Source organism: Lissotriton vulgaris, chromosome 5 (genome assembly GCF_964263255.1).
Source record: "Lissotriton vulgaris chromosome 5, aLisVul1.2, whole genome shotgun sequence".
Classification (NCBI taxonomy): Eukaryota; Metazoa; Chordata; class Amphibia; order Caudata; family Salamandridae; genus Lissotriton; species Lissotriton vulgaris.
In genome coordinates, this window is record NC_141693.1 from 704,091,003 (window position 1) to 704,667,718 (window position 576,716).

The 576,716-nt window shown below is 49.2% G+C and overlaps 1 protein-coding gene across 1 annotated transcript; it reads right to left on the minus strand.

The window, feature by feature from the left end:
- Positions 1–104,557: 104,557 nt before the first annotated feature.
- Positions 104,558–414,689, minus strand: LOC147711416 (protein transport protein Sec24C-like). Its single transcript, XM_086922136.1, has 6 exons — positions 414,545–414,689; positions 411,021–411,139; positions 372,098–372,277; positions 312,949–313,140; positions 212,744–212,833; positions 104,558–105,552 (listed from the first exon to the last, which is right to left on the minus strand). Exons 1-6 carry the CDS (start codon positions 414,687–414,689, stop codon positions 105,412–105,414), a joined length of 867 nt encoding a protein of 288 aa, XP_086778262.1. The 3' UTR covers positions 104,558–105,411.
- Positions 414,690–576,716: the final 162,027 nt, after the last annotated feature.

Genomic DNA, 576,716 nt, shown 5'->3' on the forward strand with positions numbered 1-576,716 from the left:
AATCACTCGGGGACACCACCACATCACTCTGGGACACCACCACATCACTCTGGGACACCACCACATCACTCTGGGACACCACCATATCACTCGGGGAACCCACCACATCACTCGGGGACCTCACCACATCACTCTGGAACACCACCACATCACTCTGGGACACCACCACATCACTCTGGGACACCTCCACATCACTCTGGGACACCTCCACATCACTCTGGAACACCTCCATTATCACTCTGGAACACCTCCACATCACTCTGGAACACCACCACATCACTCGGGGACACCACCACATCATGCGGGGATACCACCACATCACTCTAGGACACCTCCACATCACTCTGGGACACCTCCACATCACTCTGGGACACCTCCTCATCACTCTGGAACACCTCCACATCACTCTGGAACACCTCCACATCACTCTGGAACACCACCACATCACTCGGGGACACCACCACATCACTCGGGGACACCACCATACCCCTCTGGGACACCACCACATCTCTCTGGGACACAACCACATCTCTCTGGGACACCACCATACCCCTCTGGGACACCACCACATCTCTCTGGGACACCACCACATCTCTCTGGGACACCACCACATTACTCTGGGACACCACCACATCACTCAGGAGCACCACCACATCACTCATGGACACCACCACATCACTCAGGAACACCACCACATCACTCAGGAACACCACTACATCACTCAGGATCACCACCACATCACTCAGGAACACCACCACATCACTCAGGAACACCACCACATCACTCATGAACACCACCACATCACTCAGGAACACCACCACATCACTCAGGAACACCACCACATCACTCAGGGATACTACCACATCACTTGGGGACACCACTCAGGGACACCACCACATCACTCGGGGACACCACCACATCACTCTGGGATTCTACCACATCACTTTGGGACACCACTCAGGGACACCACCACATCACTCTGGGACACCACCACATCACTCGGGGACACCACCACATCACTCAGGAACACCACCACATCACTCAGGAACACCACCACATCACTCAGGAACACCACCACATCACTCGGGGACACCACCACATCACTCGGGGATACCACCACATCACTCTAGGACACCACCACATCACTTGGGGAACCCACCACATCACTCGGGGACCTCACCACATCACTCTGGGACACCACCACATCACTCTGGGACACCACCACATCACTCTGGGACACCACCACATCACTCGGGTACACCACCACATCACTCGGGTACACCACCACATCACTCTGGGACACCACCACATCACTCTGGGACACCACCACATCACTCAGGGACACCACCACATCACTCGGGGACACCACCACATCACTCGGGGACACCACCACATCACTCGGGGACACCACATCACTCTGGGACACCACCACATCACTCTGGGACACCACCACATCACTCTGGGACACTACCACATCACTCGGGGACACCACAACATCACTCGGGGACACCACCACATCACTCGGGGACACCACCACATCACTCGGGGACACCACCACATCACTCGGGGACACCACCACACCACTCAGGGACACCACCACATCACTCGGGGACACCACCACATCACTCTGGAATTCTACCACATCACTTGGGGACACCACTCAGGGACACCACCACATCACTCTGGGACACCACCACATCACTCGGGGACACCACCACATACCTCAGGAACACCACCACATCACTCAGGAACACCACCACATCACTCAGGAACACCACCACATCACTCGGGGACACCACCACATCACTCGGGGACACCACCACATCATGCGGGGATACCACCACATCACTCTAGGACACCACCACATCACTCGGGGAACCCACCACATCACTCGGGGACACCACCACATCACTCGGGGACCTCACCACATCACTCGGGGACACCACCACATCACTCGGGGACACCACCACATCACTCGGGGACACCACCACATCACTCTGGGACACCACCACATCACTCTGGGACACCACCACATCACTCTGGGACACCACCACATCACTCGGGGACACCACCACATCACTCGGGGACCTCACCACATCACTCTGGAACACCACCACATCACTCTGGGACACCACCACATCACTCTGGGACACCACCACATCACTCGGGGACACCACCACATCACTCGGGGACACCACCACATCACTCTGGATCACTCTGGGACACCACCACATCACTCTGGGACACCACCACATCACTCGGGGACACCAACACATCACTCGGGGACACCACCACATCACTCAGGGACCTCACCACATCACTCTGGGACACCACCACATCACTCGGGGACACCACCACATCACTCGGGGACACCACCACATCACTCAGGAACATCACCACATCACTCAGGGATACTACCACATCACTTGGGGACACCACTCAGGGACACCACCACATCACTCGGGGACACCACCACATCACTCTGGGACACCACCACTTCACTCGGGGACACCACCACATCACTCGGGGACACCACCACATCACTCGGGGACACCACCACATCACTCGGGGATACCACCACATTACTCGGGGATACCACCACATCACTCGGGGATACCACCACATCACTCAGGGACATCACCACATCCCTCAGGGACACTAATACATCACTGGGACACCACCACATCACTCAGGGACACCACCACATCACTCGGTGACACCACCACATCACTCTGGGACACCACCACATCACTCTGGGACACCACCACATCACTCTGGGACACCACCACATCACTCTGGGACACCACCACATCACTCTGGGACACCACCACATCACTCGGGGACACCACCACATCACGCGGGGATACCACCACATCACTCTAGGACACCTCCACATCACTCTGGGACACCTCCACATCACTCTGGGACACCTCCACATCACTCTGGGACACCTCCACATCACTCTGGAACACCTCCACATCACTCTGGAACACCTCCACATCACTCTGGAACACCTCCACATCACTCTGGAACACCACCACATCACTCGGGGACACCACCACATCACTCCGGGACACCACCATACCCCTCTGGGACACCACCACATCTCTCTGGGACACCACCACATCTCTCTGGGACACCACCACATCTCTCTGGGACACCACCACATCTCTCTGGGACAGGGCCACATCTCTCTGGGACACCACCACATCTCTCTGGGACACCACCACATCTCTCTGGGACACCACCACATCACTCGGGGACACCACCACATCACTCGGGGACACCACCACATCACTCGGGGACACCACCACATCACTCAGGGACACCACCACATCACTCGGGGACACCACCACATCACTCGGGGACACCACCACATCACTCTGGGACACCACCACATCACTCTTGGACAGCACCACATCACGCTGGGACACCACCACATCACGCTGGGACACCACCACATCACGCTGGGACACCACCACATCACTCTAGGACACCTCCACATCACTCTGGGACACCTCCACATCACTCTGGGACACCTCCACATCACTCTGGAACACCTCCACATCACTCTGGAACACCTCCACATCACTCTGGAACACCTCCACATCACTCTGGAACACCACCACATCACTCGGGGACACCACCACATCACTCGGGGACACCACCATACCCCTCTGGGACACCACCACATCTCTCTGGGACACCACCACATTACTCTGGGACACCACCACATCACGCAGGGACACCACCACATCACTCTGGAACACCTCCACATCACTCTGGAACACCTCCACATCACTCTGGAACACCTCCACATCACTCTGGAACACCTCCACATCACTCTGGAACACCACCACATCACTCGGGGACACCACCACATCACTCGGGGACACCACCATACCCCTCTGGGACACCACCACATCTCTCTGGGACACCACCACATTACTCTGGGACACCACCACATCACGCAGGGGCACCACCACATCACTCAGGGGCACCACCACATCACTCAGGAACACCACCACATCACTCAGGGATACTACCACATCACTTGGGGACACCATTCAGGGACACCACCACATCACTCAGGGACACCACCACATCACTCTGGGACACCACCACATCACTCAGGGACACCACCACATCACCCAGGGACACCACCACATCACTCGGGGACACCACCACATCACTCTGGGACACCACCACATCACTCTGGGACACCACCACATCACTCTTGGACACCACCACATCACGCTGGGACACCACCACATCACGCTGAGACACCACCACATCACTCTGGGACACCACCACATCACTATGGGACACCACCACATCACGCGGGGACACCACCACATCATGCGGGGATACCTCCACATCACTCTGGGACACCTCCACATAACTCTGGAACACCTCCACATCACTCTGGAACACCTCCACATCACTCTGGAACACCTCCACATCACTCTGGAACACCTCCACATCACTCTGGAACACCTCCACATCACTCTGGAACACCACCACATCACTCGGGGACACCACCACACCACTCGGGGACACCACCATACCCCTCTGGGACACCACCATACCCCTCTGGGACACCACCACATCTCTCTGGGACACCACCACATCTCTCTGGGACACCACCACATTACTCTGGGACACCTCCACATCACTCTGGGACACCTCCACATCACTCTGGGACACCTCCACATCACTCTGGAACACCTCCACATCACTCTGGAACACCTCCACATCACTCTGGAACAGATCCACATCACTCTGGAACACCACCACATCACTCGGGGACACCACCATACCCCTCTGGGACACCACCACATCTCTCTGGGACACCACCACATTACTCTGGGACACCACCACATCATGCAGGGACACCACCACATCACTCTGGAACACCTCCACATCACTCTGGAACACCACCACATCACTCAGGGACACCACCACATCACTCGGGGACACCACCATACCCCTCTGGGACACCACCACATCTCTCTGGGACACCACCACATTACTCTGGGACACCACCACATCACGCAGGGGCACCACCACATCACTCAGGGGCACCACCACATCACTCAGGAACACCACCACATCACTCAGGGATACTACCACATCACTTGGGGACACCATTCAGGGACACCACCACATCACTCAGGGACACGACCACATCACTCTGGCATACTACCACATCACTTGGGGCCACCACTCAGGGACACCACCACATCACTCGGGGACACCACCACATCACTCGCGGACACCACCACATCACTCGGGGACACCACCACATCACTCGGGGACACCACCACATCACTCGGGGACACCACCACATCACTCGGGGACACCACCACATCACTCTGGGACACCACCACATCACTCTGGGACACCACCACATCACTCTGGGACACCACCACATCACTCTGGGACACCACCACATCACGCGGGGACACCACCACATCATGCGGGGATACCACCACATCACTCTGGGACACCTCCACATCACTCTGGGACACCTCCACATCACTCTGGGACACCTCCACATCACTCTGGAACACCTCCACATCACTCTGGAACACCTCCACATCACTCTGGAACACCACCACATCACTCGGGGACACCACCACACCACTCGGGGACACCACCATACCCCTCTGGGACACCACCATACCCCTCTGGGACACCACCACATCTCTCTGGGACACCACCACATCTCTCTGGGACACCACCACATCACTCAGGGGCACCACCACATCACTCATGGACACCACCACATCACTCATGAACACCACCACATCACTCAGGAACACCACCACATCACTCAGGAACACCACCACATCACTCAGGAACACCACCACATCACTCAGGAACACCATCACATCACTCAGGAGCACCACCACATCACTCAGAACACCACCACATCACTCAGGAACACCACCACATCACTCAGGGATACTACCACATCACTTGGGGACACCACTCAGGGACACCACCACATCACTCGGGGACACCACCACATCACTCTGGGATTCTACCACATCACTTGGGGACACCACTCAGGGACACCACCACATCACTCTGGGACACCACCATATCACTCAGGAACACCACCACATCACTCAGGAACACCACCACATCACTCAGGAACACCACCACATCACTCATGGAACACCACCACATCACTCTAGGACACCTCCACATCACTCTGGGACACCTCCACATCACTCTGGGACACCTCCACATCACTCTGGAACACCTCCACATCACTCTGGAACACCTCCACATCACTCTGGAACACCTCCACATCACTCTGGAACACCACCACATCACTCGGGGACACCACCACATCACTCAGGAACACCACCACATCACTCAGGAACACCACCACATCACTCATGGAACACCACCACATCACTCGGGGACACCACCACATCACTCGGGGATACCACCACATCACTCTAGGACACCACCACATCACTCACATCACTCGGGAACACCACCACATCACTCGGGGACCTCACCACATCACTCTGGAACACCACCACATCACTCTGGGACACCACCACATCACTCGGGGACACCACCACATCACTCTGGGACACCACCACATCACTCGGGGACACCACCACATCACTCGGGGACACCACCACATCACTCGGGGACACCACCACATCACTCGGGGACACCACCACATCACTCTGGGACACCACCACATCACTCTGGGACACCACCACATCACTCTGGGACACCACCACATCACTCGGGGAACCCAACACATCACTCGGGGACACCACCACATCACTCGGGGACCTCACCACATCACTCTGGAACACCACCACATCACTCTGGGACACCACCACATCACTCTGGGACACCACCACATCACTCTGGGACACCACCACATCACTCGGGGACACCACCACATCACTCGGGGACACCACCACATCACTCTGGATCACTCTGGGACACCACCACATCACTCTGGGACACCACCACATCACTCTGGGACACCACCACATCACTCGGGGACACCAACACATCACTCGGGGACACCAACACATCACTCGGGGACACCACCACATCACTCGGGGACCTCACCACATCACTCTGGGACACCACCACATCACTCGGGGACACCACCACATCACTCGGGGACACCACCACATCACTCGGGGACACCACCACATCACTCTGGATCACTCTGGGACACCACCACATCACTCTGGGACACCACCACATCACTCGGGCACACCACCACATCACTCGGGGACACCACCACATCACTCGGGGACACCACCACATCACTCTGGGACACCACCACATCACTCTGGGACACCACCACATCACTCTGGGACACCACCACATCACTCACGGGCACCACCACATCACTCAGGGACACCACCACATCACTCAGGAACATCACCACATCACTCAGGGATACTACCACATCACTTGGGGACACCACTCAGGGACACCACCACATCTCTCTGGGACACCACCACATCTCTCTGGGACACCACCATATCTCTCAGGGCCACATCTCTCTGGGACACCACCACATCTCTCTGGGACACCACCACATCTCTCTGGGACACCACCACATCACTCGGGGACACCACCACATCACTCGGGGACACCACCACATCACTCAGGGACACCACCACATCACCCAGGGACACCACCACATCACTCGGGGACACCACCACATCACTCTGGGACACCACCACATCACTCTGGGACACCACCACATCACTCTTGGACACCACCACATCACGCTGGGACACCACCACATCACGCTGGGACACCACCACATCACGCTGGGACACCACCACATCACTCTAGGACACCTCCACATCACTCTGGGACACCTCCACATCACTCTGGGACACCTCCACATCACTCTGGAACACCTCCACATCACTCTGGAACACCTCCACATCACTCTGGAACACCTCCACATCACTCTGGAACACCACCACATCACTCGGGGACACCACCACATCACTCGGGGACACCACCATACCCCTCTGGGACACCACCACATCTCTCTGGGACACCACCACATTACTCTGGGACACCACCACATCACGCAGGGACACCACCACATCACTCTGGAACACCTCCACATCACTCTGGAACACCTCCACATCACTCTGGAACACCTCCACACCCTCCACATCACTCTGGAACACCACCACATCACTCGGGGACACCACCACATCACTCGGGGACACCACCATACCCCTCTGGGACACCACCACATCTCTCTGGGACACCACCACATTACTCTGGGACACCACCACATCACGCAGGGGCACCACCACATCACTCAGGGGCACCACCACATCACTCAGGAACACCACCACATCACTCAGGGATACTACCACATCACTTGGGGACACCATTCAGGGACACCACCACATCACTCAGGGACACGACCACATCACTCTGGCATACTACCACATCACTTGGGGCCACCACTCGGGGACACCACCACATCACTCAGGGACACCACCACATCACTCGGGGACACCACCACATCACTCGGGGACACCACCACATCACTCGGGGACACCACCACATCACTCGGGGACACCACCACATCACTCGGGGACACCACCACATCACTCTGGGACACCACCACATCACTCTGGGACACCACCACATCACTATGGGACACCACCACATCACGCGGGGACACCACCACATCATGCGGGGATACCTCCACATCACTCTGGGACACCTCCACATAACTCTGGAACACCTCCACATCACTCTGGAACACCTCCACATCACTCTGGAACACCTCCACATCACTCTGGAACACCTCCACATCACTCTGGAACACCACCACATCACTCGGGGACACCACCACACCACTCGGGGACACCACCATACCCCTCTGGGACACCACCATACCCCTCTGGGACACCACCACATCTCTCTGGGACACCACCACATTACTCTGGGACACCTCCACATCACTCTGGGACACCTCCACATCACTCTGGGACACCTCCACATCACTCTGGAACACCTCCACATCACTCTGGAACAGATCCACATCACTCTGGAACACCACCACATCACTCGGGGACACCACCACATCACTCGGGGACACCACCATACCCCTCTGGGACACCACCACATCTCTCTGGGACACCACCACATTACTCTGGGACACCACCACATCATGCAGGGACACCACCACATCACTCTGGAACACCTCCACATCACTCTGGAACACCACCACATCACTCGGGGACACCACCACATCACTCGGGGACACCACCATACCCCTCTGGGACACCACCACATCTCTCTGGGACACCACCACATTACTCTGGGACACCACCACATCACGCAGGGGCACCACCACATCACTCAGGGGCACCACCACATCACTCAGGAACACCACCACATCACTCAGGGATACTACCACATCACTTGGGGACACCATTCAGGGACACCACCACATCACTCAGGGACACGACCACATCACTCTGGCATACTACCACATCACTTGGGGCCACCACTCAGGGACACCACCACATCACTCGGGGACACCACCACATCACTCGCGGACACCACCACATCACTCGGGGACACCACCACATCACTCGGGGACACCACCACATCACTCGGGGACACCACCACATCACTCGGGGACACCACCACATCACTCTGGGACACCACCACATCACTCTGGGACACCACCACATCACTCTGGGACACCACCACATCACGCGGGGACACCACCACATCATGCGGGGATACCACCACATCACTCTGGGACACCTCCACATCACTCTGGGACACCTCCAAATCACTCTGGGACACCTCCACATCACTCTGGAACACCTCCACATCACTCTGGAACACCTCCACATCACTCTGGAACACCTCCACATCACTCTGGAACACCACCACATCACTCGGGGACACCACCACACCACTCGGGGACACCACCATACCCCTCTGGGACACCACCATACCCCTCTGGGACACCACCACATCTCTCTGGGACACCACCACATCTCTCTGGGACACCACCACATCACTCAGGGGCACCACCACATCACTCATGGACACCACCACATCACTCATGAACACCACCACATCACTCAGGAACACCACCACATCACTCAGGAACACCACCACATCACTCAGGAACACCACCACATCACTCAGGAACACCATCACATCACTCAGGAGCACCACCACATCACTCAGAACACCACCACATCACTCAGGAACACCACCACATCACTCAGGGATACTACCACATCACTTGGGGACACCACTCAGGGACACCACCACATCACTCGGGGACACCACCACATCACTCTGGGATTCTACCACATCACTTGGGGACACCACTCAGGGACACCACCACATCACTCTGGGACACCACCATATCACTCAGGAACACCACCACATCACTCAGGAACACCACCACATCACTCAGGAACACCACCACATCACTCAGGAACACCACCACATCACTCGGGAACACCACCACATCACTCGGGGACACCACCACATCACTCGGGGATACCACCACATCACTCTAGGACACCACCACATCACTCACATCACTCGGGAACACCACCACATCACTCGGGGACCTCACCACATCACTCTGGAACACCACCACATCACTCTGGGACACCACCACATCACTCTGGGACACCACCACATCACTCGGGGACACCACCACATCACTCTGGGACACCACCACATCACTCTGGGACACCACCACATCACTCGGGGACACCACCACATCACTCGGGGACACCACCACATCACTCGGGGACACCACCACATCACTCGGGGACACCACCACATCACTCTGGGACACCACCACATCACTCTGGGACACCACCACATCACTCGGGGAACCCAACACATCACTCGGGGACACCACCACATCACTCGGGGACCTCACCACATCACTCTGGAACACCACCACATCACTCTGGGACACCACCACATCACTCTGGGACACCACCACATCACTCTGGGACACCACCACATCACTCTGGGACACCACCACATCACTCGGGGACACCACCACATCACTCGGGGACACCACCACATCACTCTGGATCACTCTGGGACACCACCACATCACTCTGGGACACCACCACATCACTCTGGGACACCACCACATCACTCGGGGACACCAACACATCACTCGGGGACACCAACACATCACTCGGGGACACCACCACATCACTCGGGGACCTCACCACATCACTCTGGGACACCACCACATCACTCGGGGACACCACCACATCACTCGGGGACACCACCACATCACTCGGGGACACCACCACATCACTCTGGATCACTCTGGGACACCACCACATCACTCTGGGACACCACCACATCACTCGGGCACACCACCACATCACTCGGGGACACCACCACATCACTCGGGGACACCACCACATCACTCTGGGACACCACCACATCACTCTGGGACACCACCACATCACTCTGGGACACCACCACATCACTCACGGGCACCACCACATCACTCAGGGACACCACCACATCACTCAGGAACATCACCACATCACTCAGGGATACTACCACATCACTTGGGGACACCACTCAGGGACACCACCACATCACTCGGGGACACCACCACATCACTCTGGGACACCACCACTTCACTCGGGGACACCACCACATCACTCGGGGACACCACCACATCACTCGGGGACACCACCACATCACTCGGGGATACCACCACATTACTCGGGGATACCACCACATCACTCGGGGATACCACCACATCACTCAGGGACATCACCACATCCCTCAGGGACACTAATACATCACTGGGACACCACCACATCACTCAGGGACACCACCACATCACTCGGTGACACCACCACATCACTCTGGGACACCACCACATCACTCTGGGACACCACCACATCACTCTGGGACACCACCACATCACTCTGGGACACCACCACATCACTCTGGGACACCACCACATCACTCTGGGACACCACCACATCACTCGGGGACACCACCACATCACGCGGGGATACCACCACATCACTCTAGGACACCTCCACATCACTCTGGGACACCTCCACATCACTCTGGGACACCTCCACATCACTCTGGAACACCTCCACATCACTCTGGAACACCTCCACATCACTCTGGAACACCTCCACATCACTCTGGAACACCACCACATCACTCGGGGACACCACCACATCACTCGGGGACACCACCATACCCCTCTGGGACACCACCACATCTCTCTGGGACACCACCACATCTCTCTGGGACACCACCACATCTCTCTGGGACACCACCATATCTCTCAGGGCCACATCTCTCTGGGACACCACCACATCTCTCTGGGACACCACCACATCTCTCTGGGACACCACCACATCACTCAGGGACACCACCACATCACTCGGGGACACCACCACATCACTCGGGGACACCACCACATCACTTGGGGACACCACCACATCACTCGGGGACACCACCACATCACTCGGGGACACCACCACACCACTCGGGGACACCACCATACCCCTCTGGGACACCACCATACCCCTCTGGGACACCACCACATCTCTCTGGGACACCACCACATTACTCTGGGACACCTCCACATCACTCTGGGACACCTCCACATCACTCTGGGACACCTCCACATCACTCTGGAACACCTCCACATCACTCTGGAACAGATCCACATCACTCTGGAACACCACCACATCACTCGGGGACACCACCACATCACTCGGGGACACCACCATACCCCTCTGGGACACCACCACATCTCTCTGGGACACCACCACATTACTCTGGGACACCACCACATCATGCAGGGACACCACCACATCACTCTGGAACACCTCCACATCACTCTGGAACACCACCACATCACTCGGGGACACCACCACATCACTCGGGGACACCACCATACCCCTCTGGGACACCACCACATCTCTCTGGGACACCACCACATTACTCTGGGACACCACCACATCACGCAGGGGCACCACCACATCACTCAGGGGCACCACCACATCACTCAGGAACACCACCACATCACTCAGGGATACTACCACATCACTTGGGGACACCATTCAGGGACACCACCACATCACTCAGGGACACGACCACATCACTCTGGCATACTACCACATCACTTGGGGCCACCACTCAGGGACACCACCACATCACTCGGGGACACCACCACATCACTCGCGGACACCACCACATCACTCGGGGACACCACCACATCACTCGGGGACACCACCACATCACTCGGGGACACCACCACATCACTCGGGGACACCACCACATCACTCTGGGACACCACCACATCACTCTGGGACACCACCACATCACTCTGGGACACCACCACATCACGCGGGGACACCACCACATCATGCGGGGATACCACCACATCACTCTGGGACACCTCCACATCACTCTGGGACACCTCCAAATCACTCTGGGACACCTCCACATCACTCTGGAACACCTCCACATCACTCTGGAACACCTCCACATCACTCTGGAACACCTCCACATCACTCTGGAACACCACCACATCACTCGGGGACACCACCACACCACTCGGGGACACCACCATACCCCTCTGGGACACCACCATACCCCTCTGGGACACCACCACATCTCTCTGGGACACCACCACATCTCTCTGGGACACCACCACATCACTCAGGGGCACCACCACATCACTCATGGACACCACCACATCACTCATGAACACCACCACATCACTCAGGAACACCACCACATCACTCAGGAACACCACCACATCACTCAGGAACACCACCACATCACTCAGGAACACCATCACATCACTCAGGAGCACCACCACATCACTCAGAACACCACCACATCACTCAGGAACACCACCACATCACTCAGGGATACTACCACATCACTTGGGGACACCACTCAGGGACACCACCACATCACTCGGGGACACCACCACATCACTCTGGGATTCTACCACATCACTTGGGGACACCACTCAGGGACACCACCACATCACTCTGGGACACCACCATATCACTCAGGAACACCACCACATCACTCAGGAACACCACCACATCACTCAGGAACACCACCACATCACTCGGGAACACCACCACATCACTCGGGGACACCACCACATCACTCGGGGATACCACCACATCACTCTAGGACACCACCACATCACTCACATCACTCGGGAACACCACCACATCACTCGGGGACCTCACCACATCACTCTGGAACACCACCACATCACTCTGGGACACCACCACATCACTCTGGGACACCACCACATCACTCGGGGACACCACCACATCACTCTGGGACACCACCACATCACTCTGGGACACCACCACATCACTCGGGGACACCACCACATCACTCGGGGACACCACCACATCACTCGGGGACACCACCACATCACTCGGGGACACCACCACATCACTCGGGGACACCACCACATCACTCTGGGACACCACCACATCACTCGGGGAACCCAACACATCACTCGGGGACACCACCACATCACTCGGGGACCTCACCACATCACTCTGGAACACCACCACATCACTCTGGGACACCACCACATCACTCTGGGACACCACCACATCACTCTGGGACACCACCACATCACTCAGGAACACCACCACATCACTCAGGAACACCACCACATCACTCGGGAACACCACCACATCACTCGGGGACACCACCACATCACTCGGGGATACCACCACATCACTCTAGGACACCACCACATCACTCACATCACTCGGGAACACCACCACATCACTCGGGGACCTCACCACATCACTCTGGAACACCACCACATCACTCTGGGACACCACCACATCACTCTGGGACACCACCACATCACTCGGGGACACCACCACATCACTCTGGGACACCACCACATCACTCTGGGACACCACCACATCACTCGGGGACACCACCACATCACTCGGGGACACCACCACATCACTCGGGGACACCACCACATCACTCGGGGACACCACCACATCACTCGGGGACACCACCACATCACTCTGGGACACCACCACATCACTCTGGGACACCACCACATCACTCGGGGAACCCAACACATCACTCGGGGACACCACCACATCACTCGGGGACCTCACCACATCACTCTGGAACACCACCACATCACTCTGGGACACCACCACATCACTCTGGGACACCACCACATCACTCTGGGACACCACCACATCACTCGGGGACACCACCACATCACTCGGGGACACCACCACATCACTCTGGATCACTCTGGGACACCACCACATCACTCTGGGACACCACCACATCACTCTGGGACACCACCACATCACTCGGGGACACCACCACATCACTCGGGGACACCACCACATCACTCTGGATCACTCTGGGACACCACCACATCACTCTGGGACACCACCACATCACTCGGGCACACCACCACATCACTCGGGGACACCACCACATCACTCGGGGACACCACCACATCACTCTGGGACACCACCACATCACTCTGGGACACCACCACATCACTCTGGGACACCACCACATCACTCACGGGCACCACCACATCACTCAGGGACACCACCACATCACTCAGGAACATCACCACATCACTCAGGGATACTACCACATCACTTGGGGACACCACTCAGGGACACCACCACATCACTCGGGGACACCACCACATCACTCTGGGACACCACCACTTCACTCGGGGACACCACCACATCACTCGGGGACACCACCACATCACTCGGGGACACCACCACATCACTCGGGGATACCACCACATTACTCGGGGATACCACCACATCACTCGGGGATACCACCACATCACTCAGGGACATCACCACATCCCTCAGGGACACTAATACATCACTGGGACACCACCACATCACTCAGGGACACCACCACATCACTCGGTGACACCACCACATCACTCTGGGACACCACCACATCACTCTGGGACACCACCACATCACTCTGGGACACCACCACATCACTCTGGGACACCACCACATCACTCTGGGACACCACCACATCACTCTGGGACACCACCACATCACTCTGGGACACCACCACATCACTCGGGGACACCACCACATCACGCGGGGATACCACCACATCACTCTAGGACACCTCCACATCACTCTGGGACACCTCCACATCACTCTGGGACACCTCCACATCACTCTGGAACACCTCCACATCACTCTGGAACACCTCCACATCACTCTGGAACACCTCCACATCACTCTGGAACACCACCACATCACTCGGGGACACCACCACATCACTCGGGGACACCACCATACCCCTCTGGGACACCACCACATCTCTCTGGGACACCACCACATCTCTCTGGGACACCACCACATCTCTCTGGGACACCACCATATCTCTCAGGGCCACATCTCTCTGGGACACCACCACATCTCTCTGGGACACCACCACATCTCTCTGGGACACCACCACATCACTCAGGGACACCACCACATCACTCGGGGACACCACCACATCACTCGGGGACACCACCACATCACTTGGGGACACCACCACATCACTCGGGGACACCACCACATCACTCTGGGACACCACCACATCACTCTGGGACACCACCACATCACGCTGGGACACCACCACATCACGCTGGGACACCACCACATCACGCTGGGACACCACCACATCACTCTGGGACACCTCCACATCACTCTGGGACACCTCCACATCACTCTGGGACACCTCCACATCACTCTGGAACACCTCCACATCACTCTGGAACACCTCCACATCACTCTGGAACACCACCACATCACTCGGGGACACCACCACATCACTCGGGGACACCACCATACCCCTCTGGAACACCACCACATCTCTCTGGGACACCACCACATTACTCTGGGACACCACCACATCACGCAGGGACACCACCACATCACTCTGGAACACCTCCACATCACTCTGGAACACCACCACATCACTCGGGGACACCACCACATCACTCGGGGACACCACCATACCCCTCTGGGACACCACCACATCTCTCTGGGACACCACCACATTACTCTGGGACACCACCACATCACGCAGGGGCACCACCACATCACTCAGGGGCACCACCACATCACTCAGGAACACCACCACATCACTCAGGGATACTACCACATCACTTGGGGACACCATTCAGGGACACCACCACATCACTTAGGGACACGACCACATCACTCTGGCATACTACCACATCACTTGGGGCCACCACTCGGGTACACCACCACATCACTCGGGGACACCACCACATCACTCGGGGACACCACCACATCACTCGGGGACACCACCACATCACTCGGGGACACCACCACATCACTCTGGGACACCACCACATCACTCTGGGACACCACCACATCACTCTGGGACACCACCACATCACTCTGGGACACCACCACATCACGCGGAGACACCACCACATCATGCGGGGATACCTCCACATCACTCTGGGACACCTCCACATAACTCTGGGACACCTCCACATCACTCTGGAACACCTCCACATCACTCTGGAACACCTCCACATCACTCTGGAACACCTCCACATCACTCTGGAACACCTCCACATCACTCTGGAACACCACCACATCACTCGGGGACACCACCACACCACTCGGGGACACCACCATACCCCTCTGGGACACCACCATACCCCTCTGGGACACCACCACATCTCTCTGGGACACCACCACATCTCTCTGGGACACCACCACATCTCTCTGGGACACCACCACATTACTCTGGGACACCTCCACATCACTCTGGGACACCTCCACATCACTCTGGGACACCTCCACATCACTCTGGAACACCTCCACATCACTCTGGAACAGATCCACATCACTCTGGAACACCACCACATCACTCGGGGACACCACCACATCACTCGGGGACACCACCATACCCCTCTGGGACACCACCACATCACTCGGGGACACCACCACATCACTCTGGATCACTCTGGGACACCACCACATCACTCTGGGACACCACCACATCACTCGGGCACACCACCACATCACTCGGGGACACCACCACATCACTCGGGGACACCACCACATCACTCTGGGACACCACCACATCACTCTGGGACACCACCACATTACTCTGGGACACCACCACATCACGCAGGGACACCACCACATCACTCTGGAACACCTCCACATCACTCTGGAACACCACCACATCACTCGGGGACACCACCACATCACTCGGGGACACCACCATACCCCTCTGGGACACCACCACATCTCTCTGGGACACCACCACATTACTCTGGGACACCACCACATCACGCAGGGGCACCACCACATCACTCAGGGGCACCACCACATCACTCAGGAACACCACCACATCACTCAGGGATACTACCACATCACTTGGGGACACCATTCAGGGACACCACCACATCACTCTGGGACACCTCCACATCACTCTGGGACACCTCCACATCACTCTGGGACACCTCCACATCACTCTGGAACACCTCCACATCACTCTGGAACACCTCCACATCACTCTGGAACACCTCCACATCACTCTGGAACACCACCACATCACTCGGGGACACCACCACAACACTCGGGGACACCACCATACCCCTCTGGGACACCACCATACCCCTCTGGGACACCACCACATCTCTCTGGGACACCACCACATCTCTCTGGGACACCACCACATTACTGTGGGACACCACCACATCACTCAGGGGCACCACCACATCACTCATGGACACCACCACATCACTCAGGAACACCACCACATCACTCAGGAACACCACCACATCACTCAGGAACACCACCACATCACTCAGGAACACCATCACATCACTCAGGAACACCACCACATCACTCAGAACACCACCACATCACTCAGGAACACCACCACATCACTCAGGGATACTACCACATCACTTGGGGACACCACTCAGGGACACCACCACATCACTCGGGGACACCACCACATCACTCTGGGATTCTACCACATCACTTGGGGACACCACTCAGGGACACCACCACATCACTCTGGGACACCACCATATCACTCAGGAACACCACCACATCACTCAGGAACACCACCACATCACTCAGGAACACCACCACATCACTCGGGAACACCACCACATCACTCGGGAACACCACCACATCACTCGGGGATACCACCACATCACTCTAGGACACCACCACATCACTCACATCACTCGGGAACACCACCACATCACTCGGGGACCTCACCACATCACTCTGGAACACCACCACATCACTCTGGGACACCACCACATCACTCTGGGACACCACCACATCACTCTGGGACACCACCACATCACTCGGGGACACCACCACATCACTCGGGGACACCACCACATCACTCTGGGACACCACCACATCACTCTGGGACACCACCACATCACTCGGGGACACCACCACATCACTCGGGGACACCACCACATCACTCGGGGACACCACCACACCACTCAGGGACACCACCACACCACTCAGGGACACCACCACATCACTCGGGGACACCACCACATCACTCTGGGATTCTACCACATCACTTGGGGACACCACTCAGGCACACCACCACATCACTCTGGGACACCACCACATCACTCGGGGACACCACCACATCACTCAGGAACACCACCAATTCACTCAGGAACACCACCACATCACTCAGAAACACCACCACATCACTCGGGGACACCACCACATCACTCGGGGACACCACCACATCACTCGGGGACACCACCACATCACTCGGGGACACCACCACATCACTCGGGGACACCACCACATCACGCGGGGATACCACCACATCACGCGGGGATACCACCACATCACTCAGGGAACCCACCACATCACTCGGGGACACCACCACATCACTCGGGGACACCACCACATCACTCGGGGACCTCACCACATCACTCGGGGACACCACCACATCACTCAGGGACACCACCACATCACTCGGGACACCACCACATCACTCGGGGACACCACCACATCACTCTGGGACACCACCACATCACTCTGGGACACCACCACATCACTCGGGGAACCCAACACATCACTCGGGGACCTCACCACATCACTCGGGGACCTCACCACATCACTCTGGAACACCACCACATCACTCTGGGACACCACCACATTACTCTGGGACACCACCACATCACTCTTGGACACCACCACATCACGCTGGGACACCACCACATCACTCTGGGACACCTCCACATCACTCTGGAACACCTCCACATCACTCTGGAACACCTCCACATCACTCTGGAACACCTCCACATCACTCTGGAACACCTCCACATCACTCTGGAACACCACCACATCACTCGGGGACACCACCACATCACTCTGGGACACCACCACTTCACTCGGGGACACCACCACATCACTCGGGGACACCACCACATCACTCTGGGACACCACCACATCACTCTGGGACACCACCACATCACTCAGGGACACCACCACATCACTCGGGGACACCACCACATCACTCGGGGACACCACAACATCACTCTGGGACACCACCACATCACTCTGGATCACTCTGGGACACCACCACATCACTCTGGGACACCACCATATCACTCGGGCACACCACCACATCACTCGGGGACACCACCACATCACTCGGGGACACCACCACATCACTCTGGGACACCACCACATCACTCTGGGACACCACCACATCACTCTGGGACACCACCACATCACTCTGGGACACCACCACATCACTCTGGGACACCACCACATCACTCAGGGGCACCACCACATCACTCAGGAACACCACCACATCACTCAGGGATACTACCACATCACTTGGGGACACCACTCAGGGACACCACCACATCACTCTGGGATACTACCACATCACTTGGGGCCACCACTCAGGGACACCACCACATCACTTGGGGACACCACCACATCACTCTGGGACACCACCACTTCACTCGGGGACACCTCCACTTCACTCGGGGACACCACCACTTCACTCGGGGACACCACCACATCACTCGGGGACACCACCACATCACTCGGGGATACCACCACATTACTCGGGGATACCACCACATCACTCAGGGACATCACCACATCCCTCAGGGACACCAATACATCACTGGGACACCACCACATCACTCTGGAACACCTCCACATCACTCGGAGACACCACCACATCACTCGGGGACACCACCATACCCCTCTGGGACACCACCACATCTCTCTGGGACACCGCCACATCTCTCTGGGACACCACCACATCTCTCTGGGCCACAACTCTCTGGGACACCACCACATCTCTCTGGGACACCACCACATCTCTCTGGGACACCACCACATCACTCGGGGACACCACCACATCACTCGGGACACCACCACATCACTCAGGGAACCCAACACATCACTCGGGGAACCCAACACATCACTCGGGGACACCACCACATCACTCGGGGACCTCACCACATCACTCTGGAACACCACCACATCACTCTGGGACACCACCACATCACTCTGGGACACCACCACATCACTCGGGGACACCACCACATCACTCTGGGACACCACCACATCACTCTGGATCACTCTGGGACACCACCACATCACTCTGGGACACCACCATATCACTCGGGCACACCACCACATCACTCGGGGACACCACCACATCACTCGGGGACACCACCACATCACTCGGGGACACCACCACATCACTCTGGGACACCACCACATCACTTTGGGACACCACCACATCACTCTGGGACACCACCACATCACTCTGGGACACCACCACATCACTCAGGGGCACCACCACATCACTCAGGAACGCCACCACATCACTCAGGGATACTACCACATCACTTGGGGCCACCACTCAGGGACACCACCACATCACTCTGGGATACTACCACATCACTTGGGGCCACCACTCAGGGACACCACCACATCACTCGGGGACACCACCACATCACTCTGGGACACCACCACTTCACTAGGGAACACCACCACATCACTCGGGGACACCACCACATCACTCGGGGACACCACCACATCACTCGGGGATACCACCACATTACTCGGGGATACCACCACATCACTCTGGATCACTCTGGGACACCTCCACATCACTCTGGGACACCACCACATCACTCTGGGACACCACCATATCACTCGGGCACACCACCACATCACTCGGGGACACCACCACATCACTCGGGGACACCACCACATCACTCTGGGACACCACCACATCACTCTGGGACACCACCACATCACTCTGGGACACCACCACATCACTCAGGGGCACCAAAACATCACTCAGGAACACCACCACATCACTCAGGGATACTACCACATCACTCGGGGACACCACCACAACACTCGGGGACACCACCACATCACTCGCGGACACCACCACATCACTCGCGGACACCACCACATCACTCTGGATCACTCTGGGACACCACCACATCACTCTGGGACACCACCATATCACTCGGGCACACCACCACATCACTCGGGGACACCACCACATCACTCGGGGACACCACCACATCACTCGGGGACACCACCACATCACTCGGGGACACCACCACATCACTCTGGGACACCACCACATCACTCTGGGACACCACCACATCACTCAGGGGCACCACCACATCACTCAGGAACGCCACCACATCACTCAGGGATATTACCACATCACTTGGGGCCACCACTCAGGGACACCACCACATCACTCTGGGATACGACCACATCACTTGGGGCCACCACTCAGGGACACCACCACATCACTCGGGGACACCACCACATCACTCTGGGACACCACCACTTCACTCGGGAACACCACCACATCACTCGGGGACACCACCACATCACTCGGGGACACCACCACATCACTCAGGGATACCACCACATTACTCGGGGATACCACCACATCACTCGGGGATACCACCACATCACTCAGGGACATCACCACATCCCTCAGGGACACCAATACATCACTGGGACACCACCACATCACTCAGGGACACCACCACATCACTCGGTGACACCACCACATCACTCGGTGACACCACCACATCACTCTGGGACACCACCACATCACTCTGGGACACCACCACATCACTCTGGGACACGACCACATCACTCTGGGACACCACCACATCACTCTGGGACACCACCACATCACTCTGGGACACCACCACATCACTCTGGGACACCACCACATCACTCTGGGACACCACCACATCACTCGGGGACACCACCACATCACTCGGGGACACCACCACATCACGCGGGGATACCACCACATCACTCTAGGACACCTCCACATCACTCTGGGACACCTCCACATCACTCTGGGACACCTCCACATCACTCTGGAACACCTCCACATCACTCTGGAACACCTCCACATCACTCTGGAACACCTCCACATCACTCTGGAACACCTCCACATCACTCTGGAACACCTCCACATCACTCTGGAACACCTCCACATCACTCTGGAACACCACCACATCACTCGGGGACACCACCACATCACTCGGGGACACCACCATACCCCTCTGGGACACCACCACATCTCTCTGGGACACCACCACATCTCTCTGGGTGCTCGCAACTGCTTTATTTTATCTATTAGAGCTTCCTGTTGAAGCTAATTTAGTAAGTATTTTAGGATGGCGCTGGCAGCTTGCCGGCGCCATCCTAAAATATTTACAAATGCCCTTCCTGTGACCCTTCCTGTGGAGCTTTTTCTCTTCATCTGCTGAACTGATCTTTCTCTGACCTTTTATGCACACAAGAGGCATGTGAACTCGCATGGAAGCCCCGCACGTTTGGCCCCGCGCACACACTCGCGGTTTGCACCGTCTTCCCGCCATTCACCCACTATGATGGACAGCTCACTCAAGGGACCCCTGCGCCCTTCGGGGCGATTGCATAGTAAAACACACATGGTCGCTCGAACTAGTTGATGCTCAAATTCAGTGACTCATTCATTAGCCCAAAAACAATCATGAGCTTCTTTGAGGCTGGACAGGTGTACCTCTTCCCAAATCTACCGTGGAAAGTCAGCTGTGATGCTGGGTAGAGGCCTTTGCATCCTTGACTTTCATGAGCGCAATACCCGTGCTGTTCCTGTGACCAGGAGCTTCTTTCTCTTCATATTATTGTGTTCGCACGGGTTGCTGCAAGTTCGCATGCGTTTTGTACAATTTCGCAATTTGCGAAATTGTACAAAACCCTCGCGAACTTGCAGAAACCCGTGCGAACATAAAAAAAAATCTGCAAATTCGCGAGAATTCGCGGATTTTGCGGATTGCGAGTTCGCAAATCCGTAACATCCGCGAACGCGAGATCCGCAAAATTCGCCCATGCTTAATCACTCGGGGACACCACCACATCACTCTGGGACACCACCACATCACTCTCGGACACCACCACATCACTCTGGGACACCACCACATCACTCGGGGAACCCACCACATCACTCGGGGACCTCACCACATCACTCTGGAACACCACCACATCACTCTGGGACACCACCACATCACTCTGGGACACCACCACATCACTCTGGGACACCACCACATCACTCTGGGACACCACCACATCACTCTGGGACACCACCACATCACTCTGGGACACCACCACATCACTCGGGGACACCACCACATCCCTCTGGGACACCACAACATCACTCTAGATCACTCTGGGACACCACCACATCACTCTGGGACACCACCACATCACTCGGGGACACCACAACATCACTCGGGGACACCACCACATCACTCGGGGACACCACCACATCACTCTGGGACACCACCACATCACTCTGGGAAACCACCACATCACTCAGGGGCACCACCACATCACTCAGGAACACCACCACATCACTCAGGGATACTACCACATCACTTGGGGACACCACTCAGGGACACCACCACATCACTCGGGGACACCACCACATCACTCGGGGACACCACCACATCACTCGGGGACACCACCATACCCCTCTGGGACACCACCACATCTCTCTGGGACACCACCACATCTCTCCGGGACACCACCATACCCCTCTGGGACACCACCACATCTCTCTGGGACACCACCACACCTCTCTGGGACACCACCACATTACTCAGGGACACCACCACATCAATCAGGGGCACCACCACATCACTCATGGACACCACCACATCACTCAGGAACACCACCACATCACTCAGGAACACCACCACATCACTCAGGAACACCACCACATCACTCAGGAACACCACCACATCACTCAGGAACACCACCACATCACTCAGGAACACCACCACATCACTCAGGGATACTACCACATCACTTGGGGACACCACTCAGGGACACCACCACATCACTCGGGGACACCACCACATCACTCTGGGATTCTACCACATCACTTTGGGACACCACTCAGGGACACCACCACATCACTCTGGGACACCACCACATCACTCGGGGACACCACCACATCACTCAGGAACACCACCACATCACTCAGGAACACCACCACATCACTCGGGAACACCACCACATCAGTCGGGGACACCACCACATCACTCGGAGATACCACCACATCACTCTAGGACACCACCACATCACTCGGGGAACCCACCACATCACTCGGGGACACCACCACATCACTCGGGGACCTCACCACATCACTCTGGGACACCACCACATCACTCTGGGACACCACCACATCACTCTGGGACACCACCACATCACTCGGGTACACCACCACATCACTCGGGTACACCACCACATCACTCTGGGACAGCACCACATCACTCTGGGACACCACCACATCACTCGGGGACACCACCACATCACTCGGGGACACCACCACATCACTCGGGGACACCACCACATCACTCGGGGACACCACTCGGGGACACCACCACATCACTCGGGGACACCACCACATCACTCGGGGACACCACCACACCACTCAGGGACACCACCACATCACTCGGGGACACCACCACATCACTCTGGAATTCTAACACATCACTTGGGGACACCACTCAGGGACACCACCACATCACTCTGGGACACCACCACATCACGCGGGGATACCACCACATCACTCTGGGACACCTCCAAATCACTCTGGGACACCACCACATCACTCGGGGAACCCACCACATCACTCGGGGACACCACCACATCACTCGGGGACACCACCACATCACTCAGGGATACTACCACAATACTTGGGGACACCACTCAGGGACACCACCACATCACTCGGGGAACCCACCACATCACTCGGGGACACCACCACATCACTCGGGGACCTCACCACATCACTCTGGAACACCACCACATCACTCTGGGACACCACCACAACACTCGGGGACACCACCACATCACTCGGGGACACCACCACATCACTCGGGGACACCACCATACCCCTCGGGGACACCACCACATCTCTCTGGGACACCACCACATTACTCTGGGACACCACCACATCACGCAGGGGCACCACCACATCACTCTGGGACACCACCACATCACTCGGGGACACCACCACATCACTCAGGGGCACCACAAAATCACTCAGGGACACCATCACATCACTCAGGAACACCACCACATCACTCAGGAACACCACCACATCACTCAGGAACACCACAACATCACTCAGGAACACCACCACATCACTCAGGAACACCACCACATCACTCAGGAACACCACCACATCACTCAGGGATACTACCACATCACTTGGGGACACCACTCAGGGACACCACCACATCACTTGGGGACACCACTCGGGGACACCACCACATCACTCTGGGATACTACCACATCACTTGGGGCCACCACTCAGGGACACCACCACATCACTCGGGGACACCACCACATCACTCTGGGACACCACCACTTCACTCGGGAACACCACCACATCACTCGGGGACACCACCACATCACTCGGGGACACCACCACATCACTCGGGGATACCACCACATTACTCGGGGATACCACCACATCACTCGGGGATACCACCACATCACTCAGGGACATCACCACATCCCTCAGGGACACCAATACATCACTGGGACACCACCACATCTCTCTGGGACACCACCACATCTCTCTGGGTGCTCGCAACTGCTTTATTTTATCTATTAGAGCTTCCTGTTGAAGCTAATTTAGTAAGTATTTTAGGATGGCGCTGGCAGCTTGCCGGCGCCATCCTAAAATATTTACAAATGCCCTTCCTGTGACCCTTCCTGTGGAGCTTTTTCTCTTCATCTGCTGAACTGATCTTTCTCTGACCTTTTATGCACACAAGAGGCATGTGAACTCGCATGGAAGCCCCGCACGTTTGGCCCCGCGCACACACTCGCGGTTTGCACCGTCTTCCCGCCATTCACCCACTATGATGGACAGCTCACTCAAGGGACCCCTGCGCCCTTCGGGGCGATTGCATAGTAACACACACATGGTCGCTCGAACTAGTTGATGCTCAAATTCAGTGACTCATTCATTAGCCCAAAAACAATCATGAGCTTCTTTGAGGCTGGACAGGTGTGCCTCTTCCCAAATCTACCGTGGAAAGTCAGCTGTGATGCTGGGTAGAGGCCTTTGCATCCTTGACTTTCATGAGCGCAATACCCGTGCTGTTCCGGTGACCAGGAGCTTCTTTCTCTTCATATTAATGTGTTCGCACGGGTTGCTGCAAGTTCGCACGCGTTTTGTACAATTTCGCAATTTGCGAAATTGTACAAAACCCTCGCGAACTTGCAGAAACCCGTGCGAACATAAAAAAAAATCTGCAAATTCGCGAGAATTCGCGGATTTTGCGGATTGCGAGTTCGCAAATCCGTAAAATCCGCGAACGCGAGATCCGCAAAATTCGCCCATGCTTAATCACTCGGGGACACCACCACATCACTCTGGGACACCACCACATCACTCTCAGACACCACCACATCACTCTGGGACACCACCACATCACTCGGGGACCTCACCACATCACTCTGGAACACCACCACATCACTCTGGGACACCACCACATCACTCTGGGACACCACCACATCACTCTGGGACACCACCACATCACTCTGGGACACCACCACATCACTCGGGGACACCACCACATCACTCTGGGACACCACCACATCACTCTAGATCACTCTGGGACACCACCACATCACTCTGGGACACCACCACATCACTCGGGGACACCACCACATCACTCGGGGACACCACCACATCACTCTGGGACACCACAACATCACTCTGGGACACCACCACATCACTCTGGGAAACCACCACATCACTCAGGGGCACCACCACATCACTCAGGAACACCACCACATCACTCGGGGACACCACCACATCACTCGGGGACACCACCATACCCCTCTGGGACACCACCACATCTCTCTGGGACACCACCACATCTCTCTGGGACACCACCATACCCCTCTGGGACACCACCACATCTCTCTGGGACACCACCACATCTCTCTGGGACACCACCACATTACTCAGGGACACCACCACATCAATCAGGGGCACCACCACATCACTCATGGACACCACCACATCACTCAGGAACACCACCACATCACTCAGGAACACCACCACATCACTCAGGAACACCACCACATCACTCAGGAACACCACCACATCACTCAGGACACCACCACATCACTCAGGAACACCACCACATCACTCAGGAACACCACCACATCACTCAGGAACACCACCACATCACTCAGGGATACTACCACATCACTTGGGGACACCACTCAGGGACACCACCACATCATTCGGGGACACCACCACATCACTCTGGGATTCTACCACATCACTTTGGGACACCACTCAGGGACACCACCACATCACTCTGGGACACCACCACATCACTCGGGGACACCACCACATCACTCAGGAACACCACCACATCACTCAGGAACACCACCACATCACTCGGGAACACCACCACATCACTCGGGGACACCACCACATCACTCGGAGATACCACCACATCACTCTAGGACACCACCACATCACTCGGGGAACCCACCACATCACTCGGGGACACCACCACATCACTCGGGGACCTCACCACATCACTCTGGAACACCACCACATCACTCTGGGACACCACCACATCACTCTGGGACACCACCACATCACTCTGGGACACCACCACATCACTCGGGTACACCACCACATCACTCGGGTACACCACCACATCACTCGGGTACACCACCACATCACTCTGGGACACCACCACATCACTCTGTGACACCACCACATCACTTGGGGACACCACCACATCACTCGGGGACACCACCACATCACTCGGGGACACCACCACATCACTCAGGGACACCACCACATCACTCGGGGACACCACCACATCACTCGGGGACACCACAACATCACTCGGGGACACCACCACATCACTCGGGGACACCACCACACCACTCAGGGACACCACCACATCACTCGGGGACACCACCACATCACTCTGGAATCCTACCACATCACTTGGGGACACCACTCAGGGACACCACCACATCACTCTGGGACACCACCACATCACTCAGGGACACCACCACATCACTCAGGAACACCACCACATCACTCAGGAACACCACCACATCACTCAGGAACACCACCACATCACTCGGGGACACCACCACATAACTCGGGGACACCACCACATCATGCGGGGATACCACCACATCACTCTAGGACACCACCACATCACTCGGGGAACCCACCACATCACTCGGGGACACCACCACATCACTCGGGGACCTCACCACATCACTCGGGGACACCACCACATCACTCGGGGACACCACCACATCACTCGGGGACACCACCACATCACTCTGGGACACCACCACATCACTCGGGGACACCACCACATCACTCTGGGACACCACCACATCACTCGGGGAACCCAACACATCACTCGGGGACACCACCACATCACTCGGGGACCTCACCACATCACTCTGGAACACCACCACATCACTCTGGGACACCACCACATCACTCTGGGACACCACCACATCACTCGGGGACACCACCACATCACTCGGGGACACCACCACATCACTCTGGGACACCACCACATCACTCTGGATCACTCTGGGACACCACCACATCACACTGGGACACCACCACATCACTCTGGGACACCACCATATCACTCGGGCACACCACCACATCACTCGGGGACACCACCACATCACTCGGGGACACCACCACATCACTCGGGGACACCACCACATCACTCTGGGACACCACCACATCACTCTGGGACACCACCACATCACTCTGGGACACCACCACATCACTCAGGGGCACCACCACATCACTCAGGAACACCACCACATCACTCAGGGATACTACCACATCACTTGGGGACACCACTCAGGGACACCACCACATCACTCTGGGATACTACCACATCACTTGGGGCCACCACTCAGGGACACCACCACATCACTCGGGGACACCACCACATCACTCTGGGACACCACCAATTCACTCGGGGACACCACCACATCATTCGGGGACACCACCACATCATTCGGGGACACCACCACATCACTCGGGGACACCACCACATCACTCGGGGATACCACCACATTACTCGGGGATACCACCACATCACTTGGGGATACCACCACATCACTCACGGACATCACCACATCCCTCAGGGACTCCAATACATCACTCGGGGACACCACCACATCACTCGGGGATACCACCACATTACTCGGGGATACCACCACATCACTCAGGGACATCACCACATCACTCTGGGACACCACCACATCACTCTGGGACACCACCACATCACTCTGGGACACCACCACATCACTCGGGGACACCACCACATCACTCGGGGACACCACCACATCACTCTGGGATACCACCACATCACCCGGGGACACCACCACATCACTCGGGGACACCACCACATCACTCGGGGACACCACCACATCACGCGGGGATACCACCACATCACTCTGGGACACCTCCACATCACTCTGGGACACCTCCACATCACTCTGGGACACCTCCACATCACTCTGGGACACCTCCACATCACTCTGGAACACCTCCACATCACTCTGGAACACCTCCACATCACTCTGGAACACCTCCACATCACTCTGAAACACCTCCACATCACTCTGAAACACCTCCACATCACTCTGAAACACCTCCACATCACTCTGGAACACCACCACATCACTCGGGGACACCACCACATCACTCGGGGACACCACCATACCCCTCTGGGACACCACCACATCTCTCTGGGACACCACCACATCTCTCTGGGACACCACCACATCTCTCTGGGACACCACCACATCTCTCTGGGACACCACCACATCTCTCTGGGACACCACCACATCTCTCTGGGACACCACCACATCACTCGGGGACACCACCACATCACTCGGGGACACCACCACATCACTCGGGGACACCACCACATCACTCGGGGACACCACCACATCACTCGGGGACACCACCACATCACTCGGGGACACCACCACATCACTCGGTAACACCACCACATTACTCTGGGACACCACCACATCACTCTTGGACACCACCACATCACTCTTGGACACCACCACATCACTCTTGGACACCACCACATCACGCTGGGACACCACCACATCACGCTGGGACACCACCACATCACTCTAGGACACCTCCACATCACTCTGGGACACCTCCACATCACTCTGGGACACCTCCACATCACTCTGGAACACCTCCACATTAATCTGGAACACCTCCACATCACTCTGGAACACCTCCACATCACTCTGGAACACCACCACATCACTCGGGGACACCACCACATCACTCGGGGACACCACCATACCCCTCTGGGACACCACCACATCTCTCTGGGACACCACCACATTACTCTGGGACACCACCACATCACGCAGGGACACCACCACATCACTCTGGAACACCTCCACATCACTCTGGGACACCACCACATCACTCGGGGACACCACCAAATCACTCGGGGACACCACCATACCCCTCTGGGACACCACCACATCTCTCTGGGACACCACCACATCACTCAGGGGCACCACCACATCACTCAGGAACACCACCACATCACTCAGGGATACTACCACATCACTTGGGGACACCACTCAGGGACACCACCACATCACTCTGGGATACTACCACATCACTTGGGGCCACCACTCAGGGACACCTCCACATCACTCGGGGACACCACCACATTACTCTGGGACACCACCACATCACGCAGGGACACCACCACATCACTCTGGAACACCTCCACATCACTCTGGGACACCACCACATCACTCGGGGACACCACCACATCACTCGGGGACACCACCATACCCCTCTGGAACACCACCACATTTCTCTGGGACACCACCACATTACTCTGGGACACCACCACATCACGCAGGGGCACCACCACATCACTCAGGGGCACCACCACATCACTCAGGGGCACCACCACATCACTCAGGGGCACCACCACATCACGCAGGGGCACCACCACATCACTCAGGAACACCACCACATCACTCAGGAACACCACCACATCACTCAGGAACACCACCACATCACTCATGAACACCACCACATCACTCTGGAACACCACCGCATCACTCAGGAACACCACCACATCACTCTGGGACACCACCACATCACTCGGGTACACCACCACATCACTCGGGTACACCACCACATCACTCGGGTACACCACCACATCACTCTGGGACACCACCACATCACTCTGTGACACCACCACATCACTTGGGGACACCACCACATCACTCGGGGACACCACCACATCACTCGGGGACACCACCACATCACTCAGGGACACCACCACATCACTCGGGGACACCACCACATCACTCGGGGACACCACAACATCACTCGGGGACACCACCACATCACTCGGGGACACCACCACACCACTCAGGGACACCACCACATCACTCGGGGACACCACCACATCACTCTGGAATCCTACCACATCACTTGGGGACACCACTCAGGGACACCACCACATCACTCTGGGACACCACCACATCACTCAGGGACACCACCACATCACTCAGGAACACCACCACATCACTCAGGAACACCACCACATCACTCAGGAACACCACCACATCACTCGGGGACACCACCACATAACTCGGGGACACCACCACATCATGCGGGGATACCACCACATCACTCTAGGACACCACCACATCACTCGGGGAACCCACCACATCACTCGGGGACACCACCACATCACTCGGGGACCTCACCACATCACTCGGGGACACCACCACATCACTCGGGGACACCACCACATCACTCGGGGACACCACCACATCACTCTGGGACACCACCACATCACTCGGGGACACCACCACATCACTCTGGGACACCACCACATCACTCGGGGAACCCAACACATCACTCGGGGACACCACCACATCACTCGGGGACCTCACCACATCACTCTGGAACACCACCACATCACTCTGGGACACCACCACATCACTCTGGGACACCACCACATCACTCGGGGACACCACCACATCACTCGGGGACACCACCACATCACTCTGGGACACCACCACATCACTCTGGATCACTCTGGGACACCACCACATCACACTGGGACACCACCACATCACTCTGGGACACCACCATATCACTCGGGCACACCACCACATCACTCGGGGACACCACCACATCACTCGGGGACAACACCACATCACTCGGGGACACCACCACATCACTCTGGGACACCACCACATCACTCTGGGACACCACCACATCACTCTGGGACACCACCACATCACTCAGGGGCACCACCACATCACTCAGGAACACCACCACATCACTCAGGGATACTACCACATCACTTGGGGACACCACTCAGGGACACCACCACATCACTCTGGGATACTACCACATCACTTGGGGCCACCACTCAGGGACACCACCACATCACTCGGGGACACCACCACATCACTCTGGGACACCACCAATTCACTCGGGGACACCACCACATCATTCGGGGACACCACCACATCATTCGGGGACACCACCACATCACTCGGGGACACCACCACATCACTCGGGGATACCACCACATTACTCGGGGATACCACCACATCACTTGGGGATACCACCACATCACTCACGGACATCACCACATCCCTCAGGGACTCCAATACATCACTCGGGGACACCACCACATCACTCGGGGATACCACCACATTACTCGGGGATACCACCACATCACTCAGGGACATCACCACATCACTCTGGGACACCACCACATCACTCTGGGACACCACCACATCACTCTGGGACACCACCACATCACTCGGGGACACCACCACATCACTCGGGGACACCACCACATCACTCTGGGATACCACCACATCACCCGGGGACACCACCACATCACTCGGGGACACCACCACATCACTCGGGGACACCACCACATCACGCGGGGATACCACCACATCACTCTGGGACACCTCCACATCACTCTGGGACACCTCCACATCACTCTGGGACACCTCCACATCACTCTGGGACACCTCCACATCACTCTGGAACACCTCCACATCACTCTGGAACACCTCCACATCACTCTGGAACACCTCCACATCACTCTGAAACACCTCCACATCACTCTGAAACACCTCCACATCACTCTGAAACACCTCCACATCACTCTGGAACACCACCACATCACTCGGGGACACCACCACATCACTCGGGGACACCACCATACCCCTCTGGGACACCACCACATCTCTCTGGGACACCACCACATCTCTCTGGGACACCACCACATCTCTCTGGGACACCACCACATCTCTCTGGGACACCACCACATCTCTCTGGGACACCACCACATCTCTCTGGGACACCACCACATCACTCGGGGACACCACCACATCACTCGGGGACACCACCACATCACTCGGGGACACCACCACATCACTCGGGGACACCACCACATCACTCGGGGACACCACCACATCACTCGGGGACACCACCACATCACTCGGTAACACCACCACATTACTCTGGGACACCACCACATCACTCTTGGACACCACCACATCACTCTTGGACACCACCACATCACTCTTGGACACCACCACATCACTCTTGGACACCACCACATCACGCTGGGACACCACCACATCACGCTGGGACACCACCACATCACTCTAGGACACCTCCACATCACTCTGGGACACCTCCACATCACTCTGGGACACCTCCACATCACTCTGGAACACCTCCACATTAATCTGGAACACCTCCACATCACTCTGGAACACCTCCACATCACTCTGGAACACCACCACATCACTCGGGGACACCACCACATCACTCGGGGACACCACCATACCCCTCTGGGACACCACCACATCTCTCTGGGACACCACCACATTACTCTGGGACACCACCACATCACGCAGGGACACCACCACATCACTCTGGAACACCTCCACATCACTCTGGGACACCACCACATCACTCGGGGACACCACCAAATCACTCGGGGACACCACCATACCCCTCTGGGACACCACCACATCTCTCTGGGACACCACCACATCACTCAGGGGCACCACCACATCACTCAGGAACACCACCACATCACTCAGGGATACTACCACATCACTTGGGGACACCACTCAGGGACACCACCACATCACTCTGGGATACTACCACATCACTTGGGGCCACCACTCAGGGACACCTCCACATCACTCGGGGACACCACCACATTACTCTGGGACACCACCACATCACGCAGGGACACCACCACATCACTCTGGAACACCTCCACATCACTCTGGGACACCACCACATCACTCGGGGACACCACCACATCACTCGGGGACACCACCATACCCCTCTGGAACACCACCACATTTCTCTGGGACACCACCACATTACTCTGGGACACCACCACATCACGCAGGGGCACCACCACATCACTCAGGGGCACCACCACATCACTCAGGGGCACCACCACATCACTCAGGGGCACCACCACATCACGCAGGGGCACCACCACATCACTCAGGAACACCACCACATCACTCAGGAACACCACCACATCACTCAGGAACACCACCACATCACTCATGAACACCACCACATCACTCTGGAACACCACCGCATCACTCAGGAACACCACCACATCACTCGGGGACCTCACCACATCACTCTGGAACACCACCACATCACTCTGGGACACCACCACATCACTCGGGGACACCACCACATCACTCGGGGACACCACCACATCACTCGGGGACACCACCACATCACTCGGGGACACCACCACTCACTCTGGGATACCACCACATCACCCGGGGACACCACCACATCACCCGGGGACACCACCACATCACTCGGAGACACCACCACATCACTCGGGGACACCTCCACATCACTCTGGGACACCTCCACATCACTCTGGGACACCTCCACATCACTCTGGGACACCTCCACATTACTCAGGGGCACCACCACATCACTCAGGGGCACCACCACATCACTCAGGGGCACCACCACATCACTCAGGGGCACCACCACATCACTCAGGAACACCACCACATCACTCAGGGATACTACCACATCACTTGGGGACACCACTCAGGGACACCACCACATCACTCTGGGATACTACCACATCACTTGGGGCCACCACTCAGGGACACCTCAACATCACTCGGGGACACCACCATACCACTCTGGGACACCACCACATCTCTCTGGGACACCACCACATCTCTCTGGGACACCACCACATTACTCGGGGACACCACCACATCACGCAGGGGCACCACCACATCACTCAGGGGGCAACACCACATCACTCAGGGGCACCACCACATCACTCAGGGGCACCACCACATCACTCAGGGGCACCACCACATCACTCAGGGACACCACCACATCACTCAGGAACACCACCACATCACTCAGGAACACCACCACATCACTCAGGAACACCACCACATCACTCAGGAACACCACCACATCACTCAGGAACACCACCACATCACTCAGGGACACCACCACATCACTCAGGGATACTACCACATCACTTGGGGACACCACTCAGGGACACCACCACATCACTCGGGGACACCACCACATCACTCTGGGACACCACCACATCACTTGGGGACACCACCAAATCACTCAGGAACACCACCACATCACTCGGGAACACCACCACATCACTCTGGGAGACCACCACATCACGCGGGGATACCACCACATCACGCGGGGATACCACCACATCACGCGGGGATACCACCACATCACTCTAGGACACCACCACATCACTCAGGGGCACCACCACATCACTCGGGGACACCACCACATCACTCGGGGACCTCACCACATCACTCGGGGACCTCAACACATCACTCTGGAACACCACCACATCACTCTGGGATGGCACCATATCACTCTGGGACACCACCACATCACTCTGGGACACCACCACATCACTCAGGGACACCACCACATCACGCGGGGATACCACCACATCATTCTAGGACACCACCACATCACTCGGGGAACCCACCACATCACTCGGGGACACACCCACATCACTCGGGGACCTCACCACATCACTCGGGGACCTCACCACATCACTCTGGAACACCACCACATCACTCTGGGACACCACCACATCACTCTGGGACACCACCACATCACTCTGGGACACCACCACATCACTCGGGGACCTCACCACATCACTCTGGAACACCACCGCATCACTCTGCGACACCACCGCATCACTCAGGAACACCACCGCATCACTCAGGAACACCACCGCATCACTCAGGAACACCACCACATCACTCAGGGATACTACCACATCACTCGGGGACACCACCACATCACTCGGGGACACCACCACATCACTCGGGGACACCTCCACATCACTCTGGGACACCACCACATCACTCTGGGACACCACCACATCACTCTGGAACACCTCCACATCACTCTGGAACACCTCCACATCACTCGGGGACACCACCACATCACTCGGGGACACCACCATATCACTCGGGGACACCACCATACCCCTCTGGGACACCACCACATCACTCGGGGACACCACCACATCACTCGGGGACACCACCACATCACTCTGGGATACCACCACATCACTCGGGGACACCACCACATCACTCGGGGACACCTCCACATCACTCTGGGACACCTCCACATCACTCTGGGACACCTCCACATCACTCTGGAACACCACCACATCACTCAGGGGCACCACCACATCACTCAGGAACATCACCACATCACTCAGGGATACTACCACATCACTTGGGGACACCACTCAGGGACACCACCACATCACTCTGGGATACTACCACATCACTTGGGGCAAACACTCAGGGACACCTCCACATCACTCGGGGACACCACCACATCACTCGGGGACACCACCACATCACTCGGGGACACCACCATACCCCTCTGGGACACCACCACAACACTCTGGGACACCACCACATTACTCTGGGACACCACCACATCACGCAGGGGCACCACCACATCACTCAGGGGCACCACCACAGCACTCAGGGGCACCACCACATCACTCAGGGACACCACCACATCACTCAGGGACACCACCACATCACTCAGGAACACCACCACATCACTCAGGAACACCACCACATCACTCAGGAACACCACCACATCACTCAGGAACACCACCACATCACTCAGGAACACCACCACATCACTCAGGGACACCACCACATCACTCAGGGATACTACCACATCACTTGGGGACACCACCACATCACTCTGGGATTCTACCACATCACTTGGGGACACCACTCAGGGACACCACCACATCACTCTGGGACACCACCACATCACTCAGGAACACCACCACATCACTCAGGAACACCACCACATCACTCAGGAACACCACCACATCACTCAGGGACACCACCACATCACTCAGGGACACCACCACATCACGCGGGGATACCACCACATCACTCTAGGACACCACCACATCACTCTGGGAACCCACCACATCACTCGGGGACACCACCACATCACTCGGGGACCTCACCACATCACTCGGGGACCTCACCACATCACTCGGGGACCTCACCACATCACTCTGGGACACCACCACATCACTCTGGGACACCACCACATCACTCTGGGACACCACCACATCACTCTGGGACACCACCACATCACTCGGGGACACCACCACATCACTCGGGGACACCACCACATCACTCTGAGACACCACCACATCACTCTGGGACACCACCACATCACTCTGGGACACCACCACATCACTCGGGGACACCACCACATCACTCGGGGACCTCACCACATCACTCGGGGACCTCACCACATCACTCGGGGACCTCACCACATCACTCTGGAACACCACCACATCACTCGGGGACACCACCACATCACTCGGGGACACCACCACATCACTCGGGGACACCACCACATCACTCTGGGACACCACCACATCACTCGGGGAACCCACCACATCACTCGGGGACACCACCACATCACTCGGGGACACCACCACATCACTCGGGGACCTCACCACATCACTCTGGAACACCACCACATCACTCTGGGACACCACCACATCACTCGGGGACACCACCACATCACTCGGGGACACCACCATACCCCTCGGGGAGACCACCACATCTCTCTGGGACACCACCACATTACTCTGGGACACCACCACATCACGCAGGGGCACCACCACATCACGCAGGGGCACCACCACATCACTCTGGGACACCACCACATCACTGGGGGACACCACCACATCACGCGGGGATACCACCACATCACTCAGGGGCACCACAACATCACTCAGGGGCACCACAACATCACTCAGGGACACCATCACATCACTCGGGGACACCACCACATCACTCGGGGACACCACCACATCACGCGGGGATACCACCACATCACTCTAGGACACCTCCACATCACTCTGGGACACCTCCACATCACTCTGGGACACCTCCACATCACTCTGGAACACCTCCACATCACTCTGGAACACCTCCACATCACTCTGGAACACCTCCACATCACTCTGAAACACCTCCACATCACTCTGGAACACCACCACATCACTCGGGGACACCACCACATCTCTCGGGGACACCACCATACCCCTCTGGGACACCACCACATCTCTCTGGGACACCACCACATCTCTCTGGGACACCGCCACATCTCTCTGGGACACCACCACATCTCTCTGGGACACCACCACATCTCTCTGGGACACCACCACATCTCTCTGGGACACCACCACATCACTCGGGGACACCACCACATCACTCGGGGACACCACCACATCACTCGAGGACACCACCACATCACTCGGGGACACCACCACATCACTCGGGGACACCACCACATCACTCGGTAACACCACCACATCACTCTGGGACACCACCACATCACTCTTGGACACCACCACATCACTCTTGGACACCACCACATCACTCTTGGACACCACCACATCACGCTGGGACACCACCACATCACGCTGGGACACCACCACATCACGCTGGGACACCGCCACATCACTCTAGGACACCTCCACATCACTCTGGGACACCTCCACATCACTCTGGGACACCTCCACATCACTCTGGAACACCTCCACATCAATCTGGAACACCTCCACATCACTCTGGAACACCTCCACATCACTCTGGAACACCACCACATCACTCTGGGACACCACCACATCACTCGGGGACACCACCATACCCCTCTGGGACACCACCACATCTCTCTGGGACACCACCACATTACTCTGGGACACCACCACATCACGCAGGGACACCACCACATCACTCTGGAACACCTCCACATCACTCTGGGACACCACCACATCACTCGGGGACACCACCATACCCCTCTGGGACACCACCACATCTCTCTGGGACACCACCACATCACTCAGGGGCACCACCACATCACTCAGGAACACCACCACATCACTCAGGGATACTACCACATCACTTGGGGACACCACTCAGGGACACCACCACATCACTCTGGGATACTACCACATCACTTGGGGCCACCACTCAGGGACACCTCCACATCACTCGGGGACACCACCACATTACTCTGGGACACCACCACATCACGCAGGGACACCACCACATCACTCTGGAACACCTCCACATCACTCTGGGACACCACCACATCACTCGGGGACACCACCACATCACTCGGGGACACCACCATACCCCTCTGGGACACCACCACATCTCTCTGGGACACCACCACATTACTCTGGGACACCACCACATCACGCAGGGGCACCACCACATCACGCAGAGGCACCACCACATCACTCAGGGGCACCACCACATCACTCAGGGGCACCACCACATCACTCAGGGGCACCACCACATCACTCAGGGGCACCACCACATCACTCAGGAACACCACCACATCACTCAGGAACACCACCACATCACTCAGGAACACCACCACATCACTCAGGAACACCACCGCATCACTCTGGAACACCACCGCATCACTCAGGAACACCACCGCATCACTCAGGAACACCACCACATCACTCAGGGATACTACCACATCACTCTGGGACACCACCACATCACTCGGGGACACCACCACATCACTCGGGGACACCACCACATCACTCTGGGACACAACCACATCACTCTGGGACACCACCACATCACTCTGGGACACCACCACATCACTCTGGGACACCACCACATCACTCTGGAACACCTCCACATCACTCTGGAACACCACCACATCACTCGGGGACACCACCATATCACTCGGGGACACCACCATACCCCTCTGGGACACCACCACATCACTCGGGGACACCACCACATCACTCGGGGACACCACCACATCACTCGGGGACACCACCACATCACTCGGGGACACCACCACATCACTCTGGGATACCACCACATCACCCGGGGACACCACCACATCACCCGGGGACACCACCACATCACTCGGAGACACCACCACATCACTCGGGGACACCTCCACATCACTCTGGGACACCTCCACATCACTCTGGGACACCTCCACATTACTCAGGGGCACCACCACATCACTCAGGGGCACCACCACATCACTCAGGGGCACCACCACATCACTCAGGGGCACCACCACATCACTCAGGAACACCACCACATCACTCAGGGATACTACCACATCACTTGGGGACACCACTCAGGGACACCACCACATCACTCTGGGATACTACCACATCACTTGGGGCCACCACTCAGGGACACCTCCACATCACTCGGGGACACCACCATACCCCTCTGGGACATCACCACATCTCTCTGGGACACCACCACATCTCTCTGGGACACCACCACATTACTCGGGGACACCACCACATCACGCAGGGGCACCACCACATCACTCAGGGGGCAACACCACATCACTCAGGGGCACCACCACATCACTCAGGGGCACCACCACATCACTCAGGGGCACCACCACATCACTCAGGGACACCACCACATCACTCAGGAACACCACCACATCACTCAGGAACACCACCACATCACTCAGGAACACCACCACATCACTCAGGAACACCACCACATCACTCAGGAACACCACCACATCACTCAGGGACGCCACCACATCACTCAGGGATACTACCACATCACTTGGGGACACCACTCAGGGACACCACCACATCACTCGGGGACACCACCACATCACTCTGGGACACCACCACATCACTTGGGGACACCACCACATCACTCAGGAACACCACCACATCACTCGGGAACACCACCACATCACTCTGGGAGACCACCACATCACGCGGGGATACCACCACATCACGCGGGGATACCACCACATCACGCGGGGATACCACCACATCACTCTAGGACACCACCACATCACTCAGGGGCACCACCACATCACTCGGGGACCTCACCACATCACTCGGGGACCTCACCACATCACTCGGGGACCTCACCACATCACTCTGGAACACCACCACATCACTCTGGGATGGCACCATATCACTCTGGGACACCACCACATCACTCTGGGACACCACCACATCACTCAGGGACACCACCACATCATGCGGGGATACCACCACATCACTCTAGGACACCACCGCATCACTCGGGGAACCCACCACATCACTCGGGGACACACCCACATCACTCGGGGACCTCACCACATCACTCGGGGACCTCACCACATCACTCTGGAACACCACCACATCACTCTGGGACACCACCACATCACTCTGGGACACCACCACATCACTCTGGGACACCACCACATCACTCGGGGACCTCACCACATCACTCTGGAACACCACCACATCACTCTGGGACACCACCGCATCACTCGGGAACACCACCGCATCACTCAGGAACACCACCGCATCACTCAGGAACACCACCACATCACTCAGGGATACTACCACATCACTCGGGGACACCACCACATCACTCGGGGACACCACCACATCACTCGGGGACACCTCCACATCACTCTGGGACACCACCACATCACTCTGGGACACCACCACATCACTCTGGAACACCTCCACATCACTCTGGAACACCTCCACATCACTCTGGAACACCTCCACATCACTCTGGAACACCACCACATCACTGGGGGACACCGCCATATCACTCGGGGACACCACCATACCCCTCTGGGACACCACCACATCACTCGGGGACACCACCACATCACTCGGGGACACCACCACATCACTCTGGGATACCACCACATCACTCGGGGACACCACCACATCACTCGGGGACACCTCCACATCACTCTGGGACACCTCCACATCACTCTGGGACACCTCCACATCACTCTGGAACACCACCACATCACTCAGGGGCACCACCACATCACTCAGGAACACCACCACATCACTCAGGGATACTACCACATCACTTGGGGACAACACTCAGGGACACCACCACATCACTCTGGGATACTACCACATCACTTGGGGCCACCACTCAGGGACACCTCCACATCACTCGGGGACACCACCACATCACTCGGGGACACCACCACATCACTCGGGGACACCACCATACCCCTCTGGGACACCACCACATCTCTCTGGGACACCACCACAACACTCTGGGACACCACCACATTACTCTGGGACACCACCACATCACGCAGGGGCACCACCACATCACTCAGGGGCACCACCACATCACTCAGGGGCACCACCATATCACTCAGGGACACCACCACATCACTCAGGGACACCACCACATCACTCAGGGACACCACCACATCACTCAGGAACACCACCACATCACTCAGGAACACCACCACATCACTCAGGAACACCACCACATCACTCAGGAACACCACCACATCACTCAGGGACACCACCACATCACTCAGGGATACTACCACATCACTTGGGGACACCACTCAGGGACACCACCACATCACTCGGGGACACCACCACATCACTCTGGGATTCTACCACATCACTTGGGGACACCACTCAGGGACACCACCACATCACTCTGAGACACCACCACATCACTCTGGGACACCACCACATCACTCAGGAACACCACCACATCACTCAGGAACACCACCACATCACTCAGGAACACCACCACATCACCCAGGGACACCACCACATCACTCAGGGACACCACCACATCACGCGGGGATACCACCACATCACTCTAGGACACCACCACATCACTCTGGGAACCCACCACATCACTCGGGGACACCACCACATCACTCGGGGACCTCACCACATCACTCGGGGACATCACCACATCACTCGGGGACCTCACCACATCACTCTGGAACACCACCACATCACTCTGGGACACCACCACATCACGCGGGGATACCACCACATCACTCTGGGACACCTCCACATCACTCTGGGACACCTCCACATCACTCTGGGACACCACCACATCACTCGGGGAACCCACCACATCACTCGGGGACACCACCACATCACTCGGGGACCTCACCACATCACTCGGGGACCTCACCACATCACTCGGGGACCTCACCACATCACTCTGGAACACCACCACATCACTCTGGGACACCACCACATCACTCTGGGACACCACCACATCACTCTGGGACACCACCACATCACTCGGGGACACCACCACATCACTCGGGGACACCACCACATCACTCTGGGACACCACCACATCACTCTGGGACACCACCACATGACTCGGGGACACCACCACATCACTCGGGGACCTCACCACATCACTCGGGGACCTCACCACATCACTCGGGGACCTCACCACATCACTCTGGAACACCACCACATCACTCTGGGACACCACCACATCACTCGGGGACACCACCACATCACTCGGGGACACCACCACATCACTCGGGGAACCCACCACATCACTCGGGGACACCACCACATCACTCGGGGACACCACCACATCACTCGGGGACCTCACCACATCACTCTGGAACACCACCACATCACTCTGGGACACCACCACATCACTCGGGGACACCACCACATCACTCGGGGACACCACCATACCCCTCGGGGACACCACCACATCTCTCTGGGACACCACCACATTACTCTGGGACACCACCACATCACGCAGGGGCACCACCACATCACGCAGGGGCACCACCACATCACGCAGGGGCACCACCACATCACTCTGGGACACCACCACATCACTGGGGACACCACCACATCACGCGGGGATACCACCACATCACTCAGGGGCACCACAACATCACTCAGGGGCACCACAACATCACTCAGGGACACCATCACATCACTCGGGGACACCACCACATCACTCGGGGATACCACCACATCACTCTAGGACACCTCCACATCACTCTGGGACACCTCCACATCACTCTGGGACACCTCCACATCACTCTGGAACACCTCCACATCACTCTGGAACACCTCCACATCACTCTGAAACACCTCCACATCACTCTGAAACACCTCCACATCACTCTGAAACACCTCCACATCACTCTGAAACACCTCCACATCACTCTGGAACACCACCACATCACTCGGGGACACCACCACATCTCTCGGGGACACCACCATACCCCTCTGGGACACCACCACATCTCTCTGGGACACCACCACATCTCTCTGGGACACCGCCACATCTCTCTGGGACACCACCACATCTCTCTGGGACACCACCACATCTCTCTGGGACACCACCACATCTCTCGGGGACACCACCACATCACTCGGGGACACCACCACATCACTCGGGGACACCACCACATCACTCGAGGACACCACCACATCATTCGGGGACACCACCACATCACTCGGGGACACCACCACATCACTCGGTAACACCACCACATCACTCTGGGACACCACCACATCACTCTGGGACACCACCACATCACTCTTGGACACCACCACATCACTCTTGGACACCACCACATCACGCTGGGACACCACCACATCACGCTGGGACACCACCACATCACGCTGGGACACCGCCACATCACTCTAGGACACCTCCACATCACTCTGGGACACCTCCACATCACTCTGGGACACCTCCACATCACTCTGGAACACCTCCACATCAATCTGGAACACCTCCACATCACTCTGGAACACCTCCACATCACTCTGGAACACCACCACATCACTCTGGGACACCACCACATCACTCGGGGACACCACCATACCCCTCTGGGACACCACCACATCTCTCAGGGACACCACCACATTACTCTGGGACACCACCACATCACGCAGGGACACCACCACATCACTCTGGAACACCTCCACATCACTCTGGGACACCACCACATCACTCGGGGACACCACCACATCACTCGGGGACACCACCATACCACTCTGGGACACCACCACATCTCTCTGGGACACCACCACATCACTCAGGGGCACCACCACATCACTCAGGAACACCACCACATCACTCAGGGATACTACCACATCACTTGGGGACACCACTCAGGGACACCACCACATCACTCTGGGATATTACCACATCACTTGGGGCCACCACTCAGGGACACCTCCACATCACTCGGGGACACCACCACATTACTCTGGGACACCACCACATCACGCAGGGACACCACCACATCACTCTGGAACACCTCCACATCACTCTGGGACACCACCACATCACTCGGGGACACCACCACATCACTCGGGGACACCACCATACCCCTCTGGGACACCACCACATCTCTCTGGGACACCACCACATTACTCTGGGACACCACCACATCACGCAGGGGCACCACCACATCACGCAGGGGCACCACCACATCACTCAGGGGCACCACCACATCACTCAGGGGCACCACCACATCACTCAGGGGCACCACCACATCACTCAGGGGCACCACCACATCACTCAGGGGCACCACCACATCACTCAGGAACACCACCACATCACTCAGGAACACCACCGCATCACTCTGGAACACCACCGCATCACTCTGGAACACCACCGCATCACTCAGGAACACCACCGCATCACTCAGGAACACCACCGCATCACTCAGGAACACCACCACATCACTCAGGGATACTACCACATCACTCTGGGACACCACCACATCACTCGGGGACACCACCACATCACTCTGGGACACCACCACATCACTCTGGGACACCACCACATCACTCTGGGACACCACCACATCACTCTGGGACACCACCACATCACTCTGGGACACCACCACATCACTCTGGAACACCTCCACATCACTCTGGAACACCACCACATCACTCGGGGACACCACCATATCACTCGGGGACACCACCATACCCCTCTGGGACACCACCACATCACTCGGGGACACCACCACATCACTCGGGGACACCACCACATCACTCGGGGACACCACCACATCACTCGGGGACACCACCACATCACTCTGGGATACCACCACATCACCCGGGGACACCACCACATCACCCGGGGACACCACCACATCACTCGGAGACACCACCACATCACTCGGGGACACCTCCACATCACTCTGGGACACCTCCACATCACTCTGGGACACCTCCACATTACTCAGGGGCACCACCACATCACTCAGGGGCACCACCACATCACTCAGGGGCACCACCACATCACTCAGGGGCACCACCACATCACTCAGGGATACTACCACATCACTTGGGGACACCACTCAGGGACACCACCACATCACTCTGGGATACTACCACATCACTTGGGGCCACCACTCAGGGACACCTCCACATCACTCGGGGACACCACCATACCCCTCTGGGACACCACCACATCTCTCTGGGACACCACCACATCTCTCTGGGACACCACCACATTACTCGGGGACACCACCACATCACGCAGGGGCACCACCACATCACTCAGGGGGCAACACCACATCACTCAGGGGCACCACCACATCACTCAGGGGCACCACCACATCACTCAGGGACACCACCACATCACTCAGGAACACCACCACATCACTCAGGAACACCACCACATCACTCAGGAACACCACCACATCACTCAGGAACACCACCACATCACTCAGGGACACCACCACATCACTCAGGGATACTACCACATCACTTGGGGACACCACTCAGGGACACCACCACATCACTCGGGGACACCACCACATCACTCTGGGACACCACCACATCACTTGGGGACACCACCACATCACTCAGGAACACCACCACATCACTCGGGAACACCACCACATCACTCTGGGAGACCACCACATCACGCGGGGATACCACCACATCACGCGGGGATACCACCACATCACTCTAGGACACCACCACATCACTCAGGGGCACCACCACATCACTCGGGGACACCACCACATCACTCGGGGACCTCACCACATCACTCGGGGACCTCACCACATCACTCTGGAACACCACCACATCACTCTGGGATGGCACCATATCACTCTGGGACACCACCACATCACTCTGGGACACCACCACATCACTCAGGGACACCACCACATCAAGCGGGGATACCACCACATCACTCTAGGACACCACCGCATCACTCGGGGAACCCACCACATCACTCGGGGACACACCCACATCACTCGGGGACCTCACCACATCACTCGGGGACCTCACCACATCACTCTGGAACACCACCACATCACTCTGGGACACCACCACATCACTCTGGGACACCACCACATCACTCTGGGACACCACCACATCACTCGGGGACCTCACCACATCACTCTGAAACACCACCACATCACTCTGGGACACCACCGCATCACTCGGGAACACCACCGCATCACTCGGGGACACCACCACATCTCTCGGGGACACCACCATACCCCTCTGGGACACCTCCACATCACTCGGGGACCTCACCACATCACTCGGGGACCTCACCACATCACTCTGGAACACCACCACATCACTCTGGGACACCACCACATCACTCGGGGACACCACCACATCACTCGGGGACACCACCACATCACTCTGGGACACCACCACATCACTCTGGGACACCACCACATCACTCGGGGAACCCACCACATCACTCGGGGACACCACCACATCACTCGGGGACCTCACCACATCACTCGGGGACCTCACCACATCACTCTGGGACACCACCACATCACTCGGGGACACCACCACATCACTCGGGGACACCACCACATCACTCGGGGACACCACCATACCCCTCGGGGACACCACCACATCTCTCTGGGACACCACCACATTACTCTGGGACACCACCACATCACGCAGGGGCACCACCACATCACGCAGGGGCACCACCACATCACTCTGGGACACCACCACATCACTGGGGGACACCACCACATCACGCGGGGATACCACCACATCACTCAGGGGCACCACAACATCACTCAGGGACACCATCACATCACTCAGGAACACCACCACATCACTCAGGAACACCACCACATCACTCAGGAACACCACAACATCACTCGGGGACACCACCACATCACTCGGGGACACCACCACATCACTCGGGGATACCACCACATCACTCAGGGATACCACCACATCACTCAGGGACATCACCACATCCCCCAGGGACACCAATACATCACTGGGACACCACCACATCACTCTGGGACACCTCCACATCACTCTGGGACACCTCCACATCACTCTGGGACACCTCCACATCACTCTGGGACACCTCCACATCACTCTGGGACACCTCCACGTCACTCTGGAACACCTCCACATCACTCTGGAACACCTCCACATCACTCTGGAACACCTCCACATCACTCTGGAACACCACCACATCTCTCTGGGGACACCACCACATCACTCAGGGGCACCACCACATCACTCTGGGACACCATCACATCACTCAGGAACACAACCACATCACTCAGGAACACCACCACATCACTCAGGAACACCACAACATCACTCAGGAACACCACCACATCACTCAGGAACACCACCACATCACTCAGGAACACCACCACATCACTCAGGAACACCACCACATCACTCAGGGATACTACCACAATACTTGGGGACACCACTCAGGGACACCACCACATCACTCTGGGATTCTACCACATCACTTGGGGACACCACTCAGGGACACCACCACATCACTCGGGGAACCCACCACATCACTCAGAAACACCACCACATCACTCAGGAACACCACCACATCACTCAGGAACACCACCACATCACTCAGGAACACCACCACATCACTCAGGAACACCACCACATCACTCAGGGACACCACCACATAACTCTGGGACACCTCCACATTACTCAGGGGCACCACCACATCACTCAGGGGCACCACCACATCACTCAGGGGCACCACCACATCACTCAGGGGCACCACCACATCACTCAGGAACACCACCACATCACTCAGGGATACTACCACATCACTTGGGGACACCACTCAGGGACACCACCACATCACTCTGGGATACTACCACATCACTTGGGGCCACCACTCAGGGACACCTCCACATCACTCGGGGACCTCACCACATCACTCTGGAACACCACCACATCACTCTGGGACACCACCACATCACTCAGGGACACCACCACATCACTCGGGGACACCACCACATCACTTGGGGACACCACCATACCCCTCGGGGACACCACCACATCTCTCTGGGACACCACCACATTACTCTGGGACACCACCACATCACGCAGGGGCACCACCACATCACTCTGGGACACCACCACTTCACTCGGGGACACCACCACATCACTCAGGGGCACCACAACATCACTCAGGGACACCATCACATCACTCAGGAACACCACCACATCACTCAGGAACACCACTACATCACTCAGGAACACCACAACATCACTCAGGAACACCACCACATCACTCAGGAACACCACCACATCACTCAGGAACACCACCACATCACACAGGGATACTACCACATCACTTAGGGACACCACTCAGGGACACCACCACATCACTTGGGACACCACTCGGGGACATCACCACATCCCTCAGGGACACCAATACATCACTCAGGGACACCACCACATCACTCAGGGACACCACCACATCACTCGGGGACACCACCACATCACTCGGGGACACCACCACATCACTCTGGGACACCACCACATCACTCGGGGACACCACCACATCACTCGGAGACACCACCACATCACTCGGGGACACCACCACATCACTCGGGGACACCACCACATCACTCGGGGATACCACCACATCACTCGGGGATACCACCACATCACTCAGGGACATCACCACATCCCCCAGGGACACCAATACATCACTGGGACACCACCACATCACTCTGGGACACCTCCACATCACTCTGGGACACCTCCACATCACTCTGGGACACCTCCACATCACTCTGGGACACCTCCACATCACTCTGGGACACCTCCACATCACTCTGGGACACCTCCACGTCACTCTGGAACACCTCCACATCACTCTGGAACACCTCCACATCACTCTGGAACACCACCACATCACTCGGGGACACCACCACATCACTCGGGGACACCACCATACCCCTCTGGGACACCACCACATCTCTCTGGGACACCACCACATCTCTCTGGGACACCACCACATCTCTCTGGGACACCACCACATCTCTCTGGGACACCACCACATCTCTCTGGGACACCACCACATCACTCTGGGACACCACCACATCACTCTGGGACACCACCACATCACTCAGGGGCACCACCACATCACTCTGGGACACCATCACATCACTCAGGAACACCATCACATCACTCAGGAACACCACCACATCACTCAGGAACACCACCACATCACTCAGGAACACCACCACATCACTCAGGAACACCACCACATCACTCAGGAACACCACCACATCACTCAGGAACACCACCACATCACTCAGGAACACCACCACATCACTCAGGGATACTACCACAATACTTGGGGACACCACTCAGGGACACCACCACATCACTCTGGGATTCTACCACATCACTTGGGGACACCACTCAGGGACACCACCACATCACTCGGGGAACCCACCACATCACTCAGGAACACCACCACATCACTCAGGAACACCACCACATCACTCAGGAACACCACCACATCACTCAGGAACACCACCACATCACTCAGGAACACCACCACATCACTCAGGGACACCACCACATCACTCTGGGACACCTCCACATTACTCAGGGGCACCACCACATCACTCAGGGGCACCCCCACATCACTCAGGGGCACCACCACATCACTCAGGAACACCACCACATCACTCAGGAACACCACCACATCACTCAGGGATACTACCACATCACTTGGGGACACCACTCAGGGACACCACCACATCACTCTGGGATACTACCACATCACTTGGGGCCACCACTCAGGGACACCTCCACATCACTCGGGGACCTCACCACATCACTCTGGAACACCACCACATCACTCTGGGACACCACCACATCACTCGGGGACACCACCACATCACTCGGGGACACCACCACATCACTTGGGGACACCACCATACCCCTCGGGGACACCACCACATCTCTCTGGGACACCACCACATTACTCTGGGACACCACCACATCACGCAGGGGCACCACCACATCACTCTGGGACACCACCACTTCACTCGGGGACACCACCACATCACTCAGGGGCACCACAACATCACTCAGGGACACCATCACATCACTCAGGAACACCACCACATCACTCAGGAACACCACTACATCACTCAGGAACACCACAACATCACTCAGGAACACCACCACATCACTCAGGAACACCACCACATCACTCAGGAACACCACCACATCACACAGGGATACTACCACATCACTTAGGGACACCACTCAGGGACACCACCACATCACTTGGGACACCACTCGGGGACACCACCACATCACTCGGGGACACCACCACATCACTCGGGGATACCACCACATCACTCAGGGACATCACCACATCCCTCAGGGACATCACCACATCCCTCAGGGACACCAATACATCACTCAGGGACGCCACCACATCACTCAGGGACACCACCACATCACTCAGGGACACCACCACATCACTCGGGGACACCACCACATCACTCGGGGACACCACCACATCACTCGGGGACACCACCACATCACTCGGGGACACCACCACATCACTTGGGGATACCACCACATCACTCGGGGATACCACCACATCACTCAGCGACATCACCACATCCCCCAGGGACACCAATACATCACTGGGACACCACCACATCACTCGGGGACACCTCCACATCACTCTGGGACACCTCCACATCACTCTGGGACACCTCCACGTCACTCCTGGACACCTCCACGTCACTCTGGGACACCTCCACGTCACTCTGGAACACCTCCACATCACTCTGGAACACCACCACATCACTCGGGGACACCACCATACCCCTCTGGGACACCACCACATCTCTCTGGGACACCACCACATCTCTCTGGGACACCACCACATCACTCTGGGACACCACCACATCACTCAGGGGCACCACCACATTACTCAGGGACACCATCACATCACTCAGGAACACCACCACATCACTCAGGAACACCACAACATCACTCAGGAACACCACCACATCACTCAGGAACACCACCACATCACTCAGGAACACCACCACATCACTCAGGAACACCACCACATCACTCAGGGATACTACCACAATACTTGGGGACACCACTCAGGGACACCACCACATCACTCGGGGACACCACCACATCACTCTGGGATTCTACCACATCACTTGGGGACACCACTCAGGGACACCACCACATCACTCGGGGACACCACCACATCACTCGGGGACACCACCACATCACTCGGGGACACCACCACATCACTTGGGGACACCACCACATCACTCAGGGACACCACCACATCACTCGGGGACACCACCACATCACTCGGGGACACCACCACATCACTCGGGGACACCACCACATCACTCGGGGACACCACCACATCACTCGGGGACACCACCACATCACTCAGGGACACCATCACATCACTCAGGAACACCACAACATCACTCAGGAACACCACCACATCACTCAGGAACACCACCACATCACTCAGGAACACCACCACATCACTCAGGAACACCACCACATCACTCAGGAACACCACCACATCACTCAGGGATACTACCACAATACTTGGGGACACCACTCAGGGACACCACCACATCACTCGGGGACACCACCACATCACTCTGGGATTCTACCACATCACTTGGGGACACCACTCAGGGACACCATCACATCACTCAGGAACACCACCACATCACTCGGGGACACCACCACATCACTCTGGGACACCTCCACATCACTCTGGGACACCACCACATCACTCGGGGAACCCACCACATCACTCGGGGACACCACCACATCACTCGGGGACACCACCACATCACTCGGGGACACCACCACATCACTCGGGACACCACCACATCACTCCGGGACACCACCACATCACTCGGGGACACCACCACATCACTCTGGGACACCACCACATCACTCTGTGACACCACCACATCACTCTGGGACACCACCACATCACTCGGGGACACCACCACATCACTCGGGGACACCACCACATCACTCGGGGACACCACCACATCACTCGGGGACACCACCACATCACTCGGGGACACCACCACATCACTCGGGGATACCACCACATCACTCAGGGACATCACCACATCCCCCAGGGACACCAATACATCACTGGGACACCACCACATCACTGGGGGACACCTCCACATCACTCTGGGACACCTCCACATCACTCTGGGACACCTCCACATCACTCTGGGACACCTCCACGTCACTCTGGAACACCTCCACATCACTCTGGAACACCTCCACATCACTCTGGAACACCACCACATCACTCGGGGACACCACCATACCCCTCTGGGACACCACCACATCTCTCTGGGACACCACCACATCTCTCTGGGACACCACCACATCTCTCTGGGACACCACCACATCTCTCTGGGACACCACCACATCACTCTGGGACACCACCACATCACTCAGGGGCACCACCACATCACTCAGGGACACCATCACATCACTCAGGAACACCACCACATCACTCAGGAACACCACAACATCACTCAGGAACACCACAACATCACTCAGGAACACCACCACATCACTCAGGAACACCACCACATCACTCAGGGATACTACCACAATACTTGGGGACACCACTCAGGGACACCACCACATCACTCGGGGAACCCACCACATCACTCGGGGACACCACCACATCACTCGGGGACCTCACCACATCACTCTGGAACACCACCACATCACTCTGGGACACCACCACAACACTCGGGGACACCACCACATCACTCGGGGACACCACCACATCACTCGGGGACACCACCATACCCCTCGGAGACACCACCACATCTCTCTGGGACACCACCACATTACTCTGGGACACCACCACATCACGCAGGGGCACCACCACATCACTCTGGGACACCACCACATCACTCGGGGACACCACCACATCACTCAGGGGCACCACAAAATCCCTCAGGGACACCATCACATCACTCAGGAACACCACCACATCACTCAGGAACACCACCACATCACTCAGGAACACCACCACATCACTCAGGAACACCACCACATCACTCAGGAACACCACCACATCACTCAGGGATACTACCACATCACTTGGGGACACCACTCAGGGACACCACCACATCACTTGGGGACACCACTCTGGGACACCACCACATCACTCGGGGACACCACCACATCATGAAATGAATGAAATGAATGAAATGAATGAAATGAATGAAATGAATGAATGAAAACTGCACTTGTATAGCGCTATCTACCCGGAAGCCTCGTAGCGCTTATGACTGAAAACTTATTTAGCGTGGGCTCAGGGCAGATTAGCAGGGTTTAGCATACAGGTGAGTTTTCAGGGCTTTCCTGAAGGAGAGATGATTGACAGTTCCCCGAAGGGATAGAGGGAGGGTGTTCCAGAGCTTGGCCGCAGTGTGTGAAAAAGAGCGGCCTCCCCAGCGGGCTTTCCTAACTCTGATGGAGGTGGCCAGCTGGAGAGTACAGGAACGGAGGGAACGAGATGGAACATAGGGAGTGACCAAGGACTGAAGAATTGCAGGGCCAGTACGATGGAAGGCCTTGTGTAATATACACATGACCTTGAATTGTATTCTTGCCGCTATAGGGAGCCAGTGAAGCTCCCTTAGGGCATTCCTTGCTGACTGCCATCGGGGAAGATTATAAAGTAGCCGGGCCGCACTGTTTTGGGTGACTTGGAGCTTCTGAATGACAAAGGTAGGAGCTCCCATATAGAGGGCATTCCCATAGTCCAGGTGAGATAGTATAAGGGCCTGGACCAGGATCCTCCTTGCCTGGAATGGGAGCAGGGGGAGCACCTTCCGCAGCATCCTCATCAACCCGAAACAGGTAGCAGCAGTCTTGGTGGCTTGGACTGAGAAGTTCAAGGCTGTGTCAAACCAGATCCCCAAGCTTTTTATTTGGGACTTGGGAGCAGGGGGCGAGCCTAAACATGGTGGCCAGATGGATGCAAAGACAGAGGTAGAAGGATTACCCAGTAAGATGACATCTGTCTTCTCCCCGTTGAGTTTTAAACAGGAAGATTGCATCCATCTGGCAACAGCCTCCAGACAGGGGCCTAAGGTGTTGGACGATCCCTCCGAGTGGTCTAAAGAGACCACCAGTTGGGTATCGTCTGCGTAGGTGACAATACGCACACCGAAGGGATGGACTATCCTGTCTAGAGGTTCCATGTAGGCATTAAACAGGGTGGGGCTCAGGGAGGAGCCCTGAGGGACCCCACATCTGAGTGGATGTTTAGGGGATGCCACCTCGCCCTCAAAGACCTGGAAGAAACGGTCGGCCAGGAAGGATGTCAGCCATTCCAGGGCCGCGTCCGACATACCCATGTCCGCCAGACGTTGTAATAGCGTGACATGGTTGACCGTGTCGAACGCGGCACGAAGGTCTAATAGGATGATGGTGACTTTTCTGCCCCGGTCCAACACAGCTCTTGCTTCTTCCGTTACCGCTAGGAGGGCGGTTTCAGTCCCATGTAGAGGACGAAACCCTGTCTGAGAGGCACGCAGAAGACTATTTGACTCCAAATAGTTCATCAAGATGTTATTTACGTGCCTCCCAAGCAGTTTGCTCAACCAAGGGAGCAAGGAGATAGGACGATAATTCGCCAAGTTGTTCTGGTCAAGATTGGGCTTCTTCAACAAAGCCCTCACCATCGCACACTTCCATAAAGGAGGTACGGATTTAGAGATGATGGAGGTGTTGAGAGCGTCCAATATGACCGGGCGAATCACGTCCATAGCCTTAATGAGGGTCTGAGGGGGTGCAGGATCATTAGGAGAGCCAGAAGTGATTTTGGAGATAAGACTATCCAAGACCGGATACCACCACATCACTCAGGGACATACCACCACATCACTCAGGGACATCACCACATCCCTCAGGGACACCAATACATCACTCAGGGACACCACCACATCACTCAGGGACACCACCACATCACTCAGGGACACCACCACATCACTCAGGGACACCACCACATCACTCTGGGACACCACCACATCACTCGGGGACACCACCACATCACTCGGGGACACCACCACATCACTCGGGGTGTGGTAAATATTTGATTTACCGTCCTAATTTCTATGCAGGTAAATAACTCAATCGGAAAGAAAGACGCAGAGTCCGTGGTGTTAGAGTTCTTAGGGGTTTTATTCCTTAAAAAGGAATGGTTCTGGTACCGGATATCGGGTTCCTGACACCACTGGGGTGCAGGAAGGGATAGAGCATACTTTTTTGACAAGACATAACTTTTATACTTAAACCATATAATGAATACCAATACAGGAGGCGTAACAGCTGAGAGAAACAAGATAAAACACACACGTGTTAGCAATACGTAATAAAAAGGCGTGAACTAGGCGTGAACATAGAGATGTGTGCTAGAAACGTCACAGGTAAGTGTCACAAGTAGGTGGGTACAAAGCAGAATTTTGCAATGTCAGCAGAAATCTGAGGCCTGGATGCGCGCGCAGCTGCATGACGGGTGATTGACGTGGAGCTGGAGGGTGCAGGGGACTTGACATTTACACTAACGGAAAGAGACAGAAGTCTGGCATGTCAGATCAACTCGTACCTATATCATATCTGATATCTGATGTTTGGGAACCATGTTATCTAGAGGGAAAGGTCTCTTGGGCAAAGGCTATTCTATACTGACTGTGAGTGCGTGTATACGCGTCTACGTGTCTGCATGAGATGCGAGGGGGCATGGGCCTACCATGGTAACAGAGGCTATGAATTACTTGCACGGAGACAGTGAGGCCGGGCCCTTTGCTCTGCAGCGGGAAGGATGTTTACTTGAACTAGTACGCAGGAATGTATGTTTGAGGAGCGGAGCAGATAATTCGAAGGTTGAATACAGTTTTGGCAGGCAGCAGGCTGAGCTAAGCGCCGTTAGCCGCGCAGGGAGTAAGGCAGAGGTCACGGGTACAGAGGCAGCCCAGGCTGAGGCGTTCAGAGTCAGAAGGCAGGAAAAGGCTCGATGGCAGAATTCAGAGGCCTACTTCGCCAGAGCTGAAAAACGTGTAAAGTACACCACAAAAAGACGTTGGCATGGCATACTTAGGAACGGAATATTCAACCCGTTCAGGGTGGGTCTGAAAGAGGACATGTTAACGTTGGACGCAAATGTATTTGCGTCTTCATAGCTGGTACAGGAGGGAAGTTACATGCACTTTAAGCTTGTACATGGAGACGGTGGGGTACACGTTAGGGAACATTTCTTGACCATAAAATTTATATTTCCTCATTCCCTCCTTGTTCCCTACGGACCCTTCATGATATATCGATCCTCATGAACCGATCAGTCTGTTCTTGTAACATCATTTGCTTTTCTTTCTTCTTTTCGCGTTTTGAGTGAAAACTGAAATGTGGAATACAAGATGTGGCGCACAGACCACAAATCGCTGGCCCACACTGTAGGCACAGGCAGCAACTGAATACTATGACAAGGGCAATGCCTAGGAAGGATAGGATCTTCCATCCCCAAGCGGTCAACGTTGTCCAGAACCAACCGGACCAAGTCCAGGTGCCTGGATTCTGATGTATCAAACTTGCAATTTTATGAAGACGTGTAATAGCTTTATATACGGTTGGCGCGTTTTCTGGAATGAAAACACAGCAACTTGACCCGATGACCTTACAAGCTCCGCCCCTATCTGCTAGGATGACGTCAATAACAAGACGGTTTTGGAGAACAACAACCCGCATGGCAGATTGCTCCTCTGTTAAGTTGCCTAGAGCGGAGGTAGTTTCATTCACTACTGCTTCAAGGGTTCTAGTTAATCTTCGTATCAGTTTACTATTAAAGACAGTACCTAAGTAGGGGAAGAAACCTTTATTGAAATCTGTGTATTGCTCCCATGCCGTTTCAGTATAGTCGACAATCGGGAGATCTCTTCGGAGTCTATTCTTTACTAGATTTGTATTTCTGTGATAATCAGGAGGGGCTAGAAAAACAGGTGGCAGAAGGAATGCAATGTAACAGGTACCATCCCAATCTGGAGGTAAGCGTATGTATGCGGTATGGCCACAAACAAAGTAGGAATGACGAGTAGCTCTAAAAGAAGACTTGCCTTGATCACTGAATTCGACCACAGTAGTACATTTACTATGACCTAAGTGTACTGAACCCTTCTTTCTGACACATAAGTCACCTGTGACTGGTAATACTGACATAGCAGGGAGAACTGGTGCAGCTTCGGATTCGACAGTAAGAATCATAAGGTTAATTGTATAATTACCTAATCCATATACTTCATTTTCTAGATCAGTTCCTATTCTAGTGGGAAGTCCCTTCTTGTCAGGATAACAGGCGTTAAGCAGAACTAAGTTCAAGTTTCCCCAAACCCAATTTCCTTCGAAAACAGCAATATCAGGATCTAAGGAATGAATTATTCTAAACCATGCTCCACATGAGCCATTGTGTGTGAATGGGTACGGAAAGAGGGGCAGAACTCCCTTGTATTTCTGATAGGGAGGGAGTCGGCCACATATCCAACAGTTTGTAGCATTATTAGTCTGATGGGAGTGATGTAACATACTAATGAATGTGTTGTTGCGCAGCGCAAGTCTGTAAGATAATTCATGAGGGGGTAATTCGCTAAAAGAATGTTCGGCAGTGACATTGTAAGCAGATTGTTCACGCTTGAAGATAGGGTAATATATGGGCAGCAATATACTGGCAACAATAATCAGAAGACTTAGAAAAAACATAACCAATAATGTCACTATACAGTGACTACGGAGTGATTTACAATATGCACGTTTCTTGAATTTTCTCTCTCTCTCTCTCTATCTCGGCCTAGGGGATACATGTCAGAAACTATTTAACCGATTCACCTAGGGGAGGACTTAAACAATTAAACTGTCTGACTTGCTAGACCGTAGTTTCGCTTTGTACTCCTCTTGGGGAGTTTTCTCTCTCTTGGGAACTTTAAAGTCTCTAGTATCGAGGCAGTCCTTTGAGGGGGTGGAAGAGTCAGTCTCTGGCAACAGTTCATTACATTTTTTAATATGACTCGTGTGGATCCACCCCTTTCGTCCTTCAACTTTAAACGCCGTCCTTGTGGTCAGAAGGACGATCTTCGGCTCCTTCCAGCGGGGCTCCAGCGGGCTTTTCCTGTCGAAGTTGCGAATCAACACAGTATCCCCTGGACGGACATCGTGTGGCTTTACATCAGTGTTGTCGGGGAAGGCTGCGGCAACCTGTGAACGACATGATTGGAGTGCAGACATCAAGGAGGCAAGGTAATCTGTCAGCATATTACAATCAACATCGGTTATTTTCTTAGGCATGGGCGTCCCCCACATATTCGGTGGTCGGCCAAAGACCACCTCATACGGGGATAGTCCTGATCTCGAATGGGGGACCATTCTCATATAGAACAGTGCAACTGGCAGGGCGACTATCCAGTCGACCCCTTTCTCTTTACAGATTTTAGCAAGGCGTGTTTTCAGTGTCTGGTTATGTCTCTCCACAAGGCCAGCTGCCTCGGGATGTCGGACACAATGGAATTTCCACTGATATCCCAGCAGAAGGGAAACCTGTTTCATGAGCTCGGATGAGAATGGCTGTCCGTTATCTGAGTACACGATACGAGGCAAGCCGTACCGTGGGAAGAATTCTCGAACCAGCTGCCTGGCAGTGGTCGGGGCAGTGTAATCTGGGACTGGATATGCTTCGGTCCAACGGGAAAGTGCACAAACAACTACGAGGACATACTTGAATCCTCGACAACGGTCCATCTGGATATAATCCATCTGGAGGACTTCAAAAGGGTGATCGGGAGGATGAAATCCACCTTGCTCTACAGGGACGCTTTTACCTGGATTGAACTGACAACAGATCATGCAAGTACGCACTTTCTGTTTTGCTGCTGCTCGTAAATGTTTGTTGTACCAGAGATTCTGTAAACTGTCTAATATAGCTTTTTCTCCTAGGTGTGCTGGACTATGTGCTGTATTTATTATGACTTGAACCATAGAGTCGGGGAGAAACCATGTAGATTTTCCCTTCGTCATCCAACCTTGATCTGTCTGGATCCCTCCTAGTTCAGTCCATTTCTTGATTTCATCTGGAGTAGCATGTGTCTGAATATCGATTACATCTAGTGTGGGATCCCTAACTGTCATGCACTGTGTCGGCACTATTGTCTTTGTCACATCAGTCGTCTGGGTGTGAGTCAATGCTGTATGTTTTGCTGTTTGGTCTGCCAGGTCGTTACCCTGGGAAATGGAATCTGTAACTTTAGTATGTGCTTTACACTTCATGATGGATATGCCTGAAGGCAGATGTATTGCTTCTAATAGTGCTTGAATGAGGGGACCGTGTTGGATCTTGGCACCGTGAGAGGTCAAAAAACCTCGTTCTTGCCATAACACTCCGAAGTCGTGTACGACTCCGAAAGCATAACGTGAATCTGTGTATATGTTAACATTTCTGTTCTTGGCTAGTATACAGGCTCGGGTCAGAGCGATGAGCTCTGCTGCTTGAGCGGACAGTGTATCAATACGATATGTTTCTTTAACTTCAGTTTCAGTGGTCACTGCATACGCGGCCACTAATTTTCCTGTGTTTGTTCTCATACATGAACCATCCACATAGAGTGTCAGGTCTGGATTTGTCAGTGGAACATCTGTTAAGTCTCGTCGGGGCTTTGTTACTGCATTAATGATCTCTATACAATCATGCGGGCTGAATTTGTCATAATCGAAGGTAACAATGTTGCAGGATTCAGAATGTTACAGCGTCTGATTTCTATGTGTGGCTGGAATAGCGTCAATTCATAACCTGTCAGTCGTGCTATAGTCAAGTGTTGAGTCTGGGTTCGGTTTAGAAGAACCTCTACAGAATGTGGAACTTGTACTGTTAATGGATGTCCTAATACAATTGAATCGCTCTGTCTGATTGCTAGGGCTGTCGCTGCAACTGACTTTAAACACGCAGGGAGTGCCTGGGCTACTGAATCCAATGTACTTGAAAAATAAGCGCAAGGCTTATGTGAACCTGCTTGATCTTGAGTGAGGACAGACAACGCTGTACCATCACGTTCTGTAACAAAGAGTGTAAAAGGTTTGCTGTAACATGGTGTCGCTAAAACTGGTGCTTGACATAAAGCTTTCTTTAATTCCTCAAAGGCCTGTGTATGTTCCTGAGTCCAGGGAAGGGCAGTCGAAGTCGCTGCATCCCGTGTTGTCAACTGAATGAGTGGTTTAGCTAGAAATGCATACTGAGGAATCCATTGTCTGCAGTACGAGGTGAGGCCTATAAAGGCCCGCACTTCCTTTTGTGTCTGTGGTTGTGGCATATTTACAATTAACTGGATGCGGTCAGGAGTGAGCTGTCTCCCCACTTTGGACAGCAAGTGACCCAAGTACACAACTTGCTGAACACAGAATTGTAGCTTCGAAGGAGACACCTTGTGTCCCTTGTTGGCCAGAAAATGTAAAACTGTCAGTGATGCTTGTTCACATTCGGGTTCACTTCGTGCGGTGATCAGCAGATCATCGACGTATTGTAGTAAGGCGGTATTAACTGGCATTTGGATACAATCAAGTTGTCTTTTCAGTGCTTGACTATAGATGCTGGGGCTTTCTGTGAATCCTTGAGGTGCGCGTGAAAATTTGAAACTTCGTCCATTTAAACTGAATCCGAACAGGTATTGGCTCTCTGGATCAATGGGCACACTGAAGAAGGCGTTCTTGAGGTCAATTACAGTAAAGAACGTTGCTTCTGAATCAATAGCAGTCAATAGGGATGAGATGTCGGGAACCACAGGGTACTGTGAAACAATGCATTTATTCAGTTCTCGTAAATCAATCACCAGCCGATATACTGGCGGTGCATTGGGATCAGTACGTTTAAGAATCGGAATGATAGGGGAATTACAGATATTGGAGTCGGTTTCTACGACCACTCCTTGGGCAATGAGCTCTTCAATGATTTCCAGTAAAGCCACTACAGCATCGGGTGGTAACTTGTATTGTCTGATTCGCGGTAAAACAACTCCAGGTTTGAGTGTAACACGGTATGGTGTAATGTGCATGCAACCTACATCGGTTGGGCCTTGTGCCCACAGGTGTTTCGGTACATTTTTCAATCTGACATCAAACTCTCGTAATACATAGTGACCCTTAAAGTCACGCAGGAAAAGTCTAACTCCTTCCGGAGAACAACATATCACAGCTCCTAGAGCCTTCAATGTTTTGATACCTAACAGATTTTCTGGACATGATTTCGTTAGTAACAAGTCTGTAACACGTGATAATGGACCCACAGCTAGGGGGACTGGCTTTGATACTTCATTTACAATAGGCTGTCCTGAAAAACCAAGGGAAACATTCTGTGAGCCTGAGAGGGGTGCCCCTGGGACTTCATTATGGCTGATTGTTGTGCGGCTTGCCCCCGTGTCAATTAAAAACTTTCTGTCTTTTCCCAATACTTGACTGTGTACATAAGGACCCTCTTGATCTACAGGAATCTCAATAAGGGGCAAGCCAACCTCCCTCTCTAGGCTGTTTCATGTGTATCGCTGATAGTCGGGATAATCAGATTGGGCATACTGGTTCATCTGTCGTGAAACTTGCTGTGTCGCGGCAATGGGCTGTGGCTGAGATACCGCTGCGGTCTGTGCTGTATGTGTTGAAGCGTGCATAGGTTGTGAATTCTGTGAAGTCTGTTGCTGGACCTGGTCTTGTCTAGGCGGATGCGGTCTTTCTTTAGTTTTACCTGTTGCTATATTGTGTTTCAGGACTGGACATTCATGTACGTAGTGACCTGGCTGCTTGCAATAGTTGCATGTCCCTTTAACGGGAGCTGCTGCATTAACTGTCTGGGTCGTACCCTTTCTCTGGCCGTCGGCTGGAACCGACTGGGCCACTAACATTTTCATTTTCGTGTCTTTCATACGTCTCTGTTCGTGATCCTGTTCTTCTCTAATTCTGTTCTGGTGGTATTGTAACATTTGTAACATCTGGGATGGCGTATTTGCTTGCCATGTACTTTCAACTTTATATACACGGTTCTTAACTGATGTCAGGGAATTCTCGACTAACTTTGTTACAAAAAGATGCGGGTACGACTCGCTACCTGGTTTTAGGCCACTATTAATAATGAAACATTTCTCGAATCTCGAGTAGAAGTCACTGGTATCTTCATCGTGTTTCTGTTTACAGGCTGAGATTGCGTCCCAGTCTTCCTTTTTAGTTGTCAATAATCTTGGCAAGACCTGTACTATTAGACCTGGTAATGCTTTTGCTTTTTCCCCAAGGCCTACCCCTGGGGTACGACCTTTTTCCTCGTCTTCTATTTCAGTCCATATAATCTTTTTATCTCCCACCTCCCATTCCTTTTCCTTGAGTTTCTCGTAGATGCCGGTGGGCAGCAGTACCTTTAACAATTTCATAATGTCTGTATATGTGTAATCTCCCATGAGTAACATGTCTTTAAGTTCTCGGTGAAAACCTGCAGGGTCTTTATCATGACAGGGTACTAGTTTCTTCATTTCTAACAATTCTAACTTTGTTAAAGGTGTGTACACAAACACACGTTCCAAGGTGTTATTAGTACCCATAACTGGGTGTACTTCTCGTAAGGGATTCTGTCTGTCAAAATGCTCAAAATGACACATTTTTCTTTCTGGTGGCTGAGCTGAAACATATTGTGGGCCTAAGAAAGCGTTATATTTACGTCGTTGTTCTAGAATTATTTGAATTAATCTGGTACTTAGGCCTCTCCATCTATTCATAAGTAGTGCTTCTAATGTATCCGGTAAGGGACCTGGATCAGAATGTTGTTGTCTGTATAACGTGATGAGATGCTGAATCATGTATATACCAGCTAATTTCTGCTCGTCTGGGGAAAGGTTCAGAAATGTCTGTGCTACTGTATCATCATTGTATGTGTTAGAATTGTCAGCCCATAGTACTGCTGACCGGGCTAGTTCTTGTTCATCCATAGAATTGAGTACATGGTACCCCATTTGTTCTTGAAGCATTTTATCGGCAACTTGAAACAGATGTTCAGGAGAACTTGGTTTCGTTATGCCAGAGAGAAAAACTCTCTTGCTTTCTGGACGAATGCCTTTCCTAAGGTAACTTCCCTTACCTACATACGCTATCCTTTCTGTAGTCGTTTCTGGTTCTTCAGGTCCTTCCTCCTCGGAGGAGTCATTCCTGTCACTTTCTTTTTCTTTTTCGTGTATTTCTATTACTGCCTTTCTGATTTTCTTGTACATGCTTGATATACAATTCATTTTATCATGCTTTCCGTCGGCTATATTTTGACCCCACTTGTTTAGTGCTTCCATTTCTTCCTGGTCTACCCCAGGCCTGTCTCGGTCTCTTATTAAGCAATTTATGAAAAAACGTAATACATATGCTTGAGTGTCAACTTTCTGGTGTGCCAGGGCCTCCTTAATACTTTCAGGATTTTCCCCAGTCTGGACAAAATGATATATTCTATCTAGGTGATCAGCCATCCCTGGGAATAACACTAGGTAATCTGTAGCTTGTCGCAAGCGTAGTGATGCTATCAACATCCTATCGTCTTTACCGGGTACTGGATCGTATCTGCAAATTGGAAGGGGTTCTTTAAGTATGTCAAGACGGGGGGATTGGGGTGTATGTTGCTTCAGCATGTCCCTAATGTTGAATCTGTGTGTTGCTGGCGGGGTCTGGAGACCTCCTGTCGCACCTCCTGAGGCAGAGGCTTGAGCATTATTTCTCTGTGGAGTCTGTATGTGTACCTGAACTTGTCTTTTACTGGGATCAGGCGTAATCGGATTCAGTATATTTATCTTAGGTGGGGGAAGTGGTGGAGGAGGAGGAACAAGTGGAGCAGGCTGTCGAACGGGGGAGCCTTGTTGCGGCAATGGCGGAATATGGTCTGGAGGCGGGTTGCCACCTCCCTCCCCGTCACCGTCAGTAGGCGGGACGCGGGCACGTGGATTGGTGTAAGCGGGTGCTACATCGTCTAGATAGGAAGCAGGGAATATATCTTTGGTGGTCCTGTGATTTACTTTAGTCGGAACCAATGGCGACGGCAGATTTTTTGGTATTTCTGAAGTGGCTTCAGGCGAACCCTCGGCCACAAGGTACATGCCATTTACAAGATTGTTTCGCATACGGTCTACTTGTTCTGCTTTTACTCGGATCCCTTCAGTAACTAATTCGTTTTCTCGGACTCTATCCGATTCTTCTCTATGTCTGTCTTCTCTACGGAGTGCTCTTTCAGCACGTTTATGTGATTCTTTGCGCCAAAATTCTATGGCGTCTTTCTGAGATTGTCTGGCTTTCTTTTTCCATAGCGCTTCTTCTACCTTCACGATGCACTCGGCATCCCATGTTCCTGTAACGGGCCATCTGTGTCTCTCGTCTAGGTGCTTAGTATAATCGGCCCATAAATCTAGATACAATATGGCATCTAAGCCATGCTTATGGTACATAAAATTTCCAGGAGTGTCCCTAGGGGTGATAGGAATTTCTTCCTCTAGCATCCCTTTCCTAGTTCCTATCTGTCTTAGTTTATTGAAGAACGGCATCTTGTTACTTAGTACTGGATACTCGATACTTGTTACTTACTCTGAACACAGCTAGTTACACAAAAACACAGTAATGTACATAAAACAGTCACTCATACCACGACATTAATCACATGAAAACATTTTGAACATATATCACTACCCTTGATACTAGATGTACTGCTAAACAGCACAGATACACTGTCGAGAACAGTGCAAGAACTTGAATGCTAGATATACTGCTAAACAGTACAGATACACTGTCTAAAACAGTGCAGACCGCGTTTGTGTACCCAAACTAGTCTTTACCGGATACATAACAATGCACCCGTCTAGATACGTCCCAGCAATGGTACTCACCGGGAAGCACGGAACGGAAGGCCTCGGAAAACTCGACTGGACTGGACCGGACTGGACTGGACTGGACTCGACACGTGGATACTTCGGAAACTGGTGGGCCTCTTGACACCTCGGACCTTGCTTCTTTCGGCTAGGCTCTGGTCGGGATCCTCCGCACTCCTCACCGCCTCGTCTGGGTGCTGATCGCAGTCTCCGTCACCTCCGTGGGCCAGAGGGAGATACAGGAAATCCTGCGGGTACGCGTAGTTGTCCGTCTTGACTTATGGCAGGGGGCAAAGGTTGCAACGCACCAACCGGCGCGTAAGGTGGGGGAGGGGTCCCTATTCGGGCGCCAAAATAATGTGGTAAATATTTGATTTACCGTCCTAATTTCTATGCAGGTAAATAACTCAATCGGAAAGAAAGACGCAGAGTCCGTGGTGTTAGAGTTCTTAGGGGTTTTATTCCTTAAAAAGGAATGGTTCTGGTACCGGATATCGGGTTCCTGACACCACTGGGGTGCAGGAAGGGATAGAGCATACTTTTTTGACAAGACATAACTTTTATACTTAAACCATATAATGAATACCAATACAGGAGGCGTAACAGCTGAGAGAAACCAGATAAAACACACACGTGTTAGCAATACGTAATAAAAAGGCGTGAACTAGGCGTGAACATAGAGATGTGTGCTAGAAACGTCACAGGTAAGTGTCACAAGTAGGTGGGTACAAAGCAGAATTTTGCAATGTCAGCAGAAATCTGAGGCCTGAATGCGCGCGCAGCTGCATGACGGGTGATTGACGTGGAGCTGGAGGGTGCAGGGGACTTGACATTTACACTAACGGAAAGAGACAGAAGTCTGGCATGTCAGATCAACTCGTACCTATATCATATCTGATATCTGATGTTTGGGAACCATGTTATCTAGAGGGAAAGGTCTCTTGGGCAAAGGCTATTCTATACTGACTGTGAGTGCGTGTATACGCGCCTACGTGTCTGCATGAGATGCGAGGGGGCATGGGCCTACCATGGTAACAGAGGCTATGAATTACTTGCACGGAGACAGTGAGGCCGGGCCCTTTGCTCTGCAGCGGGAAGGATGTTTACTTGAACTAGTACGCAGGAATGTATGTTTGAGGAGCGGAGCAGATAATTCGAAGGTTGAATACAGTTTGGCAGGCAGCAGGCTGAGCTAAGCGCCGTTAGCCGCGCAGGGAGTAAGGCAGAGGTCACGGGTACAGAGGCAGCCCAGGCTGAGGCGTTCAGAGTCAGAAGGCAGGAAAAGGCTCGATGGCAGAATTCAGAGGCCTACTTCGCCAGAGCTGAAAAACGTGTAAAGTACACCACAAAAAGACGTTGGCATGGCATACTTGGGAACGGAATATTCAACCCGTTCAGGGTGGGTCTGAAAGAGGACATGTTAATGTTGGACGCAAATGTATTTGCGTCTTCATAGCTGGCACAGGAGGGAAGTTACATGCACTTTAAGCTTGTACATGGAGACGGTGGGGTACACGTTAGGGAACATTTCTTGACCATAAAATTTGTATTTCCTCAGGGGGCACCACCACATCACTCGGGGGCACCACCACATCACTCGGGGATACCACCACATCACTCAGGGACATCACCACATCCCCCAGGGACACCAATACATCACTGGGACACCACCACGTCACACGGGGACACCTCCATGTCACTCTGGGACACCTCCACGTCACTCTGGGACACCTCCACGTCACTCTGGGACACCTCCACGTCACTCTGGGACACCTCCACGTCACTCTGGGACACCTCCACATCACTCTGGGACACCTCCACATCACTCTGGAACACCTCCACATCACTCTGGAACACCACCACATCACTCGGGGACACAACCACATCACTCGGGGACACCACCATACCCCTCTGGGACACCACCACATCTCTCTGGGACACCACCACATCTCTCTGGGACACCACCACATCTCTCTGGGACACCACCACATCTCTCTGGGACACCACCACATCTCTCTGGGACACCACCACATCTCTCTGGGACACCACCACATCTCTCTGGGACACCACCACATCTCTCTGGGACACCACCACATCTCTCTGGGACACCACCACATCACTCTGGGACACCACCACATCACTCTGGGACACCACCACATCACTCAGGGGCACCACCACATCACTCAGGGACACCATCACATCACTCAGGAACACAACCACATCACTCAGGAACACCACCACATCACTCAGGAACACCACCACATCACTCAGGAACACCACCACATCACTCAGGAACACCACCACATCACTCAGGGATACTACCACAATACTTGGGGACACCACTCAGGGACACCACCACATCACTCGGGGACACCACCACATCACTCTGGGATTCTACCACATCACTCAGGGACACCACCACATCACTCGGGGACGCCACCACATCACTCGGGGACGCCACCACATCACTCGGGGACACCACCACATCACTCGGGGACACCACCACATCACTCGGGGACACCACCACATCACTCGGGGACACCACCACATCACTCGGGGACACCACCACATCACTCGGGGACACCACCACATCACTCGGGGACACCACCACATCACTCGGGGGCACCACCACATCACTCGGGGACACCACCACATCACTCGGGGACACCACCACATCACTCGGGGACACCACCACATCACTCGGGGACACCACCACATCACTCAGGGACACCACCACATCACGCGGGGATACCACCACATCACTCTGGGACACCTCCACATCACTCTGGGACACCTCCACATCACTCTGGGACACCACCACATCACTCGGGGACACCACCACATCACTCGGGGACACCACCACATCACTCGGGGACACCACCACATCACTCGGGGACACCACCACATCACTCGGGGACACCACCACATCACTCGGGGACACCACCACATCACTCGGGGACACCACCACATCACTCTGGGACACCACCACAATACTCTGGGACACCACCACAATACTCTGGGACACCACCACATCACTCGGGGACACCACCACATCACTCGGGGACACAACCACATCACTCGGGGACACCACCACATCACTCTGGGACACCACCACATCACTCGGGGACACCACCACATCACTCTGGGACACCACCACATCACTCGGGGACACCACCACATCACTCGGGGACACCACCACATCACTCGGGGACACCACCACATCACTCGGGGACACCACCACATCACTCTGGGACACCACCACATCACTCGGGGACACCACCACATCACTCTGGGACACCACCACATCACTCTGGGACACCACCACATCACTCGGGGACACCACCACATCACTCGGGGACACCACCACATCACTCTGGGACACCACCACAATACTCTGGGACACCACCACATCACTCGGGGACACCACCACATCACTCGGGGACACCACCACATCACTCGGGGACACCACCACATCACTCGGGGACACCACCACATCACTCGGGGACACCACCACATCACTCTGGGACACCACCATATCACTCAGGGACACCAATACATCACTCGGGAACACCACCACATCACTCAGGGATACTACCACACCACTCTGGGATTCTACCACATCACTTGGGGACACCACTCAGGGACACCACCACATCACTCGGGGACACCACCACATCACTCGGGGACACCACCACATCACTTGGGGACACCACTCAGGGACACCACCACATCACTCTGGGACACCACCACATCACTCTGGGACACCACCACATCACTCGGGGACACCACCACATCACTCTGGGACACCACCACATCACTCGGGGACACCACCACATCACTCTGGGACACCACCACATCAATCTGGGACACCACCACATCACTCTGGGACACCACCACATCACTCAGGGGCACCACCACATCACTCAGGGGCACCACCACATCACTCAGGGGCACCACCACATCACTTAGGGGCACCACCACATCACTCAGGGACACCAATACATCACTCAGGAACACCACCACATCACTCAGGGATACTACCACATCACTCTGGGATTCTACCACATCACTTGGGGACACCACTCAGGGACACCACCACATCACTCGGGGACACCACATCACTCTGGGATACTACCACATCACTTGGGGCCACCACTCAGGGACACCACCACATCACTCGGGGACACCACCACATCACTCTAGGACATCTCCACATCACTCTGGGATACTACCACATCACTCTGGGATTCTACCACATCACTTGGGGACACCACTCAGGGACACCACCACATCACTCGGGGACACCACATCACTCTGGGATACTACCACATCACTTGGGGCCACCACTCAGGGACACCACCACATCACTCAGGGACACCACCACATCACTCGGGGACACCACATCACTCTGGGATACTACCACATCACTTGGGGCCACCACTCAGGGAAACCACCACAATACTCTGGGACACCACCACATCACGCGGGGCTACCACCACATCACTCTAGGACACCTCCACATCACTCTGGGACACCTCCACATCACTCTTGAACACCTCCACATCACTCTGGAACACCTCCACATCACTCAGGAACACCTCCACATCACTCAGGAACACCACAACATCACTCAGGAACACCACCACATCACTCAGGAACACCACCACATCACTCAGGAACACCACCACATCACTCGGGGACACCACCACATCACTCGGGGACACCACCACATCACTCGGGGACACCACCATACCCCTCTGGGACACCACCACATCTCTCTGGGACACCACCACATTACTCTGGGACACCACCACATCGTGCAGGGGCACCACCACATCACTCAGGAACACCACCACATCACTCAGGAACACCACAACATCACTCAGGAGCACCACCACATCACTCGGGGACACCACCACATCACTCGGGGACACCACCACATCACTCTGGGACACCACCATACCCCTCTGGGACACCACCACATCTCTCTGGGACACCACCACATTATTCTGGGACACCACCACATCACGCAGGGGCACCACCACATCACTCAGGGGCACCACAACATCACTCAGGGACACCATCACATCACTCAGGAACACCACCACATCACTCAGGAACACCACCACATCACTCAGGAACACCACCACATCACTCAGGAACACCACCACATCACTCAGGGATACTACCACATCACTTGGGGACACCACTCAGGGACACCACCACATCACTCGGGGACACCACCTCATCACTCTGGGATTCTACCACATCACTTGGGGACACCACTCAGGGACACCACCACATCACTCTGGGACACCACCACATCACTCGGGGACACCACCACATCACTCGGGGACACTACCACATCACTCTGGGACACCACCACATCACTCGGGGACACCACCACATCACTCGGGGACACCACCACATCACTCGGGGACACCACCACATCACTCGGGGACACCACCACATCACTCGGGGACACCACCACATCACGCGGGGATACCACATCACTCTAGGACACCTCCACATCACTCGGGGACACCACCACATCACCCGGGGACACCACCACATCACTCGGGGACACCACCACATCACTCGGGGACACCACCACATCACTCGGGGACACCACCACATCACTCGGGGGCACCAATACATCACTGGGACACCACCACATCACTCGGGGACACCACCACATCACTCGGGGACACCACCACATCACTCGGGGACACCACCACATCACTCGGGGACACCACCACATCACTCAGGGATACTACCACATCACTTGGGGACACCACTCAGGGACACCACCACATCACTCTGGGATACTACCACATCACTTGGGGCCACCACTCAGGGACACCTCCACATCACTCTGGAACACCACCACATCACTCGGGGACACCACCACATCACTCGGGGACACCACCATACCCCTCAGGGACACCACCATACCCCTCAGGGACACCACCACTTCTCTCTGGGACACCACCACATCTCTCTGGGACATCACTACATTACTCTGGGACACCACCAAATCACGCAGGGGCACCACCACATCACGCAGGGGCACCACCACATCACTCAGGGGCACCGCCACATCACTCAGGGGCACCGCCACATCACTCAGGGGCACCACCACATCACTCAGGGGCACCACCACATCACTCAGGGACACCACCACATCACTCAGGGACACCACCACATCACTCAGGAACACCAGCACATCACTCAGGGACACCACCACATCACTCAGGGATACTACCACATCGCTTGGGGACACCACTCAGGGACACCACCACATCACTCGGGGACACCACCACATCACTCTGGGACACCACCACATCACTCGGGGACACCACCACATCACTCAGGAACACCACCACATCACTCAGGAACACCACCACATCACTCGGGAACACCACCACATCACTCAGGGACACCACCACATCACGCGGGGATACCACCACATCACTCTAGGACACCACCACATCACTCGGGGAACCCACCACATCACTCGGGGACACCACCACATCACTCGGGGACCTCACCACATCACTCGGGGACCTCACCACATCACTCTGGAACACCACCACATCACTCTGGGACACCACCACATCACTCTGGGACACCACCACATCACTCTGGGACACCACCACATCACTCGGGGACCTCACCACATCACTCTGGAACACCACCACATCACTCTGGGACACCACCACATCACTCTGGGACACCACCACATCACTCTGGGACACCACCACATCACTCAGGAACACCACCGCATCACTCAGGAACACCACCACATCACTCGGGGACACCACCACATCACTCGGGGACACCACCACATCACTCGGGGACACCACCACATCACTCGGGGACACCACCACATCACTCGGGGACACCACCACATCACTCTGGGACACCACCACATCACTCTGGGACACCACCACATCACTCTGGAACACCTCCACATCACTCTGGAACACCTCCACATCACTCTGGAACACCACCACATCACTCGGGGACACCACCATATCACTCGGGGACACCACCATACCCCTCTGGGAAACCACCACATCACTCGGGGACACCACCACATCACTCGGGGACACCACCACATCACTCGGGGACACCACCACATCACTCTGGGATACCACCACATCACCCGGGGACACCACCACATCACTCGGGGACACCACCACATCACTCGGGGACACCACCACATCACTCGGGGACACCTCCACATCACTCTGGGACACCTCCACATCACTCTGGGACACCTCCACATCACTCTGGGACACCACCACATCACTCTGGGACACCACCACATCACTCAGGGGCACCACCACATCACTCAGGGGCACCACCACATCACTCAGGAACACCACCACATCACTCAGGGACACCACCACATCACTCTGGGATACTACCACATCACTTGGGGACACCACTCAGGGACACCACCACATCACTCTGGGATACTACCACATCACTTGGGGCCACCACTCAGGGACACCTCCACATCACTCTGGAACACCACCACATCACTCGGGGACACCACCACATCACTCGGGGACACCACCACATCACTCGGGGACACCACCATACCCCTCTGGGACACCACCACATCTCTCTGGGACACCACCACATTACTCTGGGACACCACCACATCACTCGGGGACACCACCACATCACTCGGGGACACCACCACATCACGCGGGGCTACCTCCACATCACTCTGGGACACCTCCACATCACTCTGGGACACCTCCACATCACTCGGGGACACCACCACATCACTCGGGGACACCACCACATCACTCGGGGACACCACCACATCACTCGGGGACACCACCACATCACTCGGGGACACCACCACATCACTCGGAGACACCACCACATCACTCGGGGACACCACCACATCACGCGGGGCTACCTCCACATCACTCTGGGACACCTCCACATCACTCTGGGACACCTCCACATCACTCTGGGACACCTCCACATCACTCTGGGACACCTCCACATCACTCTGGGACACCTCCACATCACTCTGGGACACCTCCACATCACTCTTGAACACCTCCACATCACTCTGGAACACCTCCACATCACTGTGGAACACCTCCACATCACTCAGGAACACCACAACATCACTCAGGAACACCACCACATCACTCAGGAACACCACCATACCCCTCTGGGACACAACCACATCTCTCTGGGACACCACCACATTACTCTGGGACACCACCACATCACGCAGGGGCACCACCACATCACTCAGGGGCACCACAACATCACTCAGGGACACCATCACATCACTCAGGAACACCACCACATCACTCAGGGATACTACCACATCACTTGGGGACACCACTCAGGGACACCACCACATCACTCGGGGACACCACCTCATCACTCTGGGATTCTACCACATCACTTGGGGACACCACTCAGGGACAACACCACATCACTCGGGGACACCACCACATCACTCGGGGACACCACCACATCACTCTGGGACACCACCACATCACTTGGGGACACCACCACATCACTTGGGGACACCACCACATCACTCGGGGACACGACCACATCACTCAGGGACACCACCACATCACTCGGGGACACCACCACATCACTCGGGGGCACCAATACATCACTGGGACACCACCACATCACTCGGGGACACCACCACATCACTCGGGGACACCACCACATCACTCGGGGACACCACCACATCACTAAGGGACACCACCACATCACTAAGGGACACCACCACATCACTAAGGGACACCACCACATCACTCGGGGACACCACCACATCACTCGGGGACACCGCCACATCACTCGGGGGCACCACCACATCACTCAGGGGCACCACCACATCACTCAGGGACACCACCACATCACTCAGGAACACCACCACATCACTCAGGAACACCACCACATCACTCAGGAACACCAGCACATCACTCAGGGACACCACCACATCACTCAGGGATACTACCACATCGCTTGGGGACACCACTCAGGGACACCACCACATCACTCGGGGACACCACCACATCACTCTGGGACACCACCACATCACTCGGGGACACCACCACATCACTCAGAAACACCACCACATCACTCAGGAACACCACCACATCACTCGGGAACACCACCACATCACTCAGGGACACCACCACATCACTCTAGGACACCACCACATCACTCTAGGACACCACCACATCACTCGGGGAACCCACCACATCACTCGGGGACACCACCACATCACTCGGGGACCTCACCACATCACTCGGGGACCTCACCACATCACTCTGGAACACCACCACATCACTCTGGGACACCACCACATCACTCTGGGACACCACCACATCACTCTGGGACACCACCACATCACTCGGGGACCTCACCACATCACTCTGGAACACCACCACATCACTCTGGGACACCACCACATCACTCTGGGACACCACCACATCACTCAGGAACACCACCGCATCACTCAGGAACACCACCACATCACTCAGGAACACCACCACATCACTCTGGGACACCACCACATCACTCGGGGACACCACCACATCACTCGGGGACACCACCACATCACTCGGGGACACCACCACATCACTCTGGGACACCACCACATCACTCTGGGACACCACCACATCACTCTGGGACACCACCACATCACTCTGGAACACCTCCACATCACTCTGGAACACCACCACATCACTCGGGGACACCACCATATCACTCGGGGACACCACCATACCCCTCTGGGAAACCACCACATCACTCGGGGACACCACCACATCACTCGGGGACACCACCACATCACTCTGGGATACCACCACATCACCCGGGGACACCACCACATCACTCGGGGACACCACCACATCACTCGGGGACACCACCACATCACTCGGGGACACCACCACATCACTCGGGGACACCTCCACATCACTCTGGGACACCTCCACATCACTCTGGGACACCTCCACATCACTCTGGGACACCTCCACATCACTCTGGGACACCTCCACATCACTCTGGGACACCACCACATCACTCAGGGGCACCACCACATCACTCAGGAACACCACCACATCACTCAGGGACACCACCACATCACTCTGGGATACTACCACATCACTTGGGGACACCACTCAGGGACACCACCACATCACTCTGGGATACTACCACATCACTTGGGGCCACCACTCAGGGACACCTCCACATCACTCTGGAACACCACCACATCACTCGGGGACACCACCACATCACTCGGGGACACCACCATACCCCTCTGGGACACCACCACATCTCTCTGGGACACCACCACATTACTCTGGGACACCACCACATCATGCAGGGGCACCACCACATCACTCGGGGACACCACCACATCACTCGGGGACACCACCACATCACTCGGGGACACCACCACATCACTCGGGGACACCACCACATCACTCGGGGACACCACCACATCACTCGGGAACACCACCACATCACTCCGGGACACCACCACATCACTCCGGGACACCACCACATCACTCGGGGACACCTCCACATCACTCTGGGACACCTCCACATCACTCTGGGACACCTCCACATCACTCTGGGACACCTCCACATCACTCTGGGACACCTCCACATCACTCTTGAACACCTCCACATCACTCTGGAACACCTCCACATCACTCTGGAACACCTCCACATCACTCAGGAACACCACAACATCACTCAGGAACACCACCACATCACTCGGGGACACCACCACATCACTCGGGGACACCACCACATCACTCAGGAACACCACCACATCACTCAGGAACACCAGCACATCACTCAGGGACACCACGACATCACTCAGGGATACTACCACATCGCTTGGGGACACCACTCAGGGACACCACCACATCACTCGGGGACACCACCACATCACTCTGGGACACCACCACATCACTCGGGGACACCACCACATCACTCAGGAACACCACCACATCACTCGGGAACACCACCACATCACTCAGGGATACCACCACATCACTCGGGGACACCACCACATCACGCGGGGACACCACCACATCACTCGGGGAACCCACCACATCACTCGGGGACACCACCACATCACTCAGGGACCTCACCACATCACTCGGGGACCTCACCACATCACTCTGGGACACCACCACATCACTCTGGGACACCACCACATCACTCTGGGACACCACCACATCACTCTGGGACCTCACCACATCACTCTGGAACACCACCACATCACTCTGGGACACCACCACATCACTCTGGGACACCACCACATCACTCTGGGACACCACCACATCACTCAGGAACACCACCGCATCACTCAGGAACACCACCACATCACTCGGGGACACCACCACATCACTCGGGGACACCACCACATCACTCGGGGACACCACCACATCACTCGGGGACACCACCACATCACTCTGGGACACCACCACATCACTCTGGGACACCACCACATCACTCTGGGACACCACCACATCACTCTGGAACACCTCCACATCACTCTGGAACACCACCACATCACTCGGGACACCACCATATCACTCGGGGACACCACCATACCCCTCTGGGAAACCACCACATCACTCGGGGACACCACCACATCACTCGGGGACACCACCACATCACTCTGGGATACCACCACATCACCCGGGGACACCACCACATCACTCGGGGACACCACCACATCACTCGGGGACACCACCACATCACTCGGGGACACCTCCACATCACTCTGGGACACCTCCACATCACTCTGGGACACCACCACATCACTCTGGGACACCACCACATCACTCAGGGGCACCACCACATCACTCAGGAACACCACCACATCACTCAGGGACACCACCACATCACTCTGGGATACTACCACATCACTTGGGGACACCACTCAGGGACACCACCACATCACTCTGGGATACTACCACATCACTTGGGGCCACCACTCAGGGACACCTCCACATCACTCTGGAACACCACCACATCACTCGGGGACACCACCACATCACTCGGGGACACCACCATACCCCTCTGGGACACCACCACATCTCTCTGGGACACCACCACATTACTCTGGGACGCCACCACATCACGCAGGGGCACCACCACATCACTCGGGGACACCACCACATCACTCGGGGACACCACCACATCACTCGGGGACACCACCACATCACTCGGGGACACCACCACATCACTCGGGGACACCACCACATCACTCGGGGACACCTCCACATCACTCTGGGACACCTCCACATCACTCTGGGACACCTCCACATCACTCTGGGACACCTCCACATCACTCTTGAACACCTCCACATCACTCTTGAACACCTCCACATCACTCTTGAACACCTCCACATCACTCTGGAACACCTCCACATCACTCTGGAACACCTCCACATCACTCAGGAACACCACAACATCACTCAGGAACACCACCACATCACTCAGGAACACCACCACATCACTCGGGGACACCACCACATCACTCGGGGACACAACCATACCCCTCTGGGACACCACCACATCTCTCTGGGACACCACCACATTACTCTGGGACACCACCACATCACGCAGGGGCACCACCACATCACTCAGGGGCACCACAACATCACTCAGGGACACCATCACATCACTCAGGGACACCATCACATCACTCAGGAACACCACCACATCACTCAGGAACACCACCACATCACTCAGGAACACCACCACATCACTCAGGGATACTACCACATCACTTGGGGACACCACTCAGGGACACCACCACATCACTCGGGGACACCACCTCATCACTCTGGGATTCTACCACATCACTTGGGGACACCACTCAGGGACACCACCACATCACTCGGGGACACCACCACATCACTCGGGGACACCACCACATCACTCGGGGACACCACCACATCACTCGGGGACACCACCACATCACTCGGGGACACCACCACATCACTCGGGGACACCACCACATCACTCAGGGACACCACCACATCACTCAGGGACACCACCACATCACTCGGGGGCACCAATACATCACTGGGACACCACCACATCACTCGGGGACACCACCACATCACTCGGGGACACCACCACATCACTCGGGGACACCACCACATCACTCGGGGACACCACCACATCACTCGGGGACACCACCACATCACTCGGGGACACCACCACATCACTCGGGGACACCACCACATCACTCGGGGACACCACCACATCACTCGGGGATACTACCACATCACTTGGGGACACCACTCAGGGACACCACCACATCACTCTGGGACACCACCACATCACTCTGGGACACCACCACATCACTGGGGACACCACCACATCACTCGGGGACACCACCACATCACTCGGGGACACCACCACATCACTCGGGGACACCACCACATCACTCGGGGATACCACCACATCACTCAGGGACATCACCACATCCCTCAGGGGCACCAATACATCACTGGGACACCACCACATCACTCGGGGGCACCACCACATCACTCGGGGGCACCACCACATCACTCGGGGACACCACCACATCACTCTGGGACACCACCACATCACTCTGGGACACCACCACATCACTTGGGGACACCACTCAGGGACACCACCACATCACTCTGGGACACCACCACATCACTGGGGAGACCACCACATCACTCGGGGACACCACCACATCACTCGGGGACACCACCACATCACTCGGGGACACCACCACATCACTCGGGGACACCACCACATCACTCTGGGACACCACCACATCACTCTGGGATACTACCACATCACTTGGGGACACCACTCAGGGACACCACCACATCACTCTGGGACACCACCACATCACTCGGGGACACCACCACATCACTCGGGGACACCACCACATCACTCGGGGATACCACCACATCACTCAGGGACATCACCACATCCCTCAGGGGCACCAATACATCACTGGGACACCACCACATCACTCGGTGACACCACCACATCACTCGGGGACACCACCACATCACTCGGGGGCACCACCACATCACTCGGGGACACCACCACATCACTCTGGGACACCACCACATCACTCTGGGACACCACCACATCACTCTGGGACACCACCACATCACTTGGGGACACCACTCAGGGACACCACCACATCACTCTGGGACACCACCACATCACTGGGGAGACCACCACATCACTCGGGGACACCACCACATCACTCGGGGACACCACCACATCACTCGGGGACACCACCACATCACTCGGGGACACCACCACATCACTCTGGGACACCACCACATCACTCTGGGATACTACCACATCACTTGGGGACACCACTCAGGGACACCACCACATCACTCTGGGACACCACCACATCACTCGGGGACACCACCACATCACTCGGGGACACCACCACATCACTCGGGGATACCACCACATCACTCAGGGACATCACCACATCCCTCAGGGGCACCAATACATCACTGGGACACCACCACATCACTCGGTGACACCACCACATCACTCGGGGACACCACCACATCACTCGGGGGCACCACCACATCACTCGGGGACACCACCACATCACTCTGGGACACCACCACATCACTCTGGGACACCACCACATCACTCTGGGACACCACCACATCACTCTGGGACACCACCACATCACTCTGGGACACCACCATATCACTAAGCCCAACCACATTATCACTCAGCACCACAACAGCACTGTCCTTGCTTGCTACCAACAATCATTGCCAAAACCAATAGGACTCGCATTAGGAAAGTGTAAGCTATTGGCTTTGTGAATAACAGTGCTATTAATTTATATATTTTCAAAGCCAACACATTAAAAAAAATGTCATTTACAATACCAATAGCTCACACTTTCCTAATGCGAGACCTATTGCATTGCAAATGCTTGTTTAAGTTTTAATATACCCAGATTTCGGCCCCATATGTCATAATTGGGACATATTATGTTCTATAGATTTTTAATAAAGACAGTAGCACCTCAAATCTTTTAGGCTTAGGGAGGGTCAATACTGAGTTTATAGCTTTAGTAAACTTAGACCGGCCTTAGGCCAGGTGTGGGGTCCAAGAGCCGTTGTCTCAGAATTGTAAGCCCAGGTAGGGGAAAGTGCGAGTGCATAGCAGCGATTCCTGGTCCAGGGTAATCCTATTAATATGACGTTTTTTAGGGCCACAACACATTAAAAACAATTTTTTAAAATTGGTAAAAAGGTCAAGACTATACATAAAATCCACAAACCCCCTCACTAAAATCCTCAGGGCATTTGGTGTACGACCCATTAAAACCGCATCGTCTGCGTAGAGTATGGCGGGGAGCTTAGTGCCATTTATTATAGGGACATCCGGGGTTAGGTTAGACAAAACATTATGGAGTTCGTTAATGTATAAAATGAATAAAAGAGGGGCAAGGACGCATCCTTGTCTAACACCTCTACCAACAGTTATATCACCTGACACCACTCCGTCCATACTAATCCTTACTCTTGCTTTTAAATCTCTATGGAGGCAGGCCAGAAAGTGTACCAGGTATCCAGGCCATAATCCAAGAGACGTTAACAGAGCCTTGATCTATAAACAAAATCAAAGGCGGACGAGAGGTCTATAAAAGCAAGGTACAGTGGACTGTGTCGGGCTATAGTATATATTCCTATTATTAAATTAAGATTAAGGCACTATTCCACTGTACCAAGGTGACTCCGAAATCCCAACTGGCATTTATTTAAAATGTGTTCTTCCTCTGCCCATGCCCTGATTTCATTAAATAAAACTCTGCCCAATATTTTAAGGGTGTTATCGATTAATGAGATGGGCTTATAGCAGCTGGGGTCGGATCTTGAACCTTTTTTAAAAATTGGTATTATAACAGAAGTTGACCATATACTAGGGATATCTGTTGTGGTTAAATTATTTAAAAATTTTAATAACAGGGGGGCCCAGAATTTCGGTCCTGATTTTATAAGGTCTATAGGTAGGCTGTCCGGGCCTGGGGCTTTATTACCCGCGCTCTGGGATATTGCCTCTTCAACCTCACCTATGGTTATTATAATTTTGGTGGGACACATATTGGACAGGGAATTGTCACAGTATGATGGGGTGCATATATCTTAGAAAAGTGAGCGACCCATACTTCACTAGAGATGTTACAGTTGAGGGGAGTAGACGGGTTCCCAAGAGCTCTCAGGGATTTGGTGGCAGACCAAAAGACAGTTGTACTTTTAGTATTGGCGGCACAAGCTAAATTGTCCCAGTGTTTTTAGGACGGTGTCATGCCTGATTCTTAATTCCCTTTTGTAGTTGGACCTTAATACACGGATAAGGGTAGAATCTCGAGGGTGTGCCGACAAAGCCAATCTCAGTTCCCTATTAGCTCTGGAACAGATGTTATCAAACCATTTAGTGTCAGGATTACGTCTTCCCACTGGTTTGGAGATCGCATTTTTTATACCAACACATAATTCGTTAAACGAAATGACAGCCTCAGGGTTAGGGTCTGTCAAAACCAGACATGTCTCACAGAGTGGGATATGCTTTTACAATCTTTACAAAGATCTCCTTATAGTCTAGACCTCTCCATTTGACTCTTAGGGTGTCAGTAGAGAGATGTAGATTACTAGCTCCCAATTCTTTCTTGAAATTGGCTCGTCGTGCAACCTTTAACAGGACAATTATGGGGTTGTGATCTCCAAATATGGACGGCTTTACCTCTGCCCCGAGGAGATGATCTTGTAACGAGGGAGATAGAAAGACATAATCAATAACTGAAGTTCGTCCCAATCCTCTATATGTGGGCATTGGATTACCGTTAGTGTTGGTTAGGGCGATATCCATCACGTTTAGGAGGCTTGAGTTCAGTAGGTGCTATATTAACTCATATCCCCTTTTGCATGGGCCATGTGTGTTTGAATCAATAGAGTGCCAGCTGACGCCTCTTCCTATCTTTGTATTAAAATCACCCCCCAAACAAATTCCCGCCAAATTATACTTCCCTAGTAAATTATCTTGATCCAAAATGAGGTTTAAGAGTTCTACAAAATTAGGGTTCGGGGTTGTTGAAAAGTCATTATTATAAAAGTTAATAAAACAAATAGAAGCACCCTGTGTGTAAATTATGACTTGATAGTTAGTGCTCCCAGTGGGGATTAATGTTGTTCTACCCCCTGAGGCAATTCTAATCCATGTTGATAGACCCCTATTGGTCTGCCATAGATAGGGCTGGCGGGGTTAATATTAAAACATTCGTATCCCTCTAGGTATAGTTCTTTAGAGGCCCAGGTCTCTTGGAGCATAAGGACATCAAATGCTCTTACCATATCCACCCACTCCGCTGAATTCAACTTTGACGCTAGGCCTGCCACGTTCCAGCTTAGGACCTTTAGTGTGGATTCAGAGCTGTCAACTTGGCGGGAGTTAGACACCTCAGAGTTGACAGTAACAATCACACCCTCCTCCCCGTGCACAGTCGAACTGTTGGAGGCGATTGTATCAGATGGTCAGTCGAGGGTGTCTAAGTCAGAAATGGCCAGATATTGATTTGCATGCAGGGGGAAGCTAGGGGCGAGATGTTGTGTCTGGGGGCGTTTATAAAAAGAAATCCAAGGGGTTGAGCACAGATATTGGATTGTTAGTTTCCTTGACTGCAAGTATAGATCCAACAGTCCTCGGGTGTGAAAAATTAATGACAATGCAGTCCCCGTTGATGGTTTTTGTCGCAGGTCCCACCCAGGGAACCATTAGGATTTCACGCATAGTGAGCCTTCTGAACCTCTTATCTTTAGCCAACCAATCCATACATTTATTTCTTAATTGTACCCATGACTCCTATTTGTTTTTCTCTAAGGGGGGGGGGGCCCTGCAAGGACTAAAACATATGGGCAAGATGGGGGTGGCAAGTTCTGGATATCCTTATTAGGTTCATCAAGCCCCTTATCCACAGCCACAACTGTACTGGTGTTAACTACCGCGCTGCTATAAGCAGCGTTTGAGCTAACAACGCATGATGTACCGGGGTATGTGGGTTTGCTACAATTAGGAATGGAGGATGTTGATTTAACAGTTTGGGGAACTGGGGGTGGGAGGGAGGGCGATGGTGTTCATGATGGAATTGGTTTTACAGTTTGGGGGCAGGAGGTACGGGGGAGGACGATACTATTCCTGACACAGGGACTTTCTGAGTTTTTGCAGGGTTGGGAAGATCTTTATTTTCCTTATTTGGCAGTATAGGTTTTAGGATTAAGCTTTCTAGACGATCTAATCGTTTCCACAACTTATCAAAGCTTGAATTCCCAACCCCTTTAATACGATTACACACTGTGTCAACAATAATGTCAATTGCAGTGTCCCCAAGTATGAAGTCTGCAAAGCCTGTTTGTGTAGACTTTATTTCCATGGTGTTACATTCTATGACCTTCTCTGCTACGATGATTGAGTCGGTGTGGTCACTGCATGGATCGGTGTTTGGAATTGGGTCTAGGGCAGGATCATTGGTGGTAGAATTTCCCTCGAGCCATTTATTTAGAGTTGCACTTTGAGAATTCAAGCATGGAGGCTGTCTTCTTTTGGGTTTGGGGCAGGGTGGTTTTGAAGCCTTCCTCTTCTTTTTAGTCCCACATTTTTCGGGGTCAGGCGCAGGGGATGCATTCGCTATGATTAAGGAGTACGTTTGGCTGGTGTCGGCCTCGATATTAACAACTGAGCCAGTATGGTCTGTGCCTTCTAATTCCAGGGGAATTTCTCCAATTACAGTCTGTGATGAGTAAGTAGTTACTACATGTATTAATGGTTGTGCCAGACTTGGGTCTGTGGTATCATAGTCATTAATGCAAGATTGTTTAAACGTGCCCACAGACAATCTTCTCTCCGCCATCTGGATTTCATTGCTCACTAGGGTCATGGCGTGCTCCAGTACAGTGTCAATAGTATTTAAATTGGTCGCTGTTACTATGGCACTGTTCTTTCCCATTTTCAACAGATGGCCAAGGGGTGTTACGAGTAACTAAAGTACCACTCACCGCACGTCTGTCGGATGCAAGATATCAAGGAGGAGGCCCAGCCCTGCCTCCTCCTGCCCCCGACTGCCACAGACGGCCCGGGCTGAGCCCGGCGCACGCTCGCGCGCGTCCCGGAGGGAGCCTGCTAGTTTTCAAGCGCCTCCGGGCGCGCTGGCAGGCGGAAGTAATCCCCGAGCAGCCTGGAAGCTGTAGTCCCCCCCGCGGCGTCCTCTTGCTGCAATGGACAACTGTGGCAGGGGAGAACTACAGCGTGGGGTCCCCCGGGATGACGGCTTGCTGGAGGTAATGTTTGCTGCCCCAAAGTTCCGTAATGGCTCCGGTAAACTCTCCCCCGCTCCACCGAGGGAGCCTGCTCCTTTTCAAGCGCCTCCGGGCCCGCTGGCAGGCGGAAGTGCTCGCCGAGCAGCCTGGGAGCTGTAGTCCCCCGCGGTGTTATATTTAGTTTGGTATCCACTGAGTTAGTGGTATCTAAAACAAGGTTCTGTGGAGCCTGGGATGATACGTGGTCCGAGCAGGCTGTACTGATAGTAATGTTTTTTGTGTTGTGAATGGTGCCTTGGTAAGGCCACATGATAATCATTTTTGGTGCACTGAGTTACTAGTACCTTTGGCGCTTAGCATGTACGTATCCTGCGATGATGCCTGGTCGAGGGGGGGGGCGGGGGGGGGGACAGTAATTGGAGTAATGTGTTTTGTCGATTGAATTCTGCATGAATTTCATTTAAAAGGGACAGTATGTCTCACTGTGACATAAAACTGTTCACTCTTCTTTCCGATGATTTATGGTGCACTGAGTTAGTAGTATCTTTGGCGCTGAGCTTGTACGTACCCTGCGATAACGCGTAATGCAGGGGGGCTGTACTGGGAGCAATGTTTTTTGCCTAGTGAATTCTTCTTTAATAAGGCTACGGGGAAATGACTTGTGGTGCAGTAATGTAGTGGTACCGAAAGAACTCAACGTGTGTGTACCATGTGATGATTCGTGGTTCGGGAAAGGGAGGGGGGGGTCGCAGTGTTATGTCTTTTGTCTACTGGAATGCGTCATGTACAATTATCATTCTAACTGAAAAAATCTGAACACATACAATACAATTGTCTCTGCATTAAATTAATCAAGGTTGAATTCCTTATTGTCCGTAGTATACATGCAAAGGTGACTTCAAGATGTAAACCCTGCTGTCTGCAGAGTACATCGAAGGCTGTAGTTGACACAGACATCGAGGTATGCCTTTTTGTGTTACATACTTTAACAAAATCTGACGACACAGTACTATTTTTCTGCCTTAAATAAATAGAGACTGAATTTTAGGTTATCTGTAGTGCCTATGCGCCAGCGGTCTCAAGCGGTAAACTCTTTTGATCGCAGTGTACATTTGAGTCAGAACTCACTACAGTCATTGAGGAATGTTTTTTGTGGCATACTTTCACAAAATAATCTTTGCCTTACATAAATCAAGGATATCTTGACTGCTGTCCGTAGTGTAGATGGAAAGCTGATTTCAAGTTGTGCACTTTGTTGTACGCACTATAGATTGAAGGCAGTAGTCGACACAAAGATCGATGAATGCTATTTTGTCACAGTTAACAGAATCTGAGGACACAGTACAATTGTCTCTGCCTTAAATAAAGCAAGGCTGGATTCAATGCTGTCCGTAGTGTAGATGCAAAGCTGAATTCAACTGGTATCAAGTTGTCAACTCTACTGACCGCAGAATAGATTGAAGGCACTTCTCAGCACAGATACTAAAGACAAATTTAGATCCAAAGCTGATTTCAAGCTGTAAACCTGTAGCGTTCTAATCTAGGACCCTGATCGATACTATGACCTTATGCCCCTATTCGGCGATAAATCCATTTATTCCCTATATTGGCATAACCGTTCAAGTGCAATATTCAGAAGCTCGTCTATGGCCTCACTCGAACAGAGTCACATTCCAGAATAGCTTTCTCTGCCATTTCCTTTGCAACCAATTAGTGCAATGACATAGCAGAAGTTACTATCTGAGATTCCTAGATTAACACTCCGAGTTCTTCAACAAGATAAAATCTCAGCAACCTGGAAATCCCCGCTTGCTGTGTTTTGATCAGTAATAGAATTCTAATGAGCACTGATAAACGATCACTTCCTAGTGACATCTTTATTGAGGTCTTATGTCCAAAAACTTACGTCAAACAAGGCACCTTTCAGGTATAAATATTACCAACGTTGCCTTAAGCAAACGCTGAAGCTATCAATGCTGCTGTGTTGCTGTCTGCCGTTGTTTGGCTGAAGCTGATACTGCCAGCTATCTCGCTGCTGCTGAAGAAGCTGTCATGCTGATGATACCATAGCTGCTATCGCTAATGCTATCGCTGCTAACTAGCGAACGATGGTGTGGTGAACCTAGGAGCTGAACAGCCGTCCCCTGCGAAGAGCCCAGCAGATGCAAGCTGCCCGCGGACGCTGCCCCTCCTCCCCCTCCTCGACGCGCTGAGAAGAGACGCTGTCTTTCTCCTGCAGAGAAATCCAGCTCTGGCGTTTCGAGTCTACCCTTGCGGGTGACTGGGATATCGAGTTCTGAGGGAGATACCAGACCTCCATCATTCTATTCCAGAGGTATGGTGTTGACTAAACCCTTAGAGAGAATTCTTGAAGCAAACCTTGGCAAAACCAACTTAACTTAAAGCTACTTACTTACTCCCCTCCCAAGTATTAGGCTTAGGTCAGGTACACTGGGGTAGGCGCAGTTAGAAGCACCAGTTGAGTATTTTAGCCTAATGTATATATGAATGTATATATGTTTTATTCATTTTAAACCATTGTATGGCTAAGAAACCATATCAATGCTTTTACAGTATTATTTCGCAATACTTATCTTACTGTACGTACTTTTTATCATAACAAGTCTTGCAATTGTGGCAATTCATTTCTCTTGTACGAGAAGAAAGACTGTTCAATAAATGTTACCCTTTATTGACAACGCCCGTCTCTCTATTCTCTACATATTGTGAAAGTAAACTGCACAACCACTGACTGAGTAAAATAACTGTCTATTGTTTCACACGACCCTAGAGATTGACTCTTGATCTGAGGAGCAAAGTTGTCATGTTGCACGGTTGTTGGAAAACTGAATCCCTTCTTGTCTGTACCAGGGAAGCTGATCACTTCCTATTTCAGTCAAGAAAGTTTCCAGTGACCTCTGAGCTAGTTGGTAACAACCCCAATCAAGTTTAGCATAGTCAGTGGAGGCCTGGAAGATCCGCACTTCTACGTCGATACTACTGTTTATGTTATTCCAATGCGCAGGGCCTATTGGGAAAATAGGACCTACACTACAAACCTTGCTGTCCGCAGTGTTGATGGAAACCACTAGTCGATACAGACATAAGTCTGCGGTGCTGTGGCGCTGAGTTCGCAATCGGTCTGTATCGAGGAAACACGCGGTCATGGCGGCAGCCACGTGGCAGGGTGGGGACCTTTGCTGCGGCGCAGTCTCTTCTCTTTGCAGAAGTGAACCACACCTAAGGCATAGCCTAATTATTTATAGTCGTATGTTGACGTCGTTTACGTTAGACTAGCCTACTCTGCTTCTGTTTCAAAGGGGAGGGGGTGAACACAGCTACTAGACTGAAATATTCCCCAGTGTCTGAGATAATATGGGTGCGTCCACTATTCAGTACACTACACGTGTCAATGGTATATCTACACACTGAAAAGTTTTTAATTTCTATAGTGAATTGTGTATAGTATTTCACCGGTAGTCTTAGCGTTGTGTACATTATTGTTGATGTTCGACTTCTTTCCCTTATACATACTTGGTTGCCACATCTCTGTAGATTAAGTTAGTGTGCTGTTGAGGGGATACATATTTTTTGGGAAAGATTTGTTGTCCTGTTTTGCACTGCCTTTGAGGTAGTAGGAAGGAGAGGTCCGTGGGGATGGTTGTAGTGGTAGTGGCGGTCAGTATTGTGATGTTGTTGGGTGTCAGAAGTGTATAATTACAATCTCCAACACATATTGCTCTTTAAACATGGGTGTGAGTTGGATGTAATTCACATAGTACATGTTCGACGTTCTTACAATAGGTAAATGTTGATGTTGATTTGTTAGTGGTAAGTGGAATTATTGTAGCATTGCAGATTTGGTTTCTGGTTGAAAATATGGGGAAGTGGTCAACATTATAAGTAGAAATTGTCATTTTAAAAGCCTTAGAAATTCACTGGAAAAACCATAGGTTTCTGTCAGGTTATAGTTAGGATTTAGCATTTTCATCATTCGATAGCAGAATACGCGGTTGCATTTGTTTATCGAGTGGAAGTATCCCGGGGTGCCGCATTGCTGGAGGCGCTTTCACTGAGGGAGACTTGCAGCACAAAAGGGACTTTGGGGCCCAGGAGCCACTCGCCTACTCCACCTTAGGCCCATCAGCCCCTCCCGCCAGCTGCTACTAAACGCCTTGTGGCACCCGCTGCACGGAACACATGCGGGCGCCCACTGGGCGAAGCCCGCGCCAAGGGCGGGCCCGCTTGAGCCCGTTCGAGATCGTAAGAGGTTGGGCCGGGCCCCCCTCTGATACAACTACTATTACAAGATCAGTGCCTTTCAGTTTATTTGTCCGTCTGTGCTATTATCTTTTTCTGGCATTTTGACCCTTGGATTAGTTGTAGTGTTGGAATTCATTGATGACCACCCAAGGAGGAAAGAGGAGGATCTCTGTTACAGGGGGGTCAGTGGTGGGGACATTGGATCAGTTCCTAATTAGAGCAACATCGGTACTGGCCCACGAAATTGCCCTGACTGAACAGCGCTTATCGCTGGACCCTACGCTATTAAAACAATCACCCCTGGGTGAGCTAAGGCATGCAAAGACACCAGAGCAACACATTGTCATGAACAGTAATTTTACCCCAGTGTCAGGAGGAAACCACTAGCCTTTGCAGGCTCCGGAGACCTATGCTAACACTTCTCTATTGGAACCTCCACCTACCATCGAGCTCGTCGCTCCGGCATCTATAGAGCCCGTTTGTAGCTCACCTCCTCGTCCCTTAACGAGGTCTGTTTGTAATTCCGCTTTGCAAGCTACGTCCCAACTCCCGGAACCCGCCACAAAGAGAAAGCGGGGCGGGGGCCCCCAAAGGAATAAAAATCCTAAAAAAGCTAAAATTCAAAAACCTACTAGAACTGGTGTGATGGAGCGTACAGCAATCCCGCCTGGGACGGAGACTTGTTCATCAACTCTTTTGACGGGCACGTCAAATTCAGATATAACAGATGCCCATTATTTTCATGCTGGAGAGGTCTTTTTGGCAACAATGGGAGCCTTATTTACTTCATCCCTTTCACCACTTCTTGAAAGACTCTTTAATAGAGGACAAACATTTGTATCTTGAATCATGTTTTACACAATCATCTGAACAGTAATTTGTCACAGGGGCCAAACTGTGTTATCTGGTGTAACTTCTAATCCAATGTCTAATCCTCCAGCCCCTATTACTCTACCCCTCCCATTGTCTCCGAACTCATCATTAGCCACTTCTAGGGGGTTAGTTGAGTCTGGTACCATTGGGAATCTTGGAAAAGCAATACATGGAGAGGGAGTACCTAACGAGATCACAAATCTAGGGATTCTTACTCAGAAGGGTGGTTCAACAACGGAATCATCGAGTAAAGATAAAGTTGATGATTCCTGTAGACGCCTTCCAAGTCGTGATTTTAAGAGCTCTAGCCTGCCACGCGTAGACTTGCCACCCCAATCCATCCCGTATGTTGTTGTTTTGTCCGGTGTCCCAGGGTTGGATCAAGGTAAAGAGGATTGTATTCTTACCTGAAAAACAAGTGTACCAACTGGTAAAACACTAATAGACCACTTCCACCACAGGTATATAGTGAAATTCTATTTGCTCGTAGAGTAAGTTGGGTGGGACAAAGAAAGAAACACATTGAGGGCGATTGAATTTTGATCAATTTTAGAGATAGTCGGGTGGTTGATCACATATGCGATTGGCAACAGATGCGGGTGGCTACAGGGATATGGTCTCTTTCTTTAACTAACTTTTATCCTCCTCATTTTCCCTACTTTTCCTCAGATAGTTGGGGTCAACAAAGAGAAGGTAGGGAATTTATGTCACAGGCGGGAAGTGCAAACGATAGACGGAATTATGATACCTTCTCACTTTTTGTTCTCCCTCCAAGTAATAGATTTAGTATTCTAGACCAAGTAGATTGACTGACCTGTAGCAGTCAACCTCTGCAAATTGATGAAGGAGTTATGATTAATGATTAGATACAGATCTTGAATAGGGAACTAGTGAGTGAAGACATTTCTAGGGGAACCGTTGATATTGAGGGGGTTATATATAATCGTCTGCCTGGTAGGGTGGGGAGTTCGGTTGATATTATTACTAATCAGGGAGAACTTATTTTTTTACCCCGGGCCTTAGAAGCTCAAATATCCCAGGGAGTATTGGCTCTTGATAATCTTCCATTGACAAACAACGATTTGGTACTAATACAGAATGCCAAAGGGGAACTAGTGAGTCCTTTTGATGCCTCTGTTGAAACCATCGGTGGCTATGAGGAGATCCTGTCTGTGGGCTTTGAGGGGGGATCCTCACCATGGGTCTCCAGAGAACTAAGGCAGTTTTACCACTAGGGCTAAGGATGTTGTCCTGGAAAATAGCCGGGTTCAATGCCAAAATGGTTATCTCCGAGTGGGGTGAATTCATCGATACCCACGAGATCTGTTTATTCCAGGAGACCTGGGCATTGGAGCCTCTGCATAGAGTAGGGTTTGCCACTTATTGTAAAGCGGCCGTTCAGGGGCCCAGGGGTAGGCCTTCCGGGGGCTTGGTCAGCTGGTTCGGCACACATCTTGGTTGCTCAGTTAAGTCGATAGATACTCATTCCCCCGATATCCTATGTATTATTCGCTCAACGGCCTCCCCAAGGTGGCGATTATCAATGTTTATTCTCGCCCTGCTAGGTATGGGCAGACCTCACAGACGTTAGACTGTCTGTCCGCCTTTCTTTCGACGTTGCCAGAGCAAGTCTTCCCTATCATTGGTGGGGTTTTCAATTGACATTTTGAACCCCTAAATGGTTTCCCCCACCCTATTAACGAGTGATGAGGTTTCAACGTGGGGAATTCCAATGTGTAATCATTACCCGCTGAGGATGGACTCCTCAACCCGTGCAGCTGACTTTAGTCACCCTTAATTATTCGCTGAGGGCATGTAATGGTCGATTGTTTGCGGATAACCCAGGGAAACACACCTTTGAAAGAAATGGTCAGGCGTCCACAATGGATTATATTTTTGGTGAAGGTGGATATCTGGCACAGGATAGTGAATTTCTTGGTACAGCCCCGTGCTGAGAGCGATCACAATCCGCTGGTTATTACCCTGGATTGTTGCCAATTGGTAGCAGGGCAAGCTGAGACTACCCCGCCGCCTCCAATCTAATTGCAATAGAGGGAGGCAGAAGAATCTGTTGGGGAACATTTCCTGAGGCAAAGGCTTTGCTGTATAATCCATCATACCCTTTTTGGTAAAGGCTAGCTCTATTACAGATAGATGCAGTGACTGTGATTATTCAGAGGAGCTGGGGATAATCACCAGGAAATGGTTGGAACACTGGCAAAGTTTTTTTATACCACTTCAACCCACAAAAGAAAGGAACAAAGAGGTACCAGTCCCTGGTACAATAGGGCATGCAGAGAAGCAAGGAATGCTTTGTTGACCAAACTGCGCGAGGGCGATAGTGCACAGATTAGGGAGGCAAGGGCATATTTTAAGAAAATTATTTTAGAAGCAAAATCTCAATGGGAGATTGATAGGTGGCAGGCCATTAAGAAAGCCTAGACAATAGGGATTCTAGAGGGTTTTGGAATTTGGTGAAGACAGGTAAACCCGAGGGTAAGAATGCAATTGAGTCAAACCTCTGCGAGGAAGTTTGGCGATCCCATTTTAAAATGTAATACACAAAGTCCCAAGTAGGAACTGTTGTAATGGGGCTGTCAGCGATTGATTCTATTCACGTTCCACTTGCTGACATCCCCCCCTTGTTCTCTGGCTGCGGTAACAGCGGCCCTGGCCAAAGTTTTGCCAAATAAGGCACCCGGATTGGATAGGGTTCCAGGAGATCGATTCAAAACTGAACAGGTAGTTTGGGTTCCATATCTGCGGTCCCTTTTTAATGCAATTCTTTATGGCTTGACACCCCCCCCTTCCCCGAACGTGGGCAGGTGCCGAGATCATTCCTATTTATAAAAAAGGTTCTCCCATAGAACATGCAAATTACAGGCCTATCAGCCTAATCGTTGTAACTCAAAAGATCTTTGCACGTGTTCTTTTGGGAAGACTGCAGAAATGGATGTACGATCATAATACACTTACCCCTTTTCAAGCTGTTTTAGATCCAAAATCTCAACTATAGATCAGTTGTTTAGATTACAACTGATCTACTGGAAAACCATTATGTTGGAGGGAGGTTCTCTCTATTTAACATTCGTGGACCTCAAATCAGCGTTTGATTTGGTAGATCGAGACCAGCTCTGGGGCCCCCTGCTAGAGATGGGGGCTCCAGTCTACCTATGCCAAGTTTAAACGCCTCCATGAAGGCGCCTTTACTAAAATAAGATTTGGGAAAAGAGGGGAACTTTCAGCTCTGATCCCCGTAGATAAGGGTGTGAGACAAGGTTGCGTTCTTGCACCAACCCTTTTTCCCATTTTTCTAAACGGGCTAATTGAGGATCTCTCAGCAGTTAAGGATATAGATTCTCCTAAACTTGCTAACCGCAGAATTCCAGCTTTAATGTTTGCGGAAAACACACTGCTCCTATCTAAAACACCAATGGAGATGCAGCGTGTCTTAGAGAAATTTAGCTTGAGGTGAACATAAAGAAAACCAAATATATGGTCTTCCATGCTGACTCCATAAATTGCCCACATCCTAAAATGGACCTCAGGCCCCTAGAGAGGGTGACTGTTTTTGTCTGCTTGGGCCTCACTCTAAACGACAAAATGGAATAGGGGGTCGCAAATCACCAAGGCGAATCTAAAACTTATCCAGGCCAGCGGGGGGATCCTAAAGGTTCATAGGAGTTGCGCCGTAAAGGTCATTGGCCCCCCTGTAGAAATCTATAAAGTCCAAGCAAGGGGTGCCTGTGGGGTCACTGCCAGACTAAACCTCTGACAGCGACTGAAAATAATTTTCTAAGGCAACTTCTGGGTCTCCCCCAAATGCACTCCCTTAATTCCTCTAAGGATGGACCTGGGCATCCTACCCATTGCCGAAGTTATCGCCTCTCATCCACTACTCTATTGGCGACGGCTATGGAGCACCCCAAAGCTGGTTAATTATAGAGAGGAATTAAAATCAGTCATGCACATCCTGGGGGCAGGGAAAATCCCTTGGCTATCCTATATTCGGGATGCTTTCCGTCAAATAGGAAGGAGTGACTTGTGGTCTTCACATGAGGAATCATGTCTTGTTACTTCTAAACAGTCACTAACTTCTGCTCTTAAAGAACACAGATTGATGTGTATCAGCAGGGTGACTGAGACATCTAGTTTAGCCTCTAGGTTTTTAGATGTTAAATCACTTTATGAATTGGAGCCGGCCTTAGACCTCATTCAACCTCTCGTAGCTAAGAAATTGTTCCTTCAATTTCGACACAGGACACTCCCCCTGTATGCATTAACTAACAACTGGGTGGGTGATAAACTATTATGTCCAGGGTGTAATGAGAAAGAAGAGACAGACCCATGTGATCTTTTTTTGTCCTGCAAATAAGGCTGCTAGATCTAAATGGGTTCTCCAACTTTGTAGGAATTTAGGAATTAGAAATTTTAGATAGGTTTTCAGGCTATTAAAGTATGATACACACCCGGTTTTTGTCGCTGCTATAACAAAATTTCTTTTTGCAATGTGGTGCAAACGCAGATGTTCAGTGATAATTTAGGCTTGAGACTTGAAATGGTGCTGCCCTAATTAAACATTGTTTTCTTAGATTTTAAATGTTATTAACTGATGCTAACTTTTTAAATTAGGTTTTTTAGTCTATTTATATTTTTAAATGAATTGTACCATATGATGATATCCTCCCATATGCTGCTAAAAACTGCCCACAATCAACATATCTGCCTATGCTTACTGTATTTTAAGATTTAATAATTTGAAGGACTGAGATTTTCTTTTTATTGCCATCTACTTGTTACCTTAGATTTAAATGTAAAAAGTATTTTTATTTGTTCCTACTTCCCACTTTCTCCTACTTTTAGTATGTCATTTTATGATGTTGCATTCTCAATGTTCTACTATTGTGCTTTTATGGCAGTAAATGCTGAAATAAAGTTCTTTTTGATTGATTGAATTAGCATTTAAAAACCTTAGAAATTCACTGAAAAAAACATTGGTTTTAGGAATGTTATAGTTAGCTGGACATTTCCCTCCTACAAAACCATGTCATAAATGATGTAATATGTGACATCATCACCAGTGTATTGCGGGTGCGAGAGTTAGTTAGTACACCTAACTATAAAGGAGGAATTTCAATGGTTTTGTAGGAGTGAAATGTCCAGCTAACTATAACATTCCTAAAACCTATGGTTTTTTCAGTGAATATATATATATATATATATATATATATATATATATATATATATATATATATATATATATATATATATATATATATATATATATATATATATTCATGCTCGCGGGGATGTCCAACTTTTTCCCATAGGCTTTATTTAGGTCAACAATAGCTCTCGCCAGTAAATTTAGCATCGGGCTGCACATCCGGACGCGTTTCGGGTCTCTCCCTTCTTCGGCGGCATTGCAGTCCATGAACACCATTGGAGCCAGAAAAGCTCTTGTTTGCCTGAGTGCCTCTCGTTTGTTGGACATCCCCACGAGCATGAATGTGTAAGCGGCCGTCCTGCCGCTGAGGGGCACCACTTTGAAAACTGAAAGGCCACGAAGTCACAAAGTAAGTGGCTCCATTGTGGGGCACATAAGGAGGATTTTACAATATGCTGTCTCCGGGGCTCACTGGAAGCTAAAACTGCATTAATTATCGGGCACCATTTCAAGAAGGACTTCATCATCCACAATGCTTATGTAGATAAAGGCATGGTACCAAGGGGATTACGAATTTATATCACACCATCTCACGAGTCACCGAATCCGCAGATGCTTGATGATTGGGCCACAAACTCTGAGAACAGTTCAAGAAATATGTTGAACATTTTGATAAAATACGCCTGGGAGGACCGAGAAAGAATATTAAAGGAAATAAAAGAAATGGAGGAAGAATTGATGACAAGCTCGGAACAAGACGAAATCATTAGAATTAAGGAGGATTTAAAAACACTGCTCAAAAAAATAAGAGGATGATATAAAATTTCGTAAACAACGGAAACTGCACAGAGATTGTGGAGATTACGAGAGTGGCTGAATCTTAACTTACAGTCCCAAATATGACCACTTATACAATCAAGGGAGTGTTCAAGAACAACGGGAAGTCGAATCAGTGACATCGGAATATCAAAATGTCAACTTGGAGATCAGCAACACAGACACAGAAGCCTCAGTTCGAACAACAAGCACCTCGTCAAGCGTGGAGAAATCAACTAAACCCACAACTTTTTTTAGACTAATTTCGTGTGCTGAGATTACGACGACAAAAGGAACAAGTCCAAGCAGCACAAACAACACCGAGGAGGGCACGAGGAGAACGTCGGGGCAGAGGAAGAGCAAGAGGCAGGGTCGCTCAAAACAAAGACGCCTCCAGCTCAAACAGAGGCGAAACAAAGAGAAAGTCAGTGAGAACCAAGCGTGGAGGCTACAACAAGAAAAAATAATGGATACCGCAATGGTAAATAGAACTATTATTAATTTGTCTTCAAGAACATTAATTGACACTGAGAAACAAACATTATGCCTTGGTTTAACATTTTGCCCAACGGAATAGTTTAATTTTACCAACACCAGGATTGATATATTCAAGTTTATTCGTAAGCTCAAGCTAAAGAAATGGCATACACTGTATAATAAGAGATCTAATGATTCAGTGGTTACCAGTGAGGGAGGGTATCAACCAACTGCACTGTCAGTGGGGGATGCTCCTACTTTACAAACTGTCTATGCATTAGGAGGGGTACTATCAGATACATAAGAAACAAGTATGTTTATTGGAGTACAATCACAGCATGACAAGCACATGGGAAAAGTTGACATTCTGGCAGGAGGAGGGTCTTTTAACTTGGCCCGAATTCTGCTTTCTTAAGAAAGATTACCAAAATTGGCCATCTTTTACCTTTTACCAAAGATACACACAGATCGCACGAACCCACCAGGGAGACCGATCGTGTTGTCTATGGGGAGTGTGAATGAAAACATGTCCAAGTATATAGATCATTTTCTAAAGGACTATGTAAGACTCCTGCCGTCATACATCAAGGACACAAAAGATTTTCTGGATAAAATAGAAAGTATACAATGGTCAGATGAATTCACACTGATAACACTTGATGTGAGTTCATTGTATACCATTATTGAACATAATCAGGGAATACAAGCATGCCTATATTTCCTGGGATTACGAGATATTCGTTTTTTGGAACATACGTACATGCTTGCAGAGATGATTAAAACGTGTCTCAGAAAAAACATTTTTATGTTCGACGGGGCCCTCTACAGGCAGGTGCGGGGGACCGCTATGGGTTAATCTTTTGCACCGAGCTTTGCTAATCTTTTTTTGGGTAAATGGGAGGTGGAAATAAGAAGCAATGTTAACCTTGAATCCGACTTTGACCATGTCAGGGTCTGGTTAAGGTTCATCGCCAATCTCTTTATTGTATGGAGTGGGTCTGAATTGAAAACACAGTTTGTAGAAAAACTAAACAACAACACATATAATATCAAACTCACTTCCACCATAAGCAAAAACAATGTGTAGAATTTTTGGACACTGTAGTGATGGTACCAGAAGGATGCCTAGTCACAAGTCTCCAAAGGAAGGAGACTGCAGGTAACAGCTTGTTGCATGCCCTCAGTGCTCACCCAGAGGTGCTCAAATGGAGCATTCCGTATGGTGAGTTACTGAGGGCAAAAAGAAATTGCAGTACAGAGGAACTCTACGAATTAGAACAAACCAGGATGATTGAAAGATTCAGAGAAAGAGGGTACCCGGAATGGGTGCTCGATAAAGCCACTAAAAAAGTAAAAGAAACAATGAGAAGTGAAACGCTTGCAAACAAAAACAACGAAATAGGGAATGAGATGGTAAAAAGACTTATCACCACATTCAAACATGATTCTGGTAAAATACAAAAGGTTCTTAATAAAAATTGGAGAATCTTGAAAACAGATAATGTCATACGTCAAATGATAGTTAACATACCGCAGAGGTAGAAGTCTGTGGGATCTCTTAGTTAAGGGTGACATTTCAGCAAACAGGAACACTAATGTACACAATCTTAAAGGTTTCTACCCGTGTGGACACTGCAGAGCGTGTAAATCAAGCAAAATGGTCAAAGAATTTAGGGTACCTGGGTCGAATAAGAACAGAGCCATAGGGCAATTATTGACCTGTAGCACTACCTTTGCAGTATATGTTCTTGAGTGCCCTGCAAGTTGAGATACGTGGGTAGCACAACTTGTATGGTTAAAAAACGCGTTAAAGAACATCTATGTGCTATCATGAACCATGATCCACATTATCCTGTAGACCGCCACTTTCACGGCAAACATGATTCTAACAACGCCTTACTCAGTTTCTTTGCAATTGAGCAGGTGTATTGTAACAAAAGAGGTGGTAATAGGGAACTCACCCGTAGGAAAAGGGAATCAAAATGGATAATTGAACTTGAGACTAGATCTCCAGGAGGACACAACCTTGATGAGGAACTAGCAACACATCTTTGTGAGGATTGAGTATGAGCACTGTAGATATTGAACACATTCTTAGGAGGGTAGAAAACCAATAAGATTAATGACAATTGGCCTAAGTACAGTTCCTTCAATCTACATTTCTCTTAAATAATGTTGTAAAATGTTATAATCTGTGTGCAGAAAAGTTTATAATATACATTTTAATGTATGTTTTACTGATATTGCTTTGTTTTTTTATTTTCAGGAAGAAAGGAAGGGACCCTTCACATTCACTTTTGAACACTTCTCGGGTTCCCTACCCTTTTCCCCCACGAGAGCACCGGCACTCCTTTTGTAAGATCAGAGATATTGGAACACTTTTATCTTTTAACAGTTGGTACTGTTATTGATACTCTTTTTTGGTTGAACTTTAGTAAACCATTCATAGCTTTTTTTTTCTTTTATAGCCACTTGGCGAAAGAAGTTGATTCCCCATTCGCGCCCTTTGTTTCAGCTAGTGATTGTTTTTGGCACTAGTCTGATCACACGCATTTTGACAATTTAGACGAATGACTGAGTGATCATAATTGACGCGCAAACAACGTCTATATCATTGCGGTCATCACTTGAATAAAGAAAGGCTTTAGTTAATTTCCTGGTCGGAGCGAAGCAATTACTTATGCTTAGGCTCGAGTTTTTTGAGAAATTGAATGTTTTCCCAAAACTTTATTGATCGTAATTTTATTTCGAACATTTTTTATAAGGAAATTATGTTGGCCAATCGAAAACTTTATAATTATTAAGTTTAATGATCGCTATGCCGCAATATGTATATAATGTATATATTTGTGCAGCAAGAAAGAGTAAAATGTATTGAATCACACCGTTACAAAATGGCGGTGAGCTGTATGGGCTACTCTGAGGTTTCTCAATGTAATGAAGTCCTCTGTTTATGTTTACTCATGTACTTAGGCACGGTTGTTTGCTGCAGTAAAATTGCGTGATCAAGACACTTTAGTGTCGAAACGCGTAGCGGTTTGTAGTCAAAAAAATCTTTGGTGAAGTTTACTCAACCTCTGAGTGTGCAGCATTATTCAGAAGTGGACGATATATATATATATATATATATATATATATATATATATGCAGGCAAAGCACGAAGACTGAAATCTGGAGCCCCAGACCCAGAAAACGACACGAGTCCCAAAGTAAAGGCAAGTTCTTTTTATTTTCTTAAGGCAGAGGCAGCATACGAGACTGACGCGTTTCGGGCAGTTGCCCTTGTTCACAGTCACAGATTACCCTACATGCCTGGTTTTTTAAATTGCTAGTGCACACCATGTGATAGTAAAAAACATAGAAGAGTTACTATTACGGTTTTTGTTATACATCTTTTAGAGTGAGGCTGCAATGTTGTTTTAAATGCCCAAAAGTCAAATTGGTAATTCATTTACACAATGGATGCTGTAACACAATATATATATATATATAGAGGGATCTCCCGAAACGCGTCATGGCGGCATCAGCGAAATAAACGTATGCACTGGAAAATATTTTGGGTCTGCGCTGGTCTTTTTCGAAGACATTGAAACTACGAGACGAGGTTGGATTAATATATATATATATATATATATATATATATATATATATATATATATTCACTGAAAAAAAACATAGGTTTTAGGAATGTTCGAGTTAGCTGGACATTTCACTCCTACAAAACCATTGACATTCCTCCGTTATAGTTAGTTGTACTAACTAACTCTCACGCCCACAATACACTGGTGATGATGTCACATATTACATCATTCATTACATGGTTTTGTATGTTTTTACCCAAAGGCTGGCACACAGAGGTAAGTAATTGCTTCCTGAAATCTGCTGCAATTTCGAAGAGGACAATCCCCCTCTGTAAAATAAGTGCAACAGACTTATGTTAAAATATACACATACACACACAAACACACACTTGTAGCTCTTTATTTCTGAGTAACCTACCAATTATCTTCCTGGTTAGGACCATAAAAGTTTTACTACCTTGTTAAGTATCTGCCCATGGTCTAATGGTCCTATGCAACAAAGAGGATTCTTCAGCTGAGGCTATGAAACAGTATTCAGTATTCAAATTTCTTCCCTCATGGCATTGTGAAATCAAGGATAGAAGTAAGGATGTGGAGGCACACTGAAACCGATTATTGAAAAGGGATACCCCATAAAGTGAGAATAATTAACTTACCAATAACTGGAGTTGTGGGAATATTCACGCTAACTTGCGTCCCATAGTTCTGAAATTCCTGCATATATGGTAGTGCTTTACAAAACATAAGTTTGAGAATATTATGTTTCTGTCCTCTGTCCCCTCCCTCATGTCAAATGTCCTTTTTAAAAAAAAGCTACAATACCTCGGAAGAGCGAGCATAAAAATACAAAACTACACTGTGATGTGTTAAAATGATACAATATTACATTAAAGTTCAGAGGAAACTCATCCAACAAATACTACATTAACAGCCCTCATAATACTTAAGAGTTTTCTCATTCAAAAAAGGAAGTACCATTACAAAAAACGTTAGTAAGTGGGTCCATCTTTGACTCTTAACATTTCAAAAGGCCTATCAACAGAAGTGCAAAGAAACTGAAAGGCCACCTATTTAGTCGAAGCTATTTTTCATTAAGCTGAGAATAGATCAGATATATCCAAATGTCAGATGAAACAAGCTGGGGAAAAAAGTGGTTTATCACAACAGTGAAGAAATACGATATAATATTTTGGTCTACAGATCAAGCCAAACTTCGTTTCCAAGAGATAATACCATATACATTGCTTCTTCGAAAATACTTAAATCTTGCATTTATAGCCCCCATTTGCTGCCTGTTGTAGAATCTCTCCGTGAAGCTACTGTCAAATGTTTGCGCTCAGGAAAAAGCCACCAGAAAATACCGAGCCCACTATATATCAAAATCAACACCAGAGGATCCCGTGCACAACATGGTTATAATACAACCTCCTAACAAACAGTACACTTGAACTTTGATAAGGTGGAAGGCTGAAGTACCAGTTTACTCACGATGAAACCTGATGTATATACATTGTCAAATAGTGCTAAGAATAAATGAACAAACAATGCAAGGATAATTTAAAAGAGGGGTGATTTTAATGGTGCATAGAAAAATCAAGTCCCATCAGCAATTTACGATTTTGTAAAGTAAAGGGACTACGGGTCATTATTTACTTATTAACATATTAATTTAAGCAACGTGAGCATAATTTAATGCCATCTGCCTCCTCCCAGTACACTCAAATTGTCGAATGTCTCCATGTCACTATCCTGAAGAACCTTATGATTTTTTTTTGTATTTTAGTGACTCACATTAAATCAAGAGGGAACAAAAATTCCTTGCTGTTCTTGTTGGTGTGTGCGTTTGTCTTCTGATGTAAGAGAAAAAAAGCAAAACATCAGGAAAAACTGCATTTTGCTAGCCTATCAAACATGAAAGCAAGAAAATAATTCTCTCCCGAACCAACCAACAAATCTCGAACAGAGTGCTTCTAATTATTATTCATTCCATCTGCCAAAACGGTTTTCTCTTACTCACACACACACAACCCCCCCCCACCAGCAGCTAAATTACCAGTGTTTTTATAATAATTTCTTTGAAAATCATTTTCTAAGAATGGAGAATCGTCTTTACGGCATATATAAATATTATTGATAACCTCCAGGGTGAGGAGGAAAAACCAGATGAGATATCCGCTGGGCAAGTCACCAGAGTAGCACTTTTACCTTACCCACATCCGACCATTATTTGTCTATGAAGAGGCTGAGAGAGGACTGTAGAAGTGTTTTTGCTTATGTATGGCGTATTAAAAGTTACAGAAATGTACATTGTTCGTGGTTGCCTTGGTTGAAGAAGCCAAAATCCAAAAGTCAAGATGACTGGGGAAGGACTATAAGGTAATTGCAAGAGTTCACATTTCCCCCTCTTCTAGCTTAGTAGTTGCCTGATCTCCTTGTGCATGTGACAAAGGAAGTCCACATATGAAGCTCCACCGCTGAGGTTCTTATCCTCAACCAAAAAGTGTTTGAAGAGCATCTCCAACTTGTCTTCCTGTTTCACTATCATAAGCTGCAATAAAGAAATCATCAAATTAGAATGTTTGAGTTGAAGAACCATTAATGAAATTAAGTTGAATTAAGAGTTTCCTTCTCTCTAGGAACACAGTGACAGAGGAAAGCAGTACAATGGAAAGCAGAATGACAGTAGTAATTAACAAATGCTTCAACATCCTGTCTGTAACAGACTTGTTCGTCCAACATTTCTACATCTGTCCACACCGCAAATGAATGCTCAACTCACCGTTATCAATTGCTTGCTCTCAACAGTTCACCCTAACCACAATAACTGATACCTTGATTGTCTTTTGGCTTATTTTCTTATTCCATTAGAAACAACTCTCGCACAGTATGGTGCATCAATAGTGTAAACTGCATAACAAGGCTACTAATTTACAATCACAGCCAATCAAATTCAAATTTCAAATTTATTTATTATGTTTTGGCTCTCAAAGAGGGCCACATAAACATATACAATACACAACAGCAAATACACAGAAGATAAAAAAGTTAGGGGAACAAAATTCAATCCACAATAGATATACATCAGCAAATCAATCTAGCAAGGCCAGACATACAAAATAACTCCAGTTGCATTAATAAATAGCTAAAAATCCTTTAAAAAAGTTAAAAATATAGGAACAGAACATTTCGTTCGGAGGGCAATAAAGTGCATGGAGAAAATCCTTTAAAGTGACAATGCTAAGGCGGAGACAAATTACTTTTAGCCACCGATTGCGCAAATTACGTAGCATAGGACAAATCAATAATACGTGCATGCAGTCCTGGGTGTTCAATTTACATAAGTTGCACAAAGCAGAAGTGCCATGCCATTTGGATAACAGTAGATTTAGTGGAATTAAATCATAACGTAGCAAAAACCAAAATCTACGTATCCCATGCGGTAGATTCCATAGGGCATAGGGTTGTGGCTGCTTCAACCTATAAGAAGAGATGAGAGGTTCCACGTTCCTTTTGTCACCAACTGACTTTTTATCAGAAAGAAAACAAAACTCCCACGAAGCCTCCTTAAGGACATGTTTTAGCTGCGTGGGGGAGTAGGAGAAAAGAACACTCTCATCAAGTTTAAGTATCGTTACAGCCCTTCTAAAGTTACTTACGAGTTTAGAGAACTCTTTAAAATTGCCCAATAGTTCCTTTTTGAGGAGAACTCGCAGGGTGCCATCTCTCGCTCTAGCCAAACTGGCCACCCATCTTATTAGGGCACATAGACCCTGAACCCAGGTACTCCTGAGTCCAAAGTCAAGCCTACAAGCGGCTAGTGGGCAAGCATTGTTTAGAGTAGAGAGGGATCTTAAGAGTTTCCCCTCAATCTTATGGCAAAAGTCCCAGTTTTTCACCTCTATTAATTCAATACCATACAAGATAGTTGCGGGGATTTTTGCTCTAAAAACTTCTAAAAGACTGGAAAAATGCCTTTTCCCCGTTGCCTGGTATAGGGACTTTAACCCATTGCCATGGGCAAGGGCTTTGCGAGAGCAGTGCTCTATATGGAGTTTCTCACTCATATTGGCCGAAAATATTTTTCCCAAGAAAATATAGGAACTTACGACCTCCAATCTATGCCCCCCAATAGCCCAACCGAAATTTGTAGAGCGGCACTTCTTCTTACCAGCTATACACATCACTTTACTTTTGGTAATATTAATCTTCATGTGATGATCACCAGCAAAGGCCTGGAGAGCCTGTAGCCGATTTGCAAGACCGATTGGAGTCAAGTCAAGAATAAGAACATCATCGGCATACATCAAGCAGGATATTGGAGTCCCTCCTATCATCGGGGCAATCCCCTCACTGGCAGACACGGCAGCAGGGAGATCAGCCGTATATAAGGAGAACAGAAGGGGAGCCAATAAACAGCCTTGTTTAAGGCCATTCCGAGATGGTATTTTGGCCGAAAGCCCCCTTTCGCCCCCCATTAAGACCCTGCACCAGGTCTCGGTATGCAGAGCCCGAACCAGTTCCAACAGGGGGGTAGGGACACCAAGCGTCGCCAGTTTTCTCCACAGTGTTCCGCGATCTACTTTGTCGAACGCTGTGGAGAAATCGATAAAGGCGGCATACACCACTCCTCCTCTCACCTGGACATATTTGTCTGTAATCACCTGAAGGGCAGTGAGATTATCTAGCGTACCATGTTCCCTACGGAAACCTGTCTGTTCAAACGGCAGAATATTGCCGTCCTCGACCCAATCGGAAAGAGAACTAAGTAGGCATTTCGCAAAGACCTTTCCGATGGAGTCGAGGAGTGCAATCAGGCGGTAATTACTAGGGCTATCCCTTGTACCCTTCTTAAAGATGGGGACCAAGATACTTCCTCTCCAGGGGGCTGGTGTATGAAACTCCTGGGCTTTTATATCCGATCTTGCTGGAGTAGCAAGTTTGGATTTTTTTACACCAGATAAATCCCAAAGTTCAGAAAGTTGGCATTGACCTTTCAACAGTGGGTTATTCACCGATTTGTTTCTTGTGCGGGTGGTAGTTACTTTTCGGCCAGGTTTTTCTCCCACTACCCTTCCTGAGCGTAAAGTTGTAGACATTTTCCGCACTATTTCCCACAGCGATAAACTTAATCAAAATGTAAAAGAGTAAAACTATATAAGAACCTGGAGTGACGTCAGACCCTGACCGGCCAAGCTAGTTTGAAGAACGGTGTAATAATATCAGTACACGGATCGTTCACACACCTACAAGAGTAAACATATGTTCATCGAGGCAATAACAAAATGTAAATGACCGGGCCCAGCCCAGCCTACCTCGGCCACTGAGGGCCACAGAGGGCCCGCCCTTTGCCCGGGCTTCGCCCGGCGTCCCGCTTGCGTCCCGCGAGGCGGGGGTGTCTCCGTATTTCAGCGCCTCCTGGCGCGAAACTGACGCGGCCGGTGCCGCTGGGGTAGATGAATAACAATGAACACAAGTGTCCCTATAGGAATTATTCAGTAAACATTCAATGAATTTCAAATAGCCGCAAAAGCGGTCAATTATTTCGCAGAAAAGCAAGGCAAACAGAATTAAGCTGTTTTATTATTCAAAATATATTTTTTAATCTTTTGTCTTTCTTTGTACTTTTTTCACTTTTTTATATACACAACTTAAATATGGCAACAACAATACTACGATATTAGCAAACAAAGTTCTCAGTAGTATAAGGCAACTTTTGTCATACAGATGGGACAGTAAATAAATACCATGTCCAAAACAGTATTAATCACTGAATAGTAATTTAACAGTCAAATAATGTGACAGAAAGTAAACAAAACGTTGCCAAGCGTCGACGTTTCGGTCCTCAATCGGTTAAAATAATCCAAAGGACCATCTTCAGGACCACACGTTGCACATATTCATCTAAAAACAAATACATCTATAAGTATATAATATACAACGACCTTGCCAGAATAGTAACGTCCACCTACTCCAAAAGAAAATACCGAAATTGTGACACCCAACACTTAAAAGAGACACTCAGAATGTCCACCAACACCAGGGACATAAAAACACCAATACTAACGTGCTATTACCGTGAATAAACTCACTAAAATGCACAAAAAGATATTTACACAGTCTGGATAGCAGTGGGCTTACCCAGGACCTCCAGCCGGAAGCCAAAGCGTTATGCACTGCAAAAACCTTAATGTCTGAAGAATAAGAGAGAAAACCACTGTCATTGATGAGTGAGCTGAAGAAACCCTACCTAGAGGCTGTGAAAGCAACACATACTATGATAAGGCACATACCTACAAGAGAGATCGATGTCCCAAATAGACACTCCTATTGTACCAGAGAGAAATCAATCCAGGAAATACCCACGTCACCTAGAAGGCAAAACACTACATTACTAAGTGTTAGCGTGCGTGTGAATCACCCCACTAATCAAGCCCAGCCCTAAAAGTAAGCAGGGAACTTCTCAGCAAAAACTTACTAAAAGGCGTGGGACATGCACCGTAGTTACACCTCGATCCGCCACAGCGTCCGAACAGAGCATCGGAAGGGAGCCGTGTGATGGCGTTTAAAGACGTCATGACATCACACGTTCAAGGGAGCCATATTGGTGCAGTCTGAGGCTCTCCGTGTAAGTGTTTCCGACTAACGCGCAATCGCAAAACCGGGTAGAAACAACGGTAATGGTGCCAGAATCAAGCTGCTCAAAGGTGCATAGTTGTTCAAGGGAAAAGTGAAGCCGTATGCGGAAACGGCAACGTGCACCACTATAAATCACACACACTCGATATACAGTAGCAGGCGTAAGGTGGCGGCCATCTTGGAACGGAGTCCTCCTAAACCAAAAACTAGCGAAGAAGTGATGAAGCACTAACATCTACACCCAAGACGGACCATCCAAATAGAGGAAAAAGTATATCACCTGCATATACTTACAGGGTGGCCACAGCATGCCACTCAATCATGGAATTCAAGCCCCTGTCTACGGTGTCACAAGTCCAGATCCATTTATTTTCCCTTAGAGTAAGCAAGCGTTCCACATTCTGGCGACGCTTAGTGACCTTAATGACATCAATAACGAACCAAAGCATTTCATTAGGCTTATGCAATTGTTGTTGATAATGTTCAACCAAAGGGGCAGTGATAACATTACACCTTATTCTAGACTGATGCTGTGCCACTCTTTTCTTAACTTGTTGTGTTGTTTTACCAATGTACGATAACATGCACGGACATTGGATACAATAAATAACATTCTTTGTGTTACAGTTTGAATGGTGATACAGTTTAATGTCTTTACCATTGATAGTGCAGTTTTTTAGTGTCTTAGTCGTATCACAAGCCGCACACGAGCCACATGGGAAATGTCCGACCACAGGTGGTAACCTCCATTGGGACTGAATGGTGGTAGGTGATGGTTCATTGTAGGCCCGTACCAAGAAATCTCTTAGATTTCTCCCTCTTTTGAAAGCAAAACGGGGTTGTTCAAAATGAGGTTCGACTTTGCTGATTAAATGCCAGTTGTTCTTTATGATGGATTTTATTTGATTAGATTCAGAGCCAAAAGTGGTTACACATGTAAGAGATCTTGTGTCCGGCTCAGATATCATAGTCTTTTCTCTTTTGGTCAGCAAAGCCTCCCGGTCATAATACCAGGCACGTTTCATGGCCTGTTTCACTAGTCTACGAGGGTAGGACCGCATCACCAATTTCAGTTGCAACACCTTGGCCTCGCGAAAATAGTCAGTCTTCTTGGTGCAATTACGTCGAAGACGCAAAAACTGCCCAAAGGGAAGATTATCGCGTAAGTTGCGTGGGTGGTGACTGTCATATTTTAAGAGGGTGTTCCTTGCTGTGGGTTTCGTATACAGCCTCATAGCCAAGGTGTTATTATCGCTATAGATGGACAGGTCTAGGAAATTAATGGACAGTTTGTCATTCTCAAGGGTGAATTGCAAATTGCTATCTTGTAAGTTTAACCATTCGTGGAACTCTTTTAATGCAGTCTCCGTGCCATTCCAAACTAAACAAACGTCATCAATGTAACGTAAGTAATGGCGTAAGTTGTCACCATAGGGATTGTTGTTATATATTACCCTCTCCTCAAAGGATGCCACGTAAAGGTTCGCTATGTCCGGCGCAAAAATCGCGCCCATTGCCACACCTTTAAGTTGGCCATAAAAATCAGACTCGAAGATGAAATAATTCTCCTTAAGAGCAATACTAGCACATTGCACTATAAAATCAGTAGGAACCTGATGGGGTCGTATTCGTGTCTCCAAAATATCAGCAATTATGGAGAGTGCATCTTCTTGAGGGATGTTAGTATACAGGCTACTAATGTCCATGGTAGCCAATATATCAATGGTGGGATCAAATGGTTGGCCTTCAAGTTTTGTAATAACATCTCTGCTGTCTTGTGTGTATGCTCTGGTCAGAGGAACAAAAGGTTTCAAAAAATACTCAACATATTCTGCTAAGGGTTGTAGTATAGATTGGCACCCCGCCACGATGGGTCTTCCAGGGGGAGATCTGATGTCCTTATGAATTTTAGGAAGCGTATAAAACGCTGGAATTGTAAAATCCTTTTTATTCATGTAATCAAATTCTTTACTGCTTAACCAGAGGCCCTCAAGGCCTGTCGTTGTCAATGTTAGGATCTCTTTCCGTATTCTTGTGGTGGGATCTCCTCTGAGTTTTTTATAATGTGTGGGATTACTGAGTTGGCGGAGGGCTTCCTCATCGTAATCTGTTTTATTTTGCAGAATGATCCCACCCCCTTTATCCGCTGGTTTGACTATAAGCTCATCCAGATTGGACAGGGTTTGGAGTACCAATTTAGCCTCTTTAGAGAAATTATATTTGACATATTTTCTATGTTGGAACATTTGCTGAATTTCATGGAGCACTACATTCTCAAAGGTGATGAGATCTTTAGGCATCATATTAGTAGGTGGAAAGAAAGTGGAAGGACACTTCAAGCCACTAATGTTAGGGATATGTACAGTTTGGGGATTTGCAAAGAAATAATATTTCAGACGTATCGTGCGAAAGAACTTATACAGCTCTACATATGTCATGAAGGCATCATTCCTATTAGTCGGGACAAAAGATAACCCATGACTCAGTATCTCAACTTCTTTTGAACTTAACTCGTGTGAAGATAAATTAAAAATCGGAACAATAGTCAAATTTAGATTATTTTGCATCTCTTTCTCAGCTTCTGGAGTTACCACTCGTAATAACTGTTCCGTGTTTGGCGGAACCCTGGGGTGTATTGGTTCCTGTACCAACCCCTCCTGTTGTTCCGAGTACGACCTCTCTGTTGTTGTCCACCCCTCCCTAAAAAAGGAGAGGAATTATGTCCTCTGCCCCCTCTATAGTTTGAACCACCACCCCGATTCAAATTATCATCAGAGCTTGAAGACCCAGTCTCAGAGAAAGTGGTGTGTTTAGGGGCCCAGTTTGTTTGGTTATTAGTGGACTGAAAAAAATCTTTTTTTAAATATGGATAAGTCCGTTCTTTGTTGTAGTTTTTTAAATCTTTCTGCAATTTCTCAGTTTTTTTAAGGATATTGTTTCTTTGGAAATCGGTGATAACGGTATCAAGCTTTTTCAAAAACTCCTCAGTATCCGTGGCTACAGTGTCTTCACGGATCTGTTTCTCCAATTCTGCAATCTCTAACCTAAGTTTGTCAATATGTTTCAGTGCCGTCTCTATGCTCAGGACCATCCAACTTCTCGAACATTTATTTCCTACAAAACTAAAGCCAACCTTATAGTCCTCGTCCTCTATAAAAATTGCTGGTATATTACGGACTTGTAGTCCAATAGGGATAATGTTATTGCTCAAACAATCGGTCAGAAATTTGGCATGTAACTCAGTTCTTATGAGTTTTTTATGCAATCGTTCTAGGGTGTAGATGAGCAATGTAGTTTCCTGCCTCAGCGCCGCGCTCCACTGCCGGTGATGGATTCTGACAGCGGGAGGCGGGCGGGCAAAGTCGCGGTTCTAGAGAGCCCAACAGCAGCGTTTCACCTCCAAAGTGCAGACCAGGTAAACCTGGTCTGCACTTCAAATCAAATCACCTTACAAATATACACCAGTGAAGAAACAGTTTTTGAAGGACTGCAAATCCTCAATAGACCCACCTAGGTATCTTTAGCCCATTTGAAGATGAGGTGTAAAAGTCAAGGGAGATGACTTCTTCTGCGGTTACTCTTAGCTGGCTGACCTCTGAGGATATATATTATGTTTGCCCGATAATCATTTATCAGGACCTCCTCCCTATTTTACCTCTAATCTGTAAATCTCAGAAGGGACAAAAAAAAAAAGCCAGAAAAAATATGATCTTATGTCACGAAGTGCAAAGATTCCACAAGCAACTTTAACCCAACCTTTTGTGAAAATCAACATTAATTTGGATGCTCTGCGTAACTTGGAAACACTTCTGATCATTTAAGTTTCCAGAAAGACACAAAAGCAGACTGATTTGAGCTCTACTTCGGTTATCCAATAATGTAGATCCTTCGTGGGTGGATATGTAATTCCCTCATTTTTTCTAAAAAAGTACATTTTGACGCACTGCCAAGGAGACATTAATTCTAGCTTCTGCATTATTATTTGCACATCACTCAACTGCTCTGACATTGCTGGCCTGTAAAAAAAAAAAAAAAGCAAAAACAATAATGGATTTAGGCCCATATCTCTGTATTGGGGGTGAATGTTTGACAATTTTCAGCATTCCATCCATCTTTTTGTGTTGCTATAGTCAACGGACTATAGGAAGGGTATGCACAGACATAGGCCCCACGCTCACTATGCAATTGGATTCAAGTTAGCCTGGCTGATACCTCTAAACCGGTCCCAAGATGCTTGTGTCTATGAGAGAGGACCTGACCTGGAGGTTCGAGCTGGACTGTTCCCATGGGAGCAGAGTCGAGACTGATTGCATATGGCTGGGTCAAGAATGGCATGGTGAGCAAAGAAACAATGGATTTAGGCCCAGATGGCTGTACTGCGGGTGAATGTTTTGACAGTGTTCAGAATTCCGTCCATAATTTTTTTGTGCTGCTATAGGTTTACCACAAGGGAAGTCTCAACACAAAACCTTCTTGAGACCTAAAATGATCTGAGATTTATTTACTTTAACTGAGTAACAATATTTAATTTACCGGAGTAACAATCCCTCAGGTGGACTCCAGAATGCTGCGATTATCTGTACCAAGAAGGAATTACTTTTGAGATTGGACTGGCTACGGGTTCAAGATAGGCCAGTGTGCAACTGGGAGCATCTCTGACTAGGACTATTACCAGGTATGTTTGAATCCCCTCAGCATATCAAGAAGGATGTTAAAGGCAGCTATGAATAAATAAAACCTGTTTTACTTAGTCCCTTGAAAAGGAGATTTGTTACCAGAAGAAAGACAACTTCCTGAAAGAAAAGGTGCACACAGGTTGTTATGATCGTATAGAACAATAACAACATCAGGACACAATATGCAAGTGCAACTTGCCTGCTCTTTAAATGTTTATAGGTTTAGTGCTTTGTCTCTGCAGTCTTGCAGCTATTTGGCACTAAAAATGATCAATGCTAGCACTCAACTCGGTGAAACTTATTTTATAGCCTTAAAAGATTAGTTAACCACAAGAATATTTCAACATGCGATATGCAGGTTGCCCAGCGATTTACACAGAACGAATATCATTCCTCAGGGTTAAAGTAACAGCTGCATCAGCTGGCCAAGTGTATCATCTAGTAGCTCAGTGGAATATAGCCCCGTCTGTAGAGTTCTGATTTGTGTATATGGAACAGGTTTACCCTTCAAATACTGAGTATCTTTTTTCTAGTTAATATGGCTACCACAGTGCACTGTGAGCATTCTGCATGTTATACATTTGTTTTGTAATAAGAGCGCTTAATAGTCATGGGTTTGTTGAAGAGCTCCAGGTGTTACCTAGAGGACAAATGTCCCAATCCTGGCAAAATCACAAAACTAGCAAAGACCTACACAATTCTCGGATGTGTCTAGGCCGAGAAATGTAACCTCCACCTCAACAATAACGTACATTATGGGATGATGTTTCACTACAACATTGTTAGGTCTTTCACAGTTCACTTCAGTAACGACCTGCGTAACGTCCATTTGTTCCAGACCTGGGACATTTATGGGACTCTCTTGTAGGGCCACGGGGTGAAAGGGGATTGATCCAGTCAGCGTCCCGGCACTGGTGTCACTGCCAGGGTGCATAGTGTTTACTGCTTGACATATACTACATCTCCACAGAGGTGGGCTGCCAGTATGATCTGCTCGAGTGGCAGGGACCCGTGCGACACAACGTGACACTGTCGGGTTCGATCCAGATTCTTAAACCCTAGGTACAGACCATGGCAATAGAAGAGAACATAGGCTCAGTGGTGGGGTGTTCAAATAGGTGGTTATACCCTGTTTTAATGCTTTAGAAATATGTGTTTCGATACAAAGACAAAACTGGTAAATCAAACCGTGTTCTCCCAGGGATTTAAAGTCTAATACCATACAGCTAAAGTCCCAGCAGGATTCAAAACCTTCTAAAAAAAAATAACCAAAAAGAAAATCAGCAATATTTAGACTGGTATATTCAAAACAACATCCTAAGAGCACAACTGCAGTGCCTCCCAACAAAGAAATTTCCAAAAATGACACACACGAGCTGTTTGGATAATGTAAGGACTAAGGAATTCAAAGAATAAGTTGAGAAATGTTCTGGCTTAAAATTCATTCATCGTTTCTCGCTCGCAGAGTCATGATGTGATGGGATGGCTACCACTGCCAGGATTGTAGCACTGGGTACACTGCATTACCCCATCTTCCTGGTGAGGGTAGGATGGGGCGAGCAGATTTAATACCGTCCTGGCAGAGCCATGATATTCTGGGGATCATTCAAGTTTATCAACAGGTGGTGAGTGTAGAAATAGCACACAAGCCAGACTAGTTGGCGTGGGCGGGAGGACAAAGGAAGGTGACAGAAAGGTTTGTACATCGGCAAAATGACAAAGCATTCATTATAAGAGGGGACAATGAAACGCAGACAATGAGAAAGGGCTAGCACAACAAACATTCTCAAAATCATCAAGTCTCCCTTTGTAAGAGCTATTAGCTTTGTCAATGTGTTTTAGACATGTTCTACACCAACGTGGCGGCTGTTCAGCATGTTAGTAGAGTAGATGAGTGGCATGGAGTGTAATGCTGTAGAGTGAAGTGGGCTGGAGTGTTGTGGAGTGGGGTGTGGGGTAGAGGGTTCGGGAGTGGGGTAGTGTGTTGTGGGGTAGAGAGTAGTAGCATGTGGTGGAGGGAGTAGAGTGTCGTGGCATAGAGTATAGTGTTGTGGCATAGAGCTGAGTAGAGCGTTGTGGAAAAGAGGGCAGTACAGAGTCAGTATTCTGGAGTGTCTTGGATAGTGTCGAGCATGGATACTCACTAACTTTCTCTCGTTGACCAATTTTACAGAGTAGTTTGTGGCTGAGGAAGGCACCAATGGGGGCGGGGGTCAGTGGGGGAGGTGGCAGGGCTAGAGAAAAAAAAATTCTTAGACTATCAGGTTGAACACAGGCCCCTGCAGCAGATGGATTCATCCACTGAGCCACCATACAGGGCATACACACATCTCTCTCTCTCTCCCTCTGTCTCTCTCCCTCTGTCTCCCTCTCTGTTTCCCTCCCTCTGTTTCCCTCCCTCTGTTTCCCTCCCTCTGTCTTCCTCCCTCTGTCTTCCTCCATCTGTCTCTCCCCCTCTCTGTCTCCCTCCCTCTCCCTCTGTCTGTCTACCTCCCTCTCTCTCGCTGTCTACCTCCCTCTCTCTCCCTCCTCCCTCTGTCTCCCTGCGTGTTCTTCCTCTGTGTCCCTGTAGGAGAGTGGGGTCTGCTTTCCTATGGTCACCCAAGATTTTTGCTTTTGCTTCACTGGTTTTCGACATAATGTGGCTGTGGGCCTGCTAATCAGACCCACAGCCTGCTGTTCTCTCTCTAAATTCATATCCATGTACTTTAGGTACATACCCAATTGGACATTGGTTCACCTTAGCAGCCCCTGTACAGTGCACTATAGGTGCCCAGGGCATAGGTGCATCCAAGGCCTACCAGGGGCTGCAGCATATCTTTTGCCACCCCTGGCTGATCACTCAGCTGGGGCAAGGTCGTGTAATCACCCCTTGCTTAGATATAGTATACCTATATCTAAACCTATATCTGCACAAATATATACCTATAAGTCACTCCAATGGCAGGCCTTAACAATCCTGGAGGCAGAGTGCTTTGTTTTACGTGAGATGGTGCTCTAGCATGAGCTGAGCCTGTCTGCAGCTGTCTGGACCAACTCCCTTAGCTGTTTCGGGATATTGCCATACCATATACTCTTAAGTGCATTATAATCCTCGCGGTTACTTGCTAACTTTGGTTTGGCTTTATCAAAACATGTCGTGTAAGGTGTCATACGCTTTGGAATACTACCCCCTCGCCAGTCCTGGCGACGGGGGTAGCATTCCACCCTTCTAGAGGGAGAAGACATGCTACTTTGCTTAAACGCGGTTAAATCTAACCAAAGCCCCAGCATCACAAAATGGATGCTGCTGCCACAGACACGAGTCTGGCCTCCTGCTGCTGACCGAAACTCCGGCAGGGGAGGCCTGGACAATAGATATCCTGTCACAGGGAGATGCCACACCACCCCAGACAGGAGATAGTGGATTGTAGCAGGGAGGGTTGAATGAAACTAGACACTGCCTGGGGAGCACAAGGCTTCCCATGCATAGTCCAGTTCAAACCGGTGCTGGGACCCTCCAGTCCCAGCTCTGGCGTGAAACTGGACAAAGGGAAAGGGGTGTAACCACCCCCTTCCTGGGTCCCACCCATAGGAGGGACCTAGCAGGTAATCCAACCCCTTTATTTGGAATTAAGGTAGGAGCTGTGCAGATGCACATCAGATTATCCTGACTGAAACTTATGAAACAAAACTCTGGACCCTTCGACATCCCACTCGACGTGGAAGACTGAAGAATCTCCCTTGTGGTCAAGGAGAGACCACCCTGTGCAAACAGGCACCATCCAGCGCCTAACCGTTTGCTTTGTTGCAGTTCCCGCCGGAACTCGAGCGACAGAGATCGACAAGACCCAGCGTTCCTGCCTTCCAACAGCCCGATCCACAGTCCCAGCAAGACTGAGACCCGTGGAGGCGACCTGAAGCGTGGGGCCGGCCATCTTGGAAAAACTACGAAGTGCTGACCGTGTAGCTCCCGAGGCTCCCTCGACGCTGTGCATTGGGGTTTGAGAAGCCCCAGCCCCGAGCAGCTTTTGCACCAAAGCTCTCCCCTCCACACTCACCGAGTGCTGCGTGGGGCCCTTTTGCATCTTTCTGCTCGACGCATTGGTCTGGTCGCTTGCCCGTTGGCTAGCGGCCCCAGTACCGACGAACCTTTGAATTTGCTCTGCTAGTCTGGTTGTTCCAGACTGGCCCTCGCTCCCCTGAAAAGGAGCACCCGCTCTGACCTTGCTGCTCCGAGTAAGAAGCAATCTTCGAATCCTGCGTGGGTTGCGCTTGCCAAGGTTTGTTTGCTCCAATCTGGAAGCAGACACCACCAACAGCGAGAGCCTTCGTGGGACAGCTCGTGATCCACTCCTGGACATCCTCGGCGCCCCAGAGTCCACGTGGCAGCGGAGACAAGCTTTTCGACAACCACCTGATTGCGCCCGACATTGCCTGGTTCCACCCTGGTCACTGCTGAGTGACCCAGACTCTGTCCCCTCTGCTTTCAGGTACTCTACATCTTCGATCGACCCTTGGATCGCACTGGACACTTCTCCTCTGGCCGCCTGCAGCATCTTCATCTCCAGGCTCCATAGATCTACACGACCAAAGCCTACACAACTTTGCACCTGTGGGTGAGGTAACTCTTTAACGCCGGTGCTCCTGTAGTGGTTTACACCTCTAGTGTTTAAGTCTAAAGTTTTGTACTTCTAGTCCAGTCGGAAGACTCTTAAAACAGTAACTGGATAACTTTTACGCAGCATTGACTTTGCATTGGTGCATGCGTGTGCTTTAAGCGCTGCACCCGAATCCTGCTGACTTTTCCCGACTTCATCATTGCTAGTCCTGATTAGTCCCAGCGATTCCCAAGGCCCTAGGCCTTATCACTGTTCAATTGATGTTTCAGCAAAAATCCTAGGGAGGGTGATATTAAATCGGCTAACGGAGTGGACCGAGGAACACCACACCCTAGTGGATACTCAGTATGGTTTTAGATGTGGTAGATCAACTAGCGACCAGTGTTTGAACTTATATTTGCTAACTGCCAAATATACCAAAGCCAGTAAGGGCACTGTTTATATGGGGTTTATGGACCTGGCAGCCGCATTCGACAATGTCAACAGAACTAAACTATGGGCGATGATGGTCACGATGGGCATAGAAGTGGAGCTCATTAACATCCTAAAAGAGCTCCATTGGAACACTACGGCGAAAGTGAGATTTAGCCCAGAGGGGGGATGTACGGAAGCTTTCCCTTGCTTAGGAGGAGTAAGGCAAGGTTGTATCCTTGCTCCGTTTCTTTTTTCCTTATATATCAATGGCCTAGAAAGCTTCCTCATTTCCCTTGCCCAGGATTGCCCAAGAGTAGGATCGCGGCAAATCCCAGTACTTTTATACGCGGACGACGCGGTGCTGCTGGCCCGTACACCGAGGAGTCTACAACACCTGGTAAACGGTTTTGTGGAGTTCATGGCCAACCTGGATCTTGCAGTAAATCTAAAAAAGTCTTTTGTCATGGTGGCCGGCAAAAAACCAGCCAAGAAGCCAGTGTTCAAGATAGGGACACATACTCTTGAAACGGTTAACACCTTTCCCTACCTGGGCCTTTTGTTGGATAGCGACATGCACTTTAAAGCGCTACTGGAAGAACATTGCTCAAAGCTTATATCCTCCAATGGGGCAATTTTAAGTTTTGCAAATAGACTTGGTCGGTGGTGTCCTGAACAAATAATGACGCTATATGCCTCGATCACCACGTCAAAAGCAGTATATGGAGCTGAGGTGTGGGGATTCAAGGACCCGACAAAATTACAAATTGAAGAAGACAAGTTCTTCCGTAGAATCCTCAAAATTCCAAAAACCACCTCCTCACTTATTGCACACCAAGAATTGGGGATGGGATACATCTCGGACGAGGTGAAGATTAGGCCTATCACCGCTTGGATTAGAATATGGACTAACCCAGAGGCTGAATTATCCAGGGAAATTGCAAAAGACTGTCTGCTAAGGGACAATGCACTCCAAATCCCCTGGTTGAAATATGGTAATGTTAATCTGACAACTATTCACCAGTCTCATTTGTTTCTTGATCACGCTTTGATTACAAACAATTGTAAAATGACAGTGAAGAAACTGTTACTAGAAAGCTTTGCAGCCGCCAGACTAAAAACAGGAACACTTAAGAGATCAGTAACAGCGCACAATCTAGTAGACAACGGGGTGGGCATGGAACCCTATCTGTTTTTAATGTATAATCAACAGGACAGATTTTTAATGTGTCGTTTTAGGCTCAATCTTTTACCTAACATTTTAGCCTATCCTTCGGGGTTTACTGTTACGATTGAGCAGAAGGGTGCCTGCGGCTGCGACAATAGGTCTCCGCAGGACACCCTTCATTTTGTACTTTTATGTCCATTTTATCAATGGCCTAGGCGTCGATTTCTGGTCCACATACTTAAAAGTCAGAAAATACGACATGCGAAAGCAGCCCTGTTGTTTCTACAAAAAGCAAATGATATGTATACCCTGTGCGCTATTTCAAGTTTTCTAAAATTAGCTGCTAGATTAAGAAACACAAGAAATTAACCTTAGCATGAACTTTATCGTTGAATTATGATCCATGTACAATATGCCCAGGCAATGTTTTTATCTAATCTTTTTTAAATAGGAGTAATGTTCAGAAATGTAATTTAATAATATTTTAAGTACTGTTTATCATGTATTTTTATGATGATTTTTAATTATCGAAATAAAAACTGAACTGAACTGAACTGAACTGAACACTGTTCAATTAGTGATACTTAAACCACTTATTTAGTATATGCTTTGAGTGGCCCCTGGCCTCATCCAAATTGTGCAACTTTCATATGTTTTACTGTGCTTTTGTTTAAAAGCTTGTGCTTCTATACTCAAAGAGTACAGGGGATTATTCTGAGAATAAATGCATATATTTCTATAATATATAACTTGCGTGGTGTCCTTTCATTTGATATTTCAGGATTGCATTTGGTAAAACAGCTGGCTTCACATGCCCTCTTGAGTTTAGCCTGAAGGCTGCTTAGTCCTTGCTACCCCTAGGATAGCTTGTTTATAAGGTTGACTTACAACCACCACCATAAGGGATTGTTTGGACTGATACAAGGTGCCCCCAGAATTGGAGACATCATATATCAGGCCAACCTCTCACAGTCCCTCTTTCTCTCTCTTGCACCCCCCTCTGTTTCCCTCCATCTGTCTCCTTCCCTCTCTCTCTCTCTTTGTCGGTTTCTCCATCTCCCTCTCTGTCTGCCTGTCCCCGTCTGTCTGTCTCTGCCTCTAACCGTCTCTATCTGTCTCGGTCTGTCTCTACCTCTAACCGTCTCTACCTCTAACCGTCTCTGTCTGTCTCTACCTCTAACCGTCTCTGTCTGTCTCTGCCTCTACCCGTCTCTGTCTGCCTCTGTCTGTCTCTGCCTCTGCCCGTCTCTGTCTGCCTCTGTCTGTCTCTGCCTCTGCCCGTCTCTGTCTGCCTCTGTCTGTCTCTGCCTCTGCCCGTCTCTGTCTGCCTCTGTCTGTCTCTGCCTCTGCCCGTCTCTGTCTGCCTCTGTCTGTCTGTCTCTGCCTCTGCCCGTCTCTGTCTGCCTCTGTCTGTCTGTCTCTGCCTCTGCCCGTCTCTGTCTGCCTCTGTCTGTCTGTCTCTGCCTCTGCCCGTCTCTGTCTGCCTCTGTCTGTCTGTCTGTCTCTGCCTCTACCCGTCTCTGTCTGTCTCTGTCTGTCTGTCTGTCTCTGCCTCTACCCGTCTCTGTCTGTCTCTGTCTGTCTGTCTGTCTCTGCCTCTACCCGTCTCTGTCTGTCTCTGTCTGTCTGTCTGTCTCTGCCTCTACCCGTCTCTGTCTGTCTGTCTCTGCCTCTACCCGTCTCTGTCTGTCTCTGTCTGTCTGTCTGTCTCTGCCTCTACCCGTCTCTGTCTGTCTCTGTCTGTCTGTCTGTCTCTGCCTCTACCCGTCTCTGCCTCTGTCTGTCTCTGCCTCTGTCTGTCTCTGCCTCTGTCTGTCTCTGCCTCTGTCTGTCTCTGCCTCTGTCTGTCTCTGCCTCTGTCTGTCTCTGCCTCTGTCTGTCTCTGCCTCTGTCTGTCTCTGCCTCTGTCTGTCTCTGCCTCTCTGTCTGTCTCTGCCTCTCTGTCTGTCTCTGCCTCTGTCTGTCTCTGCCTCTCTGTCTGTCTCTGCCTCTCTGTCTGTCTCTGCCTCTCTGTCTGCCTCTCTGTCTGCCTCTCTGTCTGCCTCTCTGTCTGCCTCTCTGTCTGCCTCTCTGTCTGCCTCTCTGTCTGCCTCTCTGTCTGCCTCTCTGTCTGCCTCTCTGTCTGCCTCTCTGTCTGCCTCTCTGTCTGCCTCTCTGTCTGCCTCTCTGTCTGCCTCTCTGTCTGCCTCTCTGTCTGTCTCTCTGTCTGTCTCTCTGTCCGTCTCTGTCCGTCTCTGTCCGTCTCTGTCCGTCTCTGTCCGTCTCTGTCCGTCTCTGTCCGTCTCTGTCCGTCTCTGCCCGTCTCTGCCCGTCTCTGCCCGTCTCTGCCTCTGCCCGTCTCTGTCTGCCTCTGTCTGCCTCTGCCCGTCTCTGCCTCTGCCCGTCTCTGTCTGTCTCTGCCTCTACCCGTCTCTGTCTGCCTCTGCCCGTCTCTGCCTCTGCCCGTCTCTGTCTGCCTCTACCCGTCTCTGTCTGCCTCTGTCTGCCTCTGCCCGTCTCTGTCTGCCTCTGTCTGCCTCTGTCTGCCTCTGCCCGTCTCTGTCTGCCTCTGTCTGCCTCTGCCCGTCTCTGTCTGCCTCTGTCTGCCTCTGCCCGTCTCTGCCCATGCCCGTCTCTGTCTGCCTCTGCCCGTCTCTGTCTGCCTCTGTCTGCCTCTGCCCGTCTCAGCCCCTGCCAGTCTCTGTCTGCCTCTGTCTGCCTCTGCCCGTCTCTGCCCGTCTCTGTCTGTCTCTGCCTCTACCCGTCTCTGCCTCTGCCCGTCTCTGCCTCTGCCCGTCTCTGCCTCTGCCCGTCTCTGCCTCTGCCCGTCTCTGCCTCTGCCCGTCTCTGCCTCTGCCCGTCTCTGCCTCTGCCCGTCTCTGCCTCTGCCCGTCTCTGCCTCTGCCCGTCTCTGTCTGCCTGTCTGCCTCTGCCCGTCTCTGTCTGCCTCTGTCTGCCTCTGCCTCTGCCCGTCTCTGTCTGCCTCTATCTGCCTCTGCCTCTGCCCGTCTCTGTCTGCCTCTGTCTGCCTCTGCCCATCTCTGTCTGCCTCTGCCCGTCTCTGCCTGTGCCCGTCTCTGTCTGTCTCTGCCTCTACCCGTCTCTGTCTGCCTCTGTCTGCCTCTGCCCGTCTCTGCCTCTGCCCGTCTCTGTCTGCCTCTGTCTGCCTCAGCCCGTCTCTGCCCCTGCCCGTCTCTGTCTGCCTCTGCCCGTCTCTGTCTGCCTCTGCCTCTGTCTGCCTCTACCCGTCTCTGTCTGTCTCTGCCTCTACCCGTCTCTGTCTGTCTCTGCCTCTACCCGTCTGTCTGCCTCTGTCTGCCTCTGTCTGCCTCTGTCTGCCTCTGCCCGTCTCTGCCCGTCTCTGCCCGTCTCTGCCCGTCTCTGTCTGCCTCTGCCTCTGTCTGCCTCTACCCGTCTCTGTCTGTCTCTGCCTCTACCCGTCTCTGTCTGTCTCTGCCTCTACCCGTCTGTCTGCCTCTGTCTGCCTCTGTCTGCCTCTGCCTGCCTCTGTCTGCCTCTGCCTCTACCCGTCTCGGTCTGCCTCTGCCCGTCTCGGTCTGCCTCTGCCTCTACCCGTCTCCGTCTGCCTCTGCCTCTACTCGTCTCTGTCTGTGTCTGCCTCTGTCTGCCTCTGTCTGCCTCTGTCTCTGCCTCTGCCCGTCTCTGCCCCTGCCCGTCTCTGCCCCTGCCCGTCTCTGCCCCTGCCCGTCTCTGTCTGCCTCTGCCTCTGTCTGCCTCTACCCGTCTCTGTCTGTCTCTGCCTCTACCCGTCTCTGTCTGTCTCTGCCTCTACCCGTCTCTGTCTGTCTCTGCCTCTACCCGTCTGTCTGCCTCTGTCTGCCTCTGCCTCTGCCTCTGCCCGTCTCTGTCTGCCTCTGCCTCTACCCGTCTCTGTCTGCCTCTGCCTCTATCTGTCTCTGCCTCTATCTGTCTCTGTCTGTCTCTGTCTGCCTCTGTCTGCCTCTGTCTGCCTCTGCCTCTATCTGTCTCTGTCTCTGTCTGCCTCTGTCTGCCTCTGTCTGCCTCTGTCTGCCTCTGCCTCTGCCCGTCTCTGTCTGCCTCGGTCTGCCTCTGCCTCTGCCCGTCTCTGTCTGCCTCTGCCTCTGCCCGTCTCTGTCTGCCTCTGTCTGCCTCTGCCTCTGCCCGTCTCTGTCTGCCTCTGTCTGCCTCTGCCTCTGCCCGTCTCTGTCTGCCTCTGTCTGCCTCTGCCTCTGCCCGTCTCTGTCTGCCTCTGTCTGCCTCTGCCTCTGCCCGTCTCTGTCTGCCTCTGTCTGCCTCTGCCTCTGCCCGTCTCTGTCTGCCTCTGTCTGCCTCTGCCCATCTCTGTCTGCCTCTGCCCGTCTCTGTCTGCCTCTGCCCGTCTCTGTCTGCCTCTGCCTCTGCCCGCCTCTGCCCGCCTCTGCCCGTCTCTGCCCGTCTCTGCCCGCCTCTGCCCGTCTCTGCCCGTCTCTGCCCGCCTCTGTCTGCCTCTGTCTGCCTCTGTCTGCCTCTGTCTGCCTCTGCCCGCCTCTGTCTGCCTCTGCCCGCCTCTGTCTGCCTCTGTCTGCCTCTGTCTGCCTCTGTCTGCCTCTGTCTGCCTCTGTCTCTGCCTCTGCCTCTGTCTGTCTGTCTCTGCCTCTGTCTGTCTCTGCCTCTGTCTGTCTCTGTCTCTGTCTCTGCCTCTGTCTGTCTCTGCCTCTGTCTGTCTCTGCCTCTGTCTGTCTCTGCCTCTGTCTGTCTCTGCCTCTGTCTGTCTCTGCCTCTGTCTGTCTCTGCCTCTGTCTGTCTCTGCCTCTGTCTGTCTCTGCCTCTGTCTCTGTCTCTGCCTCTGTCTCTGTCTCTGCCTCTGTCTGCCTCTGTCTCTGCCTCTGTCTGCCTCTGTCTCTGCCTCTGTCTGCCTCTGTCTCTGCCTCTGTCTGCCTCTGTCTCTGCCTCTGTCTGCCTCTGTCTCTGCCTCTGTCTGTCTCTGCCTCTGTCTGTCTCTGCCTCTGTCTGTCTCTGCCTCTGTCTGCCTCTGCCTCTGTCTGCCTCTGTCTGCCTCTGTCTGCCTCTGTCTGCCTCTGTCTGCCTCTGTCTGCCTCTGTCTGCCTCTGTCTGCCTCTGTCTGCCTCTGTCTGCCTCTGTCTGCCTCTGTCTGCCTCTGTCTGCCTCTGTCCGCCTCTGTCCGCCTCTGTCCGCCTCTGTCCGCCTCTGTCCGCCTCTGTCCGCCTCTGTCCGCCTCTGTCCGCCTCTGTCCGCCTCTGTCCGCCTCTGCCCGCCTCTGCCCGCCTCTGCCCGCCTCTGCCCGTCTCGGTCTGCCTCTGTCTGCCTCTGTCTGTCTCTGCCTCTGCCTCTGTCTGCCTCTGTCTGCCTCTGTCTGCCTCTGTCTGTCTCTGTCTCTGCCTCTGTCTGCCTCTGTCTGCCTCTGTCTGCCTCTGTCTGCCTCTGTCTGCCTCTGTCTGCCTCTGTCTGCCTCTGTCTGCCTCTGCCCGCCTCTGTCTGCCTCTGTCTGCCTCTGTCTGCCTCTGTCTGCCTGTCTGCCTCTGCCCGTCTCTGCCCGTCTCTGCCCGTCTGTCTGTCTCTGTCTGCCTCTGTCTGCCTCTGTCTACCTCTGCCCGTCTCTGCCCGTCTCTGTCTGCCTCTGCCCGTCTCTGCCCGTCTCTGTCTGCCTCTGTCTGCCTCTGTCTGCCTCTGTCTGCCTCTGCCCGTCTCTGCCCGCCTCTGCCCGTCTCTGCCCGTCTGTCTGCCTCTGTCTGCCCCTGCCCGTCTCTGCCCGTCTCTGTCTGCCTCTGTCTGCCTCTGTCTGTCTCTGCCCGTCTGTCTGTCTCTGTCTGCCTCTGTCTGCCTCTGTCTGTCTCTGCCCGTCTGTCTGTCTCTGTCTGCCTCTGTCTGTCTCTGCCCGTCTCTGCCCGTCTCTGTCTGCCTCTGTCTGTCTCTGTCTCTGTCTGCCTCTGTCTGTCTCTGTCTGTCTCTGTCTGTCTCTGTCTGTCTCTGTCTGTCTCTGTCTGTCTCTGTCTGTCTCTGCCTCTGCCCGTCTCTGCCTCTGCCCGTCTCTGTCTGCCTCTGCCCGTCTCTGTCTGTCTCTGCCTCTGCCCGTCTCTGCCTCTGCCCGTCTCTGTCTGCCTCTGTCTGCCTCTGCCTCTACCCGTCTCTGTCTGCCTCTGCCTCTACCCGTCTCTGTCTGCCTCTGCCTCTACCCGTCTCTGTCTGCCTCTTTCTGCCTCTGTCTGCCTCTGTCTGTCTCTGCCTGCCTCTGTCTGCCTCTGTCTGTCTCTGTCTGTCTCTGTCTGTCTCTGTCTGCCTCTGTCTGCCTCTGTCTGCCTCTGTCTGCCTCTGTCTGCCTCTGTCTGCCTCTGTCTGCCTCTGTCTGTCTCTGCCTCTGTCTCTGCCTCTGTCTGTCTCTGCCTCTGTCTGCCTCTGTCTGCCTCTGCCTCTGTCTGCCTCTGCCTCTGTCTGCCTCTGTCTGTCTCTGCCTCTGTCTGCCTCTGCCCGTCTCTGTCTGCCTCTGCCCGTCTCTGTCTGCCTCTGCCCGTCTGTCTGCCTCTGCCCGTCTCTGTCTGCCTCTGCCCGTCTCTCTCTGCCTCTGCCCGTCTCTCTCTGCCTCTGCCCGTCTCTCTCTGCCTCTGCCCGTCTCTCTCTGCCTCTGCCCGTCTCTCTCTGCCTCTGCCCGTCTCGCTCTGCCTCTGCCCGTCTCTCTCTGCCTCTGCCCGTCTCTCTCTGCCTCTGCCCGTCTCTCTCTGCCTCTGCCCGTCTCTCTCTGCCTCTGCCCGTCTCTCTCTGCCTCTGCCCGTCTCTCTCTGCCTCTGCCCGTCTCTGCCTCTGACCGTCTCTGCCTCTGACCGTCTCTGCCTCTGACCGTCTCTGCCTCTGACAGTCTCTGCCTCTATCCGCCTCTATCCGTCTCTGCCTGCCTCTACCCGTCTCTGCCTGCCTCTACCCGTCTCTGCCTGCCTCTACCCGTCTCTGCCTGCCTCTACCCGTCTCTGCCTGCCTCTACCCGTCTCTGCCTGCCTCTACCCGTCTCTGCCTGCCTCTACCCGTCTCTGCCTGCCTCTACCCGTCTCTGCCTGCCTCTACCCGTCTCTGCCTGCCTCTACCCGTCTCTGCCTGCCTCTACCCGTCTCTGCCTGCCTCTACCCGTCTCTGCCTGCCTCTACCCGTCTCTGCCTGCCTCTACCCGTCTCTGCCTGCCTCTACCCGTCTCTGCCTGCCTCTACCCGTCTCTGCCTGCCTCTACCTGTCTCTGCCTGCCTCTACCCGTCTCTGCCTGCCTCTGCCTCTACCCGTCTCTGCCTCTACCCGTCTCTGCCTCTACCCGTCTCTGCCTCTACCCGTCTCTGCCTCTACCCGTCTCTGCCTCTACCCGCCTCTGCCTCTACCCGCCTCTGCCTCTACCCGCCTCTGCCTCTACCCGCCTCTGCCTCTACCCGCCTCTGCCTCTACCCGCCTCTGCCTCTACCCGCCTCTGCCTCTACCCGCCTCTGCCTCTACCCGCCTCTGCCTCTACCCGCCTCTGCCTCTACCCGCCTCTGCCTCTACCCGCCTCTGCCTCTACCCGCCTCTGCCTCTACCCGTCTCTGCCTCTACCCGTCTCTGCCTCTATCCGTCTCTGTTTATGTCTGTGTTGGACTTGGCCCCTTTCCCCCCGAAATTTTTCGCCGTTCACCCCCCTAATTTAGGATGTCTCCCCAGTGGTAAAGGTTACTGTATAGGCCATGAGTGGTAGGGGATGCCCTGGTTAATGTTAAATATGACGCCATGGTGTGTACACTTGTGAACCCCCGGTCATGAAAATGTGCCCTGGTGAAATGCTGTATTTGAAATGGCTGCCAAGGCTATGTGTTGTGCCACCTGACTGTGATAGGTTAGCGGTCTAGTTGTTAGGTAAAAAGCCACCCCAGCATTTGGAGGGAAAACCTGGCACCCATGGTGCTCTACTCCTCCCCCTGAGCCAGTTTAAACTAGTTCGCCAGAGAATTCCAGAAGCTGCTGGCACTGCCTGGAAGTTGGGGTGAGGGGGTTATAAATAAGGGGGATGTGCCACCATGTGCAGAGACAGAGCTAGGACAGGAACGTGAGGGGACCTGCTGTCAGGGGATACCGCCAATTGGTCCTGTGTGCTGGACCCTGCACCCATCCATCACCCCTCTACTGTCTCCAGGGCTATTGGAAGCCCCACTTCAGGAGTTCAGGCTGCTATTCAGGAGGAGGGCCACACTGCAATGGGGATGGTGAAAGCCTAACGCCGTGTTTTGATGAAGCCCCCACTGACTGTTGACCTAGCCCAGTAGTGCCTAGAGGTCTTTCCCCGGGCCCTTGAAGAAGGAGGGGCCCCCCTAGGTCCCTGAAGTGCCAGGACCCTATGCCACGCAAGCGCTGCGCCCAGAAGCGCCTAGAAGGGAAGGAGCATCTTGGACCACCCCCCCCCCCGGAGGTGAGGAGTGTTACCCTTGCGCTTGCTGCTGGGACCTTTTGCTGTGTACCTAGAAGAAGCGCTGTGTGCTAAAGCGCTGTAGTAGGAGGATTGTGCCCCCAAGGAGCTGTGCTGCCTGCTAAGCGCTATAATCCTGATGCGCTGTGCCCCTTGGAAGTGCTGTGCTGCCCATAGGAACTATTGGTTGGGAGCACCGAGGGTGCCCACCCAGAGTAGTGGCGGCGCTCTGGACGCCTAAAAGAAGCGGGAGCCTACCCCACGTGGGACGTGCTGCCAGCCCCAGAACTGCGGTGTCTTAAGAGCGCTGTGTACCTCCCCTCAAGCGCTAGACTGGCCGAGACTGCAGTGCCCCCAAAAGCGCCGCGCCCCCGTCATTGCGGCCGGCTATTGGGAAGGAGGCTGACATGCCCTCGCGGGCCGCGCTGCCATTGGCGGCCGCGGGGGTGCCTCCCCCATCGCTGCATTTTGATTGGTCCTAGGCCCGGGACCAGGAAGGGAACCAGTATGGGGCTCAGGAGGAGCCCGAGAGCCCCCACCTGCAGCGCATGCCCCAGAAGGGCCTAACATCAACCTGAAGGCCGCATGAGGCCTACCGGAGGCCCGGAGCCATACCCGGCAGCAGAGTGCAAGGGCTCCTGTGGGAGCCGAAGGAAAAGGTAAACCCCCGGGGAGGAGGGCGGAAGGCCCGGAGGAGGCCCAAGTTCGCCCCTCCCCTGGGGAACACTGTTGCTGGGCCCCGTTGGCCCCAAAGGTGCTCACTGAGGCTCCTGAACTAAGCATTAGCAGAACATCTGCCTAGGGTTGATTTATTGAATGATGCCCCCACGTTGAGGAGGATGCCCAGATGTCCCTGCTGATGTTTCCTTGCATTCATGGGCAATGGTTACTGCTAACGTTCTGCCTCTCTGTTCCTATGCTCTGGGCCGTTGAGGTAGAGTGAGTTATATACCTCTGCATAGGTTTCACCTAATGTGTTCATGCCACGGGTGGTTTGTAGGTCCGGCGCTCTGCCTATATGATGGTGCCCATGGTAAATGTGATAATGCCTGCCTAGGCCTGATATTAAAGTTGCATGCCTATGCCAGATGTTGATGCTAGGTGTTTAAGGTTCCATTTTGCAGGAAGTGCTAATGCCAGGCCGGCGGTGTTTATGCCTAATGTTTTATTTCACGCTTACAGCCTACTACTAAGGTGATGCCAAGGATTAATGCCTGTGTTTGCCCTGCAATACTGACCTGGTGTTACATGCCAATCGATAACATTCTTTTTATTTTCAGCCCTGGACACTAATGGACTTACTTACCTTTTTCTTACTTTTCCCATTTTCCTTGTAAATAATCCCCCTGGAATCCACTGCCCTGGCGCCCGTTGGTGCCCTATTGTGATTACTGTGCTTTATTGTGTTTTACCTTTGCAGGTTGGAACTAATACAAGAGTTCTTCTTTTTCAATCCAAAGTGGTGTTGTGTCTCTTTTGTGGTGTGCCTGGTGTGTCGTCTGTGCGTACTGCGCGGATGCTTCACACATGTCCTCAGGAGTTTGGCCTGCCCGCTCTGCTCCATGCTACCCCCATTGAATTGGTAACCCCATTTCTAACAGTCTGTCTCTGTCTCGGTCTGTCTGTCCCCGTCTCTGTCTGTCCCCGTCTCTGTCCCTGTCTGTCCCCGTCTCTGTCCCTGTCTGTCCCCGTCTCTGTCCCTGTCTGTCCCCGTCTCTGTCCCTGTCTGTCCCCGTCTCTGTCCCTGTCCCTGTCCCCGTCTCTGTCCCTGTCCCTGTGTCTGTCCCCGTCCCTGTCTGTCCCCGTCTCTGTCTGTCCCCGTCCCTGTCTGTCCCCGTCTCTGTCTGTCCCCGTCTCTGTCTGTCCCCGTCTCTGTCTGTCCCCGTCTCTGTCTGTCCCCGTCTCTGTCTGTCCCCGTCTCTGTCTGTCCCCGTCTCTGTCTGTCCCCGTCTCTGTCTGTCCCCGTCTCTGTCTGTCCCCGTCTCTGTCTGTCCCCGTCTCTGTCTGTCCCCGTCTCTGTCTGTCCCCGTCTCGGTCTGTCCTCGTCTCGGTCTGTCCTCGTCTCGGTCTGTCCTCGTCTCGGTCTGTCCTCGTCTCGGTCTGTCCCCGTCTCTGTCCTCGTCTCGGTCTGTCCCCGTCTCGGTCTGTCCCCGTCTCTGTCCTCGTCTCGGTCTGTCCTCGTCTCGGTCTGTCCCCGTCTCTGTCCTCGTCTCGGTCTGTCCTCGTCTCGGTCTGTCCCCGTCTCTGTCCTCGTCTCGGTCTGTTCCCGTCTCTGTCCTCGTCTCGGTCTGTTCCCGTCTCTGTCCTCGTCTCGGTCTGTCCCCGTCTCTGTCCCCGTCTCTGTCCCTGTCCCCGTCTCTGTCCCTGTCCCCGTCTCTGTCCCTGTCCCCGTCTCTGTCCCTGTCCCCGTCTCTGTCCCCGTCTCTGTCCCTGTCCCCGTCTCTGTCCCCGTCTCTGTCCCTGTCCCCGTCTCTGTCCCTGTCCCCGTCTCTGTCCCCGTCTCTGTCCCTGTCCCCGTCTCTGTCCCCGTCTCTGTCCCCGTCTCTGTCCCTGTCCCCGTCTCTGTCCCTGTCCCCGTCTCTGTCCCTGTCCCCGTCTCTGTCCCCGTCCCTGTCCCTGTCCCCGTCTCTGTCCCTGTCCCCGTCTCTGTCTGTCCCCGTCTCTGTCTGTCCCCGTCTCTGTCTGTCCCCGTCTCTGTCTGTCCCCGTCTCTGTCTGTCCCCGTCTCCGTCTGTCCCCGTCTCTGTCTGTCCCCGTCCCCGTCCCTGTCCCTGTCCCCGTCTCTGTCTGTCCCCGTCTCTGTCTGTCCCCGTCTCTGTCTGTCCCCGTCTCTGTCTGTCCCCGTCTCTGTCTGTCCCCGTCTCTGTCTGTCCCCGTCTCTGTCTGTCCCCGTCTCTGTCTGTCCCCGTCTCTGTCTGTCCCCGTCTCTGTCTGTCCCCGTCTCTGTCTGTCCCCGTCTCTGTCTGTCCCCGTCCCCGTCTCTGTCCCCGTCCCTGTCCCTGTCCCCGTCTCTGTCCCTGTCCCTGTCCCTGTCCCCGTCTCTGTCCCCGTCTCTGTGTCTGTCCCCGTCTCTGTCTGTCCCCGTCTCTGTCTGTCCCCGTCTCTGTCTGTCCCCGTCTCTGTCTGTCCCCGTCTCTGTCTGTCCCCGTCTCTGTCTGTCCCCGTCTCTGTCTGTCCCCGTCTCTGTCTGTCCCCGTCTCCGTCTGTCCCCGTCTCTGTCTGTCCCCGTCCCCGTCCCTGTCCCTGTCCCCGTCTCTGTCTGTCCCCGTCTCTGTCTGTCCCCGTCTCTGTCTGTCCCCGTCTCTGTCTGTCCCCGTCTCTGTCTGTCCCCGTCTCTGTCTGTCCCCGTCTCTGTCTGTCCCCGTCTCTGTCTGTCCCCGTCTCTGTCTGTCCCCGTCTCTGTCTGTCCCCGTCTCTGTCTGTCCCCGTCCCTGTCTGTCCCCGTCTCGGTCTGTCCCGTCTCGGTCTGTCCCGTCTCGGTCTGTCCCGTCTCGGTCTGTCCCCGTCTCTGTCTGTCCCCGTCTCGGTCTGTCCCCGTCTCGGTCTGTCCCCGTCTCGGTCTGTCCCCGTCTCGGTCTGTCCCCGTCTCTGTCTGTCCCCGTCTCTGTTTGTCCCCGTCTCTGTTTGTCCCGGTCTCTATCTGTGTCTGTTTCTGTCTCTGTCTCTCCCTGCATCTCCCCATCTGTCTCTGTCTGTCTCCGTCACTATCTGTCTCTCCCTCTCTCGGTCTGTCAATGTCTCTATCTGTTTCTGCCTGTACATATATGTGTGTGTGTGTGTGTGTATATATATATATATATATGTTCCCCCTCATCTCAAAAGATAATTTTCTCCCCCTCTTGCTCAAAGTCTCTTCTGGCTCTCCCAGCGACTGTTGCCCCCCTCGGCCCTGCGGGAAGCCTTCACTTCCTGCCCGGATCCCCCTCTAGCCCTTTTAAACAACTCTTTGACCACGGGGGTGGTCCCAGGATCTTTCAAACGGGCAGAGGTGGTCGCCATTCTAAAAAAACCTACGGCTGACCCGTCCATCATGAGCAACTATCGCCCTATCTCCCTCCTTCCCTTCCTTAGCAAAGTCCTGGAGTCCCATGTCACTCAAACCCTTACCTCTTTTGTTGAAGACTCTTGTGTTTTGGACCCCCAGCAGGCTGGGTTTAGACCTGCGCATTCCACAGAAGCAGTCATCCTCTCTGTGATGGACGAACTGAGCAGGGGCGCCGACTCTAACACCTGTCAGGCTCTGGTCCTTCTGGACCTGTCGGCCGCCTTTGACACGGTCGACCATGATATCTTGGTCGACCGTGTCAGAGAGGCTGGCATCCAGGGTACTGCCCTGGACTGGGTGCGTTCTTTCCTGACCCATCGCCATCAAGCTGTCAGGCTGTCCCAGTTTTCTGCTTCTCAAGTCGAGTTGACCTGTGGTGTCCCACACGGCTCTTCTTTATCCCCTCTCCTTTTTAGTTTATACCTTGCCCCGTTAATCCGCTCCCTCCGTCGATTCAATGTCTCCGCGTTTAACTACGCGGACGACATTCAACTGGTCTTCACTATAGACTCCGGGGATGAATCCATCTCCACTTTCCAAAACACCCTCTGTTTCATCAGTGATTGGATGGGCACAAACCATCTGAAACTTAACCCCGACAAGACGGAGCTGGTGCTTGTCGGGGGACCCTCCAATCCCTGGCACTCCTCCTTTTGGCCTGCCAGTCTTGGCAGCCCTCCCTGTCCCGTTAACTCAGCAAAAAGTCTGGGAGTTGTCATAAGCAACTACCTATCTATGACACCCCAGATCAGCGCTGTAGTTTCCTCCAGCCACTTCCAGCTCAGGAAAATACGCAAAATCTCTCGCCTACTTACCACAATGCCCTTAATTTGGCCCTGCTTGCGTTAGTCATGTCTAGGCTTGACTACGCAAATGCATTATACGTAGGCATTCCCGCATACCAACTCAGGAGACTCCAGTTGATCCAAAATCAGGCTGCACGCCTGATATACCATCAGCCCAGAGATCAACACGTTCAACCTCTTCTAAAAAGTCTCCACTGGCTTCCGGTCTCTGCCCGCTGCAAATTTAAGCTTGGTTGCATCATTTCCAAATCCCTCACTGGTCATAGCCCCTTCTTCATTTCTTCCTTGCTTCATCAGTATGTTCCCTCCCGTACCCTTCGGTCATCTCAAATGGCTCTGCTCTCTGTCCCTAGATTCAAGCGGAAGAAACATGGCGGCCTTAGGTTTTCATTCTTAGCCCCGTCTTTTTGGAACTCCTTACCCCTTTCTCTTAGGTTGTCCTCCCCCTATTCCAGATTCAGATCTTCCCTTAAAACACACCTCTTCATTGAAGCGTACAATTAGTTGTTATCCTCTGTTATGTTATTTTCTGTCTCTCCTCCCTGCTCCCTCTGTATAGCGCCAAGGAACCTAATGGTGTTAGCGCGCTCAATAAATTAATTTAACATAACATAACATATATATATATATACACACACACACATATATATATATATATATACACACACACACACATATATATATATATATATATTCACTGAAAAAACCATAGGTTTCACACCAGTTATAGTTAGGAATTAGCATTTAAAAAACCTATCAAATTCACTGAAAAAACCATAGGTTTCATACCAGTTATAGTTACCTGGAAATTTTACTGACATAAAACCATTGAAATTCCCACGTTATAGTTAGTTGGACTCACTATAACTTGCGCGTGTAATGCACTGCTGATGACATCACATATTACATCACTCATGACATGGTCAGTGACATCACTCATGACATCACTGATGACACCACCCATTGAATGTGTGCCTTTCTGAAAAATAAATATGATTTATATATGTATATGTATAGGTCAATGGAAGAATAAATGTTTAAATACGTGTCTAATTTGATATTTTTTTAAGACAAAATGATTGGTTAACTAGCTTATTAAGTGTATCTTAGTGAATACATATATTAGCGAGTAATGTTTAAATATTTAAATATACGTATCAGTGTTTCACTTTGTGTATAAGTGGCTGCATGGGTTGGTGAGTAGCTACATGTGTGTGTATATGGATTATTAGATTTTTTTTATTATCTGTTTGATTTGGTGGGGGTGTTACTTAGCACATAGATGCATCAAAGACTGACTCACTGTTTGTATGTGTTTTGAAGACAGCATATGTGTAGGATTGTAAGGGTGAATGAGTGTGTGTATACGTATGTGTTAGTAAGTGAATGAATGTCTCACTCTTTATCAGTAACTACATATGTTTTAATCTAGTATATGTGAGTATTGGTGTATATAATTGAGTATATGTGAGAGTGAGAGATTGAAAGAGTTCTTGTTTTAATAAGTATGTGTTTCTATAAGTGATTGTTTAAGAGACTAAGTATGTGTAAGTTTCCTTAGAAGTAAGGTGGTAGTGTGTGTGTATAGCTGTATATGCAAATAAATGGATGTTCAATAGTTTATTTGCATGTGTGAGTATGTGTGTGAGCAACTTTTGGAAGACTGTCGGTGTGTTAACGGATGTATAGGTGTCTCACTACATATGATGAGTGAGTATATGTATGAGTGACTATATAGAAGTGTTGGTGAGTGAGTGGATGTGTATATAAACGGTGGAATTACTGAATTGGTTGTTGTAACTGCTGCGCTGTCAAAACGAGCCACGGGCTCCGCGAGCAGATCGGCTTTGCAAATTGTATTTCTGTGGGTGAAGATAAAGAGTTGTCTATAGTCTTTTAATGGTATTTTTTTTAAATAAATATATCTTTATTGGCATTTTTGGGTATAAACACAACATTTCACAGGTACGGACAGTCATATGGCATATACAATACATTTAATGACATATATGTTGTTCCGTTTACATAAAGTTGAAGTCTAGCTGTCTTTCCACGGACGATGGTGTATCTAGAAGGCAATGTTTCTCTTACACCTAGAGGCTGCACCTTCATTTATGTATTCTCAAGAGAGTTACTCGTGCACATCTGTAAAGATATACTTTTATTTTCAATTTAACTAACCATATCTAACAGTCTTCAATGACCCTTTTGGTGGTGAGTCTCCTAGTTGCTCCCCCTGCATGGGGCTGTCATATGTGTGTTTCTCAGGGGATAAGTGAGTTCATCTAGGGTAGAATTCTGTGCCCAATGGATAGGTCATTGGTATGCCCTGAGAGCGGGGGAGGTAATTCTGGTGAAGGGGGTCTCAACCATGTTGTGACTCCCTTGCTACTTTTTATTCATTCCTGTTCTCCGACTGACCCTGCCGACCCAGACCCAACTTCCCGATGATCCTTAACCATCACTCCCCTTCTTCGTAAGGTTTGTGTCTTGTCTTCCATTCCCCCAGCACCTCTGTCCTTGAATCTGCTAGAGGAAGTCTACTGGTCCCCCCTGCATCCTCCTTCTGTAATGCTCTCTGTTTTGCTTTAGCTCAAATGTCAACACTATTCTCCCGGGTCTCTATCTGGGGATTCATGTGTGTTTTCCAGTGTTGGGCAGTATCTGTCTGCTTGCTAGAATCAACGCCAGGTCAATAAATCTGTTGCCTATTTTTCTGGCTTTTGGTCTAAGGAACAAGCAGAGTATGTCAACCTCAATTGCGTCCGGGGTAGTTTGTGCTAACGTTTTCTTTATGACGCGTAGCACCTTCTCCCAGAATTTTCTCAGGTTTACACATTGCCAAGTCATGTGAACAAACCCCACATCTACCAATAAACAACTTGGGCAACACTGTGTAGCAATACCACATAAACCGCGGGTCACTAAACAAAGTGAATATAAACATAAACTAAATATAAACAGACAAGCACACTTCAACCGGATACACACCCTTGGAGGAAGTCCTCTTTAAGAGGATGGAATCCCATCACCCACCTAAGTGGCATGCTTCATCATTTGGTGCAGCCAAGGAGCTACAACTCCTAGCTAGTGTAAAGGAGGAGCTTGAGAATGTTTTAATGTATTCCGGGGGCTAGATCTCTGTTAGATCTGGGGGTCTCTAGTTGGCAATGGTATTCACCTTTGTCCAGATAGAGAACCTTACTTCTAAGTCAGTATAAGGGGATTACACTCCTTAATAACTCCTGCTCACCCCTTGGTAGCTTGGCACGAGCAGGCAAGCTTATCTCAGAGGCAGTGTGTTAAGCATTTGTGAATATACACAGTAATACAGTGAAAACACAACAGATGGACACAACTTAGGTTTTATAAAATTAAGTATTCTTTATATAGACTTAACACAAGACCACAAATGACAAAAATCGACAATACTACACTTAAGATTGCTTAAAGATGATAAAACGTTGCTTAGTTCAAGTTGATGATCAGTGCGACAAAGTTTTCAACAAAGTACCTGGATGCGTAACGCAAAGTAAACAAAAGGCTTGCAAAAGGGGAGATGCATTGGTTCAGTGATCCGGGGGAGATGATGAGTCGTGCCTCAATGCTTGCGCAGAGTAGGGGATGCGTCGTGATCCTTACCGGTGCGGAAGTGATGCATAGATTCTCGGCCTGCGGGCCCGTTTCGGTGCGCAAGATGGCGCCTTGATGCAATATGAAGATCTGGTTGCGAAGCGAGAAGATGGCGCCCTTGAAGCGACGATGATGTGTAGACGCCCTGGCAGCCTTGCGACGACTCTGTACTTTAGAGCCGCGACAGGCCCGGCAACAAGCTTCTCCGGTGATGCGATGGCGACTCTCTCGATGGCGTCATGCTTCTCCGGTGATGCAACAGCAGGCGGCTTCGATGAACACACACTTCCAGGGAGATGCGGTGAAAGATTGCTTCTCCGGCGATGCGACGATTTCAACTGCGGCGGCGACACGTTTCTTCTCGATGCGTGGTGCTTCCAGCTCCCAGCGACACACAAAGGTCTGGAGTTGAGAATTCCACGAAGGAAATTCAGAGGGGAGCAGAAGATGAAGTCTTTTGTACCTGAGACTTCAGCAGGAGGCAAGCACAGTTCAAGCCTTTGAAGAATATTCTGTAAATGATGAACATCCTTAAAAGTTCCTTCTCCTTTCCTTGGCAATGAAGCAACCACTGTAGGCCAACCCAGCAAACAGCACACTGGCAGAGGGGCAGTCAAACTCCTGCAGCTTCCTTGGTTCTTCTCCTTGGCAAAAGGCTTCTTGGTCCGGAAGTGATCTAATTTCTCGGGATCAGTGTCCCAATAATTATACCCCAAAATACTTTGTTCTCTTAAGGCAGAGAGGCCTCTGCCTAGTCCAAACCAGTTCCTGAGCACTTTGGTTACATGATTCTTCTTCCTTTCACTGTGCAGGCAGAGACATCAGCCGCCCCACAGGAGGTGGAGCCAGCACAGGGCAGGGAAGGCACAGCTCTGGAGCACTTTGTTGACAAGATTCCTCCTCTTCTTACACAGTGCAGGGCAGAGACATCAGACACGCCACAGGAGGTGGAGCCAACATTGTAGAGGGAAGGCACAACCCTATTCAGGTCCCTGGTGCAACTCCTCCCTCCCATCTAGATGCAGATCTCTATTCACCACTGGGCTGCCCCAGCCTGTCTCCTGGAATCCCCCAGCCCTGTCACTTACAAACCCCGACACGGAATACACAACCTAGCAGAGGCAGGCCTGGACAGTTAGGCAAGAAAATACCTACTTTCTAAAAGTGGTATTTTCAAACACAGAATATTAAACCAACTTTACTAAAAGATGTATTTCATCATTCTGAGTTCAGGCATACTAAATTCGAAGTTCTCTGAGTCAGTTAGGATTATAAGAATGTAATAATCTAACTGCCCATTCTAGCCTATGGAGAACAGGTAGCCTTGCAATAGTGAAAAACGAAAATGGCTGTAATTCACTATTAGGACATGCTACACACATCAGAGCATGTCCTATCTTATACTTACAATGCACCCTGCCCTTGGGCCTACCATAGGGGTGACTGATATGAAGCAAAGGGAAGGTTTAGGGACTGGCAAGTGGGTGCACTTGGCCTAAGTCGACATGGCAGTGCAATGGCAGGCCTGAGACACACTTTACAAGCTGCTTCTGTGGGTGGCACAACCAGTGCTGCAGGCCCACCAGCAGTATTTGATTTACAAGCCCTGGGCACACATGGTGCACTGTACTAGGGGCTGACAATTAAATCAAATAACCCAATTATGGATTCACTAATCAGTACATCAATTTAACATAGGGAGCACTTGCACTATGGCACTGAATAGCAGTGGCACAGTGCCCAAAGCATATAACCAGCAAAAACATATCAAAACTGAGGAGGCAAACCGTCAAAAATAGAAGGGAGACTCACGCCAATAATGCTAGGTCTAAGAATCTCCTAAAATCAATGAAGCAGGATACTGTGTGGTGAAAATACGCAGTGCAGTATAAATGGAACGGTGTATTAAAATTGGCTACCAAGAGAAAAATACGTTTATTAGGTATCTCGTGGCAGATGGTGGCCCATAGTGGCACTACAACTAATGATACTAAACTTAAAAGGGATCTTTTGAGGTAATTCTTGTATGCAATCACATGCAGAGGGACACAGTCTACCTGCTCCGCACAACTTAACATGTGTATGCAATATTGATTATTGATAGAGGTAGTGAAATCAGGCTGGCAAGGTTATGAATATCACCAACCAACCCTCCACTAAGCTCAAAAAGTAAACAACCTTTAGAGTGTGTGATAGTTGACTGCACTCAACACACCATTTTGCAAGACCTGGGATATGCATCGACCAGGTTCAACAGAGTGAACAAGCACGCTTACGCCAACAGGAATGTTGAAACAGTTAATAATGGGTAAAAGGTATCAAACCGTACCCACGACTGGAAAACATGCCGACAACCGAAAGGGGAAACACAAAGCAGGAAAACACTCCGCAATCCCCGCCTGCCGCTGTACTCACCTGTCCGTCTCAGGATTGAGTTTACTTCCCAAACCTCTTTCCACGTTTGTGGACCATTTCCTCAGACTGCTAGCACAAGTGATCCCCTCCTACCTTCAAGACACTAAGGATGTCTTACAACTTCTCCCTGGGATCAATTTAAACATTGAGACGGATTTCCTAGTCAGTTTTGACGTGGAATCCGTCTACACTTGCATTCCCCAGGGGGAGGCACTTGAGGCTATCAACCCAGGAGCCACTATGTTGTGTAGCCATCCCTCTAGGTATGTTACCATGTCTGTACCTTCTGTGCCCCGGGGATTCCCACAACGCTTATATTTTTGCATCTGTCGCGCCCTTCTGCATCTTCGGATCAATTGTCCAGGTTGAGCACTCTGGTGGTCAAGTCCGCTAGTTTAAATGATACAGCAGTTTGTTCTGGTTGCAGTACTTCCTTTTTATGTTCAACTTTTTTCATTCTGTCAACCCCTTTGTGGTGTTCTGCTTGCAGTAGTCCCAGACCCGCCAATGCTGCTACCATGTCCTACTGTAGTGTTGCTTTCATGACAGCTATAGCGGCAAGTATAGAATCCAAGATGCACATACAGAGCCTGGTCTGTGTCCCCCTGTTCTTCCATACCCTGATCATTCGGTACCTGCTGTGTCACATACTCTTCCTGGTGTGTGCTTCTAGGTTTGGTCTGAGGTTTACCAATGTTTTGTGGCTTTTGGACTCCCCAGTTTCAAGTGAGGGTCCACTCCAAGCAGCCCTAAGATCTCTGCTTTAGATTCTACAAAGCAGCCAGTGCCTTACTCGCTTGTCTGTAGGGGATCTGAGTCTTCTCTGTTGCCTGCATTGCTCCTTTCTTGCACCGTTTGCTCCGTTGCTCCTGTATTACCCTCCTGCCAATCACAACACTGATGCTACTGGTTCAAGTGACTCTCTTCTGCTCCAGTTATCAGGCTGTCCGCCGCATTGCCTGCTTCTTATGGCCTCGTAGTTTTAGACCGATATTCCAGTGTTTGTGGCCTGTGTCAGATATTCATCAGGGGTCCAGTTTGCCTTTCATACTCCCTTGCAGGCCTTTTCTTTTATATGGGTAGCTGTTTGGGTACTTGATGACTGACAATACTCAAATTAAGCAGAGGAGGAAGAAGGATCTGGAGCGTCTTAGCTTGCGAGCAGCTCATCTCTTCTTTTTCACCTTCTGCGCCGATCTCCATCTGGTTTCTTCAGTTATGCATCAATTGGTTTAGCCCTCCTGCCCCGTAGGCCCTGTGTCTGCAGGCTCTGCTGTGCCAAAGTTCTGCCCTGCTGCGGCACTGGTTGGCAATTTTGTCTGCGAGTCACTCTGTAGGTCACAGCACTCACACTGTATGAGGGTTCTGATTCTTAAGGCATCTATAGTGATAGGCTTAGCCCCCAACATCTGAATTCTGTGTTAGACTGCAACCAATCCCAGACTTTGCGCCTCATTTCTTGCAGGCTGTATGGTGTATGTGGGTGGCTGCCAGGGCTCTCAGCGGTAGACAGCGCTCCAACCAGGCCGGGGGAGGGGGGATCCAGATTGTCTCAGCTTGTATGGAGCTCACCTCCCAGTTTGCCCTCCGCACCGGTTTCCGTCCAAGTACTTTGCTGTGTTCCAGTCGGGCTGGCCTACGCGCCACGCCAGCTCTCAGTTTGCAGGCCCTGCCCCTAAGCCCCAGGTAGCCAATCTTGCTGCTGAGGCACTTTGCAGGTCGCTGGGTTTACTCTGTGTCTCCGGGTTGCTGTCTCACTGCGCCTTGGGGCCAGATCGTTTGTTGCTGTGGGCACGTGCGCATCGCAGCCACCAGCCCGCTGCCTTCCATTCATGTAGATTTTTTGGGCAACGCTGCTTCAGCGGTTACCATGCTACCGCACTACAGCTGCCCCACCACTTCCCCTGCACAGGGAGAGGGCAGAAAGCTGTCTGGCTCCAGCCAACAGGCCGTTATTACAGGATTATGAATTGGCCGATGTGAAGCTTCTCGCTCACACGGCCGCCATCTTCAGCATCCAAGACTCACTCTTTTAATAGTATTTAATAGTTCCAGTGCTAAATCCCCAAAAAGTTTGCTAGCAAAATTACCTTTCCCACTGGAATAGTTGGGAGGATGATATGGCACCAGTGGTTTCTACTACGGATTGCACTGCTTCTTCCAGGAATAAGAATTTTCTAATTTCTAACTCAGGCTCTATAGTTTGCACCTAGATCGGCAACAACACAACTCGTGTTCCTTCACCAGGCGGCGCTCAAACGCGACTCTACTGAGCACTGCTGCTTTACCATGCACATCACTTCTCTCTTTACTGCAGCACTGGGCGAGACTAGTCTGCTGGTAAAGTAGTCCTGGTGGACGGTATACCGCTCACCAAGTAGAAACTTTATAAACCTGTCCTTGAAAAACACAACTGCTGGTTGCTTGGGTTGGATACGGCTACTCGGTTATGTGAGGAATAACAATCCGGGACAGCAGTCTTGGATCACACAGGGTGTCCGCTGGGGAGCCAGGGCTCCAGCTCTAGAAATCCCAAACCAGACCTCTCAGCTGAGGGAGATAGAAAATACCATGGTCGTGTTTTATTTACACACACCTCTCCTGAGCATGTCCAGCAGTTAGATGTATGCTGCTATCCTAGAGAAAAAGACAGTCTGCCCCTTCCCACCCAACATTATGTGGCGCGTCCCCCATTATGCACCACATGCCTTTGATTTGACAATGCTCTGTTGCCCAGAAAGCTGCCTTAGAACCGGTACAGCACTTAGAGTAGAGCGTACACCTGCCTGACCTTGACATAGAAGTATGTCTGCAGACGGAAGCCCTTTCTCCAGGCCTCCTTCCGTACCTCCGGCCACATTTGGCCTAGGAGTTCATCATGTGCAGGTGCACCTGTTTAACTTTGTGTGTGGGGCCTTCCAGCATGCATAAGATGCCGGGGCTGGCTGGGGCTCACCTGAGAGAAGCTGCAGGCCCAGTGGGGGGCCTCTGCCTGGCTGCATGCAAGTCATGGTGTTTTCCTACACCATGAATGGTGGTCTCATCACATCTTAGTGTGTTACGTACTCCGAGCATTCCTGTTGTAACTCTGCTGTCCTGACCCCACTTACAGCCTTGCCATGGGAAGGTATAGGTCTAACCACTGTGCGCCTGTGGCAAGAGAGGGATTATAATCTATGTGTACCAGCTCCTCACAGTCCTGAACCCGAGCACGTCTTGGCATGCTGCATTTTCAGTCTTTGCAAAAGTGACAATTTCCCTTTAGTGCTGCCTACAACAAAGAGAATTTCCCTGTATGTTTAAATCACTCACCTTTATAGAAAATCATCACTCGTTTCATGTCAAATTAATTATTCTGGAGTTGGGGTGCCGCTCAGAGTCGCTGCCAGAGGAGAAGAAGTGCCGCTTGTCATTACGGGACATAGGATACCCTTTCCACGAACGGAGTAGCTGGGGCCAATCACCATCGGGTGTGTAGAACTACAGGCGGACTGCGAGTCCCAGGAGCCGCGGCGCTCTTGGAGCCGCACCTGGGGCTCTTCCGCCTGACCACGCTTCCCGCCCCCTGGGTGCTACTTGACGACTCGCGGCCCCCGCTTCGCGGGAGCCGCTCGGAGTCGCTGCCAGAGGAGAAGAAGTGGCGCTTATCATTACGGGACATAGGATACCCTTTCCACCCTTTCCACGAACGGAGTAGCTGGGGCCAATCACCATCGGGTGTGTAGAACTACATGCGGACTGCGAGTCCCAGGAGCCGCGGCGTTCTTGGAGCCGCACCTGGGGCTCTTCCGCCTGACCACGCCTCCTGCCCACTGGGTGCTACTTGACGACTCGCGGCCCCCGCTTCGCGGGAGCCGCTCGGAGTCGCTGCCAGAGGAGAAGAAGTGCCGCTTGTCATTACGGGACATAGGATACCCTTTCCACGAACGGAGTAGCTGGGGCCAATCACCATCGGGTGTGTAGAATTACAGGCGGACTGCGAGTCCCAGGAGCCGCGGCGTTCTTGGAGCCGCACCTGGGGCTCTTCCGTCTGACCACGCCTCCCGCCCCCTGGGTGCTACTTGATGACTCGCGGCCCCCGCTTCGCGGGAGCCGCTCGGAGTCGCTGCCAGAGGAGAAGAAGTGCCGCTTGTCATTACGGGACATAGGATACCCTTTCCACGAACGGAGTAGCTGGGGCCAATCACCATCGGGTGTGTAGAACTACAGGCGGACTGCGAGTCCCAGGAGCCGCGGCGTTCTTGGAGCCGCACCTGGGGCTCTTCCGCCTGACCACGCCTCCTGCCCCCTGGGTGCTACTTGACGACTCGCGGCCCCCGCTTCGCGGGAGCCGCTCGGAGTCGCTGCCAGAGGAGAAGAAGTGCCGCTTGTCATTATGGGACATAGGATACCCTTTCCACCCTTTCCACGAACGGAGTAGCTAGGGCCAATCACCATCGGGTGTGTAGAACTACAGGCGGACTGCGAGTCCCAGGAGCCATGGCGTTCTTGGAGCCGCACCTGGGGCTCTTCCGCCTGACCACGCCTCCCGCCCCCTGGGTGCCACGACTCCTTCCTACCAATAACAGAGGGACATTGGACGCGCATCGCGGGACGCGCGCGGGCCAAAGCGCAAGGCGAAGACCGGGCAAAGAGCGGGCCGTTTGAGGCCGTTCGAGGACCGGAGAGACTGGACTGGGCCACTCCCGCTGGCCGTCTATCCCACTCGAAGAACGGAGCAACCAGCTATTGCAATGTGCACCAGAGAAACCATGAGTAAATCTTCCATGGCTGCGGCTGGAGCCGCTAAAGGTACCATTGACAATTACTTTGTTAAAGCTGGGTCACTTCTGATTGAGGAAATTGAAGTACTCGAGAGACGAATTTCCCAGGAAATAGACTGAGTTAGGAGATCATCGATGGGGCCAATGGCCCAAGCTAGAACTCCGGATGGGAGGCTAGAAGCCACGAACTGTGAACTGGGGGATCGAGGGGAAAACCAGCTACCTAGTCAATTATCCACTAACCCAGACTTCACAATTGAGGCCCCTAGTGATCTAGAGGACACAAGTCTAATGGCTCTGCCCACAGGCCAAATACCCCAAATTCCATCTGAAATGCAGCTCTCAACCCTCGAATTTAATACAGTTGTAGTTAAGGACAACGAGATTAGCTCCGACCTAACAAGGGAAGCTAGGGAAGGTGCTATTCAAAAAAGGAGGAAGGGGGGTCACAATAAGGGAGGTAGTAAGACAAAACCACCCAAATTAAATCCACTCAGGGAAAATGGGGCTAAGGGCAATATCACCGATACTAATTCGGATAAGGTCAGTGTATTAATTTCACCACCAGTCACCATTCCTATGGCCATACCATCTGGTTCAAACAACATCTCCATGGAAAATTCTAGAGACGATATCACACTGGCAGATATAGGCACACTTTTTAGGTCCCTTCTGAGTCCCCTTGAGGCTCGTCTGATTAAGATCGAAGCTAGGTTGGTTAACATTGAAAGATCTACAGTCCAACTAGCAGATTCCATGAAACTTTAATTGAAAGGAGCTAAAGGGGACACGGCTCCAAAGCCCAAAAGGGGAACCGAGTCTACTACAACCCTGAAGAAAAAGGGCCCAGTTACTGCTACCCAAGACCCACAACCCAAATTGAACCACAATAAGATCCCCCAACACCCGGCCAACCCTAATACAAATACTATCCCTTCAAAAACCCAGCACGTATCGACCCCATATCCAACTACTACTGCACAATCAAAAGACACTGCTACAATCCCGACTGTAACACAGAGCGAACCAACATCTCCAGGGAAAAAACAAAACATCGCCCGTAAAACTAAACCTGTGAACTTACCACCAGAGGCGTCTCCCTACACGGTGATCTTGGCAGGGGTCCCTGAACTAAAACCTATGGCAATAGAATCAATCCCTTCCCTTAAAAACAAAGTCATTAGCTGGCTGTCTATATATAGACCGCTCCCACAAGGTACAACTAGTGACATTATTATGGTCAGACGGGTCACCTGGGTGGGATACACTAGAAAATCAATTAGAGGAGATTGTGTCCTGGTTACTTTTAGAGAGCCTAGCACAGCCTCCTACATCTGCCCCAGACGACCAAGGTAGTAACATCCAAGCCCTTCCTCTCTCGTTCTTCTACCCTTCGAATTTATATACTTCAGAAGATCAGAGATGGGGGCAACATCAGGAAATGATGGAAGATTGGGAGAGTAGCCGTAGGGAGAGAAGTGATCCATATTACCATAGAAGCAGAGTCTCTGAATTTTTCTTACCGTATGGTGAAGAAGCAGGATGGGAGTCCAACATCAGGAGGAGGGGTGGAGGGGGGGGGGGTGGTATGAGAGTAGTTCTAGGGCCCCATAGAATGCATTATCCAGCCTACCTCCCAACTCACAACAGATATAGCAGCCTTGAAATGGTTGATTGACAGTCTGAGTCACAAGGGAAAGATCAATTCCAATTCCATCGGATAGATGACAATATACCCCTTGAACAAGTGCAGGTTCCATGGGTACAGAGAGAACTAGCACTTTATCAAGATCTAGGGCATCCCTTAGTGGACTCACCTGATATTAATACCAATATAGGGTTGGTTCAGGGGCAATTGTCCCCCCACCCCATGGTCAACCATGAGACTATTGAATTTAACCTCCCCGATATAGGGCCACCTCCTACAAGACCCCAATCCTTCACTCTGACTTCATGGAATGTGGCTGGGTTGGCTAACAAAATCGACTGTCAGGAATGGGTTTCCTTTATTAACTCGAAAAGTGTATGCCTTTTTCAAGAGACTTGGGCGCGAGAAGAACTCACATTCCAGGGGTTTGCAGTATTTTCTAAACCAGCTAAGTGGGGGGGACGGGGTAGACCATCTGGAGGACTGGCAACTTGGGTAGCATCCGATCTGGGCTGCCATGCCAGCTGTCTAACGATAGACTCAGATGACATACTAGCTGTCCTTTTAGAGTGGCCAAATTCCTCGAAATTGGTGGTAGTAAACGTGTATTCGAGACCCGTACCCACGTCACGTGAATCAAACACCATAGAGGAACTTTCTGATTTTCTAAGTGACATTCCAGGGGAACTTCACTACGTGGTGGGAGGTGATTTAAATTCACACTATGAGCCGTTACCAGGCCTCCGTGATGGACCCTCTTTTGAGGAGGATTCACAGTGGCTGGTTCCGGTCACGGTGGCACCCCCACCAAGAGCTTGTACTCCCCTAGCTCTTCAGATAACTGCCCTTACTTTAAACCAAGGCCTAAGGGCCTGTAATGGGCGTTGCAAATCAGACATCCCAAGCAAATGCACTTACAATAAAGCTGGAAGCGAATCAAGACTAGATTACATTCTCGTTAAATTGTCACTGTTGTCACAAATCATCAACTTCAAGGTTATTGATAGACGGGATAGTGACCACAACGCCCTGGAGCTCGAATACGCCCTACCTGGCAACGAGGATACGGGCCGGGGTATTCATAGCGATAAGTCAGGCCTACTCCTGGAAAATAATCGGAGGAGAGTAAGGTGGGCGAAATTGGTCACTAGCGGCGATAAGCTACCCAAATTGTACGCCAGAATTACTCCGTTTTTAGAGAGGGCTTTTACCATTGGGGAGGAATTAGGTGAAGGGGGAAATAGAGACCTGTTAGGGCAGATTCATGCAGATTTAATTAACACCATGGAGTTAGACCTGTTTACAAAAGGGGGGGGGGTAAAACTGGTGTAATAACCAAGAGAACGTGGTACAATGCCACATGCAGGGACTCCAAAAGCGAACTCCTATCTGCAATAAAGGCGCGCAGATGCAGGGAAGAGATTCAATCCAGGAGAAGGGCACACAGGAAGCTCTTGGTGAATGCCAAGGCTGGATGGGACCAACAATACTGGGAGGAACTTTCCAGGGCTCTCGCCACCAGAGACTCCAGCAAATTCTGGCGGTTTGTGTCTAATGGAACGGAGGAACTATCCTCTGCAATTGAGCCCAACATTGCCCCCAGTATATGGCAAAATCATTTTCAGTCACTGTACGCCACAGAGGAAGGGGTTCTGAATGAACCCCATAATATGATAGTGACTGATTCTGAAGGAGAACTTTTTACAGAAAAAGAGGTGAGGGTGGCCATAGCCGGGTTGTCAACAGGGAAAGCCTCAGGGCTCGACGGGGTACCAGGTGACTTATTCAAGCAGGAACCAGGGATATGGGCCCCTTACCTCATGCTGATATTTAACGCTGTTCTTAGGGGAATGGAGGTCCTGGATACTTGGCTGGGAGCAGAGGTGGTTCCTATCTTTAAAAAGGGATCCCCTCTGCTCCCAGCCAACTATCGCCCGATCCGTCTCATTGACGTATCCCAAAAGCTTTTCGGTAGGCTGATCCTAGACCGGCTACAGAACTGGCTGAAGGAGACTGACATCCTGACCCCCTACCAGGCAGGATTTAGGCGAGGGGTGTCACAATTGACCACATTTTTAGGCTGAACCTAATATATTGGAGGACAGCATTAATCGAGGGCGGCACCTTGTACACGGTTTTCGTGGACTTGCGTGCTGCCTTCGATTTGGTCCCAAGAGCAAAATTGTGGCAGGTCATGGAGGAGATGAATGTCCCGAGAGACATTTTGGCAATCCTGGTGAGATTACATCATAACAACTTTGCGCGCGTTAGGTGCGGTAGAGGCGGCAATTTAACCGAAAGGTTCCCCGTTCGCAGAGGGGTAAGACAGGGCTGTGTGCTTGCACCGACTCTGTTCTGCCTCTTTGTGAACGGGGTCATCGCGCACCTCACCAGGATTGCCAACATTGATGCCCCAAAATTGACTGGCAGCAGGGTGCCCACAATCATGTTTGCGGATGACACCCTGCTGTTGTCCAAATCCCCGATGGGCATACAACGAGTCTTGGACGGTTTTCTGGAGTTCTGTACAGAAAGGGGACTTGAAATCAATCCCCAGAAAACCAAATTTATGATTCTCAATCCCATGCCCCTTAACCGCCCACCTCTCCTCCTGGGTACAGTCCGACTGGAACGGGTCCACACAATTGAGTATCTGGGGATAACCCTCAATGAAAACTTAACGTGGTCGGCACACCAGTCAAAAGCAAACATCAAATTGGCACAGTTGGCGGGTGGTACTATGAGAATAGCGATCAAATCACCTTACCAACCACGCACCTCTGTTATCCAAATCTATAAGGCACAGGCCCGCGGGGGTGTCATATATGGGGGCGAGTTGTGGGGTCATACTCCATCGCCAAAATTATTGACCACTGAGAATAAATTCCTGAGGCAGATCACTGCTCTTCCGTTGAGTACTCCAATTTTGCTCCTAAGACTGGATATGAACATCAGGCCCATAACGGAGGAGCTGGGGCTCAAACCCTTAGCATTTTGGCATCGCCTTTGGAGCAGTCCAGACCTCTCAACTTATAGATCTGAGCTACAGGAATTTCTATTGTTGCCCAACGCCACTAGAACACCTTGGTTAAACTATATTAAGAGAACCTCCGAGGCAATTGGTCTTCATGAACTATGGTCGGATCCAGTAAACACAAGTAACAGGACTCCCAGAAAGGTATTATCTAGAGCCTATTATGACTTAATGCTCTCCCGAGCTGTGGAAGGCACCCGTGATGGATCATTGACCAATCAATTCACAAAAATCAAAGACTCCTACCAACTCGAAAGTGTCCTAGACGGCATGACTCCGGTATTAACTAGGAAACATTCCTGCAATGGAGATATGGGACTCTTCCCTTGGCATCTTTTACTGCAACATGGTCTTGTCGCACTCCCACAGAAATCTGCCCCGCATGTGCCCACACAAAGGAGAATGATGTACATGTGGTCTTTTTCTGTCGAGCCTATGAGAAAAGCAGGAAATACTGGCTCGTCCCTTTGCTTAAAAATATGGGATTTAGAACATTTTTACCCGCTTACAGAGTTCTAAAGACAGATCTAGCCCAAAGTACTGTATTTGCTCTAGCCAAATTTTTAACTGCAATGTGGTATACCTGAAATCGCTGCATTAAGAGACTTGGCGGCTCTCGACAGACTTGAATCCCCGACACACCATTACTTATTTTGATCACCAATGCTGTTTCATGCGTTTTTATTAATCACAAAATGAAATTCTGTATTTTTTTTAAAATATGATGCTATGTATATCTTTTATGATCATGTGATCGAAATAAAGATTTTTGGAATGGAATGGAGTTGGGTGCTGCTGTCCCGCATCAGGTGCTTGCCTAGTTCAAATGCCTATATTGGATGAACTCTGCCTTTATAAATGGGCATTGTCTGGGCTTCGCTCAGTTAAATTTAGAATATTTAAATATATCAGACATTGCTTCCCTTTAAATGGACGGGATGGATTTTCTGCTGTCTCTCCTTTGGGTATGTTGCAAAATGTGGAATTGGCTGCGCACGCTCTGTGCTCCTTTGAGTACCGAATACTACACCTGTCTCCCTTTCTTACTAAAGAAGTGTTCAGCACCTACAAAAGCAGGACAGCAGAGCGGACCATAGGAAAACCTTATCCAATGGACAGGAGATGACAGCTCTCCACATTTATGTTCCTTCTTATTTTATAATTTTTTAATTTTATTTATTTGAACTTGTATTGCGCACAGCTACCCTCAATGGGTTTCCCGGCGCCAGGGATAGATAAAGAAGGAAGCAGCAAAGCCCAATAGAACCAACGATGCAGAGGGATTAGTTAAACAGCAAAGTTTTCAGTTTTTTTCCGGAAAGAGAGGAGATCAGTCTCAGCTTTCAGGGCCGGCGGAAGAGCATTCCACATCTTTGGACCGAGATAAGAGAACGAACGGCCGCCCATTTTGGTCAGTTTTATTCTAGGGACCAAGAAATAGCCACTAGTGGAGGATCTTAAAGTGCGACCAGGCTTGTAAACCTGAACCAGGTTCTGCAGATATTTAGGAGCAGAACCCTGCCGGATTTTAAAAAGAAGGCATAAGGTTTTAAATTTTACACGGTTCGGGACTTTGAGCCAGTGAAGATCACGCAGAGCCTGACCTGCGGAAGATCTCCGGGGTACATTACACAGTAAGCGAGCTGAGGAGTTTTGCACCACCTGAAGCTTATTCATTGTGGCCTTATCGGCCCCGAGATAGAGCACATTCCCATAGTCAATGCGGGAGATCACAAGAGCCTGGACGACAGTTCTCCGAGTAGAGCAGGGCAACATCCTTAGGATCTTCTGCAACCATCTCAAGATGGAAAAACAGATTGCAGTGACCTTTGTTACCTGCTGTCTCATAGAGAGCCTGTCGTCGATGAGGAAACCGAGGTTGCGGGCTACGGGGGCTGAATTCGGAAGAGGACCCATGTCGGAGGGCCAATGTCGAGGGCCCCACAGATCTTTGTTCTTGCCCAAAATGACGACCTCGGTCTTGTCACCGTTGAGCTTGAGCAGATGGTTGTGCATCCAAGCAGCAACGCGTGACAGGCCAGATTTCAAGGCAGAGACCTCATGGCCCTGACTGCTAGAAAGAGAGAACACAATCTGCGTGTCATGAGCATATGAATAAATTGTCAGGCCGGGTGTCCTCAACGATGGTAGCAAGGGGTCTGATGTAGATATTAAACAGCAAAGGGCTGAGAATCGACCCCTGGGGGACGCCGTGTGCCGATGCGTAGACAGCAGATTCAGCTTCTGTCGAAAACACCTGGAAGGTATGTCCACCTAAAAAGGAGGCAATCCAGGCCAACGCAGATACAGCAACACCAAGGGAGCGGAGGGAGTCAAGAAGAATAGGATGGTACACGGTATCGAACGCTGCACTCAAATCCAAAAGGATGAGTGCAAAGGTCTCCCCGCGATTGATGCCGTGCCGAAGCCTCTCCGTCACCCCGAGGAGTGCGGATTCAGTGGAATAATGAGCGCGGAACCCGGATTGGGACGGGTGGAGATATCCCACGTTTTCGACAAATGAATTTAGCTGGGTGTTCACGTGTCGTTCCAAAATTTTGGAACATGCGGGCAGCAGGGATATGGGCCTAAAATTGGCTAAATTAGTGATGTCTGCGCCGGTCTTTTTTAACAAGGGAACAACCATAGCATGCTTCCACTCCTGTGCCACCATAGACTCTGTAAGAGATGTATTCAGGAGTCTCATTAGGACTCTCCGAGGTTCGAGATCCAACAGTTTTAGAATTTTCATAGGAACAGGGTCCCGAGGGGAGCCTGATCTAATACTGTTCAGGCACGATAGAAAGGTAGTGTCATCAAACAGTAACCAGTCGTTGATGAGCATTGAGGGGAGGGGGAGAAGACTACCAAAAGAGGCCGCCGGTAAGGACTCAACAGATGGCGGAGGAGTAATCAAAGATTCATAGATATGCTCCACTTTAGAGATAAAAAAATCTGCAATGGCATCACACTGTGGTTTATCCAAAGCCGGAGGAGAAGGTACTGTATCTGCTCTCGTTAGCCTCTTCACCACTGCGAAGAGTCCGCGGACAGTTCTGTGCCTGGGTAATTGTGGATGCCGTGAAGGTGGCCTTTGCCAATTTACAGTTGGCATGATAGCTTTTTAATGCTTCTTTATAGGCTGCCTTGCTAGGGGTTGAGTAACAAAGCCTCCATTTCCTTTCCAAGGCCTTGCACTTGGCACGTTGTAATTTTAGCTCATTAGAGAACCAAGGTGCAGGAGGATGAAGGGATCTGTGGTTATTAGACGTAGAAGGAAGGAGTGCAGTTACAGCATCCCCTAGCCACTGGGAGACTACAGCATTAGATTCTAATCCCGATTTTTCCAAAGACGAAATAGATTCAGTGAGATGTTGATTGAATGCCGCCATGTTAAGCTTGTCCCACCGATAGGACGGCTTACTCTTACCAACACAAGGCTTAGCGTTGGGTAGGGATAGAGGTAGCATGAAGTGTACCGCAAAATGGTCAGTCCATCCTAAAGGGCGAGCCCTTTGGGAACAGTCATAAGGTAGATTAGAAATGATCGGATCCAACAAATGACCGGCCGAGTGGGTAGCCCCAGAGTTTCGCAGTAAGAGATTGAAAACTTCAAGATCAGACAGTAACGACTGACTGAGAGTACCTTCAACATCTTCAAGATGGATATTGAGATAACCAAGAATGGTGAAATTAGCCGTTTTAAGTAGTACAGGGGATAAAGTATCGGCCAATGACGATATCCAGGGGCCAGCATTACCCGGGGGGGGCGGTATATTAGAAGACCGGAAAGCGTTAATTGAGGGCCAATCGTTAGTTTAAATAGAGCGGCCTCACATCCAGGAAGGGGAAACGACTCCAACTTGCATGGGTAGATGATTTTAAAAATTATTGCAATCCCCCCACCCTTCCCGGAGGCCCTGTCCTGACGTACCATCACGTAGTTGTTAGGCACGGCTATGGCAATGTCAGGTCCACAGCTTTCATGGAGCCAGGTCTCAGTTAGAAACAGTGCGTCTGGCGACTCTTCATTTATAAAGTCAAACAAATTAAATTTATTTTTAGGGAGCGATCTACAATTAATACTCCAAAATTGTAGAGGAGGGGAAGTATGAAGTTTCTTAGTGGCCTTCCTTTTGCCCCGATAGTGTGCCTTGGTAGTTTGTGTCTTAGAAAGCAACATTTTACCTGTCGAAAAACCACAGCCTGCACAGGTAAAATAATGGGTAGGCAGAATACAGGAGGTGCAGGAGACGTGTAAGCGGGACCGTAGAGATGTTAAAGTAAGAGCGGAATACGTCAGACGAGTAGAGCGATGGTCAGGAGTTAACCTACCTGAGCTGGAAGACAAGATGTCATTGTCAATGGACAGCCCGTCATGCAGTCCGTCCTCAGCGCGGACGGGCTGGACTCTGGCGTGACTCCGGCAGTGATCCGGCGTTCCAGCTGCGCGTGACCGCTGCGCGTCAGCATGATCTCCTTATGAGGGGCTCGAGCGTCCTTGACGCTAGAGCAAGCACTGCCCGACCGGCGAGCTTCCTCACCTAAGATGGCCGCCAAACAATTCAGCTGCCGAGGGGCAGAGACAAAAGGATCAGGGACCCGCAAAACGCGGTGTAAAGCCGATTATTGTGCAAGTGTGGGGGAGCAGCCCTTAAAAACAGGGGAATAATAAATTAAAACATAACCAAAATGAAAAACGAGGAGTTTTTAAAATATGCTAGTAAATCAAGCAAAATGCTTCTCTATAGCGCACAATGCGGTTTAACCGCTCTGCACAGATCAGGATCTTCAATTAAAGGCTATGTGAGACAAGAATAGTATATAAATGCATGTATAAATTATTTATATTTTGCTATAAAATAAAATCTTTTCTGTCCTTCCCATCACTCTTCCCTCTGTCTCATCCCAAACAGTTCTGAACACTATGGACTCCCAAACATCCTTCTCAAACGTTCACCCCTCCTTCAACCATCCCACCTAACTAACAAGCACACAGGACCACTACTTACAAAAAAAAGTTACTATTTTCCCTTTTCAAATCCACTCCTATCATTATATCCCTAATCAAAACCCTACTAAACACATGTGAAATTGAGAGCACAAACCTAAAATAACTAATGCACAAGAAAAAATATATTGTACTAACGTCACTATTAATCTTGGGTTCCAGAGAAGCATGCTACTCGACAAAAAAAGTGCTTCAATGCCTCGTCAGGGGTCATAAACACTATATAAATACATTTACCATTACAATTACAATGGCAGATCAGCCCTTCCGTCAGCCCTAGGAAACATGGCACATATGAACTGGTCAATTTGGTTATCAGCTAAATTTTATGTCAAAGAGAAAGCAATCATTTCCAGCAAACGTTCATCACAATTTCATCAGGTCAAAGAACTGGAACCTACGGGTTATCAACCTAATGGAGCATTTACAACACGCATATGATAGCGCTGATTGTATGAAGTCATTCTCTGACTGATTAATTGAAATTGAACTGAATGACAACAATGAGAACATATCTTCTCCTCCAATTTGCAGCTAGTTTTTTAAAACAGTAAAACACACAAGATGATGGACGTAATTTTGCACTATGGCAAAACATTCACTCGAGTCACAGATCTGGGTTTAATCCATCGCTATTTTGCTCACCAAGCCACACGAGTTCAGACATGGCCATATGCAAATCAGTCTTGACCCTGTGCCTAATGGGAACAGTCCAGCCCGAACTGCCAAGCCATGTCTTCCATGGACCGGAATCATGAGGCACAGGGTCAGACTGATTTGCATATGGCCATGTCTGAACTGGGGTGGTGGAGTGAGCTAAAGAATGGTGATGGATTAAACCCAGATCAGTTGACTGTTTGATTTGCTCAAACGCTCCGTCCATCATCCCCTTTGGTATCGCTTTATTCACCCTAAGTTGGCAGGGTATGCCCAGACGTGGGTCCCTTGCTCACTGTACCACTGGATTCAAGATACCCTGGCTGATGAGGATTATGAATCCGAAACCGGTCCCAGGATGCTTGTTTCCGGTCCAGAGTTGCCTCTGCACCCCCCAGTCAATTCTGCCCCATCGATCCACTGTTGTTTTTTACCCCCGCTAGTCGAAAGAAAAAAAAAAAAAGATTTGTACTTTTTTTTCCTACTTACTGATACAACTTAGGTTACTAAAAATAAATAAAATAGTGGCAATATCATTTTGTAGGTGTGTGCATGTGCGTACAAAATGAAATACACTTTTTAAAAGCTTTTTTTAATCATTTCTTAAGGTAAGGCATGTTGCTCATTATCTGGGACATTGTGCGGCATGGCTAATAAACATTGGTAAGACCTATTGGCTTTCCAATGTTGATTTCCTCATGTATTTATTGAGCAATCAGCTGTGTGCGCTGTGAAGCAAATTATCCTGTCTCACGTAACCCCAATGCTGATGCAGCTGGAAATATCTGAAAAGGCATTATTTGAACTTTTGACTTCAAACAACATTCCTTTAGAACAACAAAGGGTATGGCTCAAAAACAGCAAGGCTGGGCACCTATAAACCAACAACCAAAAAAAGAGTGCCAATGCTGCTACTAATTTCCAATTCAATTAAGAAAAGATGTGCGGACCAGCCATCATTTCACCTTTAAGCTCATTTGTAGCTTTTTTATTTTAATTTTCATCATTCTTAATTTTTTCAAAACAGTACATCAAAATACATTACACAAAATAACCACAGATACTGTACAATAATTCAAGAAAAACAGATAAAACAATTTACCCGAAGAATCACACCATTCTCACCCTCTCATTCATTCAACTTTCATCCTTCCATGTTCATCACAAGTATTAACAATACATTCACATACCCAAAGACCCAAACATAATGCTAGAACCAATCTTTTTATAATAAGAAATAGGTCCTGCAAGCAGACCCCAAGGAGTGGAGTCAGATGTTATCACCCCTCTTTAACCATATCTTCAAAACCGGGCTGATTCCAAAGTCATGGCAAGGGAGCATTGTCATCCCTATTTAAAAAAAGGGGAATAAAAACATAGCAGGCAACTATCGACAAATAGCATTGATGGATGCTACAGGAAAAATATTTGCTGCAGAGGTACTAGATCGATTGAAAGACTGGGCATTCTCGTTGGGTCTGATACCTATGTTTCAAGCAGGTTTTAGACCTAATCATTCTGTCACTGATAACATCTCAATCTTTCAGACTATTCTGAGCAAATATACAGTACGGAAATCTCAGACTATATATGCGGCATTTATAGATAATTCGACTGCCTTCGATCGTGTTGATAGACATACATTATGGAACAAACTAAGGAGATTAGGAATACCGGAACAACTGCTGCAGATTGTAGTGAATCTCCACACAAACACCTGGTGTCAAGTACAAATGGGGTGCGAAAAAGGTTTGACAAAAATCATTCAAACAGCCAACGGACTTAAACAGGGGTGCCTGTTAGCTACGATATTATTTTCATTATATATTAGTGACCTCCCATATCATCTTCAACAAGGTTCAAGTTTGCCTCCAAAAATCGCTGCACAAAGTATACATGGCCTGCTTTATGCTGACGACATTGTGATGTTTGACCTTACCCCCTTTGGATTACAAAAACTCCTGGATATTCTGCATAAATACTCAAATGACAATTTTCTAATTCCGAATTTGACGAAAACAAAAGTTGTTTGCTTCTCTGGTAGGAAGAAGAGTGCAAAGTATTGTTGGAGGCTTGGAGGAGGTATAGTTGAAGAGGTAAATGAATATACTTATCTTGGTAGAATCTTCCCAAAGAACTTAAATAATACAAAGCAAATAAACAATCTAAAAAGGAAATCTGATCTTCATGCCGGGGCTCTAACAAGACTTTACTCTGCTACTGGGAATAGGCATTTCTCGTCAATGTTAAAAACATACAGAGTAAAGATTCCCCCTGTTTTATCCTACGCCACGGAGAATATCCCTATAAAACAGTGGGCTTATATGGACCAAAAAGAAGGAAAAATCCTGAAAAAAATCATGAAGGTTTCTGAATCTACATCGGTCCAAGCCCTAAGATTAGAACGCTCTATCACAAGCTGCTATGCGACAGCCGTCGCTAACGTGATCAGGTGGGCTTATAAACTCCTCCACGCAAAAGAAGGAACTTTACAATCACTGCTGAAAACAGAGATTTTTGGTCTAGATGCCACTAATCAAACATTTTCCGGGAACATGACGGTGGCATTTCAAATTGCCAAAATCAGTATGGACATTTTGCTGTCCTGGTCAGCCTTGCAGCTAAAACTCTTTCTAAAAAGCTTCACCCCCAAACTGAGCTTCGAACTTGATTACGCACACTGTAAAAAATTATCTACTTATAAACTGTTTGTTGAATCATTGGAATATAAACATGTACAGCCATATATAGGGTTTTCTCTCACACATGGTGCAAGGAGGGCAATCACCATGTTGCGAATAGGTATTCTACCTTTGTTAAGCTTTACAAAAAGATGGTCACCCGGTGGATCCCCTTTATGTTCCCTATGTCAAGGGGGTGACCAGAACATCGAACATCTCCTATTTGTATGCCCTAACTCCAATGTAGTAAAAGCTCGGACAAGATACCTCAATCCTATATACCGAAAAAATAGAATTACATCGGTAAAGGAACTGATATTAGTGTGCAAACAACCACCAAATGAATTTGTATGTTATAATTTTTATAAATTTTTAAAATCTTTTTTAATATTATATTAATTAGAATTGTATTGCTCTGTAAATTGTTTTATATGATATTTATGGTCCTCAGTTGAGTACCGAAACAAATAAAAATCTTTTGACTTGACTACTAAGAAATAGTACAATTATTAAAAAAATGTTCCTTTAAATAACCTAAATTGGGGGCGTGGCCAAGATGGCGGCGTGATCGGACGTGTCTCAGCGAGGCTCTCCGGCCCTGATCCTCAAAGCCCTTTAATAACAGCGAGAAACCCCCCAAAAACCGCTGGTTTTGCAATCGTGGTTGTAACGCTTGCTTCTGACGCCCTCCCGCTGAAGATCCGGACTTTGTAGCCCCCCTGTGCCTAATTACACAAGCCGGGAGCTCCCGGCACTAACCAACGAGGGAAATGGCGGCTGCGGCCTCTGGGAGTGAGCCCAAAGCCTTACACCCTAGACCGGAGCAGTCGGAGAAGACGGGCGCGGACTCTGCCGAGACCGCAGGGGTAAACGGAGCGACCGTGAGGCGGCCTTCCGGCTGATACGGAGGCAGAAGCATTGACCTGCGGCTGCGCGGCCGGCCGATCACTCGAGCCCCCGGCTTTGGGCCTAGTCCGGGAGGAGGACAGAGACGGAGGACTGTTCCCGCGAGCTTGGCACTGGTGGGACCCCTGGAGACCACCGGACCCCCAGGGACAAGAGCGGAAGCCCCCCCCACCGCAGGAACAGAGAGCCTACACTGAAGTAAGCAGGGCGGGCTGCAACGAGGGAGCCAGACCGACTCCAGGCCTGGGTAGGCCGCGGTCGCACCGGGCAGGACTGAGGGGGGGGCGACGCTCCACGCCCCTTGAGCCTAACAGAGCCGCCTGCTCCCGGGCGGGGAGCCAGAACTCACCAACACCGATCTGGGGCGGCATTGGGAGGACGACAGTGGCGGGGCTTGGAGCGCAATAATCGGACCGGAGGTAATGCGGAACTGACCCCCCCAGTCACCTTAGCAGCACCGACGGCCCCTGGTCCACGCAGGGACCCCTGAGAAGGGTCCTGATCGGGGAGGTCTGCCTCGGAACCAGTATCCGCCACCAAAGATCGTCTGCTGGGGTCACGGGCCTTGAGGTGGGACCCCCATACACACGAGCGACAGCGCTGTGGACCCCGACCGGCCCGCATATCCCACGGCCCAGCGGTGACACCGGCCCGGACACAGAAACGTCCGCCTCCATAACACCAGTTCCAGGTGCCCCACAGGCCCCCCCCCTTGGCTACCACACCAGGCCCTGCTCGTCGGCCCAGTCTCGGCTTGCCACCAGACGACCACCAAGCACCCCAACAGCGTAAGGCCCAGCACCAACCACACGAAGGCCTCGGATAGCTCACCAGCCCCAACAGGAGCTACGCCCAACAACACCAGAGCGCCAACTGCGCCCCCTTTTGAACTCACAAGTCGGGCCTCCAAAGGCCCTCACACTGGCAACATGGCACACTCTAGCCGCAAGGGAACCCGGAATATTGTAGACCTTCTACACAAAAACGCGCCGAAAGGGGAGAAGGCCCAGACAATGGTGTCCCCGAAGACGCCGGCAAGCCCCCAAGGACAGGATGATGAGTCCGCCCCCATCACCAAAGCCTTCCTGGCTTCCCTCTTTAACACTCTGAGGGATGACTTTCAAACCCTGAAACAGGAGTTGGCGGGAAAACAGCGGGAGTTGCGTCGAGACCTAGACAGCCTGGGCGAGCGAGTGGCGTCGGTGGAAGAGGCAGACCAATCCCGCAGCATGGAGGTAGAAAGGCTGCAATAGGAGATTCTTCGTCTCCACGACCAGCAAGTGGATTTACAATCGCACTCGGAAGACCTTGAGAACCGCTCTCGGCGGAACATCATAAGGGTCCGAGGAGTCCCGTTGAAGTCCGAAAAGAACAACATGGTCGAGTATCTGCAGGACCTATTCCGGGAGATCCTGGGGGAGTCTGAGGAATTTGTGATACGGATCGACCGGGCACATAGGGTCGGCATGGCATGAAGGGCACCGGCCCCACCCCCGGACATACTGGCCTTCCTCCCGGACTTCCCCTTGAAGCAACGTATTTTACGAGAAGCCCGAGCGAAACAACCTATTCTCTTCCGGGTCGAACCCATAGCTCTTTTTCAAGACCTTTCCACCATCACCCTACAGAAACATAAGTCCTTCCGGATAGCGACAAACTTTTTGAGAGACAATGGAATACCCTACTCCTGGGGACACCCGTTTTGCTTGATCTTTAGGTGGAAAGGATCGCTGCACCAGCTCAAGTCACTCCGCGACACTTGTGCCTTACTGGACATTGATATGCCGAAGGGACCAGGATCTAGAGACGCATCTCCAAGCAGATCGCAAGACGGTCCCTCACGGCGATCCGGGGAAGGATGGCAGACAGTGTGACGGAGGCGATCCCCGATGTCCGTCCCAAAACCAGACTCAGCCACAGTCGCTCAAAACAAGAGGCGGCTGTGCAGGAGGTAGCGGATAACACAGCGACCAAACTGTAAGACAATATCACCCAGGGGTTGTCTTTCACACTATAGTTGCCTGGGGTGACGGGTCGGGGAGCTGCCGATTCGGCCGCTGCCACGTTACCCTCTACACTGACTTCCTACGGACCTGTGTTATGCACAAGTAGGCCCGAGACTATGAGTAGTTCTAGTTTTGGGGAGGTTGGGGGGGCATACAAGGGTTTGCGGGGGGCTCTGTTGGGGAAGTTCTTCGGGGATGGTTGGGAAGGGGGGAGAGATGGGTTCCAGGAGAGGGAGGGGTGGGCGAAGGGAGGGGGGTCCAGTGCTCTGTTCCACATACAATGGTCGTAATCCGACCCGGACGTCTCATGCCTCGTCGGGCATACTGATTAGCCAGTTCACTTCCCACAGACATCATGCCACCTACTACTCTTAAAATTCTCACCCTGAATGTGCGGGGTCTCAACAATCCTGTTAAAAGGCGCGCCGTCTTATCCTTGCTAGAAAACTCACAGGCCGACATCCGTCTCCTACAAGAAACACATCTGTTGACGCACAATTGCCACCGACTAGGATCCTGAAAATTTCCCACTCAACTCTTTTCCTCAGGCCCCAACAAGACTGGTGGAGTGGCGATTCTGATAGCACAAGCTTTTAAAGGTAAAGTCTTACATAAATGCGCTGAGCAGAAGGGGAGGCTGTTAGCATATCGCTTTGCTTTGGGCAGCCTGCTGTTCACCATCGGGTCCGTTTACAGCCCCAACGAGGGCCAAGAACGCTTCCTCCACTCCACCCTGACTGACATCACCGCCACCCCAGACAGACACGTCATACTAGGGGGGGGACTTCAATATGGTGTTTGACACGGTGCTGGATAGATCGGCTCAACGCTCCCCCCAGACCAGGTCTTTCTCCACCACCTGCACAGACCGACTCAAAGAACTAGATCTCCATGACCTATGGCGCCGCACTCACCCAAACGACAGGGAATACTCATACTATTCCAACGCACATAAGACCTACGCTAGATTGGACCACCTCTTGGCCTCTGGCCCGGTCTGTACACTAGCCACCTCGACAGATATAGGAGTGATTTCACTTTCGGACCACGCACCGGTTTCCACCACACTCACGTTGCCACCTATCTCAGGACCCCCCAGGGTGTGGCGTCTTCGAGACACTTTACTACATAGAAAAGAGGTAATAAAACGCATCCAGGACACAATTTGTGACTACCAGCTACACAATGCTAACGACGACACAACGCAGGCGACGCAGTGGGCAGCCATGAAGGCAGTGCTACGGGGAGAATTCATAGCCATCTCTGTAGCAGAGAATAACGATAGACAGCTCAAGCGTAACGAACTGACCCTCCAAGTGCGGGAGTTAGAACGAATCCACCAGCGGACAGGAGCCCCCAGGGTCTGGAAACAACTTAAAACAGCCAGACACCTCCTCTCCGCACTAGACACAGATCAGGCGGAATATGCAGCCTTACGGCTGAGACATGCCTATTACACGGGAGGGGACAGGTGTGGTAGGCTGCTGGCAAGCAGACTTCGCGTCTTACAACAACAACAGACGGTGAAAGAACTTTCCCGCCCCGATGGAGTGACGGTCGCGGAAGACGTAGAGAATGCCGACACGTTTCGAGAATTCTACGCCTCTCTCTATGCCGGGGACCGCCTCGACGGCACGGCGGTGGCCGAGTGGCTAGACTCAGTGGCGCTCCCTTCCCTGGAGCCCTCGCAGGCGGAATACCTCGACAGAGACATCCGTATAGAAGAGGTGATATCCGCCATAGCCAAAATCAAACCCGGGAAGGCCCCGGGACCTGACAGTTTCACGGGTCTCTTCTACAAGCCCTTCTGCACTATTTTAGCCCCGATCCTCACCCGTCTGTTTAACACCTTCTCAGACCCAGGGGCGATCCCCCGAGATCTCCTACGGGCGTCTTTCTCAGTAATCCCCAAACCAGGGAAAGACAAGTCTAAATGCAGCTCATACCGTTCCATCTCGCTGTTAAACATCGACCTCAAACTGTACACCGCCAAAACCAACTTACACGAAGGAATGAAAGAAGTAGCCGAGTGGATGAAGCACAGCCGTCTGAAACTGAACTCAGACAAAACAGAAGTCCTCATCTTAGGCACCTCCCCCTCCGCCTGGGATGACTCTTGGTGGCCAGAGGCCCTTGGAAAAGCACCCACCCCGACGGACCACGCACGGAACCTGGGCGTCATCCTGGATTCCTCACTCTCGATGAACAGACAAGTCAACGCCGTTTCTTCATCTTGCTTCAACATTCTTCGCATGCTCAAAAAAACATTTCGCTGGATCCCCACCGAAACTAGAAAAACGGTCACCCACGCACTGGTCACGAGCCGCCTGGACTACGGAAACACCCTATATGCCGGTACCACCGCAAAATTCCAGAAAAAACTCCAACGCATCCAGAAGGCTTCAGCCAGGCTCATACTAGACATCCCGCGTAAAGAACACATCTCTGGTCACCTGAAAAACCTCCACTGGCTCCCCGTAAATAAGAGGATTACTTTCCGCCTCCTAACCCATGCACACAAAGCACTTTACGAACTTGGACCCGAATGCCTCAACACACGACTGTCCTTCTACACCCCCTCCCGTCAGCTACGATCCTCCAACCAAGCCCTTGCCACTGTACCTCGCATCAACAAAACCACCATGGGAGGTAGATCCTTCTCCTACCTGGCAGCTAAAACCTGGAACTCACTTCCCACTCACCTTCGCCTTACTCAGAACCACCTAGCATTCAGAAAGCAACTTAAAACTTGGATATTCGACAAGTAATTACCCACCCTTCCTCAAGCGCCTTGAGACCCTACGGGTATGTAGCGCGCTATATAAATCTCTTGACTTGACTTAGTGGCCCGTCTGAGCCCCCACCTGCCGGACCTCGTAGACCCCGACCAGGCGGGATTCATACCGGACCGCCAGACGGTCGATCACACCAAACGAGTCACTCACCTTATAGAGAAGACCTCCCGAACCCCCGGGGAACGTATGCTATTGGCGGTTGATGCCGAAAAAGCATTCGACGGAGTCCATTGGCCGTATCTGGAGATGGTCTTGCGGAAAATGGGCATCGGTGAGAAATTCAGCACCTTCATCTTCAATTGCTAAATACCGCGGCGACGGGAATAAAATTCGGGGGCTACACACATACCATTAGCCTTTACACAGACGTCTTGCTCACACTGGACAACCCGCGAACGGCCCTCCCCGCGAGCCTGGCGGAACTGGAGGAATTTGCGACGGTGGCTGGCTTTAAAATGAACGCTGATAAATCACTGGCCCTCGATCTTTCCCTGAATCCCTCCACCAGGGAATACATGCAGACCTCCCTTCCTATCCAGTGGGCATCGGGGACGGTGCCCTACCTAGGGATCAAACTGGCCTCCACACTCCCAGCTATGACAACGGTTAATTACACCGCGCTCCAGCAGAAGGTCCGTGGGGAATTGGACCGGTGGGAAAACCTTCCTCTCTCGTTGCTGGGCAGGATCGCTGCTGTCAAGATGACAGTTTTGCCACAAATTCTGTACCTCTTTCGAACACTGCCGCTCCAGCCGCCCACGGGATGACTCCGACAAACACAGTCAGATCTCGCCCGCTTCGTCTGGCAGGGCCGGAAGCCGAGAATGCGAAGGGCCCTGACCATGCTTGCCCCAGAAGAGGGGGGGTTAGGAGTGCCGGACCTACACAAATATTTCCAAGCGGCACAATTGCGTTACTTGGTGGAATGGAGCAGGTGGGAGTCCGAAAAACCCTGGTTATTCCAGGATCAAGCGATAGCGGGACGTCCGCTTCAGGAAAGTCCATTCCTTCCCAAAACAGCCCGACCGGCTAATCTTTACGCTTCGTTTGTCACACGGGTTCCATTACGAGCGTGGGACGCCACTAACTTAGTACACGATCTCACCACCTTTCCCTCGCCGCTAACACCACTAGTCGATAACCCGGACTTCACCCCGGGTATGGCGAAGGGAGCCTACACCCATTGGCGTTCAGCGGGATGCCGCTCCCTCTGTCACGTATATGGTCCGGAGGGAGTGCTCTCCTTCCCCCTCTTCCGACAGGAATATAACTTCCCGGAAACAGAACGCATGAGTTACATTCAGGTTCGCCTACAGCCACAGGTGAGGGAGACTGCCGACCGCCTCTTTCGACCATACGAGAGATGGCTACTGACTCGCACTTCGGACGCCAAACTCATATCTGACATTTACAAATTCCTTCAACCACATTCAACCCATCTTTATAATCCGGGAAGGGAGCGGTGGGAGAGAGAGCTAGGCAGGACTCTGAGTCAAAGAATGGAGCCAAATTTCCTACAGAGCGCGACACTCTGCATACCATTTAGGGCTGACTGAGACACTAACTAAGGTAACCACATATTGGTACTATACCCCGGAACGCATAAGCGAAATGGATCATAGTAAAGACAAGAACTGCTGGAGGGGTTGCGGGCACACGGGCACTTTACTACACATTCAATCAATCAATCAAAGACATTTATAGAGCGCACTACTTACCCGTAGGGTCTCAAGGCGCTGGAGGGAGGGGGGTGCCGTTACTGCTCGAACAGCAAGGTCTTCAGCTTCTTCCTGAAGGAGAGGTGGTCTTGGGTCAGGCGCAGGTCGGTCGGGAGGGAGTTCCAGGTCTTGGCGGCCAGGTAGGAGAAGGACCTTCCTCCTGTTGTCGCTCTTCGGATGCGGGGGACGGCGGCGAGGGCGTGGTTGGCTGATCGGAGGTGGCGTTTGGGAGCGTAGAAGTTGATTCTGTTGTTGAGGTAGCTCGGGCCTTGGCCGTGTAGGGCTTTGTGTGCGTGGGTGAGGAGGCGGAAGGTGATTCTTTTGTTGACGGGGAGCCAATGCAGGTCTCTCAGATGTCCGGAGATGTGGCTGGTTCGTGGGATGTCGAGGATGAGTCTGGCTGAGGCGTTCTGGATCCGCTGGAGTCTCTTCTGGAGCTTGGCGGTGGTACCGGCGTAGAGGGCGTTGCCGTAGTCCAGTCGGCTGGTGACGAGGGCCTGGGTGACGGTCTTCCTGGTCTCGGTGGGGATCCACCAGAAGATCTTCCGTAGCATGCGTAGGATGTTGAAGCATGCCGAGGAGACGTTGTTGACTTGCCTGGTCATGGAGAGGGAGGAGTCCAGGATGAAGCCCAGGTTGCGTGCGTGGTCTGTCGGTTTGGGTGCGGTGCCCAGGGCTGGAGGCCACCAGGAGTCGTCCCAGGCGGAGGGGGAAGAGCCCAGGATGAGGACCTCCGTCTTGTCTGAGTTCAGTTTCAGGCGGCTGGTCGTCATCCACTCGGCTACCTCTTTCATCCCTTCGTGCAGGTTGGCTCTGGCGGCGGCGGGGTCGTTGGTCAGGGAGAGGATCAGCTGGGTGTCGTCGGCGTAGGAGATTATGTTCAGGTTGTGTTGGCGTGCGATGGCCGCGAGGGGGCTCATATAGACGTTGAAGAGGGTGGGGCTCAGCGAGGATCCTTGAGGGACGCCGCAGATGACTTCGGTGGCCTCTGACTTGTACGGTGGTAGGCGGACTCTCTGTGTTCTTCCGTCGAGGAAGGAGATGATCCATTCCAGAGCCTTCTCCTGGATTCCGATGTTGCTGAGGCGCTGTACTAGGGTGCGGTGGCAGACAGTGTCGAATGCCGCGGAGAGGTCTAGGAGGATGAGGGCCGCTGTTTCTCCATTGTCCATCAGGGCTCGGATGTCATCGGTGGCGGCGATGAGGGCGGTCTCGGTGCTGTGGTTGGCTCGGAAGCCAGACTGTGAGGGGTTGAGGGATCCATTCGTCTCAAGGAAGGCGGCCAGCTGCTTGTTGACGGTCTTCTCGATGACTTTGGCTGGAAACGGGAGGAGCGAGATGGGGCGGTAATTCTTGAGTTCGGTGGGGTCCGCTGTGGGTTTCTTGAGTAGCGGGCTGAGTTCGGCGTGCTTCCAGCTCTCCGGGAAGGTGGCGGTGTCGAAGGAGGTGTTGATGATGTCTCGCAGGTGGGGTGCGATGACAGCGTCGGCCTTGTTGAAGACGTGGTGAGGGCAGGGGTCGGTCGGAGATCCGGAGTGGACGGAGTTCATCGTGCGGATGGTGTCTTCGGTGCTGATCGGAGTCCAGGCGCGGAGGGTGGAGGTGGGGGGTGGTGGTACGGTCGTGGTGTGCGTTGGTTGGTTGTTGAAGCTGTTGTGTATGTCCGCGATCTTGTTGTGGAAGTATGAGGCGAGGGAGTTGCAGAGGTCTTGCGATGGGGTGATGTCGTTGTTTCCTGCGCTGGGGTTGGATAGCTCTTTCACGATGTTGAAGAGTTCCTTGCAGTTTTGTGCGTTGTTGTCCAGCCGGTTCTTCAATGCAGTTTTCTTGGCGGCGCGGATCAGCTGGTGGTGCTTCCGGGTGGCAAGCTTGAGGGTGGTCATGTTGTCCGGTGTTGGTTCCCTTCTCCAGACTTTCTCGAGGGCTCGGCAGTTCTTCTTGGAGCTCTTGAGTTCGTCGGTGAACCATGGGGCTTTCTTGCTGCCGGGTCTGCTGGGCGGGGTCCTCAGCGGGGCGAGCTCATCCGCGCAGTTGCTGATCCACTTCGTGAGGTTGACGGCGGCCTGGCTGGGGTTCGCTGAGCTGGCAGGAGGGTGCTGGCTCAGGGAGGTGGCGAGCTGGTCGGCTGTGATCTTGTTCCAGCTTCTGCGGGCAGTCTGTTGCTGGTGGGACTGCCCCCTGATACAACCATACTGGACACAAGTGATTGACGACATAGATGCACACTTCCTCACCGAACTGCCCCGCTTTCCTGCCTACATCATACTTGGGCTCCCCAATCCCCTAACATACCCCCTATGCTCTCAAAGAGGACGCCAAATGGCCATTGCCCTAGGCTCGGCGATCCAAAACGAACAAGTTACTAACCTTCGGTAACGCTTTTTCTGGTAGATACAGTATCTGCCTGTGGATTCCTCACCTTGTGAATATCCCCCTTGCGCCAGCAACGTTCAGAAAATTCTTTGTAGCACGCCGGCGTGGACAACGTCATAGGAGCACGGCATTGCGCGCGACTCCGTCTGACGTCACCGACTCCTTATAAGGCCCACGTCGGCGTGATGATGTCAGTTCCGCCCTTTTTTCCGTGCCTTTGAGGCACCCGGACGGACCAACAAATATACACATATATACAATGTACAAAGTACACGCAATCCAAAAACACTAAAAGTGCAAAAGCATAAAATATAAGAAACACAAATTCATAAATACATTTGCACATAAACCCAGGTATAGCAGAGTGGACAACGGGGAGGCGGGTGGGTCAGTGAGGAATCCACAGGCAGATACTGTATCTACCAGAAAAAGCGTTACCGAAGGTAAGTAACTTGTTCTTCTGATAGATACATCTGCCGTGTGGATTCCTCACCTTGTGAATAGAGTCCCACAGCAGTCCCCACTCCCGGAGGAGGGTGTCCACCCTGCTACACCAGGAAATCTTGGAGAACAGAGCGAGCGAAGTGGCCGTCCCTCCTCACCTCAGCATCCAAGCAGTAGTGATTTGCAAAAGTGTGGAGGGAGGCCCATGTCGCGGCCCTGCAAATGTCCTCAACAGGAACACCTCTAGACAATGCAGAAGTTGCAGACTACGCTCTAGTTGAATGAGCTCAGGAGGGTCCTTACCCGCCAGAGAGTAGCAAATCTTGATGCAGAGGATAATCCACCTGGAAAGTGTGCGCTTGTGCACCGCTCTGCCCTTCTTGCAGCCAGCAAAACCCACGAAGAGCTGATCGTCAATACGATAGTCTTTAGTCCTATCAAGATAGAAACTAACCGCTCTCTTCGGGTCCAAGCGATGAAGCCTCTCCTCCTTGGAAGGGTGTGGGGGAGGATAAAAGGTAGGAAGGGTAATGGATTGACTTAGATGGAAGGGAGTTACCACCTTAGGCAGAAAAGCAGCCCTGGTCCTGAGAACCATTCTTTCAGCATGAATGGACAAGAACGGGGGCTTGGAACTAAGAGCCTGAAGCTCACTTACCCTCCTTGCCGAGGTAATTGCAACCAAGAAGACCGTTTTAAAAGAAAGAAGCCTCATGGGACACTTGTGCAAGGGTTCAAACGGAGAACCCATCAGATAAGTTAACACAAGATTCAAGTCCCAATGAGGAACAATAAAGGGAGAAGGAGGGAACTTATTAGTGAGTCCCTTCAAAAATCTTAATACTACAGGAGACTTAAAAAGAGAGGGCTGATCCGGCAAACAGAGAAATGCCGATAAGGCCGAAAGATATCCTTTGACTGTGGCAACAGCAAACCCTTGCCGTGCCAGAGAAAGAGCAAACAACAAAATGTCAGACAAATGAGCCTTCAATGGGTCAACATCCCTCTCCTTGCACCAAGAGACAAACTTAGACCACCTATAGGAATAAATGGACTTGGTGGAGTCGCGCCTGGCAGAAAGAATGACATCCACCACATCGTGAGGGAGAGAAAAGGAATTCAAGTTGCCCCGTTCAATCTCCAAGCATGAAGGTGTAATGTCTGGAGGTGGGGGTGTAGAACCTGCCCCTCCATCTGAGAGAGGAGGTCTGCCCTGAGAGGGAGACGGAGCGGCGGGTGAGAGGAGAGGTGGAGAAGGTCCGAGTACCACACCCTTCTTGGCCAATCCGGGGCGACCAATATGACTTGGGCCCGGTCTTGGCGAATCTTCCTCAGAACCCGAGGAATCAAGGGTATGGGAGGAAACGCGTAAAGGAGCTGACCTCCCCAGCTCAACTGAAACGCGTCCCCCAATGCTCCTTGCATCGGATACTGGAGACTGCAGAATGACGGGCAGTGAGCATTCTCGCAAGTGGCAAACAGGTCCACCCGAGGAGTCCCCCACATCTGAAAGATGTCGTGAACAACCTCCGGTTGAAGCCTCCACTCGTGGTCGGCAGAGAACTGCCGACTGAGAACGTCTGCACGAACGTTCAGAACTCCGGCCAGATGATTTGCCATCAGACAAATCTGATGATCCTGAACCCAGGACCAGAGACGCAGAGCCTCTTTGCAGAGACATTGCGACCCCACTCCTCCCTGCTTGTTGATGTACCACATCGCGGTCGTGTTGTCCGTCAGGACTTGGATCGACTGACCGCGAAAGGAAGGGAGGAAGGCCTTGAGCGCCAAACGTATCGCCCGCAACTCTAGAAGGTTGATGTGAAGCAACCTTTCCTCTGGAGACCAAAGACCCTTGACCTCCAGATCCCCCAGATGAGCACCCCACCCTAGAGTGGATGCATCCGTTATCACCGTGGCCACCGATGGTGGTAGCTGAAAAGGCTTTCCTTGTGACAGATTGCCTTCCACGCCCCACCAAGACAGATCCGCTGCAGTTTCTCTGGAGATCTTCACTGACTCCCTGAGATCTCCGTTGTGCTGATACCACTGCCTGAAGAGGCACCACTGGAGTGCCCTCATGTGCCAGCGTGCATGGTTGACCAGGAGAATGCAAGAAGCCATCAGACCGAGCAAGCGAAGGACCTTCAGGACTGGAACAACCGCTCCATTGTAGAACAAAGGAATCATTTCCTGAATGTCGCGAATCCTTTGAGGAGGAGGGAATGCACGACATACAGTAGTGTCCAGTACCGCACCTATGAACAGGTTGCGCTGGGAGGGCACCAGGTGAGATTTGGGTAAGTTTATCGAAAAACCCAACCTCTACAACAGCTGCGATGTCTCTTGCAGGTGATGGAGCACCTTCTCGGGCGACTCCGCTTTGATCAGCCAGTCGTCCAGATAGGGGAACACAGGAATCCCCGACCTCCTGAGATGCGCAGCCCCCACCGCCATCACCTTGGTGAAAACTCGAGGCGCAGTAGTAAGTCCAAACGGAAGGACGCAAACTGATAGTGTTGCGATCCCACCGTAAAACGGAGATACTTCCTGTGCGACTTCAGGATCGGGATGTGAAAATACGCATCCTGCAAGTCGATTGACACCATCCAGTCTTCTTCCAACAGCGCTTGAAGAACCTGCGCAAGTGTGAGCATTTTGATCTTCTCCTGTTTGAGGTAGAGATTCAAAATCCTGAGGTCCAAGATTGGACGTAACCTGCCATCCTTCTTGGGGATCAGGAAATACCGGGAGTAGCACCCCTGACCCCTCTCCTGCTCCGGGACCACCTCTATCGCACCTTTCCTGAACAGAGCCAGGACTTCTTCCTGCAGGCGAAGCAGGTGGTCCTCCGAACAATAACCCTGGCAAGGAGGGTAATTGGGAGGGAACTCCTGGAAAGGAAGTGCATACCCATTTTCTACGAGATTGAGAGCCCAAAGATCTGATGTAACCGATTCCCAATCCCGTAGAAAATGAGTAAGCCGACCCCCCACCGGAGCCACATGATCCAGAATGGCGGATCTAGGGCTGCTTTGCTGTAGAGGGAGGGGGCTGATTATTAGAGGAAGTGGAGGAGGAGGAGGCTTGGCGTCCACGACCACTACCCCTTTGTTTTCCTCTGTAGGTCTTGTACAGAGGATTCTGTTGCTGCTGCTGCTGCTGACCTTGGTTATAGGAACGAAAAGTGGATCTGCCAAATCCCCTATACTTCCTAGTTGTAGAACCCCTTGTCTGAAGGCATAAAGACCTCGCCGTCGCTCGACTGTCCTTGAATCTCTCCAAGGCCACGTCAGCTTTCTTACCAAAGAGGCCTGTCCCATCAAATGGCAAGTCCAACAAGGTAGACTGAACATCAGATGAAAAATCAGAAGATTTAAGCCATGCGGCCCTTCTGGTAGTAACAGTAGAGCCCATAATCCTGGCAACAGAGTCCACCGTGTCCATGCCACTCTGTATTACCATACGGGCTGCAGCCTGTGTATCGGAGACCACTTCATTAAAGTTCTTCCTATCATCCTCTGGAAGCTTAGATGAGAGTTGTTTCACAGAGTCCATCAATGCATGAACATATCTCCCCAACAGGCAAGTAGCATTAGTGGATTTTAAAGCCATGCTACCCGAGGAGAAAATCTTCTTAGCAGACTGGTCCAATTTTTTAGAGTCCTTGTCTGCCGGCACCTGAGGGAAAGAACCTGCAGACCTGCTGGAACAAGCGGCCTGCACCACCAGACTCTCCGGAGCAGGATGTGAGGAAAGAAATTCAGGGTCATCAGGAGCCACCCTGTAACGCCTTGCCACCGACCTGGAAACCGCAGGAGCAGTTAAAGGCCTCTTCCAAACCTCCTTTATAGGCTCAGTCAATGCGTCAGTGAAAGGAAGAGTAGGCTCTATAATAGAAGAAGGCGAATGTAAAACCTCCGTGAGGATGTTGGGCTTATACTCAACAGTGGGCAAAGTCAAGCCTAGCAAATCCGCAGCCTTCCTAATCACGACATGATAGGGTGCAACGTCCTTGGATGGAGTATCCGAAACCGATGGCAAACCCCACTCAGGAGAAAGTTCCAGGCCACTAGGGCTTTGGAGGTCCTCAAAACAATCCCCCTGATCCTGTAGCTCTCCTTCCTCAACCTCGGAGTCCATATACTCCTTCTCCTCCAAGAGGCGTTGAGCTCTGCGCCTCGACCATTCCATGCGGACCGAAGGCGATGGATCCGGCAAAGACTCCGACGGCGCCGGAGCCGACGTCGAGCGAGGAGCTTGAGGACGGGAAGCACCACGATCCGTATCATCACGAGGTCGATCCGGAGCCGGCGAAGCCGCATGCGAAGTCGACGACGCCGTACCGAGCCAAGGAGCACAAGGCGTCGGCATAAACGGCATAAAGGGGGCCGGGGCATAAGCCTGAGGCACACCTAAATTAAAAGACAATGGACCCATGGGACCTACTGGTGCGCCAGTGGGGTACATAGCCCTCGAATAAACACCAAACATGACATTTAAAAACTGCGAGGGATCCTGACCTGGACCAGGAAAGGGAGGGTACGAACCCAACGGCCGCTCCGAAGGAGGCTGATCCGGCAAAGGTGCACCCTGGCCCTCTAAATTTTCAGGCTCCACATCCGGAGTCGGAACTCGAGGAACCTCTTCTTCTTCATGCACCGAAGAATGGTGCGACTCCAGGTCCGGTTCCTGCTTCTGAACAGGAGAACCTACATGAGACTGTGCTGGTGAAAGAGACACGAAGTCCTTATGATGCTTACGAGACTTCTTCTTCGAATCCGAAGACTCCTTTATAGAGTGATGTTTAAAGCGATGCTTACTCCTCTTATACTTCTTCCTCGAGGAGCTCGAAGCATGGCCCGAAGCAGACTTGGATCCAGACCTCGACCTCTCTCTGGATCTCGACCTCGCTCTGGACCTCGACCTCGAAGCCGACCTCGACTTCGACCGCGACATCTGCCTCGACTTCGAGCGCCTGGAAACCGACCTCGAAGACCTTCCAGCTTCTTCTCTTTCCTTTACCTTCGCAAGAAGAAGCTTCGCCTCCCGCTCTCGCAAGGCCTTGGGGTTCATCTTGAAGCAGGAACGACAGTTCTTAACATCATGGCCCGACCCAAGACACCACAGACAGTCGGAATGCGGATCAGTGATCAACATCATTCGGGCACAGGAACCACATTGCTTGAACCCCGTCTTCCTCGACGACATCCTCGACGAAGAAGAAATTCTCAAAAGAGAAACTGTAACACCAAATAGCAACAAGATACCAAAAGTATCGCAGAAGATCCCAGAAACCGTTAGCGTCGACGACGCGTAAAAAAGGGAACTGACATCATCACGCTGACGTGGGCCTTATAAGGAGTCGGTGACGTCAGACGGAGTCGGTGACGTCAGACGGAGTCGCGCGCAATGCCGTGCTCCTATGACGTCGTCCACGCCGGCGTGCTACAAAGAATTTTCCGAACGTTGCTGGCGCAAGGGGGATATTCACAAGGTGAGGAATCCACACGGCAGATGTATCTATCAGAAATTTTGATACACTGGCGCACTGCCACTGTCCCTTCCACTACCGGATGGCTACATCGGCTATGGGGGGTGTTGGGGATGGAGAAGATGTACATTACACTAGCCGGAGACATAGACCAATTTGAGTAGATATGGCAGCCGTTTCACACCCTATTGATCACAGAATTCAGGGAACGTACATGCCCGCGATACCTCCGCCTATTGCGCCTCTCGAAACCGGAGGACAAGGGCCACTGATGGAAAGGAAACAATGGGGCCCCAAATTGAGGCCTGCTGGGGCGTCATAGGAGAAGAATGACCTGAGCACTGGACAGGGAGGGGCGGGGAGGGGGTGTTTGGAGGTTGGGGGGAGTGAGTAAGGGAGTTTTCCACCTGGTAGGCACGTTGCACTTTTTCCTTACAGAGCAACGCAGCAACAGATCTAATGCGTACTGGACTTTCAGGAAGCCTTCTCGTGCACTACCTGTACCTTTCTTATGTATACTATCGCTGCTGATGTTGTTTTATCTACCCTGTATGATTTGCCTTCCAGGTGCAGTTTTCAAATAAAAAGAGTTAAACCTAAATAACCTAAATTGTTTTTAGAGAAAATCTTGGTTATATAAACATGTTATTTACAATAAGCAATATGTTTGGTACCCCAATGATTGAGGGGTTCTTATCAGGACCAAAACTCACTGGAAAACAAGCAAAAAAATACCAATCAAATAAATGACCTTGCTTCACCATTACGCACACCTATACCAGCGATTGCACTAGCCTTAGCTTACCTTCAAATGAATACATCAGCGAGTTCAGTTTAAGGAAAACCTTGAGTATGATAACTGAAGGACCACAAGGAAAAAGAGAGAAAGGAGAATCATTGTCCCGTCTTTCTATTAACTATATTCAGTTGTGAAATGTATGGTATAAACGAAGACTTACTTCGTAGTGACAATAGCAATGTTGCTTAGCGTGAATACATCTTGTACTGTGGGTGCGTTGGACCTCGTGAGCAGCCATCGGGTGCATTAATTCTGTGGAGCAAGAGAATGGATTTGTAGCTATATAACCATTACTTCTATCGGACGCCCGACTGCCACCATTTTTAGTCAAGCAGAAGTCTCTTACCTTGCTCTTTGCGATTAACAGCGTGCAGGCGCTTTACGCTCCGAGTTGCCTGTGGGAGAGGAACTAATTCCAAAAGTCCTTAGTTATCTGGGAGAGAGGAGAGCGGTTTATTAAAAAAGGGGGACGATTTCCAACAGTCTTTAAACTCGTTCAAACGAACGCGCGGGACCGCCATTTAGCCTCTCACCTTAATAGCGCTGATAGCTGCTTCCGGGTGTTCCAAAGATTTTGGCTAATGGATGTGCAAGGATACTGATCATCGTATCCATTGGTTTTTGAAGTCCTCCGAGCAAGGTCGGCGCTACGCATGAGGGGAGTTGTAGTTTCTATCCCGACAGGAAAACGAATACCCGGAAAAAAATGATGTTTTAAGTTTATTAAAACAAATGTCAGATCTTGCCTGCATTGTTTTTGTGGCATGTGTCCAATGAATTTTGTATATGAAAAAATAATAATAATAAGGGCGCGAGCTGGTTCACGTTTCATTCCAAAAAACGTGTGGTCTCTCTTCACCATAGCCTCCACTGGCTTTCTTTCGAGGTGGGGTTCGAGTCTTCTATCAGTACTTTCGAAAAAAGTATTATTTAGAGAAATGGTTCGTGGACTCTTGGTGTGATACTTACTATCTATACATTGATGTATCAATAGCTCAAAAACCACATTTACGAATTATAACTGAAGCTAGATTGAGTTCCTCTCAGAACACCTACTCTGATTACTTGGTGGTCCTTCTGCATGGTAGTAACTTCACAGCTTATACAATTCAGAAATTTCATTTAATCCTGACACTGCTGTGCCGAAATTGACGATCAATAGTGCTTCTCTCCTTGATAGTTTCAGCTCGCGGTCTCTCCTCGAGGATCGGTCTCAACATTTGAAATAACTGTCCAACGGAAATCTCTCTCTGTGTGTAATTTTTTTCCTTATATACACAGATTCCCCAAGCTGGAGTGGCAGTGCTTACCCACTTCTTGGATGGAAGAGAAAGACCTACCAGAGTACCTACAGATTTTATCGTAAATCTTGCCTCATTCGCACTAAAAAGGAGGAATATGCTACTTACCAGTATGCATCTGTTCTTGGCATGTACGGGGTGCTGACATTCATATCTGTGCATAGATCGCCGCCTAGTGTTGGGTCTGGATGATTGCACCTTGTTGTCCTGGAAGAGTCTTCGAAGTATCACGAGATGGGTGACTCCTCCCCTTGACTACAGTGCGCATGGGCATCTTCCCCATCCTCAGATTGTTTTTCGCCATTGTGGCAGAGATGGAGATAGTAAAGTAAGAGATGGCCATCCAAAAGATAATGCTGCAGCTGCTACAGGCACCGGGCAGGAGGGCGGGCGATATGAATGTCAGCAGCCCTACATGCCAAGAAGAGATGCATACTGGTAGGTAGCATATTCCGTTCGAGGCATGTGGGCTGCTGAATTCATATCTGTGCATAGACTGAATAGCAGTATCTCCTCTAGTGTTGGTTACCTGTGCCAGCTGCAGCAGTTTGAAAAAGAGTTTTGAGGACAGCCTGGCCTACAGCAGCTTGCTGCTTTGCTTGCACGTCTACACAGTAGTGTTTTGTGAAGGTGTGTATGGTAGTATTGTGTTTTTATCTAGGAACCGAATCAATATGCTATTTTATGCCCTTGTACGGCTATAATCAATAATATCCCTATAATGGCATAAGAATCAGATCCATATTTAAGTAAATAGCCCTTGCAGTCCAAAGCACGGCAGGAGCTACTTCCTTGGATTCCTAGAAAGCACAACGAGTTCTTTCGACACACCAAACCTCCAGCAACCTGGGAAATCCCCACTTGCCTTTGTTTTGATTTGTCATTGAACTCCTGCGAACACTAAAAGAACAGTCAGTTCTTACTGACATCTTTATTGACGTCTTATGTCCAAACCTTACGTCAAACTCGGCACATTTCAGGTATAAATATACCAATGTTGCCTTAAGCAAACACACGGTGGTGGTTTTGGAGCCGAGCAGCTATCTACTTGCCCGAGAGCCCAGCTGATACGAGAGCCCACGGACGCTGCCCCTCCTCTTTGACGCACTGAGAGAGACACTGTCTTTTCTCCTGCCGAGAAAATGCAGCTCCGGTGTTCTCAGCCGCCTTCGCGGGCTCCTGGGATATTGAGTCCTGAAAGAGATACCAGACCTCCTGCATTCCATTACCCAGGTACGGAGCTGACTAAACCCTTAAAGAGAATTCTTGAGTCAGATTCTTGGCAAAACCATCTTAACTTAAACTGCTACTTACTTACTCCTTCCCACGTATTAGGCTTAGATCAGGTACACCGGGGTAGGCGTATTTAGAAGCACCAGTTGAGTATGTTAGTCAATGTATATATGTATGTATATATTTTATCCATTTTAAAGTATCTTATGGCTAAGAAACCATATCAATGCTTTTACAGTATTATTTCATAAAACTCTTTTTTACTGTACGCACTTTACTTTACATTAAGTATTGCAATTATGGCAATTCATTTCTCTTGCATGAGAAAGAAGACTGATCAATAAATTACACCTTTTATTGAAAAACGCCCGTCTCTCTTGTCTCTGCACTCTGGTGAAACTAAGTACGCACATCTGACTGAGTGAAATAGCTGTCTATTGTTTTCACACGACTCTAGAGATATACTCTTATTCTGAGGGAGCAAAGTTGTCATGTTATATGGTTGTCGGAAGCTAATCCCTTCTTGTCTATCCAGGGAGGTTAAACTCCTCCTCGTTTATTCGAGAACGTTTCTAGTGACCTCTGAGCCAGCTGGCAAACCTTAAGTCTAATATAGTCAGTAGAGACCTAATCGACCTCAGTCCTACGTCTACACTGCTGAATATATTATTCCAATGCGCAGAGACTATTGGGAATATAGGATCTACACTACAGTAGTCCATGTGGCTGCTCTACATATGTCTTCAAGAGGAATATTCCCTAGGAAAGCCATGGATGCCCCCAGTTTTCGCGTAGAGTGTGCTCTCGGGGGGACAGTTAAAGTGTGTTTAGCCTTTTGATAGCATATTTGAATGCATTTAACGATCCATCTGGCTATTCCTGACTTTGATATTGGATTTTCTTTAGTTAAGGTGAAAAAGCAACAAATAATTGCTTTGTTTTCCTAAATGATTTCGTTCTGTCCACATAATAAAGCGGAGCGCTCTTTACATCAAGTGTGTGTAGGGCTCTTCCACTACTGATTGGAAGAACACTGGCAGTTCTATTGATTGATTAATATGGAAGTTGGATTTGACCTTTGGCATAAACTTAGGGTTTGTTCTAAGAACCACCTTGTTAGCATGCACTTGCATGAAGGGTTCCTGAATGGTTAGTGCTTGTAACTCGCTAACTCGCCTGAGTGAAGTAATGGCAATTAAGAATGCCACCTTCCACGTTAAGAATTGCAGTTCGCATGAGTGTAGAGACTCGAAAGGAGGTCCCATAAGTCTGGTAAGTACTATATTTAGGTTCCAGACTGGGGAAGGTGGGTGTCTTGGAGGGATTACTCTTTTAAGTCCCTCCATAAAAGCTTTTATTGCTGGTACCCTAATCAGTGAAAGATGTTGCCTGTTTTGAAGGTATGCTGCTATAGCTGCCAGGTGTTGTCTCATGGAAGAGTACGCTAGGTTGCATCTTTGAAGATGCAGCAGGTAACATATAATGTTCTGTATGGAAGCGTATAAAGGGTTGATTTGGTTATTGTTGCAGTAAATAACAAATCTCTTCCATTTAGCTGCATAGCATGCTCTCCTAGTAGGTCGCCTTGCCTCTTTAATGATGTTCATACAGCCTGGAGGCATGTTAAGGTATCCAAATTCTAAGACTTCAGGAGCCAGATCGCTAGGTTCATCTGATTGGGATCTGGGTGTCTGATTTCTCCATGGTTCTGAGTTAGAAGATGGGGTGCGAGGCGCAGCCTTTGATGAGGAACTACTGAAAGTTCCAGGAACGTTGTGTACCATGGCTGTCTCGCCCATGTGGGAGTAACTAGGATAAGTGTGAGTGACTGTTGCCGCAGTTTGCGTGCCACCAGCGGAATCAGTGGTGCTGGGGGAAAAGCGTACGCAAATCTGCCTGACCAGTTCATCCATATCGCATTGCCTTGTGACAACGGATGTGGGAACCTGACGGCAAAGTACTGGCATTTTGAGTTTTCGCTTGTGGCAAACAGGTCTATCTCTGGGTGCCCCCACTGCCTGAAGAATGGTTGGAGAACTTGTGGGAGAATCTCCCATTCGTGTAGTTGCTGGCTGTGCCTGCTGAGCAGGTCTGCAATCCGATTGTCTTTCCCTGGGAGGTGTTCTGCCAGGAGAAAGATATCTTTTGGAATTGCCCACTTCCATATGCTCTGTGCTAAGTGGGACAGTTGTGGACAGTGTGTTCCTCCCTGTTTCTGGATATAGTACATTGCTGTCATGTTGTCCGTCCGGATCAACACAGTCTTGCTGTACAAGTATTTTTGGAATGCTTTCAGGGCTAGGAATATCGCTAGCAACTCTAGTTGGTTGATATGCAGTTTCTTTGGTTTGTTTGTCCAGAGCCCTAGTACTGTGTAAGGGTGGGCGTAGTTCGCAAAGTAGCGCTACGCGGAGCTACGCGAAGTGCACTTCGCACTACGCGAACTTCACGTAGCACTACACGAGCTGCGTAGTAGCATGTTCGCACTGTGCAAGATACGTTTTCAATGATTGCACAGTGCGGACAAGCATCCGGCACTGTGCAATCATTGAAAACGGCATCTTGCACAGTGCGAGCTGTAGTTTTCTGCTGTTCGAGCAGATTTTTACTCGAGCGGCAGCTTTCTCAACGCGAACTTGTAGTTTCTCATTGCGAGCGGCCGCGAGCATGCGCAACCACTCGCAATGAGAAACCTGACCTACCCGCGTTGAGAATCTTGCGGGATGTCATTTTGCTTGCTTACGGTCGCGAACATGACGTTGAGGACCGCGAACAAGCAAAAAATTACCGCTACGCTGCACTACGCGTGTTCACACTGTGCTACGTGCAGCTCGCGTAGTGCGAAGTTGCGCAAATTTCGCAAACTACGCGAGCGTAGCGTAGTGCTTCGCCCAGGGTTAGTACTGTGTAGTGAAGGAGGTGGGCTTCCCAGCCTGTCAGTGATGCGTCCGCTGCTAGTACTAGTTGTGGAACAGTCGCCCCTTGGAAAGGTTTTGTGGGTTCCACCACTGCACAGAGTTGTGAGCGCAACTGTCTACCAACACTAGGTCTTTTAGTTGTCCTTGAGCCTGGTTCCACTGCCGTGCTACGCATTCTTGCAATGGACGAATTTGAAGTCTGGCACGGGGATCAATGAATATTCAGGAGGCCATCATGCCTATGAGCTGCATGAAGACTCGAGCTGGAAGAGTGTTGTAGCAGAAATGTGTGAATGAGCATCTGCAAGCTGGCTATCCTCGCTGAGTTTGGGTATGCCTTCGCCACTGAGGTATCTATAGTCGCTCCCAGATATTGTTGTGTGTGGGATGGTTGTAGATGTGATTTTGGGTAGTTTATGGAAAACCCGAGGCTGTGTAGCAGCTGGAGTGTTTGAGACTTGTCTCTTACACACTGTTGATACCATTTGGCTTGTATGAGCCAATCTTCTAGGTATGGGAACACATGGATGTGTTGCCTCCTGAGATGTGCAGCTACTGTGGCTAAGCATTTTGTAAACACTATTGGAGCAGTGGTGACCCCGAAGGGGAGAATCTTGAATTGGTAGTGTTGACCTTCTACTGTGAACCTGAGATATTTCCTGTGAGCTGGATGGATGGGTATGTGAAAATACGCGTCCTTGAGGTCCAATGTTGCCAGGAAGTCTCCTTGCTGTAGCAACGGGAGCACTTGCTGTAGTGTGATCATATGGAAGTGCTCCGACAGTATGCATTGATTTAGGGGTATGAGGTCCAATATTGGTCTGAGGGAACCATCCTTCTTGGGAATAAGGAAGTATAGGGAGTATACCCCTGTCCCTTGGTGTTGGAAAGGGGCTGGCTCTATGGCCCCCTTTTCCAGCATGCATTTCACCTCTTGTTGTAGCAGGGTGATGTGTTCTTTGGACATAGGACGGTGGCTGGGTGGTATGTTGGGGAGGGGGGGGGGGGGGGGGGGTAGAAGTGAGTTCTAGGCAATAACCATACTGGATAATTTGTCTCACCCACCTATCCGTGGTAATTGCGTTCCAGACAGGTAGGAATTGTTGGAGTCTGCCTCTGACCGGTGTTAGGTGGTCTGGAGGTGGCGTGATGAAGTCACTGTTTTGTGGCAGTGGAGGCTCTGGTGTTATTGCCTCCACGTCCTCTTCCCTTGCTATTGTTGCCCCTATAACCTCCTCTGTTTGAGTTTTTTGGTAAAGGAACCTTGGGTGTTGCCTTTGTATGAAGATGAGGTCTGCGAAGTATTGCCTCGTGTAGCTGCTCTGTATGAGGAGCGTCGAAAGGAACCTCAGTGTTGCTGAAACTACAATGCACCCATTGATTTTGCAGTTTGTGTCTTTCTTCATTTTATCTAAAATGGTGTTGACTGTGGGGCCAAAAGGGAAGTCTTGATTGACTGGCTGGTTAAGAATGGTGGACTGCACCTCGTTCTTAAAGCCCGAAATACGCAGCCTTGCATGGCGTCGTAGTAAAACGCTAGTGTTAATGGACCTGGCTACGGTGTCGGCTGCGTCAAGCGCACATTTGATGGAGGCGTTTGTAATACATTTTCCCTTCTGTATGAGGTCATTAGCTTGGGCTTTAAAAGGCTCAGGCAGGTGTTGCATTAAGCTTTCAAGCTCGTCATAATGCGCCCTGTCGTAACGAGCTAGCAGAGCTTGTGTATTAGCAATTCTCCATGAATTGGAGGCCTGTGATGCTACCCTTTTACCCGAGGCCTTTAGTATTTTTGACTCCTTATCAGGAGGGGGAGCCTTCCCTATTGTCTGTGAGTTGGCCCTTTTGCGTGCATTAGCCACTACCAGTGAGTCTAATGATACCAATGAGTCTAATGATAACTGACCTCTGATGTATGTAGGGTCTGTAGGGGCTGCTCTATACTTTTTTCTCAATCCTGGGATTGATTACACGTGCCCTGGCTGTATCTTTAAATATATCAGGCGCGTGTTTTAACACACCCTTTAGCATAGGAAGTGTTCGGACGCTTTTCTCTGAAGTAGGGAAGGTGTCAAATAAGAAGTCTTCTTCTACAGGGTCATTGTGCATGTCTACGTTGTGGTACTGCGCTGCCCTGTCTATTAATTGGTTGAAGACAATGGTGTCGTCAGTAGGTGACGGCTTAGTTGGGTATGAGGAGACATCAGGGATGGGATGGGTGTCATATGGGTCAGTTGGCTGCCCCCATGGTTCATCTTGAGGGTTAGGATCCTCTGGATAATCATAATCATGCTGTGGATCCTCCCCTGTGTTTCCCTCATTGTCCCGTGAGAAGGAGAGTAAGGAGCAAAAGGAGTAGTAGGCATAGGGGGATAGAAAGGAATGAAGGGTCTAGAGGGAGAAGTCCCAAAGTCCTTCTCCTTTAGTGGAATAGGGGAATGAGAGTCCGTGTCCAGTGGCCTCTTCTTCCTGTGCAGGATTGTGACTTTACCAGTCTCAGGATTAATATATATTTTTGCCTGGTCGTCTGATGGATCTAGATGGAATAGTTCTTCCTCCAATGTCTTTGGTTGTGTCTTTGACTTTTTTGGTGTCGGGTCGATAACACCTTCTGTTTCGACGACTTTTGGTGCCTTATTGCTTTTTTTAGGCTAGGGCCCTTTGTTCGGTTCAACAAGTGATTTTGGGTCGACCGGGTCTTTTGCTTCGACATTTCTTGTGCTCAACAGGTTTTTTCGGTTGAGTGTCCTTTGCAGAGTCGATGGCTTTTTTGGGATCGACTGGGTGTTTTTGGAGCACTTGTTTTTGGTTCGATAGCCTTGTCCGGCCGGATTACAGGCTTCGATATGGCACCCTTTCCGTCGGCGACCTTCTTCGGTTCGGCGAATTTCGGCACAGCAGGTTTTTTTGAGTCGACGGCCTTCTTCGGGTCGGCGCCCTTTCGGCTCAACGGCCTTCTTCGGGTCGACGGATTTATTTGGGTCAACGCCTTTAGGCTGTACGGCTTTCTTCAGGACGACGCTTTTAGGCTGTTCGGTCTTCTTCGTGTCGACGCCCTTTGGGTCGACGACCTGTTTGGGCTCTGGAACCTTCTTTGGGATCATGTCACTTGTCCCTGCGGTCTCTGAAGGCTTAAGTTGCGGTTTCGGAGCCGAGCCGGACGGCGGGGCAGGCAAATGTTTTCTTGGATCTTGGCTAAAACCTTTTGGCGATGCCTCGACCGGAGCCTTCGGTAACGGGGAAATCGGTGTCGGGGGCAGTGTACTCACGATTTGCCCCGGTGGGATCTTGTCGTCGGAGTCCCAGTAGTCCTCGACGGTGACGATGCACAAGTTACTACTTGTGTAACAATATATCTGTAAAAGACATTAGTTAGTGATAGATTCCTTACCTTAGAATATCCCCAAGCGCCAGACTGGATCCGTAAATTTTTGCGTAGCAGTACCCTTGCGCGTCGGTAGGCGTAGTCTGCGCTCCGCGTCCGTCGTCGTCTGAGTACTTAGACGCCGCCTCCGCGTGCGGACGTCAGTTCTTAGACACAGCTTTTCCGCGATAGAAACGTAGAGCTATGCTAAAAAACGAAACTGGTGCCTTGAAACTAGGGCACTGAAAGGGGATGACCGTAACCCTAGATATCGGTTCGCAGAACGGGGAGGATGGGTGGGTCGGTAAGGAATCTATCACTAACTAATGTCTCGTTACACAAGTAGTAACTTGTGCATCTGAAAGAGACACGTTAGTGATAGATTCCTTACCTTAGAATAGATACCCCAGCAATACCAACCCTGGTGGCGGGTCTGCGAACCAATAATCACACCAGAAAGTCCTGGAGGACGGAACGGCCAAAGAAGCCATCCCTCCGGACTTGGCTGTCCAGGCAATAGTGTCTTGCAAACGTGTGCAGCGAGGCCCACGTAGCTGCCTGGCAGTTGTAGTCGTTGTGGCCCGAGTGGAATGAGCCCGCAGCCCAACAGGGGGTTCCTTCTTAGCCAAGGAGTAACACGCCTGAATACACAAGATGATCCACCGCGAGATGGGCCGCTTGTGCACCGCTTTCCCCTACTTAGCGCCCACGTAACCAACAAAGAGTTGTTCATCCACCCGGAACTGGCGTGTGCGATCCAGATAGAACGAGAGATCACGTTTTGGGTCCAGGCGGTGGAGCCTCTCTTCCTCTCTCGAGGGATGCGGAGGCGGAAAGAAGGTGGGCAAGGTGATGGATTGCCCGATGTGGAAGGCCGTGACTACCTTGGGCAGGAAAGAGGGCCTTGTCCGCAACACAACCTTTTCCGGATGGACCGAAAGGAAAGGAGGTTTACAGGATAGAGCCTGGAGCTCACTCACTCTCCTGGCAGAGGTGATGGCTACCAGGAAGGCAGTCTTCAAAGTAAGATGGCGGAGAGGACAGTTGTGAAGTGGCTCGAAGGGAGCGCACATCAGAAAAGTAAGAACCAAGTTCAAGTCCCACTGAGGCATCACAAAGGGCACAGGAGGGAACGTATGCGTGATGCCTTTCAAATATCGATTAACAATAGGGGACTTGAACAAAGACGGTTGATCAGGCAGCCTCAAAAAGGCTGAAAGAGCAGAAAGGTAGCCCTTGATGGTGCCCAGAGCAGAGCCCTGCTCGGCAAGAGAAAGAAGAAAGAGAAGAACCTCAGAAAGAGGGGCAGAGAGAGGACCACAGCCTTTGCTGTGCACCATGCCACAAATCTGTTCCACCTGCAGGCATATACCGACTTTGTGGAGGGACGCCTGGCTGCCAGAATGATGTTACAGACTTCAGGAGGCAAGTCAAATGGCCTCAACTGTCGCCGCTCAATCTCCAAGCATGGAGGTGGAGACTGGACAGGTTCGGTGGAGGACCGTCCCCTGCTCTTGCGACAGAAGGTCCTCCTGAAGAGGCAGACGAACCGGGGAATCGACTGACATACTGAGTAGCTCGGGATACCAGTACCTTCGTGCCCAGTCCGGAGCCACAAGGATGAGTTGTGCCCGGTCGCGCCTGATCTTCTTCAGCACTCTGGGCAGAAGTGGTATAGGCGGAAAGGCGTACTACAGACCGCAACTCCACTCGTGACGAAAAGCGTCTCCGAGCGAGTGCCGCCTTGGAAATTCCAACGCGCAGAACTGATGACATTGCGCGTTCTGTTCGGTGGCGAATAGATCTAACCAAGGCTCTCCCCACTGCAGAAAGAGCCCTTGCGCCACGTCCGAGTTCAGACGCCATTCGTGATCCATCATGCACCGGCGGCTGAGTTCGTCCGCCCTGGTGTTCAGAGAACCTGCCAGGTGTTGAACCACCAGGGTTACGCCCTGATGTTCCAGCCATTGCCAGAGGCGCAGAGCCTCCTGGCAGAGGGTCCACAAACCCACCCTGCCCTGTTTGTTGCAGTACCACATGGCGGTGGTGTTGTCCGTGAACACCTGCACTACACTCCCTCGGACAGAGGGGAGGAATGCCTTCAGTGCTAGACGAATTGCCCGAAGCTCCAAAAGGTTGATATGGAGCAGGGACTCCGCCGGAGACCAGAGGCCTCTGATCTCCGCCTCTCCCATGTGGCCTCCCCAGCCCTGGAGGGACGCCACAACCACGTGCTCCGGTTGGGGAAGGGAGAGGGATCTCCCGCTGACCCAATCGCGGTCCGTGAGCCACCACTGCAGCTGTCTCGCAGTGCACTCCGAGATCAGGACATCGCCGGACAGGTTGCCCTGATGCTGGGCCCACTGAAACTTCAGGTCCCACTGCAGAGCCCGCATCTGCCAACGGGCGTGATGCACCAGAAGGATGCAGGAAGCCATCAGCCCCAGAAGCCGCAGCGTCAACCTGACCGAAACTCGGGATAAAGGCTGAAAGATTGGAATCAGAGCCTGTATATCCCGAACCCGCTGTTCGGGTGGGTAAACCCGAAACTGCGCTGAGTCGAGAACCGCTCCGATTAAAAGGATCTTCTGAGAGGGGCACAGGTGTGATTTCGGCACATTGATGGAAAACCCCAGCTGGTGCAAGAGGTCTGCCGTCGTCTGGAGGTGGCTGACTACTGTCTGGGGCGAGCCCGCCTTCAACAACCAGTCGTCGAGGTAAGGGAACACTGAAACCCCTTACCTGCGCAGATGAGCTACGACCACCGCCATCACCTTCGTGAACACCCGTGGGGCGCTGGTAAGGTCGAAGGGGAGCACGGTAAATTGAAAGTGCTCATGGCCTACCGTGAACCGCAGGTAGCGCAGGTGGGCCGGCAGGACGGGGATGTGGAAATAAGCGTCCTGCAAGCCTAAAGCTACCATCCAGTCTCCTGGGACCAGGGCAGTTAAGACCTGAGCCAGAGTCAGCATCTTGAACTTCTCCTTCCAGAGGAAGCCGTTGACGTTCCGTAGGTCCAAGATAGGGCGTAGGCCCCCTTGCCCTTCTTGGGTACCAGAAAGTAGTGGGAGTAGCAACCACGTCCTACTTCTGGCCCAGGAACGCGCTCGATGGCCCCCTTGGCCAAGAGGGGCGAAACTTCTTTCTGCAGAAGCCGCAAATGATCCCCCGATACGCGGTGGTGTTGCGGTGGCATGGCTTGAGGGGTTGTCTCGAAGGGGAGGGAGTAGCCCCTTCGGACGATCTGCAGCACCCACCTGTCCGAAGTGACAGTGCGCCAGTGAGAGTTGTGATCGCGAACCCTGCCCACCACTGGCGTCACATGGGCCGAAAAGCATGGACTAGGAGGGTTTAGAGGCGGATGCTGCGGGGGAGGGTGTGGACTGGCCTCGCCGTTGTCCCCGACCGCCTCCACGGCGATTTCCACAGCCACCACCGCGCTGGATGTTAGCCTGCGTCGTGTGGCTGGCAGCACGTGTGGGGGCGCCCCTGCCTTGGCCACGAAAGGAGTGAAAGGCACCTGTTTGCTGGCGTGGGGCAGAGAGGCCCAAGGACTTGGCCGTAGCCCTGGAGTCCTTAAAGCGCTCAAGCGCATGTTCTGCTTTGTCGCCAAAAAGGCGACGGCCATCAAACGGCATGTCCATCAATGTGTTTTGGACATCGGCCGAAAAGTTGGCAGACCTCAACCAGGCGTGGCGTCTAATCGCCACCGTCGTTGCCATCGCTCTACCTAGTGAGTCGGTGGTATCCAGCCCACACCGGATAGAATATCTATGTGCAGCACTCCACAAGGGCTTGGCCGAGTTTGGCCCGTAACTCCAACGGACACTCTGGCAGCACTTCCGCAACCGTATCCCACGGAGAGTGGGTGTAGCAGCCCAAGAGGCATTCGGTGTTAAAAGACCGCAGTCCCAGACTAAGGGAGGAGAAGATCTTTTTACCGTACTGCTCGTACCTCTTGGATTCCCTGTCCGGCGGAGCCGACGGGAATGCGGTCTGGGAAGTGGATGCCTAGATGACCAGGCTCTCGGGGGTGGGGTGGGTGGACAGGAGAACTGGGTCGCCCGGGGTCGGGCGGTGGCGTCTGGCCACGTTCCTATCTACGGGCGAACCCGTAGCGGGCCTGGACCAAGTGCCCAAAAGAACGTCGGTCAAGGCCTCATTAACGACAGCAGAGGCTCTATCGGGCATGACTGCGGTTTAAGGACGTCAGTGAGGAGGTTAGTCCTCACGGCCGCGACGGGGAGCTCAAGGCCCAAGGCCTTGGCAGCCCTCATCAACACCACATTGTATGTTGCCCCCTCCTCCGAAGCCACGGTAGGAGGCGAGACAAAACCAGTGTCTGGCAAGGTGCCCAGACCACTGGCATCCCCAAGTCCACCTGTCCAGTCTTCTTGAGACTGACACTCTCGAGTCAGAGGGTCCTCAGACCCCTCGCAACCCGCTAGGGGCCCCAGACAGGTCCGCTGGGCCCAAAGGCCCCGCGGAGCCCGTCGGAGGAGAGAGGGACCTCATGGCCATGAGGAAGTGCTCGATATCCTCCTGCGTCGCGTCTTGCCCAGGGACCGGAGGGTGTGGAGCAGGACGCGGCGCCCGCGACTCCGACGGAGCCGCGTGGGCGTTGTCACCCGAGCCCTAGTACTGTGTAAGGGTGGGCGTAGTTCGCAAAGTAGCGCTACGCGAAGTGCACTTCGCAGTACGCGAACTTCACGTAGCACTACACGAGCTGCGTAGTAGCATGTTCGCACTGTGCAAGATACGTTTTCAATGATTGCACAGTGTGGACAAGCATCCGGCACTGTGCAATCATTGAAAACGGCATCTTGCACAGTGCGAGCTGTAGTTTTCTGCTGTTCGAGTAGATTTTTACTCGAGCGGCAGCTTTCTCAACGCGAACTTGTAGTTTCTCATTGCGAGCGGCCGCGAGCATGCGCAACCACTCGCAATGAGAAACCTGACCTACCCGCGTTGAGAATCTCGTGGGATGTCATTTTGCTTGCTCACGGTCGCGAACATGACGTTGAGGACCGCGAACAAGCAAAAAATTACCGCTACGCTGCACTACGCGTGTTCGCACTGTGCTACGTGCAGCTCGCGTAGTGCGAAGCGAAGTTGCGCAAATTTCGCAAACTGTGCGAGCGTAGCGTAGTGCTTCGCCCAGGGTTAGTACTGTGTAGTGAAGGAGGTGGGCTCCCCAGCCTGTCAGTGATGCGTCCGCTGTTAGTACTAGTTGTGGAACCGGCTCTTGGAACAGTCGCCCCTTGGAAAGGTTTTGTGGGTTCCACCACTGCACAGAGTTGTGAGCGCAACTGTCTACCAACACTAGGTCTTTTAGTTGTCCTTGAGCCTGGTTCCACTGCCGTGCTACGCATTCTTGCAATGGACGCATTTGAAGTCTGGCATGGGGATCAATGAATATTCAGGAGGCCATCATGCCTATGAGCTGCATGAAGACTCGAGCTGGAAGAGTGTTGTAGCAGAAATTTGTGAATGAGCATCTGCAAGCTGGCTATCCTCGCTGAGTTTGGGTATGCCTTCGCCACTGAGGTATCTATAGTCACTCCCAAATATTGTTGTGTGTGGGATGGTTGTAGATGCGATTTTGGGTAGTTTATGGAAAACCAGAGGCTGTGTAGCAGCTGGAGTGTTTGAGACTTGTCTCTTACACACTGTTGATACGATTTGGCTTGTATGAGCCAATCATCTAGGTATGGGAACACATGGATGTGTTGCCTCCTGAGATGTGCAGCAACTGTGGCTAAGCATTTTGTAAACACTATTGGAGCAGTGGTGACCCCGAAGGGGAGAATCTTGAATTGGTAGTGTTGACCTTCTACTGTGAACCTGAGATATTTCCTGTGAGCTGGATGGATGGGTATGTGAAAATACGCGTCCTTGAGGTCCAATGTTGCCAGAAAGTCTCCTTGCTGTAGCAACGGGAGCACTTGCTGTAGTGTGATCATATGGAAGTGCTCCGACAGTATGTATTGATTTAGGGGTATGAGGTCCAATATTGGTCTGAGGGAACCATCCTTCTTGGGAATAAGGAAGTATAGGGAGTATACCCCTGTCCCTTGGTGTTGGAAAGGGACTGGCTCTATGGCCCCCTTTTCCAGCATGCATTTCACCTCTTGTTGTAGCAGGGTGATGTGTTCTTTGGACATAGGACGGTGTCTGGGTGGTATGTTTTGGGGGGGGGGGGGGGGGGTAGAAGTGAGTTCTAGGCAATAACCATACTGGATAATTTGTCTCACCCACCTATCCGTGGTAATTGCGTTCCAGACAGGTAGGAATTGTTGGAGTCTGCCTCTGACCGGTGTTAGGTGGTCTGGAGGTAGCGTGAGGAAGTCACTGTTTTGTGGCAGTGGAGGCTCTGGTGTTATTGCCTCCACGTCCTCTTCCCTTGCTATTGTTGCCCCTATAACCTCCTCTGTTTGAGTTTTTTGGTAAAGGAACCTTGGGTGTTGCCTTTGTATGAAGATGAGGTCTGCGAAGTATTGCCTCGTGTAGCTGCTCTGTATGAGGAGCGTCGAAGGGAACCTCTGTGTTGCTGAAACTGCAATGCACCCATTGATTTTGCAGTTTCTGTGTCTTTCTTCATTTTATCTAAAATGGTGCTGACTGTGGGGCCAAAAAGGAAGTCTTGATTGACTGGCTGGTTAAGAATGGTGGACTGCACCTCGTTCTTAAAGCCCGAAATACGCAGCCTTGCATGGCATCGTAGTAAAACGCTAGTGTTAATGGACCTGGCTACGGTGTCGGCTGCGTCAAGCGCACATTTGATGGAGGCGTTTGTAATAAATTTTCCCTTCTGTATGAGGTCATTAGCTTGGGCTTTAAAAGGCTCAGGCAGGTGTTGCATTAAGCTTTCAAGCTGGTCATAATGCGCCCTGTCGTAACGAGCTAGCAGAGCTGTGTATTAGCAATTCTCCATGAATTGGAGGCCTGTGATGCTACCCTTTTACCCGAGGCCTTTAGTATTTTTGACTCCTTATCAGGAGTGGGAGCCTTCCCTATTGTCTGTGAGTTGGCCCTTTTGCGTGCATTAGCCACTACCAGTGAGTCTAATGATACCAATGAGTCTAATGTTAACTGACCTCTGATGTATGTAGGGTCTGTAGGGGCTGCTCTATACTTTTTTCTCAATCCTGGGATTGATTACACGTGCCCTGGCTGTATCTTTAAATATATCAGGCGCGTGCTTTAACACACCCTTTAGCATAGGAAGTGTTCGGACGCTTTTCTCTGAAGTAGGGAAGGTGTCAAATAAGAAGTCTTCTTCTACAGGGTCATTGTGCATGTCTACGTTGTGGTACTGCGCTGCCCTGTCTATTAATTGGTTGAAGACAATGGTGTCATCAGTAGGTGACGGCTTAGTTGGGTATGAGGAGACATCAGGGATGGGATGGGATGGGTGTCATATGGGTCAGTTGGCTCCCCCCATGGTTCATCTTGAGGGTTAGGATCCTCTGGATAATCATAATCATGCTGTGGATCCTCCCCTGTGTTTCCCTCATTGTCCCGTGAGAAGGAGAGTAAGGAGCAAAAGGAGTAGTAGGCATAGGGGGATAGAAAGGAATGAAGGGTCTAGAGGGAGAAGTCCCAAAGTCCTTCTTCTTCAGTGGAATAGGGGAATGAGAGTCCGTGTCCAGTGGCATCTTCTTCCTGTGCAGGATTGTGACTTTACCAGTCTCAGGATTAAAATATATTTTTGCCTGGTCGTCTGATGGATCTAGATGCAATAGTCCTTCCTCCAATGTCTTTGGTTGTGTCTTTGACTTTTTTGGTGTCGGGTCGATAACACCTTCTGTTTCGATGACTTTTGGTGCCTTATTGCTTTTTTTAGGCTAGGGCCCTTTGTTCGGTTCAACAAGTGATTTTGGGTCGACCGGGTCTTTTGCTTCGACATTTCTTGAGCTCAACAGGTTTTTTCGGTTGAGTGTCCTTTGCAGAGTCGATGGCTTTTTTGGGATTGACTGGGTGTTTTAGGAGCACTTGTTTTTGTTTCGATAGCCTTGTCCGGCCGGATTACAGGCTTCGATATGGCACCCTTTCCGTCGGCGACCTTCTTCGGTTCGGCGACTTTCGGCACAGCTGGCTTTTTTGAGTCGACGGCCTTCTTCGGGTCGGCACCCTTTCGGCTCGACGGCCTTCTTCGGGTCGACGGATTTATTTGGGTCGACGCCTTTAGGCTGTACGGCTTTCTTCAGGTCGACACTTTTAGGCTGTTCGGTCTTCTTCGTGTCGACGCCCTTTGGGTCGACGACCTGTTTGGGCTCTGGAACCTTCTTTGGGATCACGTCACTTGTCCCTGCGGTCTCTGAAGGCTTAAGTTTCGGTTTCGGAGCCGAGCCGGACGGCGGGGCAGGCAAATGTTTTCTTGGATCTTGGCTAAGACCTTTTGGCGATGCCTCGACCGGAGCCTTCGGTAACGGGGAAATCGGTGTCGGGGGCAGTGTACTCACGATTTGCCCCGGTGGGATCTTGTCGTCTGAGTCTGAGTAGTCCTCGACGGTGACGATGCACAAGTTACTACTTGTGTAACGATATATCTGTAAAAGACATTAGTTAGTGATAGATTCCTTACCTTAGAATATCCTTAAACGCCAGACTGGATCCGTAAATTTTTGCGTAGCAGTACCCTTGCGCGTCCGTCGTCGTCGGAGTACTTAGACGCCGCCTCCACGTGCGGACGTCAGTTCTTAGACACAGCTTTTCCGCGATAGAAACGTAGAGCTATGCTAAAAAACGAAACTGGTGCCTTAAAACTAGGGCCCTGAAAGGGGATGACCGTAACCCTAGATATCGGTTCGCAGAACGGGGAGGATGGGTGGGTCGGTAAGGAATCTATCACTAACTAATGTCTTGTTACACAAGTAGTAACTTGTGCATCTGAAAGAGACACGTTAGTGATAGATTCCTTACCTTAGAATAGATATCCCAGCAATACCGACCCCGGTGGCGGGTCAGCGAACCAATAATCACACCAGAAAGTCCTGGAGGACAGAACGGCCAAAGAAGCCATCCCTCCGGACTTGGCTGTCCAGGCAATAGTGTCTTGCAAACGTGTGCAGCGAGGCCCACGTAGCTGCCTGGCAGTTGTAGTCGTTGTGGCCCGAGTGGAATGAGCCCGCAGCCCAACAGGGGGTTCCTTCTTAGCCAAGGAGTAACACGCCTGAATACACAAGATGATCCACCGCGAGATGGGCCGCTTGTGCACCGCTTTCCCCTACTTAGCGCCCACGTAACCAACAAAGAGTTGTTCATCCACCCGGAACTGGCGTGTGCGATCCAGATAGAACGAGAGCGCACGTTTTGGGTCCGGGCGGTGGAGCCTCTCTTCCTCTCTCGAGGGATGCGGAGGCGGAAAGAAGGTGGGCAAGGTGATGGATTGCCCGATGTGGAAGGCCGTGACTACCTTGGGCAGGAAAGAGGGCCTTGTCCGCAACACAACCTTTTCCGGATGGACCGAAAGGAAAGGAGGTTTACAGGATAGAGCCTGGAGCTCACTCACTCTCCTGGCAGAGGTAATGGCTACCAGGAAGGCAGTCTTCAAAGTAAGAAGGCGGAGAGGACAGTTGTGAAGTGGCTCGAAGGGAGCGCAAATCAGAAAAGTAAGAACCAAGTTCAAGTCCCACTGAGGCATCACAAAGGGCACAGGAGGGAACGTATGCATGATGCCTTTCAAATATCGATTAACAATAGGGGACTTGAACAAAGACGGTTGATCAGGCAGCCTCAAAAAGGCTGAAAGAGCAGAAAGGTAGCCCTTGATGGTGCCCAGAGCAGAGCCCTGCTGGGCAAGAGAAAGAAGAAAGAGAAGAACCTCAGAAAGAGGGGCAGAGAGAGGACCACAGCCTTTGCTGTGCACCATGCCACAAATCTGTTCCACCTGCAGGCATATACCGACTTTGTGGAGGGACGCCTGGCTGCCAGAATGATGTTACAGACTTCAGGAGGCAAGTCAAATGGCCTCAACTGTCGCCGCTCAATCTCCAAGCATGGAGGTGGAGACTGGACAGGTTCGGGTGGAGGACCGTCCCCTGCTCTTGCGACAGAAGGTCCTCCTGAAGAGGCAGACGAACCGGGGAATCGACTGACATACTGAGTAGCTCGGGATACCAGTACCTTCGTGCCCAGTCCGGAGCCACAAGGATGAGTTGTGCCCGGTCGCGCCTGATCTTCTTCAGCACTCTGGGCAGAAGTGGTATAGGCGGAAAGGCGTACAACAGACCGCAACTCCACTCGTGACGAAAAGCGTCTCCGAGCGAGTGCCGCCTTGGAAATTCCAACGCGCAGAACTGATGACATTGCACGTTCTCTTCGGTGGCGAATAGATCTAACCAAGGCTCTCCCCACTGCAGAAAGAGCCCTTGCGCCACGTCCGAGTTCAGGCGCCATTCGTGACCCATCATGCACCGGCGGCTGAGTTTGTCCGCCCTGGTGTTCAGAGAACCTGCCAGGTGTTGAACCACCAGGGTTACGCCCTGATGTTCCAGCCATTGCCAGAGGCGCAGAGCCTCCTGGCAGAGGGTCCACGACCCCACCCTGCCCTGTTTGTTGCAGTACCACATGGCGGTGGTGTTGTCCGTGAACACCTGCACTGCACTTCCTCAGACAGAGGGGAGGAATGCCTTCAGTGCTAGACGAATTGCCCGAAGTTCAAAAAGGTTGATATGGAGCCTGGACTCCGCCGGAGACCAGAGGCCTCTGATCTCCGCCTCTCCCATGTGGCCTCCCCAGCCCTGGAGAGACGCCACAACCACGTGCTCCGGTTGGGGAAGGGAGAGGGATCTCCCGCTGACCCAATCGCGGTCCGTGAGCCACCACTGCAGCTGTCTCGCAGTGCACTCCGAGATCAGGACATGGTCGGACAGGTTGCCCTGATGCTGGGCCCACTGAAACTTCAGGTCCCACTGCAGAGCCCGCATCCGCCAACGGGCGTGATGCACCAGAAGGATGCAGGAAGCCATCAGCCCCAGAAGCCGCAGCGTCAACCTGACCGAAACTCGAGATAAAGGCTGAAAGATTGGAATCAGAGCCTGTATATCCCGAACCCTCTGTTCGGGTGGGTAAACCCGAAACTGCGCCGAGTCGAGAACCGCTCCGATTAAAAGGAGCTTCTGAGAAGGGCACAGGTGTGACTTCGGCACATTGATGGAGAACCCCAGCTGGTGCAAGAGGTCTGCCGTCGTCTGGAGGTGGCTGACTACTGTCTGGGGCGAGCCCGCCTTCAACAACCAGTCGTCGAGGTAAGGGAACACTGAAACCCCTAACCTGCGCAGATGAGCTACGACCACCACCATCACCTTCGTGAACACCCGTGGGGCGCTGGTACGGCCGAAGGGGAGCACGGTAAATTGAAAGTGCTCATGGCCTACCGTGAACCGCAGGTAGCGCAGGTGGGCCGGCAGGACGGGGATGTGGAAATAAGCGTCCTGCAAGCCTAACGCTACCATCCAGTCTCCTGGGACCAGGGCAGTTAAGACCTGAGCCAGAGTCAGCATCTTGAACATCTCCTTCCGGAGGAAGCCGTTGACGTTCCGTAGGTCCAAGATAGGGCGTAGGCCCCCTTTGCCCTTCTTGGGTACCAGAAAGTAGTGGGAGTAGCAACCACGTCCTACTTCTGGCCCAGGAACGCGCTCGATGGCCCCCTTGGCCTAGAGGGGCGAAACTTCTTTCTGCAGAAGCCGCAAATGATCCCCCGATACGCGGTGGTGTTGCGGTGGCATGGCTTGAGGGGTTGTCTCGAAGGGGAGGGAGTAGCCCCTTCGGACGATCTGCAGCACCCACCTGTCCGAAGTGACAGTGCGCCAGTGACAGTGGTGATCGCGAACCCTGCCCACCACTGGCGTCACATGGGCCGAAAAGCATGGACTAGGAGGGTTTAGAGGCGGATGCTGCGGGGGAGGGTGTGGACTGGCCTCGCCGTTGACCCCGACCGCCTCCACGGCGATTTCCATGGCCACCACCGCGCTGGATGTTGGCCTGCGTCGTGTGGCTGGCAGCACGTGTGGGGGCGCCCCTGCCTTGGCCACGAAAGGAGCGAAAGGCACCCGTTTGCTGGTGTGTTGCAGAGAGGCCCAAGGACTTGGCCGTAGCCCTGGAGTCCTTAAAGCGCTCAAGCGCATGTTCTGCTTTGTCGCCAAAAAGGCGACGGCCATCAAACGGCATGTCCATCAATGTGTTTTGGACATCGGCCGAAAAGTTGGCGGACCTCAACCGTCGTTGCCATCGCTCTACCAAGTGAGTCGGTGGTATCCAGCCCACACCGGATAGAATATCTATGTGCAGCACTCCACAAGGGCTTGGCCGAGTTTGGCCCGTAACTCCAACGGACACTCTGGCAGCACTTCCGCAACCGTATCCCACGGAGAGTGGGTGTAGCAGCCCAAGAGGCATTCGGTGTTGGAAGACCGCAGTCCCAGACTAAGGAAGGAGAAGATCTTTTTACCGTACTGCTCGTACCTCTTGGATTCCCTGTCCGGCGGAGCCGACGGGAATGCAGTCTGGGAAGTGGATGCCTGGATGACCAGGCTCTCGGGGGTGGGGTGGGTGGACAGGAGAACTGGGTCGCCCGGGGTCGGGCGGTGGCGTCTGGCCACGTTCCTATCTACGGGCGAACCCGTAGCGGGCCTGGACCAAGTGCCCAAAAGAACGTCGGTCAAGGCCTCATTAAACGGCAGCAGAGGCTCTATCGGGCATGACTGCGGTTTAAGGACGTCAGTGAGGAGGTTAGTCCTCACGGCCGCGACGGGGAGCTCAAGGCCCAAGGCCTTGGCAGCCCTCATCAACACCACATTGTATGTTGCCCCCTCCTCCGAAGCCACGGTAGGAGGCGAGACAAAACCAGTGTCTGGCAAGGTGCCCAGACCACTGGCATCCCCAAGTCCACCTGTCCAGTCTTCTTGAGACTGACACTCTCGAGTCAGAGGGTCCTCAGACCCCTCGCAACCCGCTAGGGGCCCCAGACAGGTCCGCTGGGCCCAAAGGCCCCGCGGAGCCCGTCGGAGGAGAGAGGGACCTCATGGCCATGAGGAAGTGCTCGATCTCCTCCTGCGTCGCGTCTCGCCCAGGGACCGGAGGGTGTGGAGCTGGATGCGGCGCCCGCGACTCCCACGGAGCCGCGTGGGCGGTGTCACCCGAACCCCGGGCCGCGTCGCGCAAGCGTCGGGGGGAGTCAGAAGAGCGATGACGCCCCTTCTACTTCTTGTGTTTCTTACCTGACGATGACTTCGACCCGGAGGAGTGGTGCTGACTCTCGGAGCTGTGGTGGCTCCGACCCAGCAACCTGTCCCTCGACCTCCCGTGGGACCGGGACCTCTCGCGGCGCGGGGCCGACTGCCGGAGTTCGAGTCGCCTGCGGGACCGCTCCCGCCTGGTTTTCGAAGTGGGGGGCAGTCTGAGCAGGCCTTGTCGTCGTGGTCGACGCCTAGACAGAGTACACACAGGTGGTGAGGATCCGTGACTGACATCGTGCGGTCGCAGTCCTCACAGTGCTTGAATCCAGGCATCCCTATGGCACCGATCGGAGTCGTACGACTTCGAAAAGATGATCAAAATGATCCAAAAAGTTAGTCAAAAAGTGACTTGAAGTACTGCTTTTTCCAGATCTGCGCTTGCTGGCGCAGAAAAAAGAAGAACTGACGTCAGCACGCGGAGGCGGCGTCGAAGTACTCCGACGACGTCATCACGGCGCCCACAATGCCGACGATGGACGCGGAGCCGCAGACGATGCCTACCGACGCGCAAGGGAACTGCTATGCAAAAATTTCCGGATCCAGTCTGACGCCTGGGGAAATTCTAAGGTAAGGAATCTATCACTAACGTGTCTCTTTCAGATCTCTTGGTCCGAATCTGGAGCTTCTGGAAGTTCTTGGTCATCATCAAAGATGTTATCTGGTTCCGCTGCCATTCGCTGCATCTCTTGCCTTGCGGCCCGTTGAATCCGTACGGTTTTCTTCGACCGGAATTGGGCACATGCTGGGCAGGTTTCTTCCTTATGGTCTGGAGAAACACACTTGTTGCATACTGAGTGCTTGTCAGTATGCGGGAACTTGGATTGGCATTGTAGGCACCTTTTGAACAGGCTCCTTTCCATCGACAGCAGGCCCATGTGGCATCAAAAAGGCCCAACAGCCCGCGTCGACGACCGGTCCGAGATGGAAAGCTTGATCGAGTTAAGAGGTACCGAGCGAGAACAATACCGTCGAAGTCGAAGGCCTTTTAAAAAAGTTTTGTTTCGATTCCGAAGTTTGAGTATAGGAATAACATCCGAACCCAATGGCAGAAAAAAACAATCTGAGGATGGAGAAGATGCCAATGCGCACTTTAGTCCAGAGGAGGAGTCACCTATCTCGTGATACTTCGAAGACTCTTCCAGGACAACAAGGTGCAATCATCCGGACCTAACACTAGGCGGCAATCTATGCACAGATATGAATTCAGCAGCACACATTCCTCAAACATTACTTTTCATTTGGAAACAATTTCTTTTACCAGACAAAAGGGGTGGCGATGGGCTGTCCGTTTGCACCGGAATTAGCAGTACTTTTCATGTCCATGTATCAGGATACGTTCATACACAACAACAACCCATTTGGAGAGCATATAACAACATCAACGACATTTTCATGGTCTGGACAGGAGGGGAAGAACAACTAGACAATTTCCAAAAATGGCTAAACTCTAGGACAATGGACATTCAATTTAGTATTTCCCAATCAGCCCATAAAATAGCTTTTCTTGATGTGCAAGTCTACTCAGATACAGGAGGTCAAGCAACAACGTTGTTTAAAAAACCAACTGACAGGAATAAAGCACTCTTGTGTACAAGCAACCACCCCAGGAACTTACGCGACAACTTGCCCTGCGGGCAATTTCTAACAATCCGTCGGAATTGCTCCTATAAAGATGAGTATGCCCCACACACCAATAACTTGATGATCAAACTGAGAGATCGTGGATATCCACGGAAATTGGTCAAGTCAGCTATGAAGCGCGCATGGTGGACTCCACGTGAAACCCTATTGGAACAGAAGAAAAAATCAGCGACGCAACGCCAAGTGTGTGTCACCACATTCTGCCCAGACTCTAATAGATTAAAAAAGGTAACCAAAATTGGCATCTCCTACAGAAATTGGATGATTATTTCGCCACAGCTCCTCTTTTTGCTTTCAAAAAAGAGAACAGCATATCAAACTATATTGTTAGAGCGGCAATCAAAAAGGAACCAAAACCCACATTGAGACAACTAATGGGATCAGAACCGGGAAAAGGGCACCATAAATGTGGAACATGTGTGTGCTGTGAGTCGACAGTCGAATGATCGTTATTCACTCATAGAGGAATACATTGGAAACACAACACTTTTTCCAATTGCAAAACGAAATATGTTGTGTATGGAGTAACATGCCCGTGTGGGCTGTTATACATTGGAAAGACAAGTCAGGAGATACGGCAGCGGATTAGTCAACATAAATCTCGCATTAGAAAAAAGATAGAAACAGCTCCCCTTGTAAATCATTTGGTAAAAAAAAAAGACACACGGAGAGAGATTTCCGTTGGACAGCTATTTCAAATGTTGAGACCGATCCTCGAGGAGGAGACCGCGAGCTGAAACTATCAAGGAGAGAATCACTATTGATCGTCAAATTCGACACAGCAGTGTCAGGATTAAATGAAATTTCGGAATTGTATAAGCTGTGAAGTTACTATCATGCAGAAGGATCACCAAGTAATCAGAGTAGGTGCTCTGAGAGGAATAAAGTCTAGCTTCAGTTATACTTCGTGAATGTGGTTTTTGAGCTATTGATACATCAATGTATAGATAGTAAGTATCACACCAATGGTCCACGAACCATTTCCCTAAATAATACTTTTTTCGAAAAGTACTGATAGAAGACTCGAACCCCACCTCGAAAGAAAGCCAGTGGAGGCTATGGTGAAGAGAGACCACACGTTTTTTAAAATGGAACATGAACCAGCTCGCGCCCTTATTATTATTATTTTTTCATATACAAAATTCATTGGACACATGCCACTAAAACAATGCAGGCACAATCTGACATTTGTTTTAATAAACTTAAAAAATCATTTTTTTCCGGGTTTTCGTTTTCCTGTCGGGATAGAAACTATGTAGGAGAGTAGGGTCTGCAATCCTATGATCACCCCAGATTTTTGCTTTTTGCTTCACTGGTTTACGACTTCCCTGGCTGTGGGCCTGCTAATCAGACCCACAGCCTAGCTGTTCTCTCACTAAATTGACATGTGTACCATGGGTGCATTTACCAATTGGTACTGGGCCACATTATCAGACCCTGTAACTCAGAACATAGGTGTACCCAGGGCCTACCAGGGGCTGCAGCATGTATTATGTCACCCCTGGCTGGCCATATAAATCTGACACAACTGGCTGCACAACAGCTGGGGCAAGGTGGTGTAATCACCCTTTGCTTTAGATATAGTATACCTATATCCAACCCTAAAATGGACACATGTATTCCCATCAGTCACTCCTATGACAGGCCTTGACAATCCTGGAGGCAGAGTGCTTGGAATTATGTGAGATGGTGCTCTGGCATGAGCTAAGCCCGTCTGCAGCTTGCGGAACTAAGTCCTAATAGCTGTTATATGATAACGCGTACCATATACTCTTAAGTGCATTATAATCCTCGCGGTTATATGCCAACTCTGGCATCGCTTTATCAAAACATGTCGAGTAAGGTGTCATACGAATTGGAATACTAACCCCTCGCCAATTCTGGTGACGGGGTTAGCATTCCACCCTTCTAGAGGGACACGATATGTATGTAACTGTGAACCCCGGTTAAAGTTAACTCGAGCCTCAGCATCACAAAATGGATGCTGCCACCACAGACACAAGTCTGACCTCCTGCTGCTGGGAGTCCTTCCAGCGAGGAGAGCTTGGGCAAAGGGTTTCCTGTCAGGGGCGGTGCTAGCACCATCCCAGACAGGGTTTTGTGTGTCCTGGGTAGGCAGGGCTGAATAGGAAGGTGACTGCAAGTGGCACCCCGGTGCTCACTATGCATAGGCCGTCTTGAACCAGTTCCAGGGGCACACCAGCCCCTGAGCTGGGGAAAGTCCGGCATGGGAGAGGGGTGTAACCACCCCCCTTCCTGGTCCCACCCATGGGCAGGACCTAGTCCCGTACCAACCCCTTTCTTTAGTATAAAGGTGGGAGCAGGGACCCTTCCAAATTAGATCATCTTTGAATCCTGAAACTACTTTCTACGAAAGGAACTCAAGACTTCTTCCTAAGATTTCTCCCTTGTGACTAAGGAGTAGTCACCCTGCATCAGCGGGCACCAACTAAGTAACCTGCGGTTTGCTGCACGTCCTTCCTCCGGAACCAGACCGACCAGCATGACGAGACCCGGCTTCCCTGGCACCTCTGACCTCTACCTGCATCATCAGCCCAGCTGAGATTCGTGGGTGTGACGAGACCTCGAGGGACCGGCCATCTTCAGAACTGCACTACGCTTATCCAGCACGACTGCCGAGGGATCCTCGAGTGAGTGCTTTGGGGTTTGAGAAGCCCTAACCCTGACCAGCTCCAGCCCCCCAGCATCCACGAGATCTGCGTGGGGCCCTTCTGCTCTTTGCTGCTCACCAGGTTGTCCGGCCACTTGCCTGCTGGTTTGTAGCCCTCTTGACGACGAACTACGACACTTCCATCGCTGGTCTGGTTGCTCCAGACTGGCCCTTGCTCCCCTCCAACAGAGGAGCACCCCGGACCCTCCTGGTCCACTCCAGACGCCATTTTGTGTCCACCGCGTGGGCTTGCATTTGCCAAGAGTTGTTGCCCCAATCCTGGGTCCAGCATCGCCGACAGCAGATACCTTCGTGGGACAGCTCGCACCTCCATCCTGGTCGCCGACAACGCCTCCTGGTCCGAGAGACTGCAGAGCCCAGCGTCGCCCACTCACCTGGTCGAGGTGACTTCATCCGGTGCCGTCCTGGTGCCCATCTAATCACTGGCTAGTGATTCAGAACTTGGTCCCCTCTGCTTACAGGTACTCTCTTCAGCTGATCCAGTCCTTGGATCGGCCCGGAACATCTTCACTGGTCGCCTGCCAGCAACTTCCACTTCAGGCTCCTGGTTCGTCAACGAAGAAACCCGACGACACTTGAACCCTATGCAGCCGCAGCCCCTGGGCTAGGTAAACCGAGTACCACGGTGCTCCAGCGTAGACCAACTCTCTAAGTGTCTAGATCCACTTTCGTTTTTGACATTCCTGGTCGGGTTCACCCGAGAACACTAACTTTGTAATTTCTAGCAACCATAGACTTTGTCCCGCATTACGCGTGAGAGTTTCCACTCTGCACGCGACGTCCCTAGGCCTCCTGCTTCTAATCTAAGGGTTCAGCATTGTAGGTCCAGCGTTTCTAAAGTCTATGAGAGTAGTACTTACCTGCTAGTAATTTCGCATTCCACTTGTAGAGTATATGGCTTTTCGTGCCCCTCGGGCATTTGTGTAAATTGTGCGACTTTCAGAAATTCTTTAAGAGCTTTGTATTGTGCTTAGCGCCCTGTCCTCATAAAGAGTCCAGGGCTGTTGTGTTCTAAATAAATATCCTTTTATTTTCATAACAACTTGTGTGGTGTCCTTTCACTTGGTGTTCAAGGGGTATATGTGATGGTATAACAGCTGGCTTAACCCGCCCTCTAGAGTTTAGCCTAAAGACTGCTCTTGTCCATGCTACTAGGATAGCTGGTCTATAAGGTTGACTTACAACCAATCATCAATAAGGGTAGTTTGGACTGATACATAGTGATCACTAGAATAGTGAGCACTGCATATCAGGCCAACTTCTCACATTGGTGAGCAGCGGTTGGGATTTGAGCTTGCTGTTGTTTTACCACACGTATCCTAAGAATATCTTTTGAAAGATCACATAAGTACAAAGGTACATATACCTTAGCTTAGAATACTCTGAGTTCTACTGAACCAGCTGTTGTAGTTCAACAGGGCCTAGCACACCCTGACTACAACTCTTAGCAAGGGATCAGTAGGCAAATAAATAGTGTAGGTAGGTGCATCACTTACACCACACTAGAAGCATGTCAGACAAAGGAGGGAACTCAGAGGCCCCCCTTGTGTCAGTTGACCCTCCACAGGTCATATCAAGATATGCAGCTCTTAGCTTCCAGGCGATGAGACAAGTGTGTACCTCCAGGAAGCTAAAACAGGGTTCTAACCCTACAATCCCATTCCTGATTGGTCTCTTAGAGACTTATGATGCCAGAAGGGCTTCTAATACAGACCCTTCTAATCCAGATGGGAACATGCCCCCCTTAGAGGGAACCCTTGGGGACCCGACCTCCATCTCAATGGAACAGTTAGTGAAGGAGAGGAGGAGGATCAGGAAGTGTCAGAGGATGAGGCAGACAAAGGTCAGGTAGAAGTCAGTAGACTCACCAGGACCAACTTAAGCAGGCATGAGAATGGACTTGGGGGAGCCCGAGGGCCACTTTCAGGCAGGCTTAACATTGGGAATGGACGAGTTAGGTCTCTATCCAGAGGCTCTAACAGATCCATTCGAACCAATGGCTCTCAGACCTCTTCTCACAGAGGGATGACATCCCCTCAGAGAAGAGAGCATGAAGCGAAGATGAGGGAAGTCAATCTGAGGATTGAAAGGGAAGAACTTGCCCTGGCCAAAGAGAGACTTGCCTTTGCTAGAGAGCAGAAATTGAGTGGGGTAGACCCCACTGGTGGCAGCATTTTACCTAGAGAAAAGGACAGGAGTTTAGACACTAGACACCTGAGTAAAATAGTGCCCCCCTTTAAACAAGGGGATGCTATCCACAAATGGATAACTGCTTTGGAGAGGGCCTGCACTGTCCAGTGCGTCCCCCAGAGTCAGTGGGCAGCTGTCTTGTTGCTCTCCTTTGAAGGCAAAAGTAGAGATAAGCTCCTCACTACTAGAGCTGAGGATGTTAACAATTACCAAGTCCTGAAAAATACACTGATAGATGGGATTGGCCTAACCACTGAGCAGTACAGGTTGCTGTTCAGGGATACCCAGAAAACTCAGTCTCAGAATTGGTCTGATTTTGTGGATTGTGCCACTAAGGCTTTGGAGGGCTGGTTGCTGGGCAGTAAGGTTACTGATTACACAGGATTGTACAATCTGATCATGAGGGAACAGATTTTAAACAATTGTCAGAACCAGTTGTTGCATCAGCACCTTGTTGACTCGGATCTGACCTCTCCCCAAGAATTGGGAAAGAAGTCAGAACAAGGGTTAAGCAGAACCAGGGTGGTCAGAAGAAAGCAGACCAGAAGGGTAACAATAGGAATGAGCAAAATGACCAGAAGTCTTCGACAGGCCCCCAACAAACCAAAGAGGGTGGGGGTCAGGTTTACAGCAGAAAAAGAAGACTCAAGAAGGCCAGTCTAAAAGGTGGTGCCAATAATGTAAAAGTAAAACTCACTGGTTTAGTGAGTCCACCAAGAAAGGAGGGCAAACTCCTACCACTGCAGCCCCTAAGGCACCTGCACCCCCTAGTACAGTCAGCAGTGGTAGTGCACCTCCCAAGGGATTAGTTGGGTTAACCTTGGGATCTGAGGGGTATGACAACTTAGTTGGCACACTCACTCAGGCTGTCCTTGTCTGTACAGGGGATATGGATATATCCCCTGATGCAAGTCCCAATACTTTGGGCAAATACAGGCAGACACCTTTTATAAATGGAAAGATGGCTCAGGCCTATAGGGACACTTGTGCCAGTGTCACAATGGTGACGCCTATCTTTGTGGACCCTGGACAGATCATACTAGGTACAGACTACCTAGTGACCAATGCCAGCAATGTCACTACCCACCATAGCATGGCAATTGTTGCTTTCTCCTGGGGAGGGGTAAGTGGCCAAAAGAAAGTTGTGGTTAGTTCAGACCTCCCCTCCCAGTTTAATGTTTGTTGGGCAATGATTTGGAGTCATCACTATGCTCAGAAGTGGAGCAGAGGACTCACATGGAAATGTTAGGCTTGCCAGCACATGTGCTTGCTGTGACTAGGTCACAGGCCAGAAGATGCCCCACTGAACAGGTGCTGGATCCTGGAACAATGGACTAGACACCTTCCAAGAAGAAGAGCAGTAGGGTTAAGGCATTGCCTTCCCCCTTGCCCCAGGTTGAGGATCAGGTCTCAGAGGAGGCTGACCTCAAAGAGCTGAGGGAAACTGAGCCAAAAGAACTTGAACCTGATCAGGCTGAGTTTCTGGGTTCAGGGGGACCCTCCAGAGAAGACCTGGGGGAAGGCACAGTTAGACGGCGCTTCTCTTGAAACCCTCAGACAGCAGGCTGCTGCTGAGGCTGCAGGGAACGCCACAGGTACCCACAGTGTATACTGGGATGATGGACTCCTGTACTCTGAAGCAAGAGACCCCAAACTTGGTGCAACCAGGAGGCTGGTGATCCCCTTGTCACAGAAAGGTTTCCTTCTTACCTTGGCCCATGAGATTCCCCTTGCAGGACACTTAGGCCAGACAAAGACTTGGGACAGGCTTGTCTCACACTTTCACTGGCCTCACATGAATGAAGATACCAAGGAGTTTTGTCGCTCCTGTGTCACTTGCCAAGCCAGTGGTAAGTCAGGTGGCACAACAAAGGCCCCCTTATACCAATGCCTGTGGTGGGGGTACCCTTTGAAAGAGTGGGGATTGACATTGTTGGTCCAATGGAACCCCAGACAGGATCAGGGCACAAGTTTATACTGGTGGTGGTGGACCATGCCACCAGGTATCCTGAAGCTATTCCCCTTAGGACCACTACAGCACCTGTTGTGGCAAGAGCCCTCGTTGGAGTGTTCTCCAAAGTGGGCTTCCCTAAGGAGGTTGTCTCTGACAGAGGTGCAAACTTCATGTCAGGATATCTGACTGTTATGTGGAAGGAATGTGGTGTCAACTACAAGTTCACTACACCCTATCATCCACAATGCAATGGGCTTGTTGAAAGGTTCAACAGGACCCTAAAAGGGATGATTCATGGACTACCTGAAAAGCTCAGGCGTAGATGGGATGTCCTGATACCCTGCCTTTTGTTTGCTTACAGAGAGGTCCCACAGAAGGGGGTTGGCTACATCCCTTTTGAACTTCTGTATGGGCATCCTGTAAGAGGACCCCTGTGTTTGGTGAAGGAAGGATGGGAGAGACCTCTCAAAAAGCCTGCAACCAACATAGTGGACTATGTACTTGGTCTCCGCTCCAGGATGGCTGAGTATATGGAAAAGGCTTCTAAAAACCTTGAGGCAAGCCAAGAACTCCAAAAAGCTTGGCATGACCAAAAGGCTGTCCTGACTGTGTACAAGCCTGGACAGAAGGTGTGGGTGTTGGAGCCAGTGGCTCCAGCAGCACTCAAAGACAAATGGTCTGGGCCCCACACAATCATTGAGCAAAAGGGAGAGGTCACCTACCTGGTGGACCTTGGAACTCCCAGGAACCCCCTCAGGGTGCTCCATGTGAATAGGCTCAAGGCATATGTCGACAGGAAGGACATGAGCTTGCTCATGGCCACAGATGAGGGACAGGCGGGGGAGAGTGACCCTCTCCCAGACCTGCTCACTCAGAACCCTGATGATGGGTCAGTAGATGGTGTTGTCTTTTGTGGCAACCTCTCTGAGCATCAACAAAAGGATTGCAAACAAGTTCTTCAATCCTTTAGACATATGTTCTCTCTGACCCCCAGTCAAACCAATTGGTGTACCCATGAGGTTGACACTGGTGACAGTCTGCCAGTCAAGAGTAAAATCTACAGACAGCCTGATCATGTCAGAGACTGCATCAAGACAGAGGTGCAGAAAATGTTGGAGCTGGGAGTCATTGAGCCCTCAGATAGCCCTTGGGCTAGTCCAGTAGTTCTAGTGCCAAAGCCTCACACCCAGGGTGGTAAGAAAGAGATGAGGTTTTGCGTAGACTACAGAGGCCTTAATGCAGTCACTAAGACTGATGCCCACCCAATACCAAGGGCAGATGAACTTATAGATAGATTGGCTTCTGCCAACTACTTAAGCACATTTGACCTGACAGCTGGGTATTGGCAAATCAGGATAGCTGAGGATGCCAAGCCCAAGACAGCATTTTCTACCCCTGGTGGGCATTATCAGTTTGTGGTAATGCCCTTTGGTTTGAAAAATGCACCTGCCACCTTCCAAAGGCTGGTGAATCAAGTTCTCACTGGGCTGGGTGACTTCTGTGCAGCATATCTGGATGATATAGCTGTCTTTAGTTCCACCTAGGAGGATCACCTGGTCCACCTGAGGAAAGTGTTATGGGCACTGCAAGCAGCAGGTCTCACTATCAAGGCCACAAAGTGCCAGATAGGGCAGATACAGGTTGTATACCTGGGCCACCTTGTAGGTGGAGGCCAGGTTCAGCCACTGGAGAGCAAGATACAATCCATCAAGGATTGGGCTCCTCCAACAACCCAGACTCAGGCTCGAGCTTTCTTGAGCCTGACTGGTTATTACAGAAAATTTGTCAGAAATGATGGATCAATTGTGACTCCACTTAATGACCTGACAAGTAAAAAGATGCCAAAGAAAGTTCAGTGGACAGCAGGCTGTCAAAAAGCATTCGATGACCTAAAGCAGGCCATGTGCACAGCACCTATCCTAAAGAGTCCAGACTACTCCAAAACATTCATTGTCCAAACAGATGCTTCTGAGTTGGGTGTGGGAGCTGTTCTATCTGAGCTGAATTTTGATGGTCATGACCAGCCCATTGCTTTTATTAGCAGAAGGCTGACCCCCAGAGAGAAAAATTGGTCAGCTATGGAGAGGGAGGCCTTTGCTGTGGTTTGGGCCCTGAAGAAACTGAGGCCATACTCGTTTGGCACTCATTTCAAGATTCAGACCGACCATAAGCCCCTCTTGTGGCTAAATCAGATGAAGGGTGAAAACCCCAAACTGCTTAGGTGGTCCATTTCCCTACAGGGGATGGATTTTACAGTGGAGCATAGACCTGGCACTGATCATGGCAATGCAGATGGGCTCTCCAGGTATTTCCACTTAGAGCAAGAAGACTCACCTGGTCAAGGTTAGTTTATTGTCCCAAAGTTCGGGGGAGGGGGGGGGGGGGTCATGTAGGAGAGTAGGGTCTGCAATCCTATGATCACCCCAGATTTTTGCTTTTTGCTTCACTGGTTTACGGCTTCCCTGGCTGTGGGCCTGCTAATCAGACCCACAGCCTAGCTGTTCTCTCACTAAATTGACACGTGTACCTTAGGTGCATTTACCAATTGGTACTGGGCCATATTATCAGACCCTGTAACTCAGGGCATAGGTGTACCCAGGGCCTACCAGGGGCTGCAGCATGTATTATGCCACCCCTGGCTGGCCATCTAAATCTGACACAACTGGCTGCACGACAGCTGGGGCAAGGTGGTGTAATCACCCTTTGCTTTAGATATAGTATACCTATATCTAACTCTAAAATGGACACATGTATTCCTATCAGTGACTCCTATGGCAGGCCTTGACAATCCTGGATTTATTGTACAGAACAGGGGACCCTAGTAATTAAGGAACACACGAATAATAGACCCACAGAGGACAAGACAAAACAAGTGACAGAAAATTATGTAAAAGCGCACAAAGTTTTACAGACTAGTTTTCATTTATCGCAACCCATTGTTTTACACATTTCGTGAGTTCAATGCACCATATGTTTGTTTGAACTCACGAAATGTGTAAAACAATGGGTTGTGATCAATGAATCCTAGTCTATAAAACTGAACAATAGTACAGACCGCTTTGTGCGCTTTTACATAATTTTCTGTCACTTGTTTTGTCTTGTCCTCTGTGGGTCACAGGCTGTGCCCACTTTTGTATAAATGTTATATATATGAACTAAACACAAAAAATTGAAAAATAAATACCTGTCCGGCTGGACAGAGGTCATATATACTATTTAGTATATGTCTATTATTCGTGTGATCCTTAATTACTAGGGTCCCCTGTTCTGTACAATAGATTACTGCCCAAGGACCCTAGTGTTATTCCTTTCGGGTTTCCCTTGTCCTGTCAAAATAGAATTGACAATCCTGGAGGCAGAGTGCTTGGAATTATGTGAGATAGTGCTCTGGCATGAGCTGAGCCCGTCTGCAGCTTGCGGAACCAAGTCCTAATAGCTGTTCTATGATAACGCGTACCATATACTCTTAAGTGCATTATAATCCTCGCGGTTATATGCCAACTCTGGTATCGCTTTATCAAAACTTGTCGAGTAAGGTGTCATACGAATTGGAATACTAACCCCTCGCCAATTCTGGCGACGGGGTTAGCATTCCACCCTTCTAGAGGGACACAACATGTATGTAACTGTGAACCCCGGTTAAAGTTAACTCGAGCCTCAGCATCACAAAATGGATGCTGCCACCACAGACACAAGTCTGACCTCCTGCTGCTGGAAGTCCTTCCAGCGAGGAGAGCTTGGACAAAGGGTTTCCTGTCAGGGGCGGTGCTAGCACCATCCCAGACAGGGTTTTGTGTATACTGGGTAGGCAGGGCTGAATAGGTAGGTGACAGCAAGTGGCACCCCGGTGCTCACTATGCATAGGCCGGCTTGAACCAGTTCCAGGGGCACACCAGCCCCTGAGCTGAGGAAAGTCCGGCATGGGAGAGGGGTGTAACCACCCCCCTTCCTGGTCCCACCCATGGGCAGGACCTAGTCCCGTACCAACCCCTTTCTTTAGTATAAAGGTGGGAGCGGGGACCCTTCCAAATTAGATCATCTTTGAATCCTGAAACTACTTTCTACGAAAGGAACTCAAGACTTCTTCCTAAGATTTCTCCCTTGTGACTAAGGAGTAGTCACCCTGCATCAGCGGGCACCAACTAAGCAACCTGCGGTTTGCTGCACGTCCTTCCTCCGGAACCAGACCGACCAGCACGACGAGACCCGGCTTCCCTGGCACCTCTGACCTCTACCTGCATCATCAGCCCAGCTGAGATTCGTGAGTGTGACGAGACCTCGAGGGACCGGCCATCTTCAGAACTGCACTACGCTTATCCAGCACGACCGCCGAGGGATCCTCGAGTGAGTGCTTTGGGGTTTGAGAAGCCCTAACCCTGAGCAGCTCCAGCACCGAAGCCCAGACCCCCAGCATCCACGAGATCTGCGTGGGGCCCTTCTGCTCTTTGCTGCTCACCGCGTTGTCCGGCCACTTGCCAGCTGGCTTGTAGCCCTCGTGACGACGAACTACGACACTTCCATTGCTGGTCTGGTTGCTCCAGACTAGCCCTTGCTCCCCTCCAACAGAGGAGCACCCCGGACCCTCCTGGTCCACTCCAGACGCCATTGCGAGTCCACCGCGTGGGCTTGCATTTGCCAAGAGTTGTTGCCCCAATCCTGGGTCCAGCATCGCCGACAGCAGATACCTTCGTGGGACAGCTGGCACCTCCATCCTGGTCGCCGACAACGCCTCCTGGTCCGAGAGACTGCAGAGCCCAGCGTCGCCCACTCACCTGGTCGAGGTGACTTCATCCGGTGCCGTCCTGGTGCCCATCTAATCACTGGCTAGTGATTCAGAACTTGGTCCCCTCTGCTTACAGGTGCTCTCTTCATCTGATCCAGTCCTTGGATCGGCCCGGAACATCTTCACTGGTCGCCTGCCAGCAACTTCCACTTCAGGCTCCTGGTTCGTCAACGAAGAAACCCGACGACACTTGAACCCTATGCAGCCGCAGCCCCTGGGCTAGGTAAACCGAGTACCACGGTGCTCCAGCGTAGACCAACTCTCTAAGTGTCTAGATCCACTTTCGTTTTTGACCTACCTAGTCGGGTTCACCCGAGAACACTAACTTTGTAATTTCTAGCAACCATAGACTTTGTCCCGCATTACGCTTGAGAGTTTCCACTCTGCACACGACGTCCCTAGGCCTCCTGCTTCTATTCTAAGGGTTCAGCATTGTAGGTCCAGCGATTCTAAAGTCTATGAGAGTAGTACTTACCTGCTAGTAATTTCGCATTCCACTTGTAGAGTATATGGTTTTTCGTGCCCCTCGGGCATTTGTGTAAATTGTGCGACTTTCAGAAATTCTTTAAGAGCTTTGTATTGTGCTTAGCGCCCTGTCCTCATAAAGAGTCCAGGGCTGTAGTGTTCTAAATAAATATCCTTTTATTTTCATAACAACTTGTGTGGTGTCCTTTCACTTGGTGTTCAAGGGGTATATGTGATGGTATAACAGCTGGCTTAACACGCCCTCTAGAGTTTAGCCTAAAGACTGCTCTTGTCCATGCTACTAGGATAGCTGGTCTATAAGGTTGACTTACAACCAATCATCAATAAGGGTTGTTTGGACTGATACATAGTGATCACTAGAATAGTGAGCACTGCATATCAGGCCAACTTCTCACAAACTACAACTCCCATCATGCGTAGCGCCGACCTTGCTCGGAGGACTTCAAAAACCAATGGATATGATGATCAGTATCCTGGCACATCCATTGACCAAAATCTTTGGAACACCCGGATATAGCTACCAGCGCAATTAAGGTGAGAGGCTGAATGGCGGTCCCGCGCGCTCGTTTGTACGAGTTTAAAGACTGTTGGAAATCGCCCCCCCCCCTTTTTAATAAACTGCTCTGCTCTCTCCCAGATAACTAAGGACTTTTGGAATTAGTTCCTCTCTCACAGGCAACTCGGAGCGTAAAGCGCCTGCACGCTGTTAATCGTAAAGAGCAAGGTAAGAGACCTCTGCTTGAGTAAAAATGGTGGCAGTCGGGCGTCCGAAAGAAGTAATGGTTATATAGCTACAAATCCATTCTCTCCCTCCACAAAATTAATGCACCCGACGGCTGCTCACGAGGTCCAAGGCACCCACAGAACATGATGTATTCACGCTAAACAACATTGCCATGGTCACTACGAAGTAAGTCTTCGTTTATACCACACATTTCACGACTGAATATAGTTAATAGCAAGACGGGACAATGATTCTCCTTTCTCTCTTTTTCCTTGAGGTCCTTCAGTTACCATACTCAAGTTTTCCCTTATACTGAACTCGCTGATGTATTCATTTGAAGGTAAGCTAAGGCTAGTGCAATCGCTGGTATAGGTGTGCGTAATGGTGAAGCAAGGTCATTTTTTTGATTGGTGTTTTTTTACTTGTTTTCCAGTGAGTTTTGGTCCTGATGAGAACCCCTCAATCATTGGGGTTTGAAACGCGTAGACCAGTGGAGTACCAAACATATTGCTTGTTGTAAAAACATGTTTATATAACCAAGATTTTCTCTAAAAACAATTTAAGTTATTTAAAGGAAAATTTGTAATAATTGCACTATTTTTTCGTATAAAAAGATTGGTTCTAGCATTATGTTTGGGTCTTTCTGTATGTGAATGTACTGTTAATACTTGTGATGAATATGGAAGGATGAAAGTTGAATGAATGAGAGGGTGAGAATGGTGTGATTCTTCGGGTAAATTGTTTTATCTGTTTTTCTTGAATTATTGCACAGTATCTGTGGTTATTTTGTGTAATGTATTTTGATAAACTGTTTTGAAAAAATTAAGAATGATGAAAATTAAAATAAAAAAGCTACAAATGAGCTTTAAGGTGCAATGATGGCTGGTCCGCACATCTTTTCTTAAGTTAATTGGAAATTAGTAGAAGATAGGCATTCTTTTTTGGTTGTTGGTTAAAAACAACATTGGCACAAATGCACTCATAGCCACAGCTGCACGTATATGGACACTACTGTAAAGACAGTCACAAGAGGATACTGAGAGGACTACAAGTCATGCAAAATAGAGATGTCAGTTACACATTCAGGGACAGGGAATCTTATCAAGGGACGGAAAGCATATGTCAAACAACCTTAAAATATGGGCACATGAGACTATGGAAACAGTGAAAGGAAAACAAAGACCCTGGGAGAAACCGGCATCGGGATAGGATTCTAAGTCAATAGATTGCAGACACTAGGACAGGGAAGTAATTAACTTGGTGAGGGAGAGACAAAACTCTAAGGAGAGGCCTATGCACTGAGAAACCAGAGGCTCTGGGAAACAATGATGCTTTGGAAGAAACTGATGCTGAGAGATGATACATTGCAACCTTTTGCTACAGAAACTCGGTCCTGCTGGAAACACTACATTGCCATTTAAATATATCCTTCAGATAGTATACAGCGCAACAAGGTAATGTCAATGTGCAAAGTGCAGTATACAAATATGAAGTAACGCAGGGCAGGTATGCAGTTGGATAGCGGAGTTATAGTTACACAATTATTATAATTGTATAATATAGTTGCATAGTGCTCTGTTACATAGTTGCCAAAGTTATAAAGTCCAGTTGATAATCTTAACTAAATGTGTATGCCTGGTCATCACTTGTGCCATTCAAGCACTACAAATGCATTTTAATATTTTCACTTAATGAGATTCTGTTAGAGTTTTTTTTACTGAAGTACTTTACCTGCTGTATCATCTAGTATAGATCTAATTTACAACACAAGATGAGAGGCCTTATGATTAGAAACCTCTCTAGCCCTCTCATCTCATCAGTATCCTTTTATTTAAAGATAAAGATAAATCAGAAACGTGCATCTTTTATAAGCACATCTGCCCTCATCAGTTGTTCATAAAGGCATCTAGAGTCATATTATCCGCCAGAATGATGAGGCAGGTAATTTTTCGAAAGAAATCTCTTGGCTGTTTCTGCATCCAAGTGTTTTTTTAGACGAAGAAGAAAAATTACTGTACACCAAATATTTGACACTTCATTACCTTTAATGTGTCAAATGGTCAAGTGTTTTGTCGCTATGCTGGTACCAAAAAACTCTCTAAAATATGAAGAAAAAAAACATTACTACCTTCATGTAGCGTGGCCTCTGTGCACGAAACATTGCAATGATGGCATGTATTTTCCTCGAAAAAGGATTATCCAGTACAGGAAGGGAAGTCTGTTGTAAAAGTAAAGTTAAACAGAGTTGGTGTCAGTCCCACAACAAGCAGTCAACCAAACACAAAATGAAGCTTCATGTATAAAATGCGGTACATTTCTAATTACGATGTTAAACAAGCATTTGCACTGCAATATGTCTTGCATTTACAAGCGTATGAGCTATGTCTTTTATGTGTTGTTTTTAAAACCGGTAAATAAAAGGCATGGTTATTTACAATGCCAACAGCTTAAAATCTCGCAAATGCTAGACCTATTGCATTGCAAATACGTGCGGCACCCGTACTGTAACATTTTTTTAAAAGCATTAGGAGAGAGCGTGTCCTGCCTGCAACACCAGGCAGGAAATAGCTATTTGAGAAAATAGTGCTCGGAGGTTGTAATTAAAGTCTACCGAGTCACAACACACTTAACAGAGGGTGTTGCACAAGAGGTTACAAATGAGACAAGGCGGTACTGAGGAGGGACTATTAAGTGTATTGACCAATCAACAGCCACAGTTTACAGTGGACAAAGACACAAGCCAATAAAAAATATGGGCGGAGCTTCAAGTCCCTATCTGAATACAGCATGCCTCACAGAGCACTGCATGCGCTGTCCAGGCTCGACCTAAAAAAACGGTTGTGAAATGCTGAATACAAACTCCAGCTTTCACAAGGTCAAGCCCTAAAATGTTCCAGGGTGCTTTAATATTTCATCATGCAAAGAGCATGTTATCAGGTATATGTATAGGACAATAACAAACAATATGTTTGATGTTTACCACTAAGGACAACAATGTTTTCCATTGTAACATCCAATAACAGAAGACAGCTAACATTGATACTCTGCATGCATAGTTTCAGAAGTGGAATATATGCTTATGCTGGACATCACATTTTGAGTGACAAGTACTGATGTACAAAAAGTGGCAGTAGGGAAAAATGTTTGTTAAAAGTGGTCACAAACAGCACAACAATACTTTACGGCGTAAACTATGACCTTCTAGGCAGTGACAATGTTTTTGCCGAAAAACTGCACAGGGTAACATTTTGTTGCTCGGAGGAAAAATATCTCTGAGAGGGGAACTCCAGCACTTATATTACTTTTGTAAATCGGCCATAGCAGCAAAAATTACAGATGAAGATATTGCCACATAATGCTATTGTTTTCCGACTTTTTATGTCAATGATTAGATTTTTTTTTAGAAAACCATTGGTAATCTAAACAAATGATCCCTTGTTGAATTTGGAATTAGGTCTACTCTTCTGAAATGTTAATTTTACGGGTTCTCTAATAGGTTTCACATCAGTTTCATCCACAAAAAAGTAGGTAAAATCCACAAAAATAAGAAATATCGACAAACACCAAGAAAAATGTAAAAGACTGCATTGATTTTTTTCACAACTATGGTTGTTGCTGAAAGCTGGGAAGATGGTGATTCTGCACATCTAAAACCTTTTGTTGATGCCATTTTTAGAAAAAAAAAAATATGCGGTTTTGTCATAGCAATTCCCCCCCCACTATTCAAATACAAACAATATATTTTGGTATGTTTTGCCCATTTTCTCGATTGCCTCCATGGTAACCAACAACCCTGGGGGGGGGGGGGGGGGGGGGGGGGGGCTTGCATTAAACAACAATAAAAGAAAAGAACACAAAGAGGCAGCAAACAGTGGTCCTCTCCTCAATGTCACCCCAAAAGATACCCAAATGGAGGCTGCCCAGCTTCCTCTTTACGAAATAATTACCACCTCCTTTGAAGAGTCAGTAACTTTGCAATTGTTTGCACCGGTCAACCATTGATAAATCCAATTGCGAATTGCAATTAGGTAGTAACGCCCCTCTATGGCTCTTCCTAATTATAATTCAGAATAAATCAGTAAACCCATTTTGCCATTTGAAGAGGGCTTTACCTAATTGTAAAAAAGATTTATTAGAAAGCAAAGGGCTATACAGCAGTTGCAAACACCGTCATTTTGCTAACTGCAGTGTTTGTGACGGCAAAATGGCTTTGCATATCAGGCACTTTGTTCTTAAGAGCAGCTATAAACAGATAAAGTTACTTACCTGCAGTCATGATCTTTCTGGTGGATACTCTATTTACCTGCAGATTCCTCACCTCTAAAACAACCCCAGGCGTCAGGCGGGATTCAGAAAACCTCAACGTTTTCACTGCACAGGTAGGGGGCATTGCTTTTGTAATGATGCTGAAGTAGCCTGACACAACAAAGTGAGTTACTATCTATTTTTAAAAAACCTTCAAAGCAATCTGACATTGACATAGTAGTACTGTAACAAAACAAACTGGAATCTTATTAATTTTCCCTATGACAAATCCATCACACAGGAAGGCTGGCAAGTCGGTGAGGAATATGCAGGTAAATAAGAGATACCTCACCTGTAGATCAGTCTTCAGAGCAAGACCCTGCTCTTGGAGGTGGGATGATGGATGGTTAAATAAGGAAATCCTGCAAGAAGAACTGGCAAAGTGAATGCCCTTATGCACCTCGGAATCCAGGCAGTAATGCAAGGCAAAATTGTGTAGGGATGACCACCTTGCAGATCTCTGCAATAGGAACGCTGCAGGTGAGAGCAGAAGTGGTGGATTTGGTTCCAGTGGAATGGGCTCTGATCTCTTCTGGAGGGTCCTTCTTGGTCAAAGTGCAGCAGGTCTTGATGCAGTGAATAATCCATCATGAAAAGATTCTTTTCTGTAGGGCTTTACTTTTTTTTAACTTTACAGTACTCTACAAACAGCTGGTCATCCAGTCGTATGTCCTTGGTGCTGTCTAGGTAGTAGTTGACCACCCACTTAGGAGACTCCCTGTGCAAAACTCTGCCTCTGTAATGGGATGGGGCAGAGGGTAAATGGTGGTACACTGATTCAGGTTGAAAGGGGTCACAACTTTAGGCAGGAGAGCAGCCAGGATTTTCCAACACCAATAAAGGGTAAAAAGAGATTAAATGGGGACAGGAACTAAGTGTTTGCAACTCACTCATCCGCCTGCCTGCCTGCAACTCACTCATCCGCCTGCCTGCCTACCTGAAGCGATAGGGCACACAAACACAGTTTTGAGAGTCAACATCCTTAAGGAACAAGAATGGAGGGTCTCGGAGTCCCCATGAGAAAAGTAAAAACTAAATTACAGTCCCACTTGGGCACAATAAATGCAGTTGGGGAGGATACATTTTCGCCAATTCTCCCAGAAAACAAATAACAATAGGGGATTTAAAATTAGATAGCTGGTCTGGAAGGTAGAGGATGCTGAAAACGCAACCAAATAACCTTGGACAGTGCCTATTGCACAATCCCTCTGGGGAAGGGAAAGTGCATATTGTAGAATCTGCGACAGCTTGTCCTGTAAGGATTCAACATCACAGACTGGACACCATGAAAAATCAGGCAGAGTAAACTGGTTTGGTAAAGATACAACATGCTGACAAAATAACCACCACCACTTACGTTGGCAGCTGAGGGGAGCTCAAATACTCCTGTTTAATCTCCAAGCATGTAGATGGAGGTCTCAGAGATTGGGGTGGAGAACCATATCCCCCAAAGCCCAAAATGGGTAAGGAGTGTGGTCCTGAATGGAAGCATCAGCAGGGAACATGTGGAGGAGGGCAGTAGGTCCACATACAATGCCGTTCTCAGCCAATCCGGACAATGAAAATGACTTGGGCCCAGTCCTGGTGGTTATTCCCCAGAACCAGAGGAATCAAGGTTATAGGGCGTAGGGAATGCATAATACAGCTGGTAGTGTCAAGGTAGGTCAAAAGTTGTCAACTGTCGCCACTCAATCTCCATGCAAGGAGGCGGAAGCTGGACAGGTTCGGGTGGCGGACCATCCCTGGCAAGTACCTTCCACAGGAGCAGATGCTTATTCCACCATTCCCAACTCCCCTAACTGAGAATATAAACACTCACAGATAGAAGAGAGGGGGAAAGGGGAGTTGGAATGAGAAAGAGACTGCACTGCTTCGAACTCTTCTTACCGGACTCTATCTTCTAGTGTAGCTCTTCTGGCTGACTATCTTCAGTGTAGAATCCCTGTAACAAATAACAGCATGTAACACAGTTCCTCAAAAACTACCCAAAACTCTTTCCTCATCTTCCCTATGTTACCTGTCTTCGCGCAGTGAGTTGCTACTCTCTTGATTGTGTTGCTTGTTATACGTAACCTTACCCTGTTCTACTGGTTAGGTGCCTACAGTCAGCTGAACTCTGTAAAATACAAACAAATTGTAAACTCTGCCTCTTGGGATGACCCTAACTCCCTTAATACCTTGGTTACCTTGTTAACACCAGAACCTTGTATTGGGTTTATTCTTATTATTTCATATATGTTATGTCGGACGTTGAAGATGATTATAGTCAAATTACTTTCTTTTTCTTTACAGATATGCGGACTGACCATATGGTGGTAAGTACAAATATATATATATATATATATATATATATATATATATATCTAAGTCTTATTCTCCGTCTTTTTATGTACTGTCTTTTCTTCCTGATATTTCTGGTCTCCAAGGAAGAGTCTGAATTCGCACTTAATACTTGACTTTCCTTTCTAGTGCTCCAGATAATTTCTAACTGTCTCTGGTAATTTCTGTTCCTGAAACATTAACTGTTCTGTAATCTGTCTCAATACTGCTCAAAAACAATTCTGAACTGACTGAAAAACCTATCTTCGTAAATACAATTCTAAGAAAAATATTGCACAAATAGGACAAGCTCTGCTTTGACTTCGCTTTCCTTCAAATCGTCTGTAAAGCCTTAAATCCGTTGTCTCTTGACACGAAGGGAGAGCGCTGATTCAAACGATCCTCACCGCTCCAGAAATCCGTTGAAGTGCGCAGCGCAGGTCGCGAGCGAGTGCCTTAGAAGCTGCTCTCGCTCGCGAGGAAAAAGACCAGACAGCAAACCTCCGCTTTAATCAGAATGCGGCCATCTTGGAATTCCGCGGCCGCATTCCGAAGAGAACTCGCAGCATAAGGGCAAGTAAAGTCAAGGAAATGGCTCGACGTAGTCGACCTTAAATTACATAAGAGAATCTAGGTCGGAAATAGCATCGGTTCCGAATTAATAAGGGGCGGCATTGCTCACTCCTGACAGTACCTCCCGCCAAGGCCCCCTTCTCTGCCCCTTTTGGTTTACTAGGATGGGCTCTATGAAACTCCTTCCTCAACCTTGGGGTATGCACATGGCTTGCAGGTTCCCACAGTTCTCTCTTCTGGGCCATAACCTTCCAATTCACCAAGTAAAACAACTTTCATCTCTTGAGTAGGACATCTAAGATTCTCTTTACCTCAAACTCTTCTGAAGATTGAATCTGAACTGACTTTGGTGGAACCTCAACTCTCAAACCCATAGGATTTCTCTTCAGCAAAGAGACATGAAAAACTGGTTGCATCCGCAACCTAGGCGGAAGTTTAATCTTTACACTCACAGGATTCATCATTCTCTCTACAAGAAAAGGCCCCACAAATCGAGGTTCAAAGTTCCGATTTCCTGTAAGAAATAAATGTTGAGTAGATATCCACACCTTGTCACCTGGTACAGATATGGGACTGACTCGTCTCCTCTTGTCAGCTTGTTTTTTGTAGGAAATCTTTGCTTGAAATAAATTGTCCGTAGCTACCTTGTAAGCCTTTTGTAATTCTTGCACCACCACTTCTACTGCAGGAACCTCACTTTTCTGTTTACCCACTAAAGTGTTCGGATGTCTACCAGAATTCAAATAAAAGGGAGAGTACCGAGTGGACAAATGTGTTGCATTATTATACGCAAATTCTGCAGCCCAAATTAAGTTCGGCCATTCTCCCTCATGATCCATAAAAAACAAGCGCAAATATTGCTCCAGTTCTTGATTCACCCGTTCCGTCTGCCCATCAGTCTCGGGATGGAAACTCTTAGACAGACGAGAATCAATTTCCAATCTTTTAAGAAAAGCCCTCCAAAATGAGAAACAAATTGAGGGGCCCTGTCGGAAATAACCACCCTGGGAATGCCATGTGTCCTGACTACATGTTGCGTGAACAAGGAGGATAATTGAGTAGCATTAGGAAGAGATTTCAAAGGAATAAAGTGGCTCAACTTTGTGAAATGATCAACCACCACCCAAATAGTAGAGAAGCCCAGAATAGAGGGGAGGTCTACAATGAAGTCCATACAAATAGTGTGCCACGGATAAGGAGCGGGCGGTAAGGGTTGTAACAATCCTTGTGGGGCCATTCTAGAAGACTAAACTTTTACACATTGTTCACAGGATGCCACATATTATCTAACCAGAGTTTCCATTGCGGGCCACCAAAATTCACGCTGAATCAACTCCAAGGTCTTTTTAACTCCTTTGTGACCTGTTAAGAAATCATCATGACAGGGTCGAATGACTTCCAAACGAAGCTCATCATTGGGTACAAACAAAATTTCAAATAATACGGTTTCCCCTCTATCGTTCTTCCAGTTCCTTTTTTGACCCAATTACTCAAATCTTCCTCTGAAAAAGAATTTCTTAGCTTGTCTTCAAATTCTGGAAAGGAAATTACGCCGATTATTTTTTCAGGTGGAATGATCAACCCTTCATTTTTCTTGCTTTCTTCTCCTTCCGAGTATTGACGAGGTAAAGCATCTGCATTTCCATTAGCTGCACCTGGTCGATAGGTTAATTCAAAATTATAGTCAACAAAAAACAAAGACCATCTCAATTGCTTAGGGGTGAGTGTTCGGGCTGATCTTAAAAATTGCAAATTACGATGATCCGTGAAAACCGTCACTTCATGCTTTGCTCCTAACAAGTAGTGTCACGGCTCTTGAAAAGCGTCTTTTACTTCAAGCAACTCTTTATCTGCGATTGAATAATTCAGTTCTGCTGCAGACAATTTTCATGATCCGTAAGCCACCGGATGAAGCTGCCCAGTGACCTTGTGTCTTTGCGACAAAACTCCTTCAACGGCCAGATTGGATGCGTCGGCTTCCACATAAAAGGATTCCTCTGGGTTTGGATGCTGCAGAACTGGAGCTGAGACAAAAATCTTCTTTAGTTCCACAAAGGCCTTTTCAATTTCTGTACTCCATTCAAATTTGATTCCTTTTTTAAGCAGACAGGTCAAAGGGCTAACCTTTTCTGAAAATTGAGAAATGAATCGCCTATAAAAGCTTGTGAACCCAATAAAACTCTGCAACTCCTTCACACTTTTTGGAGAACGCCAATTCGTAATTGCTGTTACCTTAGACTGATCCATGGAAACTCCATCGGATGACAAAACAAACCCCAAGAACTCCACTTGATTGGCATGGAACACACATTTCTCCATTCTGACAAACAATTGGTTTTGCAACAATTTACTCAAAATTGCTCGTACATGTTGAACATGTTCCTTCATGTTGGCCGAAAAAATAAGAATGTTGTCGATGTATACAACGGCAAAGCGATCCAAGTACTCCCTCAACACATCATTCACAAAGTGTTGAAAAGCCGCAGGGGCATTGCACAAACCGAAAGGCATTACTTGATATTCAAATAAACCCAGACGAGTTCGAAATGCAGTTTTCCATTCGTCACCTTAAGCTATGCGCACCAGATGATAAGCTCCAGGCAAGTCCAATTTAGTGTACACCTTTGCCTCCTTTACTTGATTCAGCAGTTCTGAAATTCATGGCAATTGGTATCGATTCTTTTTTGTGACTAGAGTTAAAGCCTTGTAATCGATACACATTCTTAATTTACCATCCTTCTTTGGAATGAAGAAAAGGGGCGAAGAAACAGGAGATTGGGAAGGGCGAATAAAACCGTTACCCGCGATCACAAAATGGCGGCTTCTGCCTTTCATAATGGGAGTTTCTGAGCCTCTCCGTGAGTTAGTGAGTGCGACAGGATGCACGATGCACGCAACTGGCAATCAGCGTGACAGTCTCTGCCTACTACCTTGCAATCCTTGCCGCTTGTGAACCATGCGTGCTGGGAGCGGCCACAAAGAAGCTTGAGCACCAACTTTACTAGCGCTTATCCGGCAATAACGACTGGGACATATGCAGGTTACAAGTTCATAGCAGTATTGATCTGAGCAGACTCACTGCAGATGTAGGCTCCTGCGCTGGGGAACACCACTAACTCGCATGTCTGACACGTGATGGCAGAGTCTGCCTTGATGATTGAATAGCTGTAAGGCGCTATATGGGTCCTTATAAATCTACAAAGGTGTACTGTGTTCCTCCTGGTGACCTGTGGTCTGTGGTTTGAAAATCAATGGATGTTGAGTCTTGCTCCTGCATGGGCTAACACACTACTTCAGTGATACATCATAGAGCTGCGCAATTTAGCCGCCCGGAACGCAATTTACAACACCATGCGAGTCGAGCTGTGTGCATGTCTATATTCATGCAGGCCTTACATGCGCATGAGGGATACCATATAGGTGATGCACAAGGGGCACATAGGTAGAGTGAACAACGGCCCTTGATAGTCCCGTGAATATATGTTTACTTGAATATACCTGACTCGAAGAAGGTGCACTTGAAGAATCGAAGACAAGCACTCCGAAGGGGGCGTGTGCTGCAATGGCGGACAACAAAGAGATAGCGAAAAGCTTGAAGAGGCTTAAATATGAAAACCCGAATTCACCCAACAAGGCGGGAAAAGGCAGTACGGACCCGGTGGAGCTGATACTAAACAGACTGGATGAAGTGAGAGATCTAGCTAGAGCAACCAAAGAGGAAGTGGCGGCGATCAGGCAAGACAACCGCGACACCAATGCAAAACTGGTTGAAGCAGAATCAAGGATTAGCAGGCTCGAAGACATGGAGGTTAAATCGGGCTCTGCCATAAAGCGCCTATGTATAGCTGCTGACCACACAACGCGGAAACTAGCTGAGTTGGAGGACAGGAATAGGAGAGGAAACCTACGAATTTTTGGAATTCCGGAAGGTTCAGAGGATCAACATGAGAGCTGTGTGGCCTTTTTGGAATCATGGTTCACCCAATCGACTAACATGACCTTTGAGCGCACGCTGGAGTTTGATAGGGCCCACAGAGTGCCGGGCAGAATGTTCAAGAATCAGAAAGGCCCTAGAGCTATTGTGTGTAAGCCACTACGCTATCAGCATGTAGAGCAGATTCTGGGCTTTATGCGGAAAAATAACCATATTCTGTGGAATTCTGCCAAAATTTACATTTCACAGGACTATAGTAAGGAAACGGTGGACGTCAGGAAGGCGTTTTTGGCTCTCCGACCACAGTTGAAGAAGAGGGGTTTCCAGTATGGGTTCATGGGCCCAGCAAAGTACCGTGTGATTATCCAAGGCTCTCCGCACATCTTCTCTGACCCACTGAAATTGAAACGGATGCTGGATGGTCCTGAGGACTTGGACATGGAAACGAATAAGCCCGAGGACTCGGAGGATCAGGCCTCAGCCTCAGCCTCAGGATATAAGTGAATGTGCTTTGCTCACGCATGCCGTGCAACTTACATATGTGTGTTACATATGTGTTGTCCTCTCTCTTGTGGGGAGGGTTTGAACACTCTAGGCTATGCATAAGTTCTCTTCTCATTAAGTGTCCTTTGAATGAGTGGATCCGTTGTTGCTCTTTAGCTGTAAAGAATGTTTCTACTGTTGCCTGTTAGCATACTGTGATTCAGTAATGTAATTCTGCCTACAGGTTATCACCCCTATCCGGTGGTGGTACATCCGTTGTTGCTCTTTAGCTACGAAGATTACCTCTATTATTGCATGTTAGCATATTGTGTCTCAGTAATCTAATTCTGACTGCAGGTTATCACGCCTATCTGGTGATTATGGGTAGGAACACGTTGGTTGATCGTGTTGTTGTTTCGCACTTCACCCTATGGCCCGCAGGACTACATGACTATCACGCTTCTTTCCTTGAAGAGGCCCCTTGGGCATTAGCGTACCTTTGTTGCCTTACTTAATGGTCGTTGACATACCTGTTATAAACATGTCGTACCAGTTCCCTGTTCCACAATCTTCTAAGTATGTATACGTGCACGGGGAAGTTGCAGTGTTACCGCAGTCTCTTTCCAGTCACCATGCCTGCTATATACAGTTGGGGTGGGGAGGTGAGGGGATTTTGGGTTGGGCTGTGTGTTCTGTGTCTTTTTCTAGTTTTGTCCTTTTGTGCTTGCGCAGTCTATTCTGATTTGATGCTCAGTGGAGGGTCAGGTGGTGGGCTCTTCTTCCACGCTTGTGGGCTCCATAGATCCAAGAGCGTTTTCAATCTACCGTGTTGCGGTTTGTATTATGTGAGAGATGTAATTGTACCTACGAAAGTAAGAACTAATGATGTCGCATAATGCAATCAGTACTCCGTTGGGAGTGTGTAATGTCGACCAACTGAAAATATTATCTCTTAATGTTAAAGGTCTAAACCAACCTGTAAAGAGACAGAAGATAATGGATTACGTACGGAGATTGAGGGGTGACATTGTGTTATTGCAGGAGACGAAGCTCGAAGCTAAGCAATTTTACCACCTGAGAAATAAGTATTATAATGAGGTTGTGGGTGCGGAGGCTGTGAATAAAAAGAATGGTGTTCTGATACTGGTTGCAAAGAAATCTAAGGTGGAAATTTTGTCCTCTGAGGCGAGTATAGACGGGAGGTGGATCACAGCCAAACTGAGCAGAGACAGGACAGAGTTTTAATGTCACGAACATCTATGCTCCTAATACCAGTGACCTCAAATTCTGGGAAGATCTGAATAAGCATGTTGGAAATGTCCCCGATGATGCTGTTCACATATTGGCCGGGGATTTCAATCTTCCGATGGATGCTACTCTAGACAGAGATTCCCATTGTCCCTTCACATCAAATAAATCACATAAAGCTTTCCTTAATTTATGTCAACGCTTTCACCTGGTAGACACATGGAGGCTTCAAAACCCCTCCGAAAGGGATTACACTTTTTATTCCTCGCCACACGATTCGTACTCTCGAATCGATTACATCCTCATGTCTCAAAACGGAATCCCTAGAATAGAGTCCACTTCTATTGAACCACGTGTAATGTCTGACCACTCATGTATCTCCTTATCCATTGCTAATGTTGTACCCTCCTCTCGCCAGACGTCCTGGCGCCTGAATGACGAAATCCTGGGAAAGGAGCAACATAGGGCCACGTTGCTATCTGCGATCTCTTCCTATCTGCAGGATAACAAAGAGGGGGACACGACTGATCTTATCAGGTGGGAGGCATTGAAAAGCACGATAAGGGGTGTATGCATCAAAATCAGATCAGCAATGAACAGGGACTATCACGCAAACCTTGAGGCCTTAGAGAAGGAAATTATAACTTTGGAAAGTGAACATCTGCAGAATAGGGATGACGTGTCTCTTCATGCCTTGGCAAATAAAAAATATGAATATAATAAAATAGTTAGTGAAAGGGCGGGGGTTTGGCTTGATAAGGGAAGAAGGTTTATGCTATGCGACTCCAATAAGGCTGGTAAGAGTCTAGCTTCGTATCTGAAGTTTAAGGTCCAGAAGAATTCTATCAATGTCATTAAAGATGCCTTAGGGGAGTTACATTCCGTACCAGACAAAATAGCAGACGTATTCAAAGTATTTTATGAAGATCTATATGCAAAAAATGAAAAGGTGGAGGGACACAAGACTAAGGCGTATTTGGATGGATGTGTTCTTCCACGGCTATCTGCAGAGGACCAGGTTAGTCTTAACTGCCCAATTGATGCTGTAGAAATAGAGAATGCAATTAAAAATCTGAAGACAGGGAAGGCCCCGGGGCCTGATGGCTTCACGGCGAAATTCTACAAGACCTTTTCCTCCCTCTTAGTTGAGCCCCTTTTTCGTCTATTTCAGGAAATAAATAACTCAGGTGAGGTCGGAGGCACTCTGGCAGAAGCGATCATTGCAGTGCTCCCTAAGGAGGGTAAAGATCCTTCGCTCCCGAAAAACTACAGACCCATATCACTGATTAATATAGACTGCAAGATCTTAGCTATGATACTCTCTGCCCGCCTTCAGAAGGTCCTTCCCCAATTAGTTCATCCGTCCCAAGCAGGGTTCCTTAAAAATAGGTTGTCCAGCGACAACACGAGGATTTTAGCACATGTATTAGAAAAGGCGAAATTAATAGACACACCCACAGTAGCTATAACGTTGGATGCCGAAAAAGCCTTCGACAAGGTAGATTGGTCCTTCCTCGAAGCAGTCCTACATAAATTCAACCTAGGTGACACCTTTACGAGATTGGTAATGTCCTTATACTGCTGCCCCTCAGCAAGGGTTCGAGCGGGTGGTTCCTTTTCCTCCTCCTTTTGTCTAAAGCAGGGCACGAGACAGGGATGCCCCCTATCTCCCTCATTGTTCTTACTAGCGATCGAACCGTTCTTGTATCACATAAGGAACGACGCTAATATAGCGGGCATTACATTTGGGGATTGTACGGTTAAATTAACAGCATACGCGGATGATGTGCTTGTCTTATCTGAGAGAGCTGATGAAGCAATTCCTGCACTTATGGCTGACCTCGATGAATTCTCCAAGGTATCTGGCTACAAGCTCAATAAAGATAAAACGGAGGTTAAACTCCTGAACAACATAGGGGACAAAGGTATCATTGGGGACTCTGGTCTTACCTGGCAGCCTCACTGTTTTAAATATCTGGGGTTGGACTTCGACAAAGATCTGGTTTCCACTCTGAAGATAAATGAGGAACTAACTTTAAAGAAGATAGCTACACTATTGGAAGGGTGGTCTCCGAAGTTCATCTCCTGGTGGGGCAGAGCGGAGACGCTCAAGATGATGACTACTCCGTTGGTCAACTATCTAGCTAGCATGCTCCCTATGTCGTTTTCGGACAATTTTATTACTAGAGTAGACAAACTGTTTGGTAACTTCCTGTGGCGTGGCAAGAAAGCCAGGATTGCACTAAAAAAGCTGCAATTAGCGAAAGATAAAGGCGGCCTGGGCCTGCCCTCTTTCAGGAATTACCAGACAGCATTCCTCTGCAAACAAGGTGCCCAATGGTTGACAAATTCCCCTCTCTATACTCCGATATGGATCAATATTGAGGAATCCTTAGTAAATCATGCCCCTCTTGCATCCTTCCTCACTATGGACCTAAAACATTTACCACACTCCAAATATATAATCCTGAATACTAGACGGGCGTTACTTAGACTAGACCTCACACACAAAACAAGGTTAACATTCACTAGGTCGTCTTTCTTGTCCTTGTGGGGAAACCCCTATCTTAAGCATAACGTAGATAGACTGGGCTGGGAATCATGGTCCGGGAAGGGCATTAACTTAGCAAAGGATTTGTATGATGATAAAGGTCCAATCCCGTTCTCGACCTTGCAACAGAAATATGACCTTACTCCGATGGAATTTTATGAATTCTTGAAAATCAATGCTGCTCTGACCGCTCGTAACTTCTCTCCCTACACCCCTTGGTTAATACTCCATCTCCCTCGATTTATGTATGCGGGTCACTTTGTCTCTAGGGTTTATAAATTGTTATTACCTCTACCCACGAAAGCTCATAAAAAGGTGGAATTGAAATGGGAGGCTGAACCGAACCCAACGGGAATATGTTTTGATTGGGAAATAATCCATAAGGCTGCTCTTACCCATAAAGTATCTCCCATCCTATTCCAGACAAAATATATGCTTATAAACCGGGCGTTCTGGACTCCGGATAGACTCTTTAAATGTAAATTAAGAGACTCATCAACATGCTGGAACTGCCAGTCAGGTCCAGGGGATCTTGCTCACATGTTGTTTTACTGTCCTGCTCTAGGAGCTTATTGCGATAGAATATTCAACTGCATCTCTTTCGTTTTCAAGATCAAACCTGCACGGTCCTTCGTATGTGTGATCTTAGGAGCCCTTGACCCGCAGCTGTCAAATGATCAAGACCGCCTGCTCCTGGACTTAATGCTTACATTGGCCTGTAAGGTGGTTCTGTGCAAGTGGAAAAGTGCGCATGAGGTGCACTTCAAAATCTGGCAGGAGTGGTTATCATTCCTGAGGGGTGCTAGCAATCCGGCACTTCAGGCATCTACATGGAGGCCGTCAAATAAGAAGCTGTGGAAATCATTGGACGCCTCCTCTTTTCACTATAAGCCTCCCTGAGGCAGTCGCTGTTGTACTGTCACGTTCCCCCTGTAGTATTTGAGAAATGCTCTATTTGTTCTCCTAAGGGCCCTTGCCTCTGTATCCATGCACTGAGCGTTATATATGTACTTGTACCTCAACTTAGCAAGCACTGTCTTACTTTATTTTCATATTCTTTGCTTTTGTGTAATTGTACATCGCTAAATGTATCAGTCATCTCTGTAACGGAAGAATTATTGTACTGTGTTTCTTTTGCTCTCTTCTACTTCAATAAAAATGATTTGAAATAAAAAAAAAAAAAACGTTAGTTGAAAATTGTTCCACATACTCCTTTAAATGTTGGTTTTCTGTTTCAGAAAGCGCATATATCCTACTGCAAGGCAATGATGCACCCGGCTCCAACTCAATTCGACAGTCGTACTCTCGATGTGGTGGCAATTTCTTAGCTTCTATTTTATCAAATACTGAAACAAAATCTTGATATTCTTGTGGAATACTAGGAGCTGCTAATGCACAAATGGACTGAGTATGACTGGCCAAACATAATGACGGAGATGTCTCCAGCATCTGACATTCCTTTTCAAAACAATGTTGTAGACAGTAATCTGAGCTCATGTCAATTGATCTCCTGGCCCAGTCAATTCTTGGATTGTGTTCTTTCAACCACGGTAGCCCCAAAATGAGTTGAAACTGGAGCCTCTATGAGACTGAATTGTAAAACACTAAGATGGCTGCCTGGACCTCTCAAAGAAATGACTTCAGTATCAAATACAATGGGACCAGAGGAAAAGTTGGTACCATCCACTGCTCGGACGGCTTCTGGTTTATTTTTCTTAAAAAAGTGAATCTTCATAGATTGAGCAAATCTGATATCGCAAAAGTTTCCAGTTGCCCCAGAATCAATCATAACTGATATCTTGTTGATTGCTGAATTCCCAAATCTGATTTGAACTGAAATGATCAAATGTGGGGCTGATGACTGCAACGTGTTCGCAATGAATTGAAAATCCGGAGTTGACTTATCAACCGCTTCCACCAGAGCAACTCCTCCTACTGGCGGAGCCGGTCTTTTACCCAAGAGTTATTCTTGGCTTTTTTGGGACACTCTTTGACAAAATGCCAAGAATTCCCACATACATACAAAGCTTGCCAACTCTTCTCTTCTCTCTTATCTCCTTAGATAAAGGTCCCTGCACAGACCCAATTTGCATAGGTTCTTCTTCATTAACATTCTATCTCGGTTTTAAAAAACAACTGATTTGATTCTGTCAAACCGCGGAGGAATATATTTCACGTCTTTACGTCACTCATTCTTTCTTTCACATTGACGCTGCTCGATCTGCAATACCAGGTCAATTAATTCCGAGATTTCCGTGGGTCGCTGAGGAATTTGTGCCAGCCCATCTTTCAACTCATCCTTCAAACCTCTGTAAAAGATGGCTGCCCACTTTGCTTCTGGCCAATTGGTCTTAACTATTAGCTTGTTAAATTGAGCAAAATATGCCACCAAATCTCGATTACCCTGTTTTAAGTCTGCTAACTCATTATCTGTAGTTTGAGATATTGATCGTCTATCAAAAATCCGAAGAAATTATTTTTTAAAGGCCTCAAAGTCGTACAAGATGGCATCATTGCTATTCACCAAAGGCATTGACCAAGCCGCAGCGTCCCCACTCAGATAAGACAATATGAAGGCCATTTTAGACTGATTTTCCTTGAAAATTATTGGTTTACATTGAAAATGTAAGGAGCACTGAGTAAAAAAGAATTGGGCCTTATGTGGATCCCCACTAAATCGTTACTGAGTTGTCAAGGGAATAGTAGGGGAGATGTCATGTATTACTTGGGTTGTCAACTCAGTAGCTGAAGGGGCTGGGGGAAAGGTCTGAGCCCTACTCTCCTTAATCTCGGAAGGGTTGCCTAGTGAGAACTCTTCAAACCGTTGTCTCAGGAATAAAGCCTCCTGACGAGACTTCCTAACTTCCTCTCTAAGGGCCTTACTTTCTTCCATTGTGTCTCCCAATTGCTTCTGAATGCCATCCAGCACCAATGCCAAAGTCTTAACATCAAAACCCTCAGCCATCATGCTCGGGTGGAAGTTTGTGATGGCACTTCAATCTGTCAAGTACCTTCTCCAAACTGTAGCTTCCACAGGAGCCGATGCTTATTCCACTATTCCCAACTCCCCTAACTGCGAGTATAAACACTCACAGATAGAAGAGAGGGGGAAAGGGGAGTTGGAATGAGAAAGAGACTGCACTGCTTCGAGCTCTTCTGACCGGACTCTATCTTCTAGTGTAGCTCTTCTGGCTGACTATCTTCAGTGTAGAATCCCTGTAACAAATAACAGCATGTAACACAGTTCCTCACAAACTACCCAAAACTCTTCCCTCAGCTTCCCTATGTTACCTGTCTTCGCGCAGTGAGTAGCTCTCTTGATTGTGTTGCTTGTTATACGTAATCTTACTCTGTTCTACTGGTTAGGTGTCTACACAGTTAGCTGAACTCTGTAAAATACAAAAAGATTGTAAACTCTGTCTCTTGGGATGACCCTGACTCCCTTAATACCTTGTTAACACCAGAACCTTGTATTGGGTTTATTCTTATTATTTCATATATGTTCTGTCGGACGTTGAAGATGATTATAGTCAAATTACTGTCTCTTTCGTTACAGATATGCGGACTGACCATATGGTGGTAAGTACACACACACACATATATATATATATATATATATATATATATATGTATATATTTCTATCTAAGTCTTATTCTCCATCTTTTTATGTACTGTCTTTTCTTTCTGATATTTCTTGTCTCTAGGAAGAGTCTGAATTCGCACTTAATACTTGACTTTCCTTTCTAGTGCTCCAGATAATTTCTAACTGTCTCTGGTAATTTCAGTTCCTGAAACATTAACTGTTCTGTAATCTCTGTCTCAATACTGGTCAAAAACAATTCTGAACAGACTGAAAAACCTATCTTCGTAAATACAGTTCAAAGAAAAATATTGCACAAATAGGACAAGCTCTGCTTTGACTTATTTGTCCTTCAAATCGTCTGTAAGCCTTAAATCCATCTTCTATTGACACGAAGGGAGAGCGCTGATTCAAACGATCCTCACTGCTCCAGAAATATGTGAAGTCAGCTCAGGTCGCGAGCGAGTGCCTTAGCAGCTGCTCTCGCTTGCGAGGAAAAAGACTAGACAGCAAACCTCCACTTTAATCGGAATGTGGCCATCTTGGAATTCCGCGGCCGCATTCCGAAGAGAACTTGCAGCATAAGGGCAAGTAAAGTCAAGGAAATGGCTCGACGTAGTCAACCATAAATTACATAAGAGAATCTAGGTCGGAAATAGCATCTGTTCCGATTTAATATCGGACGGCATTGTTTACACCTGACAGTCCCCTGCTGTTACAGAAGATCCTACTAAAGAGGCAGTCTGATCGGAGGATCGATGGCCAATGTGTAGGAGCTCGGGATACCAGACTCTTTGTGCCCAATCCGGGGCCACAAGATCGGCTTGGGCTCGGACGCATTTCATCTTCTTCAGCACTCTGGGCAGAAGTGGTATAGGCGGAAAGGCGTATAGAAGACCGCAACTCCGCTCTCGACGAAAAGCGCCGCCTAGTGACTGCCGCCATGGAAAATCCAACGCACAGAACTGCTGACATTGGGCGTTCTCTTCAGTGGCAAATAGATCTAACCAAGGCTCTCCCCAGCGCTGAAAGAGACCTTGCACCACCTCCGAGTGAAGACGCCATTTGTGAACCACTATGCCCCTGCGGCTGAGTTTGTCTGCCATGGCATTCAGAGAACCTGCCAGGTGTTGAACCACCAGGGATATTCCCTGATGCTCCAGCCATGTCAAAAGGTGGAGAGCCTCTTGACATAGGGTTCACGACCCCACCCCGTCCTGTTTGTTGCAGTACCACATAGCAGTGGTGTTGTCCGTGAACACCTGCACCACTATTCACTGGACTGAGGAAAGGAATGCGTTCAGAGCAAGATGATTCGCCCGAAGCTCCGGAACGTTGATATGGAGCCCTGACTCCCCCGGAGATCAGAGGCTTCTGATCTCCGCCTCTCCCAAGTCGCCACCCAACCCCAGAAGTGATGCCTCTGTCACCACTGTGAACTCCGGTTGGGGGAGGGAGAGGCATCTTGCATTGACCTAATCCCAGTTTGTTAGCCACCACTGCAATTGGCTTGCAGTGCCCTCCGAGATCTGGACGCAATCGGAAAGATTCCTCTTATGCTGCGCCCACTGGAACTTCAGGTCCCACTGCAGAGCCGCATATGCCATCTGGCGTAGTCCACCAGCAGGATGCAGGAGGCCATGACGCCCAGTAGCCTCAGGGTCATTCTGACTGAGACCCGGGATAGAGGCTGAAAGATCGGAATCATAGCCCAAATATCCCAGACTCGCTGTTCGGGAGGATAAGCCCAAAACTGCACTGTGTTCAGAACCGCTCTCATGAAAAGAAGCTTCTGAGAGGGAATCAGGTGTGACTTTGGCACATTGATGGTGAACCGCAGCGAATGCAGGAGGTCGGCCGTAGTCTGGAGGTGGGAGACGAAAGCCTGGGGGGAGCCCGCCTTCAACAGCCAGTCGTCGAGATAGGGGTAGACTGGAACCCCTGATCTGCACAGATGAGCTGCGAACACCGGCATCACTTTCGTGAACAACCAATGGGCACTGGTAAGGCCAAAGGAGAGCATGGTAAACTGAAAATGCTTGTGGTCTACCGTGAACCGCAGGTAACGCCGGTGGGCCGGCAGGACGGGGATGTAAAAATAAGCATCCTGCAAGTCCAACGCTACTATCCAGTCTCCAGGGTCGAGAGCAGACAGGATCTGAGCCAGGGTCAACATCTTGAACTTCTCCTTTCGGAGGAAGCAGTAGACATTTTGAGATCCAAGATCAGACGCAGGCCCTGGTCCTTCTTGGGCATCAGAAAGTAGTGGGAATAACAATCACGACTGACTTCTGGGGGAGGAACGTGCTCGATGGCCCCTTGGACAAGAGAGCCGTAACTTCCTGATGGAGAAGGGCCAGGTGATCCTCCGACATGCAATGGAATTGAGATGGCATGGACGGAGGGGTAGTCTTGAAAAGTACTGTAGGGAGAAGCCCCATCAGACTATCTGCAAAAACCCACTTGTCCAACGTGATGTTGAGCCAGTGGGGAGGTGATGGAGAATCCTGCTGCCCACTGGCGATTGATGGGCCTGAAAGGTCGGAGTCAGAGTCTTTGGAGGCTGCTGGTGGACTCGCCCGCCTGCTGGCCCCCGACCCACTGTGATGGGATCCACATCCCTAGCCGCGCAGAGGCTAGACAGCTTGCACAGTTCCGTGGCTCTGGGCGAAACGTGGCGGGGCACCCCTTGGCGAAAACCAGACTGCTCTGGGCGGGAGGTAGGAGCAAGGCCTAAAGATCTGGCCGCAGCACTAGAATCCTTAAAGCACTCTAGCGCGTTTTCTGCCTTGTGGACTTCAACCAGGCGTAGCGTTTCAGTGGTACAGGCATGGAATTCGTCCTGCCCAGTGAGTCCGCGGTGTCCAGCCCACACCGGATGGTACACTTCGCTGCGTCTCTCCCTTCGACAAGAGCACGGACCGGGCCTCCTCCGGGCACTGTGGTAGCACCTGCGCAACCGTGTCCCACACCGAGTGGGAGTAACTCGCCCAATAGACATGCAGTGTTCACCGACCGCAGTCCCAAGCTGGAGGAAGAAAACATTTTCTTCCCAAGTGGGTCCAGATTCTTGGATTCCCAATCAGGTGGTGCATTAGGGAATGCGCCTTTGGAAGTTGAAGCCTGGTCTACCAAGCTCTGAGGGATAGGATGGGAAAAGAGGAAAATGGGGTTGCCCGGGGCGGGCGGGGGGTCGGGCAATCATCATGTCCACAGGAGGCCCTGTATTGGGCTTGGACCAAGTTCCCAAAAGGATGTCCGTAAGGGCCTCATTGAACGGCAGCAAGGGCTCCGAAAAGGCCGCTGCCGGTTGAAGCACCTCTGTCAGGAGGTTAGTCCTGACTGCCACCGTAGGAAGATCGAGGTTTAAGGCCTCGGCTGCCCTACACAACATCACTGCCTAAGATGCACCCTCCTCCATAGCCACAGTAGGGGAAGATCGCATGCCAAGGTCTGGGGAGGTATCCAGACCACTGGCCTCACCCACCTCCTCTCTCCAGTCCGGTTCCTCCAAGTGGTCTGCAAGAGGGTCCACAGACCTCCTCACCCTCTCCTGGTTGCTACTCAGGGCGGTAGGAAAAATCAGGAGAGAACAGGTGTACCAAAGTACTGGTCAGCGCCAGTCCAAACGTTGGATGACGTTGGTGCGGTTCGGTGTCCTCATCATGAGGGAGGCCGGGGTTGATGCCGGCTAGGAACACAACCGGCGTGAGGGGCAGCGGTGGAGTCGTCTCTGGATTCAGCGCCAGAGGAGGTATCACAAGGTCGGCCGGCGCATATCTGGATACAGGCCTGGATCCTTGGGGGCACCGAAACCTAGAGCCCCCCCTACTGAGTCAGCAGGGCCGGAGGGCACGCCGGCTGAGTCTGCCTGCCCAAAGACAGAATGTAAGGCTTCGTAAAAGCAGCTTACCTGGGCAGAGGTCACTCCAGCTCCCGGAAAGGGACAGAAGGCAGGTGTCGACCCAACAGGCTCCATGGGCAGGGCCGAACTACTACCTTCAATTTCACACAGTAATCGCAAGCCTTGAAGCTGGTCCGACGTGATATCCCTCCTTGCACCAGGAGTTGATCGTCTCAAAAAAGGTGTCGCCAAAAGTCGCAAAAACTGTGTTAAGTTGTCACTGTTCGGTCTATTCATGAAGGTGGGGGTTGCACAGGGCAGGGCGGAGAACACTCCTGTTCTGCTTCAACAGCAAAGCCTCAAGGAGGGGCAGCCTGATGGGAGGGCAGATTCTCAAGCCCAGGATTTCTGGATACCATAATCTCTGTGCCCAGTCCAGAGCCACGAGGATAACTTGGGCCTGGTATGTCCTGATATTCCTGAGAACTCAGGGCATGAGTGGTATCAGCAGAAAGGCATACAGCAGTCCCAAGTTCTACTTGAGGCGGAATGAGTCTCTGAAAGAGAGGCGCCTTGGAAACTCCAATGCACAGAAGTGCGGACATTGCGCGTTCCCAACGATGGCAAACAAATCGAGCCAGGGTTCTCCTCATTGTGGAAGAGACCTTGCGCCACGTCTGGATGTAGCTGCCAGTAGTAATTCAATACAATATCTTTAGTTGGTTACTTTTTGTACCATAAAAGAATGTAAGATGAAAAAGACACAAAATACAACATAAAACATTGCATGAACTTGATAAATCAGACAATAACATTGAACAGTGAGATTAAGCCTGCCTACTCTTTCTGTAGATTCCTTAAGTTAATGATGAATCTTAAAATACAAGTAACACTAAAACTTAAAAATTCATCTGGTAACGTCTGAAGGTATACAAGTGCCGAGCGAACATGGGAGAAACCCTTGTCCTTAAATAACAGCAAGATAGAAACTCATCTAGGTTCATCATAAAATTTACGAAACATCACAAAATGTAATGCGTCCTGCTGAGACTTGTTGCCACAGCCGCAGGACCTCGTACACCCACGATTGCAACATACTTTAGGGAAAGCTAGCTGCAAGTGTAGGAGACTGAACCTGGGTAGCAAGTAACGATCCCTGGTATTTTTAGTAATGACAAGGCAGTGCTCTATGAACCGCGTGGTTTTTAGCAGACTAAATCTCCGCACTGTGGGTTTTAACAAGTCGTCTCCTCTCTATGCAAAGATCTCCTTTCTAGAAAATTTTATTTCTTTCACTTTCTATCAGCGTTAGAGACTCTTTCTGGGTTATTAAACAGCTCCCACCTCCCCAGTGTCAAGAGGGAATCCTTAATGTATTAAACTCATGGAATTTTGAGTGCTCCAAGCTGGAGACAATACTTTCTAATTAATCTGTTTAGATTGAGTTTCTTTTTTAACCATATTCTAATCCAATTTAGCAAAGGGCTAGGAGATAACTCACATAGCCAACACCCAACTTTTCATGGGAACACAGAGAGGGAGTGCTTTGTGGGACGCACAATACCTCAGAAGAAATTTGTTTTCCGTGATCTGAAGTCCATTACCTGCCACATAGCCCCAGATGTCACTACTATATATAGCCTTGGAAACAAATTTAGCCTGATCGGTCTTCATGAAGGACTTATTTGGTTTGCAACCCAGTTTGGTCGCAAAACTGAAAACAGTGACGATTGACCTGGCTAGCTCCTCCTTCTTTGCTGCCACCAAGGGCTTTCAATTCATATTGGAATCAAATAGCACTCCCAAGTAGGGAAAATCCTCAACTTTAAAGTTTTATGCTTACAGATACTAAAGGTTTGGGTCCTGGTGGAACCAGGACCCACCACCATCATGACGAAATGGGTGATTTTGGCTGCTAGATCTAATTTTAACATGAAACTTGCAAAAGTATTTGTAGGAAAGTGACCCTTTTTGCATGCCCCCCCCCCCACACTTTTTGCCTGATATCTGATGCACTTTGAGTGTGCACTGGTTTCCTACCCTTCAGGTTCCCAGTGCCTGTGTTGTTTCCCAAAACTGTAAATTTGTTTCCAAGGGTCTTGTGACCAGATTGGCTCTCTAAAGGCTGCAGGATATATTGTGCAACCCTCAGAGACCACTCACCCAAAACACATACACACTACCATTCAGACAATGTGTTCTGGTGTGGACAAAACCAGAGTTGACTTGGCGCTCATCACTGTGCGTCATGCACGCAAAACCACTGCCTATGGCATAGGTAAGTCACCCCTCTGGCTGAATGCTAGGAAGTTTGGTATCAAACTACTCCGCATAATAAACCCACACTGATGCCAGTGTTGGATTTATTTCAGAATGCACTTAGAGGGCATCTTCCCCGTGTCCAGCTCACTGGTCGCCATCACCCTGCCATACACAGACATGTTTCTGACTCCCCTAATGTTGGAACCCTTGTGCTCTCGTGGGGTAGGAACAAAGGCTGCTGGGGTGGAGGTGCTTCACACCTACCCCAAAGCAGGAACAGCATTCAGGACGGTGAGCCTCAACAGCTTCCTGCCCTTTGATATTCTAGCCAGGGCCTCTCCAGGTAGTGGAGATGGCTGCTCCCTTGACCAAGCCCCACTTTTTTTGGCAAGGTCGGTGGTAAAATTAGTAGCAGGGGAGAGGTGTGTCCCCTCTCTGCCAGGACCACCCTTAAGGTGCCCAGGACCGAGGTGAACCCCCCCCCCCCCCCTAGGAAGTCCTTCATCTTGAATGGAGGGTTTCCACCTTATCAGGTTAGAGGATGCCCCCTTCCCAAAGGGAGGGGACATACAAATTGTGTAGTCACCCTAAAGGCACCTAGCCCATTTGCTACCAGCTGACAAGTACCTGTAACGCTCCTAAATTCAATATTTAGGGTCAACCCATGAAACTTGATCCTCAGATTCCTGAGACCCAAAAAGAAAAGGATTAAGATGCTGTGCAGCTGAGCCTGGAAGACGACTACTGATTTGGCCACAGCCCTACTGGCCTGTCTCTAGGTAAGAGATCCTTCAAAGATGACGACACCTGTCCTGTGGCCAGCGACTTCCAAGAACCCCAGGAAGACTGCCACTCTTCAGCAAAGATCAGATCTCCCTAGGACAGGAGCCCTGTCCAGAAAACTTAATCTTCAAGAACTCTGGATCCAGTCGGATACGCAACCTCTGCCCACTCTGCACCCGATGCCCATGGCCCGAGTCGGAGTGGCTTACCTATCCAGTGAGATCTTGCCAGCGATCCAGACTTCGACTCCATTGCTGGCAGACTTTTCCTTGACCCCACAAAGTTGCCTGCAGCCTTAACATGAAGGATTCCCCTCACTGTGACAGTCTCCGATGAAGAAAATCTGACACCAAAAAGTACCCCTGCATCCTCCGCCCCTTGACTTTGCGGAGCCCAGCCCACGGTGTCCAGGTGTCAAGCAACTCTCCAACTTACCAGTTCAGCCGGAGGTCACCTTCATCCAGCCTCCTGGTCCGAGTCTGCAGCCTGTGTGCGACAGATTCCTCAATGCAGGACTTTGGGCATCAGTTGTTGATTCGCCCCCTGCACCCAACCACCCCCGTGCAGCTGGTGGTGTAGCTCTGGTGCAGGTCCCCCGTTTTCACCTTAAACCCCTGGGCCTGTACCCTGAAACCGCAGGGACCTACCTGCAATCTGTACCTTGTTCGGTGCCGGTAGTCTCTATTGACTAACACTGGGCTCAGTGACCTCTACACTCGACCGCCCCAGTGCTGCAGGTGGTGCAGTACCTACCTTAAATTGAACCTTGCCAGTGAAGACTGGAAGAGTAAGTTGTGTACTTATCTGTTAATGTATATACCTGCTTTCCTTCCATAGTATTGCATTGCATAGTCTCCAATTGTATTTACCTGTCAATCCTTTACAATTGCTAAGTTCTACTGTTTCTGATTGACAATACAAAAGTATTGGGGCCATCCCAGTTCTCTACGAAAAGACCCCTGTCGCAATTTGCGAACGCTTTTCTCAGACCGTTGGTACAGAAAACTGATACTTACCTTCGAGACACCAAGGATGTACTGTGCCTCCTAAAAGATCTAGTTTTTGATCCCACATCCAATATTCTAATCAGTCTGGATGTGGAAAGTTTGTACACCAGCTTGCCACACAGGGAGACCTTACAGATATTGGAGGAGGTACTGTTCGAGAGTGAGTGGGAATTCCACACCCCACGACATGTGGTAATGGAATGTTGCCAACTAGCACTGTCTGAAAACTTTTTCCGTTTCGAATCAACATTATACAAACAACAACACGGGGCCAGCATGTGCAGCACATTTGCGCCGAGCATAGCCGGCCTGTATGTCCATCAATTGCAGAAAAATAAAATACTAAATGAGAGGAATCCCCACAGACATCGAATTTTGGAATGGAAACGTTATATCGACGATATTTTGTTGATCTGGCAAGGTACAGAGGAAGAAGCACAAACCTTCTTAACATGGCTCAATACACAGGATCCCTTCCTGAAATTCACTTGCTCAATGAGCAAGACCGACCTGGTATTCTTAGATCTGAATATACATGCCGAATCAGGAAAATTAGTCACAACAACTCACTTCAAGGAGACGTCACGAAACTGTCTCTTGGCCTTTGACAGCTTTCACCCTCGCCACCTCAGACAGAACCTCCCATTCGGGCAATTCCTCCGTTTACGAAGGAATTGTAGCAAAAAAACGACTACCTGACCCAAGCAAAAGACCTGGGCAACAAGCTGAGAAACAGAAAATACCCGAACAAGCTGATCAAGGAAGCCAAAAACCGAGCTGGAAATAATAATAGGGAAGCCCTATTAGAACAAAAAGAGAGAACCCAACCAGAGAACAACAGACCAATTTGTATCACTACATTCAACCAAGTTTCAGACACTGTGTCTAAAATAATCAAAAAACATTGGCCAATAATCAACAGTGGTGGACTAACCATACCTACCCCCATGTTCAGCCATAGACGGGGCAAAAACTTGAAAGACTTTCTGGTCCATACCTGCCCCATACTGACAAGTCAGACAATAAGATCCCAACCACTACCAAGTGGACATTTCCCTTGTAACAATTGTAGTGTGTGCCATTTAACATCTGCAACGAAAACTATAACCTTCAACAATGCTACAAAATGGGAGTTAAGAGGTTTCTCCAATTGCAACACCAGTGGAGTGGTGTACCTGATAACTTGCACATGCAACCTACACTATGTAGGGATGACCACAAGGAAGGTCAGTACCCGCATAGTGGAACACAGAAGCAACATCAGGTGCAAACGAGCCACCACCAGAATGACCACCCACTTCATTGAGCAGAACCATACACCTAATGACCTCACGTGGGTAGTCCTGGAAGTAGTAAAAAACAAGGGGAACCTGGAGAGAATCCTCCATGAGCGAGAACAAAGATGGGTGTTCCGATTGCACACTGACACCCTGGGGCTCAATGATGAAATCCCATGGGGGGCATTTCGACCCTAGCCCAACCATGTGGAAACAACAATATTTCTGAAACTGTCCAAACCCCTTTATGGAACCATATACAAAGACAGAAAAGCAGAAACATCTTTTTACAAAAGGGGCGCACTAGTCCACTACCAGAGGATCCTCAAAGCGAACTATAACCAATGCAGATGGGTTCTACTGTTCCTCATATTCACCATCGAGGATTGCAATAACTGTTTAAATTTCTCAAAAACTGGTTTTAAAAAATTGTGTTCTAAATTGGAATAAATGAAAGTCCCTTATTGGAGCATCACTCTAAATTACTCTGTCCCCCAAAATTCGGCCAAATAACAATTATATATATGAATTTATTAAGTACTCGTGTCGACCGTATCGACACACATCCAAGATGGCCGCCAAAGACAGTACAGTCTAGCTTTGGCAAAAGGCCCGGCAACCCGGAAGCGCGGTGAATCTAAATACACCGACACACCCTTCCAGCATCAGTATGCGGCCGGGTGAGGACTGAACAGGTAGTACCGAGCGGGTTTGCCGATAGGAAGTAAGTACAACATCACGCAATAATGCCGCTGTGTCAAGCCTTTCTAGAGGGTTTTGAATTTCTCACGAAGGAAACTAAAAACAGTAGATAATGGGAGAAGTAACTATTGTCTTAAAACCTTTACAGCAATGTTTCCACGAGGCGATCCTGCCCTCGCCTGAGACCATGAAGTGTAACTTAACACTCATATATGTAAATATACCATCTGCCATGAAAATATTTTATGTGTATGTGTTGTGTGTCTTGTCGATAGTCACATTAAGTTCTGTGTCTTCTGTGTGAAATCACAAAACCACTTTATTCACAGTTCTTTTTATCTTCTACACCGGTTTGAAAACCTGCACGCACCAGTATGGTGCCCAGGGCACACCCACGCCCTAGATGAAGTGAGCTGCATGTGTGATCCCCTTTTTTGAAGGGGGATGTTTGCCACTAATCAAGTGTCATTTTCTTTTACAGAAATACGAGTAGAATACAAATCGTATGTATATGGAAAACGCATGTTTTATTATTGACAGCGTATAGCATAATAACTATTATTTTTAAAAAAAGCCTATTCATTAGAATATAGGAGTGGAAAATACAGGGCTGGACCCTGTATGGACCTGATGAAAAGCTTGGGGAGCTTGAAACATGTCGACCAGAACACTGATCTAGCTCAAACTTAAAGTTAGAACACAGTGTTACCCCATTTTAATCATACCACACTAGGAGCAAAATAAATTGTTGAGGCCCACTAGCACGGTATTTTTAATCACACACCCACTCCACCATCACTACACTTTACACCACACATAGTCATTTCACAAACTAGTGCTCCTGCGTAGTCCGCTTGTCGCAGCACGCCCCTTTTCGTAGAGAACTGGGATGGCCCCAATGATGAAGCATGTCACCGTGGGCAACCCCGGTGAGTGAGGGGACTCTAGAAAGAAATTTTTCTTTCTTAAAATTTTGGTACACACTGACTTAATTAGCAGTAACCAGAAAATACCAACTAGGTCTCTGAACCCTTCACAGGGGGTTCCTGTATTTCTGATACTGACTGGAGGCCGACCTAGATTGGTTTAACCTCCTTCTCCCTCCTATTTGTTGTAATACAAAAGTATTGCCATTACTTAAAACTATTCTTACAGCCTTGCAAAACAATTCCTACTGCATTTTTTAAAGTATTACTGCTATTTACCCCCAACTGAGTCCCTCTAGGTTCTACAATAAAATCTTTTTTTTTTTTTTACAAAACAATTGGCCTTAGATTCAGTCTTTGAGTGTGTGTAATCATTTCTTGGCCGGGTGTGTACAACAAATGCTTAACGAACAAGTTACTTACGTTCAGTAACGATATATCTGTAAGAAACAGTAGTTAGTATTAGATTCCTTACCTTAGAATATCCCCAGGCGTCAGACTGGATCCGGAAATGTTGGCGTAGCAGTACCCTTGCGCGTCGGTAGGTGTCGTCTGCGGATCCGCGTCGGTCGTCGTGGGCGCAGTGATGACGCCGTCAGAGTACTTAGACGCCGCCTCCGCGTGCTGACGTCAGTTCTTTGACACAGCTTTTCCGCGCCAGAAACGCAGAGCCATGTTAAAAACCAACACTGGTGCCATTGAAACTAGGGCCCTGAAAGGGGATGACCTTAACCCTAGATATCGGTTCGCAGAACGGGGAGGATGGGTGGGGCGGTAAGTACTCTAATACTAACTACTGTTTCTTACAGATATATCGTTACCGAAGGTAAGTAACTTGTTCATCTGAAAGAAACAGGTTAGTATTAGATTCCTTACCTTAGAATAGATACCCCAGCAATACCAAGCCCTTTGGTGGGTCTGCAAACCAATAATCACACCAGAAAGTCCTGGAGGACGGAACGGCCAAAGAAGCCATCCCTCCGGACTTGGCTGTCCAGGCAGTAGTGTCTTACAAACGTGTGCAGCGAGGCCCACGTAGCTGCCTGACAAATGTCCTGGAAGGGGACTCCCCGGCCCAGGGCAGTAGTAGCTGCTGTGGCCCGAGTGGAATGGGCCCTCAGCCCAACAGGAGGCTCCTTCCTTGCCAAGGAGTAACAAGCCTTGATACACAAGACGACCCACCGGGAGATGGTCCTCTTGTGCACCGCCCGACCTTTCTTAGTGCCCACGTAACCAACAAAGAGTTGGTCACCCACCCGGAACTGGCGAGTGCGATCCAAATAGAATGAAATCGCACGTTTTGGGTCCAGACGGTGGGCAAGGTGATGGACTGCCCGATGTGAAAGGCCGTGACAACCTTGGGCAGGAATGAGGGTCTTGTCCGAATGGACAGAAAGGAAAGGAGGTTTGGAAGGAAGAGCCTGGAGCTCACTCACTCTCCTGGCAGAGGTGAGAACAACCAGGAATGCAGTCTTCAGAGTAAAAAGGCGGAGAGGACAGTTGTGAAGTGGCTCAAAGGGAGCGCACATCAGATAGGTAAGAACCAGGTTCAAGTCCCACTGAGGCATCACAAACGGAACAGGTGGAAACGTGTGTATGATGCCTTTCAGAAAGCGAGTTACAATAGGGGACTTGAACAAAGAAGGTTGATCAGGCAGCCTTAGAAAGGCTGAAAGGGCAGAAAGGTAGCCCTTGATAGTGCCAAGAGCAGAGCCCTGCTGGGCAAGAGAAAGAAGGAAGAGAAGAACCTCAGAAAGAGGGGCAGAGAGAGGATCCACAGCCTTTGCTGTGCACCATGCCACAAATCTGTTCCACCTGTAGGCGTATACCGACTTTGTGGAGGGACGCCTGGCTGCCAGAATGATGTTACAGACTTCAGGAGGCAAGTCAAATGACCTCAACTGTCGCCGCTCAATCTCCAAGCATGGAGGTGGAGACTGGACAGGTTCGGGTGGAGGACCGTCCCCTGCTGCTGCGACAGAAGGTCCACCTGAAGAGGCAGATGAACCAGGGGATCGACTGACATACTGAGTAGCTCGGGTTACCAGTACCTTCGTGCCCAGTCCGGAGCCACAAAGATGACTTGGGCCCGGTCGCGTTTGATCTTCTTCAGCACTCTGGGCTGAAGTGGTATAGGCGGAAAGGCGTACAACAGACCGCAACTCCATTTGCGACAAAAAGCGTCTCCGAGCGAGTGCCGCCTTGGAAATTCCAACGCGCAGAACTGATGACATTGCGCGTTCTCTTATGTGGCAAATAGATCTAACCAAGGCTCTCCCCAATGCAGAAAGAGGCCTTGCGCCACGTCCGAGTTCAGACGCCATTTGTGATCCATCATGCACCGGCGGCTGAGTTCATCTGCCTTGCGTTCAGCGAACCTGCCAGGTGTTGAACCACCAGGGCCATGCCCTAATGTTCCAGCCACTGCCAGAGGGGAAGAGCATCCCGACATAGGGTCCACGACCCCACCCGCCCTGTTTGTTGCAGTACCACATGGCGGCGGTGGTGTCCGTGAACACCTGCACTACACTCCCCTGGACAATGGGGAGGAATGCCTTCAGTGCTAGACGAATCGCCCGCAGCTCCAAAAGGTTGATATGGAGCCGGGACTCCGCCGGAGACCAGAGGCCTCTGATCTCCGCCTCTCCCATGTGGCCTCCCCAGCCCTGGAGGGACGCGTCCGTAACAACCACGTGCTCCGGTTGGGGAAGGGAGAGGGATCTCCCGCTGACCCAATCGCGGTCCGTAATCCACCACTGCAGCTGTCTCGCAGTGCCCTCCGAGATCTGGACATGGTCGGATAGGTTGCCCTGATGCTGGGCCCACTCAAACTTCCGGTCCCACTGCATAGCCCGCATCCGCCACCGTGTGTGATGCACCAGAAGGATGCAGGAGGCCATCAGCCCCAGAAGCCGCAGCGTCATTCTGACCGAGACCCGGGATAAAGGCTGAAAGAGTAATCAGAGCCTGAATATCCCGGACCCGCTGTTCGGGTGGATAAACCCAAAACTGCGCCAAGTCGAGAACCGCTCTGATGAAGAGGAGCTTCTGAGAGGGACACAGGTGTGACTTCGGCACATTGATGGAAAACCCCAGCTGGTGCAGGAGGTCTGTCATAGTCTGGAGGTGGCTGACGACTGTCTGGGGCGAGCCCGCTTTCAACAACGAGTCGTCAAGGTAGGGGAAGACTGAAACCCCTAACCTGCACAGATGAGCTGCGACCACCGCCATCACCTTCGTGAACACCCGTGGGGCGCTGGTAAGGCCGAAGGGGAGCACAGTAAACTGAAAGTGCTCGTGGCCTACCGTGGAGGAAGCTGTTGACGTCCCTTAGGTCCAAGATAGGGCGTAGGCCACCTTTGCCCTTCTTGGGTACCAGAAAGTAGTGGGAGTAGCAACCACACCCTACTTCTGGCCCAGGAACACGCTCAATGTCCCCCTTGGCCAAGAGGGCCGTAACTTCCTCCTGCAGAAGTCGCAAATGATCCCCCGATATGCGGTGGATAGTGGTGGCATGGCTTGAGGGGTCACCTCGAAGGGGAGGGAGTAGACCCTTCGGACGATCTGCAGCACCCACCTGTCCGATGCGACAGTGCGCCAGTGGTGAAGGTGATGGCGGACCCTGCCCCCCACTGGCGTCACATGGGCCTGAAAGCACTGACTAGGAGGGTTTTGAGGCGGATGCTGCGAGGGAAGGTGTGGACTGACCTCACTGTTGTCCCCGACCGCCGCCACGGCGGTTTCCACGGCCGCCACCGCGTTGGACGTTAGTTTGCGGTGCGTGGCTGGCAGCACGTGTGGGGGCGCCCCTTCCTTGGCCACGAAAGGAGCGAAAGGCACCCGTTTGCTGGCGCGGGCCGAGAGGCCCATGGACCTGGCCGTAGCCCTGGAGTCCTTAAAGCGCTCAAGCGCGTGGTCTGCCTTGTCGCCGAAGAGGCGACGGCCATCAAACGGCATGTCCATGAGTGTATTCTGGACATCGGCCGAAAAGTTGGAGGACCTCAACCAGGCGTGGCGACGAATCGCCACCGTCGTTGCCATCGCTCTGCCCAGTGAGTCGGTGGTATGCAGCCCACACTGGATAGAATATTTTGCTGATCCCGGCCTTCCACAAGGGCCTGGCCGAGTTTGGCCCGTACCTCCAACGGGCACTCTGGCAGCAATTCCGCGACTGTGTCCCACAGAGTGGGTGTAGCGGCCCAAGAGGCATGCTCTGTTGGAAGACCGCAGTCCCAGACTTAGGGAGGAGAATACCTTTTTGCCGTACTGCTCATACCTCTTGGATTCCCTGTCCGGCAGAGCCGACGGGAATGCGGTCTGGGAATTCAAAGCCTGGATGACCAGGCTCTCGGGGTGGGGTGGGTGGACAGGAAACATGAGTCGCCCGGGGCCGGGCGGTGGCGTCTGGCCACGTTCCTATCCACGGGCGAACCCGTAGCGGGCCTGGACCAAGTGCCCAAAAGAACGTCAGTCAAGACCTCATTAAATGGCAGAAGAGGCTCAGCCGAGCTTGACTGCGGTTTAAGGACCTCAGTGAGGAGGTTAGTCCTCATGGCCGCGAGTTGGAGTTCAAGGCCCAAGGCCTTGGCCGCCCGCTTCAACAGCCACGGTAGGAGGTGAGACAAAGGCAGTGTCTGGCGAGGTGTCCAGACCACTGACATCCCCAAGTTCACCTGTCCAGTCCTCCTGGGACTGACACTCCCGTGTCAGAGGGTCCTCAGACCCATCCCAATACTCCACATCACCCATCGCCTGATAATCAGGGTTGTCAAAGGATGGGGCCGGCTCATACAAGGTAAACTCCCCAAACGGCGTCGAAAGCAGCGCCCAGCGGCGCCGTTCTGACGCCGGATCGAGGGAGGCATCGAGGACGGCACCAGAGGTGACACCTGAGGGACCGGCGCCAGTGAGGTCAACGGGCGACGACCCGGATCCGGAAGCGGATCCAGTGGGGCCCTGCGGCGCTGGGCCCGAAGGCGCCGGCGGCGTCGGGGCTGAAGCACCCGACCCGCTAGGGCCCCCAGACGGGTCCGCTGGGCTCGAAGGCGCAGCGGAGCCGATCGGAGGAGCGAGGGACCTCATGGCCATGAGAAAGCGCTCGATCTCGTCGCGTCCTGCCCAGGGACCGGAGGGTGTGGGGCAGGCCGCGATGCCCGCGACTCCAATGGAGCCTCGTGGGCGGTGTCACCCGAACCCCCGGCTGCGTCACGCGAGTGTCGGGGGGGGGGGGGGAGAGAGAGGCGGAAGAGCGATGACGTCTCTTCGACTTCTTGTGCTTACCTGGCGACTTCGACCCGGAGGAGTGATGTCGACTCCCAGAGCTCTGATGGCTCCGACCCCGCGACCTGTCCCTCGACCTCTCGCGGCGCGGGGACGGCTGCCGGAGTTCGAGCCGCTTGCGGGACCGCTCCCGCCTAGCTTTCGAAGTCAGGGCCCGGCAGTCGGAGCAGGTCTTGTCGTTGTGGTCGACGCCGAGACAGTGGAGACACCGACGGTGAGGGTCGGTGACCGACATTAGTCGGTCGCAATCCTCACAAGGCTTAAAACCTGGCATCCCTATCGGCACCGTCCGGAGTCGCAGGAGTCAAGAAAAATGATCAAAAGGGATCAAAAAAGTGACTAAGGTACCACCATTTCCGGATCTGCGCTGCTGGCGCGGAAAAAAGAACTGACTTCAGCACGCGGAGGTGGCGTCTAAGTACTCCGACGACGTCATCACGGCGCCGACGGATGCGGAGCCGCAGACGACTGTAAGATAAAGGACCTCTATAATTTAGTTGAGAGGCCCCGGAGGGATTTGAGAGGGTATATGGAGTACGTCCTCCCAGTGATTACTCCAACAAAAAATACTCCAAAAAGCACCCTACTAAAGAAAAATTAAAGGTAGGTTGCGCTCATAGGAAAAGAACGGCCTATGTATGAGGAGGGATTAAACACTATACCACTAGGGATGGGTTTGATATGCTAACCATATCTGTGTGTATGGACGGGGGGCAACACTAGTTGTTTTTAGTTACCCTCACACACCCTAGTGGTGTCATGCTTCATCGGGTCACCCCGACTCCTATAGGTCAGGGTGGGCTCAACCACAGTGTTGGGAAGCTCTTGAGATAATGAAGGAAAAAAGGGGGGTATATATAAAATACCTCAATCAGACCCCCGGTATCCCTTTATTCATGGGTCTGGTTGGGTTATTAAAAATAGAATAAAAGTAGAGTTGTTTTAGGATTTTTATGGTCCTATGACCCTAGTGAAGTGCCAACATGTTTCAGTCCTTATGAGGCCATAAAGGTCCCAGACTTTCTTCAGGGCAAGATTCAGAGACCCCCTTATGTGTGGGGATGCTAAAGAAAGGGAATTCCCTACTCTATTGGCGAGGCGAGGGAAGAGTAGCTTCTCCTCGTGTTCATGTGGTAATGTTAATAAGAATTGCCAGGCTCCATCTGTAGAGAGATTTAGCATATAGAATTTTTAGAAACAGACATTATCTGTATATTCGCATACAATCCCTGTGCTTGGCATGCTGAGTGAACGTGCTCAATTAGTGGAGAACACGTATGGTCTCATTCTATGTCACTTCTATGTAGTATATAGTGGCATTCTCATTGTGTGACACCCAACATTCTGTGTCAATACATCACACTCCATTAAGCTCTAACGGTGTGAGGCTGTGAAGTGAGGTATAAAACAAGTGATCGAAGTCTCAATGGCAGCAAATGAATCACACATAATACAAACACACATACATATTCCACATTAATGTATCACACACTGAGAACATCTGTTCACACACTGCATGCACTGGTTGGTAAATGGTTTGTTCACTTACCCAAATTATGTTGGGCGCAAAAAGTGGTCGGACCCGCTCGCCGGCTTGTGGCTGCTTTGCGAGACGATGCGGGAGAAGGAACAGTTTATTTCCGCATTCGGTATGACGTCATCCCCGGAAGTGAGCGCGTGTCCCTTCGCAAGGGGTCATGGGAAATGTAGTATTACATCGGGATTATCGTTCCGTAGTACCGCAAGAGAATGGGATTGAGAAAAGTAACCCAAACCTAATTAGTGCGGGCTCCTCTGTGTATCTGTGTTCGATTCCAATATTCGGGCACTATTTATTTTTGCCCTCATCTTGCAATTTATATTATTGGTGGATGAAATGTTTTTATTTAAAAAGGGTATTAATAGTTGAGTCACACAATTTTTTAATATGTAAAGTGCACTGATTTAGTGGAAAACAAGACTGTGCATTAGTAGACCGTATGTACAAGTATTCACTCAGCATATTGGTGGATTCATCGGTGTGTCCATATAAACTAACAATGGTAGGCAACTAGTGTGCTGTCTTGTGCTCCAATCATTAGCAGGAATGGTCTGGTCTTATACATAAGGGAGAATGTATTGTAACGAGCTGGGTGTAGGTGATCACTCAGCGCTGGTCATGATCATTTTTAGGAATTCATAGGGTGGGTTATGTAAATGTCCGTTGTTCCTGATATGTACAGTTGATTCAAAGCATTGTGATATTATTTTTCATCATATCTTAATATCACTTTCTTAATTGAGCCCATGGTATTGAGTCATTAAGGCCTGATATATGAGTCCTAAGACGGTAGACCCATCTCTGCTCTTTCTCTAGTAACACCTTTTGTAGGTTGTTGCCTGGCCTAACTTTCTCAATCACCGCCCATTTAATGTCAGTGTCTTTATGGCTGTTTTCAACAAAATGTGCAGTGAGCTTGGTAGCAGTAACCCCTCTTCTTATTGTGCTGCGATGTTCGCTGATACGTATTCTGATCTTACGTGAAGTCATGCCTACATAGGACAATTGACAAGGGCACTTGATCAAATAAATTACTGCCTCAGAGTTACAATTTGTGTGGCATCTTTGTTCCCAAGGTGTATTAAGGCCCAGATCCTGATGTATGGTGTGTTCAGTGAATTCACAAGCCACACATGTGCCACACGGGTAGTGTCCCATCACTGGAGTGGTATTCCAGAGTGTGGTTTGTATGTTTATTGTTGGTTTGAAGCTGTTGGTATGTACGCGTGAGTCTTTTAGACTCTTGCTTTTCTTGAAAGAGAACATAGGTTTTTCAAAATCTAAGGTATTGGACGTCAAAATATTCCATTTCTTATTTATGATTTTTTTGATCATGTTCGATGAAGAGTTAAATGTGGTTACACATATTAGTTGTTGTGGTTCTGTTTTTTCATTTGTTTCGAGTAGAGATTCTCTTGGTGTGTTCCGTGCTTGTTTTTTGGCTTTCTCAATTATTGTAGTTGGATACTTCTTTTGTTTCAATTTATTTGTCAAAACCTCAGCCTCCTTTTTGAAATCTTTGATATCAGAGGAGTTTCTGCGAATTCGCAGAAATTGGCCCACGGGTAGGTTCTCTCTCAAGCTTCTAGGATGAGCACTGTTGAACCTTAAGAGGCTATTCTTGTCAGTGGGTTTGGTATAAAGAGAACTGGACAAGCTGCCATCCCTAGCAAAGATATTTATGTCTAAGAATGGTATTGTTTCTTTGTTCTGGTTCATTGAGAAACGAAGGTAGGGGTTAAGACCATTTATCCATTGTTTAAAATTCTGAAAAGTTGTTTCATCCCCCTTCCATACCAACAAAATATCATCTATGTACCTGTACCACCAACAGATGTTATTTGTGTAGGGGTTGGGAGCCCAGATTTTGTGGTTTTCAAAGTGGCTCATATACAGGCAGGCTATGCTTGGAGCAAAAGTACTGCCCATAGAAGTTCCATGGGTTTGCAGGTATATCTGGTCTTCAAACTTGAAGAAGTTCTCTGTCAGCGCGAGTCTTATGAGGTACACTATCCATTCGACGGGAGCGGACCATTCCCATTCTTCACTTTGGAGTAAATTCTGGACCACTTCTACACTTTCAATTTGTGGAATACTAGTATACAGTGCCTCCACATCAAGACACACTAAAATGTGTTGATCCGGGTCGTACTCGATGTTCATAATCAGGTTTAGTAGATGCTTAGTGTCTTGTACATAAGACTTGATACATTTGACTAGAGGACGTAGAAACCAGTCAGTGTATTGTGAGAGAGGCTCCAAAATTGATCCACACCCAGATACTATGGGTCTGCCCGGTGGTGGTACTTTCCCTTTATAGATTTTGGGAATTGTGTAGAACAAAGAAGTTCTGGGTTCTTGTTGGTTAAGGAATTTGTGTTCTTTCTTAGAGATCCAACCCCTCTCCAATGCATCCAGTGTTGCTGCACTGATAGTCTTCCTAATCTTTCAGTAGGATCTCTGTTTATTTTTTGGTAGAACTTCTCATCTTGTAGTAGTGTGAGGCATGCCGTTCTGTATGCCTCTGTGTCCTGTATTACCGTTGCTCCACCCTTATCAACAGGCTTGATAATTATAGCCGTATTTTTCCTCAAGTTTTCCAGTGCCATCCGTTCCTTTTTACTCATGTTGTTGTATGTTGTTGTATTTTGTGGTAGTGATTCAATTTCCTTCACTACTGCTTCCTCGAAGGCTAAGACTTCAGGTGGCATAAGGTTCGTTGGTGGTATGAATGTAGATTTGTTCCTTAAGTCTGTGTAGTTGCCTTCAGTATTAGCTTCTTCCTTATCCTTGAAGAAAGTTTTTAATCTTATTTTTCGGAAGAACTCTCCCAATTCGCATCTTACATTGAATTTATCAAGAGATGTCGTGGGGACGAAGCCTAGGCCTTTCTCCAGTACTTTGACTTCGTCTTCTGTCAAGGAAATTTTCGAGAGGTTCACAACTACTCCCTCATTCCACTCGGTCCTGGTTGTGGTTGGCCTTTTGTCGTACTCCTCGTGTGGGGGATGGTTTTCTCTGTTTGGTCCCATTGGACTCTTCTGTTGTTGTTGTTGTTCCCCCCTCTGCCTCGTCTGCCTCTTCTTCCGCCCTGTGCTAAAAAATGATTGTAGTTAGATTGGAAAAATGGTCCCATCTGGTATTGTCGTGGTCCATTAAATGGTCCAGGGGCAAAAGGTACTGGCCATTGATACATTTGTGGAGGGCCATAACTCTGGTTATATCCACCTCTACGGGGACGTCTTTGTTTCTGATTCCAGTTCTTTCTGGCATTGTCACTTGAGTTGCCACTTTGGTCTGAGTCAGTGGAGCATGAGTTACTACTTCTAGTGGATCCTGTATCTGATTCTTGTTCGCCCTGAACAATTCCTTAACCAACAAGAACCCAGAACTTCTTTGTTCTACACAATTCCCAAAATCCATAAAGGGAAAGAACCACCACCGGGCAGACCCATAGTATCTGGGTGTGGATCAATTTTGGAGCCCCTCTCACAATACACTGACTGGTTCCTACGTCCTCTAGTCAAATGTATCAAGTCTTATGTACAAGACACTAAGCATCCACTAAACCTGATTATGAACATCGAGTACAACCCGGATCAACACATTTAGTGTGTCTTGATGTGGAGGCACTGTATACTAGTATTCCACAAATTGAAAGTGTAGAAGTGGTCCAAAATGTACTCCAAAGTGAAGAATGGGAATGGTCAGCTCCCTTCGAATGGATAGTGTACCTCATAAGACTCACGCTGACAGAACTTCTTCAAGTTTGAAGACCAGATGTAGCTGCAAACCCATGGAACTTCTATGGGCAGTACTTTTGCCCCAAGCATAGCCTGCCTGTACATGAGCCACTTTGAAAACCACAACATCTGGGCTCCCAACCCCTACACAAATAACATCTGTAGGTGGTACAGGTACATAGATGATATTTTGTTGGTATGGAAGGGGGATGAAACAACTTTACAGAATTTTGAAGAATGGATAAATGGTCTTAACCCCTACCTTCGTTTCTCAATGAACCAGAACAAAGAAACAATACCATTCTTAGACATAAATATCTTTGCTAGGGATGGCAGCTTGTCCAGTTCTCTTTATACCAAACCCACTGACAAAAATAGCCTCTTAAGGTTCGACAGTGCTCATCCTAGAAGCTTGAGAGAGAACCTACCCGTGGGCCAATTTCTGCGAATTCGCAGAAACTGCTCTGATGTCAAAGATTTCAAAAAGGAGGCTGAGGTTTTGACAAATAAATTGAAACAAAAGAAGTATCCAACTACAATAATTGAGAAAGCCAAAAAACGAGCACGGAACACACCAAGAGAATCTCTACTCAAAACAAATGAAAAAACAGAACCACAACAACTAATATGTGTAACCACATTTAACTCTTCATCGAACATGATCAAAAAAATCATAAATAAGAAATGGAATATTTTGACGTCCAATACCTTAGATTTTGAAAAACCTATGTTCTCTTTCAAGAAAAGCAAGAGTCTAAAAGACTCACTCGTACATACCAACAGCTTCAAACCAACAATAAACATACAAACCACACTCTGGAATACCACTCCAGTGATGGGATACTACCCGTGCGGCACATGTGTGGCTTGTGAATTCACTGAACACACCACACATCTAGATCTGGGCCTTAATACACCTTGGGAACAAAGATGCCACACAAATTGTAACTCTGAGGCAGTAATTTATTTGATTAAGTGCCCTTGTCAATTGTCCTATGTAGGCATGACTTCACGTAAGATCAGAATACGTATCAGCGAACATCGCAGCACAATAAGAAGAGGAGTTACTGCTACCAAGCTCACTGCACATTTTGTTGAAAACAGCCATAAAGACACTGACATTAAATGGACGGTGATTGAGAAAGTTAGGCCAGGCAACAACCTACAAAAGTTGTTACTAGAGAAAGAGCAGAGATGGGTCTACCGTCTTAGGACTCATATATCAGGCCTTAATGACTCAATACCATGGGCTGAATTAAGAAAGTGATATTAAGATATGATGAAAAATAATATCACAATGCTTTGAGTCATCTGTACATATCTGGAACAATGGACATTTACATAACCCACCCTATGAATTCCTAAAAATGATCATGACCAGAGCTGAGTGATCACCTACACCGAGCTCGTTACAATACATTCTCCCTTATGTATAAGACCAGACCATTCCTGCTAATGATTGGAGCACAAGACAGAACACTAGTTGCCAACCATTGTTAGTTTATATAGACACACCGATGAATCCACCAATATGCTGAGTGAATACTTGTACATACTGTCTACTAATGCACAGTCTTGTTTTCCACTAAGTCAGTGCACTTTACATAATAAAAAATTGTGGGACTCAAATATTAATACCCTTTTTAAATAAAAACATTTCATCCACCAATAATATAAATTGCAAGATGAGGGCAAAAATAAATAGTGCCCGAATATTGGAATCGAACACAGATACACAGAGGAGCCCGCACTAATTAGGTTTGGGTTACTTTTCTCAATCCCATTCTCTTGCGGTACTTCCGGTACTACGGAACGATAATCCCGATGTAATACTACATTTCCCACACATAAGGGGGTCTCTGAATCTTGCCCTTAAGAAACTCCGGGACCTTTATGGCCTCATAAAGACTGAAACATGTTGGCACTTCACTAGGGTCATAGGACCATAAAAATCCTAAAACAACTCTACTTTTATTCTATTTTTAATAACCCAACCAGACCCATGAATAAAGGGATACCGGGGGTCTGATTGAGGTATTTTATATATACCCCCCTTTTTTTCCTTCATTATCTGAAGAGATTCCCAACACTGTGGTTGAGCCCACCTTGACCTATAGGAGTCGGGGTGACCCGGTGATGAAGCATGACACCACTAGGGTGTGTGAGGGTAACTAAAAACAACTAGTGTTGCCCCCCGTCCATACACACAGATATGGTTAGCATATCAAACACATCCCTAGTGGTATAGTGTTTAATCCCTCCTCATACATAGGCCGTTCTTTTCCTATGAGCGCAACCTACCTTGAATTTTTCTTTAGTAGGGTGCTTTTTGGAGTATTTTTTGTTACAGAGCCGCAGACGACGCCTACCGACGCGCAGGGGGACTGCTACGCAAAAATTTCCGGATCCAGTCTGACGCCTGGGGATATTATAAGGTAAGGAATCTAATACTAACCTGTTTCTTTCAGATACAGCCCTCTGACAAGCTTAACTGCACAACCACACTACCACAAATAGAACTTTTAGTATTATCTACTTAAGTCTCTGGGGATCCATTCGACTCTGCACACTATACCTTACTTTGGTATAGTATATACAGACCCAGCTTCCTACAGTATTCATTCATGTTTGTAAGCCCCTAGTGGTCCTTGCCATCAGGACCACATTGTCTTCATAGAGCAGAACAGGGAGGGAACGGGATGCTAAATGTGGACAGTCATTCCTGCGGACACCAGTGCTTGTTCAAGTCCATTGACGTTCAGAGAGAATAAAAAAGGGGCCATTGTGCACCCACTGGTGAACCCCTCTACTTTAAAGTAATCTGTGTTAGATGTCTAGTTGGAGCACCGGACGGAGGCAGTGGTGCTAGCATGGAGGTCCCGTAAGAAATGGACTATGATTGGGTACAATTGTATTTCTCAGAGGCTAACCCACAGTTTATCCTACTGACCCTGTGGAAAGAGAACGTAAGGTCCATAAACCATAAAGGCCAGATGGATAGACCCGGGGCCAGCAATAGTGTACTTATTAATGACCATATACAAATTCAAACACTGATCAGATGTGAAGAGCCCTTGTCTGAATCCACATTGTAGGTCGGAAATTAAGTTATTCTGCCCAACCAGAGAGTCTAGCCAGCAAAACTCACCCCAAGACATTTATGACAGAGTCAATAAGGAATATTGATCTATAACATTATGGGCTATCCTTGACTCCTTTTTTTTAATATACAGATTATAACTGAGATGGACCAAGCAGGGGCTGGACCCTAGCTGACTGCCGAATTTAAACTCTGGGTGCCATTAGTAATTGACTAGGCATTGATGGCCGAGGTTGCTGCCCTGGCATTAATGATCATGCCAGGTGGTTCACAATTAGGAAATATCTGTGGAGATCCAGCCATCTCCAAACTCGCAAGGCCTCCTGGCACAGGATCCATGACCCCATCCAGCCCAGTCTGTTGCAGATTACATGGCAGTGGTGTTGTTAGTGAGCACCTGTCCTTGCCTCCCCTTGATAGAGGGCAGGAACGCTTTCAGTACAAAAGAGCTGGCCATATGCTCCAGAAGGTTTATATGAAGCCTCAACTTTGCCATAGATGAGAGGCCTCCGCTCTCCACCTCTCCTAGATGGCTGCCCCAACCCAGAAGCGATGTATCGGTCACTACTGTCAGTTCTAGTTGGTGAAGAGGGAGGGGTCTGCCGCTGAACCAATCACTGTCTAGTGGCCACCATTACAGACCTTTTAAAGCCTCCTCTAAAATCTGGACATGGTTGGAAAACTCCTTTAGATGGTGTGCAGACTGGGACTTCAGATCCCACTGCAGCACCCGCATATGCCACCGTACATGCTAGACCAGCAGGATACAGGAGGTCATCAGTCCGAGGCAGCTTCAGAGTCAACCTCACTGAAATCCAGGAACAAAGCTGAGGAATCAGGGTCTTAGACTGCTAGTCCTGGGATCACTTTACGGGGGAAAGGCACAAAACCCAACTGTCTTCAGAATGACTCCGACAAAGGGGAGCACCTGGGAAGGAGTCAGGTGTGACTTTCACGAACAAGTTACTTACTTTCGGTAATGCCTCATCTTGTAGAGACCATCTAGCTGAAGATGCCATACCTTTGAATATTCTCTAGGCTTCAGACTGGATCCGGAAAGGTTTAGTGAGCTGTACACCTGTGCGTTAGTAGGCGGTGTCGTTCGGCTCTATCGGGCGCTGTTCACGCTGGAAGTGACATGCACAGTGCCTATGTAGGCTCCACCCTAGCGCACTGTCAGTTTCTTTTGTGACTTTCCACACCAGAAGCGCAAAGCCACATGAACAGTGACCACTGGTGTGCAAATCTATGGTCCTTATAGGCATTGATCCATAACTCTGTAATAAGGTCGCAGAGTGAGGAGGATGGGCGGGCCAGTAAGGAATCTGCGGCTATATAGAGGCTCTTCCAAATAAAGTTTTACCGAAGGGGAGAGGATGAGGCCTTACGGCTAGAGCGGTCAACCTCAAAGCTAGGGAACTGAGTTTGAGTCTAGGCAACAACGCTCCACATCCTATGATTCTGGGCAAATCACCTCGCTCATCTCTACGTGCCTAACAAAAAATAATGCGTTTATCTGTAACTAAACTGGTGCTCATGTAAGGCACTCTGATACCCAATATCTTCGGGTCGAGTTTGCACTATATAAAACTCAAAAAATAATAATTAAAAAAAGTAACTTGTTCATTTGATATAGACTTCGAGCGGAAGATTCCTTACCTTAGAATAGATACCAAAGCAATACCTCCCTGAAAGTGGGTCTGCAATATGCATTATACTAAGAAGTCCTATAAAACTGAATGGGCAAATCACAGGCTTGCTGGAACGGACTGTCTAGGCAGCAGTGTTTCTGAACCCTGCTATGCTAATGTAGTGGTCGCAGCTTTGGCAGAATGAGCATGCATACCCTTGGGGGTTGCTTATTGGCCAATGCATAGCGTACTTTGATGCAGAGAACTATCCATTGCGAGCTGGTCCATTTCTGCACCGCCTTCCCGTTTATAGCTCCAACATACCCTAAGAATATTTGATTGTCCACCAGGAACCTAAGAGTGCGATCAGCAGAAGTCTCCTCTTCCTTCCCCAACCCTAGTGACAGATGCATCCCTACTGGGCTGGGGTAGCCACCTGGGAGGGATGGAGATCAGAAGACTCTGGTCTCTGTCAGAATCCGGGTTCCACATCAATCTGTTGGAGCTTCAGGCAATCCGATTGGCATCCCAGTAGGGATCCATCTGTCCCTAGGGTTGGGGAAGGAAGAGGAGACTGCTGCTGACATAATCACCGTTCGTTAACCACCACTGCAGATCTTTATGCAGTTCCCTCCGAGATCTGGACCATGTCAGAGAGATTCCCCTGATGCTGCGACCACTGAAACTTTAGGTCCCACTGCAGAGCCCGCATATGCCAGTGGGCATGTGTCACAAGCAGGATGCAGGAAGACAACAGGTACAGCAGCCTCGAAGTCAGTCTCAATGAAACAGAGGATAAGGACCAAAACGTCGATATCATACCCTGAATAGCTTGGACTCACAGTTTGGGAGGATAAGCCTGAAAATGAATTGTTTGCAGAACAGATCCGATGACCGGGAGCATCCGAGAAGGCACATTGATAGTGAACCCCTGCAAAGTGCAGGAGGTCCGCCATAGTCTGGAGGTGGGAAATGACTGCCTGGGGCAGGCCATCTTTAACAGCCAGTGATCAAGATAGGGGAAGACTGGTACTCTGATCTCCATAGATGAGCTGCATCAACCGCTATCACCTTGGTGAACACTTGAGGGGTGCTGGTAAGACCGAAGGGGAGCAAGGCAAACTGAAAGTCTCTTGGCCTACCGTGAACCGCATTTAACTCACAAGTTACTTACCTTCGGTAACGATATATCTGTAAGTAACAGTAGTTTGTGTTAGATTCCTTACCTTAGAATATCCCTAGGCGTCAGACTGGATCCGGAAAGTTTTGCGTAGCAGTACCCCTGCGCGTCGGTAGGCGTCGTCTGCGGCTCCATGTCCGTCGTCGTTGGTGCCGGGATGACGTCGTCGGAGTACTTAGACGCCGCCCTTGCGTGCTGACGTCAGTTCTTATACACAGCTTTTCCGCACCAGGAACGCAGAGCCATGATAAAAACCGACACTGGTGCCATGAAACTAGGGCCCTCATAGGGAAGAACCTTAACCCTAGATATCGGTTCGCAGAATGGGGAGGATGGGTGGGGCGGTAAGGAATCTAACATGAACTACTGTTTCTTACAGATATATCGTTACCGAAGGTAAGTAACCTGTGCATCTGAAAGAAATAGGTTAGAGTTAGATTCCTTACCTTAGAATAGATACCCCAGCAATATCAATCCTGGTGGTGGGTCTGCGAACCAATGATCACACCAGAAAGTCCCGGAGAACAGAACAGCCGAAAGAGCCATCTCTTCGGACTTGGCTGTCCAGGCAGTAGTGTCTAGCGAACGTTTGCAGCGAGGCCCACGTAGCTGAGTGAGATGTCCTGCAAGGCGACTCCCCAACCCAGGGCAGTAGTAGCCGCCGTGGCCCGTGTGGAATGGGCTCTCAGCCCAACAGGAGGCTCCTTTTTAGCCAAAGAGAAGCAGACCTTGATGCACAACACGACCCATCGAGAGATGGTCCGTTTGTGCACCGCCCGTCCCTTCTTAGCGTCCACGTTACTAACAAAGAGCTGGTTGTCCACCCGGAACTGGCGTGTGCGGTCCAGATAGAATGAGAGCGCACGTTTTGGGTCCAGGCGGTGGACCCTCTCTTCCTCTTTCGAGGGAGGCGGAAAGAAGGTGGGCAAGGTGATGGACTGCCCGATGTGGAAGGCTGTGACTACCTTGGGCAGGAAAGAGGGACGCGTTCTCAAGACAACTTTGTCCGGATGGACAGAAAGGAAAGGAGGTTTGGTAGAAAAGAGCCTGGAGCTCACTCACTCTCCTGGCAGAGGTGATGGCAACCAGGAAGGCAGTCTTAAGGGTGAGAAGAAGAATAGGTCAATTGTGAAGTGGCTCGAAAGGGGCGCACATCAAAGGGGATCCACAGCCTTTGCTGTGCACCATGCCACAAATTTGTTTCACCTGCAGACATATACCGATTTTGTGGAGGGACACTTCGCTGCCAGAATCACATCACAGATCTCAGGAGGCAAGTCAAATGGCCTCAACTGTCGCCGCTCAATCTCCACACATGAAGGTGGAGACTGGACAGGTTCGGGTAGAGGACCGTCCCCTGCTGCTGCGACAGAAGGCCCTCCTCAAGAGGCAGACGAATCCGGGGATCGACTGACATGCTGAGTAACTCGGGATACCAGTATCTTCGTGCCCAGTCCGGAGCCACAAGGATGACTTGGGCCCGGTCGCGCCTGATCATCTTCAGCACTATGGGCAGAAGTGGTATAGGCGGAAAGACGTACAACAGACCGCAGCTCCACTCTTGACGAAAAGCGTCTCCAAGCGAGTGCCGCCTTGGAAATTCCAACGCGCAGAACTGATGACATTGCACGTTCTCTTCGGTGGCAAATAGATCTAACGAAGGCTCTCCTCATCGCTGAAAGAGGCCTTGTGCCAGGTCAGAGTTCAGACGCCATTCATGATCCATCATGCACCGGCGGCTGACTTCGTCCGCCCTGGTGTTTAGGGAACCTGCCAGGTTTTGAACCACCAGGGTGACGCCCTGGTGTTCCACCCATTGCCAGAGGCGCAGAGCCTCCTGACAAAGGGTCCACAACCCCACCCCTCCCTGTTTGTTGCAGTACCACATGGAGGTGGTGTTGTCCGTGAACACCAGCCCTACACTTCCCCGGACAGAGGGAAGGAATGCCTTCAGTGCAAGTCGGATCACCCGCAGCTCAAGAAGGTTGATATGGAGCCGGGACTCCGCCAGAGACCAGAGGCCTCTGATCTCCGCCTCTCCCATGTGGCCCCCCAGCCCAGGAGGGACGCATCCATCACTACTACGTGCTCCGGTTGGGGTAGGGGGAGGGATCTGCCGTTGACCCAATCGCGGTCCGTGAGCCAACACTGCAACTGTCTCGCAGTGCCCTCCGAGATCAGGACGTGGTCGGACAGATTGCCCTGATGCTGGGTCCACTGAAACTTCAGGTCCCACTGCAGAGCCCGCATCCGCCACCTGGCGTGATGCACCGGAAGGATGCAGGAGGCCATCAGTACCAGAAGCCGCAGCTTCAACCTGACCGAGACTCAGGATAAAGGCCGAAAGATCGGAATCGGAGCCTGAATATTCCAAACCCGCTGTTCGGGAGGATAAACCCGAAACTGCGCCGAGTCCAGAACCGCTCCGATGAAGAGGAGATTCTGAGAGGGACACAGGTGTGACTTCAGCACATTGATGGAGAACTCCAGAAGGTGCAAGAGGGCAGCCGTAGTCTGGAGGTGGCTGACGACTGTCTGGGTTGAGCCCACCTTCAACAACCAGTCGTCAAAATAGGGGAAGACTGACACCCCTAATCTGCGCAGATGGGCTGCGACCACCGCCATCACTTTTGTGAACACCCGAGGGGCGCTGGTAAGGCCTAAGGGGAGCACGGTAAACTAAATGTGCTTGCGGCCTACCGTTAACCGCAGGTAACACCGGTTGGCCGGCAGGACGGGGATGTGAAAATATTCGTCCTGCAAGTCCAACGCTACCATCCAGGCTTCTGGGTCTAGGGAAGCTAAGAACTCAGCCAAAGTCAGCATCTTGAACTTCTCCTTCCGGAGGAAGCCGTTGATGTTCCGCAGGCCCAAGATAGGGCGTAGGCCCCCTTTGCCCTTCTTGGGAACCAGGAAGTAGTGGGAGTAACAACCACACCCTACTTCTGGCCCAGGAACGCGCTCAATGGCCCCCTTGGCCAAGAGGGGCGTAACTTCATCTTGCAGAAGTTGCAAGTGATAGCCAGGCTTTCGGGGGTGGGGTGGGTGGACAGGAAGCTAGGGTCGCCCGGGGCCAGGCAGTGGCACCAGAACACGTTCTGATCTTCAGGGGGACCTGTAGCGTGCCTGGACCAAGTGCCCAACAGAACGTCAGTAAGGGCCTCATTAAACGGCAGTAGAGGCTCTGAAGAGCTTGCCTGCGATTTACGGACCTCGGTGAGGAGGTTAGTCCTCACGGCCGCGGCGGGGAGCTCAAGACCCAAGGTCTTGGCCGCCCTCGTCAGCACCACGCTGTAAGCAGCCCCCTCCTCTGCAGCCACGGTAGGAGGGGAGACAAAGCCAGTGTGGGGCGAAGTGTCCAAACCACTGGCCTTCCCTAGATCCACTGCCCAGTCCTGAAACGACAGGCACTCTCGTGCCAGAGGGTCCTCAAACCCCTCCCAATCCACCTCGCCTCCCATCTCCTGATAGTCAGGTTCAAAGGATGTGGCCGGATCATAGAAGAATTGCTCTTTTCTCGGCGTATAGCGACGCCGGTCCGACGCCGGATCCGGACCGAGGGAGGGACCGGGGACGACGTCGTCCTAGGATGGCGTCGGGGGCAACACCCTGGGGGTCGGCACCGTCGGAGGGGTCGTAAGGTCGACCAGCGGCGACCCAGATCCGGATCCGGTGAGGCCCTGCGGCGTCCGGACCGGAGTCGTCGACGGCGCCGGGGCCGAAGCAACCGACGGCGCTGGGGCCGAAGCACCCGGCCTACTTGGGCCCCCAGTCGGGGCCACGGGCCCCGAAGGCGCCACAACAGGACCGGTCAGAGGAGAGAGAGTGACCTCATGGCCATGAGGAAGGCATCGATCTCCTCTGGTGTCGCGTTCAGCGCAGGGTCCGGCGGGTATGGAGCTGGCAGCGGCGGGTATGGAGCTGGCAGCGGCGGGTATGGAGCTGGCAGCGGCGGGTATGGAGCTGGCACCGGCGCCTGCGGCTCCGCCCAAAGCCCCGGCCACATCGCGCGAGCGTCGGGGGGGGGGGGGGGGGGGGAGTCGGAAGAGCGGTGTCGTCTCTTTGACTTCTTGTGCCTCTTATCTGAGGACTTGGAGCCCGACGAATGGTGTTGATTCGCCGAGCTTCGATGACTGTGGCCCCGCGACCCGTCCTTCGACCTGGACCGTGAACGGCGCGGGCCGACTGCCGCAGCTTGAGGCGCTTACGGGACCGCTCCCGCCTAACCTTCGACGTCAAGGGCCGGCAGTTGGGGCAAGACTTGTCATCATGGTCGGCCCCAAAGCAATACAGGCACCGGCGATGGGGGTCGGTAACCAACATCAGTTGGTTGCAATCGGCACAGGGCTTGAACCCGGGCATCCCTACTGGCACCGATTGTCTTACGACTCAAAACAGGATCAAAAAGATCGAAAAAGTTAGTCAAAAAGTGACTAAGGAGTACTGATTTTTCCGGATCAGCGCTTGCAGGCGTGGAAAAAAGAAGAACTGACAGCGCGCGAGGGCGGCGTTTAAGTACTCACATGACGTCATCCCGGCACCAACGAAGCCGATGACGGACGCAGAGCGGCAGACGACGCCTACCGATGCCCAGGGGTACTGCTACACAAAACTTTCCGGATCCAGTCTGACGCCTGGGGATATTCTAAGGCAAGGAATCGAACACTAACCTGTTTCTTTCAGATATCTATGTGCAGGCAGGACGGGGGGATGTGGAAATAGGCGCCCTGCAAATACAACACTACTATCCAGTCCACCGGGTCTAGGTCAGAGAGGACCAGAGCTAGCATGAGCATCTTCATTGTCTCCCTTTTTCAGGAAGAAATTGTGTGTATGTAGGTCTAGGATAAGACAGAGGCCGCCGTTCTTTCTGGGCCCCAGAAAGTAGCGGGAATAGCAACCATAACCTACTTCTGGCATCAGCACTGTCTCTATGGCTCCCTTAGAAAAGAGAGCCACCACTTCCTGCGGAGTAAGGAGAGATGGTTCTCCGTCAGCCTGGCACAAGAGGGTGGCATGGGTCGAGAGGTAGTCATGAAGGGGAGGGGTTAACACCTTTGGACAATCTTGAGAACCCAGAGGTGTGATGTTATAGACCCAAGTGGAGCAGGTGATGGCGAGCCCTGCCTCTCATTTGTTGACCATGATGGCTAGAGGGCAAACTAAAGAGGTATCGAGGCTGCGGCTATTGGGGAGAGGTGGTACTTACTAGACCGAGCTCTGGCTGCCCGACCCTTGGGGTCTGGGGTTACCTCGTCCTCAGACATGCAGAGGCTGGGGAGATTGTGTGCTGTTATTCTTCAGGGTCCAGTAGTCCTTTGTTTGAGAGAGTGGTCTGTACATATCTTGTGATCTGGAAATGCGGGAAGTATATATATATTCTGGATTAATAGTATACTAGTTACCTTATCATATGTTATGTTAAATGGACTTCTAAACCACATAGCTACCTGAAATGTTTCCCAGCGCTAGCACACTCCTAATCCTATATTGTCTGCCTCAGAGCATGGGGATGTCTTGGCTTTGTAATTGTGTAATAGCTTGTGGCAGCCAGGCAGGGCGTGCCAAAAGGTGAGTGTTCAAGTTCGCCTATCAGCCTCACCATATGTCCTACCTAAGAAGATGTTCAACATCTTGCCCTCCTGCCTACAGAAATTCAGTGAATATGCTCTGGTCTCTGAGAGTTTTTGAAATGAGGGGGCTCTTGCATATTGCTCTTCCAGGGTCTTAAGTTCATGTTCTAGTCCGCCAATTCTACCCCGCAGTGCTTTACAGATGCCATGTTGCTTTGCTATGAAAATACCCTGCATTTATGCCTTGAAAGCAACCCACTGTGTACCTGCCTTTTGCATTGAGTCCTTGTTTAAAAGGAAATAATTTCAGATCTCTGGTTTCACTTCCTCCATGAATGTGGCTTCTAGAAGGGACTATGAAGGGATGTGCAAAGTGAATAATTGGTGTTTAGGAGCTGGGGTTTCTATTATCATTTTACTGGGGGAGTGGTCCAGTAATATAAGTGAGAAGTGTGCAATTTGCCTTGTACACCCCCAATTATCAGATGTGCCTAATTAGTAGTTGAGCCCCGTCCAAGACCCATGTTCTGTGGATATGTGTTTACTTTCTATCTTGCTGGGAAATTCACATCTCTATATGTCATCTAGTCTATTAGTGTTCATTGTTTTTGCCAAATAATTTTTATTGACATAAAAGCACAATATAAATCATTCCAGCAGGTGAATAGGTATCATATATTGCGACATTCCTCAAGACCAATATTGTGACAAAACTCACAGTCATAACCAGAACAGCCTCTTTTGGGCGTACAATGTCCAGGATCAGCGACCGAGAAATCAGACTGTGGTAACAGTATCCAAACCACCATTCATACACCCTTCCACCCCCCCCCCAACCAACTGCAACAGTTCCCAACTGTCTCTCCCTACCTCCTCCCTCCCCTACATTCCCCCCCCCCCCCCCCCCCGGGCGTGTCGTCGAGTGTCTTCATCGATGTGTAAAGTAGCCTAAAGCTATGATCATATGCAGCATCAGGGCCAATGCATACCAAGTGGTATAGACTTCTCACCGAACAGGAAGGGGTAGCGGCTTAAACATGTGAGCAAAATTCAGGTGTCTGCGCCCATCATGACATAATACAGTAGGTATGCTTCAGATCAACCAGGCAAAACGTACCTCAAAGCAACAGGTTAGGACATGTCTTACTGGAAAACCACCCCAACTCCGCTCAATACAACCCTTCAGGAAGGCCTAATACGCCATCCACTAATAAGAACTGAGTTTGGACCCCAGCAACATAATTAGTGTTATTAGGACGTGGATGTCTAGTCGGGCCCCAAGGCAAACGTTCCCCCCGTCCCTCCCCCCCCTCCCCGGCTAAAAAAAAAAATACAAAAAAAAATACAAAAAAAAAAACTGCTCCAGCTACCTCTTCACTTTTAGTGTGAACTTTTCCCAGTACCTTCCTCTAGTCCCATCTCCTCTTCATCCACCGGGAGTGTAAGTTCTGTGACCAGTCTTTCCCAGGCCCTCGCCCTCTCTAACGCCTGTTCGGAACCTGTTCTGTGTGCAATTTGGAGCCGGATCGCCCCCTCACACCCAGCCCACTTACTAAATTCCGCTTTCCAATTATCTAGGCTAGGGCCTTTATTCGCCTTCCATTGGGATGTTATGGATCTTTTAGCGAGAAAGAAACCTAGATCTATAAACTTACTCGTAATTTTATTTTTCGAGGTGTGAGAAAACCAATGGAGGATGCACTGGGCCATATAGGGTTGTAGGTCTCTTTCAGTGATTTCCCTCAGCAAATCCGTCACTCCCTGCCAAAAGGGCTCGAGCAGCGGGCAGTACCATAGCATATGCTTGAGATCAGCCTCACCTATGGAACATCTAGGGCAGGACGCCAACTGGGTTGGGAAATATTTATGAAGGCAGGCAGGTGTGAGGTAAGCCCTATGCAGGATGTAAAAATGCATCAACTGGAACCGCGCGATGCGCGTACCTTTCCAGGCTCTCTCCACTATTCCGCCCCATGCCTCATCCGGAATGTCACACCCCAAACTTGTTTCCCATTTTGTTTTTAAGGCCGTCAAGGGGGCCAGGGTCTCCAGGGCCATACGCCTGTATAAACATGTTACTGCCTTAATTATGCCCGCAGCAACCACCACATATTGACATCCCATAGACGTAGGCAGCTCCGCCATCCCCGATCCCCAGTGTTTTCGCTCCGCTGACGTGAGCGCCGCATGTAACAAGAAGCCCCCCCCTCCGGTAACTCTAAGCGGTCCTTGAGGAAATCAAATGGCATTAGGGTGCCCTCCTCATACAGGTCCCCCATTGTCGCCAAGCCCTGCTGCTCCCAGATCTCCCGTCTGTGCCAGGTTCCTCCGTATGGATATCTGGTGCATAAGGGGTAGAAATATTCCCCCGGCGCAGGTATCTTTTCCAGCACTTCCGGGCTGTGTCAAACTCTTGAGTAAGGTGCATATCCCCAATTGGGAGGCGCAAGACAATGCAGGATAACACCAGTAGCGGACCAGTTAGTTCTCCCGATTCCTCTTCCCCCCGGGTAGCCCTCGCCATCCACTGCGTGAGCCACTGAAGCTGAGCTGCTAAGTAGTACAACTCATAATCTGGGACCACCAGCCCTCCATTCACCCGGGGTCTCATGAGTGTAGTGAGCGCTACCCTACTCCTACCCGCGCCACACAGGAACGAGGTGACCATCAATTTCAGCCTCCGAAAATAACCCACCGGTATCCATATCAGGAAGGTCCTAATAGCAACCGCGGGAGGGTCACCATCTTGACCAGAGCCACTCGCCCGGCCACTGATAATGGCAGCGTGCTCCAGAACTCAAAGTTTGCTTTAGTACCCCTGATCACCCTCCCCACATTCCCTTCTAGAATGTCCGACTGTTCATGGTAGATCACCGTGCCCAAATATGGAAGCCTCCGCTCCTCCCAGTTCACCCTGTCTACGGACCTAGGCCGATCTCTACCTCCCCGCACCGGGAACAGACACGACTTTTCCCAGTTTACTTTCAGCCCCGCCACCCTACTAAGTGCGCGCAACAATGACTTTGCCCCTTCCGGAGCTACATCCGTATCTGCCAGGAACATTAAGAGGTCATCAGCATAAAGGGCTATAGGATGGACCTGCTCATATACGTCCAGGCCCTGATACGCCTGCCCCAATCGAGCATGCACCGCAAGGGGCTCGATCGCTAAGGCGAACAATAAAGGGGAGAGAGGACACCCCTGACGTGTGCCATGACCCACCCTACAAGCGTCTGATATTACTCTCCCTGTCCGAACTCTAGCCGTAGAATCCGCGTATAGCAAAGCCGTCCAACTCAAAAAAGTCAGGATCTAGCCCCATCTGCTGCATTACATGAAACAAGTATTCCCACTCTAAACTATCGAAGGCTTTTTCGATATCTACCGCGAAGATCGCAGCAGTATCCGGCTCATAGGAATCCGCCTCCAAAACATGGAGAAGCCGTCGTGTATTAAGTGCTGTGTTGCGGGCAGGAATAAACCGAGACTGATCGGCGTGTACCAACTTGGTCAAGTGGGGCAACAAGCGAGCCGCTAAAATTTTGCTCAGGATTTTATAGTTTAGGTTGAGCATAGACAACGGGCGGTAGGCCGTTCTATCCCAGGGTTGTTTGCCTGGTTTCAAGAAAGGAATAATAATCGCCTCTCTGGTGGATTCCGGCAATCTACCCAACTTCTTGGCTTCATTATATAACCCCGCGAGGGGCAAGTAGATCAATATAAGTAAGGTAAAATTCTACTGGGAAGCCATCGGAACCGGTCGTTTTATTAAGGGCCATATCTTTAATGGCTACCCTCACTTCACTCGCACCACAATGGCTCGACCCAGCGTTTTCGCGTCTTCGTTCCCCAATTCCGGCAAGTCCAGACCCCCTGTGAAATACTGCAGCTCTTCGGCAGATGGAAGTACACGGCTCCGGTACAACTCTGTGTAATCGTCATAAAACAGTTCGTTAATCCCTTGCTGGTCGAATCGGGCATTCCCCCTTGGTCCCAGCTCCAGGATGACCGAGCCGCGACAAGCTGGATTAGCCAGCCAGGCCAGAAGCGCCCCCGATTTATCTCTTTCTGAATGTGCCAGTGTGATATAAGTTTTACAATCAAAGCACCGTAGTCGTTCTAGATGTGCCGCTACTGCCTCCTTTACCTCTAACAATTCATCCAGTATGTCAGGATTGCCAGGTCGTTCCCTCTCTAAAACCCTTAACCGCTCATCATATGTCCTGCAGTAGAGCTTTCCGGGTTCCCGTCACAGCCGATATACACCGGCCTCGTACAACCGCTTTACAAGCATCCCATTCACCGGTCACCGAACCCGCGGACCCCTCGTTGATTCAAAAATAATCCTCAATGGCTGAGGCTATAGTAGTGTGGAATACTTGATCCTCAAGCGCCTCTGGACGCAAGTGCCATATAGGGATTTTGGGGTGCACCCGTGACCTTTCCAGTTGAACCAGCAATGGGTTATGGTCCGATATTGTTCGAGTGAGGTACTCACTCCGGGTAATCATTCCGTGCACATCGGGAGCACAGCGTCATGTCGGACATGTAATTTGTGCAGGGCCGAGAAAAATGAGTAATCCCTGTCCAAGCGATGATGAACACTCCAGGTGTCCAGTAATCCCCAGGTCTGCTGCCAGGTAGATCTCGCCACTGCTAGTCTGCTCGTAGGCACATTCAAAAAAGGGGGGTGAGATCGATCCAGGTCAATATACGTTACACAATTAAAATCACCTCCAAGAAGTAGGGGCCCTACCAGTACCGATGCCAGTATACAGGACAAGAGAGAGAAAAAGGCGGGCTGTTCCACATTAGGTGCATACACACATCCCAGTGTTAAGTCTCTACCGTCTAATTTCCCCTGTACACCACATATCTGCCCTCAGGGTCTATCATCTGTGAGGTGCACTGGAAGGGAACCCCCGCACTCACCCAGATTAAAACCCCTCTCGCATATGCGGAGAATGTAGTGTAATAGACTTGGCCCCTTCAGCGGCGTTGCAGAACCTTCCCTTCTTTTGCGATGAGGTGGGTTTCCTGAAGGAAGGCGATATGTATGCCCCTATGTATTAAAAAAGAGTATCTTGTGGCGCCTATTCATAGTATGCATCCCCCGTACATTCCATGTGAGACAGGTGTAATCTAATGCGGGTCCCAGTGCTGTGTGTAATGCAGGCAAAGGACTACTCCCCTCCCCCCCTGACATGCCCGGGTCCCCCCTCCCAATCCCCCACATAATATGACCCCAACTCCCCCTCCCCAGGACAGGCAACCAACACGGCATCCCCATCCAAACCAATAACTAAATTAAGAAAATCTATTCAGGTTAGGCTGCTTAGGACGTCAACTGCAATAATACCCGAACTCCATCCAACCTCCCTCCCCTCTACCAAATTAGCAACACTCAATTCAGGCCCCCCTCTAGGTGCCTAAACGGCATCCAAACCACTCCCCCCTCAAATCAGAATCAGGACTCAAGACCCGATAGGCGGTAGAGTTACCCCTTACAGGCAGACACAGTGTCCATGCTGCTTCTTCAGCCAAATACCCCATCCGCCGTCTGTGGGGTTACTTCAGGCATGTCGGCCTCCGAAAGTCCATGGGCGCTGCAGGACACGGGGCTCCTCTCTTCACTTTTCGTGCGCTCCGAAACATTGCAGGCCAGACTAAGTTCACCATGACTGATGGCCGCCACCGCCAACACCGCCTTGTCGCGTTCTTGATGCCAGCCCATGGGCGATACGGGCCGCTGCGTTGACAGTGTAGTTGGGGAGCGATTGCGAGGTGGGACAGCAGACAGCGGCTGCTCAGCCGAGTCTCCCCGAGCTTCCAACCAATCCCAGGCGGCCTGTGGCGTGGTGAAAAAATGCGTACCTCCATCCGCAGACACACGGAGCCGGGACGGGAACAACATGGCGTAAGGAAGGTGTTAAGAAAGAGGTTCACTGTTAAGAAAGAGGTTCGTTGGCGCTGGACTTCACGGGTGTAATCTGGGAATATCATTATTTTACTGTTGCCCATGCGCAGGTTTTGTAACTCCCTGGCAGACCGCAGGATATGGTCTAGGTCACGATAATGCAGAAGATGCACCACTATCGGGCAAGGTGGGGCCCCAGGTCTCGGCGGCCGGGCTGTCACTCTGTGAGCCCTTTCCAGCGCGTAAAAGGGGGAGAGTCCCTCAGGCGCCACTTCCGTCTTCAGCCACGTCTCCAGGAATTGTAGGATGTCAGGTCCCTCTTCCCGTTTCGGCACTCCTACCACACGAAGGTTACGTCTGGAGCGTCATATGCTATCCTCTGCCCGGATCTCCAGCACATGTACCCTCTGTACCACCTCCTTCAGTGTTTTCTGCAGGGTATCAATCGTGTCAGGAACGTCTTTCATAGTTGTTTCAGTGGCCGCCACTCGCTCTGAGTTTGCGATGGTCATCCTTTAATAAGGAAAGGTCCGACCCAATGGAGTCCATTCTTTTCTCCAGAGCTTCACGCAAGGCTATTATGGCCTGCATAATGTCTCCCAGCGAGGGGTCGCGCAGTTGTACCGGGACTCCGCTCCCAGACGTAGAGTCCCCTTCTTCCATGGCTTGTCCCGGGTCGTCTAGCCGGAGAACCTCAAACCCCTTCTTTTTAACAGACACTCTGACCATCATGAGCTGCGCGGCTTCTCTCCACTACCTATGTATACTCCGTCGCAGGAGGAACACTCGAGAGTCCTTCTCTCCGCCCCAGATAATTGCAACTCAGTTACTCTCTTGGGCACTTTCCGCCGGCGAGGAGCTCAAACACACCAGGAGCCCTCCAGTGATAAACTAAGCCGCCAGCTCTCAGACCCACGTGGCCACTGGGCCCCTGAAGTACAGTGTCACAGCAGCAGGTTCAGGTTCAGTTCCCACAAGGCACCAGTACGCTGTATTCCCCGTCCCACCGCTGCTGTAGCTGCTCAAGGATGACCTTCTTGCAGTCCAGCACCTCTCCTCTCCCTCACCTCGGTGCTGCTCCAGTACAATATTATCAGACCCCAGGGTCTCAGTCTGCCCTCTCGTCTGGCCGATCACTTAGGAGGTGCACTCGTACCTCTGTCACTCCACACCCCTGTTCGGGCGCATTAAGGGCAGCGGTGCATTGTCTGGGCGTCCTCGCTGCGGGGGACACACTGCCTGCTCCCACACATCGATGGTATGCAGTCAAAAACCCCGGTGAGGCGCCGCCATCTTAACATCAGGCACCTCGCTGCTGGGTTGCTCACAGTTCAGGGGGCTCTACTTCCAGCAGCAAAAGCCCGTGGGGACAATCCACTCTCTCTCCCCCCCCACTCCGGTCGCCGCCAACCACCTCCTACCGCCAGCTCTGCGTTGCAGTCAGGCAATGCGACCGACGGCGCCGGCCGCCATTTTTTGTGAGCTCCAGTTGCGGGCGCTCCGGGTGCAGGGGAAAAGTGTCCGCACTCGGACTGTGGGGCACTGCGGCTCTCTTCGCGGCAAACACTCGGTGCACCAGCCCCTCCGATGCACATATCGGGGCGGGGTTGGGGGCCCAAAATCAGTGCCAGGATAGTTGCGGGAGAAGGGCGGCTGTGGAGGAGCCCCGGGATCCTCTGCCGTCACATCAGCGTCCAAGCCACGCCCCCCCCCCCCATGTCTATTAGTGTTCATGATATTAAAAATGGCTGTGGCAGCCAAATGCTGGATGTATGTCCTAGAGTTAGAACAATCAAGCTGTCTATTTAGGATCAGGTTGAAGTTTTCCCACCCGTAAGCCAAATTTTGGAAATAATGCTAGATATTTAACCCAGATATGTAAGATCTTTGTTGTTACTATAGGAATTTGAGAAATGTAAAGGGCTTCCCCCTTCTATTAATGCTTGAATTATATTGTATCTGCCAAGCCCATTGTTCTCTTCATGCAACAATCTGAATGGAAACCCTTGCCCGACCAAGAGTGCCACCCCACAGGCCTAAGAGGAGGAGTAAGAGAGTGATCTGTGGCCGCTCCATTTCAATGCAAAGTAAGAGCATAACTGAGGCCCAATATGAGTTTCCTGGAATAGGGCAATATAATTTTTGTGGTAGTCAAGATAAGCCAAGACCTGCCTTATTTTGCAGGGATTATTCAGACCTATGACCTTCACAGATAGATCACAGTATTGAGAAATCACTGAGGTTCACATGGGTGGCTTGTACTGGTAGACAGCATGCTGTAGTTGGTAGTCCTAGGGACAATATGTGTGTGGAACGGACTACCTTTGGCCAAGCAAGTGTCACTGCTATTGCCTGTATCGCACTGCATACGTTTCGGACTGTGATGCCTGTAGGAAGGTGGATACCTGACTATGGTTGCCCCCAACTTTTTGCCTGGTGTTTTGCTGGTTTTTCGACTTAGTTGACCTGGGACCCTGCTATTCAGGGCCCCAGGCCTACTGCTCTCTCTCTAAAATGGATTCCATGTACCTTATGTGCATTTAACAATTGGGACTAGGCCACCTTATCAGACCCTGTAACTCAGGGCATAGGTGTACCCAGGGCCTACCAGGGCTGCAGCATGTATTATGCCACCCCTGGCTGGCCATCTAAATCTGACACAACTGGCTGCACGACAGCTGGGGCAAGGTGGTGTAATCACCCTTTGCTTTAGATATAGTATACCTATATCTAACCCTAAAATGGACACACAGATTCCTTTCAGTCACTCCTATGGCAGGCCTTGACAATCCTGAAGGCAGAGTGCTTGAAATCGTGTGAGATGGTGCTCTGGCATGAGCTGAGCCCGTCTGCAGCTTGCGGAACCAAGTCCTAATAGCTGTTCCATGATAACGCATACCATATACTCTTAAGTGCATTATAATCCTCGCGGTTATATGCCAACTCTGGTATCGCTTTATCAAAACATGTCGAGTAAGGTGTCATACGAATTGGAATACTAACCCCTCGCCAATTCTGGCGACGGGGTTAGCATTCCACCCTTCTAGAGGGACACGACATGTATGTAACTGTGAACCCCGGTAAAGTTAACTCGAGCCTCAGCATCACAAAATGGATGCTGCCACCACAGACACAAGTCTGACCTCCTGCTGCTGGGAGTCCTTCCAGCGAGGGAGGCTTGGACAAAGGGTTTCCTGTCAGGGGCGGTGCTAGCACCATCCCAGACAGGGTTTTGTGTATCCTGGGTAGGCAGGGCTTTAGAGGAAGGGGACTGCAAGTGGCACCCCGGTGCTCACTATGCATCTGCCGGCTAGAACCAGTTCCAGGGGCACACCAGCCCCTGAGCTGGGGAAAGTCCGGCATGGGAGAGGGGTGTAACCACCCCCCTTCCTGTTCCCACCCATGGGCAGTACCTAGTCGCGTGCCAGCCCCTTTTCCTAGTATAAAGATAGGAGCGGGCCCCCTTCCAAATTAGATCATCTTTGAATCCTGAAATGACTTTCTACGAAAGGAACTCAAGACTTCTTCCTAAGATTTCTCCCTTGTGACTAAGGAGTAGTCACCCTGCATCTGCAGGCACCATCCAAGCATCGCGGTCTGCTGTAAGTCTCTCCTCCGGATCAAGACTGCCCAGCTCGACGAGAACCGGCTTCCCTGGCACCTCTGACCTCTACCTACATCTTCAGCTCAGCTGAGATCAGTGGGTGTGACGAGACCTCGAGGGACCGGCCATCTTCAGGACTGCTCGACGCTTGCCCAGCACGACCACCGAGGGATCCTCGAGTGAGTGCTTTGGGGTGTGAGAAGTCCCAACCCTGAGCAGCTCCAGCACCGAAGTTCAGCCTCCCAGCCTCCACGAGACCTGCGTGGGCCCTTCTGCTCTTTGCTGCTCACCGCGTTGTCTGGCTACTAGCCTGCTGGCTTGTGGCCTTCCCGACGACAAACGACGACATCAACACCGCTGGTCTGGTTGCTCCAGACTGGCCCTTGCTCCCCTCCAACAGAGGAGCACCCCGGACCCTCCTGGTCCACTCCAGACGCCATTTTGAGTCCACCACGTGGGCTTTCATTTGCTTAGACTTGTTGCCCCAATCCTGGGTCCAGCGACGTCGACAGCAGATATCTTCGTGGGACAGCTCGCACCTCCATCCTGGTCGCCGACAACGCCTCCTGGTCCGTGAGACTGCAGAGCCCAGCGTCGCCCACTCACCTGGTCGAGGTGACTCCATCCGGTGCCATCCTGGTGCCCATCTAATCACTGGCTAGTGATTCAGAACTTGGTCCCCTCTGCTTACAGGTGTCTTCCATCTTCGATCCAGGCTTGGATCCCTCCGAATCTCTTCACTGGTCGCCTGCCAGCAACTTCTTCTTTCAGGCTCCATAGACTGCAACGAGGATTCCCGACCTATGCATCCGCAGCCCCTGGGCTAGGTAAACTCAGCATTTCGGTGCTCCAGCATAGTCTTGCTATCCAAGGGTCCAGATCCTTTTTCGTTTCAGCTCTACCTAGTCGGATTCGTCCGATATCACTAACTTTACGAAAGCTAGCCTCCATAGACTTTGTCCCGCATCCCGCGTGAGAGTGCACACTCTGCACCCGATCTCCCTAGGCCTCCTGCTAGTAATCTGAAGGTTCAGTAGTCAAGTCCTAGCGATCCCAAAGCCTATTAGCGTAGTACTTACCTGCTAGTAATTTCGCATTCCACTTTTGTAGTATATGGTTTTTCGTGCCCCTCGGGCATTTGTGTAAATCGTGTAACTTTGCGTATTTTCTTAAGAGCTTTGTATTGTGCTTAGCGCCCTGTCCTCATAAAGAGTCCAGGGCTGTTGTGTTCTAAATAAATATACTTTATTTTCATAACAACTTGTGTGGTGTCCTTTCACTTGGTGTTCAAGGGGTATATGTGATGGTATAACAGCTGGCTTAACACGCCCTCTAGAGTCTAGCCTAAAGACTGCTCTTGTCCATGCTACTAGGATAGCTGGTCTACGGTTGACTTACAACCAATCATCAATAAGGGTCGTTTGGACTGATACATAGTGATCACTAGAATAGTGAGCGCTGCATATCAGGCCAACTTCTCACAATGCCCCCTACCCACAATAGTCACCCCAAACTGCAAGTGAATTGCACCTATACAACTACAATAAACTGACCCAAACAGAACATAACAATAAGTACAGACATTTCTGCTCTTGTTTTTCCCCTATGAGGGAATCTCCCATGGGGGAGTCTGGAGAGCAGGCCTATCAACATCACTGCAGATGGGGTGCATGCAGGGCGTTTTGTAAAATATGAAGCAGCACAGGGAGCAGTTATACTCTAAGATGGGATCATAGTATCACATAAGCTCATGTCCCCCATGATCAGGATTATGATCAGCTGGTCCTGAAATTGCACCTTCTTTGCTTGTTCCTGCTGACGTGAAACAGCTCTTTATCAGCTCCTGGTCTTCCATAGCGTTGGCCAGTCCTCAAATCTGCAGTGACAAGGTCAGAGTCAACTCTCCTGCATCTTCGTTCATTTGTGGTCATCCGTCTTCCATGCCTCCTGGGCACCCTCACACTTAAAACCAAGAACCCTACCTTCAGGATTGAACAGGTCAACGTTAGGGGTGACTTATAGGTTAAGTGCAGTGACCTCAGATATAAGGAAACTTTTATCTGTGGTGCTAACAAACACGTGACTTACATTCGGTAACAATATATCTGTAAGAAACATTTGTTAGTGATAGATTCCTTACCTTAGAATTACCCCCAGGCGTCAGACTGGATCTGGAAAGTTTTCGTCAGCAGTACCCCTGCGCGTCAGTAGGCGTTGTGTGGCTCCGTGTAGGTCGTTAGCGTCGTAGTCACCAAGATTACGTTGTTGGAGCTACTTAGACGCACCCACGCGCGCTGACGTCAGTTCTGTACAGGATTTCTGTACCAGGAACGCAGAGCCATGCAAGATACTGACCACTGTTGCATTGAAACTAGGGTCCTGAAAGGGATGACCTTAATACTAGAAATCAGTTCGCAGAACGGGGAGGATGGGTGGGGCGGTAAGGAATCTATCACTATACAGTTATATCGTTACCAAAGGTAAGTAACTTGTTCATCTGAAAGAAACATGTTAGTGATAGATTCCTTACCTTAGAATTGATACCCCAGCAATACCAACCCCGGTGGTGGGTCTGCGAACCAAGATCACACCAGAAAGTAACGGAGAACAGAACGGCCAAAGAAGTCGTCTCTCTGGACTTGACTGTGAGAAGTTGGCCTGATATGCAGTGCTCACTATTCTAGTGATCACTATGTATCATTCCAAACGACCCTTATTGATGATTGGCTGTAAGTCAACCTTATAGACCAGCTATCCAAGTAGCATGGACAAGAGCAGTCTTTAGGCTAAACTCTAGAGGGCGTGTTAAGCCAGCTGTTATACCATCACATATACCCCTTGAACACCAAGTGAAAGGACACCACACAAGTTGTTATGAAAATAAAAGGATATTTATTTATAACAAGTCTACCCTGAACTCTTTATGAGTCAGGGAGCTGAGCACACAACAAAACTCTTACGAAAATACTTTAAGTTTCACAATTTACACAAATGCCCGAGGGGCACGAAAAACCATATACTACAATAGTGGAATGCGAAATACTAGCAGGTAAGTAACAAGGTCCAGAGGCTTTAGGATTGCTAGGACTACACTACTGAACCTTCAGGTTAGGAGCAGGAGGCCTAGGGAGATTGGGTGCAGAGTGTGCACTCTCACGCGGGATGCGGGACAAAGTCTATGGATGCTAGATTTCGTAATGTTACAGTTATCGGACGAATCCGACTAGGTAGGCTGAAAACGAAAAAGGATCTGGACACTTAGATAGTGAACCTGCGTTGGAGCACCGAAATGCTCAAGTTACCTAGCCCAGGGGCTGCGGCTGCATAGGGTTCAAAAAACGTCGGGAATCCTCGTTACAGTCTATGGAGCCTGAAAGAAGACGTTGCTGGCAGGCGACCAGTGATGAAGTTCGATGTGATCCAAGCCTGGATCAATGATGGAGACGACCTGAAAGCAGAGGGGACTCAGTTCTTAATCACTAGCCAGTGATCAGATGGGCACCAGGATGGCACCGGATGAAGTCACCTCGACCAGGTGAGTGGGCGACGCTGGGCTCTGCAGTCTCTCGGACCAGGAGGCGTTGTCGGCGACCAGGCTGGAGGTGCGAGCTGTCCCACAAAGGTGTCTGCTGTCGGCGATGCTGGGACCAGGATTGGAGCAACAAGCCTTGGCAAAGGCAAGCCCACGCGGTGGAGTCAAGATGGCGTCTGGAGTGGACCAGGAGGGTGAGGGGTGCTCCTCTTTTGGAAGGGAGCAAGGGCCAGTCTGGAGCAACCAGACCAGTGGTGAAATCGTCGTGGTACGTCATCAGGAGGGCAACTAGCCAGCAGGCAAGTGACCGGACAACGCGGTGAGCAGCAAGGAGCAGAAGGGCCCCACGCAGATCTCGTGGATGCTGGGGGGCTGGACTTCGGTGCTGGAGCTGCTCAGGGTTAGGGCTTCTCAAACCCCAAAGCACTCACTCGAGGATCCCTCGGCGGTCGTGCTGGTTAAGCGTCGTGCAGTTTTGAAGATGGCCAGTCCCTCAGGTCTCGTCACAACCACGAATCTCAGCTGGGCTGATGATGCAGGTAGAGGTCAGAGATGCCAGGGAATCCGATTCTCGTCGAGCTGGGCAGTCTTGATCCGGAGGATGGACTTGCAGCAAACTGCATGCGCTTAGATGGTGCCCGCTGGTGCTGGTGTACTCCTTAGCCACAAGGGAGAGTCTTCAGAAAGGTTCAAGAGTTCTTTCGTGGAAAGTCATCAAGATTCAGAATTATCTAATTTGGGAAGGGGGCCCGCTCCTACCTTTATACTAAAGAAAGGGGCTGGCACGCGACTAGGTCCTGACCATGGGTGGGACCAGGAGGGGGGTGGTTACACCCCTCTCCCTTGTCCAGACTTTCCCCAGCTCAGGGGCTGGTGTGCCCCTGGAACTGGTTCAAACCGGCAGATGTATAGTGAGTACCGGGGTGCCACTTGCAGTCACCTTCCTCCTCAGCCCTGCCTACCTGGGATACACAAAACCCTGTCTGGGATGGTGCTAGCACCGCCCCTGACAGGAAACTTTTTTGTCCAAGCTCTCCTTGCTGGAAGGACTCCCAGCAGCAGGAGGTCAGACTTGTGTCTGTGGTGGCAGCATCCATTTTGTGATGCTGAGGCTCGAGTTAACTTTAACCGGGGTTCACAGTTACATACATGTCGTGTCCCTCTAGAAGGGTGGAATGCTAACCCCGTCGCCAGAATTGTCGAGGGGTTAGTATTCCAATTCGTATGACACCTTACTCGACATGTTTTGATAAAGCGATACCAGAGATAGCAAATAACCGCGAGGATTATAATGCACTTAAGAGTATATGGTACGCGTTATCATGGAACAGCTATTAGGACTTGGTTCGGCAAGCTGCAAACGGGCTCAGCTCATGCCAGAGCACCATCTCACATAATTCCAAGCACTCTGCCTTTAGGATTGTTAAGGCCTGCCATAGGAGTGACTGATAGGAATACATGTGTCCATTTTAGGGTTAGATATAGGAATACTATATCTAAAGCAAGGGGTGATTACACCACCTTGCGCCAGCTTTCGTGCAACCAGTTGTGTCAGATTTAGATGGCCAGCCAGGGGTGGCATAATACATGCTGCCGCCCCTGGTAGGCCATGGGTACACCTATGCCCTGGGTACAGGGACTGATAAGGTGGCCCAGTACCAATTGGTAAAAGCACCTAAGGTACACGTGTCAATTTAGAGAGAGAACAGCTAGGCTGTGGGTCTGATTAGCAGGCCTACAGCCAGGGAAAGTTGTAAACCAGTGAAGTAAAAAGCAAAAATCTGGGGTGATCATAGGATTGCAGACACTACTCTTCTACATGACCCCCCCCACCCCCCAAACTTTGGGACAATAAACTAACCTTGACCAGGTGAGTCTTCTTGCTCTAAGTGGAAATACCTGGAGAGCCCATCTGCATTGCCATGATCAGTGCCAGGTCTATGCTCCACTGTTAAATCCATCCCCTGTAGGGAAATGGACCACCTAAGTAGTTTGGGGTTTTCACCCTTCATCTGATTTAGCCACAAGAGGGGCTTATGGTCGGTCTGAATCTTGAAATGAGTGCCAAACAAGTATGGCCTCAGTTTCTTCAGGGCCCAAACCACAGCAAAGGGCTCCCTCTCTATAGCTGACCAATTTTTCTCTCTGGGGGTCAGCCTTCTGCTAATAAAAGCAATGGGCTGGTCATGGCCATCAAAATTCATCTGAGATAGAACAGCTCCCACACCCAACTCAGAAGCATCTGTTTGGACAATGAATGTTTTGAAGTAGTCTGGACTCTTTAGGATAGGTGCTGTGCACATGGCCTGCTTTAGGTCATCAAATGCTTTTTGACAGCTTGCTGTCCACTGAACTTTCTTTGGCATCTTTTTACTTGTCAGGTCATTAAGTGGAGTCACAATTGATCCATAATTTCTGACAAATTTCCTGTAATAACCAGTCAGGCCCAAGAAAGCTCGAACCTGAGTCTGGGTGGTTGGAGGAGCCCAGTCCTTGATGGACTGTATCTTGCTCTCCAGTGGCTGAACCTGGCCTCCACCTACAAGGTGGACCAGGTATACAACCTGTGTCTGACCTATCTGGCACTTTGTGGCCTTGATAGTGAGACCTGCTTTCTGCAGTGCCTCTAACACTTTCCTCAGGTGGACCAGGCGATCCTCCCAGGTGGAACTAAGGACAGCTATATCATCAAGATATGCTGCACAGAAGTCATCCAGCCCAGTGAGAACTTGATTCACCAGCCTTTGGAAGGTGGCAGGTGCATTTTTCAAACCAAAGGGCATTACCACAAACTGATAATGCCCACCAGGGGTAGAAAATGCTGTCGTGGGTTTGGCCTCCTCAGCTAACCTGATTTGCCAATACCCAGCTGTCAGGTCAAATGTGCTTAAGTAGTTGGCAGAAGCCAATCTATCTATAAGTTCATCTGCCCTTGGTATTGGGTGGGCATCAGTCTTAGTGACTGCATTGAGGCCTCTAGTCTACGCAAAACCTCATCTCTTTCTTACTACCCTGGGTGTGAGGCCTTGGCACTAGAACTACTGGACTAGCCCAAGGGCTATCTGAGGGCTCAATGACTGCCAGCTCCAATATTTTTTGCACTTCTGTCTTAATGCAGTCTCTGACATGATCAGGCTGTCTGTAGATGTTACTCTTAACTGGCAGACTGTCCCCAGTGTCAACCTCATGGGTACACCAATTGGTTTGACTGGGTGTCAGAGAGCACATATGTCTAAAGGATTGAAGAACTTATTTGCAATCCTTTTGCTGATGCTCAGAGAGGCTGCCACAAAAGACAACACCATCTACTGACCCATCATCAGGGTTCTGAGTGAGCAGGTCTGGGAGAGAGTCACTCTCCTCCTCCTGTCCCTCATCTGTGGCCATGAGCAAACTCATGTCCTTCCTGTCGACATATGCTTTGAGCCTGTTCACATGGAGCACCCTGAGGGGGTTCCTGGGAGTTCCAAGGTCCACCAGGTAGGTGACCTCTCCCTTTTGCTTAATGATTGTGTGGGGCCCAGACCATTTGTCTTTGAGTGCTGCTGAGGCCACTGGCTCCAACACCCACACCTTCTGTCCAGGCTTGTACACAGTCAGGACAGCCTTTTGGTCATGCCAAGCTTTTTGGAGTTCTTGGCTTGCCTCAAGGTTTTTAGAAGCCTTTTCCATGTACTCAGCCATCCTGGAGCGGAGACCAAGCACATAGTCCACAATGTTGGTTGCAGGCTTTTTGAGAGGTCTCTCCCATTCTTCCTTCACCAAACAAAGGGGTCCTCTTACAGGATGCCCATACAAAAGTTCAAAAGGGCTGTAGCCAACCCCCTTCTGTGGGACTTCTCTGTAAGCAAACAAAAGGCAGGGTATCAGGACATCCCATATACGCCTGAGCTTTTCGGGTAGTCCATGAATCATCCCTTTGAGGGTCCTGTTGAATCTCTCAACAAGCCCATTGCACTGTGGATGATAGGGTGTGGTGAACTTGTAGTTGACACCACATTCCTTCCACATTGCAGTCAGATATCCTGACATGAAGTTTGCACCTCTGTCAGAGACAACCTCCTTAGGGAAGCCCACTCTGGAGAACACTCCAACTAGGGCTCTTGCCACAACAGGTGCTGTAGTGGTCCTAAGGGGAATAGCTTCAGGATACCTGGTGGCATGGTCCACCACCACCAGTATAAACTTGTGCCCTGATGCTGTATGGGGTTCCATTGGACCAACAATGTCAATCCTCACTCTTTCAAAGGGTACCCCCACCACAGGTAGTGGTATAAGGGGGGCCTTTGTTGTGCCACCTGACTTACCACTGGCTTGGCAAGTGACACAGGAGCGACAAAACTCCTTGGTATCTTCATTCATGTGAGGCCAGTGAAAGTGTGAGACAAGTCTGTCCCAAGTCTTATTCTGGCCTAAGTGTCCTGCAAGGGGAATCTCATGGGCCAAGGTAAGAAGGAAACCTCTCTGTGACAAGGGGATGACCAGCCTCCTGGTTGCACCAGGTTTGGGGTCTCTTGCTTCAGAGTACAGGAGTCCATCATCCCAGTATACCCTGTGGGCACCTGTGGCGTTCCCTGCAGCCTCAGCAGCAGCCTGCTGTCTGAGGGGTTCAAGAGAAGAGCAGTCTAACTGTGCCTTCCCAGGTCTTCCCTGGAGGGTCCCCCTGAACCCAGAAACTCAACCTGATCAGGTTCAAGTTCTTTAGGCTCAGTTTCCCTCAGTTCTTTGAGGTCAGCCTCCTCTGAGACTTGATCCACAACCTCGGGCAAGGGGGAAGGCAATGCCTTAACCCTACTGCTCTTTCTCTTGGAAGGTGTCTGGTCCATTGTTCCAGGATCCAGCACCTGTTCAGAGGGGCATCTTCTGGCCTGTGACCTAGTCACAGCAAGGACATGTGCTGGCAAGCCTAACATTTCCATGTGAGTCCTCTGCTCCACTTCTGACCATAGTGATGTTTCCAAATCATTGCCAAACAAACATTCTACTGGGAGGTCTGAACTAACCACAATTTTCTTTTGATCACTTACCCCTCCCCAGGAGAAATCAACAATTGCCATACTATGGTGGGTAGTGACATTGCTGGCATTGGTCACAAGGTAGTCTGTACCTAGCATGATCTGTCCAGGGTCCACAAAGTTAGGTGTCACCATTGTGACACTGGCACAAATGTCCCTGTAGGCCTGAGCCATTTTTCCATTAATAAAAGGAGTCTGCCTGTATTTGCCCAAAGTATTGGGACTTGCATCAGGGGATATATCCACATCCCCTGTACAGACAAGGACAGCCTGAGTGAGTGTGCCAACTAGGTTTTCATACCCCTCAGATCCCAAGGTTAACCCAACTAATCCCTTGGGAGGTGCACTACCACTACTGACTGTACTAGGGGGTGCATGTGCCTTAGGGGCTGTAGTGGTAGGAGTTTGCCCTCCTTTCTTGGTGCACTCACTAAACCAGTGAGTTTTACTTTTACAGTATTGGCACCACCTTTTTGACTGGCCTTCTTGAGTCTTCTTTTTCTGCTGTGAAGCCTGACCCCCACCCTCTTTGGTTTGTTGGGGACCTGTCGAAGACTTCTGGTCATTTTGTTCACTCTTGTTACTACCCTTTTGGTCTGCTTTCTTCTGACCACCCTGGTTCCGAGTCTGGTTCTGCTTGACCCTTGTTCTGACCCATCTGTCTGCCTTCTTTCCCAATTCTTGGGGAGAGGTCAGATCCGAGTCAACAAGGTGCTGATGCAACAACTGGTTCTGACAATTATTTAAAATCTGTTCTCTCATGATCAGATTGTACAACCCTGTGTAATCAGTAACCTTACTGCCCAGCAACCAGCCTTCCAAAGCCTTAGTGGCACAATCCACAAGGTCAGACAAATCCTGAGGCTGAGTTTTCTGGGTGTCCCTGAACAGCAACCTGTACTGCTCAGTTGTTAAGCCAAACCCATCAATCAGTGTATTTTTCAGGACTTGGTAATTGTTAGCATCCTCAGCTCTAGTAGTGAGGAGCTTATCTCTACCTTTGCCTTCAAAGGAGAGCCACAAGATAGCTGCCCACTGACTCTGGGGGGAAGCACTGGACAGTGTGGGCCCTCTCCAAAGCAGTCATCCATTTGTGGATGTCATCCCCTTGTTTAAAGGGGGGCACTATCTTACTCAGGTGTCTAGTGTCTAAACTCCTGTCCTTTCCTCTAGGTAAAATGCTGCCACCAGTGGGGTCTGCCCCACTCAATTTCTGCTCTCTAGCAAAGGTAAGTCTCTCTTTGGCCAGGGCAAGTTCTTCCCTTTCAATCCTCAGATTGACTTCCCTCATCTTGGCCTCATGCTCTCTTCTCTGAGGGGATGTCATCCCTCTGTGAGAAGAGGTCTGAGAGCCATTGGTTCGAATGGATCTGTTAGAGCCTCTGGATAGAGACCCAACTCGTCCATTCCCAATGTTAAGCCTGACTGAGAGTGGGCCTGGGGGTCCCCCAAGTCCATTTTCATGCCTGCTTAAGTTGGTCCTGGTGAGTCTACTGACTTTTACCTGACCCTTGTCTGCCTCATCCCCTGACAACTCCTGATCCTCTTCCTCTCCTTCACTAACTGTTCCATTGAGGTTGAGGTCAGGGTCCCCAAGGCTTCCCTCTAAGGGGGGCATGCTCCCATCTGGATTAGGAGGGCCTGTGTTAGAAGCCCTCCTGGCATCACAAGTCTCTAAGAGACCAATCAGGAATGGGATGGTAGGGTTAGAACCCTGTTTTAGCTTCCTGGAGGTACACACTTGTCTCATCTCCTGGAAGCTAGGAGCTGCATATCTTGATATGACCTGTGGAGGGTCAACTGACACAAGGGGGGCCTCTGAGTTCCCTCCTTTGTCTGACATGCTTTTCTAGTGAGGTGTAAGTGGTGCACTTACCTACACTATTTGTTTGCCTACTGATCCCTTGCTAAGAGTTGTAGTCAGGGTGTGCTATGCCCTGTTGAACTACAACAGCTGGTTCAGTAGAACTCAGAGTATTCTAAGCTAAGTTATATGTACCTTGGTACTTATGTGATCTTTCAAGTGATATTCTTAGGATACGTGTGGTAAAACAACAGCAAGCTCAAATCCCAACCGCTGCTCACCAATGTGAGAAGTTGGCCTGATATGCAGTGCTCACTATTCTAGTGATCACTATGTATCATTCCAAACGACCCTTATTGATGATTGGTTGTAAGTCAACCTTATAGACCAGCTATCCTAGTAGCATGGACAAGAGCAGTCTTTAGGCTAAACTCTAGAGGGCGTGTTAAGCCAGCTGTTATACCATCACATATACCCTTGAACACCAAGTGAAAGGACACCACACAAGTTGTTATGAAAATAAAAGGATATTTATTTATAACACGTCTACCCTGATCTCTTTATGAGTCAGGGAGCTAAGCACACAACAAAACTCTTAAGAAAATACTTTAAGTTGCACAATGTACACAAATGCCCGAGGGGCACGATAAACCATATACTACAAAAGAGGAATGCGAAATACTAGCAGGTAAGTAACAAGATCCAGAGGCTTTAGGATCACTAGGACTACACTACTGAACCTTCAGGTTAGGAGCAGGAGGCCTAGGGAGATCGGGTGCAGAGTGTGCACTCTCACATGGGATGCGGGACAAAGTCTATGGATACTAGATTTTGTAATGTTACAGTTATCGGACGAATCCGACTAGGTAGGCTGAAAACGAAAAAGGATCTGGACACTTAGATAGTGAACCTACGTTGGAGCACCGAAATGCTCAAGTTACCTAGCCCAGGGGCTGCGGCTGCATAGGGTTCAAAAGACGTCGGGAATCCTCATTACAGTCTATGGAGCCTGAAAGAAGAAGTTGCTGGCAGGCGACCAGTGATGATGTTCGATGTGATCCAAGCCTGGATCGATGATGGAGACGACCTGAAAGCAGAGGGGACTCAGTTCTTAATCACTAGCCAGTGATCAGATGGGCACCAGGATGGCACCGGATGAAGTCACCTCGACCAGGTGAGTGGGCGACGCTGGGCTCTGCAGTCTCTCGGACCAGGAGGCGTTGTCGGCGACCAGGATGGAGGTGCGAGCTGTCCCACGAAGGTGTCTGCTGTCGGTGATGCTGGACCCAGGATTGGGGCAACAAACCTTGGCAAAGGCAAGCCCACGCGGTGGACTCAAAATGGCGTCTGGAAGGGACCAGGAGGGTCTGGGGTGCTCCTCTGTTGGAGGGGAGCAAGGGCCAGTCTGGAGCAACCAGACCAGCGATGGAAGTGTCGTGGTTCGTCGTCAGGAGGGCCACAAGCCAGCAGGCAAGTAGCCGGACAACGCGGTGAGCAGCAAAGAGCAGAAGGGCCCCACGCAGATCTCGTGGATGCTGGGGGGCTGGACTTCGGTGCTGGACCTGCTCAGGGTTAGGGCTTCTCAAACCCCAAAGCACTCACTCGAGGATCCCTCGGCGGTCGTGCTCGATAAGCGTTGTGCAGTCTTGAAGATGGCCGGTCCCTCAAGGTCTCGTCACACCCACGAATCTCAGCGGGGCTGATGATGTTGGTAGAGGTCAGAGGTGCCAGGGAATCCGGGTCTTTGCGAGCTGGGCAGTCTTGATCCGGAGGATGGACTTGCAGCAAACTGCATGCGCTTAGATGGTGCCCGCTGGTGCTGGTGTACTCCTTAGCCACAAGGGAGAGTCTTCAGAAAGGTTCAAGAGTTCTTTCGTGGAAAGTCATCAAGATTCAGAATTATCTAATTTGGGAAGGGGGCCCGCTCCTACCTTTATACTAAAGAAAGGGCTGGCACGCGACTAGGTCCTGCCCATGGGTGGGACCAGGAGGGGGGTGGTTACACCCCTCTCCCTTGTCCGGACTTTCCCCAGCTCAGGGGCTGGTGTGCCCCTGGAACTGGTTCAAACCGGCAGATGCATAGTGAGTACCGGGGTGCCACTTGCAGTCACCTTCCTCCTCAGCCCTGCCTACCTGGGATACACAAAACCCTGTCTGGGATGGTGCTAGCACCGCCCCTGACAGGAAACCCTTTGTCCAAGTTCTCCTTGCTGGAAGGACTCCCAGCAGCAGGAGGTCAGACTTGTGTCTGTGGTGGCAGCATCCATTTTGTGATGCTGAGGCTCGGGTTAACTTTAACCGGGGTTCACAGTTACATACATGTCGTGTCCCTCTAGAAGGGTGGAATGCTAACCCCGTCGCCAGAATTGGCGAGGGGTTAGTATTCTAATTCGTATGACACCTTACTCGACATGTTTTGATAAAGCGATACCAGAGATAGCAAATAACCGCGAGGATTATAATGCACTTAAGAGTATATGGTACGCGTTATCATGGAACAGCTATTAGGACTTGGTTCCGCAAGCTGCAAACGGGCTCAGCTCATGCCAGAGCACCATCTCACATAATTCCAAGCACTCTGCCTTCAGGATTGTTAAGGCCTGCCATAGGAGTGACTGATAGGAATACATGTGTCCATTTTAGGGTTAGATATAGGAATACTATATCTAAAGCAAGGGGTGATTACACCACCTTGCCCCATCTGTCGAGCAGCCAGTTGTGTCAGATTTAGATGGCCAGCCAGGGGTGGCATAATACATGCTGCAGCCCCTGGTAGGCCCTGGGTACACCTATGCCCTGGGTACAGGGACTGATAAGGTGGCCCAGTACCAATTGGTAAATGCACCTAAGGTACACGTGTCAATTTAGAGAGAGAACAGCTAGGCTGTGTGTCTGATTAGCAGGCCCACAGCCAGGGAAAGTCGTAAACCAGTGAAGCAAAAAGCAAAAATCTGGGGTGATCATAGGATTGCAGACTCTACTCTCCTACATGACTGTCAAGGGAATAATGCTTAGTAAAAGTGTGCAGCGAGGCCCACGTGGCTACCTGACAGATGTCTTGCAGGGGGTCACCAAGTTCCAATGCAGTAGTAGCTGCTGTCGGCCTGGTAGAATGGGTGCGCAAACCCACCAGAGATTCCTTTTTAGCCAGAGAATAACAGGCCCGATACACAAGACCACCCAGAGGGAGATAGTCCTCTTGTGTACAGCTCGGCCTTTCTTGGTGCCTTATGTAGCCAACATAAAGCTGGTCATCCACCCGGAACTGTTGTGTGCGATTCAGGTGGAATGAGAGCGCACGTTTTTGGTTCAGACGCTGGAGCCTCTTCTTCTCGGAAGGGTGTGGAGGCGGAAAGAAAGGGGGCAAGGTGAAAGTTTGCCCGATATGGAAGGCAGTGACAACTTTGGCAAGAAGGAAGGATGAGTGCGAAGCACAATCTTATCCGGATGAACCGACAGAAAGGGAGGCTCCCAGGAAAGAGCCTGGAGATCACTCACACGCCTAGCGGAGGTGATGACAACCAGGAAAGCAGTCTTCAAAGTCAATAAACGAAGAGGACAGTTGTGTAGTGGCTCAAAAGGAGTGCACATTCAATAAGTAAGAACTAGATTCAAGTCCCACTGCGGCATAACAAACGGAATAGGAGGGAAAAGGTGTGTAATGCCTTTAAGAAATCTATTTACAACAGGGTACTTTAAAAGAGAGGGCTGATCAGGGAGCCTGAGAAAGGCTGAAATCTCAGAAAGGTAGCTCTCAATTGTGCCTAGAGCAGAGCCCTGCAGGGCCAGAGAAAGAAGGAACAAAAGGACTTGTGAAAGAGGGTCAGAAAGGAGATCCACAGCCTTTGCTGTGCACCATGCCATAAATGTGTTCCACCTGCAGGCATATACCGATTTAGTGGAGTGACGCCTGGATGCCAGAATGATATCACAGACTTCAGGAGGCAAGTCTAAAGGAATCAACTGTTGCAGTTCAATCCCCACGCATGTAGGTGGAGGCTGGACAGGTTTGGGTGGAGGACCGTCCCTTGCTGCTTGCGACAGAAGATCCTCCCAAAGAGGCAGTCAGATCGGGAGATCCATGCTCATTCGGAGTAGCTCGGGATACCAAACTCTTCGAGCCCAGTCCGGAGTCAAAAGAATAACTTGGGCCCAGTCACGCCTCGTCTTCTTCAGCACTTTGGGTGGAAGTGGTATAGGAGGAAAGGCGTACAATATACCGCAGCTCCACTCGTGACAAAAAGTGTTGCAGAGCATGTGCAGCCTTGAAAATTCCAACGCGCCAAAGAGATGACATTGCGCTTCCTCTTTGGTGGTGAATAGATCTAACCAATGCTCGAATATATGATGTCAGACTGCAGGCAAACATCCCGCATACCATCATACCGCAAATTTGATCCCACAAGTACTATTAGGCCGCAAATAAAGAGAACGATTACTTTTTAAACGAATATGCCTTTAACACGCATGCCTTTACAACAAAAAGGCATGCATATTAAAGGTATACTCGTTGTTAAAGTAGTTAAGGTAAGTAAGAGTACCCTACCCAACCCTACACTACACATGTAATGTAGTACCCTTGCACCACCCACCATTGACACACAGTCCTTTTCCAACATTTACACTACCCAGCACGACCCCCCCAACACTACCATAAAACACTTTACTTCCCTACACATACACTACAACACTACCTTAATACACTACCCCCAGCATGACCCTACACAAACAATACAACACGACCCTAAACCCTAACACTACACCCCAGCATGACCCTACACTACACAAACACTACAACACTACCCTAAACTCTAAAACACTACCCCTACATGACCCTACACTACACAAAAACTACAACACTACCCTAAACCCTAAACACTACCCCCAGCATGACCCTACACTACACAAACACTACCCTAAACCCTAAAACACTACACCCCAGCATGACCCTACACTACCCTAAACCCTATAACACTTTCCCCAGCATGACCCTACACTACAACACTACCCAAAACCCTAAAACACTACCCCCAGCATGACCCTACACTACACAAACACTACAACACTACCCTAAACCCTAAAACACTACCCCCAGCATGACCCTACACTACAGAAACACTACATCACTTCCCTAAAGCACAAGTTACTACTTGTGTAACGATATATCTGTAAGAGACATTAGTTAGTGATAGATTCCTTACCTTCGAATATCCCCAGGCGTCAGACTGGATCCGGAAACTTTTGCGTAGCAGTACCCCTGCGCGTCGGTAGGCGTTGTCTGCAGCTCCGCGTCCGTCGTCGGCGTCGTGGGCACCGTGATGACGTCGTCGGAGTACTTAGACGCCGCCTCCGCGTGCTGACGTCAGTTCTTAGCCACAGCTTTTCCGCGCCAGAAGCGCAGAGCCATGACAAAAACCAACACTGGTGCCAAGAAACTAGGGCCCTGAAAGGGGATGACCTTAACCCTAGATATCGGTTCGCAGAACGGGGAGGATGGGTGGGTCGGTAAGGAATCTATCACTAACTAATGTCTCTTACAGATATATCGTTACACAAGTAGTAACTTGTGCATCTGAAAGAGACACGTTAGTGATAGATTCCTTAACTTATAATAGATACCTCAGCAATACCATCCCCGTGGTGGTGGGTCTGCGAACCAATATTCACACCAGAAAGTCCTGGAGGACGGAACGGCCAAAGTAGCCGTCCCTCCGGACTGGACTGTCCAGGCAATAGTGTCTTGCAAACGTGTGCAGCGAGGCCCACGTAGCTGCCTGGCAAATGTCCTGCAAGGGCACGCCACGGCCCAAGGCAGTTGTAGTGGCCGTGGCTCGAGTGGAGTGACCCCTCAGCCCAGCAGGGGGCTCCTTCTTAGCCAAGGAGTAACACGCTTGGATGCACAAGATAATCCACCGGGAGATGGTCCGCTTGTGCATCGCTTTCCCTTTCTTAGCGCCCGCGTATCCCAAAAAGAGTTGATCATCCACCCGGAACTGTTGTGTGCGATTCAGATAAAATGAGAGCGCACGTTTTGGGTCCAGACGGTGGAGCCTCTCCTCCTCTCTCAAGGGGTGCGGAGGCGGAAAGAAGGTGGGCAAAGTAATGGATTGCCCAATGTGGAAGGCCGTGACTACCTTGGGTAGGAAGGAGGGCCTTGTCTGTAACACAACCTTGTCCGGAAAGGAGGCTTACAAGATAGAGCCTGGAGCTCACTCACTCTCCTGGCAGAGGTGATGGCTACCAGGAAGGCAGTCTTCAAAGAAAGAAGGCGAAGAGGACAGTTGTGAAGTGGCTCAAAGGGAGCGCCATCAGAAACGTAAGAACCAGGTTCAAGTCCCACTGAGGCATCACAAAGGGAACCGGGGGAAAGGTATGAGTGATGCCCTTCAGGAATCGATTAACGATAGGGGACTTGAACAAAGAAGGTTGGTCAGGCAGCCTCAGAAAGGCTGAAAGAGCTGAAAGATAGCCCTTGACAGTGCCCAGAGCAGAGCCCTGCTGGGCAAGAGAGAGAAGAAAGAGGAGAACCTCAGAAAGAGGGGCATTGAGGAGATCCACAGCCTTTGCTGTGCACCATGCCACAAATCTCTTCCACCTGCAGGCGTATACCGACTTTGTGGAGGGACGCCTGGCTGCCAGAATGATGTTGCAAACTTCAGGAGGCAAGTCAAATGGCCTCAACTGTCGCCGCTCAATCTCCAAGCATGGAGGTGGAGACTGGACAGGTTCAGGTAGAGGACCGTCCCCTGCTGCTGCGACAGAAGGTCCTCCTGAAGAGGCAGACGAACCAGGGGATCGACTGACATACTGAGTAGCTCGGGATACCAGTATCTTCGTGCCCAGTCCTGAGCCACAACGATGATTTGTGCCCGGTCGCGCTTGATCTTCTTCAGCTCTCTGGGCAGAAGTGGTATAGGCGGAAAGGCGTACAACAGACCGCAGCTCCACTCGCGACGAAAAGCGTCTCCGAGCGAGTGCCGTTTTGGAAATTCCAACGCGCAGAACTGATGACATTGCGCGTTCTCTTCGGTGGCGAATAGATCTAACCAAGGCTCTCCCCATCGCAGAAAGAGGCCTTGCGCCACGTCCGAGTTCAGACGCCATTCGTGATCCATCGAGCACCGACGGCTGAGTTCGTCCGCCCTGGCGTTCAGAGAACCTGCCAGGTGTTGAACCATCAGAGTCACGCCCTGATGTTCCAGCCATTGCCAGAGGCGCAGAGCCTCCTGGCAGAGGGTCCACGACCCCACTCCGCCCTGTTTGTTGCAGTACCACATGGCCGTGGTGTTGTCCGTGAACACTTGCACTGCACTCCCTCGGACAGACGGGAGGAATGCCTTCAGTGCCAGACGAATCGCCGGCAGCTTCAACAGATTGATATGGAGCCGGGACTCCGCCGGAGACCAGAGTCCTCTGATCTCCGCCTCTCCCAAGTGGCCTCCCCAGCCCTGGAGGGACGCGTCTGTCACAACCACGTGCTCCGGTTGGGGAAGGGAGAGGGATCTGCCGTTGACCCAATCGCGGTCCTTAAGCCACCACTGCAGCTGTCTCGCAGTGCCATCCGAGATCAGGTTGCCCCGATGCTGGGCCCACTGAAACTTCAGGTCCCACTGCAGAGCCCGCATCCGCCACCGTGCGTGATGCACCAGAAGGATGCAGGAGGCCATCAGCCCCAGAAGCCGCAGCGTCAACCTGACCGAAACTCGGGATAAAGGCCGGAAGATCGGAATCAGAGCCTGTATATCCCGAACCCGCTGTTCGGGCGGGTAAACCCGAAACTGCGCCAAGTCGAGAACCGCTCCGATGAAAAGGAGCTTCTGAGAGGGGCACAGGTGTGACTTCGGCACATTGATGGAAAATCCCAGCTGGTGCAGGAGATCCGCCGTAGTCTGGAGGTGGCTGACGACTGTCTGGGGCGAGCCCACCTTCAACAACCAGTCGTCTAGGTAGGGGAAGACTGACACCCCTAACCTGCGCAGATGAGCTGCGACCACCTCCATCACCTTCGTGAACACCCGTGGGGGGCTGGTAAGGCCGAAGGGGAGCACGGTAAACTGAAAGTGCTCATGGCCTACCGTGAACCGCAGGTAACGCCGGTGGGCCGGCAGAACAGGGATGTGGAAATACGCGTCCTGCAAGTCCAACGCTACCATCCAGTCTCCTGGGTCTAGGGCAGCTAAGACCTAAGCCAGAGTCAGCATTTTGAACTTCTCCTTCTGGAGGAAGCCGTTGACGTTCCTCAGATCCAAGATAGGGCGTAGGCCCCCTTTGCCCTTCTTGGGTACCAGAAAGTAGTGGGAGTAGCAACCACGTCCTACTTCTGGCCCAGGAACGCGCTCGATGGCCCCCTTGGCCAAGAGGGCCGAAACTTCCTCCTGCAGGAGCCGCAAGTGAGCCCCCGATACGCGGTGGTGTTGCGGTGGCATGGCTTGAGGGGTCGTCTCGAAGGGGAGGGAGTAGCCCCTCCGGACGATCTGCAGCACCTCCTGTCCGAAATGACAGTGCGCCAGTGAGAGTGTGATGGCGAACCCTGCCTCCCACTGGCGTCACATGGGCCGAAAAGCACGGACTAGGAGGGCTTAGAGGTGGATGCCACGGGGGCAGGTGTGGACTGACTTCGCCTGGGTCCCCGACCGCCTCCGCGGCGGTTCCCACGGCCGCCGCCGCGCTGGACGACAGTTTGCGGCGAGTGGCTGGCGGCACGTGTGGGGACGCCCCTTCCTTGGCCACGAAAGGAGCGAAAGGCACCCGTTGGCTGGCGCGGGGCCGAGAGGCCCAAGGACTTGGCCGTAGCCCTGGAGTCCTTAAAGCGCTCAAGCGCGTGGTCTGCCTTGTCGCCAAAGAGACGACGGCCATCGAACGGCATGTCCATCAGAGTGTTCTGGACGTCTGCCGAGAAATTGGCGGATCTCAGCAAGGCGTGGCGTCTGACCGCCACTGTCGTAGCCATCGCTCTGCCTAGCGAGTCAGTAGTATCCAGCCCACACCTGATAGAATACTTGGCTGTGTCCCGGCCCTCCACAAGGGCTTGGCCGAGTTTGGCCCGTACCTCCAACGGGCACTCTGGCAGCACTTCCGCCACCGTCTCCCACAGAGAGTGGGTGTAGCGGCCCAAGAGGCATGCGGTGTTGGAAGACCGCAGTCCCAAACTAAGGGACGAGAAGATCTTCTTGCCATAGTTCTCGTACCTCTTGGATTCCCTGTCCGTCGGGGCCGTCGGAAATGCGGTCTGGGAATTAGAGGCCTGGATGACCAGACTCTCGGGCGTGGGGTGGGGTGGGAGGACAGGAAACATGGTTCGCCCGGAGCCGGGCAGTGGCGTCTGGCCACGTTCCTATCTACGGGCGAACCCTAAAACACTACCCCCAGCATAACCCTACACTACACAAACACTACAACACTACCCTAAACCCTAAAACACTATCCCCAACATGACCCTACACTACATAAACACTACAACACTTCCCTAAACCCTAAAACACTACCCCCAGCATGACCCTACACTACACAAACACTACAACACTACCCTAAAACACTACCCCTGCATGACCCTACACTACACAAACACTACAACACTACCCTAACCCTTATAACACTTCCCCAGCACGACCCTACACTAAACAACCACCACAACTCTACACTAAACTAACACAACACTACACAATAACTACCCCAGCACGACCCCCACCCCTAAATAATTAACCCAAACCCCCTTACCTCTCGTCATCGTGGTTTTCAAAACGCAAATGAATTTACCATACATGCCTTTACAACTTAATTCGTTGTAAAGGCATGCATGATAAATGCACATGCGTTTTGAAAAAATGCGGCATGATGGTATGCAAGGTCAATAACCTTCCGGGTAAATGGTATGCGGCCTGAAAGTCCGCGGGATAAAAAATGCGGGATAATGGCTGCAAACCCAAGGCTCTCCATCAATATTAAAAGAGACCTTGCACCACCTCCGAGTGCAGGCCCCAATCGTGATCCATCATGTTCCTGTGGCTGAGTTTGTCCGCCCTGTCGTTCAAAGAACCTGCCAAGTGTTGAACCGTCAAAGAAATGCCTTGACGTTCCAGACATGTCCAGCGACGCAGAGCCTCCTGACATAGGGTCCACAACCCCACCCTGCCCTGTTTGTTGCAGTACCACGTGGCGGTGGTGTCGTCGGTGAACACCTGCAATACTCTCCCCTTGACAGAGGGAAGGAATGCCTTCAGTTTAAGTAGGATTGCCCAGAGCTCCAGAAAGTTGATATGGAGCCTTGACTCCGCCAGAGACCAGAGGTCTCTTATTTCCACCTCTCCCATATGGCTGCCTCATCCCGGGAGGGATCCGTCACCGCTGTGTGCTCCGGGTTGGGGGGAGGGATCTGGCGCTGACCCAATGTTGGTTTGTGAGCCACCACTGCATCTGCTGTGCAGTGCCCTCCGAGATCTGGACGTGCTCAGACAGGTCCCCTTGAAGCTGTGCCCACTGGAACTTCAGGTCCCACTGCAGAGCCCGCATAGGCCATCTGGCATACTTGGTCAGCAGGATGCAGGAGGCCATGAGGCCCAGCAACCTCAAGGACATCCTGACCGAAACCCATGACAAGGGCTGAAAGATCCGAATCATAGCCTGGATTAACCCGAAACTGCACCTTGTCCAGACCCGCTCAGATAAAGAGGAGCTCGTGAGAGGAAACCAGGTGCTACTTCGGCACCTTGATGGAAAACTCCAGCAAATGTAGGAGGTCGGCCGAAGTCTGGAGATGGGAGACGACCCACCTTCAACAGCCAGTTGTCGAGATAGGGGAATACCGAAACCCCTGATCTGCGCGGATGAGCTGGGACCACTGCCATCACTTTCCTGAACACTTGAGGGGCGCTGGTAAGGCCGAAAGGGATCACAGTGAACTGAAAGTGCTTTTAACCACCTGAAACTCAACCCTGATAAGACCGAGTTGGTGCTGACGGGTGGTTGTTCCAGTCCCTGGTCTTCACTTTTTTGGCCCCCTTCCCTTGGTCTCCCTCCGGTCCCCTCTACCTCTGTTAAAACCCTAGGTATTAAACTCAATTCCCATCTTACCCTTCACTCCCAGGTTAGTTCTGTGGTTTCTTCTTCCTTTCTTTCTTTTCGTACCATCCGCAAGGTCTCTCGATTTTTCACCTTTGAGGCCTTGAAACTGATCGTCCTTGCGATGGTCATCTCCCGCCTGGATTATGGCAACGCCCTATATGCAGGTATACCTGCATATAGTCTCAGGCGGTTGCAGATGATTCAAAACCAGGCGGCTCGGTTGGTCTTTAACCTTCCAAATCCTCATATGTCACTCCCCTCCTGAAAACCTTACATTGGCTCCCGGTTCGGGAACGTGTCCAATTCAAGCTTGCGACTATCACCTACCAGGCTCGACTGGGCACGGCCCCTGCCTTCATTTCCTCGGAGATTATCCCCTACTTGCCAGCCAGGGAGCTCCGATCCTCTTCTCAATTTCTGCTGACAGTCCCCCGGTTTCGCCGGAAAAAGTGGGGGGGTTCAAAATTTGCGACCCTTGCCCCAGCTCTCTGGAATTCATTACCCTTAGAGCTCAGATCCCTAACTCCATATTCCCAGTTTCAAAAGAAACTTAAAGCTTATTTTTTCAGTAAAATCTTCACTTAGTCCCTTGTCACCTGTCCCCCTCCCTCTGTCCCTTGAGGAGATCTGCCAGTTACAGCGCCATGAAACCGCTGGTGTAAGAGCGCTATATAAGAACTTTTAAACTCAAACTCAAACTCGTGGCCTACAGTGAACCGCAGGTAACGCCGGTGGGCAGGGGATATGAAAATAGGTATCCTGCAAGTCCAACGCTACCATCCAGTCTTGCGGGTCAAGGGCAAACAAGACCTGAGCAAGCGTGAGCATCTTAAACTTCCCCTTCTGGAGGAAGCAATTGAGGTTCCGAAGATCCAAGAAAACACGCAGGCCTTTGTCCTTCTTTGGAACCAGGAAGTAGTGGGAGTAACAACCACAACCTACTTCTGGCGTTGGAACGTGCTCGATGTCCCCCTTGGCCAAGAGGGCCACAACTTCCTGTTGGAGAAGTACCAAGTGGTCCCCGACATGCGATGGTACTGAGGTGGCATGGCTGGAGGGGTAGTCTCGAAGGGGAGGGAGTAGCCCCTTCGGACTATCTGCGAAACACACCTGTCCGAGGTGTTGGAGTGCCAGTGGGGGAGCTGATGGCAAATCCTGCTGTTCACTGGTGTTTGGTGAGCCTGAAACACCAGGACTAGGAAGGTTTGGAGGCAGTGGCGGCAGGGGAGATGGTGGACTGACCTGCCCGCTGACCCCGTGACCCACCTCAGCGGGTCCCACATCTGGGGCTGCGCTAAGACTGTTACTGCGCAGGCCTGTGGCTCTGAAACAAACGTGTTAAGCACCCCTTCCTTGGCCACGAAACGAGCGAAAAGCAGACGCGGAAGGAGTGCGCGTGGCTGAAAGGTCTAAGGACTTGGCAGTAGCCCGCGAGTCCTTAAAATGCTCTAACGTACTGTTTACCTTGTTGCCAAAAAGGCGAGTGCCATCAAAGGGCTTGTCCATCAGAGTGTTCTGGACATCCCCGGAAAAGCCAGTTTTCCTCAGCCAGGCGTGGCGGCGTAGCGCCACTGTCGTGGAAATTGCCCTGCCCAGCGAGTCAGTAGTGTCAAGACCACAACGAATTGTGAACTTGGCTGCATCTCTCCCCTCAGCAACAGCTTGGGAGAGCGAAGTCCGGGCCTCCTCCGGACACTTAGGCAGCACCTGCACAACTGTGTCTCACACAGAATGGGAATAATGGCACAAGAGGCATGCAGTGTTCACAGACCGCAGCCCTGAACTGGCAGAAGTAAAAATTTACTTCCCAAACGGTTTCAGTTTCTTGGATTCCCTGTCCAGAGGTGCGGAAGGGAATGCACTCGGGGACGCAGAGGCTTGGATGACCAAGCTCTCAGGGGATGGGGGTTGGGAAAGGAAAATGGGGTCGCCCGGGAACGGGCATCGGGCCACGTTCCTATCCACAGTACCTGGAGCCCTGGAGCCCAAAAGAACGTCAGCAAGTGCCTCATTGAAGGGCAGCAGTGGCTCCGCAGAGGTAGCCGCCGGCTGAAGCACTTTAGTCCTGCCGGCCACGGTAGGGAGTTGGAGGTTGAGGGCCTCTGCCCCCCTACGCAACACCACTGCATAACTTGCACCCTCATCTGTAGCCACGGTAGGAGGAGTGAGCATTCCAAGGTCAGGAGAGGTGTCAAGACTGCTGGCATCCCCCAGATCCCCAACCCAGTCCGGGTCATACTCACACTGAGCTGTAAGAGGGTCCTCAGACCCCTTCCAGTCCTCCCCTTCCTCCTCAGGCTGAGGTACAGGCCAAAAATAAGGAGGTCGGACATAGGGGTAGAAAGGCCCCATCAGCGTCGAGCGACGCCGTTCCGGCTCCATGTCCATGTCGAGGCTGAAGACGGGAGCGACGTCGTCCGGTGCCACGGGCGACAACGGTGGTGGTACCGGTGGGGTTGACGTCTGTGGAAGTGTAACGAGGTCAACCGATCCAGGCCTGGATCCTTGGGGCCCTGCAGCGCCGGGGCCAAAGCAGACAGCAGTGCGGGAGCCGCCAACAGTGAAGGGCAAGGACCAGTCACGGTGGAGGGGGCCGACAGCCTAAAGAGGCGGGCCATGGCTGCCAGAAATTCCTGGAGCTGGGCCAGAGTGGCCGATGGACCCGGGAAGGGCGGGTAGGCGAACAGAGTCACCATAGGCTCTGCCGGAGCGGCGGGGGAGGCACCACCCACACCATCAGCCGAGAGAGGCGAGGGGAAGTCGTCAAGCGATGACGCTTCTTTGACTTCTTGTGCTTCGTCTTACCTGACCCCGAGTGGAAAAACTTTGCTCCAGAAGAACGATGAGGATGGCTCCGCGACCGGTCCCTCAACCACCCATGGAACCTGGACCTTCAGCAGTGCAAAGCCGACTGCCAGACTTCAAGCAACTTTCAGGACCACTCCCGCAAAGCCTTCAGCGCCATGGCCCGGCAGTCGGGCACAACTTGGGAGTCGTGGTTGCGCCCCAGGCAGTAGAGAGACACGTGGTGCAGGTCCGTCACCGACATCATCCGATGACACTCACCGCAAGACTTGAAACCGGGCATCCCTTTGACACCAGGAGTCGGTCGACTCAAAAAAATCGAGACAAAAAGCCTAAAGAAACAGTCAAAAAATGACTAGGGGTACTACTCTCTCCAGACCTGCGCTTGAGGGCGCAGAAAAAGAAAGAACTGACGTCAGTGCCCAAGGGTGGCTTCTAAGTAGCTGCTGCGACATCACCCCAGCGACCACGACGCCAAAAACAGACGAGGAGCCACACAACGCTACCTTCCGACACGCAGGGGTACTGCTGACGAAAACTTTCTGGATCCATTCTGATGCCTGGGGTAATTCTAAGGTAAGTATTCTATTACAATGTTTTTCTTTCAGACAGAAGGGGCTCCAACAGTCCCAGGACCTTCCACACGACTTAGCGAATCGCAGAGTTAACAGACGCTGAGCAGCAAGGAGCATGAGGGATTGTTCCCTCAGCACCTTCGGGTGCACAGAGCTGCAGTCCTCATACACCTTAGAATTGTGTCCCGCCTCCAGGTACCTCAAACACACAAAGTGGGCGTCTGTCATAGATATTTGCCTGTGACAGGCCCCATATGGTTTGAAACCAACTAGTTTCTTTGATGACATCTTCACGTCAGGAGATAAAATCTTGCATGTCACTTCTGGCACAGTTGCTGCTAAGCCAGAGCCGAATGACGCCACCTACTGGCGCAGGGGTACTGCTCAAAAATCCTCTGATCCAGTCTGACAACTGGGGATATTTAAAGTTAAGGAATTTGCAGCTAGATGTTTCTATCAAATAGCAGGGGCATAACTATAATCTGTGCAGCAAGTGCACCTACACTGGAGCACAGGCATAGGAGGAGTCTACTGCACCCGAACTATGACTGTTTGTTTACTATCTAAGCAGGGAATCATTTTCTCTTCTTGCATTAATGCCATGGCAGTCTTGCTATTCCACCTCCACCACACACAGATATTAACAGGTTGGAAAGTCCACTAAATAATCCCTTAGGTTTATTTACCACGTACCCACTGCATGCAGAAGGAGCAGCTATGGAGTGTAGCTCAGCACTCCATGGAACTGGCAATCCTGATTATCTGCTCTATCTCACATCATCTCGGTGAACGAGTACCCAGGTGAAATTTACAGCTTTGACTATACCTGCTTTTGTATCTTAAAAAACCCATCTCCCACCTCATGCTCTACCTGAACTGCGATACAACAGTGCAAAAGTAATAGTCAACACTATCTTCCGCTTTTTAGATTACTCATCTATTTCTATTAGCTCCCCTTTCTTTCCTATACTATACTTCCTCTCCTCCCTAGTCATACCCACTTCCATACTTAGGTTTGCCCTTCCACTATCTCCTCTTTCTCAGCTCCTCTTCTCCACACTATACCACAGGTGAAAAGACAAGCTCCTCACATGTTTGCAGGCTGATCTTTAAGGCTGGCAACTAAATTTAACCAAAAGATATCAGACTTCCTTATCTTGATATAAAGTGAAGCTAATGTATGCCAAATGAATTTACTTTGTTAATCAGACCAGCAGGTAAAATGCAATAAAGATATTTAAAAAAAAAAAAATCTTTACAGTTGGTAACTGAAAGTGACATCCCCTCAGTCACAAGACCTTCCGATATTCACTGACCTAGTGCTGCAAGGTCACTACCCGCTTTTCTTGCCTGCACACCTCAAGTCAATTTCCATCATGCCTACATAGTTAGCCTACCCCATTCCTCTTGCCACTATACTGTACACCATGTCAATCATACTTCCGGAAGTCTCCATATGGCAAAAAAGCAATGTCTATTACTACATCCGACACACTGCAACACGTCATGGGGCAAATGCCAAGCCCTCCTGCCTAGCTGCTCGCAAACCTGGAGGGATCAGGCTTGCTTTGTAAACCAAAAATGTCATAAAATATTTTAGGAGCGGCTCTTTAGAAAATGTTGTGAAAACTATTCTATTTGGCCATTTGATTATTAAAAACCTTTGGGGGGAGAAATCCTATCCCCACCCTTCCTTCCAAGATAGTTATCCATGGTCGCTCACAGCAAATTGATAATTTTCTTTTATGCTCCACCACTTTAAAAACTAAAAACATAGCAGCAGCCAATGGATTTGGCATGGGGGTTCCATTCAGCCATTGTAGAAAAGAGCAAGGAATGACCAGCCACCACCCCACAAACAAAACATTGAATGTGGACCAGGCTGACTAGTAACCATTTCACCCATCATTTTTTCACTGGTATGGTGTCAGCACAAAGCACCAGGACACATTCAGGATGATTGAAGGGAACTGCCTTGGAACCAGGTCAAAGCTTACTGAGCTGCCCAGACTGGAAGCCAGTTGGTCCAGACTTAATTCCAGCACTGCAGTATCCTCATTCACTGTAATGGTACACTTCTACCATCTGCAGGCCAATGCCTATGCCTCTGTGTTTCTCAACTCTGTGATGAGGCCACTGACAAGTCTGCCTTTAGAGGACCATTGTGATTTCCTCCACAGACGCAGCAGGAGAAAACAAAGGTAGTAAAGAGAGGGGGAGAAAGCCCTTGCAAGGACAATATGACGAAGGAACAATAATTCCTCTCAGGTTTTTTAAAGTGGGATCAAGTACCACACTTACACTAAATGCTTTGTGGCATGCATGCACTCTTTATTGTGAAGGAAGAACTTGAAGCAGTCTGTATAAGCAGAGATTACTAATGAAAAAGTAAGGCAAATGTTTGCCCCTAGAGTTGCTTTAAAGACAATGCAGCCAAAACAAGCATTAGAAAGCCAATAGATCTAGTCCTGGCTAAACTAAGCCTTTAGGGTTTTTTTGTTGCAAACTTGCGCAATAGGCATGAAAAGTGTAAAGTAATAAAAGATTACGTTATTTACCTTCGGTAATGCCTTTTCTGCTAGAGACTATCTTTTGAATAGTAATTCCCTTCACCGCCGGCAGGTGGCGTCGTGCAACGTCACACCGCTTCGCCTCATGTGGGCATGGCATCGTGACTAGTATATATATGTAATCTGCTCGCCCTGGTGTAAGTTTCTTTCTGTACTCCGCTCGTACCAACAAATGTGAAGCCATAGGAAACCATAATTTAAACAGTATGGAGACCTTCATTACTGGAATCTTATTACCTATAGATTGTTATGGATGGGAGAGCAGGTGAGGAATGTTAGAGTCTCTACCAGAAAATGGGTTAATAAAGGTAACTTGTTCTTCCGATAGAGACTTTTAACTGCAAATTCTTCAACTTTTGAATAGATACCAAAGCAGTACCTCCCAGCTAGTGGTTCTGTGGAATGGCTCAATTAAGACTGAACGCGCAAAATTCCGGTACCGCCGGTCCTGGGTATCCAGGCAGTAGTGTTTAGTGAATGTAGGGAGAGACACTCACATAGCAGCCTCACAGAAGTCTAATACTGGCACATGCGATCTAGCACTATGACCAAAGTATTTGCACTGGTAGAGAGCACACAAACCCTCTGGAGGTGGTTTTCTGGTCAGCCCGTAAAAGATCTTCCTAGATATGACAATCCATCTGGAGATGGTCCTCTTCTGAACCGCATTGCCCTTTTTAGCTCCAGAGAAAACGATAAAAAGCTGGTCATCCTGTCAGAATTCACTGATTCTTACAATATTAAAACCAAGGGCCCTCTTGGCATCAACTCGATGTAACCATTCTGCCTCCTTGGAAGGATGAGGTGGTGCAAAAACAAAGTGAAGTAATGGACTGTCTTACATGAAAGGAGGACACGACTAACTTAGGAAGAAATGCTGCCCTTGTTCGAGGACCTATTTGTCAGGAAAGAAGAAGACAAAGAGGAACCGATAACAAGGCCTGAAGTTCACTCACTTGCCTTGCAGATGTAATGGTGATGGGGAACACTGTTTTCAGAGTTAGCAACCATAAAGGACAACTGTGCACAAGCTTAAAGGGCAAGCACATCAGGTAGGCCAAGACCAAATTCAAATTCTATTGTGGCATCACAAATGGAACAAGAGGAAACATATGGATCAAACCCTTCACAAAACTCATCCCAATAGGCGATTTAACTCGTTCAGTGCTCAGGACGGTTCCCGCCTGTCATGAGTCACGGTAGTTATGTGCTCATGGCGGCCGGGAGCCGTCCGAACATAGCCGCTCCGCCTACGCGCTGTTATTTCCTCGCCTGTGTGAGCGAATTAATCTGTGGGCGAAGTTCGGACGGGTCTCGGCCATCATGAGCACATGACTCAGCGACTCGTGACGGCCGGAACCGTCATGAGCACGGCCCGCACCCCTCGCACCGCGGCAAAATTAACACTGCAGCGAAGGGGTTAAACAGACATAGTTGATCTGGTAAATGTAAAAAGGCTTAAAGGGCTGATCAGTAACATTTAACTGTGATCACAGCAAGGCCTTGCTGGGCCAATGATAAAGCAATAGAATATAAGAAAGCGAAGCTTGTAAGAGTTGGATATGTCAGGAGGATCTCCACACCACAAACTTCTCCCAGTGTCCTACATAAACAGTTTTAGTGGAAGGTTACCTGGCTCCTAAGATTACACCAACCTCTTCAGGAAGGATCATATGCCATCAGCTGTCGCTGCTCAATCTCCACACATGGAAGTGAAAGTTGCTCCGGTTCTAGAGTAGTACCTCGCCCTGCTACTGCGACAGGAGATCCTTCCAAAGAGGCAGTCAGATTGGAGGCAGATGCTCTTGACCATAAATTCTGGGTACCACGCTATCCTCGCTTATTCAGGATTCACTAGGATGACTTGAGCCCAGTTTGTTGATCTTTTTGGGTGTTCTGGGCAGGAGAGATAGGCATATAGGAGTTCTGAGCACCAATGTAAGCGAAAAGAGTCTCCTAATGTAGATCGTTAAGGGAACGCCAAAGTGCAAGTCATGACAATGCGCGTTCTCTGCATTAGCAAATAGATCGAGCCAGGGTTATCCCCCATTGGTGGAAAATGCCCTCTGTAACATTCAAGTGTAACTGCCATTTGTAATCTGCTAGGCGGAGTATGTCCAAGGTATTGGATGATCAGATATATGGCCTAATCGTTCAGCCACTTCCAAAGGTGTACAGCTTCTAAGCACAGAACCCATGACCCTACACAGCCCTGTTTGTTGCAAAACCACAGGGCGGTCGTATTGTCAATGAGTACCTGTATCTGCTTTCCCTTGATACTTCAGATGGAAAGCCTTCAGAGCCTAGCCAATCACTTGTAGTTCCAATAGGCTGATGTGGAGATGAGCTTTCACCCAATACCAAATCCTGTGATCCCGACCTCTTCCAAATTACCTCATCCCAGTAACGATGCATCCATCACGATGACCAGTTCTGGATGGATTAGAGAGCAGTCTCTCGCCAATCCCACTGCCCCCACTTCAGGTCTTTCACCGTTTCCTTCAGCACCTGATAGAATCTGACAATTACTTAGTGCTGAGCCACTGAGACTTGAAATTCCACTGCAGTGCCCAGATGTGCCAATTGGCAAGGTCCACAGCCTGAGGCCCGGAGTCCCAGAAGCCTCAGAGCCGCTCTCAGGGAGACCCAGGCTGCATGCTGAAACATCAACATCACAGTTCGAATGTGTTGGGCTCGTTGAGACAGAGGGTTGACCCGAAACAGCACCATATCTAGGATGGCTCTGATGAAAGGGAGCACCTATGAAGGAGTCTGATGTGACTTTGGCACATTGATGTAAAAACCAAATGATGTTAATACATCAGCAGGCTTCTGGAGATGATTTGAAACTGCTTGAGGCAAATCCGCTTTCAGTAAAAAGTCGCTGAGGTATGGGAAGATGACTGGTATTCCTTCATCAAACACTGCAGATGGGCTGCAACCACAGCCATCACCTTTGTCAATACCACAGATGCAATGGTCAAGAAAAAGCAGGCACAGTAAACTGAAAACGATCCTGTCTAAGCTGAAACCACAGGTAATGTCTGTGCCACCTTCCAGTTTTCTGTACAGAATGTGGGCCAGGGTGAGAATCTTGAACTTGTTAGGTCTCGGCTAAGCGCGCGGAAGCGCGTTCTCGCCGAGAACCTATTGTGGCCGTGTCTGCTTCCCAGGAGACAATCCTGGCCGCACGCAAGGCGATTCGAAACTGGCACGCGCCGCGCTCGCCGTGGCTGTCTCCTGGGAAGCGCAAACATACACAGGCACACCTCCCCTGCACGCATGCATACACACACACAAGCGCACATACACGCACGCACGCACACACGCACACAGAGACACCCCTCCCCGTCGCACGCAGAGACACACAAACACACGCGCACACACACACACACGAGCGCCCCCCAAGGCCCTCTTACCGCCAATTCGGTGTTCTGTCGCCTCCGCAGGGCTCTCCCTCAGGCATGTGAGCCCCGCGTCACCACTGCTCCTCGGACCAGGAACTCCGTGGGCGCGGGCTTTGCGCACAAGTCCCGCCCCCACGCTAGGTTTCGTTTTCGAGTGCGCGCGCACGCGCACAAATTGCAGTCATACAGCCCACGGCGGAGAGAGGAGAAGGGGTGGCTGCCGAGGGAAGGCGAGGGGGATCTGTCATTTTGGGGAAAGCAGGCGACAGCCATACGATGGATGTCTTCAGCGGTCATGGACGCAGGGTCTGTGCTGCGTCACCGCTTCCTGTATTTCTGATAAGTAAAGCATGAGTGTGTTGTATGGAGTGTATTTTTAAGTACTGCTAAGCACTCCGTGTCCAACCTTCTCCCCTGCTTGTTGTCGTTGCCAGGCCTGCCCCATCCTCCTTATTTCTCTCGTTGTCAGTGTCTAAACCTTTCTGTATTTTTCTGTCTTCGAGCCTTTCTTTCCTCTGCCTAATTACAAGCTTCATGTTTCTTTCTCTCTCACCTCATTTCCAATCGACTTCTGCCTCCTATTCTCTTTGCCCCTGTCTTTTCATTTCCCTTCCTCCACCCCCTCTCTCACCCTCCCCGTCCTTTGTGCGCAGGTGGGGGATGGGGCACCAGGACAGGTATCTGTAACATGCCCGTGTGGGGGCGTGGATGAGAGACAGATGGACAGACATCACCCCGCCCACCGTCACCATAGCAACAGCCCCTCCCCTGAGCAGGCTGGCTCCCTCTGTGGTGATGCTGACAGCACGGGTGGCACTGCCGGGGACCCTCATGCATGGCTTGGCACACTCAGTGAGGAGAGGGGCTTTGCCAAAGGAGAGAGTGGCACCATCTGATTGGCTGCCTCAAGCGATCACAGTGAGTGATGGCATGGCACGCAGTGTGACGTCAATGTGCTGACGACGCTCTCATTAGGAATGTGCTCCCCCCCTGGCACTGTCTATAGGGTTAAAGGACAGATGAAGGCAACATGGGCAGCTTGGCACCCCCTGTGTGGGTATAACAGTTGTGAGTGTCCATCTATCAATCAGCGTAGTTTAGACAAATGAAATATGACGGGCGCCTGCTGTTTGCAAAAATTCTAAGGACAGTGCTTTTGGGTGGTTTTGTTAACTTGATTATCTGCAATAAAATCGTTTGAATTAATATATCTTTTGTTCATTCGGGTGAATTGGTTTTCATGTACAATTATGATGTGTTTAAGGGACTTCGCGATGTTGGAAAAAGATGTGAGTCATTGGCTTGTTTTTCCAATTCAGTTGACCTGTCCAATAATAATTCATTTTAGACTGCCTGTTAGTCTGATCGTTATCTGCAGAGAACCCCGTGTATTGCCCTGGAAAAAAAAAAGTCATGAGCAATGCCAATAGCTCTACCTTTAATAATGCCGAGACCATTGCATTGTAAATGCTTGTCCTTCCTTAAGGAAACGTTCAGAGGACAAAAATCTAGGATGGGACAAAGTCTGCCGTAATTTTTCTGACTGAGAAAATGATAGGAGTAACAGCCAATTGTGATTTCTAAAAACTGTATTCTCTCCCTGTTACTCCTTTGGCTAAGAGAGCCTGAACTTCTCCTTTGAGAATTGATAAGTGGTCCTCAGGAAGATATTGTGGTGGTGGTGGTGGTGGTGAGATGTCTGTGGGAAATGAATGAAAGGGCAGAGAATAACATTGCACCACAATCTGGAGCACCAATTGGCCCAAAGTAAAACTCCTCCATCTGAGGAGGCAGTAGGTGAATCAGCCTTCAAACGGGTGATTGTGGAACACCAAGGTTAAATTAGAGAGGCTTTAAGGCAGTTGTTTAAGGAGGGTGTGGGCAGAACGTTGCCCTTGGGACCTCGAGAGCGGTAGTTCTGTTCCACACCCATAGCCTCTAAAAGGCTGGGAGTCCTATTGCAACTGAGGCAAATACTGCCTCAGTTTCTGATTTAAAGCCCTGAAAGGGGTGCTTCTGTTGTGGAACATGGTGAGCTAGTGATGCTAAACCTAGAGGGCAGGCTGCGGTCTTACTCTCCATAAATCTCTAAAGGGCTGAGTCCACCTTTTCCCTGAATAGTCTGGAGCCATCAAAAGGCATACCCATCAAATGGAAAACGAGTTGAGCAGATCCAGCCATGGTGTCTAGTAACACCCACACACAATGCTCTACCCAAACTATCAGTCAAGTCTTGGCCATCAGCAATCAAACTTTTTAAACCCTTAAGTTTGTTTTGCGGAACAGCAGGAAACCCATCCGCTACCCTGTCCCACAAAGCATGGGAGTATCTTCCTAAAAGACAGGAAGTAGTAACAGGTCACATGGCCAATCTAACCAAAGAAAAGACCCTTTTTACACAAGCCTCTATTCTCTTAGATTCCCTGTTAGGAGGAGAAGTAGGTCAGGCATTGGGGTTAGTAAAACTAGCTAAAGCCTGTACTACAAGGCACTCTGGGGTCAGTAGTTGGAAAAATGCAGATCTCCTGTAGTAGGGATGTGCTTTTTAGCAATCCATCGATTTATTGGTGGGCAAGATCCTGGTTTAGACCAGGTGCCCATCAATACAGCTATCAATACCTCAATGAAAGGTATTAAGGTTCTTGTGAAGACAGAGCTGGGTCCAAAACCTTTATTTCCGGGTCTGGTGGCTTAGTGGAATAGTGCATCCACTGTAGGGGCTGTGTTCAACCTCATGGTTACAGGTTCAAATCCTTTAGCATTCTGAGGGCGATAAAATGAGTACCACTGAGTTGGGTAACAATAAATATCTGTTATTCCGCGCCAAGATATCCTTGGGTGAACGTGTGCATTACAAATACACATGTTATGTTATAGTCTTGACCTACTGTGTGTGGGCAGAATAAGATCAAGGTTCTCTGCCTCTCAACTTATTTCTGTTGCAAATCTCACTGCCTCTTCGGTGGTCCTAGCAAGATTAGGGGAAGGTAATGCAATTTCTGGGGATTTATCAAGCACATTTCCATCTTGCAAAATATCATCCCGGGCATATTCAGTAGTGACAGCCGGTTTCATTGAGGTGCCAGACATGTTGTAGAGAATGGTGCCATAGGCGTTGCCTGGTCTGAATTTGGCTGACTCATAGCCGATGTGGTTAACTGCCTCGAAATGAGGCCCAGAGGCACCGCCAGCATCGAGAAAGATCAGTTGATGCTTGAACAGCCAGGTGGACGCCCCTTGGAACAGAGGGGCCCAATGTAAGTATGAATCTTTATACAGCTGCTGGAGCTGATCTGGTGTTGGAACGGAAACAATGCCGTAACTGGACCAGCTCCCTGTGGACATGTCTGACTTAGAGGAAATCCAATCTTGCTAATGGCCTCGAGCAGTACAAAGTCCTTGTCATTGACCTCGACCAGGATGCCGCTCAATAGACATCATACGAGAACAGGTCCTACGATTTCATTTCTGTGACCACAAGCTTTGTCTCACTGTCAAGGATAGCCATCTTGTTCATCCTGGTGCATGAAAACACGACTGAGTCAACAAGTACAAAGATGCCACAAGTATACATTTTATAGATCCGTAACCAACATCTGTTGGTAACGTGATATATTGCTTAAACTTCCATGGTTTAGATGACGTCTTACATACCAAAAAGCTCAATTTTCAAAGAAAATTGGCAAAACTGTCAAACATCAGTTGAGCTCTGGATTAGCGTTAGTTGGCATGGAAAGAAAGGAACAGACACCAGCGCAAGCAGGTGATTTATATTTACTGGCCCCAATGTCACATTCACGAGAAACGTAAGAGCATAAGGTGGCACAATGCCACTTATCAGGGCTCGAGGGAATTGCTATGCAAACATTTTCAGATCCACTCTGATGCTTGGGGGTATTAAAAAGGTGAGGAGTCTACAGTCAGAAATCAGCCATCTAAAGATGGTGTACTATCACGTTTGCAAAAACAATTACTAAAAAATAACACATTGCAAACACAAATAAATATTAAATGAAAGGGAAATGAAAGCAGATATTGGCCAACCAGACTTCATAATAAAGAAGCTAAATGTTAGCCAGATGTGCAAAGATAAATGCTGTCCCACACAGTAAAGCAACCCAATGGCTGAAATGGGTTGACCAATCATCGTATGCTCTATGCTGTGGTGGGTAGAAACAAAACGTGAATGGAACTTGAACAGACCACTGGGTTAGGTAGCTGACCAGGAATACCCATATGAACAAGTGACTTACATTAAGTAATGCTTTTTGTTTTTGGACATTAACCTCATATTCCTCACCATTTTTCTCAGCATAGCTCCAGCGCCCCTGGAGGTTGGATTGTGTGGCTCAATGGCGGCATCACCCCATGAGGGACATCATAGCCACATATGTGGGCCACTTTTGCACTCCGACATAATTTTTCTTCTTGAGTCAGTCTGCAGTGTCAGACACAGAGATTATTAACTTATCAGATGTGACAATATGAAGATTTTTGACCTAGTAAATAGATAAAGCAGAACCTCACAAGGTAATGGGCCTGTGAAATGGCAAAAAAAACCTGCAGGAATGAATGGGCAAAGTGTCCTACCTGTCGGATCTGGCAATCACGGCAGCAGTGCTTTATAAACATATGGAGTGTTGCCCACGTCACGGCGTGACAGAAGGAGCAACCTTGGTTGTGGTGGTAGGAGCCCTCAGGTCCTCTGAAAGGGTGCTTCATGGCCAAATATTTGCTGATCTTTATACAGAAGACTATCCACCTTGATATGGTCCTTTTCTACACTGCATTACCCTTCATCGTCCCAATGAATCCTGCGAATAGCTGGTTGTCCTATCGATGGTCTTCGGTATGATTAACCTAAAAGTTCAAAGCAAATTTAGCATCCAAGTGGTGGAGTCTTTCCTCATCGTTCGAGAGGGATCGCAGAGCAAAGAATGCTGGAAGGGTGCTGGACTTCCTAACATGAAAGGACATCACAACTGTTGGCAAAAACGTTGCTCTAGTTCACACCACCAGTTTGTCTGGATAAAAAGGGGGTCTACAGTGGGTGAACGGACGAGGCCAGTAGCTCACTCACCCGGCCAGCTGAGGTTATTGTTAAGAGAAAAACAGTTTTGCGAGTCAGTAAGCGTAAAGGACAGCTATACTTTGGCTCAAAAGAAGTACACATCAGGAAAGAGAGAACCGAATTAAGGTATCACTGTTGCATTACAAAGGGTTTGGGTGGGAATATGTGCCTCAGACATTTAAAGAAACACATCACAAAAGGTGATTTAAACAAGGATGGTTTGGCCAACAAGGGTAAAAAGCCTAAAAGGGCCAACAAGTAACCTTGTACTGTGCCCAAGGAAACTCCTTGTTGGGCTAAAGAAAGCACAAAAAGCAGAACATGCAACATCTTTGCTTTTAATGGATTTATTTAACAGTAATGGATGCCTTGCTGTTAAAGCAAAATCTATTACTTCGGGAAGGACATCTAAGTAACTCAACTGACGCCACTCAATATCCACGCTTAGAGCTGTAGAATGCAAAGGCCTGGGTGTAGGACCCTGCCCTTCTGCTACAACAGAAGATCCTTCCGAAGCATCCTGATCAGAGGACAGATATTCATGGCCAAAGGATCTTGGTACCACTCTCCTGGCCCAATCTGAAGCTGCTAGTATGACTTGAGCCTGATCGTTCCTAATTATATTCAGAACTCTGAGAAGGAGAGGCAGCAGTGGAGCCCTGCTCCACTCTAAGTGGAAAGCTTCTCAGAGAGGCAGCCTTCTTGGGAATTCCAACATGCAAAAGTGTTGACAACGTCGTTTTCAGCAGTGGTGAAAAGATCTAGCGAGGGCTCTCCCCACTGCCGGAAGAGACAGTTTGCCACCTCTAGATATAACTGCCATTTGTGATCTGCGGAGCAACGCCAACTAACTTTGTCTTCCCTGACATTTAAAGACCAGGAAGATGCCCTGCAGACTCAGCCTGTTCCAGAGGTGCAGGGTCTCCTAGACCTGGACCCCACTTCATCCTGCTTGTTGCAGCACCACATGGTGGTGGCACTGTCCAGGGGCAGCCTCCCTTTGATATATGTTAAAAAGGTCTTTAATGTCAAGCAAATGTCCTGCACCTCTAAAAGACTGATGAGGAGGAATGTTTCTGAGGAGACCAGAGTCCCCTGATCTCTCTCTCTCAGATGAACGACCCAACAGCTATGCATTCGTCACCACTGTGAAGTAGTGTGGCTCACTGGTTAGAGGCGGCAGACCCGAGAGCAGAGGACGGCCCGGGACCAGGGTTCGATTCCCGGCGCGGCAGGTTTCTGGACCAGGGTCAGCGGACTCGATAATTCTCTCGCCTCGGTGCCCACTCTGATCAGCGATCACACTCGGCAACTCTGGGCATTAGCTTGCCTCATCTTCACTAACGGCCCCACCAGACCGCCGGGGATGCCTGGTCTCACCCTGGAGATACCCATTAAGGGACCATCTCTCAGGGAAGCCAGGAAGGGTTTCGCAGCGGTTGAAGCGCCTTGGGACCCTACGGGTAAGTAGTGCGCTATATAAATGCCAATACATACATACATACATACTGTCCACTCTGGATGTTGTAGGGAGAGGGGTCTGTTGTTGTTTCAATTGCTGTCGAGCAGCCACCGCTGCAAATCTTTTGCGGTCACCTCCAAAATTGCAATGGAATCTAACAAATTTCATAAGTGCTGAACCCATGAAGACTTCAGATCCCACTGCACAGCCCACATATGCCATCTGGTACTATCCAATAAAAAGGATACAGCAGGACAGGAAAGTCTCAGAGCCATTCTTACTGAGAGCCAGTATCAAGGCTGAAACATCAGGATCATACCCTGAATGTCCTCGACTCGGACCTGGAGGGAAGGCTCGAAATTACACTGTTTCCAGAATCTATGTGAAGGTTACAGGCCATCTCTCATAATTCACTAACAGGATGCAGCAGGCCAAGAAGTCTCAGAGCCATTCAGTACAGAGGCTGAAACATCGGATACATACTCTCAATGTCCTGGACTCTGACCTGGAAGGAAGGCTTGAAATTGCACCATTTCCAGAACCTCTGCGAAGGAGTCAGTTGTGACTTCGGCTTGTTGATCGAGAACCTTAAAGATGTTGGGAGGTTCTCTGTCGCATGGAGATAGTTTATGAATGACTGTGGCAAGCCACCCTTTACCTGCCAGTCAGTCACTGAGGTAGAAATACATGCACCCCCAATCTCCGAAGAAGTGCAGCAACCACAGACATTACTTCTGTGAAAACTCAAGGGCCACTGGAAAGGCTGAAGGGTAGCAGGGGAAATTGAAACGTTGAATGCCGGCAACGCCTTTGGGACTGCATGAGAGTAATGTGAAAATAGGATTTCTATCAGTCCAGCACCATCATCCAGTCTTCTGGATCCAGGGAAGATAGAATTTGGGCCAACATGAGCATCCTGAATTGGCCTTTTTTAAGGAAAAAATGGAGTGGGTGAAGGCCGGAAATATGATGGAGGATTCAGTCCTCCTTCAGTACCAGAATATAAGATTAACATCCAGTCCCCATTTCTGATGCCAGGACCCTCTCTCTGGCTACTTTGTCCAAAATAGCCTTGACCTGCTGCAAACTGGAGAAAATGATGCACTGATGTAGGAGGAATATGTGGCAGATCTGAAAGGAACGGTAGGGCATAATGTTCCTAACTAATTGAAGCACCCACCTGCCCAATGTGATCCTCTGCCACCTGAGGATACAATACCTTATCATATCTCTAAGAGAATGGTAATGTACCACCAACGGCAACCTAAAGTATTTTGGTGGTACTGATGGAGGCCTAGGACTCAGCAACGCAAGAGGGTTTGGACGTTGTCAGCCTGATCACAGACCAGAAAAGAAAGGGGGGGGGTTTCTGTTCCATTAGTGGTGGACCTTGACATTATCTTTGTTCCAATTCCTATTTGAAGCCTTGAAATGGGCAATGTGGACCTGCTTTCTTCTAAGAGCTCCAAGGCAGAGTCTATCATATCTCTGAATGGAAGGGTACCATCAAATGGCACGCCATTAGTGATACCTGAACATTATTTGTGCTAGCTGGTGGATCACATTCACAAGAGGTGCAGACAGCCCTTCCCAAGCAGTCACTGGTGCTCCGCGACATACTTCGCTGCATCTCTACCATCTTGGATAATCTGGACAAGATTGGCATGAAATTTACCAGGGACTGCTGGCAAGATCTCTATAACCATAACCCCAATGCATGTGAGGATCGTCCTAGGAGGAATCTGGCATTTAATGAATGAAGGGTGAGTCTGGCAGAGAAGAACATCCTCTTCTCAAACATCTCCATACATTTTGATTGCCTATCGGGAAAGCATACTAGGGAATGAGTCGAGATTGAGGCTATTTGTTGATGCATGACCACCAAGCTTTCACACATAGGCTCTTGCATTAGGAAGGGAAGATTACCAGGGGCAAGTCTGTCTTTTGACAACCGGACTGCTTGTTGATCAGGCTTGGCCTAAGTACCCATCATTGTGCCTGTAAGGGCATTATTAAAATGAGCAAGGGTTAGGTGGAGGGTTGTCAAGGTTACAGGACTTCTGTCAGGAGACTAGTCTTTACTTGAACAGATGGAAGTTCCTGGTCTAAAATTCATCAGCCCGTCTGATCATCACTGCAAAAGCCTATTCCTCTTTAGAGTGGTGAGGGAGAGAGTTCAACTCAGTATCCAGTGAAGTGTCGAACCAACTTTCGGCCAGTACAAACTCCTAATTTGTATGCTCAATAGAACTACTGCAGTCTCTATAACCATTACTCTCCTAGGCTATTCACTATCATACAAGCCTCTACCTGCCCTCAAAGCCTTCTGTGTTCAACCTCACAGTCGCTCCCTCCACAACACCATTGGAATGTCCCCAATTATGCTCGGGTCCATTTGTTCCTTATCTTTACAATTTCTGTGAAAACGTTATCACATCTGTAAACGTAGTAAATGCTGAACTTCCTAAATTCATACTGCCCATTCTCCTCTCATTCTTCTTCACCACCTAACCTTATGCACATCTTTCTAGATTGCCAGCTTGCCATAGCTTATTTTTATAGTAATAGTAATAATCAAAAGCCCATGTATTATAAGTGTTGTAATAAAAGGGAGCATGAGGTCCCAGTATAAAAGCCCATCTTATTATAATCCAGTTGTGATCTCTAGTCACCTCTGTGATGAGTGATGACATGCTGTTCATTGTTACTACTGCGCCTTTAGTTTTGACCACAGATGCCAGTTGGAAGAAGGACCTAGCAAAGCTGCTAAGCTCCTGGCTGGGGTATATTATTTGTAACCAGCAACCTTTAAGTAAAAGTAACTATTCCTATCAGTACTTACTAGAGTCTAAAAAAATACCACTTGCACATAACATAATGATGTATTATAGTGCTCTGAAGAGAATGAGTAGAAGACCTACGGGGTGCTACAGAAAGAAATAAAGAAATTATGTTACATGCCTTCTCTGGTATTCCCCCATACATGAAAAAAGAATTCCAACAGAAGAATGGCTAGGACTTGAAAAATGTCATTTGCAAGCAGAGTTGCCTGACAGATAGTTGGTCAGGATTTAGCAGTACAATTTTCATGGAAAATATTTTTGGGGGTGAGCGCATACGCATACAATTTTTCTTTTTTTGCAGAATCCTCCCTCGAAAGTAGGCTTTGCCTACTTGCTTTTTTCAACCCTCCCTTTCTCCTACCAACTATCAGAACACCATGAGGTATAAAACATTATCTTGAAGTCATAACCTTCACTTGAATGGAGGCTACTGTATACTACTTGATTTGATGGTAGGTGTTGAGCAGTTTACTTTTAAAATGCTACCCATGCAGAAACACCATACTGAGTCCTCAATCCACCTCTAATTATGCAGTTAAATCAGAGCTAAAAAAAATAAATGGAGAAACCCTTTGCTATATATGAAATCACAATAAATATAAGCAGGTCATACAGGTCAACACTGCACCGCCCATCTCCTAACATCCTTAGTGAATATTAGTTTATTGATGCTACAAATTAAATGCCCACATACAATGTCGAGCTCCAAATGTAATTTTATATTTACAAGCAACGGGATGCTAGTTGGATTCACTATCGTTAAATAGAAAACAAAGACCACAAACACTTTTTGGCTGGTCTTCCTGCTTTGTCTTCCACACTTACCATACTACAGTCAATTTGACTGAAAGATGACACTCCAAACAGCTTCTGGATCAGTGTCTGCTGCACATTTGCTCCCACCCACAAAAATATGTTTAATCCGTTCTCCAACAGATATATTTCTCCCTTCAACAGGCGCTCCTCTGAGCTACGAATGGCTGCAGGCAGAGAGTTGCTATCAAGGTCCACTTTAGTCTGTTAAGAGAGTTAAAAGAATGTTTAGATTTCAGAAACGTTTTATAGGTACTGTCATACATATTTGAAAATACTAACAATATTCCAGTTCAGTTCATACGTCTTTATTTCAAAGTATTTCATTTCAAAAGACAAACATAAAAAAGCTCTACTCTCAACTTAACACAGTGATGCAATAAATACCATTGTTAAAGCAGTCCATCATAGCATTTACAATTTATGGATAAAAAATTAAATCCCAAACACAATGTACCTCAAAGTAAGTCTACTACAGATGACGTACAAAGATGCTTATGTACAATAGATAACACATGATTAAATTTAAAGACGTCAGAAAATGCATATCAACAATATTAAAACAAGTGGTCGACTATCTAACTGTTGGGTGCTTAGCTCTGATAATCCAAGACCACCCCAGAAATTTTGCCACAGCTATAGCCACTGGGTCTATTGTATTGGTCCGTAATAACCATAGTGCCTCCAACCCCACCCGTGTTCTCATGTTTATACAAATCGGTTTTAGCCATTTTCTCCGGGGTGCTGAGTATTCAGGGCAAACAAAGAGAACATGACCTATTGACTCTTTTTGATCCCTGCACCAAGGGCAAAACTCATTTGACTACCCACGCCATTTGCTAGTAAAGGATCTCAAGGGGAGTGACTCGACCCTAAACTGATGATATAGCTTCCTATCCGGACTCTTTGTGATAATATCCCAGTAGGCCTCTAAGGAGGGGTCGAGTTTGTGTACCAGGAATCTACCCGTCAAAGAGGTGGGATCTGTCTGGGTGATGAGTTGCTGTCTTACGGTAGCCCAATAAAGTGCTTTAAATTCCTTTTTTGTGGGAAAAACATTGTTGAATGGTGCCAACCACAACTGGCTAAGACCCATTTTTTTCCAGAAGAGATCTTACTTGTCTAAACCAAGGAAGTCTGTCTGACCCCACTATGGATCTAAGGTCCAAAATTTTGTTTGCAAATAGTGCCAGTTCGGGAGTCGTCCAAATTCTCCTCCAAAGAGCTACTGTTCTAAAACGAGCAACATTGTCAATGGAATGGAAACCCAGATCAAGTAACCGGGGCTTCATGGGGCTGGATTGGGGAAGGCCAACCAGGTTACAGAGACATTTATTTTGGACTCTGACTAACGAAGAAAGATCCGAGAAAGCCCATAAGCCCGCACCGTACAAGATTGCTGAACTTATTTTGGCATTATATATTTTTAACGCCGGACCTATCCTTTTGGTCAGGGATGTTCTCTGCTCCTTAATTAGGCACCCTGTCAGCTGGGCAAACTTCAAGGACAGGACATCAAGCTGGGGTTTCCATCTAAGCCAATTTTCCAACACAACCCCTAGGTATGTCATAACACTCACCTGCTCTAGCTCATGACCATTCATGTTAACATGGCCCTTAACCGGCCTATTTTTAGGCAATACCATGAATTTTGTTTTGGTGACGTTGACCTGAAGATCATGAAGTTGGCAAAATTCCTCAAACTTATTTAATGCGGTCTGAAGACCCCTCTGAGTTTTTGATAGAATGAGGGTGTCATTCGCAAAAATAAGAAGCGGGAACTTTGTGCCACCTAAAGAACTAACAATATTCATTCTACTTAAAATATACACATGAATACTGACATGCAATTCTTGAACCAATAAACGTAGTCATGTTCCAGTTGGGCTCTTTTTTTCTTTTTAGAAAGACCAGCAATATTACTGCTGGATCACTCATTATCATCCCTTGTTACATAATCGTGTACTTAAAAAGTAGACTTATTCACATCCTTTTCAGCATTCATCACGTTTTGTAGAATCAATATTTAACTGTATAAGGTGTGTAGGGTCATTTAAGTAGAGGCTTAAGCTTGTGTTTTATTCCTTGTACACATACTAAGTTGACCACCATTATCCACAAGGCACTCCGTTCTCTGTTGTGTAGCAATGCCAGGTAATGCTTATTCATAGACTGCTAATAAGGATCAGGGCCGCTTTCAAAGCCCTGTAGCAAAGGGCATATAAGGAGACAGTGGTTATCAGACAAGGAATGGGGAGAACAAGTGTTTGGGGGAAGTAATACAAAAGATATTAAAGATGGACCACTAGAATGATCATGATTTTCATCAACAGAAACACATGAACAGTTTCCACGTTTTTCTTGAAGAGAATGAAGTCTGCTGAGTTGGAAATCAATGGACAGGATGTCAGTATGATTGTTCTGTATATGCAATCATGTCTTTAAAGCACAAGTTACTTACCTTCGGTAACAATATATCTGTAAGAAACAGTAGTTAGTATTAGATTCCTTACTTTAGAATATCCCCAGGCGTCAGTCTGGATCCGGAAATGTTTGCGTAGCAGTACCCCTGCGCATCCGTAGAAGTCGTTCGCAGCTCCACATCCGTCGTCTGCGTCGTTGGCGCCGGGATGATGTCGCCGCAGTACTTAGACGCTGCCCTCGTGCGCTGACGTCAGTTCTTATACACAGCTTTTCCGGGCCAGAAACGCAGAGCCATCATAAAAACCAACAATGGTGCCATGAAACTAGGGCCCTGAAAAGCGATGACGTTAACCCTAGATATCGGTTCGCAGAACGTGGAGGATGGGTGGGGCGGTAAGGAATCTAATACTAACTACTGTTTCTTACTAACTTACCGAAGATAAGTAACTTGTGCATCTGAAAGAAACAGGTTAGTATTAGATTCCTTACCTTAGAATAGATACCCCAGCAATACCAACCCCGGTGGTGGGTCTGCGAACCAATAATCACATCAGAAAGTCCTGGAGAACGGAACGGCTGAAAAAGCCCTCTCTCCGGACTTGGCTGTCCAGGCAGTAGTGTCTTGCGAACGTATGAAGGGGACTCCCCGGCCCAGGGCAGTAGTAGCCGCCGTGGCCCGAGTGGAATGGGCCCTCAGCCCAACAGGAGGCTCCTTCTTAGCCAAAGAGTAGCATGCCTTGATGCACAACACGACCCACCGAGAGATGATCCGTTTGTGGACCGCCCGTCCCTTCTTAGCGCCCACGTAACCAACAAAGAGTTGGTCATCCACCCGGAACTGGCGTGAGATCCAGATAGAATGAGAGCGCACGTTTTGGGTCCAGATGGTGGAGCCGCTCTTCCTCTTTAGAGGGATGCGGAGGCAGAAAGAAGGTGGGCAAAGTGATGGACTGCCCGAAGTGGAAGGCTGTGACTATCTTTGGCAGAAAAGAGGGTCTTGTCCGCAACACAACCTTGTCTGGATGGACAGAAAGGAAAGGAGGTTTAGAGGAAAGAGCCTGGAGCTCACTCACTCTCCTGGCAGAGGTGATGGCAACCAGGAAAGCAGTCTTAAGCGTAAGAAGACGGAGAGGACAGTTATGAAGCGGCTCAAAGGGAGCGCACATCAGGTAACTGAGAACCAGGTTCAAGTCCCACTGGGGCATCGCGAAAGGAACAGGGGGAAACATATGAGTGATGCCCTTCAAGAATCTATTAACAATCGGGGACTTGAACAAAGAAGTCTGATCAGGTAGCCTTTAGAAGGCGGGAAGGGCAGAGAGGTAGCCCTTGATAGTGCCCCGAGCAGAGCCCTGCTTGGCAAGAGAAAGAAGGAAGAGGAGAACCTCAGAAAGAGGGTCAGAGAGCGGATCCACAGCCTTTGCTGTGCACCATGCCACAAATCTGTTCCACCTGCAGGCATATATCGACTTTGTGGAGGGCCGCCTGGCTGCCAGAATCACATTACAAACTTCAGGAGGCAAGTCAAATGGCCTCAACTGTTGCCGCTCAACCTCCACGCATGGAGGTGGAGGCTGGACAGGTTTGGGTGGAGGACCGTCCGCTGCTGCTGCGACAGAAGGTCCTCCTGGAGAGGCAGACGAATCGGGGGATCGACTGACATGCTGAGTAGCTCGGGATACCAGTATCTTCGTGCCCAGTCCGGAGCCACAAGGATGACTTGGACCCGGTCACGCTTGATCTTCTTCAGCACTCTGGGCAGAAGTGGTATAGGCGGAAAGGCGTACAACAGACCGCAGCTCCACTCGAAACTAAAAGCATCTCTGAGCGAGTGTCGCCTTGGAAATTCCAACGCGCAGACCTGATGACATTGCGCGTTCTCTTCGGTGGCAAATAGATCTAACCAAGGCTCTCCCCACTGCTGAAAGAGACCTTGTGCCATGTCAGAGTTCAGACGCCATTCGTGATCCAACATGCACCGACGGCTAGTTCGTCCGCCCTGGCGTTCAGGGAACCTACCAGGTGTTGAACCACCAGGGTCACGCACTGATGTTCCAGCCATCGCCAGAGGTGCAGAGCCTCCTGGCACAGGGTCCACGACCCCACCCCGCCCAGTTTGCTGGAGTACCACATGGCGGTGGTGTTGTCCGTGAACACCTGCACTACACTCCCCCGGACAGAGGGGAGGAATGCTTTCAGTGCAAGCCGGATCGCCCGCAGCTCCAAATGTTGATGTGGAGCTGGGACTCCGCCGGAGACCAGAGGCCTCTGATCTCAGCCTCTCCCATGTGGCCCCCCAGCCCAGGAGGGAGGCGTCAGTCACAACTACGTGCTCTGGTTGAGGTAGGGAGAGGGATCTAGGTATGCTAAGACCTGAGCCAGAGTCAGCATCTTAAACTTCTCGTTCCGGAGCAAGCCGTTGACATTCCGCAGGTCCAAGATAGGGCATAGGCCCCCTTTGCCCTTATTGGGAACCAGAAAGTAGTGGAAGTAACAACCACACCCTACTTCTGGCCCAGGAACACGCTTGATGCCCCCCTTGGCCAAGAGGGCCGCAACTTCCTCTTGCAGAAGTTGCAAGTGATCCCCCGACAAGGGGTGGTATTGCGGTGGCATGGCTGAAGGGGTCACCTCGAAGGGGAGGGAGTAGCCCCTTCGGAGGATTTGCAGCACCCACCTGTCCAACGTGATGCCGCGCCAGTGGGGAAGGTGATGGCGAACCCTGACCCCCACTGGCGTCAAATGGGCCTGAAAGCTTGGACTAGAAAGGCTTTGAGGCGGATGCTGTGGGGGTGGATGTGGACTGGCCTCGCCGTTGTCCCCTGGCACTGCCACAGCGGTTACCACGTCTGCCACCGTGCTGGATGTTAGTCTGCGGCCCGTGGCTGGCAGGACATGTGGGGGTGCCCCTTCCTTGGCCACGAAAGGTGCGAAAGGCAGTCGTTTGCTGGCGCGGAGCCGACATGCCCAAGGACTTGGTGTATCCCTGGAGTCCTTAAAGCGCTCAAGCGCTGTCTGCCTTGTCGCCATAAAGGCGACGGCCATCAAACGGCATGTCCATAAAGAGTGTTCTAGACATCAGCCGAAAAGTTAGCGGACCTCAGCCAGGCGTGGCGGCGAACCGCCACCGTCGTTGCAATCGCCCTGCCTAGCGAGTCCGTTGTATCCAGCCCACATCGGATGGAATACTGTGCTGCATCTCGACCCTCCGCAAGGGCTTGAGTGAGTTTAGCCTGGGCCTCCTCCGGGCAATGTGGCAGCACGTCCGCGACCGTGTTCTACAGAGAGTGGGTATAACGGCCCAAAAGGCAGGCGGTGTTGACTGACTGCAACCCCAAACTTAGTGAGGAGAACATCTTTTTACAATATTGTTCGTACCTTTTGGATTCCCGATCAGGGGGAGCTGTCGGGAATGCGGTCTGGGAATTAGAGGCTTGGATAACCAGGCTCTCGGGGTGGGGTGGGTGGACAGGAAACTAGGGCGCGCTGGGCCGGGCGGTGGTGTCTGGCCACGTTCCTATCAACAGGGGGACCTGTAGCGGGTCTGGACCAAGTGCCCAAAAGAACGTCAGTTAAGGCCTCATTAAACGGCAGTAGAGGCTCTGAAGAGCTTGCCTGCCATTTAAGGACCTCAGTGAGGAGGTTAGTCCTTACGGCCGCGATGGGGAGCTCAAGTGCCAAGGCCTTGGCCGCCCTCGTCAGCACCACACTAAAGGCAGCCCCCTCGTCCCTAGCCACGGTAGGAGGAGAGACAAATTCAGTGTCGGGCGTAGTGTCCAAACCACTGGCCTCCCCTAGTTTACCTGCCCAGCCCTGAAAAGACTGGCACTCCCGTGCCAGAGGGTCCTCAGACCCCTCCCAATCCGCCTTGCCCTCCATCTCCTGGTACTCAGGTTCAAATGATGGGGCCGGATCATATTAGAAATGTTCTTCTCTCGATGTCGAATGCGGCGTCGATCGACGCCGTTGCGAAGTCAGAACCGGATTGAGGGGGCAGATTGGGGACGGCGTCGGGGCGACACCCTGGGGGTCGACGCCGGCAGGAGGGGTCGTGAGGTTGACCAGCGGCGACCCGGATCCGGACCTGGATCCAGTGGGGCACTGCGGCGTCAGGACCGAAGTCGCCGTCGGTGCCGGGGCCGAATCCGCCGGCCCGCTAGGGCCCCCAGACTAACCCCCAGGGGCCGAAGGCACCTCCGTAGGGCCCAAAGGAGATAGATTCCTCATGGATACAAGGAATGCGCCGATCTCCTCCGGCGTCGTGTTCAGCCCAGGGACCGGCGGGTATGGAGCTGGCCGCGGAGCCTGCGGCTCCGGCGGAGACGCGTGGGCGGTGTCGCCCAAAACCCCGGCCGCATCACGCGAACGTCCGGGGGAGTCAGAAGAGTGGTATCGCCTCTTCGACTTCTTGTGCCTCTTCCTGGAGGACTTGGATCCCGACGAGTGGCGTCGACTCTCCGAGCTGCGATGACTCCGGCCCCGCGACCGGTCCCTCGACTTCTTCCCGGACCGGGACCTCAATTGGCGCGGGGCCGACTGCCTGAGCCCGAGGCGCTTACGGGACCGCTCCTGCCTAGCTTTCGACGTCAAGGCCCGGCAGTCGGGGCACGACTTGTCATCGTTGTCGAGCCCCAAGCAATGCAGGCACCGGCGATTGATGTCGGTTACCGACCCCCGTCGGTTGCAGTCGGCATAGGGTTTGAACCCAGGCATCCTTACCGGCACCGATGGAGTTGTTCAACTTGAAAAGAAGATCAAAAAGATCGAAAAAGTTTAGTCAAAAAATGACTAAGGGTATCACTTTTTCCGGATCGGCGCTTGCTGGCGCGGAAAAAAGAAGAACCGACGTCAGCGCGCGAGGGCGGCGTCTAAGTATTCGGGCGACGTCATCCTGGCGCCAACGACACCAAACGTGGAGCCGCAGACGACGCCTACCGATGCACAGGAGTACTGCTACGCAAAAATTTCCGGATCCAGACTGACGCCTGGGGATTTTCTAAGGTAAGGAATCTAATACTAACCTGTTTCTTTCAGATATTATTAGATCATCTCACATATGACATGCTAAACGACATCATTGACTATATTTAAATAACATTGTTGAAATTACTGAGACCAAGCAACGATTCTAGAAGTGTGCTATAGGCTTTATGAATAAGAAGGAATACAGCAATCTAAATCAATGGTTGTACTCTTATAAACTTGGAAAGATGGAAAAGAAATGTAATATTTCAGAATTGAAGCACTTGTGATGGGTTTCACTGTCTTTTTATTTCTATACACCTAAAGGATTGGCACAGTGGGGATAGGTCACTTATGGAGAGCTGGCCACAAACAATGAACAACAGACACTTTGGTCAACATTCGATTTTAAGGGCTGAAGGCTGAGCAATTAGGGTGTTATGTGGTCATAAAGTGGTGGGCACATGTCTTGGCCAAAGGTTAAGCTCTGTCAAATTTGTCCTACATATGGCTGAAGATTGTGTGCAGCTGACGTTTTATGCTCGTGGAGGAATGGGTGCAGGGTTTCACTGGAGTCTAGGCACTCAGTTCAAGTCCTGATGCGGAGTGGATGAAAGGTCTGGCCGGAGGCTATGACAGATGTCACTAGTGAAGTCCTGAATTATGTAATTTAACATGCGATGAGAGATTTAATATGTGAGGTCATAAGCAGTGCATGATGTAGGGGAGAGTTAAAGTAAGTTTACTAAACTATAAATTGAGTATTTCACTTTTTTCATGTTAGCTCATGTCACTCCACCTGCTTTTTATTTAATTTTTTAGTAAATTTGTGAGGGGGTTTGGCAGTTTCCAAAAGTTTTAGAAAGAAGTCTTAGCACCTAACAAACAAGTTACTTACCTTCGTGAGCACTTTTTCTGGTGGATACAGTATCTGCCCGTGGATTTCTCACCTTCTGAATTACCCCTGCGCCAGCATTCCACGGAAATTATTTTCAAAGCTTTCCCACGTCGACGAGGACGTCACAATAGCACTGCAAGTGGCGCAGTACCATCTCTGGCTTTGAGCAGCCAGTTGTCACGAAAGGGGAAAACTGGAATCCCCGACCGGAGATGTGCTTCCACCACCTCCATCACCTTTGAGAAGACCAGTGGTGTGGAAGAGAGACAGAACGGAAGGACCGCAAACTGGTAGTGTTGAGACCCTACCGTAAACCGATGATACTTCCGATGCGACTTCAGAATAGAGATGTGGAAGTACGCATCCTGCAAATCGATTAACACCATCCAGTCTTCCTGCTGCAGCGTCTAAAGAACCTGAGCTAGGGCCAACATCTTGACTTTTCCTGCCTGCAGGAAAAATGAAAAACCCTGAGGTCCAGGATTGGCCTCAACTGGCTGACCTTCTTAGGGATCAGGAAATAGCGGGAGTATCATCCCTGACCCCTTTCCTGCGCCGGAACAATCTGTTTTTTTACAACCAGATTTTATTATTTTAAAAAAAAATAAAGCTTTGACATACATGCATAGTCTTCTCATCAGTACAGCGTAGATATTTTCTACAAGATTCAAAACCCAACGGTCTGAAGTGACCGACTTCCAATCTTGCAGAAAATGGGACACCCGGCCCCCTACAGGAAAAGCATGCTCCAAGATGGAGGATCTAGAGCTGCTTTCCCCTGGTACCGGTGGTGGGGACAGGGGAAGAGGAAGAGTGTTGTCGAGAGGCTCCCCACAGATGGCTTCTATCTTTTCCTCTGCCCGACCTATACAGAGGGTTCTGCTGCTGCTGACTGCCTCGAAAGGAAGCCGCCTTCCCAAAGCCTCAATACCTTTTGTATCCATAGTCCCTGGGCTGGGACTGCAGGCTCAAGGCTCTTGCAGTAGCCCTACTGTCCTTGATGCGCTGCAGCGCAGTATCCCCTTCGTTCCAAACAATCTAGATCCATCGAAGGGTAGATCGAGCAAAGTAGCATATCCATCTAGTAAAAAACCTGAAGACCTAAGCCAGGCATGCCTCCTGGAAGCTACTGAGGAGCCCATCACCCTGGCAACCTATTCCAGATCTGACTGAATGATCTGACGGCTGCTGCTTGTGTGTCTGATACTGCTTCCAAAAAATTAACACTGTCATCTTCAGGTAACTTAGGAGCTACTTGCTTGACACAGTCCATCAGTGCATGAATGTACCTTCCTAGCAACCACGTGGCATTTGTTGACTTCAGAGCCATAGTTGCAGAGGAGAACACCTTTTTAGCAGACGGACAGCTTTTTTCGAGTCTCTAACCCCCGGGGTAGTGGGGAAGGATCCAGTCGACCGCTTGGAACAAGAAGTCTGAACCGCCAAGCTTTCTGGTGAAAGATGGGCAGAAGGGAATGCTGGATTAACAGGATCAGGCTCATACCGTCTCGCCACTGACCTAGATCCTGCAGTGGCAGACAAGGGCTTCAGCCACACCTCCATAATCGGCTCTGTCAATGAGTCATTGAAAGGCAGCAGAGGTTCAACAGAAGAGGAACGAGAATCCAACACTTCATTCAAAATATTTAACTTCACCTCAGCTGAGGGAAACTGAAGGTCCAACAGGTCACCGGCCTTCCTGATGACTTTGCAATAAGGGGCAATGTCCTGTAATGGCAAGGCCTTCGGAGAAGAAAGCTCCCACTCTGGGGAAGTATCCAGGCCATTGGCCTCCCTTTGGCTCTCGAAGTCGTCCAAGGAGTCGAGGATCTCCCCTTCCTTATGTTCTTCCTGGTACCCCTCCTCCTCCAGCAGTATTTGTGCCTCTCTCCTGGAACGCTGCTTCAGGATCGGCGCCAGTGACAACATTGCCGACGTCGAATGAGGACCTTCCGAAGTGGCCAACAGCACCGCCCAAATCCAGGAAGACGTCGGCCCAACACTAGACGGCGCCAAAGACTGAGGTATCGGTGTCGAAAACCTCGGCGCCGGAAACTGCCATGATGGAACCGTCAGCATGAAAGGCACGAAAGGTGCCTGGGCATATTGCTAGAGGATGCACAAATTAAAGGCAAGCAGACCCACGGGTCCAGACGGTGCGCCAGTAGAGTAAGATGCCTTGGCAAACATCGCATTTAGGAAATGCGACGAATCCGCTCCTGGAAAAGGAGGATAAAGATCTGAAACCCCCTTGTCTGGATCCAACTGAGGCCGTACAGGCGCTGAGGCTGCGACATCGGAGCCAGTACAGGTGAAGCAGCATGAGCAGAAGCTCCTAGAAGCCTGAGAATCCCTGGGTGCCAGCAAATCCCTCGGCGCCGGAGAGTGGGCTGGAGTCACCTGTGGGGAAGCAGTAGGCGAAAGCGAAATGGCATCCTTGTCACTATGCCGCTGTTTGGGGGGGGATGACCTCAAAGACCTGCCCTTCCAAGACCGACGCAAAGACCCATGTCTTCTCTTTTTCTTATGCTTCTTCGACTTCGAAGTATGAGAGGTTGATGACTTCGATCTCTTGCAAACCCTCTTTTCCTTTTTTGCCTGCATCATGAACAGCTTCGCCTCACTTTCCTTCAGCGCCTTCAGGTTCATCTTCAGACAGCACAAACACCCTTCAACATCGTGGTCCAAAGAAAGACATCAGAGACAGTCGTCATGGGGATCCGCGATGGACATACAACCCCCACACACACTGCGGGGCTGGAAACCAGGCTTCTTCAAAGTAGCCATTCTCACTGCAACACAATAGTAGAAGATAGAAACAATGTTATCACATGTACAATGGAGAGTCTCAGAAAAAAACTGTTTTGCGTCAATGGCGTGGAAAAAAGGGAACGGACGCCAGCATGCCAACGATGTCTGGCTCCAGGGAGTCATATGGAGTTGCGAGTGGAGCCGTGCTATTGTGATGTCCTCGTCGACATAGTAGAACTTAGAAAAGGATTTCCGTGGAATGCAGGTGCAGGGGTAATTCAAAAGCAGAGTAATCCACAGGCAGATGTATCCATCAGAATATAACACATTTTAACCTTTGTTTTTTGCTAAAAATAAAGTGGAGGGGTAAGTTGACTAAACAGATGTGAAAAGGAGATGCTGTACTTTTGCAGACATTTCTATTTCTAGCCCCTTTAAAAAATATTATGCCTCAAATGACTAAAACCCCATACCTCCCCTCGATGAAACTAGCCTCACCTGCTTTGTTCATGACTGCAGAAAAGTCTTCAAATTCAGCAGCTCCTATTCTGACAAAATGCAGTTTAGGAGCAACTCACTTTTGTCTTTAATACAAAATGTTAGTTCCCTAGCTGTTGATTAGAACCCTACGGTGATGCTGAGGTTGATTACTAGGAAGTCAACTGACTGTTGTTGGTGTAAAATGTACGCTTTACACTGCATGTCAGAATATTTTACTGAAATTGATGAGGAAGATCTTTGAGAACTCATTGAAAAGCTGTCATAATTTTAGCACTAACGAACACGAAACTTACCTTCGGTAACGATGTATCTGTAAGAGCCATATATTAGTTATGGAGTCCTTACCTTAGAATTACCCCCAGGAGTCGGACTAGATCCGAAGAATTTTTCTTCAACAGTACCCCTGCGCGTCGTAGGTGGTCGACTCCGTGTTCATCACAGACGTCGTGATCACCGTAATTATGTTGCGGTATCTACTTTAACGTCGTCCCTGCTCGCGGACACCAGTTCTTTACACAACATTTCACACCAGAAGCACAGACCCATGCAAGACACTGACCGCTGGTGCATAAAACCAGGGCCCTGAAAAGGAGTTCCTTACTATAGAGGTCGGTTCACAGAACGGGGAGGATGGGTGGGGCGGTAAGGAATTCATAACTAATGTATGTTTCTTACAGATAGAACGTTACCGAAGGTAAGTAACTTGTTTATCTGAAAGAGACTTTTAGTTATGGTTTCCTTACCTTAGAATAGATAACCCCAGCTATACCAACCCCGGAGGTGGGTCTGCGAACCAAGTTCACACCCGAAAGTCCTGAAGAACCGAGGAGCAAAAGAAGCCGTCTCTCTGGACTTGGCTGTCTAGGCAGGAATGTTTAGTGAACGAGTGCAATGAAACCCAAGTAACTCCCTGGCGATATCATGAAGGGGGACACCATGTCCCAAAGCAGTAGTGGCTGCAGTTGTCCTGGTGGAGTGGGCACGCAACCCTACTGGAGGTTCCTTTTTCGCCAAGGAATAACAAATTTTAATTCAGAGAACAACCCATCAAGAAAGTTTTTGCACGGCCCGACCTTACTTGGCACCCACATTGCCAATGAAGAGCTGATCATCCACCCGGAATTGTTTTGTGAGATCCAGATAAAACGAAAGTGCACGTTTTGGATCCAGACAGCGGAGAAACTCCTCCTCTTTAGAAGGATGCGTGGATGGAAAGAAGGGGGGCAAAGTGATGGTCTGTCCTATGGGCAAGAGATAACCACTTTGGGAAGAAAAGAAGGTCTAGTGCGAAGGACAACCTTGTCCGGATGAACAGCCAGGAAAGGAGGTTTAAAAGAAAGAGCCTGAAGCTCACTCACCCAGCGAGCAGAGGTAATGGGAACCAAAAAGGCAGTATTGAGTGTCAATAGTGTGAGAGGAACAATTATGTAGCGGCTCAAAAGGAGCACATAAAAGATAGGTCAGAACAAGGTTCAAGTCCCGCTGGAGCATTAAGAAAGGAATAGGAGGAAACAGTTCAGTAATGCCCTTAAGGAAGCAATTTACCACAGGGGACTTGAAAAGAGAAGGCGAAGAAAGGCCGAAATATAGCCTTAAAGTGCCCAGAGCAGAGCCCTGCTGGGCCCAAAAAATGAATGAAGAGGAGAACCTCTGAAAGAGGGGCAGAAAGGGGATCCACCGCCTTTGCTGTGCACCATGCCACAAAATTGTTCCATCTACAGGCGTATACCATTTTGGTGGAGGGATGCCTGGATGACAAGATATCATTACACACTTCAGGAGGGAGGTCGAAAGCTGTCAACTGTTGCCACTCAATCTCCACACAAAGATGTGAAGACTGGAGAGGTTTGGGTGCAGGACCTTCCCCTGCTGCTGCCGAAGAGGCAGTCTGATCGGAGAATAGATGGCTATGTTTAAGAGGTCGGGATAACAGACGGTTCGTGCCCAGTCCGGAGCCACAAGAATGACTTGGGCCTGGCCGCACTTGATCATCAGTACTCTGGGCAGAGGTGGTAAGGCGTATAAAAGAATGCAACTCCACTTGTGATGAAAAGCGGCACTGCGCGTGTGCCTCCTTGGAAATTCCAACGTGCAGAACTGCTGACATTGCGCATTCTCTTCAGTGGTGTATAGATCTAACCAAGGCTCTCCCCACTGCTGAAAGAAGCCTTGCACCACAACCAAGTTAAGACGCCATTCGTGATCCATCATGCACCGGCGGCTGAGTTCGTCCGCCCTGGCGTTCAGGGAACCCGCCAGGTGTGAAACCAACAGAGACATGCCCTGATGTTCCAGCCACTTCCAGAGACGAGGTGACTCCTGACAGAGGGTCCGCGACCCCACCCCACCCTGTTTGTTGCAATACCACATGGCGGTAGTGTTTTCCGTGAATACCTGCACTACTCTTTCTTTGACAGAAGGAAGGAATGCCTTCAGTGCAAGACAAATCGCCCGGAGTTCCAGAAGGTTGATGTAAAGCCCGGACTCCGCCGGAGACCAGAGGCTTCGGATTGCCGCCTCCCCATGTGGCCGCCCCACCTCATAAGTGATGCATCTGCCATTACTGTGAACTCTGGTTGGGGAAGGGAGAGGGATCTGCCGTTGACCCAATCCTGGTTCGTTAGCCACCACTGCAATTGGTGTGCAGTGCCCTCCGAGTTCTGGACACAATCGGAAAGATTCCCCTCATGCTATGCCCGCTGGAACTTCAGGTCCCACTGCAGAGCCCGCATATGCCACATGGCATAGTCCATCAGCAGAATGCAGGAGGCCATGAGGCCCAGCAGTCTCAGGGTCATTCTTATCGAAACCCAGGAAAGATGCTGAAAGATCGTAATCATAGCCCGAATATCCCGGACTCGCTGTTAGGGAGGATAAGGACGAAACTGCGCTGTGTCCTGAACCACCCCGATATACACGAGCTTTTGAGAGGGAATCCGGTGCGACTTAGGCATGTTGATAGTGAATCCCAGTGAATGCAGGAGGTCTGCCGTAGTCTGGAGGTGGGAGACGACAGCCTGGGGCGAACTCGCCTTCAACAGCCAGGCGTTGAGATAGGGGAAGACTGGAAGCCCTAATCTGTGCAGATGAGCTGCGACCACAGCCATCACGTTCGTGCACACCCGAGGGGCACTGTTAAGGCCAAAGGGTAGCACGGTGAACTGAAAATGCTTGTGGCCTACCTTGAACCGTAGGTAACGCAGGTGGGCAGGCAGGACGAGGATGTGAAAATAGGCGTCCTGCAAGTCGAACGCTACCATCCAGTCTCCAGGGTTAAGGGCATACAGGACCTGAGCCAATGTCAGAACCTCTTGTTGCAGAGGAAGAGGTTGACGTCCCTGAGATCCAAATTACAGGCCTTTGTCTTTCTTGGGTACCAGGAAGTAGTGGGAATAACAACTACGACTAACTTCGGGCACAGGGACTTGCTTGATGGCTCCCTTGGCCAAGAGAGCCGTAACTTCCTGACGCAGAAGGGCCAAGTGATCCTCCGACATGTGATGGAAAGCAGGTGGCATGGAGGGAAGGGTAGTCTTGAAGGGAAGAGAGAAGCCCCTTCGGACAATCTTCAAAACCCTACTGTATGATGTGATGTTGAACCAGTGGGGGAATTGATGGCAAATCCTGCCGCCCACTGGCAACTGGTGGCCCTGAAAAGTCAGACTAGGAGGGTTTGGAGGCTGCTGCAGAGGGGGCGCTGGTAGACTGGCCCTCCTGCTGGCACCCAGACCCATGATGCTAGGTCCCACGTCCCCAAAGAGGCTGGGCAGCTTCCACAAGCCTGTGGCTCTGGGTGGAACGTGGTGGGGCACCCCTTCCGTAGCCACAAAAGGGGTGAAAAGCAGACTGCGCAGGGCGAGAGGTGGCAGCGAAGCCCAAGGATCTGGCAGTAGCCCTGGAATCCTTAAAGCGCTCAAGCACATTGTCAGCTTTGTCACCAAACAAGCAACGGCCATCAAAGGGCATGTCTATAAAAAAAGTTGAATCGACATCACCTAAAAAGCCAGTGGACCGTAGCCTGGTGAAGCAGCAGTGTCCAGCCACATGGTATGGCAAACTTCGCTGCATCTCTACCCTCAGCAACTGCACAGGTGATCACCGCCCGGGCCTCATTCGGGCACTGTGGCAGCACCTGCGCTACGGGGTCCCACACAGAGTGGGTGTAACAGTCCAAGAGACATGGGGTGTTCACCGACTGCAGTCCTAAGCTAGCAGAAGAAAACATCATCTTCCCAAGGTGATGCAGCTTCTTGGATTCCCTATCAGGTGGAGCAGTAGGGAATGTGCCCTTGGAAGTTGAGGCTTGGACCACCATGCCATAGCAAACTGCAGTGTCCCGGGGGTGGGAACTCTAGGACATTGCAGGAGCTGGCACTGGGGGTGGTGGTCACCAGGGCAAAGGAGGGATCTTGAAGGGGGGCCACATGACCCACCTTCCATCTACATAGTAGCCACGGGGAGGTGACGGTCTCGGGGCTGCAGGGGGGGGGGGGCTTGGGAGTTCGTCTGCGTGGCTTTCCTGCTTTACAATTAAGGGGAGGTGGCGGACCTCTGGGCTGCGAGGTTCCGTATATATCTTGATCAATGCCGCCAGGACAAGTCCACCACAGGCTTAAAGAAAACGAAGCGCGGGAGCCTGCTCTGTTGTGGGTTTTTTTTTTTTTTACACTTTTGGCCAGATTCACGGATCCAATGCGAATTCTGCCCCCAAACTTTTTTTAAAGCTTTTTGGGCTTTGGGGGCCCCTGTGGGGCCCACTGAGTAGGTTAAGTTTTTTTTAACCTTTTTTCTTGTGACTCGGTTCACAAGATGGCTACTAATGCTTCCTGGTTTTAAGTGTTGGGAGCCAATCAGTGCCCTTTCTGAAACGTGCGGACCGGCCACAGAACCTCCAGGGCTCCCCTATAACAAACATGTTATTGCAGGTGTGGGACAGGGTGGCCAGCAGACGGGGGTTGAGTTCTTTCCCTTCCCTCATTCAATAGCAAGGAATTCACACCGGGGTTCGATGAGGACATTATCGGGGTGGAGGCAAAGGAATGTAAAGCGGCAGGACACCTGTTTGATGTAGAGGGGATTTTCAGTTTTCCCAGACACGCCAAGACTACTCCCTGCTGGAGTCGGAATGGTTCAATTTTCTCCAGATACAACACTGGCTCCTCCATCCAGAGGTTCGGGAGAAGGTCCACAGTAAACGGACACCCTATGAGAAATAGTTGGTGACAAAGCGCAATAATAAAAAGTTGATTTCTGATCTACATAGGATGCTGAGTAAGCCGGCCCCTACACATCCCACGGCCAGCCAGAAACGGTGGGCGCAAGAATTGGGGAGGGAACTCATCAAGAAAGAATGGAGGGAGATTTATTATAGGGCCATACATACAGTGCAAAAGACAGCCAGCAAGGAAACAGCCTTCAAGATCGCCACGTACAGGTATCTGACCCCGGGGCGACTCAAAGGGAACCCGGACCGCAGCCCTACTTGTTGGAAGGGGTGTAGGGAGGAGGTCACGCTGGTGCACCTACTTTGGGAGTGTAGGGAATTAGCCTACTGGCCCAGAATTCTGGATGAAATAGACCAGCACTTCGAGACACAGATCCCACGATTTCCAGCTTATGTAGTACTAGGGTTTCCCAATTAGTTAACTTTCCCCCTGAGATCCCGCAAGGGGAAACAGATGGGATTAGCACTCCAGAATATCTTATCCCACTTGGGGGCGCAGACAATACTGTAACACATGGAATGGTTGCATAGGCTTTGGCACACTCTGGGGATGGAACGGATACAGGCGTCACTCACAAACTCCGCCTCAGCATTTGGGGAGATTTGGCAACTGAGGGTGCAGAATGGGACGCTTGGATGGCAGGTGCAGTCTCTGGAATGCTCATCAGAAGGTGGGTGTCTTTCACAGTTGTGACCTTTGAGCTGAGGCTTCAACCTCTGTATCACTGAGGAATGTCAGAGGGGGTAGCACCAGTTTGCTAGATGCACAGCAGGAATCCAGCAATACATGGCTATTCAAAGATTTGATACTTGGGACAGTCATGACAAGAACTTCTTCACATAGTGGTTGCTCCTGGCTTGGCTCCCTGGCAGTAATTCACTTTCACGGGCTCTTCCTCATATAGGGAGCCCACAGGACTTTTCATGGACAATCTCTCCTCTTGCTGGGTCAGCCATATACATTTTTCTTCTCTCAGCAGACAGGCTTCTTGGCTTTAGGCAGACAGTCTGCTACTCCAGCAAAAAGTGCAGAATTCAGGAGATGTGCCCTCATGTCTAGGAGATTGGCTGTCATGTAGCCAAAAGCACCATCCATAGGAGCCCTTTTAGTACTCTGCAAAGCAATCCCCTTCTTGGTCAGGAAGAACTTGGAACTAAACAACATGAAATGGTTTGGGCCTAACATTTATAAACATTTGCCAGAGAGGGGATGTTGATCCACTGCCGACATTTTCAGAACTGGTATGTGTTGGTTCTTTTTTAAAAGTAATTTCTTTGCTGTACCTCAGACAGTACGTGTGCAAAGTGATGTCTCTCACAGCAGGTAGCAATGACGCTCTCCCCAAGTATGAGTATCAAATAATCACACAATGAAGTGTGATATCTTTGAACCTTTCTGTCACCACCTTTCGGAAGCCGTAACCAGGCTCATACAAAAGGAAAAGCTCTACCTAGAAACATCTCACCTCAAGAAACAAGAAAATGCTGGCTCACCCCCTCACCATTACCATCAACCAAATTGTAAGTGCCAACAAAGAAATAATCAGCAGGCCTCTGTTAACAAGGTGCTCAGTGAAATTCTAAGGGCAATCTCCTACACTTTGGAGTCTGGGTCTCCATCCAGCTACAGTAATGCATTCAATATACTTGCATAGTCTGGGAAAACTGCATCCTCCCTCCTTGGGCAATGCATGGGGCCATCCAAAATAGATTCAATGGGAAGCCATACTCAGATTACCCACACACAGTCCTACCACTATACTGTGCCACACATTAAATGCACTTGACCATACACACACAAACACACAGAGAGCCTGAGTCTCAAACTGTACTCTGCAGTACATTTGTAGCACTTCAAAACATACTAAAAAAACGCAATTCAGAAACTACATGCAGATATTTACGACTCTGCACTTCCCATAATGTGTGTGGGGAGTTGTCCTCCCGACTGCAGAGTATCTAGGTGTGGAAAACTCTGCACACATAAGTATAGCGAGTGAGGAGTTGTACCACTCTGTATGTAGTTTGTAAATACCGAAAATTAGTAAACTTACTATCGAGCGTACATTTACCTTTGAGTATCTGGCCCACCACACTTTATGTGACTTAGCCACAGCATGAACAGTAGACTTATTCCTGCTACAAGGGCACAATTTGGGCATGCTTCCAGGTACAAAAGAGCTTCTAGAGCTCACATTCCAAGGGACAGGTCTAGGCCTCTGCACACATGCTAGATTAGCATGATGTGAGGGCCACATAAAAAGTCAAGATACTAGTTTCACATGCGGTCGGAGACCCAGTTATGCACCAATTTAGCATGCAGAGCACGTGCCAGTCCCATAAGACTACCCAACTAGATTGGACAACCCCGAACCGTACCTCACTGTTGGAAAAATCCAGTTGTCAGACCCATAAGTCCATCTGCATTCCCAATATTGATGCTAGCTTTGCGCTTAACAGTAAAAACAAGGTCTTACCATCTCAGCAACTTTGAATTCTCACTCTTCATTTCCATTAACCACCTGATTGATTTGTTGTCTTTTTGGACCTCAAACTTTGTACCAAACAAGGAAAGCTGGAACCTCCTCAGGGCCCACACTGCACGAAGCATTTTTCGATTTGCTACCCAATTCAGTTCCCTTGGGAGGGCACACTCTACCCTTGCCATTCAGTTGAGCAAGTACTAATCCAACTTCCTTATCTGAAGTGTCTGCCTGTCCGATGAATGGCGGAACATAGACAGGAGTACTCAACATAGGAGAATTGCATAGCGCTGCCTCCAGATCCTCAAAGCCCATCTAACGCGTTATCTTAGGCTGCTTCCTAGATGTCAGGGCTGTCAAGGGTGCAACTATGGTCTCATAGTTATGGACTACTTTCCACAAAAATCCACTGAGTCCTAAAAAGTCCCTCACTTCAGTCTTGGTGGTGGAAACCTCACAATCCAACACAGACTGGATCTTAGCATCCAACAGGCTGATCTTCCCACTGCACATCTGATGACCAGTGTAGACTTCAGATATCTGCTCCATCTGACGTTGGTTGCCTTGGTGCTCAGTTTTGTTAATTGTATCCTGACCAACACTTCCTCTAAGTGCTACAGGTGGTCTTCTCCCACATTGCTAAAGATGGCAATGCCAAACAGGTGTGCCACATAGAATTCCTTCTGCCATGACTGATCTTCGTTAACTAGGTGCAGAAAAGTGGAAGGAGCATTTTTTAGCCCAGAAAGCATGACTGTATCCTGGAACAGTCCCCTCTGGTGTAGAGAATGCATTGCTTACCTTGCACTAGATGCTAATGTGATCTGCCCAACAGCCACTGATCATATCAAAGGCACACAAAATCGATTTTTGACCTAGTCAGCAAACAATTTCATAAGAACCAGGAATCTGGTGTGCATCTGCTGTCAGACTTAGCCCACCTAAGATCATGACTCCTGGAGTAGGTGATAATGGGACCCATGTAATTGGTGGGGGGCTGGAAAGTGGGGAGGGTTGGGTTGGGGAAAGAATAGGGGTGAGTGGAATGGTAAGTCTTCTCTACTTTTTGAAATATTATGTTCAGCAATGACTGTGGTTTACTCCAAATGCAACCTATATTATTGTGATTGGCCGTTCTAGTAGGGACTAGCCCAGCTGAGTCTTTTAATGGTCTTCACGACGTGACTAGTTTGTTATGTTTAAAGAACACACAATAGTTGTTGTTTTTCTGTTTTTTGTTTACAGGATTACATCCTCTATCAACTACTGGTTCTAAAGGATACGGTAGGATGGTCCACATGACCACTCTATTAGTTTTGACAGTCCGTTAATAAAAATTGGTCTGTCTTTTTCACTTCATACAATACTTCTTGAGTGTACCTTTGCAGTAGCGAAATCTTATGTATGTGGCCCTGAAGAAAGCCGGTGTAGTTTCACCTGTTGGCAGAAACATGTTGGCCTATTTAATAACGCAGCAAAGTAAACAGTGATTTTTTCACACTGTCCTACATCTCTTTTTAATCTGGCGTCCTGGTGAATATCAATAAAAGTTTTTCTTTTGCCTCGACCGTCATTTTAACATCACTTACTTCACTTTTTTGTTTGCACTGCACTTTTCCAGCACCACTCTGTGGCATGGACACTTCCATTATATGAACCAGAAGTGTGTGTTGTCTGGCCAATCCATCTGGGCTTGGACTCACTACCCTGGTTCTAGACGTCATACATGATGAGGCTCCGCCAAGTGGGTGGGCTGATAGGATATCTATCATATACTTGTGTCATGTGACCACCTGGTCTGGTTTAGTGCAATCCAAAAGCGTGGTTTTCTAAAAAAAAGACCTCATAGGCTCAGCTGTTTTGGTTCACAGACCCTCCAACTCTTCTTGTTCTTTGTGAGTGGAATGGTTGCCATGGATGTTTCAAGGAAACCAAAGAAAGCAAATGGGGCAAGGCACTAAGAGAAAAAAGGCACAACAACTCTCTCTCTGTGGGTTCCAATCATAGTAACTTCCCCAGAGTTCATTACAGTTCCTTCCCTACCATTCAGTTTCTCTAACTCGTCTTTAACAAAACCCACAAAAATCTCCCTATCATTGTTTGTGGAATCCCTCCACTCTCTCCAAACTCAGAGCCCTTGAATGATCTAAGGACATAGTTTCAAGGACAACTCCCACCAACCATGTACCTGCTATTGTAATGTATAAGTAATGCTGTATTCAGGCTGAAATTACTGTTCTGTTTATGGCAGCTGGAACTTGTTGATCCAACACTGCTTGCCGCCAACTGTCAGACCCTGTGTGAGGAGCCCAATGACTTAACAAGCAAACCACCTCAATCACTATGGTTGAGGCCCAATAGAATGGTTCTGACAATCTGCATTTAACATCAGTATTTCAACCCAACCCTTGGCAGCCAGCATGCATTGCCAGAGCACAGCATACTCAAATACCACAACTACAGAGCTTTAGAAGCAGCTGGGTATAATCAGCAGAGATGAAAGCTGTAGGAGTGGAGAAGAGCAAAGAAAAGACGCATAATAAATCATGACAGAGTTCTCTACCAGTAGCACACCACACACAATGAAAAAAGAGGAAAGACAAGAAAGGTCCTAGAGCTACTTTCTGGTGCGGTTGGACATAAGAGATGCATACCAAATCAGCACTGCTCTGTCAATTATTTCACTAAGTCTATTCAGCAGAAGACCATGATCAACAGTGTTAAATGTCACCAATAATCATAACCAAATCAATGTGCTGACACTGGGTGGTGCAGAATAAATGTCATTTACTGCAGTAACCAGTATGTCCTCCATGTTGTGACCAGGACAGAAAAGAATCTGGGTGTTGTCATGACCAAGTTGGTTTCCAGGAAGATCCAAGCTTTCACTGCTACATGGTTTACATATAAAGAGCAGGTGGGTGACATGTAATAAAGTGCATCATTAGAAGCCTGAGTAACACCATAAAGGACAAGTTACTTACCTTCAGTAGCACCTTACCCGGTAGAGACAGGATCAGGCCGCAGATTCCTTACTTTAAAATCCTCCCCAGGCATGAGACTGGATCCGTAAACCTTTTCTACGGCACATCAGCGAGTCAGAAGAGGGCACCATGGGACTCTGTATCAACGTCATAGCGCGAGGCAACGTCGGAGTCCATATAATTCCCTTGCCGACGCACTGACATCAGTTTCTTTCTGTGACTATTTTCTGCGCTCAAAACGTGGAGCCACATATAGAAACGGTCTATTGAAAGTGTGTTAAAATAAAAAAAAAAACTGTGTCAAATAAGCCCTGAATTCCTAATTCATTACTTGAATCTTGTTAGATAAAGTCATAGAGACCACAGAGGACTAGGTCTCAACAATGACCGACGGCTTAATTCAGTATGTGAAGTCTCATAATGAAATAAATAAGACCAAAGAGGGCTTAATTTGCAGAGCAGGTAGATCCTGTCTTTAACAGGTAAGGTGTTACCGTTGGCAAACAACTTGTCCATCTGATAAGAGACATCTAGCTGCAGATTCCTTACTTTATAATCAAATGCCAAAAGCATACCATCCCCTGAGGAGGGCCTGTAAAAAGCTTCTTAGAACAAAACCAGTCTAGAGCTAGAGTAAAAGACCAGACCTTCCTAATAATGTAGGTTAGCAGTAACATGCTTTACAATGTTTAAAACCTGTGGAAGAACCACAGCTAAATAAAGTTACAAGACATTAAAAAGCTTGTGATTTATTTTTCTCCATGTTAGCATGACAACTGTAGTAGAAGTCAACCAACAAGATGAATAGAAAACTATTCTCACCCTTAAAGTAAACTGAACCCATGCATGCTCACCGCATAGGCACTGAGGAAGGGGACTGCAGCAAGAAAGGTCATAAAGACAGAAACCATGGGAGAAACATTTTCCATGACAGTAGGACAATTTGACAAATTACTCTTAAATATAAAACTAATGGTGCGCATAACCCGACTAACAGCGTGTAAGATGCTTGTGAAACACAGATGAGAGAGAGAACGAGAGAGAGAGAGAGAGAGAGAGCGATCTCGATCCATCACCCATAGTAAAGCATAACAAAGACTCTACAAAAAGAGTTCAAGACAACATACCCTAAAATGCGTATTTGCAAAGGGCACGTTCACCACAAGGGGTACCTTGATGTCAAATAACCTATTTGGATTGTAACCCACACAAGGGTACCATTTTATTAACCTCAGACGGATGAAAGGCTGAATGGACCAGCTGAAATATGTATCTGTGACCATAAGGTTAAACACAGGCCCCTACCGTGGACGCCTACTCCCCTAAGCCACCAGACTCGAAAATAGCAAGTAGTACCAGTGATATTCCTAAGAAAATGGAATAGGGAAAATACTCGCTGTGACGAGGAAGCAGGTATAGCCGGCCCTGAAGAGCAGCCAGAATGCCCCAGGAGCACTTCACAGCCCCAACTTGTGCTGACACTACTCACTGCGGGAGGGCGGAATCACGTCGAAGGTAAAAGGTCAGACAGAGCTACAGGAGATGTGGAACGCCAGGACGGAGAAAGCGAGGAAAGCAAACCACCAGGAGAAGCAGACAAGAGACGACCGGAGTAGAGAGACTAAAAGACTGCGGAGCAGGAAGACATGGCGCTGACAGCGAGGAGAGACGACAGCAATGCGGTAGAAACCCGCGGCGGAGCGGGGACGTGTTCAGAGGAAGGCGATGCGGACGGTGCAGCCGGGACCCTGTCAGCGGGTCCCGGCCTCAGGCAAGTGATCGGGGAAGCTGGGCGTATGGTGGTGGGTTGGTGGTGTGATCAAGCTAGATACTCGGGTTTATAGGGAATACAACCCGACCAGTGTTCTCCCTCTGGGGATAGAAAGCCAAAGGGGGACGGACCCAGACGGAAGGGGTTGGGGATTAAAACCAGGAACAGGCTAAAACTACCAACGGGTATACCCCTGAACATAAGGACCCGAGGTCAGTGGAGGAAATACTTTCTTTAGAGGCATTGCCAAGGTCTCAAGTACCCCTCCCATTCCCTTTAACTAATATTGTTTTTCCCGACATAGGTAGAACGAGGCAACGTATTAACCGTCTCGTTTTTTCTTTTGTACCGAGAGTACGCCCTATCCCGGAGGAAGGATAAACAACCGAGACACTACGGGAAGGAAACCGAAAACCCAGAAGAAAGAAGGGGGAAAAGCAGATTCAACACTCCCAGGAGTTATTGCCCGTATTTTCTGTGTAACTCAATAAAGACCCTTATTCTTTGCAAATCGGGCCTCGTCCAATCATTCGAAGGCATGACACACACACTACTAGGATATCTCTAAGATATACACAGACATAGAAGTAAAATAATGAACCTCCTATGAAGTGACAAGAGAATGAATAACACGTAGATACAAGTAAAAATGGAATAAACAGACAGACAAGCCTGACATAACAGTATGGAAACCATTGTGAGGATCATACCACGTAGGAGAGCAACAGCTAGCCAGCACATTAGCGTAATGCTAATCGCCTAAGACAGCATCAGCAAGCAATAGAGCATACAGTTGAAAAAGATGTATAAAAAGGAAACCTTGACGCTTAGCTAAATCCAAGGTTAGTATGTGATCTTTCATTATGAATAAAGATCCATCTACAGATGAGCTAGAAAAAGTCCCTCAAATTGGAATAGGAAAAGTTAAAGGATTACATAATAAAATAATAAGACTGATCTATAAATAAACTTCAATATGTATATATCATCCATGGACCACACTTCGCTAAGTGTGAACATGACCTGAACCGGACTACAAGCAACTAGACTTTGGTATATGATGAAAAAAGATGCCCCCTAGAAGAGCAAAGATCTAGTAAGAAAAGAATAAAAGCCATCTACAAAAAGTTGAAGCTAAGAGGCAAACGCACAGTTGCCTCATGGCCACGTGTATGAATACCTTCAGAGTGGAGAAAAACTCCTGTGCCTTCCACTTGTGGGTCCTCCTGAGGGTCTTCTTCTGCTTCAGTGGGCTCCCCTGTTTGCTCAGGGCCTGCTCTGATTCCCCTGCTGTTGGCGAGTTCCTTTCTGGTCTCACCGTTGTCCCTCTTTTGTCTTCTGTGCCAGTTGCAGCTATGAAGGCTTGTTGGTGTTCCTACTGGACACCGACTATCTGACAGCTCAAACCGGTTCTCCTGGTCTTCCTCAGCGTTGCCTGGTCCTCACAGCTGCAGCAACAAGGTCACCGGCGACTCTTCAGAACCTTCCGAAATCGGTGGGCATTGCTCTTCCTCCTGGTCACCTCCGAGTGGCATAGACTCGGTCTCCTCTCTCGGCAGGTTCTTCACTTCCACAATCCATCCTTGGATTCCAACGGACTCCTTTCACAACTTCTCCAGGGCCATCTTCTTCAAAGTTTCCCATTGTTGTCTACTGCAGGTTCTGCCGTCACTTCAGCCCTATGCATCCGGATTCCTTAATGTAGGTTACCTAGTTCCTGGGGAATTCATGGGAGGGGTGGCTCTCCAACCATCTGTCTTCCAAATGGTTCCTTCTTCAAACCTGCAACTTTCACATTGACTTCTATTGGACACAGGCTCTGTGGGGTTCGTGGGTACTTACCTTGGGTGGTTCCTTGTGTTCCTAGCTCCTCTGGTCCAAGTCCCATCCCTTAGTTACAATTTGCATTCCACTTTCTTAGTATATCGTTTGTTCTCCCCCTGGAAACCACTGTATTTTTTTTTACTACTTACCTGATTGCTTTTGAAGCGTTCTTTTGTATTGTGTTGATATCTCCAGGTAGGAGATATACCAATGTATTAGTGAGTACTGTGTAATAAATACAAGTATCTTTTTTTACACACTGTGTGGTTTCTTTTTATCTAACCTACAATACAGAATACACTGGTAAAACAAGTTGCTTTATACTCCTTCAAGATAAGCCTGAAGGCTGCTCTCCACAGCTACTACTTTGAGATCTTTCTATGGTTATCAAGGACCTTTGCAATCACCATATGGGTTGTCTGGATTAATGCAAGATGTCTCACTTAAATATACAAAGCCAGCCTCCAACAATCATACATATTGAGACTCCCTTGGACATACAAATATCAAAAGTACCCAACATGGGATATCAAAAGTACCTAACATGGGGTATCAAACTCACAAATGTATGATATTGTATGTCCGAGAAATAACCCAACACAGACGGCGGAACTCTGCACCCCCAATGAGGGTGCAATAGTGGACAAGCTGAGAAACCCAACTCCGCACATATATATTTTGAAATGCTCACAAAGCATAAAAAAGATACTCCACAGAGTATGGAATGAACCATGAACGTATCAACCCTTGAGCGTGAGCTCTTCTGCAGAGCACAGCAAATTGCAAGAGCTGTACGTCAGGTAATCAAAAAAACACACAAAGAAACAACTGAAAAATTGTCAGGCTGAAAGAGAAAGTCACTACTTCTGCGCCAAGCAGTAAATAGTAATCCAGAAAGTCAAGTATTGTGAAATATATTGTAAAGAGTACAACTTTACTGAAAGAATCCTGCAGAAAAAAATACACCACTATAAATGTAACTAACTGCAATAAGGGTCAAGTAAATGTGTAAAAATCCATTAGGTTAGCTAAACAACCATAAACTCCTACATAAGGAGAAACACCACACTGGTTGCAACTAAATGAACATATATATTGTACTTAAGACATTTATAAACATATCTGTCCACACAGGTCAGAAAGATAGAAAGAAAGATTCAACCAGATCCTGCAAAGACTTGTCTAGGCGTTGTTACCACACTATACAGAACTAAGTCACTGTAAAGCCAAATCAGAATGTACACCAAATTAATGTACACCATAAAACAGCATATCTTCCAGGGTACTCTGTACAGGCTCTGGAAACCCAGACTGATGCAGCCATGCACGCCTGTGCAGCGCAACTGACTGAGCCATAGCTCTACATATGGAATTAGTAGTGTTCATACAACATCTTAAGGTGATTTTTGCCGCCTCTCGGCCATCCTGTACCAACAGTAGCAGCTCACTATTAGCTTCCTCTGGAAGGGAAGGCAACAAACTGTCCACTGATTCCCACAATGCATAGGAAAACCTGCAGAGAACACGTGTAGTGTTCAAAGACCTTAATGCTGCACTAACGGAAGAGAAAATATTGCTCCCACAAGTTTCCAGCCATCTGGCGTCAGTGCTAGATCGAACCAGAGATCTGAGATTTGTGTCGCAGAACCTGTAGCTACTTTCAAACTAGACCTTTTGTGAAGGGATGTTTAAAAGAGACAATCAGGATCCCCAGGGGCAGGCAATGCCTATGGGATATAGCACAGTCTACAGACATTCCTGTTACCAGCCTTGTCCAAGCCTCTAACAATACCATTTCAATCTTTAGTTCGATCTGTAGATCATCAAAGATATACAATCAATAAAATCATTTCACAAATCAATAAAACATTGCTTGTAAAGTTACACTGCTACACAATAATCAATTCATCTTCAAAATAAGGTTAAAAACCAGTAATAAGGTTAAGTTTGTTTAAAAAGCCAGTTCCTTCTTCAAAAGGCAATTGCGAGTGAACCACATTGCTGTTAGGTACTTTGCCACTGCGAACACGATTGGGGGGGAGACATCAGTTTTAAAAATTCTGTACGCAGGAAGGAACTGTCTGAAGCCCAGATTTAAAAAAAAGGGGGATTAGCCAATGTCTTCCGATTCTTTTGTAAGCTTTGCAAAAGAAGACCACATGTAGATCATTTTCTTTAAAATGGGCACATGCCGGGCAGTGCTCAGTAGTCGGGGGAGAAGACCAGGAGCTAGTGAATGTTCGAAGGGGAAGTGTGCCGTATCTCCATTGCAAAAATAACTTTCTGGTCAGCACAGGAATTATACCATCCAGAACACATTCCAGTAAGTAGAAGTCTTTGTTTTGAATGAATGAGTTTGTTAGGGATCCCTCACGCATTGTGTTCAAGATATTGGCCAACTTTCGATCATAGTAGACTTTTGACAATACCTTGCGTGGAATCCTGGTGCTTGCATTTACCGGATCAGTCCAAAGTTCTGGTAGGTCCAGGCTCTAGCAGGAACTTTCTATGTATCCAAGCCATGGGATGTTGGAGGCTTTTGGTAAAGTTAGAAACTCCTGGAGCTCCATTCTGTAGTTGATAAGATCTTGGCTGCTCCATAAACGTCGCCAGAAGGTTAGTGGTTTAAGACCCAGTTCTTCTGCAATTGGCCTGATACCCAAATCCATTCTCAGTGGGGGTAACGGGGTACTTGGTGGAAGAGCTGCCAACTGCCTGATGAATTTATTTTCCGTGCTTGTTAAGTTTTTGGCAGAGGTATGGCCCCACAACTCACCCCCATAGGGGACTGCCCCCCTTGCCTGGGATTTGTAGATCTGGATGACCGGACCAAGTGGACGATATGATGATGTATTCGCCATCTTAGAGATACCACCCGTTATCTGGACCAGTTTCATATTTGCCCTTTTCTGTTGTGTACCCCAGTTCATGTTCTCATTGAGGGTTACTCCCAGGTACTCAAATGTAGATACCCTCTCTAGCCGCGCTAGACCTAGCGAGGGATTGGGACGTGATGATGGGGGTAGGGTTTAAGATCATATATTTTGTTTTAGTGACATTAATCTCAAGACCCCTCTCTGTGCAGAATTCCAGAAACCCATCCAGTACACGTTGTATTCCCATGGAGGATTTCGACAACAGCAGGGTATCATCTACAAACATAATTGCGGGTACCCTGCTGCCATTCAAATTTGGGGGCATCAATGTCATTAATCCTGGTCAGAGATATGTTGTGTAAAGACTCATTATAAGGGAGTAAGGGCTCCATCCCAGAGTTATCCTGGTGAAGACTATCCACCATAGGATCTGTGGATAATTCCACTGAGGGAAGCTGACACTCAAACAGTTGCCCTCCTCAATTTTGCAGCATAGGAGGAACACACCTCTGTTGCCATAACAGATGGATCAAGTAAATCTGAAACTGGGGAGAACTCAAGTCCACTAACCTCACCCAGTTCAGTCAGCCAATTTTCCTCCAATTGACGCTGGACAGTATTGCCAAAAAAGGGTTTTGACACCATATATTTTCCCCTTCACCTGCCAAAGTGTGCATTCCCATAGGAAGAGCAGAAATTGAATGTAGAGGGACAAGCGAAGAGTTTTCTAAAGCAGACTGCTCCATCGGCACAACATCTGACATGGGTGCATCGATGTGTCAACGTTTGGAAGAATAATTGGTACGGTGCCAATCACACCGCCAATGTCGTTGGCTGATCCGACTCTGAAGGTGAAGACCCTAATGGGCTGTGCACCAGCGCCGCCTTGAATCGGATATTGGATTTAGAGGGCTCGACTGGCATCAAGGGTGAAGAGTCACCTGCCTCCAAGATATTTAGGGAGGCGTGGTGTGGACTCCCGATAATGCTCTGCAACCAAAGGTTGGGAGACAGAGTCAGAAACTAACACATTTTGACCTTTGGTGCTTTGGAGCCTCCCTTGATGGAGATGGCCCTCACCCGAACGGCTATTAGACTGGTCTCTGGAGTTGGATGAGGACTGACGACGCAGTGCCTCAGAAAGTTGTGCCACCAGAAGTTTCATTTGACACTCTCTTAACATTTCGGCTGAAGATGCTGAGAGGAATCGCACTCCTCCGAGTCATGGTGGTCTCCCAGGTACCACAAACAGATGTTTGGGGGTTTGTGACGGACATCAGTCTGTCACAAGATCCACAGGGTTTAAACTCTGAAGCCATCGCAAAAAGCCCTGTTTCTCACACAATATGGGGAGATGTGCCTAACCGCTCTGGATCTGCATTACAAGCGCAGAAAAGAAGTAACTAGTTTCCTTGCCATACTATGAACAGATTTGCCTTCTTCAGCCACAAAGACAATTTGGAATCATACTTTGATATTTTATAAAATTATGGAGCATCATTTGAATGAATGAATGAGAGGTTCATATACCGTGCACGGATACTCCAAGAGTGTCCCAGCGCTTAGGCAAGCAGACAGAATTGAAGCAAGGTACATCGGGAGTCCTACAAGCCCTAAAGATTGAACGCATACGTTTTCAAATCCTCCTTGAATCTTGTCATGAATTAGACCTGAATGTTGGCAAACACAAAAAAACGGAATTCTATTGTAGTTGACAATTTAAAAAAGTTATTGTTGTGTCAAGGTCTATAGAGAGTATTGGTTAAACATGTAGTCATATAACCTTCAGCAAGGGAAGTATTTTCTATCACTGATTCTCACTGGTATACGGAAGTAAGATTTTTGGAAGAGGAACAGCATTCATGTAACTGTCAGCAATCATTATGAGTGAGAAACAGGAATAAATTGCTTTAGTTATCTGAAAAAATAAAATAAACAAGCACAACAGTTTTCATGACTCGTTTTGCAAGTGGCAGTCTTAGAGACTCCCACTTACATCAAAAGCTAATATAACACAAACCCAAAATTTCCACCTAAGAAGGCCACCAATGTCTTTATTAGTCTTTTCCATGGCTACTTGTGCTTGTTCTGCCTTCCAAAAAGCACTGGAGCACACAACAAACCTCTCTCCCTAGATGACTGCCAAGGTAGTTGCAAGTCAATTTTAATTGGCAATTGTACTTACTTTGATGTTCTGGATGCGCTGTACTGCAAATGCGTTCCACTAAAATACAAAGTCAGATTTCCTCCCAAGTAAGCCTCTGCTCCTCCTCACAACCTCTCATCCTCTTCACTTTAAGTCAGCAGATAAATCAACATCTCAAAGGGATACACTCGATACACCGCCGTATCTTCTTACTGGTCATCCTCAAAGTGAGTGCTGGAGCTACTACACAATTCACAAGTCCCTTTTCCTTCTATTTGTCCGTTGAGATTTTGATAAGTAAGTAGCAAAAAGCTAGTCAGTGAAATTAGTAATCTTGAGAAAGAGGACTAAAGTGTTTTATTATCAACACCCTAGAACCATTGTGAGGCAGCTCCAACTGACCCCAACAATCAAACCACACTTTCTAAGCATCAAAGTCTAGAACTACAAAGGGTGCTCTTCAGTACACATGACTATTAAGAACAGTGCAAAAGATTAACATAACTAGTTTGAGAGAAGAGGCACTACTCTTTTCCCTCAGTTCATTGAATAATAATAATGACCAAAATAAACATAGAAGTTAAATAGATGTATAGGTTATCTTTCACATTACAAATTAAAGAATAGAAATACATATTAATTTAATTACCACGCAAAGCCAACCACTAATTAATAGCAGTGTTTTAAATTGTAAAAGATTAGCACACACCATCCTACCTACTTCCAAAATCTTTAAGATAGTTTGACCGTTAAGCGTTTTAAGACTTATTTTCATCATCTCTAATATTTGATAAAGTAAACAAATCTGAATCTGAATTACAGTTGTCGGCACCTGAATTAGTCAGAGTTGACCTTGACTTAACTACAACACAACTCAAATTCCACACTCTTCCATCACTAGTTTTGATGACATTTCTAAAGGCTTTTCTTACTTTATGAACCTTAGTGAAGTTAGACCATTCGATAAAACCCAAACTAGCTCAGATTTTAACAATCAACTACATGAATCACAAAATTCTCTAAGCTTTGCCTCATGTCAAAATAACACTGTCTATTTTCTTAAAGAGCCCTTGCCATTTTTCTTCATTCACATAGTCCATTAAACTTAACACCCTCATTCCAAAGCATCCAACCAGGACAATGCAACATACGAGTATGTGCAGAGGTTTTCCTGTAGAAGATTCAGTAGTCATTCTATAACCTGTAATACCTTCTTGTAAAGATTCTTCACACTTTAAAAAGCTAGCTCTAGCAAGTTGAAAACGTTCTTTCAAAGCATTATTCAATATTTCTACTGCTTCATTGTTCTCCGGGTGATAAACAGACTTTTTTGCATAAAATATTACCTTCTTCAAAGAACTGCTCAAATTACCTTGAGCACAACTGTGGTCTATTGTCAGATAATAAATAATTAGGAAAGTTCTCACTTAAAAACTTCCTTTAAAAATGTCACAATACTTGGCAAGGAAATATCACACATACACATTACGTCAACCAACCTGGAATAACATAACAATATGAAAAGAAGTGTGATGCTCACCTTTTACGGGACAAACATAAAAAATAAGGCAACTTCATTGCAAGGATGACTTGGAAGGTCTCTGGACACCATAAGTATGTGTCTTGTGACTTAAATCATACCTCTATTGTTGCATTCCATGCAATAATGAACAATATGCTCAACCTTATTGTCCACACCAGGCCACCATAAATTGGATCTTAATCCTCCCTTCGGTTTGTTTATTTCCATATGCCCTTCATGAGCCGAATAAAGCAATTTACACCTGAGCGATACAGGTGGAATGAGTGTAGTACCCCTCAAAAACATACCATTTTCAATAGCAAGTTCATCATTCACCACAGAATAAGTTTTATCCAGAGTGGAAACATTTACTGTTTAAATGACTTAGCAACCTTACTAAATATATTGTCCTTAAACAATTATGTCTTCCATTCTTCCTCTGTTATTGCTCTATTAGTCACTTCACACACACGGACCTCATCTTCAAGAAAATTGTCTTGTCCACCATCACATAAATCACTAACACTCATCTCATAGGTTTACCTAAATGGGACGAACAATCATCAGGCTGAGTCATAATAGTGGGTAAATATTATAAAGTAAAACTAAAATCTTGTAATAGATTGCTCACCTGCTTATCCGTGGGGAGACTGAGTCTAATTCTTTCCTGATAAAAGAACTATTTTTAAGGTTGTAAACAGCCCAAATCTTTAGTGGCATGACTCATACAAAATTCCTAAACATTTTTAAATCCCAGATAATGGCTAAAACTTCTCTTAAGATCACACAATAGTTTTCTCCTGCAACCTTTACACTGCGAGAAGCGCATGCATTCAGGTGATCATACCCCCTCCGCTTCTGCAGTAGAAACGCACCTATACTTTTGAGCTGGAATCTGTGGCGGTTATAGATTCATCTACAGGTATGAATGGTTGTAAATTATGGACATTTCTTAGATTATTATTTTTGGCTATAAATTCTTCCTTTAACTATTTGTCCCACTGAAATTCCATCTTCTTATTCAACGGGCTCCTTACACAAACTGACTTTTCAGTGCAAATCTTCAATTAACATGAATATTCCTCTCAGTGGCCAGTGTAATCTGTACAACACTCAGTAAGGACCGTTTCTCTTCCCCCAGGGGCCTGCCTGTTTATTGCCTATGGACTGGACCAGGTACGTTCTTTCTCATCCCATTATTAACCCTGGCCTCTGGAACAGTTTAGTCAGTCTCCTACAGTCCCTGCATTATGATCTGGGGACGTACTGTTAATTTAATCTGCCCCATCTACTGATCATGTTGCTCAACCACCAGCTAAGAAATTGAAATCAGCACCCTTTAGCGTTAAGAGACAAAAATAAAGGTCAAGAGATTTTATCGTTGGCTGCAATGGGGAATCGGGAAGGCATGCATGTTGTACTGCAAGTAGCTGGTGTGGTACCAAGTTCAAAGTAGACACGTCAGGAACATCTGAGAAGTAACAATGAATTTATAACTTTTGGAGAAGGAGTCATTTAATAATGTTATTAAAGATTGGAGCTACTTGGGACTGACGTAAATAGCTGTCAAGGTTTAATAAAGGATCTCGTATTGTTAAAATCAATTATCTAAATAGGGCAACTTATGTGTAACGGGGCATCTGAGCAGGCTGGGAAAAGGGGTCACAATATGGTAATCAATCCCCTAACTTTAGCGTGCTCCAGAGGGATTGGTTCAAAGTGGCTCTGGTGTTTCACACATTGTTCAGCCTCAATGTGCAGAGTGGTCAGTCTGCAGCATTAAACAGCAACTATTTTTAATGTATGTCTCAAGTTACACCTTATTTTCTGGTATTAAAAGATGATCCCCCACTAAAATCTATGTGAGGGATGAAATGAATTGGGGAACAATGTGAAGCATTGGCTGTGCCCATGGCAGGGCAAATGAACTTCTGGATAGCATTAAAATGGTATGACGCGTGCCCTGGACTGGGAGAAGTCCCTAATCATCTAATTATGTCTGTGTGGTGGTTAACTTTGTCTCACCATACTATGTAAAAAGGTTGCTATTGAGAATAGTTTAGGGTTATTTATTTTATTGTGTTTTTTTTAACAAACCCACACACAGTGCCTTGGGGGCTCAGTAAATAGCATTATGAACCCATGACACCTGTCCTGTTCCTGTCCTGTTCCCTTTTTAATTGCCAACCCAGTATAGACTTAGAATAAATTTCCACCACTCAGTTCCCTGAATGAACAGGACTGACATTTCCAATTAAGTGAATCAGGCTAGACATCTCCAGAAAGGATACCAATCTGTAACCACATGCAGGAGGTAGTGCAAAGACAACTGATACCTCATTTGTGAATTACTGTACCTATGTATGCAGGGTTGCACCACTGACCATTTTGTGTTGGAATGTGGTAAGCAATAGGCCAAAACTTTGAAATCTTGACTGGGCAGATTTTGTATGTAAACGTTCAAGAGTTTGCTTAAAAGCAATGTGGGTCATCACACCCTTATATGTAAATGGTTATATTTCGCATTGTTCTAATGCGAATCTCAGTATTCAGAAGGGCGAAGAACGGGTTCGCTACATTGATAGCCATCACATTTCAAGGTAAACTGAGGAAACAATCTTTGAATCCCCTTTCTATCAGCTTTTGTTATTTGAGATTATTGGAGGTTGTGATCTGCTGTCCATGAACTATTATAACAACCTATATAATGACTCGAATGGCAATGTTATTTTGACATCAGACTGAATATTATCTGGTTAGGTGATTTTAATCCACATCTCTGTAAGTTATCAGTGAAGGATATCTGTGGTCTGACCGACAGAGAAGGGGAAGACCCAGCCCATTTTATGCACAATGTTTATGGGGAATATCTAACTTTTTAATTAAACATTTTTATTTTTGCAGTGTTGAATTCCCGTCGCCAATACAACTTGGCCCACTTTTGTGGCTAATCACTCCAGCACTATTGATTTTATTTTAGTTAGTAAGAATCTTAAACAGTTTTTAAGTGACCCCGCTGAGCATGGGTGATAATTTTTCTAATCAATTAGTACGCTAAACTGAGGTGCCTTCTTTGTCAACCTAGGGCTTGGAGGTTGGGAGCCGGAACGGTATATCGATAATATAGAAAATGGTTAATAAACCTTGGCTTATGCTAAGTTACTGAAGGTTATTGTATGAGGCTGGCTTAGTAAATGGTACACACTTATTTAAGTGAAGCACCTTGCACTAATCCAGACATCCCTTATGGTGATTTTAGTGGTCTTAGACAACCACAGAGAGCTCTCTAAGTGGTAGCTGTGGAGAGCAGCCTTCAGGCTTAGTCCAGAAGGAGTGTTCAGCAGCTTGTTTTACCAGAACTAATCATATAGTGTAGCTTAAAGGAACAAGAACCACACAGTGTAGTTATTAAAAATAGTTATATTTATTATACACACACTCCCTAACGCACTGTTATATCTCCTACCCAGAGATATCAACACAATACACACAATGAACGAGTTACCGTCGGTAACGATGTATCTGGTAGAGACACAGTCTAGCCGCAGATTCCTTAACTTAGAATATCCCCAGCCGTCAGAGTGGATCTGGAAAACTTTCCGCAGCAGCACCTATGTCGCCGGGGACGGCGCCGCATGGCTCAACCCTGACGTTGTCCACAGACGTGACGTCAGCGGAGCCATATATGCCCCTCCCGGCGCACTGACGTCAGTTTTCATCAGAGAAACGTTTCCGCATCACAACGCGGAGCCACCACCAAAAACTGTGAGAATATGGGAACAGTGAGCGAAATAGAAGAAAAATAGAACCATAAAGGACAGTGCCAGGCACTGCATCTTGAAAACTAGTAAAAGGAAAGAGCAGAGCACCGCTCTGAGAAGCAACCCCACAAAAGTGAAGGCCAAACCACCTGTAGAGGTAGATGAAGATGTGAAGAATACATCATGGCAGACGACAAAGTCGTCAACTAGAATGAATAAACGTAAAGGACAACAAGTCCGGAACATAGGAGCAAGGGCAATTCACCACAAGAAGTCACCAGAAAGATGCCGTACCCACAATAAGAGACCAATAGAATGTGGCAGAGCTAATAGACTTGAACCAATGGGTCGCAGGGGTGGTAAGACCTCAAAGCGACGGAGAAGGGGAGAGCAGGGTGATAAAAATCTTGAATAGATCCCAGGAAGGGGTGGGAGCACACTGTTGACCTCCCAGCACAGTTCGCCCCTTAGCATTATGGTAAACGCAGTTTGCAGTGCGCGCTTACTTTGTATTTTGCTGGACACGTGTTTCTGGATTTTATCCTTCATCAGTAGAAATCAAAAACGATTTTCTTCTGGGGTTTGCTGAGCAGGCTGCCACAATTCTTACAGGTCTCAGTACCTCTCACAGGAGCATCTCCACTAGCTCGTCAGCTACATGGCTCAAGGGAGCCTTTTGAAACAAGAAGGGGTGGGAGCACACTGCTGACCTCCCAGCACAGTTCGCCCCTTAGCATTATGGTAAACTCAGTTTGCAGTGCGCGCTTACTTTGTATTTTGCTGGAGTTTTCCACCAAAGTTGGTGCAGATTAGTGCGGTCTTCTCTAGACACATGTGTTTCTGGATTTTATCCTTCATCTGTAGAGATCACAAACTATTTTATTCTGGGGTTTGCTGAGCAGGCTGCCACAATTCTCACAGGTCTCAATACATCGCACAGTGCATCTCCACTAGCTCGTCAGTTATATCCAGAAACACATGTGTCTAGAGATTTACAGCACTAACCTGCACCAACTTTGGTGAACAACTACAGCTAAAAATCAAGTAAGCATTCACTGTGAACTGCATTTACCACAATGCTAAGGGGGAACTGTGCTGGGAGCTGAGGCAGTGTGCTCCCATCCCCCTTCTGTTTGAAAAGACTCCCTTGAGCCACTGAGCGGACGAGCTTTTGGAGATGCACCTGTGCGCCAGAGAGAGGTACGGAGACCTGAGAGACTGTGACAGCCTTCTCAGTCACCCCAGAAGGAATTTCGTTTTTGATCCCTACTGATGAAGGATAACATCCAGAAACACATGTGTCTAGAGATTTACAGCACTAACCTGCACCAACTTTGATGAACAACTACAGCTAAAAATCAAGTAAGCATTCACTGTGAACTGCATTTACCACAATGCTAAGGGGCGAACTGTGCTGGGAGGTGAGGCTTTGTACTCCCATCCCCCTTCTGTATGAATAGATCCCACACCGTACAATCCCGGCACAGGGTTGGAAAGGACACATGACATGAGCTTACCGCAAAATCACGAGAATGGGTGGAGTAGAGGAATGAAAACAGAATGAACATTCTGTGTTGGAGTAAAGTGAAAATATCACCCTGCAGAAGGGTGAAGCCACCCGAAGGGAGGTTAGCGTAGAAAACCCAACCTGAAAAGGTCCTCGCCGAACAGGAAGGATGGGCGGGCGTTAAGGAATCTGCGGCTAGACTGTGTCTCTAATAGATACATCGTTATCAAAGGTAAGTAACTCATTCATCTGATAGAGACATCTAGCCGCAGATTCCTTTACTTAGAATAAATACCAAAGCCATACCCATAGAGGAGGCGGGTCTGCGCCTGAACCCCATCAAGTTCCTGAGGGAACGTAGTCGTCAACAAGGTGACGAAACACGGTGGGGCACTCAAGCCAGCGCAGCCACACCAGGCCATGAAGCTAAGAAAAGAGCGGAAAACATTTGGAGGCAAAGGCACCACAAGCAGTCTAAGAACCGCATGAAAACCCCCAGATGTATACGAGGTGAGAGAAAGAAAACATATACTAAATATGTTGGTGTGAAAAGAGAAGGTCACGACTTCGGAAGAAGTGGAACTGAACCCTAGGGTCTGATGGATCTGTAGAAGTCGTGCTGACCGCAGATAAAACCCAGAGAGATGGCTACTAATATGACAGAGTCAGCGCCTACCGGTGCAGTATGCATGGCAGTGGAAAGAAGCACTGTTGAAACCTGCACCAGCGAAAATACGTGGGACAGCATTGGCAGGATGCCATTCCATGGCTAGAAGGTGCCGGTAGTACCAGAAATGTAAGATACGCCAGAACATAGTCGGTCTGTGACAAGACATGTGAAAGGGGTGACGGCAACCAGCAGAAGCGCCCAAAACAGAACTACAGTAAGAACGATAGTCAAGTGGAAGACCGGAAGGACACTGTGTGGATGCTAGAACCACACGAAGCATAGGAAAGACCCTCCTGTAGGGTAGCGTGAGCAGCCTAGATGCGAGAGACGCAATAGCAAGAAGGTAATTGCCCAAAAGGGGCAACAGGCAAGCTGGACACTGATATAGGAGCTTGTAGTATGAGCATACCGGGTCAAGGACCACGGACACTGCATGAAGTAACTGTGCCTGAACGATACTGGTGTGTAAGAGCCAGGAGCAGATATACAGTAAGAAGAAATACGCTAAAAAATGAAGCGTAACACAATAAAAGACCAGGGCACGCGTAAAGTGCCAACAGTTATGTGGAAGCAGAACTGGACAGGACAATGTCCAGGCCCGTAAGCGGCATCAGCCCCTTGCACTGGAAGAACAACAGTCCCCGCAACACAGATGAGGAGATGGAGACAGACACGATAGTGGAAACAGTCAGGACCAACATAATGGTGCAGGGACCCAAAGAGCGAGTATCATGAAAAGAAAATTCCTCTTGAGAGTGTTACAGTATGAACTCAAAGCAGAAGTGTGGAAGCAGCAGGTAATGTGGAAAAACTCCAGTTGGAAAGTACCCAGAAAACGAGGACATAAGGCAATGTTCAGCAGAGACGTACATGGCAAAGCCGCTACCTTCAAAGACAAGCCCAGTAAAGGCTGACCATAGAAACAACAACGCAAACACCCTATGATAGCAGACATACCAGACAAATACTGAGATGGCGGAACAACCGGCTACACTATCCGGGTACTATGCAAAGAACCCGGGACATTTTTGAGAACCAAACCAACAAGGCACCATCGCCTATGCAGAAGAAAAGAAAAAAATACTATAAGGTAGAAAGTCAAGAGTTACAGTAGTCCAGACAGAAGGCGGGAGACAGCTGAATCTGTGTGGCTGTCAAAAAAGTCCTCGCCATCGAATTGCAGATCTCTAAGAGCATCGCGAACATTGTCTGGGAAACTACTGTCGTGCAGCCATGCATGGCGGCGCACAGCCACAGACCAAGCAAGAGCCCTACCCACAGAGTCAGTTGCATCAAGGCAATATCGAAGGGGAAATTGTGCCATTCCCCTGCCATCAAGAAGAAGGCGATGTCATTCTGCCCGTGGCCCTTCTGGAAGAGAAGAAAGAAGGATCTCGACTAAGTCCCAAAGGGCAAAGGAAACGGCTGTGAACACGCAAGACATATTTAATGCACGTATGCTCGCAGAGGCAAAAAGCTGGCGACCACATGTGTCCAACCAGCTAGACTCCCTGGTGGGAGGTAACAACTGCAAAGCGGAGGAAGGCTACAAGCCAAAAGCCGCTTAACAACCAGACCCTGAGCTCTAGGGTGAAGGGATAGGCAGAGTGAATCATCCGGGGCAGGACGGTGCCGACGAGCAATGGCCCAATCGACAGGGTCACCAGAGGAGGGCTGCACCCATGTGCCAAGAAGGATGTCAAATAAAGATCCCCCAAGGGGTAGCAAAGGCTCCACCTCAATAGGCTCCATGTGGAGAAGATCCAGTAAAGGATCAGAAGGCAGGGAAACCACAGGGAGTTGAAATCGAAGAAAAGCTGCTGCCCTGTGAATAGCCCCTGCGTAGGCAGCACTAGCCTCAGTCGCCATTCTGGGAGGTGACAATAAACTGTCTGTACGGTTGGAGACTAATCCGTCCACTAGACAGAAGAAGTGGAGGAGCCTGAGGCTGATCTGAAGGCCACACAATACTAGGTACATGCACCATGTGGCACTGAAACGACCTCGGACCCAGGAAGTCCAGAGGAACTTTAACCTCAAGCAAAAGAGCAGGCTTAGACGCTGGCAGCGGTGTCGACCGACGCCGAGTTGGAGTCGTATCGACGACCTCCAAAGGGGACTTGGCCTGGGCGCTATCTGACTGAGATCCCACCGCAATATGCAGGGAGTTAAGACGTCGGCAGGGCGTCGAGCCCAGCACCGCCTCAGACGCCAGTGCAGGGCTATGCAGTGACTGGACCGGTGACTGGGATGGCCTTGGGGGTTGTCCCGTCGGCGTCGTAGTCAACGCACACAGCCGGCACGTTGGACTAATCTGCCAGTAAGGACCAAACATGAGTGCTTTGCACTTCTGTGGGACCCGAAGGCACACCATGAAGAGGGGGTGATCCAATGAAAGGTGAGTGACTTTGAATAAGCCTCCATTTGGGCCTGCGTCGCTCCAACTCCCGGGAAGGGAGGGTATCGAGGAGACGACCGGCGGACGCCCGTGCCTGGCAAGGAGTGAGAGGAACGGGCCCCAGCATCATGCGTATGGGAGGAAGACCTCCGTGACTTACCCTTGTGCTTACCCACTTCTGAACGACATCCCTGGGAACAACCTCGGGAACAGGCCCGATCATGAGAGGGAGACCAGCGGTGCAAAGGTGCCGGGCCCGACAGCCGTGCGGGCAGCAATTTCATACGACGCTCCCTCAAGGACTTGGGTTTCATTTGTTGACAGGCGTCGCACTCTTTGGAGTCATGGTGCACTTCCAGGCACCACATACAGATGGCGTACGGGTCCATGGCAGACATCTGGCGCACACAGATCTGAAACGCCTTAAAGCCGAAAACAACGCACACTGTTCCAGGACGCTGAAGGCATCGAGAAGGCCTAAAAAACAGGCCAAGGAACCACTAGTTTTCCAGGATCCAAGCTGGGACGCGGAAAAGAAGAAAACTGATGTCAGCGCGCGAGGATTGGCATATATGGCTCCGCTGATGTCAAGTTCGTGGATAACGTCAGGACGGAGCCGTGCGGCGCCGCCCCCGGCGCAGAAGTGCTGCTGCAGAAAGTTTTCTGGATCCAGTCTGACGCCTGAGGAAATTCTAAGTTAAGGAATCTGCAGCTAGATGTCTCTATCAGATATTTCAAATACAGACAGGTAACTAAGCACAAATACACGGGGGTCTCCAGGGGAGACCAAATCATATCCTAAAGAAGTGGAATTCAAACTTCCACCAAAGCCGAGACTTGGACCAGAAGACTCAGAAGAGCTGGGGACACAAGGAACCACCAAGGGTAAGTACTCGGGAACCCCACGGAGGCTGTGTGCAAAGTGGAAACGCAGCAGCAAATTCAATGCAAATCAATGGGGAAGTTGCAGTTTTGAAGAAGGACCCTTCCCAATGGACCCTGAATAAACCCTGTGGAAGACAAAGTTAGAGAGTCACCCCACTGCTGGACACCACAGGAACCTGGATACCTACAATAGGGAAGCCAGGTGCATAGTTGCAAAGTTATATCGGAAACTGACGTAGACCACAATGGAGGACCTCAGAAAAGATGCTGCTGGCTAAGAAGGTGAAAGAATCTGGAGGAATCCAAGGGTGGATTCTTGAAGAAAAGCAAGCAGAGGGGAGAGAGTCTATGCCACTCAGGAGTGACCATGTGGCATGGAAGACCAATGACCACCTATGACGGAAGATGCAGTAGAATTGACAGTGACCTTGTTGCTGCAACTGTGAGGACCAGGCAATGCTGTGGAAGACCAGGAGCCGTTCAAGAGCTGTGTGAAGTCTCGAACCAAGGGGTCAGTGTTCTACAGGAGCACCGTCAAGCCTTGGCAACAGCAACAGAATTGGTGTGAGAACTGGGGTCACCAATTCCATGGGGGTAGTTTGGCGCGAGCAGGAAGGCACCCGAAAGCTAGAGGTAAAGTAGCAGAGCAGCAAACACTCTCACTGAGACAGGGAACACACACCAGCTGGTCTTTTTTAAAACAGATGCTTTATCTAGATTTATCTTAGGGCAGGTAAGTAATTCATAGCAATCAATTTAGCAGTAACTTATCAAGCAACATTTCATTGGAGAATCAGAAGTAAAACCATTCCTCGACAGATCTACCACCATTTCATTGCATAGGCCTGTGCATCAACATGGGGCCTCAGCAGGAGCAGTAAGAACAGGACTCATAGGACACTTCAGCGTAGAACATTTCCTATCAGTAATTTGGGAACATTTCATAACACTGCTCTCATTGTGAATCCTTCCTGGTATACGGGTGTCCTATAAAAATCAGTCATAAAAATCAGGCAACATTCCCTAGAACACTTCAAGATACCACCTTTCCTAGGCATGGGGTTCATTTAAACACCTTAACCCCGACTCTTATGGCACCTCCAGAATAGAAACATATTCAGCATTAACCACTCCCCTAAACAGGGGTCACTGTAGGCCCAACACAGTCCCCAAATTCATAATGCGGGTCCTTGCCCAGTCCGGGATTCTTTATTATTATAACGGGGGCCAACGGGGCCCATCTACAGTCTCCTAAGGGGAGGGGCGGTCACTCGCCATCCGCCCTCCCCCCCAAGGGTATTACCTCCTTCTTCGGCCCTCCAGGGGCCCTTGCGGCGCGCAGCAGGCTGGTGGCTCGAGTTTCAAACAGGCGGGGGCTCGCACTCCCTCGGGAGCTCCCATTGCCGGTGTTGCAGGCCTCCTTGGGATTGCTCGATCGCCTGGGCCTGGTGCCGGCTAGCGGGAGGAGCTCTCCTCCTCTACGGGGCCCCGCACGGGTATTGGGCCGGTCCCGGGTCTTCTGGGATGTTCCAAAACCTCAGGGCCAACCCGGGAGCAGTGTTGTAGGGGCTCGCCCGCAGCTGCCTATCCCAGCATGGCCTGCGGGGGTGGGACAGCCGAGACCAATGGCTGTGCGGATGGCTGGGGCGTGGCCTGTGACGCGGCCGGCGCCCACATCACGTGCCAGTGAATCTGGACTTTGTAGGCCCTGCGCGGCCTTCCTAAGTACAACGGCGGCCCTCTCCTGGCTCCCGGGGCCGCTGCGGGGGACGGAGGCTGCTTCGGGGTCTTCGCGAGTGGAGCGCCCGGGCTGCGGGGGTGACGACAGGCCCCCAGGCGCCTCAAGCGGCAGCGCTGCATCCTGGGATTCCCCCCCTACGTGGCGCCGAGCCCCAGCGATGAGCGCCACACAGCGCGGTCAGCCCACAGTGCAGGACAGGGACCGGCAGCAGCAGCAAAGGGCGACAGCGCCCAGATGGCAGAAATGCAGGCCGCAGGGCTAGCAGTGACACAGGTGAGACACGGGCTGCGGCGGTCGATCAGGTATGCGGCGCTTCAATGGATGGAGAGCTTCCAGTGGCAGAGGGGTGCTTGGCCAATATAGCACTCTGGGTTGCACAGTGCTGTGGGGCACAACAGTTTCCATGGCCACATCGCTCAGAGGGGCACAGCAGGAGAGCGCTTTGGAAGTACAGCGCTTTAGAGATAGCAGTTTGAGCAGTCCAAGGCCAGGGAGCTTCGGCAGGACAGCGCAGAGGGGCACAGTTCAGTCAGGGGAGAGCTAGTGTGGTGCAGCGCTAATACCTGGTCGATCCCCCAGCAGTCCTCCTTGTGAGTAGATGTTCCCTTTGCGGCGCTGGATGGCTTCTGCATCCTTCTTATGTAGATTCTTGGGGGGTAGGTAGGAAGGGGGGTTGAGTTGGTGGCTCAGAGTCAGGATGGTTCTCTCAGCTCATTGTAGGTGGTTCCCTGGGTTCCCCAATGCTGGGCCAGATCAGTGGGTTTGGTAGAGCCCCTCACGCGACTTAGACAGCAGTTCCTGTTCCCCGTCACTTCCAGTGGTGTAGGTTCCTCCCCTAGGCCCTACTGCCTAAACTCCTGCAGAGGTTCCCCCAGGTCCAGTGATGCCCCAACTGGCAAGCATGTTTCCCTCCTTTCCCTAAATACCCCTAGGTTAGGTGACCACTCTCTAAGGCAGCAAAGTGTAACCCCTCCCCTATTCCGGAAGGTTCCAGGAGCTTCCACAGTCTGGGCTATGGGCAGAAAAGGCGGGATTGTATTGCTACAGTATCCTAATGTCCCAGCCAGCTCCTGACTACTAGTATGTTACTAAAAAGACCACTCCGCAGTAGCAGGGGCCTGTGGCAGCCATGTTGGTAGGAGAGAGCACCTGCACCTTATCACTGATTGGCAGTGGTAAGGCGCCCAGAGACCTAGGTCCAACGAAAAAGATGGTGGAAAAAACAAGGCAAAGAGCGAAAAAAACAGGGTAAGACCACCCTAGGGCTGACAGGTCTAACAATTGGTAAATGAAAAAGGCGTAACGTTGGGACCAGCAAGGTACAAGGGGCTCACCAGGTGCAGGAGAGTCCGAGCAGGCCCCGAGCAAGCAGGGGAGCCTACTGAAGCCAAAGAAGACCCTCAAGAGAACCCACAGGTTGTAGGCACAGGAGTCTCAATTGGACCTCTAACAGCTCACCAAAGATGCAGGCCCACGGTGCAGAGGATGCAGTGAGGTCGAAAACCTTGGTAGGAAGAGATGCTGGAGGGTGGAGCTTCTTGTAGCCCAAAGATCTCTGGAGGACAGTCAATCAATCAATCAATGACACTTATAGAGCGCGCTACATACCCGTAGGGTCTCAAGGCGCTGGGGGGGGGGGGGGGGGGGGGGGGGGTGCCGCTACTGCTCGAACAGCCAGGTCTTCAGATTCTTCCTGAAGGAGAGGTGGTCTTGGGTCAGGCGCAGGTCAGTCGGGAGGGAGTTCCAGGTCTTGGCGGCCAGGTAGGAGAAGGACCTTCCTCCTGTAGTCGTTCTTCGGATGCGGGGGACGGCGGCGAGGGCGTGGTTGGCTGATCGGAGGTGGCGTTTGGGAGCGTAGAAGTTGATCCGGCTGTTGAGGTAGCTCGGGCCTTGGTCGTGTAGGGCTTTGTGTGCGTGGGTGAGGAGGCGGAAGGTGATTCTTTTGTTGACGGGGAGCCAGTGAAGGTCTCTCAGGTGTCCGGTGATGTGGCTGGTTCGTGGGATGTCGAGGATGAGTCTGGCTGAGGCGTTCTGGATCCGCTGGAGTCTCTTCTGGATCTTGGCGGTGGTACCGGCGTAGAGGGCGTTGCCGTAGTCCAGTCGGCTGGTGACGAGGGCCTGGGTGACGGTCTTCCTGGTCTCGATGGGGATCCACCAGAAGATCTTCCGTAGCATGCGTAGGATGTTGAAGCACGCCGAGGAGACGTTGTTGACTTGCCTGGTCATGGAGAGGGAGGAGTCCAGGATGAAGCCCAGGTTGCGTGCATGGTCTGTCGGTTTGGGTGCGGTGCCCAGGGCGGGAGGCCACCAGGAGTCGTCCCAGGCGGAGGGTGAAGAGCCCAGGATGAGGACCTCCGTCTTGTCCGAGTTCAGTTTCAGGCGGCTGGTCGTCATCCACTCGGCTACCTCTTTCATCCCTTCGTGCAGGTTGGCTCTGGCGGAGGCGGGGTCGTTGGTCAGGGAGAGGATCAGCTGGGTGTCGTCGGCGTAGGAGATTATGCTGAGGTTGTGTTTGCGTACGATGGCCGCGAGGGGGCTCATGTAGACGTTGAAGAGGGTGGGGCTCAGAGATGATCCTTGAGGGACGCCGCAGATGACTTTGGAGGCCTCTGACTTGTACGGTGGTAGGCGGACTCTCTGTGTTCTTCCGTCGAGGAAGGAGATGATCCATTCCAGCGCCTTGTCCTGGATTCCGGTGTTGCTGAGGCGCTGTACTAGGGTGCGGTGGCAGACCGTGTCGAATGCCGCGGAGAGGTCTAGGAGGATGAGGGCCGCTGTTTCTCCATTGTCCATCAGGGCTCGGATGTCATCGGTGGCGGCGATGAGGGCGGTCTCGGTGCTGTGATTGGCTCGGAAGCCGGACTGTGAGGGGTCGAGGGATCCGTTTGTCTCGAGGAAGGCGGCCATCTGCTTGTTGACGGTCTTCTCGATGACTTTCGCAGGAAACGGGAGGAGCGAGATGGGGCGGTAGTTCTTGAGTTCGGTGGGGTCCGCTGTTGGTTTCTTGAGTAGAGCGCTGAGTTCGGCGTGTTTCCAGCTCTCAGGGAAGGTGGCGGTGTCGAAGGATGTGTTGATGATGTCTCGCAGGTGGGGTGCGATGACAGCGTCGGCCTTGTTGAAGACGTGGTGAGGGCAGGGGTCGGTCGGTGATCCGGAGTGGATGGAGTTCATCGTGCGGATGGTGTCTTCGGTGCTGATCGGGGTCCAGGCGTGGAGGGTGGTGGTGGGGGGTGGTTGTTCGGTCATGGTGTGCGTTGGTTGGTTGTTGAAGCTGTTGTGTATGTCCGCGATCTTGTTGTGGAAGTATGAAGCGAGGGAGTTGCAGAGGTCTTGCGATGGGGTGATGTCGTTGTTTCCTGCGCTGGGGTTGGAAAGCTCTTTCACGATGTTGAAGAGTTCCTTGCAGTTGTGTGCGTTGTTGTCCAACCGGTCCTTGAATGCTGTTTTCTTGGCGGCGCGGATCAGCTGGTGGTGCTTCCGGGTGGCAAGCTTGAAGGAGGTCCTGTTGTCCGGTGTAGGTTCCCTTCTCCAGACTTTCTCGAGGGCTCGGCAGTTCTTCTTGGAGCTCTTGAGTTCGTCGGTGAACCACGGGGCTTTCTTGCTGCCGGGTCTGCTGGGCGGGGTCCTCAGCGGGGCGAGTTCGTCCGCGCAGTTGCTGATCCACTTCGTGAGGTTGTCGGCGGCCTGGCTGGGGTTCGCTGAGCTGGCAGGAGGGTGCTGGCTCAGGGAGGTGGCGAGCTGGTCTGCTGTGATCTTGTTCCAGCTTCTGCGGGCGGCTTGTTGCTGGTGGTGGTGGGTCGTCGTTCTCTTGAAGGTGAAGTGGACGCAGCTGTGATCCGTCCATTGAAGCTCTGTGGCGTGGCTGAAGTCGATGTCTGTGCTGGAGGAGAAGACTGCGTCGAGTGTGTGTCCGGCGAGGTGGGTGGGGGTGGACACCAGTTGCTTGAGTCCAAGATTGGTGAGGTTGTCGAGCAGGGTGCTGGTGTTGCGGTCGTTGTTGTTCTCCAGGTGGAAGTTGAGGTCCCCCAGGAGGATGTAGTCAGCGGAGGGGAGGGCATGCGGGCTGACGAAGTCGGCGATGTCCTCGCTGAATTGTGTGCGTGGTCCAGGGGGTCGGTAGATCAGGGTGCCTCTGAGGGTGGTGTTCGGGTTGGTGTGGATCTGGAAATGCAGGTGTTCGGCGCTGGTCAGGGTGTTGTCGGTGCTGGTCGTGAGACGGATGGTGTTCCTGTGGATGATGGCAATGCCTCCTCCCATCTGGTTGGCGTTGCGATCCCTCCGGACGATCTTGTAGCCCTCTGGGATAGCGATGGCGATGTTGGGAGCTGAAGAGGCGTTCATCCAGGTCTCTGTGAGGAAGGCAACGTCGGGGGCTGTGGCGTCTAGGAGGTTCCAGAGTTCGATGGCGTGTCTGTGGACGGAGCGGGTGTTGAGCAGGATGCACTTGAGGTGGGTGCTGCTGGTGTTCGGCTTGGCAGGTGCTGGTGCGAGGCAGGTCCGGATGCAGGTGAACTTGCAGGCGTGGCAGCTGAAAGGTCCGTGGGTGCGACGTGGAGTGGCTTGATGGCATTCTGGGAGTCGGCCGGTGTTGAGTGCGATGAGGGTGGCGGCGGAGTACGTCAGGCGGGTCGGTCGGGGTCCTCGTGGGCCAGGGGTCCTGGCGCTGGGCGCGATCCGGTCGCGGACGGGCGCAGACGGGCTTACCTTTGGCGCGCCTTTGGCGCACAATCGGCGCGCCCGCTGCGCGTGACCGCTGCGCGTTCGCACGGTCGCCATATATGGCGAAGTGCGCGGGTGGGCGGGGCAGCTGGGAGGCGGGAGCGGGGAGGGATACAGAAGGCAAAAAAGGGGCGGGGCTTAGCGGCGGTGGCGGGAAGCGGGGAGGGAACAGAGGGACAGAAACGACAATGACAATGACAGTCAACAAGCCTTGGAAACGGCAAGCCAACGCAGTGTGCAGGGGTTCTGTTCCCGCGCTTCTGACGAGGGATACTGGTCCGAAACTTGCTGACAAGACAGTGCAGGACTCAAGGGAGTTGCTGATCCACCACCTGAGTTGCTGAGTCTTTCGAAGTCCATGGGACATCAGGAGCAGCAGACCAGTCAGCTTAATTGAGGTGCCTGCAGATACAGGAGAGTGACTTCTTCACTCTAAGGGAGATTCCATTGTGTGTCTTTGATGCCCACAGGCCTGGAGAAGAGCCTGGATGAAGCACAGGCACAGACATCACAGAAGACTGGCAGGGCGAGGAGACACCGAGCAACAGGAGTCTTGCTTGGTGCAGTCTCCGTTCCTAGGAGAAGTTCAAAATGCCCAGACGGTAGAAGTAGAAGTGGTATCGGATGTGAATATTCCCCCACAACGAATCTGAAGAGCCACCCACATGCAAGTCCTTAAGAACCCTAGGGAAAGCGTTGGGATGATACACGGATCTCTCCTAGAGGAGGGGGCGGACAGAGGGGAGGATACTACCAAGTCCTTTGTGCAGTTTCAAGACAAAGCAGGAGCCAATGGCTCCCTGAACTGGTCCCAACTGGAGTATGCAAGGAAGCCACCAAATGTGCCCTTGAAAGCAGTCCGGTGGCGCTGACAAGCGTCACCAACCCAGCCCAATACACTAAGTCCTGTCTGGGTGGTGGTTACACCTTCCTGTGACAGGAAAACTATTCAATTCATGAAAACTATTGTTCCACCTTCCCTCTACTTGAGCTTAGCTCAGTTGCAGGAGGACAGAATTGGGTCTGTGGTTGGCAGCAACACTAGCTTGCAGTTGGAACCTGAAAGGCTGGTATCAGGAATACATGGGGGCTCCCTAGGAGATCCTCTAGTACAAGGGATCCTACATCCAACACTGGAATCGATGTTTGGGTAGGATTACAACATGTTTGATACCAAACACGACTAGTTTCGGTTTAGCCATATATAGTAAGACATCTTGTGATTGACTTGATGTCCACTATATGTATTAAATGGCTGACTGCACTTACAAAGCCTGGAGAATTGACTTCGGGGTTTGTAGGGGGGCTCCTGCTAATGCAGGGCACCCTCACACTTATAGCCTAGCCCTCTGCCTTCAGGGCTGAAAGGCCTGCCTTAGGGAGGACTTATAGGTTTAAAGTGCAGTGACCTCAGATATAAGGAAACGTGTATCTGTTGTAAGTGGTGCTAGCCCCAACTCATACAAGCTTCAATGGCAGGCCTGTAGTCACAGTTTGAGTGGTCTCTCACGGGTGGCATAATACATGAAGCTCATTGGAGACTCCTTGTGTACCTATGCCCTGGGTACCTTAGTATCATATACTAGTGGCTTATAAGGGTACTAATGTAGCCAATTGGGAATGTACCAAAGTACTAACCATAGCCATAGCGAAAGAGCACTGTGACTGGGTCCTGATTAACAGGATCTTAATCAGTCCAGTCAAAAAACAGTATAACACAAGCAACAAGCATTTACAATGCAGCGGTTTCGCCTTTGCAAAAGTTAGAGCTATTGGCATTGTAAATGACAACATTTTTATTTATGTGTTGGTTTTGAAAACAGATAAATAAATGGCATTGTCATTTACATTGCCAACAGCGTAATCTCTCGCAAATGTAAGACCTATTGTACCCTACTGGACGAGCTCAGCAGACAGCAATTACTACCACACACACACACACCCAGAGCCAGCCACACACACACACACCCAGAGCCACACACACCCTGAGCCACACGCACCCAGAGCCACACGCACACACACCCAGGGCCACACACACACACACCCAGGGCCACACACACACACACCCAGAGCCACACACACACACACACACACCCAGAGCCACACACACACACACACACACACACCCAGAGCCACACACACACACACACACACACACCCAGAGCCACACACACACACACACCCAGAGCCACACACACACACACACCCAGAGCCACACACACACACACACCCAGAGCCACACACACACACACACCCAGAGCCACACACACCCAGAGCCACACACATACCCACACACACCCACACACCCAGAGCCACACACACCCACACACCCAGAGCCACACACACACCCAGAGCCACACACACCCACACACCCAGAGCCACACACACACCCAGAGCCACACAAACCCACACACCCAGAGTCACACACACACACACCCAGAGTCACACACACCCAGAGTCACACACACCCAGAGCCACACACACCCAGAGCCACACACCCAGAGCCACACACCCAGAGCCACACACCCAGAGCCACACACCCAGAGCCACACACACCCAGAGCCACAAACACCCAGAGCCACACACACCCACACACCCAGAGCCACACACACCCACACACCCAGAGCCACACACACCCACACACCTAGGAGAGCCACACCCACACACCTAGGAAAGCAAGCACAGCGAGGGGGCAGGGAAGCAAGCAAGCACAGCGAGGGGGCAGGGAAGCAAGCACAGCGAGGGGGCAGGAAAGCAAGCACAGCGAGGGGGCAGGGAAGCAAGCACAGTGAGGGGACAGGGAAGCAAGCACAGCCATGGGGCAGGGAAGCAAGCACAGCCATGAGGTAGGGAAGCAAGCACAGCCATGGGGCAGGGAAGCAAGCACAGCACCCCTTGTGTCTCTTCCACGGGACAATTCGTGGAGAAGTCGTCATGCGCAACAGGCCACAACAGGGGTTTTTATCGGAAACAGAATTAGCCCCTAGTTGTGATCAGGGGTCAAAAGTAGTACTGGAGTCACCGACCTCTGAATGAAAAGTATTCAATCCGCCCGGATGGATCAGCATAACTCTTGATATGCAGATTGCACATAATTCTTGGCAGCAGGCAGATTAACCCGCTGAGCTATCTTTTGATTGGACGCAGAGGAGGCTGCCAGCATCATAAGGAAATCAATATGGGCCTGAAAAGTAGGACATTCGTCTGAAGTGATGAACACAAAAAGTTCTCCACACTAAAATGTTGATAACCTTTGTAAGTTTCAAAAGAAAGATTTCCAACATCTCTCCACAAAAAATCAGGCGTGTGCAACGTTCTTTTTACATGAGTGAGTATCTTGTGTAAACCCCAAATACTGAGTTAACTGTATGTCAGTTAATCTCTTAACTGTGAAATTAGATAAATTAATCGGCGGCATGCTCTGTGGTATCACGTGAATTGAGAAACTGTATGAATACCCTGTGCTGCTAACCTGCAGTTCTCTTGCAAGCAAGTGGAAACGCGAAATTTGCACAAGAATATAGCATGTCATATGTTTCCGAACATCTGCAGCGCAGAAAAGGTATGGTTTAGCATCATGCAGGTACAGCTCAAGGAAATATGTGCGATTTAGGCCAACAGGTGAAGCAAAGGTCAGGCAGGGCAAGCTTCCAACACAAACAGATGATGCTAGCCGGGCTGCTTGTCACGACGAACAACAAGTACAGCTGTCAGTAGACAAACCTGGATACAAAAGATGTCAAAGAAATGATGGGGGTGGCTCAGGCTGTGACTAACGGCGAGGAACATCAGAGCATCGTGAAAGACACATGCAGGTTGACAACATCTGAAAACATGAGAGAGAGAGAGAGAGAGAGTGCGTGAGAGAGAGAGAGTAGTGAGTGCGTGAGAGAGAGAAGAGAGTGCGTGCGTGTGAGAGAGAGATTTTGTTGCAGGAAGAGTCGATGTTATTTGCCACATATTTACATAGCCGAAGGCGATGCTAAGAGGTGCAACAAAATGAACACTTACAATGGAGCTTGGTGGGGAGACAGCCAATGCAGCATATGGATGGGGAGAGGCAATGCACTGACCCCCTCCCCCACACCACCCCTCACCAACCAGATCCATACCGAATCTGCAGACAGCACCTGCTGCTGCGCCCACTTTGTCTCCCTCCAAAAATACCCACAGGGCACTGACAGCAGAGGAGGCCACTTCCTGCGCGCAAAAAGAAGTTCAGCATCAGCACAGGCAGTCGGAGGCAGCTCAAGCCTCGCACACGTGTACATCACGGCGCGGCGCCTGAGCGGACTCCAGCGGGCGCGCGACACGCAATCAATGCGCACTGTGCAACAGTGCGAGCTACTATTACACAGCGGAGACACCTATTGCAAGCTTCCGCACATCGCAGATAATGGAAAGTGCACAAAATGCCCGGCAAGAGGTCACAGGTACAACGCAGAACAGCAGTGCAAGCTTCTTTCTTTCACTCCCACACACACACTCAGCGGGCACCAGCAATGCAGGTAGAATAGACACGTCCATTCAAACCAGGACCGGCTGGGCAAAGGCTGCAATGATGTAAGCACAGAAGTGCACCCAATGCCACGTGCAAATACACACTGCACAAGCAACCTTCTGTGTACGGGGCACCAACCAGTGCAAGCTCCCATTCCTCGCAGACAGCAGCGGTGCAAGACACACTCGAGCACACCAACCTGAACAGCGACAGCATGTCCGTCAAACTCTACGGGATATTTGTTCAATACGCATTATGTTCCACTATAGGTTCCACTGTGTAAAGCATCATGATCATAACACCCCCAGGAAGTCACCTTGGCTCGGAGCAGGCCCCGCCCCCTGGTATATCTTGCTGGAATTGATAACTCTGCCCCAGAACCCAGCAACTAAGGGGTTAACCATTTGTGATCTTCTCTGGTTTAACCCTGAGGGACCCGTTCAGCCCTTTACTGGTGGTTGCACGTGCCAGCTCTGTGCTTGAGCACTGAGCAGAGTGGGACTACTCATCACACACACAGTTGTGAGCACTACACTCACTGCCGGAGCATGGCAGACACAGGCCACGGTCACTCACCGTCACAAGTCACACACTCGCATCTGGACCCCAGCAGCAACGCGTGTTCCCTAATGAACTCTAAGCAAAGCAGACATAGCAGCCTCCACCCTGCGCCCCCCTCTTTAGTCATCTTCCAAACACGAGATAAGGAATGCAGGGTTCAGAGGAGGAGGAGGAAGGGTGCAACAGGAGGGGTAAAGGAAGGAGGAGGAAGTACAGCTGAGCAAAGAGGCGGACAAGGATTAAGTAAGGGGGGGTCAAGGAATGACGTGGTGCAGGGCGAGGGGGCATGCCGCACATGGATCAGACTGTTCTCCTCTGCCACCAGGTAATCCCCGGTGTCACCGGACGGTTTCTCCTTGGAGGGGGGCAGCCGGCACGAGCGTCAGCGAGGACCCCTGCTGGGGGGTCTAAGCCTCTCTCTGCACCCTCAATACCCACTTGTGAGCCGGGCCGGCGAGCCAGGGGGCCCCAGGCTGTGCCAGCCCAGAGCCCGGACATCACTTCCACCCTCCCCGGTCAGGACAGATTGAGGAGTCCGGTCCGCAGTCCCCAGGGATAGAGACTCCCGGGGAAGAGTCCAGTCATGTCTCGGGCCCTGGAGCCTAGCGGCCGGCGTCAGGCATTCCTCCAGCCCGGGTGTCACAGTCAGTCTACGTTCAGCACAGCTCCCCGAGTCCGTACTTTAGTGAGCTCGCTGTTGGGTGCAATTATCTCTTCATCCCTGCCAGGAGCCGGCTCAGCTCTCTCGGGTCGGCTCTCGCCGTTTCCCAGTCCTGGACGAGGCTCCCCAACTGCTGAGCCCTTCTCAGGCCAGCCCTTCCAGTCAGATCCGCTTCCAGCGGCTCTGGACTCTGCTGTCTTGTAAGTTTCAAGCTGTGTGGGAGGGAGAGGTGCGGGGGGGGGGGGGAAGGGAGCAGGCATGCCTTCCATTCAGCGCAAGGTTAATCAGACGGGCGGGGCCCATCCTTGCACAGCTAAACTCCCGAGCAGGCGATGAATGTGGATATCTGTCTGTGCCCCCTCCTCCTGCTGCCCTCGAGTGACACCTACTACACACAGCAGTGCAAGCTCTGCCGGGGATAGTGATAGCCCACAGCACACAGATTCCTAGTGTCACCAGGGTGGGTTGGGACAGAAAACAAGCGCGTCCCGAAAACAAACAAAACAAGCTCAGTGAATTTCAACAAAAACTTAAACAAGATGGCACGGTGGAGCTTCTCAAGTAAGCTACTGCCCGGGCGCCATCTTCAAAGAAATGACCAAAACAAACCTTTAATAAAAAAAAACACCCGCCCACCGCCACAATGATGATCATAAAGGGGCGGAGAGCGAAAAAAATCGCCGGAACGCCCACGAATCTGCTCCGACAATTACGGACAGATCTCTCTTCCAATGGCTAGCCTCCATTTATGGAGCTAGCCAATGGAAGAGAGAGGCGGGACAAAGCCCCGTACTGCAAAACATAAGATTTCACCTGCGCGAACACTGCTGCGCAGTGGACGCCAGGCGAAACCTAAAAAGTAGGGTTAACCATGAAAACAGATCCCACTTTCCTACAGTTATTAAACATGGTTGTCAAAGATGGTAATCAAAGAGGATACAGATGGGCCTGGCATGGTTATGCACTCCTTTGGACAATATCTAAAACCATTCAACGGTCAGCGCAAACGCTATTGGTGGTTTGATACTGCTTGCATGAAGACCCATAAAGGTCCATCCCACACTTAAACATGCCTTAACTAAAACCCTTAGATAGCTCAAATTGGTAGAGAAATGCAGTCAATTCTATAAAATGAGACCTAATAAATGGAACAAAGAAATTGAAGCTTGGGAGGCTTTACCTGTAGCCAATAAGTGAAGGGACACTACACCTTCTAGTAGGTCATAAAAGTGCTAACTTTGCCTGTTACAGAAGCGACCCCACCTGTTATAGACCTATCTACCAAAGTGACCTCACCTTCAAGATAATTGTCTAGACTGCAAATCTGGGCGGAGGAGCAAAACATTTTGTTATGTTCAATGAGGATTTCGCAAAGACATTGGGACCATTGAACAATGTTTAGATTTCAACCTCATGATTAACAAATACACCATGGCTAAAAATAGTTCCATCTACTTGGCCTTCATGGACCTGTTGAGTGCCTTTGACTAAGTAACTCATTCTAAGCTGGGGACACTCATGGGTGAAATGGGCATTGACACTGCACAGATTTATTTCTTGAGACAGTTATACACCTACACTAGGGTTAGTCTGGAAGGAATGGGGATTGCAATACATCTGAAGTTCTGCAAGGGGTTAGGCAGGAGTGCACTTTGGTCCCCTTTTTTTCAATTTATATATCAACATTGAGAAATATTTGGTAGGCTATTGCAGAGTTGTGCCTCACATAATTTTCATCCCTTGCCTGTTTTGTTGTACGTGGATAATGCTGGTCTTTTAGCCCGGATCGGCAACAATCAGCCGGGTTTTCTTGTCAGTTTTCTTAGATTCATTAAACAATTAGTCAGAGTAAACTGTAAAAAAACCTACACCATCACTGTAGGCCCCGGCAATGAACAAATCACATTCACATTTTGTGAGTATGAAAAAGTTGCCAACCACAGACACTTTTTCCTATGTAGGCTGAATATTTGATTGACAACTATTGGAATCATTTGTAAAGTCATTATCTGAAGTTTTTAGTCTTGCGACTAGACTTGGAATTAAACCTTTGAAGCTAATGAAAGATATCTTCTTATCAAAAGGTTTCTCTAAAGCCTGTCACTGAGCAGGCTTCTGGGTGGGTGAGTATATGAATGCATGTTCCTTCCAGTTATTTGAGAATAAGCGTTTGAAAAGAATGTTAGCAGTCCTAAGAAGCTGCAATGTATTTATATGCCACCAGAAACTTGGCATAGCCTATACAGAAATGCATTAATATCTTGCACCTCCTTTTCTGGTATTATATTTGGTCCAGGCAGGATTTAGCGCTAAACAGAAATAATATTTCTGACTGCTTAAAACTTGATGCTGCAGATAAAATATCATGCGTAGCCCATATAAAGAAAATGTATCTGGATATTGGGAAACCTAGATACTTCAATGCACCCAAAATATTACAGTGTATTAGTAAACATCAATTTAAAGCAGAATGTATTAGTGCCAGATTGGAAACGAGGGAGTATGTTGATAAGAAGACAGTAAGTATTACAATGAATAAGCACATCGTTACATGCAGCCTTTTACAACTATGGTCACCAATGCACAACATATATTTGTTTTAACAAGATTCTAGCTTAATAGTCTACATTCTTTAACTGCTTTTCCACTAAATTATGATTTTAAGGATAAGCTTCCCCTCAACCCCTTTGACGGATTGACCAAGCTAAGTACTTTGCATATGATATTCTTTTGTACTTTGCATTCTCCATCTAGGAAACAATTTATTATAAAGTTCTAACAATCAAATATGGCCTAATGTAAACCTGCGCTTCTCTATGTGCTACAATTGCTCCCACCCCTGTATTTGTTTCTCAGCTGTAAATTTTAAATCACATTCTAGGCACTTAAGAAAACTTTTAAATGGGGTATAGAATGAGTTGCTAGTAATACATTCAGTTTTTAATTAATTGGTTTTCTATGCAAGTTTAGATTTGTAATGTTTGTTCATAAGACTGTTTTATGAAATTCATTTTATTGTCTTTTATGATTCAGAATTGAATAAAGGTACCTGACTATTATCAATAAGTGTGACAGCATTACATTACTGGTTTTAGAGAAGAGACACTACAATTATTGTGGTACATGCCAGTTTAGTATGTGGTGTTCAGTTTGCAATTATTCTTTTTCACTTTTCTAAAAGAAACAATGATACAAAGTCCCTTTGCATCGAAATGAAACACCAAACAAAAACAGGTAAAATTCGAATACTTTTTCCACTTGGAAAGAAAAAGTACTTAAAGCTTGGTGTTTGTTTGTAGCCTACACTGAGGGACACAGAAATGCTGCTGCTTATTGTTTGATATCTCTTTAAAAAATTTCTGGTGTTGTGGGAAAAAAATAATAGTCTGCAAGAGAGCGAGAATTTAAGAGTTTGCACGCATCTAATTTAAGTAAAGGCACACTATCGTGTCAGTCCCTGTTCAGTAAAGGGTCCAGAATAAACATCTAGACATTTTTTAACACTGCAGCAAGAAGGTGCGCACCCAGAATATCTAAATATATCGAGGATAAAATATCAAAACTGATATATCGAAATGTTAGTACATATAGATGTTTTGTAACTCTATATATATATATATATATATATATATATATATATATATCCAACCAAAGCAGAGTCCCATTCAAGAAGTACGCCTCGCGAAGGTAAAATAAAGCCCACTTTATTGGTTATGAACAGCCTGCCAGCAGGCTCATTCCAGGAAGCATGAGTGTCCAAAGTTAAGCCGCCAGACGCGTTTCAGGTAAAGTGCCTTTCATCAATGGTGTTAATTGGCAAATGCCGGCTGTACACGCTTACAGGAGAATACTTCGTCTTTCATCCCCTGCTCCGGTAGGCGTGGCCTCATATGAGGCCTGCTGGGTGATGTAGTCTTCTCCTAATAATCCACAGTGGGCGCGCCTCCACGCCTGCATGAAAATATCAGCCTAGTAAAGACAATCTTCCAGGGCTGCACCTGCCCCGCTTTGCGTGCTGTTCACCGGGGCACCGGAGTTGGCCTCCTCTGCAAGATTTCAGCTCCCGCTTCACTCCTGTAAGGACAGCACCATCTGGATACCGTCCAGGATCCACCGTAGCGACAGGCTCGTTCTTGCGACCGGGAAGGCCGCTGCAAATCCAACCAAAGCAGAGTCCCATTCAAGAAGTACGGCTCGTGAAGGTAAAATAAAGCCCACTTTATTGGTTATGAACAGCCTGCCAGCAGGCTCATTCTAGGAAGCATGAGTGTCCAAAGTTAAGCCGCCAGACGCGTTTCAGGTAAAGTGCCTTTCATCAGTGGTGTTAATTGGCAAATGCCGGCTGTACGCGCATACAGGAGAATACTTCGTCTTTCATCCCCTGCTCCGGTAGGCGTGGCCTCATAAGAGGCCTGCTGGGTGATGTAGTCTTCTCCTAATAATCCACAGTTGGCACGCCTGCATGAAAATATCAGCCTAGTAAAGTCAATCTTCCAGGGCTGCACCTGCCCCGCTATATATGTGACTCTGCGATTAATATAGATCTTCAAGGTACGTAGATGTGGTGTTGGGATTAGTTAATCTAGATTTTCCTATATGCACCTAATTTACATTATTTAGGGCCATATGTATCAAGCAAAATTGCGATCACAAAGGCCGAAATTCGCAGAATTTCGGCGTTTGCAATCGCAATTTTGCTAAATGGTATGTATGAAGGCAAATCTGCGTGCAAAATAAGGAATCGCAAAATTTGTGATTCCTTAAATTTAAATGCAAGAAGCACCAAAAAAGTGCAATTTAGCCTTAAGGATTCGCAAATTACAACCAACTTCAAGTTGGTGGTAATTTGCGATTTCTTTGAAAAATGCAATTTTTTGCATTTTTCAAAGTGCAATGTGAAGCACATACATGCCCTTAGGGCATGTTTGTGCGCCGCATGTGCACCCATGCTTATTTCAGGGGTGCAACAGGGTGTCCTTTTGACACCCTTGCACCTTTGAAATTGCATTCTCAATTTGCGATTCTCTAATTGCTAATCGCAAATTGAGAATGTCTTCCCATTCATTCCTATGGGCCTCTAGGCCCATAGGAATGAATGGGGAGGTATTCCTTAATTGTGAATCGCAATTTGAGATTCGCAATTGAGGAATATGTAGGATTCGCAAAATGTATTGCAAGTCCTACATACATAGCATTTTGCGATTTTCAATTAACGATTCACAAAAAAATGCTATCTGAGAAACGCAAAAGAGAATTTTGATACAAATGGCCCTTAGTCCCTTGATATTCGGTCCCCAATTTTTTTGCACGTTGATATTCAGTTCAGCTAAAACGTTTTCTGCTCTTAACAGTAATGCATGCCTAATTTGGAATGAGTACTTATGCTCTTACCAGGGGAAGAAGTCTTGGGTAAAAGAAAATGTTTGTTTCTGCCACATCCATGGAAGAGACAAGTTGTCGAACATATGAGCGGTCATCAGTACCAATATCGGCTGCAGGCTGCAAAACATCACTCTTCAACACGCAGTTTAAGTAGACTGGGATCAGTTTCATGCATTCAGGAAGGATGAGCTATAAAAAGAGGAAAACAAAGGGTAAACACCAGATTGGACGATGTCTTAACTTGCCCTTGGGTAGAGAATTGCGTTATAAAAATCCAGTTGAGACCTTAATGCTTAAACAAAAATGAAACTGGTTAAAAAAATAAACAAACCAAGTGTGTTACATTACCCTCACATCTTGGACAAGTACTGCAGCATAAAGGTAGATGATCGTCATGAATGTGCAACGCACACTTTTTTTGTGGAGATCACCACCCGTACTTGGCTCAGACAAAAGTTAAATAGCGAAATGGCAGTAGGAACGTCAGAGGAATGAATTAGAGTAAATGCACGCACTTCATTTTTAAAGACAGAATGCATTTCCTGTCAGAGACATTAGAATAGGGCTGGTCCATTTAGCAAGATCAATTATTTCACAATATCAAAAGTAGTAAAATCTGAATTTAGGAGGAAAATATCTAACATTTTCAAGCACTGAGGTTCCAGGTCTATGACGGGGCTGAATGAAATGCAATTTAAGGCGGGTGCAAACTTTGTGATTTGGAAAGTTAGTAGTGATTACTTATTTTTCACGCAGAACCTTTTATACAATACTTAAATGATAAAGGATTTATCACCAAAGTTGTCATCATGGAAGATAAATAACAAGCCGGGTCTAGAGTTGCATGTGGATATTTTGGCCAGAGAAAGCAAGAGAAAATTATGTATGGTTAGGAAACTGACATTTGTAAAGACTTTAGAACAGCATGGGCTAGTAGCCCAACAATGAAACACACAACCTTGAGATTCTGCTTTAAAGTAATTTTTAAGACTGTAAGAGTGGGTACCCTATCTTAATCTTTTCACTCTCTTCGACCTTACAGCAAGTTGGTTAGGCCATGGCCATATGAGAATCCATAACCGATAACAAGCTGCTTAACTCTTGCTATAGGAATGTACTCTACCCAAAAAGCAAAACCTATTACTTCTGCAATGTGCATCCGATATAGATTACCATGCTGTGCACAGACTACCAAGTAGTGGTGATCTTTCCCTAGAGTGACTAAATGTTTGGGTGCTCCGAAGATTTTTTATAACTTTCTCCCACTTTTGTACTGTAGTAAATGAAGTTGGCCACACAACTTTGATAAGCAATTCTAACTCAGCCCAATGAAGCATGACCTTCCCTTGCCAGCCTCAGAATCAAATGCCCCGCCCAGTTCAAAATACAACAATCAAACAGAACCTTGGCACTAAAGAAGGTACACTATTCTAATTTAATTAACAAGGCAGCTAAACAGAAAAACATTTTTAACATTGTGAAATCTTTCACAAACCCCAGAAGAAGAAATCCCTCCATCACAGAGTCTATGTGATCAAATCGCTGAGTTCTTTGAAAACAAAATCATAGACCTGAAGAAAGATTTCACGAACATAACCGCCCCCCCCCCCCTCCTTTGAAGCTCAAATCTCAGCAACTGAAAGCGAACTTACTTGTTTCAAGGAGATTAATTTGGAACAATCCAGGCAAGCCGTCGTCTTCTGTAAGTCAGGGTCACCTTTTGATCCCTGCCCCCCCCAAATTCTACATGCACTGGTAGATATTATAAATCCGATCATTAACCAGATAATTAATTCTACTTTTAGGCTATCGAGAGTCCCCGACAATTGAAAAATTGTTGCAGTAAAGCCACTCTAAAAAAAGTAAATTCCTGACCCTACCACTCTCTCCAATCTTAGACTTATTTCATTGTTGCCATGTCGGAGTAAAATAGCTGAGAAATTAGTTAACACACAACATAATGATTTCTTGCAAGAAGGTAACATCCTACAAGGCCAGGTCTGAAACCCTAAGCAACAGGGCTTCAGACCTGGCTATTCAACAGAATCAGTGCTACTTCACACTACTCAGACCCTAAAGTTTGCCTTGGGTGAGGATAAGGATGTGGTACTGATTCTTTTGGATTTATCAGCCGCATGTGATACGGTCTCTCATGACATTTTGAGAGACAGGCTTGCACATAGTGGAATCGCAAACAAGGCACTGGCCTGAATCACATCCTTTTTGTAAAACAGGCATCAGATAGTAACATTGGGAAGTTACAAATCTAAAGAAAAACGGTTGTAACCAGGGGTCCCCCAGGGTTCATCCCTGAGCCCAACTCTTTTCAATCTTTTTTTTGAGTTTCTCCTATCCTTGACAGCCTAGAAGAGCACAGTCCGGGCCTCCTCCAGGACTTGTGGCAGCACTTGAGCATCGATCTCTCAAAGGGATTGTGAGAAACAGCCGAATAACAATGCAGTATTCAATGACTGCAATGCCAAGCTGGAGGAAGAAAATAACTTCTTCCAAAATTAATCCAGCCTCTCGGATTCCCTATCCGGAGGGAAGAAGGGAATGTCTTGGGATGTAGAGGCCTGCACCACCAAATTCTCTGGGGTGGGGTGTTGGCTGAGATATCTTGGGTTGCCCGGAGCTGGGCGATAGCGACGTGCAATTGTTCTAGTCACAGGAGCCCCTGTGCTAGGTTTGGACCATGTTCCTAAAGGACGTCTGTAAGTGTCTCATTAAAGGGCAACAGGGGTTTGGATGTGGAAGTCCAGAGTTGAAGCACCTCAGTCAAGAGATTAGTCCTAACCTGCACCCAGGGCAGCACCAGTCCAAGGACTTCAGCTGCCCTCTTAACCATCATGGCATAGGATGCCCCCTTCTCCATAGCCATTGTTGGTCAGAGAGAGCATGCCAGTATCTGAAGAAGTATCCAGTCGCATGGCCTCCCCAAGTTCCCCATACGAGTCCAAATTCTTCTCTGAGATTTCCTGGGGTTCAAGAGGGTCCACAGACCCCTCCCATTTCTCTCCTGAGCCCAGCATATCTTCAAAGTGCTCAGGCGACAACATAGAACCCCTGGGTTCCGTCAACGCCAGCCCGGTTCCGTGTCATCGGGGTGAGGATGCGACTTGCATCATCTATGGGTATCGGTGACTTTGCAGGCACCAACTTTGGATTCGATGCGGGGGAAGGTCGCAATGGCACGACCGGCCTCAAAACGGATCTGGGATTGGATCCCTGGAACCCCACTGGCGTCATGGCCAGAGCTGACCGCAGCGAACCCAATGCAGCCCCTGCGGACTCCACGGGACCCAAAGGCTCACCAGCGGGGTCGTTCCGCTCAAATACGCGGTGAATGGTCTTGTAAAACTCTTATTTGAGCGGGAGTCGCTCCGGCTCCCGGAAAGGGGTGGCGGCGCTAAGTCGACACTGGCTCCGCGGAACCGCGCCTAGAGCGTCAGTGCTCATTACCTCTCTCGACGACATATACGCCAGCTGAGGTGAAGATGAAGTCGCTTGGACGACTTCTTTTGCCTCTTCCCAGAGTGTCCCGAGGATCTCGAATAGGACGACGACTTAGGGCTACGTGAGCGGTCCTGCAACCTCCTCTGTGATCGGAGTCTCGCTTGACTGTGTCGGCTGCCGGGCCGCAATTAACTTCATTGCCCGTTCCCTCAAGGTCTTCGTAGCCTTTTCCAGATAGTTCAAACACAACTTTATGTGGTGGCCGCACGCAAGATACCACAGACCTACACGGTGACCAACATTATGCGGGATCAAGTCCTGCACAGCTTGAAACCTGTCTTTCTCAAAGACATCCCTATTGCAGGAAGTCAGAAAATCCAAAAAATGACGACAACAGTCGAGAAGAAGCCTGCCAAAAAGCAGCAGAGGGATAGATTTTCCCAGATAGGCGCTTAACTGGCGCGGACAGAAAATAACTAATGTCCGTGTGTCTGGGTGGCACCTATATAGGCACTGCAACGTCATAGCCGTCGTCACGCGGAGCTGAAGTGAGCCACCAGACATCGGGCGCAAGGGGTATTGTGTTGCTCAGCAAAGGTTTACGGATCCAGCCTGACGCCTGGGAAATTCAAAGGTGAGGTGCAGTGAATGTTCAGAAGTGGAAGATAGATGTTAATATGAGGTAATAGAACATTTCAGGTAGCTAATGTGTCCCCCACTCGCACCCCATCCATGCACCCATGTTCCTTGTATGTCATGTGACTTCCTTTCCGTACATGCTAGAAAGACGCATATGCATTTGCGTCCAACGTTCACATGTCAGTTATATAGTTCTCCAAGAATATCATGTTAATTAGGCTTCTAGGCCTATGGTGCCAACGTCTTTACATGGTACACTTTTGAATCTCGCACACGTTTTCTCCATGTTTCCTGGCTCTGTCGAGCTAGGCCCTTAATTGAGGCTCTGAGTCTCTTCTGTCTCTGAAAGCTATAGTTTAGGTATGCATCCCTGACCTCTGCCTTACTTCCTGCCCAGTGAAGCGGTGCCCGGCTCAGCCTGGCCTGCCTGCCAAGATCGTATTTTGCCTATAGTTATCAGCTCAGCCTCCTCGAAAACACATTCCAGTCTAGTGAAATGGGTAAACATATTACCGGCTGCAGAGCAAAGGGCCCGGCCTTCCTGTCCTCCTTGCAAGTGATTTACAGAACCCATTACCATGGTAGGCCCATGGCCCGCGCATTGCACCAAGACACGTATGCACGCACTAGCATCCAGTATTGAACAGCCTCTGCCCGAGAGACCTTTTACTTCAGACACTACATCCTCCAAACATGAGATACCAGATATGCTATAGGTACAGGTCGTTCTGACATCCCAGACACCAGTCTCCTCTACTAGTGCTAAAGTCAAAGCCCCCAGTTCTCCCCAGTTACACGTCATGCTCAGTTGCGCACGCATCTAGGCCAAAAGTTTTTGCTGATCCTGCAACCTTTCTCTATGCATCCACCCACTTGTGACGTTTCTCTGACATGTCAAGTACACGTCCATGTGTACGCCTTCTTACACGCCTCCTGTTACGCACACGTGTTCTTATCTCTCTCTTTTCACCTGTTACGCCTACTGCATTAATTTCAATTATACTGTTTTACTATATATAATGTGAGATGTTAATAAAACGTTGAATATCCCTTCCTGAACCTTAGTGGTGATGGAACATGATGTCCAGTTCCTAGAGGATCATAATTAAAGTCCGTATGACTCAGATACCACGGACTCTGCCTCTCATTTGATTGAGCTATCTTTATTGATATTTAATGTATGGAAAAATAGTTCGGTAATTTTATTTACCACATAATTCTGGCGCCCGAACAGGGACCCCCCCCTTCCCCACTCGCCGGCGATGTTACGCAGGCCTTGACCCCTTCTACAGCTGTGTGGGATCCAGTGCACACAATCTCCCTCAGGCCCACGGAGGAGACGGAGACTGCGGTCCGGCATCCAGACGAGGCGGTGAGGAATGCGGAGGATCCCGACCAGAGCCCCAAGTCGAGAGAGCAAGGTCCGAGGTATCCGGAGGCCCACCTGTTCCGAAGCGCATGCGTGGTATGCGTGGTAGCGTAGCAGCCAGACGACGTAGCAGTCCAGTCCAGTCCAGTCCAGTTTCCGAGGCCTTCAGTTTCTGCTTCCCGGTGAGTACCGTTGTTGGGAACGCATCTAGACGGGTTCAGTAATTTGTGCCCGGTCAAGACAGGTCTGGGTACACAGACCTGGTCCAGACGTGTTCACTTAGGTGAATGCGGTATGACGTGTCTCTTTATGGGACCGGTATTGTCTGTACTGTTTTAGCAGTGCATCTTTTAATCCAGTATTCTAGTATTGTTTCTCGAGAATTACCAGAATTTGTGTTTTCTATGTACCAGGTAATATCAGTCTGACAATGTTTCAATGTGTTTAATGTTGTGGTATGAATGATTGTTTGCTATTCATTACTGTGTTTACTGTGCTCACGTTCAAGTCAGTCCAAAAATGCCACTGTTCTCAAAATTACGTCAGATAGGAACTAGGAAAGGGATACTCGAAGAAGCAGTTCCCGTCCCGCCTAGGGACACTCCTGGACATTTTATGTACCACAAGCACGGCTTGGATGCCATACTATATCTACATTTGTGGGTGGATTATACTAGGGATCTGGAAGAGAAGTATAGATGGCCTGTCTCAGGGACATGGGATGCTGATTGCATCATGAGAGTAGAAGAAGCATTATGGAAGAAGAAAGCCAGACAATCCCAGAAAGATGCCATAGAATTGTGGCGTAAAGAAGCGCATAGAAGAGCAGAGAAAGAAATCAGGAAAGCAGAGAAAAGTAGAGAAGAATCTGAAAAAGCTAAAGAAAAAGTTACTAGAAGAAGGAGAACCAGTCCGAATAGAACAATTAGACCGACAAAGAAATGCCCTTATTACAGGCATGTATCCTGTTCTTGCCGAGGGCCGGCCCAAGGCGACCCCGGAAGTACCCCGTAACTTGCCACCACCATTGGTCCCGACTAAACTCAGTCACAACCAGACCGCAGCGGACATTTTCCTTTCGTCCTATTTAGATGATGTAGCTCCAGCATATACCAATGTACGCGTACCACCTGCTAATAATGTACAGCAGCCTACTCAGCCTGTTCAAGAAGCGATACCACCACTCCCTCAAGACTCGACTCCCACACCCGTTGTCATTTCCCATCCTGTCACAACTGTCCCTGTCACAACTATTCCTGTCACTACTACTACTGTCCCTCCTACTGTCTGTCCTTACAATCCTTTTGCTACACTGACAACTCAGAGTCTGCCTACATTACCTGCACCTACTTTTCAAGTTATGACGCCAGCAGCAACCACACAGCTGGTTAATGGTTCCGCTTCCGCTTCAGGAAGCGCCGTAGGAGGTCGCCCTGTCACCCCGCCTCAAGTAAAACGAATGACGCTTAGAGAAGTAGCATTACAACGTACACCCAGAGCTGCGACATTCGCATCCCTTAGACAGTACATTACAGATTGTAGATATGATCCAGTACCAGGCGAAGATGGGATGATGTTATATTCATTACGTTTACGACGTGTTACAAACTATTTGGTTCTTTTACCAAAAATGATTGACCATTTAGACAACATATATCATTTTATTAGAACAGGGGAAAAACCAGAAAGTATTCACGAGGCCATGGCACATCATAAGGTTGAGACACAAAAAATGATCTTACAGTTTTTGATAAATTGTTTGATAAGGGAACGAGATCGGCCAAGTACAAGCAAGGAAGAGATGAACGCCCTGATAAATTGGAGTAACAATATAGCTGATGGTAGACATGATAAACAAAGTTGTATAGAAGCCATGTACAGAAAGATTCGTAAAGAAATTCTAGACATACACGAAAGGGACAAAGCAGCGAGAGAAGACGAGAAAGAAGATAGTGACGTCTCAGAGAACGATGATATAGACACAGGAACACAAGACGGAACACGAGGCAGAATAGCGTACGTAGGAAGAGCGAGACTTCCTAAACAGAATTCTTTTGACAGACCTTTTGACAGACCCATACGTCTGGAAAACAAGAAACGTTTCCTTCTTCCCATACCAGAACAATGTTCTCTTGAACATGTATTCCAAGCCACCGATAAAATACTAAAAGAAAGAATAGGTTACAGTGAACTTAGTACCATGCATGATCAGGAACTAGCACGGTCAGCAGTACAATGGGCTGGAAATACTAGTATATATATAGATGATTCAGTAGCGCAAACATTTTTGAGTCTTACCCCAGACGAACAGCGATTAGCTGGTATGTACATGATCCAGCATCTCATTACACTATATGAAAGTCAGCATTCTGATCCAGGTCCCCTATATAATATACTGGAAGAATTACTCCTAAAAAGATGGAGAGGCCTAGGTACCGATTTAATGAATATCATTCTAGAACAACGCCACAAATACAGAACTTTCTTGACTCCACATTTCGTTCCTGTTCCACCCCCAGTAAGACAACCCTTTTACATAGACAGACAGAATCCTTTACGAGAAGTTCATCCCGTCCAGACCCCAGGGGGTGAGCTCCAGGGAGTATTCGTATACACTCCCTTGACCAAAATGGAATTATTGGAAATGAAGAAATTAGTGCCCTGTCATGAGAAAGATCCAGCAGGATTCCACCGTGAATTAAAAGATATGTTACTCATGGGGGATTATACATTTCCCGACATCCTTAAAATGTTAAAGGTATTGTTGCCTGCCGCCATTTACGAAAAACTGAAAGAGAAAGAATGGGAGGTGGGAGATAAAAAGATTATTTGGACTGAATTGGAAGACGAAGAAAATAGGCGAGTCCCAGGTACAGGTCTTGGGGAAAAAGCCAAAGCATTACCAGGATTATTAGTACAAGTTTTGCCTAGGTTATTGACAGTTAAAAAGGAAGACTGGGATGCAATTTCAGCCTGCAAACAGAAACAAGACGAAGACACTAGTGATTTTTATTCTAGATTCGAGAAATGTTTTATTATTAATAGCGGTCTGAAAACAAGTAGTGAATCATATCCACATCTCTTTGTGACCAAACTAGTCGAGAATTCCTTACCACAGGTTAAGAACAGAGTATTGAAAGTCGAAAGTACATGGCAAGCAAATACTCCTTCCCAAATGTTACAAATGTTACAGTACCACCAGAACCGAATTAGAGAGGAACACGAACATGAACAGAGACGTATGAAGGATACAAAAATGAAAGTACAAGTTTCCCAGTCCGTCCCAGCAGATGGTCAGTAGAGGGGTACCAGACAGACTAGTAACCCTGCAGCTCCTGTTAAAGGGAATTGCAACTACTATAAACAGCCAGGTCACTATATAAACGAATGTCTGGTTCTGAAACACAATATTGCCACAGGCAGGACGAAAGAAAGACCGCGTCCGCCTAGACCTGAACATGTTCCACAGAATATTCCACAGAACACGCAACCTCCCCAGAATGCACAACAACAGACAGTAGCTGTACCCCAGCCCCAACAATTATCAAAATTCCCCCATGGTCAGAACATAATTTCTTATCAGGCTTCGCTCTCAAAATTTAACCATCAAAATTCACATTTAGTACAGGAATGACAGTCTCATATTTTTCATTTGAATCTCTTTTTATTTCTTTTTTAGATTTTATCAAAATTATTTAAAACAATTATTTTATTTATCTTTTTTTGAGTCTTTTTTTATGTGTAATTCATCAGTTCATTAACATTTGTTTCAATCCAAATAAATTAGACAATGTAACATCAGATATCATCATTTGCACAATCCAAAATGTATTGTTTGTTCTGAAAAATGCAAAGAGACGACAAAACCAATTATACCCATAACGCACACAAAAACTACCTCACATACATCACATTCATACCGTTTCACACTCTTACAAGTTCTAAAACAATCTCTAAGTTTGGAGATAACAAAGATCTTAAAAGTTTCCTAACGCCAGGTCTACGCGTTTCGGTGGAATAAGACCACCTTCCTCAGGACCAGCTTAGAAATAGTTTTATCCTTTCATTCTTCTTTGTGTGCAGGGTATCTTCCAATCAAATCCATACAAGGCCTTTCCCGAACATATTCGTTTGTGGTCAATATAAACAGTCCATATGTACCACCACTAATATTGCTGCAAATGTCCTGTATACGACTCTTCCTTCTGGCCTCGTTAGTACTGCGGGGCTAGCTTTCGAATCTTCTTATGCCGCGGAAGGGGAGAACTGGCAGGAAGAACCCACCCATGGAAGGTCACATCGCAAATGAGAATTTGCCACAACTCTGAAAGCGACGCGCAGAAAAATTAAGTTGCACTCATGAAAGGAAACACATAAGAAGATTCGAAAGCTAGCCCCAGATCATAAGACATTAAGATCGGACAGAAATTAAAACTCAAAAAACATTCGAACATGCGCCCCCTTGCCGAAAAAACAGAAGAAAAAAGTAAAAGAATAGGCCCCTATTGACGTAAAGGACAAGATACCTTGTGAGAGTCCACAAGAATAAACTGCAGTACTAACGAGGCCAGAAGGAAGAGTCGTATACAGGACATTTGCAGCAATATTAGTGGCGGTACATATGGACTGTTTATATTGACCACGAACGAATATGTTCGGGAAAGGCCTTGTATGGATTTGATTGGAAGATACCCTGCACACAAAGAAGAATGAAAGGATAAAACTATTTCTAAGCTGGTCCTGAGGAAGGTGGTCTTATTCCACCGAAACGCGTAGACCTGGCGTTAGGAAACTTTTAAGATCTTTGTTATCTCCAAACTTAGAGATTGTTTTAGAACTTGTAAGAGTGTGAAACGGTATGAATGTGATGTATGTGAGGTAGTTTTTGTGTGCGTTAGGGGTATAATTGGTTTTGTCGTCTCTTTGCATTTTTCAGAACAAACAATACATTTTGGATTGTACAAATGATGATATCTGATGTTACATTGTCTAATTTATTTGGATTGAAACAAATGTTAATGAACTGATGAATTACACATAAAAAAAGACTCAAAAAAAGATAAATAAAATAATTGTTTTAAATAATTTTGATAAAATCTAAAAAAGAAATAAAAGAGATTCAAATGAAAAATATGAGACTGTCATTCCTGTACTAAATGTGAATTTTGATGGTTAAATTTTGAGAGCGAAGCCTGATAAGAAATTATGTTCTGACCATGGGGGAATTTTGATAATTGTTGATATATAGTGTATTCCTCTCTCTTCCCCGGTCACCAAAATACATATAGAGGGGGTCCCGTAATTTACATATTTGTACCCCAGCCCCAACCCATTGCTGCCACGCAACATGTCACACAGCAAATGTACCAGTATGCACAGTCAGATTACCCCGATTATCAGCAGTATACATGAAACAGCCTAGAGAGGGAGGTTGGCTTGCCCCTTATCGAGGTTCCTGTAGATCAAGATGGTCCCTATGTACATAGTCAGGTATTAGGGAAAGACAGAAAATTTTTGATTGACACAGGGGCGAGCAGATCTACCATTAGTCATGACGAGGTTCCAGGGGCACCCCTCTCAGGCTCACAGAATGTTTCCCTTGGATTTTCAGGAAAGCCTATTGTTAACGAAGTGTCAAAGCCAGTTCCCCTTGCAGTTGGTCCACTGTCTCGTACTACAGATTTGTTACTTACGAAATCATGTCCTGAAAACTTGCTTGGTATTAAAACATTGAAAGCACTAGGAGCAGTGATATGTTGTTCTCCAGAAGGAGTGAGATTGTTTTTACGTGACTTTCAAGGTCATTATGTGTTGAGAGATTTTGATCCAAGATTGCAAAATGTACCACAGCATTTATGGGCGCAAGGTCCAACTGATGTAGGTTGTATGCACATTACACCCTATCGTGTTACGCTCAAGCAAGGTGTTGTACTACCCCGAATCCGACAATACAAATTGCCACCCGAGGCTGTAACAGCCTTACTGAAAATTATTGATGAGCTCATTGCACAAGGAGTAGTTGTAGAAACTGACTCCAATGTATGTAATTCTCCAATCATTCCGATTCTTAAACGAACTGACCCAAATGCACCTCCAGTCTACAGACTGGTGATCGACCTTCGAGAACTTAATAAATGCATAATACCACAGTACCCAGTAGTCCCAGATATTTCTTCCCTACTGACTGCCATTGATTCCGAAGCAGCGTTTTTCACCGTGATAGATCTCAAAAACGCCTTCTTTAGTGTCCCCATCCATCCGGAAAGCCAGTACCTTTTCGGATTCTGTTTAAATGGCCGAAGCTTCAAATATGCACGTGCACCTCAAGGGTTCACAGAGAGTCCTAGTATTTACAGCCAAGCACTGAAACGACAACTAGACAGTATTCACATGCCTTCTGACACTGCACTGCTGCAATACGTTGATGACTTGTTAATTACAGCACGGACCGAACGTGACTGCGAACGCGCATCACTGACAGTCTTGTATTTTCTGGCCGAAAAGGGGCATAAAGTGTCCCCTTCGAAGCTACAATTCTGTGCCCAGCAAGTGGTATACCTTGGACACTTGCTGTCCAAGAGGGGTAGACAGTTGACACCAGATCGTATCCAGTTAATTGCACATCTGCCACAACCCAAGACACAAAAGGAAGTACGGGCCTTTATTGGCCTCACTTCTTACTGCAGACAATGGATTCCTCAGTACGCATATCTAGCAAAGCCACTCATACAGTTGACAACACAGGAGGCAGCAACTTCGACTGTCCTCCCTTGGACTCAGGAACATACACAAGCTTTTAATGACTTGAAGAAAGCCCTATGTCAAGCACCTGTTTTAGCAACACCATGTTACAGCAAACCTTTTACACTTTTTGTCACGGAACGCGATGGCACAGCATTATCTGTTCTCACACAAGATCAAGCAGGACACCACAAGCCTTGTGCTTATTTTTCTAGTACATTGGATCCAGTAGCCCAGGCCTTGCCTGCGTGCCTAAAATCAGTTGCAGCAACAGCTCTAGCAATCAGACAAAGCGATTCAATAGTGTTAGGACATCCATTGACAGTACAGGTTCCACACTCGGTGGAAGTTCTCCTAAACCGAAACCAGACTCAACACTTGACCATAGCACGACTGACAGGATATGAACTGTCACTGTTTCAGCCACACATAGAAATCAGACGTTGCAACATACTCAACCCTGCCACATTGTTACCCTCCATTACAACTGATCCAACACCACATGACTGTGTAGAAGTCATTAATACAGTGACGAAGCCCAGACAAGACTTGACAGACATTGCATTGCCCGACCCAGACCTGACACTTTACGTGGATGGTTCATGTATGAGAACAAGTACAGGAGAGTTAGTAGCCGCATATGCAGTGACCACTGAAACTGATGTCATAGAAACACATCGTATTGACACATTACCTGCCCAAGCAGCAGAGCTCATTGCTCTGACCCAAGCCTGTATACTAGCCAAGAACAAGAAAGTAAATATATACACAGATTCACAGTATGCATTCGGAGTCGTTCACGACTTCGGTTTTCTCTGGGAAGAAAGAGGTTTTTTAACTTCTCATGGCACCAAGATACAACATGGTCCCCTCATTCAAGCCCTGTTAGAAGCAATACATTTGCCTACAGCCATAGCCATCATGAAGTGCAAAGCACATACTAAAGTCACCGACACTATTTCCCAGGGTAACGACCTGGCAGATCGAACAGCCAAACTCACAGCTCAGACTCAGACAGACATTCCGACTGATCCGACGAAGCCTGAAGTAGCTTCACTGACACATAGTATGACAGTTAAGGATCCCACACTAGAAATACTCGACATACAGACACATGCAACACCCGATGAAATCAAGAAATGGACTGAACAAGGAGGGATCCAGACAGATCAGGGATGGATGACGAAGGGAAGAGCCACATGGTTCCTCCCCGACTCTATGGTTCAAGTTATCATTAACACAGCACATAGTCCAGCACACTTAAGAGAGAAAGCCATGTTAGACAGTTTACAGAATCTTTGGTTCAACAAGCATTTACGTGCAGCAGCAAAACAGAAAGTGCGTACTTGCATGATCTGTTGTCAGTTCAATCCAGGCAAAGGTATCCCCGTGGAACAAGGTGGATTTCATCCTCCTGACCATCCTTTTGAAGTCCTCCAGATGGATTATATCCAGATGGACAGATGCCGAGGATTCAAGTATGTCCTCGTAGTCGTATGTGCCCTTTCCCGATGGACAGAAGCATATCCAGTCCCAGATTACACTGCTGTAACCACTGCCAAACAACTGGTCCGTGAATTTTTCCCGCGATACGGTTTGCCCCGTGTCGTGTATTCTGATAATGGTCAGCCATTCTCGTCCGAACTCATGAAACAGGTATCACTCCTGTTAGGTTACCAGTGGAAATTCCACTGCGTACGACACCCTGAAGCCGCTGGTCTCGTTGAGAGACATAATCAAACCCTGAAAACACGGTTAGCGAAGGTCTGTGCAGAAAAAGGTGTAGATTGGATAGTAGCCCTCTTTTACATGCGAATGGTAGCCCATTCTAGAACAGGATTGTCCCCGTATGAGATAGTTTTTGGACGTCCCCCAAACATGTGAGGTACGCCTATGCCCCGAAAAATAACTGATGTTGATAGTACTATGCTGACAGATTACCTAGCTTCCTTGATGTCTGCACTACTATCTTGTCGTTCACAGGTCGCGGCTGCCTTCCCGGACAATACCCAAGTGAAACCGCATGAAATCATTCCAGGAGACCTGGTCTACGTCCGTAATTTCGACCGATCAAGCCCTCTGGAGCCGAGGTGGAAGCAGCCGAAATTGGTGTTGTTGACGACGAGGACCGCAGTGAAGATAGAAAGCCGGAAGGGGTGGTTGCACTCCAGCCACGTGAAGAGATTTCATGGATTGTGTCCAGAGACTGTAATAAAGGACTGCCCCCTTTCAGACACAGACTCTAAACTCCCCCTGTTAGAGAAAACTCCGCAACAGGAGTACCGAGCCAAGTTGAGGTCTAGTAAGTCAGACAGCGTTTAATTGTTTAAGTCCCCCTCGGGTGAAGCGGTTAGACAGGTTTCTGACATGTATAAGATAGACCCAAGTAGTCAGAGAGATAGGCGAATGGAAAAGAGAAAAATATTGTAAAAATTTGCACAGCCGATGCGTTATCGCATTAATTTTTATGTTTCTTCTGAGTCTTACGATCATATGCATAAGTTTAATGCTACATGTTTTCTTTCCTCTTGATTCTCATGTACATACTTCCTCTAATGACACTGTAGAGCACACTTTCAGCGACCTGCCCCCCCACGAACTGTCCTATCGATTAGCAATGCGCAACAATACGTTCATTCGTATGTTACATCATTCTCGCCAGACCAGCAATGCCACCAATTGCTGGGTATGTGGCCGACTCCCTCCCTATCAGAAATACAAGGGAGCTCTGCCCCTCTTTCCTTATCCGTTTACACATAATGGTTCGTGTGGTACATGGTTTATTTTAATGTCCTCCCTAGATAGTAAGTCCACAGTTTCCCAAGGCGAATGGATTTGGGGGAACCTGAATACAGTTATGAATAAAATATGTTTCCCAGACCAGGAAGGTCTCCCCCAAAGGACAGGGACCGATCTAGAAAATGAAGTGTATGGATTAGGTAATTTTACACTTAACCTCATGATTTTGAATGTGCAGTCTGAGACTAATTCGGACTTGCCGTTTATCACAGTTTTGCCAGTGAAAGGCGAATTATGCGTCAGAAAGAATGGTTCAGTACATCTAGGACACAGTGATTGTAATACTGTGGTTGAATTCAGTGATAAAGGAAAGTCTACTTTCAAAGCCTCCCGCCATTCTTATTTTATATGTGGTCAGACAGCTTATGTACGTCTGCCATTAGATTGGGATGGGACGTGTTATATTGCGTTCCTATTGCCACCTGTTTTCCTAGCCCCGCCTGATTATCATCGAAATCCACATCTTGTGCATGTAAGACATAGAAGGGAGATCAAGACCCCGATTGTCGACCAGACTGAAACAACATGGGAGCAATATACAGATTTCAATAAAGGATTCTTTTTCTTTGTAGGTCCTGTCCAGAATAGTAAATTGATACGCAAATTAACCAGAACTTTGGAAGCAGTAGTGAATGAGACTACTTCTGCTTTAGGTAACCTGACTGAGGAGCAGTCTGCTATGAGACTTGTTGTTCTTCAAAATCGCCTTGTCCTTGACGTCATCCTGGCCGATAGGGGCGGGGCTTGTAGAGTCATCGGATCCAGTTGTTGCGTGTTTATTCCTAATAACGCGCCATCCGTGTATAAGGCCATAACACGGCTTCATGAAATTGCTCACCTGATACACCAGAATCCAGGCACCTGGACCTGGTCCGGTTGGCTCTGGAGTGTGATATCCGCCTGGGGATGGAAATTGTTGTCATTCCTAGGAATAATATTGGTCATAGTATTCAGTTGTTGTCTCTGTCTGCAATGTGGGCCAGCGATTTGCGGCTTGTGCGCCACAGTTTGTATTCCCCGTCCAAGTACACGTTCCCGAATAAAGAAAGATGAACAAATGATGCTATACGAACAGATAGATGGTCTCATGAACATAGATATATCCTAAAGGGTGTAGTAGGGGCCAAGGAGGGAATGAGGTAATAGAAAATTTCAGGTAGCTAATGTGTCCCCCACTCGCACCCCATCCATGCACCCATGTTCCTTGTATGTCATGTGACTTCCTTCCCGTACATGCTAGAAAGACGCATATGCATTTGCGTCCAACGTTCACATGTCAGTTATATAGTTCTCCAAGAAAATCATGTTAATTAGGCTTCTAGGCCTATGGTGCCAACGTCTTTACATGGTACACTTTTGAATCTCGCACACGTTTTCTCCATGTTTCCTGGCTCTGTCGAGCTAGGCCCTTAATTGAGGCTCTGAGTCTCTTCTGTCTCTGAAAGCTATAGTTTAGGTATGCATCCCTGACCTCTGCCTTACTTCCTGCCCAGTGAAGCGGTGCCCGGCTCAGCCTGGCCTGCCAAGATCGTATTTTGCCTATAGTTATCAGCTCAGCCTCCTCGAAAACACATTCCAGTCTAGTGAAATAGGTAAACATATTCCCGGCTGCAGAGCAAAGGGCCCGGCCTTCCTGTCCTCCTTGCAAGTGATTTACAGAACCCATTACCATGGTAGGCCCATGGCCCCGCGCATTGCACCAAGACACGTATGCACGCACTAGCATCCAGTATTGAACAGCCTCTGCCCGAGAGACCTTTTACTTCAGACACTACGTCCTCCAAACATGAGATACCAGATATGCTATAGGTACAGGTCATTCTGACATCCCAGACACCAGTCTCCTCTACTAGTGCTAAAGTCAAAGCCCCCAGTTCTCCCCAGTTACACGTCATGCTCAGTTGCGCGCGCATCTAGGCCAAAAGTTTCTGCTGATCCTGCAACCTTTCTCTATGCATCCACCCACTTGTGACGTTTCTCTGACATGTCAAGTACACGCCCATGTGTACGCCTTGTTACACGCCTCCTGTTACGCACACGTGTTCTTATCTCTCTCTTTTCACCTGTTACGCCTACTGCATTCATTTCAATTATACTGTTTTACTATATATAATGTGAGATGTTAATAAAACGTTGAATATCCCTTCCTGAACCTTAGTGGTGATGGAACATGATGTCCTGTTCCTCGAGGATCATAATTAAAGCCCGTATGACTCAGATACCACGGACTCTGCCTCTCATTTGATTGAGCTATCTTTATTGATATTTAATGTATGGAAAAATAGTTCGGTAATTTTATTTACCACAAATAAATCAGTGCAAGTTCACAGGCAAGAAAGAGATTGAAATGATAGTTGGAAACATAGCCCAGTAACTTGCTGGTGTTTAAGCATGAAGTATACAGAGATGCATCAAAAAAATCCCAGGTGACTGCAAACCAGAGATATAAAATGACTGAGCAGGCAAAAAACAACATATTTTATCTTAAAACAAAATCAGCCTGGCGCGCCCTTTACAAAAATGACATACATGAAAGTCATCGAAAAAAACTTGGCTTCATAATAATTCAAATTGGACTATAAAGCAAATGCAAAAAATTTGGAATACAATAAAAAAAATAACAGAAAGCTGATCACATTGGGAAAAATAATGCTTGAAATGGAATGGCGAAAACAATTAAGGAAGTATGTTGACAAAATCGACTAACAATGGAAATGTTGAATGCACGTTAAGTGATACAGTATACAAATAGAAGGTACGCAAGCATGGAAAGGCCACTGAAATAAATGGCTCTTTAGTGAGAAGGAACATTTATAACAAGCATTTGCAATGCCACAGGTCTTGCATTTGTGAGAATTTGAGCTATTGGTAGGGGTCACAGATTAATGTCCTGTGGCTGTGATGGTAAATCTTCACAGGACATGCTTCATTTAATAATGTTCTGTAGGTATTAGGAGGTACCCCGGAAGACTTTTTTCATCCCCATCCTGAACAAGCTAAAGTTTAGGCAGGTGCGCCCTGCTTTTTTTTTTTCTCAAGGTAACATTGTATTTTAGGTCCTTAGCTTTTTTTTTTAATCTGCTGTTATGCTTCAAGCTAGTTGTGATTAACCCTAAGATATACAAGGGATGGATGAGATGCTTTTATGAAAGTTTCGCTACTTTAAATCTAGTCTGTTCTACAGACTTTTTATAAATTAAAAAAATATATACATCATATACTTTCATCTCATATTATATTTTATTTAGGTGTATAGCATTTGATGTTATTTGGTAGACTCTTGTTATGATAGATTACTTTGTAAACACTGTTTGATTTTAGGTTTATGGTTTTATGCAAAAACTGAATAAAGTGAATTGATTGATTGATATTGACTTATTTATCTGTTTTGGTAATTAACACATAAATCAAAGGCATTGTCATTTACAATGGCCATAGCTCAAACTCTTGTAAATGCGAGACCTATTCATTTCAAAGTAGTGGCCACCATTGTCCCGGGCTGCCTGGAAAAGGAAAACGCTTATGGCATGCTAAATATTACAGGAAAGCATGTCCTGCCTGCAGTACGAGAAACTCATTAAAGAAAATAGTGCTTACAGACTTAAAAAGACATACCGTCTAACGTGAGAAGTAAAAGGGCCAATCCTCATGGGATGTTACAAATGAAGACAAGGCTAATCAGAAGCCAGCATTTACAAAGGACAGTGATACAAGGCAATGAAAAATATGGGGAAAGAGAGGGCAGAGCTTCAAGTCCATACTCCAATATAGCATGCTTCGCAAAGCCGTGCATGCGCTTTCCAGGCTCAACCTAATCACAAGCATTTACAATGCAATAGGTCTCGCAGCATTAAAGTTTGAGTTACTGGCATTGTAAATGACCATGCTTTGCATTAATTTTTTTATTTATTTGCAATTGGTATATAAATATTGATTGTGAATGGTTAGCTGTTGCTTATGCTAAGCAAAGTTGGCAGTGAAGCTGTATAAATAAATGATTGCTAGTAATCGTATTGCTAGTACCATCAGAAGACTAGACCGAATAATCGCAAGGGCTCCAGGAGGAACATTGTAACCTTAAAAGTGTCTTACCAGAAGCACCCGGTTATGTACAGTATTTAACCTATGCGTAACTGTTCAGAGCTTTTGTAATCGGAGGATTGCCTGCTGGCACTGCATGGGACAGCGGAGAGAGGATGTCCTGCTGGGTGGCAATATGTGGAAGGAGGAGAAGCTGAAAAAGAGATACCGATGACAGGCCCATCAGTCAAAAGGGGCCTGTTTCCCCCTGTATTTTTACGCCATTATTAGCTGTTTTGCCCCTCTCCTGACCCGTGGGTTGGACAAAGCTCATTGACAAGTCTCACAATTCCCGATCTGCTACAGATCGTGTCCCCAAGTTAGTTTAGTGGTTTTTCTCGATCAGGGGCGTAGCTAGAGCTTGTGGCGTCCGGGGCTATCCCTCAGATTGCCGCCCCTTGGGGGAGGGTGCTGGGGGAAAAGGACGGTGAGCACAATTAAGAGACAAAATAACCGGTCCCGCCATTGTGTGCCAGGCATCTTATTATTAAAGAACAACAGACCAGGAAGCAGCGTTGCAGCCTTGATTGGATGACTGGTGTTATTGTGACACTGGTGACCTTTCCATGAGTCAGTCCTGTTTTATAGGCACACAGAGTTCACTAACTAGGGTGTAAGGTGAAGCGATTTTGGAATGACCTACAATATTACTGTGCCCAAATCTAGCTCATAAAAGCCCACCACTGAGATCCAGATTGTGTCAATATTTCCACCCTTCCTCGTGAATTGAAAAGTTGCCTGCAGTCCTTACGCACGGCGCATGCGTGCTGCCAACTTTGCCTGGGAGCGCGCAGCAGTGTCCGGCTCCCGTGAGCTGCGGGAGCCGTGCGTTTTCGGAGCCTGGAGCAGTGTCCGGGGCTCCCGTGAGCTGAGGGAGCCCCGCATTTTCTGAGCCTGTACAAGAAAGAGCCCGGTGAGTGGTGGGGGGAGGGGTGCATGTTTGTGTGTGCGCGCGTGTGTCTGTATTTATCTGCGTGTGTGTGTGTGTGTGCGCGCGAGTGTGTGTCTGCGTGTGTGTGTCTGTGTACATGTGTCTGTGTGTACCTGTCTGTTTGTGTGTGCGCGTCGATATCCATTGTGTGTGTGAACAGCCTGCTGGAATCGGAGCGCGTGTTCACGCGCGCGACCTGATCCGATTCCGGCAGGCTGCGTGCGCGTGCCAGTCTCTTGTCTCCTCTTGGTAGTCCTTAAAAGCTGAAACTACTGAAACGATCACAATAGACTCGCCCTGCAATCGCAGGGCTTTTCGCCCTGCAATCGCAGGACCTAAAAACTGATGGTCAGGGTGAGTGATTCTCGCCAGTCAAGGATGTACGAGTAAATGTTGTGAGCAATAGATATACTGCATTTTTAATACAATACATATGTCAACATTTGGAAGACCAGTCTGTAGCAGTGCTGTAGGCAAAGTGTTACTTTGAAGCTAGTTGAATGGAATGTTTTTGTCTCACTAACATGTTTTCTTCTGACCTGACAAAGCAAATGCTACATATGTTTATTACTAATGTCTCATGAGTTTCATTACAGTGTGTCAAATCTTGCATCACTTTAGATATTTTCCATGCTGTTCACTTCCCACTGAGACCTTTATCTGGGACGTTCAGGGAGGTTTGCTGTGACTTGGGACTCGCTGTTCTATAATGCCCTGCTGTTTGGTGGAAGGAGGAGGGGCTGGACCAGATTACTCCGCACATCTTGATATATAGTGCCCATCCACCTCTAGCGGTTTGGGGATTGCTGTTGCCGTGACCGGGGACTCACTGTGCCATAATGCCATGCTGTTTGGTGAAAGGAGTGGCCCCACCTTATTACCCCACGCTGCACGCTATATAGCACCAATCCACCTCCCACGGCTTGCACCTAGGCACAGCCCAGGCCCATACTGCACCAGCCAACACCAGACTGAGCCAGGGCAGGGCCACCTCCCACTTGGCCCCACGCAGGGTCGTCTTAAGCACTGTTGGCGCCCAGTGCAAACACAAGGAGATGATGGACGGAGCACTGACATTTTGCAGACACTCACCCCAGTCACAGATCTGGGTTGAATCCATCATCGTTCTAAAGCCCATGTGTGACAATCATTTTTGGTGCCCTCTATGACCTCCTACACAGATTCCCTCATGACAACCCGGCAAAAGGGTCCCTCATCTCTCCATAGACATTCTGATTTAATTTGTTTTAAAGCATTGTTAAAGACTGACTTTACTAATAATATTTATCTACCCAAACAAAGCCTTTTCATCAACATTAGGAATATTTAATGAAAGACTGGGGGAAAGAAACTAACGTCCTAACCTACTTTATGAAGTTTGCATGCAGCTCTTTGATTAAAGTTCTTAATAGTCACTGTTCTATAGTAGGGTTGTATCTTATGAACTGTGGTGACAAAAGAATATCTTTGACAATAGGAGTTATCCTGCAAGTCCAGCGCTACCATCCAGTCTTGTGGGTCGAGAGCAGACCTGAGCCAAAGAGAGAATCTTGAACTTCTCTTTGCGGAGGAAGCGATTGACGTTCCGGAGGTCTAAGATAGGAGGCAGGCCCTTGTCTTTCTTTGGCACCAGAAAGTAGTGGGAATAGCAACCACAACCTACTTCTGGTGCCGGAACGCGCTCGATGACCCCTTTGGCTAAGAGGGCCGCAGCTTCCTGCTGAAGAAACACCAAGTGATCCCCCGACATGCAGTGCTATTGAGGTGGCATGGCTGGAGGGGTAGTCTCGAAGGGGAGGGAGTAGCCCCTTCGGACTATTTCTAAAACCCACCTGTCCGATGTGAGGGTGCACCAGTGGGGGAGGTGATGGCGAAGCCTTCCGTCCACTGACGTCTGATGGGCCTGAAAGTTCAGACTAGGAAGGTTTGGAGGCGGTGGTGGCCGGGAAGGAGGTGGACTGACCCGCCTGCTGGCCCCTTGGTTTGCCACAGGGGAACCCGCGACCGCGCTGGGGCTTGTGGCTCAGTTGCGAATGCTGCAGGGCGCCTCTTACGGTCCCAAGAAAGGAGCGAAGAGCAGCCTGCAGAGGAGGGCGGGCTGCGGAGAGCCCCAGGGACTTGGCCGTAGCCCATGAGTCCTTTAACCGCTCCAACGCGTAGTTCGCTTTGACGGCCATCAAAAGGCATGTGCAAAAACAACAATTGATGGACAGAATGCAGAACAATGTAATACATTCACCCCAGTACAGAGATCTGGGCCTAAATCCATCGTTTTTTTGTACTCCACACCACCCCAGTTCAGACATGGCCATATGCAAATCAGCCTTGACCCTGTGCCTCATGGGAACAGTCCAGCCCGAACTGCCAAGCCATGTCTACCCTGGACCGCAATCAAGCATCCTAGCACCAGTTTCTGGCTATCAGCCGTCTTCAGCCATATAGCTTGACTCCAGTCTGGGAAGGTTTGGAGGCAGTGGTGGCCGGGGAGGAGGTGGACTGACCCACCTGCTGGCCCCTTAGTTGGCTCTGTGGCTCTGTTGCGAATGCTGCAGGGCGCCTCTTACGGTCCCAAGAAAGGAGCGAAGAGCAGCCTGCAGAGGACTTGGCCGTAGCCCATGAGTCCTTAAACCGCTCCAACGCTTGGCTCGCTTTGTCGCCCAAGTGGCGACGGGCATCAAAAGGCCTGTCCATAAGTGTGCTTTGGACATCCCCGAGAATCCAGTGGTCCTCAATCAGGTGTGGCGTCGAACCGCCACCGTCGTTGCCAACGATCTGCCCAGTGAGTCGGTGGTGTCTAGGCCACAACGAATCATTAACTTAGCTGCATCTCTCCCCTCTGCAACAGCCTGGGAGAGAGCTGTCTGGGCCTCCTCCGGACACTGAGGCAGCTCGTGTGCCACTGTATTACACAGAGAGTGGGAATAACGTCCCAAGAGCATGCGGATTCCCTATCTGGGGGTGTGGAAGGGAGGGCAGTCGGGGAAGCAGAGGCTTGGACAACCAAGCTCTCAGGGGTGGGGTGTTGGGAGAGGAAAATGGGGTCACCCGGAGCCAGGCGATGGCGTAGGGCCACGTTCCTATCCACAGGAGCCCCTGTGGTGTGCCTGGACCAAGTGCACAAAAGAACGTCAAAGTGCTTTGTTGAAAGGAAGCAGCGGCTCCGCAGAAGTAGCTGCTGGCTGAAACACTTCCGTCAGGAGGTTCGTCCTGACAGCCACAGTAGGGAGCTCGAGGTGTAGGGCCTTGGCTGCCCTACACAACACCACAGTGTAACTAGCGCCCTCCTCCATAGCCACGGTAGGAGACAACAGCATGCCAAGGTCTGGTGAGGTAACCAGACCACTGGCATCCCCAAACTCCTCTGCCCAGTCCAGTTCAGACTCGCAAGCAGTTGCGAGAGGGTCCCCAGAACCCTACCAGTCCTCCCCTTCCTCCTCCAGCTGATGTACAGGCCCAAAATAAGGAGTAGGGACATGGGGATAGAAATCCCCAAGCGGCGCCGAAAACGGCATCGAGCGACACCAGGTCGACTCTGCGTCCACTACTGGGTGCTTAAACTGCGGGCGAAGTCGGAAGTGGTGCAGTCAGGGCACGACTTGGGGTCGTGGTCGCGCCCCAGGCAGAAAAGACACACTCTATCCCAGACTGTATGGCAGTATTCATGGACCTCAATGTCAAGCTGGAGGAAAAGAACATGCGCTTCCCAAGATGATCCCTCTACTTTGATTCCCTGTGTGGGGGAGCAGAAGGGAATACGCCATTGGAAGAAGAGGCTTGGACCATCAAGTTCTCGGGGGAAGGGTGTTGAGTGAGATGAGCAATTGTCTGTTCCACAGCAGCCCCTGTACTGTACTTGGACCAAATGCCCGGAAGTATGTCAGTGAGGGGTTTGTTGAAGGGCAAGAGGGGTTCAGAGGAGGTTGTCGCAGGTTGAAGCACCTCTGTCAGGAGGTTAGCCCTGATTGCCACTGTAGGGAGCTCCAGGCCAAAGACCTCGGCTGCCCTAGGCACCACCACAGCATAGGAGGCTCCCTCCTCTGTAGCTGCGGTAGGGGGAGAAAGCATGCCAAGATCTGGGGAAGTGTCTAGACCACTGGTGTCACACAATTACTCTCTTCAGTCAGGCTAGTCAAGCTGGTCCGCCAAAGGGTCCAGTTACCCCCTCCCAATCCTTTCAGGGAAATAGGGAGCACCTGGGATAAACAAGGGAACAAAAGTACCGACAGTGTCGGATCCGACGTCAGTCCGGCTCTGGGTCCATCTTGGGGGAGAAGATGAGGACAGTAGCGGGAGGGGAGTCAGCGCCAGGATTGGCACCGGGGATGTCGCGTTAAGGTCGACCGGTGCCAATCCGGATCCAAGCCTGAATGCTCGGGGGCCCTCTGGTGCAAAGACGGAAGCCGCTGACATCGAAGGCCCAGGACAAGGGCGCGCCGGAGTCTGCATGGCTAAAGATGCTGTGAAGGGCTTCATAAAAATCCACAAAGCTGGGCAGGGGACACCCCAGCACCCGGAAAAGGAGGAAGGGCGCGGTGTTGTCCCTGAAGGAGGCTCCGAAGATGAAACCTTAGAGCAAGGACACTCCAGATCCAACGTCGCGTCAGCCGACCGACAGGGAGAATGCGAAGCGCGACAATGCTTCTACGCCTTTTTCTTGGGCATTGACTTACCTGAGGAGTGCGAAGACTTGGACGAGGTGTGATGGCTCTGCGAGCGGTCTCAAGACCTTCCCCTCGAACGAGACTAGGAACGACGCGGAGCCGACTGCCGGGCCTCCAAGAGCTTTAGGGACCACTCCCGCAAAGACTTCAGATTCATGGCCCAGCAGTCGGAGCACGACTTCGGGTTGTGGTCACACTCCACCCACCAAAGTGTCACGAGATGCAGGTCGGTCACATACATCAGTTTGTGACAGACCTCGCAGGGCTTGAAGCCAGTCTGATGATGGGACATCCCTCGTGCACCAGGAGTCGATGACTCGAAAAAAGGTCGACAAAACACGAAAAAATGTAGTCAAAAAGTGACCAAAGGGGTAAGCTGCCTCCAGGTTTGTGCTAGGCTGGTACAGAAATAGAACTGATGTCAGCGCACAGGGGCGGTGTCTGAGTAGGCACTGCAATGTCATCCCAGCAACCACTATGCCAACGACTGGCGTGGAGTCAACCAACGCCACCTACCGATGCGCAGGGGTACTGCTAAGAGATAAAATTCTCCAGATCCAGTGACGCCAGGGGGAAATTCTAAGGTAAGGAATCTATAACTGTTTCTTTCAGATATACCTATTAGAGAAGTTTATTGCACCCTAGTTGCAAAATTAAAACCATATCTAACTAAGCCGGCCCTTCAAAATGAAGGACTAAGATTCCTGAAGTGTTCCCAGGTACACAAAGGAAAGCCAAGTAGACACTACTGAACGCCTTAAACACCAAAATCGCAAATAAGCAAGAGGCCAGGACCCATTATAAGAAAGCATTAGCTAAAGGCGAAAGAAGTTGGGGAAGAGGCCAAAGGAAATGACCTGATCCATGCAGCACAATGCTAAGATAGTGCTACCTTTTGGAAAATAGTTCTGCATGGTAGCAAAAATGCTTCTACCCGCATAGAGCATTACCTGGACCCTGGTACCTATACTCAACATTTTTCTGATCTTTATTCCGAGCCCGTCGAGTATTCTCAAGAACAAGGGCTTCTGAATGGCCACCTAAATAATGGCATTGAATACGCAGCATATTTTAGTTTAGAAGAAGGAAGAGTGACTGTAGATGCCACTAGGCAGGGAAAAGCTCCAGGACCAGATACAATTATGGATGACTTATTTAGGCACGCTCAAAATGATTTGGCCCAAACTATGACAATCTAATCTGCAATGCAGTGTGCTCGGGAGCCCTGGTCCATTCAACATGGAGAGGGGCAGAAATAGTTCCAATCTGTAAAAAATACAAATAAAGGGAGTAGTCAGGAACCTGGCAACTACAGACCGATATGTCACAGACATTATACAAAAAATATATGCCAGACAGATATCAAACCAACTGAATGACTGGATGGATGAAAATAACACTTTGGTAGCCTACAAAGCAGGGTTTAGGATGCGTGTTAGTACAGTCAATCAGGTCTTCAGACTTCTATGTATCCTTTGGATAAGTTGAGGGAAGGGCATCTGTATTTTACATTTGTGGATCTAAAGGAGGCTTTCAATCTTGCCCCGAGAGCTTTAAAGGGCCACATTAAGTCAAGCGGTACCCGATGAACATTTATCCCTTATAATTAGGCCCGAGTGGTGAACTTACCAAACCCATCTCTATAACAAGGAGTGAAATAGGGATGCATGCTCGCACTCACCCTGTTCTCACTCTATGTCAATGATGTTGTAAAGCATCTGCAGGAGTGTAACCACAATTCTCCAAAGCTCTGTGGGGCCCCAGTTCCTGCATTACTTTTTGCAGGTGATACTATCTTGGTGTCACAAACGTCGATGGGCTTGCAAAAGCTTGACAGTTTTAACAAGGACTGCACAGCTATGGGTTTAGAAATTAATTCTAGTAAAACTAAATATATGGTCATTAGAACTCACAAGAACTTTAGGAAAAACATTGCAGTAATGCAGAATAAACTAGGGCATACAATTAACTTTAGCTACCTGGGTAAAATGCGGGACTCTAGATTATCATGACTCCCACAAACAAATTTAAAACTGTCCTTGCCCATAGCTCAATGGCTGCTATAAAATAGCACCAAGCCATTTCATCCAAAGCGATCTCCCTGGCCCTTGAGGTCCGGAAGTACATGGCCCAAGCAATAGCACTATATGGTACTGAGTTGAGGGGTGTAGACAATCTGAACCAACTTATATTGAGTGAGAACAAGTTCATATGAAGGTTATTATGCCCCCATATGTCCACACCACCTATAGCAATTTATCTGGACATAGATAGCAAAATAATCTATCATATTGCTGTTTTTAGACCTATGCGATATTGGATAGGATTATGGGTTACACAAGAACTTGTACATTATAGAGAGGGACTACGGAAACTGTTGGACTTTAAAGTCATACCACCTTGCCCTGGTTCTTTCATGCTCAGACTTGGTTTAGAATGCTTGGCTTAAACTCCTTTTGGAGCGATCGATTAACAGTCTATTTGAAAAAATACTTGAAGCTTACATATTGGGAGTATGTCCTGATTACTAAGCACCAAAACCCTCGATTGGGAAGGTTGACCACACAATTTCTCACTGTTAAACCAAACCCAAGTTTTGAAGAGTTTTTAGAGGTTGGTCAACCCTAATTGGCAAAAACTGTGCATATAAAATTCTGTTTTGATATTCTTCAAATCAAAGCAAAAATCGGCTGAAGTTGCAAACAAATAATTGCACTTTATGTACTTTGGATGCTACAGAAAATCTTGCACATATATCATTCTTCTGCCTGGCAAATGCCAATTTTAGAAGTACATGGATTTGACCGATTTGCCGTAACATGGAATTTAGGAAACACCCAGATGCAATGAGAGTTTTAAAAAATGACACTACTCTGCATATAATTATTAGCTTAAGTAGATATTTAGCAGCTGTAGGATTTGTAAGGAAAAAGAGGGGACTGAAATTTTAACTAGATATGGTTATTTTTATTAGTTAACTTTTTTAAACAGATTGTATTTTTACAAGTTTTGAAGGAATGCTCAATGTATACGCTTTTTGCTAAATTTGGATTTGCATGGTTTGATGAATATGTTGTATTTTGCTTTTTATGGTTTTATTCAAAATAAAACCTATTTGACTGACTTATCTTGAAAAAGATATTCTGTGTTGACAGTTTTCACTAGAAAATTAAGTTCAATATGGCCTGTGACTTCAGATGTTACTGTGGCCAAGTTTATGCAATGCATATGTCCATTTCTATGGTCAGTTTTAAGGGCTTCCAATTTACAGTTGGACAAACTAAAGTATAAGAATTTGTGTTTTGGCCAAGATCATTCAGCATATCTTTGTACTGGAATAACAACGATTTGAGTGCTCCAGCTTAGGGCATAGTTTTATTCAAACCCCATTATAAGGTTCATTTTTAGGGCTTCAGATCTATAGCCGGGAATAAAAAGTATGAGAGGCTTTCTTTTGCCAAGATCTGCTCTTCACAGAAACTGTGCGTCTCTAAAAGACCAGGCTAATGGCATTCTATAAATTTGTTGAAAGTGTGGGCACACATTCTGTGACTTTTTCATAATGTAAAATCTTACCTAAATAGTAACCTGCGTTACCTTACATTTGACCTTAAGACATACTAATGCTATCACTTCCACAGACAGTGGAATAGTATTGGCAGCACTCCTATGGCTTGGTGGTGGAGACCAGGCACTGAAATGAGAAAGAATGGAGGACAGGCTTCACTTAGAAATTCAATCTGAACCTGGTTAGGAAGGGGCGGTTGATTACTTGTTCTTGCTGAGCTCTACAGGTTTGGGAGGTGTGATGAGTGGGACAACAGCTTCTATTATTTAAGTGAGGAATTTTCTAGGCAGGGCCTTTTCTTTGAAGGTCTGATTTACAGGAAGGCTGAATGACAGCCAGGTGTAAGATTTCATGCTTCGTTGTGCCCATGTTGTGGGTGTTCCAGATTACACACAGTTCCACTAAAACCGACTGTTCTTAATTTCACTCAGATCCTCAGAATGAAAGCGGAGGCACATCAAGCACAAATATTTAAAGTACTTTCCTGTTTTGTAATTCCTTTCCATCTGTTTATAGAAAAATATAACTATTTACATAAACTCTATTTACCCATGGGCTGTATGTATGTGTGTATATATATGGTGTGCGCCTAAATTCTTTACTGCCAAGTGAAGAAGTGTGGAATATATATATATATATATATATATATATATATATATATATATATATATATATATATATATATATATATATATATATATATATATGTTGATTGTACTCCTCCGTATCTTGGAACAGCCGCCACGCTCCTAACCAACTGGTGCGTCGTTGGAAAGGACCGCCCAAGCTCGGTTCACAACATCGACCTTCTCCCCACTCACAAAGTACAGGTTCACGATGCTATGTACTGTCCACAAAGTTTTTTAATGGTACAGCTGAAAAGGACGCGTTTTGCCAACACAGCCGGCTTGTTCACCAATAGTTTCACCATTTGCCTAACAGCCATTTTAAACACTGTGATTTTCCACCTGGTCACATGACGTGACTACAAATGCAGTGTGCACGAAAAAAGACTAGTAGTTCAAAACATAAACCACAGTTACATCATCTGCTCATTATAAATCAATCCTAAGTAATTATTTAGAGTCTACAGATGTTAATGCATTCACATTTAGAACGTGCAAGTACTGAGTAAAACTCTATTTATAGAATAATAACAATAGCACCGCCATTGAGCTCTTTTTGATCAACAGAAAAAAGTCTTTCAATAAAACATCTCCTTCAGCCACTCCACCGGACTACACTGGACAGATCACAGCTGCGTCCACTTCAACTTCAGGTGAACCACGACCCTCCACCACCCGCAACAGGTTCCCAACAGAAGCTGGAACAAGATCACCACCGACCAGCTCACCACCTCCCTCAGCCAAGAACCCTCCCACCATCACGACGGACCCCAACGAAGCAGACCGCAACCTCACACAGTGGCTCACCAACTGCGCCAATGACCTTGCACCACTGAAGAACCCTCCCAGCAGACCCGGCAGCAAGAAAACCTCGTGGTTCACGAACGACCTCAAAAACTCCAAGAAAACCTGCCGCACCCTCGAGAAAGCCTGGCGCGCGACCAGACAGCAGAAAACATGACAGCCCTCAAGTACGCCACCCGCCAACACCACCAGCTGATCCGCACCACCAAAACGACAACATTCAAAGAACGACTGGACAACAACACCCACAACAGCACGGAACTCTTCAGCATCATTAAAGAACTCTCCAACCCCAGCGCCTGCAACAACGACATCACACCCTCGCAAGACCTCAGCGACTCACTCGCCTCGTTCTTTCACTGCAAGATCGCCGACATAAACAGCAGCTTCGGCGAACCGACCACGCACCCTACCACCGAACCAGCGCCCCCAACCACCACCCTCTGCACCTGGACCCTGGTCAGCACCGAAGACACCACCCGCATGATGAACACCATCCACTGCGGCTCGCCAACCGACCCCTGTCCACACCACATCTTCAACAAAGCCGACTCCATCATCGCACCCCAACTCCGGGACATCATCAACAGCCCCTTCGCATCCGCCACCTTCCTGGAGAGCTGGAAACATGCCGAGCTTAGGGCCCTCCTGAAGAAACCCACTGCGGACCCCACGGACCTCAAGAACGTCCGCCCCATCTCACTCCTCTCTTTTCCTGCCAAAGTCATCGAGAAGACCGTCAACAAACAACTCTCCTCCGCCTTCCGCGAGACTAACGGATCCCTCGACCCCTCGCAGTCCGGCTTCCGAGCAAACCACAGCACTGAAACCGCCCTCATCGCAGCTACAGACTACATCAGGTCCCTGCTCGACAACAGGGATACAGCTGCCCCCAGCCTCCTGGACCTATCAGTAGCCTTCGACACCGTGTGCCACCGAACCCTGATACGGCACCTCAGCAACAACGGAATCCAAGGAACGGCCTTGGAATGGATCATCTCGTTCCTTGCCGGAAGAACACAGATGTCCGCCTCCCGCCTTCCGATCCGCGGCCACCAAAGTCATCTGCGGAGTTCCTCAAGGATCCTCGCTCAGCCCCACCCTCTTCAGCGTCTACATGAGCCCTCTTGCAGCCATCGCACACCAACACAACCTTAACATCATCTCCTACGCTGACTACACCCAGCTGATCCCCTCCCTCACCAACGACCCCGCCACCGCCAGAGCCAGCCTCCAGGAAGGGATGAAAGACGTCGCGGAATGGATGAAGCTCAGCCTTCTGAAACTAAACTCAGACAAGACGGAAGTCCTCATCCTGGGACCATCCCCCTCTGCCTGGGACAACTCCTGGTGGCCCTCTGGGCTGGGCACCGCCCCCAAGTCCACGGACCATGCCCGCAACCTGGGCTTCATCTTGGACTCATCCCTCACGATGACCAAGCAAGTCAACGCCGTCTCGTCATCCTGTTTCAACACTCTGCGCATGCTCCGAAAGATCTTCCGGTGGATCCCCACCGACACTAGGAAGACAGTCACCCAGGCCCTCGTAACCAGCCGACTAGACTATGGGAACACCCTCCACGCTAGAACCACAGCCAAACTCCAGAAAAGACTCCAGCGCATACAGAACGCCTCTGCACGACTCAGCCTGGACATCCCCGTCACAGCCACATCTCTGCCCATCTGAAAGACCTGCACTGGCTCCCCGTCAGCAAGAGGATCACGTTCAGACTCCTCACCCACGCACACAAGGCTCTCCGCGACATGGGCCCCAAATACCTCAACAGACGCCTCACATTCTACACACCCACCCGCCAGCTCTGATCCGCCAGCCTCGCTCTCGCCGCCGTCCCACGAATTCGCAAAGCCACCGCCGGAAGATCCTTCTCCTACCTGGCGGCCAAGACATGGAACTCCCTCCCCACCCCCCTACGGCTGACTCGAGACCATCTCTCCTTCAGGAAACAACTCAAGACCTGGCTGTTCAAGCAGTAGCGACTCCCCTCCCTCCCAGCGCCTTGAGACCCTAACGGGTGAGTAGCGCGCTCTACAAATGACTTGATTGATTGCAAAGCTATGAAAGCTTCCACACCACCATTAATAGTGGGACTCTTTTCGTTACCATGAGTGTAATTACAAAAGTATTTTGTTACACATTTTACCCAAGTGGGTGTTTACTCATTCGTACTGCATAATTGAAACATTTGTTTAGCACTGGGTTTTGTTCAGCCCAAGTGGGCGAGGTGGCAAATGTTTACTGTCTTTTAAAAAAAAAAAAATACTAAGAAAACATTAAAAAACGTGTTTTCACCAATCCCTACAAAAAAAACATTAAAAAATAATATAGACAAAAGGTTCAAACCAATTTTTTAAGAGGTGCTCCAATACTCTGCTAATCTATATCAATTTTTCGTACAACAGTCTACTTTAAATAATTTTATGAATGTGTAATCAAATCTTCATCCATATTTACACCCATCAGGGCCCTACGGTTCAGTTCTATGATGTAACAGGACTCTAATCGCCTAAGCTTCTTTTCACTATTGCCTCTTCCTGTCCACAAAAGAGTGCTCCAACATCTGAGGGCCATACGTAATGGAGATAAGGCTTACCCAGTGGAACGCCACTTCGAAACTTAGGAATGCCAGGGGCTCAGCTATTTTGTGATCGACGGTGTCCCTTTTAATATTCGGGGAGGCAATCGTGAAAATAAGCTTAGGCGATTAGAGTCCTGTTACATCATAGAACTGAACAGTAGGGCCCGATGGTTCTAAATATGGATGAAGATCGGATTACACATTTATAAAATTATGTATAGGTAGACTGTTGTGCGAAAAATTGATATAGATTAGCAGAGTATTAGAGCCCCTCTTAAAAAATGGTTTCAACCTTTTGTCTATATTATTTTTTAATTTTTTATTTGTAGGGATTGGTGATTACACGTTATTTTATGTTTTCTTTGTGGTTTTTTTTATTTAAAAAGACCGTAAAAATTTGCCACCTCGCCCACTTGGGCTGAACAAAACAAAGAGGTAAACAAATGTTTCAATTATGCAGTACGAATGTGTACGAATGTGTAAACACCCACTTGGGTAAAATGTGGAACAAAATACTTTTGTAATTACACTCATGGTAATGAAAAGAATCCCACTATTATTGGTGGTGTGGAAGCTTTCATAGCTTTGCACTATGCATAAGGTTTTATTGAAAGATTTTTTTTTGTTGATCAGAAAGAGCTCGATGGCGGTGCTATTGTTCTTATTCTATAGAGTTTTACTCAGTACTTGCGCATTCTAAATGTGAATGCATTAACATCTGTAGACTATAAATAATTACTTAGGATTGATTTATAATAAGCAGATGATGTAACTGTGGTTCATGTTTTGAACTACTAGTCGTTTTTCGTGCACAATGCATTTGTAGTAACGTCATGTGACCAGGTGGAAAATCACGGTGTTTAAAATGACTGTTTGGCAAATGGTGAAACTATTGGGGAACAAGCCACTGTGCCGGCGAAACGCGTCCTTTTCAGCTGTACCATTAAAAAACGTTGTGGCCAGCACACAGCATCGTGGACCCGTACTTTGTGAGTGGGGAGAAGGTCGCTAATCCAAGTTACTCCAAGTTACTGTCTGTTCTCAATCTTCGGGGTGGCATGAGACCGCCGGAGAAAACCGGTAACCGGTAATTACTATTCAACAAACCGCACTTACAATCACGCTCTCAGAGTTCAAACTGACACAGGAAAATCCAGGAAAGGTGCAGCAAATGGGGGTTTATTCAAGTCATAAACCCGCCGTGACGTGTTTCACCACCGTAGTGAACAAGCCACTAAGGTGTCGAAACATGTCACGGCGGGTTTATGACTTGAATAAACCCCCATTTGCTGCACCTTTCCTGTATTTTCCTGTGTCAGTTTGAACTCCGAGAGCGTGATTGTAACTGCAGTTTGTTGAATATATATATATATATATATATATACATACATACACACACAAACGCATTCATATACACACACACACCCACACACACACACACACACACACACACACACACTTTCATTGCTTGCAAGGATATTACAACTGAGGCAAATAATGTAATTCTTCTACAGGTTTTCCATGCGGTCTCAAAAAGGCTCTACAATATTCCTGAAAACCCTGCATGAAGATTGACTCAAAACCTTCAATTGTCAACTCTCCATTTTCTTTCGAATGACTCTTTCCTTTCCATCATCTACATGGCACTTCTCTTGGCGCACAGCCTGTTCTGTCACATGCATGTTTGCTTTAATCCCTAATATTGTATCTCTGCAAATTGCCCATACTTCATTTCAAAGATCTTCTCCTTTAAAAGCCATAACCCAGCGTCCTAACCTCCTGTAACTCTTCCAATAATACTGCCAACCAATGCATTAACTCACATATCTCCCTCCCACTAAGAAACACATCTGACTCCTAATATTTAATCTCACAATGAAACTGGATTAAATTCATGGCATGGCTTCCTTAAAAGTGCAACGCTAATCCCAATAACACAAAAAAAATTGAAAATACTATCTCTGTGTTCCGAAGCAGCATGCTGTCTGGCGTAAAGGGATATAATACCTCTTCGACTGGACTTAATTGCTCTACAGACAATACAACAGATAACCCTTCTACTAATTACATAACAATCACCGGTTGGACAGTCTATTGTAGTTCTTACAGACTGCATAAAAAGTTCCTTATACTGCATGACACTCAAACACTCACAAAAGACAAAACCGCTATGGGTCATGTCCATCACCCAGTACCTTACCAGTCCACAGCAATAAGCCACCCACCACCAACTGAACAGGCATGTAACTGAAGCAATCTGCCACTTAGTGCTGGCCAACCGAAGGCTTTCATTTACCAATCAACGTGGGTCTCAACTAGCTGCATAGTATTATATCAGCTATGGGATGATAGTAACAAAGTCCATCCCAGCAGATCTCTGATCCATATCTTCCTCCAATCTATGCCTGCTTGGGGCCATACACTTTAAATAAGATATCGTAGAATGGTCAACCACGTGCAATAACCAGCTAAGTGGACGTCAAAATACCATAATGGGACATGTAGAGCTGTTCAAAGTTGCCAGCTTACTGAAAACCATCTACTGCACGTCTGTCTCTCAGACTTCATCCATCACACTGCTAAGATCACAGAAGATAGAAATCTGAATATTAAATACTAACTGCAGTTAACCAGCTACAAAAACAATATTTTAACATCATTACATAAGCTGCTCAAAGTTATTTAAACCTTGATACAAGGGTATGCAAACTTTTTATGGGCAACATCATGAGTGGGCTGGAGTGGCATTCTGGGGTGGGTGGCACCTGATACGGTCTCAACCAATCCAGAGATACATTAGAAGCCTCCCAGCATAACCAGGAAAAACATACATGAATGGGTCTAGTAAATCTGGATTCTGTATGTCCCTCCCTGTTCTGCCTGGCAAAAATCAGAATGACACTATCAGGGGAGGAATTTCTTGCCATCATCAGTGAATCTGACCTTTGTAATTTCAGCCTAGAGCTGCTCAAAGTCCCCGCCACCCCTGTGCCCCCTCCCCACCCCCCCACACACACTCGCAAACGGGTTCTATGCAGCAATTATTGACTTGCGGAAAACCATCTTTAAAGTATTACATAGAGACTAGTAACATATTAACTGTAAAATTATGAATTTTAGCTAAATTATATTCTGTTCTGGTTTCCTGTTGCTTTTAGCAGAACATCTACAGAACATCAGGTAATGTTTATATAACAAAAATGTTTTGATGGAGAACATTTTCTCCTTGCGATTAGTGGTTCTTAGAGTCTGCTCTCAAGTTTAGCCTTCGCTGACCCTGCCTTACTAGGGAACGGTTGACTAGAAGCACAAGTTACTTACCTTCGGTAACAATATATCTGTAAGAAACAGTAGTTAGTATTAGATTCCTTACCTTAGAATATCCCCAGGCGTCAGACTGGATCCGGAAAATGTTTCGTAGCAGTACCCCTGAGCGTCGGTAGGCGTCATCTGCAGATCCGCGTCCGTCGGCGCCGGGATGCCTTTGTAGGAGTACTTAGACGCCGCCCCCGTGCGCTGACGTCAGTTCTTATACATAGCTTTTCTGCGCCAGAAACGCAGAGCCATGATAAAAATCAACACTGGGGCCATGAAACTAGGGCCCTGAAAGGGGTTGACCGTAACCCTAGATATCGGTTCGCAGAACGGGGAGGATGGGTGGGGCGGTAAGGAATCTAATACTAACTACTGTTTCTTACAGATATATCGTTACCGAAGGTAAGTAACTTGTTCATCAGAAAGAAACAGGTTAGTATTAGATTCCTTACCTTAGAATAGATACCCCAGCAATACCAACCCTGGTGGTGGGTCTGCGAACCAATGATCACACCACAAAGTCCTGGAGAACGGAACGGCCGAAAAAGCCATCTCTCCGGACTTGGCTGTCCAGGCAGTAGTGTCTTGCAAACGTGTGCAGTGAGGCCCACGTTGCTGCCTGACAGATGTCCTTCAAGGAGACTCCCCGACCCAGGGCAGTAGTAGCCGCCGTGGCCCAAGTGGAATGAGCCTTCAGCCCAACAGGAGGCTCCTTTTTAGCCAAAGAGTAGCATACCTTGATGTACAACACGACCCACCGAGAGATGGTCCGCTGGTGCACCACCCGACCTTTCTTAGCGCCCACGTAACCAACAAAGAGTTGGTCATCCACCCGGAACTGGCGTGTGCGATCCAAATAGAATGAGAGCGCACATTTGGGGTCCAGACGGTGGAGCCTCTCTTCTGGGAGTTAGAGGCCTGGATGACCAGGCTCTCGGGGTGGGGTGGGTGGACAGGAAGCAAGGGTCGCCCGGAGCCAGGCTGTAGCGTCCGGCCACGTTTCTATCTACAGGGGGACCTGTAGCGGGCCTGGACCAGGTGCCCATAAGAATGTCCGATAAGGCCTCATTAAACGGCAGCAGAGGCTCAGAGGAGATTGCCTGCAGTTTAAGGACCTCAGTGAGGAGGTTAGTCCTCACGACCACGACGGGGAGTTCAAGGGATAAGGCCTTTGCCGCAAGCGTCAACACCACACTATAGGCAGCCCCCTCCTCCGTAGCCACGGTAGGAGGGGAGACAAAACCAGTGTCTGGCGAAGTGTCCAGACCACTGGCATCCCCAAGATCACCTGCCCAGTCCTGATAAGGCTGCCACTCACATGCCAGAGGGTCCTCAGACCCCTCCCAATCCTCCTCGCCACCTATCTCCTGATACTCCGGGTCAAAGGATGGGGCTGGGTCATAGAAATAAAAATCTCCTAGCGGCGTCGAATATGGCGCTGGGCGGCGCTGCACCCGAATCGAGGGTAGGACAATGGACGACGTCATCAGAGTACGACACCCTGGGGGCCGGCGCCGGCGAGGTCGTAAGGTCGACTGGCGACGACCCGGATCCGGAACCGGATCCAGCGGGACCCTGCGGCGCCGGGGCCGAAGCACCCGCCGGGGCCGAAGCACCCGATGGCGCTGGGGCCGAAGCACCTGGCCCTCTTGGGGACCTAGTCGGGGCCACTTGGCCTGAAGGCGCCACGGAAACAGACGGAGGAATGAGCGACCTCATGGCCATGAGGAAGGCCTCGATCTCCTCCGGTGTCACGATCTGCCCAGGGACCGGCAGGTATGGAGTAGGCCGGCCGCGTCACGCGAGCGTCAGGGGAGTCAGAAGAGCGATGTCGCCTCTTCGACTTCTTGTGCCTTTTACCTGAGGACTTGGAGCCAGAGGAATGGTGTCGACTCCCTGAGCTATGATGACTCTGGCCCTGCGACAGGTCCCTCGACCTCCCTCCGGACCGGGACCTCGAACGGCGCGGGTCGACTGCCGGAGCTCGAGGCGCTTGCAGGACCGCTCCTGCCTAGCCTTTGACGTCAAGGCCCGGCAGTCGGGGCACGACTTGTCATCGTGGTCGGCCCCAGGCAATGCAGACACCGGCGATGGGGGTCGGTAACCGACATCAGTCGGTTGCAGTCGACGCAGGGTTGGAACCCGGGCATCCCTTCCGGCACCGTCGGAGTCATTTGACTCGAAAAACAGATCAAAAAGATGCAAAAAGTTGTGTCAAAAATTGACTAAAGGGTACCACTTTCTCCGGACCTGCGCTTGCTGGCACGGAAAAAAGAAGAACTGATGTCAGCGTGCGAGGGCGGCGTCTAAGTACTCCGACGACGTCATCCCGGCGCAAACGACGCCGACGACGGACGCAGAGCCGCAGACGACGCCCACCGGCGCGCAGGGGTACTGCTACGCAAACATTTCCGGATCCAGTCTGACGCCTGGGGATATTCTAAGTTGAGGAATCTAATACTAGCCTGTTTCTTTCAGATTTAGGGCACAAGGAGAGGGAGAATGCTCTTTTGAGTATGTGTGTTAAGATAGGAATTTTTTTTAATACATTTATTTACACATAATCTGGGAATGGGAGCGGTTGGTGCTTTTTGGGAGGCGGTGGGCAAATGCCTTTCTGACCTCACAGGCCATATGGTTACCCACAATCCCAAACTGTACATGCTAGATGTACGGGGACATGTGATATTCCAGAAGCACGGAAAGACATGTGTCAGATTGAGACTTATGGTGGCAAGACGGAAAGTGGTCAGGCAATGGGGAGCACCAGAGTCACCAGACTTAGAAATGTAGAAAAAGGATATAGACTGGTACATGATAGGCTGAAAATATGTAAATGAGGGTGCCCAAAAAGCAGTCGATAAAAATATGACTCAATGGAAATCTGACAGAGAAACTTTGCAAGAGGCGCTGCCGATGTGAGTAATGGATGCGACACTACATGCTATGGTCTACGAATATGTTGCTCTGAAGAAACCTTTGAAAACTGGGTTAACTGGTCTCTCAAGTCAATGTAATGGATAAACTATGCAACATTCTATATTCTGTGTTCATCATGTAGTTCACCTCTTTGTTAAAAAAACAATAAAAATATATTTTTTTAAAGAAAAACGAAGCCTTCTTAGTAATAGGTCACCTGGGATTTTAAGTACATTTCTTACCTTTAGAGGCAAGTTATGTTATGCTATACAGCAAGTAACAAGTGCTGCAATGGTCACGTTTTGAAACCCAAGATAACTTTTACTGTTTAAATTATTAAAGGCTGAGCAATTAAAAGCTCTGTAGGAAAATATCAATGCAAATACAGCGTCTATATATATTAGATTGAAACTCAGATAAAAGATACCTGTCCGGCAGAGGAGGGGCTTGCACAGTTCTTTCGGTAGCAGGCAAGTATCTGTGCACACTGATTGATTAATGTGTCTCGTACAGTTTTTGAAGGATTATTCATGACACCGCGGAAAGCTGTAAAACAGAGACGAAATGAAAGACTTTAAAATTAATCGACATTAGCAACAATGCATTTAACAATACATAAGGTTTCATCTATCCAAACTGAAAACAAATTTGTCAACTAGTCTGGGGAAAAAAAAAGAAATGCATACACAAACACAATCTGCTATGCTAAAATAACAGAGCACCTTTATCGGGGGGAACAGTTTTGCAAGCCTAGCTCTCCACTGTAGTAATCCCTTCAAGTCAGAAACACTTTAATTGTTCTGCCTGTGCGCAAGAACCTGCTGTCTCGCCCATGTACGGAACCAGGAGCGTTGTTTACAACATGAATACAGAGCTTACAAAGATGGCTTATTTTTTCATGCATAACTACAGTGCAGCCGGCCTAAGTCTAAATATGCCATATTTCATAGACACTTGAACCTTAAAACTGCTCAAGCACACCCTACTTCTGGCCCAGGAACGCGCTCGATGCCCCCCTTGGCCAAGAGGGCCGTAACTTCCTCTTGTAGAAGTTTCAAGTGATCCCCCGACACGCGGTGGTACAGCGGTGGCATGGCTGGAGGGGACGCCTCGAAGGGGAGGGAGTAGCCCCTTCAGACGATTTGCAGCACCCACCTGTCCGATGTGACAGTGCGCCAGTGGTGGTGATGGCGGATCCTGCCCCCCACTGGCATCACATGGCCCTGAAAGCAGGGACTAGGAGGGTTTTGAGGCGGATGCTGCAGGTGTAGGTGTGGACTGGCCTCGCCGTTGTCCCCGACCACCGCCCCAGCGGTTTCCACGTCCGCCATCGCGCTGGATGGTAGTCTGCGGCACGTGGCTGGTAGGACGTGTGGGGGCGCCCCTTCCTTGGCCACGAAAGGGGCGAAAGGCAGCCGTTTGCTGGCGTGGGCCGAGAGGCCCAAGGACTTGGCCGTAACCCTGGAGTCCTTAAACCGCTCAAGCGCATGGTCTGCCTTGTTGCCAAAGAGGCGACGGCCATCAAACGGCATGTCCATAAGTGTGTTTTGGACATTGGCCGAGAAATTGGCGGACCTCAACCAGGCGTGACGACGAATCGCCACAGTCGTTGCCATCGCTCTGCCTAGAGAGTCGGTAGTGTCCAGCCCACACCGGATGGAATACCGTGCTGCATCTCGGCCCTCCACAAGGGCCTGGCCAAGTTTAGCCCATACCTCCAACGGGCATTCTGGCAGCACGGCTGCGACCGTATCCCACAGAGAGTGGGTGTAGCGGCCCAAGAGGCACGCGGTATTAACTGACCGCAATCCCAAACTCAGGGAGGAGAATACCTTCTTCCTGTTATTCTCATACCTCTTGGATTCCCGGTCGGGGGGAGCGACGGGTATGCGGTCTGGGAATTAGAGGCCTGGATAACCAGGCTCTCAGGGGTGGGGTGGGTAGACAGAAAGCAAGGGTCACCCGGAGCCGGGCGGTGGCGTCTGGCCACGTTCCTATCCACAGGCTGCCCTGCGCCGGACCTGGACCAAGTGCCCAAAAGAACATCTAACAAGGCCTCATTAAACGGCAGCAGAGGCTCGGCTGATCTTGACTGCGGTTTAAGGACCTCAGTGAGGAGGTTAGTCCTCACGGCCGCGATGGGGAGCTCAAGGCCCAGGGCCTTGGCCGCCCTCATCAGCACCACGCTATAAGCAGCCCCCTCTTCTGTAACCACGCTAGGAGGGGAGACAAAACCAGTGTCGGGCGAAGTGTCCAGACCACTGGCCTCCCCAAGCTCTCCTGTCCAGTCTGCAGAAGACTGACACTCACGTGTCAGAGGGTCCTCAGACCCCTCCCAATCCTCCTCATCACCCACTGCCTGGTACTCAGGCTCAAAAGATGGGGCCGGGTCATAGAAATAAAATCTCCCAGCGGCGTCGAGAGCGGCGCCGCTGTGGCGCCGGACCCGGATCGAGGGCAGGACCAGGGACGACGTCGTCCTGGGACGGCACCGAGGGCGACACCCGTGGGGCCGACGCCGGCGAGGTTGTGAGGTCCACCGGCGGCGACCCGGATCCGAACCGGACCCAGGGGGGCCCTGCGGCGTCAGGACCGAAGTCGCTGACGGCGCCGGGGCCGAAGCACCTGGCCCGCGTGGGGACCCCGTCGGAGCCGCTTGGCCCGAAGGCTCCGCGGAACCAGATGGAGGAGCGAGCGACCTCATGGCCATGAGGAAGTCTGCAATCTCCCCAAGCGTCGCGTCCTGCCCGGGGACCGGCGGGTGTGGAGCAGGCCGCGACACCTGCGGCTCCTGCGGAGCCGCGTGAGCGGTGTCGCCCGAACCCCGGCTGCGTCGCGCGAGCGTCGGGGTGAGTCAGAAGAGCGATGGTGCCTCTTCGACTTCTTGTGCCTCTTACCTGAGGACTTCTAGCCCGAAGACCGATGACGACTCTCGGAACTGTGGTGGCTCAGGCCACGCGACCGGTCCCTCGACCTTCGCTCGGACCGGGACCTCGAGCGGCGCGGGGCAGACTGCCGAAGCTCGAGTCGCTTACGGGACCGCTCCCGCCTAGCCTTAGACGTCAGGGCCCGGCAGTCGGAGCAGGACTTGTCGTCGTGGTCCAGGCCCAAACAGTGCAGGCACCGGCAATGGGGGTCGGAAACCGAAGTCAGTCGGTTGCAGTCGGCGCAGGGCTTGAACCCGGGCATCCCTACCGGCACCGTCGGAGTCGATAGACTTCGAAAAATGGATCAAAAAGGATCTCAAAAGGTTAGTCAAAAAGCGACTAGGGTACAAGTTTTTCCAGATCTGCGCTAGCTGGTGCGGAAAAAAGAAGAACTGACGTCAGCACGCGGAGGCGGCGTCTAAGTACTCCGACGACGTCATTACAGCGCCGACAACGGACGCGGACCCGCGGATGACGCCTACCGACGCACATGGGTACTGGTATGCAAAAAAATTCCAGATCCGGTCTGACACCTGGGGATATTCTAAGGTAAGGAATCTATCACTAACATGTCTTTCAGATACTAATTATTTTGCCAGTGTCTGGTTTTGCCTTGTTGTGCAATTTCAATAAGAAGCCAGCCAAGCAGTTTCAACCAGATGGTGGACCCCTCCCATTATACCTTGAAGTCAGAATCGTGTCATCATTTGCACGCTCTTGAAAAGTCTTATAAGAAAAAAACAAAGAAAGACAAAAATTGCAGCACTCTGAATCCAACACTAGAAGATGGAAGAACACACAGTATGCAATCTACAACAATAAGTTCTAGAGACTAGGTCAACCCCCTCTTTTTGCCAGTCTGACAAAAGCAATTAATAGTCCTGCACTTAGTTTAAAAGCATTAATGAAGTTCCAAAACCCAACAATACATTAAAGTCACTATATGTTGGCCTTGGGCACTGCTAAGAGGATCAACCTTGTTAAGCATTAAAATGTAAGTATGTTCAATACTCTATTCCCATACCAAATTTGGCGAAATAATTGATGAGTGTGTCAGTCTCACAATTCCGATACAGATCAGCCAGTTGAGTACAGCAGTTCAGGGAGAGGTTGTGGATACGGAGTCGACGTTGCCCTCCACAACTTGTGTACAGCACAGCACACTGCATGAGGAAAAGAAGACAACAAACAGGATAGAAGGTCAGAGATCTTGAGATGTAGATGGTTGAAATTAATATCATTACATGATTTGCAACACACCCACCTTTGACATGTTACAAGAAGATTTCACAGTGCTATCAAGGGATGGGTCCCAACTGTTGGAAGGAAAGATAGTGTGGCCTATAAAATCAACAGACTATGGACTGAAACAGCCAGTTTCCTGTATTTTTACAGAAGATGTGACTGAAAAACATGCACTGCTGTTACTGGTGCTGAATTCATAATAGGATTTTTTGTGGCTTCTAATACCAAGTTCTATATAATATGTTCTTAACATTAGGTATTATTTGTCCTGTGTTTTTCAACTAGAGAATAATGCGGTGAGGAAACATTTAAAGTGAACTGTGAAACACAAATTAGTAGAATAGGTTGCTAGCAAAAAAAAATGTGGTGAGGCTAGAAAGCAACAAAGCTTCTATCATTGAGCTATTTCAAAGGGAGGCTCTGGATGCACAAGTTACCTACCTTCGGTAACAATATATCTGTAAGAGACATTAGTGATAGATTCCTTACCTTAGAATTACACCCAGGCACCAAACTGGATCCGGAAAGTTTTCGTAAGCAGTAGCCCTAGGCCTCGGAAGGTGGTGTCGTGCAGCGCCGAGTCCGCCGTTGGCATTGTGGTTGCAGAGATGACCTTGCAGCAGCAACTTAGACGCCGCCCTCGCGCGCAGATGTCAGTTCTACACATGACTTTCTGCGCCAGGAACGCAGAGCCATGCAAGATACTGACCACTGGTGTATTGAAACTAGGGCCCTGAAAGGGATGACCTTAATCCTAGAAATCAGTTCGCAGAACGGGGAGGATGGGCGGGGCAGTAAGGAATCTATCACTAACTAATGTCTCTTACAGATATATCCTTACCAAAGATCAGTAAGTTGTGCATCTGAGAGAGACACGTTGGTGATAGATTCCTTACCTTAGAATAGATACCCCAGCAAAACCAAACCCGGTGGTGGGTAAGCGAACCAAGATCACACCAGAAAGTCATGGAGAACAGAACGGCCAAAGAAGCTGTCTCGCCAGACTTGGCTGTCAAGGCAATAATGCTTAGTAAAAGTGTGCAGCGATGCCCACGTGGCTGCCTGACACATGTCTTGCAGGGGGACACCACGTCCCAATGCAGTAGTAGCTACTGTCGCCCTGGTAGAATGGGTGCGGAGCCCCATCGGAAGTTCCTTTTTAGCTAGAGAATAACAGGCTTTTATGCACAAGACAATCCAGCGGGAGATAGTCCTCTTGTGCACAGACCAGCCTTTCTTGGCGCCTACGTAGCCAACAAAGAGCTGGTCATCCACCCGGAACTGTTGTGTGCGATTCAGGTAGAATGAGAGCGCAAGTTTTTGGGTCCAGACGGTGGAGCCTCTCTTCCTCTCTGGAAGGGTGCGGAGGTGGAAAGAAAGTGGGCAGGGTGATAGTCTGCTCGATGTGGAAGGCAGTAACAACCTTTGGCAAGAAGAAAGGACGAGTGCAGAGCACAAACTTATCCGGATGAACAGACAGAAAAGGAGGTTTAGAGGAAAAAGCCTGGAGCTGACTCGCACGCCTAGCGGAGGTAATGGCAACCAGGAAGGAAGACTTTAAAGTCAGCAAATGAAGAGGACAATTGTGAAGCGGCTCAAAAGGAGCACACATCAAATAAGTAATAACCAGATTTAAGTCCCACTGCGGCATCACAAACGGAATAGGAGGGAAAGGTGAGTAATGCCTTTGAGAATAATGATAAACCAAGAGCAGGTTCCAATATTGCCACGTTATTCTACACTGGATCCCGGGTGATCACTCGAATGACTGAATGAAGCAGTAATTCTCAATGAACCAGATTTCAGAATAAATCATTTCTATTTTATTTTTTGATTTAAATGCATGTGTCTATTTCGTATGCAATTTTTTGTATTTTATAATCAAGGAACATTTCGTTAGTTCCACTCTATTAAACTGAACACAAATTCTAAACAAATAACATTAGGCAAAAACGGTAATTAGACAGACAAATATCAACTCACACTCGTCAGTCATACCACACAAGACAATCAAGATATATTTACAGTTATTTACAAACAATATAGTATCACAGTGGAAAAATAAAGCATTGGAAAACAGCAGATCAACAAACTAATTATTTTTTGACATGATCAGGGGTTCCTAATGCTGAGTAGAAGAGGTCTACGCGTTTCGATCACCCCTGGTTTCGGGGAAATCTCATCAGGACCAAGTGCCTGTAAATGGAAAACGAGATTGAATCAACACGGGGGGGACAAAACCAAACTCCTCACAACGCTACAGTGTGGGGAACAAATGAACTAATCATACCTCTCAATGGACGACTTTACTTTTGTGGATGTCACTGTAGGCAAAAAATGAGGTGGGGTTAAGCCTCTCTGGTGAAAGCGCCCAAGGGGCAGAAATTCAATCATGACCAGAACATTCATTCATTCGTGTCTACTTACATCTTGTTACGCCTAATGCGGCTGTTAATGCAAATGTTGAGCAGCTTGGGTAGTTGCGGGTTGCTGGGGGGGGCAAAGGAAATGGTTTTAGTAAGTTTGCGGGAAGCGATTGGAGTCCTTATTTCTCATTTCAGACAATGACAACTTACTGTTTTGTAGGTAGCGCAGGGAGTTCACGTTTATCTATGTCGGGGTTGAGCGAATCTGTAACGTGCTCCAGAAGCCTGAAAGTGGAATGGAGCTAGAATCAGATAACCAAACCAATTGAAGCGATCGCCTAGTTTGCGGGGATGTCCTGGCTTAGGTCAGCGTCTTACCTGGAAGCGTCGTGTCCGCTGTCTGCTACAGGGGGTCTGCGCTCCTCGGTCTCTGTGCGATTGTGTCCAGTGACCGGCACCTTCCAGTCGGTAAACCGGCTCTCGCGTTCGGTTGAGTTAAAACTCACTTCCTGGTTGCCCGAGGATTCTGGGGATTGTAGTTTAGCCCGTTGCCATGGGGACGGGCCGCGTTCAGACGTCTAAAGTGTAGTAGCCGTCAGTCACGGTCTAGTGGGGAAACAGCAGTCTGGGTCTCAGTCAAGTCAGCTAATTAAAGGCGATAAAGTTCAGAGAGTTCATTGAGACCATTTATGGCGGAGTTGAATTTCACTATCAGCATTGCTTCAGTGTGTGACAATTTCTCCTCCATGTCACCACCTCTGGGGTCCTTTTCAATTTTTGCAATTACTGTCCATTTTAATTCCTCAACGGTGTGTTTGTGATTGATCCAATGGTTCACTAATGGGGCTGTTAGCACATTCTTTTTTATGCGTGATTTGTGCTGGGTAATGCGACAACGCACTTCTTGACTGGTTTTACCGATGTAAATTTTGTCACAGGGGCATTTGATACCATATATGACGAACTTAGATTTACAATTAGTAAATTTGTCATGTTTCCACGATATTTGTTTATGCTGGAAAAGATTTCCTTCCTCAGTACTGGCACAGCAGATGCAAGAGCCACATCTATGATGTCCTTGGACCGGTGGTAATCCAAGCATAGTGGTAATTGTAGTTATGTTTGGTTTAAGTGCTGCTCGGACCAGATGATTAGCTACACTTTGATCCTTTTTGAAGGCAAATAATGGTTTTTCCTTAAGTGACTCATCAATGTTTTCCACTAGATGCCAATTTTGTAGGATTGTTTTTTTGAGTTCATTTGAATTCGGGCAGAATGTAGAGACACAAACCATCCTATTTTGTGGTGGTTTAACCTTGTTTGTTAGTAGGGTGTCTCGGGGGATCCACCAAACTCTTTTCATTGTTCTTTGAAGAAGTTTTTTTGGGTAGCCTCTTTGAGATAGTTTTTCGGTCAGGTTAGCAGCATGTAGCATGTATGCGTCCTTGTAGTAGCAATTTCGCTTGATCCGCAGGTATTTTGAAAAGGGAAGGTTCTCTCTCAAATTTCGTGGGTGGCTACTGTCGAAATGCAGTGCCTTGTTTCTGTCCGTCAGTTTTTTGTACAATGTTGTGACCAGACCGTCATCTGTCGGATGAACTTCAACGTCAAGAAATGCCATTTTGATTTTTTTGTTAATGCCTTTGAGAAGCACAAGATACTACTTGTGTAAAGATATATCTGTAAGAGACATTAGTTAGGGATAGATTCCTTACCGTAGAATATCCCCAGGCGTCAGACTGGATCCGGAAACTTTTGCGTAGCAATACCCCTGCACGTCGGTAGGCGTCGTCCGCGGCTCCGCGTCCGTCGTCGGCGTCGTTAGCGCCGGAATGACGTCGCCGGAGTACTTAGACGCTGCCCTCGCTCGCTGACGTCAGTTCTTATACACAGCTTTTCCGCGCCAGATACGCAGAGCCATGATAAAACCAACACTGGTGCCATGAAACTAGGGCCCTGAAAGGGGATGACCTTCTCCCTAGATATCGGTTTGCAGAACGGGGAGGATGGGTGGGTCGGTAAGGAAACTATCACTAACTAATGTCTCTTACAGATATATCATTACACAAGTAGTAACTTGTGAATCTGAAAGAGACACGTTAGTGATACATTCCTTACCTTAGAAAAGATACCCCAGCAATACCAACCCCGGTGGTGGGCCTGCGAACCAATAATCACACCAGAAAGTCCTGGAGGACGGAACAGCCAAAGAAGCCATCCCTGCGGACTTGGATGTCCAGGCAGTAGTGTCTTGCGAACGTGTGCAGCGAGGCCCGCGTAGCTGCCTGACAAATGTCCTGCAAGGGGACTCCTTGGCCCAGGGCAGTAGTAGTCGCCGTGGTCCGAGTGGAGTGGGCCCTCAGCCCAACAGGAGGTTCCTTCTTAGCCAAAGAGTAACACGCTTGGATGCACAACACGATCCACCTAGAGATGGTCCGATTGTGCACCGCCCGTCCTTTCTTAGTGCCCACGTAACCAACAAAGAGTTGGTCATCCACCCGGAACTGGCGTGTGCGATCCAGATAGTAAGAGAGCGCATGTTTTGGGTCCAGAGGGTGGAGCCTCTCTTCCTCTTTCGAGGGATGCAGAGGCGGAAAGAAGGTGGGCATGGGGATGGACTGCCCGATGTGGAAGGCTGTGACTACTTTGGGCAGGAAAGAGGGTTTTGTCCGCAACACAACCTTGTACGGATGGACAGAAATGAAAGGAGGTTTAGAGGAAAGAGCCTGGAGCTCACTCACTCGCCTGGCAGAGGTGATGGCAACCAGGAAAGCAGTCTTAAGTGTAAGAAGACGGAGAGGACAATTATGAAGCGGCTCAAAGGGAGCGCACATCAAGAAAGTTAGAACCAGGTTCAAGTCCCACTGGGGCATCACGAAAGGAACAGGAGGGAACATATGAGTGATGCCCTTTAAGAATCTGTTTACAATGGGGGACTTGAACAAAGAAGGCTGATCAGGTAGCCTTAGGAAGGCTGAAAGGGCAGAAAGGTAGCCCTTGATAGTGCCCAGAGCAGAGCCCTGCTGGGCAAGAGAAAGAAGGAAGAGGAGAACCTCAGAAAGAGCGGCATTGAGAGGATACACAGCCTTTGCTGTGCACCATGCCACAAATCTGTTCCACCTGCAGGCGTATACCGACTTTGTGGAGGGACGCCTGGCTGGCAGAATGACATTACAGACTTCAGGAGGCAAGTCAAATGGCCTCAACTGTCGCCGCTCAATCTCCAAGCATGGAGGTGGAGACTGGACAGGTTCAAATGGAGGACCGTCCCCATCTGCTACGACAGAAGGTCCTCCTGAAGAGGCAGACGAACCGGGGTATCGACTGACATACTGAGTAGCTCGGGATACCAGTACCTTCGCCCCCAGTCCGGAGCCACAAGGATGACTTGGGCCTGGTCGCACGTGATTTTCTTCAGCACTCTGGGCAGAAGTGGTATAGGCGGAAAGGCGTACAACAGACCGCAACTCCACTCGCGACGAAAAGCGTCCCCGAGCGAGTGCTGCCTTGGAAATTCCAACGCACATAACTGATGACATTGCGTGTTCTCTTCGGTGGCGAATAGATCTAACAAAGGCTCTCCCCACTGCAGAAAGAGGCCTTGCACCACGTCAGAGTTCAGAGAACCTGCCAGGTGTTGAACCACCAGGGTCACGCCCTGATGTTCCAGCCACTGCCAGAGGGTCCACGACCCCACCCCGCCCTGTTTGTTGCAGTACCACATGGTGGTGGTGTTGTCCGTGAACACCTGAACTACACTCCCCCGGACAGAGGGGAGGAATGCCTTCAGTGCTAGACTAATCGCATGCAGCTCCAGAAGGTTGATATAGAGCCGGGACTCCGCCTGAGACCTGAGGCCTCTGATCTCCGCCTCTCCCATGTGGCCTCCCCTGCCCTGGAGGGACGCGTCCGTCACAACTACGTGCTCCGGTTGGGGAAGGGAGAGGGATCTGCCGCTGACCCAATCGCGGTCCGTGAGCCACCACTGCAGCTGTCTCGCAGTGCCCTCCGAGATCATGACATGGTCGGACAGGCTACCCTGATGCTGGGCCCACTGAAACTTCAGGTCCCACTGCAGAGCCCGCATCCACCACCTGGCGTGATGCACCAGAAGGATGCAGGAGGCCATCAGCCCCAGAAGCTGCAGCGTCAACCTAACCGAGACCCGGGATAAAGGCTGAAAGATTGGAATCAGAGCCTGAATATCCTGGACCCGCTGTTCGGGAGAATAAACCCGAAACTGCGCCGAGTCGAGGACCGCTCCGATGAAGAGGAGCTTCATAGAGGGGCACAGGTGTGACTTCAGTACATTGATGGAAAATCCCAGCTGGTGCAGGAGGTCCGCCGTTGTCAGGAGGCAGCTGACGACTGTATGGGGCGAGCCCGCCTTCAACAACCAGTCGTCGAGGTAGGGGAGGACTGAAACCCCTAACCTGCGCAGATGAGCTGCGACCACCGCCGCCACTTTCGTGAACACCCGTGGGGCACTGTTAAGGCAGAAGGGGAGCACGGTAAACTGAAAGTGCTCGTGGCCTACCGTGAACTGCAGGTAGCGCCGGTGGGCTGGCAGGACGGGGATGTGGAAATAAGCGTCCTGCAAGTCCAATGCTACCATCCAGTCTCCTGGGTCCAGGGCACCTAAGACCTGAGCCAATGTCAGCATTTTGAACTTCTCCTTCCGGAGGAAGCCGTAGGTCCAAGATAGGGCGCAGGCCCCCTTTGCCCTTCTTGGGTACCAGAAAGTAGTGGGAGTAACACCCACACCCTACTTCTGGCCCAGGAACGCGCTCAATGGCCCCCTTGGCGAAGAGGGCCGTAACTTCCTCTTGTAGAAGTTGCAAGTGATCCCCCGACACGCAGTGGCATTGCGGTGGCATGGCTGGAGGGGTCGCCTCGAAGGGGAGGGAGTAGCCCCTTCGGACGATTTTCAGCACCCACATGTCGGCCCACATCCTACTTCTGGCCCAGGAACGCGCTCGATGCCCCCCTTGGCCAAGAGGGCCGTAACTTCCTCTTGCAGAAGTTGCAAGTGATCCCCCGACACGCTGTGGTATTGCGGTGGCATGGCTGGAGGGGTCGCCTCGAAGGGGAGGGAGTAGCCCCTTCGGACGATTTGCAGCACCCACATGTCGGACGTGACAGTGCGCCAGTGGAAATGGTGATGGCGAACCCTGCCCCCCACTGGCATCATATGGGCCTGAAAGCACGGACTAGGAGCGTTTTGAGGCGGATGCTGCAGGAGAAGGTGTGGACTGGCTTCGCCGTTGTCCCCGACCGCCGCCACGGCGGTTTCCACGGCCACCACCGCGCTGTGTATTAATTAGTCTGCGGTCTGTGGCTGGCAGCACGTGTGGGAGTGCCCCTTCCTTGGCCACGAAAGAAGCAAAAGGCACCCGTTTGCTGGCGTGGGGTCGAGAGGCCCAAGGACTTGGCCGTAGCCCTGGAGTGCTTAAAACGCTCAAGCGCATGGTCTGCCTTGTCGGCAAAGAGGAGACGGCCATCAAACGGCATGTCCAGAAGAGTGGCCTGGACATCAGCCGAAAAGTTGGCGGTCCTCAACCAGGTGTGGCGTCGAACTGCCCCCGTCGTTGCCATCGCTCTGCCCAGTGAGTCCGTGGTATCCAGCCCACACTGGATGGAATAGCGTGCCGCATCTCGACCCTCCGCAAGGGCTTGGGCGAGTTTAGTCCGGGCCTCCTCCGGACATTGTGGCAGCGCGCCGGCGACCGTGTCCCACAGAGTGTGGGTGTAGCTGCCCAAGAGGCTTGGGGTATTGAGTGACCGCAGTCCCAAACTCAGGGACTAGAACACCTTCTTACCGAATTGATCGTACCTCTGGGATTCCTGATCAGGCGGAGCTGTCGGGAATGCGGTCTGGGAAGAAGAGGCCTGGATAACCAGGATCTCGGAGGTGGTGTGGCTGGACAAGAAGCAAGGGTCGCCGGAGCCGGGCGGTAGCGTCTGGTCATGTTCCTATCTACAGGCTGACCTGTAGAGGGCTTGGACCAAGTGCCCAAAAGAACGTCACACAAGGCCTCATTAAACGGCAGCAGAGGCTCAGCCGAGCTTGCCTGCTGTTTAAGGACCTCAGTGAGGAGGTTAGTCCTCACGGCCACGACAGGGAGCTCCAGGCCCAAGGCCTTGGCCGCCCGCGTCAACACTACACTGTAGGCAACCCCCTCCTCCGTAGCCACGGTTGGAGGGGAGACAAAACCAGTGTCTGGCGAAGTGTCCAGTCCACTGGCATCCCCAACTCACATGTCCAGTCCTGCTAACACTGGTACTCCTGTGCCAGAGGGTCCACAGACCCCTCCCAATCTCCCTCGTCACCCATCACCTGAAATTCAGGTTCAAAGGATGGGGCCGGTTTGTGAAAATAAAAGTCTCCATACGACGTCGAGAGCGGAGCCGCTCCGGCGCCGGAACCAAATCGAGGGCAGGATCGGGGACGGCGTCGCCGGGGGTGCCACTCTAGGGGCCGGCGTTGGTGAGGTCGACCGGCGACAACCTGGATCCGGAAGCGGATAAAGTGGGGGCCTGTGGCGCCGGGACCGAAGTCGCCGGCGGCACCGGGGCTGGAGCACCTGGCGGCGTCGGAGCCAAAGCACCCGACCAGCTAGGCCCCCCCAGCCGGGACCGCTGGGCCCGAAGGCGCCACGGAGCTCGGCGGAGGAGGGAGAGACCTCATGGCCATGAGTTATTGCTCAACCTCCTCTGGCGTCGCATCGTGCCCAGGGACCGGAAGGTGTGGGGCAGGTTGCGCGGCCGCGACTCCGTCGGAGCCACGTGGGTGGTGTCACCCGAACTCCCGGTCGCGTCGCGCGAGCGTCGGGGAGGGTCGGAAAAGCGATGACGCCTTTCTGACCTCATGCCTCTTACCTGAGAATCTTGATTCCGAAGACCGATGCCGACTCTGGGACCTACAAGGGCTCCGACCCCGTAACTGGTCCCTCGACCTCCTGTGGGACCGGGACCTTGAACGGCGTGGGGCCGACTGCCGGAGCTCAAGTCGCTTGCGGGACCGCTCCCACCTAGCCTTAGACGTCAGGGCCCGGCAGTCTGAGCAGGTTCGGTCGTCATGGTCGAGGCCTAGACACTGAAGGCACCGGCGATGGGGGTCGGTAACCGACATCATTTGGCTGCACTTGGAGCAGGGTTTAAACCTGGGCTTCCCTACCGGCACCGTAGGAGTCAAACGACTCGAGAAAAAACAGATCAAAAGATCAAAAAAGTTTAGTCAAAAAGTGACTAAGGGGTAGAGCTTCTCCGGATCTGCGCTAGCTGGCGCGGAAAACTGAGGTCAGCGCGCGAGGGCGGCGTCTATGTACTCCGGCAACGTCATTCCGGCACTGACGACGACGGACGCGGAGCCGCGGACAACGCCTACCAACGCGCAGGGGTATTGCTACACAAAAGTTTCCGGATCCAGTCTGTTGCCTGGGGATATTCCAATGTAGGGAATCTATCACTAACATGTCTATTTCAGATATCTATTTACAACAGGGGACTTGAAAAGAGAGGGCTGATCAGGGTGCCTGAGAAAGGCTGAAATAGCAGAAAAGTAGCATTTAATAGTGCCCAGAGCAGAGCCCGACTGCTGGGCTAAAGAAAGAAGGAACAAAAGGACTTCTGAAAGAGGGGCAGAAAGGGGATCCACAGCCTTTGCTCAGCACCATGCCACACATTTTTTCCACCTGCAGAGCATACCGATTTAGTGGATGGACGCCTGGCTGCCAGAATGACATCATAGACTTCAGGAGGCAAGTCAAATGAAATCAACTGTCGCAGCTCAATCTCCACGCAAGGATGTGGAGGCTGGACAGGTTCGGGTGGAGGACCGTCCCCTGCTGCTGCAACAGAAGTTCCTCCAGAAGAGGCAGTCGTATTGGGGGATCCATGCTCATACTGAGTAGCTCGTGATACTAAACTCTTCGAGCCCAGTCTGGAGCCACAAGAATGACTTGGGCCGGGTCGCGCCAGATCCTCTTCAGCACTCTGGGGAGAAGAAGTGTAGACGGAAAGGCGTACAATAGACCGCAACCACACTCGCAACGAAAAACGGCGCCGAGCGAGTGCCGCCTTGGAAATTCAAACGTACAGAACTGCTGATATTGAGCGTTCTCTTCGGTTGCGAATAGATCTAACCACTGTGGTAAATAAAATTACACGGGAAGGGAATTACATGACATACATGGGGCACGGGTGCATGGATAGGGTGCGAGTGGGGGTCACACTGACTACCTAAAAATTTCTATTTCCTCACCACACTGTCGAAAGAGACCTTGCGCCACCTCCGAGTGAAGACGCCATTCATGATCCATCATGTACCTGCGGCTGAGTTCGTTGGCCCTGGCGTTCAAAGAACCTGCCAAGTGTTGAACCACCAGAAAAATGCCCTGGTGTTCCCGCCACGTCCAGAGGCGCAGAGCCTCCTGACAAAGGGTCCACAACCCCACACCGCCTTGCTTGTTGCAGTACCACATGGCGGTGGTTTTGTCTGTGAACACCTGAACTGCTGTCCCCTTGACCGAGGGAAGGAATGTCTTCAGTGCAAGTAAGACCGCCCGGAGCTCCAGAAGGTTGACATGGCGCCTGATCGCCTCTACCAGGTTTGCCGCCCAATCCCAAGGGAGACGCATCTGTCACCACTGAGTGCTCCGGTTGGGGAAGGGAGAGGGATTTGCCGCTGACCCAATGCTGGTTCGTCAGCCACCACTGCATTTGTAATAGAGTGCCCTGTGAGATCTGGACCTAATCGGACAGGTTCCCCTGATGCTGCGCCCACTGGAACTTCAGGTCCCACTGCAGAGTCTGCATATGGTATCTGGCATGATTGATCAGCAGGATGCAGGAGGCCATGAGGTCCAGCAGCCTCAAGGTCGTCCTGACCGAAACTCAGTACAAGGACTGAAAGATCGGAATCATAGCCTGAATGTTCCGGACTCGCTGCTCGGAGAATAGACCGAAACTGCGTCGTGTCCAGAACCGCTCCGATGAAGAGCAGCTTCTGAGAGGGGATCAGGTGTGACTTCGGCACTTTGATGGCGAACCGCGGCAAATGCAGGAGGTCGGCCATAGTCTGGAGCTGGGAGAGGACTGCCTGGGGCGAGCCCGCCTTCAACAACCAGTCGTCAAGATAGGGGAAGACTGAAACCCCTGATCTGCGCAGATGAGCTGCGACCACCACCATCACTTTCGTGAACACCTGAGGGGAGCTGGTAAGGCCAAAAGGGAGCACGGTAAACTTAAAGTGCTCGTGGCCTACCATGAACCGCAGATAACGCCGGTGGGCCGGCAGGACAGGGATGTGAAAATAAGGGTCCTGCAAGTCCAACGCTACCATCCAGTCTTGTGGGTCTAGGGGAGACAACACCTGAGCAAGTGTGAGCATCTTGAACTTCTCCTTCCGGAGGAAGCGATTGACGTTCAGAAGGTCTAAGATAGGACGCAGGCCCTTGTCCTTCTTTGGAACCAGGAAATAGTTGGAATAAAAGCCACAACCCACTTCTGGCGTTGTAATGCGCTTGATGGTCCACTTGAGGACCATAACTTCCTGCTGGAGGAGTGCAAAGTGATCCCCGACATGCGGTGGTACTGAGGTTGCATGGCTGGAGGGGTAGTTTCGAAGGGGGGGGGGGGGGTCGTGCGTCGGGGAGTAGCCTCTTTGGACTAGCTGTAAAACCCACCTGTCCGAAGTGATGGTGTGCCAGTTGTGGAGGTGAGGGCGAATCCTGCCACCCATTGGTGTGTAACGGGCCTGAAACACTGGACTAGGAAGGGTTGGAGGCAGTGGCGGCAAGGAGGTGGTGGACTGATCCACCCGCTGGCCCCGTGATCCACCTCTGGACTGTTAATGTGCAGGCCTGTGGCTTTGAAACAAACGTGTTTGGGCGCATCTTCCTTGGTCACGAAAGGAGCAAAAAGCAGGAGCCAAGCGAAAAGCAGGAGCCGAAGGAATGCGAGTGCCGAAAAACCCAAGGACATAGCCGTAGCACACAAACTCCAACGCACTATCTGCCTAATCGCCAAAAAGGTGAGTGGCATCAAAAGGCATGCCCATAAGAGTGTTCTGGACATCGTCAGAAAAGCCAGTCGTCCTAAGACAGGAGTGAACGGCTTAGAGCAACTGTTGTGGAAATCGATGTCAAGGCCACAACGAATTATGAACTTGGCTGCATCTCTCCCCTCAGCAATACTTTGGGAGAGCACGGTCCGGGCCTCCTCCAGACACTGAGGAAGCACCTGCACCACCGTATCCCATACACAGTGGGAATAACGACCCAAGAGGTATGCGGTGTTCATAGACCGCAATCCTGAACTGGCGGCAGAGAAAATCTTCTTCCCAAACTGCTCCAGTTTATTGGATTCCCTGTCCGGAGGTAAGGAAGGGAATGCGCTTGGGGACGCAGAGGCTTGGACAACCAAGCTTTCAGGTGTAGGGTGTTGGGATAGGAAAATGGGGTCACCTGGGGCCGGGCGATGGCGTCGGGCCACGTCCCCACCAACTATGCCGGCCACACCCTTGACCCAGTCTTCTCCTCCAGCAAGCACATCTCCTTCAGCCACTCCACCGTGCTACACTGGACAGACCACAGCTGCGTCCACTTCAACTTCAGGAGAACCACGACCCACCACCACCCGCAACAGGTTCCCCGCAGAAGCTGGAGCAAGATCACCACCACCCTCAGCCAGAACCCGATCACCAACACGACGGACCCCGACTAAGCAGCCCGCAACCTCACACAGTGGCTCACCGACTGCGCCGACTAACTTGCACCACTAAAGAACCCCCCCAGCAGACCCGGCAGCAGGAAAGCCTTGTGGTTTACCACCGACCTCAAAAACTCCAAGAAAACCTGCCGCACCCTCGAGAAAGCCTGGCGCCACGACCAGAACACATGACCGCCCTCAAGAACGCCAACCGCAAACACCACCAGCTGATCCGCACCAAGGAGACAGCATTCAAAGAAAGACTGGAGAACAACACCCACAACAGCAAGGAGCTCTTCAGAATCGTCAAAGAGCTCTCAAATCCCAGCGCCTGCAACACGGACATCACTCCCTCGCAAGACCTCTGCGACTCTCACGCCTCGTTCTTCCACCGCAAAAACGCAGACATTCACAACAGCTTCGGCGCACAAACCAAGCACCCAACCGCCGAACCAGCGCCCCCAACCACCACCCTCTGCACCTGGACTCCTGTCAGCACCGAAGACACCACCCACATGATGAACACCATCCACTCCGTCTCCCCCACCGACCCCTGTCCACACCACATCTTCAACAAAGCCGACTCCATCATCGCACCCCAACTCCGGAACATCATCAACAGCTCCTTCGCATCCGCCACCTTCCGGGAGAGCTGGAAACACGCCGAGCTGAGCGCCCTCCTCAAGAAACCCACCGCGGACCCCACGGACCTGAAGAACTTCCGCCCCATCTCGCTCCTCCCCTTTCCAGCCAAAGTCATCGAGAAGACCGTCAACATGCAACTCTCTACATTACTCGAGCCAATGGATCCCTCGACCCCTCACAGTCCAGCTTCCGAGCAAACCACAGCACCGAGACCGCCCTCATCGCAGCCACCGACGTCATCAGGTCCCTGCTCGACAACAGGGAAACGGCTGCCCTCATCCTCCTGGACCTCTCAGCAGCCTTCGACACCGTCTGCCACCGCACACTGATACAGCGCCTCAGCAACACCGGAATCCAAGGAGCGGCCCTGGAGTGGGTCATCTCATTCCTCGCCGGAAGAACCCAGAGAGTCCGCCTCCCCCGTTCCGATCCGCGGCCACCTAAGTCATCTGCGGCGTCCCGCAAGGATCCTCACTCAGCCCCACCCTTTTCAACGTCTACATGAGCCCTCTTGCAGCCATCGCCCGCCAACACAACCTCAACATCATCTCCTACCCCGACGACACCCAGCTGATCCTCTCCCTCACAAACGACCCCGCCACCGCCAAAGCCAACCTCCAGGAAGGAATGAGAGATGTCGCGGAATGGATGAAGATCAGCCGTCTGAAACTGAACTCAGACAAGACGGAAATCCTCATCCTCGGACCATCTCCCTCCACGTGGGACGACTCCTGGTGGCCCCCTGCCCTGGGCAACGCACCCATACCAACGGACCACGCACGCAACCTGGGCTTCATCCTGGACTCCTCCCTCACGATGACCAAGCATGTGAATGTAAATGTAAATGTAATGTAAATGTGTGTGTCTTGTAAAGCGCACTGCTACCTGGAGGCGTCCTGGCGCTATAGACCGCTTGGGAACCCGTCCTGGCTTTCCCTGTGAGATGTTCCCTCCTGGGTATCTCCAAGGTGAAACCAGGCATCCCCGGCGTTTGTGGGGGGCCGTTGTGGAGATGAGGCAAGCTAATGCCCAGAGTTGACCAAGTGTGATCCCTGGTTAGAGTAGGCACCGAGGCGAGAATTATCGAGTCAGCTGACCCTGGTTCACGACCCTGACGCGTCGGGAATTGAACCCTGGTCCCGGGCCGTCCTCCGCTTCTGGGTCTGCCGCCTCTAACCAGTGAGCCACACCACTCCACCGCAGTCTCATCATTCTGCCATAACACCCTGCGCATGCTCCGAAAGATCTTCCGATGGATCCCAGAGAAACCAGGAAGACGGTCACCCAGGCCATCGTCACCAGCCGTCTGGACTACTGGAACACCCTCTACGCTGGAACCACAGCCAAACTCCAGAAAAGACTCCAGCGCATTCAGAACGCCTCAGCACGACTCATCCTGGACATCCCTCGCCCCAGCCACATCTCTGCCCACCTGAAAAACCTGCACTAGCTCCCCGTCAACAATAGGATCACGGTCAGACTCCTCACCCACGCACACAAGGCTCTCCACGACATGGGCCCGAAGTACCTCAACAGCCGCCTCACTTTCTACACACCCACCCGCCAGCTCCAATCTGCCAGCCTCATCCTCGCCTCCGTCCCACAAATTCGGAAATCCACAGTCGGAGGAAGATCCTTCTCCTACCTGGCAGCCAAGACATGGAACTCCCTCCCCAATCACCTACGGCTGACCCGGGATCACCTCTCCTTCAGGAAACAACTCAAGACCTGGCTGTTCGAGCAGTAGCGACCCCCCCCCTCCTCCCTCCCCCCTTCAGCGCCTTGAGACCCTTACGGGTGAGTAGCGCACCATACAAATTCTTGTGATTGATTGATTCATATCCACAGGAGCCCCTGTGTTGGGCCTGGACCAGGTACCCAAAAGTACGTCTGACAGTGCTTCATTAAAAGGCAGGTGCGGCCCCGCAGAGGAAGCCACCGGCCGAAGCACTTCTGTCAAGAGGTTAGTCCTGACGGCCACTGTAGAGAGTTCGAGGTAGAGAGCCTCCGCTGCCCTACGGAACAACACTGAATAAGTACCAACCTCCTACGTAGCCACGGTAGAAGGAGATAGTGCGCCAGGTCCTGGAGAGAAATCCAAATCGCTTGCATCCTCCAAAACCTCTTTCAAGTCAGGGTCTAACTCGCAATGGGCTGCAAGAGGGTCTTCAGACTCCTCCCAGTCCTCCCTGTCCTCTGTAACCTGCTGTGCAGGTGGAAAAGAAAGAGGAGGATGGAGAAAGGGATAGAAATTCCCCATCGGCGTAGGAATCGGTGTCAATCGACACCGGCTCGGCACCATCTCCATGTCGGGGGTTAATGACATCGGCCAGGGAGGCGGGCGACGGCTGTGTCGTAGACGTCGATGGAGGTCGTACGAGGTCAACCGACATCGGCTTGGAGCCATACATGGATACATGGGGGTCTTGCAGCGCTGAGGCCGAGCCGTCGACGTCAGGCTGGAGCCATCGACGAAGAAGGGCGAGGACCCCCAGTCAGACCCGCGGAGCCCGAAGGCGCGCCGGCAGGGCCTGACGGGCCAAAGAAGCTGGCCATGGCTGACAGAAATTCCTGTAGCTGGGCCGGAGTCGCCGACGGACCAGGGAAAGGAAAGAAGGCCGTCGGCAACTGCGTAGGCTTCGCCAGACCGGCAAAATTGCACTACCGCCCCCTCAGCCGTGTCGCGCGACAGGCTAGGCGAAGAGCGACGTCGAGTTTCAACTTCTTGTGCTTCGTCTTACCTGCCCCCGAGTGCGAAGACTTCGTCGAACGATGGTGGCGGCTCCGCCACCGGTCTCTCGCCCTCCCATGGGACCGGGACATTGAACGGCGTGGAGCCGACTCCAGGGCTTCAGGAAACTTTCGGGAATGCTCCCACTAGGTTTTCGGAGCCAGGGCCCGGCAGTCGGGGCACAACGTGGGGTCGGGTCTCGCCCCAGGCACTCACGGTGCGGGTTTGTCACAGACATCATGTGGGGACAAATCTCGCAAGACTTGAAACCTGGCATCACTATTTAACAGGAGTCAAAGACTCAAAAAAGACAGAGACAAAAGTCCCAAAAAACTCAGTCAAAAATTGACTGGGGGTACTGCTCTCTACGGATCTGCGCTTGCTGGTGCGGCAAAAGAAAGAACTGACGTCAGAGCTCGAGGGCGGCGTCCACGTAGCTGCCGCAACATGATATCAGCGACAACGACGCCAACGACGGATGCGGAGCCGCACAACACCATCTTCCGACGCGCAGGGGTACTGCTGATGAAAACTTTCCGGATCCAGTCTGATGCCTGGAGGTAATTCTAAGGTAAGAAATATTACCAGGCCTTTTCAATATTTTTCCCTGGTAGGGGCACTTGTCTAGGCCACCTGGTGTCAGGTGATGGGAGATTTGGGCAGGACAAAGTTCTGGCTACCACAACCACACTGTACTGTGGCTCCTACAGCTGTGCTGTATTGCTTTCTTTTCTTAATTTGTTTATTGAGATTACAAGTTTACAGGCTCAATAAACAGCACAAAACAATAGGAATTATGAAGTAATAAACATTACAGATACACGTTATAGCATTATATTGATCTGTTAAATTCCAACTAATCATACATTTCTACTAGTCAGAACAGTGCACACTGGATCTATGGTTATCGCTATGAAAGAGTGGGTGTTTCTGGAATTCATGGTACATAGAAGTGGCAGCCGTGGTGACACTGACCTAACACATCAGCAAAGAAAGGGCACTCTTGTAGAGGTTGATATTCTCTTAAGAGATTCTAGATGGCTAAGTCCATGAAAGACTGACAAAATGTGGAGTAGAAAGTGACCTGCTCAATCCTCTCCTCTTTAGTCCTTCCTCTGGCACACATCATCAGCTTGGATATTGGTGCGCCTGGCTCCTCCTCAACAGTCATTTCTCCAAAACAGTCACACCTTCTCATTAAACAGCACAAAACAATAGGAAATATAAAGTAATTAACATTACAAATTGATACCTATGATATAGCATTATACTTCTCTGTTAACGTCTAACTCGTCATTTAGTCAGACTACATCCAGTATACACTGGATTTAGGATTATCACTGTGACAGAGCAAAGAAGAGATTGAGCCTTGTTGGACTTGGCCCTTCTGGCAGGTTCACCCCTGAACTTTTTGCTTTTATTGGTGATGGTGATTGCTGGTCTTTGCGCACTTTGACACTGAGGCGCAGTGTAAAGTGCGTGTGCTCCCTGAGTGCGTGTGTGAGATTGGCCTGCCCTCCCATAGGAATGCATGGGGAATGTATGTGTCCCTGGAAGTTCCTGATACGTGGGGTGTGCAGGCTCGAGCCTGGTATGTGCGGACTCGTGTGATTGAATGCTGCGAGATGATGTATGCGGCGTGTATGTGTCTAGTGTGGAAGTGCTACTTCTAGACAATGCTGTGTGTGTGTGCTGTGAAGGTGCTGGTGTGTGATTGGCTGGAGCTGGCTGGGATGCCAGGCTCCATGAGTCTGTGTGGGTTTGCCCCGGTGGTGAATGGAGAGATTAGCATGCTGATGTGAGGGAGGGGCTGCACCTGGGTCCTGAATAGGGCTGGGCTTTTCCCACACAATGCTGGCTCCGCCCCCTGTGGTGCGACTGATGACCCTAGCCTGCCTGGTGAATGGAAAGGGTGGCTGAGGTAAACACAGTGCTCCAAAACCAGCTGCGACTGGTTCTCCCCCCACCCTGCACCTGAAGACAAAGGGAAAAGGTGTATAAAAGAGGGGCTGTGACCCCATGAAAAGGTTCTTGTTCCCAACTTGAATCTTACCAGGGGCATGCTGGGGCCCGGGGGAAGGCTTGCCTCCCTGGGCCCTGCCCAGCCCCTGGACTGCTGGTTTCCTGGATTGCTGAAGTGCCTCAAAAATGGTCCCCATAGCTCTTCAAACCTAGTTAACTTGTCTTTCAGTTTATAGATAAATAGCTCACGGGAGGTCAATATGGCCACACCTTCAAGCCATTCATCCATACTGGAGGGGAGGGGGCAGACTTACAGTGTCTAAGAATGCATATTTTGGCCACTACGAGTCAAAAGAGTTGTAGGAAGCTGGGTTTCTGCTGCAGTAACCCCCACCCCACTTTTTGACAGATTTCTGATGCACTTTGACTTCATGTGCTTTGGGTCCCTGACAATCCGGGTCCCAGGGCCTGTGTTCTTTTCCAAAATCGTACGTTTGTACCCCCAATTGGCACCTATCTGGTCATATGTAAGTCCATTGTAAAAGGTACCATGGGTACCAAGAGCATGCGACCAAGGAAGGCCTCTACGGGCTGCAAAACATATTGTGCCACCCTTAGAGGTCCTGTACCTTAACACACACACTGACATTGCAGGCTGCGTGTTTCGATGCAGAGGAAAGTAAAGAGTTGACATGGCACACATACCTCAGTGTTATGCCTGCAAATCACTGCCTATGGTATAGGTAAGACACCCCTCGAGCTGAGTGCACTATACCACTGGTGAGGGTGCAGTTCTTAGACATGTAAGTGCAGTAAAGCCATAAAAAGAGTATATGATATGGGAGTTTGTCATTATGAACTCAACAGCACCATAACCGCTTTACTGAATTCTGGAAAGTTTGGTAGCAGACTTCTTAGCATAATAAATCCACACTGATGTCAGTGTGGGATTTATTATACAATGTACTCAGAGGGCATCTTAGAGATGCCCCCTGAAAAACGGCCAGCCTCTGGTGGGTTCCCCGACTAGTTAACACCAGCCTGCCGCCACAAGACAAGTTACTGGACCCCTGGGGTGGGAGCCATTGCTCCCTAAGCCCAGAACAAAGCCTTTCCTGGGCGGAGGTGAGCTCACCTCCCCAGGTCAGGAAGAGTCACCTGTGGCAGGAGAGCCTCAAAGGCGTTGTCGCCTTTGTAACGTGTCCAAAAGCCTCTCGTGCTATCAGGTGCAAGGCCCCTTTCATGTGTCCCCTCTTTTTCAGCAGGAAGACAGGCGGGAACAATTAGACCAGCCCAGAAAGTGTGCCCACCTCTGCCAACTCCACCACTCAGGTGGCAGAGGCAAAGTGAAGCCCACTTGTCAGTGCCCGCCATCTTGCAGATGGCAGGCACTCTCCAAACATTGTTACGGATAGTGCCCACTCCCAGACATAGGGTAGGCACACCAATGGAGTAGGTACCCTAAGGTCACCTAGAGATCACTAAAAATACCCCTTAAATAAGGATTTAGGGGGCAGCCCTGAACAAAGAAGACCGATTCACCCAACTTACAAAGAAAAAGTATCAAATTAGACGCCCAGCAGAGGAGACTGCAGAGAAGAACTGACTTGGCCCCAGCCCTACCGGCCCCGTCTGCAGTTTCCAGAGATCCTGCGACAAAAAACACCCCGTTTAGAAGCCAGGGACCTCCAGAACCCCTGGGAGGACTGACTGCCTTCAACAAAGTCAGAATCTCCTGTGAACAACAGCTCTGTTAAAAAGAAACACTAAAGAAAGACTCTGAGCCTGTTGAGGACAAAGAAACCCAAAGCCTGGAACCACTACCGCACCCGATGCCAAAAGCCAGAGTCGAGTTGCTCACTGCTACCAGCGAGGTACCCCAGCACTCCAGAGTCTGAGTCCACCATGAGTTGAACTCTCCAGAACTCCCAAATGTCGTCTGCAGCCTCTGCATGAAGACCCCTCCCCCCATCTACGAGTGGTCCAGTAAGGTGAAATCCGACCTCAAAAGACACCCCTGCATCCAGCGGCCCTACACCCTGGAGAAGAGGACCTGAGGTTCACCTATGTCCCCGAGCCCTTTAACTTATGTGCCCAGCTGTTGGTTCCTCTCAGAAGACTTCCAGGACCGAGCCAGCAGCCAAAATCCATACAAAACCCACAACTCTCATTGAAAACAGGGCACCCAAAGCCAAAACAGCTGCCTACACACAGCCGCCACTGTGGGTGAGCTTTGTGTGCTAACTTGAATCACCCTTGGCCCTGAGCTTATGTCCAGGAGCTTTGCTCCCACAACCTTGTGGCAGCTCGTGAGTAGCCACCAACCGGAGGCCCCCTATCCCTCATTGGTTAACTTTGGGACTAAGCACGCTGCACCCTGCCACCCTAATGTCGCTGAGGGTGCTTTGAGAGTGCAGTTTTTACACCGAGGGAAACCTTGTTCTAACCCCAGAAAAACAACTCCCAAAACTAAGTACTTACATTTAAACTGATAACTTAATTTCCTCCCAAAAGACTGCATTTCTATGAAAATTGATCGAAGTGTGGAGTTGAAGAATTGAGTGAAACATAAGAAACTGTATATTTACCAAAACTGATTTACTCACCTTTTATTTAGGAAATGTCTGAGTGTGATATCTGGCATATCACACTGAATAGAAAAAGTAACAAACTTAAAAAGTAATCTCAACAGTAACTGAAAAGTAATTCCAACTATTTTATGAACATGTGACTTACATGCAACCAATCCCTTTGCATTCAATTTCATTCAAACTGTATTTAACTGCATTATTCTTAGAAAGTACTATTACACTTACCTGTACCATGTTTGGTTTGATTCTAGAAACAAAACAGAACTAAATAATATTTGTATACAAACAAATTGATCTGAGCTCAGCCTTTGAGTATGTGACATCATTTCTTGCCTGAGTGTGTACAATAAATGATTAACACTACCCTCTGATAAAGCCTTACTGTTCTTTCACACTACCACAAGTAAAGTTGTAGTAAAATGTAGGACCAGTTCACGCTGTCTTTGGTGTTGGAACAAATGAGGTTTTATTGGGGGTAGAAAACAATAGATATATAAAGCTGGAGTTGAGTTCAATCTCATCTTTGGATGTCTGTACTTGGCAGGGACGTGCCTTCTCTCTCTTCAAAGGTATTACATTTCACAAGGTGCTCAAAGGAATGTATGACAACAAACAGAAAAAAAACAAAAAACAAGGAATTAACAAAGAGTCGTTCCTTTAGGTGATGTTCAACCATGTGCCACCTTGACCAGGGCAGGTCATTATTTCACAGTGGGGGTTTTTTGGGGTAGAGGGGAGGTTCTGTGAGCACTCTACCCAAACACACATGCACCGCCAAAATTCGTTATGTGCCGTCACTCCCTGGTGCCCCACCAAAAGTACCTGGTATTCTCTGGTACTTGCCTTTGACCACAACCCATGCCCTGGGTCATGGTGTTGTACTGCGGCATCCAACGCACTTCTCGGTTCGCTGGCACTTCTCTAGTTGCTGCTGCTGCAGTAGAGTGACTCTCCTCCAAGGTCTCTGCTTCGGTCTCTTTGGTACACTCCTGTACCCCCATGGGTGTATTCCCGATGTCGACAGAAAGTTCTATTGGGCGCTCGTCTTCCGATGCCACGGTCGTCTTACCCAACTCTCAGCTGTTTGCGTCTTCCTCCTCCTTTGCGTTCTCTCCGTAGCCACTCTTGCAATGATTTCTGGTTTGAGCCCTCCTCCCTCCCCCCTCACCCCAGTAAAGTTGTAGTGTCAGGCAGGACCACAAATTGTGGGCCATATAAGCAGTAGAATGCATGCATCTCCAACATTGAACCTTGGGTGGCATTGCCCAATGACATTTATGTGGATACCAGTGTCAATGATGAGGTATCAAACTGAATTTCAGCTGGCCTCACGTAGGCCCCCATCAGGGTCATGCATTACTTGTGTCCATTCGTCATCAGTGTAAGACTTTTCAAAGAAGGGTTGTCATGTGTTGAGTAAAAGTCTCAGACGTGGTTTGGAGTACAGAGCGTCTTTAAGTGTTTCACGCCAACTTTTTGTATGCCTGGCTTTCTGGTGACACTGACACAATACGTCAGTAGAGAAAGAGCACGACTGGCAGGAGATGGCGCTAGTGCGAGTTTCTTGCAATCCAGCCACCACGCCACGAACTGCATGCTGGAGCTTTGGTAGTCGGCAATCGACCTGCTGACCTGTAATCGACCTGGCGCTCTGCTTGACTGATGTCCGCGTTGGCGCTCGAGTCCGAGCCGGAGATTTGAACGCCTGGAGTCTTTGTCCGGTCCTCGAGCAGCAGAGGCTCGTGGACCAGAGCCTCAATCTCGTTGCACTTGACTTGCTACACCTTGCACATTTCAATCAAGGGGCGAACGGCGGTTGCGGCAAAGAACCGTGTTCAAGCTTGTCTGCCGGGTATGAGTAACAGACTTGGGGCAGTGATGCTGCTAACAACGCGATGGTGCAAACCCAACATGACAACGCAGGGACAGAAGACCTTTTAGCGGAAAATGGCCTTGAACCAAGGGGGAGCAGAGAGAGATGTTGTATATTTATCCTACCTTTATTTCTATGCTTTACAGTGTTTCTGATCTGTGTCATACATTCCAGAATGTAGATGGCTCTGCCTCCTCCTAGTGTTCTAGGTGGAGACAGTTTGTGCCTGGCCAGCTTGTATTGAAGATGCCTGCTGTTACCTTCCTGCATTAAACCTGCTAAACTACGCAAGTGGTCTCCAGTACTTACTACAATTTTGGCAACGCTTTGAAGCTGGTCAGTACCCTTCTGAAGACTTCCAACTGATGACTGACTCGTTCCAAACATCGTTCTTGTGAGAAGCAGTGTGCAGCGTAGGATCTTCAAGAGAAACGAACCCGTTGTGTGCAGATTTCGTCATCTTTTGAACTTTTTGCGAGTTTCCTCTGCCAAAGGATGCCTGTTTCGGCGAAATCGTGAGTACTTTCGCTTCAGCGCGAGAGAAGCGCGAGCGCACTTCTAAGCCTTAAGCAACAGCTCCTGTGCTAGCTCCGACGTCACTTTCTCCTTTGTTCAGATCACCTGGGAGACGGACGCTTCATCGGCCGGCTTGTTTTATAAACAAGGGAACCCCACTTATTAGAACCTGGGGTGGAATGATGCTTTTTCAAATACAGTGGTTCTGTTTTTGGCCTGATTAGGTCCGGGAGGACAAGGGTGGGTAGCAAGTATTCAATAAACGCTAAGGAGCAAAAGCTGTAGGTATAGGTAGAAACAGTTATTTATTTGATCTTTTCTTTTTTTGAATATACATAAATACTTGTACTTATACTGTATTTTCAGGTGCTCAGGTGAATAGTATGGTGCAGGACGTGACAAAAGTGAACAAAGTGAACGGACTGTCACACAACAACAAACAAGGTTAAAAAACAATTATATACAATAGAGAGAGTAAAAATCCTTGGGTATGTCGACGGCGTTTCGATCTATGTAACTTTAGATCATCATCAGGACTGATGAGCTTCCTGAAAACAGTAGTTAAAGAAAATCCTCTCTCAATTAGGTAATCCAAGTAGCGCTCTGTCACTTTAATTTAGACGAGGGTCCTACATGGATTAAATGTTGTAGCAGGGCGAAGGAAAATGTTTGTTCCTTATCCTCGTTATGGAAAGTTCAATTACCGGCGCCTAAAAAGTTTGATTTCGGCGGTATTTGAAGCAGGTAGGGGGTCAGCTAAAGCGCGTTCGTCGCTCTGCATTTAATGAGTATTTGGCGCCTGAAAATTAGTTTTGGCGCGGTCGCGGGGCAGGTTGGGGGTCAGAGTCTCTCACCAGCCGTTGCTCCATGTAGGACCCTCGTCTAAATTAAAGTGACAGAGCGCTACTTGGATTACCTAATTGAGAGAGGATTTTCTTTAACTACTGTTTTCAGGAAGCTCATCAGTCCTGATGATGATCTAAAGTTACATAGATCGAAACGCCGTCGACATACCCAAGGATTTTTACTCTCTCTATTGTATATAATTGTTTTTTAACCTTGTTTGTTGTTGTGTGACAGTCCGTTCACTTTGTTCACTTTTGTCACGTCCTGCACCATACTATTCACCTGAGCACCTGAAAATACAGTATAAGTACAAGTATTTATGTATATTCAAAAAAAGAAAAGATCAAATAAATAACTGTTTCTACCTATACCTACAGCTTTTGCTCCTTAGCGTTTATTGAATACTCGCTACCCACCCTTGTCCTCATCGGCCGGCTTTGCATGCGTTCCAAGCCTCAACAGGATGTGTTCCAAGCCTCGTTTTTGTTTTTCCATGGTGGCGGCCATTTTAGCTCTCATTTGTTTGTGTTCCAAGCCTCACTTTCAATGAAATTTCGGTGGCGGCCATTTTAAGTGTGTTAAACGCGAAGATTTCTTCAAACGAACTGTTTACTTTTCTCTTCGTCCTGTCACGCTCGTTGAACATCGAGAAATCAAAATTCCCTAAAATTTCAACGGAATAGAGGTATGTATGTTCATTCCATAATTACAATCCTTTCTGGTTGTGTAATTTTCATATCGTTTTTATTTTACCTTGGATATGGCACAAAAGATTGAAGTCACCTTACCTCCACAATTCTTGCCTGAACCTGGTATTCCTGACATACCTTGGGAAGACTGGTATGTAATGTTTGACAACTATCTCGAAGCTCTAGATGGACGGGAATTCTCAGCGAAAAGGAAAAAGGCCATTCTTTTGAGCACTCTTGGCAAAGAAGGACAGAGAGTATTCAGATTTTTACCGATTGTATTGAGAGCTAATGGCCAGGAAATGCCTGATGAGTTTAAGGAAGCGGTTGCACGGCTTGAGATCAGATTCTCTAAAGAGGAGAATTTAGTTATGAACCGCTATAAATTCTATACCCAGCGCCAAAAAGATTCAGAAACAATAGATGACTTTGTGGCTCGACTCAGAGAATTATCTGTAAAGTGTAAGTTCGGTGCTATGAATGACGAACTTATAAGAGATCAATTAATCGTCCAATGCTCCAATAAAAAAATTCAGGAGAGGTTATGGGCTGCCAAGAACCCATCTTTAAAAGATGCAATTGACCTGGTGAAAGTTATTGAGGAATCTAGCAAATGCATGAAGGTTCTAGATTCCCATAAGTCGTGTCCTCAACAGGAAGTCTCTGTTGTCTCTGACAAGAGAAGTGGGGCAGAGTGTGAACATTGTGGTGGAGACAATGTCGCTGCGGTTAGAAACAGACCCAGACCTCCACTTAAAAATCTTTCACAAACAAATTCTGCAATAGATGTGGGAGCAGTAGCCATTCATCTGACGCAAGATTTTGCTTTGCTGCAAACAAGGAATGTCTGAAGTGTGGCAAAGTCGGACACTTCTCTAAAATGTGTAAAACTAAATCTAAACAAAGAGTAGCTACTGTGGATGACTATAGTGATGACATCGTGGCTGAACCTGATAGACTTTTAGTCATTGATGAAGTTGATGTTATCAGTGATGATCCAAGACAAAACAGGCCGAGAGCCATCTTCAAGATTGACTCCCACGAGGTGTCTTTGATGGTTGACACAGGATCACGTCACACTATCATTCCTAAGACTATTTTTGACACCTTCTGGGAGGGTTTAAACTTGGAAGAGAGTGATATCTCTCCAAAGGGTTTTAATGGTCAGAAGATTGAAATCCTTGGCTTCTTTGAATCTGAAATTGTCTTCGAGAAGAGATCTATATTTGGAAAAGTGTATGTCTCCATTGATGGCCCTCCCATCCTAGGTTAGGTACATCAATATGACCTCTATATAGTCATCAATCCAAGGGCAAAGAATCAGATTATGGTGGTGGAAGATGATTCAATTGAATGTATTCTAAGTGAATTTGGGTCTGTGTTCCGAGAGGAGTTGGGCGAGCTGCGTGGGTATGCTCACCTCATTAAACTGAAGAAGAATAGTTTGCCTGTACAGCATCGAGTAAGGAGAATTCCCATTTCCATTCGTAATGAGGTAAAACTCCTGATTGAAGAAATGCTTCAATCCGGTGTAATAGAACCAACAGAGGCATCGGCATGGGTTTCTCCTGTCATTATTTCTAAAAAATCGGACGGAAAATTGAGGTTCTGTGTTGACCTCAGGGCATTAAATAAGTGTGTTGTTGCGGACACTTTTCCCTTACCAAATATTGCTGAGATGGTGTCCACTCTTCAGGGGGCTAGATACTTCTCTAAACTTGACCTGAAGAGTGCCTATCATCAGGTCAAGCTCCACGAGTCCTCAAAACACCTCACTGCCTTTATCACTCCTGAGGGAATCTTCCAATTCACTCGCCTCCCCTTTGGCTTGATATCGGCAGCGAGTGTCTTCCAAAGGTTGGTCAGTGAAATTTTCAAGGGGTTAAAGAACGTAGTGTTCTTTCAAGATGACATCTTGGTTTTTGGAAATTCAGTGGCCGATCACAATCATGTTCTTAAAAATGCTTGCATAGAATTTGGGACACTGGCCTTACTTTGCGTAAGGAGAAGTGCTCCTTTCTGGTCCAGGAAATTGAATATTTGGGACATGAAATTTCGGTTAACGGAGTTAAGCCAAAGAGAGATCTCCTTGACGCAATACGTTCTGCCCCATGTCCGTCTGATAAGGACCGGTTACGGTCATTCATGGGGTTGATTGAATATTACTCCAAGTTTGTGGAGAAGTTTTCAGAGAAGACTTTGCCTCTGAGAGCTTTGTTAAAAAAAGGTTGCAAATTCATTTGGGGGCCTGAACTTGAAATGTGTTTTAATGATATCAAAGAGGCTATTTGCAGTGCTAAAGTCCTGGCACCTTTTGACACTAACAAGATTTCCACTCTGTTGGTAGATGCTAGTGCGTGCGGGCTTGGTGCTGTCTTGTTACAAACCCATAAGGACGGTGAGAGGCCGGTTGCTTTTGCTTTGCGCACGCTTTCTAAATGTGAACAGAATTATTCTGTCATCGAGAAGGAGGCCTTGGCGGCTGCGTGGGGTGCTCACCATTTTCATCCTTATTTGTGGGGCATACGCTTTAACCTGAAGACTGATCACAAACCTCTTATCCGGATTCTTTCTCCTGGGGGCGGGGGGGCTGTGGTTCTCCAAGGTTGGCGAGGTTAGCTTCCAAGCTTCAAGAATATCATTTTGACATCTCCCACATTTCGGGGTGGAGGAACTTCCAGGCTGATTGTCTGTCTAGGCTGGCTGTTCCGTCTGGTGTAAATGTTGGTTTTAGCCTCGAGGGTTTGGAAGAAAATGTTGCTTGGATTGATGATGTACTTTCCCTTACTGAGAGCTCTTTTTCTCGTGTTGATTGGTTGGAGGCTATGTCTAAAGATAGTGTTATGCAAGAAGTCATCCAGTTGATAAAACTGGGTTCGCGTAGGGAGAGTTGTGTGCATGTTGGACAGGCCACATGACGGGCCGCTCTCCCCCGGCTCGACCAGGCCCGAGCCCAGTCATACAAGCACCACACACCACCATTGTACGTCCTACGTCCCCTCAGGGACACCTGCCCTCGAACATGATCACCTCATGGGCCCGATCCACTGCCGACCCATGCGCTCAGCCTGGGCCGCCATCTTGGACACTTCATCACGAGGCCGCCTGGCCCCCGATCGACCTCAACCCTGGGCCTAGCCCGGCCTCAGACATTCCGGCACCACCCTCCACCCAGGAGGTGAGCGAGCTACTTGGCAGGTCAATGGGAGAAAGAGGTGTCGATGGCTCTCCCCCGGCCAGTGCCGCTCGCCCATCGCCTCCCCGGGCGCTGGCTCCACCCCCCCGCTGGGTGTCTGGACTCCCTCATCCCGGACCTCCCGACCTCCAAGTGCGAGGGTCCGGACATCAAAGCCCGCCAGCCCTATAACTGGGGCAGCTCCAGAGCAGGAAGCCAGTTGTATCTTGGAGTCGAGAGACGTAAAGAGGAACTCACCCTGGACGGACTACTGGCGCTGCCGTAGCTCTGTCCTGTGCACCATCGTCCTGCCTGTTGGCGCTGCCACAGCCGTCGTAACCTTCATCCTTCATCGTCGTCCGGATCTGCTGGCGAGGCCGCGGACCGTTGTAACCGTCATCTGCATCGGGACCTGCTTGGCTTCTCCACGGCCCGTCGACCATCCGTCATCCATCCCGGGACCTGCTTGGCTTCTCCACGGCCCGTCGATCATCCTTCGTCCATCTCGGGACCGGCTTGGCTCCTCCACGGCCCGATCAGCAAACACACCGAGCTCGAGGATTGAGAGCTATTTAACTCATTGGCAACTAAGACTGTCCCGCTACCCCTTTTTCCTCAACCAGAGATCAGAACCGAGGGGACCCCTGAGTCCAGACCTCCTTGTATCATATCAACGTAACCTAAGAATTGCCTATAAAGTCTCGTTAACCTTCAATCTTGTGTGGTGTCCGTCTGTGGGGGGGGAAGTTACTTATCTGTACAGTCGTTGGAGACGGCTCTCCCTGGAGACCTCTCCCCGTAATCTCGGCCGACCCTCCCGGTCCGTCTAACATTGGTGGCCAGCGGCGCGATCCGAATCACCGCATAACGTACAGAGAGTAGCTCACCCCACAACGAACAACAATGTCAACTAAAGAGAGCGGATCAACTGAGAAGTTCCAAATGGAAAAACTCGAGGAATACAGCCATCGTGAACTAAAGCAGTTCTGCATCGAACTAGGTATCGCTACCACCGGACTAAGTACCAAGGACGATTTCAAGCATGCCCTAGAATCTTGGGCAGAGACCGGGGATGTCGAAGCCCCTGAGCAAAGCACCGCGAAAAATACCAGCACGGGCCCTGAGGGGCAAAGAACCAGTCTCTCGCAAGACGAGATCCAAGAAAGAGAAAAAGCCCGACTACACGAACTCGAAATGGCCCGACTCAAGATGGACATAGAACTCAAATTGGCCGAGCAAAAAATAAACTTAGAGCACCTTCGCCTCCGAGAAGAAAGAGAGGAGAAACAGAGGCAAAGGGAGCTCGAGGAAAAAAGACTAACGTACGAGCACGAGCGGAACCTAGCCGAGATCAACCTGCGCAAACAGAATAAAGAGTTAGGGGTGCCTGACCGACCGTCCACCCCAGGGACCACGGAGAAAAAAGTGCACATCCCCAAGGATGTGGTCCGAGAATATTTTCGAGAAGACGACATCCAGCAATGGTTTAAGGCCTATGAAATCGCGATGACTGCGCACCGGATCGATAGAGCCGACTGGGGAGCCGGCCTATGGGGCAAATTCCTTAATGAGGGCCGCGATACTCTGTTACAGCTCCCAGACCACCAGATGACCTCCTACGACCATATGAAAGCGGCCCTCCTCACCCGCTATGGCCTCACGCCCGAGATGTACCGTCAGCGGTTCCGAGACTGCACACGCATTCCAGGTACAACTTGGGTGGACTATGTAACGTACTTTAGCAGAGCCTTCGAAGGCTGGATCAGAGGGAACAACGTCACGACCTACGAGCAGCTGTTCAATCTGATGGTATGGGAGCATCTGTCCAACAATTGCTTCATTGAACTACGCCAACACCTCCTCGACAGCAAGTTAACCGATCCCCGGCAGCTCGCAGCCGAAGCTGACCGGTGGGAGATCACCAGAGTGGGCCGGAATGGGTCCTACGAGCAGAACAGGAACAACAATGGTCACCCCCGACCCAGAGGAGGAGGAGGGGGCCAAGGACGAGGAAGAGACAACACTCCGGCCGCCCCCACTACCAGCACCACCCCCCCGGCCAACCGGGGCAGCACCCCGGCGCGACCGGGATACAGAGCCAATGTTACATGTCACCGATGCCAACGAGTCGGCCACTATGCAAACGACCCAAGCTGCCCGCAGTATCAGAGTCCAAGACCCCGCCAGGTGGCCGCCGCGGCACTAGGGGAAGAACAGATCTCCGAGGAACAAGAAACAGACGAGCAAGAGTATCAAGAGTGGGAGCCAGCAGCCATGACTCTCGCGTGCTTAGGGGGAAGAGACATGGTCCCGCGGGTCCCCCTACCCGCTAACACCCAGAAGTACAGCCAATGGGTGAGCATCAATGGACAACGGGCCGAAGCCCTTCGAGACACCGGGGCCAGTGTGACAGCCGTCCGCTGTCATCTGGTGACCCCAGAACAATATCTACCGAACATTCTCTGCCCTGTACGATCCGCCGACAACTCAGAGAGTCTGTGTCGGATGGCCTGCGTCCCCTTTGAGTGGGGAGGGGTCTCCGGCATGCTGAAGGTAACGGTCCGAGACGACGCCCCCGTGGACTGCCTCCTCGGAAATGACCTGGAAAGCTCCCCGTGGGCAGCCGTGGAGCGAAAAGAACACTTGGGGATGTTGGGCGTCCCAGACTGGGCGTGCGTCACCACCCGGTCCATGGCCGCCCGTGCCAACCCTCACCCCGAAGAACCAGAATGGCCGGCGCCACCGCCCCCGGTCGCCCCCGCCGAGACCCCCGACCATGGTATCCCCCTCGAACTTGCCCAACCTTCCGACCTTGCTAATCTTGACCAGTGGGCTCAAGAAGGGGGACCCACACAAGAACAATTTCGTCAGGAGCAGGAGACTTGTCCCTCCCTTGAGGGACTCCGACAACAAGCGCTCGCCCAAAGCGCAGGGGATACCTCCGGAACTCATTGGGTCTACTGGGACAATGACCTATTGTACAGCGAGCAACGAATCGCCGAGCTAGGGGCCAACCGAGTACTAGTGGTGCCCCTCCGCTTTAGAGACTTCCTGCTAAATCTGGCCCACGATGTCCCCCTGGCAGGGCACCTGGGACAAGATAAAACCTACAGCCGCCTAGTGACCCACTTCTTCTGGCCAAAAATGAGAAACGATGTGCACCAGCATTGCCGATCTTGCCCCACGTGCCAAGCCAGTGGGAAGAGCGGCCGCAAATTAAAGGCCCCCCTGCAACCCTTTCCAGTAGTCACGACCCCATTTGAGAGGGTCGGAATAGACATTGTGGGACCCCTAGACCCGCGTACAAGACAAGGCCCTCGCTTCATCCTGGTACTAGTGGACCACGCCACCCGCTACCCTGAGGCTATTCCTCTCCGGACCGTGACAGCCCCAGTGGTCGGCCGGGCCCTGATGGGGATCTTCTCCCGTGTGGGGTTCCCCCGAGAAGTCGTCAGTGACAGAGGCACAAACTTTATTTCCAAATATATGAAGTCCCTCTGGCAACAGTGTGGGGTCACCTACCGCTTCACGACCCCCTATCACCCCCAAGGAAACGGACTTGTTGAGCGGTTCAATCGCACGCTAAAAGGGATGATCGGGGGATTGGAAGAGCCCCTCCGTCGCCAGTGGGATGTGCTGCTGCCGTGCCTCCTCTTCGCCTACCGGGAGGTCCCACAGAAGTCCCTAGGCTTCAGCCCATTCGAGCTGCTCTATGGGCACCCAGTACGGGGGCCACTCAGCCTGATCAAAGAAGGCTGGGAGGTGCCTCCGGCCAAGAGTCCGCCCGATGTCTTCCGGTACCTCCTCACCCTCCGCAACCAGTACCGAAGGTTCCTGAAAGACTATGGTACCATCGTGGGGCCTCTCACCGAACTCACATCAAAAAATCAGCCCAAGAAAGTGAACTGGACCCCAGAGTGTCAAGCGGCATTCGAACAGTTAAAGGCCGCCATGTGTTCCGCTCCTGTGCTCCAGGCCCCAGACTACAGCCGGGAGTTCATCGTCCAGACGGACGCCTCCGACCAGGGCATTGGGGCAGTCCTGTCCCAAGTGAACACCGAAGGCCTTGATCAACCGGTGGCCTTCATCAGCCGGAGACTCCTACCCCGGGAACAACGCTGGAGCACCATAGAAAGGGAAGCCTTCGCTGTGGTATGGGCCCTCAAGAAGCTCCGGCCCTACCTTTTTGGCACCCACTTTCGGGTACAGACTGACCACCGACCCCTGCAGTGGTTGATGCATATGCGGGGGGAAAACCCAAAACTGCTACGCTGGTCCATCTCCTTGCAAGGTATGGACTTCACGGTTGAACACCGGCCTGGGTCCGACCACGCCAACGCGGATGGCCTGTCCCGGTTTTTCCGCCTCGACGAAGAGAGTCCCCAAGAGGATGGGTAACTCTCCCCGCCTTCAGCTGGGGGGGACGCATGTTGGACAGGCCACATGACGGGCCGCTCTCCCCCGGCTCGACCAGGCCCGAGCCCAGTCATACAAGCACCACACACCACCATTGTACGTCCTACGTCCCCTCAGGGACACCTGCCCTCGAACATGATCACCTCATGGGCCCGATCCACTGCCGACCCATGCGCTCAGCCTGGGCCGCCATCTTGGACACTTCATCACGAGGCCGCCTGGCCCCCGATCGACCTCAACCCTGGGCCTAGCCCGGCCTCAGACATTCCGGCACCACCCTCCACCCAGGAGGTGAGCGAGCTACTTGGCAGGTCAATGGGAGAAAGAGGTGTCGATGGCTCTCCCCCGGCCAGTGCCGCTCGCCCATCGCCTCCCCGGGCGCTGGCTCCACCCCCCCGCTGGGTGTCTGGACTCCCTCATCCCGGACCTCCCGACCTCCAAGTGCGAGGGTCCGGACATCAAAGCCCGCCAGCCCTATAACTGGGGCAGCTCCAGAGCAGGAAGCCAGTTGTATCTTGGAGTCGAGAGACGTAAAGAGGAACTCACCCTGGACGGACTACTGGCGCTGCCGTAGCTCTGTCCTGTGCACCATCGTCCTGCCTGTTGGCGCTGCCACAGCCGTCGTAACCTTCATCCTTCATCGTCGTCCGGATCTGCTGGCGAGGCCGCGGACCGTTGTAACCGTCATCTGCATCGGGACCTGCTTGGCTTCTCCACGGCCCGTCGACCATCCGTCATCCATCCCGGGACCTGCTTGGCTTCTCCACGGCCCGTCGATCATCCTTCGTCCATCTCGGGACCGGCTTGGCTCCTCCACGGCCCGATCAGCAAACACACCGAGCTCGAGGATTGAGAGCTATTTAACTCATTGGCAACTAAGACTGTCCCGCTACCCCTTTTTCCTCAACCAGAGATCAGAACCGAGGGGACCCCTGAGTCCAGACCTCCTTGTATCATATCAACGTAACCTAAGAATTGCCTATAAAGTCTCGTTAACCTTCAATCTTGTGTGGTGTCCGTCTGTGGGGGGGGAAGTTACTTATCTGTACAGTCGTTGGAGACGGCTCTCCCTGGAGACCTCTCCCCGTAATCTCGGCCGACCCTCCCGGTCCGTCTAACAGTGCATGTCTCTGTTCGCCCTTTCTTAAAAGTCATTGACGATCTGTCTGTCTGTGAAGACAATGTAGTAATGCGTGGCGATAAATTTGTGCCTCCTGTTGATTTGAGGTCAAAACTTATTTCCTTAGCGCATGAGGGCCATCTTGGCCAGACCTTAACGCAGCAAAGGCTCAAGTTGAATTTCTGGTGGCCTGGTATGGATTCTATGGTTTCTTCTTGGGTTGAGGACTGCCATACATGCAAGGTAGGGGAGAAGAGGTTGAAGGTTTCAGTTGGGTCTCAGATGGGTGCGTTGCAATTTCCTGAAGTTCCGTGGCATACCATCTGCTTGGACTTCATTGGTCCTATGGTGGAGCTACCTCTTTCACAGAGGTTTGCTGTGGTCATTGTAGATTGTTATTCCAAAGGGTTGTCGGTGGAGTTTCTAAAGGATATCACCACTGACACTACCATTAAACATTTAAAATCTGTATTCTTTTTGGAGGGTTTTCCAAATGTCATTATTACTGACAATGGCACGCAGTTGGTTTCACATGATATGCAAGCCTTTTTGGCTGATTGTGGTGTTTCTCATCACAGGACCTCCCTCTACAATCCCCAAGGGAATGGTTAAATAGATTTGTGAAGGGTACTGTTCAGATGGCTCTCTCCAATAGCTCTTCTGTTTCTTCCCTTGTTCGTGAAATGGTCTATGCTTATTGTACTACACTTCATGGCACTCAGCTCAAGTCCCCCTTTGAACTCATGAGGGGTAGGGTTCCTAGCACCAAGTTAATTCCTTCTTGGCTTAAGGATATGGTTTGTCAGTCTGATTTGGCTAAGGGTGTTTGTTTGCCTGTTTCTTCTCCTAACTCTTCTAATAAGTGCTCTGTGGGAAAGGTTCCGAAAGTGGTCTCTAACTCTTCTGGTAAGGGTTCTGTGGGACTGCTTCCGAAGGTTGTTCCTAATAAACTTGTTAAGGGTGACCTGGTGAAAGTGAAGTCTGGTCGAGTTTCTGGTGGCCTGTCGAAATTCCGTGGTCCCTTTCTTGTAAAAATGGTTTATCCTCACTATGTGGTTCTTTCCAATGGTGAGAAATGGAACCTAAGGAGGGTCGCTCTTTATCAGAAAGCTGGTTCTGTCTCTGGTTATGTGTCTGGTTCTTCCCCTGGTTCTTCTGTTTCTGTCCAGGATCAGTGTACTTCAGTTTACATGTTTATTCCCTCTCATGCTCCTGCTGCACCTGTTCCCGTACATGCTTCAGGGAGGAGCAATGGTGGGGGGGATGCCCCTGATTCTGTTCTTCCTGGTCCCAGCTCTTCTTTGCCTGTTTCCAGGCCTCAAAGATGCCGTAGACCCCCTGTGTACTTGAATGATTTCTGTTGTGACTAGTTTTTTTTTTTTTTTTTAGAGGGGTGACGTGTGTCCCTTTCATTGCTTAGTTTTATTGCTTTAGTTTTCTTTGGTTTACTTCCCTTTAGATCATTTCTGTTTTAAGTTTCATTTCCACGACAAGTTTGTTCTTTTTCTTTTCAACGAGAGGAGATGCGTTGTATATTTATCCTACCTTTATTTCTATGCTTTACAGTGTTTCTGATCTGTGTCATACATTCAAGAATGTAGATGGCTCTGCCTCCTCCTAGTGTTCTAGGTGGAGACAGTTTGTGCCTGGCCAGCTTGTATTGAAGATGCCTGCTGTTACCTTCCTGCATTAAACCTGCTAAACTACGCAAGTGGTCTCCAGTACTTACTACAAGAGACAACGCAGAGAAAACGGCTGAGAGACTGGCAGAGGAAACGGATTCCCTCCCAAAAGATAAACGAGATGTGCGGAATAGTAAAAAGACAAGATTGTGCGAAGTTGTCACCTCAATCATATTTGTTTTTAGTCAAAAAGGGTTTCTTAGTACTACTGGTTTCTTAACACCGTTGACATCTGAAAGAAGTGAGAGGTGTTTGTTGCTTGGACCGCTGCGCTGGGAGTGATAGAGATGGTCTGCTTGGTCCCTGGGTGCCATACAGGGTGCGATTAGGACTTTTTAGGGAAAAAGATTTGGACCTGGGAGATTAAGTGTAACTTGTGATTGGCCAAGAGTGGCCCTTTTTTCTGCAAACTATTAGCTTTGTCCAGAAGCCGATACTGACAGACTATCAGGCTCACTTAGTCCCATGCAGAATAGCATGCACTACGAGTGGGCTAAGGGATTTATGACAAATTCCTAATTCTTTTCTGGTCAGTTTTTTAGGTGTTGGTCGCTCGGACCGCTGGGCGTGATACAGGTGGTACACTTAGCCCCTGGGTGTGAGATAGGGTGTGATTAACGATGTAAGGTATATGCGATGTTGTAGTGCTGTTAATTACTGCAAACTGTGTTTTGTCTTAAGTACTGCGTTTTTGTCAATGACCAAATGGTTCATATGAGTGTGGGGCTATTTCTCACAAACTGTATTTAATGCCAATAGTCAATATCGGTTAGACACGGTTTTTAATGACAACTGCACTTATCCTATGTTACAACCCTTCATATGCATTGTTATTTGTGTTAATGAATTTTAATTTTTATTGTTGATACCTCTGTAGAAGGCGCTGAGCCCATAGTAACGTATTTTTAAGCAGCAGCTCCTGTGTATATTTTCCCAAAGATCAAATCAAAACCAAAGATTCCTTAAAACAAAGAAGCTTAGGTATCTGTTCTTTAAAACTACCATCATGGAGTTACCTTTAAAACACATGCACGCCAGGTTTCCCCACACAGGCTTAAAAACGTAATATGTTTTGCCAAAAATGGTACGCACACACAAGGGCACACATTTCTATGGCCAATTAAGGGAAGTTTTGACACTAACTCAATTGAACACATAGAAACACACATACAACCCAAATAAATTGGTAAAAAAAATAAAAAAACGGAGACGCATTATTAGAACTATGGGCCATCTTGGAGGTAGCCAAGATCGACAGTCCTACACTGCAGGTACCAAGCAAGGCATCGGCATCACCCCTACCTTGTGCAGGTGTTGCAGGGATTCTTCTCAAAAACAGAATTATGCAGGGCCACAGGACTTCAGGATAGGAGGACTATGTCAACACACCACATTAGCACCTGTGAGCCCAAATCCAGAGAGATTTCACTCTATGTCCGTGTCACTTGCCATTTGAATGTTTCGCGAGCAGATGTAATAGCAACATCTTGTTGAAATAATAGTGTTTTGAGTAGGCTTAGCTTGCTAAATTCTGCCTTGAGTTGGAATGGAAGGTCACAATGAGCTATGAGACCTGCTTCGAGTGGGAGAGAAAAGGACGTATCCTTTCATGCAGGACCTACACTGTTTATGGATAACATATACTGTGGGTTTGGTGGCAAACTGACTCTGTACACCCCCACCGAATAGGTCAGCCTATGTTTTCGCATTAGCTAGCTCGCAGTGTCAATATAATCTTCTGTTATCAGAGAGATTCATTTTTGGTAACCTCATAACATCAGACTCGTGGAAACAATACACTACTTTTCAGTCACTCATGCATGCTTGTTTTGCTCTCAGAGAGATACACAGAAGAAACAATTGAGCGTGTTTACAATAAGAATTGATTGTACCGTTGTTCTTCCCATAAGAATAAGTGTGCTGCTACAACTGTAACAGTAGCAGAGATAGAGAACTAGCAGTACAATAAATAAAAAGGAATAGTATTGTTCTACCATTTTACAATAGGCATGAACACATATATGAATATAAAATGCATTTATAAAATAAAGTGCGTCCTTCTAAGATGCCTGTCTAGATGTACCTAAGTGTGCCTAAGTGTAAGAGCCTAGAATCCCACTAGGATTTTGTCTAACCCCCATACCTGAATAGTGAGTATGGGACTTCGTCCTGGACTTGAGCTGGATATCAAGACTGGGAACGTCAGGCCACTGCCAGCTGGAGCGATGGCATGCCGGAGCCGCAGCGTCTCTGGTCAGTGTCTGCCTTGAAGTCTCTGTTCCCTCCTGCTCTCTGATAGCAAGAGGTGCTGTGTTTATACAGTCTATGTGTGTATGTTCCCCATTGTTCAGTAGGAGGATGACGTTGGGGATAAAACCTTGTGCGTAGATGGGAGAGGTGAAGTGTACCTCCGGGAGAGTGTACTCATTAACTACTCACATGTGCTAAGGGTGACGTCTTAGCTATATTGATTGGGAAAAACTCACCCTCTGCATGGAACTAGGTGAAAGGTTTAGTCCATAAAAGGCTACAGACTTTATAAGGCGTTATGTCCATACAAGGCAGTCTGTCCTTATTTGGAGTGATGTCCTTATAAGGCACGTTCATATGAAATGACGGGGAGATGATGTAGAGAAAGTGTACGATGTTCCCTGGACCTAAATCAGGGTACCGATATGAAATATAACACAACATGTTTCTATCTGGACTACTTATATGACAAAGGATCTAATTTTTCATTCCACAATCATTTTGATTGTTTAATATTAAATAGCTTTCAGTTGAAAGCGTTTGAATTATAGGGACAATAATGGGAGCAGGTATACCTTTTAAAAAAACATGCCAAATTCGCAACCAATGTTTTACATGTGCCGTAAATGGTAACATGTTTGCAAACAAAGACTTCTTTCGAGGCTCGTTCACAAAGATAGGAAAATGGGAGTGACCATAACTTGTGAAAGGAGCTACAGGGGTTCATATCTACCAACAGGGAAATGTTTTATGCAAGCTGTAAACTGAAATGTTGAAATTGGCAAAGATGAAATGCGTTACTTACCTGTAACTGCAGTTATCCAGTATTGGTATCTTTCATAGATTCACATGCCTGAATCTATGAAAGATACCAAGATACCTGTAATAAATAAAGTAACTGTCCCATTAGACATATAGAGTAATAGGCCAAAGGCCTCACATTAGTAACATATCCAGGTCCTTTTGTAATAAGGCCCAAACTCTGGAGAGCGACCAATCTGCTGCCACCACCCTCTTGAACCTTCCTGGAAGGAGCTCTAGTCCCTCAGATTTTCGTAAGCACAGTGCTATATAGAGGAACAACTGAGAGTACTAGGTGAGCCCTTCCAAGGGAGGTGGGTGGGTTGCATGTGAATCTATGAAAGATACCAATACGGGATAACTGCAGTTACAGGTAAGTGACGCATTTCTTATCCAGTATTAGGGTATCTTTCATAGATTCACATGCCTGAAGTAGAAAGCAATGACATTTCCTTTTGCATAAAGAACATAAAGCATTAGTTAATAAATACTCCGCTCCTTTTAAAGGCTCCGCTCCTTTTAAATGTTTTTAACAATCTTACTGTTGCTCCCCTCTTTCCTACGATGTCCCGAAAATGATGGGCAATTCCCTCCCCATTCTGCTCTACGCAGATGACGCGGTCCTTATTTGCCACACTCCGAATGCTTTACGCATCTTGGTGAAGGGATTTGTCGATTATATGGATTTTCTCGACTTAAAAACCAACTTCAGGAAATCCTTTATTATGTCTTGTGGCCCTAATAAACGACAGTTACGTAGTATTTCAGTAGGCACAGACAAACTGTAGTGCACTAATAGTTTTCATTATTTAGGGGTGGTCTTTGCTGCGAACAACTCGTGGACTGAGCACATTGCTCACTCCAGGGGTAGGTTCTTAAAGGCCATCAATTCAATACTTAGCCTACCCCGCTTTAAACACACTGGCACTTTATCTGCTATCTTAAAAATGTATAAAGCCCGTTGCCACTTATGGCGCGGAGGTTTGGGGTGTGGCCAAGTGTGGACCCATACAATTGGAAGAGAATAGATTCCTCAGGAAGATGCTCTGTGCTCCTATCTCTACTACACAATATGTTTGTCACAAGGAGCTAAATTTGAATTTCATTGAGGAATTCATTCGTGCTCGCCCTGCCCTGCTTTGGCGTTCTATTTGGAAGAACCGGGCGGCATCACTTACCAGGGATATTATTACTGACTGTAGGAACTGTGATAAATGTCTGGATATTCCCATCGCTCTCTGGAGTGTATAATAGTCTCTGTAGCATTAACTATGGGAATGTTTTTACTAAGCATATTGTAGATAATCTCCCACACAAAAATGAAATGAGAAATGCTCTATACACACTTTATGACGAAGAAGGATCAAACCGGGAATCTCTTAAGATCACTGTTTTCACATATCTGGCTTTTGATTTTTTAACTTCCCCTATGCCTCACTATCTGACACTTCAGATGAGCCATTGGGTGCTGGGATTATTATTCCGCCTAAGGGCGGGCTCAATTAAATTTGCACTTTGTTTCCCCCTTGGCCATCAGAAAGAATTTGATTTCTTGTCTTGCCCGTGTGATGGCTTGAGTGGTCAATCTGTGTTGTATTTTTTATTCTTTCGTAAACTTTATATGAAATATATTAAATGGTTTTTAACTCCGTATTTTAAAAAACTTGAACCTATTAGCTTGGAAAATGCATATCTAATGATATTAACTATGGATAACGATGAACTCATATTTCGCACTAGCACTTTTTGCGTACAGCCGTTTGAGCTAGACAGACTATGCTTGACCTATGAACTTGAATGTATTATGTGAATTTTTTATGCTTCTTTTAACTGTTTTGTGATTTTTTTCTTTTTCTTTTATGTACTTGTACTTTTATGGATACTTTGTTATCCGAATAAAGTTCTTATTGAATTGAATTGAGTTAATAAATACATATATATTTATATGCATATATCACAACATTAAAATGTAAAACAATAAGTTGCAAATCTGGCAAAAGGTATAATAGTGACAGAGAAATGTGTGTGGAAAAATAAGAGAAAGCTTGGTGAGAAGATAGGCTCACCTCTATCGAAATAGATGACGCAACACCGCCTGTCCCACTGCAGCATCCTTTCTTAGTTCTGTATCCAAACAGTAATGTTTGGTAAATGTATGCAGAGTCTTTCATGTTGCCGCTCTGCAAATATCTGTGATGGGCACACCGGAAAACAGTGCAGTAGAAGTAGAAACTGTCCTAGTGGAATGAGCACAAATTCTTGACTGTAAAGGCTGACCAGACTGCTGGTGACAGAAGACAATAGCACCAGAGATCCATCTGGAAATGCTTTGCTTTGTTAGAGGGAAACCCTTCCTGGGTAAGCTGTAAGCCACAAAAAGTTGGTTGGATTTGCGAAAAGTTTTTGTTCTGTCAAGGTAGAATTTAAGGCAGTGTTTCAAATACAGTGAATGTAGAGCTCTTTCAGCTGCTGTTTGAGGATTTGGAAAGAAAGTTTGTAATACAATAGGTTCATTTAGGTGGAAGTCCGATAGTACTTTTGGAATAAATTTTGGATTAGTCCGAAGAATTACCCTGTCATTCTTGAATTGAAGAAAGGGATCTTGTATTGTGAAAGCGTGAAGGTCGCTAACTCATCTGGCGGATGCAAGGGCTAGAAGGAGCGCAGTTTTCCAGGAGAGGAACTTGAGGTCAGCTCTGTGTATCGGCTCAAAAGGGTACTTCATAAGCTGAGAAAGTACTGTGTTTAATTGCCATGTTGGAGGTGGAGACTTTACAGGAGGGAAAGTCTGAAACAGACCTTTGAGAAATTGTTTTATTAGGTCTCGGCTAAACGCGCGGAAGCGCGTCTCGCCGAGAACTATTGTTAGCGAGTGTGCTTCCCAGGAGACAGTTCCGGCCGCGCGCATCCTTGGAGCCGATTTGAAACGGGAACGCGCGCTGTGGCCAGGCGCTGTCTCCTGGGAAGCTCAAGCACCACACACGCATGCGCATACACACACACAAGCGCCCATGCACGCACGCACATACATACATACAGAGACACCCCCCCTGACACATACACACACACGCGCACACACACAAGTGCACCGAGGCCCCCCCCCCCTCCCACGCCGTCACCGTCGCACACATACATACACACACTATCATACACGCACACACACACACACACACACACAAGTGCACCAAGCCCCCCCAGCCTTTTGGAACTTACCTGGCCAATGTCGGGGACTCTGCTCTCAGCACGCGGCGCCCAACCTCCTGCTGGCGCGGCCCCGGGGCTCCACACGCCTCACAGGAGCCCCGGGCGCGAGACGCATTTGACTCCGCCTGCCTCCTCTTCCGGTCTGGACGTGGCCCCGCCCCCGTCACAGGCGACCGTGCCTGACTTCCGGGGCGGCCGCGGCGGGATTCCGGGGGCATTAGGTATGTGTGCTGATTCAGGGTATTGTTGCAATTCATTAGCCCATTAAAAATATTTTTCAACAAAGACTTAGAAACGATTTAAACAAGTTTCGTAAGGTTTAATCAGTTGCAGGAAGGTATTTGCAACTTGTGAATGAGCAGTTTAATATTTGGGAAAATAAAACAACAAGGGAAAGGTCATAACACCCTCAGATAGTTGATTCTTTCTCATGTACAGCAGTGTGGAAGTGACTGCGACAGAACCTAACTACACTTCATCACCTGTAAGTCATTATATAAGATCCATTTCAGAGCAGGTGCTAGAAGATTGGTTTCAAACATTATTAAAACTAATGCTCTTCAAATAAACCGCACAATTAAATTGCGATGTTCAGGGTGGTTATAGTCCGCTAGATTGGACACAGTTCTGAGCTACATAAAATGTTATACAATGGAACTCACGGAGAGCGACAGGTGTTTCCTCAATCTTAGAGAAAGGAAGAGAAACATACTCAGGAAGAGGCACAGGATGAAACATCAGCCAGCTCAAACATGGGGAAAAATCATCAGAACGCAAGGGCCAGCCCAGAGCCGCATGACAAGTATTACACACACCTAACGCTGTACACATCTTTAGAGAGGGAACTGCTGATATGTTAAAAGTCTGCAAATTTATAGCAGCATGAATCATACTTAGTAATAACCATAAAATATGGCGGAAGGCGCAATACTAAAGAATCATTGTAAAGTGAGTGCAGAGTAGTAATGCAGAGTAGTGAGTGCAGAGTAGTGAGTGCAGAGTAGTGAGTGCAGAGTAGTGAGTGCAGAGTAGTGAGTAGTGAGTGCAGAGTAGTGAGTGCAGAGTAGTGAGTGCAGAGTAGTGAGTGCAGAGTAGTAATGCAGAGTAGTAATGCAGAGTAGTGAGTGCAGAGTAGTGAGTGCAGAGTAGTGAGTAGTGAGTGCTGAGTGCAGAGTACTAAGTGCAGAGTACTGAGTGCAGAGTACTGAGTGCAGAGTGCAGAGTAGTGAGTGCAGAGTAGTGAGTGCAGAGTAGTGAGTGCTGAGTAGTGAGTGCTGAGTAGTGAGTGGTGAGTGCAGAGTAGTGAGTGCAGAGTAGTGAGTGCAGAGTAGTGAGTGCAGAGTAGTGAGTGCATAGTGAGTGCAGAGTAGTAATGCAGAGTAGTGAGTAGTGAGTGCAGAGTAGTGAGTGCTGAGTAGTGAGTGCTGAGTAGTGAGTGCTGAGTAGTGAGTGCTGAGTAGTGAGTGCTGAGTAGTGAGTGCTGAGTAGTGAGTGGTGAGTGCAGAGTAGTGAGTGCAGAGTAGTGAGTGCAGAGTAGTGAGTGCAGAGTAGGGAGTGCAGAGTAGTGAGTGCAGAGTAGTGAGTGCAGAGTAGTGAGTGCAGAGTAGTAATGCAGAGTAGTGAGTGCTGAGTGCAGAGTAGTGAGTGCAGAGTAGTGAGTGCAGAGTAGTGAGTGCAGAGTAGTGAGTGCAGAGTAGTGAGTGCAGAGTAGTGAGTGCAGAGTAGTGAGTGCAGAGTAGTGAGTGCAGAGTAGCAGAGTAGTGAGTGCAGAGTAGTGAGAGCAGAGTAGTGAGAGCAGAGTAGTGAGAGCAGAGTAGTGAGTGCAGAGTAGTGAGTGCAGAGTAGTGAGTGCAGAGTAGTGAGTAGTGAGTGCAGAGTAGTGAGTAGTGAGTGCTGAGTGCAGAGTAGTGAGTGCTGAGTGCAGAGTAGTGAGTGCAGAGTAGTGAGTGCAGAGTAGTGAGTGCAGAGTAGTGAGTAGTGAGTGCAGAGTAGTGAGTGCAGAGTAGTGAGTGCAGAGTAGTGAGTAGTGAGTGCATAGTAGTGAGTGCAGAGTAGTGAGTGCAGAGTAGTGAGTGCAGAGTAGTGAGTGCAGAGTAGTGAGTGCAGAGTAGTGAGTGCAGAGTAGTGAGTGCAGAGTAGTGAGTGCAGAGTAGTGAGTGCAGAGTAGTGAGTAGTGAGTGCAGAGTAGTGAGTGCAGAGTAGTGAGTGCAGAGTAGTGAGTGCAGAGTAGTGAGTAGTGAGTGCAGAGTAGTGAGTAGTGAGTGCAGAGTAGTGAGTAGTGAGTAGTGAGTGCAGAGTGCTGAGTGCAGAGTAGTGAGTAGTGAGTGCAGAGTAGTGAGTAGTGAGTGCTGAGTGCAGAGTGCTGAGTGCAGAGTAGTGAGTAGTGAGTGCAGAGTAGTGAGTAGTGAGTGCAGAGTAGTGAGTAGTGAGTGCAGAGTAGTGAGTGCAGAGTAGTGAGTGCAGAGTAGTGAGTGCAGAGTAGTGAGTGCAGAGTAGTGAGTAGTGAGTGCAGAGTAGTGAGTAGTGAGTGCAGAGTAGTGAGTGCAGAGTAGTGAGTGCAGAGTAGTGAGTAGTGAGTGCAGAGTAGTGAGTAGTGAGTGCTGAGTGCAGAGTAGAGAGTAGTGAGTGCAGAGTAGTGAGTGCAGAGTAGTGAGTGCAGAGTAGTGAGTGCAGAGTAGTGAGTAGTGAGTGCAGAGTAGTGATTAGTGAGTGCTGAGTGCAGAGTAGTGAGTAGTGAGTGCAGAGTAGTGAGTGCAGAGTAGTGAGTGCAGAGTGCTGAGTGCAGAGTGCTGAGTGCAGAGTGCTGAGTGCAGAGTGCTGAGTGCAGAGTGCAGAGTGCTGAGTGCAGAGTGCAGAGTGCTGAGTGCAGAGTAGTGAGTGCAGAGTAGTGAGTGCAGAGTAGTGAGTGCAGAGTAGTGAGTGCAGAGTAGTGAGTAGTGAGTAGTGATTAGTGAGTGCTGAGTGCAGAGTGCTGAGTGCAGAGTAGTGAGTGCAGAGTAGTGAGTGCAGAGTGCAGAGTGCAGAGTGCAGAGTGCAGAGTGCAGAGTGCAGAGTGCAGAGTGCAGAGTGCAGAGTGCAGAGTGCAGAGTGCAGAGTGCAGAGTGCTGAGTGCAGAGTGCTGAGTGCTGAGTGCTGAGTGCAGAGTAGTGAGTGCAGAGTAGTGAGTGCAGAGTAGTGAGTGCAGAGTAGTGAGTGCAGAGTAGTGAGTGCAGAGTAGTGAGTGCAGAGTAGTGAGTGCAGAGTAGTGAGTAGTGAGTGCAGAGTAGTGAGTAGTGAGTGCTGAGTGCAGAGTGCTGAGTGCAGAGTGCTGAGTGCAGAGTGCTGAGTGCAGAGTAGTGAGTGCAGAGTAGTGAGTGCAGAGTAGTGAGTGCAGAGTAGTGAGTGCAGAGTAGTGAGTGCAGAGTAGTGAGTGCAGAGTAGTGAGTGCAGAGTAGTGAGTGCAGAGTAGTGAGTGCAGAGTAGTGAGTAGTGAGTGCAGAGTAGTGAGTAGTGAGTGCTGAGTGCAGAGTGCTGAGTGCAGAGTAGTGAGTGCAGAGTAGCGAGTGCAGAGTAGCGAGTGCAGAGTAGCGAGTGCAGAGTAGCGAGTGCAGAGTAGCGAGTGCAGAGTAGCGAGTGCAGAGTAGCGAGTGCAGAGTAGTGAGTGCAGAGTAGTGAGTAGTGATTAGTGAGTGCTGAGTGCAGAGTGCAGAGTGCAGAGTGCTGAGTGCAGAGTGCAGAGTAGTGAGTGCAGAGTAGTGAGTGCAGAGTAGTGAGTGCAGAGTAGTGAGTGCAGAGTAGTGAGTGCAGAGTAGTGAGTGCAGAGTAGTGAGTGCAGAGTAGTGAGTGCAGAGTAGTGAGTAGTGAGTGCAGAGTAGTGAGTAGTGAGTGCAGAGTGGTGAGTGCAGTGTAGTGAGTGCAGAGTAGTGAGTGCAGAGTAGTGAGTGCAGAGTAGTGAGTGCAGAGTAGTGAGTAGTGAGTGCAGAGTAGTGAGTGCAGAGTAGTGAGTGCCGAGTAGTGAGTGCAGAGTAGTGAATGCAGAGTAGTGAGTGCAGAGTAGTGAGTGCAGAGTAGTGAGTGCAGAGTAGTGAGTGCAGAGTAGTGAGTAGTGAGTGCAGAGTAGTGAGTAGTGAGTGCAGAGTAGTGAGTAGTGAGTAGTGAGTGCTGAGTGCAGAGTGCTGAGTGCAGAGTGCTGAGTGCAGAGTAGTGAGTAGTGAGTAGTGAGTAGTGAGTGCAGAGTAGTGAGTGCAGAGTAGTGAGTGCAGAGTAGTGAGTAGTGAGTAGTGAGTAGTGAGTGCAGAGTAGTGAGTGCAGAGTAGTGAGTAGTGAGTAGTGAGTGCTGAGTGCAGAGTGCTGAGTAGTGAGTAGTGAGTAGTGAGTGCAGAGTAGTGAGTGCAGAGTAGTGAGTGCAGAGTAGTGAGTGCAGAGTAGTGAGTGCAGAGTAGTGAGTGCAGAGTAGTGAGTGCAGAGTAGTGAGTGCAGAGTAGTGAGTAGTGAGTAGTGAGTGCAGAGTAGTGAGTGCAGAGTAGTGAGTGCAGAGTAGTGAGTGCAGAGTAGTGAGTGCAGAGTAGTGAGTGCAGAGTAGTGATTAGTGAGTGCTGAGTGCAGAGTGCTGAGTGCAGAGTAGTGAGTAGTGAGTGCAGAGTAGTGAGTGCAGAGTAGTGAGTGCAGAGTAGTGAGTGCAGAGTAGTGAGTGCAGAGTAGTGAGTGCAGAGTAGTGAGTGCAGAGTAGTGAGTGCAGAGTAGTGAGTGCAGAGTAGTGAGTGCAGAGTAGTGAGTGCAGAGTAGTGAGTGCAGAGTAGTGAGTGCAGAGTAGTGAGTGCAGAGTAGTGAGTAGTGAGTAGTGAGTGCAGAGTAGTGAGTGCAGAGTGCTGAGTGCAGAGTAGTGAGTAGTGAGTGCAGAGTAGTGAGTGCAGAGTAGTGAGTAGTGAGTGCAGAGTGGTGAGTGCAGAGTAGTGAGTAGTGAGTGCAGAGTGGTGAGTGCAGAGTAGTGAGTGCAGAGTGGTGAGTGCAGAGTAGTGAGTGCAGAGTAGTGAGTGCAGAGTAGTGAGTAGTGAGTGCAGAGTAGTGAGTAGTGAGTGCAGAGTAGTGAGTAGTGAGTGCTGAGTGCAGAGTGCTGAGTGCAGAGTAGTGAGTAGTGAGTGCAGAGTAGTAAGTGCAGAGTAGTAAGTGCAGAGTAGTGAGTGCAGAGTAGTGAGTGCAGAGTAGTGAGTAGTAAGTGCTGAGTGCAGAGTACTAAGTGCAGAGTACTGAGTGCAGAGTACTGAGTGCAGAGTGCAGAGTAGTGAGTGCAGAGTAGTGAGTAGTGAGTGCAGAGTAGTGAGTAGTGAGTGCTGAGTGCAGAGTGCTGAGTGCAGAGTAGTGAGTAGTGAGTGCAGAGTAGTGAGTAGTGAGTGCAGAGTAGTGAGTGCAGAGTAGTGAGTGCAGAGTAGTGAGTGCAGAGTAGTGAGTAGTGAGTGCAGAGTAGTGAGTAGTGAGTGCAGAGTAGTGAGTAGTGAGTAGTGAGTGCTGAGTGCAGAGTGCTGAGTGCAGAGTGCTGAGTGCAGAGTAGTGAGTAGTGAGTAGTGAGTAGTGAGTGCAGAGTAGTGAGTGCAGAGTAGTGAGTGCAGAGTAGTGAGTGCAGAGTAGTGAGTGCAGAGTAGTGAGTGCAGAGTAGTGAGTAGTGAGTGCAGAGTAGTGAGTGCAGAGTGGTGAGTGCAGTGTAGTGAGTGCAGAGTAGTGAGTGCAGAGTAGTGAGTGCAGAGTAGTGAGTGCAGAGTAGTGAGTAGTGAGTGCAGAGTAGTGAGTGCAGAGTAGTGAGTGCAGAGTAGTGAGTGCCGAGTAGTGAATGCAGAGTAGTGAGTGCAGAGTAGTGAATGCAGAGTAGTGAGTGCAGAGTAGTGAGTGCAGAGTAGTGAGTAGTGAGTGCAGAGTAGTGAGTAGTGAGTGCAGAGTAGTGAGTAGTGAGTGCAGAGTAGTGAGTAGTGAGTAGGGGGTGCTGAGTGCAGAGTGCTGAGTGCAGAGTAGTGAGTAGTGAGTAGTGAGTAGTGAGTAGTGAGTAGTGAGTGCAGAGTAGTGAGTGCAGAGTAGTGAGTGCAGAGTAGTGAGTAGTGAGTAGTGAGTAGTGAGTGCAGAGTAGTGAGTGCAGAGTAGTGAGTAGTGAGTGCTGAGTGCAGAGTGCTGAGTGCAGAGTAGTGAGTAGTGAGTAGTGAGTAGTGAGTGCAGAGTAGTGAGTGCAGAGTAGTGAGTGCAGAGTAGTGAGTGCAGAGTAGTGAGTGCAGAGTAGTGAGTGCAGAGTAGTGAGTGCAGAGTAGTGAGTGCAGAGTAGTGAGTGCAGAGTAGTGAGTAGTGAGTAGTGAGTGCAGAGTAGTGAGTGCAGAGTAGTGAGTGCAGAGTAGTGAGTGCAGAGTAGTGAGTGCAGAGTAGTGATTAGTGAGTGCTGAGTGCAGAGTGCTGAGTGCAGAGTAGTGAGTAGTGAGTGCAGAGTAGTGAGTGCAGAGTAGTGAGTGCAGAGTAGTGAGTGCAGAGTAGTGAGTGCAGAGTAGTGATTAGTGAGTGCTGAGTGCAGAGTGCTGAGTGCAGAGTAGTGAGTAGTGAGTGCAGAGTAGTGAGTGCAGAGTAGTGAGTAGTGAGTGCAGAGTGGTGAGTGCAGAGTAGTGAGTAGTGAGTGCAGAGTGGTGAGTGCAGAGTAGTGAGTGCAGAGTAGTGAATGCAGAGTAGTGAGTGCAGAGTAGTGAGTGCAGAGTAGTGAGTAGTGAGTGCAGAGTAGTGAGTAGTGAGTGCAGAGTAGTGAGTAGTGAGTGCTGAGTGCAGAGTGCTGAGTTCATAGTGAGTAGTGAGTGCAGAGTAGTAAGTGCAGAGTAGTAAGTGCAGAGTAGTGAGTGCAGAGTAGTGAGTGCAGAGTAGTGAGTAGTGAGTGCTGAGTGCAGAGTACTAAGTGCAGAGTACTGAGTGCAGAGTACTGAGTGCAGAGTGCAGAGTAGTGAGTGTAGAGTAGTGAGTAGTGAGTGCAGAGTAGTGAGTAGTGAGTGCAGAGTAGTGAGTAGTGAGTGCTGAGTGCAGAGTGCTGAGTGCAGAGTAGTGAGTAGTGAGTGCAGAGTAGTGAGTAGTGAGTGCAGAGTAGTGAGTAGTGAGTGCAGAGTAGTGAGTAGTGAGTGCAGAGTAGTGAGTGCAGAGTAGTGAGTGCAGAGTAGTGAGTGCAGAGTAGTGAGTGCAGAGTAGTGAGTACAGAGTAGTGAGTAGTGAGTGCAGAGTAGTGATTAGTGAGTGCTGAGTGCAGAGTGCTGAGTGCAGAGTAGTGAGTAGTGAGTGCAGAGTAGTGAGTGCAGAGTAGTGAGTGCAGAGTAGTGAGTGCAGAGTAGTGAGTGCAGAGTAGTGAGTGCAGAGTAGTGAGTGCAGAGTAGTGAGTGCAGAGTAGTGAGTGCAGAGTAGTGAGTGCAGAGTAGTGAGTGCAGAGTAGTGAGTAGTGAGTGCAGAGTAGTGAGTAGTGAGTGCAGAGTGGTGAGTGCAGAGTGGTGAGTGCAGCGTAGTGAGTGCAGAGTAGTGAGTGCAGAGTAGTGAGTGCAGAGTAGTGAGTGCAGAGTAGTGAGTGCAGAGTAGTGAGTGCAGAGTAGTGAGTAGTGAGTGCTGAGTGCAGAGTGCTGAGTGCAGAGTAGTGAGTGCAGAGTAGCGAGTGCAGAGTAGTGAGCGCAGAGTAGTGAGTGCAGAGTAGTGAGTGCAGAGTAGTGAGTGCAGAGTAGTGAGTAGTGAGTAGTGATTAGTGAGTGCTGAGTGCAGAGTGCTGAGTGCAGAGTAGTGAGTAGTGAGTGCAGAGTAGTGAGTGCAGAGTAGTGAGTGCAGAGTAGTGAGTGCAGAGTAGTGAGTGCAGAGTAGTGAGTGCAGAGTAGTGAGTGCAGAGTAGTGAGTGCAGAGTAGTGAGTGCAGAGTAGTGAGTGCAGAGTGCTGAGTGCAGAGTAGTGAGTAGTGAGTAGTGAGTGCTGAGTGCAGAGTAGTGAGTGCAGAGTAGTGAGTAGTGAGTGCAGAGTAGTGAGTAGTGAGTGCAGAGTAGTGAGTGCAGAGTGCTGAGTGCAGAGTAGTGAGTAGTGAGTAGTGAGTGCTGAGTGCAGAGTAGTGAGTGCAGAGTAGTGAGTAGTGAGTGCAGAGTAGTGAGTAGTGAGTGCAGAGTAGTGAGTAGTGAGTAGTGAGTGCTGAGTGCAGAGTAGTGAGTGCAGAGTAGTGAGTAGTGAGTGCAGAGTAGTGAGTGCAGAGTAGTGAGTGCAGAGTAGTGAGTGCAGAGTGCTGAGTGCAGAGTAGTGAGTAGTGAGTGCTGAGTGCAGAGTAGTGAGTGCAGAGTAGTGAGTAGTGAGTGCAGAGTAGTGAGTAGTGAGTGCAGAGTAGTGAGTAGTGAGTGCTGAGTGCAGAGTAGTGAGTGCAGAGTAGTGAGTAGTGAGTGCAGAGTAGTGAGTGCAGAGTGCTGAGTGCAGAGTAGTGAGTAGTGAGTAGTGAGTGCTGAGTGCAGAGTAGTGAGTGCAGAGTAGTGAGTAGTGAGTGCAGAGTAGTGAGTAGTGAGTGCAGAGTAGTGAGTAGTGAGTAGTGAGTGCTGAGTGCAGAGTGCAGAGTAGTGAGTAGTGAGTAGTGAGTGCAGAGTAGTGAGTGCAGAGTAGTGAGTGCAGAGTAGCGAGTGCAGAGTAGTGAGTAGTGAGTGCAGAGTAGTGATTAGTGAGTGCTGAGTGCAGAGTGCAGAGTGCTGAGTGCAGAGTAGTGAGTAGTGAGTGCAGAGTAGTGAGTGCAGAGTAGTGAGTGCAGAGTAGTGAGTGCAGAGTAGTGAGTGCAGAGTAGTGATTAGTGAGTGCTGAGTGCAGAGTGCTGAGTGCAGAGTAGTGAGTAGTGAGTGCAGAGTAGTGAGTGCAGAGTGGTGAGTGCAGAGTAGTGAGTAGTGAGTGCAGAGTGGTGAGTGCAGAGTAGTGAGTGCAGAGTAGTGAGTGCAGAGTAGTGAGTGCAGAGTAGTGAGTGCAGAGTAGTGAGTGCAGAGTAGTGAGTGCAGAGTAGTGAGTGCAGAGTAGTGAGTGCAGAGTAGTGAGTGCAGAGTAGTGAGTGCAGAGTAGTGAGTAGTGAGTGCAGAGTAGTGAGTGCTGAGTGCAGAGTAGTGAGTGCAGAGTAGTGAGTAGTGAGTGCTGAGTGCAGAGTAGTGAGAGTAGTGAGAGTAGTGAGTGCAGAGTAGTGAGTAGTGAGTGCAGAGTAGTGAGGAGTGAGTGTGCAGAGTAGTGAGTGCAGAGAGAGTGTGCAGAGTAGTGAGTGCAGAGAGAGTGTGCAGAGTAGTGAGTGCAGAGTGAGTGTGCAGAGTAGTGAGTGCAGAGTGAGTGTGCAGAGTAGTGAGTGCAGAGTGAGTGTGCAGAGCAGTGAGTGCAGAGTGAGTGTGCAGAGCAGTGAGTGCAGAGTGAGTGTGCAGAGCAGTGAGTGCAGAGTGAGTGTGCAGAGCAGTGAGTGCAGAGTGAGTGTGCAGAGCATTGTGTGCTGTTGAGTGCAGAGTGCTGTGTATTGGTAATGTTAATGACAATGCCATTTATTTTTGATTTAAAGAAAAAAAATGTCATGAGCAATGCCAATAGCTCTACCTTTAATGATGCCGAGACTATTGCATTGCAAATGCTTGTTAATCTAATTGACCAAAGAGAAGGTCCTGTAGAAGATCTTCTGAAATAGGATATTGCTGCCAGGTGAACTTTGATGGAAGCGTGGGCAAGGCCCGAAGTAGCTAAATGAGGGAGGTATGGCAATATTATTTCTGGAGAGGATGTGAAAGGATGCACCTTAGCCGACCTGCACCAGATACAGAATCTTTTCCTTTTAAAGGAGTAAGTTCTGATTGTACTATCCCGCTCGGGCGCGAGATGGGACAGCTCTGCAATTCCGGAGGAATGTCCAAGTCCTGAAACTCGTGGATCTCAGGAGCCAGGCCGATAATTTGAGAGATGCTGGGTCCGGGTGCTGGTCTTGTCCATGGTTCATTGTGAGGAGGGATGGAAAAGATGGAAACGGAATTGGAGTTTGCAGGGAGAGGAGATGAAGTTCCGCGAACAAGTGTTGGCGAGGCCATGCTGGGGCTATTAGAATCAGCGTGCAAGGATCTGCCTTCATCTTCCTAAGGAGCCTGGGAATCGGCGGAAAGGCGTAGGCGAATACGCCAAACAATGCTACTGAAAATGCATTCCCCAGAGATCCCTGTTGGGGATGCCAACTTGTAAAGTGCTGGCATTTGGCGTTCTGGCGCGTGGCAAAGAGATCCAACAATGGTTCGCCCCACAGAGAGAAGATGCTGTTGAGAGTATCTTAACTCCCACTCGTGGCAGGTGGTCTGCATTCTGCTCAGTAATTCTGTCAACGCATTGTCTTTTCCTGGAACATCCAAATAAACAGATAGGGAAGTGTAGAGGTATTGGTGATAGAACATACCTGCTCGCAGGGAAACTTTGTTCTGAAGAGACCAGTTCCAAATTTTTGAGATTCTTGAGAGAGTGAGAGTGAACGAGTCCCTCCCTGATTGTTCAGGTAGTGCATTGTCATAGTATTGTCCATTCTGACAAGTACTTGTGAACCTTTTATTCTGGGAAGGAAAGCCAGGAGGGCTAGGTAGACAGCTCTGAGTTGTAGGAGGTTTATGTGCAGTTTCCGCTCAGAAGACTACCACTTCCCGCAGATCTGAAGCTCCTGAAGGAAGGCTCCCCAACCTTCCAGAGACGCATTCGTGGTTATAACCTGAGCTGAGGCTTGAGTTAGGAAGGATAGGCCTCGAGACAGATTTTGCAGCTGAATCCACCAGTTGAGAGCGGCGACCATCTGAGGAGTCACCTGTATGATGTCGAAGGATCCTCTGATTTGAATCCACTGTGCGGAGAGAGCGTCTTGAAGAGGACGCATGTGGAGACAACAGAATGGAACTAGAAGGATGCCAGAAGACATCATTCCGAGGAGGGATTTGAATAGGCGCACTGAAAGAGACTTTCTTGTGCACACGCGTTCTGCCAAACGTAGGAGTTTTTGTTGTTGCTCCTGCGATGGGTACGCTTTTTTCAGGACCGTATCTAGGAAACTCCCAGAAATGTTATCCGCTGAGAAGGCTGTAGGACTGACTTGTCCGGGTTGAGAGTAAGACCTAATTTTCTGAAAAGCCACAGACAGGCTTTGGAAGACCTTCTCGAGCTGTCGAGAGAGGGTGCCTTGACGAGCCAGTCTTCGCGATAGGGAAAGATTTGGTGATATTGTTGTTTGAGGTATGCAGCTACTGGAGAAAAGCATTTTGTGAAGATGCGTGGGCCTGATTTGAGCCCGAAAGGCATGACCCAGAATTGGTAATGTCTGCCCGCTACAGAGAACCTCAGAAACCTCTTGTGCCTGCTGTGGATAGGAATATGATACCGGTCTGGAGTCTTGATTTTAATGCGATCACGCAAATTGCAATGCCTCTCAAAGGATTCCGGGGGTGGAGAACTTCCACGAGGTTTCCCCTTTTACAGTTTGTTCAGATTTAGTCCATGTTTTTTTTCAAACTCACATGTTTGTTTGGCTTCCTTGTCAATACGAGATCTGCCAAGTGATGGTTTAGTAGGTTTGATTCCTAAATTCTTGCATTCTAAGGACGTAGGAAGCTGGTCACACAGGTAGGCAGAGGTAAAAGTAGATAGCACCTTACTCTCGATTTGTGGTATTGTGGGCGAGCAGTAAGGCTTTATCAGAGAGTAGTGTTAAGCATTTGTTGTACATACTCAGGCAGCAAACTATGTCACACACTCAAAAACTGAACTCAGACTAATTTGTTTGTATCACAAATATTATTAAGTTATTTTATTTCTTTGAACCAAGCCAAACCTGTTGCAGTTAAGTGAAATAAATGCTTTGTAAAATCTTATGCAATGTTTTACAATGGAATGCAGGTTCAAATGCAGTTGATTGAATTACAGGGGAGTCATTGTTTCAAAATGTCTTTTCAGTTACTTTTCAGATTACTGTGCACATTAACTTTCAGATACTTTTGCTAATCAGTGTGATATGCCTAGATATCACACTGGGACATTTCCTAGACAAAAGGGAAGTAATTCAGTTTTAGTACATAGACAGTTTTTCAATGTTCCATACAAACAACTCTACACATAGAAAAGTTTTTAAGGAAACAGTCAATGTATTCCAAAGGAGAAAAATTAGGTTAACGGTTTGGAGGAGTTGGTATTCTGGGGTTAGAACGAGGGTTCCCTAGGGTCAGGGTGCACTCTCAAAGTATCCTCAGCGGCACTAGGGTGGCAGGATGCAGAGTGCTGAGGGCCAATGTTATTCAATGGGGGATACAGGACCTCCGGTTGGTGGCTGCTCATGAGCTGGCCACAAGGATGTCGGAGCAAAGCTCCTGGTGTTAAACTCAGGGCAAAGGGGGATCCAAGTTAGCATCTAAAGTACAACCGCAATGGCGTAGGGGCGGTTGGGTGCAGGGTATTTATTTGGCATCGGGTGCACTGTTGGTTCCTATGGAGATTCTCTGGTTGCAACAAAGATTGCAGGCTCAGGAACGAAGATCTTCTGGAGGTGACCACCAGCTGGAGAGGTAAGGTGGGATGCTTGGGGATGCTGGGACACCGTCATTTGGGCCACCCAAGTCCATGGGACTTTGTGGGTAGGGGTTTCTTTAGGCATCGAATGTTTACCAGCTGTGGTCGCCGGGATCTTCCCGGAAGAGGCTGCAGGCTTAGCTTGGAGATTTGAGGCAGGTCAGAGATCACCAGATCCCAGGTCAGGATCGGCATGGAGACCTCCTTCTGGTGTTGGGCCACTCGAGCCGTGGGCGTCGGGTGCAGACTCGCAGTTTGAACTGGGGCTGGAGTCGGTTGGTGAGCAAATTCGGTGCTCACAGGGGACAAAGTCTTTGGCTTGGAAGGCAGGGCAGGTCCTACGGATTCTCAAGGTTGCGGGCAGCAGGACACAACGGGATTTCGCGGGACCTGGTTCGAGGTAGGGACAGGCTGGTAGGGCTGGGGCCAAGTCAGTGGGCGTACTCCTAGTTCTTAGTTCAGCACAGTTTCTTTGATAATCCTTCACTTCTTATTGTCGATTCTTGTCTGAGAACGTAAGGTTCAGGGTTGCCCCTAAATACTAGATTTTTGCGTGTTACAGGTTATTAAAAGTTTGGACCAATGGGTCCCTTCCTTAGGGTGGATACAGCCCCTATTATGCCACCCTCCAGTGGGATGGTTGGCTGGGTCCACCAATCTGCAAGATATCGGGGACTGACAGTTGTGCTTCACCTCACTTACCCCACCTGAGGGGTGGTGTTGGCAAAGGTGGGCACACCTCCCTTCCTCACTTGGTTTTCCCGCCGATTCTCCCGCCCAAAGTGGGTGTTAGTACCGGTGGGAGCCAACTGCTGGAAGCAGCAAAGTGCTAGGGTAGCTCACATAGGTGGCAAGCCTTTGAAGCTTCCCCTTCGTGGACCCTGCCGATCCTGGGGGAGAAGGCTTGGCACCTCGTCCCTGGATGTGCATTGTTTCAGACCCCAGAGAGAGCAGGCTCTCGACCCAATGGTCCTGAAACATGTCTGGTGGCGGTAGCTGGCAAGCAGCCACTCAGACTGGAAACTTGTCTTTAGTCGTTTTTATGGGGCATCACTAAGATGCCCTCCTAGTGCATTTTTTCATTAAATCCCACACTGGCATCCGTGTGTGTTTAATGTGCTGATAAGTTTGATACCAAACTTTTCAGTTTTCAGTAAAGCCATTATGATGCAGTGGAGTTTGTAATGACAAACTCCCAGCACCATATACTCTTAATGGAATTACTCCACTTACAATGTCTAAGAATTTGCTTAGACACTGTAGGGTTACAGGGCTCATGCACCTGGTCCCTCACCACTGGTATAGTGCACCCAGCTAGAGGGGTGGCTGACCTATGCTATTATTATTATTATTATTATTATTATTATGTTTGCACTTGTAAAGCTCGCTGCTACCCGGAGCAGTGGGTTGTAGGCATAGCACACAGGGATGTGTCATATAAAGAAAATGGGGGAACCAAACAGGGCTATTTTTAATGGGGTCCAGTGTACATGCCCTGACAAGACTTGAGACAACGAGAGGTACACAGTTCCCCGGGGAATTGGGAAGAAAAGGAAAACCAAGCGAAAGAGAGAAGAGAGGGGGAATTCCCCTTTCGGAATTTAAAACGCTCACACACCAAGCAAGCTAGGTGTCATGCTTCATCATATGGGTTTTTGCTCCTCGTCAGACTGGCGCTGCAATGTCTGACGGGCACCCATGAAGGGGCTCTTTAGCGGAGATCTTTTATTCCTGCCAGTTGTTGGGTGTGAGGGTAAGGTGGGTGAAAAAATATTAAAACAGGTTAGGTAATCCACAGATTACTTTAATGATATTTACTTGAACCGTATATCAGGCATCTGCTGGATGTCTACTTCAGCTCCAGCTGCATGCCTATGGAATGGAAACAAGCTGTGGTGCTCCCCCTCCGCAAGAAGCCAAATATCAGCTTCGATAAGTTGGAGAATCTGCGTCGCATCTCCCTTTTACCCTACTTCTCAAAAGTGGCGGAGAAGGTGGCCAATTTGCAGTTAATGCAATTTGTGGAGAACACGAGTCTCCTACAACCCACCCAGTTCGGATTCCGGCCCCGACACTCAACGGAGTCGGCCCTTCTCATGGCAACCGAATCCATCAGGCAGGGCGTCGACGAGGGCCACACTATGGCCCTGATCCTACTAGATCTAAGCGCTGCGTTCGACACTGTAGCTCATTCCATCCTGCTACAGTGTCTGAACAAAGGAGGGGTAGGAGGAGCAGCCCTCAAATGGACCCAGTCGTTCCTATCTGGCCGTGGTTTCCAAGTCAGACTAGGTGACTGCTACTCCGAGCGAGTTGCTCTAGACCAGGGGGTCCCACAGGGCTCGTCCCTGAGCCCAACTCTTTTTAATCTTTATGTTGCCCCGGTTGCCACCATAGTGGAGAGTCACGGCCTGCGCATGGTATCGTACGCTGATGACACTCAGCTGGTCATCTCCATATCACGGGCGCCCGGTCTTGCGGCAGACATCTTCAGAGCATGCATGCAAGACCTAGCTGCCTGGATGTCTGCTAACTGTCTCAAGCTCAACGGAGGCAAGACCGAGGTGCTGGTGGTAGGGGGAGACCGAGCGGCCTGGACGTCAGAGTGGTGGCCACCCTGCCTCGGACCCACACCTATCCCTTGCCAGGAAGCGAGGAATCTCGGTGTTTGGTTCGACTCCAACCTCACTTTCGGACCCCAGGTCAACCGTGTGGTCGGCTCATGCTTCGAGACTCTCAAGACCCTCAGGAAGGTCTTGGAGTTCCTCCCCATCAAAGCCCGCCAAACACTTGTGCACGCACTAGTTACATCCAAAATGGACTACGGCAACCTGCTCTACTTAGGGACCCTCAAGAAGAACTTAAACCGCCTGCAGGTCTTACAAAACGCCGCAGCTCGAATGGTCCTCAGACAGCCCAGAAGATCAGCATCAAAATCCGCGCTCCAAACGTTGCACTGGCTCCCGGTGAGACTCAGGGTCAAATTTAAAGCCCTCTGCACGTGTCACCGGATCATCAACGGCAGGGCACCTCTCCCCTTGCAGGATCTCCTGGCACAATACGAGCCTAAGCGTTCCCTCAGATCTTCTGGCACGGGACGCCTGTCCATCCCAAAGGTGTCCAAGGCTAGGATGGGTGGCAGGTCCTTCAGGTACTTGGCAGCGTCCAGCTGGAATAAACTCCCTGTGGCGCTTCGCCTGGAACCCTCAGAGCCCATCTTCAGAGCTAAACTTAAAACATTTCTTTACGCCCAATAGCGACCCTCCTCTTCACCTCTTCTGCTAGCACTAGGATCTTCAGCGCGGGGACACGCCGTAGGCGTCACCATGCGCTCTACAAATCCCCCTATTGTATTGTATATTAAAAATTAGTGAGGGAGAAAAATATTTTAATAAGGTAGTTAACCACATCATTAAAGTAATCCGTGGATTACCTAACCTGTTTTAATATTTTTTCACCCACCTTGCACGACTACACCACTTCTATTACCCTCACACCCACATGCAACAACTGTCTGATGCGGTTTAGAGCACTATTTGGCATCTTCACCTTATTTAATATTGTTTATCTCCCTTTTTAAATATCCCCACACCGCCACAATATGTACCCAGCTAGCCATGAATGCAAGAAACATGTTGACCTCCGGGTAGTATATACACTACTGGACCATTGTTCCAGTGTGTATTTCTCCCTCACTAATTTTTAATATCATTAAAGTAATCTGTGGATTACCTAACCTGTTTTAATATTTTTTCACTCACCTTGCACGACGACACCACTTTTATTACCCTCACACCCACATGCAACAACTGGCAGGAATAAAAGATCTCCGCTAAAGAGCCCCTTCATGGGTGCCCGTCAGACATTGCAGCGCCAGTCTGACGAGGAGCAAAAACCCATATGATGAAGCATGACACCTAGCTTGCTGGGTGTGTGAGGGTTTTAAATTCCGAAAGGGGAATTCCCCCTCTCTTCTCTCTTTCGCTTGGTTTTCCTTTTCTTCCCAATTCCCTGGGGAACTGTGTACCTCTCGTTGTCTCAACACAGGGATGTGTGGCATGTTTACTTTTTACTTTATTCTGCACCAAAACATGCAGCCTGCAATGGCATTGTGTATGTGAAAAGGTTTAGGGTCTCTAAGGGTGCACAATAAGTGCTGCAACCCTTAGAGGCCTTCCCTGGCCACAGTGCCCTTGGTACCTGTGGTACCATTTACAAGGGACTGACCTGTGGCCAAAGAGTGCAAATTGGGTTTTGTCTTAATGCACTATTAGGGAAAGAACATAGGCCCTGGATACCTGTTTAGCAGGAACCCAGGGCACACTCAGTCAAAGCACATCAGCAATTTAGCAAAAAGTGGGGGCAAGCATGCAAAAGAGGGCACTTTCTTACAAAGGATGTTCACACATCAGCAATAATGATAGGTAGCTCACGTTCACGGTCGCGTGCATGGCCAGAATGAGCCTCTAGGGTATTGCCAGTGCTGCTGCTTCGCCCTTAATGTTAGACAGAATCATGGAAGAAACAACAGGAAAGTTTCCCATTCATGTAATTCCCAAATCCAGTGCAGGACTTGCCCCATATTCGTTCTGTATTTAGATCTGGCAAAACCGCCATTGACAGTGTTCCACGAGCAATGGTATACACAGCATCAAAGACTGGACCCCAAGTGTTACAGTCAACTAGATCAGGAAACATTCCATGGGGTAAGAACATAGTCAATATTCTGTGCTTGTCTTGTGGCCTGATATTGGGCAACACAGCTTTCAGTTGATCTACTTTTTGGACTATCCAAAATGGAATTTCCTCACGATTTGCCCTGGCAAGCCAACTCATGCTGCTGGCTGTGCCATCATGGTATGCAAAACATACTGAGTTAAGAGACTGTACAGTCCAACTCGAACATTATACAATCAACATGTCTGCACAAGATTGAGATTTACCACATCAGGGTAAGGAGTGTAGCCAGCAAATTCTGGCCAGGTCGCCCCATCATTACTGAAGGAACACATGCAATCAGGGGTATTTGACATGGGGAAGCTCACCAATGAACTAAGTATTATGTTCCCAGTAAGACAACTGGATCTCTAAAAGTGCATACGGCCTGTATTGGTTAGGTGGTGCAGGTGTAGTGTGTGTGTGAAATGTGTTTGTTTTAACAACCACACCCGGAAAATTGACCCAAAAGTAAAATACTTCAAAGAGAAAAGCATTATTAGCTTGTACCATAAAGATAAAAATCCCTCATTGATTAGTAAGCCCATGTTGTAAAACATGTGCATGGATGGCAAGTCTGTACTTACATGAATAGGAACAGGTTGAGCCATTTAAAACCGAATCAGAAACAAAGTACAACACAAAATGGGTAACCCGTTTATTATTTTAAGCTTGAAAAAAACAACAGAATTAGGTATCACATATCAACATGTGGAGGATTAATCCCCAACACCACGGATTCCTCCGGGAAGAGGCCTATGGGGTATTGTGGATGCGCACAAGCACTACTCAGGAGACCCCTATAATAAATATTGAGCCACACAAGTTGGCAGTGCTAGGTTATAGGGATTCTGCTGAGAATAGATTTATGCAGGGACCGCAGGACTTTAGAATGGGATGACTAAGTCAAAATCACATTAGCATCTGTGAGCCGAAATCCAGACTAGCTCATAGTACCTCACTTCCTCTCCTAACCTTTCCAGAGAGACAAGTGCATTGGTATCTCAGAACACAACTCCCTCCAGTCCTTAGGTGTACTCAGGAAAACAGATCAGTCCCTTTCACGTTTCTCACTTGTGCATCACCCACAATAAAACAAATAACGACAAGGAAAGTTTATAAGATTTATTAACTGTTGTGCTCTGCTATGATGCTGGTGTGGTGCAATTATCAGACATATATAAATGAACCGAGTACTGAGCAGGATCAATAGGCTGTACAGAATGAAAAACCCTACCATGATAAAAAAAGATATACTTTTCTACTCTAATCTCCCTACTCGCAAATACTACGCGAGGTCAGCAATTAATGAAAAGATCACTGGGATCACAGTCAGGTCCCCGTAGCTCGTAATGGTTCGGTGATCGGTATCCTGGAGGGCACAAGGTAGAGAGAGGGGCACGGGCATGACCATCCTGCTCTGCAAGAAATACTTCTCTGACTTTCAAAGAACTCCTGTGTATATGATTGAGTGGTGTTAGTCTATTGCATTTCGAGTTTCCGGTCAGTCACTAGAACAAGCTTTCCCGACCGTCTGTGTTTTAAGTTGCTCAGTGCCAGAAGCGAGGAGAATCTCTCATATGTTGAATATGCAGTCTCATGTTCCTGTTTCCTTCCATACTCCCTAATCCAACTCCATGGTTAATGTCATCTCGAAGAATGTATGTGGTCTAGGTCATCCTGTCAAACGTCAAAAGGTCGTTGGTGATTTAATAATTACCCTGCCTTGGAAATCAACACTGTCATTACCCTGCCTGCAGATTTGACTGGGGATACAGCGCCTACCGTTAACGAGCACTGCCATCTCGACGCATCTCGCCGCCTTAGCTGAAGAGGGACTACAGCCCCCAGCAACCCACGAGGTGCGCACGCCGCGCCCTTGAAGCGCTAGGAGGCGTTTTAAGGTGAGCGGGGCGAGCGGGCGCCGCCGGGCGAAGCCCGGTTCAAGGGCGGGCCATCTGAGCCCGTCAGGGGCCAAGCAGGCTGGGCCACACCTCGTACATCGGTGTACAGGACAATCTGTAAGACTTTCCATCGCTTGGTATACTCCCGTTTGTGTTTAATACCGGTTTAATACTTGCTATTGCTTTTGACACTTGTTTGGTTTGGTGTAATATTTTAGCACAAGCAGTTGGGTCAGATGGCGTTACATGTAGGGAAAGGGAGGAAAGCAGTGACAGGTGGGACTGTCACTGGGACAATAGATCAATTCATAACTAGGGCTACATCAGTTCTGGAGCACAAAATAATCCTGACAGAACGTTGTTTTTCATTAGAACCCCTTTACACTAAACAATCGTCTTGGGGTCCCATAATGTTAGCTACCACTCCAGAAAAACATGGAAAAGAAATTCCCGACCATAAAGCTAACGGGGGAAATAGTAATGATCCACACCCCCAGGTGTCGTGTAAACCACTTGTGATTAGGGAGGCCAGCTTTACTGTCTCGAGTAATGAATCTGTTCTAGGTAATACATCTAATGAATCTACACCGCGGTTTCCTACCAGGTCCATAGCCAAAAATAATTCAAACTTTCAGCCTTTAAAAACTTCTCACAAGCGCCACCTCCCTCACATATCTGAAATTATTAAATAATCTACCAGACCCATTACAAAGCCTGAAGGGGAAATGGGAGAGTGAGATAGCGGAGATGGATGAGACGGAATGGAATGAGGCAATGGCCTCTCCGAGGGAAGCTGGCATCTCAGCGCGCTTTAGACTTGTGCAATTTAAAATACTACATCGGTTGTATTATACGAGGACCACATTGCACAAAATTCAGAGGGCGGATCACCCATATTGCCTCAGAGGATGTGGTGGGGAAGGGACACTACTACACACACTCTGGGAATGTCCACTAATTGCAGACTATTGGAGGCAGGTACTGCGCACGATTTCACAAACTCTAGAGGCATCGATTACACCTGATCCACGCATGTGCCTGCTAAATGTGTGGGGGCCTAATGATCTGACACGCCAGGGACAACAATGGGCTGTTATAGGTTTCATGGTGGCCAAGCGTGACATAGCGCAGAAATGGGGGGCGATAGAGGTCCGACCCGAGCACAATGGCGTAGGAATCTAGATATGCTCATGGTGATAGAGAGGGCAGTGTATAAACAAAGGGCTAATCCTCGGAAATGGAACAAGGTATGGCTTCCATGGAATAGTTATTGGGGGGATATATGTGAACCATTATCAGAGGAGGACACAGACGACTCAGAGGAAGAGGGAGATGTAGATTAAGATCTGAGTGTTGGGGTAACAGTTGGGAGGTAACTGGAATGGGAGGAATGGCGGGAGAATAAATTTACAAGGGGGACCGTGAGCGATGGAATGTACAGAAGTACCGGACTGAGCTTACTCAAATTAGTCGTGAAAAGTGGGATGCAATGTTGTGAACTGCTCATTGATCTATCGAGTCACAAGTTAACTTAAGTTTATAAAACCATAAAAGTAAGACGTAAATTGAACTTTTGCTTCAGACTGCCGTGTTTCTGAGAAGGGTAAATACACTGCTACTAAACTGCAACTTTTCCGCCGGAATGGATTTCAACTGATGTATGTTATTACGAACTTATTAGCAACCGGCCTCCGGGTTGTAGGCAAATGCTGTGTTAACTGCACGGATGTCAATAAAGTCTTACAAAAAAAAAAAAAAACTGCTCAAGGGCCAGGACCTACAGTAAAGAGGAAACGCGAAGGGGGTCCCCAGAAGGGTAGGTGCCCTAAGACAGCTAAAACAGCAAAAACTTCTAAAATATCTAAGAACACAGTAATATCGACTCAACCAGAACTAACAATTACATCTGCATTGAATAGCATTCACTCACCAAATGCATCGGCCGTAAGGCAGGCCGAGTCTTTACCTCCTCCACCCCAAATTATTGAGGGGGTTTATGGAGAAAGTTGAACACTTAATAAAATCTTTGATGTTACCATTGCTGGAAAGGATAAAACTGATTAGTGAGAAATTAGGGACTCTCGAACAGGTAATTAGAGTCCGCTCTGATACACTAAGGCAACTTGCCGATAGCTCACATAATCAAAGTGTAGCAGGACATAATCCAACTAGAGATCCGATAAGTGTGATCACTTGACCATCATCTACTGCGACAATTACAGTCCCGTTATTTAATGGAACTGGTCAGGTTGATAAAACCACCCTGCTGAATGAAGGGGAGGGTCGGCAAGCAGGGGCAAGGGAGGTGCTAAAGGATTTTGGAGTCACAGGACAGGGCGATAAGGCAAATATACAGCAAAGGAATCCATAACAGCTGAAAAATTAAAAAGAATTTCCCACACATTGATCTACCAACTGATTCTTCCCCATACACAGTAGTGTTATCTGGTGTCCTTGACTTAAATAGTGAAAAAAAAGAAACCTATCCAGAGGTAAAAAAACAAGGTGACATTTTGGCTGAATAAGAATAGACCACTCCCGCCTAACATTCGTGGAGAAATCCTATATGTTCGAAGAGTAAGCTGAGTGGGTCACAGATCTGGGAGACTGCATCATTGTTAATTTTAATGACAGACGGGTGGTTACCCACATTTGTGATTGGTATCATCAAAGAGGAGATGGTGGCATACACACCTATTGACCTAAGTTACCTTTATCCTCCATCTTTTTTTCGCGCCACAAAACATACATGCATTTGGGAATCAGTACGGAGGAACCAGGGTTGGGCACAAAAACAGATTTAATATCCCCACGTTTAATCACTTTGATATGCTCTCAGAACTTGAGGGGGTAGATTGACTTAGAACTGGGGGCTCAACTGTTAATCTGACGCCAACATTTTTCAAATGTGATACCTATGATTGGGGGAACCAATGAAAGAGTGAATTGCTCAAGGGAGGTCCCTAGAACAAGAATTGGGGAGACTAACCCCGAAGAGCCTGGCGCACTGAAGGAAAGTGATACAGCTGGAAGCATACTGTGTGGAAAGACAAATGATAACAGTGATTCTATTAGTCCTGTGGACATATCCGCTATAATGGGCAGGTGGTCGATAATGTATTGGAATTTTGCAGGTTTAAAAACAAAATTGTCAAATCAAATATGGATTAATACCGTAAATGACCACAACATAGTGAGTCTTCAAGAAACTTGGGCCACAGAGGCATATTACTTATTTGGTTTTAAAACCATATTCTCACTTGGCAATAAACTGTGCACATGGCAGGGCCAAAGGGGGATGGATTACGGATGTATAAAACCTGTGAGAAAATAGAGATAGTTTTTAATAATAGATACTATCACATGGTTAGGATACATATTGATAAATCACTTTGCTTGATCATTGTTCATTTTTATAATAATGCTCCCCCGGATGCAATTGAAGAAATGCTGAAAGCATTGGGTACGGATATCAAATATTTGATGGGGGGAGAGCCAAAGAAGTCTTTGTTATATGGGGTGGGGACTTTAATTGTTCCTTATGTAAAAGAGGAGAACAAGGGACATGCGGTATAATGCTGAATAATGATACCAGCTTACCGCATTTTGAACATACCACATGTGGGGACCTCCTGAATGAAGTTATCTTCTCCTGTGACATGGGCTTTGCAAACCGAATCGGTCAACCAGAGGCCCCGTTTTTTCCTGAAGTGTAATGGTAGAGGTGCCTCCTCAATTATCGATTTTATATTGTTGTCAGCTAGATATGGAGGACAGGTTAAAACTTTTAAAACCCTAGATATAGCATTGAGTGATCATTTCCCGCTAACTGTGGAAATTTTAAATCCGCATTGTGATCCAGTTGGAGAGAATATGTTAAGGCAGGTTATATGTGATGTTACTTTGAATAGACAAAATGGTTATTCCTTAAAGTAGACTAAGGTGGTTCCAGATGATTTTCTTTACAATTTAATTAAGAAATGTGAACCTAGTATTGGGGCTTGTCTGGATGAAAATTCGTATTATTTTATTATTATTACATTTTTTTAAATTATTGCTACATACATTAAAAATAGACTATGGGTAGAAACGAAAAAGGGCAAAGAAAAAATAGTGAGTTGGTTTGACACAGCATGTAACAAGGCGTATTCTAACCTTAAGCATGCCTTGACTGCCCCGGTCTGGGATACTACCTTAATCAGGGAGCTACGGAAATCTTATAAGATGACCCTGAAAATAAGAAAGGATGCTATAAAAAATGAAGCCTGTGATTCTTTGTGTGAGGCCTCTTTGAATAAGGACACCACAGCTTTCTGGAAAGCTGTCAATGCCACTTTTTATAAAGATAATACTAAGGCAAGGGTAGAAATAGCTATCTCTGAGAATGAATGGTTAAAGCATTATGCTGATTTATACAGCGTGCATCAAAAATATACCATCAGCGTTTACAGTGGCTGAGAAGACCCCAGACACCAATATGAAAATAGTTTGGGGCATTACCCTGGGAGAGGTAATTTTAAGTATAAAAGCAAGTCTGGGAGGTAAGGCACCTGGCCCGACGGGGTCCCAGTTGACCTGTATGAAAATAATATGGATCTAAGGGGTCCAATTATCACGCAACTGTTCACTGCATCCTGTTCTAATTGCTTGATTCCATCAAGGTTTGAGTCTATTATTGTACCGATATTTAAAAAGGGAGATAGAATAAGTTGCTCCTGCTATCGCCCAATATCATTAGACTCATCCATCAAGATTTTCGGTCGAGTGATTTTAAATAGATTACAAACCTGGGCTGATGAATACTCAATAATTAGTGATCTACAATATGGATTTAGGAAGGGCCTTGGTACTATTGACCAGGGTCTTAATTTGCACATTCTCTTAGAAAAATACACCAAGGCTAAGGGGGAACGTATCTTTTTAACTTTTGTTGACTTAACAACAGCTTTCGATTGCGTTACCCACAGTAAGCTCTGGTTGAACTTGGAGAATTTGGGGGTAGAGAAGAACATTATTTCTTTTCTAAGGGAGCTCTATTCGGGGGCTACAGCATCAGTCCGTTTCGGAAAAAATGGAGAGTGCACTAGGTCCTTTAGTATCGCAAGAGGAGTGCGGCAGGGTTGTGTCCTTGCTCCCTTCCTCTTTACAATTTACATCAATGACTTTGAAAGTACTTTGCTGGGGGAGTGCAGGGACATGCATATAATAGCAAAAAGATCTGTTCCTGCTCTATTATAAGCGGACGATGCTGTCTTAATGGCCTGGACCCCTATCGCTATGTAAAGGATGGTTACATCTTTCACGCATTTTATGTCTAGTCTGGATCTTAGAATTAATTGTACAAAAACATTCTGCATGAATTACGGCTCCGGGGGCAGATAAGAAGAAAAAAACAATATACATTTATTCAAAACCATTGGATTTTACCTCAACCTTTCCATACTTGGGTATATTGTTCGATCAATCTGGCCTATGGAAAAGTGCAATAAAGGCAAGAAGGCTGATGTTCTGTAAATCTATAATGGCCCTAAACAATTTTAGTAAGATGATGGGCAAAAAAACGATCGGGGAACTTTTAACCGTTTATAGAGCCACATGTGTAGCAACTGCTATCTACGGTGCAGGTATATGGGGATATGTAAACGTGAAATCTCTCCACGTGGTGGAAAATGCCTTTATGAGATACCATTTAGCTGTCCCGGAAAGTGTCTCCACATATATTTGTCACGCTGAACTTGGCCAACCACATATAGAAGATACTATTAAGGTACAACCGGTTCTTCTGTGGCATAGGGTTGGACCACTGAGGAGTATGTTTTTAATCGTTCCATCTTAAGGGATGTGATGCGCCTTGATAATGCCTGCAAGATGGGATGGTTATCCTACATAAAGATGTTTTAAAAAAATATAGGACATCATGACTACTATGATGATCCCTCTCTAATGTGTCATGTCTTTGTATGATGCACCTGGGAGAACGTAGAACGAATGCTGAAATGGCGAAAAAAACAGTAGTTTCCCATCAACTAACAATGACATCTAATAATATGCAACCATACGTACTGTTACACATGAGTGAATTTAAAAGGCTTCTATTAACGCGTTTTAGATTAAACATTTTATTTAGAGTGTTTAGTTTCCCGGACATGAATAATTGGTCAAGGCAACTTATCAAATGCCCATGTGATGATTTGTCAGAACAGTCAGATATTCATATCTTGTTATTTTGCAAGTTTTATACAAATCCAAGGAAAAGATGGATTGTGCCCATACTGAAGATCATGGAAGTTAATCAGTGTCGCCCTGCTTTTTTAACTATTCAGAAATTAGATAACATATTAACTGTTGCATCTGTTTCTGCAGTTTTTAAAAGTGTTTTTAGATCCCGAAAATCAATTAATGTATGAAATCAATTCATGTATGAAATTTAATAAGTTTATTTCTACTAAGCCATGATTATTATTTTTTTAATGTGATTGTACTTTTATGGTTGTTTATTAATGACAATAATCGAATAAAGTTTCTAATGAATGAATGAATGAGTGGTGCTCTGAGAAAAACATCAGCTGGATTCTAGTGTTGTGTCTATGTAGCTAAGCGATCACTGGGAAAATGAAACCACAGTGTTTGATTGACATTGTACAATTTGTGCAAACTGAGTCTCACACAGCTGAACTGAATACAAAAACATGCACCCTTTATTTCTGAAATAACATCACAGTGAAGAAATGGGGAGACGCTGCGCACCTGGTTGCTGTTGCCGTGGACTGGGATTGTGGACGGGACTCGAAGCCCCAGAGAGCCGCGGGGGCCGTCAGGAGACCGCCCGCCTCTCTTCATCGCACTGGAAGTACTTTAGGAAGGCAAGATCTCCACTGCGGGGACGCGCTCGGACGTGCGCCGGGCGAAGCCCTGGCCATGGGCGGGCCCGTTTAAGCTCGGAGGAGACCGGACCAGGCTATCCCCCTAGCATCTCCCACCTGGCCTGCCCCACCTTTCAGTGAGTATCTGTAGCCATTATAACAAGTGTGGGGAAATGGCAGGGTGTGAAGGGAAGAGTAAGAAATCACTGACGGGGGGGCTACGTGGCTGGGACAAAAGGGCCACGAATGTCTTGGAGCACGAAATTATTCTAACGGAGCAAAGCCTTTCGCAGGATTTGGCCTTCGCTAAAAGATCCTCACTGGGGGAATTGGTGAATGCTCGTACACCTGAACACATATCATTGCCACAAATCATTGTTAGCAAGGGAAGTGGGAATGGAACTGGTAAGCAATCAGTTGAATTAGCTGGGAAACTGCGCCCAATAGGCGAACTCCAATCACTGGATGTCTCGAGTGACAAGTTGGTGTCACCACCAGAAATCAACAAAGAGCCTTCCGGCAATGAAGAGCTAAATCCCAGACAGCTATGCGGGCGCCTCGAAGGAGCAGTTCCTAAGGGAAGCGTGGTGGTGCTGCCCGCGCGTGAGGAAGCCAAAGCACCCGAAGCTCAACAACAACATTGAACCTGCTACCTTGGCCTCCAGTGCTTTAGAAATTGGCCAACTTGACACACCACCAGTAATTCTCCCCATAGATGTCTCCAACTGTCCTGATCAGCCTCCTAAGGAGGATGTATTTCTGAAGAAACTTGGGGCCCTCTTGAAGCAATCACTACAGCCACTAGAGGGGAGACTTTCACAAATTGAGCAAAGGTTGTCTAATATTGAAGGGAATATGGACACCCTAAAGGGCTAAACGGTACACACTGCCCTAGCTAGATCCAAAAATGTTGGAGAAGGGCTCCCGAAAAAACCTAACTTATTGACGTCCATTAGCCCCCATACCTCTGTGAGCAGCCCAACACATACATTCTGCAACAACCCCTTAGAGGACACTACGAAGGCAGCCAGCAATAAGAACTCTAAAGACACACAACAAATGGGAGGTGAACGGCGGAGAGACCCTAGGGGAACGACAATCGAGAAGCTGACCGCCGATGGCCCAAATTGCACTTTACCTCGTATTGATCTACTGCGATAAAGTGCACCATACGTGGTTGTTTTAACTGGGGTCCCTAAACTGTCCGCCAATAGGATAGAATCATATATCGAGTTAAAAAATAAATCTATCCATTGGTTAAATACTAACCGACCCCTACCCAGCAATGTGCACTGTCAAATTTTATTTGCCAGGAGAGTGGGATGGGTGGGTCATAGAGTCATAAATGTGGAGGGGGATTGTATTGTTATCAACTTCAAAGATAGAAGGGTGTTTGAACATGTGTGTATGGGCCCACCGACAATGGCCCAAATGAAAATCCAGCCCATGGGCCTTGTTTTTTTTTATCCCCCCGCCACCCAAACCTCAAATCCTCACTATTGTGACCCCAATAAGGGATGGGCCGCTCCTCATGACCCCTGGAATCAAGGCGAAGATATGGGTGGGAACCAGGCTTTGTGGGGTTTTCCATTAAGTAACAGGTTTAGTTCACTTGATCAGGTTGACTGACTCACCTATCCCCCACCCCCTAGTCCACTACAACCAAGTCAGAGGGCTCTGATGATAAAAGGGAACACAGTGGGAAAGAAACGAGACTCCCCAATAATTGAGCAAACAGGGTTAAAGGAAACCAGAAGAACACCTCAAGCCGACTCAGTGGTGGAGGTCGGGCATTGGGTGTCGACTAGCGAAAGTGCTAGTTTACCAAGTAATGTACCAGTGGCAGTAGCAGCACCCACCTACTGCTCTGGTATCGTCGACCGGGGTTTGATGGTTCTAGATTCATTGGAGGGCCCTGTACCTGCGACTAGAGCTGGGTGGGGGCTAGAGAGTCGTAGTGGAGGCCTTAGTCTATTATCGTGGAACATTGTGGGCCGAATGGCCAAAATAGATTTGCCAGATTGGGGGGGCCTCAGATTCCTTGGAATCTGCCTCTTTCAAGAGACGTGGGCCCTAAACTCGATTCATCGGGGGGGCTTTGCGACCTTCTCTGAACCTGCAGTTAAGGGCCCCAGAGGCAGACCTTCAGGGGGCATGTGTATATGGGTAGGTACCCACATTGATTGTGTGGTTAAAAGAGTCAACACCCTGTCGTCAGATATAATTTGCATTCTTTTGTCATTTAAAATCCAACAAAAACTGGCACTAATAAATATTTATTCCAGACTTGTCCAGTATAGTGGCACTTCCTCGTGTCTGGCCCAGCTGGATACCCTTTTGAAATCCCTACCGGGTGATGTGACCCTTGTGATTGGTGGGGATTTCAATTGCCACTATGAACCCCTCAAGGGAGCATTGAAATCTATTACCTCAGAAGATGCTATTTGGTCTATCCCACCCCCCCAACAAGTACGAGGTAAAGAGCTGCACACCACTTGTGCTCCAAATGACTACCCTTACATTATCCTCTTCATTAAGGGTTTGTAATGGGTTTTTCCCGAATGACAATCTTGGGTTCCCGACTTTTAAAAGATTAGACCAGGTATCAGTGATCGACTACTATTTAATTAGCTTGGAACTCTGGCCTAAAGTGATAGATTTGAAGGTTGTTGAGCGTATGGAAAGGGACCACAACCCATTGTCCATCAAGCTAGATCTCCAATTAGGTGATACAGACCTAGGTCCTCCTATTCTGCCCCGAAATGATTTTAGAATATTAAACAGAGGGAGGCGTATTCACTGGGCTAAAATTATTCAAACCCCGAATATTGTGGCAAAAATGTACAATGCTCTTATTTCGCTTATAGATGAAGCTGCCACTGCTCAAGTGAACAACATGGCTAGTACTAACGGGAAAGAACTGGGAAGAATACACCAGGAGATGGTGGCAACCCTAGCGGTATTCTTCTACCGTGCTCAGCCAACCAAAGGCAAACCCCGTGGTCTTATCAGTGGTTTAGCAGGGGTTGAAGGGTTGCTAAGCGAATATCCCTCAAGGGCGGAGATCCGGTATCCATTAAGGCAGCAGGGGCCGATTTAAAAAAAATCATTAATATTGCAAAATCCGAATGGGATGAAAATAGATGGTTAGATATTAAGTCCGCCCTAGACGGAAAAAACGCTAGGGCTTTTTGGAACTTGGTCACACAGGGAACATTGAGGGAAAGACCTGCGTTGAACCAAATATTCCAGAGGAAACATGGCGTTTATATTTTAAAGCTCTTTATACTACATTGCCAAACGAGCAATGTGAGCTGCCAGCAAGCTTGCTCACAGCAGACCCTTCCTGGCACATCCTACCCTGTACGGTGGTCGAGGTAAGGTTAGCCTTAAGTAAACTACAAATGAACAAAGCCCCGGGATTAGACAGGATCCCTGGAGATCTATATATAAGTGAGCAGGTAGTGTGGGTCCCCTACTTACACTCACTATTCAACACAATTCTACAGAGACTCCCAATATCAAGTACCTAGTCCGGGGCTGAGATCATCCCCATTTTTAAAAAAGGCTCTCCTTTGGACCCGGCTAATTACAGGCCAATTAGCCTTATTGATGTATCTCAAAAAGTTTATGCTAGGGTACTCTTTCAGCGATTACAGGAATGGATCAGCGATCACAAAATCTTTACTCCATTGCAAGCAGGCTTTAGGGCCAAAACCTGCACTATAGATCAACTTTTCAGACTCCAGTTAATTTACTGGAAGCACATCGTGCTGGAGGGTGGGAGCCTATATTTAACCTTAGTTGATTTAAAATCAGCATTCGATATGGTGGACCGTAGCCAGCTTTGGACCATCTTGCTGGCTATGGGGGCTCCACCATACCTATGCTACCAGCTTAAAATACTCCACGAAGGTACCTATGCTAGAGTTAGGTACGGCAGGAACGGACAATTGACAGCCCCGTTTCCTGTCGAGAAGGGGGTGAGGCAGGGCTGCGTGTTGGCGCCGACCCTGTTCTCCCTCTTCCTAAATTGATTGATAGATGTCCTACTCACCACCAAAGATATAGACTCCCCTAAATTGGCCCAAACTAGGTTTCCCGCTCTGATGTTTGCGGACGATACCCTGTTGCTGTCTAAGTCAGCGCGGGGTATGCAGCGTGTTTTAGACCAGATTGCACAGTTCTGCCAAAAAAGGAATTTGGTGATCAATATTAAAACAGATCCACTAATTGCCCTCAACCGCTGCTAGAGCACGGAGCACTTGAAAGAGTCCCCACCTTCGATTATCTTGGACTTACACTGACTGAAAAAATGGGGTCCCAAGCTAGCTAAGGCTAATATAAAACTCACCCAGGCAGTTGGGGGAATTTTAAAAGTCCATAGGAGTTGCGCTGTAAAAAACTTGAGTCCGCCACTGGAAAATATACAGGGTTCAAGCTAGGTCTATGTCTCTGTATGGGGACGAACTGTGGGGGCATATACCCCATAATGCCCTCACAGTTACTGAAAACAATTTTCTTAGACAAACCTTGACTCTCCCTAAAAACACCATGCTTGTTCCGCTAAGGATGGATCTAAATATCGTTCCTCTTGCGGACATTATTTCCATTCGGCCACTCTTATATTGGCGGCGGTTGTGGAGCACCTCAGAACTGGTTAGCTACAAGGAAGAGTTAAAAGTGGTGCTGTCAAGACTTGGGGCGGGTAGTCTGCCCTGGATCTCGTATGTCAGGCACTCGTTTAGGACAATTGGCTTGAAAAATTTGTGGACAGATACTGAAGTATCCTGTCCAGCCGTCCCCAAGAAATTGTTGGTAAAAGTATGGAAATAGCACAAACTAGCACAAATATTCCAGTCAGCGAACCCCTCCAGCCTAACCTATAGATTTCTTGATTTTAAGAGTCATTATGAATTTGAGAAGGCCCTGGAAACTATCCATCCTACTCTATCGAAGAAGCTGTTTCTACAGTTTAGATTTGGAACCTTGCCGCTATTTGCAATCACTGATAAGTGGGCGGGAGCTTCCTCCCATTGGTGCCCCGGGTGCCAAACCGAGGAAGAAACATTAATCCAAGTTACGCTTTTTTGTGGAGCATACAATCAGCCTAGGCGCACATGGATTCTACAACTATGTAGAAACTTGGGTGTCAGGAACTACTTAGAGTTCTTTAGGATTTTAAAGTCGAATACAGACTTGGTCTATGTGATCGCTGTATCCAAGTTCCTGTTTACCATGTGGCTAACCCGCAGATACCTGTTAAAAATAGCCTATAGCACAACCAAAGTTCATATATGGGGGGCAGAAGAGGGAGACCGGGTGGGAAGCACCTGGAATTTTAGTGGAACAGCTGGCTTATATTCCTCTTTTAGAGTTTTACATTTTTAACTAATTGAAGTGTAATTTATATTTTATGTATTTTACAAAAATGAAATCCCAGAAAGATGATTGTATTTAATGGTATTTTTATCATGCCCAAATGCTCATGTATATCATGAATTGTTTATTCTGACCTAGGATTTGTAACAATATTTGTTTTAATATGACTGTGCTTTTATGGCTATACCTAGCCGCAATAAAGTTTTGAACAAATAACATTTATAACATGTGCAAAGGAAAAGCAGCTAGTTTTCTGCACCCAAGCGAAAGTCAGTGGGCGTTGAAGGGAAAACACACGACACCGGTATGGAGGTGCTCTCGCGTGCTCTCCCCATATTGTGATATTCCAATCCACCAGAAGAAGAAGAATGTGGGCCCCCTACTGAACAGCAAATAGTTAGGCCCAGGCATGAGAGACTAACAGACGAGCAGGCCCAGGCAATCGCAAAGCAACCCCAGTCTGATGCGTGGGCTCCCAAAAGCTCCACCCATCGTCCATCGCGCGTGACACATAGAACCCCAGCAGCACGGAGAACACACAGATGAACACACATGGGTGACCAGATTTGTGGCGGTTCTAGACAGTGATACCACTAGCGGGAATGAGGAAGAGGGCCCAGGTCTCCCGGGGTTCTGATGTCAAGAGTGGAGCTTCAGGATTTACTCCGGTAGCTGAGTGTAATTTGAGGGCAAATAACCAAAAAGAATAGCACATAGCTCAGAGCAAAGGAGGCAACCTAGATGGGATGTGGAAGAGGGACGTGAACTAAGGAGGGAAGAGAGAAAAAGCTCACACCCAGGAAGCACAGCAAGAAAACAAAGCAGCGAGCCCCCATATGAGGAGAGCAGGGGTAGGCACAGGGCACTAATCGGGGAAGAATCAGAGGTAAAATTATTAGATGAGAGGCTTCTGGATGGGATCCAAGCCTTATCACATTTTCAACTTAGGAGAGGGGCTGCTTGGGAAATGAAAGACCAAGGTACCTGGTACAGACCAAATCAAGACTTAGGAAAAACATGATGGTCCCTTTGCGGGTGCATGAGGGGAGCAGCAACAAAGACATATGCTGCTCCTCCCGAAAGCATGGGATATATGGGCTGCCCTCAAGAGAGATAATGACCATAGAGGAAGGCAATGTCTTTGCATGACCATTCTGCAACCTGCTAGCCTGCTGGACCGAGGGAAAAGACCGGTACGATAGACCTTGGCCTCAGGAGGGATCCTTCAAACCAGAGGACATGGCTATGGAGGTTTTTTGCATTCAACAAGGAGGAGATCCCAAGTGGAAGTTCCCCTATATGCAGGAATGCCAAAGAGGGAAATGCCATGTTAGGGCGAAACCAATAAAGCTACCCAAAGTAAGAACATACTGATGGATAAAGAGGGGCTAAGGACAAAGTTACCGCTATTGCTGGATGGAGCTGGGAAATGCATCTCTAGTTTTGAGAACACCACCATGGGAATAAACCTAGAAATAGGCAATAGCACAAGCCTGCTAAGTATTCTTTTCGGAGAGCAGACTAACTGGTGTTCACCAGAGCTCGCATCCCAGCAATTACGCTGAAAAACACAGAGCATGACAGGACCACTTTCAATTCATACAGGCACCGAATATGAATGGCTCTGAGGGAGATATTCCCTGACTGCCTGACGTAGGAGGGTTAATGGCGGAGACTATGAAGCAAGGGGAGAGCATAACCGATTTTCTGGATAGAATGAGGGAAATGATTGGGAAAAGATAAAGCACAGATGTTGGCTGAAAAGTGCACACAAGTTGTATTGTTTTACAATGTTTTCAAAAAGGGGCTGCCGACCGAGCTACAAAGTGGACTGGACAGTGTGGATGCGTTAGACAGCAAACCCTGGCAGGAAAATATAAGCCCGTATATTACATTACCACAAATAAAATCAAGAGAAGGATAGAGAATCACAGAAGCAGGTCCAGAGAGGGACTGCTAAATTTGTACAACACAAAATGAAAAAGACTGCTCTGGAGGGGGTCGCAATTGCTGCAAGTGTTCCAATGGCACTTGTCTTAAATGGAACTCAAAAAGCCCCAGAGGGTTTCAACCTACCGCACCACTGAAACAGGGATCAGGAAGTAGGAAAAATGTGTTGCATTTTGAACCACAGATCGGGAACTCAACCAAAGAGGGACCGGGTCCACAGCCTTGGCAGGGAGGGGTAACTGTCAGTGGAGGTAATGCTTTCACGCAGAGTCCAAATGTGCAGCAAGATAAACCTCCAGAGAAAATACCTCCCTTCCACCCAAAACCCCCTAAAATTAACTGTACCAAAACCATAGAAAGGGCCAATGAGACTGTATTGAGAGTTTTACTTGCATCTTGTGATTCAGGGCTGTTGTATATGTTCTGCTGATCGGGTATCCTCACTAAAAGGTCACCATTAAGAGTGCCTGCGGGAGCCAAGGCCCCACTATCTCCATGCGCGCTAGCGGAATTCCGCTCCTGCGCTGAGTTTTTCTAAATCGCACTTTACGTGACGAGCTGGGCTCGTCATCAGTGTGCGAGGAGGCTACGCCATGACGAGCCCAGCTCGTCATCAGCGTCGAAGGGGTTAAGCTGCTCATTCCCTAGGGCGGGGTTGGATGGACTCATCCCAGGTGGAGGGCAGTCTGACGAGGGGGTGGATCAGCTCCCAGACAAAGTACTTAAAAACAGGCACCCAGGTCCCCCATCTAAAAATCAAATGGGGACGGGTTCCAATTACCAAATCAAAAGGTCCCGATTTTCAGGCGTCCATCCCGAGACCAAAATCCCTTCATGGTGTGTAGCCCCAACAGTGCCCCCAAAAACTGGAAGCCTCCAGCAAATGGAAGCCCAATTTCAGTTCCGAAACAAAGCTGTCCTACAGTGTCAGGAGCCGGGTTTTCCTGTACACTTGCAATAGTGAAGGTTACTCAGCACACCCACAGGACCAATAAGTTGCGAGCTGCCTGCATGGCCTCAAGTCAGTCTGGAGGTTCGCCAGGTTAGCCAGTCATCTCAGAATTGCGAGGCAGTCCCGGTCCAGTCAATTCAATTTCAAAGCTTTATTCGATTATTTAAAACAATCACAAAAGCATACAATGTATAAAACACAGAGTACAAACATTTCAGTGGAGACAACAACTCATCAATATTGGGATTTAAAAGATATTAAAACACCAGACTTTTCCTGTGTGAAACAGCTTTAAGTAAAAAGGTAGCGGTAAAAAAACAGATATCTATGGAGTCAAGTGCAAATAACAGTTTCAAAGCTTGGGCTGTAGTGTACACTGAGTATTTTCTAAAAACAGGTCTGAGATAATAACGACAAAGATGCATATAAAGGGGGCAAATAAGCATAAAGTGCAAAGTGCCTTGCCTGGATAGGCCATCGCAGGGGGATTGGCTATGTGTTTTCATCACTGGAAAGTCCATTAGATTATGTACAATACCAAGTCTCAACCTCGTGAGAACAAACTGATGCGATTGCTTGGTAATAGATTTAAGGTACATAGGCATGCCCCTGTCTTCCAACATATTAGAATAATAAAATACATGAGTTGACATAGAGCTGCATTTCGCCCTGCGTAAGTTAGATTTGGTCCCAATAAAGACATTTTTTAGTTCCTTTTTAGGTACAGTAACAGCACTATGGGGGTCATTGACAATGTCTAGGTTAAAAATATCACTATCGGAAGATGAAACGTAGTTTAGCCAGGGGATCTTGCAGGCATTGTCCGTTTTAAGGCAATCTAGAATAATCTGCCAGGTAAAATCAGTCTCATCTTTAACCCATATTGACCTCCAGACCATTAAAGGTCTCATTCCCATTAGGGCTGTTAGATGGTGCATGCCCACCTCACTACAGCACAATTCATTGGATGCCGAGGGGGGTAAACAAAGGAGTCTTTTAAGGAATCGATTCTCGGTAACTTGTAGTTCCCTGTGCTGACAATAGCCCCATATACCAGAACCATATAGAGCAATAGATACACACCTGTGCCTATAGATATTTAACATGTCTGGTATGCGGCGACTACCTAGCTTAGATGCAAAGCGAAAAACTCCGGAGGAGCTTTTGGCCATCCTAGCATTCACATTTAGAATCTCAGGTGCCCAAGTCCCTTTGTTATTAAAAGTTACTCCAAGGTAACAAAATCTGTCCACCACCTCGATTTTATGATTATCAAAATGGAACCGCTTTAAAAGTTTCATCCGTTTACCACAGGCCATAATGTAAGTTTTGGAGTTGTTGATTTTCAGTTTTCTCTCCTTAATGAAATCGTAAAAATAATTCATTCGTTTTTGGAGCCCATTTAGAGTACGCGAAAGTAAAACCGTGTCGTCGGCATATAGCAGGACTGGCACAGAGTGGCCACCAACCTGCGGAGAATCAGCCTGTACCCTCTTCAGTTCGGAAGTATATAATTGCTGGGGGAGCTCCCATACCCAATAAAGTGGACCATAACAAATTGTGGTCCACTAGGTCAAAGGCACTCGAAAGATCAGAGAAATAGAGAGCCCTGTTTCGCTTTCGTATACTTTCCAATGAGGAGGTCAAGATTAATGCACTGCTCTGTTGTCCCCAGACCTTTGCGGAAACCGTATTGGGACTCAGCCAGAATTTTGTTTTCCTCCGCCCATTCCTCCAACCTCATCAGGAGAACCCTACTCATAATCTTAAGGGGGGAATCCAGAAGGGAGATAGGGCGGTAGTTCTTGGCCTCTCCTCTATCTCCCTTCTTGTAGATGGGTAGAATTATGGATTCGCTCCACGTAGGTGGTGTACTCTCCAGGGCTGAGGCGTTAAACACCTGTGTAGGAGTGGGCTCCAAAGTGTCGAGTTGGATTTATACAGGTCAACCGGGACCCCGTCGGGTTCCGGTGCCTTTCCCCCTTTACTCCGACTAATAGCAGTAACAACCTCTTGTAGTGTGATATCCAAGGGTAACTTCGTTTCAGACATTGGGGTAGGAAAACTGTCACAGTCCTCCCTAGACGGGTTAAAAATTCCAGAAAAGTGTGCAACCCAGTTCGCTTCGCTAACCTGGGCTGACAATATGGGGAAGTCTTCTTTTACAAGAAAGGGACTATTAACCGTGGACCAAAAGAGCCTATTATCACGCAATATAGATGCTTGATTGAGGGCATCCCAAGCTTGTTCCCTTAGCTCTTGTTTCCTACGTATGAGATTGTTTTTGTATGTCAGTCTAAGGGATTTAATAGCCTCCCTGTCTCTGGGTTGTTTAGTTAGTGCCTGCTTAAGTTCACGCAGAGATTTGGTGCACATGCTATCAAACCAACCCACATTTTCCTTCTTGATTTGGGCTTTGGTGATAGTAAGATATCTTTTTATAACTGTGCCTAACTCCACAAAATCGGCTATAATGCACTCACGGAGAGCCTCTGGATCCAAACATTTATATATTGCGGCAAACGCAGCTTCTATGATTTTAACCTGCAACTTCTCGGAGTTGTCCAAACACCATTTAATACGGATACCATTCTGTCTACAGGGGGTAGCATCTTCAATTATCAAACGGTGGCTGTTAGCTGGTAACCCCCAGACAGAAATCGACATGGTAATAGCATTATGGCCGCTACTTCCAAAGTCGGCAACAATGGGTACCGTACAAAGGGGAACAAGATGTGTAGAAACCAATAAGTGGTCAATAACAGGCCAAATTCAGTCCTACAAAGGTTGGGACAGGGTTGCCATCAACATCTGCAGCCGGGGGGTGAATCATAAGGTCCATACTTAACATAAGAGAATTCAGGGAATCACCATAAGGTGAGTGAATAAAGTGTGCCCGGTTTTCCCCATTATCCCCATCATATCCACAAATTCTAGTGAATGAATGAGGACAGGTACGAATATTAAAATCCCCTCCCCAGATGATATCCATTGGTTTGTGAATGCCCTTTCGGATGTTACTCACGGCTGAACCCAATTCCTCCACCACAGTAGTATTAGATGCATCAAACAAGTTGTTATAGTGGTTAATCAGCATAATTACATGGCCCTTTACATGTTCTAAGATTAAAATTTGGGAATGGTTACCCACAGACTGGTGTAATTATATACAAGCTGGGAAGTTCACAGAAAGTAAAATTACTAACCCCCCTTTAGCCCTACCCATACCAGACCTTTGTGCCAAGTTGTTATATGACACAAATCCATCAAGGTTAATATCAGTGGTTACCCAGGTCTCTTGTAAACATAAAACGTCAAAATCAGAAAGGATTTCACTCCAACCTAAGGACGACGTTTGCAGACTCCACCCTGCAACATTCCAACTAGCAAATTTAAAACCAGGGAAACAGGGGGAAGGTTTAATGGTCGCAGGTACATAGGTAATTGAAGGTTTGTTGGCAACTAGGGGAACCATCAGAGCAGGAAAAACAGCAGGGACAGTTGATTTAGCTCCCTGCAAGAGTATGTGCACCAGTGTGGAAGTGGGAGATGATACAACTACTGAGCATTGGCCCAGATCTGCAACTGGATTATTATTGATGGTTCCTATTCCCTGAGAGGGTAAGTACACCAGGACAATAATAGGAGGCGTTACAGGGGTGGGAATGAGAGAAGAACTGATGCCAGATGTTACAACAAAACCATTGCCAGGAATGAATGGGGTGGAATCTAAAGCTGGGGGCAGTCAGTCAACACCATCCAGTCCGTTAGGACAGTTAAATCGGTTGTAATCATAGAAGGGTGTCTCCGGGGGTCGGAAAACCGGTCGTGCTCATACCCACGATATCTACCCCTCCGTTCAACCCTCGTCCAATTACCTTGGACTTGGTCATGGTGCATATAGGTAGGGGGGAAGAAAAAAGACACTGGCAGAGTCTGAATGGTGGAGTCGAGAGATCTATTAGACCCGGCACATATATGTAGAACAGTCCTAGAATCTCGAAAGCTCACCATAATACAATCCCCAGTTATAGAATTTCTAGTTTTACCCAGCCAGGGTACCCTTCTCACCATGATAATTTCATTATTAAAATAGGCCGGGAGGGGTCTGTTCCAGTTCAACCATTTAATAACTTTACTTTTAAGTGAGTGAAAGTTCTCACCTTCACCCGCTTCAAGAGGGGGAACACCAGCCATAACTACCATAAAGCTGTTAGCCTCAGGGGGCAGGTCGGGTCTCCGTGGTCTGGGGGCAGGCTTCTCAGGGGGTGGGGGAGCAATACTGTCATTGGATATAGCTCCATCGGAGGTTGTCACAGGGGGGACTGGGCCTACTGGTAATAAAGATGGAATATTAGGTTTGCTATGTTTTGTCGGGGCTAAGTTGGCCATAAGAGGTTGCGGAAGGGGGGCAGCAGTAGTCACCAAGGGGAGTCCCAAGTTAACTGAAAGGGTTTGGGGGTTAGGGGGGGATTAGACTCAGAGGGTCTACTTTGGATGATAGCCGAGGTTTTCATACTACTTATGGTTGCCTCCAAGATAGTGAGTCTAATCTCTACTTTCTTTATGCTCTCACTGATGGGCAGGAGCAGTGACCTAAGTAAAAATTCCAGGTTCCCTATAGAGGTAACGGGGGTGAAGCATTAGATGGATTATCCCCGGGGGCATTAGCAAAATCAGTGGTATTAGTACCCTTAACAGGAGGAGCTTTATGCGCATCCACTATTATCCTATCAGAGATGGGAAGGGGCTTAGGGGCTTTCCCGAAATCGGTGTGGGGGATTAAGGTTTTACCCTTCCCTCCCCTCAACTTCCTTCTTCGCTTGTTTGGAGGTGGGCCATGCATCTCTGCCACAACCTCTTGCTTCGGCTTTATTTTCCTTGGTTTAACTGCAGGGGGGGGTCTGAGTAGTAAAGTCAATAGCCATACAGCTGGGACTGGGGGGGGGGGGGGTGACACTAGGAACCTGCTCAGTAGATAAACAGGGATTAGGAATGCAATCCCGCAGTAAAAGAGGGACGCCTTCCTGGGATAATAGCTCCTCACTAATGTTAAAAGAGCCTCCCTCTTGGGAGTTAGAATGAGGAATAATATCGGCAAGGGGCCTGTTTTTCAAGTTCTCAATAGAGCGGCGGCGCTCCCCCCTGCGCTCCGCCAGAGAGGTTTCCTTATCCCCATCACCCGGTGGCCGAGAAAAATAATTGTCCGAGGCCCCATTTCAGACTCCCCCCGCCTTCACAGTTGTTCCCTCCATAGCCGGTGATGGCATGTCCGATACCTGTATCAAGGACCAAAGAAAACCAATACAATGCAGGCGAAAGAGAGTTGGCCCAGCCCAGCCTACTCTGGCCTACGACGGCCACAGACGGTCCCGCCCTTGTCCCGGGCTTCTCCCGGGACGCTCCCGCGCCGGGGAAGGAGCACTTGTCTTAAATACGTGGGCTAGTAGAGTGAAGGCGGGGCGTGGCGAGCAGGGAGAGCGGCCAGGTAACGGGAGGCACGGGTTACCGGGGCTTCTGGGATCCGAAGTCCGGTTCCAAACGCTCACAGCCCTGCGTGCACACGGTTCGCCCACTAACACAGTCCGAGGCTCCCAAATGGCAGGTGAGGCGCTGCGGGACCCGCAGAGCGGGTACCGCGAGTTGTGGCAGGAAAAGGCTAAGTAAGCCCACAGCAGCAACCAGCACGGTCAAAAAGATGTCCCAGTGCAGACAAAGTTAAGAGCCCTTTTCAATGTGAAGGCGGGGCGTGGCGAGCAGGGAGAGCGGCCAGGTGACGGGAGGCGCGGGTTACCGGGGCTTCTGGGATCCGAAGTCCGGTTCCAAACGCTCGCAGCCCTGCGTGCACACGGTTCGCCCACTAACACAGTCCGAGGCTCCCAAATGGCAGGTGAGGCGCTGCGGGACCCGCGGAGCGGGTACCGCGAGTTGTGGCAGGAAAAGGCTAAGTAAGCCCAGAGCAGCAACCAGCACGGTCAAAAAGATGTCCCCGGTCCAGTCATCATGCCTTGGTTAAGTTCTGTGAAGGTTCTGGGCCTTGGCCTCGGAATCCCCACGTTCTTATGATCGCAGCACAGTTTTCTTTTCCTTCCCTCTAGTTTTTCAAATCTTCAAAGTCTGGTCGCCATGACATACTCCTCCAAAATAGCGACAGGAGAATACCTGCTAGTTAGAAGTCCCTAGCCACGAGCCAGGAACAGCAAATCCAAAATCACTAAAAAGAGGTGGTCGGAAGGAGAGGGGGTGCCTGGAAGAGGGAGTTTGCAGAGTCTATCACAACTCCAGGTGAACAGAACACAGAATGCACCTACCTAGCATAGCAATTATCGAATGCACTAGGCCTTAGATACACCATCTAAAGAAAGCAACAAGCCCAGCCGTCGGACACCATAAGACAGCATTGTCAGGGGTACATGGGGGACACAGAACAACTTTAAGACCCTCTCCGCCTCTTGATCACAAGGGATCTAAGGAAGCACCCAAAAACCAACAAAAGGAGCCCAAAGTAACCCCAAAAAGAAGTCTCTAGAGAAAGGTTGGAGTCCTGCACACACCAGGAAGGACAGGATCTCGGAAAACGAATGACACCTATTAAAACTCTAGATAAAACGAACACAATCCATCCCTATGATCACAATACCACTGCATAAACATTTAGCACTAATCCAGGTACCCAGTTAGGTATGAAGAAAAAGGGAGGAGGAGAGCTTAACGGCTCATACAAAAACATTAATTTGCATAATTACCCCTAAGCCACATTTAAGTTTTAATTATCAAAAAGATACAAGATCCGGGCCACCTTAAGGTACCTCACTAAAAATTGCATAAATGGTGTGGAGAACAAACCCCTAAAGGGAAGTACAGGAACCCCGAAGAAAATTGATTGATGATGGTACATGCAATGTTTTCTGAATTAACAAAATGAACCAAGCACTTATCCAATAGGTATAAAATCGAAACTCCAAGGGCACCACCTTTTCAGCTGCCACATGAACACCCCAACACAGATCAACAAGTGTGTGAATCAGGAATACAAACTTCTTGGTGAACTTTTGGATTGAACTGTTAAACAAAAAAAACTCAATCACCAGAGGACCATAGACACCTCCCTTGGATCCATATCCAAGGTATGCAATGTTCAATAACAAGTCATGTATATTTGCAATTCAATGTACTTTTATTTTGGGTGCTGCTGCACCTATTCAGTGCTAAAGAACTGCCAGGTCAAATGAAGTCCATTCAGAAACTGTAATACACTTGCACAGGGATCTCTCCCATGTCACTCACAATTATACCAACCCAAATACCAGCATTCCACATGCACTACACAGCACCCTTCTTTACAACTCGTGGTATCCGCACATGACTGATGTGGGCTTTAAGACATCAGCCAGGTCGTGTTACGCTGGAGGCGCAGACAGCATTCAGAGGTAGAACAATCGCTCTTTTTGGGTCCAAACAATTTGAGACGCTCCTCTTCCTTTGAAGGGTGCAGGGCATAAAAGGTGGGTAGGGTAACAGACTGCCCCAGATGGAGTCGTGTCACTATCTAAGCGGAAAAGAAATCCTAGTCCGGAGTACCACTTTGTCCGGAAAGACTGTCAGGTAAGGAGGTTGTGAAGACAGTGCCTGCAGTTCACTTACCCTCCTGGCAGAGGTTATCACAGCCAAAAAAGCTATCTTGATGGTAAGCTACCACAGAAGACAATTATGCAGCAGATCAAATGGCGCCCATATCAGAAAGGTGAGCACCAAATTAAGGTCCCACTGTGAAATAATAAAAGGTGAAGGAGGAAACAAATGGGTTAACCCCTTCAAGAATCTCTGCACCAGAGGAGATTTGAAATGAGAGGGCTGATAAGGTAGCCGAAGAACAGTGGACAGGGCCGAAAGATAGCCCTTCTATTGCCCAGAGCAGAGCCCTGCTGGCCAAAGAGAGTAGAAACTGAAGGGCTTCAGATTTGGGAGCAGATAAGGGGTCAATAGACCGGTCAGTACAATATTTACAAAATGTGTTCCATTGGCAGACATATACCAATTTTGTGAAGGAACGCCTGGCTCCCAAGATACCCTAACGGGTTTCAGGAGGGAGGTCGAAAGCTGTCAAATGTCGCCGCTCAATCTCTATGCAAGAAGGCAGGTTCGGGTGGAGAACCCTTTCCTGCTGCTGCGACAGAAGATTCTCCCGAAGGGGCTGCCTAACCAGAGGATCGATGCTCATGTCAAGCTCGGGATACCAAACGCTCTGTGCCCAGTTCCAAGCCACAAGAATAACTTGTGCCTGGTTGCTCCTCATCTTGGGCACTCTGGGCAGGAGTGGTATGAGCGGAAAGGCGTATACGAGGCCTGAGCTCCAATCGCGGTTAAAAGCGTCGCCAAGCAAGAGCCAGCTGCCTTGGAAACTAACGTGTAAATCAGCTGGCATGGCACTTTCTCTTTGTAGGTGACCAGATCTAACCAAGGCTCCCCCACCGCTAAAAGAGACCTGGTGCCACCTGCGGATGGAGACCCCATTCGTTATCCGCAAGGCACCTTCAGCTGAGCTGGTGTTCAGAGAACCGGCCAGGTGTTGAACCACCGCAGAAATGCCCTGTTGTTCCAGCCAAGTCTAGAGATGCAGGGCTTCTTGACAAAGAGTCCACAACCCCACTCCGTCACTATGCATGGGACACTAGCAGGATGCAGAAGGACATGAGGCCCAACAGCCTTAGTCATTCTCACCGGAATCCAGAATAGATGCTGAAACATCGGCATCATAGCCTGAATATCCTGGAATCGCTGTTCGGAATGATAGGCCCGATACTGCACCATGTCCATACCCGCCTCAATGAAAAGGAGTGCCCAAGCGGCACGTTGAAAGTGAACACCAGCGAATGCAGGAGGTTCGCCGTAGCCTGGAGGTGGGAGACAACTGTTTAGGGCAAGCACTCCAACAACTAGTCGTCAAGATAGGAGAAGACTGGAACCTCTGATCTCAGCAGATGGGCTGCGACCACCGCCATCATCTTTGTGAACACCAGAGGGGCCCTGGTGGGGCCAAATGGGAGCACTGCAAATTGAAAGTGCTTGTAGCTCACTATGAAGCGTAGCGATGATGGGCCAGCAGGATGGGATATGAAAATAAGCACCCTGCAAGTCCAGAGCTACCATCCAGTCTCCTGGATCAAGGCAGTCAGGACCTGGGCATGGGCAAGCATCTTGAATTTCTCATTTTTGAGGAAGTCATTGAGGGCTCTGAGGCCAAGGATAGGACGAAGGCCTCAAATCTTCTTTGCACCAGAAAGTACCGGGAATAGCAACCACTGCCTGCTTTGGGCCCGGAAACCTTCTCTATGGTTCCCTTGGCAAAGAGTCTTGATTTCCTTGTGGAGTAAAGCAAGGTGATCCTCCTTCAGCCGATTGTGCACTGAAGGCATAGATGGAGGAGCAGTCTAGAAGGGGAGGGAATAGCCCCTTGGGACTATTTGCAACACCCACCTGCCGATGTAATATCTCGCCAGCGGAGGAGATGATGGCGTACTCTGCCACCGACTGGCCGAGAGTGATCCTGGGGAATCGGACTAGGAAGGTTTTGTTGAGGAGGAGGGGATCATGACTTGGCTTGCCTTGTGATCTCCTGACCCACGAGGCGGAGGTGAACAGCGTCCATGACCCCGCAGAGGTAGCTACACTTAGGGTGTCCTCTGGCTGAAATAGGGTTGGTGTGGCTGATCGCTCCTTCCGTCGCCACGAAAGAAGTGAAAAGCAGATGAGGCCCTTCGGGCTGTGTTGTGGCCCGTGAGTCATTGAAGCGCTCAAGGGCAGTATCCGCCTTGTCTCCGAAGAGACAGGATCCATCAAATGGCATGTCCGTGAGGTAAGCCTGGATATCCCTAAAAAAACAGATGTTCTCAGCCAGGCGTGGTGACGAACAGCCACCATCGTGTAAATTGCTCTGCCCAGCGAGTAAGTCTTGTCCAAGCCATATCTGACGGTGAACTTAGCTGTGCCTTTCCTGCCTGAGATAGCTTGAGAGAGTAGAGCTCAGCCCTCCCACAAGACTTTGGACAGCACCTGCGCAATCGTATCCCATATTGAATGGAAGTAATGGCCCAAAAGGCATGCAGTGTTCACCGACTGCAATGGTAGACTGGCGGAAGAAGGATTATGTTACTTACTCAGTAAGCATCTGTTCTTGGCATGTAGAGCTGTAGATTCACATGCTTTGCATACTCCTGCCATCTAGTGATGGGCCCGTATGTTTGCAAGTTTTTCTTTCTTTCCAGTCGTGAGGTAAGGTGAATCCTCCTTTCGGTGATAGCATGCATGGGCATCAACTCTGTTGTTAGATTGTTTTCCCATAAGAGAAGAGAATGGAGTAAGTGATTGCAGTAAAGAGATGTTCATGCATATGTAATGTAAATATGAGAACTGCAACAACTACAGGTGTCCGGGGAGGTGGAGGTGGCATGTGAATCTACAGCTCTACATGCCAAGAACAAATGCTTACAGGGTAAGTAACAATCCGTTCGAAGCATGTGTGCTGTAGATACACATGATTTGCATAGACTATATAGCAGTATTCTCCCAAAGCGGTGGCTAACCAGTAGATGTTGCAGCTGTCTGAAAATGTCTTTAGCACTGCTTGCCCTACATTGGCTTGTTAGAGTGCTACTACAGCGACATAATAGTGATTGGTAAATGTGTGTGATGTAGATCATTTTGCTGCCTTACATATGCCAGCTATAGGAATGTTACCTAAAAAGGCCATAGATATCCCTATCTTGCGAGTGGAATGCAGTCTAGGAGGTATAAAATTATTATTTTAGCTTTTGTATAGCAAGTTTGAATGCATTTAACAATCCGTCTTGAAATACCAGATTTAGAGAAAGGATTGCCCATGTGAGGTGGTACAAATACAACAAACAGTTGCTTTGTTTTTTTAAAATCTTTTGTCCTTTCGATATAATACAATAACGCTCGTCTGACATCAAGCTTGTGGAGAGCTCGCTCTGCTACAGAATCAGGTTGAGGGAAGAACACAGGTAACTCAACTGATTGGTTAAGACGAAAAGCAGTACCCACTTTAGGGATGAATTGTGGGTTGGTAAGAAGAACTACCCAATCTTTATGAAACTGATAGAAGAGTTCTCCTATGGTTAAGGCCTGAAGCTCATTAACTCTCCCTAATGAAGTGACTGCAACCAGGAAGGCAACCTCCCAAGAAAGGAATTATAAAGGACAATTGTGTAATTGTTCAAAGGGTTGCCCCATGAGTCCTGTAAGTACAATATTGAAATTCCATACTGGTGCCGGAGGTATTCGGAGAGGTATTACTCTTTTGAAGCCATCCATAAAGGCTTTAATCACAGGAACTTTGAACAAAGATAAATGCTGTCTGTTTTACAAATATGCAGCCACTGCTGCAAGGTGCAATCAAATAGATATACAAGCTAAATTAGATTGCTGTAGGTGCAGAAGGTAAACAATGTTTTGAACAGAAGCATCCAGAGGATTAATCTTGCTGTTATTACAATGTGTTTCAGTTTTGCTGCATAACAAGCTCTGGTAGTTGGCTTTCGTGCTTCTTTTAGAATAGTCATTCAGTTTGGTGGCAAATTTAAATATCCAAACTCTATGACTTCAGGAGCCAAATCGCTAAGTTGAGCTCCTTGGGGTTTGGATGTCTGATTTCTCCACGGTTCTGAGTGAGAAGGCTGGAATTCAGGTGCAGCTTATGATGTGGAACTACTGAGAGATCCAAAAGTGTGGTGTACCATGGTTGACGAGCCGATGTGGGAGCTACCAAAATCGATGTGAGGGATGTATGCCTGAGCTTCCGAACCAGAAACAGAAGGAATGGAAGAGGGGGAAAAGTGTAGGCAAATATCCTTGACCAACTGATTCATAGGGCATTGCCTTTGGAGCGAGGGTGTGGGAACCTGGAAGCGAAGTTTGAGCATTTTGCGTTGTCCACTGTGGCGAACAGATTTATTTGTGGGAATCCCCATTTTTGAAAGTATGGAAGGATAACTTGGGGATGACGTTCCCACTTGTGTATTTGCTGCCTCCTTCTGCTGAGGAGGTCGGTAATTTGATTGTTGACTCCTGGAAGGAGTTCTGCCAGAAGATTTATTGTGTGATGAAGTGCACAGCTCCAGATGGTCCGAGAGAGGTGTGACAGCTAGAGAGTGTGTCCCCCCCATGTTTTTGTATATAGTACATGGCTGCCATGTTGTCTGTGTGGACTAGGACAACTATGTCTATGAGATGAGACCAAAAAGCTTTGAGCTCTAGAAATACTGCTAGAAGCTCTAGATAGTTAATGTGGAAACATTTGTGCTTGTTGTCCCAGGGACCATGAATTGTGTAATTGTGGAGATGGGCACCCCAACCTGTGGGAGATGTGTCTGCTTTTAGCATGATCTGTGGAACAAGGTCGATGAAGGGCTGCCCTTTTGATACGTTTTGTGGGTCCATCACTGCATAGCGCAATGGGTACAGCTGCCTACCAACACCAGATCTGTTAATTGACCCTGTGACTGATTCCACTGACGTGTTAAGCATTCTTGTAGAGGACACATGTGTAATCTTGTATGAGGCACTATTGAAATGCATGATGACATCATTCCTAGCAGTTGCATAAAGGTTTTGGCTGTAAGGTTTGATTGGCTTGAAACTGTAATAACAGAGGTTGAATATTGAAATTCTGGCTGCACTGCGAGAGGCTAGAGCTGTGTGAGTGTTGAGTCGCTCCCAGATAAGATTGTATTTGTAAAGGCTGTAGATGAGACTTTTGCGGGTTGACCGTGAAGCATAATTGGTGCATGAGGTTTAGCATAGTCTGAGTGTGTTTTAAACACTTTTGGTGTGTGCTGGCTTTGGTAGGGGAAGACGTGAATTTGTTGTCTTCAGAAATGAGCTGCCACTACTGTGGGGCAACACTGTGGAGGCAGTAGTTACTTCGAATAGGAGTACTTTGAGCTGGTAAGTGTTTGCCTGCTATCAGAAATCTGAGATATTTCCGATGAGCTGGTTGGATTGGAATGTGAACGTATGTGTCTTAAGTCTAGTGTGGACATAAAATGGCCTTGCTGTAGAAGTGGAAGCACCTGTTGAAGTGCTACCATATGGAAATGTTCTGACAGTATGCATTGGTTTAACTCTGAGATCCAAAAATGGCCTCAAAGAGCCATACCTTTTGTTCGAGTATCTGTAAGTGGTCTGACGACAGTTTTTGAGAGTGAGGTGGAATATTTAGAGGATTGGTGGTAAGCTCCAGGCAATAACCATGTCAGATAAGATCTATCACCCATCTGTTGGATGTTATGGATTGCCAAGTGGGGAGAAATTGTTGAAGTCTTTCCATTACAGGTGTTAAATAATTAATTAGGGGAGAGCTGTGCAAGTCACTGTTTGTTGGGAGAAGGGCAGTTTCGTACTGAGGCACCTCTACCACTACCTTTGGAATTGTTTCCTCTATACCCTCCTCTATAAAAGACTCTAGAGGGAGAGGATTGGTTGTTTTTGGATCTGAGGTTGTGGTTTTGGAACCTCCGCTGTAAAAGGAGGGGCTAAAGGAGTCTCTATTTGATGGGGATTGAAACTCTCCCATGGTTTGCCACTTCAGTGTCTTTTTTCCCAAGAATGAGCGACTTCAGGACCAAACAATTGTTACTTATCAAACACAGTGTTTTAAATGAATTGTTGAACTTAAGGTTTAAACCCCAAAATCCTAAGCCATGTATGCGTTCTGATGAGAACACTGGTATTTATCTCCCTAGCTGCAGTGTCAGCAGCATCTAGAGCACATCTGGTAGAAGAGTTAGAAATGAGTTAGCCGAGGCATCTATGAGCTTAGATTCCTTGTCTGGGGGAGGAGTATCACCAGAGGTTTGTGAATTTGCAAGCATTGGACATCACTAGGGAGTTGAGAGGTAATTGTCCTTTGATAAACACAGGATCAGATGGGGTTTATATTTTTTTATTGACCCTGGGAGTTAAAATACGTGCTTACACAGTCTCTTTGAAGATGTAATATGATTGTGTGAGGACCCAAGTGTTTCAAATGAAAAGTGTTCTTCTAAGGACTCTTTATATAAGGCTACCCCATGATACTCTAATGCTCGAGCAATATATTCTTGATAAGCCACATTATCATCTGCTAGGAATGGGTTTGCAGGGCAAAGGTCTCGGTCAGTAGCCCATGGAGGGTCAATGATGCAAATCATTCCATGGGTCTACAGGCAAATGAGTGTCTTCTTCATCAATATCATCCCCTTCAGGCTGTGTATGTGGAGATCCCTGAGGTGTTATGTGTAAGGGATCTAGAATTGGTAAATGTCAAGATGGTGGAGGGGATTGCGGAGCAGGGTAAGCAGGGTTGGTAGCCATGTCCTACTCCTTTAGGGGGATTTTATCTGCAGGGTCCTCTGAAGGAAGTTTGCTTTCAGCTGGCGTTTTAGCTGAAATATGTCGTGTATTAGGATGGATAAAAATGTTCTTTTGTTTAGGATCCAATTTAGCTTTGAGAACGTCTAAAATTGGTCCGGGAGGTTTGGAGAGGATGCCCTTGGATTCCGGAGCCTAAATAGATTTGTTTTTGGGAGCAGAAGGTTTAGGCTCTGAATCATGTTTTTGCTTCGGAGCGGAAGGTTTCGACTTAGAACCAGACCTTACCTTGGAACCTGAGGGTTTTGGATAAGAAGATGATTTAGCCGACTCAATCCTGAGCCGGAAGGCTTAATGACTGGTTTCGGTGCCGAGCCAGAAGGCGGGCGTCAGTAACATTAACTCTGTGCCGACCTTGGCCAGAACATCAAAGACCATCTGGTGCATTCTTTTACACAATGCGGCATTGGTCAAAAACCTAGGGACCTAGAAAAAGCTTGGGGCATTCCCCAAGTGAAAGGTCATTTCCAATGGGGGAACTGTATTGCTTGCAATTTTCCTTTGATGTACAGGTTTTTGAACATGAAAATAATCTGACAAAATTAGATTTTTTTCTCCAACTATAATTCACATACTGTAGTCTACTGCATATGGTGTCCTTGTAAATTACCTTATATTGGGCAAACACCATAACACATCAAGACACGCATCTGGAAACATTGCAGCAGGATAAGATGCGGTGTATTGAATGCACCTTTGGTCACTCAATTTACAGAAATGAACCACACAGCAGATGACCTAAAATGGCAAGTAATGGACGTGGCTACCATTCCTGAAAGAGGAGGAGATATATAGCAGATCCTACAAAGAATGGCATGTCGTTGGACAGAGCGTATTAACTCTATTTCCCATGGACCCAATACAGCTGAAGAATGGCGTGGCTTTGTAGCTACTTTGCTGAATTATCTTGACAATAATTCTTTGAACTGGACTATTGAGATGCTATGTTCGAGAGTTGCTACTACATAACGAGACATTTCCTCGAATTTTCCTTAACAATGTATATAAAAATGCAGATATTATTCCCTGTCTTGCCTTCTCCACAATAATCAGTGAACTCAGAGCAGCACAATCCTCATGTGCTCTCTTTTGTCCTCAATGTCTGTCACATCACACCACACAAGGCTTTGCAGGGATGATTCCAATCTATAATTAGCCGTGGGAGTCGCGCGCTGCTTTCTGTCATTCTACAGGGGGCAGCTGATCATTGGCACTCTCTAATTAGATGGGTTGATCGCTTCCCAGATACTGACTACGGCAGGCATGTTTTTAGAACAGATACAATGTGATTTTTCTCTTGTTCCCGCACCTATGGTGAGTACATTTAAACGGTCCAATCGGCTCGCTAACTGGGCCTTCTTTCCAAACGGCTAGCACTCCATGGAACATCTTAGACCAGAAAATCCTGCAAAACAGAGCAACCGAACTGGCCTTCTCCGCGATCCTGGGAATCCAGGCAGTAGTGTCTGGCGAATGTCTGCAGAGATGCCCACATGGCTGCTTGGCAGATATCGGAAACGGGAACACAATGCTGAAGAGCTGTGGTGGCTGATTTTGCCCTGGTGGAATGGGCCCCAAGCCCTTCAGGGGGATCCTTCTTCACTAAGGCGTAGCAGATTTTTATACAGAGGATAACCCATGGGATATAGTCCTCTTCTGGACAGCACGGCCCTTTTTTGCACCCACGTATCCTATAAAGAGTAGATCATCCACCCAGAACTTTCTAGTTTAATCAAGGTAGAACCGAGATGGTATTGCTTGGGTATCTGTTCAAAGGTAAGGAATCTGTAACTAGATGTCTCTTATCAGTTGGACAAGTTACTTACCTTCGGTAACTTCTTATGTGGTAGAGACATGATCTAGCCGCAGATTCCTTACCAACCCACCCATTCTCCCCACATTGTGAAGTTGCTTTTGAATGTCAGGGATGTTTCCCTTCAGAGCCCTAGTCGTACAGTTTTTAACAAACCTTGGTTAGTCATTACATAGGTTTGCGCTTCAAGTGTGGAAAGTCGTAAAAAGTACTGATATCAGGGTCCGCGAGTGGCCGTTATATTGACGACGTTGACGTCATGACGACAACTAACACGATGCAAAGATGTCACGCGGAGTCAACCAACGCTATCTACCAGCACGCAGGGGACTGCTAAGAAAAATCTTCTGTATCCAGCCTGATGCCTGGAAGGTCAAAGGTAAGAAATCAACGACTACATCATATCTCTACCAGATAAGGCGTTACAGAGGGCAAGTAACTTGGCCATTATGGAATCTTGACCCTTTATGAAGAAGACGCTCAAATGATAGGCGATATATGTACAAACAAATTTTCTTCAGCTCAGGTCCCAGTTACACTCTTGATAACGCACAACACTGGGATGTTTGGCTTAATTAACATCTCATTAGCGACTGCTAGTAGGGCCCTTAATTGGTAATACCATAGGTTAAAACTACAGATTGTTCTATTACAAAAACTGTCCACTTGCATAGCGCTCTTGGATAATGAGCTAAATACCAGGATAATAAGCTAAATACCATACAAAGTAGAGTTGACTCTAGTAGAGGAATCCAAAGTCCAAAAAACATGCATGCCTGTACTACATGGTTTAAAAAACTATGCACTTTGCCGGAAATGCTGAAACATCTAATTGACATTCTTAAAACAGCCAATGTGCCAAACATCAAATCTTCTGGTTTTACAAAGGTAGTTACCAACAAGTTCACAGATATTTCTCATGCAACTGCGGAGTAATCCAAAGTAGACGTTTGAGATACAAACACACCATGTAGTATTGCTTATTACATGACAATGAAGCAGATGTTATGCACAAATTCTCAAGTAACAAACCTTGTCCCACCAAGAAATAAGCCTTCTACTATGTATATATATGAATATATTTAACAGCCCCCTATTGATAGCGATGGCACTAATTCATAATTACGATAAACACAGGGGACTGGATATCTGCTGTAAGGTAGAGGGGACTCTAGTACCAAAGGAGTACATGTCCACCGAAGTTTCATCTAAGGCCCCTATCAATTTCTCTCTCCCTACACATGCCCTAAATTGTTTCAATAATGTGTGTGCAGCTTCTTCTCCACCAGTACTATCCAACAACATTGCACCCCAAACCTATAATTACAGAATATGCACAATCTCTTCTCAAGCAGAGAGCAGATTTCCGCAACAATCAGTAGATCTCAATGCAGAAACTTGTGGCTGCTTTATTTTGGATCCACCTCCTCTAATTTTTTTGGCCAGAGTACAAATTGAGAGCCTCGCATGGTATTTTCAGTAGAAACAACATACTTTCCCTACCATCTGGAATTGTAGAAAACATATAGAGTGAAACAATTGACTTTGCGAACTGGGGCATGAGCATCATTCAATATTAAAGGGAAAAATATCTGGATATTCTCTCACATAGAATGCTGCAAAGCATCCAAACTCGTTTTCAGCGTTTAGCATTAAAAGTTTGCGTTGGACCTACAAACTCCTCTTACTTCACTAACTGAGCTATGCAGTTTAACTTAAGGAAAGATACAGACCGTTCTTTTCAATTCTAAAGCACATCTTCCTTTGATACTCGCTCCGAAAGGAGCTGGCTATATTATGCCCTGAAAAAAGGAGAAAAATGGCAGCAAGAAATAATTAATGCTACACTAACCAGCTGTACACTATTATATTAAAACACAGAGTTGCTGTTGCCCATCTCCAAGGTCCACTGCCAATGGACCTCTCTAATGTAATACAAACAAGCACTGGCATAGCCAATAGGTCTCGCCTTTTGGACCTTATTAGTGTTTAGTTATCCAGCACAATATCCTTGGTGCAACAACATCAAGTGTTGCATGGCTTAACACTTATAACGTCCCAAAGGCGAAACCTATTGGCTATGCCAATGCTTGTTTTGAGTGAGTGGCTCTTAAAAGTATGCCACTGTGGGATAGAGATGCTGGGAGTGCTTTTACAGGAGCCCCTGTGACATTGCGCCTCATTAAAATGTATCTTGGGTCTGGTGTAATACTTTTAGCCCCTATTCTCGTACCCAATGCATCCTTAAATGTCTCATGTACAGCCGGGGTTGACACTCCTATTACCCCTGCCCTCCAGTGACACTTTATCTGTCACAGGTGGTGGTGGACGTGGTAGTGGTGGACGTGGTGGTGGTTGTGGACCTGGTGGTGGTTGTGGACCTGGTGATGGTTGTGGACCTGGTGATGGTTGTGGACCTGGTGATGGTTGTGGACCTGGTGATGGTGGTGGATGTGATGGTGGTGGTGGTGGACGTGGTGGTGGACGTGTTGGTGGTGGTGGTGGACGTGATGGTGGTGGTGGTGGACGTGATGATGGTGGTGGTGGTGGACGTGATGGTGGTGGTCGTGATGGTGGTGGACGTGGTGGACCTGGTGGTGGACGTGGTGGATGTGGTGGTGGACGTGGTAGTGGACGTGGTGGATGTGGTAGTGGACGTGGTGGTGGTGGTGGACGTGGTAGTGGTGGTGGACGTGGTGGTGGACGTGGTGGTGGACGTGGTGGTGGAGGTGGGCGTGGTGGTGGTGGACATGGTGGTGGTGGACGTGGTGGAGGAGGTGGACGTGGTGGTGGAGGTGGACGGGTGGTGGAGGTGGACGTGGTGGTGGAGGTGGACGTGGTGGTGGAGGTGGACGTGGAGGTTTACGTGGTGGTGGAGGTTTACGTGGTGGGCGTGGTGGTGGTGGTGGTGGTGGTGGATGTGGTGGTGGTGGATGTGGTGGTGGTGGATGTGGTGGTGGTGGATGTGGTGGCGGACATGGTGGTGATGGACATGGTGATAGAGGTGTTGGACGTGGTGGACATGGTGGTGGTGGATGTAGTGATGGTGGTGGATGTGGTGGACGATGTGGTGGACGACGTGGTGGTGGACGTGGTGGTGGTGGAAGTGGTGGTGGTGGAAGTGGTGGACATGGTGGTAGTGGTGGACATGGTGGTAGTGGTGGACATGGTGGTAGTGGTGGACATGGTGGTAGTGGTGGTGGACATGGTGGTAGTGGTGGTGGACGTGGTTGCGGTGGACGTGGTGGGTGGTGGACTTGATGGCGGTGGTGGACGTGATGGCGGTGGTGGACGTGATGGCGGTGGTGGACGTGATGGCGGTGGTGGACGGGATGGCGGTGGTGGACGGGATGGCGGTGGTGGACGTGATGGCGGTGGTGGACGTGATGGCGGTGGACGTGGTAGTGGTGGTGGACGTGGTAGTGGTGGTGGACGTGGTGGTGGTGGAGGTGGAAGTGGTGGTGGACGTGGTGGTGGAGGTGGACGTGGTGGTGGTGGACGTGGTGGTGGTGGACGTGGTGGTGGTGGACGTGGTGGTGGTGGACGTGGTGGTGGTGGATGTGGTGGTGGTGGATGTGGTGGCGGACATGGTGGTGATGGACGTGGCGATAGATATGGTGGTGGTAGATGTGGTGGTGGACGTGGATGTGGTGACGGTGGACATGGTGGGGGTGGTGAACATGGTGGGGGTGGTGGACATGGTTGTGGTGGACATGGTGGTGGTGGACGAGGTGGTGGTGGACGAGGTGGTGGTGGACGAGGTGGTGGTGGACGAGGTGGTGGTGGACGAGGTGGTGGTGGACGACGTGGTGGTGGACGACGTGGTGGTGGACGACGTGGTGGTGGTGGACGACGTGGTGGTGGTGGACGACGTGGTGGTGGACGACGTGGTCGTGGTGGACGACGTGGTCGTGGTGGACGACGTGGTCGTAGTGGACGTGGTGGACGTGGTGGTGGTGGACGTGGTGGACGTGATGGCGGTGGTGGACGAGATGGCGGTGGTGGACGTGATGGCGGTGGTGGACGTGATGGTGGACGTGGTGTTGGTAAGATATCACGGATTCAGGACCGCATGGGTACACATTCCAGGGTACTAGGGATCACTCCTATGGTGTCTCCCCCCATTTCCAGCGCCCCTTCCCCTCGGTTCACACTATTTATGCCCGCTGCAGAGCTCGACATTCTGGCCATCCTTAGGTCTCTCAAGTCGGGCTCTCCTACGGATCCCTGCCCAGCTAGAGTATTAGCTGGGGTGGCTGAGGAGGTATGCCCTGAAGTAGTGGCAATTGTTAATCTCTCCCTGCGGACCGCCACGGTTCCAGAGCGATGAAAAACAGGACAAATTGTTACCCCTTCTCAAAAAACCGTCGCTGGACCTTCTGGCTCCAGCTAATTATCGGCCTATTTCTCTACTACCAGTCCTGGCCAAAGTTTGCGAGAAAGGTGGTTTTCCGGCAGCTTGAGGCCTTTGTTGAAACATTGTGTGCTTTACACCTGGCCCAATCCGGGTTTAGAACTGCCTATAGCACGGAGACCGCTCTGGTGGAGATGTTGGAAGCGATCAGGGAGTGCCTGATTGGGGGCAGCAGGGCGGCCTTGATTTTACTTGACCTCTCTGCTGCCTCCGATACGTTGCCACACCAGCTGCTCCCTGCCCGACTATCATCTATCAGCGTTGCCGGCCCGGCATGGGAGTGGGTCAAATCTTTCCTGGATGGACCAACGCAGCAGGTCTGCATGGCTCCTTTTTCATCCTCGGTCAGGAAACTCTCTACGGGGTTCCTCAGGGCTTTACATTGAGCCCTCTGCTTTTTAATATATTTGACCCCTTTGATTTATCTGGCAGAGGAGCTAGGAACAAAAATTATAGCCTATGCGGACGACACCCAGTTAATATTTACCTGGAGGGGCTCGGATCTGGACACTAGTATTGCCCAGACATGCCTAGAGTCTGTATTTCGCTGGCTTGCCCAGGCCCATTTGAAGTGCAATGAGGACAAGTCGGAGGTGCTCTTGTACGGTCAGTTTCCTGCGGCCTTTAGAAAATCTCTGTGGCCTCCTGATTTCCCTTGTCCTAACTCGGAGGGAGGTCCGGCAAAAAAATAGGGGTGTGGTTCAGCGAGGATCTCCGGTTCGCTGACCTTGTTAAAAAACTTACCGGTGTCTGCTTTGGCACCCTCAAGAAGGTTCTTTCCCTTGCTCCCTAGAGAGGCCAAGGAGGCGGTAGCCCATGCCTTGATTCTTTCCCGCCTTGACTATGCCAATGCTCTGTTCATTGGCATTCCTGGGTATTTGCTGAAAAAACTGCAAATTACACTGAATGCCGTAGCTAGACCCCTGTTCAACATCTCTAGGAGAGCCAGTGTTCGGCAGCATTTGCGGGATCTGCATTGGCTGCCATTTAAAGCCATTACCCTTTCGCACAGGGCCCTCTATGGCTAAGGTCCTGTGTATCTCTGGAGGCGCTTTGCTCTGAATGTGCGTAATTGGTCTCTGCGGTCTGCCTCTTTACGTCAGATGATTATTCCACGATTTCGCAGATCACGTTTGGGGGGCCAGTCTCTTTCTGTAAAAACAGCAGTTGCCTGGAATGCTCTCCCCTCGGATCTACAGCACATTCAAGACTTCTGACTTTTTAAAAAAACACTTAGACGCATCTGTTCAGTCAGCTCTCCTAAATGGCTCTTGCTTGCTCCAACCTAGTTCACTCCCACACCAGGACACTCTAGAGTATTTGTGCGCGCTACAGGCTCTTTATAACCTAACATAACGTGGTGGTGGATGTAGTGGTGGTGGACGTAGTGGTGGTGGACATAGTGGTGGTGGACATAGTGGTGGTGGACATAGTGGTGGTGGACATAGTGGTGGTGGACATAGTGGTGGTGGACATAGTGGTGGTGGACATAGTGGTGGTGGACATAGTGGTGGTGGACGTAGTGGTGGTGGACGTAGTGGTGGTGGACGTAGTGGTGGTGGACGTAGTGGTGGTGGACGTAGTGGTGGTGGACGTAGTGGTGGTGGATGACTATTGGGTAGGAGGGTACTGGCAGAATGCAGAAGGAGAGGAAGATCTTGAAGGGGCACATGGGAGAGTCTATTTTTTTGTTATTTACAATAGAATTAATGCTATCACAGAGACAGAAAAAGTCGCAGCATGTGGTTTACAAACCCCAACACTTTGCTCCTAGCAGCTAATTCAGTGCGCACAGTGGATGGAGTAACAGATAACATTAACAGATTCACCTCCCAGACAGCAAACAAAAGTGCTGGGGGATGTGTCTGTCCCATAAGAAGTATGTAGGTAGGCATACGTTTACCAACAGGCACATTTAACATTCTGGAATGTACTAAAGCTGCCTAAACAGGGTATTATAGCTCCTGCATACACCCAAAAAATGCATACTGCTTTGACAAAGAAATCGGAGTTAGGAGATTGCATTATGAAAGCAAAGTAGGGAAAACTTCGGCTAAACACTTGCAAGCAGTGGTTTCAGAGAGGAAGAGGGGTTTGTAAAAAGCCCGGCACCAAAATGGAAAGAGATATAGCTTTAACAAAGAAAGCGCAGTTATATCGATTGATGTGGATTACAGTGGGAGCTGTAAGCGGGATACCAGAGCATAGACACTACCCAATAGCCACACAGCAGCGATCTGCGGTATGCACTTTTGAAGCACTGCACTTGTGCTTGTTGCGGCATCCACCTTGAGGGAGTGAGCAGCGGCCATATGTTTGTAATTAACGTGGCCGTGCTGCTGCTTGCTCCTGCACGGTGGGGTGGGGTGGGTGGTGAGGAAAAGTGGGTTGCCCGGTGCAGGGCGATGGCTGCGGACAATCGTACTATTCACAGGGACCCCTGTGCTGGCTTTCGACCAGGTTCCCAGAAGGGCTTCTGTTAAGGCCTCGTTGAAAGGCAGTAGGGGCTCTGAGCCAGAGACCCCAGGCTGCAGGAACTCTATTAAGATGTTAGTCTTGACCGCCACTGCAAGAAGCTGCAGGTCGAGGACCTCCGCAGCCCTCTGCACCACCAATGCAAAAGACACTCCCTCCTTCATTGCCAGGGTAAGAGGTGAAAGCAGGCCAGAGTCTGAGGAGGTGTCCAAACCACTGGCATCACCCAGTTCCTTGTACAAGTCCACATCTTGCTGGTGCAGGATTGCTAAATGATCCTGCTCCCCCTCTAATCCTCTTTCTCCGTCACTAAACCTTCAGACTAGGAAAGGGTGAACAGCATGGAGCTCTAAGGCTCAGTCAGTGCTGGTCTCGTCGGAGGAGGACGCGAGACAGACTCACTGTCGTCAGGAAGGAGCTTGTAAGTGCCAGTGAAGCTGAGCATCTCGGCGCTGGTCGCCACACCGGAACGGTGCTGTGGAGGTGCAACCGCGGTTGGTCCAGACCAATGAACAGGTCCAATCGGAGGCCATGATGCCAGGGCCAGAACTGGCGGCATGGGAACCACAGGGTCTCTCCGTCTTTTGAGCATGTGAGGCTTGAATGCACGCCGGCAGGGTCAGACCGCCCAAATATGTCATCATTAAACTCTTTCAGCTGAGCGGGGGGCATTCTCACACCCGGAAAGGGAAAGAAACGTGGAGCAGACCCAGGCACCCGCTCCACGGAGCGGGGCCTCCATGGGAGGTTCCTCCACAGCATTGCGAGACGTGCAGGCGAAGTCGAACCATGCTTCGACTTCTTGTGGTGCCTCTTACCCGACTTCGACAAAGAGGACTTCGATTCTACGGAGTGGTGCTCAGACCTTCCTCTCGACCGAGACCTGGACTGGTATCAAGACCGACGAGGCGACCTCTGTTGTGCAGGATGCCTGCCCGTGAGAAGCTTTAGGAACCACTCCCTCAAAGCCTCCAGCAGTAGGAGAACAACTTGGAGTCATCGTCGCACTCAAGGCACAGGAGACAAACTAAATGGGGGGTCTGTGACCGACATGGTGCAGTGATAGGCGCCTCACCGGTGAATCCCGAAGTCTTCTTGCTCAACATGAGAAGCTGTAAAGATATGTCACACTTAACAGAATTCAATCTTTTGTTATGGGAAGTATCTGTGGTATTACGCTGACAGGGATCGGGAAGGAAGCGTGGGGATGTAGGGAATCTATAACTAAGTAATATTTCTTACAGATATATTGTTAGCAAAGGTAAGTAACTTGTTCATCTGAAAGAAACATGTTAGTTATAGATTCCTTACCTTAGATTAGATACCCCAGCAATACCAACCCCGTGGTGGGTCTGCGAACCAAGATCACACCAGAAAGTCCTGGAGAACAGAATGGCCAAAGAAGCCGTCTCTCCGGACTTGGCTGTCCAGTTAGTGTTTCGTAAAAGTGTGCAGTGATGCCCATGTAGCTGCCTGACAGATGTTACATAGAGGAACTCCTCTTCCTAAGGCAGTAGTGGCTGCCGTATCCCTGGTGGAATGGGCGCTGTAGGAAGGTGGATACCCGACTATGGTTACCCCAGATTTTTTGCCTAGTGTTTTGCTGGTTTTTGACTTAGTTGGCCTGAAATCCTGCTAATCAGGGTCTCAGGCTATCTGCTCTCTCTGTAAAATGGACTCCATGCACCTTAGGTACATCTCCAATTGGATATTGGGTCACCTTATGAGCCCCTGTAGTGTGTACTATAGGTACCCAGGGCATAGGTACATCCAAGGCCTACCAGGGGCTGCAGCATATCTTTTGTCACCCCTGGCTGGCCAACCAAATTGACACAACTGGCTGATCTCTTAGCTGGGGCAAGGTGGTGTAATCACCCCTTGCTTAGATATAGTATACCTATATCTGACCTTATATCTGGACATATATACACCTATAAGTCACTCCTATGGCAGGCCTTAACAATCCTGGAGGCAGAGTGCTTGGTTTTATGTGAGATGGTGCTCTAGCATGAGCTGAGCCTGTCTGCAGCTTTCGGAAAAGAGTCCTTATAGCTGTTCTGGGATATTGCCATACCATATACACTTAAGTGCATTAAGAACCTCGCGGTTGAATGCTAACTATGGTTTGGCTTTATCAAAACAGGTCGTGTAAGGTGTCATACGCTTTGGAATACTACCCCCTCGCCAGTCCTGGCTATGGAGGTAGCATTCTACCCTTCTAGAGGGAGAAGACATGTTACTTTCCTTAAACGAGGTTAAAACTAACCAGAGCCTCAGCATCACAAAATGGATGCTGCTGCCACAGACACAAGTCTGGCCTCCTGCTGCTGACCGAAACTCCGGCAGGGGAGGCCTGGACAAAAGGTTTCCTGTCACAGGAGGCGTTACACCACCCCAGACAGGAGATAGTGGATTGGGGCAGGGAGGGCTGAATGAAACTAGACACTGCCTGGGGCGCACAAGGTGTCCCAGGCAAAGCCCAGTTCAAACCGGTGCTGGGGCACTTCAGCCCCAGCTCTGGCGCGAAACTGAACAAAGGGAAAGGGGTGTAACCACCCCCTTCCTGGGTCCCACCCATAGGAGGGACCTAGCAGGAGATCCAGCCCCTTGATTTGGAATAAAGGTAGAAGACTGACGAATCTCCATTGTGGTCAAGGAGTGACCACCCTGTGCAAGCAGGCACCATCAGCGCTCAAAGGTTTTCTTTGTTGTTGCTCCCGCCGGAGCTCGAACGACAGAGACCGACAAGAACCGGACGTCCAGACTTCCAACAGCCCAATCCACAGTCCCAGCAAAGCTGAAACCCGAGGAGGCGACGAGAGACGTGGGAGCGGACATATTGGAAAGCCAGCAAAGTGCTTCCTGTGCAGCTCCCGAGGCACCCTCGAAGCTGTGCATTGGGGATTGAGAAGCCCCAGCCCCGAGCAGCTTTTGCACCAAAGATCACCTCTCCACACTCACCGAGTGCTGCGTGAGGCCCTTTTGCATTTTCCTGCTCAACGCGTTGTCCGGTCACTTGCCCGTTGGCTAGTGGCCTCTTAGACAACGAACCTTCGAATTTTAACTGCTGGTCGGGGTGCTCCAGACTGGCCCTTGCTCCCCTGAAAAGGAGGAGCTCATCAGACCTTCCCGGTCTAATCCAGAAGCCATCTTCGAGTCCTGCGTGGGTTGCATTTGCCAAGGCCTGTTGACTCCGATTCGAGAACAGACACCGCCGACAGCGAGAGCCTTTGTGGGACAGCTCCTGTCCACCACCTGGTCGTCCTCGATCCTTCCTGGTCCACGTGGCAGCGGAGACAAGCTTCACGACATCACCTGATCGCAACCCGACATCACCTGATCGCAACCCGACATCGCCTGGTTCCTTCCTGGTTCCACGCTGGTCAATGGCTAGTGACCTAGACTCTGTCCCCTCTGCTTTCAGGTACTCTACATCTTCGATCCACCCTTGGATCCAACCGGACTCTTCTCTCCTGGTCGCCTGCAGCATCTTCATCTGCAGACTCTATAGAACTCCACGACGAAACCCGACGCACTTTGACACCTATGCACCCGCTTCCTGTGGGTGAGGTAACGATAGTACCCCGGTGCTCCTGTAGTGGTTTACACCTCTAGTGTCCTAGTTTTAAGTGGCTAAGTTCTAGTCCAGTCAAAAGACTCCGAAAACAGTAACTTTCTAATTTTTTGACTTGTATGGTAAACGTGAGTGCCTATAGACACTGCACCCGCATCCTGTGGGCCTCCTATGTCCTAACCTTCGTTAGTCCAGTGTAGCCCCAGCGATTCCCAAGGCCCTAGGCCTTACCATTGTTCGTGGCGTGGTTCTTATACCACTATTTTAGTATATGGTTTGAGTGGCCACCAGGGCCTATCCATATTTGTGCAACTTTTGTATGTTATATAAAGTTCTTTGTTTAACGCTTGTGCATCTGTGCTCATAAAGAGTATAGGAGATTATTCTAAGAATAAATACATATATTTTATAATATATAATTTGTGTGGTGTCCTTTCATTTGATGTTAAAAGGATTGCATATGGTAAAACAGCTGGGTTCACATGCCCTCTTGAGTTTAGCTTAAGACTGCTTTTGTCCATGCTACCCCTAGGATAGCTGGTCTATAAGGTTGACTTACAACCAATCACCATAAGGGTCGTTTGGACTGGTGCAAGGTGCTCACTAGAATTAGTGATCATTATTATACCAGGCCAACTTCTCACAGGCGCTTTGCCCCACTGGAGGCCCCTCTTCAGCAAGAGAATAGCATACTTTTATACACAAAACGACCCACCGAGAAATGGTTTGCTTGTGTACGGCCCAACCTTTCTAGCCAACAAAGAGCTTGGTATCCACGGGGAACTGCTTTGTGCGATCCTGGTAGAAAGAAAGCGCACGTTTTGGGTCCAGCCGGTGGAACCTCTTGTCCTCTTTCGAAGGATGAGGAGGTGGAAAGAAGGTGGGCAAAGTGATAATCTGCCCGATGTAGAAAACAGTGACAATCTTGGGCAGGATGGACGGAAGAGTCCTAAGGACAACTTTGTCCGGATGTACAGAGAGAAAAGGAGGCTTAGAAGAAAGAGCCTGGAGCTCACTCACTCTTCTGGCAGGGGTGATAGCCACCAGGAAAGCTGTCTTTAAAGTAAGAAGTCAAAGAGGACAGTTGTGAAGTGGATCAAATGGAGCATACATCAGATATGTCAGAACCAGGTTCAAGTCCCACTGAGGCATTATGAAAGGAACAGGAGGGAAACGATGAGTAATGCCTTTTAAGAATCTATTTACAACAGGGGACATGAAAAGTAAGGCTGATCTGGAAACCGTAAAAAGGCAGAGAAATAGCCCTTGATAGTGCCCAGAGCAGAGCCCTGCTGGGCCAAAGAAAGGAGGAATAGGAGGACCTCTGAAAGAGGTGCAGAAAGGGTATCCACAGCCTTTGCTGTGCACCATGCCACAAATGTATTCCACTTGCAGGCGAATACCGTCTTAGTGGAGGGACGCCTGGCTGCCAATATCACATCACAAACTTCAGAAGGCAGGTCCAAAGACGTCAATTGCTGCCGCTCAATCTCCACGCAAGGAGGTGGCAGCTAGACAGGTTCAGGTGGAGGACCATACTCTGTTGCTGAGACAGAAGATCCTGCCGAAGAGGCAGTCGGAGCGGTGGATCTATAGCCATGCTGAGTAGCTCGGGATACCATACTCTTCGAGCCCAGTCCGGAGCCACAAGAATGACTTGGGCCCTGTCGCGCTTGATCTTCTTCAGCACTCTGGGCAGAAGTGGTATAGGCTGAAAGGCGTACAAAAGACCGCAGCTCCACTCGTGACGAAAAGCATAGCCGAGCGAGTGCCGCCTTGGAAATTCCAATGCGCAAAAGAGATGGCATTGCACGTTCTCTTTGGTGGCGAATAGATCTAACCATGGCTCTCCCCACTGTTGAAAGAGACCTCGCGCCACCTCCGAGTGAAGACGCCATTCGTGATCCATCATGCACCTGCAGCTGACTTCGTCCGCCCTGTCATTCAAGGAATTTGCCAAGTGTTGAACCGTCAAGAAATGCCTTGATGTTCCAGGCATGTCCATAGACGCAGAGCCTCCTGACATAGGGTCTACTACCCCACCCCGCCTTGCTTGTTGCAATACCACATGGCGGTGGTGTCGTCTGTGAACACCTGCACTACTCTCCCCTTGACAGAGGGAAGAAATGCCTTCAGTGCAAATAGGATCGCCCGGAGCTCCAGAAGGTTAATATGGAGCTTGGACTATGCCGGAGACCAGAGGCCTCTGATCTCTCAGTCACCACTGTGTGCTCTGGTTGGAGAAGGAAGAGGGATCTGCCTCTGAGCCAATGTTGGTTTGTGAGCCACCACTGCAACTGCTGTGCAGTGCCCGCTGAGATCTGGACATGCTCTGACAGGTCCCCTTAATGTTGCGCCCACTAGAACTTCAGGTCCCACTGCAGAGCCTGCATATGCCATCTGGCATAATTGGTCAGCAGGATGCAGGAGGCCATGAGGCCCAGCAGCCTCAAGGTCATCCTGAACGAAACCCAGGACAAGGGCCGAAAGATCCGCATCATAGCCCGAATGTCCCGGACTTACTGCTCGGGAGGATAAACCCGAAACTGGGCTGTGTCCAGAACCGCTCCAATAAAGAGGAAGTTCGGAGAGGGAATCAGGTGCGACTTCGGCACGTTGATGGAGAATCCCAGCAAATGCAGGAGGTCGGCCGTAGTCTGGAGGTGGGAGATGACTGCCTGGGGTGAGCCCGCCATCAGCAACCAGTCGTCGAGATAGGGAAGACTTAAACCCCTGATCTGCGCAGATGAGCAACAACCACCACCATCACTTTCGTCAACACCCGAGGGGCGCTGGTAAGGCCGAAGGGGAGCAGAGTGAACTGAAAGTGCGAGTGGCCCACCGTGAACCGGTGGGCAGACAGGACGGGGATATGAAAATAAGTGTCCTGCAAGTCCAACGCCACCATCCAGTCTTGAGGGTCTAGGGTAGAACAAACCGGAGCAAGTGTGAGCATCTTGAACATCTCAATCTGGAGGAAGCGATTGACGTTCCGAAGGTCTAAGATGGGACGCAGGCCCTTGTCCTTCTTTGGAACCAAGAAGTAGAGGGAGTAACAACCACAACCTACTTTCGGCATCGGAACACGCTTGAGGCCCCCTTGGCCAAGAGGCCCACAACTTTCTGCTGGAGAAGCTTTAAGTGATCTCCCGACATCCCACCTGTCTGAGGTGATGGTGCTCCAGTGGGGGTGGTGATGGCGAATCCTGCCACCCACTGGTGTCTCGTGGGCCTGAAACACCGGACTAGGAAGGTTTGGAGGCAGTGGCAGCAGGGGAGGTGGTGGACTGACCCGCCTGCTGGCCCCATGACCCACCTCTGCGGGTCCCATGTCCACGCCTGCGCTGAGACTGTTGCTGCACAGGCCTGTGGCTCTGAAACAAACGTGTTTGGGCGCCCCTTCCTTGGCCACGAAAGGAGCGAAAAGCAGAAGCGGAAGGAGTGCGAGTGGCCGAAAGGCCGAAGGCCTTGGCCGTAGCCCGTGAATCCTTTGAACGCTCCAACGCACTGTGTGCCTTGTCGCCAAAAAAGGCGAGTGCCATCAAAGGGCATGTCCATCGGAGTGTTCTGGACATCCCTGGAAAAGCCAGTTGCCCTCAGCCAGGTGTGGCGGGATAGCGCCACTGTTGTGGAAATCGCCCTGCCCAGCGAGTCGGTGGTGGCAAGGGCACCACGAATTGTGAACTAGGCTGCGTCTCTCCCTTCAGCAATAGCTTGGGAGAGCACCGTCCAGGCCTCCTCCAGACACCGAGGCAACACCTGCGCAGCAGTGTCCCACACAGAATAGGAATAACGGACCAAGAGGCATGCGGTGTTCACAGACCGCAGCCCTGAACTGGCCGAAGTACAATTTGTCTTCCCAAAGTCTTCTAGTGTCTTAGGGGCATATGTATCATACTTCCGTTTTGAGAATTTAAAATAGCAAATCTTAAGGAATCGCTATTTGGAATTCGCAAAACGGTATGTATGTAGGTAATCTAGGAATTTTAGCGATTCCTTAATCTATATTATTTGCGAATTCGCAAATTGCGTATTCGCAAATAATGAATACTTCCCATTCATTTCTATGGGCCAGGAGGCCCATAGAAATGAATGGGAAATTTGCTAATCGCAATTTGCTAATCGCAAATTGTGCGAATTTTCAAGGGTGCAGGGGGTGACTCAAGAACACCCTGCTGCACCCCTGAAAATGACATGTGTGCGCATATGGCGCACATACATGCTCTAAGGGCATGTATGTGCGTCATATGCCACCCTCACAAATGCACAATTGTGCATATTTACAAGAAATCGCAAATTACCATCAACTACAGGTTGGTGGTAATTTGCGATTCCTAAACCTGATTTTGCATTTTCAAAATGCTTCTTACATAGCATTTAAGGAATCGCAAAATTGCGATTCCTTAAATGCTATAGCAAAATAAGGAATCGCACATTTTTGCGATTCCTTATGATGCGATTTTTTGATACATTGCAAAAATGCTAAAAAGGCCTTTTGCGATTCGCTAAGGCCGAAATTCTGCGAATTTCGGCCTTTGCGAATCACAAAAACCTTGATACATATGGCCCTTGGATTCCCTGTCCGGAGGTGCATAAGGGAATGCGCTTGAGGACACAGAGGCTTGAAAAACCAAGCTCTCAGGGGTTAGGTGTTGGGAGAGCAAAATGGGGTCGGGCCAGGTAATGGAATTGGGCCACATTCTTATCCACAGGAGCCCCTGTGTTGGGCCTGGACCAGGTGCCCAAAAAAATGTCCGAAAGTGTGTCATTAAAGGGCAGCAGCGGTCCCGTAGAGGAAGACGCTGGCTGGAGCACTTCTGTCAGGTTAGGTTAGGATGGCCTTTGTAGGTAGCTGGAGGTGGAGCGCCTCGGCCGCTCTACGCATCACTACAGAATATGTACCACCTTCCTCCATAGCCACGGAAGGAGGAGACAGTGTGCCAGGTTCTGGAGTAAAATCCAAATCGCCTGCATCCTCCAAATCGTCTTCCCAGTCCGGTCCCAACTCGTACTGGGCTGCAAGAGGGTCTTCAGACCCTCCCAGTCCTCCCCAACCAGCCGGGCAGGCAGAAAAGAGGGAGGCTGATGGAGAAAGGGATAGAAATTCCCTAATGGCGTTGATCGGCACCTGTCCGGCACCGTCTCCACGTTAGGGTGAAATCCGGGGAGACAGCGGACGCCAGCAGCGGCGCCTTCAATGGTGGTGGAGGTCGTACGAGGCCAACTGACATCGGCTGGGATCCATGGGGGTCTCTCGGCATCGAGACCGGAGTAGTCAATGACATCGGGGCCAGAGCAAACGACGAATAAGAGCGAGGACCCCCAGTCGGACCCGTGGAGCCCGAAGGCGTGCCGACGGGGCACGACGGCCCTAAGACTCGTGCCATGGCTGACAGGAATTCCTGCAGCTGTGCCAGAGTTGCCGAAGGACCTGGAAAGGGCAGCTAGGCCATCAGCAACTGCGTAGGCTCCACCGAAGCCGCGGGGGTGGTACCACCCGCACCCTCAGCCATGTCGCACGACAGGCTACGGGAAGGCGGAGAGCAACAACGCTTCTTCGACTTCTAGTACTTCGCCTTACCTGACTCAGTGCGAAGACTTCTTCGAACAATGGTGATGGCGGCTTGGCAACCGGTCCGTCGACCTTCCACGGGACCGGGACCTTGAACGGCGTGCAGCTGACTCCCAGGCCTCCAGCAATTTTCGGGACTGCTCCTGCAAAGTTTTCGAAGCCATGGCCTGGCATTCGGTGCACGACTCAGAGTCGTGGTCGCACCCCAGGCAGTAAACACACTCATGGTGCGAGTCCGTCACCGACATCGTGCGGGGACAAGCCGCGCAAAACTTAAAACCGGGCATCCCTATACACCAGGAGCAGAAGACTTGAAAAACAGACAAAAGTTCCAAAAATAACTCAGTCAAAAAGTAACTGGGGGTACCACTCTCTCTGGATCTGCACTTGCAGGCCCGGAGAAAGAAATAACTGGCGTCAGCGCGCGTGGGCGCATCTAAGTAGCTCCAGAGATGCCATGTCGACGACTACGACGCCAACGACTTACGCAGAGCCGCACGACGACGCCTACCGACCCGCAGGGGTACTGCGGACGAAAACTTTCCATATCCAGTCTGACACCTGGGGGTAAGATAAGGATTAGGATAAGGGTAAGAAGGGGCTAAGATAAGGAATCTATCACTAACCTGTGTCTTTCATATACGCAGAGCCATGCAAGACACTGATCATTGGTGCACAAATCTAGGGCCCTGAAAGGATGTCCTTAAACCTAGAAATCAGTTTGCAGAAGGGGGAGGATGGGTGGGGTAATAAGGAATCTATAACTAACTAATGTTTCTTACAGATATATAGTTTCCAACGGTAAGTAACTTGTGCATCTGAAAGAAACACAGTAGTTATAGATTCCTTACCTTAGAATAGATACCTCAGCAACACAAACCCCGGTGGTGAGTCTGCGAACCAAGATCACACCAGAAAGTCCTGGAGAACAGAGCGGCCAAAGAAGCCATCTCTCCGGACTTGGTTGTACCGACAGTAGTGTTTCCTAAACGTGTGCAATGATGCCCACGTGGCTGCTTGACAGATGTCATTTAGAGGCACTCCCCTTGCTAAGGCAGTAGTGGCTGATGTTGCCCTGGTGGAATGGGTGCGTAGCCCAATTGGAGGCTCCTTTTTAAGCAGAGAGTAACATACCCTAATACACAGCACAACCCATCAAGAAATGGTGCGTTTGTGTACGGCCCGACCCTTCTTTGCACCCACATAGCCAACAAAAAGTTGATCAACCACCCAGAACTGCTTTGCATGATCCAGATAGGAGAGAGCACGTTTTGGGTCCTGAAGGTGGACCCTCTTCTACCATTGAAGGATGCGGAAAGAAGGTGGGCAAAGTAATGGTCTGCCCGATGTAGAAGGCAGTGACCACCTTAGGAAGAAAGAACAGACGGGTACGGAGAACCACCTTGTCCAGATGAACAGACGAGAAAGGAGGTTTTGAGGAAAGAGCCTGGATCTCACTCACCCTTCTAGCAGAAGTGATGGCTACCAGGAAAGCAGTCTTAAGGGTTAAGAGACGTAAAGGACAGTTATGAAGCGGCTCAAAGGGAGCGCATATTAGGTTAGCACAAGATTCAAGTCCCACTGAGGCATAACAAAAGGAATTGGAGGAAAAATGCATTAAGCCTTTCAAGAAACCATTAACTACCGGGGACTTGAAAAGAAAAGGTTGATCTGGCAGCCGAAGGAAAGCAGAGATGGCTGAAAGATAGCCCTTGATAGTGCCCAGAGAAGAGCCCTGCTGGGCTAAAGAGAGAAGGAACAAAAGTAGTTCAGAGAGAGGGGCAGAAAGGGGATCCACAGCCTTTGCTGTGCACAATGTCACAAATTTATTCCACTTGCAGGCGAATACCGTCTTAGTGGAGGGCCGCCAGCCAGCCAATATCACAACACAAACTTCAGAAGGCAGGTCCAAAGACGTCAATTGCTGCCGCTCAAGCTCCACGCAAGGAGGTGGAGACTGGACAGGTTCAGGTGGAGAACTGTCCCCTGCTGCTGCGACAGAAGATCCTCCCGATGAGGCAGTCTGATAGGAGGATCGATAGCCATCTTAGTGCGCTGAAAACTTAGGTAATTAGCCACGGTGCGAGGTCTGAATAAATGTAAAAAAAAATGATTTTGATGGAACCACTTTATAAACGGTCATCACAGCATACAAGGCAATGGTCCCCCTAATCCCCATATTGCTGTATGGAGCAGAGCTCCTCTGCCATGGGCATGATTGGGAGAAACTGAAATGAGTGTGTTCTAAACTCCCTGATCGCCCTTTGTGCTCCACATTTCAGGTTATTAGATTGTAAATTAAGCTAATCTCCTGGACATGATCATCTCAACCGTCTTCCTATATTTCTGGCACAAACTGATGGGAACAAACAAAAAAAAGTTGATGCTGTGTGCTAACGAAATATGCATCAGTGAACTAAGCTGGGCAAGGAAGGTAAGAGATCAGCTGGTAAAACTGGCAGGCTTGTTTAAAAGTGGAGGAACCACTGCCCCTTTCGAAAAGGGGTCTCAGGAAAAAGGGCAGTCTGGTACCTAGAAACAGAGATTTGGAGTAGTTACATACTAAGTTTTCAGCTGGTTACTTGAGAGACTCTTGGATTCTTTAATCGGCCTTTCCTTACCTCTCATGGATACCCAGTCAGATATGCGCTCTGCAGTGTTAAGATTTCAGGAGGGGTTAAATCTGGTTTACTAGGAGGCAGAGGAAGAGAGTTGTAACTGTGGTCTATAGTTGTACTGTTCATATTTTAAGTGACTGGATACATTTTTTTATCATTAATAGGCTTCTTTCGAAAACTTTTTTTTTAAATATGGAACTGTGACTTGTATGGAATAGACTTTTTTTGGATGCAATGTGTGCTGTAAGTAGATTATTTTCGGCTCTGTAATTTTATGTTAATGTGTCAATCCTTTTATTGTTATGTATTTTATTTACAGTATAGTTTGATAAACAATTGGTTTAAATAAACTACATTTTTTAATACTTTTTTTATTTTTTTACATTATTCGACTCTTGAAAGAGCCATAAAAGATTGCACATACATATTTACAATTTAAAACTTTAAAAGTCAACAGGTCCTTATAGACAGAGTTTATACATTTATAGACAATAATTAATATTTACTACGGAACCTAAAAGCGGTAAAAAGATAGTTTAGGAGACACTATATAATTTCAGTTGTTTCTAATGAGTTTAATTATCCATTGCCAGTTCATGGTTTCTGGTCCCGCAACAAGTAAGAGTGGGCAAATAAAACACTTCCATAGTGCTTTGACATGATCGACTATCACAGAGGCATAATGGAAGTGATGCAAACCATGTTCCTCGAGTGGGGAAAGCGACTAGGCAATGAACCGTTTTTAACCGCAGCCTAGACAGCAGAAATTTCTGCCTTTCATGAAGATCAATTATTAGATTGTGTGGATTTTCTTTGTCGCTGGGTTAAGTAGTATCTATCCGCTGAAGGCTTTGGCAGAAAAGATTTAATGTAAACAAGTGAAACATTTTTAAGGGTGTTAAGATTTGTGTAATATGCAGAGACACCCATTTTAGTAAGCTTCATTTTGAAGTATCTTAACCAAGGAATATCTAGGCTCTTATCCAGCCCCATACAATCAATCAATCAATATTGTCCTACACAAGGTAGCAACAGGATTTTTCCAAGTTTTTAACCAAAGCAACAGCCGTTGTAATGCAATACTGTCTTTCAGGTAACTCATTCCTACTTCTTCATGGCTAAAAGTAACAGGGGAACTCTGGGGCACGGATAGAAGTCTCCTTAATAACTTTTTCCATTATTTGTAATGATTTGCAACTCATATGTTCCCAGACCCCCCTCCCCAAAGGTTACCACTGACAGGCTCTTACTCTTATAGATACATAACATATCCATGGGTAGTTTGTGGCCCAGTCTTTTAGGAAATCTAAAAACAACATCATTGGATTTCTGGAATTGCATCATTCTAATGTTTAAAATGTGTTTCCAATTAAAAACAGAATCAAATGGTACCCCCAGATATGAAAACAATGTTGAACCTTTTTCTTTACCCTCCGTGAAAATGTCCAAGTTTTAGAATTTATGGTCCGCATTTCTTATAGAAGACTTTGTGCTATTAACTTTTAAGCCCAAATCATTTATATAAAAGCATTAAAAAAAATCATGGCTTTTTCACTGGTAAAAACACTTTCGCAAGTCCTTCCAGAAAACCCTTAATTACTAAAATTTTAAAGCAAGATATTTGCTGTGTAGACTTTCTATATGTCATCATAGAGGAAAAGTGGAATTTTATAGAAGCGGTTTGTACTTTTGATTTAGCTAGCTACAGCAAGTAAAGTAGAAGCACTTCTTAACCCCTTCGAAGCTAATGACGAGCTGGGCTCGTCATGGCGCTTACCTAGCGTGCGCGGATGACAAGGCCAGCTCGTCATGGATTATTGTGATTTTGTTTTTTCAGCGCAGGACGGGAAAACGCCTAGCAGCCATGTGGTTAACATGAAATAGGACAGTGACCTTTTCTGTGGCACCATCCATTTTAGTGTATAGCATGAGCTAATTGATGGGCATTTTACTTCTTTGAGAATCACCATGCGTTCTTGAGGACGATTTAGATGTTCTTGCACGGAAGTCTGGTCCAAAGATCTTGTCTGATAGGTACCCATTTAGGATGTAAAATTCACAGATCTAGAAGGTACGGGTACCACCACTGTCTCGGCCAATCTGTTGCTTTTAGAATTATTTCTTATTTTGGATTTGTGTAGGTTCACAATCAAATCAAAATCAACTTTATTCGGTTTCACATGCAGAAAACCATAAAAGTTTCACAACATCCAAATCTCATTTAAAACATGACAATAAAATGACATACAAAATACAATTCATATCAATAAAAGACGGAAAAAGTGCCCTGTTGGAGTACCTCACATACTAAACAATAAAACAGAGTACCCTCTAGCAAGAGGGGTTGCTAATTGTCCAGACAGGCCCTAGTCCTTACTGTAGATTTCAGGTAACCCACGATGAAAAAAATACACTCAGACTTCAGCAATTGCAAATACAGAAGCGCTGGGCGGAACTGGTTAAAATTATGCTTCTTAAAAAAAGGGAATAAAAAATATCTCCGGGGTACCTCATAGAATTTACAAAAAAAACACGAAGTGTAGCAGATCCTGAGGAGACACTCAGTCGCAGCCACAGGGTGCTAACACCTGACATCTGCTGCACCCTTTTGGAACAGCGAGTAACAAATGAGAAAAAGCCTGGAATAACCTAGACAATAAAAAAACGCTTGTATGTATACACTGACCCCCAGGAGATAAGGCTCAGTGGATGGGTTTGTTTTTAGCAACAGGAATTTGCAGACACTAGGTTTTCGCACTTCTAGCTCATCTCTTTTTAGTTTCCTTAAGCTGCTAAAAGCTTTCTTAAACTCCAAATCCTTTAATACAATAAAATCAGGCTTTAAGAAAAGTTCAGGGTGCCCTAACTCTTCAAAACAACTTTTAATATATTTCATCCATGGTATACGGGACATGTGGTCAAGGCTCATATATTCAGTTATGATCTGCTGTCTGAGGACTAAATCCTTATTCAGCCAACACTTGAGCCATAACACTAGGGGGCACAAAGCCAAAGTATAACATAGATAAGGCATCCCCAATTCCTCATGAGTCACTAAGTTTGATAAACCGCTTGGCGCACCCAACAAGCGCATCAGAAAAGTGTTCTCAATAACCTGCAACGCATCTGTGGCAGTATGCCCCCAAATTTCACTACCATAGAAAACTGTAGCTACACTTTTGGCCTTGTAGATTTTCAACATGGCTGCAACTGGGTCCTTGCCCATCTTTGCAGCAAAGTTGAAAATAGCAGTGTTTACCCTCGTGAGCTCCCCCTTTTTCTTCAGAATAAGAGGCCCACATTTCAAACGGTCATCCAATAAAACCCCCAAGTATGAAAAGACAGTCGTCAAAGGAACCTTGTCGGGACCAACTGTGAAGAGAATTTTTTTCTTGGGCCGCATCCCTACTTGCAATATATAGGATTTAGCCTTGTTAATTGCTAAATCTCGGGCCCCCATGAAATTTAAGAAAGCGTCAAGCAGGGATTGAAGGCCCCTAGCAGTTCTGGCTATAAGGACTGCATCGTCCGCATATAGTAGGACGGGGAGACCCCGTCGCCCTACGTACGGAAAATCTGCCCCTGTGTCTGCCAAAACTCTATCCAGGTCAGTCTGTCAAACCCCTTTATTCGATTAGTTAAAATCATACAAAGTAAGAAACATACATTAAAAATCACAATCATTTACAATTATTTGCGTCAGGGAGGCACCATATTTAAAAAAGTCAAAGATGTCATCCAATATTATAAAATTCACCAGGGTCTCAAGACTAATAAAAATAGACATAGATCACATTTGCTACAGCTCTAAAATAATTAATACCATAACAGCATTAGGAAATCTTTTTTTCCTTAACCGCACAGCCGCAAACAAACAACTGGCAATATTAAAAATGGACCAGGTCATTTATATAAAGGTTAAACAAAAAAGGGCCCAAAATACAGCCTTGCCGTACCCCCCTCCCAATATTGAAATCCCTGGAAACACGAAAATCCTGAGAGTATCAAACGTTGGCCTTAAAGGCCCTGTGCAGATCCTCTAGGTAATTAACAATATTGCTCTACACCCCCATGGCCCTAATGGACTGCCACAGTTTGAACCCGTTAACACAGTCAAACGCGGATGAAAGGTCCATGAAGGCCAAGTCAATCAATCAATCAATCAATCAATCAGGATTTTTTAGAGCGTGCTACTCCCCATGTAGGGTCTCAAGGCGCGCGGGGGGGGGGGGGGTCCATTACTGCTCGAAAAGCTAGGTCTTGAGTTGTTTCCTGAAGGAGAGGTGGTCCTGGGTCAGCCGTAGGTGGATAGGGAGGGAGTTCCATGTCTTGGCCACCAGGTAGGAGAAGGATCTTCCTCCAGCGGTGGCTCTGCGGATGCGTGGTACGGCGGCGAGGGCGAGGCTGGCTGATCGTAGCTGGCGGGTGGGTGGGTGTGTAGAAAGTGAGGCGGCTGTTGAGGTACTTCGGTCCCATGTCGTGGAGAGCCTTGTGTGCGTGGGTGAGGAGTCTCGTACCTGGGCGAGCAATCGTGTACTTACCAAGTATCATATAAAGATTGAGGCATTGGGCCACAGTTGACCGCCCTGGGCGAAATTCATACTGAATATCAGAAATGATCTTGTGCTCCTCTGCCCAGGAAGATAATCTTTCTAATAACACCACAATCACAACCTTTACCACTGAGTCAAGTAGGGAGATCGGCCTATCCCAAAAGGTGCTGTTACGGTCCCCCTTCTTAAACACTGGTACGATGGTTGAAGTGACCCAGGTCTCAGGACAACCATCCCTGGCTGCTGGATTAAATAGTGCAAAAAATGATGGATTTAGGCCCAGATCTCTGTACTGGGGTGAATGTATGCTATTGTTCTGCATTCTGTCCATCAATTGTTGTTTTTGCATTTGTCACCCCAAATGGGATGGGGATGCTTAGACGTGAGTCCCATGCTCTCCACACCACTGGAGTCAAGCTATCCTGGCTGAAGACGGCTGATAGCCAGAAACCGGTCCTAAGATGCTAGATTCTGGTCCAGGAAAGACATGGCTTGGCAGTTTGGGTTGGACTGTTCCCATGAGGCACAGGTCAAGGCTGATTTGCATATGGCCATGTCTGAACTGGGGTGGTGTGGAGTGCAAAAAAACAATGGATTTAGGCCCAGATCTCTGTACTGGGGTGAATGTATGACATTGTTCTGCATTCTGTCCATCAATTGTTGTTTTTGCATTTGTCACACCCAGTGGGATGGGTATGCTCAGCCGTGAGTCCCATGCTCTCCACACCACTGGAGTCAAGCTATGACGCCTGATAGCCAGAAACCGGTCCTAGGATGCTTGATTCCGATCCAGGAAAGACGTGGCTTGGCAGTTTGGGCTGGACTGTTCCCATGAGGCACAGGGTCAAGGCTGATTTGCATATGGCCATGTCTGAACCGGGGTGGCGTGGAGTGCAAAAAAATGATGGATTTAGCCCCAGATCTCTGTACTGGGTGAAGGTATGACATTGTTCTGCATTCTGTCCATCAATTGTTGTTTTTGCATTTGTGACCCCGAGTGGGATGCGTATGCTCAGACGTGAGTCCCATGCTCTCCACACCACTGGAGTCAAGCTATGACACCTGATAGCCAGAAACCGGTCCTAGGATGCTTGATTCCGGTCCAGGAGAGACATGGCTTGGCAGTTCGGGCTGGACTGTTCCCATGAGGCACAGGGTCAAGGCTGATTTGCATACGGCCATGTCTGAACTGGGGTGGTGTGGAGTGCAAAAAAACGATGGATTTAGGCCCAGATCTCTGTACTGGGGTGAATGTATGACATTGTTCTGCATTCTGTCCATCAATTGATGTTTTTGGAGTAAACATAGCCACAGGAACCGGTGCCCAAAAATAGAGGATACAATTTAAAAAGTACCGGTGGGATGTTGTCTGGGCCTGGTGCTTAGTTACATGTCAGCCCGACAATCCCAGCCTCAACCTCTTTCTGCTCAAAAAACACGACAGACATAGTAATGGCCCTGTCTATCTGGCGCGATTGCTCCGTAGGGCCCTTAAACAAATTTGAAATGGGACACCCAATCTTCCTCAGTGATGTGAGAGCCTAAGTCACCCCCTGCATCATAATCAAAAAGCAGTCTATTGACAATACTCCAGAATCTATAACTGTTCCCAAGGATGCTCGTCTGTAACAACTACCGCTATGCCTCCTCCTTCAAAGCACCCTTTCGTAAGGTCAGTGCCTGTTCATATTCATTACAACAGGCACGTATCAGCAGTTGGTTTCTCTGAGTAACATTCACAGCCTCTCTCAGCTTCCTGAGAGCAAGATTAATCAAACCATCTGGGAATTGGAGTGACTGCCTTACGTGCAGGAGAACTTAAGAGTTTCCCTACCTTAATGGAGATAACATTAAAGGAGCTAAGGCCATCCCTCGAAGAAGTACCCGGTGAGATACAAAGTGCTAATTCAGCAGCACAAGAATCTCTTACCTCACCATAAAAGGCATCAGGAGAGACCTGAGACCATTTAAGACGGCGCCTACCATCGTTGGTATTAGCGTGCCTGTTAACACCACCCTAGATTTTTTAACAGAAGTGGGCCACTCACTTTCACACAGAGTGGATTATGGTCGCTGTAAACACTTTCCATGATAGTAAACCCACAAAATAAAGACTGGAGAGTAGATAAAAATTAAAATGTAATCTATAAAGGATCTGTTACCTCTCCCTTTAAAAGAAGGAACAATGGCTTTACTATGTGGGGCAGAAAGAGACATTAGTGACATTAGGTCAAATTCATTGAGGAAGTTATTCAATAATCCCCCTGAGTAAGGTACTCGAAATGAAACCCCCGCATTCGGGGCAACCCAGATCAGCCATACTTGTATACCTCGGATCTTCACAATCACTGAAGGTAAAAGTGGGATTGGATGAAAGGTGTAGACAAATGTATTTGATCAATTGATGAAAAGGGCATTGTTCACTGAGTTACTTTCTGGTGTCCTGGACTCTAAGTTTCAGTACTTTTTTTTCTGTGGTGATCAAGTTTAACATTGGGAATTCCTGTTCTACTGAGGAAGCTTCATATGGCTATCATTAAAGACCCAATTGTTATTTTCTTCATGGTGTCGACGCACAAGTTACTACTTGTGTAACGATATATCTGTAAGAGACATTAGTTAGTGATAGATTCCTTACCTTAGAAAATCCCCAGGCGTCAGACTGGATCCGGAAATTTTTGCGTAGCAGTACCCTTGCGCGTCGGTAGGCGTCGTCTGCGGCTCCGCGTCCGTCGTGGGCGCCGTGATGACGTCGTCGGAGCACTTAGACGCCGCCTCAGCGTGCTGACGTCAGTTCTTAGACACAGATTTTCCGCGCCAGAAACGCAGAGCCATGTTAAAAACCAACACTGGTGCCATTGAAACTAGGTCCTTGAAAGGGGATGACCTTAACCCTATATATCGGTTCGCAGAACGGAGAGGATAGGTGGGTCGGTAAGGAATCTATCACTAAGTAATGTCTCTTACAGATATATTGTTACATAAGTAGTAACTTGTGCATCTGAAAGAGACACGTTTGTGATAGATTCCTTACCTTAGAATAGATACCCCAGCAATACCAACCCCGGTGGTGGATCTGCGAACCAATAATCACACCAGAAAGTCCTAGAGGATGGAACAGCCAAGAAGCCATCCCTCCGACTTGGCTGTCCAGGCAGTAGTATCTTGCGAACTTGTGCAGCGAGGCCCACGTAGCTGCCTGACAAATGTCCTGCAAGGGGACTCCTCGGCCCAGGGCAGTAGTAGTCGCCGTGGCCCGAGTGGAATGGGCCCTCAGCCCAACAGGAGGTTCCTTTTTAGCCAAAGAGTAGCACGCTTGGATGCACAACACGATCCACCTAGAGATGGTACGTTTGTGCACCGCCCGGATAGAATATTTTGCTGCATCCCGGCCTTCCACAAGGGCCTGGCCGAGTTTTGCCCGTACCTCCAACTGACACTCTGGCAGCAATTTCGCGACCGTGTCCCACAGAGAGTGGGTGTAGCGGCCCAAGAGGCATGCGGTGTTAGAAGACCGCAGTCCCAGACTAAAGGAGGAGAATACCTTTTTGCCGTACTGCTCATACCTCTTGGATTCCCTGTTCGGCGGAGCCGACGGGAATGCGGTCTGGGAATTCGAAGCCTGGATGACCAGGCTCTTGGGGGTAGGGTGGGTGGGCAGGAAACATGGGTCGCCCGGGGCAGGGCGGTGGCGTCTGGCCCAAAAGAACGTCGGTCAAGGCCTCATTAAACGGCAGCAGAGGCTCGGCCGAGCTTGACTGCGGTTTAAGGACCTCAGTGAGGAGGTTAGTCCTCACGGCCGCGACGGGGAGCTCAAGGCCCAAGGCCTTGGCCGCCCTCATCAACACCACACTGTAGGTTGCCCCCTCCTCCGAAGCCACAGAAGGAGGCGAGACAAAGCCAGTGTCTGGTGAGGTGTCCAGACCACTGGCATCCACAAGTCCACCTGTCCAGTCCTCTTGAGACTGACACTCCCGTGTCAGAGGGTCCTCAGACCCCTCCCAATACTCCTCATCACCCATCTCCTGATAATCAGGGTTGTCAAACGATGGGGCCTGTTCATAGAAGGGAAACTCCCCAAGCGACGTCGAAAGCGGCGCCCAGCGGCGCCGTTCCGACGCCTGAACCAGATCGAGGGAGGCATCGGGGACGGCGCCGCCCGAGGACGGCGCCGGAGGTGACACCTGAGGGATCGGCACCGGTGAGGTCGTCAGGTCAACCGGCGACGATCCGGATCCTGAGGCGGATCCAGAGAGGCCCAACGGCGCCGTGCCCGTCTGCGACCGTCCGCGACAGGACGGGACCAGGGACCATGGACCAGACACCCACGCCTACTACTTCAGCAAAGGCCCTTCATATCAGGTATTCGGCGCAAACTCTATTACATCTTAGACCAACCCCTCTCACAGAATGCTCCAGAGATTCCTGGCCGTGCCCTGAGGGCCCTTTCTCCTGCATACATTGCAAATATCAAGACACTTACATAAAACCTATTACTGAGAAGTTAAATACAAAGGAACAAACTCCACCTAAAGGGACAAAGGAGACAAAGTGCCTCCTTCTAAATGTTCGTTCCCTACCTAGACATCAACTAGAGGTATGGGACCTAATACATACCACACAACCCGACCTCTGTTTCCTAACGGAAACTTGGTTGAAACCCCATACGGTTCCCGCTATCGCTGTAGGGGTTCCTCTTGGCTATAAGTTTATTCATTTTGACCGCCCAGAGAAAACAGGTGGTGGCTTAGCCATCATGCATAAAGAACACCTGAAGGTCATTATATTAGAACAGAAACTCAGCCCTCTCTTCGAGATTATAATTTTTAAAATGCAATATGCCACAAACATATTTTGGAAAGCAGCCTTAGTCTATCGCCCTCCGGGGCCTTCTACAGGCTTCCCCCTCGCACTATTGGAACTCTTGGCCCCACATTTCAAAGCAAAAGAAGATTTCCTCCTTCTTGGCGATTTCAATGTCCACGCTGATAATCCCTCACTTCCTGAAACAATGTCCCTGGTCTCTGAATTATCTTCCCTCGGTCTGATTCTGCAAAACCATGAGCCCACCCATACAGGTGGACACCTTCTCGACCTGGTTTTCACCAACTTTCCCAAAGTACACTGCCTTTCCCCGACTCAAATAATTTGGTCCGACCACCTTATCGTGGAATTCTCTACATCCAAGGCGGATAAGCCCTCCAATAAAAACTCCCTACCTCCTGTCTGGCGTCGACAATGGCATAAAGTCACCGCAGAGGAATTGCAAAAGGTATGGAAGCAGCCCATTCCCACAGAGACAGACAGTATAGAGACCGTTTTAACCAAATTCAACAAGTCCCTCAAAGGAGCAATTGACCAAATAGCACCTCTAAAAGTACACAAACAATACCCTGCCACCAAACAGGAAGCATGGTACACCGAGGAGCTTAGAACAGAAAAACAAAAATGTAGGAGGTTGGAAAAGAAGTGGAGAAAAACTTGCACCGAAGAAAACAAGAAGGCACATCATGAGGCCCAGGCTAAATATTATAAAAATATCAAACTTGCTCGGAGGAATAGCCTCTCTCAACGACTCGCAGAAGCGGGAAATCGTTCCAAAGAATTATTTAAAATCCTTCAGGACTTTGTAAAACCAACAGCATGTAAAAGCCCTGATGACTTTTCCCAACAATTATGCGACGAAATCTCCCTGTTCTTCGAAAATAAAATCAACTTGATTTACGATAAAATCTTATTGGTCTCCAATCAAAATAGTAACAACTCGTCGCAATCTCCCTGTTCTTCGAAAATAAAATCAACTTGATTTACGATAAAATCTTATTGGTCTCCAATCAAAATAGTAACAACTCTTTCTCCCCTTCCATCCTGCCCACATGGAATAAAACCACACTTACGGCATTCCCAGCAGTCAATGACTCAGATCTCACCTCCCTTATGAGCCATATAAAATCTGGATCTCCAGATGATCTTTTATCAGCTAAAATAACTGCCTCTCTGCAAAATCTGCTTAGGCCCCATATTCTAACACTGATCAATCATTCTCTTAGGGAAGGACCTGTGCCTACAGAATGGAAAAAAGCAGTGGTGAACCCAATCCGAAAGAATGCAGCAATTCCATGGACTGACCTCTCCAACCTCCGACCCATCTCCCTCCTACCCCTTCTCAGCAAGATGACCGAGAGACACGTAAACACTCACTTGTCCAAATACATCAAGGCAGCGGAGAGCCTAGACCTCTCTCAATCTGGATTTAGGCCCAACCACAGCACAGAATCTGCCCTCCTTTCAGTGACTGATAACATCAAGATGTCACTGGATGGAGGAAACTCAATGATTCTAGTGCTGTTGGATTTATCCGCTGCCTTCGACACTGTGTCCCATGAGATACTTCTCGGTCGTCTGAAGGAGAGGGGAATAGAAGGGGTGGCTCTTTCTTGGCTGAAGAGCTTTCTTTCGGATCGCCAACAAGAGGTGAGAATGGGCTCCCACCATTCTATCTCAAGGGAGCTCACCAAGGGAGTACCACAGGGCTCTTGCCTAAGCCCCACACTTTTCACCGTGTATGTGGCTCCCTTGGCGGATAATGTAAGATCTTATGGGTTCACCCCTGTGTCGTACGCTGAAGACACTCAGCTTTTGTTCCCCTTTAAAACCTTAACGCCCGCAATAAAAAAATCTTTTGCGGACGGAATGAGGGCAATATCCCACTGGATGGCCATTAACCGCCTCCAGTGCAACGCAGGCAAGACTGAGGTAATGCTGTTCGGGGAGGCCACACTTTTGTGGTCCCGGGATTGGTGGCCTCTGGATTTAGGACCAACTCCAAGCCCCAAACAGATTGTCAAAAATCTCGGTGTGCGCTTAGACAGAACACTCCTGCTTAAAGAACATACAAATCAAGTAGCAGGTACCTGCTTCCAGGTCATTGGTCTGCTACGACGAGTCTTCCCATTTTTATCAGATTCTTATAGGAAGACTCTCGTCCAGGCCTTGGTTATAAGTAGGATGGACTACTGTAATGGCCTGCTGGTCTCGGCAAATGAGGAACAACTACAGAGACTACAGGTGGTCCAGAACACTGCCGCGAGACTAGTTCTCAACGCCCAGCCAAGGTCTGCCTCACTCCCCCTCTTGACAAAACTCCACTGGTTGCCAATTAGACAGCGTGTAAAATTTAAAATCTGCTGCACAATTCATAGATGTCTGTTTGGCAATGGACCTAAATATCTAAAAGAAATATTCAAACCCTACATACCCAGTCGAACTCTGCGCTCCAGTAGTCAGCAACAAATCCAGGTTCCTAGGATAAAAAAAGCCAGGCAGGGAGGGCGAGCCCTGTCCTACAAAGGCCCCATCCTTTGGAACTCATTGCCCCCTGCTCTCAAAAACACAACCAACTTTCAATCCTTCAAGAAGTCCCTGAAAACTTTTTTATTTGTCGCCTGTTAAGTTTGTTCCCCCTCATCTCACTGTTTAATTACTAGTTTCTGGCTCTTTGGTAATACGTAAGCGCGGAGATACCCTTTCGAGGGTTGACTTCCAGCGCTATACAAGAATATAAATAAATAAATAAGCACCCAACAGCGTCGGGGCAGAAGCACCCAACGGCGTCGGGGCCGAAGCACCCGACCCGCTAGGGCCCCCAGACGGGTCCGCTGGGCCCGGAGGCGCCGCGGAGCCCGTCGGAGAAGCAAAGGACCTCATGGCCATGAGGAAGCGCTCGATCTCCCCCGGCGTCGCGTTCTGCCCAGGGACTGGAGGGTGTGGGGCAGGCCGAACCCTGGGCCACGTCGCGCGAGCATCCGGGGGGGGGGGGGGGGGGGGGGGGGGGAAATCGACGGGATCGTTAGAGCGATGACGTCTCTTCGACTTCTTGTGCTTACCTGACGACGACTTCGACCCGGAGGAGTGATGTCTACTCTCCTAGCTGTGATAGCTCCTACCCCGCGACCTGTCCCTCGACCTCCGTTGGGACCGGGACCTCTCGCGGCGCGGGCCGACTGCCGGAGTTCCGAGTTGCTTGCGGGACCGCTCCCGCCTAGCTTTCGAAGTCAGGGCCCGGCAGTCGGAGCAGGCCTTGTCGTCGTGGTCGACGCCGAGACAGTGGAGACACCGACGGGGAGGGTCGGTGACCGACATCAGTCTGTCGCAATCCTCACAATGCTTGAAGCCTGGCATCCCTATCGGCACTGTCTGGAGTCGCAAGACTCAAGAAAAATGATCAAAAGGGATCAAAAAAGGTTAGTCAAAAAGTGACTAAAGTACTGCATTTTCCAGATCTGCGCTGCTGGCGCGGAAAAAAGAAGAACTGACGTCAGCACGCGGAGGCGGCGTCTAAGTACTCCGACGACGTCATCACGGCGCCCACGACGGACGCAGGGCCGCAGACGACGCCTACCGATGAGCAAGGGTACTGCTACGCAAACATTTCCGGATCCAGTCTGACGCCTGGGGATATTCTAAGGTAAGGAATCTATCACTAACGTGTCTCTTTCAGAATGCCAAAATCTGCTTGCTGGTTCAGAGTTCTGGGATGGGTATTGCTGTCCGTGTGATCCCACGGTCCAAGGACCAGTGACATAGCTTGTGCTTAAAAGAATAGAGATCTTGATCGTGTTCATCTTTGCTTGTAGGTATAATGCATGGTGATGGTGTGGTCCGTTAGGTTCCTGCTCTAATTTGAATCCAGGGAGGGTAAAAACGCTTTGAAAACAAAATGCACATTGATATGGTATGCCTTTTCCTTGGCTGACAAAAGAACTTGGACTGTGAGGTGATTCAGATGGTCTATTTTGACATTTTATTTTGGAAGAATACAATGTTCAGGAGATTCTGACCATTGCACCACTAGAGGTTGTACAGCCCAAGGTTGTGAGGAATACATTGTCACCCAACTGTTTGTCTTCTGTGAACACTGATTTTTAAGACACTGTTGCGAGAGGAGGCATATGCAGTCTTCTGGTTGAGATGATGTATATGCAGGATGCCATGGATCATAGGAGGGAGGTAATGCTTGCCATAGGATTTATGTTTTCCTTTAACTGGAATCATTTCTTTAGGAGCCAAAACTTTCTCTCTCCTGAAGGAAACAGTCTTTCTGCGTTTTTTACCTATGTTTGCTTTCAAGTATGTGAGACAATGGCCTGGAAGAAGGATTGACTTGTCCATGTTGATATTCAGACCTTGTCTTTTTAGCAGCTGGGCAGTATTTTCTAAATCTTGAGCCAACTTTTAATTAGAGACTGTTTTTATGAATCAGTTGTCCAAGTATGTGTAAACAAATATCCTTTTCTTTCTTAGATTAACTGCAACTACAGCCGTACCATTTGGGAGGTCTTCCACACCCAAAGACGACATATGCAGCGTTCAAGGATCGACCCTCAGCCCCACCCTATTCAACATTTACATGACCCCTCTTGCAGACGTCAGAATCCACAAACTCAACGAACAAGTTAGTTACCTTCGTTAACAATATATCTGTAAGAGACATATTAGTTATAGATTCCTTACCTTAGAATTACCCCCGAGCGTCAGACTGGATCTGGAGATTTTTTTTTTTTTGCAGTAACCCTGCGCCCCGGTAAGTGGCGTTGGGCGACTTCGCGTCAGTTGTTGGCGCCGTGATTGCCGGAATGACGTTGCATTGTCTACTTAGATGCTGCACCTACGGGCTGACGCCAGTTCTTTACACGACATTCCACACCAGATGTGCAAAGCCTTGCAAGATACTGAGCACTTGAGCACAAAACTAGGTCCCTGAAATGAGTCCCTTACTCTAGAAGTCAGTTTGCAGAACGAGGAGGATGGGTAGGGCGGTAAGGAATTTATAACTAATATATTTCTCTTACAGATATATTCTTACCGAAGGTAAGTAACTTGTTCATCTGAAAAAGACTATTAGTTATAGATTCCTTACCTTAGAATAGATACCCCAGCAATACCAACCCTGGAGGTGGGTCTGCGAACTAAGTTCACACCAGAAAGTCCTGTAAAACTAAACGACAAAATAAGCTGTCTCTCCGGATTTGGCTGTCCAGACAGTAATGTTTTGTGAACGTGTGCAGGGATGCCTGGCAGATATTCCAGAGGGGGACTCCACGTCACAAAGCAGTAATGGGTGCCTTCCCCGTAGTGCAATAGGCAAGCAGTCCTACCAGAGGCTCCTTTCTCAACAAGGAGTAACAGATTCTAATGCAAAGGACGACCCATCGAAAGATGGTCCGTTTTTGCACGGTCCAACTTTTCTTGGCACTCACATAGCCAACAAAGAGCTGATCATCCACCCTCAATTATTTTGTGCAATCCAGATAAAAAGGTAACGCGCGTTTTGGATCCATACAGTGGAGCCTATATTCCTCCTTGGAAGGGTGCAGGGCGGAAGAAGGTGGGCAAAGTGATGGTCTGTCCTCTGTGGTAAGAGGTAACCACTTGGGGAAGATAGGAGAGTCGAGTTTGAAAGACAACCTTGTCTGGATGAACAGCAAGGAAAGGAGGTTTAGAAGAAAGAGCCTGAAGCTCACTCACCCTGTGAGCAGAGGTGATGGCAACCAGAAAAGCAGTCGTGCGAGACAAGAGTCTGAGAGAACAATTATGTAAGCTCTCAAAGGGGGCACACATAAGGTATGTTAAAACCACATTCAACTCCCACTGGGGTATTACGAAGGGAATATGAGCAAATAGGTGAGTAATGCCCTTAAGAAATCTATTTACAAAAGTGGACTTGAAAAAAGAGAAGACTGATCAGGATGCCACAGAAATGCTGAAATGGCCTAAAGATAGCCTTTAAGTGTGCCCAGAGCAAAGCCCTGCTGGGCCAAAGAAAGGATTAAAAGGAGAACCTCTGAAAGAGGGGCAGAAAGGGGATACACAGCCTTTGCTGTGCACCATGCCACTAATGTGTCCATCTACAAGCGTATGCCGTTTTACTGGAGGTATGACTGGCTGCCAAGATGACATTACAGACTTCGGGAGGAAGCTCGAAAGCTGTCAACTGTCGCAGCTCAATCTCCATGCAAGGAGGTTGAGGCTGGACAGGTTCCGGTGGAGGACCATCCCCTGCTTCTCCAGCAGAGGCAGTCTGATCGGAGGATCAATGGCCATGTGCAAGAGCTCAGAATACCAGATTCTTTGTGCGTAATCCGGAGCCGAAAGAATGACTTGGGCCCAGTTGCACTCGATCTTCAGCACTCTGGGCAGAAGTGGTATAGGTGGAAAGGGGTATAGAAGACCGTAACTCCACTCATGACAAAAAGCGTTGCCGAACAAATGCTGTCCTGGAAATTGCAACACACAGATCTGCTGATATTGAGCGTTCTCTTTGGTGGTGAACAGATCTAAACAAGGCTCTTCCTACTGCTGAAAGAGACCTTGCACCACCTCAGAGTGAAGACACGATTCGTGATCCACCAAGCACTGGTAGCTGAGTTCGTCCGCCATGGCGTTGAGTGAACCTGCCAGGTGTTGAACCACTAGGGACATGCCCTGATGTTCCAGCAATGTCCAGAGGCGAAGGACCTCCTGACAGAGGATCCACGAACCCACCCCGCCCTGTTTGTTGCAGTACCACATGGAGGTGGTGTTGTCCGTGAACACCTGCACTACTCTTCCGTTGACAGAAGGAAGGAATGCTTTCAGTGGAAGATTAAATGCCCGGAGCTCCAGAAGGTTGATGTGGAGCCCAGAATCTGCCGGAATAGAGCCCTCTGATCTCCGCTTCTCCCATGTGGCTGCCCCATCCCAGAAGAGACGCATCTGTCACCACTGTGAAATCTGGTTGGGGAAGGGAGAGGGTTCTGCCACTGACCCAATCCTGGTCCGTTAGCCATCACTGCAATTGGTATGCATTGCCCTGCGAGATCTGGACGACATTAGAAAGATTCCCCTAATGCTGCGCCCACTGGAACTTCAGGTCCCACTGCAGAGCCTACATGTGCCACCTGGCGTGGTCCACCAGCAGGATGCAGGAGGCCATGAGGCCCAGTAACCTCAAGGTCAATCTCACCGAAATCCTGGATAGAGGCTGAAACATTAGTATCATAGTCGGAATATCCTGGACTCGTTGCTTGGGAGGAGAAGCCTGAAACTGGGCTGGATCTAGAACTGCTCTGATGAAAAGGAGCTTCTGAGAGGGAATCAGGTGTGATTTTGTCACATTGATAGTAAAAACCCAGCAAATGCAGGAGGTCCGCCGTAGCCTGAAGGTAGGAGATGACCGCCTGAGGCAAGCCCACCTTCAACAACCAGTCGTCGAGATCTGGGAAGACTAGAACCCCTGATCTGCGCAGATGAGCTGCAGCCACCAGCATCGCTTTCGTGAACACCCGAGCTGTGCTGGTAAGGCCAAAGGGGAGCAAGATAAACTGAAAATGCTTGCGGACAACCGTGAACTGTAGGTAACGCAGGAGGGCGTCAGGACAGGGATGTGAAAATAGGCGTCCTGCAAATCCAATGCTACCATCCAGTCTCCAGGGTCGAGGGCAGACAAGACCTGAACTAACATCAACATTCTGAACCTCTCCTCCGGACTATCTGCAAAACCCACCTGTCCCACGTGATGTGCCAGTGGGGGAGGTGATGGCAAATCCTGCATCCACGGACAACTAGTGGTGCTGAAAGGACAGACTAGGAAGGCTTGGAGGCTGCTGCAGAGGGGGCACTGGTGGACTGGCCCGCCCGCTGGCCCCTAGATCCATGGCTTTTGGTCTAACGTCCCCGGCCGGCCAGTGGCTGGGTAGCTTGCGCCGCCTGTGGCCCAGAGTGGAACGTAGTGGGCCCCCCCTTCCATAGTCTCATAATGGGCCAAAGGCAGACTGCTAAGGGCAAGATTTGGCAGCAAGGCCCAAGGACCTGGCCGTAGCTCTAGAGTCCTTGAAGCACTTGAGGATGCTGTCTGCCTTGTCGCCAAACAGGTGACAGCCATCAAAGGGCATGTCCAAAAGGGTTGATTGAAAATTCCCAGAAAAGCCAGTGGATCTTAGCCAGGCGAACCGTCGTAGAGCTACTGAAGTAGGAATCGTTCTACCTAGCGAGTCGGTGGTGTCCAGGCCACAGCGGATGGAGAACTTTGCTACATTTCTCCCTTCCGCGACCGCATGGGATAGTGTGGCCCAGGCCGCCTCCGGGCACTGCAGCACTACCTGCGCAACTGTCACACACAGAGTGGGTGTAGCCATCCAAGACACATGCGGTGTTCACGGACTGCAATCCTAAATTGGCGGAAGAAAACATCTTCCAAGATGGTCCAGCTTCTTGGATTCCCAATCTGGGGGAGCAGAAGGGAATGCGCCTTTAGACGTTAAGGCTTGGACCACCAGGCTCTCAGGAGTAGGGTATTGGGAGAGGAAAATAGGGTCGCCCAGGGCTGGGCGGTGGCATTAGACAATCATCCTATCGACAGGAGCCCCTGTGCAAGGCCTGGACCAGGTGCCTAGAAGATGTCCGTGAGTGTTATGTTCCATATAGGTACCCCAATATCGGCTCAAGTAATGAGTGCACCTTTCACCTACATTCCCCTGATATTACACTACATAACGATTCTTAGTATTGATCTTTTACCTAGTTAAGGTAATGTCCAAAGATGACATGGGGTTTTCTCTGAAAAGCTTAAGCCTCATTCATAAGGCAAAAGGAATCTTGGAAACACAGCAGGCCTACCATCTCCTGTAATAATAACTATGTATAAGGGTCATTCCTATCGTCATACTAGTCCAACATGGAACAGCTAGGTATTTCCCAGGGGGTACCACTTTCGGTATACATACACCATATCTTGCTGAGGGAGTCAGAGGAGAAAAGGACTTCCATGCTGACACACTGACAAAAGACGCTGAGGATCCAGCATGCAGACACTCCAGCTTGCAGTGGTCTGACATCCCTTGCGGGGTGTTCATCTCGAGACCAAGATGGGGTCCCACAGTCTCTCACTTCAGGTAATAGGGTTGACTTTAGCCTAGAGGGATTCCTGGCTCTTACACCCACAAACATGCTAGGTACACTTAGGTACATCTAGTTAGGGTTGCATCGTAGGAAGACGCATTCTACTGTCATGTATTTTATATACTTGCCTATATTCCTTGTTTTAGCACACAGTAGAAATCTACCATCCTTTTACACGGTTAGGGCTTATAATCCCCTATAACTGTTACTGTCTAATGGTTGTTTCAGAACACCTATTTTACACTGGTATGACACTGGTACAATAAATGCTTATTGAAAAATGTCCCCACTGTTTATTCTGTGTATCTCTCTAAGACGAATGAGCATGAGTGACTGAGCGAAAAGTTGTACACTGTTTCCACGATCCCTGATGGGACAGGGTTGTCATGTTTGATAGTTGCCAAGAACTATTCTCTCCTTGGTAAGAGTGGTTTCAAGTGGCACTGTGACCTAGCTGGTATATAGGCTAACATACCTGGTTGGGGTGTCTAGAATCAGTCTGACACCAATCCTATACTGTACGCTGTCTAAACGCGCAGATCCTATATAGGTTTACAGGAACTACACAACATGGCGCCACCAACGTTGGTTTGGTACTTATTTAACAGTCAAATTATTTAACAGTCAAATCTGATTAGTTCAGTTGTGCTTTTCTCGGAGACCCCTACTCATATTTCCCCAGAGATGTCTGGAGGGGGAAGGGAATTATCCGCCACAGCTGAGTAGGCAAAATTCCAGTTTATGGGCTGCAAGTTCATCAAGCTTTAAGGACAGACAGTTACTATTGTGTCTAAAACATTTATCTCAGTTTCCTTGCAACTTTTTCCTTCTTAAAAACAAAGGCCGAAGAGAATTCTGCTGGGAGAGCACAGCCTGCAGTAGTCCGGAAAGAAGAAGAGGAAATTAAAATCAATATTTCAGAAAATGTTAGAAATGCCTTTACTTAAAAGCTATTAACACCAAAAACAGGGTCTGGGCTCACTGGCAATAAGGACAAGCCTCACCAGAACAATGATAAACCAAAAACAGGTACCAATATTGCCACGTTATTTATACACTGGATCTCGGGTGATCACTCGAATGACTGAATAAAGCAGTAATTCTCCATGAACCAGGTTTCAGAATAAATCATTTTTGTTTTATTTTTTGATTTAAGTGCATGTATCTATTTAGTATGCAATTTTTAGTATTTTAGAATCAGGAAACATTTCGTTTGTTCCACAGAATTGGACTGAACACAGATTTGACACAAATGACACTAAGCAAAAACGATAATTAAACAGACAAATATCAACTCGCACTCGTCAATCATACCACACAAGACAATCAAGATATATTTACAATTATTTACAAACAGTATAGTATCACAGTGAAAAAGTAAAGCATTGGAAAACAACGGATCAACAATGTCATTATTTTTTTAAATGATCAAGGGTTCCTAATGCTGAAGAGAAGAGGTCTACGCGTTTCGATAACCCCTGGTTTCGGGGAAATCTCATCAGGACCATGTGCCTGTAAATGGAGAACGAGATAGAATCAACACGGGGGGGACAAAACTAAACTCCTCACAACGCTACAGTGGGGGAAAAAAACGAACTAATCATACCTCTCAATGGCCGACTTTACTTTTGTGGATGTAACTGTAGGTAAAAAATGAGGTGGAATTAAATCTCCCTAGTGAAGGCGCCAAAGGGGCAGTTGTTCAATCATGACCAGAACATTCATTCGTGTCTACTTACATCATGTTACGCCTACTGCGGCTGTTAGTGGGACTGGAGAGCAGCTTGGGTTGTAGCGGGTTGCTGGGGGGGGCAAAGGAAATGGTTTGAATGATTCAGAAGAGAGCGGTTGGATTCCTTAGTTCTAAAAAGAGGAAATGTCGACTTACAGTGATTTAGGTGGCGCAGGGAGTTCACGTGTCTCTTAGTCTGAGTTGAGTAAATCGGTAACGTGCTCCAGAAGCCTGTAAGTAAAATGGAGCTGGAATCAGAAATCCGGAATACTTGAAGCGATCGCCTGATATTGCGGGGGTGCCCTCGCTCAAGTTAGCGTTTTACCTGAAAGCGTCGTGTCCGCTGTCTGATACAGGGGGTCTGCGCTCTGCGATCTCTGTGCGATTAGTCCAGTGACCGGCACCTTCCAGTCGGTAGACTGGCTCTCGCGTTCAGTTGTGTAAAAACACTTCCTGGTTGCCCGGGGATTCTGGGGATTGTAGTTTTTTCTCGTTGCCATGGGGACGGGCCGCGTTCGGAAATTTGAAGTGTAATGAGCCGTCGCTCACAGTCTAATTGGGAAACAGCAGTATGGATCTCAGTCTAATCTCCAAATTAAAGGCGATAAAGTTCAGATAGTTCATTGAGACCATTTATGGCAGAGTTGAATTTGACTATCAGCATTGCTTCAGTGTGTGACAATTTCTCCTCCATGTCACCACCTCTGGGGTCTTTCTCAATTTTAGCAATTACTGTCCATCTTAATTCCTCTACGGTATGTTTGTGATTGATCCAATGGTTGACCAATGGGGCTGTTAGCACATTCTTTTTGATGCGTGATTTGTGCTGGGTGATGCGACATCGCACTTCTTGGCTGGTTTTGCCGATGTAAATTTTATCACATGGGCATTTGATACCATATATGACGAACTTAGATTTACAATTTGTAAATTTGTCATGTTTCCACGATATTTGTTTGTGCTGGAAAAGATTTCCTTCCTCAGTACTAGCACAGCAGATACAAGAACCACATCTATGATGTCCTTGGACCGGTGGTAATCCAAGCATAGTGGTGATTGTGGTTATGTTTGGTTTAAGTGCTGCTCGGACTAGATGATTAGCTACACTTTGATCCTTTTTGAAGGCAAATAATGGTTTATCCTTGAGTGACTCATCAATGTTTTCCACTAGATGCCAATTTTGAAGAATTGTTTTTTTGAATTCATTTGAACTTGGGCAGAATGTAGAGACACAAACCATCCTATTTTGTGGTGGTTTAACCTTGTTTGTTAATAGGGTGTCTCGTGGAATCCACCAAACTCTTTTCATTGTTCTTTGAAGGAGTTTTTTTGGGTAGCCTCTTTGAGATAGTTTTTCCGTCAGGATGGCAGCATGTAGCATGTATGCGTCCTTGTAATAGCAATTTCTCTTGATCCGCAGGTATTGTGAAAAGGGAAGATTCTCTTTCAAATTCCGTGGGTGGCTACTGTTAAAATGCAGTGCCTTATTTCTGTCCGTCATTTTTTTGTACAATGTTGTAACCAGACCATCGTCTGTCGGATAAACTTCAACATCAAGAAATGCCATTTTAATTTTAGAGTAGTTGATTGTGAATTTAATTTCCTCCGTTCTCGCATTCAACCATTGGTGAAATTCATTCAGTTCATCTTCCGTTCCTTTCCATGTCATGAAGACGTCGTCGATATATCGACTCCAACTTGTGATCTTATCTTTGAATGGATTAGATTGGTACACAAACTTTTCTTCAAATAATGCCATGAAAAGTATGGCTAGCTCCGGTGCAAAGGGGCAACCCATGGCTACCCCACTTATTTGAAAAAAGAAATCTCCGTTGAAATTGAAGAAGTTCTTCTTTAGTGCCAACGTGGCTAATTGCATAATGAATTCCGTTGGTACTCTGGCGGGTCTTGGTCGTTGGTCTAGAAAGAATTGTATTGCATCCAGTCCGTCACTTTGGGGGATCTGGGTATACAGCGAGCAAACATCCATGGTAACTAGAAAGTCTGAATTTTGATTGAATGGAATATTTGGAAGTTTGTTCATAAAATCAGTTGTGTCGCGAAGAAAGGATTTAACTTCAGTCATGAACGGTTTCAAGAAAAAGTCAACGAACTTGGAAATTGGTTCGAATAATGACTCGCATCCCGAGACAATAGGTCTACCGGGGGGATTTTGTTCATCTTTGTGGATCTTGGGTAAGACATAAAATAACGGTGTACGAGGGTTGTTACATTTCAAATATTCAAATTCTTTTTTGCCAATTATACCTTCTGCTAGGCCTTTTTCCAGAATAGGGTTTAGTTGCTGTTGTAATTCTACAGTGGGGTTGTGATTTATTTTCCTGTAGTATTTAGCATTGTATAGTTGACTCATTACTTCTTTTTTGTAGTTTTCAGTGTCCCAAACAACAATGGCTCCGCCCTTATCCGCCTGTTTAATTACGATTGAGGTGTCTTTTTTCAAGTTTTCTAAGGCACATTTTTCAGCATATGAGATATTGAATTTAGTCCAATTCTTACCTTCTTCCATTTTACTTATTGCTGATATGATTGTCTTTTCAAAAGTGATGGTTTCTTTTGCAATTTTGTTCGCTGGTGGGCTAAATTTGGATTTTCTTTTCAGTCCGGTAACCTCTAGTGGTGGATTCACTGGTGTTAGTGCAAAGAAGGATTTGAGTTTTATTTTGCGGCAAAATTCTAGGGCCTCCATTTTTAGTTTGACGAAGTTGGTGCGTCTCCTGGGGACAAACGAAAGACCTTTTTCAAGTATACTTCTCTCTGATGATGTGAGAATTTTTTGAGACAGGTTGAAGATTGGGGAAGCTACCAATTCTTGTAGTTCCTCCTCCGTGTCGACATTTCCCATGGTTGGTTGTACCGTGGGCGCGCTCGGTTTTCCGGTTGGCCTCTTCCTAAAAAAGGACCTGCAGAGGGTCCTGGTTGTTGTTGGAAGGCTCCTCTTTTGTTTCCCCCTCTCCTTTGGTTATAACCGTCACTGTCGCTATTACTTGATGCTGAAGAGGTGTCTGAGAAGGAGATGAACTTGTTATTCGATCGTCCTTGATATTCTCCTAAGAATCTTCTTGACTCAACTCTGGAGTAAAAGTCCGTTTGAAGGTAGGGATATGTTTTTTCGAAGTTGAAGTTTTTCTTGTCCTTTTGAAACTGATTTTCTTTTTGATTAATTGTGTAGTCCTTAAATTCTAGAATGTCCTTTTCGACTTTCTCCAGTAATGATTTTGCATCCGGGATGAGTTGGTTGGTTTGTATCTCGCTTTCCAGAGTTTTGATCTCTTCTAACTGTTGCAACGAGATCCTTTGTGCTGTCTCAACCGTTAAGACCATGAGGTCTCGGCTACACTTTGTCTCTATAAAACTGTACCCTTTCTTGTAGATGGGGTCGTCGGTGAATATCACAGGGATATTTTTAATCTGTAGTCCTCCTGGTATTGTGCCAGCTCGCAGGTGCTGGAGGAGATAATGACCATGTAGGTCTGTGCGGATTTGTTTCTTTTTAAGTCTCAACAGTTTTTCTGTCTCGTTTTGGTTTCTGGCAGTTGTGCTTAATGTAGCTGAAGCGAAGGGAGGGGGTTTTGCCAAAAGGTTTTTTATGTGTTCCTCATTATAGGCAAATGTTTGATCTTCGCAATATCAGGCGATCGCTTCAAGTATTCCGGATTTCTGATTCCAGCTCCATTTTACTTACAGGCTTCTGGAGCACGTTACCGATTTACTCAACTCAGACTAAGAGACACGTGAACTCCCTGCGCCACCTAAATCACTGTAAGTCGACATTTCCTCTTTTTAGAACTAAGGAATCCAACCGCTCTCTTCTGAATCATTCAAACCATTTCCTTTGCCCCCCCCAGCAACCCGCTACAACCCAAGCTGCTCTCCAGTCCCACTAACAGCCGCAGTAGGCGTAACATGATGTAAGTAGACACGAATGAATGTTCTGGTCATGATTGAACAACTGCCCCTTTGGCGCCTTCACTAGGGAGATTTAATTCCACCTCATTTTTTACCTACAGTTACATCCACAAAAGTAAAGTCGGCCATTGAGAGGTATGATTAGTTCGTTTTTTTCCCCCACTGTAGCGTTGTGAGGAGTTTAGTTTTGTCCCCCCCCGTGTTGATTCTATCTCGTTCTCCATTTACAGGCACATGGTCCTGATGAGATTTCCCCGAAACCAGGGGTTATCGAAACGCGTAGACCTCTTCTCTTCAGCATTAGGAACCCTTGATCATTTCAAAAAATAATGACATTGTTGATCCGTTGTTTTCCAATGCTTTACTTTTTCACTGTGATACTATACTGTTTGTAAATAATTGTAAATATATCTTGATTGTCTTGTGTGGTATGATTGACGAGTGCGAGTTGATATTTGTCTGTTTAATTATCGTTTTTGCTTAGTGTCATTTGTGTCAAATCTGTGTTCAGTCCAATTCTGTGGAACAAACGAAATGTTTCCTGATTCTAAAATACTAAAAATTGCATACTAAATAGATACATGCACTTAAATCAAAAAATAAAACAAAAATGATTTATTCTGAAACCTGGTTCATGGAGAATTACTGCTTTATTCAGTCATTCGAGTGATCACCCGAGATCCAGTGTATAAATAACGTGGCAATATTGGTACCTGTTTTTGGTTTATCATTGTTCTGGTGAGGCTTGTCCTTATTGCCAGTGAGCCCAGACCCTGTTTTTGGTGTTAATACTTTTGCAGAAGCCGTTCTGCGAGGCCTTCCGTATGCCCCATGTGGAGGGCTTGACTTTGTTTTGACCAAAGTCGTTTTGGTGGTGCATGTTTGTTTGAGTTTTATTTTGTTCTTTAATTTTTGTTTGCGTTACAAGTGAAACCTAGCACAGTATGTCTGAAGATCAAACATTTGCCTATAATGAGGAACACATAAAAAACCTTTTGGCAAAACCCCCTCCCTTCGCTTCAGCTACATTAAGCACAACTGCCAGAAACCAAAACGAGACAGAAAAACTGTTGAGACTTAAAAAGAAACAAATCCGCACAGACCTACATGGTCATTATCTCCTCCAGCACCTGCGAGCTGGCACAATACCAGGAGGACTACAGATTAAAAATATCCCTGTGATATTCACCGACGACCCCATCTACAAGAAAGGGTACAGTTTTATAGAGACAAAGTGTAGCCGAGACCTCATGGTCTTAACGGTTGAGACAGCACAAAGGATCTCGTTGCAACAGTTAGAAGAGATCAAAACTCTGGAAAGCGAGATACAAACCAACCAACTCATCCCGGATGCAAAATCATTACTGGAGAAAGTCGAAAAGGACATTCTAGAATTTAAGGACTACACAATTAATCAAAAAGAAAATCAGTTTAAAAAGGACAAGAAAAACTTCAACTTCGAAAAAACATATCCCTACCTTCAAACGGACTTTTACTCCAGAGTTGAGTCAAGAAGATTCTTAGGAGAATATCAAGGACGATCGAATAACAAGTTCATCTCCTTCTCAGACACCTCTTCAGCATCAAGTAATAGCGACAGTGACGGTTATAACCAAAGGAGAGGGGGAAACAAAAGAGGAGCCTTCCAACAACAACCAGGACCCTCTGCAGGTCCTTTTTTAGGAAGAGGCCAACCGGAAAACCGAGCGCGCCCACGGTACAACCAACCATGGGAAATGTCGACACGGAGGAGGAACTACAAGAATTGGTAGCTTCCCCAATCTTCAACCTGTCTCAAAAAATTCTCACATCATCAGAGAGAAGTATACTTGAAAAAGGTCTTTCGTTTGTCCCCAGGAGACGCACCAACTTCGTCAAACTAAAAATGGAGGCCCTAGAATTTTGCCGCAAAATAAAACTCAAATCCTTCTTTGCACTAACACCAGTGAATCCACCACTAGAGGTTACCGGACTGAAAAGAAAATCCAAATTTAGCCCACCAGCGAACAAAATTGCAAAAGAAACCATCACTTTTGAAAAGACAATCATATCAGCAATAAGTAAAATGGAAGAAGGTAAGAATTGGACTAAATTCAATATCTCATATGCTGAAAAATGTGCCTTAGAAAACTTGAAAAAAGACACCTCAATCGTAATTAAACAGGCGGATAAGGGCGGAGCCATTGTTGTTTGGGACACTGAAAACTACAAAAAAGAAGTAATGAGTCAACTATACAATGCTAAATACTACAGGAAAATAAATCACAACCCCACTGTAGAATTACAACAGCAACTAAACCCTATTCTGGAAAAAGGCCTAGCAGAAGGTATAATTGGCAAAAAAGAATTTGAATATTTGAAATGTAACAACCCTCGTACACCGTTATTTTATGTCTTACCCAAGATCCACAAAGATGAACAAAATCCCCCCGGTAGACCTATTGTCTCGGGATGCGAGTCATTATTCGAACCAATTTCCAAGTTCGTTGACTTTTTCTTGAAACCGTTCATGACTGAAGTTAAATCCTTTCTTCGCGACACGACTGATTTTATGAACAAACTTCCAAATATTCCATTCAATCAAAATTCAGACTTTCTAGTTACCATGGATGTTTGCTCGCTGTATACCCAGATCCCCCAAAGTGACGGACTGGATGCAATACAATTCTTTCTAGACCAACGACCAAGACCCGCCAGAGTACCAACGGAATTCATTATGCAATTAGCCACGTTGGCACTAAAGAAGAACTTCTTCAATTTCAACGGAGATTTCTTTTTTCAAATAAGTGGGGTAGCCATGGGTTGCCCCTTTGCACCGGAGCTAGCCATACTTTTCATGGCATTATTTGAAGAAAAGTTTGTGTACCAATCTAATCCATTCAAAGATAAGATCACAAGTTGGAGTCGATATATCGACGACGTCTTCATGACATGGAAAGGAACGGAAGATGAACTGAATGAATTTCACCAATGGTTGAATGCGAGAACGGAGGAAATTAAATTCACAATCAACTACTCTAAAATTAAAATGGCATTTCTTGATGTTGAAGTTTATCCGACAGACGATGGTCTGGTTACAACATTGTACAAAAAAATGACGGACAGAAATAAGGCACTGCATTTTAACAGTAGCCACCCACGGAATTTGAAAGAGAATCTTCCCTTTTCACAATACCTGCGGATCAAGAGAAATTGCTATTACAAGGACGCATACATGCTACATGCTGCCATCCTGACGGAAAAACTATCTCAAAGAGGCTACCCAAAAAAACTCCTTCAAAGAACAATGAAAAGAGTTTGGTGGATTCCACGAGACAACCTATTAACAAACAAGGTTAAACCACCACAAAATAGGATGGTTTGTGTCTCTACATTCTGCCCAAGTTCAAATGAATTCAAAAAAACAATTCTTCAAAATTGGCATCTAGTGGAAAACATTGATGAGTCACTCAAGGATAAACCATTATTTGCCTTCAAAAAGGATCAAAGTGTAGCTAATCATCTAGTCCGAGCAGCACTTAAACCAAACATAACCACAATCACCACTATGCTTGGATTACCACCGGTCCAAGGACATCATAGATGTGGTTCTTGTATCTGCTGTGCTAGTACTGAGGAAGGAAATCTTTTCCAGCACAAACAAATATCGTGGAAACATGACAAATTTACAAATTGTAAATCTAAGTTCGTCATATATGGTATCAAATGCCCATGTGATAAAATTTACATCGGCAAAACCAGCCAAGAAGTGCGATGTCGCATCACCCAGCACAAATCACGCATCAAAAAGAATGTGCTAACAGCCCCATTGGTCAACCATTGGATCAATCACAAACATACCGTAGAGGAATTAAGATGGACAGTAATTGCTAAAATTGAGAAAGACCCCAGAGGTGGTGACATGGAGGAGAAATTGTCACACACTGAAGCAATGCTGATAGTCAAATTCAACTCTGCCATAAATGGTCTCAATGAACTATCTGAACTTTATCGCCTTTAATTTGGAGATTAGACTGAGATCCATACTGCTGTTTCCCAATTAGACTGTGAGCGACGGCTCATTACACTTCAAATTTCCGAACGCGGCCCGTCCCCATGGCAACGAGAAAAAACTACAATCCCCAGAATCCCCGGGCAACCAGGAAGTGTTTTTACACAACTGAACGCGAGAGCCAGTCTACCGACTGGAAGGTGCCGGTCACTGGACTAATCGCACAGAGATCGCAGAGCGCAGACCCCCTGTATCAGACAGCGGACACGACGCTTTCAGGTAAAACGCTAACTTGAGCGAGGGCACCCCCGCAATATCAGGCGATCGCTTCAAGTATTCCGGATTTCTGATTCCAGCTCCATTTTACTTACAGGCTTCTGGAGCACGTTACCGATTTACTCAACTCAGACTAAGAGACACGTGAACTCCCTGCGCCACCTAAATCACTGTAAGTCGACATTTCCTCTTTTTAGAACTAAGGAATCCAACCGCTCTCTTCTGAATCATTCAAACCATTTCCTTTGCCCCCCCCAGCAACCCGCTACAACCCAAGCTGCTCTCCAGTCCCACTAACAGCCGCAGTAGGCGTAACATGATGTAAGTAGACACGAATGAATGTTCTGGTCATGATTGAACAACTGCCCCTTTGGCGCCTTCACTAGGGAGATTTAATTCCACCTCATTTTTTACCTACAGTTACATCCACAAAAGTAAAGTCGGCCATTGAGAGGTATGATTAGTTCGTTTTTTTCCCCCACTGTAGCGTTGTGAGGAGTTTAGTTTTGTCCCCCCCCGTGTTGATTCTATCTCGTTCTCCATTTACAGGCACATGGTCCTGATGAGATTTCCCCGAAACCAGGGGTTATCGAAACGCGTAGACCTCTTCTCTTCAGCATTAGGAACCCTTGATCATTTCAAAAAATAATGACATTGTTGATCCGTTGTTTTCCAATGCTTTACTTTTTCACTGTGATACTATACGGTTTGTAAATAATTGTAAATATATCTTGATTGTCTTGTGTGGTATGATTGACGAGTGCGAGTTGATATTTGTCTGTTTAATTATCGTTTTTGCTTAGTGTCATTTGTGTCAAATCTGTGTTCAGTCCAATTCTGTGGAACAAACGAAATGTTTCCTGGTTCTAAAATACTAAAAATTGCATACTAAATAGATACATGCACTTAAATCAAAAAATAAAACAAAAATGATTTATTCTGAAACCTGGTTCATGGAGAATTACTGCTTTATTCAGTCATTCGAGTGATCACCCGAGATCCAGTGTATAAATAACGTGGCAATATTGGTACCTGTTTTTGGTTTATCATTTACTTAAAAGCTAACAGACTACGTAGTCACAGCTAGGGGTGGGACAGTAACCTTTGTGATTGAGGCGCACAAATCATATAGAACAGAGGTATTCTATTATTGGGTGAAATTCCCACAATCAGATGCACAATCAAATACAATTCATTCTTACACTGAAGATGAAACACCAAATGAATGCTGTCTGTATGAGGACATTAAAATTCCACTCACCTACCAGGAGCACATAAACTTGCTTAAAGGCCCCCTCCCCCACACAAAAGACAAAGTAAGACTAGGTCGCTCGGAAGAGATGAAGCTACTTGGCCAGTCTTAGCAGCTTATACACCACATCCAGACATTGATTCAATGCCAGTGGCGGACTTACGTCCACTTCATAAAGAAATGATAAAACTTTACAGAAACCTGACACAATTCGTGATGAGAACACTCACACTTCAGCCAAAAAGAGCTACACAAACAAGTCAAATTCAGGGATCTACTACTAAAATTATGCTACACTCAGTCATGGGCAAAATGCCCACTAAACGGGAGCAAATGCCATTCTGGATAGCTCAGAAAATAACACAGCTAGAAGCAGTATTTCCACACACAAGCCCTCAAGAAAAAAACAGAATGCTAACAATCTGCTTGCTAATGGGGATAGTTCCCCAGATAGATGACTGTACACTTGGCGTACAGTTTTTGTTGCCATATATACCAGAACACATGGTATCCTGTCATTAACAGTAATACCAGATGTATTAGGACAAATACAAACTGAGTATGGCGCAAAACCTGCGCTGAACTTAGGGATGACATTATTAAGTGATTTTGCCCAGGTATCAGCTATAATATTAGCAAATATAAAAGATGAGGCAGCAGCAGTGGCAATACGCCAACGTCTGAGGATTTCACTCCTTTACAACAGGATCGTGAAGTACCTAAAATTATCATAAGACACCTATGCTGAATATGGTAGAGATAGTTTGGGAGCTAGAGCAATAAAACCTCAACGCATGGGTGGTCCTGAAAAAGAGAACACCAAGCAAGCACCTGATTCTTCCAAGATAAAATGGGATAATAACAATAAAAAACAAAAGAATATAGAAAATAGATCTCTATCTAGGAGTGGGTCTCCTGAACAGGAGCCTTCCGAAAGGAGATACAACCTTAGGAATAGAGATAACATTAAAAACCCTGACAGGTATCAGGACACTGATACACGTTCCTCTTATTCCTTTCAGGGTTCATCAAAAAACTCAGAGAGGGAAGGCTAGTCAGAACACAGACAAGAAGAGCGTATAAAGTCCAGAGACACCCAACACACTTCAGACTATGGCCCAAAAAAAACCAAAAAAAAACACATCAAACATCAAAACCTCAATTTAAAAAGAAGAAAGTAGCAGGTCTCAAAGTTAGACATGCCCAGAATTCTGAGGACTCAAATTCGGAATGGGCTCTGACGATGCTAGACAGCATAGTAGAAGTTACAATAGCTCGCCAGAACCTGATGGAATTTCTGATGACAGCGGAGTTGAATTAGCATATCATGAGGGAAAGACCTGATACAAGGGTTAGTGTCCCACATAGGTTACATGAAATAACACTCCAAATGGGGGGGGGGACAAACCCAGAAAAGTTAAAGGTCTTTTTTGGGAGAACCTGACTTATGGCTATGACATCCTGTTTGCTGAAAAAGATTGGCCCTCTGAAATTGTTATGGATTTCCCAAAAGGAGAACATGTAATTTTTCCAGCTTTTTCCGACCACGTTCCAATATACTTAAAACACACATAAGCGCGTGAGTGGGCGGTAGCCCTTGCTCCAGCATTATATCGAAAAGATGTTAGGTGCGATGCTGAGTCACCACACCATGTAATCTCAGTAAAACCTACTCCAACTCCTCAGAGACAGTACCCAATTAAACAAAAAGCGAAAAAAAACAAGTCAGGAAGATTTTAGATCAACTTGAATACCAGGGTGTAATAGAACCTAGTATCTCTGCAAGAAAAATCCCTTATTTACCATAATGAAACTCAATAATTGATATTTTGTAGTTTTAGACTATAGACATCTGAACACATGTGCTAAAACATTTGTCGTACAGAATGCACATAGTGCCGCATTAATGAATAACTGTGTGGAAAAAATACAAAACACCACTAGATATCTCAAATGGATTCTTCTGCCAAAATATAGCACCTGAAAGCAGGTATCTAACAGCATTTTCCGCGCTAGGTTCCCAGCATCAATTTTGCAGACTCCCCTAAGGGTATAAGAATAGCCGCGGGTTGTTCAGTGTTAGGGTAGCAGAATTACTTCAGAATTCGGATGAAGAGGCATTGTCCTTTGTGGATGATACTTATCTGCGGGAAGATGATTTACAGGTTTACTTGACCAGGGTGAGAACCATAATTTTGGGGTTTGCCTTTGAGGGCTACAAATAACAAAAAAAATAGCAAACCTCAATGCCCTATTTTTGGGATACAAATTATCAAGTGAAGGAAACAGCTTTGCAGTTAACTTTTTATCAAAGTGTGCACAGCTCCAACCTCCTAAATCTTTGAAGAACTTACAATCCATACTCGGATTTTTGAATTTTGACAAAATATGCATTTTGGATTAAGCAGAAAGAGTAAAACCTTTCTATGACCTAAGACATGATTTCTCAGGCATTGGACACAGGAACACACAAATATTCTTAATTCCCTACAAGCTGACATGATAGCTTCAAAACAGTTGCAGACATGAGTAAATGTACGCAATCTAGTGATCCGCATTATAGCGTGTCAATCTGGGTACACTTACCCGACCTACAATGAAGGCGTAACAATACCATAGCATACAAATCACATTTGTACACAAACACTGAAATGCGTATTGCTTCTACAGAAAAAATACTGACAGCAGTACAGACCGCTGTAGTAAGAGAAACATCAGTGGCTCAGGGGAAATTAATAATTGCCGTAACTCCGGTACCAGCCTTAGAGGCTGCTACAAAGGCAAGCGTTCCTAATGCTAAAGCCTTACATCCCAGATGAATACAAAGGGCTAATTCTCTCACTGCAACTGATGTAGAATACAAATATGATCCAAGGCTAAAAATACAAGCATTCCTACAATATGAACAAGAATATCGAAAACAACTTGCTCTAGATCAGGATGAACACATTATTACACCGACGGATCTGGTCAGCCAGCCGTAGGAAGTAAACAGCAATACAGAGCCATTTCTACGATAAGGTTGTATGCGGGAAAGCAAGTTCCATCCCAGGGATACGAAGACAGTACCTAGGAGACTGCACAGCTCAGCTGGCAGAACTAAAAGCCCTATTAGTGGCACTAATAAATACGGATCGAGAATTCCCCGCATTGATAGTGTGCGATTCTTTTCACTGTGTACAGTCATAGATTGAATATCTTCACTACTGGGGTCAAAATGGGTTTAAATACTCAAAAGGTGGCACAATTAAGCATAAAATGCTAAGAAAACAGGTAGCTGAGTTGAAAAACAAACTACCAAGAGCTCAAAGGATACACACACTGAGTCATCAAAGTGATGGCGTTCACGTTGAAGGGAATATATTGGCCGATGATGCTGCAAAGGGGGCAGTATATGCTGCTACAATAGCTGCAATCACTCTGTAGGAAGGTGGATATCGGACTATGGTTGCCCCCAACTTTTTGCCTGGTGTTTTGCTGCTTTTTCAACTTAGTTGACCTGGGGCCCTGCTATTCAGGACCCCAGGCCCACTGCTCTCTCTGTAAAATGGATTCCATGTACTCTAGGTACATATCTAATTGGATACTGAGTCACCCTATCAGCCCCTGTACAGTGTACCTTAGGTACCCAGGACATAGGTGCACCCAGGGCCTACCAAGGGCTGCAGCATGTATTATGCCATCCCTGGCTGGCCATCCAAATCTGACACAACTGGCTGATCAATCAGCTGGGGCAAGGTGGTGTAATCACCCTTTGCTATAGATATAGTATCCCTATATCCAACCCTAAAATGGACACATATCCTCCTATCAGTCACTCCTATGGCAGGCCTTATCAATCCTGAAGGCAGAGTGCTTGGAATTATGTGAGATGGTGCTCTAGCATGAGCTGAGCCCGTCTGCAGCTTTCGGAACCAAGTCATTTAGCTGTTTCCATGATAACGCTATACCATATACTCTTAAGTGCATTATAATCCTCGCGGTTATTGCCAACATTGGTATAGCATTATCAAAACATGTCGAGTAAGGCGTCATACAAATTGGAATACTACCCCCTCGCCAATTCTGGCGACGGGGGTAGCATTCCACCCTTCTAGAGGGACACGACATGTATGTAACTGTGAACCCCGGTTAAAGTTAACTCAAGCCTCAGCATCACAAAATGGATGCTGCCACCACAGACACAAGTCTGACCTCCTGCTGCTGGGAGTCCTTCCAGCGAGGGAGGCTTGGACAAAGGGTTTCCTGCCTTGGGAGGTGCTAGCACCACCCCAGACAGGATTTTGTGTATTAGGTAGGACAGGGCTGAAAGGAATGAGACATGCCTGGGGCACACAAGGTGTCCCTGTGCATACACCGGTCTAAACCAGTTCGTGGGGCACTTCAGCCCCAGAGCTGGCGCAAGACCGGACAAAGGATAGGGGGTGTAACCACCCCCCTTCCTGGTCCCACCCAGAGAGGGACCTAGTTGTAGTACAGCCCCCTTTAGCCGGATAAAGGTAGGAGCTGGTCCCATTCCAAATTAGATTATCCTAAACAACTTTACAAGACGAAACTCTGGACTTCGACGTTCTGCTCTGCAGAAGACTGAAGAAATCTCCCTTGTGGGCAAGGAGTGTCCACCCTGCACAAGCAGGCACCATCAGTGTCCAGCGGCTTCCCTTTGTCGTCTTCCTGCAAGGATCCAGACTTCAGAGCCCGACGAGACCTGGATTCCCAGACCTCTCTGACCTCTACCTACATCTGCAGCACAGCTGAGATCCGTGGGTGCGACGAGACACGTGGGACCGGCCATCTTGAAAGAAGCAGCACTTCGCTCCAGCACGACTTCAGAGGCATCCTCGTCCAAGTGCTTTGGCGACTGAGAAGCCCCGACCCCAAGCAGCTCCTGCACAGAAGACCAGCCCTCCAGCATCCACGAGATCTGCGTGGGGCCCTTCTGCCTGTTTGCTGCTCGACGCGTTGTCTGGTCACTTGCCGGCTGGCTAGTGACCTCCTAGACGACGAACTGCGAAATCTTCACTGCTGGTCTGGTTGCTCCAGACTGGCCCTTGCTCCCTTTCAAAAGAGGAGCACCCCGGACCCTCCTGGTCCACTCCAGATGCCGTTTCCACTGACCGCGTGGGTTGCCTTTGCCAAGGCCTGTTGACTCCGAATCCGAAGCCGACACCGCCGACAGCGAGAGCCTGCGTGGGACAGCTCGTGCCTCCATCCTGGTCGTCGGAGACACCACCTGGTCCACGCGGCTGCAGAAACAAGCGTCCACCTTCACCTGATCGCAACGATGACATCTGGTTCCACTCCTGGTTCCACTCCAGTCACTGGCTAGTGACTTTGAACATTGTCCCCTCTGCTTTCAGGTTCTTCTCTTCACTGATCCACCCTAGGATCACACCGGACATCTTCCTCCTGACCGCCTGCAGCATCATTTCCTCCAGGCTCCATAGACTTCAACGCCGGAACCCGACACGACTTGGCACCTATGCACCCGCAGCCTGTGGGTGAGGTAACACGAGCATTTCGGTGCTCAAGGGTAGCTTGACTCTACTAGTGCCCAGTTCCACAGTCGTTTTAGTCCTACCTAGTCAGGGACGTCCGTACTCACCTTTTTCTTAAACTGTACTGTCCATAGACGGTTGTACGCATCTCGCGTGAGAGTTCACACTCTGCACACGCGTTCCGTGGGCCTCCTATTACTTACCTCAAGTTAGTATAGCGTGGTCCCAGCGATCCTACAGCCACTGGACAGCTCCATTTCTATTATCGACTTTCACATTCCACTTACTTAGTATATGGTTTGTCGTGCCCCTAGGGAACCATTGTAATTTGTGCAACTTAAACGTATTTTTCCTAAGAGATTGTCATGTGCTTAGCCCTCTGACCTCATAAAGAGTTCAGAGGTGTATGTTAGTTAATAAATACTTGTTTATTTTCATAACAACCTGTGTGGTGTCCTTTCACTTGGTATTCAAGGGGCTATATTTGGTAAAACAGCTGGCTTCACATGCCAAAAGAGTTTAGCCTAAGACTACTTTGTCCATGCTACCATTAGGATAGCTGGTCTATAAGGTTGACTTACAACCAATCACCATAAGGGTTGTTTGGACTGATACAAGGTGATCACTAGAACTAGTGAGCATCATATATCAGGCCAACTTCTCACACACTCGTTCAAAAACGAGGATAGACGGACAGATAATGGTAGCTGTCATTGCTTCACACAAATACAACCCAGCCTTACCTAAAGGCTTTCCACTCAAGTACTTCTACAAATTAAATGCTAACAACATTTATTTTTATGTAAACTGTTTTATATTTGTGGTCCTCAGTCGAGTACCAAAACAAATAAAAATTTATTTGATCTAACAACATTCTGAATGCTCAGATTCCGAGAGTGGGGGATAGAGTAATACCAAACATGGATAGCAGATTAGGCTTAATACTAGCTACACACAAGGGTATAGGTTCTGCAGAAGCCAGAGTTACAGAAGCAGTTTTTTTTACTGAAAAAACGCTATTGGTGGCCTGGTTTAACAAAACAGATCAAGAATTTTGTCTAAAATAGAGACACCTGTCAGCATATGAAGGGTTCCACCATAGTGCGTCCAGCACACACCGTTACTAAGGTCAGACAGACCAGTCGCTTGTGTCTATTTGGACCACTGCAGCCCCTTACAATCAGATGGGGCGGGGCCTACAAGTATATCATGGTGGCAGTGGATTAATTCTCCAGATTCCTATGGGTATTTGCTAACTACTTTTATGTTACCATCATGAAACGTACAACATGTTGCAAGGATAAGAAACATCACTAGGTGCTCGTTCTTACATAATCAGCATTCAAAAATACCCTTGTCGATCTGCATCATGTCTGCAATGTCCTTCTGCAACATAATCGCATGAACTGATATTTTTTGTTTGGGGGTGAGGGCACTTACACAATAGGTGCAACAAACCAGGAGTGAATGCTGAGGCAACATGTAAAGATAATACCAGCAACTACAACCAAAAAGATAAGGATCTTCTAACCCCCATGTTGTTAGCATAGTCCAGAACCACCCCAATAGTGTCCAGGTACCTGTCCCTTGGTGTATGTCCGATGAAAGTCTATGCAATTTTTGTATAGCTATATACACACAGGGAACGTGGGCAGGCATGTAAACGCAACAGCTGCTGCCAATGATTCAACATCTGCGAGGATGACGTCTAACACCATCCTGTTCTGTAACGCGACTAATCTTGTAGCCTGGAACTCAGCAGTGATGTTCGTCAGTATCCCAGCTGTTGTATTAATAACCCCCTCCACAACTCTTGTTAGCCGGCGAAGATAAAGACTATTAGCCATGGGACCCCAGAAAGGTAAAAGCCCCTTTACAGCATCCCCAAACTGTTGCCAGGTGGTACCGGTCTGATCCATATCCTCAGTGTTTACAACCTTTCTGACTCAGGGCAAATATATACTCTTACGCTGCAGCTGATGATCTTTATGATAATTAGACGGGGCAACATACAAAGGGGGAAGGAGGAAAGAGGTAACATCTGCCAGACCACCTCCTCGCGAGCCAGACATGAGCTTGGGATCCACAGATAAAATAGACATTCTGGGGTAGGATCAAGGGCGGACTATTAATCGTTCTCAGTCTGTAGGTGAAATTGCATTTACTTTCCCCCAACTTTACCTCCCCTGTCCCCTGGACAGAGAAATTAGCTGTTGTGTTCTTGGTTCTTAGTAGCAGAACGATCTTGGAAATATTGGAACTATTCAGAGGTGTTGAACTTTTGGAAATCAGCCATTTCCATTCTAAGCCATGTTTCAATCTTCACTTTTTCATGTGTGCTCATACAGGATTTTGGGGACAATATACCGGAGGTCCCATTTCCTGCTTGTCCTATAGGAGTAAATCTGTGATGAAAACGTATGTATTCTACTACAGTGCGAGAACCAGCAGATGGCATGACCTGAGAATAGAGTTGGAAATAGTAGTGCACCATAAACAATTCAAACCAACCTTCAAAGCTACCAATGTATGACAATGGCATGGACAACAAGTCAAGTCAAAACAAGCTTTATTCGATTGTTAAAATCATAAAAGCACAGTCAAACAATGAAAATACAGTGAAACGTTTCCTCAATTCAAAAAGACAGTAAACTTTTGTGATGAAATCAATACATACAAAAATCATTAAAAATTGATAAAAATGGGCATGTAAAAAAGACAATTTTAAAAAAGAGTAATGGACAACAAATTATCGCTCTTATGAGTAACTGAGGGAAGCAATCCACAAACCCAACAATTTGTTTTATTGGATACATCATGGGCTTGATGCAACATTTGAATAAATACATTGTCTGTGTAAGGCTTTCCATGCTCTCCTTTGTGAAGGGTGAAAGTAAAAAAAAAGTGCTATGGGGAAGTGAGTGATGTACCAATCAAGGAAAGTACAGGATACTTTTCCTCCAGAAACCAGGATATTCCAAGTACTGTTATCACTGCAAAAACTACTATTAATACAAAAACAATATTAATCTTTGAGGACCAACCCCGCGATAGACGAAATGGTGTAAATGCCTGTTCCTCCTCCTCAATTGGTCGACCAAACAGATGCATTATGAAGCAAGAAAGGAAATGCAACAAAATTGATGACAAAGGCAATTGTGGCCGTCTGAGCATCACTGGTACAGGCTCCTATTGTTCATCAACGTTAGCACTATTGAGCACCGGCGGTGGAGCTTGCTCAGTACTAGCTCACAATGAATTCCACGTTGTACAGGATAATGCACCCCCCCCCCCCCCCCCCCAGGGCGCACATTCTATATATCCTGTCCAATTTCAGAACAGTGCACCAATCTTGCAACACCCTGAACTAATACCGTTGGCACTATAGAAAATGACACCCTAACTTACACAGTCCATCCCTAACTAATCTGACTTCTCTCAAACCAGATAAGTGGCAGGGTCCCTTCCGCAAACTTATTAATTATTCCCTCACCATACGAAACTGAATATGGAGTACTCCGTTTGTCCGAGTTATTTAAGGCTTGGTCCGATCAGTGTTACTAAGGAGGAGACAGATGGAATAAGGACAGGACTACTTGAAACATTAGTGCTAATACTTATTTGGGAAGCCCTGATGAAGTCTGAGATGTAAGAACATCGATTGACTGACAAATCATGAGTAGGATATATTGGAAACTGAAGCATCTTGAAGGAATAAATCTTTGTGGATTTAAGAATTGGACATATTTTATTCTGGAGTGCTCGGGAAACTGTATTGACTAATCTGACATCACCCTCTTCACCCGCTAAGCCCGGCCCTTGCCTGAGTGACCCAAGACCACGAGGACGTCCCCCCCGATGACTTGGACCCAAAGTCCAGTGCCCAAAGACCCTCTTCGGCGAACCAGACGACGCCTGCAGCCTCACAACCAGGGACCATTCCAGTCTTCCAACCAGACTGGGGGGTCAGGACTGGTGGGGGCCAGTTGCTGAGTACAGCAAGTGGCATGGAGAAGCTCACAAAAGGCGGCATGTCTTTGAAGCTTCCCCCTGCCCATCCTGGGGGAGGAGACCTAGCACCTTGCCCAGGATGTGCATTGCTGCAGGCCCAGGAGAGCGGGGGGCTCTCCACCCAGGGGTCCATCAACATGTCTGCGGTGTGGCAGCCTAGGCAGCCTCTCAGACAAGACGTAGATTGTAGGTTATGTTTCAAGGGGCATCTCTAAGATGCCCTCTGTAGTGCATTTTACATTAAATCCCACACTGGCATCAGTGTGGGTTTAATCTGCTTAGAAGTTTGATATCAAATTTATCAGACTTCAGTGTAGCCATTAAGGTGCTGTGGAGTTCGTAATGACAACCTCCCAGCACCGTATACTCTTAATGGCATCACTGCACTTACGGTGCCCAGGAATGGCCCTGGGTACTGCAGGGGCACAGGGCTCATGCACCTGTGCCCACACCACTGGCATGGGGCACCTAGCTAGAGGGGTGACTGCGTTTAGGTCTGCACCAGGACACTCTGCCTGCAAAGGCCGTTTGTGTGTGTCAGGATGCAGGGCCCCTAAGGGTGCCACAATAAGTGCTGCAGCCCCTAGGGGTCTCCTCTGGTCACAATGCCCTGGGTACCCATGGTACCATTTACCAGGGACTGACATGTGGCCAATGTAAGAAAGTGGCTCTATATATACTGGACCAAAGTAAGGTACCAGGCACCCCTCAAACCGTGACCAGATGGGGGTAAGATTTCCTGAGTCAAAAGACACCCCTGCACCCGGCGCACCACGGCCCCCTGTGCCCATCTCCTGGGTGCCTACCTATCCCACAAGACCCCAACTTACCTGTCATAGTGTTGGTCGCCCCTGAAGAATCTCCGTCCCCGAGCCTGCAGCCTTTTTCCACTTTCCAAGATCTCCATTGATTAACATTGAGCGCCCGGCGGCTCAAAAGCATCCTGCACCCAGCTGCCTGAGTGCCCCTGGCAGTGCAACCTTTGCCCTATTCTACTTTCCCATTTGCCCTGAGCAAGTGAACAGGAGCCCAGCTCCCACAGCCGCGTGGCCTGCTAGCCAGCAGCCACCAACCGAAGGCCCCCTGCCTCTCATTGGATAACATTGGGCCTAACTCCCTTTGCACCCGGTTGACTCCCGAGGGTCTACCAACTGCACCTACCTGACCCTGGGAGACCCCCGAGTCTATGCCTAGAACCTTAACTCTGCCCGTCGAGTACTTACCTAAAAGCAGATAACTCACTTTTCTTCCATAGGGTACTTACCTAAAAGCAGATAACCCACTTTTCTTCCATAGGCTAACATTGACTAGTTTCACTTAGAAATTCTTCTAAGAGTGGAGTTTTGGAACTTTAAAATATTCACCTAAAATCAGCAGAACAGCGAATTCCGATTTACTCACCTGTTATCAGGAGAGACCTCAGTGCTGCATCTTTTAGCCCAGCACCAACCCTGCAAAATATTTTTTACTGTACTTACCAGTAACCTGAAGTTTCTTCCATAGGAAACCATTGACTGTTTTTCTGTGAAATTTCTTCTAAGTGTCGATTTTTGAAAACTACAAATATTCTTTAAAAATCGTACCAATTACCGAAACGTAATTACTTACCTGTTTTAGATAGAAGTCCCAGTGCTGAACCTAGGAGTCCAGTACTGGATTACAAAAGTAACGTGAAGCACAAGTTACTACTTATGTAACGATATATCTGTAAGAGACATTAGTTAGTGATAGATTGCTTACCTTAGAATATCCCCAGGCGTCAGATTGGATCCGGAAACTTTTGCGTAGCAGTACCCTTGCGCGTCGGTAGGCGTCGTCTGCGGCTCCGCGTCCATCGTCGGCGCCGTGATGACGTCGGAGTACTTAGACGCCGCCTCCGCGTGCTGACGTCAGTTCTTAGACACAGCTTTTCCGCGCCAAAAACGCAGAGCTATGCTAAAAAGCAACACTGGTGCCATGAAACTAGGGCCCTGAAAGGAGAGGACCTTTACCCTAGATATCGGTTCGCAGAACGGGGAGGATGGGTGGGTCGGTAAGGAATCTATCACTAACTAATGTCTCTTACAGATATATCGTTACACAAGTAGTAACTTGTGCATCTGAAAGAGACACGTTAGTGATAGAATCCTTACCTTACAATAGATACCCAAGCAATACTAACCCCGTTGTGGTGGGTCTGCGAACCAATAATCACACCAGAAAGTCCTGAAGGACGGAACGGCCAAAGAAGCCATCCCTCCGGACTTGACTGTCCAGGCAATAGTGCCTTGCAAATGTGTGCAGCGAGGCCCACGTAGCCGCCTGGCAAATGTCCTGCAAGGGCACACCTCGGCCCAAGGCAGTTGTAGTCGCTGTGGCTCGAGTGGAATAAACCCTCAGCCCAACAGGGGGCTCCTTCTTCGCCAAGGAGTAACACGCCTGGATACACAAGATGATCCTCCGCGAAATGGTCCTTTTGTGCACCGCTTTCCCCTTCTTAGCGCCCACGTAACCAACAAAGAGTTGGTCATCCACCCGGAACTGGCGTGTGCGGTCCAGATGGAACGAGAGCGCATGTTTTGGGTCCAGACGGTGGAGCCTCTCTTCCTCTCTCGAAGGATGAGGAGGCGGAAAGAAGGTAGGCAAGGTGATAGATTGCCCAATGTGGAAGGCCGTGACTACCTTGGGTAGGAAAGAGGGCCTTGTCCGCAACACAACTTTGTCCGGATGGACTGAAAGGAAAGGAGGTTTACAGGATAGAGCCTGGAGCTCACTCACTCTCCTGGCAGAGGTGATGGCTACCAAGAAGGCAGTCTTCAAAGTGAGAAGGCGAAGAGGACAGTTGTGAAGTGGCTCAAAGGGAGTGCACATCAGAAAAGTTAGAACCAAGTTCAGGTCCCACTGAGGCATCACAAAGGGAACAGGAGGGAACGTATGTGTGATGCCTTTCAGGAATCGATTAACGATGGGGGACTTGAACAAAGAAGGTTGATCAGGCAGCCTCAAAAAGGCTGAAAGAGCAGAAAGGTAGCCCTGGACAGTGCCCAGAGCAGAGCCCTGCTGGGCAAGAGAAAAAAGAAAGAGAAGAACCTCAGAAAGAGGGGCATTGAGGGGATCCACAGCCTTTGCTGTGCACTATGCCACAAATCTGTTCCACCTGCAGGCGTATACCGACTTTGTGGAGGGACGTCTGGCTGCCAGAATGATGTTACAGACTTCAGGAGGCAAGTCAAATGGCCTCAACTGTCGCCGCTCAATCTCCAAGCATGGAGGTGGAGACTGGACAGGTTCGGGTGGAGGACTGTCCCCTGCTGCTGCGACAGAAGGTCCTCCTGAAGAGGCAGACGAACCGGGGGATCGACTGACATACTGAGTAGCTCGGGATACCAGTACCTACGTGCCCAGTCCGGAGCCACAAGGATGACTTGTGCCCGGTCGCGCCTGATGTTCTTCAGCACTCTGGGCAGAAGTGGTAAAGGCGGAAAGGCGTACAACAGACCGCAACTCCACTCGCGACGAAAGGCGTCTCCGAGCGAGTGCTGCCTTGGAAATTCCAACGCGCAGAACTGATGACATTGCGCGTTCTCTTCGGTGGTGAATAGATCTAAACAAGGCTCTCCGCACTGCAGAAAGAGACCTTGCGCCACGTCCGAGTTCAGACGCCATTCGTGATCCATCATGCAGCGGCGGCTGAGTTCGTCCGCCCTGGCGTTCAGAGAACCTGCCAGGTGTTGAACCACCAGAGTCACGCCCTGATGTTCCAGCCATTGCCAGAGGCGCAGAGCCTCCTGGCAGAGGGTCCACGACCCCACTCCGCCCTGTTTGTTGCAGTACCACATGGCGGTGGTGTTTTCCTTGAACACCTGCACTACACTCCCTCGGACAGAGGGGAGGAATACCTTCAGTGCTTGACGAATCGCCTGCAGCTCCAAAAGGTTGATATGGAGCTGGGACTCTGCCGGAGACCAGAGGCCTCTGATCTCCGCCTCTCCCATGTGGCCTCCCCAGCCCTGGAGGGACGAGTCCGTCACAACTACGTGCTCCAGTTGGGGAAGGGAGAGGGATCTGCCGCTGACCCAATCGCAGTCCGTGAGCCACCACTGCAGCTGTCTCGCAGTGCCCTCCGAGATCAGGACATGGTCGGACAGGTTGCCCTGATGCTGGGCCCACTGAAACTTCAGGTCCCACTGCAGAGCCCGCATCCACCACCGGGCGTGATGCACTAGAAGGATGCAGGAAGCCATCAGCCCCAGAAGCCGCAGCGTCAACCTGACCGAAACTCGGGATAAAGGACGGCAGATTGGAATCAAAGCCTGTATATCCCGAACCCGCTGTTCGGGCGGGTAAACCCGAAACTGCGCCGAGTCGAGAACCGCTCCGATGAAAAGGAGCTTCTGAGAGGGACACAGGTGTGACTTCGGCACATTGATGGAGAACCCCAGCTGGTGCAAGTGGTCTGCCATTGTCTGGAGGTGGTTGACGACTGTCTGGGGCGAGCCCGCCTTTAACAACCAGTCGTCGAGGTAGGGGGAAGACTGAAACCTCTAACCTGCGCAGATGAGCTGCGACCACCGCCATCACCTCCGTGAACACCCGTGGGCCGCTGGTAAGGCCGAAGGGGAGCACGGTAAACGGAAAGTGCTCGTGGCCTACCGTGAACCGCAGGTAACGCCGGTGGGCCGGCAGGACGGTGATGTGGAAATAAGCGTCCTGCAAGTCCAACGCTACCATCCAGTCTCCTGGGTCCAGGGCAGCCAAGACCTGAGCCAGAGTCAGCATCTTTAACTTCTCCTTCCGGAAGAAGTCGTTGGCGTTCCGTAGGTCCAAGATAGGGCGAAGGCCCCCTTTGCCTTTCTTGGGTACCAGAAAGTTGTGGGAGTAGCAACCACGTCCTACTTCTGGCCCAGGAACGCGCTCGATGGCCGCCTTGGCCAAGAGGGCCGAAACTTCCTCCTGCAGAAGCCGCAAGTGATCCCCTGATACGCGGTGGTGTTGCTGTGGCATGGCTTGAGGGGTCTTCTCGAAGAGGAGGGAGTAGACCCTCCGAACGATCTGCAGCACCCATCTGTCCGAAGTGACAGTGCGCTAGTGAGAGTGGTGATGGTGAACACTGCCCCCCACTGGCGTCACATGGGCCGAGAAGCACGGACTAGGAGGGTTTAGAGGCTGATGCTGCGGGGGAAGGTGTGGACTGGCCTCGCCGTTGTCCCCGAACGCCTCCACGGCGATTTCCACGGCCGCCAGCGCGCTGGATGTTAGTTTGCCGCGTGTGGCTGGCGGCACGTGTGGGGGCACCCCTTCCTTGGCCACAAAAGGAGCGAAAGGCACCCGTTTGCTGGCGCGGGCCGAGAGGCCCAAGGACTTGGCCGTAGCCCTGGAGTCCTTAAAGCGCTCAAGCGCGTGGTCTGCCTTGTCGCCAAAAAGGCGACGGCCATCAAACGGCATGTCCATCAGAGTGTTTTGGACATCTGCAGAGAAGTTGGCGGACCTCAACCAGGCGTGGCGTCTAACCGCCACCGTCGTTGCCATCGCTCTACCTAGTGAGTCGTGGTATCCAGCCCACACCGGATGGAGTATTTTGCTGCATCCCGACCTTCCACAAGGGCTTGGCCGAGTTTGGCCCGTACCTCCAACGGACACTCTGGCAGCACTTCCGCAACCGTCTCCCACAGAGAGTGGGTGTAGCGGCCCAAGAGGCATGCGGTGTTGGAAGACCGCAGTCCCAGACTAAGGGAGGAGAAGATCTCTTTCCCGTACTATTCGTACCTCTTGGATTCCCTGTCCGGCGGAGCCGACGGGAATGCGGTCTGGGAATTGGAGGCCTGGATGACCAGACTCTCAGGGTGGGGTGGGTGGACAGGAAACATGGGTCGCCCGGGGCCGGGCGGTGGCGTCTGGCCGCGTTCCTATCTACGGGCGAACCCGTAGCGGGCCTGGACCAAGTGCCCAAAAGAACGTCGGTCAAGGCCTCATTAAAAGGCAGCAGAGGCTCGGCCGAGCTTGACTGCGGTTTAAGGACCTCAGTGAGGAGGTTTGAACTCACGGCCGCGACGGGGAGCTCAAGGCCCAAGGCCTTGGCAGCCCTCATCAACACACTATAGGTTGCCCCCCTCCTCCGAATCCACGGTAGAAGGGGAGACAAAACCAGTGTCTGGAGAGGTGTTCAGGCCACTGGCCTCCCCAAGGTCTCCTACCCAGTCCTCTTGAGACTGACACTCCTTGGTCAGAGGGTCCTAAGACCCCTCCCCATCCTCCTCATCACCCATCTTCTGATACTCAGGGTTTTCAATCAATGGGGCCAGTTCGTAGAAGTGAAAATCTCCAAACGGCGTAGAAAGCGGCGCAGTTCCGACGCCGGAACCAGAGCAAAGGAGGCATCAGGGCCGGCGCCGCCCGAGGACGGCGCAGGAGGTGACACCATGCGGACCGACGCTGGGGGGGTCGTAAGGTCCACCGGTGACGATCCAGAACCCGAAGAAGGTCCAGTGGGGTCCTGCGACTTCGGCCCGAAGGCGCCGGGACCGCTTGACCTTGCGTCGCCGGGCCCGAAGGGGCCGGCGGTGTCGGGACCGTGGGGCCCTGCGGCGTCGGCGGCGTCAAGGCCGAAGCACCCGGCGGCGTTGGGGCCGAAGCCCCTGACCCGCTAGGGGCCCCAGACGGGTCCGCTGGGCACGAAGGGGCCGTGGAGCCCGTCTGAGGAGAAAGGGACCTCATGGCCATGAGGAAGCCCTCGATCTACTCCGGCGTCGCGTCTGGCCCAGGGACCGGAGGGTGTGGGGCAGGTCGTGATGCCCGCGACTCCGAAAGAGCCGCGCGGGCGGTGTCACCTGAACCCCCGGCCGCATCGCGCGAGCGTCGGGGAGAGTCAGAAGAGCGATGACGCTTCTTCGACTTCTTGTGCTTCTTACCGGACGACGACTTCGACCCGGAGGAGTGGTGACGACTCCCAGAGCTGTGGTGGCTCCGTCCCCGCGACCTGTCCCTTGACCTCCCGTGGGACCGGGACCTCACGCGGCCTTGTCGTCGTGGTCGACGCCTAGACAAGTTAGGCACAGGTGATGAGGATCTGTGACCGACATCGTGCGGTCGCAATCCTTGCAGTGCTTGAAACCAGGCATCCCTACGGCACCGATCGGAGTCGCAAGACTTCGAGAAATGATCAAAAATGATCCAAAAAAGTTAGTCAAAAATTGTTTAGGGTTACTGCTTTTTCCAGATCTGCGCTGGCTGGCGCGGAAAAAAGAAGAACTGACGTCAGCACGCGGAGGCGGCGTCTAAGTACTCCGACGACGTCATCACGGCGCCCACGACGCCGACGACGGACGCGGAGCCGCAGACGACGCCTACCGACGCGCAAGGGTACTGCTAAGCAAAAGTTTCCGGATCCAGTCTGACGCCTGAGAATATTCTAAGGTAAGGAATCTATCACTAACGTGTCTCTTTCAGATCATACTTTACCTGCAAATTGAAATTCCTTCCATAGGATAACATTGGTAATTTCAACTGTAAAAGTTTTAAGTGTCACTTTTTAAAATACAATATTCCTTAAAAATCAGTACTGTAACCAAAATGCTTTAACTTAACTGTTTACAGGACCTGTCCCTGGACTGAATCTAGGATCCAGTCTTGTGGTTAGAAAAGTAATCTACAAAGTAATTTATTGCATTAACTGAAAATTCCCATTGAGTTCAATGGTGCATTGTGTTTGAAATTGTGTTGCCTATTGCAACAAACTGTAACTATTGCATTCAAAAAGGCTAATGCCTATTTGAATAGTATTTCACTAAAGTAACTCATTCTGAGAAAGTATATTTTGATACCTTGTTGGCTCTAAATAAAACAACTACATCTTTTGATACAAAGCTATTGGCCTAGATTTCAGTTCTTGAGTGTGTGAGAACATTTGCTGACTAGGTGTGTACAACACATGTTTTACACTGTCCTCTGATACTGCCTTACTGCTCAATCAAGCTACCACTTTAGAGAGTAAGGTTATATCTAACTTTAGCCTCTGTCAAACCTCTGGGGACTCTATACACACTGTACCTTACTTTGGTCCTGTATATATAGAGCCACTTTCTTACAATAGTCCCTATTGAGGGTCAGATAAGGGAACATCAGTCAGGTCTACCCGTCCTTTCGTCTCTTCTTCCGTTCGGAAGATGCAATCAGGTATGTCAATTTCCTCATTCTCAGAAGAGAGGGGTAGTAACGTGGCTGGATTCAGAGTGGCGCAGCGTTTGATCGTAATATGTTTTGCAAAGAGCATTAGCTCATAACCTGTCAGAGGTGCGCTGGATAGGTGCGGTGTCTTTGTATTATTCTAAAGTGTATCCACAGCATGTCGTACAATAACTGAGGTTAGAATCAAGTACAAATCCAGGCGATTGTCTTATTGAGACTTCTCTCCAATTTTTGCGTTGGAACAGAAAGTGCACAACCTGCCATGTGATGGACATATAATACAAATGGCTTGCTGTAGTTAGGCGTGCAAGCACTGGAGCCGAAAAAGCAATGTTTTCAATTGCTCAAAAGACTGCGGACATTAAGACATCCAAGGCAGGGGTCCATGCACATCTTTAGTAGTCAGGGCAAGCAGGGATATGGTTAGTAGGGAATAATTAGGAACCCACTGGCGACAGTAGGAAGTAATGCCAATAAAAGCACACACATCTCTCTTAGTCTGTGGTAACAATGGTTCTGATGTGCTCAGGGGTCGATCTCCTACCCTCTTTCAACAGCAGGTGACCTCCTGTCGACAATACTGAAATTTGGAAAGGGATACTTTATGGCCATGTTGAGCTAAATGTAACAATTTAACCGTACTGTCCTTGCAACCTTGTTCTGTATCCGAGGTGATGAGCAAGCCGTCAACATATGAAGCAATACATTACCTGCAGGGAGTGACAAGGTGTCCAGCTGACCTTTTAATGCCAGACTATAGATACTCAGACTCTCTGTATAGCCCTGAGGAGTGCAACAGAATCTAAACCTTCGACCAGCTAAGGTGAACCCAGATACCTGCTGTCAGGATGAATGGGAATACAGAAGAAAGCCATTTTCAAGTTAATGACAGAAAAATATGTAGCAGAAGAAGGAATCTTTGTCAAAAGAGTCATAATGTCAGGGACGACCATAAACTGGGGAATCACTATTTTATGAACTTCCAGGAAGTCAATCACAAAGCGATAAACATCTGCATGGTCACTGGAGAAACCCAAAGGTATCCGTTTGAGAATGGGAAGAGTAGGGCTATTATAAACATTAGCAGTCGCCTACTCAACCACTCCTTTCTCAACCAAATCCTGTACTATTTGCATTACGGCTCGCTCACCTGCCTGCGGTATTTTATACTGGGGATGCGAGGTAAAATAGCATTGTCTTTAACTCGGATCGAAACTGACCGTATCTAACAATCCCACACCTGTGTCACCTGTCATCCAGAGAGTTGGCGGCACATCCTTAAACTCTACAGGAAAAGGTGCATCTTTGGACAGAAACTGCGTACCGTGCACATCATCCGGACCCATCGTCACGTAAACACCTGCCGGGGATCAATAAATCTGGGCATGCAAATTTTTTTTTAACAAGTCCAACCCCATCAAATTTTCTCCACAATTAGACGTCAACAAGAATGGCAAATCCACAGTGAAAGGACCAACAGTCTACGCAAGGGCCTTTGAAATTGGGCTCACAACCGGTACACCAGAAAAACCTACTGAAACATTTTTATGGCCAGACAGATCCTCCAATGCGACCAAGGAACAAGAAATAGAACTGTACGTCGCACCTGTATCCACCAAAAACTCCGAAGCCGAACCATGCAAATCCACTCTAACATATGGACCATGTTGATCTACAGGTAGCAGAACTAGACCCGCACTCTGTCCCTGGCTGTCCTAGCTGTAAGACATTCCTGTCACCTCATCTGTGTCGTAATCATTATGATAATATAGTCCTCCCCGAGGGTTATCAAAGTCATTTTGATCAGTACAACCCTGTGGGGTCACAGCATTCTGAGCCCTGTCATGCCCACCACCAGCTCCACCACCTTATCCACGAGAACCTCGTCCTCTCTGGACTGCTACCTTTTGCAAAAGCACCGGACACTCGCTACGCCATTGTCCCTCCTCTTTACAATTCGCACACTGATTCGGCCCTAAAGGCGTAGTATTTATAGGCCTGCTCGTGCGTGGAAGCTGTCTGGCCAAACCGCCACGTACTCTACCATTCCCCCTAGAAGACTGCTGCTACAACACATCCATCTTCAAATCCTAGTGCTTCTCTTCTGTCTTCTCCATATCCTCATTTCCTTGTGCTCATAATACTGTGCCATATTAAAAAAAAAACACAAGGGGAAGAGGTGGACCAGGTGCTCTCTGAAGCCTGTAACCGAGTCGCAATCTCGGGAAGCAGATTTGAAGAAAAAAATCTAATAACAAACAATTGGTCACCACCTTCGACCGACAACTCCTGTCCACTATAATCTAGAAACACCCCTTCAAACCGAGTGAAAAAAATATCAGACACACTGATCTTTCTTTTGAAGGCAAGCTGATAACTTGTCCCAGTCAATTTTTCTTGGGGGAGTAAGAAAATGCATGCACGTAATGATACGGCCAGGCAAAAAAAGTTTCTCCACTATAGGCTTCTCACCTGGCTTCCGCTCCTGATCCCATACCTTAATCTGGTCCCATGTACCACCCAATTCCGTAACGTGAGCCTGTGTGTGTACTAGTCTCCAAATATCAACCGGTACTAGTAAACCAAAAAACATCTCAGTATCGCCAAGCGTCATTAATGTTGAAGAGGCAGCCTCAGTCTTAAGGGACAAAACCTCACTCCTTTTCCATGGAGTATAAACCCATTGTTCTTGGAAACTGGCCGCTTCCCTTGGTCTAGTAACCATATTATGCTGATCCCTTATCTCTGGTATTTCAGGATGATAGATAGGATAAACCTCCCGCATCGGAAACAGATAACTGGGTGGGACTCTTCTCGAGCAGTCTACCCCGATAAGCAACCAACGTCGCAACATTAGCAGGCGCCATATCAGTAACATATACATGATCCCTAATATCATATATAATCTGCGGTGCTGCGTTATTGGAACACTGCTCCCAAAGACCGATCAAAGTAGCAGACATATGCTTAAGAGCATGCTGTTGTACAAAAAGCTCAATCTTTCATCACACTCCACACATCTTCCACACCATAAATGGGGTTACGGGCCCACTGCGCAAACTGATTATCCACCACCTGTTTCTCTGCATCTCCTATATCAGATCAGACTAATGTCCGCCCCTTATGTTCCTTAAATTTCATCCAATCTCTATACTCAAAGTCGCATACCAGTGTCACACTACTCAGTAATGTTGTGGAATGGCAGAACACAGTGGGGGCCGCAACAGAGAAAGCAGGCACTAAAGTCACTGCCGGCGCATCGTGGGTGTAAGAGTTGGCGAAAGAAACGCAGAAGCAATAGGTATTACATAAGTACTAACGGTCATAGTTGCCACGGACGGCGAGGACAAAGAAAGGCCAGGAGGTGCCGTGGCCAAGGCAATCTGATCAACAGCAACAGAAGCAGAAACAGCAGACACAGAAGAACCGGTTAGCTGAGCCTGTGAGGGAAGCGCTGGATATTTTCTCTGTGGGGCATACGGAGGAGGGGATATAGTATCTAGCAATTCCTTATTTTTATTTTATTTATTTATTTAAGCTTGTATCGCGCACAGCTACCCACAATGGGTTTCCCGGCGCCAGTGATAGACTGTAGAAGAAGGAGGGTGTATCACCTTGGCTTGAGGCCACAGCCGACTATTGGTCATGCTTAGTGAAAAGCAGAGTCTTCAGAGTCTTACGGAAGCGGAGTAAGTTGGTCTCTGATTTTAATGCCAAAGGGAGGGAGTTCCAGTATTTAGGACCCAGAGTAGAAAAGGAGCGGCCTCCCATTTTTGTCAGCTTCCATCTTGGCACTGTAAAGTTACCAGTGTCCGATGACCTTAGTGAGCGCAGGGG

What these genes read in the sequence shown, in the direction of transcription:
- LOC147711416 (XM_086922136.1), bottom strand. Translation starts at nt 414,689, where the DNA reads ATGCAGTGTGCTGTGCTGTACACAAGTTGTGGAGGGCAACGTCGACTC. An exon ending in GTCAAATTGACTGTAGTATG is followed by an intron (nt 212,834 to 312,948) that starts GTAAGTGTGGAA and finishes CTTTTACAACAG; the next exon opens with ACTTCCCTTCCTGTACTGGA. An exon ending in AGAGGCCACGCTACATGAAG is followed by an intron (nt 105,553 to 212,743) that starts GTAGTAATGTTT and finishes TCTTTATTGCAG; the next exon opens with CTTATGATAGTGAAACAGGA.